The 576,716-nt window shown below is 36.9% G+C and overlaps 8 protein-coding genes across 21 annotated transcripts; 4 read left to right on the top strand and 4 right to left on the bottom strand.

The window, feature by feature from the left end:
• Positions 1-1,811: 1,811 nt before the first annotated feature.
• On the bottom strand, positions 1,812-82,224 carry LOC149803308 (stearoyl-CoA desaturase 5-like). 3 transcript variants are annotated; one of them, XM_089953008.1, is made up of 5 exons: positions 82,078-82,224; positions 24,771-24,995; positions 24,392-24,522; positions 4,151-4,356; positions 1,812-2,624 (listed from the first exon to the last, which is right to left on the bottom strand). In XM_089953008.1, the coding sequence occupies exons 2-5, from the start codon at positions 24,991-24,993 to the stop codon at positions 2,195-2,197; spliced, it is 990 nt and encodes a 329-aa protein (XP_089809134.1). In that variant the 5' UTR covers positions 24,994-24,995; positions 82,078-82,224; the 3' UTR covers positions 1,812-2,194. The 3 variants fall into 3 exon arrangements, with proteins under 3 accessions (XP_089809134.1, XP_089809132.1, XP_089809133.1); XM_089953006.1 differs by lacking the exon at positions 82,078-82,224 and adding an exon at positions 35,687-35,838; XM_089953007.1 differs by lacking the exon at positions 82,078-82,224 and adding an exon at positions 34,054-34,175.
• Positions 74,751-89,120, top strand: LOC149803309 (spermine oxidase-like). 3 transcript variants are annotated; one of them, XR_016420192.1, is made up of 5 exons: positions 74,751-75,070; positions 82,901-83,034; positions 84,988-85,143; positions 86,201-88,407; positions 88,438-89,120. XR_016420192.1 is itself a non-coding variant. In XM_089953005.1 (4 exons), the coding sequence occupies exons 1-4, from the start codon at positions 81,063-81,065 to the stop codon at positions 87,333-87,335; spliced, it is 1,440 nt and encodes a 479-aa protein (XP_089809131.1). In that variant the 5' UTR covers positions 80,636-81,062; the 3' UTR covers positions 87,336-89,120. The 3 variants fall into 3 exon arrangements, 1 of the variants encoding a protein (XP_089809131.1); XR_016420191.1 differs by lacking the exon at positions 74,751-75,070 and adding an exon at positions 80,636-81,077; XM_089953005.1 differs by lacking the exon at positions 74,751-75,070 and adding an exon at positions 80,636-81,077 and having other exon boundaries at positions 86,201-89,120.
• A 24,330-nt stretch (positions 89,121-113,450) lies between these two features.
• Positions 113,451-125,043, bottom strand: LOC149803310 (3-mercaptopyruvate sulfurtransferase-like). Its single transcript, XM_089953010.1, has 3 exons — positions 124,393-125,043; positions 119,010-119,168; positions 113,451-118,488 (listed from the first exon to the last, which is right to left on the bottom strand). Exons 1-3 carry the CDS (start codon positions 124,973-124,975, stop codon positions 118,358-118,360), a joined length of 873 nt encoding a protein of 290 aa, XP_089809136.1. The 5' UTR covers positions 124,976-125,043; the 3' UTR covers positions 113,451-118,357.
• Positions 125,044-125,212: 169 nt separating this feature from the next.
• On the top strand, positions 125,213-196,611 carry LOC149803311 (uncharacterized). Its single transcript, XM_089953009.1, has 10 exons — positions 125,213-125,358; positions 132,773-132,910; positions 134,815-134,919; positions 141,041-141,111; positions 145,324-145,396; positions 152,837-152,935; positions 163,541-163,777; positions 174,756-174,876; positions 178,700-178,766; positions 189,865-196,611. Exons 1-10 carry the CDS (start codon positions 125,227-125,229, stop codon positions 191,555-191,557), a joined length of 2,736 nt encoding a protein of 911 aa, XP_089809135.1. The 5' UTR covers positions 125,213-125,226; the 3' UTR covers positions 191,558-196,611.
• Positions 196,612-204,514: 7,903 nt separating this feature from the next.
• Positions 204,515-289,205, top strand: LOC149803312 (uncharacterized). Its single transcript, XM_089953020.1, has 17 exons — positions 204,515-204,709; positions 219,407-219,499; positions 262,033-262,196; positions 262,753-262,926; positions 263,380-263,539; positions 264,717-264,852; positions 269,079-269,207; positions 270,372-270,454; positions 271,113-271,304; positions 271,600-271,787; positions 274,194-274,338; positions 276,170-276,553; positions 277,085-277,399; positions 278,134-278,319; positions 282,430-282,620; positions 287,536-287,713; positions 288,167-289,205. Exons 1-17 carry the CDS (start codon positions 204,646-204,648, stop codon positions 288,262-288,264), a joined length of 2,880 nt encoding a protein of 959 aa, XP_089809146.1. The 5' UTR covers positions 204,515-204,645; the 3' UTR covers positions 288,265-289,205.
• Positions 249,486-255,961, bottom strand: LOC149803313 (galactose-3-O-sulfotransferase 3-like). 2 transcript variants are annotated; one of them, XM_089953011.1, is made up of 3 exons: positions 255,790-255,961; positions 253,060-253,127; positions 249,486-251,139 (listed from the first exon to the last, which is right to left on the bottom strand). In XM_089953011.1, the coding sequence occupies exons 2-3, from the start codon at positions 253,125-253,127 to the stop codon at positions 249,930-249,932; spliced, it is 1,278 nt and encodes a 425-aa protein (XP_089809137.1). In that variant the 5' UTR covers positions 255,790-255,961; the 3' UTR covers positions 249,486-249,929. The 2 variants fall into 2 exon arrangements, with proteins under 2 accessions (XP_089809137.1, XP_089809138.1); XM_089953012.1 differs by lacking the exons at positions 253,060-253,127; positions 255,790-255,961 and adding an exon at positions 251,915-252,038.
• Positions 289,206-292,248: 3,043 nt separating the features above from the next.
• Positions 292,249-385,807, bottom strand: LOC149803314 (uncharacterized). Of its 3 annotated transcripts, XM_089953021.1 has the most exons (8): positions 385,501-385,807; positions 340,353-340,501; positions 336,620-336,719; positions 320,443-320,692; positions 303,695-303,781; positions 301,509-301,589; positions 298,239-298,788; positions 292,249-293,504 (listed from the first exon to the last, which is right to left on the bottom strand). In XM_089953021.1, exons 1-8 carry the CDS (start codon positions 385,603-385,605, stop codon positions 293,237-293,239), a joined length of 1,590 nt encoding a protein of 529 aa, XP_089809147.1. In that variant the 5' UTR covers positions 385,606-385,807; the 3' UTR covers positions 292,249-293,236. The 3 variants fall into 3 exon arrangements, with proteins under 3 accessions (XP_089809147.1, XP_089809148.1, XP_089809149.1); XM_089953022.1 differs by lacking the exon at positions 301,509-301,589 and having other exon boundaries at positions 385,501-385,806; XM_089953023.1 differs by lacking the exons at positions 301,509-301,589; positions 303,695-303,781 and having other exon boundaries at positions 385,501-385,804.
• Positions 385,808-455,522: 69,715 nt separating this feature from the next.
• On the top strand, positions 455,523-514,327 carry LOC149803315 (uncharacterized). 7 transcript variants are annotated; one of them, XM_089953016.1, is made up of 12 exons: positions 455,523-455,680; positions 463,445-463,582; positions 479,425-479,576; positions 480,842-482,465; positions 482,926-483,083; positions 483,923-484,057; positions 484,813-484,866; positions 498,739-498,980; positions 501,602-501,793; positions 503,511-503,633; positions 509,433-509,615; positions 510,291-514,327. In XM_089953016.1, the coding sequence occupies exons 2-12, from the start codon at positions 463,484-463,486 to the stop codon at positions 510,449-510,451; spliced, it is 3,123 nt and encodes a 1,040-aa protein (XP_089809142.1). In that variant the 5' UTR covers positions 455,523-455,680; positions 463,445-463,483; the 3' UTR covers positions 510,452-514,327. The 7 variants fall into 7 exon arrangements, with proteins under 7 accessions (XP_089809142.1, XP_089809143.1, XP_089809140.1 ...); XM_089953017.1 differs by lacking the exon at positions 455,523-455,680 and having other exon boundaries at positions 463,373-463,582; XM_089953014.1 differs by lacking the exon at positions 455,523-455,680 and having other exon boundaries at positions 498,739-498,809.
• Positions 514,328-576,716: the final 62,389 nt, after the last annotated feature.

Below are 576,716 nucleotides of genomic sequence, written 5' to 3' on the forward strand. Positions count from 1 at the left end.
GGTCGGGAAAAAACGTACCATTTTTCTCGACCGTTTCCTGATTTCACAGTATCGTGGGAACCCTGCATTTACTCCCTCTAACTGTTCTACAATAAATATTGTAGTAGTTTATGGTAAGAAGTTGGGCTACTGCAAAAGTCGTTACAATCTTATTGATGGCTATAAAAGACTCTCTTGCAGTTCTGATATTTTTGTCCAGCAAAGATATTTTTTGCTTCAAACTCATCGAATACATTTAGCTCTAACAGAGTCATATAAGCATGTAGGGGTTTCATACAATCTGTATTCGTCTGTCCATCATGATGTTGCCTCGAAGGGAGGTATTAATTTAATTGACGAGGGACCTAAGCTCCGGGACCAATGGCTCAGTAGGGACTAAAAAAGTTCTTGGGGGATGCTTCTGCATATTTGGATGGGATGGCCATGCATGGTGGCTCCTTGAACATTCGAAGAAAGCTGTGGAATCAGAAATGCATCATGTATGTTACACAGTAAACAAAATACATTCTTCCATTTTTGAATCATTACTATGCAAAACCACTACACAAGTGAAATCATTGATTCAGTGTTGCTATACGAGTGAAAATCCATACATACATACATCCTAATTCTGAATGAAATGTATATTATAAACATTTTTGCACACATTTGTTACTTTGATCATCCTTGGTGATGTAATCATACATTGTTGACATTTGTATACCAATTCTATACATTGTTCATCTATGATGATAGATCTATATATCAATCATATATATCAATCCTACTTGTTTATAACTTCCATATGTTGATTCTTGTTTGATTACTCAAACTTGTGATTAGTTTCACTAAGGAACAATGTTGAAGTCTGTGCGCATCATTCTCTTAAATCCACTGATGGCCTTCATGCACATGAGTATGGTCTCAGATTCAGTCATTGTTCAATTTAATTATAAATAAACATCTTGTTCAAGAAATTGCTCTCACCATTTCTCCATTGACTGAAAGACAAGACCCAAACTACCTCTATTCCACAGTAGATATGGTCTTTCAGTTAATGGTGAAATCCAAGACTACCTGAATGCCAATGATGTCTTTCTTTCCCATACTTATTTATTCATCCAAATCAGCGGACAACTTTTAATTTTCTCCAATATGTCACAAAATGAAGTATGTTGAGCTTTTCTGACCAGTGAACTATACTTGATTATGGATGGTGTAAGTTGGAAATTAGTAGACAAATTTAGGACAAACTAACAGGGATGGACTTGTGTCTTCCCTTGTGTTATATTGTTAAAAGTTTCTCCTCCCCCACCCCATGACCTCAATTAATTGATGGATACTCCTAATTTTCTTTGTAACAAGCCCGTGGAGTTATACTGGCCACTAATGTGCACTGAGAATTGGTGTTAAACCCAAAACAACAAAAGACACGGATGCCTTCTTTTAAACTTTGTCAAATTCTGTTAATCGGTTTTTAAGGTCTTTTAAATATATTTTCAATTTCTGGTCCTGTGGCATTATTTGATGGCAGATTGATATAATTTAAACAATCTTGAATGAGCTCAAAGTCAGGATGCTTTCTTTAAAATTTGGTCAAATTCTGATGAGCAGTCTTTGTAAAGTTGTAAACAGCAATTACTAACAGACAACGCCCAAAGGTCAATCAAGAACGCAATACGATCAAAGGACCAAGCCATAAGCCCACTTGGCCTTGTGATCATTTAAGCTAAATTACTTTCAAAACTCTTGCTCTAAGTCATGGAGATTCAATGGCAATTTTTCCTTAGTGAAGAAGACTATATTCTATATTAAGAAATGAACAATGGAACTTTTCAATCTGATTAATAATGTTTCTTTTAATATCAATATTGTACATTAGTCAGTGAAAACAAACTATGTATACATCAACCAACTTAAAGATCTTCTGTGTCTCCCAGACCTAAAGATCCAATGAAACAACAATCATTTGTTTTACATACAATATAAACTTTATTTGACACAAGCCATGTATTAAAAAAAGAACTGGGAAAAAATTTGTCAAGATGCATGTTTTTTGATCATCATAATAAACTACACCAAAACAAATTAAGAGTTTTAACCTGTCTCTTGTGATGTGATTCATATCCGCATTACATTAGAAAATACTACTGAATCATGACTGACATGAATAGAAAACGAACAAATAAAAAGGAAATATTCATAGCATATTTAATTAGTCCTCTTTCACTAAGTCCCCAGTTCGTTCTCTTCGCCTTCTCACAGCATCATGTGACACCTTTTTCAAATCGTAGGCCTGACCAATTGCAGCCATTGTATCAATGAAAAATGTCGTGATATTCAGTTTCCATCCATATTCACTTGTGGAATAATCATGTGGAAACACGTGGTGGTAATTGTGGAAACCCTCCCCACAAGCTCCAAATGAAACACCCATATTTTCCCTGGGGCTGATCCGCTTGTCATAAGGGCGCATGCCCCAAATGTGTGCAGCGCTATTCACTAACCATGTAGCATTGAGAGTGGCACAGTATCTAAGTATCGCAGCCAGATAGAATGCAGTCCAAAGCTGTTCACCCCATAGGTAGTTAGGAACAATAGTCGGTATGACAAAACAGATGAGAACTGCCAAAATCCTGTAGTACCTGAAATAAGACATTTATTAACTTCACTGTCAAATCATAAGACATTATATGTTCATTTTCAACAATATGATAAGAGTATCCAAAAGATTTCAACCATATACACTCTAATGATAAGATTATCCTAAAGATTTCAACCATATAGAATCTAGATACTGATAAGCGTATCCTAAAGATTTCAACCATACACAATCTAGATATTGATAAGCATATCCTAAAAGTTTGCTATAAAATCACAAAAGCATTATTTGTCCATGAACTGATATAAAATTTTATCCTTTTCCTAAAGGGTGGTTCAAGGATGAAGACACTGATGTCATATATAATCAACTGACGTGGCAACTAGTGGATAAAAGTCTTCTTCTAGTAACAATGAACAGCACACCTTTCAGTAATTAAAATGCCAGCATCCTCTCATTAATTAAAATACAAGCACCCTGCACACTCTCTATCCTTTATAATACACATCTTTTTTTTTTTTAAATGCCCATCGATCCATCAAACAATATGTCTGTGGGTTACAGTAAATAAACAAAACTTAGCTTGAAATAATGGCCCTCAACGAAGAATCAAACTTAACTGATTCATCATTCTGTAAACATAAATGCAGACCTGCCAACCCTGATGAGTCCGTCTAAGTAAGGCAGTTTATTTTGTTTCCGTATGATTGACAAGTTTTCAGTAAGGTGCAACAAAATATCAATAACTGCCATTGTAAAGCTGGAAAATGTAATTAAAAGTTTGATGCAGCAATGATAAACATGTTCAACTGAAAAGTTTGTGAAGTAAGCGTCGACTTTATTTACCACTAGTACAGTTGCACAATCTTTAGTTCCAAACTATGCAACTAAATGGCTTGTTGCTCTCAACTTGACATACTTCTTGGAAATGCTTTTTCTATTTCACATGATGATGGCAATCATCTCCTGCCATGAGACATACCCAAACTGGCATGTGATGTCCAATAAACATAATTGTGTCTCTTCCAGTTTTTATTCACAAGAATCTGATTACTCATTCTGTGTTGATTAACACTTTTCTACAAGCTTATTTTCCTTTTTGTCTTTTAACATGCATCACTTTCTGGATGCCATTTTTAAAAAAGTTATATAATCGAGTTTTATCATGCAGATGCTCTGCAGGAACAAACCGGTGCAGTTTAAAGTGTCTGGGATGCTGCTGTAAAGTTAGTCTGGTTCCCCGACTACTTTCAGTAATTCTAATATGAAACCAATGATTCAAATCAAACATGACCAATTGTCTGGATTTTTTCAGCAATGATCATTTTTTGTAGTTTTTGCTTGTATGCCACAAGTCCATATTTTATGGGTAATTTTCATAAGACTTATGGCAAGACTGTAAGGGTTTGCAAGTGTGTAAATGTAGTCACAAGATTCATTCTTGCTAAAATCTCAGTTTTATGTCATAAGCTAATTTTTGTTGCCAGGGCTTGAATATGTTTGACCAGACATTCTGAAAGTGACATACTTTATGTTTCAACAAGACTTGTAATACAACAAAAGACATACTTTCGTTGTATTCTGCAGACAGGATCAGCAAACAGGTCTGATATATCGAGTTGCTTCCCTTTCATACGTACTTCTGGGTGTTTTCTAACCAGAAGCCAACCAATGTGTGCAAAAAAAAAGCCACGGCAGGCATTGTGAGGATCAGCATCAGTCTCTGAATATTTATGATGCACACGATGATCACGGGCCCATTCAATGATGTCATTCTAAAAAGTAAAATAAAAATTGGAATAAGGAAAGACAACAGTAATTGTAAAGTATATATATTTCAAAAAATAGTCTAAGCTAAATCAAAATGTGGATTTAGTGTAAGCTAAGAAAAAAATGTGGAATAGTCTAAGCACAGTTTAAAGTGGATTTATAGAATTGCTGTTTACATAGTTATTCTTCATAACTACCTTTAAACTAGGGCTGTAATGAAGTACTGAACATTTGCTTCATATTCACCTCGGGGCTGAATTGCTATTTGGTATTTGGCTGAATAGTAGCAGTTAGACCAAATACGAATAGTGATCACGTGACATCTGTTTCTGCATATGCAGCTGCTAAAGCAAGTGGACTGAAGTAACTCTCTCATTAACATAATATATGCTGTGGTTGCAGCAAGGCGTTGCCTACTGCCTGGACCACGGTATCACAGTGTCAGTAGTCTCATTCTTTGTGTACAGTGACTTAACGTTCAGCGTTCAAGTAGGTCAATTGTTAGTTAAACTTACTAATTTTACATTAAAGTCAACTTACAGTTGGTTAGTTTAGTGATGGATAAGCAAAGTCCAATTTTGGATTTTTTTCAAGATTTGCAATGATGAAACAAAAGCAATGTGCTTGTTGTGCAATGCAGTCATTTCTCGTTGCGGTAGTTCAGCGAAGTCATTCACAACTCCACTGAATAACCATTAGTCGTACATACACCCAGACAAGTACAAACAGGTCATAAACCAGAAAGCAGCAGCATCAGCCTCGGCAAGTTCGACATCTGGCATTCATCAGACAGTAAGGACTCGGCAAATACTAAGCAACATCATTAACAAGAAAAAAAAGTGATCTATCGACAGCCCAGAGGCGTAAAAAGTACACCGGGCCATTGGCAAAATGATTGCTGTTGACACCCAGCCATACTCAGTTGTTGATGACAGTGACTTTAAAGAAGTGATTGATGTACTTGAATCAAGATACGTGCTACCAAGCCGCAAATTCTTCAGTGAAAAAATCATACCTAAGATGTACAATACAGTGTGGGGTCGTGTCCAGGCTGCCATCAGCGAAGCAAAATTTTTTGTGTCTAAATACAGATACTTGGACAGCGCAGACAGCACATTGGATCGATGACAAATTTGCACGCCAAGCTGCTGTCCTTCGTTGTCAAAAGTTTGATGGACAGCACACTGGAACTTGACTAGCTGATGCTCTGCTGGACATGATGAATCGCTGGAATATAGAAAAACGTGTCCACTTGATCATACGTGATGGAGGCGCCAACATGGTGAAAGCGATAAGTGATGCAGATCTTCCCAGCGTCAGTTGTTTTGCCAACACACTGCAGCTGGCTCTGCATGACACTATTCTGACACAGACATCTGTTGCCGACTTGATAACACTCACAAAAGATTGTGGGACATTTTCGACATTCTTCGAGTGCTACCTCGAGCTTTCATGCTTCAGCCATCTGAAACAAATGACCCATGAAATAAGCTACCTGGCAGAACCGTGTATTCCAAAAGACATTGACCCATTAGATTGGTGGAAAAAAAACATGTCAAGATTTCCCACCTTGTGTCACACTGCAAAGTGCTACCTTTCTGCACCACCTACGAGCATACCAGAAGACTGGCAGAAGGATGCAAAAATTACATGCAGTTAACTGTTTACTTTTAGTTTATGTATTAAATTTACTGAACTGAAACTTTTGCTTACATTTTAAATTTAGAATGTTGTCGGTAGACCTATTTTACACACTATTCGTATTCGGCCAAATAGTTGGTCCAATTATTCGTATTCAGCCAAATATTGATAATCAGCTATTTGGTACAGCCCTACTTTAAACTATATAAATGAAACCAATGGAAATTCTTTGTGTACTTGATGAATCCTTTAATTATTTCTCTGAGAACCTCCCAATGAGCTACATCAAAGTAGCTGAAATTAAAATAATTTTTTGAAACATAAAAAGAGCATTGTATTCAGATTAGTAACTGAGAGATGGGGGCAAGAATCATGCTGCATAGAAAATTCGCCCCCTTCCCCCATCCAAACTTGCATCACTTAAGTCACACCATAATAAAATCAAATTTATTACTACATCTACCACATTTTTCACCTTGCATATTTACCACCACCTAACATCTCTTTCTATTCCATTATATCTACCTGTTCTGTGCATATGCAAGCAATTTAGTCCAAATCACATCTTATAGCTTTGTCTTTAATACAATCGAGATAACTTTTATATTCTAAAAGAATGTTTAATTTCCTTATAAAATACAAGTTTCTGATGTTTACATAAATCAGTCCTCCATTTCAGTTTAAACCAATTGTTCATTAATAACAAATCCAATAAAGATACAGAAAATTAGCCTAACAAAATCCAAGTAAGTGTAAATATCCCCACCCTGGTGTGGTGTAAAGAGCTTTAGTGTTTCAACAGCTACTTGTTAACATTTTCACAACTCCATCTGAAATGGAGAAATTTCCCCTTCATGAATTTTGACATGTGAAATTTCGGAATGTCTCAGATTTTGCATTAACCTTTTGCTAGCTAAAACTACTCTGTGCAATATACAGGCATCAGCAGTGTCAGATACATCAATGACATTTACAACACAAAAAATTCATATCAAACTTTAGTATTGTAGTGTCTCACGTCAACTCTCAAACGAGCAGAAATAGACAACTACATGTACATCAAAACCGATTACTTCCCTAGAATCAGCCACCAACCAGATTCCTTAACATGGTTACAGATCTGACAAAGAATCGATAGATTGGATCCTTTAGATTTGCCACTCTTCATCAAACTAAAGATAAAGCAAAATCACTCAGTACCCAAAATAAAATACATATGAACAATGAACAAAAACTACATACAGGTTGAATCAATCACAACATTGCTTTCATTAGGTTATCAAGGCTGTGATCTACTTTCGAATATTAAATGCAAGTTACAAGTCCATTAAAACATCTTCCCAAGTGAGTTCAGAAAAAAGATGATAGCCACGTCAGAGTAACTTGTATCAATTACTAGTTGATCGACAAGTCTGAAGAAGAATGACAGCTTTTTCCTGCTGCTATGACTGCTATACCTTGAATATTGCCCATACGACCAGCAAACCACCAACTGGTATAAAATGCATGACAAAGATACTGCAGTTTGTGGGAAATCATTTTTCATGGCAGCCCAACAGCTTTCCGCAGCAATCATTACATACTATAATAGCAACTTCCTACTATTGGCAAGCCTGCAACATCTCATACTCTCTACCACAAGTCACCCAACACTATAAAGAAACTTTTTAAGTACAAGCTGTTCACCACAGTAAAGCACTATACATTTTCAGATCATCTCAGGTTACATTCCTGCACACATACATAAACTTACACTATTATTACAGCTAAGAAACTTACTTAGAAAGTTTCTATCAGCAACAACACAATATTCATGATTTAACTCCTTAAGTGGGTTATCCTAGCAGAACCCTTCAGTCATTTTGTGGCAGAACCAAACAACTTTACCCCTGAGAGCACTGTCTGAACATTATCAAATGGATGATTGCAAACAGTCAAAGATATGCCAGAATAACACTTCTAAACATGACATTGTAAAGGTAAATATATCAATGATGCTAACTTATATGTGCTATTAGCAGTCTTTCAAAAATTCTTCAAATAAATCGAATGCTTACAAACAGATCCTCCTGTCTATTCCTGATGGAAACCCTAGTAGACCATTACCATTGCTGTACATGTGACCACTAGTTTTCGAAGTAACCTGTGGGAAAAGCTTCTCAACAAAGAGGTCTTAAACAGGTCAAAATTGCTGGCTTTCCATCACCATGGTCACCACAACAAAACTCTGGGTACAGATATTGTGCTTCCTAAGGACAACCCATTTTTATCAAAAACCTCACTCAGGACCTCCGCACCCATTCTAAATGACATAAAATCTATAGTCACCAAACAAGAGGACACTGCATCTTCATATCTACCTCACTATGAACATACAAATGCTACAGCGAAAACCCCACTTAATATACTTACTAGCATCGAAACAACCACAACATAAATTGTCACATTTCACTCTTAAAAGCTCAACACTAAAGGCATAATCTGATCTCAAAAGCACAATATGCGAATGAATCCAATCGGCTATTTAAAAATCTAGAATGTTATTTAGGGCTGCTTCTCTAAAAAAAAAAAAAAACTGATCCTAATTTACTTAAATTGTGCTGAAAGCAGCTAACATGACTTTTAACCCATGTTTCTGGACATGATTAAACCCAAATAACTGATCAAAAACAAATGAAGCATCTTACCTAACATATGAATATTAAGTAAAGTAATCATATTTATAAAACTGTTGTGATAGCTGCCAACCAGAGTACAAAAAGACTGACTGCTTATGACAAAAATACTGATTTTTTAAAAACCTGAATGCATATATTACTATTAAAAGGTCTACAATCACCAGTAAAACAGGATAGTACCTTATTTATTATTTAATGTCAAAGTTGCATGTGTTGCACTCTTGCACCTTCTGAATGAGCACCATGTTCCATTCAGGTGCCCGTATAGAAAGTGCACGAGTGCAATACACACTCAGACACGGGCTGTTTATAGGAGCCTTTTCACACCTTGCTTATATTGTTTCACTGATGATCTGAATTCCATGTGATTTTCTTTCTGAACTCTTATCATTCTAGCACATGAGTAATCCTTTGCAATTTTGTCTGGAAAATGTGTGAAATAAATCACCAGCATCACTAGTAATTGTTGTTGTTGTTCTAGGGTTTATAACGCCATTTTTCAGCACAAGATAGGCCATATATGGCGGCCAGTATAACTGGTGGAGGAAGAACCCTGGAAAACCCAGGAAAGAACCACCAACCCATGAGAAGCTACTGGCAGGCTTTCCCACGTACCCACGCTAGCCGAGCCTTGGACTCGAACATATGCAGACAGAGGTGAGATGGCAGTGATCCAGAATGGTGAGTGCTTTAGATCACTCAGCCACTCGGGGCACCCACTAGTAATTGAAAAACAAAGGTTCATTTCAAAAAGAAATTTAGTAAACTGAACTTCGATCGAATTACATCAATGTTCCCTCTTATATTTATATACACTAAGTTCAGGCTGAGTTGTTGATGATGAAGCAGCAAGCTGATGTTTATTAGCTTTTTCATGCGGTTTTATGTCATGGGTGCCTCCATGCGTAGTATCAAACAGCACATGTCCCAGGTTTATAATGGCATTTTTCAGTTTATCACAGCCAAGGAAGAACAGTACAATTTTTCTGGCAAAAGAAAATTATTATTTTCGAATCATTCTAAATTTTAATATCAGTATTCATGACAATTCACTGATCGGTCATCTCTCCAAGAAGCATGCTGCTGATGCAACGAAAACTGGAACTATGAGCCAAAATCAGCCAACTTTAGCACGATTTCTAATAGAGGTCAATCACACTTCCAATTAATTTGAAGACTGCCCTCAACTTAATAAAGCAGTTGTGTCTAGGTATTTAATGAAGACCTACACCCAATATGAGTTGTGACATTGAAGTTTACATTGGAAACATCAGAAAGTTTAACAATACCCTGCTTCCTCAGTTTTATACAAAGCTTATGTACAAACTGAATAGACCTTAAAGATGAAGTCATTGTTGATATCATAGCGGACTTTTGGACTTTACTCTAAAACCGGGATTATTTACAAAAGTAACCATTCATTATTGAGGAATGCTAGATGAAGTTCAAAAACCTACAGACAAAAGATCTTGGTGATTCCAGGTCCAGCTCTGAGCCTGAGCAGCAGGATCACTCCCATACTATCAAAAATACTGACACAACCTTAATGGACACATCAGCAGAGTGGAGACTTCCAGGAGTTAATGGCATGACCTCTGACAATGCATCAAAGTTGTGAAAACTACCAACTAGTGGTGATTGGTGTACATCAGAATGTAGCAAGGCTGTACATTGGATACTTGACATTCTGTGGGACTTCAAAATAGACTTCAACAGGTCAACAAAAGTGAGAAGCAGTCTCGCTGTCATTGACAGTAATAAACCCATTTTAAAAACTCGGCAGAAAATAAATGCCAATATGAAAACAAGGTATGAGGAAGATGAAGTTCGCAACTTGCTGCTGATCGGGACCTGTGTTACCGATTCAAGACTGGATGAGGAGGTAAGCGGGTGAATTTGTAAACAGCACGATTCTTGATTTACTCGACTGTAGATTCAAAAGCCTGTAATTTCTTCCCCAAATAGAAATACAGATATCTTTGGAACTTGCAGTAGTACTAATGATCAGCAAATCACATCATCCTGTTAAAATCACAAATCGAGATGTTCAGTGGCCTCGTTTTGGTTTGCAGGGCTAGATTAACATATTACCAAGGCTTTGCCATTTTTCATGCAGAAGCCCATTCATCTCCAACCGTACAGATATAACTGCTGTCAATATCTTGGTCTATAAAGGTTCACGATTTTCATTAGAAATTAATTACTGAATGATTCTTACAGACTCTGATGTGGGCTTCCGTCAAACAGAACTTATCCAAGCTGTTTGCATTTGGGTTCTCCTAATGGAAAATTTCATGGCACTTTAAAAGCCTCTCAGGCCAGCTTGACCATCACAAATTTATTTAAAAGTTTACACTGTAAAAAAATCAACAATTTAAAAGGCTGACAAGTACACGAAATGAAGATAAACAAGAAACAACAAAATGCTGACTCAAAGCTCGCTCAGTAAGAGTGTACAGAGTATGGAGTCGGATTTTTCTGTTGGAAAAAGTGCTTCATACCCATACATGCCAAAGGAAAAGTGTAATCCAAGTGGACAAAAAGAGTAATCCAAGTAGAAATAGAGTAATCCACATATAACATGCTAAAAATTCAATGAAAACTGATTTATTTGCCTCTCTGGACTTTTAACATCCTTTACTGCTTTAAGTTTTCGTATGTAGCACTTAAATTTAGAAAGTAATAGATTATCATGTTGCATTTCAAAACACTTTGTACTAGCCAAGACCATAAATGTTTTGCACACCAGCAGACCAATAAGTAATGGGTTACTGAGCCTGGATCTGAATTCAGTTTTATTTTTGTTAACATTACTGAACAATCTCTCATAGTCAGCATTAGAATGGTTAAAGAACCAATATTCCTTTCATAACCGGACAAAGAGGAAATTTATATCTGACAACTGGTTTAACAGAATCTTGTGCATAATTTGAATGCACTGTTCTTCTTTCTGTAAGACAATATTTGCTGCATCAAACAATGGAATGGCGCTCTTCATAAACAAGCAATACAGCTTTGTAAATGGATTATTAAGTTTTTTTTAAAACCATCTCACACTTTGATTCTTCCAAACAGTGAACAGATTCAGTTTCTCTCTGTGACATCTTAGTATCCACTTTGCTAGTTTTGCCCTTGGAAGAATGTTGTTGTTCTCGGGTTTAACGTCATTTTTCAGCACAAGATAGGTTATACATGGCGGCCAGTATAACTGGTGGAGGAAGAACCCTGGAAAACCCAGGAAAGAACCACCAACCCATGAGAAGCTACTGGCAGGCTTTCCCACGTACCCACGCTAGCCGAGCCTTGGACTCGAACATATGCAGACAGAGGTGAGATGGCAGTGATCCAGAATGGTGAGTGCTTTAGATCACTCAGCCACTCGGGGCACCCACTAGTAATTGAAAAACAAAGGTTCATTTCAAAAAGAAATTTAGTAAACTGAACTTCGATCGAATTACATCAATGTTCCCTCTTATATTTATATACACTAAGTTCAGGCTGAGTTGTTGATGATGAAGCAGCAAGCTGATGTTTATTAGCTTTTTCATGCGGTTTTATGTCATGGGTGCCTCCATGCGTAGTATCAAACAGCACATGTCCCAGGTTTATAATGGCATTTTTCAGTTTATCACAGCCAAGGAAGAACAGTACAATTTTTCTGGCAAAAGAAAATTATTATTTTCGAATCATTCTAAATTTTAATATCAGTATTCATGACAATTCACTGATCGGTCATCTCTCCAAGAAGCATGCTGCTGATGCAACGAAAACTGGAACTATGAGCCAAAATCAGCCAACTTTAGCACGATTTCTAATAGAGGTCAATCACACTTCCAATTAATTTGAAGACTGCCCTCAACTTAATAAAGCAGTTGTGTCTAGGTATTTAATGAAGACCTACACCCAATATGAGTTGTGACATTGAAGTTTACATTGGAAACATCAGAAAGTTTAACAATACCCTGCTTCCTCAATTTTATACAAAGCTTATGTACAAACTGAATAGACCTTAAAGATGAAGTCATTGTTGATATCATAGCGGACTTTTGGACTTTACTCTAAAACCGGGATTATTTACAAAAGTAACCATTCATTATTGAGGAATGCTAGATGAAGTTCAAAAACCTACAGACAAAATATCTTGGTGATTCCAGGTCCAGCTCTGAGCCTGAGCAGCAGGATCACTCCCATACTATCAAAAATACTGACACAACCTTAATGGACACATCAGCAGAGTGGAGACTTCCAGGAGTTAATGGCATGACCTCTGACAATGCATCAAAGTTGTGAAAACTACCAACTAGTGGTGATTGGTGTACATCAGAATGTAGCAAGGCTGTACATTGGATACTTGACATTCTGCGGGACTTCAAAATAGACTTCAACAGGTCAACAAAAGTGAGAAGCAGTCTCGCTGTCATTGACAGTAATAAACCCATTTTAAAAACTCGGCAGAAAATAAATGCCAATATGAAAACAAGGTATGAGGAAGATGAAGTTCGCAACTTGCTGCTGATCGGGACCTGTGTTACCGATTCAAGACTGGATGAGGAGGTAAGCGGGTGAATTTGTAAACAGCACGATTCTTGATTTACTCGACTGTAGATTCAAAAGCCTGTAATTTCTTCCCCAAATAGAAATACAGATATCTTTGGAACTTGCAGTAGTACTAATGATCAGCAAATCACATCATCCTGTTAAAATCACAAATCGAGATGTTCAGTGGCCTCGTTTTGGTTTGCAGGGCTAGATTAACATATTACCAAGGCTTTGCCATTTTTCATGCAGAAGCCCATTCATCTCCAACCGTACAGATATAACTGCTGTCAATATCTTGGTCTATAAAGGTTCACGATTTTCATTAGAAATTAATTACTGAATGATTCTTACAGACTCTGATGTGGGCTTCCGTCAAACAGAACTTATCCAAGCTGTTTGCATTTGGGTTCTCCTAATGGAAAATTTCATGGCACTTTAAAAGCCTCTCAGGCCAGCTTGACCATCACAAATTTATTTAAAAGTTTACACTGTAAAAAAATCAACGATTTAAAAGGCTGACAAGTACACGAAATGAAGATAAACAAGAAACAACAAAATGCTGACTCAAAGCTCGCTCAGTAAGAGTGTACAGAGTATGGAGTCGGATTTTTCTGTTGGAAAAAGTGCTTCATACCCATACATGCCAAAGGAAAAGTGTAATCCAAGTGGACAAAAAGAGTAATCCAAGTAGAAATAGAGTAATCCACATATAACATGCTAAAAATTCAATGAAAACTGATTTATTTGCCTCTCTGGACTTTTAACATCCTTTACTGCTTTAAGTTTTCGTATGTAGCACTTAAATTTAGAAAGTAATAGATTATCATGTTGCATTTCAAAACACTTTGTACTAGCCAAGACCATAAATGTTTTGCACACCAGCAGACCAATAAGTAATGGGTTACTGAGCCTGGATCTGAATTCAGTTTTATTTTTGTTAACATTACTGAACAATCTCTCATAGTCAGCATTAGAATGGTTAAAGAACCAATATTCCTTTCATAACCGGACAAAGAGGAAATTTATATCTGACAACTGGTTTAACAGAATCTTGTGCATAATTTGAATGCACTGTTCTTCTTTCTGTAAGACAATATTTGCTGCATCAAACAATGGAATGGCGCTCTTCATAAACAAGCAATACAGCTTTGTAAATGGATTATTAAGTTTTTTTTAAAACCATCTCACACTTTGATTCTTCCAAACAGTGAACAGATTCAGTTTCTCTCTGTGACATCTTAGTATCCACTTTGCTAGTTTTGCCCTTGGAAGAATGTTGTTGTTCTCGGGTTTAACGTCATTTTTCAGCACAAGATAGGTTATACATGGCGGCCAGTATAACTGGTGGAGGAAGAACCCTGGAAAACCCAGGAAAGAACCACCAACCCATGAGAAGCTACTGGCAGGCTTTCCCACGTACCCACGCTAGCCGAGCCTTGGACTCGAACATATGCAGACAGAGGTGAGATGGCAGTGATCCAGAATGGTGAGTGCTTTAGATCACTCAGCCACTCGGGGCACCCACTAGTAATTGAAAAACAAAGGTTCATTTCAAAAAGAAATTTAGTAAACTGAACTTCGATCGAATTACATCAATGTTCCCTCTTATATTTATATACACTAAGTTCAGGCTGAGTTGTTGATGATGAAGCAGCAAGCTGATGTTTATTAGCTTTTTCATGCGGTTTTATGTCATGGGTGCCTCCATGCGTAGTATCAAACAGCACATGTCCCAGGTTTATAATGGCATTTTTCAGTTTATCACAGCCAAGGAAGAACAGTACAATTTTTCTGGCAAAAGAAAATTATTATTTTCGAATCATTCTAAATTTTAATATCAGTATTCATGACAATTCACTGATCGGTCATCTCTCCAAGAAGCATGCTGCTGATGCAACGAAAACTGGAACTATGAGCCAAAATCAGCCAACTTTAGCACGATTTCTAATAGAGGTCAATCACACTTCCAATTAATTTGAAGACTGCCCTCAACTTAATAAAGCAGTTGTGTCTAGGTATTTAATGAAGACCTACACCCAATATGAGTTGTGACATTGAAGTTTACATTGGAAACATCAGAAAGTTTAACAATACCCTGCTTCCTCAGTTTTATACAAAGCTTATGTACAAACTGAATAGACCTTAAAGATGAAGTCATTGTTGATATCATAGCGGACTTTTGGACTTTACTCTAAAACCGGGATTATTTACAAAAGTAACCATTCATTATTGAGGAATGCTAGATGAAGTTCAAAAACCTACAGACAAAAGATCTTGGTGATTCCAGGTCCAGCTCTGAGCCTGAGCAGCAGGATCACTCCCATACTATCAAAAATACTGACACAACCTTAATGGACACATCAGCAGAGTGGAAACTTCCAGGAGTTAATGGCATGACCTCTGACAATGCATCAAAGTTGTGAAAACTACCAACTAGTGGTGATTGGTGTACATCAGAATGTAGCAAGGCTGTACATTGGATACTTGACATTCTGCGGGACTTCAAAATAGACTTCAACAGGTCAACAAAAGTGAGAAGCAGTCTCGCTGTCATTGACAGTAATAAACCCATTTTAAAAACTCGGCAGAAAATAAATGCCAATATGAAAACAAGGTATGAGGAAGATGAAGTTCGCAACTTGCTGCTGATCGGGACCTGTGTTACCGATTCAAGACTGGATGAGGAGGTAAGCGGGTGAATTTGTAAACAGCACGATTCTTGATTTACTCGACTGTAGATTCAAAAGCCTGTAATTTCTTCCCCAAATAGAAATACAGATATCTTTGGAACTTGCAGTAGTACTAATGATCAGCAAATCACATCATCCTGTTAAAATCACAAATCGAGATGTTCAGTGGCCTCGTTTTGGTTTGCAGGGCTAGATTAACATATTACCAAGGCTTTGCCATTTTTCATGCAGAAGCCCATTCATCTCCAACTGTACAGATATAACTGCTGTCAATATCTTGGTCTATAAAGGTTCACGATTTTCATTAGAAATTAATTACTGAATGATTCTTACAGACTCTGATGTGGGCTTCCGTCAAACAGAACTTATCCAAGCTGTTTGCATTTGGGTTCTCCTAATGGAAAATTTCATGGCACTTTAAAAGCCTCTCAGGCCAGCTTGACCATCACAAATTTATTTAAAAGTTTACACTGTAAAAAAATCAACGATTTAAAAGGCTGACAAGTACACGAAATGAAGATAAACAAGAAACAACAAAATGCTGACTCAAAGCTCGCTCAGTAAGAGTGTACAGAGTATGGAGTCGGATTTTTCTGTTGGAAAAAGTGCTTCATACCCATACATGCCAAAGGAAAAGTGTAATCCAAGTGGACAAAAAGAGTAATCCAAGTAGAAATAGAGTAATCCACATATAACATGCTAAAAATTCAATGAAAACTGATTTATTTGCCTCTCTGGACTTTTAACATCCTTTACTGCTTTAAGTTTTCGTATGTAGCACTTAAATTTAGAAAGTAATAGATTATCATGTTGCATTTCAAAACACTTTGTACTAGCCAAGACCATAAATGTTTTGCACACCAGCAGACCAATAAGTAATGGGTTACTGAGCCTGGATCTGAATTCAGTTTTATTTTTGTTAACATTACTGAACAATCTCTCATAGTCAGCATTAGAATGGTTAAAGAACCAATATTCCTTTCATAACCGGACAAAGAGGAAATTTATATCTGACAACTGGTTTAACAGAATCTTGTGCATAATTGAATGCACTGTTCTTCTTTCTGTAAGACAATATTTGCTGCATCAAACAATGGAATGGCGCTCTTCATAAACAAGCAATACAGCTTTGTAAATGGATTATTAAGTTTTTTTAAAACCATCTCACACTTTGATTCTTCCAAACAGTGAACAGATTCAGTTTCTCTCTGTGACATCTTAGTATCCACTTTGCTAGTTTTGCCCTTGGAAGAATGTTGTTGTTCTCGGGTTTAACGTCATTTTTCAGCACAAGATAGGTTATACATGGCGGCCAGTATAACTGGTGGAGGAAGAACCCTGGAAAACCCAGGAAAGAACCACCAACCCATGAGAAGCTACTGGCAGGCTTTCCCACGTACCCACGCTAGCCGAGCCTTGGACTCGAACATATGCAGACAGAGGTGAGATGGCAGTGATCCAGAATGGTGAGTGCTTTAGATCACTCAGCCACTCGGGGCACCCACTAGTAATTGAAAAACAAAGGTTCATTTCAAAAAGAAATTTAGTAAACTGAACTTCGATCGAATTACATCAATGTTCCCTCTTATATTTATATACACTAAGTTCAGGCTGAGTTGTTGATGATGAAGCAGCAAGCTGATGTTTATTAGCTTTTTCATGCGGTTTTATGTCATGGGTGCCTCCATGCGTAGTATCAAACAGCACATGTCCCAGGTTTATAATGGCATTTTTCAGTTTATCACAGCCAAGGAAGAACAGTACAATTTTTCTGACAAAAGAAAATTATTATTTTCGAATCATTCTAAATTTTAATATCAGTATTCATGACAATTCACTGATCGGTCATCTCTCCAAGAAGCATGCTGCTGATGCAACGAAAACTGGAACTATGAGCCAAAATCAGCCAACTTTAGCACGATTTCTAATAGAGGTCAATCACACTTCCAATTAATTTGAAGACTGCCCTCAACTTAATAAAGCAGTTGTGTCTAGGTATTTAATGAAGACCTACACCCAATATGAGTTGTGACATTGAAGTTTACATTGGAAACATCAGAAAGTTTAACAATACCCTGCTTCCTCAATTTTATACAAAGCTTATGTACAAACTGAATAGACCTTAAAGATGAAGTCATTGTTGATATCATAGCGGACTTTTGGACTTTACTCTAAAACCGGAATTATTTACAAAAGTAACCATTCATTATTGAGGAATGCTAGATGAAGTTCAAAAACCTACAGACAAAAGATCTTGGTGATTCCAGGTCCAGCTCTGAGCCTGAGCAGCAGGATCACTCCCATACTATCAAAAATACTGACACAACCTTAATGGACACATCAGCAGAGTGGAGACTTCCAGGAGTTAATGGCATGACCTCTGACAATGCATCAAAGTTGTGAAAACTACCAACTAGTGGTGATTGGTGTACATCAGAATGTAGCAAGGCTGTACATTGGATACTTGACATTCTGCGGGACTTCAAAATAGACTTCAACAGGTCAACAAAAGTGAGAAGCAGTCTCGCTGTCATTGACAGTAATAAACCCATTTTAAAAACTCGGCAGAAAATAAATGCCAATATGAAAACAAGGTATGAGGAAGATGAAGTTCGCAACTTGCTGCTGATCGGGACCTGTGTTACCGATTCAAGACTGGATGAGGAGGTAAGCGGGTGAATTTGTAAACAGCACGATTCTTGATTTACTCGACTGTAGATTCAAAAGCCTGTAATTTCTTCCCCAAATAGAAATACAGATATCTTTGGAACTTGCAGTAGTACTAATGATCAGCAAATCACATCATCCTGTTAAAATCACAAATCGAGATGTTCAGTGGCCTCGTTTTGGTTTGCAGGGCTAGATTAACATATTACCAAGGCTTTGCCATTTTTCATGCAGAAGCCCATTCATCTCCAACCGTACAGATATAACTGCTGTCAATATCTTGGTCTATAAAGGTTCACGATTTTCATTAGAAATTAATTACTGAATGATTCTTACAGACTCTGATGTGGGCTTCCGTCAAACAGAACTTATCCAAGCTGTTTGCATTTGGGTTCTCCTAATGGAAAATTTCATGGCACTTTAAAAGCCTCTCAGGCCAGCTTGACCATCACAAATTTATTTAAAAGTTTACACTGTAAAAAAATCAACGATTTAAAAGGCTGACAAGTACACGAAATGAAGATAAACAAGAAACAACAAAATGCTGACTCAAAGCTCGCTCAGTAAGAGTGTACAGAGTATGGAGTCGGATTTTTCTGTTGGAAAAAGTGCTTCATACCCATACATGCCAAAGGAAAAGTGTAATCCAAGTGGACAAAAAGAGTAATCCAAGTAGAAATAGAGTAATCCACATATAACATGCTAAAAATTCAATGAAAACTGATTTATTTGCCTCTCTGGACTTTTAACATCCTTTACTGCTTTAAGTTTTCGTATGTAGCACTTAAATTTAGAAAGTAATAGATTATCATGTTGCATTTCAAAACACTTTGTACTAGCCAAGACCATAAATGTTTTGCACACCAGCAGACCAATAAGTAATGGGTTACTGAGCCTGGATCTGAATTCAGTTTTATTTTTGTTAACATTACTGAACAATCTCTCATAGTCAGCATTAGAATGGTTAAAGAACCAATATTCCTTTCATAACCGGACAAAGAGGAAATTTATATCTGACAACTGGTTTAACAGAATCTTGTGCATAATTTGAATGCACTGTTCTTCTTTCTGTAAGACAATATTTGCTGCATCAAACAATGGAATGGCGCTCTTCATAAACAAGCAATACAGCTTTGTAAATGGATTATTAAGTTTTTTTAAAACCATCTCACACTTTGATTCTTCCAAACAGTGAACAGATTCAGTTTCTCTCTGTGACATCTTAGTATCCACTTTGCTAGTTTTGCCCTTGGAAGAATGTTGTTGTTCTCGGGTTTAACGTCATTTTTCAGCACAAGATAGGTTATACATGGCGGCCAGTATAACTGGTGGAGGAAGAACCCTGGAAAACCCAGGGAAGAACCACCGACCCATGAGAAGCTACTGGCAGGCTTTCCCAAGTACCCACGCTAGCCGAGCCTTGGACTCGAACCCACACAGGCAGAGGTGAGATGGCAGTGATCTGGAACGGTAAGCGCTTTAAACCACTCGGCCACTCGGGGCCCCTAGAAGAATGAGAAGCTTCAGTATGCTTTGTACTCAATTTATCTTCTGAATAATCAGATCCAGTTGGCTGATTTACTTTACAAACAATGGGTTGAAGTTTTCCGTCACAAGATTTATCTTTCACAATCCTGGTCTGAGCCTGGAGGCCCTCAAGCTGGATAGATATAGGCTTCTCAAGTAAAGATTCCATGGATTTATATATCTTTCTGACAAGACATCCTCTTTATTCTTAGTATTTCTATCTACACTTTCATCTCTTGTTCTCTTCTGACTTATAATAACAGACATTGCTTTTGTGCTACTCTTCTTCACTCCCCCCACCAATTTCTCTGTGCAGATTCACTTTCAGTTCGAAAAAAAGCTTCTAGTGCTGTCCAAAGCTCAAGGAAACGGCCAATACGTTTGCCCAGGGATAACTATCTTGTAACAACTTTAGCGCTTGATTCCAATATCAACTTCTAATTTATCAGCAGCCTTTCTAGCAGCAAGGTGCAAAAATGACAGGGACAACCTGTTATGTACACTGATGGAGACATTTTCAAAATATAGGATGCAACTCCTTTATGAATTCCAGTCATCACTGATGCATTATCAGCTGCAAACCCCATACAGTTCTGCCAACTTATGTCATGTTTCTTCAAAGCATTATCAAGCAACTCAAAAATGTTTTCTCCAGTGGAATCTACTGTTAATTCTGGTAATGAAAGAAGAACACTCATGACTTTGCCTTTTTCATTGTCAAAGTATCTTACACAGACTGGGTACAATTTTTGACATCATAATCACTTCTCCTGTCTGTGGCAATACTAAATGGCACAATTTTCATGGCTTCTGCAATTTTACATGAAGTATCTTCTGCTAAACACTGCACAATATTAGATAATTTTGTTCTTGCACGAACATTTTTTTTTAGCAATTTTGGAATCAGGAAACATCTATCTGAACCAAGGACCAACGTGGTCTGCTACCACTAGGGGTAGTCTGTGTTCTGTAAAGAACTCTGTATATAACTCTGCATTTATAACATGTCCGCACTTGAGTTCTGCTGTAAATTATGTGTTACCTTAGTACTGGAGTTAGTAAGACAAGCTACCGTATTTTCCGGCCTACAAGTCGATGCGGAGTGTAAGTCGAATTGACCAATTTTGTAAATTTTCCATCCTTCGTCCATAAATAAGTCGATTCGGAGTATAAGACGAGGCCAGGTCAATAACTTGGCTTTGTATTTTATACTAGTAACTTCCAGTTGCATGAATATTGATGGCATCGTTGTATGATATTCCATATTATCGGCAATCGTGAAATTGCATTACCGATGCTAGCATGCTTGTGATTTTACTTCTGAACTGCTATATTTTGTTATCAATTGACACAGCTGAATAAACAGTCCATGCTTGTTTTATTATAATTGAAAGCACATCCATGTTGTAGTTCATTTTATTACCTGTAGTTACAAATGTAACTTATACAAACTTGTCATTTTCTATCGTAAGTTTGAAAGTCACGGACTCCATTAAATCGATTCGTATATATATATTATAGCCAAAGCGCTAAGCATGTTTAATTACCGTGTAAATAACACTGCATAGCCATGTGGTTGTTGTGACAATGTACATCGTAATTAAAACAAGAATGAATTGTTGATTTAGAGGTGTTTATTGATAATGGAATATAGTAGGCTCGTAATACATGAGGATTATCACAATCGTCAGGTAACTCAATATACCGTCTTTTTTCTCTTTGCAAAAGCTACAAATAAAAACCGCCCTGAATAAAAGAACAATCTTGTACACGGACAATTTTTTTCATCTCTCACAATATATCTGATTTTAGTTTAGTTTAAACTATATTTGTTTTAATTATGACATCCATTGCAACAAGAGCCACGTGGCTGTGCATGCTATGATTATTCCTTCCAGTTGAAACCAGTCTTGAGTGCAAGATTCAACAGATGAGAACTTTACAAGTTCCAGCTTAAAAGCCGCTGTGTAAGACTTGCGTGATTTGACGGGAGGCATTGTGAGGTAAGTTATATGATTTGTATGGGGATATTTATATGAATGATTATGACTGAAAAGATTGATCAAAATATACCGAACTCATTAAAATGTGCCCGTACTATAGCAATGAAAACAATGCCCATGGCTAAATTCATTATTTACATCTAGAGAAGGGAGTGGGCATCATTTCCTGTTGTACTTAATCCCATTGATATTAAAAACGGGTAGCGTAATTGATGCGGATTAATGATAAAGAACAATGGGGTACCGGCAATATGGTAACTAGTATCGGTAGCTAAAGCCAATATCAAGGTCTAAACAATTGCGGCAACTGGCTTTGATTGTTGTTGGAAACCAAAGACCAATTTATCAACAACCGGTATAATCAAAGAGAGACACCGAATCGTCAGCTGGTTAAGAATGAATATAGGTGAAGTGTTGACATTACAATTTGCTTTAAACTGAATTGCGAAACTAAAAATCATGGATCACTGATGATCTATGAGTACTGGTAGTCCATCTATATATCTGATTTTAGTGTAGTTTAAACCTAATTTATTTGAGAAACTTTGTCAAATACAATTAGAAACATATGATTTGGGGGATTCAGTAGAATGCATGATCTACATTAGTTTATAAATAATCACAGAACGCTCGAGTAAATATGGATTACATCCCTTTGGAGGATCAATTGGATCAATCACAAAAGCTATGCCGGTAATTGCTCATGTGTGTCCAACATTATACTGGAAAATCAAATATTAATCGACCAGTTATTTCATATCTTTTTTTTTAGGAACAAACAATATGCTTTGAATTAGTACAGTACACTACAGAGTATAGATCGTAAGTGTGCTATGCGGCCCGGTGAAGTTTTTACCGGTACGGTAAATTGTTTTCTTTTATTTTATGTTTGAGAAATAAGAAAAAACACACAGAATGCAAAATAAATAATGACAAAACTTACAAATATAAACGCAGTCATATTAGTTTATGACAATTTATTGACATAGTAATTTAACATGAATTTGTACTTCTATGTAACCTGTTTTCGATTATGCCGATTATAGAGCAATGTCAATAGCATACCGGATACTGTAATCCATATATAAGTCGATGCAATTTCAATGACACAATCCATATATAAGTCGATTCGGAGTATAAGACGAAGACCGAACTTTCAAGTCAAAAAGTATCGACTTATACGCCAGAAAATACGGTAATCAAATGTGTTTCTTTGTTTTCAAGTGTTTCTCCACATCAAATTTACCACAATGACCAATATTAAAATCATTTCTGCACAGCCTGCAATGGGCATGGTGCTGCCCTAGAATGGAACATTGTATTATGCCATTCACGTATTCATCTGTGAAATTATTGGAAAAAAATGTTTGTGCTCTAACACATACATCGACTAGAATGCATCTTAAGACTTTTAGCGTGTAATGTTAAAATTCTTTCCACACAGCCTGCAATGGGCATGATGCTGCCCTCAGATGAAATGCTGTATTAGGTCATTCATGTCTTCATCTTTTTTAGAGGATTCTGCTATTTTTTGTTTCATTTATGTTTTGCTTTTTTCTAATCCATCTGAAATTATCTGAGAAAATATTTTTGCTCTAACACACACATTGACTAAAATAAATTACTTGTTAGCGCCAAATACCTATACACTGGTTCTGTACCAAATATGAATTAGAACAAAGAATCTGAGTAAAGATAAAAAATTAGAAAACCAGTATTTTCTCCTCACTAAGACATACAGCTGCTATAAACTGAATCAGAGGTCAAAAGTTTGAAAGCAGAACAAGTATGTTCCTCGTAAATAGGATAGCTGCTATAAATAGAACATAATACTGTTAGGAAAGTGCATGCATGTCTACAGACAAGCGTGCTCATATATCGAAGTTACATAGAAGCCATCTTTTCTAGAATATGGTCTGTGGGATTAATGGGATGTTAATAAAAATGAGAATTTCTTGGGGTTTTTTGGGAAGGTGAATATAACGAAATCATGTAATCCATATACGTCTTATGCGTAAGGCATAATTTAGTGAAAAAATGTGTAATGATTATGCCAAAAGCATAATGGTTGGCATGTATGCATACAGAGTATCCGCTCAAATGAATATTTCATTTTTCTTACTACTGAAGGACACCGGTACAGTAAATTGATTGTTGTAATAGTAATAGCAGCAATAAATTTTGATTGTTGCAGTAGTAATAGCAGCAATAAATTAAGAGGCACAATTGAAAGCTTGAAATATCTTGTATTGTGATGGGTAAAAAAGTACATTAAAATCACATTAAACATCTTACCTGCACTGCAGATGTCTGCATGTAAGCCAGCAGAATGCGAAGTGGGAGTTTGGCCTTGTAGGATCGATGTGCCCACAGTCTGTGTGCACCTGCCGTGATGCCCACACCAGAACATAAGTACATCAAGATGGCTGTCAACAGAATAGTTTTGTTTAAAAAAACAAACTCGCTAATAAATCAAGCAACAAATCATTGACCTAACAATCTATTAAGCTATGAAGCATTAACCATCTAAACCATTAATAAAAATTAATCACCCGACCAACCCGCTGAAGATATTCCATCCATTCATCAATCAATTAAGCAATCATTAAATTTTGAATCTAGAAGAAAAAAATGTAATTTAAAGTACTGCCTATTAAATAAATGCTATACGCACTCCACAGCCAAGTCAACGGGTGGGCCTTTGGGATCAGCGTGATGGAGTAGAGAGCACCTATGTGTAACGCAGCAAACAGGAAGACATTCTTCCACACAATGCGCAATGGTGGTCTTGGCTTCTGCTCAGTGAATGACGCCGATGCTTCCGGTATGATGGAGTCAAGTCCTAGCTGGTCATCTGATCCCTGTACAATTTCAGTCTCAGGAGATTTGGGTGCCATTTCTGCAAATAAAAACCAATCATTTACATAAAGCTACTGCATAAAACAATAAATTCACAACATTGGTTGCTTCCATACCATCCTGATCCAACAATCTAAGGACAAAAAAATTATCACTGCTAGGCAACAAGAAAACATGGCAAATTATGGTCTTGAAAGCAGACCCAAAGGACTCTGGATTTCATACATGCAAGAGTTCTTTCTGGTCCCCGCCATACAGTTTCAGAGTTTCAAGTGCCTCTTTAATTAGGGCACTGCACCACTGAAGATTTTTTTTAAGAGCGAGTATTGAAGCTGATGGGGGTGGGGTTTACTGCGATTTTCTTTAATCTCAATATTTTTTTCAACTAATACAATAGGTTTACTATTTTTCTTTCCATATGAGCACATTATACAAGTCATTTGTGAGACCAAAATATTAAAAATACCCCCTTTTTCCTTTTCCAAAAATTAAGTTGTCAGTCCCTTACTTCTGCTTTTTGCTCACAGCAGGAAGATTTCAGACAAGAGTCAAGTTTGGGCATCACAGAAGCCAGTGAAATAATGCAAAATAGGCCAATGCCTGGTGTCTTGCCCCTCTTCCACCAATGCTATAGAACAGGATCAATAATATAACAGTATTTCTTCTAATTAAATCTATTCCATTTTGATAAATTGGGTAGGTGCAAATATTTTATCAGAAGTCTGCAGAAAGCATGAGAGATTTACAATCACTGAAGTACAAAGTGACTAACTTGATTATGTACTCTTGTTTCCAAAAATTTTAGCTTTTCAAAATACATATTTTTACAACTCTTCACAAATGCTGCAATTAGCAGACATGAAAATAAAGAAGGAAAACAATATTAATATATCATTTATGAATCTAGTCCCAATGTTATAAAATATAATGTTGGGGCCAGACTTCATTATGTTTGATGATGAAAAGTTGATACACTGTACTTGCACATGGAAAAAAAGACTTGTACATTTTGCCAACGTGCAAACGTTTGGTAGAACATGGAGGAGTTGCACCACAAAGCAGATCCCAACAGCTCAAGTATTTCCTAATGTTTCCGGCAACATTAGGAACTTGGCTACAATATCATTCTTCTTACATATCAACTTCAAAATAGAAATAAAACTAAAAAGATGAGTGACTTGCTAAAGAAAAAGATGCATTTTATTAAAGCCAAGTAGAAATGTGTTTGAACAACCAGCAAAAATATTTGGATACACATTTCTAACACAAAATGTCATTGCAAAGAAACGTCACATTCAAGTAACTATTGAATTTATATCCACACGTTTGAGAAAATATTATCTAACCTGAATTTTTCATTGTCTGAATACTGATCTGTAACCTTAATTGTACATCAATTAAATACTGATCTGCTAACCTTAATTGTACATCAATTAAATATTGATCTGCTAACCTTAATTCTACATCAATTAAATACTGATCTGCTAGCCTTAATTCTACAATTAAATACTGAACTGCTAACCTTAATGCTACATCAATTAAATACTGATCTGCTAACCTTAATGCTACATCAATTAAATACTGATCTGCTAACCTGAATTCTACATCAATTAAATATTGATCTGCTAACCTGAATTCTACATCAATTAAATATCGATCTACTAACCTGAATTCTACATCAATTAAATATTGATCTGCTAACTTTAATTCTACATCAATTAAATACTGATCTGCTAACCTGAATTCTACATCAATTAAATATTGATCTGCTAACCTGAATTCAACATCAATTAAATACTGATCTGCTAACCTTAATTCTACATCAATTAAATACTGAACTGCTAGCCTTAATTCTGCATCAATTAAATACTGATATGCTAACCTGAATTCTACATCAATTAAATACTGATCTGCTAACCTGAATTCTACATCAATTAAATACTGAACTGCTAACCTTAATGCTACATCAATTAAATACTGATCTGCTAACCTGAATTCTACATCAATTAAATATTGATCTGCTAACCTTAATTCTACATCAACTAAATATTGATCTGCTAACCTTAATTCTACATCAACTAAATATTGATCTGCTAACCTGAATTCTACATCAATTAAATATTGATCTGCTAACCTGAATTCTACATCAATTAAATACTGATCTGCTAACCTTAATTCTACATCAATTAAATACTGAACTGCTAGCCTTAATTCTGCATCAATTAAATACTGATATGCTAACCTGAATTCTACATCAATACTGATCTGCTAACCTGAATTCTACCTCAATTAAATACTGAACTGCTAACCTTAATGCTACATCAATTAAATACTGATCTGCTAACCTGAATTCTACATCAATTAAATATTGATCTGCTAACTTTAATTCTACATCAATTAAATATTGATCTGCTAACCTTAATTCTACATCAATTAAATACTGATCTGCTAACCTGAATTCTACATCAATTAAATACTGATCTGCTAACCTAAATTCTACATCAATTAAATACTGATCTGCTAACCTTAATTCTACATCAATTAAATACTGATCTGCTAACCTTAATTCTACATCAATTAAATACTGATCTGCTAACCTGAATTCTACATCAATTAAATATTGATCTGCTAACCTTAATTCTACATCAATTAAATACTGATCTGCTAGCCTTAATTCTACAATTAAATACTGAACTGCTAACCTTAATTCTACATCAATTAAATACTGACTTAGTCATATCAAAGACTTGTAAAAGTGGTACTAACAGCTGCCTCGCTTGACACTCAGCATTAAGAGGTTAATGTTAGGACTGGTCGGCATGGTGTCAGGATAATGTGACTGGGTGGGACATCATGCTACATGTCTGTGCCATGATGCCCCAGCGCTAGACATCACTATGAACTGTCACACTGCAGACATTGTAACGATATGACTGAAAAATTGTTAAAGCTACGTTAAAAAATCCAAATCACACACATACACCCAACGAATTATGAATACAGCCAATCAAATGAAGAGGGTACTGCCTAGAATCTGGAGTGTCCGCCCATTATTACCTATCTGCCAGTTAACCGATTCACTTGTGGATTCAGACTGATATTATGAAGAATATAATGCAAGCACAGCAGTGAACATTTTTAATTAAATACTTTTAACAATGCTTTCACTAAGAATGCTGATTAAATACATAAATATATTTACATATTGATGTTTCAAGTTTCAAAACAGAAGTTGCTATGTTTAAAACATAGCAACTTGTTCTTTGAAACTTACTTTCGTAATGCAATGTTGACAAATAACTTGGAAATTTAAGACTTCATTTTGTTGTGTATAATTTTTTGTCACATGGTTTGTTCTGAATGCTATTATTAACATTATTCTGTATATTAAGTGATGGCACTGTTTTGTACAAGACAGAACAGCCTTGTATTTTTTTATATTTTGCCTACCATGTTTTGGTGTATTTCTACCTCTCAACGGTAACCTACACAACACAACTGTTTTACTATTTTCCTGTTTGTCTGGGGGGTTTTGCCCACAAATTTATTTACAAGATAAAAGAATCAAAAAGGTATCCACAATAATATGTACATGATATAGGTATATAAAAAAACAAAACCACCACTTTTGCATTTGTTGACAAGAATCAAAAATTTCTTTTTCTCAGTAAAAACTTTATACAAACAGCATCCTGGACATTCTTTTTTTCCACTGCTGTATATATAATTAAATTGCCTAACCAATAACAGCAGAACTGAAATTTTATTTTATAATTTTTATTTATAATTTGTGGAAAACTGAAAAATATCAATACAAATGCACTGTGCAATTTATATCATATTGTGCCCTCTATGGTGCTTCTTTTTAAGCACTTATTTCAGAAAATAGAAAACAATAATTTCAGTTCTAATAATTTTAAAATCTGATATGTTTACAATCTTCAAAACTTTGTACAATTATTGTACAAAAGACTAATTCATTATTAATTCTTAAATGGAACATCAATGGATTCACCGTCTGACACTGTCAATCATATTGGAAAAGTTCTAATTATACATTATTTATAATCTTCATTGACAAATTCATAGCAATTAATCAATTGCAGGTAAACCTAGTTATAACGTGATGGAAGCACGGCTCCTTTTTTTATTTAAGGTGACCTATCTTTTTAACACCCTAAATAGCTCTCAGGATAGCTGATTATTCTTATCCCTAGCAGATTTTTAATCCCAGCACTGTGTTTCATGTTGCCTTAACTTCCGAAATTTTCTAAAACATATTGCAGTGTTATATTTGCAATGAGTATATTTGATGTCTGATGAAACCCGGCGAACAAAACAAACAACAGTGTAATACCTAACTCAACAAACCAAAATATTAGGTACTATTAAGAACTACATTCCTTTTCCAATAATAATACTAACAATGACAACGTAAAAACGTGGAACAAAGTCAGAAAAACATGATGCAGTTCACTATGTTGTAATACCTAGATGGTATTGTAAATGGAGTTTTGCATGCATAAGCACTGTCCAATTAGTATGTGAAGATTATTTGATGTTAAACGTTGAGATGCGAGATGTTTGACTTACGAGACTTCGACATATTTGTTCATGTTCTTTTTATCTGTCACTGAAAATGTTTATCTACGATGCGTGAATAACTTCTTCCATTCCTAAACATATGTCACCCACCCACCATTGTTTAGATCGCCATCTACATCTCTTATAAATGTGCACTCTGTGTTTTATATTAATTGCGAGAATAAAACCATGCTCTAGACCTCGTAATGTCACGTTGTCATGAGTATTAATGAATTCATCAAAGAATTAATCTAAAGACATCAACAGTTCTACAAGCCCTGTAGTATTAATATTAGTACCCCTACTCCTACCTCGTGGATAGGGTACTAACATGAGCATATCTGTGTCAATGGAGCAAGTCGGGTGTGATTCACACCCGACGCTCATTTGGCCAATGTTAACAATTTGAACAGATTCCTTGCATAAAATGCAATAAAGTAGTGCTCTTATTTAATGCCAGAAGTATCGCAAATCATTGTAGAAATAGTTGGCAAATCTTGTTTATCTTTTTTATCCAATATTTTAGTTTAGATCGTCTGCCATATTAGTTCAATTAATGATTACTTTTTTTCTCAGCCTCATTTGTTTGTGCCATATAAGGCCATTGAGGCCTTATTTGGAAACATAAACAAATCATAGCAAAAATATGGCACGGTTCGAGTCAGAAACTCTGGGCATTAAAAGTAAATATGGTTTATTGGCAACTTTGAAATTCCACCAAGAAGCTATTATTAGCCACATGATTGATAATAACATAGCTTAGAATATCCAAATATGGTCTGGCAAACCTTATATAGAAAAGGGGTCACTGCAATAGTCTCACATTATCTGTCATGACGGACACGGTGAGGTTAGTGTAACCATGCCAATTTATTTTACTGTGTAAGGGCTTAATAAATTCAAAATAAAAACTTCTTTCACAACATGATTATACTTGTGTAGTAGATTTCTACACTATTTGTTGTTTTTTTACATTAGTGATGATTTTGTTTGCTCCATTACATAATATGGAATCACTTGATCTGTTGTGGTTGAGGCTACGACATCGTAGCTACAAGCCCTGAGACATCAAGTGGAAAGAAGTTCGCATGTTAGCAGTTATTGTGCCATATTCATTTATATGTTGGACCATGAGTGTGTTGTGCTGGAATTTCACATGAATAGTTTAGGAAATGAATCATCTTTCCTTCCATGATTTTGGAATATCAAAGCCAGAAATATGTTAGTCCATAAATTTGTGACTTCAACCATCCAGTGGAGTTTTATTACTAAAACAGCAGAGATGCAGGATAGTGATGGAATTAATGTGCCCAGCCAAAGAATCACATTTCTCATGTCAAACTTTTGTTGAACAATAAGCTAGAACTAATGTTACTGTTCATTATTGTAAGTTTTTGATTATGTAGAACTTGTTATTATACTTTAATGTGAGAAATAGTATGTATTTGAACAGGACTATTCATAACCATATTTTGACTCATTACATCAGCAGTATGTTGTACTCTCGTTTGATCTGCATCGAAATTCACTTGTCCGTTTTGTTCAGTTCCACTTAATTATTGGTATGAATATATAAATAAGATTAAAAGTAAAAACGCACACTACGGACATTGAGAGGACAACTTAATTCTGTCTAAATTGTGTTGCGAGGGATTTTTCCATGCAGTTAACAGTTGGCTTGGTTACCACCATGGCTAACAATGTGAAGGACAAACACTGATTGGCTAACTAAGGTGAAGTGACATGAATAGGAGCTAGTGCAGACAGTGCACTGGCAGATAGCTGCCAGAGCAGCAAAATTTGAACATTTAATTAGTAATCAATTTCGGCCATGTATTCTAAAACCATAAATTATATATTTTTTCACAATCGATATTAACTTAGGCATCTTAAAATCCCAAAACTGAATCAAATTCTTATGATAAATTTTAAGTAGATTTATTATGCGATTGCTTTTAAATTTAAATGCCTTATAGTTATTATTATATAATTCTTTATAAAGCTGCTGCTATTTCCCACCACACTGCTAGCACACTAGTATTTAAAAAAAAAAAATTCCATTTAGATCATGCTACTATGTCGGAATGTGTTACAGTCAATCTAATAAATTTAGCTGTCAATACACACATGATAGTAATAATAGTCATTAATTTCACCAAAATATGGAGTATTGTAACATTGTCTTTTGGCTCTAAGACAAACAAGTATGCTCTATGATATCAGAAATTTAGTGTTGTGACGTACACTGTGTTTATGTAAAGTCACTATGCGAGATTGAAAAGCATGTTTTATCTCCTTTTTTGGATTTATAAAAAAATCATTTTAATATTTAACACACAGGGTGTTACAATATGATCAAGAGGTCAGTTAAAACAGGCACAATTTCTGTGGGAAAGTTTTCCAAAAAATTTGTTAATGGGTTTAACTTGTATATATATATATTTAATAGGAAAAACAACTGTATCTCATTTCTTTATTACAAGTTCCCAATATAAAATAAGAAACTGTGTCAACCTATGATATTTTCATTGGTGGATATAGTTTTACACTTACTATGAACGAAATACTTCATTTCACAAGATGCAGTACTGTGCATACTCGGCATTAAGAAACTGAAGGAAATCCGGTTGCTTGACATCCTGGGATATAAGCTATTTGATATATGTAGACTACTATATTCAATTTAATGGATATAAGCTATTTGATCTCTGTAGACTATTCAGTTTAATGGATATAAGCTATTTGATCTCTGTAGACTACTCTATCCAATTTAATGGATATAAGCTATTTGATATCTGTAGACCACTCTATTCAGTTTAATGGATATAAGCTACTTGATCTCTGTAGACTACTCTATTCAATTTAATGGATATAAGCTATTTGATATCTGTAGACTACTCTATTCAGTTTAATGGATATAAGCTATTTTATCTCTGTAGACTACTCTATTCAATTTAATGGATATAAGCTATTTGATATCTGTAGACTACTCTATTCAGTTCAATGGATATAAGCTATTTGATATCTGTAGACTACTCTATTCAATTTACGGGATGTGTACCATTACATTATTAATTTCATTATATATATTTATTTATTTTTGGGTTTAACGCCATCTCAGCACAAGATAGACTAAACATGGCAGCCCGTATAACTGATAGAGGAAGAACCAGGAAAACCTGGTAAGAATGACCAACCAATGGGAAGCTCCTGGCAGCTTTCTCACATACCCTCACTGGTTGAGCCAGAGACTCAAATTCACGTGTGCAGATGTGAGATCAGATTGATCAATAAAGGTAAGCTTCTAGATCATTTTATGGTTCCCGAGTGTATCAAGGTCTTGGTGCATGCATGGCATCAGATCAAAAAATGTCAGTCATATAACTTTTAAAAAGCAGGATTACAATCGAAAATGTATTTAAATACAACCCAAGACAGACAAAAGGCCCTTATATATATATATATATATATATATATATATATATATATATATATATATATATATATAAGATTATGTTAATTCATATCTAGATCATATTTTGTATTCTTTAAGATTTTTTTTTTTACAAATGTGGTACACATAGCTGAAAATGTACATGTTGTGACTAGATAACTCTTACCCCTGTCGTGTTCCAGTAGAGTTGATCTCTCTTAAATGCAGTGGAGTACCTGGTTTTGTCCTTGTCAAATTGACAACCAAACATTGTTCCCTATGACAAGTGTGTGACATGCATGCTGAGGTAGGATAGAAAGACTTTTTCACAAAACATTTGCAATGAGGTATATGGAAAAACAACTGGTACCGTGATACCATTACGCCAAAAACCTTGTAGTTGGCATGTACATGCCCCAAACACCCTTAACCGCCTCCCGAAAACATACTATAGTCCATTAGCAAGCAAGAAGCTGATCGGAAGTGACAAATAAACTATAAAGGGCTATTTACGAATGATTTCAAGAAACCATTTTTTTTACGAATGATGCAATATACCCTTTTTTTTAAATTAATGAATCAAAATGATGAAACATACTGTTTACGAATGACTGCACTATACAATTCGAGTAGCGAATAACTGAAGTATACAATTTACGAATGATTACACTCTACACTTTACTACGATATAATTAAAATTGTAAATGAGTGATCTAGTGTGGTCTGATCTTGTTACTACAATTTAATGGCACATCCTGCTACGGATCACCAGAGAACATCGAAACTTTTTACCTTGTTTTCATAATATGAAGCAAAGAAAAAATAAATTTAAAAAAAAAATCAGTTGTTCTTTGTTGGACTCGGAATCAGACCATTTCACCTTTTCAAAAGCATTTTTTTCATACCAATAAAAATATGAGGAAGATATTTAAATGGGCATAGTTCAAATCCATTTTTTTAAAAAAAGGTAAAGTATATAATAAATAAAAAGCAGGGCTGCCTTTCTGTTACGTATTTGAAGGAACCATTGAATATTAAAATACCGTTATGTATTATGTCAAGTATTTAAGGGTTTACATACCTTTCCGTATTTTGTATATCTTCTGGTGGCAATTCTAATGAAAATGTAGAACGAAATACATTTCTTTTTAATCACAGGGCAGCACGTGTGCACGTTGGAATCATGCATTGTTAGTGTTCTGTGCAGTCACGTCAAGCAATTTTCAAGGTCGCATGACGGAATTTAAACAGTGTGCGTGTGACTCACGCGTGGGTATGTAACCCTGACCGCGACTTAACCTCCCTGATTACCGTCACCTGAACAAACCTAAACAGGCAGCTCTTCCCCTGGTGCCGAGTCACGTACTGCACTCCTGTGATAATGCTACATTTTTAATTAATTGAAATAAAGAGAGAAATGACTGTTCCTAGTATTATGTACACAGACGATCAAGAAGTCATGATTGTGGCCTCTTTGTCAAAATGTTCATTTATCACATCGACAAATGTATACCGTTAAACTTTAGTTTCTACAGTAAATACTGATTCGAAATAGGTCCGAGTTACATCCGCGTATATATGTATGCAGCAACATTTATCAGGCAAAAGCCACACATTTTATTGAAATTTCAACACGTTTATTTTTAGCCATAAAAATCGGGTGCCCTAGTGGTTTAAGGCGTTCGACTTTACATACCACTGACATCTCACCTCTGTCCGCATGGGTTCAAGTATCGATGCTAGGCCAACGTGGGTATGTGAGAAAGCTTGCTTCCCGTGGGTCGGCTGTTCTTTTTCTCTGGTTCTGTTGTGTGCCGAAAAAAAAATGGCCTTAAACTTACACAATCATCTAATCTTCAACAAATCAGTGCAAGATTATTTTTTTTTTGTTCAAGCCACCGGAATCTGCTAATTTATTTTCTCATCCCTAGAAAATTAAATGGTCGGTCCCCACACTAAATTGTCTTTTTTTAAGAGAAAGAAGACTACCCTCCTTGCACGAAATGTAGAAATCACCATCGGGCAAGCGAAAGTGAAAATATAATCAAGAAAAATAATGCCAAATGCCATGATTGCAATTTAGTTTAAGTGATATGGTACAAGTTATTAGGTCATAACAAAATCTATACTGTTGCACCGATTGTGTCATTTTTCTTTATTAAAAATCTGTACAAGTTTATATCTTTTTTTTTCTTCAGCATCAGCAACGAGCTATGTATGGAGATGTAAAATGCTTCAAGAAGCAAATTCCTGAGAAATTGTTAACTTAACTATATCATGCTTGCATCAAATTACTTTCTTTTATCCTTTCCAGCAACAACAAAAATCTACCCTGACAATTTCGTTCATTTGAGTACAGCAAAGCTGTGGATGAAATTTATACGCATGTTTAAATTTTCGTAAAATGATTATGCAGATGTGACTTCCGAATATTTTAGGGTATCTTCCTAACTGAAATCACAGGGGTTCGTTACAAAGAAAATTAGGAGTATCCGTCATCAATGAATCTTATTCTTACATGTTAGATCCCCCCCCCCCCCATCCCTTGATTCATTGACGGATACTCATAATTTTCTTTGTAACGACCATCTGTGACTGAAATTAAACTACGTGCAAGTCATTATTTGAACAGACGTAAATTCCCCTGAAATAATTTTCCACTCAATTTATAGTTATTTTGCGAAAGTGCTTCTATGAGAACCTAAGAAACTAACCTGCAATATTCTTCGCCTTTCCTTCGGATTTAAACGGTTCCTACCACAGCGGTTTATAACTATGAGGTTTCATTCACTGCACTTAGCACTCCCTAGCCTATGGCGCGAGCAGTTTATACTCGTACCATCTGACGTCACAAAAAACAGGCTATCTTAAAATAGCTCATTTACAGGGGAATACCGCGGGTCAGTCGAGTTTATGCATATTTACACGTCTCCAAATCCTCTTATTTCAACGAGAATCTTTTAAAGCAGCCTTGAAAACTAGCCACTATATAATGACGGAGAAAAACGGCCTTGAAAAGGCATCTGTGGAGTATATACTAACGGAGAAAATCGGCCTTGAAAAGGCAACATAAGTATTTACTGACGATGAAAAACTGGAGGGCTCGAAACGAAAGAGGTTCTAAAATGAATGAAGTACATCATCATAATTCAGCTACTTTTAATAATAATAATAATAATAATTATTATTATTATTATTATTGAACAATACTAACTAGAGAGTAGTTTTTCGTTATTTATTCAAAACTATAGTTAGTATAATGTTTTGCAGAATCTTATACCACTTTCAGCTGATGCCACATGCCCGGCCCCAGGGGCCATCCATAAATGACGTCACGCGATTTTGGTCGATTTTTGACCCCTACCCACCTCGTCACACATTTTTTAAACAAATTCCTTCCCCTCGTCACACATCGTCACAAATGTGTGACACCCCCCCCCCCCCAGGTGCGCGACGTCATTTATGAACGGTCTCTTTGGTCTTTGGGCAAGGCGAACGAGGCAACCGCCTTGGGCCCCCGCGCTTTCAGGAAATCAATTCCGCAATGCAATTTGTTTGCTTGGGGCCCCGCTCATCGCTTGCTGTCTTGGGCCCCGCATGATGCCTTGGGCCTTGCGCATCCTAGGGTTGGGCCTGCGACGCCAACATGATGTGCTTCAAGAACTAACGACCTCCCAGTAACCTTTTCGTGACCTTTTACAAACGGCTACTTATACAACCAGCATATGGTGCATTCATGGTAATCACCTTGACCAGTTGCTACAACCAATGCCTTGAACGGACACAATAACAGCATGCTCTCGTATCAGGCTTGGTAAAGGTTAAAAAGACCCCTTCACAAATTCTATAAAAAGCTCGAGTTACACTAGTCTACGCGCGAGACTGCGGGCACACAATTTTGACCTACTACTGTACTCAGTAGCTTCCCGTGGGTTGGTGGTTCTTGTTTTTTTTTTTCCCCCAGGTATTTCACCACTCCGGTGGTCTAATGATTAGATCTATATAAGACTAATTATTAGACAATACAGTTCAGTGAAATTCGTCATGTAGTGGGAAACTTTTTTCTTTTTATCACGTCTAATCCCAACGTGTGTCAACCGCTTCAATTGTTAAAGTTTTCCAAAAATTATCGTTATAGTACATTATGGATCTGTAGTACTGCATGGTACAACCACAATAGTAAGTGGGGAATTAGGTATCGAACGCTCACAACGGGAATTTATATAAACAATAATTTGACCCCGTCTATATATTTTATGTTTGTTTGATTCTGCTTTAAGTACACTGGATTTGGATTGAGTAATAAGTGAAATTTAGGTAATTCATTTGTAAGGTTTGGACAAGAGTTGTCGTTTTTGTTAATAATAATAATAATAATAATAATAATTTAATTATGAATATGATTAGTTCAAAAAGGATTAATCTCCGATATTTTTTCATGTATTTATTGATTCACTGAGCACATGTTCTGCATACGTACGTTGTTTCGTTTATCTGAACTAACTTTAATGAAATGTGCACTTTGATCCTGCAGTAAAAATTCTTTGTTTGCCTGGTCTTCCGCAGGGCCAGTTCAGTGGATGTTTAGAGTTTTAGGGCCTAGCACAAAATACCCACCCACCCACAAAATATAAGGCATGTTTAAATGGCTAAAACATTATAAGACTAACTTAATAAGCTTCTTATTTAGGAGTTAATGATTTCTTTGTATGCAACAAGACGGGGATTTCAATATAATAAATGTAAACTTCGGTATTGTATTCGACAAAAATGCACATACCTATGTGCTCTCTCTGTCTCTCTATCTCTCGCTGTCTGTCTCTCTGACCGCTCCGATGGCCTAGTGGTTAGAGCGTCCGCCTCGGATGCGGGAGGTCGTGGGTTCGATCCCCGGTCGAGTCATACCAAAGACTTACAAAATAGTACTAACAGCTGCCTCGCTTGGCGCTCAGCATTAAGAGGTTAGTGTTATGACTGATCGGCCTGGTGTCAGGATAATGTGACTGGGTGGGACATCATGCTACATGTCTGCGGCAAGATGCCCCAGTGCTAGACATCACTAAAAATCTGTCACACTGCAGACATCGTAGCGATATGACTGAAAAATTGTTAAAGCTACGTTAAAAATCCAAATAACACAAACACACTGTCTATGTCTGTCTGTCTGTATCTATCTATCTATAGATATCTATCTATATATATACATGTGTGTGTGTGTGTGTGTTGTAAAGTTGGAGGGTATGAAGCGCAGGCTGTCCGAGCTTGCGAGGACATCCTACACCAAATGAACCAGAGCCTAATATTTTTCATACTAATTCAGTAACCTTGAAAAAAATATTTTAACGTTTTATTTGACTTTTTTTTATCGTCGTTCAGTTAATGAATAAAACCTGAACACCGCGTACCGATGCACGTTACTTTACTGCGATGAAGGCGCACGCTTACATGGTGCGTTTCGCATTCAACACTGACGGAACTTTATTCAAGAGGATGGAATGTAGCCAAATAAACCTAACGAAATATTTATAATAAGAAAGGGACGCAATACATACATGAAAACTTAAAATAACATTATAAAAAGATGAGTCAGAAAGATTCAGCCTAAGCTTACAATACCATTGGGATTGTACTTAACACTGCTGCCATGCCGTGGTCCATAGATCTTGGATTATACCTCATAAAAATGATTCAGTTTATATTTGAAGTCGCTTAATCAAATTCTGAGTAAAAGATAACAAACACATCGACATTCGGAGTGGATATAGAAATGCACCGTTTAAAATGAAAGATAATTTCAGTAGGATTAAAGTAGTTTATTACTGTGCGGTATTCTGTTACATTCATTATCGAAACAACGTATGCAGTGTTCAGTAATAAAACCAAATATTTGTTTGTTTCCGTTGTATTATTCGTATCACAGATTGATCAATATGCTTTTTTAAAATACGTAATTACAAGGTTATTGACCGAGTATTAAAAATATTAAGCCCCCCCCCCCCATCCGCCATACATGTCGCGTAGAATGTCATTGCAAGCATGAACACATGATCTCGGGTTCAGGGACGGATTATGGCTTTGGGGGGCCAGGAGTACTTAAGATATGCGGGCCCTGATATATATCTACAAATACACCCTCAAAGCAGTCCATAAACTTTCCTTACATGTTCTTCTTGATGTTATGGGCATGGGCGCCCGCAATATAGTTCAAAGGGGGTGGGGCGAACGTGACCCCCAAATAACACTGCACACACACACACACACACACACACACACACACACATATATATATATATATATATATATATATATATATATATATATATATATATATATATATATATATATTCCGATAAGTTTAATCATGCAAGTGAAGCTGAAAATATCACATGATTCTGTTCAAAACTCTTTGTAATTATTAGCTTCAGTTTCAGACTGCTTACTATACTAATACTACCGACTCGGGCCGGCCGTGACTGACTTTCAACCAACCCCCCTTTTTGCAAAATATCCTGGGGCTTTTTCACTTCTTTTATATGTGTATAATTATTATAGCTATGTTAGGCTAAGTATTAGACAGCTTAGACCTATATATGATTTGTTTAAATACATGTAGTCTTATCCATGGTAACGGGCGCCTATAAAAGCTGGAAAGGGGAACCAGAGTACGTTCCCACTCTCACCCCCACCCCGTGCGCCTTACTCCCATATCCATTCTGCTTTGGTCCAATATTCAATGCTCATTTATTAACACACACACACAATATATATATATATATATATATATATATATATATATATATATATATATATATATATATATATATAACATGTACTGACAAATAATACACTGTTAATTAAATTTGTCTTTATCCTTACTTGTATATGATGCAGTTAATAATAATAATAATAATAAGAAGAAGAAGAAGAGGAGGAGGAGGCGACGAATGAAGAGGAGGAATTAAATGAATTGCTATAAATGTTTAGAGAAAAACCTTCATGAACTGAGGTAAGCTTTAAAATGAACTTTAATAAAAGCTTAAATGTGGGTGTAGCCGTTTGATTACGTTAATGAGTTGTCGTATTGCCTTGAGTAAATAATTCTTGTAATTAGGACACTTCTTTTTATCTGCACAGAGCATGCCAGAAAATTTTAGATTGTGTGTAGCTATTATTGCTATATTGGGATACGTATTAGACGGTTTACACACACACACACACATACACAGAGTTTATCTAAGTAAATTTTGTGGAAAATCATTACTGTGGCCTAGCGTTTAAAGCGTCCGCCTCGGATGCGTGAGTTGACGGGTTTAAACCCCGGCCGAGTCATACCAAAGACTTATAAAAATTATATTTACAGGTGCCTGGCTAGGCACTCAGCATTAAGAGGTTAGTGTTAGGACTGGTTGGCCTATTGTCAGGATAATGTGACTGGGTGTGACATCATTCTACATGTCTGCGGCATGATGCCCCAGTGCTAGACAATACTATAAACTGCAAAACTGCACAGACATCGTAACGATATGACTGATTTTTAATAAAGCTACGTTAAAAATCCAAATCACACACACACACTGGCATGCTTGATGCAGATTTAAACAAATGTTCTACTTACAAGAATTAAGTGTGTGTGTGTGTGTGTGTGTGTGTGTGTGTGTGTGTAATGTAGTTTTGTTCCCCTAACTGAAAATATGAGTGTATATTTTCATTTGATAACTGATTAGATATCTTTCTGAACGTAGGTCTTCATGGCCAAAGATATCGTGAACTGGCTGGCAATCGCTGATTCATGATGAAACATTACACAAGAGTTAACTATTCCTTGCGCACTGTTTAATCTTGTCATCATTGCAATAATAGTAAAAAAGGTTAACCGGGCTCTCTGAACACACAGAACCGCCGACATGACCCGTGGAAACCCTACCGGGTCCCTACGCAGACCCTGACAAACGCTGATATTCTATATGAAATATTACGTGGTTTGCTGAGTAGCAGGGGGAGCCATACTTTTTAACTGATAACTGCAAAACCACAAATTAATACGTGATACTGTTATATATATATATATATATATATATATATATATATATATATATATATATATATATATATATATATATATATATAGTATATTGGCTGTTCTTGATGATTATAAGTTATAAACATTGTACTTTTTTGTACTTGACCTTGCCTAAAATCAAGTTCATTGTGTACTTGACTAGGGCCATTGATTTTGTGCACAACATAATACAAAGCTAATATTTCTGTTTGAGAATCGATTAAATATTAAGAGCATTATCAGTGGAAGTAAACTTGTTTATTTTAATTTGAGTCTAGGACATATTAGTATTCCCCGTGTTCTTTGTTATAATGTCAGTATAAAAATTTGTCTTGTTGACAATTTTCTGCCGGGTTCTGTTCTTGTGTCTTAGCTTTTTATATAATGTTGGTTACTTGAGAAATTATTCATTCTTGCATTAACATCTTGAAGCAGAATCAGTCTGATTTGTTGTGTTCAGTATTTTCATTTGGGTGGAATTATTTATTCAAATTATTATTCACTGGATATACAAATTCCTCATTAATAATATTCTTAAAAAGGAACATTAATTTGGAATTATAATGAATTCAGACAAGAACATTTTTGGATTATAATATTGTGATACATCAGAATATTCTTAGCACATCGCCACAATCCAGACTATTGGCACTTTACCACGTTCGAGACTACAGGCACATCAACCCAATCAGTGTTGGAATTTAATTATAATACCATTGGAATTCAGTTGGAACTTTATACATTTCAACGTTTTAAATAAATGTTAGGACTATTTGAGATTTAATCCATAACATTGGAAGTTCTTTTTAAATCTTCAATTTTTGTTCAAAGGAAATACATTAATTGTTGAATTTTAGACAACATAGTTGGATTCCGCTCTTTTCTGTTGCTTAGTTTAAGACAATAGGTACATAACATAGTATGAAACTTTAGATTGCTCAGAGTAGAGTACGTATAATAATGCGGGTCCAGATAATCAAAATAGATGTTTAGGTTCAATAAATGTTTTACCGTAAGCCACTTCTTTGTGCAATAACCACTGCAATGTTTCAAATGATGCTGATAATGCTAGAAAAAGTTAATCGTCGATTCGTGAAATAAAGTCATGAATTTAAACAGTTCTAGCTTTCATTTATGATCAAAATAAATGGGAAACACACGAACCATCACTTGGCACTGGATGTAGTTATGAATACAGAAACGGGTAAGTGTTATTTGCAAATGTTTACAGCACTCCTACGTAGTTCTTTAAAACTGAGAGCTCGACGGATCAATAAACTTAATTCACTGCAAATGTATGTGGCTAGACTGCGGGTCCCTGGCAATATTTGCAGAACCAATTTCTCTCCCCTTTCACGGCAGTGAATGTAGTTGTAACATCAGTAAATAAACTACATATGGAATCACAAAACCCATTATATTAATAAAGAGACTCTGTATAGAGCACATAGTATATAAGGGGATTGGGACTGCCAAACCCACTAGTACTAAAAGTAACTATTATAATAACTAGATTGAAAAAAGTACAACCCGAACATAAGACAGCATGGGAGGCACTATATATCTACTGGTTCGGCTTCACCATAAGGGGCCGACCGAAGATATACAGAAATAATAAAATTACGAAAAAGCTCAAAGTGCCACGATAATTTAGAGATCAAGCAGAATTATGGACATTGGATACAGGAAAAACATATGATTGGATAAGAGAGAATGTAACGAAAAGAATAAGACGTAGAGTAGAACAAGACAACTGGGGGATAAACTGGGAAAAAACTTGGACAAACTGGGAGAAAATAAGATCTGTCAAAATTCAAAGCATAATTTTTAAATAGCTGCACAACGCATGGCGTACATGCGAAGAAGCTCTCAGATGTCGCATGATCAGAACAATACCGAAATGCCCTTTATGTAAAGTTGCCAATTTCACAAAACTCCATACGATTGCCCAATGCGACAACAACAACCCCTCCCAAAATAGGATAATGCTAATTATGGAAATATGTAAAAAGGACAAGTATCACAGAAACAATATTTTATATCTAGATGTAAAGTTTGAAAATAAAGTGGTTTTAAAAATAATTGACTACATTACAACTACTATGCTATCTTGTGGTCAAAAAATAAAAATAATTAACGTTTCTTTTTTTTTTTTTTCTTCTTTTTTTAATTTTATTATCTACTCCGTACTAAGAATTCTCTCTTTAACAATAAGTCTACTTTTCAAGGTTGTGTCTTGGCCAGTGAGAGGGGAGATGCAGGAGGGGCTTAGGTATACAGCCCAACATGGGGCGAGTGGCGTCAAATACGAGCTGGAGACTGGCCTTCATCTCTCACCTAACAGTACCAATATATGAAACCAAACTATTGCAGAATATTTAGAGAAAACAATAAAATCTAACCAACAACGCAACACTAAGTAACTGTTTGCACTAAATAATACTAATAAAGCACCGATACAGTATTCTGTCCTTTGTACTCTTTTCTAACTAAGGGGTACAGGGAACCTCCACGTGGGAAAAGTATGACGTACAGACGCCAAAGGGCTATGTCACATGGCGCCACACACGAAGTGAAAAGGCCTTCAGAAGAGTGTCAGAAAACCCCACACTGTTTGAAAATGGACAAACAGAACAACTATACGGGGCCAAACTATAAATTTAGTAAAATAACCAAGAGTTACCCTTACTAACGTTTAGGGACTAATCCAAAAATAAAACCCTTTAGGAACTTTTATATCTTTAATGATAAATGAGACGGCTAAAAACCCGCAGATAAGGGATGCATTAACGAATAAAGAAAATGCGGCTGCTTACTCGGGATTAGCCTTTTCAGCAATTAAGATGGACATAGTACACAATTAATTTTACTATATGTTCTCTACATTTGTTTCTCAGTACTGACCTTTCCACTGTGTGACAATCAATGCAAATCATATGTTAATCTAAAGTACCTTCAAAGATGACTTCACGGTGAAGTTCTTGTCAAAGGTTGACCTGCTCTTTTTTTAGATGATTGACTGTCAACATAACAGCATGTAAATAGAACAAATATTTCACTTCCGGATCATCACCAAGGCCTTATTACTCACTGTGCACTGTCGCCAAAATACATACAGACAACAACACCCTGAGCTCATATTATCAAGAATAAACAGTTACCTTTAAATCCTTACCAAAAATGCATAAATAAAACTCTTCTATCACCACCAAAATGAGAGAGGACAAAATGTTCTAAATATAGACTAGAACTACATTCGTGGGTACTGAACTGGAAGTATTAATTGTGATGTAATTCCAGATACAAAGAGAAAACGACACACTATAATCACGCATTTGAAACATTAGGATCTTTTCTTGTATAAACCTTGAAATACACCGTTTTCTCTACAAAATTCAAAAATGTAAACAAAAGAAAAAATAAATTATGCAAATTTTTGGACAATTTATAAGTCAAAATTTGTTAAATGATGAGATAACTCGGATATAATCTGAGTGAGACTGCCGACCCTACATCTAAATCTATAGAATACATACAATAGCAAAAACACATATAGCACACATGGGACTTAGGATATCTTTGGCACAGATCACAAAAAAGGGGGGAAGGAACTTCGACACTGGGGACAAAGCCCACAATCGGACGAACAACCCTTTAGATAAAACTTGGGGGGGGGGGGAATAATACCCCGACACAATTTTTAATAGTTAACTAAATTTTTGATCGAAATTCTTTTGCTAAAATAAAACAAACATACGTACCTTCGGGGGCAACATACACACATAAAACACCTTTTATTTTTTGGGGAAATTTAGGGGAGGGCATCTGTCTGGTGCCCCCCCCCCCAATAACATTAGCAGTACAGTTGTTGTTACGTTATTGTATATAGGCTGTGGGAGTTATTATTAATTCTTTAGCTTTCAATTAAAGGCACATACAAATGTACTATTTTTCTTAATTGTTCATTCTAAAGTTCATTTAAATTTCACATTAAAGGTCATATTATTTGCGATTTAAAGAGAGGAACAGTGGTGCAAAGACAGCTCGAAATTGCAGGCACATCTCAGAGAACGGGTTGCAAAAATATTATAATTTATTTTTGATTAAAACAGTAAACAAAAAGTAAATAAACACATGCTGAAAGAGGCCTAATATTTTTGGTTATTTGTGTATTCAGTTAGAGTCACCCACCCACCCCCTTTGTTGCGAACAGCCCATTTTAGGATTGAAACATCCAAAATGGTTCTTGGATTAAACCAAAAACAATTGTTAGCTTTGTTGTTTTTTGAAAGTTTTTAAAAAAACATTTGTTAATAGAATTAATGAAGAGTTTGATGTTAAGATGTTTGTATGACGTTGTTGTAGTGTGATGTATGTTTGTTAGTAATGCAATGATGAATGTATGTCTGTGATGTAAAGATGTTATGTCTGTGATGTAAAGATGCTATGTCTGTGATGTAAAGATGTTATGTCTGTGATGTAAAGATGTTATGTCTGTGATGTAAAGATGTTATGTCTGTGATGTAAAGATGTTATGTCTGTGATGTAAAGATGCTATGTCTGTGATGTAAAGATGCTATGTCTGTGATGTAAAGATGTTATGTCTGTGATGTAAAGATGTTATGTCTGTGATGTAAAGATGTTATGTCTGTGATGTAAAGATGTTATGTCTGTGATGTAAAGATGTTATGTCTGTGATGTAAAGATGTTATGTCTGTGATGTAAAGATGTTATGTCTGTGATGTAAAGATGTTATGTCTGTGATGTAAAGATGTTATGTCTGTGATGTAAAGATGTTATGTCTGTGATGTAAAGATGTTATGTCTGTGATGTAAAGATGTTATGTCTGTGATGTAATGATGTTATGTCTGTGATGTAAAGATGTTATGTCTATGATGTAATGATGTTATGTCTGTGATGTAATGATGTTATGTCTGTGATGTAAAGATGTTATGTCTGTGATGTAAAGATGTTATGTCTGTGATGTAATGATGTTATGTCTGTGATGTAATGATGTATGTATGCAATGTAATGATGAGTATATTATATATATATATATCTGTGGTGTAATCATGTATATATGCTAGTAATATAATGATGTATGTTAGTGATGTAATAATGTATGTGATGTACATATGTTAGTGATGTATGTATGTTTGTTATGTAAAAATGTATGTATGGTAGTGATGTATGTACGTATGTATGTATGTATGCATGTATGTATGTATGTATGTATGTTCGTGATGTAATGATGTATGTATGTCTTTAATGTAATGATGCATCTATGTTAGTGATGTATGTATGTCTGTGATGTAAAAATGTATGTATGTTAGTGATGTAATAATGTATGTGATGTACATATGTTAGTGATGTATGTATGTTTGTTATGTAAAAATGTATGTATGGTAGTGATGTATGTACGTATGTATGTATGTATGCATGTATGTATGTATGTATGTATGTTCGTGATGTAATGATGTATGTATGTCTTTAATGTAATGATGCATCTATGTTAGTGATGTATGTATGTCTGTGATGTAAAAATGTATGTATGTTAGTGATGTAATAATGTATGTGATGTACATATGTTAGTGATGTATGTATGTTTGTTATGTAAAAATGTATGTATGGTAGTGATGTATGTACGTATGTATGTATGTATGCATGTATGTATGTATGTATGTATGTTCGTGATGTAATGATGTATGTATGTCTTTAATGTAATGATGCATCTATGTTAGTGATGTATGTATGTCTGTGATGTAAAAATGTATGTATGTTAGTGATGTAATAATGTATGTATGTTAGTGATGTAATAATGTATGTATGTTAGTGATATAATGATGTATGTATGTTAGTGATATAATGATGTATGTATGTTAGTGATATAATGATGTATGTATGTTAGTGATGTAATGATGTATGTATGTTAGTGATATAATGATGTATGTATGTTAGTGATATAATGATGTATGTATGTTCGTGATGTAATGATGTATGTATGTTAGTGATGTAATGATGTATGTATGTCTGTGATGTAAAAATGTATGTATGTTAGTGATATAATGATGTATGTATGTTAGTGATATAATGATGTATGTATGTTAGTGATATAATGATGTATGTATGTTAGTGATGTAATGATGTATGTATGTTAGTGATGTAATGATGTATGTATGTTAGTGATGTAATTATGTAGGTACGTTTGTGATGTAATGATGTATGTATGTTAGTGATGTAATGATGTATGTATGTTAGTGATGTAATTATGTAGGTATGTCTGTGATGTAATGATGTATGTATGTTAGTGATGTAATGATGTAGGTACGTCTGTGATGTAAAAATGTATGTATGTTAGTGATGTAATGATGTATGTATGTTAGTGATGTAATTATGTAGGTACGTCTGTGATGTAATGATGTATGTATGTTAGTGATGTAATGATGTATGTATGTTAGTGATGTAATTATGTAGGTACGTCTGTGATGTAATGATGTATGTATGTTAGTGATGTAATGATGTATGTATGTTAGTGATGTAATTATGTAGGTACGTCTGTGATGTAATGATGTATGTATGTTAGTGATGTAATGATGTATGTATGTTAGTGATGTAATTATGTAGGTATGTCTGTGATGTAATGATGTATGTATGTTAGTGATGTAATGATGTAGGTACGTCTGTGATGTAAAAATGTATGTATATATGTTAGTGATGTATGTATGTATGTATGTATGCATGCATGTATGTATGTATGCATGCATGCATGCATGCATGCATGCATGCATGCATGTATGTATGTATGTATGTATGTATGTATGTATGTATGTATGTATGTATGTATGTATGTATGTATGTAAGTTTGTTAGTGGTGTAATGATGTATGTATTGTTATGTATATTTGATTTAATTTATATTTGATTTAATTTATTGTAAGTTTTGAAATCTTTTTATTTTTTAATTTCATTATATGTCAAAATAATGTTAATTTTGTTTACAAGGAATTTGATATTTTCCAGAAATTAGTTTGACCTAAGAGTTAGTTGTAAACACCGTACTTTGTATCTTATGCTGACCTAGTTCCTAGCCTTGATTGAAGGTCAAGTAAACAACTTCTTTCTATAAATTCATTTTTAATGTAAGAATGACGATCGTGGAATCGATGTAGAATCGAGGCTGTACTGGTTTACGTTCCATAAGACTTGTAGATTCCTTCCAAGCCTTTCTAGAATGTGACCATCTTCCGGGAATCTGTTTTACGTCTCAAGTTACTGTATAACCTTTGTTTATAGAGCTATTTCTCAGCGGGTCTTATATACAATGGGACGTAAAGATGTTCGTTTTGTTGTGACAGTTTGGAGAAATAATTTTTATTCAGATTATTTGGATTCTAAAATATTAATTCTTTTTCCTGGAAATATTTGAGTGCTCCTACATAATTCTTGGACAAAGACATTTATTTAAATTTTATTCGGAAATTCAAACATCGGAATATTGCTGACTGTGAAACAGCAAAGAACTATAGACATGAAAACACAGTACTAGTTACATTATACGTCATCGCCTTACGTTTAGGATTTTTCGTCGGGACCCGAACATGAATTCATTAGAACATTTAATTACTTGGACTTCTATAATGTAATTCGTGGATTATTCTTGGATTATTTTGGGATTTGAATATAAAAAAAACGTAAGTTCTTTTCTACATTTTTTATAGTGTTTTTCCAGGGAAATAAATTATTTGTTAAATTTTTCAAAGCTTGTTGTTTTCACTCTTTCTTTTGTTACTGTTTATTCGAGCCTAAACAAGTAACACAAGATTATTCTGTGATGTAATAATGTATGTATGTTAGTGGTGTACTGATGTATGTATGTCAGTGATGTAAAAATGAATGTATGTTAATGATGTAATAATTTATGCATGATTAATAACTCCCTACTACAGTGCATAAACTTCCAGTTGGTTACCATTCTTCTTACAATCTTATGAATATTCATCGCGATTGGTATCATCCTAATTATACCAGTCATCACAGTCATATCAATCATCTCAGTCGTACCAATCATCCCAATTATACCAATCATCCCAATGGTACCAACCATCCAAATCAAATCAATCATCCCAGTCATAACAATGATCCCAATCATATCAATCATACCAATCAACCGAATCATACCAATCTTCCCAATCATACAAATCATCCCCATCATACCAGCCATCCCAATTATACCAATCATACTAATCATCCCAATCATATCAATCATCCAAATCACACCAATCATCTCAATCATCCCAGTCATCCCACTCATACCAGTAATCCCACTCATATCAATCATACCAATAATCCCAATTATACCAATCATATCAATCCTACTAAAGTTCCCAATCATACCAGTCATCACAATTATACCAATCATCCCAATCATACCAGTCATCCCAATCATCCCAATCGTCCCAAGCATATCAATCATACCAATCATCCCCATTTTAACAATCATCCGAATCATATCAATCATCCCAATGATCCTAATCATATCAATCATCCCAATCATATCAATCATACTAATCATCCCAATCATACCAGTCATCCAAATCATACTAATCATCCAAATCATACCAGTCATTCCAACCATACCAATCATCCCAAGCATATCAATCATACCACTGATCCCAACCATACCAATCAGCCCAATCATACCATTCATGCCAGTCATCCCAATCATACCAATCACCCCAATAAATGATCCCAATCATACCAGTCATCCCATTTATCCCAATGATACCAATCATCTCAATGATCCAAATCATACCAGTCATCCATTATACCAATCATCCCAATGACCCCAATCATACTAACCATACCAGTCATCCCAATCATACCAATCATCCCAATCATACATACCATGTCAGTCATCCCAATCATATCAATCATCACAATGATCCCAGTCATACCAATCATGAATATGATCCCAGTCATACCAATCATGACTATGATCCCAATCATACCAATCACACCAGTCATCTTGTTCATACCAATCATCACGATGATCCAAATCATACCAATCGTCACAAAGAACCAAATCATCCCAATGATCCAAATCATCCTAATTATACCAATCATTGTAATCGTCCTAATCATCCAAATAATCCTAATTATACAAATCTTCGTATTCGTCCTAATCACCCAAATCATCCTAATTATACCGATCATCCTAATCATTGTAATTGTCCTAATCATACAAATCATCCTAATTATACCAATCATCGTATTCGTCCTAACCATCTGATTCATCCTAATTATACCAATCATCGTAATCGTCCTAATCATCCAATTCATCCTAATTATACCGATCATCGTATTCGTCCTAATCATCCAATTCATCCTAATTATACCGATCATCCTAATCATTGTAATCATCCAAATCATCCTAATTATACCAATCATAATAGTCATTCCATGCACTGAGAACGACTTTTGTTATTTATTAACAAAGAAAAGAAATTCATAACCATTTCATTTGTAAAGAAAGAGATTATATGTATGTGAGAACATTTTCCACGGTTATGAAAATTATCAAAATTACAATATTATTGACAGAATTTATCGCATAAATTTACGAATAATTATAAGTCAGCATATTGAAAATTTTAAAAATATCACATAATGACATACATTTGTGTGGAATGGCATGAATTGTACGTATATGAGTACTTTGGTGAATGATCAAAATAAATTTATTAATTACAGAAAAAATTTACAAAAATGTTTATACACATGATTATATGACGACATACACATGTATGGAAGGGCATACATATAATAAATAATCAAAATAAATGTATTATATATATATATATATATATATATATATATATATATATATATATATATATATATATATATATATATATATATATATATATATATATATATATAAAATCATAAAAATTACCACAATGAATCTATAGCTTACACAAAAATGTATACAATATAAAATTGTTTGTTAAGGTATGCTTTTGATATATGTAAGTACTTTTTAAATTGCTCAAAATGAATGTATTATTTAGAGAAAACTAACAAGCAATATCATATAATGACATACACTTATAAACAAGTTAGTGAGAAAAAAAGAAATAAAAACAATTGATCAAATATTGATAGAATTTCATTCCATCGATAAGTTTATCGATCCTGCTTGCATAATGTGAGCGATCTGTCGCATTTTCTTGATCTACATCTGCCATCTTAATTGATTGAACTATCCGGAGATGCACAGAGATGCCCTCTGGTGTTTTCAAGAGAAGATACTAACCGTGAAACCCCCTATACTGGCACTAGCAATGGCCAGAGTCACTAAGGTCTCACTGGATAGTTTCATATTTTGACAACCACCCACCCCAATTGTTATGGTAGAAGGCATGAGCCTAATTATCATAAGCCTAGTATTTATAAATTCACACATAAGCTAAATCTGTAATGTGGTTTAGATTTACTTTGGTTAGGCTTGGAAATGGGTTGGCTTGTTGGTGACCGCCTGTCACAGTTAGACGAGCTTTGGATATCAAATGCGTAACTTGGGCTGCAAATGAGCAGCCGACTTGGCTTACGTATTTACGCGTGTCTGCTACAGAGGTAAATATCTAAACATCTAGATGGTTGAAGGGTGATGAAAAAAGTATGCAGATTTGTTATAGTACTAGTGAACTTTATTCATGCATAAGGCACATACTGATTTTTCAGCTGCCTTATCACAGGAAAATATTAAAAATAGCTATTTTCTGTCAAAAATGATTGTAAAACTTAGGGGTTGGTGGCAGTGTTGGTTATGTATAAAAACCACCAGTTGCATCAGGAATTAACCTGATTGCTGCAGTCAAAATCTCACATGTATGCTTTCTACAAAAATCATTAGTTTGTTTTTATTTGTATCTTCAGTGTAAAATTATTCTCATTTTTCCGCAATCGGTCATTGTTGGATGAAGATTCACCAGAAAAACTGTCCAGTGAGACCTAAAGTTGAAGAAAGAAAAAAAAAAAAACCAAGACGGCAATGGTTATTCGTTTTTTTTTAAAAAAGAAGGTATCTTGCAATGAAATGGTTTGTGGTAGTTGGCAAAGTTACGATATAAAGTGTTTTGGCGGCCGCTAGTATAACATATTTTCGATATTAAAATCTCCTACGACAAGAATGATACAATTTAATTTGAAAATGAATTAATGACAAAAGATACTAAACTGTTGTAAATAGAACGTTTTTCATAGTAATTTCTTAATTTAGACGTAAAATTAGCTAAGAAAATCGGGCATTTATTAAAAATTACTGATAAATAAGGAGTGAACACTAAAGTCAACAGAGAGCAAACTACCATACTGCAGCTCATTTTAGATAAACCAGATATCCAAACATGTTATTGTTTTCAAGAGTTGCACGACACATGATAAAATTTCATAGTGAATCTCATTATGAAACGTTTTGAGGGAATCTCGTTAAAGAACTCTGTTGAATGCTGTATTTTTCAAAACTAAGATAATTTGCGCGATTGCACAGTCTATAAAAAAAAACTATTAATTTATACAAGAAAGGATCTTTACGTAAAGGTGAGGAGAAGGCCACAAATAGAGAAATATTATTTGAATAAGTTCTAGCCACTCCAAAAATAATGTTCCTCTCTGATATAAGCGGAGCAAGCACATATAAAATCTGTTTTACTCGTCTTACAGATGGTATCAACTTACTAATATAAAAACTGTAATAATGTATCTTCCTTTATTATATCCTAATTTTTTTCAGCGTTGATTTAAAATTGTTAGAATGTGCAGTGTTTCTCCATACTGCACTGCTTCATAGTGTACAATACGTGTGTCTAAAAATAGCATCGTATGTTTTGGAACTACTTCTATATTTAACAGTGTATGCTCAGGTAGCAATTGCCCGACCTTTCGATTTATTAGATTTGCTGACTCAAAAAGAAACTTTTCAAAGAGTATACGACTGAATGTGATATTTGCATTGTCCAGCGATGGATTTATGTATTAAAACTTGAAAACATGCAGTATTTATAATATCATCTAAATACGTATTTAGGAGAAATGTCCATAACGATTGGCAAATCGAATGGTTCAGCCCATGAACCGTGCTCTCGAGAATCTATTAAAAATAACATAGAAAGGTATATTATATTTTGATCTATCAGAATGTTTATAGAATAATTCTTAATGTCATTTGTACAGTGGCTGAAGTTCCTTATCATGTGGCACACTATTTGAAAGAGACAGTTGATCTAAATGACTGCTCCCCCCCCCCATATACTCGGAAAATGAGTTTGAACTACTTCAAAGCAAACTAACTTTATTAAAACAGAGAAAATGAATATTGCCAGAGTAGGCTTATGACCTTACAGTAAATGAACAGTTACATAGAAAAAGAGTTGTAAAAAGGTATTGGCTCGTATTTGCAATTTACCTTTGAAGTCCAGGAAGTGAAAATGACCAAGCGAAGTTAGTAGTCTTTTGATAGGTGAACATCTGAAGTAATATCAATCTGTATGGTCTCCAACCGAAATTCCATCCATCAATCAGAGTTCTTTTAACAATACTTAAGATATACCATGTCTTTTTGAAACAGTCAGGATTACTAGAGATGAAAATATGCTAAAATCTTTTTCTTTAAAAATCAAACCCGATACAAATTACGAAACAGTTGAGCGGAATCGAAGACAGCTCACAAACGGATACTTGCACCAGTTGAAGAGGAGAACGGCTTGACACGACATTTAACATTACCATGGTACTCTTTGCAACAGACAATAAAACATAAATCTAAAGAGTTCGTGTGTAATAAGGGTCTTCCTGGCGTATCGACATAGCTTTTCTGACAAGCTAAGCCAGCGCGACCACGGCTGCAAGAACACTGCGCAAGGCCTCTAATAAGCAACACAAATGCGGCAGTATTCCGAATTCCAGCTCAAGCAGCGCAACGAGACTCAGTCGACAAGCTTTGGATAGCGCTGGTTCCCTGCTTCGTATGCTATATAAGGGTGTAAGGGACAGTTTTTTATGTACAAATTTAATGTTGTATACACCTGCCTAAGAAAACATTCATTAAAAAAAATATATTATTGAGGTCAAAGTAGTGTAGTGGGGGAGCCTAGCCTCAATGGGAGTTTAACGTTAAAATAGTGTCCCGGCACTCTAGCCTCAGTGGAAATTTAACATGGGGAAAACAAAGCCCGGCACTCTAGCCTCAAAGGGAATTTAACATGGGAAAAAGTCTTGGGCAACTCTAGCCTCAAGGGGAATTTAACATGGGAATAGATGGTGGGATTATAAACATATATACAACATATTTTTAAAAATTTTGTTTGAAAGGCAATGAAAGTCAAGGTCTTTTCGAGGCATTGAAGGGGCCCTGAAAAGGGCCTTTGGGTTTCTTCTTCTTGTTCTTCTTTTATTTTCTCCAGTTCTTTATCCAGTTCCTGACTTTTTCCACTATTCCTTTCTTCTTCTTCTTCTTCTTCTCCTCCTTCTCATCATTTTCCGGCATCCAGTCAGGATGACCCAACGCTCTGAACTTGGTCTGTATCTTTATCCAATTATTGTTAAAACGCTCAAACCCTTCCTTTTTCTTTTTGTTTTCTTTTTCTTTTCTTTCTTTACTCCATTTCTCTTTGATGTTCTTGACTTCTTCCTCCATTACCATTCTCATGAGATCTTCCCCTTGCTTCAACTTGTCCAACCCCCATTTTAACTTCCTCCACTCCGTCCAATACAATAGGTTTTCTAGGAAGCACCGGACTTGGATGACATGATCCAGTGCTTCTTTCAAACTTCCCACTCTGACATAAGGTGGGTCAATGAATCCTCTTGACTTATTCACTTCTTCTTTTATCATCCCTACAATGAGATCTCTGGCTACCTTTAGACTCTTTTGAATGGTTAACAAGTCGTTCCTATCTCCATCACTCCATTCCTTTTCTATTCTTTCTACAACATATTCAACACCCATTATCCAGAAATAGATATCTCTTAACAGATTGAATAATTTTGTCACTTCCATCTTCTCTTTTTATTCCTTGGAATGGTGCGAACGACTTACTTACTTGGATTAAAGTGATTTTCGCTGATGTATCACTGTTTAATGCACGCACAGCGTGCTATTTAATTACTCCTGGGGGAAGGAAGGAGATCCACATCCTGTTCGAACGATGGTTGGTTAGTTGGATTATAGTGGTTTTCGTTCTTTTGAACATGTACCACTTGTTTATTCACGCACTGCGTGATGTTTAATTACTCCTGGGGGAAGGAAAAAAAGCCTCATCCCCCAGGCTTTTATGTACTCACAGAGTACTTTTTAATTTAGCCACTCAGGTGTAGAACTAACTAGTCCTTAACAACCTGACTGAAAGGCTAATAAACATGAGTGGGAATAGTCACACCACACACTCATGTTTCTTAGTTGGATTGATATGCCCCAGGTGTCAACCCAAGCAGTACGTGACGCCCGCTACGATTGGTCGGCAGCGATGACGTCACATTAGGACACCTGGTCTTGTGGCAGGTGGAAATCGTTCCACATACTGCTACGTGTACGTTGTCCGAGCGTGGTAAAGGAGGAAAGGTACTCGGAAAGCCAGCCATGGATGTCATGTACTCCCCAAAATGCCAGCCCGTACTTATTCCAAATCATGTCCAGTTTTACTAAAGGACAAAATATACCAATAATGTGTTAGTCACCTCTGCAATTAATATAATCATAAGAGTTATAAATTTTGAATAAATTTTCCGAACAAGTTTGAATTTAGTGTACATAGTGTACATACTTATTGAAATTAAAAACCAATCGGTCAAGTCTAAACGACTTATAGCAGTTGAGTAACGCATGGTAAAAGAGTAAGTGTGAGAATTTAAACGGCGGTACCAAAACAGATCAATTCAGATGTAAGATTAGTTGATCTAGGAGGGATACCAAGCCAAAATGGATCCCTATTAAATATTTACAGGCAATTTTAGTAGCCCTAAGAAGGGCTTTTTGTTTTTAGGCAAACGTTTCCCGTCTGTCCTCTGCTTCCCTGCATAGCTGGGTTGTTTTGCTTTCTTCCTTAGTTTCCCCAGGAAAGGCATAACCATGAAGTTTAGCGATGTATTTAGCCGCCTTGGTCAGCTGGCACAAGGAGAACTCTGAGTAAGCTTTGTTCGAACGACTAACGCCGTGAGTTCTTATAGGTAAAGCGCGGACGTGAAGGAAAACATCCCCTACTTTTCTCATCTCATATTATCTGCTATCCACACATGATAAGCATCAAAATCAAACCCAAATATACTATCCACACGCGGTAAGCAGCAAATAAAATAAATAAATAAAAAATCCTAATCTACTATCCACACACAGGAGAAGCTTAAAATCAAACCCATAATCTACTATCCACACACACAAGCAGCTAAAAACATTACCATAATCTACTATTCACACAAACGTACGTGATCGCTTACAAAACCCAATAATCTACCATTCACACAAACCTACCTCAGCGCTTACAAACAAACGCACACACAATCACACATAAACACATACAATCACACTAGGAAAGGAGTGAGTGTTTATATTCACACTACTCCACATACACACATTGGCAAATCGATTACTATATCTTTTCTAGAGTATGGGTTAGCCCTGAAAAGGGCTGTTTTTTTTTTTAACTCCACAGACACCTGTTAGTGGTTGCACCTCCCCGGCCTGGCACCGCACACGCATCTCCTACTCCAGTCTCCTTTCACTCTTTTCGCTGGGAGTGCAGAGGCGGGATGAGTGGCTTCAGAATCCCAATCTTCTGTCTCTGGGATTCTGAAATTTCTTGTTGTGGCTGTGGTACAGCCATTCCTCACTCCTTTTCCTCCTCTTCTTTTTTTCTTTTCTCCTCCTCTTTCAACCTTCCTTCTTCCACTATAGCCTCTGCGGCCAGCTCATTCAGCATGAGCCTGGCATATTCCAGGTGCACATGGAGTTCAAGAAGTTTCGCTAGCCTTCTGCTCATTTTGCAGTGTTGATCAATCAACAAGGGTAGCTAGACTGCCGAGCGGTTTTCAATTTATACGAAAAGCGCGGACGTGAAGGAAAACATATCCCTAAGACCCAAAACTTATATTACCTAGATCATGACCAAAAAACGCGCGGACCTAAAAAAAACACTCACTCAATTTTTTATACTACCCATCACTATTCTAAAAAATGTTGACAAGCCACTTAAAGAAAATACACACACACACACTCACTCTCCAAGCAAGATAAACAATTTATGTGCTTATACACGCACTTCTATTTTTTAACTTATTATAGGCAATCGATTGTTATTTCTTTTCTAGAGTATGGGGTAGCCCTGAAAAGGGCTGTTTTCTTTTGTGTGTGAACTTGAAGCTATGGCAATCTTTTAGGTTCTAAGATTGCGACCTCCTCTGACGATAGGCTTTCTCCCAGAATAAGGTCTACTTCTTCGGAAAGAGAAGAAGAACTCTTTGGTATCGATAAGACAGTCGACAAAGCCTCTGTCAGGTTCAGGTTGCTGCTGCTGCTGTTGTTGCTGTTGCTGCTCTCTCTGCTGTTTCTGAAGTCTGTACTTCTCTGTCCATTCTTCTTTCTCCCTGTTCATTTCTTCTCTGAAGAGCTCTTCTATCAGGTCTTCAGTGACGTTTAACATTCTAACATACTCTATCTCTTCAGGCTTCGGTATCAGACTGTGTCTGACCCTATGCAAATTCACGTAGGCTTCGTTTAGCTTAGCTAGTCTAGAGCACATCTTCGTAGGAGGATGAGTCGACAATAGATGGTCAGACTGGAGACTACTCCGGTTTTATAGTCAAAGCGCGGACGTGAAGGTAAACATCCCTACACGGTTTTCGAGTCGGAACGTTCAATGAGTGTCATGGGAGGGATAGTAAGAAGTCAAAGAGCATTAATCAGGATACCTATAGCCAAACAAAGCACAAAGACATTTTTTCTTCAAAACACAACATTTTTATTCAAAATCACTTAACACTAACAATTAACCATAAGATTTTAACATTAACAATCCAATTTAACATTAAATTTTTTTTCAAGTGACAAACATTTTTTCTCAAAAAACACTTTATTTTGGACAGGGTTGACAACGTCGTGAATGAAATTGTGATTTCCACTGTTGGAAGTCATTAGGCCATTGATGGACACTACGTTTCCTAGCTTGAGACAAAAGATAAGCATAATGGTCACAAAACCATCGATCAACTTTCACATCGTTTCTTGAAGAAGAACGAGGATCAAAATGAGTCACTGAATGTTCTAAGGATTATCCCAGGCTGCGATGATGCAGAAAGTACACACAGTACTGTCCACACACCAAGGAATCTGTGCCTTGTAATTTCACATTATTGAATCGTGTGGTCTGAGCATTTCTTCTCATAAAGTCAATGATACCGCCTTCCAAAGGAGGCAATCCATACGAATCAAAACATTCCACACATCCTTCTTGAGGAAAGTAGACGGCTACCCAGTGGGTTCCTGGGAGATGACTGTCGTCCGTGTTGATCACATAAGCTTGATGGTCTTGAGGTTTGCGATGAGGGAATTCATCTTTAGCACATACGACAGGATTCCAAGAAGCAGTATACGAACTGTGGTTCAAAAGATAATAAAATTCCCAGGTATCCATGTTTTGTGTTGTTGTTTTTTTCTTCACAGGTGATAATAAGTGATCAATTCGATCCTGATTTTCTCTTGGAAAATGTCTGTCAAGTAAAGGGGTACGAGCTCCGACTTCGGACCCTGGTTCATGAGAGTTTCGATGCGACGGATCTCCAGAGGCGTTAATGGAGGAGAAGAATATTTACGCAAGCCTTTATACCACTGATCAAACACGAATTCTATCTCGATGAGACTCCAAGCTTTTTCCAGATACTCGTCTAATTTTTCTTCTTGACTCAGCATCAGACATTTATCGTGTTGAATTTGACTGGGATGATCGTTTTGACTCCCATAGCAATCTTTCTTGATCAGTTCCTTCAATTTATCTCCCAGCACTGTAGCAAAACAGGAGACTAAATGGGCTTCTTGTTATGGCCATCGGGACTTCATCATAACTTCGTCGTCTTTGTCTTGAGATTCTTCTTCCACAGTTTCCTCACATTACATGTCCAAAGTTTCTCCACTAGGTAAAGAGGGATAACAGTCTTCCATGACTTCTAATAATCTAGAATGACTTCTCTCAAACTGTTGATTTCTAACGTATTATCAAATTTTGCATACAGGATGACGTTCACCGTCTGGGGTAGAGCTTCTGCAAACTGAAGTTCCACTCGAATCTGGCCTGATTTTATAGGGTGGAAATGACCATCGTCGCTGCCTTGGTCTGGAGTGAAATCAAAAGCCCACAAAGCGTAGCCTCCATCATATTCTTCGTACGTAATGCCATGACTGGTGTTGGTTCCTAACTGTCCCGTGGCTTCGTACAGGGACAAGTACGATCTCAAGTAATTCTTCTTGTGAAAGTCAGGTTCGAAAGACCGAGTACACAAAGTCTTGCCATCGCGACTGACTTCGATTTTAGACACCTTGAAGTGATGAAAGTTGAAAGGATTTTTTCCAAAGCTCCGTTGAAGGCTGCATTCTCGACGATACCAAGGATTAAACGTTTGGGTAACTGTCCTTGGAACAGATGATCTTAGATCATGGATCGCTGACCCTTGGGAATGGTGAAAGTTTTCACTTCCACACGTCGTATCGGATACTTGGCGGTCGTTCTGCTCAAAGTGTGACTGATCTCGTTTCCCACTTTAGGTAACACTTCCACGCGTCGCACGTAGAGTCTGGCTTGTTCGATTTTGGTTTTGTAAGTGGCAGCTGCAGCAGCCATCAAATGGAAAGCGACACTGCTACGATTCAGTCTCAGGCAGACATCCACCCCGTTCAGCAAATACTTCTCTCGCAACCACATGTCCAATTGCAAACGATCCATCAGTTCTAAATGTTTGTTTAGACCTTTGATTTTGTTTCGTCTATGTTCAAATCCATCATTGTCATTCCCTATTGTGTCGAAATCGTCCGCATCGTCTGGTTTCCATAGCACGCAGGTATCCAGATGAGTGTCCTTAGCGTCTATTCCGTACGTCAAGAGATTTTTCAGGTAGGCACGGTAAAGGTAAGTATCCATGCTGCTACTGACTAGTTTGTTATTCAAGTACAAGTCCACTCCACTGAACAAGGAATGCATGAAGTTATTGACGGGAGCTACTGCATCATCGTCCTTGATATCGGGACCATCTGAGGTCGTGTCGATCACTTTCACTTTCAAGTACAAGTAACTGCTATTCAGATCAATGTAATCTTCGGGCTGTCCTTTGATTTCAAACTCGATGGGAGCTGAATCCGTCAAAGAGGAGACGGGATTAAATTCGACCCATTGGGATTCTTGCATCGTCAGCATAGTGGGTGGCATGGCAAACAGATCCAGTTCCGACTTGGAACAGGCGCAAGACTCTCGGTGCATCATTTTTTCTGTTTCTCAATAATTTAATAATCGAAAACGTCTAAGTCTCGAACGGTTCTTCTTTTCTTTGTCTTTCTAACTTTAGAAGTGTGAAGTCTGGTGAAAGGGTGTTTTCTTCGTCGCCTCTTTCTACCTTGTCCTTGCTGTGGTGTCAGGGAAGTAGATATGCCTGACTCGCTAGCGCTCAGGGCATTTATAGGTGTTTCTCATCGACCTAAAAGGTCTTTGCCCGCTTGCAACAAGACATTTTTGCCTGCTCTCAAGAAGGCTTCTTTAGGGCTTTGTTTGTCGATGATGACATTTTGGAGAAATTCTTTACCGTGTGTCAATGCCGCATCTTTCAAGGCGTGCAACCCGCGTGCCGCCATCGGTTTCAACACCGGAGCCACCGAACGAAAGGCTGATTTTAACATATCTCCTAAACCGTGTCCTCGCTGTCGAGCAACACCTCGGTACACTGGATACATGACTTACGAATCGTTAGAGAGCCGTTTTCGAAAATGGAGTTTCACCGTGACTTTCCCTTTGGTGAATGGAATATTCTGTCCCAGATCTCCTTTTATAGCAATGTTGACTGTGTCCAAATAAGACTTGCTGACAGGCAAATAGTGAGGATGTACAAATTCGTGGTGAACGTGATAAGTGTTTCCACCGTCCTCGTCAGCGACCGTTGCAGAATCCACTTTGAAAGGAATGACACGCAGTAACGGTACGGAGGTGTGTCCCACCACGTTATACTCCACCACATCGGAGTACATAAAGATCAAATTCAGTCCTTGGTTCAGTTCTACTGGGGCACGAAAGAACTTGGCAAAAGAAGCGTTGTCGGAAATGATCGGTAATTCGATTTTCTTGATCATGGTCATTCTCATCTCCATGTCTCCACCCAACATGTCAAACAATTCAGGACAAAATAAAAAAGACAACATTTTGTTCCCCTTAGGAAATTTCATCAGGAGGCGACGAGCTACTTTATGGTACTCCAGGGTGACACTTTTTTTGACACTCTCCAAAGCTTGAACTTCCACTGAAAAAAAATTTTGATTGGGAAGGACAGTGAGGACTTGGGTCGGGTGAATGATTTCTACCAAAGCCACTTCCCAATGGGCTTCGTGATCTAATTGGATGGCCTGAGGTAATCTGGCCGTGTAACAGCACAAAGTGTTATTGGGAAACACCTCCATGGAACTGTCACTGGGTAAGGTTAAGTAAAATTGGTTCTGGTGACTCAAAATTCCAGAGTTCTGTGACTGTCCGAGGGTTACTGGAAGTCAGAGGAGTGTCTCCGCCCAAAATAGGATTGTTGTTGTTGGAGTGGTGACTGGCACTGGCACTGGACACAAGGTTCCCGTTGTTCCCGTTCGAGGAGAATTTCAGGAAGGGATTGGGAAGCGGGTAACCGATGCAGCTGCTCAATAAAATGGTCCACAATTGTTTGTCTTCTTGTTGCAAACTCAAATTGGCGATGGCTGCACCGATGACACAATACACCACAAAGATTTGGCAGAAAAAGACGATTTGCGTTTTAGGCACACGTTCTCTACACCACACCCACAAGGGTTGTTTTTGTAAATCTTGCAGAGAAGAACTGGGTGAAGGAGTTGTCACAGCAGCTGAGTCTGTGTGAAAGGGCATGATGGTAACTTCTTTTCATAGTAGATGACTTGCGAAGCGTCGATCCAAGAATCAAAACTGGGTGGATATCCTTTCCAACGTACTTTGACTTCTTTGACACGTCGTTTGCCCACTTTACGGGTTCTGCGTTCGAGAATGCTTTCGATGTCGTACACGTCGTCTTCTTTTTTGGTGACACGTTGTAACTCGGGCAAATAAAACGTTCCTTTGAGCACTTCTCCGTTCATGTCTTCCAATTTATAGACGGCAGGATGACGGCCATGCACTCGTCCAGTGACACGAAACAATTCGGTGGTCCAGTTAGGTAAATAACCTTTGTCAAAAGTGCGTTTGGTTTTGCCAATGCGCACCCAATCTCCTACGGCCAACACTCCACTTTTCTTGGGGACAGCCCTCGTCGGGGACGTACCAAACAGGCGATCAGACACCAGCACTTCGTTGTCGGGAGTCACCTCTTGCGGGGCACGTCCAATGCTTCGATGGTATGATTGGTTGTACGCTTGCACCAGGTGTGGTAAGATGTCGATGTACTTCAGAGTGTGGTGATGCGTAAAATATTTCCACATGCGTTCTTTCAAAGTGCGTTGAAAACGTTCCACGATGCTGGCTTTGGTTTCAGGATTCTCAGTGGTAAAAAAATGAATGTCATGTTTCTTTAATTCTTTTTGGAAAGCTTGGTTCAGAAATTCGGTGCCTTTGTCCGTTTGCCATCGAAGAGGGTGACGACCACTTTGTTTCAACACCCGTTGCCGGGCTCGCACTAACTCGTGGCTCGATTTGGAAGTCAATGGCACGACCCAGGCAAATTTGGAAAAGACGTCGATGACACAAAACAAATATTTGTAGCCACGATTGTAGGTGGCCAAATGAGAGACATCGGCTAAATCGGCTTGCCATTGATGATCGATGCCTTCCACTTGGGTGCGACTCCTGGAAAACTTGCGCCGAATGGGTTTATGTAAAGTGTAGGTAGCTTGTTCTTGTAACCATCGTTGCACTTGAGGTAAACGGAGACTTTTCAGTCGAGTTTTGGCAGCACGATACAATTTTTGAACTCCTCCATAACATGCAGGATGGGAGGGATCGTAATAAATGCTGGCTAACACCTTTTCCATTTTTGTTTGTTTCTTAATAAGGCACCCACTCTTCGATGATGCTACTTTGGGCGGGACGAAAGGGTGGTTTGGAAACGGATTTACGTGTCAGATGGGCTACGGGAGTAGAAGTCGAAGGTAGTGGTGGAGGTGGTAATGGAATGACTTTGGTCTTCTTTTCTTTTCTCACTTCTTGTTTCCCTTCCTTCTTTTTCACTTCTGTCGAAGGAGGAGTGGACATCATCTTTTTAACCCAAGCTTTCATTTCTTCTCGTTGGGGTGTGGGGGACGGGGTCAACAAGGATGCTGCAATCTTACCAGAAATGGGAGCTGCCGACGGTGTTTGAAAAACTTCTTGTATCTCTTCTTCCTCAGGTCTTCGTGGGGTAGCATCTCTGGTGACCCCTGGGGATGGTAGTAGTGGTGGTGGTGATGGTGTGGGCAATGGACTTTTCATCAAGGTCTTAAAATCTTTCAGAGTGGGAAGAGTTGTTTCGTCTAAAGCTTTTTGGTGAAAGAGTTGCAGTCGTTGTAAGAGTCGACCGTACTTTTGCGATTTTTCTGTTTCGGACAAATCATGGCGATCCATCAAGGACTGTAATTTGTGTTGTAACTGGGACATCTCGCTCAAATTGGAATTGGGAGGTAAATTCGGGGTCCGTTGTTCTTGCCAACGATGGTATTCCATCCATCGTTTGTAAGGCACTAAAGCTAGTTTTCGTCCTTCCATTGGATGTCAAGGGTCAATTCTGAGATTTTGGGACTTCAGAGGTCCTTTTTATCTTGCTCCCACGAGTCCTCCCAACATGGTTCCCAAGACTTCTTTCAGCAATGGGCCTAACGAGAGGGGTAAAATGCCTCCACGTTGGACCAACATCTTCTTCTTTTGACGAAGGGGGATTTTCTTTTGAACCATTTGGCGAAGAACGTGACGGTGTTTGCCTAAGCATTGTTTCTGGTGCCTGGACAAAGGGATCGTGCCTTTCAAAACGTTCAAACAACATTCGCACACGGTATCGATGACCTCTTTGGAGGCTGTTTGAATGAGTTTTTTTCGTAGGGATGGAGAAGCTTTGGACAGGACAGATAGCATGTCCCCATGTTTGACTAAACGAGGAGGCAGTCCTTTCCTTTTCTTTCCTTGGGGTTTAGAATAGGGATGTTTTCTGGAGGGTGACATCTTTGCGTCTTCAGGAGCACCAACACATTGATATCCCTACTTTGTCACAGGCCTTTTTTATACTGGAACGCGTCGCCACTGATTGTCTTTACGTCGTATTAACTTGAGGACAGGCATGACACGTCGTGCAGGGGTACGCAACGGAATAATTCGATCCAGTTCTTGCTTGGACAAATCCAGTGAACTTTGTAACATGCCCGATCTCTCTTGGACTTTGATTTTGGGAGAAGGTACTTTGTGAGCAGCGGCCACTGCCGCTAAAGAAGAGGGTCCTGCCACTGGAGAAGTTCTTGGTGTTATCAACGTCTCCAAGTACTTCTCAGTTCTTGGTGTCATCAACGGAGAAGTGAATGAACCTGAGGCTACCGGAGACGCGGTCACAGTCCTTGCAGGTCGTGCTTTTAGAGTGTAAGGTTGTGTCCTGGCCGAAGTGCCTCTCTTGCGACTAGTTTTCTGTGGGCTTTTCTTTTTCTGGGGACTTTTTCTCTGTTTCTTTTTCTGTGGGCTTTTCTTTTTCCGGGGTGGTGACCGGTAAGAGGAGGGTCCCGCCACTGGAGAAATTCTTGGAGACACGGGTCTCCTTGGGAACCTAGTCTGGACACTGTGGCTCTTTTTCTTCTTGGAGCTTCGTTTGGCTTTTTTCTTGGGGAGAACTTTGTGAGCATTAGGATCCCATCTTAAGGGAGATCGAATGATGACACCTTCTAGAGTACCGCTCCCTCCAGGTTTCAAAATGATTTGTTTTTTGGTTTGAGTGTCGATGATGGGATCGGCCAATTGGGTCAAAGCGACTTTGTTTCGATCAAAAAAGCGTTTGGTTTGATGAGGAATCTGAAAGATCCCTTGTAGTAATTGACGTGCTGTAACCGTGAACCATCGTAAGACTTCTCTGAGACTGGCTTCTAAGACACGAGCCCGTATTTGTGGATTTTTTTCTCGAGTGATGCCATACAAGGCACGAATCAATTTGACTGGAAAATGCGACTGAAGGGACGTCATGTTGAGACTGTGTGAGACAGACGAAAAGTGTCTTCTCCTAACATGTCGTCGAAAATGACCAAATGGGTTTGACGGGAGTCAGACACGATTCCATCGTCTTCTTTAGGAATGCCTTCCACAAACACAATAGAATCGCCTTGACTTTCTCGCAAGAGGCTGTACGCCGATTGCCACTCTTTGTAACACCACACGATGCGTTGAGGTGGACGATCGATCAAATGATGTTTATGTTCGATCAAACGTTTGACAAATTCGGTTTTGCCTGAACCGCTAGGTCCAGCAATGAGCATGTTAAAGGGATGGCGAAGATACAAAGCCTCCCAACTGGCACGATCTAAGTGTTCGTCGATGACTTTGACAGTGGAGGAAGAGGGAGCAGAGACAGCAGAGGTAGCCATAGTGTCAGGAATGTCACTTGTGACACGAAAACAGACAAGACAAGAGTTTTTATACTTTTTTCAGGACACGTTTATTGAATGTTTTAAACATGAACACGAAAGACAAAAATACATAAAAGCCAAAGGCTTAAGTACAACGATAAAAGGCACATGTAAACGATCAACCTGAAATAGAAACAAGTTTCTGTACAACATATTTTGGGTAATGTTCTGACCAGTTCAACAAGGGGTAAGGTCACACAAGTGTCCTCCCGAAAGGGCCTTTCAAGAATGTCCACGACAGTCCTGTCCTGGGTGACGAGTTCTTCTTCTGGAACTGTCACTAACACAGGTTGAAAAGTGACTTTTTTCTTTGGACGTTGAAAGGAAGGATCACAACTCTCGAGCATACAGGCCACTTCTTGGGTCCAAGCCTCAAAATCCCCTTTTTTTCCAGGCACTTACATCTGTCCAATGGGGGTGTAAGTCACAAGCTACACACACATCGTCATACACGTCTTCGGTAGCTAAAAGTTGACGAATCTTTTTTTCCCGTAGAGGGCGAGAAGTATCCAGATGAAAACGCAAGGCTTTGAGCAAAATGAGTCTTTCGTGACCATTTAAGGCCATTTGGGTGGTAAGTACTTTTCGTAAAGAGTCCACAAGGAATCGGCTGGTAAACGAATCCCAGAAAACAAGTCACCAAGACACACACCACTTGTCGACCCAAACTGAACGGAAACAGTTCTTGTAATAATTGATGGTAATGATCCACGGTTTGAATATGGTCATTGAGTTCCTTCCACGGAATCTGTTCAATCACATGTGATAAAAGCCTTGGCATGGCAGCCTGTTTTTATACTCTTTTTTCGGATGCAATAAATGTACTTTCTGCCTAGAGATATTCGTTTTCCAGTAGGGAATCTAAACACTCCATGTGCTAATCTACACTCCAAAGGTCGTTCTACAGTTCGTTCAAAAGTTTCTTCTTTCTCTAAACAGATGTTACATAAAAGATGTTTGTAATTCTTCAACTTTTCTTCCTCAATTCGTTGCAGTAGGTCTATCTCGAAGTAACGAAAAACATGAACAATGTCTGACCACTGAAACAATTTCTGATGAATCAGTTCTCTTATAGCATTTAGGTACCAGTGGTTAAACATCTGGTAACGTAACGGATGCAATTGTTCTTTACGTTTCACTTGAATTTTGACCAGTGCTCGGTAAATCCGTTCTCTCAACTCCACAGGCAAGCCACGAATGTTCTCTTGTAAAGTATCCATGAATAGGTCATACTAAATCCTCTTTTGTCTGACACAAGAAATGTACTGTCTACACAGACATGGTTTTACTCCAGAAGCGAATCTAAAAGGTTCAATTACTAACCTACAGATCACAGTTCGTTCAGAAGTTTCCTCTTTCACTAAGTTGACGTTGCGTAAAAGATGTTGGTAACTCTTTAACTCTTCTTCTGGAATTCGGTGCAGTATGTTTACATTGTAAGAAATAGAATCATCAATAACAAGCCAATCCTTTTTAAAACCATGGGGTAGTTGATGAAGGTCTGACCAACGAAACACTTTCTGACGAATCAGTCCTTCTATAGCATTCATGTACCAATGATTCAAACACCGGTGACGTAACGGATGCAACTGTTCTTTACGTTTCACTTGTATTTTGACCAGTTCTCGGTAAATGCGTTTTCTCAACTCCACAGGCAAAGCACGAATGTTCTCTTGTAAGGTATCCATTCAGGGATTACTGATATTGTCCTACTAAAGGTAAATAGTGACAACTGGGAGACCATCGAGCATGTTCCAGGTAAGCTGAATCTTGCGGTTCCCAGTGGTGAAGTGACACACCGCAACTGAAGCACTTGACTTTATCCCCTTCCCCCAAGTAGAAAAATCCGGCTCTGGCTAATTATTCGGGGGTTGGTCCTCCCAGATACTTAGGCCATTTTCCTTTGAACGATTGAAAACGATTTTCAAAGTTGCAGTATTCAGACAAACGCACAGGGAACGAATATTCGTCTTTCACAGGTTCGTTTCGATGAGGGAAGGGTGACATGGACAAGAGTTTGCTCAGGGCTGGATGACATCCGTAGGGTGGTAGACGTGAAGGTTGACATCCACATTGACCATGAAACCAAATAAAGTGTCCACGACGACCAGGGACATCGATTTTGCATCCATCAGGTTTGACACGCACAGCATCATTTCCATGATAGGGGTAGTGAGAACAAAGTTCCTGTGATGCTTTACGGCATCGCTAAGGTCACAACGTACAGCATCGCTCCCATCGCAAGGCTCACAATCGCACTCGTCTGCAAACTCCGTTACGCAATTACAATGGTAACCGCATGGACACTTGCAGTTTATTTCCGGACATTTTCCGTCGCAATGCATGGGTCTTATCCATCCAATATTAGTCACACTAGGGGAAGGTGAAACTTTTTTACAATCCCCAAACTCAAATGTTGTCTCTTTCAAAGGATTCATCTTGTTCGCTTGGTCTTGGTAGTCACAATGAACTATCGATCTTGCCTGTCACCTAACCTTACAATTCGCTTTAGTCTGCCAACTGTTTGTATCACGTGACAATATGGCGTCAGCGTTCGCCTTACTCTGTCTAGCGGAGAACAACGCAGGGGGGCATTCGAAGCAGGGAATTAGACTATTCCCGCTGAGAATCTGAGGAAAGCCAATGGAGCTCATAACCATTTGGCCGAGTCAAAAACACCCCACTCACGACGATTATTTGCTTCCATTTCCCCCTCCGAAGCAACGGCCTAAATTTGCGCCAAAGACACTGAACAGATACAAGCAGACGACTGACGCCCCTTCTTCCGGTCTGACAAGCACGTGATTTTACGTCACATAACAAACCGGGCAGACTTATCGAAACGAAGCGCTCCTCAGTGTCGGTGGGCGTTCAAAAAACTGCCTTAGCGTGACACGTTCACCTTGAAATGTATATCCAGGACATTTAAGGAATACGGGCTGCAAGCATCCTTTTTGAAAATGCATGCTTTCTTGTTTGCCCTTGGAAGCTTTGGCAGGCCGTTTTTTTAAAAATGAAAGCTGTACAGGCGTTGTTTCGGGTGGGTTGTCGGAATGGGCGGTGAGAATAAGAATAAACAAAATTCTTAGAAAATAACTGGCCAATTAGCAAAATGTAAATCCCAGTATTTCTATTACAATGCCAAGGTGTAAGAACTTTAACAAGGTTTTGTCAAGATGGCCCCTAACGCTTAACCGGCTTGAAGCAGCTGTTCTGTTTTTTGTGCCGTTTTTCATGATATATGTGCTTGTTGTCTGTGTTCGTCTACGTTATTGTGTTCATCATGCATTGGCTGTTCAGATCGTATATCTTTCTTCATCTCCTTGTTTTAATAACGAGAACAATTATACTTTTTCTCAGCTGTCTTGCTCCAGTGCTACATTTTCCTTTGTTGTTGAACAAATCGCCATCACGTGATACTCGCCAGTCAACCCGTTTATGCTATGATGGACCGTCATTAATTGCTTTAAATGACCACTGCTGTGCTCTCCACACTACATTGTGCTCTAGACTTCACGAACTAGGACTACATTCATCATTACTTAAATGTAAAGGGAAGCGAGAAAAGAAACGTTGATCCAAAGCTGGCCGGTGTAGAACAGGAAGAAGAATTCCAGTTATCTCCCTTATGCCCTTTCTGGCTCGACAATTTAAAAATTCGACCGTTAATTTAGATAACCTAATTAAAATCCCTATTAAATCGCCAACCTTTGTGTCAACTATCCAAGAGATACCTCTGCGCATTGCATTATTCAATACCCAGTCAGTAGGACCACCGGAAAAGCGCACAGAAACAGTTAATTTTATCAACGATCAGAAAATCAACGTCTTTTTTTCAGACAGAAACATGGCTAAAGACATCAGGCGAGAGTGCAAGTGCGCAGATGTAACACCCACCAGTTACTCCATCAATTCGTTCCCCCGACACTCTCGCGGAGGTGGAATTGCTATCATCATAAAGAACATCATGATCAAACGTCTTAACCGCACCACAACCTTTCAGTTTCTACCACATATCGTTTGAACTAGTCCAAACTACACTCACACTGGAACAAAGGTCAGTCAATTTTTTCTGCCTCTACCGTCCTCCTCTTAGTAGAAAAACAAGCTGACTGCATCTCTCTTTTTGGAGCAGTTTCCGAATCTTCCGGAGTATGGAAATTCGATAGGTGGCAACCTGATTATTCTTGGAGATTTCAACTTTCACTTTGACTGTCCCGGAAACCCAAACACATCAAAACTCCTAGATTCTATGAATGTTTTCAACCTCAAACAGTCAGTTAACCAACCCACCCATAAACATGGTTACATTTTAGACTGGATTCTTCATAGACCTGATGATAATATTCTACGGTCCTCCCTGGTATCCCAGGAACTTGCATCAGATCACCTCTGCATTAAATGACATCTTGACGTATCAGTCCCTAACCCTCCAACTTTTTTTGCTACTAAGAGAAACTACCGCATGATAAATAGAACCAAACTAATGCATGCCATCCAAGCAAACCTAACAACTTGCTTACCTCCTGAGAAAAAAACAACTCGATAACTGCCCGCGATCATTGCCCGACAAACATGCCCCCGCCACCAAGCGTAGAGTATCAATTCAAAAGTGTTCTCCATGATATAGCAGTGTTAGGGACCAGCTTCGCACTGCTAAAAGAGACAACTTTAAAGCCGAGAGGCTTTGGCTTTCCACCAGACTCATTATTCATAAGCAAATCTATGAAGCCGCTAAGAAGAACATCACATAGTCCATACAGCTAAATCAGCCCACTACAGCACTAAGATCATGGAAAGTTCCAGCTGGAAAGAGCTCTTCAAGATTACTAACAAGCTAATGTCAAGGAACAAATGTACACCACTTCCAACTACCTTCTCTCTAGTAAACCTTCCGGACCTCTTTGCAAATTTCTTCTGTGACAAAACTCAAACCATTAGAGATAAGCTTGACAACACAATTTCAATTGACTCGTCGTCGCCATACAGTTGGGATACAGAATTTCAGCGGCAACCATTAGCAGCATTTGAACCTGCCCCTGTGTATTTGGCATTTATGATACAGCCTTACTATGGTTCAAGTCCTACTTGGTCAACAGGACACAATTATTTCTACAAATGGAATACATTCCAGCCTAGTTGATCTATGTTGTGGTGTTCCACAGGGGTCTGTTCTTGGACCTGTTCACTTCATTTTATACGCTCAGTCGCTCTCAAGTGTCATCGATCATCATCTAGTGTTTCACTAATTGTGCGCTGATGACACCCAAATATACAAATCTAGCCACCCAACTGAAGCTGATGCTACCATCCAAGGTGTAGAGAGGTGCATTTCTGATGGATGACATGTAACAATCTGCAGATGAATGATGATAAAACTGAGGCCATTCTGATCACAACACAAAGACTTTCTCATTCACATCCTTTACCTTAAACAATGAATATCATCAACACCGACATTAAATTCACAGTCAGTACGAAACCTAGGTGTTACTCTGGACAGTACTCTCACATTGCACCAACGTGTCATGCATATCTTGAGCTGAGACGCATCAGCTCCATTCGCAAATATCTTTCAGTTGACGCCACTAAAACACTTGTGTATTCATTAGTACTTTCAAGACCTGGACAAAATTTGTTCTCTGTGCTACGTTCCACTGACGGACTCCAATCCAACATACCTATCCGACCTCACCCATATGTACACACCAGTAAGATACTTACGCTCCTCTTCTGACAATCGTATACTCATTATTCCCACTATGAAAACGAAGTCATATGGACAACGTTCTTTTGCATACCAGGGCCCAGCAACATGGAATTAATTGCCCACTGAACTTAATACAAAGACACAGTGATCCCATTTAAGAGTGCTCTTAAAGCTCACCTATTTCGACTGCAAGAACAAACTTAAAGACCTAATAATGTTTCCTACCTTAAATATTTTCAGCATGTTTTTTGTTTTTTAATTTCATGGTGTTTATTTTTTGTAATCATATCATTATATATGTTTTTTTATGTTATAGGTGTTGTCTAAAACTGTAAAGCGCTTAGAGCTTCTAAAGATGAGGCGCTATACAAAGTCCTCATTATTATTATTATTATTATTATTATTATAACTAGGTAAAGTGACTTATAAGCCGATTTGAGTAAGTCACATGACAACTGTCAATGTACAACTCGGCAAAACAATACCGCAAGACTTAAAATGAAAATATCTAATTTAAGAGCCAAATATAATAAATAATTTCAGTATAGTCTATAGAGAAATGAATTGCTGTGCTTTTTATTATCAGTGGGGATTGTCCTCTCAAAACAAGGCTAAACTTAATTTAAAAAAACGCCAATAGTTTGATTGCTCTCGTCCCAAGGGAGGCTACTGCTACAGTGTGTGCGTGTGTGATTTGGATTTTTAACGTAGCTTTAACAATTTTTCAGTCATATCGCTACGATGTCTGCAGTGTGGCAGCTTAAAGTGATGTCTAGCACTGAGGCATCATGCCGCAGCCATGTAGCATGATCTCCCACCCAGTCACATTATCCTGACACCAGTCCGACCAGTCCTAACACTTACCTCTTAATGCTGAGCCCCAAGCAAGACAGCTGTTAGTACCATACTTGTAAGTCTTTTGTATGAACCCACGACCTCCTGCATCCAAGGCGGACGCTCTAACCACTAGGCCACCGGACATCTGCAAGCGTGTGTCTTTTCTGTCACTGAATGTTTGAAATCATAATGTGGGAAAATATGAATTATTTCAACTGTAATTATCAAAAAGACGCTATGGAATTTAATGCTTATTTCATTTTTGAGTGCAGTAAGGATGATGTAATTGTACTTGGAATATAGTCGAGATCACAGCACAATTTCGAAATGTGCAATGTAGCAAAGCAACTGGTATGTGCCAGTCCACGAAACATCTGCTTTAGTTCATTCAGAAACAAATTCAGTCAACGAAAACGTAAACCGTCCACTACATGAGTGTTCGTGATTTGTTTACAAATCAAAAGTGATGGCGTCTGCGTCCATTGTTTGTTTACAATAGAAAGTAGTTCTTTTATGAGTGCAATATGAAGTGAGCGCGAGTTCATTGTCGTAAAATGCTGAACAATCCTGACATTGGAAAGTTAACGGAGAAAAAAATGAACATATAATAAAATGGGTACATTTTAACACATTATTTTTTTTTACCGAGCAAAGGATCAATTAAGTGATGGAGTATGACGCAAGTAAATGCTTGCTTCTTTGTTGCTGATTTTTTTTAACGGTAGAAATGAATAAAAAAAACAATAGAGTATGAAATGACATTTTTCAAAACAGTTTCAAAATAATACTAGTCCTCTTTAAATACTTTAGACGCTATATATTGACTGAAAAAGCGCTTCAGCTTTAAAAAAAAGAGACAAATAGTTTATTGTGCATAATCTTCAACCAGTTTGAATATTCACTGGGATGGATGGCGTTGACTTTTGGGGTATAATACTACCTTTTGAGCAGTAATAAATTAAAGGGTACACTTGTGAGCAAACTTGACGTACAAAAATGTCTTTCGTTTAATTATAAGATATGCTATTCTGTAAAACGTGCTCGAATTTCTGAGCGAAATGACTTACAATTAGACCGCATCGACCCACTAAGAAGAACAGATTGTTGCTGTCAACCATGTTATCCTAAACAAATAATATTAATAAACAGATCCGATGAGTGTCCGTCGCAACACCCCGAACCATCTCAAGCCTTCGAAACACTCGAAAGAAATCGAAACTACCCCAAACCCTCGAATCATCCAAACCCCTCTCGTCATGTCTAAAAGAAATAAAATATAAAATATATTTTATTTATATCATTTACTTGAGATGTGCTTTTTCTGTCTTGGTTTGGTGCAGACGTTGCTTGCCTGTGTGGTTTGAGGGGTTTCGTGTAATTTCAGTAAATTATATAAATAAAAATGGTCTTTATTTTAGTTTTATTTGTTCATATACACCGCTGTCGGGCTTTTATGAGCACGTAATTTTTCCGTCACCAATATTTACGCAAAATGCATGCTGAATTCCACATTGACAAAAATAAAATACTGCAATGCTTACCATTTGAAAGAGGTAATTGTCACCAGAATATTCTGTTCAAAATAATATTAATTTTTGGACACACGGGACACCACCCCTGTATTTTCATGACTCGCAATATGTAGGCCTAATCTGCGCTCATCTTTCAAAATATATGTTTATGCACCGGGCTATACATGTTGACTATATCAGATGATAAAGTACGTGTGGGACACCTTGTAAAATTAGAAAATTGGATTAAGATGCAATATTGTTCTAAGGTACACATTTACATCTTTTAAATAATGTATTTATTTGTATGATTCTAAAAGATAACTATTAATTAGGCTTTTCTTGGTTACAAGTTCAAGAAGGTCGTGGAGTGGGTAACACGTGATCCAGTGTTTACCGATATGACGTAACGTTGCGCAGAATTACCCGACGCGCAGAATTGGTCGACATGGTGGTACGTAAGGAGAGGCTTTGGGGCGATTAGAGGGTTTTGGGTGGTTTGAAGTGGTTTGAAGTGTGTCGTGTAATTTTAGTAAATTATATAAATAAAAGGTTTTATTTTATTTCTTTATATACGTAACGAGCAGGTTTGCGATGTTTTTATCGTTGATTCGAGTGGTTTTGGGTGTCTCGTATAATTTCAGTAAATTATATAAATAAAAAATATTTTTTAAAATTTTATTTCCTTATATACGTAACGAGAGGGTTTGGGGTGATTCGGCGATTTGGGATGGTTCGGAGTGGTATGGGGTGTTTCGAAGGTTTGGGGTGGTTTGGGGTGTTTCAATGGACCCCCGTATGCCCTTAGGTGTGAAGTAATGATCGCTGTTTGATAAGACACATGCAGCTGGTTTGAATCTGAGTGTAGTAGCAGTAAGGAATTAACGAGCCACAGCTTATATTTGTAGAACTCAAGTCCTTTGCGTAATGTTTCCTACACTGTTTACTATACCCTATCATACATAGCCATGTAATACTGTATGAACTAGCGTATACGTTTTGTTATATCTGCCGGTTTCGTGTGCTGACGTATAGATCTAGTTGGAACAGGTAGGTAAGTATTATCTTTCGTGGACTTTGGATCTTGAGAACACTACAACGACCACAAACTAACCAGGTTGGTATCTTATTACACTTTATTTTCAAATTTAATTTTTTTAGCTTTTTTTCGATTAATATGTCTACAACAACGAACTGGCCACTAACCACTGTTCGCCGTAAAGATCATGTTTTTTTCCAATTGTCTTCCTCTAAGACAATCTTAACAGTTTTCTTTGTACAAAGTTGGAAGCATATCTAAGACAATCTTACAGTCTTGTTTGTACAAAGTTGGAAGCATATCTACTTTGCTCTCCTTAATAGCCCTAGTTTGTCTCTATCGCTACTCTTCTCATTCAGCACAATGCACATATTTAATTATGTCACGATCTATATCATTGTTAAACTAATCTAGAGGTGGACAATTTGCTAAAGTATGTATGCATCCGACTGCCTCTAAATTGGAGCACACCAGCAAAACACGCATACACGTTCGCAGGTAATCCTCCACACACACATCACAGTGTCTTGAACTATCATCATAAATGTAATATTAGGAGAGAGAATGCTTTTTTTTCTCTAATTTTAGCACCGTCTTAGGAATGTATGAATGATCATGCTTATACTCCTCTGCAGTACAGAATTGCACTTGCGGAAATTTTTTTTTTTTTTTGGGGGGGGGGAGGGGAGCTTACTTCCAGTCTTTGCAAGTATCCAAGGTAGAGTTGGGGAGGGGGCTGTTAGGAAAATTTATTGTATGTCGTTATCATTATTATGCTGCATTATATTTACGAGAAAAGCGAATGCTATAAGGGATGAGGTTGCAGTAGTTCCATTTATATTGTTTACTGTGTGAACTAACAAATGTTTCACTTGGCGGAAGGTGTGGGGGGGGGGGACAACAGAGGACACTTCACTCAAAATGATAAAAAGTGGACTTTAGCGGTTGGAAACTCCACGGTACGAAAAAATCATGGAATTCACTCGTTTCTTGGGTTATAATTTTTTTTATAGCTCTATCTCGGTGGGGTTTTTTTTTCGTACGGAAGACACATACGAGCACGAGAAAGCATGAAGCCCGCGAAAATGTATAGTGCATTAAAGACAATTCTTTGATATAATTATCGTTATTTAAAAGTTCAAACATACTGCTCTTGAAAATATGGTATCCAGGTATGTAGCGATTTTTTGGGGGGGTTAAAATAACGTAAGAAGCGCCAGCATTCTCTATGCCAAAAATAGTGAATTAAGATTTAGGGCATTGACTGATTTTATTTTCTTTGGCGAATGATTCTGGCGTGATAAAAAAAGGCAAGCGTTTGGGTAGCATATTCCGATGTCCATCGCGAAGGAAGATATCCCTTCTTTTTTTCTTCGTACAAGGATGAGGTACCGTTGCGATCGGACAGGCCCTAAAACTTAGATACTCTGCTTACAGGTCCACTGCTCAATGCAGTGACCGCTCTGTTACAGAGCTAGCAGACACTGTATGTTTGAATATGGTTTAACGACATATCAGTACAATTAGAGCTATACAGTGGCGAGTCATTTTAGACATCTCCAAAAAGCCATACAAAGACAAAATAAACAAGGGCAAAATCCTAAAAATAATAGACCTTCCCAGTTGGAACATCATCATGGGATGTATCCATGGACGAAATTTTTTGACTTCATTAATCGCCTGTTATGACAAACGGGAGGGCGTATTGGGCATATTTTATATACTCGAATCCGTAGAAAGGGTTAACAACTTATGTATGTATTTATAGGGTGTAACAGCACATTAGCAGTCAAAGAGTGCCGAGAAACACAAATACAAAACGAAATCCAAAATTATTAAAAATTATTAAAATAAAAGATCAAAATTTCAACACAGAACGTTGAATGCTTTATCGCAAGGAGTGTCATAACTAGGCAAATAGGTTGCCTTCTTGCTGGGGTTGGGGGAGCGTTGTGCCTAATTCTACTTCTCCAATACTGCGTGAGGGGTGTCACTAACAAACAATGATAAGTGGAATGGGCTGGATGTTTTACAAAAATACAACAATTTTCACTGGGTATATGTTAGTGTGTTATCAATTCTAACTTGCAGGTCAGTATATTAAGATACCTGGTAAATATTGACATGAGATAATGGCGGTAAATCTTAGAGGAAAACGTAATGTGACAACCAGGTTTGATTCAAGGCAAAGTCCGAATCAAGATATAACATCTGCTCAGTCGATAGAGTTCACTTTATTTATTACATTTATAAAATTTGAGTACATTTGGCATACCGGTTTGGAAGAAATCAGCTTTTAGCTTTCCCAAAACAGATTTTTTTTGGTCATTTTCTCGCATATGGTGATTTTTGCACATGTGAAGTGCAATTATAGTTATTGCCGTGTTAGCGCCATCAGGTTTATTGAACTCGATGCAAGTGGTGTGTGTGTGAGAGAGAGAGAGAGAGAGAGAGAGAGAGAGAGAGAGAGAGAGGTTTATGTAAGAACAGAACTCACTGCATTTTCAATTTCAGTTATAAGATATGTCCATTTACAAAAGAAGTAACAAACATGATATAACGAAATGAGCAACTGTTATCCACGGATTACATATACAATAATTATGCATATATCTTGGGTTTGGATTGTGTAAATTTGGTACCAGCTACAGTCAGTAAAAGGTAAAGTCTATTATTATTCTGTGAATGTTGTATGAAAAGACAACTTAGACATGCCATATGACACTTTATATCCTGATCAATCTGTTGTTGTTGTTGTGGGGTTTAAATCCATTTATCAGCACACGATAGGCTTTGCATGGCGGCCAATATTAATGGTGGAGGAAGAACTCGGGGAAAATCCCGGGAAGAACCATCGACCCGCGAGAAGCTACTGACAAGCTTTCTCACATACCCACATTGGCCGAATCCAAGACTCGAACCCACGCAGACAGAGGTGAGATGGCAGTGATCCGTAACGGTGAGCGCTTTAGACCACTCGGCCACTCGGAGCCCCTTCAGTCATATCGCTACGATGTCTGCAGTGTGACAGTTTATAGTGATGTCTAGCACTGTGGCATCTTGCCACAGACATGTAGCACGATATCCCACCCAGTTACATTATCCTGACACCAGGCCGACCAGCCCTAACACTAACCTCTTAATGATGAGTGTCAAACGAGACAACTGTATGTACCATTTTCGTAAGCCTTTGGTATGACTCGGCCGGGGATCGAACCCACGACCTCCCACATCCGAGGCGGAAGCTATTTTTTAATTTTTTAATATCAGTGGCTGACATTTAAAAATTTTGATCTACAAGGTTGACCTTGTATAAATTATATTTTAACAATTGATAACTACTTCTAAAAATGGAAAATTCTTAAGCACACTTATTTGTTTTCATTCATATCCCTTTTAGTATATTTGGTGTGCAAAAAATTGTATAAATACATAAAAAATCAGAGCAGCAATCTGAAGAATGTAGATTCCAATAAAAATGCGTTCATCTCAACTATTATCACCAGCAAGATCTACAGGTGTGATGACAGAGGAACAGGAAAGGCGTTAATTCATTGTGTCTCAGATTATCTGGATAAAGTCAATCCGGTTACTCTACAAGTTGAGTGACTCTTAAGTTTCTTTGATATTAGTATAGGATGTACTAGCACTGCATGTGTCATATGTGTATTGACTGACATATAGATGTGCGCATTTTTGGCCTGTGCAAGGAAACTTTTTGTGCGTTGCGTGGAACCTTTATTGTTTTTTTTTTTTTAAATATTAAAATGAATATTCAAATTTTAGGTCATGACTTTGCAGTAGGAACAATCTTGTCACCAAATTCTTTGATTTTATTTTATTTTCTGACTTAAGCATTTTCTGCACAAACTACACATACGTGGTAAATAATGAGAAAACTTAAACTGAAAACCGAAAATCGAAGGCTTTCCGGCTAGACTATTACCCATTACCATACGAGTTACTTTGTGAACAGTACTGCTCGCTTATATGACAAAGGCAGAGCCTAGAAGAAAGGATCGTATCTGTTAGATATGTAATACCTGACATTAGTGTATACTGCCTGAGCGCTCCTCGATATCGCAGAGCAGAAAATGAGAACAATACTACAAATGTTTTGCAGAGGGTACGTACTCGTTTTTCGCTTGTACAAAAGGAAGTGTTCATGCATTGTGTGGAATGTTAATTCTTATATGAATATTGAAAATATATTTTATAACTCCTGAATTTATATTAGAAATAAAATCGTCACTGCCTTGTAGAATTTCGCAGTATCTGCTGAAGTTCTCAAAAAGAGTAAATCATGAGAGAAACCGGATTTAGAAAAAAAGAAACAGGTTTTTCAGCTGGAACACTAAGCAGACGAAACAGTGCTCATCATAGCAGACTCTAAGATTCAAATTATACATAACAAATATTAATAGTATAAATATGTAACAAATACTAATAGTATAAATACGTAACAAATATTAATATCATAAATAAGTAACAAATAGTAATAGTATAAATATGTAACAAATATTAATAGTATAAATACGAAACAAATAGTAATAGTATAAATACGTAACAAATATTAATAGTTTAAATACATAACAAATAGTAATAGCATATACTCGTATTTGACAGCGGTAGGTTCTTGGAGCTGGCTGCACAAAGTCTGCAGTCTGGTTCAACGTGAATCTGGATTCATTTTCATTATTTACTATTTAGTTCAATATCGTTGTTCTCTTTGATTTTTGTTTTGAACATTTCAACAATAAACTGTAATGCAGCAGCAAATTAGTAAAGAAAGAAATAAGGAATATGTCCAATGAGATTCGATGACCTCACGACTACACTCGTTACTATTCCCCTAGCCTAGAAAATCGACGCGAACATTTTGAAATTAATCGTCCATGTCAGTTAAACTGCACAGTTGATTGGAATATGTTGATATATACTTAATATATTCATTCTTGGAACACATGATCCTACCATATTTTACGTAATTAATTATTGATTTAGTAAAACCGTCTTTGTCAATAATAATAATAATAATAATAGGCACGTGTGTAATCAGTAAAGTCCCTATCGTCTGCAGAAGCGTTTTCAAAATTGCTGGTGAGGTATACGCGAAAACAGCAACAATATTGCGTGACATCCTCAAAATATGTTGCATAGCTTTTCGTGATTTTTTTTCCTGTGCAAATTTAGGAAGTATTTCTACGTTACTTGGAATAATTTCTTCGATGATTATTAAACATATATTCACGCTCATAAATCTACAAAAATATTTATTCTGTTTTATTTGATTTTTGTCTATTCAGAAAATTCTTATTCTCTGCCTAAGTACCATAAACGGGCGTGGCGCTCTACAGTTCCGTATTTTGCATAGGGCTAGATTTTTAAAGAAAAATAATTTCCTTTGTTTTGCTTTCTAGATATCTTGGCCATTTAAAAAAGAATTTGTTTTTCTTAGATGTTGTTAAAGGAACCTTTAATTCCCTTTACTTTAGTGTTTGATTTATGGGTTTAATTTGGGGTTAAAGAGTATGCCTCAGATGTGCAACTATAAAAAAAATGCTAGTACCGCTTTGTCATTTCCACTTCCAGGACTTAAGTGGTAAAAAACAATAGCTGATAAATTTTTAACTTTTTATATATTTTGTAAACCATTCATGGTACCTTCAGAGCTCGGTATTGTCTGTTCTGGTAAGATTTGTGTTCCCTATTTTAATAACTGCTAAAGATAGTATACTTTAGACCAATTCAGGATGATTTTTCGAGCATATGGGAGCAGTTTTTTTAGTTAACCGTGTACAATATCAAAAGAAATATCAGCCACTGTACATGAAAGTAACATTTAGGTATGACAACAGTCTCTCCATTGTGCATATTGCAAATGCGAACAAGTTCACCATACACGTCACTCTCTCAGAAGAACATCATATATGTATAGCGCCCTTTAGGCAAGCCGGAAACAGGAAACCGGAAACGCATGTACGCCGATGAAATATGTTACTACTATAAAAGCTCGCTTCACGTTCGGAACTGATCGCTAATATCAATAGTAACGCGAATAATTGTGGACATGCTTTCTAAAAGTGTTTGTATATTTTATATCATGTTTATAAACAAACGATGTACATATATCAAGCTGTACTGCGTTGTTGATAAATAGCCTCGAAAAGTGCAACCGTTTTTGTCCATAGATCAAAAATTCAACTTAAGTGGCTGAAATGAATGCTTATTGGTTGTTATGGTTTTTGTTTGCTTTTATTTTCTTATACGTCAATAGGCCAACTGGTTTGAACGACGAAGAAATCTTACCATGCCTGCTTGAATGGACAAACAGCAGGATTTATTCCTTGATTTATTATTTCGGGAACTCCATATCACATGCTATAGATTTTAGTTGGATTTTTTTTAAAACAAGAGTTAAAACAAGCTCTCAAATGTTGATGCAAAAACCCATAAGTTCAGCCATGAAAAAGAATATGATTAATCGAAAGTTCAGAGCAAACACTGAAGAGAGATCAGAAGTAAACGCTCCAAATGCAAGATGTTACGAGTGCACAGTTGATTCAAAATGGACTATTAGAACTACCATCGAATCTAAATACAAAACGTTAGCAGGATTATTACCAAAATGTTCTTGTTTAACATGTGATAGTCATAATTCTGCTCGTCTGTAAAAAGATGTAATTTGCTCAGTACATTTTAAATGCAGCATTATTTATATACTATGAAATGAAAATGTACAATGCATTAGGACAAGAGGTTTCAAAGATGCAAACGTCACAGGCAGTGTGGATTGACCTTAATTACCATGTTTGCTTTGGTATATGGCGAACTCCGCTGTGAAAAGAATAGACCCAGATCTACAGTAACATATTGTGCTGTCAAAAGAGAATATATGCTTTTCACTGGTTATAATTTTTGTTTAAAAAGTATTACTTTGATCTGCTGCCGCATTATGCGATGGTAGATCTGGGTAAATATGGAAAGTGACTACATGTATGTGCGATTGTAGATCTGGGTACATGGGGAAGTGACTACATGTATATGTGAGACAGAAAAAAGAAAATAAAACAACTAACACATACCTTTTTGGACTAGCGCTGTGTATGTTTCCAAACACTGTATTCAGAATTGAAACAGCATGTTACACCAGTAAGATGCTGGCTCAAAATGGAGTCCGCCAATAATTGTCATCGATTTTTAACTCATTATGCACTGCTCCAGCTTATATTGCTTGTACTGACATTGAAAAAGAGAGAGTTTAAAAAATTAATGCATTTTCTTAAATTATTATGGCTTTATCACAAAGTCACGTTCGTGAAATCATCGGATAAGAATATAAGCCCCTATAGACAGGTCTTCAAATACAGACGCGTCAAGTATTTGCTAACTTTGCGGCATATTTTTTCTGTCGATACGTATAGCTTCTTTGCTGTACTACATTATTGAATTGATTTTCTAGAATCAAATGAGCTGCACAGATATTCGCTGTTCGAGTTATCTGATGAGTCTGACTTATTTGCAAGTCCTCGATAGACAGACATATCGATGACAAAAGTGACCACGCTGAGGCGGTGTTGCGGTCGCTGTAGACTTCATTGGCATGTCTGACAGTAATGCTGCAACAGTGCGGCGTGAGAAATAATTACCTAACTTTGAACAATGCTGGCACACATGTTCTTTTTCTTCAAACCAAGGTTATGTTCGTCAAATCCCCTTCATTAAAAAGTCAGCATAAAATACCATGCTAAATGGCTTTGATTGCTTAATCTGCATTAGTTGTGTTTAATTGATCTGCATTAGTTGTGTTTAATTGAAAGACGAGGTTTTTTTTTTCAGAGTAAGTCTATTCTTGCTTCTTTGCTGTTGTAAAATTAAAGAATTTATTTTCTACGATCTTATTTTCAGGATCCAGAGATAAATATGGCCGACAGAAGGGTGCGGATTGTGGTAGTAGGAGCGGGGGTGGCGGGTCTCTCTGCAACATGTCGTCTGCTAGAAGCGGGCTTCAGTGACGTTATCCTACTGGAAGCCTCTGACAGGTGTCTTTTGTATATTTATAATTTATTTTATATATTTTATTTATATATTTATTTATGTATTACTTACGGGTAAGACGCTCATTTCAATGGGTGAAAATATTCGGATCCCCATGGTCTTTTCTTTTAATAAAAACATACAGATTTTCGAACACTCAAGCACAAAATTTGTCAAAACTGATCATGGAAAATTGCTGGAATAAATGTCGACATGTTTTTATTTTTTAAATGACAAATATTTTTCTGCCAAACTCAGTACAGCTGTAGAATAGTTTTGTTCTTCGCCTGAGTCCAAAGAATAAAATGTTTAATATATAGTAATTCGTTTCTTTAAACGAGCATGCACATTAAAACAATGGTCTCTGATTTTAAATCATTGATAACTTCATGGTAAGATATACAAAAAACTACAAAAGAGTTTTGTTACGAGTAGCTGGATAAAGCGATTTGGGTGTGGCGAAGGGGTATACATTTAGGTCATTAAGTTGAGATTAGGCTGATTTCAGCCCCTAACATGTGATGATATTGATTTTCGGCTTCATATCATCCATTAGTATCAACACATATTTTTTTATAAATATTTTTATTTATTTACCGGACTAAGTTGAGATGTATTCATATACCGTATTGAACTGATAACTATTGCGGTTTTCTATATTTTTTTGTATACTCCACCTTCTCCCATTTACGCTAGCCAAATATTTTCCGTGACACAGCAATAATGGAATTCAAATATACCTAAAGGTTTGTACAAGTTTGATTTATTGGATAAAAAGCATATCGACGAGGGCATGTCCGCGAAAACGCTGAAATAGTTACATTTAGGTGTGCGATACGGAAATAAGGATTGAACACCCGTGTTGAACACAGATCAACCATACTATTAAACGGGTATGCAATAGCATGAATTTCTGGACACAATCTGAGAAAATGTTTTCTATCGTCAATATTATACCAATATTTGAAGGTACTGAAACTGGATTAAACCAGAAAATGTATAATAATAAAAGAACTCGATTCCTGTTTCCACAAAACCCTGTACATTTTTTTTTGTGGCGATAACTTATTGTATGGAATCGGACAGAAAAATTTACATCGAAACAATTTCTTCTGTTGGACTTCCGCTAAATTATCAGAAAGGTCCCGTCTTAATAGACCATATATTAAAACAGCAAGTCAGAGCTTGAATGAAGAGTTTTAATAAACAGCCATTGAAAACTTTGTTAAGATAGAACATATGTATTAGCCTTGGCTTTTGGTTTCATTGTCATCAATGGTCTTATTCTAATGAGAAGTATCTTTGGTTTGGTGTTTTACGGAACATCAACACAAGTAGATTATTTGCTGCTGAGGCTACCGGAACAAAGTGCATTGTCCATTGACACACCATGCTAGCTGACCTAGGATGATGCAGTGGTAGGGCTTGAACCTTCACCCTTTCGGTCACGAATCAAGCAAGCTAACCATGGAACCACCGCGAACACTTGTAATTTGCTATATGGTTAAAAAGCAGGTATAAAAACGTATTTATATAGAGTTTAAGTACACGTGCAAATAAATGGCTTCAGTGACATTTGCTGAGCATTATCTCGAAATATGTCCCGACCCTATCTTGTCCTCGAGATAAGATAAAGAGTGATTCGAAAATTGGGACTTTTATTTTCCTTATTTGATCGCTCCTGAACGTGCACCAAAGCGCATAAAGTTTCGACAGTTCTGTGTCTGTTACCCGCAGCAGGGAGCAGGTTGTACCAAACCCAAGAAGGGCATTAACACTGCCACATAACCGCGACGTGATCGCCTTTTTCGTTGTTGTTGATAATATTAATAATATTAATGTAGTTTTTATGTATAAAATCATACGACCATAAGTGTACAATATTGCAAATGTAAGGACTATATATTATTTTTTTTAAATTGTATACTTTGTTGTAATAGTTTTGATTGTTTTAACAGAATGGGTGGAAGGATTAATACTGTGAAGTTCGGCAAAGGAGAAGATCATATCGTAGAATTAGGAGCCAACTGGATACACGGACCTACTGCCGAAAACTCCACTTTCACCGTGGCCGACAAATATGATCTGCTTAAGCCATACAAAATTCTAAACAGGTACATTGACTAGTATTGTTTAGGACTGAGGTAATCAGTTTAAGTTTCAGCAATACTAAACAGGTACATTGACTAATATTGTTTTGGACTGAGGTAATCCTTTTAAGTTTCAGGAACACTAAAGAGGTACATTGACTGGTATTGTTTTGGACTGAGGTAATCAGTTTAAGTTTCAGTAGCACTAAAGAGGTACATTGACTGGTATTGTTTTGGACTGAGTAATCAGTTTAAGTTTCTGCAAAACTAAACAGGTACATTGACTGGTATTGTTTTGGACTGAGGTAATCAGTTTAAGTTTCGGCAAAACTAAACAGGTACATTGACTGGTATTGTTTTGGACTGAGGTAATCAATTTAAGTTTCAGCAAAACTAAACAGGTACATTGACGGATATTGTTTTGGACTGAGGTAGACAGTTGAAGTTTCATTTTCAGTAAAGAATCATCGTATTTCCTACACTCGCTTGTAAGTCGAGCGCGACTGTAAACTGCATAGTCCTATAACTGTCATCGCAAAATGCGCCGGCAGATTTGGGACTGTGCAGTTTGGTAACCGTAATCAGTAGAACAAGCAGCATAGAACCTGGTCTACTAGCGCATTAAACAATGACACAAAGGGTCTATTTTGTTTTAAGTTGGACTGGACGTTTAAGCGAGTAGAGACGGAACGTGTGTGTGTGTGTGTGTGTGTGTGTTCTGAATAATATAACATTCTGCCCAAGTTTGATTGTTCCTCATAATTTGGCATTTTCGTGCACATTTCATTTGATATTTTTATCTTTTTTAAAAATCCTTTTGCTTGTTCGTTTTAAGCATTGACCAGCATATATGGACAATCAATACCTTCCTTTTTCAGTTTGTATAAAGGCATAGTGACAACTGTCTTCAAATTCATATATAATTTCGCTCGTGATTTTGCATCACGGTTCCTTCAGATTGTTAAAATTATTGTGTAGAAATTCGACAAATTCTCGATAATATTGAATTTTGCGTTCTCTTTTTTTTCGCTTAGAAAACTGCATCTCTTGAACTAACTAACACAAACTTGTCTTCTTCCAGATTCAATGAGAATTTCATCAAAGAAAATGGCGAAGAAATCGAACGGAGGCTTGTTTCGAAAGCCTTGCAAATTTACCTGAAACTCGATGCCGAGGTGTTTAACAGCGAAAGAAGAGGACACAGTCCTAATCAAAACCTGTACGAGAAAGCAGTCCCGGCTTTCCAGGCGGAACTTGATGCAATACCAGAAGGAGAGAGAAAAGATGTCGCCAGGGCTCTACAGGCTATGTTAAATTATTCACGCTTTCACAATGGCGATGAGCTGGAGAAAATTTCGGCTCCGGGGCTGGCAGATTATATAGAACTGCCGGGTGGGGATCTGCAAATCCCACTTGGATATATGTCAGTTTTGAAGAAGATAGCGAAAGATTTTCCAGCATCAACTATTCGATACAACTGTGAAGTGCTTGAGATAAGGTGGCAAGAGAGAGGTCAGTTACCGATCAGGTTAGTTTGTAGGGACGGTATATACACAGCTGACCATGTAATAATCACATGCTCTCTTGGATACTTGAAAAAGCATAAGGACAGGCTATTCAGTCCAGGGCTGCCGGCTCACAAGAAAAGAGCCATTGATACGGTAGGGTTCGGAAGGGTCGACAAAATATTTCTACAATACAAAGAGCGATTTATGGATCATGGCTTTGCAGGTATAGTTTTCGCCTGGGACGATACAACTAAAGTCACTTGCAGCACATGGTATAAGAGAATATTTGGGATCGATACGGTGGATAACAATCCAAATGTCTTGGTAGCGTGGTTGGCGGGGGACGGGGCGGAGCATATGGAAACATTATCTGAAGAGGAAATAGAGAAGGTCTGCACTGATCTTCTGAGAAAATTCCTTCCCGGCAGGACAGTTCCAAAACCCGAGAGGGTCTTGGTAACCCGCTGGTGCAGTAACCCCTACACCCTGGGATCTTACTCCTACCCGGGAATGGAATACAGGCACGGAGACATGCTAGTGATGGCAGAGCCGCTCTGCTACCAGGACGTACCGAGGGTGCTGTTTGCAGGGGAGGCAACACATGAAAGGTTCTTTTCGTGTACACATGGTGCTAGGTCATCTGGTATCCGGGAGGCGGACAGGCTGGTTGAGTGGTATTCAAAACATAAAGCACAGGCTAGGCTTTAGCATTTAAGAGACTTGGAGTTTACTTCAACATCAAATATTTAATTCACAAACGATTAGTCTAATTTTCTACTTTTAAAGACAAGTGTTGATTATGTATATAAGAAGAAAAAGAAGGATAAAAGCATATACAGAGACACACGAAATGTTGTTTTCAAATAAATATTTTATATTTGCTTATTATCGCATTATCTGGTACAATGAATTAATGACATCGGTAAGTCATTTTGTAATTGTAATAAATAGCCATTCCATTAAAAAGAAACGTGTAAAGTGCAGCTTTTCAACCCACAGTTCGTTTTACAATCATCCGGAATGGTTGCAGCCGGAAATCCTCAGAAGCATGGGCATCAAAATTTTGCATCCATTTTTAACATGGGGGATACATCTTAGACCGACTCGCAAGCGACATACCACTTCCCATGAACCGCTTTAAGATTTTATTTTAATTTCATTCGATCTTTTTTTCAAACATGGACTTGCTGTAGTCAGGAATCCAAACATGCATTCCACTCGTACAGCGTTCGCAAACGTGGTCAGGGCACCACGCAAACTGTGACTAACTGCAGCGCTCTGATGCATTAATCTCGTGGCGTCTGTCATAAATGAGAGTTCATTTGTTGCCGCTGTCTCAGTAATCTTTATATCGAACACTTGTTCATTTACAACGCCAACATTGTTCAACAAATGTTTAAGACTCGGACATTATCTGTATGAGACAACCAAGTCTGAGACCTCGAAACTGATCAAGATCAGTTCACATTCTAAACATGTAACTGAAAAATGTTGCTGAAATATTTTATTTCATTCATTTTATTTTTATATAGTTGTGAGTGTTTCTAAAGCAAGAGAATTAACATTGCTGGTTCAAAGAAACGAGAACAATACAAAAATGACTGAGTGTCATCTCCCAAATGAGACAGTGTTCTGTGAATGAAAGAATTTGACTCCTCAATATAATCGATAATAGGCAAGAATACACATTTATCCATGCATTGAAAATTTGTCAAGTCATTCGTTTAGTGATCAGACGGTGACATTGAAACTGTTGGAATATGAATATAACAAATACAAGGCGAATGAGTGCCATCGTAACAAATACAAGGCGAATGAGTGCCATCGTAACAAAGAATGAAGAAAAGTGAAAAAGAACATGGATCTAAAGAACACACAAATTCTAAAGGGTGTCTCTGGTTTCAACTATAACGTTGGTTTTAGGCAGGGCACAGGAAAAATGTTCCTTTTTCATTTTAAGAGGGCAGTTTCTTTATACGCTGGAGAATCTTCTGAAACGGGTTAATTTAGTCAACAGTCTATTAAGATTTTGAAGAGTTTAAAAGGTCTGACGGCCTTGAATGCCACACATAGACTGATACTGACAGCTTTCCTGTACATGTTAGTAAAAAGCAAATAGGAGACGTGTGATTTGAAGAGAACAAAATTTGAGGATTGCTTCAGAACCAAAATAATTTACATTAGAATATGTTTAAATATTGAATCAGGTCCTATCTTATCTCTAACTTTATGTGGAATTTTATGTGGTGTGAGGAAATCTGAGTGTCAGATACTTATCCCAATATGTTTTCTTTGTTTTCATGTTTGATATAGATCGACAGTTGACAGTGGGAGCAAAGTGGAGCATCTCCACGTGTTTGGTTATAACGATGTTTTGTCGTGTCGTTCTAGTCTCCATGAAGCAGATATATATTTAATCGGAAATTATATACAACAGAACTTTTACATTATAACTATAGATGTACAAATGACATTAAAATCTGTTTCACGAAAGGCCTCATTTTGCTTTTGCTAGGTTGGAGAGTTAAAACAAACGTTTATCAGAATCAATCTCTCTCTCTTTCTCATGCTAACAAGGAAGATAAGCTTTCAGTTTAAATATATGTACTCATTGAAAGGGGGCGACTTATTTATCAATATCCTTCTCCCCCTCCTCATTTTCGCACGACAATTACTTAAACTGTATGCCTAAGACATTTTCCCACGTTTAGAACGATTTGTGATAACTTTTTAAAACGTTATTTGCTTGATTTTTTTTTAAGAATAAGCCTTATTCGCAATGTTATTTTTTTAATACATGCAACATTTTCATAACCTCGATCTTTGTTGTGGTTTTTTTTTTTTTGGGGGGGGAGGGGTTGTTTATGGTGAGACTATTTTTGTCACGGGAAAAAAATTCAGTATATTTCAGCGCCATAAGGAGACGAGAATTGTTCGCGAACATTGTTCACATGTTGAAACCTCACACAACCTCTGATGTGGGAAAGCAAGAGAAAGCTTGCGGAGCGTGCAAAAAACGTTAAAAGCTGCATTCGACATCTTCAGTAAATTCCCAGCGTTAGGTCGATTTCAAATATCATCCAAGAAAATACTCGTGGCGTTTAGGTTATCGGATAATGGGTAGCCCCAAAACTACCTGAGGGTAAAGCGCCAGGGGCGCCCGCAGAATATTTTTGTGTGCATCCTTTGCCCCTATGTGCGGGAGCGCATGTAAGGCGCGGTTACATTTCGTCGGAACAGCGATGAAACGCGACAACAATAATACCGCCAAATTGGCCAACCAGTAATCAAAGCGAAACATATTCATGGTCAATGTATAGGGGGTTTCACGGTTAGTATCTCCCCTTGAAAACACCAGAGGGCATATCGGTGCAACTCACTTCCGGATAGTTAAAACAATTAAGCTGTCAGATGTAGATTAAGAAATGTGACAGACCGCTCATATTATGCAAGCAGGATCGACATCTCACTATCTTAAAAATAAATTCTATCAATATTTGATAATTAATTTTACATTTTTCTTTTTTTTTCTCACTAACTTGCGCTGCTCCCAGGTTTCAAATAAATATTATCTGCCCATTTCAGAACTTCATTATCTTTCCATTACTACCTTATGCTCTAGCTTGTATTATTTGATTGTGCGAAAGTGTATCGCTGCGTAAAAAGTTCTTGCAATTTATCTCGCTTGAAGAATAATGAAAATATGTTTATTTTGTACAGCTTCAATCATAGCAGTTAATGGAGGTTGAAAGACAACGAGAGAAAATTCTAACTTCTTAAGGTTTTTTATTATTGATATAGACTGTTGCTTTTCTATTAATGTTCACTATATTTTTCATGAAATAACGTGAGTTTTTTCAAAATGCACAAAATGTCAACCACGCTTGAACAAACAGGCGCAGTACGAGTCTCCTTGATGATTACTTTTGATTTATTTTCTTGGCTTTTCTATTATTGTTCATTATATTTTCCATGAAATAACTTGATTTTTTTTAAAATGCACAAATGTCAACCACGCTTAAACATACAGGCTCACGTACGAGTCTCCTTAATGATTATTTTAATTTTATTTCTTTGAAGATTGGAAATTTTAGAGTATACAATTTGGAGAAATATCGATGTTAGACACACTATGCATGTATAGGACATTTGTGGCTCTCACCTATCTGTCTTTCTGTCTTTATCTGTCTGTATGTCTGTCTGTCTGTATGTATGTCTTCTTTCATCTGGAAAATGGGTATGTATATCCTCGAATGAATGGGTGTTCGCATACGTATATTACATAAACATACTTCTGGTTAAAACGAGTATAAAATGATGCTAAGATAGAAAGAGTGACTGATAGATAAAGACAACAAATATGAATATTTGTGAGTATCCATTTATTATTGACTTGTAGAGTATGTTCTTACAAGCAATCTCTTTTTTTAAATCATACTGTTTGCACTTTTACACCTGTTCACGTGGATCAATATTGATTTAAAAGGCGAACCAAAGTAATATGACGGAATCTGTGAAATAATTGGATCTTTAAAACTTACATATTTGATGCAAGGAAAGTTAAACAGAATTAAACTTATTTTAAGAAGGCTGTTCTAGATGAATTTGCTGGTGGCAATCATAATCGTTGTCTAAAGACCCCAGCAAATTTGAGAGTTATTACGTATCAGCATAAGCAAAGAAAAATCATGCTGAAAGTTATTGCATGTAACGTCCGATATTTGATGTTTCAAAAGTCAAAAAGAAAATGAAACAACAAATAAATATTCCGTCTGCATTAATTACACTCATTTATCGTTATGAAAGCTAGTCAATTATAGCTTTGTTAAGTTCCTCTGAATACATTAAAATACTGTGTTCCATTAAAAAAAATAATTCAGCATTACAAATCAGCTGACGTATCGAATTCGTGTTATAATTTTCTTATCGAACTCGTGTTATAACTTTCTTAACTCGTGTTATAAACCAACTATTAGCCTTGCAAAAATAACTGAGAAAGAAGGATGTGTCAACATATGAAAAATGCAAATTGTTGAGATTGTTTTCGTTAAGGTTATATAACCAAAAATCTGCAATAAATGTTTAAAATCGGAGAGCAGAGTAAAATGTTCCAAAATGTATCTGAAATTATGGATAATGAATTTATCTTATTATGTATGGACAGTGTATTTAATTTAATTATTTTATATCATTTAAGTATGGAAAGTAAATATTATTTAATTATCTGATATAATGTAGGTATGGACACTGAATCTAATTATCTGATTTAATGTCTATAATTATTCTCCTAGTATGAACAAAAGATGTTTGACATATATAATTGATTCATTGGTTTAACCATAATGATCTGTATGTAGTACAGCTAAGATACCTTCCTTTGTTGACTTTATACTTTGCCAACGGTGAACTATCCGGGACTGGAAATATTTTGTGGGCATGCGCATTGGAGCTAAGGGGGGTAAATTTAGGCACTACGATCAGTAACTCCGTTGCAACTGTGAAACCCCCATATAGCTCAAACACTGTCCATATTTGACGATTTGCCATAGGCACTGAAAAAACTAACTTTAATTTAAAAAATAAACTCAGGAGCAAGGCAGTCAAGTTTCCCATACTGTCGTCCGTTAGCATTCTTTCGTGATTTTAGAGTAGGGCATGGTCCCAGATTTTAATGAATACTCATACTTATGGTACAACGAAACAAAATCTTGTATCATATTGTATCCCGGGCCCGCTTCTTACGATTTTAGTTGTTTCTATGATAACTATGAAAATTAATAGAAAACATTTACTATTACAGAGCTCCTCGTGTAAGCTTATGCTAAATCATTGATGTTTCAATGTTGTTCCGAGAAAGTTTATATCTTCCTTGGACTTCTTGAGGGGGCCCCGAGTGGCCGAGTGGTATAAAGCACTCTCCGTTACGGATCACTGCCATCTCACCTCTGTCTGCGTGGGTTCGAGTCTAGGATTTAGCCAATGTGGGTATGTGAGAAAGCTTGCCAGTAGCTTCTCGTGGGTCGGTGGTTCTTTCCGGGAGTTTTCCCGGGTTCTTCCTCCACCATTAATACTGGCCGCCATGTATCGTGTGCTGAAAAATGGCGTTAAACCCTACAACAACAACAACATCTTCTTGGGTATCTACTGTTCCGAATATATGGTCTTAAATTAAGTAACAGAAAAGGCAAAACCCCACGCGTTTAGTAAAATTCAACAGATAATAAAGTTCACTAGATAACAAAATGAAACATTAAGATGAGCTTACATTATTGTTAATTAAATCCCAAATAATCCTAAAAATGATATCACAAGTCCAAAAGTATAGAGTTATGTATGAATTCCAGTGATATTCCTACTGAATTCCTATCTTGAATGTGCTGTTGTACCAATAGTCTTGATACATCAAAATGATATGATCCAGAATGTCATTGAATGAGTCCTTAATACTCCCCAAAAGTCCTTTTAGTCCAAAAGTAACGAGGACTTTGCAAGTCCATCAAAATAATTTGTAAATAAATAAATAATAAATAAATTATATCTGAATACAACAGTAACTACTTCTAAAAACTTATATTAATGTTTGAACAAATAAACTTGTTGAGCTCAACCTTATATTTGTCTTCACTTTGTGTTGCAATAGCATCTTATGAAGAAGAAAAGAAATCCTCTTAATGGAACATTACCTGAAACTAACCAAGTTCGCTTGTAGAACCTTCTGAGGTCATTACCAAGGCTAGGTCTTGAACTCAAACCCAAATAAATATCTATTTATAACTTACAAACAAGACAAAACGCATTAAAAAAACTCTATCCTCAGTCATGGACAAAGGTCGAGCACAAAATACAATTAACTATATATACAAAACACTGCAAAGAAAATTTTCCTATCAGAAGAAAAAAGGTATTAAAAATATGACGAGATACCATTTGCTCGAGCGATTTCCGATTTCAGCGTATCGTGCACGATTTCATTATGAGGTAGCTTTGGCGAAAATGGAAAGAAATCAAGATCCGGAAGAACAGGAAGTAGACTTTATGGTTCGAACGGTGAAAAAAAAAAACAAAATGGATCAAGTAGTTTGATCAGGAGGACAATGTTTCAACTGTGATTTAAAAGTTAACGAAGTGTTAATTGAGTTATGATCGGAAAAGGTTCCCTAGCTTCATGACATGCACGATGAATTCGGATGGAAAATACTTGCGATCTTGAAAGCAATCTTGTTTATAATTTCAGAGTGAAGGCAACACGAAGAACATGGTTCGGCCAGATTACAAACAATCGAATCATGTTTCCAAGATAAGCGAATTCATCTCTGATCAGTTGGAAGTCCATTCTAAGCGATCGCAGTTCCGAATCATCGTCAATATAACACATTGCCTTGATCAAGAAGTATCTTGCTCAAAGTGCGCCAATGCAGATTGACAAAAAATGAGCAATTATTTAAAAAATGTACCTTTGAAGGCTGACGCAAGTGTCGATACGCATACTTTCACATTGTTTAGAATATTCACCACAACAGAAATAAAGCTTATGGATATTGCAAGACAATATTTATTATTTTCAGATTTTCAGCCTACATCAAAGCAAAACACAGGTTGATCTAGATGATGTATTAAAGTTTGTACTTGCTCTCCCACCCCTGCAAGAAAATCCTAAAACATAGCCCCTTTAAAAAAAAAACAACAAAAAACAAAACAAAAACAAATTACAAATATATCCCATATGCCGAAGAACAAATTTTACTGAGCATATACAACAGTGTGCAATAAGACCTGAACGTCTTCCCAGGGCATGATAATTATATACAACTATTGTGCAATAAGACCTGAACTTCTTCCCAGGACATGATAATTATATACAACAGTGTGCAATAAGACCTGAACTTCTTCCCAGGGCATGATAATTATATACAACAGTGTGCAATAAGACCTGAACGTCTTCCCAGGGGATGATAATTATATACAACTATTGTGCAATAAGACCTGAACTTCTTCCCAGGACATGATAATTATATACAACAGTGTGCAATAAGACCTGAACTTCTTCCCAGGGCATGATAATTATATACAACAGTGTGCAATAAGACCTGAACTTCTTCCCAGGGCATGATAATTATATACAACAGTGTGCAATAAGACCTGAACTTCTTCCCAGGGCATGATAATTATATACAACAGTGTGCAATAAGACCTGAACTTCTTCCCAGGGCATGATAATTATATACAACAGTGTGTAATAAGACCTGAACTTCTTCCCAGGACATGATAATTATATACAACAGTGTGCAATAAGACCTGAACTTCTTCCCAGGGCATGATAATTATATACAACAGTGTTTAATAAGACCTGAACTTCTTCCCAGGACATGATAATCATATAGTAAGGGATAGTATACCTACGTAATTAAAGTGATGCATAGTTCTATCGATAGATAGGTCATACAAGCATTATGACTGCTCGAGAAATTTCCTACCACAATGTGACGTTGTGAAGTTGCTAAGTAATACTTAAAGTTCAATGCGTCAGATTATTTTGATTTCCGTTCTTTAGCTGCTAACACAGGCAAATTGTGAATCAGACTGAATAACAAAACCCCAAGGAAGTTGCAAGATTCACCCGAAATAATATACTTCGATTTTTAAAAGATTTTTTTAGCGAAAATGAAAGATACGCAGCAATATTTTTTTATCGAACAAATAATTTAAAAATAAAATAAATACAAGTTCCAGGCTTGGTAGAACTACCATCTTTATTTATATTTATATTGAATGCATTCTAATAAGTCAAACGATGATAATACAATTTTACCACCTCGCGGACAGTTTCTCTCCTCATGGATAGAACCCGAAAGACGTAATTGGCAGTCATATTTGTGGTTTGCTGACAAATTTATTATTAATTTTCTGCGGTGTTTTGGAAGATATAATAAATGTATAGGATCTTAAGGAACTGATTCAGAATATATATAAAGAAAAGAAGGCAAACCTGATACTTGTAATTTATAGAATGATTTTGCCTCAGTATGACTTGTTGAAAAGTTTAAATTTTGGTGGGCACATGTTGGATATGTCTATGATGGCATATAAATCACAAAGCCACAAATAATTAGGTCTGACTCTTACGTCTGAATTTCTGCTCCAAATGTCGAAACAGACGAGTCCGCGTTTATTCAGTGTTGGATTTTTAATCTGGAAATGCCACTGATTTTCCTGTCACAAACCCAAATATGAAATATTCTTCTTGCGATAAAAATCCGTCATCTCAGTCTAGAATTACTATTGTCAGGGATATTCTTCAATGTGCACTATAAAAGTTCATTTTGATTATCATTTTACCATTTGCAAGACATAGTAATTGCACTGCATAGAAACAAAACTTATGTAAGTGGAAAATTGCTTGAAACCTTTTACATGTGACTTATCTGGGCAAAAGCAACCGACAAAATATGAATTTCCGTCAAACTTTTATTGATACATGGCTGAGTTATACGCGACTGAATACCATGATAAGATGTCATTAAAGCCGAATGTTATGCAACGGTCACGTCAATAAACCAAATCTACAGTTACCTACTAGTTTCTGACTTAATGATGCACGAGACAGGAAAGTTTGTACTAGTCTTGTATCACTGGCCTTTCATGTCAATACTTCGTGATTTTGCACGAAGATAAAGATTTCACGAAAAGGAATAATTATTAAGTGAAAAAGTTTTTTTTTATATATCTTAAAGCGAATATCTTTTCTTCACTAGGATTTCTCTTACCAATATCGTAAAAATCTTTGTAATAAAAGTGATAGATATAAAGTGTTATACTCTAGCTGTCACAAAGTATTATTATTCTTTTTAATGAAAAAACGTATCATGAGTCTTCGTTCTTCACGAAATCACTAACAATCCAAACGAAGATTATTTTTTGTCGTGAAAAATTAACATTTGTCATGCAGTTTCATCGACGAAGATACGTTTTATGAACTGTCTTTGTAAATGAAAACTGTGAAAAGAAAAGTCAATTTTTCATGTAAGGTCACGCTTATAAAAGCATTTTATTGTGAATAAAGTGACATAATTGATGAAGGTCACATTTTTTCACAAAAAATATTTTTTATTGGCGAAAAATTGCTTGTATGTGTAGTGAAACCTTTTTTTTTTTTTCTCTCGCGAAAATGACAAGAACGGACATTATTAGTCCAGCCTTGTTTTTCAAGGATCCAGCGTGTTTTGAATTGAGATTGCACCCACTGACATAGCTCGAGAGTGGGGTTCTCAAATATCTCTGTGGCAAAGATCGGCTGCACGTGTTCCGACCGGGAACTGCTTTATTGGTTGAAAACTTGATTTACTGTATGTATTAGCTGCCTCTTGTAAACTCGAATTGAGAAACTTGCTTTTTGACTTTTTCCTGGACTGGCGTGGTGATTGGTACTTGGATGTCAGTGGGGGTGGGAATAACTAGCGGATACATGTATAATGCAAAAAGGCCCGGTTGTTCTCGTTTTTACAAAAAGGACGTTATTAAAAATAACGTTAATAACTCAGAATATATATCATGGGGTCACAGACCAAGAATAAGACAGTTTAGCACCTACAATGGATACAATCAATATAATACATGGAGCGGAAGGGGTGACTAAGGGTTACGCCTAAAAATGCAAATAGACACAGTTCTTCTGGTTTTTACAAATATAACTATAATAACTCTTAGAATAAGCCCACGAAGTCGCAGGCAATGAATAATACAATTTAACAATTACAAGGGGTGCAGCTAAAGAATAATTACAGTTGGTTGGAGAATAATGGGATGAATCAAATAAGATCATAGCTAAATTGTCATTGATTGTCTTCTTTGACTGTATAATAGTCTTATATCAGTTCGGTGTATGATTTCCTTACCGTACAACAACAACAATGGGCATTGTATATTTTGTTCTTAACTTGTCAATATCTTTTTAACATGTTATCCACCACGTGCCCGAACTACAGTTTGAAACGCCATAAATACATGTCTTCGTGCGTTGATACACTGTTGATAACTGCTGAACGTTGCCTTCCTGAACGTCTGAGGTAAGACTGTGAAATGACAACTGTGATGTACCTCCAGAATTCGCAAACGACATCAAACGTGTTTCCGCAGCCATTGAACGAATTATCAAAGGTACCCACAACGTAAATTTTGAAAACAATCCTTTGCCAGTAGTAACACCATCAGCACTCCAAAATTGCTCACCCTTTCGATATAATCTCTGTAAAAACCCAAATATGTGACTGTGAGAAATCGAACACGAAAATGACAACGGGTCTCCGTGAAGTTATCCTCGACGTTGCATATATCCAAGGTTATAATTTTCCTTGATGCCAATGACTACGGCTTATATATTTGCATCAGTAGCAGCGTTGCTTTTCAGTTTAGGTCGCCGTTGTACACACTGCACGGTCGGAGTCCATGCAAAACATCATAAACGAGCCAGTGGATCTTGCATAATCGTCACTGTATCCGGCGAGTCAGAGAACTGTCGTGGTAATATTGACTTTGCTCAAACATGCTTAAATGTCCTTACCATCAATGAAATAATGCGTGCTGCGTAATTAACATTGTTTGTAAAAGTCTTAAATCAAATTTTAAGAAGGCCTCACACAGAAGCAGACGTATCATGCACTTGTAAATCTATTCGTGACGGTTGATTAGGCTCCGTGGTCGGGTATGAATAATACTGAATCAATTTTTTGCTTCGATCTCTCTTTAAAGGAACTGCTATGTCAAACGCGGGATTTACTATTTGTTCAAATTTTGGCATTATTTATTCAATATTGGTCCAGGTCCAATCCATAGCCATTACGGTTATTACTGCTTCCATTGCCAATTTTCAGTCATTGAAACAGATATGCAATGTTGAACAGCTTCATTGATAATCTTACTGACCAGCTTGGGCATTGCTCCTGTTGATGGAAGTATAACCACCGAGTTAATATTCGTCGTAGTGGATCTCAAGTCGATAGAACAATGGCAATCCCATACTTTCCAACTGATCAGCAGTAACGTTTTTGATGCTATCACCGACTCATATTACAACTTCCGTTATTAGTGTAGCGAGCGAAGACATAACCGTAAGTAACTTTGGTGCGCCTGTAATCACCAGTCCATTTCCATAATATGTCATGTAAAAGGGATTTCTCGCGTTAACAACACGCACTGGTATAACAAGTCCACATATGATGTTATTTTATTAAAAAATCATATCGATCTCTAATATACATTTATATTGTCAGGGTTTTCTTACAGAGATCTTTCACGTGCCCGTACTGTTCTATAAGAGAAAAATAAAGTTATGCTAACCCGAGATTTTTGCATGGAAGATATACTGGTGCTGCAGGGTTAATTGATATCAAATCATCTGGTTCCACAGTTGCTGAAAATCCAAACAGTATATAACCTTTTGACGCTTGTGTTGTTGTTACAAGCTTCATAACATCACTAATTAAATTGATCTGAATCACTGAGGTAATCTTGACAATCTCTGGCGCGATATGGTATCTCATGTGTAAACTTTATTTGACCATGGCTATTTCCTGATTCCAGCTTTGAATATTCATTGACGATCGTGTGATGTCAACTGAACTGACAGGGTTGAGCATGAGTTCATGTTCATGTACACAAATCTGTGAGTCTTTGTCAGTGTACAACAAAATTCTTTGTTGAACCTTTTCATGGACCAATTCCAGGTAGTACACGCCTGCAAAAATGTAAATATTAATTTTAGTTAGCGCCACCGTCTGATGAAAAATAGAAATTAGTCTTCGCATTTATTACGCTCCATAAGTAACCATCTATGCCATTTAATTTGGAAGTGACCCTGGCGCGTACCCTTATGCATTTTGCCCCTCAATATAAATTCCTCTGGGGGATGGGTGTATTATTGAAGCCTTAGGAAATTGTTAAAGTTCTCCTGCAATGCATATTATACACGGATAAAAGTTCCAGTTGATCAAGCACGCCTTTGTGACGTCTGTCAGCGTTTTTTGCTATGGTATTGCAGGTGGATTTTGTCATTGTTTATGTTTAATACAGTCCTTAAATTGTTTTGTCAAACACTTGCGCCAAAAAAAGTAGTGTAAGATGTCTTTGCCTCCAAAACCGCGTGATGTTTGCACGGTTTATCAGTCAAGCCAACATTTAGCAAACTATGGATTACGGGTGATCCCAGCAAACATTTTCTGAAACACACCCCACGAGTAGGCTGTGGCATACCAAGTCCAATGAATGTTCGGAAGGCCATATAATAATAATAATAATAATAATAATAATAATGAGGACTTTGTATAGCGCCTAATCTTTAGAAGCTCTAAGCGCTTTACAACATTAGACAACACCTATAACATAAAAAACATATAATGATACGATTACAAAAACAAACACCAAGAAATTAGAAAACATTAAAAAATATGCTGAGAATATTTAAGGTAGGAAACATTATTAGGTCTTTAAGTTTGTTCTTGCAGTTGAAATAAGCGAGTTTTGAGAGCACTCTTGAATGTGATTACTGTGTCTTTGTATCTAAGATCAGTGGGCAATTCATTCCACGTTGCTGGGCCCTGGTATGCAAAAGAACGTTGTCCATATGGCTTTGTTTACATAGTGGGAATAATGAGTATACGATTGTCAGAAGAGAAGCGTAAGTATCTTGCTGGTGTGTACACATGGGTGAGGTCAGATAGGTATGTTGGACTAGAGTCCGACAGTGAAACATAGCACAGAGAACAAATTTTGTGATTGATTCTGGATCGAATGGATAGCCAGTGTAGGGTACAGAGCAGCAGGGAGGTGTGCTCTGATCGTGGTACTCTAAGTATGATCCGAGCAGCTGTGTTTTGAACTTTTTGAAGTTTCTGGAGCAAATATTGAGATGAACCAGACAGAATTGAGTTACAATAGTCCAGTCTTGAAAGTACTAATGAACACACAAGTATTTTAGTGGCATCAGCTGAAAGATATTTTTTAACTGAGCTGATGCGTCTCAGCTCAAGATATGCAGCCTTGCATATGTTCATGACATGTTGGTGCAATGTGAGAGTACCGTCCAGAGTAACACCAAGGTTTCGTACTGATTGTGTGAATTTTACGTTGGTGCTGCTGATATTTTTTGTTTGAGATAAAGGATGTGAATGAGAAAGTCTTTGTGTTGTGATCAGAATAGCCTCAGTTTTATCATCATTCATCTGCAGCTTGTTACATGTCATCCATGATTTCAATCAGAAATGCACCTCTCTACACCTTGGATGGTAGCATCAACTTCAGATGGGTGGCTAGATTTGTATATTTGGGTGTCATCAGCGTACAATTGGTGAGACACTGGATGATGATCCATGACACTTGAGATCGACTGAGTGTACAGAATGAAGAGAACAGATCCAATAACAGACCCTTGTGGAACACCAGAACATAGATCAACTGGGCTGGAGTGTATTCCATTTGCAGATACAATTTGTGTCCTGTTGACCAAGTAGGACTTGAACCACAGTAAGGCTGTATCATGAATGCCAAATACATGCTGGAGATGGTGAAGTAATATATCATGGTCTATTGTGTTAAATGCTGCAGACAAATCAAGGAGGGTGAGGACTGTAATCTTTCCGCTATCCAACGCAGAGAGAATGTCATTAACTACTTTTAGAAGAGTAGTTTCAGTACTGTGGCAAGGGTGATATGCAGACTGTACATTGCTAAAAAGACTGTTTGAATTTAGATGAAATACAAGCTAGGATAGAACAACCTTTTCTAAGATTTTTGATATGAATGGGAGATTAGAAACTGGGCATTAGTTCTTTAAATCACTATGGTCAAGTGTTGGTTTCTTCAGCAAAGGCTTTACAATGGCAGTTTTGAAAAATGATGGGAATTCTCTGGATGAGAGAGAGGTATTAATAACATCAGTTAGTGAAGGCAATACTGGATCTAAGCACTCAAGCAGCAGTGATGTTGGAATTGGATCAAGTTCACATGACTTTGGTGCACTCTTCATCAGGATTGTACGTCCTGGGAGACAGGTTCAAATGTTGCTAGTGGTTCCCACTCAAATTCTGTATCCCAACTGTATGGTGACAATGAGTTAATTGAAATTGTGGTGTCAAGCTTATCTCTAATGATACCAAGGAGCATGGTGTTTTTCATTATATAATCTCCACTAATATGATATCCATGATTTAAATAGTACCAAGGAGCATGGTGTTCTTATGGCATCACCATTAATATGAATTCAATGTTTTAAATAGTACCAAGGAATATGGTGTTCTTCTTATGTCATCACCATTAATATGAATTCAATGTTTTAAATAGTACAAAGGAATATGGTGTTCTTCTTATGTCATCACCATTAATATGAATTTAATGTTTAAAATAGTACCAAGGAACATGGCGTTCTTCTTATGTCATCACCATTAATATGAATTCAATGTTTTAAATAGTACAAAGGAATATGGTGGTGTTCTTATGTCATCACCATTAATAAGAAATCCAGTGTTTGAAATAGTATCAAGGAACATGGTGTTCTTCATGGAGTAAATTCCACTAATATGATTTCAGTGATTTAAATATTATCAAGGAGCATGGTGTTCTTCATTATATAATCTCAGCTAATAAGATGTCAGTGATGTTTTATGTAGTGCCAGGAAGCATGGTGTTCTTCATTGAGTAAATTTCACTAATATGTTTTAAATGATTTAAATAGTACCAAGGAGCATGGTGTTCTTCATTATATAATCTCAGTTAATGAGATGTCAGTGATGTTTTATATAGTACCAGGAACATGGTGTTCTTCATTGTGTAAATTCCATTAATTTGATCTCATTGATTTAAATAGTATCAAGGAGCATGGTGTTCTACTTTGTGTAAATTCCACTAATATGATTTTAGTGGTGTTTAAATAATACCAAGAAGCATGGTGTTCATTGTGTAATCTCCACAAATTGATTTTAGTGGCGTTTAAATAATACCAAGGAGCATGGTGTTCTTCATTGTGTAATCTCCACTAATGTGATCTTAGTGGTGTTTAAATAATATCAAGAAACATGGTGTTCATTGTGTAATCTCCACTAATTTGATCTTAGTGGTGTTTAAATAAAAGCAAATGGTGTTCAATTGTGTAATCTCCACTAATTTGATCTTAGTGGTGTTTTAATAATAGCAAGAAGCATGGTGTTCATTGTGTAATCTCCGCTAATGTGATCTTAGTGGTGTTTAAATAACACCAAGGAGCATGCTGTTCTTCATTGTATAATCTCCACTAATGTGATTTCAGTGGTGTTTAAATAATACAAAGAAGCATGGTGTTCTTCATTATGTAATCTCTACTAATCTGATCTTAGTGGTGTTTAAATAACACCAAGGAGCATGGTGTTCTTCATTGTGTATTCTCCACTAATGTGATCTTAGTGGTGTTTAAATAATACAAAGAAGCATGGTGTTCTTCATTATGTAATCTCCACTAATGGTTTTGTGGGGATAGTAATTATATTTTGTTCCCAAGTCCTGCTGAGTCTATGAATTTATTTATATTTTTATATGCTGATTGTTTATTTTTTATTAGAGTCCATACGTAAGTCTGGGTATGTGTGTGGTGATCCAATCTCTTTTTGGTTTTTGATAAATATTTTCCTAGCGGGTTGATATTTTGGGCATATATTGAATACGTGGTGTAGATCTTCAGTGGTGTGGCAGTTAAAGCAGTTAATAGTTGCTGGTTTGGGTCCTATAAACCTTCCAAAACTGCTTGCTAGTTTAGTTTTTCCATCTATTATCCTGTTTATGGTTTTCTGTTCTAAATAGGTACACTTAGGTAGCTGTATGTTCCTATCTACGGTTTTTTGGGTTTCATGGTGCTTTTTACCTTTTGTGGAGGAGTTCCAAAAATCTTGCCATTTTTGGTCTATATATGTTTGTGCGAAGCTTAGTGCTTCTGTAGAGCTAAAGTTAAGCTTGACAGAGTTTTGATATCCTAGTTTGGTTTGTGCAACTTTGTCTGCTGTTTTGTTGACAGAGATTCCAATGTGCGACGGTATCCACATGAGCTCGACTAATTGATGTTCTGTGGTGATATCGTCGATTAATTGGCATGCTCTGTCGAGGAATTGTTCCCTAGAGTGTGTATTGCAATTTTGGATCGATTTGATAACGCTTAGGAAATCGCTTATAATGACTGCTTTAGGTATTTGGTTGTCTTTGATCCATTGTAGTGATTCAAGTATAGTCCAGAATTCATCATGTAAATGGAGCAATAGTCAGGTGATCTGGATCCCGTTTGTTTGTATATTGAATTCAGGGATGACTATTGCTGCTGCCATTCTTGGTGGGTTGTTTGTTTTTGATCCATCGGTATATATTCTTCATTGTATAATCTCCACTGTGATCTTAGTGGTGTTTAAATAACACCAAGGAGCATGGTGTTCTTCATTATGTAATCTCCACTAATGTGACCTTAGTGGTTTTTATATAACACCAAGGAGCATGGTGTTCTTTATTGTGAAATCTCCACTAATGTGATCTTAGTGGTGTTTAAATAATACTAAGGAGCATGATGTTCTTCATTGTGTAATCTCCACTAATGTGATCTTAGTGGTGTTTAAATAATACCAAGGAGCATGATGTTCTTCATTGTGTAATCTCCACTAATGTGATCTTAGTTGTGTTTAAATAACACCAAGGATCATGATGTTCTTTATTGTGAAATCTCCACTAATGTGATCTTAGGGGCGTTTAAATAACACCAAGGAGCATGGTGTTCTTCATTGTGTAATCTCAACTGATGTGATCTTAGTGGTGTTTAAATAATAGCAAGAAGCATGGTGTTCATTGTGTAATCTCCACTAATTTGATCTTAGTGATGTTTAAATAACACCAATGAGCATGGTGTTCTTCATTATGAAATCTCCACTAATGTGATCTTAGTAGTGTTTAAATAATACAAAGAAGCATGGTGTTCTTCATTATGTAATCTCCACTAATGTGATTTTAGTGGTGTTTAAATAATACCAAGGAGCATGGTGTTCCTCATTGTATAATCTCCACTAATGTGATCTTAGTGGTGTTTAAATAATATGAAGAAACATGGTGTTCTTCATTATATAATCTCTACTACTGTGATCTTAGTGGTGTTTAAATAATACCAAGGAGCATGGTGTTCTTCATTGTGAAATCTCCACTAATGTGATCTTAGTAGTGTTTAAATATCACCAAGGAGCATGGTGTTCTTCATTGTGAAATCTCCACTAATGTGATCTTAGTGGTGTTTAAATATCACCAAGGAGCATGGTGTTCTTCATTTTGTTGTTGAGTTTAATTATAGTGGTGTGCGCACAATTGTGCATGTGCCACTTTTTTCTGACTGCACCGCAGCCTGCTAGTTGTTCCTGGGGAAAGGAATGGTGCCACCTCCCCCAGGCTTTTATGGGTTCAAGGAACCCTGATAGTTTGGCCTCAATATGTGGGTCCATAAAGGTCCCTTACAGTTGAATGTTTGGCTGTCACTAGTGGGAAGGAGAGATCAGGAACGGTCCTGGTTGCTTCACATCACTGGTTTCTTGTTGCATTTGCCCAATGTTTCTTGCATTTTTAAATTATTTTTTTCCCTTTCAAATATTCTAAAAAGGGTGTGTTCTATGATTTTTATAGAGGTTGTTAGTAGAAATCATGTATGAAGAGAGATTTTCAAGGTTATTATGGTGTTACTAGTCGATGTGTTTAGGGTGTGCTTCCTACGTTATGTTATTTATAAGTTTTTAGATATTGCCTCTTTAAGTTATTTATTTATTAATGTTTTTAGAGACTGAATGTTATTTATACTTTATTTAGCAAGAGGCCAGAGTCCTAGCCGATTACACGGATCGTTAAGGACATCTAGGACCGGAGTCCTAGCTGATTACGCGGTTCGTTAAAGTCATCTAGGACATCCGATTTTGCGGTTTCCTTAGTTTTTGATAGGTGCTTTGTAAGTGAATTATTTATTAATATTTCTATAAAACTGAATGAATATGTTATGGGTTTTTATGTGGGGGCTTCTAAGTTTATTTAGCTAGTTACTGGGTCTTTTGGTTTTGCGGGGATAGTAATTATATTTTGTTCCCAAGTCCTGCTGAGTCTATGAATTTATTTATATTTTTATATGCTGATTGTTTATTTTTTATTAGAGTCCATATGTAACTCTGGGTATATGTGTGGTGATCCAATCTCTTTTTGGTTTTTGATAAATATTTTCCTAGCGGGTTGATATTTTGGGCATATATTGAATACGTGGTGTAGATCTTCAGTGGTGTGGCAGTTAAAGCAGTTAATGGTTGCTGGTTTGGGTCCTATAAACCTTCCAAAACTGCTTGCTAGTTTAGTTTTTCCATTTATTATCCTGTTTATGGTTTTCTGTTCTAAATAGGTACCCTTAGGTAGCTGTATGTTCCTATCTACGGTTTTTTGGGTTTCATGGTGCTTTTTACCTTTTGTGGAGGAGTTCCAAAAATCTTGCCATTTTTAGTCTATATATGTTTGTGCGAAGCTTAGTGCTTCTGTAGAGCTAAAGTTAAGCTTGACAGAGTTTTGATATCCTAGTTTGGTTTGTGCAACTTTGTCTGCTGTTTCGTTGACAGAGATTCCAATGTGCGACGGTATCCACATGAGCTCAACTAATTGATGTTCTGTGGTGATATCGTCGATTAATTGGCATGCTCTGTCGAGGAATTGTTCCCTAGAGTGTGTATTGCAATTTTGGATCGATTTGATAACGCTTAGGAAATCGCTTATAATGACTGCTTTAGGTATTTGGTTGTCTTTGATCCATTGTAGTGATTCAAGTATAGTCCAGAATTCAGTCGTGTAAATGGAGCAATAGTCAGGTGATCTGGATCCCGTTTGTATATTGAATTCAGGGATGACTATTGCTGCTGCCATTCTTGGTGGGTTGTTTGTTTTTGATCCATCGGTATATATTCTTCATTGTATAATCTCCACTGTGATCTTAGTGGTGTTTAAATAACACCAAGGAGCATGGTGTTCTTCATTATGTAATCTCCACTAATGTGACCTTAGTGGTTTTTATATAACACCAAGGAGCATGGTGTTCTTTATTGTGAAATCTCCACTAATGTGATCTTAGTGGTGTTTAAATAATACTAAGGAGCATGATGTTCTTCATTGTGTAATCTCCACTAATGTGATCTTAGTGGTGTTTAAATAATACCAAGGAGCATGATGTTCTTCATTGTGTAATCTCCACTAATGTGATCTTAGTTGTGTTTAAATAACACCAAGGATCATGATGTTCTTTATTGTGAAATCTCCACTAATGTGATCTTAGGGGCATTTAAATAACACCAAGGAGCATGGTGTTCTTCATTGTGTAATCTCAACTAATGTGATCTTAGTGGTGTTTAAATAATAGCAAGAAGCATGGTGTTCATTGTGTAATCTCCACTAATTTGATCTTAGTGGTGTTTAAATAACACCAAGGAGCATGGTGTTCTTCATTGTGTAATCTCCACTAATATGATCTTAGTGATGTTTAAATAACACCAATGAGCATGGTGTTCTTCATTGTGAAATCTCCACTAATGTTATCTTAGTTGTGTTTAAATAACACCAAGGATCATGATGTTCTTTATTGTGAAATCTCCACTAATGTGATCTTAGGGGCGTTTAAATAACACCAAGGAGCATGGTGTTCTTCATTGTGTAATCTCAACTGATGTGATCTTAGTGGTGTTTAAATAATAGCAAGAAGCATGGTGTTCATTGTGTAATCTCCACTAATTTGATCTTAGTGATGTTTAAATAACACCAATGAGCATGGTGTTCTTCATTATGAAATCTCCACTAATGTGATCTTAGTAGTGTTTAAATAATACAAAGAAGCATGGTGTTCTTCATTATGTAATCTCCACTAATGTGATCTTAGTGGTGTTTAAATAACACCAAGGAGCATGGTGTTCTTCACTGTGTAATCTCCACTAATGTGATTTTAGTGGTGTTTAAATAATACCAAGGAGCATGGTGTTCCTCATTGTATAATCTCCACTAATGTGATCTTAGTGGTGTTTAAATATGAAGAAACATGGTGTTCTTCATTATATAATCTCTACTACTGTGATCTTAGTGGTGTTTAAATAATACCAAGGAGCATGGTGTTCTTCATTGTGAAATCTCCACTAATGTGATCTTAGTAGTGTTTAAATATCACCAAGGAGCATGGTGTTCTTCATTGTGAAATCTCCACTAATGTGATCTTAGTGGTGTTTAAATATCACCAAGGAGCATGGTGTTCTTCATTTTGTTGTTGAGTTTAATTATAGTGGTGTGCGCACAATTGTGCATGTGCCACTTTTTTCTGACTGCACCGCAGCCTGCTAGTTGTTCCTGGGGAAAGGAATGGTGCCACCTCCCCCAGGCTTTTATGGGTTCAAGGAACCCTGATAGTTTGGCCTCAATATGTGGGTCCATAAAGGTCCCTTACAGTTGAATGTTTGGCTGTCACTAGTGGGAAGGAGAGATCAGGAACGGTCCTGGTTGCTTCACATCACTGGTTTCTTGTTGCATTTGCCCAATGTTTCTTGCATTTTTAAATTATTTTTTTCCCTTTCAAATATTCTAAAAAGGGTGTGTTCTATGATTTTTATAGAGGTTGTTAGTAGAAATCATGTATGAAGAGAGATTTTCAAGGTTATTATGGTGTTACTAGTCGATGTGTTTAGGGTGTGCTTCCTACGTTATGTTATTTATAAGTTTTTAGATATTGCCTCTTTAAGTTATTTATTTATTAATGTTTTTAGAGACTGAATGTTATTTATACTTTATTTAGCAAGAGGCCAGAGTCCTAGCCGATTACACGGATCGTTAAGGACATCTAGGACCGGAGTCCTAGCTGATTACGCGGTTCGTTAAAGTCATCTAGGACATCCGATTTTGCGGTTTCCTTAGTTTTTTGATAGGTGCTTTGTAAGTGAATTATTTATTAATATTTCTATAAAACTGAATGAATATGTTATGGGTTTTTATGTGGGGGCTTCTAAGTTTATTTAGCTAGTTACTGGGTCTTTTGGTTTTGCGGGGATAGTAATTATATTTTGTTCCCAAGTCCTGCTGAGTCTATGAATTTATTTATATTTTTATATGCTGATTGTTTATTTTTTATTAGAGTCCATATGTAACTCTGGGTATATGTGTGGTGATCCAATCTCTTTTTGGTTTTTGATAAATATTTTCCTAGCGGGTTGATATTTTGGGCATATATTGAATATGTGGTGTAGATCTTCAGTGGTGTGGCAGTTAAAGCAGTTAATAGTTGCTGGTTTGGGTCCTATAAACCTTCCAAAACTGCTTGCTAGTTTAGTTTTTCCATTTATTATCCTGTTTATGGTTTTCTGTTCTAAATAGGTACCCTTAGGTAGCTGTATGTTCCTATCTACGGTTTTTTGGGTTTCATGGTGCTTTTTACCTTTTGTGGAGGAGTTCCAAAAATCTTGCCATTTTTAGTCTATATATGTTTGTGCGAAGCTTAGTGCTTCTGTAGAGCTAAAGTTAAGCTTGACAGAGTTTTGATATCCTAGTTTGGTTTGTGCAACTTTGTCTGCTGTTTCGTTGACAGAGATTCCAATGTGCGAAGGTATCCACATGAGCTCGACTAATTGATGTTCTGTGGTGATATCGTCGATTAATTGGCATGCTCTGTCGAGGAATTGTTCCCTAGAGTGTGTATTGCAATTTTGGATCGATTTGATAACGCTTAGGAAATCGCTTATAATGACTGCTTTAGGTATTTGGTTGTCTTTGATCCATTGTAGTGATTCAAGTATAGTCCAGAATTCAGTCGTGTAAATGGAGCAATAGTCAGGTGATCTGGATCCCGTTTGTATATTGAATTCAGGGATGACTATTGCTGCTGCCATTCTTGGTGGGTTGTTTGTTTTTGATCCATCGGTATATATTCTTCATTGTATAATCTCCACTGTGATCTTAGTGGTGTTTAAATAACACCAAGGAGCATGGTGTTCTTCATTATGTAATCTCCACTAATGTGATCTTAGTGGTTTTTATATAACACCAAGGAGCATGGTGTTCTTTATTGTGAAATCTCCACTAATGTGATCTTAGTGGTGTTTAAATAATACTAAGGAGCATGATGTTCTTCATTGTGTAATCTCCACTAATGTGATCTTAGTGGTGTTTAAATAATACCAAGGAGCATGATGTTCTTCATTGTGTAATCTCCACTAATGTGATCTTAGTTGTGTTTAAATAACACCAAGGATCATGATGTTCTTTATTGTGAAATCTCCACTAATGTGATCTTAGGGGCATTTAAATAACACCAAGGAGCATGGTGTTCTTCATTGTGTAATCTCAACTAATGTGATCTTAGTGGTGTTTAAATAATAGCAAGAAGCATGGTGTTCATTGTGTAATCTCCACTAATTTGATCTTAGTGGTGTTTAAATAACACCAAGGAGCATGGTGTTCTTCATTGTGTAATCTCCACTAATATGATCTTAGTGATGTTTAAATAACACCAATGAGCATGGTGTTCTTCATTGTGAAATCTCCACTAATGTTATCTTAGTGGTGTTTAAATAATGCCAAGGAACATGGTGTTCTTCATTCTGTAATCTCCACTAATGTGATCTTAGTGGTGTTTAAATAACACCAAGGAGCATTGTGTTCTTCATTCTGTAATCTCCACTAATGTGATCTTAGTGGTGTTTAAATAATACCAAGGAGCATGATGTTCATCATTAGCTAATTACATTTACAATGATTGTGCAGCTGTTAATCCATTCAATTACATACGCATTTCTATATCAGCCAGTATTAACCAGTTCTTCTGTAAAAGTCTGAATAACAGGATATATATTTATGTTGAGTTCAATATCATTATTAAATATCAAAATGGTTTCAAACCTGGGTACAGAATGAATAATAACATTTTTGTTTTTCAATCTATTGTTGAAAAGTATATCTTAACAGTAAATATGTTTTGACATGCCTTACTGACTTCTGTAAAGCATTCAACACCATTTGGCAGGAGAGTATATTTATTTACAAACTTATGCTTCACAGTGTAGAAGGCAAATTTCTTTGATGCATCATGAGTATGTATGTAACTATAATCTTGTGTTAAATTGCAACATGGCCTAATGGATTATTTTACCAGTAATATTAGTCATGCAGGGTTGTAGACAGAGCCCTAAATTGTTTAACTTGTGTTAAATTGCAACATGGCCTAATGGATTATTTTACCAGTAATATTAGTCATGCAGGGTTGTAGACAGAGCCCTAAATTGTTTAACTTGTGTTAAATTGCAACATGGCCTAATGGATTATTTTACCAGTAATATTAGTCATGCAGGGTTGTAGACAGAGCCCTAAATTGTTTAACTTGTGTTAAATTGCAACATGGCCTAATGGATTATTTTACCAGTAATATTAGTCATGCAGGGTTGTAGACAGAGCCCTAAATTGTTTAACTTGTGTTAAATTGCAACATGGCCTAATGGATTATTTTACCAGTAATATTAGTCATGCAGGGTTGTAGACAGAGCCCTAAATTGTTTAACTTGTGTTAAATTGCAACATGGCCTAATGGATTATTTTACCAGTAATATTAGTCATGCAGGGTTGTAGACAGAGCCCTAAATTGTTTAACTTGTGTTAAATTGCAACATGGCCTAATGGATTATTTTACCAGTAATATTAGTCATGCAGGGTTGTAGACAGAGCCCTAAATTGTTTAACTTGTGTATTATTGATTTTTCTGAATTTTTTTTCTGATACTTTTGTGATCTTGATGAATGACAAAATGTTCAGATAAATTGTCTTATTTATGCAGACAATATTATGGTATTAGCTAATGTGTAGATCGTAACTACAGAATATCTTCAAGTCAATTTTAATCTGGAAAAAAACTAGGCTTAACACTTAATACTGATACAGTAGTCTTATTTAATAAATGCGAATGGCTAATTAAAACATGGTATTTCCTTTTTTAAGACCAAATTATGGAGACAGGTAAAGAATATCAATGTCCAGCAATTATTATATCAAAAGATTTCAGAAATTAATTTATATTTATCTAGTACATATTGGTGTGAAAGCAACTCTGCTTATCATCACCTACTTTTTTGAAATTTGAGGGTCATTAGATATCAACTTACCATAGGCTAAAATTTAATTCTAATTTGGAAAACATTTAAGGGCAGGAGGGAGGAGGAGTGGGGCAGGGACAAACTTGGTAACTTCCCCAGATATATACATTATCATTTTATACTTTAGTACTTTATGTTTACATTTATATGAAAGGGTTCATCTTCCTATAATGTTTTTGCAATTTTTTATATTTACCTTTTTAGAACATCTAAATGGTACTATATAGCCAGCAATGTGATGACATGCTATTAAATCCTGGTACAGCCATGCATCCTTTAAATTCCTTAGTACTGACTGCAGAGAATTCCTGGAAAAACTAACAAAAAATTCATACTTCTGGTAGTGCTACTCTGTGGTATACATAATGCATTAAACATGTTCTCCATTATTTAGTCTTGTAATGTCTTTTTGACTGAACTTTTGTGCCCTTTCTAAAACCAAATTATCAATGCAGCATTAAATATGCTGGAGGAATAAAGAAACGAATTATTGGAATGAATCTCCACAAATCAGATTGGCAAACTGAAAGCAATGGAAAGAAGTCTAGTGGTGGAACATTGATCTACTGCTGGCCATACTCTGAATGTTGTAATTCTGAGTACAATTGCTCATACCTCCAAATGGAGCACATAAAATAGAAATACAAAGAAACCTATCGTATTTGCCAGCTGTGAACACTAACCTAGCACCTTAAATCAAGAATAATCTAGACAGGCCAATTACTGTGCATAGAAGGCAAGAAATCTCAAACAAAACTTACCCAAATCACATTTTCAAACCATTAATTTACTGTATCAAACCCATGATCGCAATCTCTCTTCTCCTGAACAAAAGCTTTTTCAGTTGTAAAAGATGCATGTAATTTTATTTGTTAATTAGCCAAAACAGAGTTGTGAAATACTTAGAAAAAATAACTTTTGCATTTTAAGTACCTGCCAGGTCTACAAAATACTATATGTATGATAAATTCTTAATTTCTTAATTAGACAGTAGTCGCCAACCCCACAGAGGTGCACACATTTCACTAATGACCCACCTGCCTATATAACTAATTGGATATCTTTGCCTTTGTTTTCAGACTTCTCTTAATCAATCAAATTCCATGGTTTGTTGTCGTCATCTCAAATGGTAAAGCCAAAGTTATGGAACATTATGAATGCATGAAACAATTCACATGTTTCGATTATATAGTTTCCTTTTCTTTTAAACACATGCAAACAATAAAAAAATCTAAAAAGAGCAGGTCTTTATTTCATTGAAGGATTCTCAATGGACCAAAGTATAACTAATTAAAGTTTTTTTTAAAAGAGTCAGAGATGAAATGTGTTTAAGCTGCAAATGAGAAGAATTTAACAGTCAGTAGCCTGTATTTATTCCAATATTACTAAGCTTGAACCAGAATAAACAAATGTTTTCAGAATAAAAAAAGGAGAAATGCATGCAATTTCAGTCCCAAGTGCAATGAAGTTTGATGTTGTGACAAAGAAAAAGTTTTCATATAAGAGTAGTAGCAGTAGTTCTCCCTCCACCAATGACTTTGTTAACATGATCTTAAAAAAATGTTATGTCTGGAAAATGTTGACAAATTCATTTTCCTGGAAAGTCTTGGAAATATATTGTCAATTTTCAAATTGAGATAACAAATGAAAAAAATGAATTTCAATAATAATTTATTCCATGTAAACACACATTTGATTGCAAGTCATGAAATATATCTGACAAGCAAATCTAATAGGTAATTAAATAAAATATATGTAGCCTAGTCATGCTATGCAGAGATTTAAAAACCCCAGTAATTCTCATTTGTTGATAATACAAATAAAACTAAAATTTACTTGCCCAGCAGCAAAGTCAACTTGGCCAAGAAAAACTTCTCTTCAGCTATAATGACTTTTTTATATATGCAATAGGAGCACAATCATCCTTATATTACTATCTTTTTTTTTCTAAAATATGCCGACTTAAAATCTGCAAATTCCTTAATGTTGTCATGGATTATATTTGGAGGCGCCAGCTTTACATGATTCCAATGAAAAATGTTGAAAAATGTGTTTCTATTTTTCTCAAATAAATGAGGACTGTATGTATTACGTTTTAAGACCAGTTACTTGGATAACAACATGAAATAAAAGGGAATGTTTAGAGTCTTCCTGGATGGCAATAAAAGTCCTGCCTCTCTTGAAGTATCAAAGTAAAACTGGGAATGTTTTAGTTTACCTGAATGGTAATATCTTTTACAGTTTACCAGCATAACAACACATTTTATGGATTACCTGATGTTTTAAAGTTTACCTGGATAACATCATGAAACAAATGGGAAAGTTGTCAAAGAGATATGAAATCTGGTAAATGATAGCTGTCATTTTAAATTCTCTATACTGCTAGATTCTAGAGTTACATATTCCTGTCCATTAATTTACACAGCACTGAATTAAAGCCGATTCATAAAATATTTAACTAAATAACCTACTTCTCATATTATACAAGGAAGGAACTGCTACTCTACTTAGAAAAGAATTTCTGGGAATTCATTATAGAAGCAGATATTTCTGAGTAATAAGTTTGTTTTCAAAAAGAATTAGTAGCTTGTTGGATATAACATCATTCATTTAGGATCAACTAAACATTACAAGCAAAAACCCCATGCCAATATGACCATCCATTCACAAATAGTAGCAATTACAAGATAGCCATCATGGCAACCATTTTGGATAAAACATTTAAACCATTTTCATTTAAGACCAAATCGATATCATAAAAGTCATGGGGTGAAAGCCCCATGTCAACATAGCCATCAATTTAAGAGATATAGCAATAACAAGATTTTCAAGATGATGTCAGATTGCATTACTTTCATTCAGGATCAACTAGAAACTGTAGTTTTCTGGTAAAAGCCCCATCTTCATATGACTCAGTTCAGAAAGAACAATAAGATTTTCAAGATGTCTGCTATGGTAAACACATTGGATGTCACATCTGCACCAATTTCATTTAATAGGACATATTTTTGACACATCAGACATGATAAATAAAACATCTACTGGTACAAACCTCATGTTGATATGAAATTTATGTTCAGGAGGAATAGATAATAACAAGATTTTCAAGATGACTGCTATAGTGGAAAAATTGGATATAAGATTAGCACCATGTTCATTTAGAACAAAGAAAGTATCAAAAATGTCTTTCAGTGAAATCCTCATGTTCATATGACCATCTACTCAGGCAAAGCATCATCAAACAAGATTTTCAAGATGGCCACTGTGGCAGCCATAATGGATGTCCAAGCAGCACCATTTTAATTTAGGACTTACTAGACCTTGAGGTGAAGGCGAGTGTAAAGTTTACAGCAGTTAAGTAGTCAGCAAACTTGTGGTAATGCCTTGTGGTTTTCATGCCATTTGGTTTACTACATGATACATGGAGTCTAGTACATCCCAAGATGCTGACAGGGGGATCTCCACACTTGTCACCAAAAAATAAGTGAGAGGTAGGAAAAAAAGGAGGGGAAGTAGCAAATGGCCATAGTTCAAAACTTACCTAATAGTACAAAATACATCTCTCTTCAAGCCACAATCTGTTAGAACTCTATTGAATCAAAATTTGTGAAAGATGTTGCCTCTGTTTGTATAAGCATTAATCTGCTGAAAGTTTCAGAGTTTAATCTGTTCCTTATCTGTGCATGAAAATTGCTCTGTTCTGAGAACCCATTTTACAGTCTGCTCTCTGAAGGGGCATATGCACAGTTAGCCCAGCCAGCTTAAACAAGTTGGGAAACTGTTCTTTATGGTTGTTATGTACAACTTTCCAAGATCACGGGTATTACCTTTTCAATATTTCTGCTCCAAAATAAGATTGTTCACTTACATAAGCTCTGCAAAAGTTTCACTTTCTTGAATCAGTGATTTACTGACTTCTATGCTATATGTCTTATCTGTTCCATATTAGGGTATCAAGGCAAAAATGTCAGTCTGCTTCTTCAGATAGAGGTATTTTGACCAAAAACATATCTTTATTTATCTTAATTTCATTTTCATTTTATATTCTTATTTATTCAGTTTATGTTAACCATTAAAGGGCTATATAGTTTTCTAGCACAATATCTGGCAGGGCTAAATTGTTTGAGAAAAGAAATGAAAATTTCACTTTACTTTTAAATTATTTATTAGGATTTATATTTTGCTATTTCAACATTCAATTTCAAAATACTACTGAAAGGGGTGCTGACCAACATGCAGTCTATTTTTGTCCAATTATATCAGACTCATCATTATTACCATTTTTTGGCTCAAAATCACTCATTTGTATCTCCACTAATACTTTTCCAGCTCCACTAATCTAATATACTTCATAACTTTAAAAACCACTGTCATCATCAACATGATCAGTTTGTACTTGCCAACAAAATCAAACCAAGCTGGGAATGGCCATTTTGGATTTTCTAGATAGCTCATACTTTGAAATATCCATTTGTAAAACCTCCTTAATACAAGGTTCAAACTATCACAGATTGCTTGTTCCTGGGACCAATATTCCAATCAAATTTGGGGCCCAGAGTGGCCGAGAGGTCTAAAGTGCTATCTGTTACGGATCATTGCCATCTCACCTCTGTCTGTGTGGGTTCGAGTCTCGGATTCGGCTAATGTGGGTATGTGAGAAAGCTTGCCAGTTGCTTCTCGTGGGTCAGTGGTTCTTTCTGGGGTTTTCCTGGGTTCTTCCTCCACCATTAATACTGGCCGCCATGTATAGACTATCGTGTGCTGAAAAATGGCGTTAAACCCTACAACAACAACAACAACCAATCAAATTTCATTTAACCATTAAAATTTCCAGTCTTCCTGAGCAGTCATATACATTAATGGTCACTAATGTACAGTAATGGTGATGTGATTTGGATTTTTAACGTAGCTTTAACAATTTTTCAGTCATATCGCTACGATGTCTGCAATGTGGCAGTTTATAGTGATGTCTAGCACTGGGGCATCACGCCGCAGACATGTAGCATGATGTCCCACCCAGTCACATTATCCTGACACTGGGCCGACCAGTCCTAACACTAACCTCTTAATGCTGAGCGCCAAGCGAAGCAGCGTACAGTAATGGACTGTGATGTATAGTAATGGAGATGAAAATACAATAATGTAAAGGAAATTAAAGATGCGTTTCTTTGGGTAAAGTTTGTTGTTGATGTTGTCTGTTCATTGACATTAACATGAAAATTGATGCTGCTGGTGAAAAGTAAGAGAACACCAACATGAATATACTGTATGGTAAACTATCCCATGAATTTTATTTTGTTGTTATAGGGTTTAACAGGAAGAACCTGGGAAAACCCCGGAAAGAACTACCGACCAACGAGAAGCTACTGGCAAGCCTTCCCACATACCCACATTGGCCGAGCCCAAGACTTGAACTCATGCAGACAGAGGTAAGATGGCAGGGAACCATAATGGTAAGCACTTTAGACCACTCAGCCACTTGCATCCCCCAATATTATAATAGCAAATAAACAACAAAAAATGTATTGTCATGGAACTAAGCACAATTATAGTTTTTCTTTCTGTCTCCAGTTGTATATAATATAGAGGTGACAGATTTTGCTGAATTATATCAACCACAAAAATATATATATATTTTACATTTGTTTTCCTTTTGTTGTTGTTGTTATTCCTGATGACAATATATATAATGGTGCTTGTGTCAAGAACTGGAAAATTAATATACAGTACAGCGTATACTGTTCTACAATAAAAATAATGTAGAGTTGTAGAGCTATATAACTTAATATGTTTACTATTTTATTTCTGTCCCCATTTAAGAGACTATTAAGTTTTCAGTTTTAGCTTTAATTAAAATGGTTATATGATTTATATTTTAGGACCAGTAACTAAAACATCATCAATAATTTTATAGCTATTGATATTGCATTTTATAAAATATTTCTAAAATAGACAAGACAAGTTCAAGTGCATAACTAGGAGATTATCCTTTCATGAAAAAATACACCTATTCACACCTGTTGAATGAGCCTTTGATGTTCACATTAACTGCACAGATAATCCAGTAAGTTGAGTAGGCAGCATCATGTAAAAACGAACATATTGTTTGACGGCATTCTTTTAGATGTAACATTCAAACATTATTAAAGGATCTGAATTGATGTATGAGCAATAGTGTTTCCTACAGACTTTCCGTAATGTTTAAACAGTGATTTTTAATGTCAATAATTGGATCCAAGATGAAAAGAATGAGTTAATGTATGTATGTATGTATGTATGTATGTATGTATGTATGTATAGGGTTTGATGGCACATCAGCACAATTCAGACTATATGGTATAAACTAAGATCAGGTAGCATTAAAAAGGCACACAAAACAGATATAAATATCAAGTAAATTTTTTCTAATAACTACAATGTTTTAAAAACCTCAGATTGGACTTCATCATGTGATGCATCCAAGGGCAAAAAGGTTAATCACTTCTTATGACATGCATGATTACAAGTCAATTAAGAAATATTGTATTAAGAATGTATTTGGTATAATGGGTTCTTTGATGATCATTCTGGGCAGCACCTTCTTTGCTCAGGTTTGGACTTGAGGTACCACTCTACCCATGCTCCATCATAAATTTGAACATCCTCTTTCCCACAAAGAAAGGCTGCAAGGGCAATACAGCAAGCTGTCACACCTGAATTTTTTAAAATGAGATTTACTATTTAAAACATATCATGGCAAAATTTGTATGACTTGGTCTTCAACACATTGGTTTTAGTTACATGTATTCTTTAGCTTCATCAAAAAAGGTATGCATTCTCTGCTACTTCATTCTCTGATTCTGGGTGTTCAAAATTAAGTGTTAATTATTATTATATTAGGGGTGATGGGGTGGAGTCTGATATTACAAAGAAATGTGGTCCTGACTTCTATGTCCAAAATCCCACTGAATACAGTAGTTATGACTCAAATGAATTGAAGGACCAGCTGATTTAAAGTGAGGCTAAGTTACTTAATGTTAACGAAGCCATGTAGTCCATGCAGCGAGTAAAATAGTTGGCATTACTACTGAAATAAACAAAATCAACCTAAACACTGATAAGTTGAAAAATTTAAGTTCGAACAATATGTGGAAATAATGTACGACAGATAAGTGTCAATATTATTTTTTATGTATTAATAATCATCAATTACTTTATGCAGATCAATTAATACCTGAACCACATGTAGCAACAAGTGGCTTTTGAAGATCCACCCCAGTATTTCTGAACAGCTTTTGCAGTTCATCCTTTGTTTTCACAGTCTTGGTTTCTGGGTCCATAATCTCTGAAAATGGGATATTTATGGATCCTGGAATGTGTCCTGGCTTTATTCCTAGAAGGAAGAATACATATCAAAAAGTGGATAAGGCAAAATGGAAAGGATAACAAGAACAGTTATCAGCACACTGAGTAATAGTTTAAAGCATATCAGCACAATAAGGGGTATATGGTGCCAACAAAGTGCACCAATGAAAAACAAGAGCTGTATGCAGGAAAGATTGTTTTTAATGTTGCCTGGTGGACTGGGATTTTCAGAATGTTAAAACAGAGAAGCAGTACAGTATCTCTAAATTCATCAGTTACTTTTCAAAATATTTATTTACTGGCCCATGTCAATAATGTTTGATATACATAGAGTAAACAATTTATACTGATAAGATTGCTATCAGAACACATGACTAATAGAAATAAAATTTTCAAACAACAGACATTTGAAAAAATACATTATATCATCAAGGAAAAAGATAAACCAGTAAGTTTAGCCATTCAATGAAAGTGTCAGTATACATGTATGGTGAATCATAAAAATCACTTTCATGTTACAATATCTTTATTTAATGTTGTTGTTGTTATATGGTTTAACGCCATTTTTCAGCACATGATAGGCTATACATGGCGGCCAGTATTAATGGTGGAGGAAGAACCCGGGAAAACTTAAGAAAGAACCACCGACCCACGAGAAGCTACTGGCAAGCTTTCTCACATACCCACATTGTCCAAATCCGAGACTTGAACCCATGCAGACAGAGGTTAGCTTTATTTAATAACTTGATGACTAGTTATTAATCCTTTATTAATTAGGATGGCAAGTTAACAGTCAAATGTATTTTATTAAGCAATTAGTCAACATACAGGTATAGAAAAATAGCTAAAGGATATTTCAAAATTATTTAGTTTAAAAAAATTACAAAATAAAAAGTTACTTTCATTTTTTCACTGCACTGAACCATCAACCTGTTATTCTAAAGCAAAGATTATGAATGATGTGTAATTATCATGCCTTTGTTTGTCTTTGTTTTTTTACCTGTTATTCATGAAGTGTGGTTTATCAAACTTTTGTTACCTGCTGCCTTTGTTGTTATGCCTTCATTATACAGCATCAGGAGATAAAAATTATAATTTTAGCTAATTTTCTCAGGTGGACCACACATAATATTCTATAAGCAATTTTTGCCAGGGATATATATATATATTATCATCATGGTGGCTCAGTCATGAGAGACCATGCGAGTACATGTAGTGCCCTTGGAGTGTCATCTCTCTTTGGGTTTTGGCAATGTCTGGTTAGGCTGAAAAGGACTATGCACGTGTGACAGTCCCTATCACAGTTGGTGCAGATGCACTGGGAAGTCTGAGTTGCTGTGGTTGCTGCCACACTCTTCTTTCTCTCACGTTTCTCTGCCGCCATCTGGCCTCTCCTCGCATCAGCAACTGCTATGCCCTTATGGACCATCTGTCTCTAGGTGCCTTGGTCCTCGACCTGCACTTCCCAGCCATTGGGTGAAATGTTGCATGCCTACATGTGCCTCTTGCACACATCCTTGAAACAGAGTGAGGGGTGGCTGATTCTTCTGGTGCCAGAGGCCAACTGTCCATATAGGATGACCTTTGGCAGCATCCCATCTGCCATGCATCAGATGTGTCCCTGCCATTAAAGGCAGCATTTGCTCAGCAGGGAGTACATGCTGGGGATACTTGCATGCTGCAGGATCTTGCTATGTGGGACATGGTGCCAGCTGATTTTCAGGATGCATTTTAGGCACCATATATGGAAGGAGTTGAGCCAATGCTCTTGCCTCATATAGGTGCTCCAGGTCTCACTTCCATATAGGAGGTTGCTGAGAACGCAAGCCTTGTACACTTGGATCTTGGTGTGCTCTGTCAGCACATTGTTTTCCCACACCCTATTTGTCAGTTGTGACATGATGGTGTATGCCTTTCCAAGCCCTCTGTCCAGCTCCACATCGAGCAAGAGAGTGTTGCTGATGGCTGACCCCAGGTAAGTAATGTTGTTGACTGCTTCCTGGGTGACACCATCGATTTTGATGGAAGGGGCAGTGGTGGCATCTTGCACGCTGACATTTGTCTTGTTCAGGCAGATGGTGAGCCCGAACTGCTTGCAGGCATCAGTGAAACGGTCTCCCAGGCTCTGGAGTTCATCCTCGGTGTGGGTCACAAGAGCAGCTTCATTTGCAACAGGCATCTTCCTGATGAACAACGACCTCACTTTGGTCTTCAAGCACAGTCATGCCAGGCTGAACAGCCTCCCATCGGACCTGGTCTGCTGATATATGCCATCAGTGGATGAGTCAAAGGGGTAGGAAAGGAGCAGGGAGAATATCCTGAAATGAGTCGGTGCTAGCACACAGCCATGCTTCATGCTGCTGTTGATGGGGAAGGAGTCTGAGGAGGATCCATTGTACAGGACTGTTCCCTTCATATCAACATGGAAAGATATTATCATGCTGCAGAGTTTTTTGGGGGTTGGCAGCCTTTCTTACTGAGAAATTCAAATAGGCCCTTCCTCCTGACCAGGTCGAAGGCCTTAGTGAGGTCAATGAACATCATGTAGAGTGGCTGACCTTGCTCTCTGCTCTCCTCTTGGAATTGTTGGAGGGAGAAGATCATATCTGTTGTCGACCTGCCTGCTCTAAAGCCACACTGAGATTCCAGGTACATACAGTCCGCCAGCAGCTGCAGTCTGTTGAGGATGATGTGGGCATACACTTTGCCAACGATGGCCAGGAGTGAGATCCCTCTGTAATTGTTACAGTTACTGCAGTTGCTGTTGTTTTTTGTAAAGGGTCACAATGGTGGTGTCACATGTCTTTGGGGACTGCTCCACTAAGGTGGTGCTCTACAGTTTTGTATTTTGCATAGGGTTAGGATTTTAAAGAAAAAGAACTTCCCCCGCTTTCCTCACTGGTTATACTGGCTATTTAAAAAAGACCTTGTACATCTTAGGTATAATTCAAAGAACCTTTAATTCCCTTTATTTTGGTGTATGATTGATGGGTGTACTATGGTTTATAGAGTATACAACTTGGCCTTACTTCTGATGTGCACCTTTCAAAAAAGTGCTAGCTCTACTTGGTCATTTTCACTTCCTGAACTTCAGAGGTCAATTGTATAAAAAAGAGCCAATAACTTTTTTTACATTTTATATATTTGGTAATTCATTCATTGCACTTTCCGAAGCTGGTATTGTCTAGTCTGGCAAAATTCATTTTCCCTATTTTAATAGCTGCTATGCATAGTGTACTTCAGACTAATTCAGGCTGATTTTTTAACACAAGGGAGCAGTCATTTTAGTTAGCAGTGTGCTTAAATCATGTAAAATTTCCAAAAGTACAATATCCAAAAGAAACATCATCCACATTACATTAATGTAGCATAGAGGTATGCCAACATTCTCTCCATTGTGCATGTTTTAAATGCGAACTACTTCACCTTACATACGTCACTCTCTAAAAAGTACATATTAACTGGTGAGCGCCCCCAAGGGCCGTAACGGTGACTAATGTTTCTCGGAAGTATAGCTATGAGTAGTGCTCCACCCATCTGGCCAATTGTTGCTTGTGATCTTCTCTCCGATCAGAGATTTCAGGGGGTGACCCCTTTCACTGTAGGACCTAGAGCCTTCTTGATGCCACTGTACATACCTTGGATGTTTCCAAACTCGGCACTGCACTGGATTCCTCCACACATTTGCTGCCAGTACTCATTCGTACACTGTCTAGCAATGCATTGGGTGATGCTTCAGGCACTTCTGAGGGCAGCAATCATCTGTTCATTGGGACATTTTTTGCAAGCTAAGAAGGCTTTTCGTTTGTCCTCGATTACTGGTTACATCCTTGAAAGGTGTGTGTTGAACCAGTCCTGACCGGACCATTGCTTCTTGCCAAATGTGGACATGGCTGTGCTGTAGATGGCACCCTTCGTGGCATTCTACTTGGCTGTGGCATCATGCTCTGGCAGGTCCTGGACAGCCTGGTCTAGGGCAGACATATACTCCTCCACCTTGGAGGGGACCGACATTTGCGCAGTGATGCGAGGGCAACCTTCAGGTTTTAGCAGTGTAGTGTGTGTGGCTGTAGGCACACCTTGCTGATCACAAGGGTGTGGTTGGAGTCACAGCCTGCACTGTAGTAGCTTCTAGTGGTGAGGATGTTGTTCAGGGCAGAGTGCCTGGTGATGACCGAATTGAAGAGCTGGAGTCTTCTTTGTTGGTTTCTTGTTTCTTTTGTCTAGTGTGGAATTTCCATCTGCTTGTCATGCTGAGCAACACACTGAGCTCCAGGCACCCACTGGAGCAGGCAGACTTTGGTGGGCCAACACCTTACTGACCGGGGGCTGCCCGGCTTGAGGCTGGCAGTAGTCAGCCAGTGGGATGCAATGATCCCTCCCACCATCAAAGCTGAAACATGGTGCCCCTTCCCTATGCCAATCAGGTGGGACTTATAACCCATAGATTGCCTGCTTCCGTTTTGTTTCCTCACTCAGGAGCAAGGCTGGAGTGGCCTCTCTAAGGTGCCAGCCTGGGCGTGGAGTATGAGGATCCCAGACTGCCCAGATGTCAGGATCCCCCTTTCTTCCTTGCTGGTGGGGTCCAAAGGAATGCTGAGCATGATATTTGGCACCAGTTTGGATGTAGGAGCTGATGGTAGGAATTCGTAGTTGACACCCAGCTGTCTGTTTTAAAATCAGTACAAATCAATGTTTTTAAGAGGTTACAAGAAACACTAAAAATACCCTATAAACCTGAAATACAACAAAATAACACCCTATATACATATATTGCTGAATACATGGAAATTATGATTTGTCGTTGATTTGTGGTTGTCTGAATAAAAATAAAAATAAAAGTAAAATAAATTTAAATGGTTATGATATGAATTATTATGACTTATTTTTTCCCCCTATTTATCACATAATTCAAGTAATAACATCACTCATTTGTACTTGATTGGAAAGGTCTAATAAATCAGGAGCAATACATAAACTATATTAATTTAACAAAAATATTTATGTGGACTTGTTAATATTTATAATTAAAAAAAAATAACAAATTATCTATTAATTTGTAAAACATTTTCTACATGGAAAATACCTTGTGTTTAGCGACTAATTTTTTTCCTCAAGTAAATCTATCTATCTATCTATCTATCTATCTATCTATCTATATATATATATATATATATATATATATATATATATATATATATATATATATATATATATATATATATATACATGCCTGTCTGCAAGTCGGTTACCTAATCTGGGCTCTGGAGCTGTTCCACTGAATCGACCCGAGGCTCTGGCATCAACTAACTGAAAATTCTTCTCTTTCAAATTTTTCTCAATATCAGGGAAAGCCTTTATTAGGTGAGGTCTGAACTTAGCTTCAAATTTTTCGAATGGGTAGTTATACTTTTCAGCGGTGACTGGTTGCCCATCATTGCACCACCTACTGAACCCTCCATCTAAAACAGACACCAAATCATGTCCAAAGACACGGAATGTCCACCAAACACGTTGCGCTGAAAAGATTCCAAACGCAGCATTTGTATCATAGACTACTACATGTGTCTTGTTACTAATTCCCAAGCGCCCTACATAGTTTTCAAACTCCTGAGGGGAGGGCAACATATGATCAAAGCTCGAGCTCTTATCACAACAATCGTCAATGTCAAAAAACTGGGCCCCTGGTATATGCGTAGACTCAAATTCTTCTTTAGGATTTCTCTTCATTGCTGGTAGATACCAAGAAGCATCTAAAACTCTAACATTTTTGTTGCCATGTACTACTGCACTGGCAAGCTGTTTTACAGAGATTAGGGCGGAGATTTTATGCATTGTCCTCGCGAAGCTAATCACTTATTAACATGGTTTGTTTACCCATTTTAATACCGCTTGTATCAAGGAAATGTTATTGTAATACGAAAAACAAATCCATTTGAAAAGAGCTGGTAAAGTTGTCAGGAGAATATATACATTTATATATATTTCATTTAAACTAAAACTATAACTGATACTTTAAATTTAAAAGAAATGTGTTGTCAGTAAGATGATTTTTCAGTATTATAAGCGGTTTAGAGAGGGGCAAGATGTCGGACAATGACACAGAGGAAATGGAAAGTGGAGAAAAAGAACCAGAAAAAAGGCCGCAAAGATCCCACAAATTAGCAAGATTGACAGAATTATATTTTGAAAAGGAAACCAGAGACCACAACAGGAAGGTATTTAAATCAATTCCATTAAAAGTAGTTGTTCTTCATCGTTTTCCCCATTTCCTGGGAGGTGGTAGATTTGTCGTAATCAGATTATATAATTGTGTATTCCCTGCTTGGTCGGAATTAATTCAACGAAATTCTGCATTTTATCGGTATATAAATTATATAGACCATACGCGTTTCGGTAGGACCATATACGCATACTCGTATAAGTCTGACCTTGGACGTATACACATAGTGTACTAAAATGCGTCAAGTGTTGTGCAGAGAATTGTTGAATAAAAAGATTAAAAACATTGAATAATTATATGTTGTAATCCACCACCTAAAATATTAGATACACAACCATCACAGCGTTTTTTTTTTTTTTTGTAATTGTAAATTTCTTTCCCAGCAATGTTTATATGTAATAATCTTTGTAAATGTTTTGGAATTTTTAGTTACCTATGACATAGGTTGCAAACCACTCTGGTGGCCTATAGTCTGACTCTACATCCCCGTTTGTTTGTACCCCCTACCGATTTCAAAAACGAGAACGTTTAATGTGATAAAAAGTGCACAGAACTAAGTCAATTGAATCATTGATTTATAATTTCTAACCTGACTGTGACCAGAATGGCACCAATACAGGCATCCCCTGCACCATTTCATGCTTAACAGACTTTCCATACTAGCACGGTGCCATATTGCATACACTATAGGCTGATTTATTTCCATCAGACAACATAATGACTTAGTTCATCCTGTTCGGCAAATGGTGAATAATTGTGTAAATTACATAACGTTGAGAGTTTGGAATTATATCCCTCTGCATACATGAACATAGACATTAAACTGCTTGTTAAATCCACTTGAAAAGCATAGTTGTCATTTTCCTTTGCTTGATTTGACAATGTAAATATCGGAAGCAGATGACTTATGTATGTACATCTGTAGTCATGATACACCCCTTTGCTGAAAATGGACTTGTCCAGAAACTGGAAATGGATCCGAGCATGTCTGTCTATTGCACTGAAAACTTCCGTTAAGCATGAAACATGCATAAGATGACAGTGTTCGGGCCACTCTACTCAGAGTCAAGTTAGAAACTATAAATCAATGAATGAATTGACTAAGTTCCTTGCACTTTTTATCACATTAAAGGTTTCCATTATTTAAATCGTTAAGGGGGTACAAACAAATGGGTTTGTATTATCAGACTATAGTGGTTAGAGTGTCACCTCATATGTGAGAGGTCGTGGATTCAAACCTCATCCGAGTCATACCAAAGACTTATAAAAATGGTTATAACAGCTATCTCACTAGGCACTCAGCATTAAGAGGTTAGTGTTAGGACTGTCAGCCTGGTGTCAGGATAATGTGACTAGTTGGGACATCATGCTACATGTCTGTGGCATGATGCCCCAGTGCTTGACATCACTATAAATGGCCACACTGCAGACATCATAGCGATATGACTGAAACATTGTTAAAGCTATGTTAAAAATCCAAATCACACACAGACACTTCTGAAAAGTTTACTACAGTAATACCTCGTGCATTTGCATTTCGGGATTTGCGAATTCGCGAAATTTTCATTGGTGCCCTCTACGTACATGTTTTCTTTATTTTATTGAATTGTACCTTCGTTATATGACTTCTGTGACATATGAAGTTTACCTAGTTTACCTTCCTGACAATGACAAAGAAAATGTCAGTCATTAAGTTTACAGTCCCATTCGTTACTTGATTTTACCTTACTGTGAGTGCAAAAGAAAACGGCAGCCAATGAATTAGGATAGGGGTAATATTAGTATATATGTACCGTACTGTAAATGCGCTAGTGTGGCAAATACCCATTAGGCGATACTGTACTCTATTTTTACGTCAACCATTTATTTCTCTTTTTAAGGGTAATATATTAAGCTAACTTTTAAATGAAATTAAAGTGCTTTGGGAGCATGATTTGGGTCATATTTAGGGTTTAAACCCTAGAAATAAGCATTTATTAGCGTTTTTAGTGACTCGTACCAAACATTCGTGATTCCTTCTGATCCGCGACTGATTCTGGAACCTAACCTCGCGAATGTTCGAGGTATTACTGTATAGATAATTTTCAGATACTATTGTTAGCTGGCCAAGCCTATCCCATAGCCGCGTCCGGTACAATCATGCGCATTTTACGTAGGGCAACTTCAGTGTCCTACACTTCTTACATGAATAGAACATTTGTCATTATAGATCTCTGCAGTTAGTAATATACAATAATATGCCAGCCCACAAGTATAAGAGCTGAACTGTACATTTTCATCAAGTATATTTAACAATACATGAGTATCTATTGGTTTGTGTTACTGCATCATGACTCTCATCTTAACTGTGCTCCCCCCTTATGACTGCATGGTAATGAATATTCCGAAAATAAACAAGTTAACTTATCTAATTAGCAGCAAACAATGAACAACAAAGGCAGCACATCACATATTAAGCAGATTCCTCAAAGATTTGCCGTTTAGTTAATAAATTAAATGGGAATGAATGTGAATCCCAGCTGCTTGTGATACATTGGATTGGCTAATGAATTTACTTTCTCTCTCTCTCTCTCTCTCTCCTTAGTTTGCAAATTCCTTGAACAAATATGGCCAATAATGATGAGTTAACTCATCCTGCTATACATTTGCAATGGCCAGTTGCAACAGTACTATCAACTATGTGCAACTTGTGTGGCTTCTCGGATTGGGCTTGGGATCTGATTACACTGGTATTGATAATGCTGTATTACCTGTATGCATCCATCTACTATGAAGTTAATTATATGCAACAAAGGGATTTGTAAGTCATCGTGTTTTCGTGAGTATATAGTCTTGAAGAGTCATCTAAATACACATAGATTTGTACAAATTGAAATTCTGGTCACATAGGAAAATTGTCCACCCACCCCTTTCCTTTCAGAAACAGATCATCCAACTCTGTAAGTCCTATCCAGGACCACAGACAGGGTAGGACAAATTACGGGGGACCACAATGGTTAGGGGGTCCACTGTTGTTTTAATTTGTGATTCTTTGGGGCCTACTGGATAATTTTTCCAAGGGTCCACAAATCCTGTCTGTTGTTCTGGTCCTCTCTGATGCTTTTTGTGCTCATATCTGCTTTTCTCTTTTAGGGCAGATTACTGAACTATTCACTCATGATTTTTAAACACACTATTTCTGTGAAGGGTGTACAGATGTCAAACCTTTACAAATTTGTTTGAAACTTTCTTAACAAACATAAGCTATGTTAATGACAATTGCTTAAAAGTTGCCCTACATTGATTGCACATGTATTAAATATTGGAATGGAAAAACCCAAATTCGACTTCCTGAAAAAGGTCTATAAATGGCAGTTGAAAAGATGAAACCACCCCTGTACCATGTACTTGAAAGCAAATGTGCACACCTTTCAGGTATACTGTTCATCTTAATTTCTTTGTTGTCACTAAAACTTTACCTTAACTGTTCATTGATGACTCATTAAAGAAATAAAGTCAGTATATGAATGAACTAAACTAAACCCTTGTTTCAATTGAATCAACACAGCCAACATGCAAGTACATCTATTTTTAGGGTTTTCTTAATGTAACCACTCACTTTATTGCTTTGTTACAGCAGCCCATTGATAGGATTGGAAATATTAGTTTTTATTATTTGTCAACATACTTGGTTTATGTTAGGCATTGGTTAAATAGTATTTGCTTTGCTGTTTTTGTTGTTGTTTTATTTTCACAACGAGTGGAATATAACCTTGACCTAACAATGTCTCTTGAATTCCACAACGTAGCATTGTCTCATATGTTTCTGACTTACATAATTGCATTTTAAAGCTAAATCTTCAGGAACATAATATTTTGACTCTTTTTTTTCTCTCAATTGTATATTTTCCATAATATATTTGCCCAATGGTTTACGAAAAGAGACAATCTAATAAAATGGTACTTCCAAGACAGTGACATCCACAATTATTTCTCTATGACATGCCTACCTTTGGTTCTAAACTGATTTTTATGAAGAAAATGATGTGCATGCGGCAATTAAACACAAATTGTTTTGAAACACAAGTTTGTATGTTTTTATCATCAAAGGATAACTTGTGGAAATCAGGCAGTAATAGTTGCTAACTTAATCAGGAAAGGGTTAATGGTCATTCAATCAGCTATCAAAACACATGCCTTTGAATGTGCAAGAATTAGTTTGTCATCACGATTTATATCAACACCAACTATTTGATGGCTTGAAGCCTACATTTCACCTTGAGCAATAACATAACACTGGAACTAACCTGACCAATGCGAGAAAGCAAAAATGGATGGTCATTCAAGGTTTCTCTTAAAAATCACAGGGCAAGTTATTTTCGCATTCCTAACAGTAGAAGGCGGTGTTTACATTTTCTTTGTCAACTTAGTTGCCCACTTTGCCTGGTAGCATGACTCGTGCTTTTAGTCCTTTCTAGTCCAGTTAAAATGGCCCCAAAACCTGAACTGATATTTATGAGTGATTTGGGGTCTGATCTCACCTAAGCAAGCAAAATTTGAAGACAGATTTGTCCACAACACATCAGTGCACATTATTGTGAGAAACCTACTGGTATTTCATGCATCTAATGATTGACAACGTGTAATTTGCATATGGTATAACACATTTCTACCTTCATTTTCTCTCCAACACCATCCATAGTACATCATCTTGCACCTGTTCATAATTGTTATTTACACTTAATTTAATAAACTGTCTGACCAGGTTGCACATGATTTTTCAGTAAGTTTTTTGGCAACAACAGGGCTATCACAAGTTGTGTTGGACGAAGTGGCATCTGGGCAAGCCTCACTTTCAACACCCCACCCCTCCAAAAAACACAGCAAGGTGTTTATTTTTTAACTATATTTATAAGTTATGAGAATATTAACTGAACATATTTAATTGAAAAGCTGTATGTCTATTTAAGTAAAATACAGAAAAGAGAACATGCTTCATGAAATGACACCCCCACAGGCTTGGCACCCCATTTAGTCACCTTATATTGTCCACTTCTTATGACAGCTTTGGACATCAGGTCCTTTCATATTTGTTCAGTTTATACCAGTCCATTATCCATTATGGAAACATTACTAAAAATTGAATAACTTTTGACTTCTCAACAACTGCTCAACACAGTTTGAGCAAAATTTGACAAAACCATCTTGGCCTTTTCAGACTGATACAAATGATGCTGATCTTTTATGAAATATGACATCCATTACCAAAATGAGAAAAACCTTTAAATATTTTCTTTTAAAGAAAAATCTGATTAGAATTGGACTCTGACGTTGCTGGGATTTCAGTAGAAGTAATGTTTTGTACTCTCCTGTGAGGTCCTTGAAGTGTTCAAAGAATTTTTTTAAGATACAGGCCCAGGGCTGGTGACTTATATAAACTCACAAGCCCAGACTGAAATTCCAAAACATTCGAGTCCAATTTCAACATGCCCAAAATTTATCCTTTTTTAATAGTGTCACACAGTGTTGCAATAGCTACAGTTTGACTATAAATTCAATAGGGTTCAAAGGGATTTAAAGGTAATGCAGGTGTCATTAGTGTTCATCACTACACACTAGGGACTGGATGGTCCTGGTGTTCAAACTTCTCTGCTGGATTCTGTGAGTGAATCCTGGTCAGAACTGTGTTGAGGTATGTCTATGTTTTGTTTGCAGTATGTGCAAAGAATGAATAGTCCTCCCCCCGTCTTTTGTTTTCTTTTTTTTTCACTGGTGTGCTTCACAAAGTAAAACTCCACCAACCTAGAGTTCTTAAATTTATTTTTGTTGGGCTTTGCAAATAGCTAATTGCATCCTAAATTGGCTTCAAAAATGGGTTACACTTGAACACTATTCCGACAAATGAAATGATCATGCTTTGCATTCTATATATGTAGTGGAATCCGACTTCAAAGAAACTTTGCTGCTGTTCACAAACTTGTAAAATATATAATACATCTGGCTTAAGCAATCTTATTCAGGGTAATGATATGTAATAACTTTTGTTCTTGCACATATATCTAGCATCCTATAATGGGTTGTTTTACTTACTGATCCTATGGATGCGTATTAGCACAATGGGCTCACCCACTGCAGCCATCGAACACATCTCACTAGCTATTGTAGCTGTTGTCAGCCAGTTAAGTAATATGTGAAATGGTTATTTATACCTGACCTTTTTGCATTTAGAGAGAGAAAGAGAGAGAGATCATTAGGTGAAAGATCTTGAGCTGAAAATTTAAACAACTATTTTTTTAAACAGGTTCATTAGATTTGTTTGTGGAAACCTTATCAATTTTCTTTGCCTAGATATGTTACCAGACTCATCTCTTCCAGTCCATGTACATCAACATATAATGAAAGCTTGACATTTTATATGCACAATATTTTGATTTGGAAACACTTTATCCATTTACTGAACACTTGTCAGCTAGTTTCCTTGAAATAGATGACCTGCATCAAAAGAATGTCTGACAACTTTTGGGATGGATTTAAGAATGCTTTTTAGCTATTTTATGAATTGCCCAAACAATTAGTATTTATTGGTCTGCTGTAATTATCACATAAATAATAGACGATAAACACTGTTTGGTGGTGCTAGATTTTTCATAAGATTGATAGTTCTTTTAAAGAAGTCCAAGTGGCTAATCATTAGAAATGTTTGTCTTTTACTTCCAGATGAGTTATATTATTAACTGGTATCACCTGATTGCCTTGTAATCAGCAACATGCATCAAAATGATCTTTGACAATAAAGATTTTGAATAGGATTTGAGAAAACTTAATTTATCCATTTGATTATTTATCAAAGCATTCACATTTATCCATCTCTTATAATTGTCATGTAAATAATTGATGATAAGCACCACTTGGAGGTGCTAGATTTTCAGTCGATTAACTGTTTTGGAAGAAATCTGAGTGGCTAAACATTTAGGAACAAGTGCCTTTTATTACCAAACACACATGTCAAAGAAATCTCACGAGTTATATTATTAATATTTATTACTGATCACCTAGTCAGCTTGAAATGAGTTACATGCATCAAACCAATCTGTGCCAAAGCAGTTTTTTGTAAGTCCTCATGCTCTGCACATATTGGAGCTCATGAAATGCCCATGGCTAGGTTAGGACTTGAAAGTTAGCAAATCTCACCTTGACATTGATTGCAAGATAGAAATAATAGCCTTGACAGTATATTGTTTGAAAGACGGGATCAATATATGAAAGAAACTGCAGACAATTATTTTGAGCATATCTGCTGTCAAGTATCTTGCAAACTTGAGCTTGCCTGAACTAAATTTGAGCTTGTCCCAGGCTTTGGGCAAGTGGTCTTGTAAAGCACTGGTTTTATTAAACAAAATTAATACCCAGTATCAACTTTATACTTTCAGCTTGCCATCATCTGTAGGAAAACTGAATCAGAGAGGACACCAGATGAAGCGTATTTGTTGAAGCAATCTCCAGCCAGGGTCCAAGTCATACAAAAGAGACGGGAGCAGAGACTTAAACAAAAGGAGCGAGAATTGGAGGTGATTTTCTCTATTTTAAATTTGTTCAGGCATACAAGAAGCAATTTTATATAATTTTATCCATTTCATTTTCTTGAAATTAGGTAATTTACAATTTTGACATATTGAGAAATGAATTTTTATGAAGATGAAATTTCCAATAATTATCAGTGTATACATGCCTGCCAGTTCATTTGTTTCCCCAGTACTGGATCGCTAGGCTTGGTCCATCAACACTCTATCTCACATTTGTGTGGTCGGCGGACCTTTGCCTACCCGCCCCCAATGATCTTAGTTCCAAAGATTATATTGAGGGGCCAGAAGTGCAGAATGATTCAGGTTGCCCCTCTCCACTGGGACAAATCCTGGATCAACAATCTTCTCAATCTGAAATACATGTTCCAGCCAGGCTAAATCTTCTCAAACAGACTTGGATCCTGTTCCATCATTGCCTGGACCATCTTGTCCTACACATTTAGATCTTATCCAATGAGCCTTGCAGCAGAAATATTTCAACCCTTCATTCGTGGAAAGAATTATATGAGCTAGAAGGTCCTCCACTTTAAAGACTCATAAATGGAAGTGGCTCATTTACAGGGACTGGTGCAAAGTCAGAATTCATTGTCCCATTGAGTGCCCCAGAGTCACAAGTAGCTGACTTCTTTCTTTGGTTGTTTGAGGAGAAAAGGTTGGCTCCAAATATTATTAAGGGCTGCCATTCTATGATATTGGATACGTTTTATCATTATGGCAGGGAGGATTTTGATCCATAGAAAGACTTTTCTGTCTTGTTGTCCAACTTTCACTTGCATAGGACTAAATCATTCACTTTGATTTCCTGAGTGGAATCTTTCCTGGGTTCTTACTTGGCTGAATTCAAGCTGATTTGAAGCTTTAGCCATGACCTTGCTGAAGCTCCTTTTATATTAAACCCGTTTCCTGATAGTGTTTGCTTTGGCATGCAGAGTCAGTGAATTAAGTACCTGCGGCCTCTGTTGACCAGCATACCATCAGCTTTGTTTGGGTGTTTAATTGGTTCTTATGATGCAACCCAGTTTCATTGCCAGGATTTGGTTGCAGTAAATGGGCAATCAGAAATTCTCATACTGCCTTTCTCCTGTATTGATACAAGCCAAGAGTCCTTCACACATGACCTAGTATGAATGTTCAGACTTTATCTGAAGCAGACTGAGTCAGAATGATGTCTTGTTGGTCTTAAATGAAAATGGTGCTAATCTGACATCCACAGCAGCCAATTTTAATTAATATTTTTTTTAACCAAAGAATATGATTCTTGGTTTCAGCACTCTGCAATGAATAGGATGAAATGATCTTATCTAGAATTCCTGGAATTTCTTTTCAGCCAGTAGAGTGTCTGTCTTTTTGAGGGACTTTTGTTTCGATTGTTTGGTTTTCATCAAGGAGAGCTTCATGGCTGCTTACTGCATGTGAATCTCAAATCAATCTACATATTTAATAGAAGATTCATTGTTGTTATTGTTATTATTAATATTATTATTATTATTATTATTATTCACTGTTTTCAGGCAAAACATTTTAGCAAAGAAATTAATTTTAAATTAAAATACTTCTTGACATTTAATATTGGATAGAACCTATGATAATCATTCATGTGTTGATAGAAAATCAAGATTTAGTATTGTAAGCTTCACTCTTAGAGCTTTGGTGAGAATTAGGATCTTCCTACTAAATTACAGGTAACATTTTTTCATCATTACAAATTGTGCCGTAAGTAAAAGGCAAATCCCAAAACATCTTGGATGAGCACATTAGGAGAATCTCAAAAGCTAATGTGAAATTAAATGATTTTTTTTTTATACACTGAAATTAAAACTTAAATCAATATATAATTTATATGTAGTTTATTTGTATCTATATGTTAATACAAATTTACTATTCCCCAGGTGGAGGATCTTCCCGACATTTTGGCAGAGAAATGTAGTCAGCTTGCTGAAGCTGTTAGGAAATCAAAAAAAGTAGTCATTTATACTGGAGCTGGGATAAGCACGGCAAGTTTGTCTTTTCTGTTTTGTCATTTATCCTTCACTTATTAAAAAGTGCCATGTTATTATTATTTATTATACTTTGCGGTGAAGATATCATTATGTTTCAAATAAAAATGCACTGTTAAGGTTGACAACTAAATGTAAACAATAATAATGTAATCATTTCTTACTGTAGACATCCTATTATTTTCACTATATAGTGTCCTGCAACCTGTTCACCTGTTTAGCAAAATTCTTCTTTGATTTGATGCCATTTGCATCCTTCCATGTATGTATAACAGATTTTTGTTAATGACAGAGATTGTAGATGGATTTTGGAAGTTAATTTAAAAAAAAAAAGAATAAATGATTACTCTATTTTCTTTTATCACACGATCAAAATTTTCATCTCGCATTTCATTTCAGTAAAAGTAACATATTTAGGGGCTTGTGACTGTTGTCGGCCAATTTTTTGCTTCGAAGTCACTGATGCCTTTTAGTGTAACATATTATGGAGGCTGTATGAATGATATAAAGGATTGCATTTCTTAACAAAGGAACATGCCGGAAATAATTTAATGAGGGGGCCACGAGTGACCAAGAGGTCCAAAGCACTCACTGTTATGGATCACTGACATCTCACCTCTGTCTGCGTGGCTTCGAGTCTTGGACTTGGCCTATGTGGGTATGTGAGACAGCTTGTTAGTAGCTTCTCGTAGGTCGGTGGTTCTTTCCTGGTTTTTCCCGGTTTCTTCCTCCATCATTTACATCATTTATACTGGCTGCCATGTATAGCCTGTAATGTGCTGAAAAATGGCATTAAACCATACAACAACAACAACTTTAATGAGAAAAATTTCAAGAAAGAGGGGAATTATGAAGGAAAAACAGTGTGACCCCTCTATAGCATGCTCAATTATAACAAGAATTTGGATATAACACAGTCTTGGGCTAGCTTAAATTTTTTTATATAAATATATTTTTCTTGCACACACATTCTTTCTTAAAAGTATGAAAGACATGTAAAATGTTTATTATCATTTTTGGGAAGAGATCACATATGAATATTACAAGGTGATCGTGGCTGCTGAAGTTTTATGTGTATTTTTCTCATACACGAAAAAATAGTTTTTCTTCTTACAAGTACGAAAAAGAATGTGTAAAATGTTTATTCTGGGATCGTGTAGGGCTTTGCCAATGTTGCAAACTGTGATTTTTTTTCCTTATTGGTGGCAAAATATACCATTTGCCGATTATATTTATTGGCAGCATTGCTGGCTGTTTAAAGTTGTATATACAACTATTTGTTTGGAGTTGAGAAATTCAGTCCCCATGAAAGGAAGCCATGATAATATTGTCAAGTACTATGATGCTACCTACACGATGCTTCAGAGGAACAAGAGATATTCTTTAGAACCTCACTGGATCATGATCCTAGAGATGTGTCAGCACTCTCTGAAAGAAGAGTACATATGGGGAGGCAAGCAGTGCCCCTGGAAAGGTGGCTAATGCCAGCTCAAGGTTCCGTGCCATGCAAAACATGACCAGACACGTGCTGCAGATTTGCACTGGTCTGGACTACCTTCATCAAAAGGGATTTGTTCATAGAGATCTTAAACTGGAAAATGTACTGATGAGAAACAAACCACAAGCATTGCACATAAAATAAGTTGAATCTATGGTAACTACTTGCTTATTACAGTATTTGACTTGCATTATTCATGTTTTTAGAATTGTGTGGAAAAACTGCAAGCCTAAAAAAAAATGTTTGAAATTTATCTATTGTTACAAAAACAATTTCTTTGTCCATATTGACAAACCATCTTAACAGTGCATTGCAGTATCATAATCTGCTTATGTTGACATCGAGCATGAGTACTGCATGTTGTGAGATATCCGCTTTTTTTGTTGTGGACATTTCTGGTAGTGGAGATCAACCGGACGAGGCATTATCTCGTAATCTATCTTTCGTTGGATTTTCGGCCGCTCGCTAGCAATTAATTTATTTACATAGACTGACATTTGTATGTGAATGGTAAGTAAAATTTCTCTTCATTTCACTCAGAATTAAATCCTTCAGAGCACTCTCATTTTCTGTACTAATCCTTGTCTCTCTGTTGTCTGTTGACCTGTTGTTAAATTTCTGATGCATGCATGGAAGGCAGCATCACTCCTACCACAGATGTATAAAAAAAACCCAATAAAACAGCATCTTACTTGTTATGATATTCAGTAGGCAGGGAGGAACAGTAAATGTACTCAGATAAAATAGTTTGCTGAAATTTCAGTGAAAACATATTACCTTTGAAGCACCGACTGTTATGAAAACATACTAAGCAGATGGAAGAAAAATAATCTCAATCATGCAATACAATTATTTGATGTTGCCGCCACTACGAAATGGGCATTTTGTTTGGTTCTTCAAAGCTGTCTTTAGCATTGACTTCAATAACACATGCATTTTTCATCAAAGAAAGCTGACTACAATCTTCAATAAAAACAACAGAATCTGATGGTTTTTCATTTTCCAACATGACTGGAACACGTTTACTGTGCCGTGAAAGTTTCCTTTTTGCAGGAAAAAAGTTTATGCTTACGAATGCTACCAACGGTGGCTTAAAACGCAAACTAACTTTTACTGACTTGGGAAGTACTGAAAAGTAAATGTGCTTCATCATTCTTTACGTGATTGTGCTCTGTTTGTCCACTGAATTCAGACCTATATGACCTGTGACAAAATTATTGAATATTTCAAATCTCTGTGTGTGCATATTTTCGATGGAATTACTTGTATTGTGGATTCAGTGTATGTGATGAGATTCGCAGGTGAGTACATGGTGTTGATACTCTATTCATGCTATACATTAGACAATAAATATATAAACAGTATACATGTATGTGTACCAATTCGTGGTTCTCTAAATAAAGTAAAATATTATATATGCCTTCTCTGTTTTCACAACAGGTGCATTTCCCATTTAATATGCATTGATTTAAGATGGTAGCTGTGCAAGTGAAGCATGTATTTTACTGCCCGCATTTATTACCTACCGCCACCCCCACCCCTCAAATTTTTTGGGGTACATGCATCATTTTCTTCAGCTAACTGACCTGGTTGCTTATAACACAGTTTGGTCTATAAAACAGTTGGGTTCTATGGCTCCTAACTACCATGTTATAGCGGGGTGACACAGTACTAGGTAACAGAAGAAATGTGACATTAACACAGTTGAATTGCAGATCAGTTGTTGTTGTAGGGTTTAACACCATTTTTCAGCACACGATAGGCTATACATGGCAGCCAGTATTAATGGTGGAGGAAGAACTTGGGGAAAACCCCGGAAAGAACCACCGACTCATGAGAAGCTACTGACAAGCTTTCTCACATACCCACATTAGCTGAATTCGAGACTCGAACCCATGCAGACAGAGGTGAGATACCAGTGAGCGCTTTAGACCACTCGGCCACTCGGGGTCCCTGCAGATCTGTAATGATAAATTATGTAGTGCAGCACTTCTCTGTTACATGAAATAACTCAGCATGTCATTATTTGTAAGGGAAGAGTTTGGCAAAATTGTAATATCAACATTGTTTTCAGAAGATAAAATTAATGTATTTCACTGTTTCATAGGTGATCATCTTGGTTGTTAGTTAACTAGCCATAAAGCCAAGTAAGTTTTGGTATGGCCCTGGATAGGCATGGTTCATTCAGTTTAGTTCACCTGGCCAAGGTCAGGTGAGTTTTTGGTATGGTTCTCTATAGTCATGGTTCATTCAACCTTGATTTAGTTCACCTGGCCATAAGGTCAGGTGAGTTTTTGGCATGGTTCTCTATAATCATGGTTCATACAACCTTGAAAAATCTGTAAATTGAGGGGTTGCCTCAACAACTCCTTGAATTTGGAAAGGAGTGGCTTTATCTATGAAAATCCTTGAAATTGTTGGGAAAACTCTTATGAATTTTCCCTGCACACTTATTTTTCTGAATTAATATGATTGAATGAAAAACGTTAGAACTGAATAAAATATTTAATTTCCTAAATTCAGGATTCTTTTGTTTTTGTATTTCCCCCCAAAGTAAGTAAATAAATAAAATGGGATAAAATCATTTGGATCAAATTTCATGAAATATGTTGTTACCAAATGGAATTTGCATCCCTTTGCTGTATTGGTTTTCTAAATAGTTGCATCCCTTTGTTGTAGTGACATGCTAAATAGTTGCATCCATTTACTGTAGTGGCAGCTAAATAGTTGCATGTTGGTTCCTTTGCTTTTTTATATATTTTTGCAGTGATTAATAATGTAACATGGAGAGAATTCAAATTTGGCAAGAAAAATACTCTTTGAAAACTTTTTGAAAAGCAATTTTCAGGGATGGTGCAAATCATGATAACAGCTGTAGATCACAAGCCATCCATAGAGAATCTCTTGGCATTTACTATTTTGAACTTATCCTGAAACTGGTGCCACCTTGTGTGTGTTGCAAGCCATCCAAACTGTATCTGAAAAATATTTGCTATTTTCATCTTCTAAACAACTACTGAAGCAATTTCAAATGTTATGGTATGTGAATGTAAAGACCATACAGAGTTTTGCAGATATTTAAAATGGTCATCAGTTTTAAAAAATAGACTGATTTTGAAACAGTTTATAAATAACTTCTCAGAAGTGAAGGTGTTATTCTTATTGTCAGTTAAGAACAGACTGACTTTGAAACAGTTTATAAATAACTTCTCAAAAGAACGACACTGCATACCACCAGATGAGTTTTGTGGCAACATCATAGTGCATTCACAATGGTGTGTGCAGTTCAACCCTGCATACAGCCAGGTCTAGTTTCAAGGCAACAACAAGTGATTTCAGATGATATTCGTTAATTCTTTATTACAGGATAATGTCAAAGCAGTCTGTGGGGTAATGTGGCCACAAAACGGGCCCTTGGGATACTCTCACAGACTGCATAAGTGCTCAAAGTGCACACAGAAAAATCGATGTACATTTTGTGAATAATGGTCTTATATCAAGGAATGAGGAACATTTCCTCCCCTTCTTCCTCAGACTTTTCTGGAATCTCTTCCAAGTCTCACTTGTTAGGACAAAATCTTTGGCAGCTGGTGAAGTCCCTCCAGAAGGAATGTCTAGATGTTAGAGAAGTTCTTGTAGGGAAATGATGAACATTTCTTATTGTCTCTATTAGTGTGCCTGTCTGAGGTAGTGAGTTGCTCCCTCCCATTGAGGGAGGTAGAGCACTGTATTAGCAGGTTGCACCTGCCAGTTTGGGAGATGAAGCACCACAATAACTTGTAGCACCCTCCCATAAAGGCAGATGGCCCAGCTTTGTCTGGGCAGGTATTGGACAAACCCGTCAACAACTTGTTTTCCTGAACCACTTAGTAGAAGTTTGTCAGGTTTGAAAGAAATCATTCTAGCATCAAAACCTTTCAAGTGCTCTCAGAAACTGTTTACAAAACTTTTGACAAAACTGATCAGAATTGAAATCCTCACATCCAACTTTTTATAATTTAATTTTTATTTGGAATCTGTCCTTAAAATTGGCCACCATAGCAGCTGATAGCAGAAGTTAGAATAATATTTTTATTTAAATCCTTTCAAGAATTGCTCATCAGAATTTTGACCAGATTTGATATAGAGCTTGGTACCATCTTGGTATTTTAATGTTTTACCAATGACACCAGTTTAGCTTCAAATATGACTGCCATTATAAAAAAGTAGGCAAGTTTGTAATGGACATCATTTAAAGAACTACTGAACAGGGCTTTACCACATAAACAGAAAGCCATCAGACATTATGCCTTTAAAGAACTACTGAACAGGGCTTTACCACATAAACAAAAAGCCATCAGACATTATGCCTTTAAAGAACTACTGAACAGGGCTTTACCACATAAACAGAAAGCCATCAGACATTATGCCTTTAAAATTTGTTGCAAATGATAGTTATCTGCATTAAAAAAAGTTGCATTTACCTACAATAGAGAAACCGTCCAGCAAACATTTCCCACAAAAGCACACAAGGGAATAGGCTAGCGTTTTACAAAAAAACATCAAACTTAACCAAGTGGGCAAATCAGGCATACTTGTTCCCCTTGTCTTGTTTAAAATTTGTATTTTGCACTCTTCTAGGCTGCTTCCATTCCTGACTATCGAGGACCAAATGGTGTATGGACTCTCCTTCAGAAAGGAGAAAAGCTAGAGTAAGTACAGCTGATTGAAAAGGCCAGCAGTGGTGTCAGCTTTTATGATGCTAACTCGAAGCTTATATTTATCATTCAAGCCATGATTTATCACTATGATTAAAATCAAAATATTTTTATTAATAATTAAATATGACAAATGCCAATATGAGGTCATTTTCTGTGTCCTTTTGATTAATTTAATTAACTCTAGAGTTAACATGCCCTATTCACAAAATTGGATCTCAGGCCATGGGACAATGTGGGTGTAAATTTTGATTAATTTAATCAAAATAACAGCTTTCCAACTGAATGTGAAGGAAAAAAATGGTGCTACTACGAATAACTCCCAAACTTGAAACTCAATGCTTTTTTTAATAGGTTGTTACTGGACAGGGGATTCCTAAGGTCATCAGAACAGGAACTTATATCTGTGCCTCTCTGATACACTTATTGATTAAGTAGATCATGTATTTAACTGGATTGATGATTTATTTTTCTTACACTGTTGCCAGGAGCATATTCTTTCCAAACAATAAAGAACTGATTGTTATATCTTTTAAATTTGACTTGTAATCTTCAAAAATTATGATTAATTTTTTTAAACAGAAGAAGTATGTTTCCTGTTTTTTTTATAGCTGTACTGGTCATTGATGAGAAGAGCTTATGGGATGCATGGTCTTTTTTTCTGTTACCCATTGTCTGTCCATTACCACAAATTTTTTATTGCTCCTTCACCTAATTGTAGGATTACCATGAAAAATTTACACCCATCCACATTGTCCTATGGCCTAAGATCCAATTTTGTGAATAGGGCATGTTAACTCTGGAGTTCCTGCCTCCATGTTCCCATATTTTTGTTGTGACATAAAAAAAATGGCCTTGGAATTGGGGGGGGGGGAGGGGGCTACCATTTTTACATTATACCTACTGTTTTTGTTTGCTGTTTTGAGCCCATGCTCATGAGGATGTCACAGAATTGTATTTTTACAATACAGTCCTGCCACTCACTTTCTTTGAAGTGATTAGTAATTTTATTTTTTTATCTTTTCATTCATGTGTTGATACTATTGGTCGAAGAAAGATGCAAACAGAACCTTGTCATAGAAGTAGAAAGAATATACTACTAACAGAATGTTTTCATCTGTTGATTACATCAGTCAGATATTGTCTTACCTGTGTGTACAAAAATGCGTTTAGCTGTACAGTAACAAGGTAACTGTATTAGTTACAGATGAAATGAAGTATTTGTAAAGTGAGCCAGGACCCTCTCAAGTCCAGCAGACAACTGTGGTTTTACTCTAAAACATTTGGTTGGTGCCATCATTGACTTTTTTTATATACAGACACATGACAATCTTTTAATGTTCATTTAAGGTATGTGCAAGGTTTCTTTTGGAGTTGGTGCTATTAAGTAGGGCATAAAAAAAAAAAATAAGGATCCAAATATAAAAGTCATCAAGTTTAGTTTTTCAGAGAGTGTGTCAGTGTCTTGTCTTTATCAAATACATTATCAGATCTGTCCAATGTTATACAGACAAAGGGAAGTGACTCTTGCATGTTATCACCCCTCTCTACCTGCTAGGTGCCACCATAATACCTGAATGTGCCAGCTTTTACATTTTCTGCCATATACTAAGATGTCCTCCAGATAATTCAGTTAAATTCTGTACCAATTATAACTTAAATTGGATCATCTGCCTTTATTTTTCAGTGATCCAGTAATTCAAAATGCTGTTTTTTATGATGCATATAACATTTTGTAAGATCCGATAAATTTATCAGTAATTTTTTGATTATTGTACCATTTGTTATTGTCACATGATTTTGGTTTTTAACGTTCAATTTCACAAGAAGAAATTTTCAGTCTCAATACTTATAAACTGTTATTCTTGTAAGTCATTTTGATAATGCAGTTTAATGTGCACTCCTTTGTCCCTCTTCATCATTACGGAGATGACAGATGAGTGCAAGAAGTTTAACCAAATTTAAGGTTGTGGGGGATAGGCATGAGATATGTCTACACATACAATTGCTGATGGAATTCATGTGTACTTGGTTCATTGTTTTGAAAAAGCAGCTTAAGTGCCACAAAAAAGAGTGCGTTTGTCTAAACCTCATGTCCGATTCATTGATTAGTCTCATGGAAGATGTCAGTATGCCCCCTCCACTTCTCATGCAGATGCAGAAACAGCACCAGAACATATTACATCCATGATTGCAGTAGAATTGTAGGTGATATCTCCACCACCCATGAAGATGCAGAATAGTGGCACTATATAATATATCTATGAATACAGTAGAAACCATTGATTGGTCTCTAGGGTGATGTCAAGATTCACAATCCACCCCCATTGAAGATGTAACATAGTGCTTAAATATTCTGTATATGTGACTACAGTAGACTTGTTGAATAGACTCATGGGTGATGTGAAGATACCCTCACCCCCCCCCCCCCCCAATGCAGATGCAGAAATAATGCCAGAACACACTGTATCTGTGAATGCAAGAGAAAGCACAGGTGATTCCAATCAAGTCTTGGAATCACATATGATTAACTTGATGCAAAAGGCTTTGTTGTTGATGTGTCTGTGAGTAGAATCAGACTTTGTATATTATAATCCAACTGGAGATAAACCTAGGACCATGCCAATTAATGCATGATGGATCAAAAACAGATATGCCCATGATTACATGAACGCTTGCAGTCTTTTACCCTGTCTGTGCACAAAAACACTAAAAGAACCAGCCAGACATGAAGATTTGCAATTTGACCAGTATGGTAAGGACAGATGGTCTGTATCAGTAAGGTATGGATGGATTGGTTCGTACTGACCATACCACATGAGCCAGCTGGACCACAAAAGAAAAAATCTTCTTTGGTACGCTGTTCCAGTGTGGCCACCATGGTGGCTTTTTCGAAAATCTTATTATTGCTAAAACATATCAGATGTTTTCAACAGTAAGCAGATAAAATGAAGAAAAGGAAGAACCCAGGAAAACCCCGGAAAGAACCACCGACTCACCAGAAGCTACTGGCTAGGGCTGTCAAGGGGTACTCGGGTGCCCAGGTACCCGACCGTATTGAAAAACCCGGGTATTGAAACGTAAACGCGGGTACCCATAAAAAAAAATCGCCACACTCGCCAACCACTTCAAACAGGTGTGACAGCTATGGCTTTAATTAGAAACCAGATCCCTGCTTAATATAAATAAACAATACATCAGAGAGTCTGTTTGGATTAATAAAATTCATTGGCATTGTGCAACAGGACAAACCGTTATCCCCGAGGCATTATATACCAAGGTTAAAACATAGCATTGTTCTACAGGTAATAAACCTCTTTGTAGACGATAACTATTGATTGTGGGTGCTAAATGATCGGTACATTGCGTGCTCTTTTAATGAAATCCAGATGGATACCTTTGATTTCCGAACACACATGTCGAAGAAATCCCACAATTTATATTATGAACAATTATCACCTAGACATCTTGAAATCTTCGTACACACACACACAGACACAAAGACGGTTTTAACGCATTACTCTTGACATGTGGTAAAGCTGCTTTACACGCATGCGTGGGTAATTCAAATCTGCGGTCAAAAGCCGATGAATAAACATGGTCTGTTCTAACAAGGACTTATACTTTAAAAAAAGGTGAGTGTTCTAAAGGATTTAACGCGGCTGATCACAGTGATCATTAAAAGTTGGATTATACCTACCATCTGTGTACAAAGGTCATTCTAAATAAATTTATTAATTAATAGCGTGCGGTCAGATCATTCGCAGCTACATCGGTGCGGACGCATCAGACCAAGTAGTGCATTACACGGTTAGCCCCTATCGCCATATAAAATATTAAAGAAATGGGGATAACAATTAGTTGGTCTACGGTTGTACATGTCATTCATGTGCTAACGGGTACCCGTTAAATTTCGCAATGGGTACCCGGGTTGGTTTTTCGTGATTTTTGACAGCCCTACTACTGGCAAGGTTTCTTACATACCCACATTGGCAGAGACAGAGACTTGACCACTTTAGACCACTGGGCCCTCTAGCTTGACTGATTGTCACAAATTTAACTTTAGTCATTGGATTAAAATGTTTAATTTTTATTACGCTATAAAATGTAAGGTGCTGATATCCACATTTGTTAAATTTTGTTTTAGCTAAGCATAAATGAATGCCGTTTAAAATCCATTTAAGCTAATTTGACCTTTTTTTCCAGGCCACAAGATTTGAGTGATGCAGAGCCTACAATCACACATATGTGTATCAACCAACTTTACAGGAAAGGGCATGTAAGAAAATATAGTTCCAAGCATAAATTTGCTTTTGAAAAAAGAAAATTCAGATGAATGTGGCTTTATTTATACACATACATCAGTGTGTTAATGAAAGTATCTAACTGAATTATTTCAGTAATGCGTCTTTATGAGCCAGCTGATTCAGAATTTCTCTTGATGGAACTTTTTATTGGCAAGTGTGTAGAATTTTTACAAATTTCCCTCCTTTAGAAAACAGTATCATGAAAATATCACTTTTTCCACAATTTTGCTTCATTTTTTTTACAACCAGGTCAATTTTCTGTTACTTTTATATTATACTCCTTTGAACCAGATTAAACTTTAATTTTAAATATGTGTTACAAATGTAGCCAACATTAGGTCACTTTGGTAGGGTTTTCATGCTCTGAGATGGATAAGCTTACTGGATTAGAATAATGACACCTTATTTAATCTAATAATTATCATTGATTGCCAGCCATTATCTATAATACTTATTGTTCACTATCCATAATACTTATTCTCCTCTATCCATACTAATTTTTGTCCAATATCTATAATACTTATTGCCAACTAACCATAATGCTTATTGTCCACTATCCATAATACTTAACCTAAGGATTGCAGAGAAACCTATTTACAAGTTCAGATTTCTCCATTAAATACATTCCCAAATCAGATCACATTAGGAATATTAGCCTTCTACCTTGCAAATCCAGCATCTTTTTCCCTCTATCTCATACAGATGAAGGGCAATAATTCTTGCCCATTACCTCCCTTTGCTGCTGCCATGTATTGCCAGTTTATAGTTTTGCTGCTGTACTGATAAAATCATGCAGTTTACATCTGACAACCCAAGTAATTTTTGTGTTGAAATTGGACCATCCAACATTCCTTTTGGATTTATTGTGTGGAATAATCATTTTGTATACGTCATTTTGACAGTTTTTGCCAGATTTTCAGTGATTTTGTCACCTTTATAGATCTCTTCTATTTAAGACCATGTTACATCATGCTGTTGTTGACCTCATGTTGTCATTTATGAGTTAGCTTGACTTTTGCCTATTTTTGCTTAACCCATTTGTAACAGAGATAAGATTGGAGAGTTTATAATATGCTGCATTGTTAATTTATGCTTGGTTTTCCTTATTTGGTGTTGTTTTGATAGAAATTTGATAGAATCTATTTTCACTTTTCCATTAGTAATGAGAGTGATTTAGGGAGCTAGTAATATACATCAGTACTAATTTATGCTTTATATTTCTTGTGTCATTTCGGTGGGAATGTCATCCAAATGCATAAAGTGCAAAGCAAGGGAGGGCAAACACAACTCCTGTATTGTATGCACAAAATGTACATCATCGATGCCATACAGCATATGTAATACATGGTCAGAGGTAGTTGGGGCTTTATGGTCCAGAAGGCAGCAAAAGGGAAGGAATGATGGACTAAGTCAAGGAATGAAAACATCGTATTTCCAGTACACATCCCAAGTCAGCCTCCATTGCAAGTCTTGTTGGGCTCACTGGGGTCCCTCTCCTCGCAAAAAGTTTGTCATTTGCTACTGTCAGCCATGGTCACAGGGGAGGAGGAGGATGTGGAAAGGGTACAACCTTGATGTGGAAAGGGTACAACCTTGAGGATGTGGAAAGGGTACAGCCTTGAACAGATGTGTCGTCTGGTCCAGGAGATGATGACACTACTCTTGACATCAGAACAAGTTTTATCCCTTTTCCCCTCATTTACTTCCACACATTTTTTTATGTCTTATTTGGGGAAGTATTCCCCCAATTTTAGGCAGCCCATTGGATGTCCAAGCATTGCCTTTCCATTGGATCCAATTCAGAATACTGTGACACTGGTACTGGCCATCCTGCCATCCCATCATGGGGACCTTTTCATGCTGGAGATTTCATTGAAAAGTCTGTCCTTCCAGGTACCCATGATAGCCAGACTGTCTTCTATACTTCCAGCATCTGGGCTAACCATATGCCAGACAAACCAGTGGGCAGTTTTGGTAATGCCAGACTATAGAATATCCACTGCTTATCCAAATGGGAGAGTTTGTGACGTTGTAAAAGACAACCAGTTGGAGTCATTGATGCATGTTTTATAAAGAGCTGCAAGTGGACCAAGAAAGTGTGACTAAGCTCCGTCAAATCAACCATATTCAGATCTGACCATGGAACAGAGTTACTTAAGTTTTAAAGCCACCGTTGAGGAAATTTATCAATTGTTGGCCACTTTAGAATGCCCTCCAATCCCTGCCACTACTCAAGACTATAAAGATAAAGCATCAGTAGATTTCAGAGGAAGAGACAAAGTCCTTTTGAAACTTCCCCAGTTGGCAAAAATTAAGGAGATCAATGACTGGCTTTCAGGTAGAATTGATGATACAGGATATTCATGGGCTTTCTTCTCAGAAAGCCAAATTCCAGTGACATTCTCCTCTTATTGGTATAAAACTCAGACGCCTTTAGTACTGTTCTCCCAGCCCTCGACAATAATTTAGCAGCCATTCACATGTCTGCTTCACAAGTGCACAGAAATGTATTCCATGCCATGTCCAAGCTAGTTCGGAGTGTTGTCACAACATCCTCAGTGTTAGATTTGGCCTCATTAGCAATCTTCAAACTGGAGGAATCCAACAAGAGCCACACTCAGGAGGTGACAGACAGAATTGCTAGGGTCATTAACTGAGCAGCTCACCATACCATAGCCAATGCTTTGATAACTTAACCCAACTTTGACCTGATACAACAAGGTAAATGTCTGTGACCCACGTCACTCAAACCTCATCATACCCTCACTTTATGGACAACCCTGTTTGGGTCACCTTTGCTTTTTGCAGGAAAAATCAAGGAAGTTTGGAGGCAGGCTTCTCAGGAACTGCCCTGCAAAACACTGCTCAACCTACACAGGCATTTGGAAACACTGAGCCCCCCTCCCCTCCAGTGCAAATGGACATTAAGCGGCCTCGGAACAATAGATCTCAGATATGCACTAATGTCAATCCCAACCCAATGCCAGGAGACAAGTCTGACCAGTGTAGGAGTCAATTATACAGAGGTGGTAAGAAACTAAATTTCTTCACCTTCAGGCCTCCTAATCATAAATGTTAGCCTACCCTCCCCACTGCATGCAGATAGCCTACCTGTGGGCAGCCAAAACCTGCAATTACAGCTCACTGGATCTCCATATTTCTTCAGACTTATTGGGTGACACATGTCATTTTGGAGCGGATTTGAGCTTCATTTAACCAACCCTGTCCTCTTTCCTCCTCCCCTCTTCATAGACATATCATCAGGTTCAGAGAAGGATGCCTTTCTACAACAGGAGATACAGTCACTGATAAAAAAATCAGGGAGTGAAGATTGTGCAAAGATCACAATCTCCAGGGTTTTATTCAAGGCTGTTTCTTATTTGGAAATTGAACGGCAAGTTGAGGCCCAACATCGATTTGAGTTGCCTCAACCAGTTCGAGATGAAGACAGCAAGATCAATCCATCTCTCCATCCGACGGTACAAGTATGCAAACAGTCTTGATGTGATACATATTTTCACATCCCTATCCATCTGGTATCACTGAAATTTCTCTGTTTTGCTTACTGCAGTGCAGTTTTACTATTCAGAGTCCTTCCTTTTGACCTCAACATTGCCCTTGGGCTTTCACCAATGTTATGGATTGCTTTGTCATCAATGTTCTGATTGCCGTCATCTGTAATGACAGCATTGTACCTGGACAACATCCTTTGGAACCACATGTTAAGTTTTGTGATACTCCACGGCAGGAACCTTCTTTTAGATAATCTAGGCTTTCTAGTGAACTGAGAAAATTCAGATCTCAGTGCATCCTAGAATTTTGTCCATCTGGGTTTGGAGTTTTTTACCAGTGTGAATATGGTGCTGGTTCTTTATGTTCGTATAATCAGAATCATTGAACTCACTGAGTCAGTTTCCAACAGGACCTGGATTTCAGTGAGGGAGTTCTTGCATTTCCTTGGATTATTCAACGTGGCAGTGGAGTTGATTCCAGTTGGCCATCTTTTTTTGTGCCCCTAAAAATTGATGTTGCTAGCACGGTGGCACCCCTTTTCAAGTCCCCTCCATAAAACAGCCATGATCATGTCTGATGATCATTCCTGCATCTGTGGTGCAACCCAAGCTGGCTGTCTATGATGATCCCTTTGAAAAAAAACCAAGCAGAAATAATGGTATGTGCCAACACCATTATGTAAGGTTGGTGGGCCCACCTTTTGCTGGACTTCACTACTGCCATTGGTATGTATGAGCCAGCTGCCTCTAGACATCAGTCTTCTTGAAATGAACTCTGCCTTTCACTCCAGGAACGATTGACTCTCAGGCAAAATGGTCCTCATTATGTCCAACAGCACTGTGGTGGTGGTGACATATCTCTTCTAAAAGGGGCACCAAATCACCTGTCCTTTGTGTTCTGATCTGGCTTTTTCTACGTTGGTGTAACAATCTCCATATCATTGTACAAATCAGTCACATTCCCAGCAGACTCAATGTCTTCATCCACACTATCTAGGAAAGATCAAATTCTTTACATGGAATGGTCTCTATCAATCAGTCTTGATCTGTGCACTTTGGGGGCATCTGATGATTGACCTTTTTGCGTCTAGGTGGTATCACAAGTTACCCACCTTTGTCTCTCCAGTCCCAGATCAAGAAGCTTGGGCCGTGGATATTCTGCCAATCGGTTGGGAGGGGTTGTGGGCACTTGATCAAGTGATCGATATGCCCAGAAAGATTCTGGCCAACCCAAATCTTCTCAAGCAACCATGCTTACGGGTGTTATATCCCAGCCCTTAATGTCTTCTTCTCCATTCTTTGCTCTTATCAGGGCAGCTCTTTATCTATATGAGATAGATAGAACAAGGCATTTTTAATCTATTAGTGGGCTGGATTTGTGAGATAGTAGGCTAATATTCCTAATGTAATATGATTGGTGAAGTATTCTTGGAGAAACATTATTTACTTGGTTAGAGCATCTGCCTCGATTGCAGGAGGTTGTGGGTTCGAACCCCTTCTGAGTCATACCAGAGACTTATAAAAATGGTACTTACAACTACCTTGCTTGGCACTCTGCATTAAGAGGTTAGTGTTAGTATGGTTGGCATGGTGCCAGGATAATGTGTCTGGGTGGGATAACATGCTACATGTCTGTGGCATGATGTCCCAGTGATAGACATCATTATAAACTGCCACACCACAGATATCATAGCAATATATTAAAAATCCAAATCACGCACACACACATGCTTTTCAAATAAAGCCAAATAATTATTTACCATTATGCATAGCTGCCATGTGTCCCGTTTTTTCCCGTATTTGTCCTGTATTTTGGACCTGAATATGGGTGTGTTTTTTTTTTATACAAAAAATACATTTTTTAATTTTAAAAGATAATAAAAAGTTTCCATTTAGAATGGGTACTCGGTTTCATTCTGATAGAAATGTATTGCATGTATATATAAATACAGTTCTACAATATGATTAGTTTATTCGAAATTGAGGCTTCCATGCCTGTCTATGTCCGCCATATTGGATTTCACAAACAGTATCTATCACTGTATCTATAAATTTGTAATATTCAACTTTGAATCGTGTTGAATAGGAAAGCAGAATATTTAGAATTTTCTCCAGGAAAGACACGAAAACCAAACTCGAATGACAATTGTGCCGGTTTGTTTAGATTTGTGAAACCATCTAGTAAAGGAGAAAACTTTGCATTTTGCAAATTGTGTAATGTGATTTCGCTATTGGGCATGGAGGCACCCATGAAATACAAGAGCACGAAAAAGCTAATAAATATCAGCTTCTGCTTCATCATACACAACTCAGCCTAAACTTATGACATATAAAAAAACCCGAGATAACCTTGATGTAATTCGATTGAAATTCGGTTTACTAAATTTCTTTTAGAAATGAACCTTCATCTTACAATTACTGATGTTGCTGGCACATTATTTTGCACACGTCTTCCAGATAGTAAAATCACAAAGGATTACTCGTGTAAAAAAATGAAAACAGTTCAGTAAAAAAATCACACTGAATTCAGATCATCATTGAAAGATGGGACATTGGAATCCATAATGACTGAAAAATAAAATAAAAGGTGGTGTGGAAAAGGCTTATAAAAAGAGTCTGTGCCTGAGTGTCAGAATGGAACAGGGTGCCCAATCAGAAGGTGCAAGAGTGCAACACATGCATCTTTGACATTAAGTAATTAAGGAAGGTAATGTCCTACTTTATGGATAGCTGTTGATGTTGTTAAAAGTTACTTATGCATTAATATTTGAAAAATCAGTACTGTTCCTGAAAATCAGTAATTTTGTCATAAGCAGTATTTTTGTACCCTAGGGTTTGCAGCTCTGCATTTTGGCAGTAATTCATGCAATTTTTTCATGTTTATAACAAAATCCTGCTTTCCAAAATAAATTTCACTCATCATGTATGATGTGTTATAAACAGGACCAATTCTAATTTTTATTTGGCATTGCATCTGTAGACCTTATCTATAATTAAAGATATTTGGCTCATCATACAAGGTCAAAGTTCAAGTTCACAGTGAATCTAAAAAATTGGTTTGCACATGATACCTTGAGTTCTTTCACATACTTTGTCCAAGCTTTATGGGTGGCTTGCATTTGACAAAAAAATGATGTCTATTAATGTTCATGTCAAAAAGTCAAAAGTCATGGTCACAGAAGAAGTGACACAGTTTCCACAAAAGTAAGTTTTGTGCCTCATGTCTTGACTAAACTTTGTAGATAGTGTGCATTTTAGACAAGAAGGACACTTATTGGTTTTGGGGTTAAAACCAAAGGTCATAGATACTCCAAAAAGATAAATAGTTTCTACAGAATAACTTAAGTCCTATGTTATAAACCATGAGTAGACTATGTGGATAGTGTAGATTTGAGACAAGGAAGGCACCTATCACTTTTGGAGGTCAATGGGTCAAATATGTAGGTTATTGAGACTGAAAGGAGGAAAAAGATTTCCGTAAAATAACTTGAGTTATGTATCTTTTACTTTGACAAAATTTTGTGGATGTCTTGCATTTAAAACAAGGAAAATACCTATTGATTCAGATTCTAAAGATCATGTATGCAACCTATGAAAGAATGTTTGATATAAAATGAAGTATAATAATACTGTTTACCACATGGTGTGTGTATAAGGTTTGAGAATTAGTGGTAACCAATTTAAAAAAATTTTTGATGAGTTGACCAAAAAATGCACATATTTAGTAAGCTACCTAAACAGTTGTATGAACAGATTTAAAATGTGCATAAAGTTTCTCACTCTCAGCCTTTTCTTCAAAAACAATCTTTAAAAAATTATTGAAACATTTTAGAAGATCTGCCTCAGTTAAAGAATTTACTAGCCATTTTAGCTCTAGTTTATGGTACTCGTGTTTTCCAGGTTAAACATGTTGTCTCCCAAAACTGTGATGGCCTGCATCTTAGGAGTGGTTTACCTCGCAGAATTCTCTCAGAGGTTCATGGCAATATGTATATTGAGGTAAGCTATGAATAGAATAGTCTTAAGAAATTTTGTTTTAGTTCTTGTAATCAGATGCATACATGCCAACCATTACACTTTTGGCATAATTGTTACATTTTTTTTCACTCATTATGCATTACACTAGACTGTGTATGTATTATGCCTTTTTTAATACGTTTAAAAAACAATTAAAATAAAGCAATAAAAAGTTTGAGAATATTCTTAAAAAGGTGACTGCTTTGTGAGAATAGAGTAAAAGTACTTTCCTTTTTTGCTATTTATAGCAACTGTAAATGACCCGTTTCCAAGAAAACAGACAGGTTTCTTCAATGTGAACTTTGCCTCACACGTTCATTTCATTGATAAGCTGGTTAAGTTGTGAACCAGTCTGTACTTTTAAAGAAAATGGCATCAGATGTTAAGTGAAATGCTTTACGGTGTGAGTTGTGAATGTTATGTGGCAAAAAATGTTGGAGCAGATTGATCTTTTCAAACTTCAAAACATGTCAGATCAGAAAAAATGACAAATAACACTGCTTTACAAACTTTAAAGGAAATATACAGGGGAGTAATGTAATACCGCAGTCTGAGCACCTGACCTCATAATAATGTTTGGGTATATTTTGTGCTTGCATTCTGGTTCTAATTCATATGGATGTTGTCCTTTGTGTTGAGAATTTTGACCAGCTGCAGAACCAGGTTAGTAGTAAAACTGTATCTTATTTATACATGCTTAATTTGTACATGTAATATAGAGATTACACTTATTTGCCACTTCTGATTGCAATAATTATGATTATACACCACTCCCTCAATAACTTGTACACATCGGGGTCCAGAAACATCGACCGCACTATAAGTGAGGTGCGAGTTATCGAGGGACCTATAAAATAAGCCCAAAACCAATAAAGTGATCGACGACATAAAGGATAAATGGGGGTGGGGTAGCAGATTATAGTGTTGAATACTCACTTTATAATCGTGCTGAGATTAACTGTGAATAAATATCTCTTTATAACGGTGTACTTTGTTTATTATTTCCTCATAGAGCAACATTAATTTCAGAATAAATTACAGTATATTGAGGGATCATCGAAAACATTATTTCACTTGGTTTCCGTTCGCTTAACATGTGTACCACTTCACACATTGTGTACTACATCACTAATTTTTATGTTGAATTGGATACATTCTAGTTTTATTGTTTGATCCAAATTAGATGTTTTTTATATATACAAAAGATCGACTCTTTTCGAGAAACAGTGTCGATCGAATGATAGATAGATTTGATTGCGATAGAAGTAAAATGGAAAACAAAAAACAAGGGTTAATCAGTACTAACATGAATTTAATGGGTCTACAGATTTAAAACAATGTAAATTAGAAGAAGTTAATACTTGCCGTTTGTGCCATGCTTGACAAATATCAATTCACTTTTTGAAAAAATCAGTTAATTTGTTTGTGTTACTCCTTGGTTTCTCCGCCGCCGAGCAAAATCCCTCAGATTTCTCAACTGCATGAGCTTTACGTAGTCAACATTTTGGGTCTCCAGCCACCTTAAGGCAATATCAAAAGATTTGATTGCTTCCTGTGCAGAGGGGGGAGGTTGTGCAACATCTGCGTCTGCATCACTTTCAACACTTGTGGTACTCCAGTTAGAATCGTCTTCTGCTGCAAATTAATTATTGTTTCATCTGACATGTATTCGGCTGTGGGGCAATCATTGTCAGCACAAATCCATTCCTCCATATCATCAAGAGAAACGCCCATCTCAGGACCATGAGTCTGTAAGAATTTCTCCCAAACAGCCTTGGCATTAATGACATCAGTTTCACTGAAACCTTCAGAGTCACTATCATCGTCGCTGTCTCTGTTACTGTTTTGCTTTACGTCAAAGGCAGCTCCAAGACCCTTAATCCAGCACCCCAGGTCTCTTGTAACCGATTTTTTAATGCAACAAACACTTCCCCAAGTTGTTGATCAAAACAAAGCCAGCATGTAATTAGGTTTTCACAGAAGTACTCATGGGTTTCAATGTGACGGTCGATTGACTCTTTTCATGTTTTCAGTGAACAGAATATGTTGCGATTATAATGTTTACAGTGAAACGGAATTAAAGGATTAGAACGTGACTTTCACACAGGAAGACGTTTAATTGGTGTTTTTCATTATCTGTTGCCACCTGTTAGCATTTACCAGAAGTTTTCATTGATCGCTATTTCACCAGACTGTTTATTTTCAGTATACTGTCAACTATTTATCATAAAAATTTACATAATATATGATATCTTTAAACAGAGGTCTCGCTAGGATTTTAAAACTGAGTCTTTCTGCCTCTGAATTCAATCACTAAATATCAGTACATTTTCTCACCCAGCCACCAGTCAGAGCCTTTGAACTAGCCGCCTAGCTGTTGTATCATGTTCTTTTTTTATGTACTCTTATAGAATGGCAACATGTATGTACATCAAGGAGTCTTTCAGTCACCGAATTCTGTCATTGTAAATATCAGCACAGCTAACTGATCAACACATTTTCCCACAAAGCAGGTGGCTGAAACAGGTCTGGCAAATCTTTGAATTTTCCCGCGTACAGAGGACTCCCACCTCAGTGATTTTCTGCATCCCAGATAAAAAATTGGCGTCCAAATACGCATAATTAAGCGTTTTCGAGATCTCTGAATTTAATTCTTATTTAGAACTTGCAAATTTCAAAATATGGAATCTATTTTTATGGGCATTAATCACCATTTTCGATGATAAAACGAGCAATGTATCAAGGTTTAATTTACCAATTCTTATCGTAAATTTTTCATGTTCAGCATATTTTAAAGATATTTTAAATACATTTTCTCTGGAAAAAATTGGGAGCCAAGACCGACACCTCATTATAAGCGGGATCGCGAGTTATCGAGGGAGCGGTGTACCTCTTCAGGGTTTGGCATGTATGCAGATGCCTCATGATAATTTCTATAAAACTGCAGTTTTAGATGATGTCTCAAAGATTGAAATGAATTATTATGTATGGCCTGCTGAATACGCTAGTGACAGTTTATGCTTTTTCCTAGTTGCTCGTTTCCGAGCTGTTGGTGAGGAAATTAACTTTTTAGATGATAGGACAGAACACTTTGATATTGTTCAAAGAAATGTTAAACTTTGATCAAGATCAGATGAGGGGCCCCGAATGGTCTAAAGCGCTCTCCATTACGGATCACTGCCATCTCACTTCTGTCTGCGTGGGTTCGAGTCTTGGATTCAGCCAATGTGGGTATGTGAGAAAGCTTGCCAGTAGTTTCTCGTGGATCGGTGGTTCTTTCCGGGGTTTTCCTGGGTTCTTCCTCCACCATTTTTACTGGCCGCCATGTATAGCCTATCGTGTGCTGAAAAATGGCATTAAACCCTACAACAACAAAAGATCAGATGTTGTAGAGGTTTCTCTAAAACAATGTCTCAGAATATTCAGGCACATATAAGTATTATCCATGCATTATTATGCAGGAGTATCAAAGTTGAATCAGACACATTTGCTCACATTCATATCAAAAATGCATTAGTATGCAGGAGTATCAAAGTTGAATCAGACACAGTCACTCACATTCATATTGACAATGCATTAGTATGCAGGAGTATCAAAGTTGAATCAGACACAGTCGCTCACATTCATATTGACAATGGTTTAGATGCTCAAATTAGTACCTTGTGGTGGGGGGAACTTCAACTGCAGTGATATTGCTATTGATAAAGCAAAAAACATTACTGACTGATTTGGATTTAGATGTTGAATATCTTACTAAAGATTTTCAAGATTCAAAAACATAGATGATAAGGAATGTAGAGTACCAAGCATTAGGACTAGCATGGGAAGTTGCTGGAACACCAGAGTATGCCTTATTTTGGACTGCATTAGAACACTATTTAAGAAAATCTTGACTCTTGGTTGGAAACAATCAGATCTGTTGACCAACTATTTACTAAATTTCTACAAAGATCAGGAATGGTTGATGCTTCTGGAACTGTAACCAGTATTCAAGAGATTGTAGAAGGTATTCTTTTGAGAGTAGCAGGTAGACCTAACAACCAGCATTACGGTACCTTGTGTAACTATTGAAAACCCCAAAATTATTGGTATTGATGCAACAGAAAAGTTTGTGGGAATGCTTGTTGTCCATCATCATCTGTTAGTACAAGTTTGATTTTGATACGCCTGCTAAGCTAACTGGAGGATTGCCATGAAATTTTATACACACATTCCGTTGAAAGTCTAGTTGGTTCTAAATGAAAATGGTGTCATTCAGACATCCAGTATGACTGAAAATTTAGTTATAACTACTTTTCTTGAATGGATGGTCATATCATGGGATGTTCTCCTTTGAATACATTTCCCAATTACATTAACATAAAAAATATAAACCTGCTACTTTCCAAATTTGGCCCTACTAAAAGACAACAATTCATCTTAATTGTCTATCTTGTAGACAAAAGTGCAAAAAAAATCCTTCCTTAACTTTCTTTTGTCACCACTAGGTGTTGCCAGTTTTTAAATTTTGCTTCCATACAACAACATAGTAGATGATACCTCCCTGTTAAATCCAAGTCAAAATGTGTTAAATTCAAACCATCCATGCAGGCTTTTGGATTTAGTTGGATTAATATTCATTCATAAATAGTAGTATATATTGTTTTTGAAATTTTGTGAATATTTATTCAATTTGTCACCTGCTCTGGCTTGATCCACATGGTACAAGACGCTATTATTGGTACATGTTTTCATTTAAATTTTTGTGCACATTTATTTGCCTTTTTGTCACTCGCTATGTTAATAAGGGTATTTAGCATATTATGAAAATATTGATGTTTTAATTTATCTATTGTTGCAGTTATTTTATCATTTCAGTGAAATACATTTACTAAATGCAGCAAATGCCAAAAACATTAAAGCATGGGAAGACGTGAGTTGTGCCTGGTGTGTACCAAATGCCAAAACATTAAAGCATGGGAAGACATGAGTTGTGCCTGGTGTGTACCAAATGCACATCTTCTTCCCTTGCAGCATGTGTAATTTTTGTTCCATGGCGACCTGGTCTGCAGTACTTGATAAAATCAATAAAAGGCAAGGAGGAAAATCACCAGATACAGAATCTGGTGTTAGCCTTGTTGAGGACAATACTGTGGCCCTTTTCCCCTTAAAAAAAAAAAAGTTGGACAGACACCCCTGCCACTGTAACTTTGGCAGATTTGGGTGAATCATAAAGGCATTTTACCACTGCGGTTAGATACACCAGCCTTTGAGCAACATATGTGTTAGCTTGTGCAGGAGATGGCATCACAGTTCCTTAAATCATGGCAACTTTTTCCTCTCTTTCCCTCTCATGCCCACCGATTTTTCAGATACATTGGGGGAGTGATCCCCAATATTTAGGCAACCCAGTATGCATAAGTTCCCCCACATGTCTGAGTATGGCATTTAGGTCTGTAAGGCCTGCGCATGGGATATTTTTTGGATCCAGTGAATGCATCATACAGTATGATATCATCATCCAGAGCCATGCCTGCCCAGCCCAGCTCAGCCCAGCCTCAATTACAGGGATCTTTGTGATAGATCCATCTATTTAGTCATGCATATGACTTCTTCTATTTATTATTACAAGAATGTTAGTGATAGAGCTATCTTTATAACCAGGATGATGACTACACATGGATATAATAACAGGGCCTTTAGTGAAAAGTCCATCCATCTGTCCATCCAGCTATGCTCACAGCATGACCAGACTGGCATTCACAAGGTCAGAAACTGTGCCAACCATTTCCCTGCCTACCAACAGTACATCCTTGTGACTGCTTTTCTAGTCACCAAAAATCAAGGAGATTAATGATAGGCTGTTTAAATGAATCTATTTCCTCAGATAAGTCCAAGTCTTTCTTTTCTGAGAGCTAAGTACCAGCAACATTTTGATTGCACTGGTACAAGAAAATGTCACACCCAACCTGAACTCCCAACATTAGATAAAAATTTATCGGTAGTTAACATGTCTCTCCCACTTATTTATAGTATAAGAATGTTTCTTGCCACACTGAAGCTGGTTTTGAACATTGTCATCATGTCTTCAGTGTTGGATTTGGCCTCATTGGCTATTTTTTGACCAGTGGAAAAATTAGCCAACTAGCATGCTTGTGAGTTGACAGCACAAATCGCTCAGGTCATTAACAGAGCAGCTTGCCATCCAATGGCAATTACTTTGAATGTCTCTGCCAGCCTTTACTTTATACATTTTGATGCATATTTGCGCAACATGTTGCAAGAGCCACATTACACTCAGGCTTTGCAATAACTCCAAGTTCAGAGGCAAAGAGCAAAAGGACTACCCCTCCAACTTGTCTACTCCACCTGTATTCAGGTTTAAAACCTACTGCCCATGTCAAAGTGGTGGAATGATAGGTGAGCCTAGCATAAGGGATCTTTTATGTCCCAAATGGGACATTCAGATCTCAATCTTATACCAGTAGACAACCTCCCCCAATCGAGGAAGCACTTTTTACAGAGGATGTAAGAAACCAAGTTTGTCCACCTGCAAGTCTCTTGCCTTCCACTGCTAATTTAACACCCCACCATCTGCAGACAGTCCTTCATTGGGCACCAGACGTCTGCAGTTCTGATCATGTTGGATCAACCTATTTCCAGAAAACAAATGGGTACTCGAAGTTGTTTTGGAGGGGCTTCAGATTTTGTTTATCCATCCCAAACCACCCCATCCCCCATCTTTCTTCCTCTCCCCTTCTAACAGATGTACTGTCAGATTGGAAGAATGATATTCTTCAGCAGGAGATATTGTCATTTGTCAACATATGGGTGGTGGTGATTGTATGAAAACCACAATCTCCAGGGTTCTGTTCATGGCTGTTTCTTGTCAAAAAGGCCTGCGTCAGGTTGAGGCTGATCATGGACCTGAGCCACCTCAACAAGTTCATTCTTCCGCCTAGGTTCACGGTAAACTCAGCAAGATCTATCCAACTTTCCATCCAAAGGGACAAGTATGTTATTCTAAATCTTAAATATACCTACTTTCATGTCTGTATTCGCCTGGCAATGCAAAAGCTTCAGTTTGCTTACCATGACGATGCTGACCAATTTAGAGTCCTTCTGTTCGCTCTAAACATCAGTCCCAGGTCCTTACCAAAATTATGTATTTTGTTGTCACCCTGTTCTGGTCAACTTCTATGGCAGTAGCAGCATATCTAAATGATCTCTTCCAAAAATATATAAGTTCTCTTCCCCACAAGGGCACAAATGATCTCCTGAACCTTTTTGATCATCTCGGTATTCTCGTTAACTATGACAAATCCGACCTTTACCCGTCCAGTGTTTTGCCTACATGGGCATGGAGTTTATAACCAATCTCAATCTTGTATGTCTCCCTTTGTCTGCATCATACAGATCATAAATTCATTTCTAACAGGACATGGACTTTGGAGAGACAGTTCTTGCAACTCTATGGGTTATTCACTGTAGCAGCAGATTTAATCTCACCGGGCTGCCTTTATGTGTGCCCATAACAAATGACTTTGCTGTCTCATTGTCATTGTCACCGTTTTCCAAGTCAACTGGACCAAAAGGACAATATCGTGAATAAGGTATGATCATTTCCTGTGTCAGAGGTACAACCACAGGAATTCCACTGAAGAAAGCCCAATGGTAAGGGATGGTATGTACAAACACCATTATGTTGCTGGACTTTGATATGGTCAGCGGCAAATGGGGACATATGGAACTACTTCTTCACATCAGCTACCCTGAATTGAAAGGAAGGACTGACTCTTGGGGAAGTCAGACCTGATTATGCAAGACAGTTCTATAGTGGTGACTTACCTCCTCAAATTGAGGCACTAAATCATCTGACCTATGCATGCTGGTTCATGTTTTTTGCATCAGGAGGTAGTACCTTACTTCCGAGCTCTTTATTGTCAAGGTCATTTAAGATACACCAAAAATGGGTGGTATTACAGAAAAGTAGACAGATGTAGCTCTACAAGGATACCAGAGGCTTTCTGCTTGCATTACAGTGGGAAAAACATTTTTTGAGACTCTTATGTTTTTACACCAAAAATTTGCCCATTGTCGGAATCATATTTTGTGTCTGGATTTTAGACTTTTTGGCCTCAGCTCTAAAGCAGACCAGTCTGAACTGCACACAGACAGGCAGACGTTTGCAAAAAGTATGATAGGTTGGGTATTTCAAGTAAAAAGTGGCCATAATCTTATTGTGTGTATTTCCTTGTGTTTAATGGACAGCACTGTTATAATTGTTCTGTACACTAATACCATGTGTTACTTGTAGGTCGTTGAACCAGATATATCATTACTATGGAATTTCCCTGTCGCATAAATCAATGTGTGAAGTGTTCCGATGGGTTGTAGTAGGTTAAAAAAAATATGGTACATTACTATATATACTGTCTGTTCTGTGCTGACTGTGGAATCTCTAACACCTTGGCTTGGCTTTTGGCAGTTAAAAATGTAAGCATTTTCCAGCATCTGGATGTAGGGAGCTTTGGCATGAGGGTGGGTTGTTGACCCCCACCCCCACTGCTCCACATCACTCCTGACGCAACTACATTCTCAGATAGAATCAGTCAACTTTCACTGGATTTGCCCAAGAAAACCTAATGTAGCTTTAACAATTTTTCAGTCATATCGCTTTGATGTCTGCAGTGTGGCAGTTTATTGTGATGTCTATCACAGGGGCATCATGCCACATATATATTGCATCATGTCCCACCAAGCCACATTATCCTGACACCAGGCCGACTGGTCCTAACACTAGCTTGTTAATGCTGAGCGCCAAGCAAGGTAGCTATTTTTACCATTTTTATAATCCTTGGTATGACTCAGCCAAGGTTTGAACTCATGACCTTCCTCCTCAGAGGTGGATGCTCTAACCACTTAGGCTACTGGAGCAATCCCTTTCATTTTCACTATTTGTCAAGTAGGGGAGCCTACAGGGTATTTCTTTACAAGTGTATATACACCTACATGTATGTTCAGTTGTGTCAACTACCATTAGAGAAAGTAGAAAGTTCCATTTCCTCCTCCCCTTACTTATTCTCCTAATGCTAATGTGATTGGGTAATGTGTTTGATGAAGAAAGGAAATTTGATAAGTTTTGTTTCTCTGAAAATACTTATCCAGTCACATTACTATAAATTCCTCCCACCCATCTCAATGCAAGCATCTGTTACAGATAGTATTAAGTTTAAAACAATGTTTATCTAGTAATCATTGTTCCACCTAATGGGATAAGGAGAAGTAATCTGTAAGATTTACTTCCCATTGTCTATACGTTCGACAGATCGTAAGGCTTTTCAAGTCTTTGGGAGGGCTGGATTCCGGAAGTAATTCTTAACATTAATGTGATTGTCTAGCTAGACCTAAATAAAAATAACAGGCATTTTTTAAATCTTATTATCACTATGAATATTGGGTTTCAGCAGAAAAATTTTGTTTCAAAAATGGTGTCAAGTTGTTTCTAAATGAATGATCGAGATCTGATATTCATTATATCGACTTTGGTGACCCTCTTGAAAAGCTATTTGTTATAGCTACCCCTCCTGAATGGATGGCGATATCAACATGGTAGGTCGTATCAACATGAAATTTTTATCAAAGACTTTTTATGTTTTGTTAGATTTAGATGATTTAGATGAACATGGTGCTAAACTACATCAAATTAGGTTACCACAGCAGCTATCATGAAAAACTCCATTGGCTTTGGTTAGGGTTTTATCTTCTTTACCTTATTCTCATGTGTCTGTGCATATACCTTTGGTAGCCATGTCACTGACAGTTTTAGTATTGCAGTGTTTTGAATTTGTACCATACTTTTCTTATCTCAGGTATTTCTATATGGAAAGATCTAGTGCCTTGCCAATGTACCATTGCATTGCCTTTTTCTCCAGAAAGTTTTTTTTTGGTATGTTTGATTTTTTTGCTTAGTACAATTTAATTCCAGTGTTATTCATCAGGGTTCTAGCATCATCATTTTATATCTTCATATCTTATTTAAAATTGTATATAAAAATGGAAATGGACTTATAATGGATTCCTGGCTTTTCTGTTTGGTCAGTAGAGCAACAGCCCCTTCAAGGGATTCTTGTTTTTTGGCAGGCTTATTTGTGTTCTGAATTTATTTTTACAATCGGCTTAAGTGGTTAGAGTGCCTGCCTCGGATGCAGGAGGTCATGAGGTTTGAACCCCAGCCATGTCATGCCAAAGATTTATAATAATGGTACTAGCCATCTCACTTGGCACTCAGCATGCTACATGTGGGTGGCATGATGCCCCAGTGCTAGACATCACTATACACTTCCAAAATGCAGGCATCATAGTGATATGAGTAAAATTGTTATATCTGTGTTAAAATAAACCCCACAAAAACATAATAATTGCAAGGAGGTTATATGAATGAGAATGTTGCTTCATTGCAGATTCAGGTCTAAGTAATGCATAACTTCGCTTAATATGTAAATTCTATCAGCTTCCACATTCAGTTATTTAGAGCTACAATGGTTGCATAGCGTAAAAGGCCACAGGTGTCAGAGAACCACAGCTGGTTTATTTTTTTCACCTCAGCTTTGCCAGAACTGCAAACCAGCAAGGGAATACATTCGACTTTTTGATGTGACAGAGAAGACAGGTGTTCGCAGACACCATACAGAAAGAGACTGCCATGTGTGTGGGAAAAAGTTAAAAGATACAATTGTGCACTTTGGAGAAAAGGGAGGGCTAAAATCTCCATACAGATGGAAAGAAGCAGCAAGGGCAGCTAATAACTGTGACATTATACTTTGCCTGGGGACCAGTTTGAAGGTAAACTTAAACTTCATCTGTCAGCTCCATTACACAACAGGTTTCTCTTGATATATATATATATATATATATATATATATATATATATATATATTGACACACAGAGTAGTAATGGGAATCGGTCCAAATTTCATGATTAACCAACTGATAATTATAGGTTACTGCATTTGTATTTGAAAATATGAATGAGTTTTGGGATGGAATACTGCACGACCTTGGGAGTGCAATATATCCTTCCGACAAAACGAGTTCATATTTTCCCATACAAATGCAGTAACCTTTTTATTATATGCTCATTTTTTTTATTCTACCTAAGGTTTAATTATATAAACAAAATACAAGAAACAACGTAAATGAATGTATGCCGCATTCCAAACTAAATACACAAGCACAGATTTATCATTACACAACAACATAATTATTAATGCACACATAACTCCGCCCAGATAAATTTGAACTTAGTCACGCGCTTGATACAACTTTCAAAAGAAAATGGCGTGTCTAGTTAAAATTGAAATTTGCAGTCATATTGTGAATGAATGCGCATTGCAACAATTTTTCCATTTGATATGGTATGGATAGATTTTGGTATTTTGTTTTGATTTGACGAAAGTTTGTGATTTTGGCCTGGATTCATCTGTGCAAATTGTACATGAAATACATCGGATTGAAGCGGCGTGGGAGAAGCATGTTTAGAGCTGCATGTGTGTTTGTTCTGTCATTGACTATTTGAATTTATTAATTCCATTTGATCTGGAATGAATAGATTTTGGTATTTTATTTCAATTCGACGAACGTTTGTGATTTTGGACTGGATTCATCTGTGCAAATTGTACATGAAATACATCGGATTGAAGCGGCGTGGGAGAAGCGTGTTTACATCTGCAAGTGTGTTTGTTCTGTCATTGACTATTTGAAATCATTATGTGGGAAAAATATGAAGTGTTTCAATTGAAATTATCCAAAAGACGCTATTGAATTTAATGTTTATTTCATTTTGAGTACAGTAAGGAAGATGTAATTGCACTTGGAATATAGTCGAAATTACAGTACAGTTTCGAAATGTGTAATCGACTTGATTATCAAGCTTGAGAACTCATGACATGGCTCATGTAATTCGGATTTGCAGAACTAAGAAAGTACATTTTGAGGAAATTGTGGATGTAAAACTGTAAGTATATCTTTTTGCCATTCTTATTACCAGCTAAAGGAGACAGTTTATGCCTTTATAGCTTGCGTGTTATTTGTAGGTACCACGCATTTTTATGAAATCTGGTGTCTATCGCAAAATCTGAAACAATGTATCAAAAAGTTAACGTGGAATGTAGCAAAACAGTTGGTATGTTGCAGTCCACGAAACATCTGCTTTTGTTCATTCAGAAACAAATTTAATCAACCAAAACTTATTGCGTATGTACATGATTTGTTTACAAAGTAGTTCCTAATACACTATTGGTCACATGTGTCTTGTGCGTGGGTGCAATATGAAGGTGTGCAGTATCGTAAAATATTGAATGATTCTGATGATGTAAAGTTAACGGAGAAAAATGAGCATGTAATAATATATTATAATCAGTTACTAATAGCATATTTTAATATTTGTTTGTTATAGATATCTTTGTTCAAGAGTTCAAAATGTTAATAAATGTACAAAAGTTATCTCTTTTACTGACATGTATACTTTAACCTGATAAAAATATTACATTTTTTTCTATTGTGTGTTATTTTTGTTCTGCAGCTTTGTTAAATGAAACCAACTTTGTATGGCTGATCAGTCATATGTAACTGAAATACTGTTGCAATCCCCCAAATCCTTTCATTCATATACGATGTGTCTATAATTTAAAGTATTGAAGGACATGGTTTTCTTTTTTGTCATTATTTATAAAGACAAAGGATTTTACATTTAAACTGAAACAAATCATCAAATTGTGTTTAAATTTATTAACTTATCTATTTGACAGCTTAATCATGTAATCATGACTATATGTTCCTAATTATGAAGTTTACACCTACAGAATATGTATGGTTTTATATTTGTAAGTTGTGAAGGGAATAAACAATTTCAAATCAACTTTGGTGGATTGGAGGCCCTATTTAGCTTACCATTTACACACCAGTTTTACTAACCTTTGTGTTTTGTGTGCAACTAAGTAGAAGTAGTCTCCCTTTGCACACAATTAATTATCTTATTGGCTTGCTCACCCAACTGATCATCAATTATAATCGATAATCTGAACAACACTAACACACATAGTAGCCAACCATTTGGAAAGGTAGAACTGGTCTTTGTATATTGACCTCTGTACACCATCTAGAATTTGTAAATACCATGTACCGAATATCATTATCATTATTATAGACCTGTGCTGTGTATCAGTATGATTCATGATACACAGCATATCATATGATACATTATTGATACTTATATCAACTTGATGGTCTATCTATCTTTCAGTGGTCTGTTAGTGGTAGGGTAGTACTGTTTTATGTGTGTTGACATCTTGGTTGTATTTCCTGTAGGCAGATTATAAACACACTTAGACTTAGCATCTCTAGATATGTAATTCTCATTCTTGTCAAGATGAAAAAGAAAATACAGTAAAAACTGTTATGAGCAACCTCTGCTATGAGCGACCACCTGTCACTTCCGACCACAATTGTAATGCATGGATCGATTTTATTATCTGTTATGAGTGACCACCTGCTGAACGCAACCAGTGACCATGATGTTGTGGCAAAATGTACATTTCAACACTGCTATGAACAACAGCAATTGCAAAAACAAGGGGGGCCCCGAGTGGTCTAAAGCGCTCTCCGTTAAGGATCACTGCCATCTCACCTCTGTCTGCGTGGGTTAGAGTCCAGGATTCGGCCAATGTGGATATGTGAGAAAGCATGCCAGTAGCTTCTCGAGGGTAGGTGGTTCTTTCCAGGGCATTTCCTGGGTTCTTCCTCCATCATTAATACTGGCCGCCATGCATAGTCTATCATGTGCTGAAAAATGGCGTTAAACCCCACAACAACAACAACAAGCAAAAACAAGGATAAACTCCACTTTTCTTTATTTAATCCAATGATTGCATATATGTTCTATATATAAAAAAGAGAGACTGTCTACCGGTATCTGAAATTTTGTAGGTATGCTTTTTGAGTTTCATATTTTCTTTTGTAAACCAGACTAAAAGTAGCTGTAGAGTATTCCAGCACTTAGCCTGGTTCCCGGTTATATCCAACTCTGTGAACGACCATCCGTATCATGTAAACAGAGTCAGACACCACTGACCTTTATGTTATCATTTGTAACAACAATCACTTGAATAGTAAAGATTGTTCTGATCAAAAACATGCATGAAAAGAACAACAAAAAAGGATTCTGGCTACTGGGTTTATATATAGTGACAGATGGTAAATTCTGTAAACCAGGCTAATATACATTTCGCGAATTTGCCATTGTAGTGCCCAAATTAACATAGTGGTCATGTATATTGTTTGTCTTTTGAGTTAATCTGTATTGCCTGGGGTTGAATAAGGTCTTTGTCTATTAAAGCAGCAAGTGAGAATCATTTGAGGGATTTGACTGATAGTGTTAAAGGCTTGTGATGTTTGTTGTTTTTTATTTCTTCCCTAGATGTTAGTCATTACATCACAGTCACTAACCTGTCAATCATTCAAGTTGGTGCAACCAGGTTACACACTTTGTTTACTGAGTTAATCCCTGTATGTCTTTTTGAATTAAGCCATTTACATTTTTGTCTTGACTAAATGATTCTGTTTCTGGATGAGATTACTGTTTCTTTTTATTTCATTAATACTTAGATATGCAGTGTACAAATGCACATGTATAGATCTATCATATTTTCCCAAAGCCTAGTCAAAACCATCTTTACAGTCGATATTACAACTGCCACCTAGTACCTTAATAACAATGGAAGAACTGCCAACTAAAACAAGACAAATTTTAATGTTGGAGAAAATAATTATTGTAACTGAAAGAAGTGAAAAAGAGCAGACCGCTTGCAACATAGCAGTTGGTAAAACAAATTTAGTGTGTTATAAATGAAAAGTAGTAAATCAGAAACGATTTCATGTGCTAATACATATACATGTGATCTTCAAATGTAAATGTGATTTCATGTCTAATGATCGAAGTATATCTTTATTGCTAGATAATTTTGTTTTCAGATGACTGCATACAATATTTTAGCAAGAACTATTAATAAAAAATAGAATATATGTACAGTGATTGTAGTTATGTCTTTTTAAATTGTTCTGAAACTGGACCTTGGAAACCAGTCTTCTTGTACAACCCTGTTTTGAGAGACCACCTGTCCTGAGAGACCCTTTTGTTTTGAATGAAGGGGCTTTCTCTCTGTTAGTTGTCAGGTTTTAGTTTAACCTTTTTAGGTCATTTCAAACTGCTCCATTTGTTGAGATACTGGACTCCTCTTTGTCACCATGCCCTTTGTTTGCCACTGCAAGAATGCTTTAAAAGCATCTTATTTCAAACTTCCTTAAATTTGGAAGGCATACTGTCTTCTCATCAAAACAAGAAAATCGACTGTAATGGCCATATCAACCTGTTTCTGTCACTGAAAAAGGAAAATATTAACAACACCCTCTCACCTTCTAGAAATTAACAGGGTGACTACAGGTCATGCTGTTTGAAATCTGCTCCCTCAATAGTTCTGAGCTGACTTTTTCTTTAAACCCCTTGGCACAGTCGGCCACTGATTACATATACAGCAGAACCTGTCTTGAAAGACCACCCCTTCTGCCAAAAAATAATGGTCTCTCAAGACGGGTGGTCGCAACAGGTCATAACACTATAATCAATAAATCTGTGCATGGATATTCTGGTCTCTCAAAATAAGTGGTCTCTCATATCAATGGTCTCTTAAGAGAGGTTTTACTGTATCACTGTAAAAGGAGACATTCCATATTTGCTCCCCATATACAACTTAAGTGCTTACAGATTGTTTAATAGCCACTTCTGGGAGAATCTTATCTGTTGTTTTGTATCTACTTGGACTGAGTTTGGATGCAATGCTTCCAGTGTTTCACACAGTGAATAAGCAACAGTTCTGATTGGTGGTTATTATGTTACCCTAGAGTTAAGCAAACAACCAACCATCAGAATTGAATGTAACGTATTTCACTGTGTGATATGCTGTAAGTTTAACCTTCTTGTTCAAGCCAAGTAGACATGAAGCAACAGAGACGTTTTGTGTAAAAGTGGTTATTAAGGTGGCGCTCACCAGATAATATGTACTTTTGAGAGAGTGAGGTATGTAAGGTGAAGTAGTTCGCATTTAAAACATGCACAGTGGAGAGAATGTTTGCATACCTCTATGCTACATTAATGTAATGTGGATGATATTTCTTTTGGATATTGTACTTTTGGAAATTTTACATGATTTAAGCACACTGCTAACTAAAATGACTGCTCCCTTGTGTTAAAAAATCAGTCTGAATTAGTCTAAAGTACACTATACATAGCAGCTATTAAAATAGGGAAAATGAATTTTGCCAGACTAGACAATACCAGCTTCTGAAAGTGCAATGAATGAATTACCAAATATATAAAATGTAAAAAAAGTTATCGGCTCTTTTTTATACAATTGACCTCTGAAGTTCAGGAAGTGAAAATGACCAAGTAGAGCTAGCACTTTTTTGAAAGGTGCACATTTGAAGTAAGGCCAAGCTGTATACTCTATAACCCATAGTACACCCATCAATCATACACCAAAATAAAGGGAATTAAAGGTTCTTTGCATTATACCTAAGATATACAAGGTCTTTTTTAAATAGCCAGTATAACCAGTGAGGAAAGCCGGGGACATTCTTTTTCTTTAAAATCCTAACCCTATGCAAAATGCGAAACCGTATAGCGCCACATAAGTGATAAATAAAGTATTTTAATTATGCTTGAACAAGTTTGGAATGTCTCCTTTTCATTGGTATATGATATCAGTGGCTGAATATGCTGAGGGGATGAAATAATTTGCATGAAGTTGGTGGAGGGAAGGACAGATTTCACAGCTCATGAGTTAGTCTTCTTGTGGTAATTTGTAGAAGGCAAGTGGGTGTTACTATTCTTTTTTAATCTGACAGTAATGAGTACATATGCCTGAAATAGCTGTCTCAGATGTATTCTCAACTTACTAAAAAGGCAAACAACTAATAATTATTCATGACTGCTGAAGATTCAAGTAACTTGTAAAGGATAAGTATCATTGTGTGTTGATTCTTCACCTCTTGTATCAGGATGGGTATTGATATGGAAAAAATTTGATGCATCAATATATTGATTAATCGTTTCACCCTTAGTAATTATTATTATTATTATTATTATTATTATTATTACAGTACTGTTGCAATGTATTTTCGGAACTCCACATATTGCAGAGGGGGTGGAGAGGATTAAGTAAAATCCCTCCACCATCTCTCCGTGCATCCTGACAGAGTTGCTGCAGTGGCTTTTGAGAAATGCTCTGCACACCAGACTTTCTTGTGGACTCATCATGGATGACCACCATGGAATGGACATGGTCTTTATGAAATGAGCATGGTTTACTGTGTATGACCCCAGTAAGCATGCTTTTTAGAGGTTTATAGAGAGATAGAGAAAGGGGCTGGGGGGGAAATTTATTAACATTGTTATCCCATTTCCAAGTTCATATGAAGTTTATGTAATATATATAATGCCAAATCAAATTTTAGGTAACTGCTCCATTATAAAATTTTAACATCAGAAGACAATATCAATTTCATCATAAGAAAGGTGTGTTTCTATCACAAAGCCATGGACTTGGTGCATTTTTATTATATAAAAAAAAACCTGTTAAACAGTCAATTGGAAAGGATGTGTCAGTAACCTAATTGTAGTATAGATCTAAGAAATTTAATTATTTCAGTGCAGTTTCCTGTTTATGACTATTCGTTGGCTATTGAGACAAAAAGATAAAATATGCAGACCAATTTCTTTAAATAGTGTTTAGCAGATTTCTGTATTTGGTATACTGCTGTACAGCTAAATTGGCTCAAGTGGAAGACAGGATTGATTCTTCATCTTTCTCTCTCTTGATCGATCAATAAAACAAAAAATGGCTGTTAAATTTACATTTCTCTAACATGACTTTACAAATAAAAGACCTATCAGTAGCACTAATACCAAGTTTGGCTTGGCGCTCAGCATTAAGAGATTAGTGTTAGGACTGGTCGGCCTGGTGTCAGGATAATGTGGCTGGGTTGGACAGGATGCTACATGTCTGTGGCATGATGCCCTAATGCTAGACATCACTATAAACTGTCACACTGCAGCGATATGACTGAAAAAATGTTAAAGCTATGTTAACAATCCAAATCACACACACACACACACCAAGTTTGGTCCCTACATTTATCTCAAATTGGTTAAGTGCTTTATACTGCATATTACAGAATACTCCACTTAAAATGAAACAGAAGCTTAGCAAAGTGCTAATGGATCTGTTTCAAGTACATTTAGCGCAATGAATCTTATTTTGAAAATTTCTCAATACAGTGTTATTTGAATGTTCAGATGCATTCATTTCCTTATTTCTGTTGCAGTTTGTGCAATATACTTTGTAAAGTATCATATGAAATTCAGTAATATTGCACTTATTACAGTGACAGAATGATAATGAACAATGAACATTAAACATTTTACAACAAAATCACATTTAATATTTGGCTGAAACAATATTGAGAAAGTTCTGATTGTTATCCGATGCAAGACCACTGCCAGATCAGTTCAAGTGTTGGGTGGGAGGTGTCCAAATTTTAAAAGAGCCCCAACTTTCCTCAAAAGGGCACGAAAGCAAAAGTCTGTGTCAGTTTACTCAAACATTGCATAATACCCAATAAATATGCACAAGAATAAAATAATGGTCAAATTTCAATTGATAAGTGACTGTACAGTTGTGTGTTTATGTAGGGGATATTTTTAGTGGGGGTGGGGGGCCTGATCTAGCCCTGATGAGTTCTCAGTAATATACTATTTCCTCTGACATCTAGTCACAGCATTAAAGAGGGGTTGTTTAAACCTGAGATTTGTATTATAAAAAAGACACCATGCCATTCCTTTTCTTGTTATAAATAAATTTATTTTGTGATGAATGAATCAACAAAAAAAATATTCTGGTTGGAAAGAAAAATCTAACCCCATAAATTAAATGGCGTTGCAATGCACGTGTAGTTAAAATTGAATATATATGTATATTCAGCCTGTTCACTGGGTCATTCCATGATTTGTAAATTCAGAATTTACTCTTGTTTTGGTTGGTTTTCTTAAATAAAAAAATAAAAGTGGCTGTCAACTGAAATTTAATTGCCTAAACCTAGAGGATTACTTTTCATGTTTAAACAGAAGATCAAAAAGGTATGCCTCTCATCAAGTCAGTGAGCAAGTTTGTTCCGTTTTATTAAAATAAAGTAAAAGTAAAAACATATTGCAAAAGAAGTCAGACTTCTCGACATATACAGGATATACAAGACTTTTTGTAAAAAAGTTTTATTGTCCCAATATATTTGATAGAAATTAAGATCACTTGGTTCTTGAAATTGTACTGATTGTAAATCTTGCATGAGATATTGGTTTTTATGTGGGTAGTCATCATTCCATGACTGTTCAAATGTTAGTCAGTAACACTTCCATTGTTAATGACTGAATCATAATTTGAGCTACATGTATTAAGTCACCAAGTCATTCAAGTGGTATAAACGCACCTTTGTCAAGCTGAAATTGACATCTTCTGATGCAAACATTTTATAACAGTGTTTACAATGGCTGCTACCTTGATTTCTGCTGAACATCCAATGAAGCCAAGTTTTTGTTAGGGAGAGACCATTTAAGTTTCTAAAGGGGGTGGTGTAAATGCTTGAAAATTATTGTTTTATTCTGATTTGTGGTATAAAAAAAGGACACTATGCCATTCCTTTGCCTTACTTGAAACAAACTTATATCTTGTGTTGAATGAAATAAAAAAAATACCACAGTAGGAAATAATATTTAGCCCCATACAGTACATGTGCATTCAGAATTTAACTAGTTGTTAGTTGTGTACATGTATATTCAATCTCATAACTGGGACATTATTGCTTAAGGACTAAACATGTTCACATCTCTGTGTAAAATTCATTGTTCTCTTTTTTTGTTGATTGCATTTTTAAACAAAAACTGCTATCTGGAATCTATGTGTCCATACCTCAGTGGCTTTTCATGTTTAAATATTAGGATAAATTTATATTGTTGAAGAGAAGCTGAACAAAGGTTTATTCTCCATTGTTAATCACTCATGACATATTGGTCTTTCCATGGGTGGTCTTCATTGATTAGCTGTTCAAATGTCAATCAGTAATGCTGATCAGCCACTCCACGATTGAGTTATCATGGCATGCCAGCCAAGGCGCAATGGTGATTTGTATTTTATTGCTCCATTGCAGAGCTTATGTGGAGGGGATTAAGTTTCTTACCATAATGTGTGGGGATTATTATTATTTTGTCAAGATTGTTTTATGTGTACTATTTAACAAAATACCATAAAATATGTGCATAATTTATGTTTCACTTAAGGTTAATGTGTCACACTCACTTTAATCCGGGGCCCCGAGTGGTCTAAAGCGCTGTCCATTATGGATCACTACCATCTCACCTCTGTCTGCGTGGGTTCAAGTCTCGGATTCAGCCAACGTGGGTATGTGAGAAAGCTTGCCAGTAGCTTCTTGTGGGTCGGTGGTTGTTTCCAGGGTTTTCCCGGGTTCTTCCTCCACCATTAATACTGGCCGCCATGTATAGCCTATCGTGTGCTGAAAAATGGCGTTAAACCCTACAACAACAACAACACTTTAATCCATCCTATAAATTAAATTATCACTGACTTCAAATAATCACTTATCTTAGTTTGGTTTGTGACAAAACACTACTAATGATTGACAGCTTACTGTAAAGCATAGGACCAACTTTTTGGTAGGCCAGCTTGTATAAATTAGGCTTGGAAACAGGTGTTCATTCTTCATTAACAATATCTGGATTGATTAGCCAGTGGCTTAGTTCACCAGGATCAAAAGACAGTCCAGTTCATTTAAGAGACCCGTGACTAGGGTATGATAAGAAGCCATATATGGTTTACTTTGAGTCCCATATACTGAAACTTCACCCACATTTAGAGACAAGTTTTAAATATTGAATGACCAGAGACCCTAATAAAAAGGGATGTAACTCTTATTCCTTCTCAAAGATGAACTTATTTCATTACAAACGTTTTAAATCACAGGTAAATAGAAGATATCAGACTATACCTTTAACACTGGCACAAAGAGTAACTTCCATTTCTACTGTAATAAACACAACTACTTTACCCACCAGCAATGAATTGCTTTGACTCTCTAGAACAGTGATAAAAACTGTCTCACTTTCAAATTTGACATATAAACACCTTTGAGTTTGTATTGAAAGTTGTCTGAAGTAATGTGACTTCAATCAAGATTTGTAATATTTACACATATGATTCAATCTAATATTTCTTTATCTGAACAAAGCCTTCCTCAAGAAGCAAAAGTTTGCATAGACCAAGCAGTCACTGTAGATAGACTTCAGTGAATGGCTAAGGGAGGGAGAAACCGCAGAAAGCAGGTGACCATACATGACATTCATATAGAAAGGTTGCGGAGAGCGAATTAGAATGTCCATTGTGACCAGATGACAGCTGTATAAAATGGTGTGTGTGTGTGTGTGTGTGTTCTATGGTGTTGTGTTTCTCCTGTGTGGCAATCAACTAAATAATATCACATCTTGTATTTTATTGAGACGTGCAAGTTGGTTGGTGTGTCATATCAGCCCAGAGTACATTGATACTTATTCTGCTACTTGTATTTGAATAGACAAAAAAATAATTCTGGTTACTCTCAAGTTCTACACAGGAAGTAATAATGATTGTGGTTGATTTTCTTTCAGATATTGAAGAAGTATTCCTGTTTGTGGTGCATGGACAGACGCCCTAACAAGAGACCACAACTTTATGTTGTCAACCTTCAGTGGACACCCAAGGATGATGTGGCCACATTGAAAATAAATGGTAAGTGGTGCATGAACAGTGAAGAGCCATATTGGACTTGAAGTATGTCAAATTCACAAGCAATTAGATTCAAAGAATAAACATTTATTGTCTTAAGAAAAAAAGGAACTTAACAAATATGTTGGATTAAGTAACTGGTCTTGTATCAGGAAGGATAAATGATATTTTATCTTCTTGTGTGATACATACCTACATTCCTCGATTCTGTTTAGAATTGGTTATTTTAAGCTGTCCATAATACAAAATGGTCAGGATATAATGAAGCTCAGTTAGTTCAGAAATGATATATTTATACCCAGGTGGTTCAGAAATGATATATTTATACCCAGGTGGTTCAGAAATGATATATTCATATCAACATTTTCTTACAATGTAATAAACTTGTATAAAGTACCAGAACGGTGCTTCTGGTGAATGCCTTAATATGCAGTATTTTGTTACAATGAGTTTCATTATAAATGGAGTTCATGGTAATGGGGTTTTATAGAGTAGATAACTGCCCATTTTCCATGTGTATTTGACTGTAGCATATTTAAACAATATATAGCTACCAATTTTCCATGTGGAGTTCATCATAATTGGTTTAAAGAATAGATAGTCATCACCTTTCCATGCAGAGTTTATGGTATTATGTTTTAAAGAAGAGACAGCTGTCCACTTTTCTTATGGCTTCATGGTAATTGTTTCAAAAAGAATAGATGGCTGTCCATTTTCCATGTGTAGTTCATGGTAATGTGCATTCAAGAATAAATAGCTGTCCATTTGTCATGAGGAGTTCATGGTAATGTGTTGTAACAAATAGATAGCTATCATTTTCTATGTGGAGTTCTGTGTAATATGTTTTAAGGAATAGGCAGCTGCCCACTTTCAATGTAGAGTTTACTTTAATGTGTTTAAAGAATAGATAGCTGTCAATTTTTTATGTGGAGTTACTGTAATGTAATTTAAATAATTCATGGCAGCCCATTTTCCATGCGGAGTTGACAGTAATCCCTTTTAAAGAATGGATAGCTGCCCATTTTCCATGTGGAGTTGACAGTAATGCCTTTCAAAGAATGGATAGCTGTCTATTTTCCATGTGGAGTTGACAATAATCCCTTTTAAAGAATGGATAGCTACCCATTTTCCATGTGGAGTTGACAGTATTGCCTTCTAAAGAATGGATAGCTGTCCATTTTCCATGTGGAGGTGATAGTAATGCCTTTAAATCAATATCTGCCCATTCACCATGTAAGATTCATACAATGATTAATACAAATGTTGTTTCCAAATTCCTATTATTTGTGACAAAAATAAACTTAAATATTGTCTTTCTATTATGTGAAAATTTTTATTCAAACTGCAAGTCATATTTCTTACATTAATAAGCCCTAATTTCTTGTTTTCCCTAGAAATAAAACTGTCAGATTTGTGTCCATTTATATGTGAGATATTTCTTTACAAGACATATTTTGTGGCCTTGAGTGGTCTAAAGCGCTCTCCATTACGGATCACTGCCATCTCACCTCTGTCTGCATGGGTTCGAGTCAAGGATTCGGCCAATGTGGGTATGTGAGAAAGCTTGCCAGTAGCTTCTCGTGGGTCAGTGGTTTTTCCCGGGTTCTTCATCCACCATTAATACTGGCTGCCATGCATAGCCTATCGTGTGCAGAAAAATGATGTTAAACCCAACAACAACAACAACAAGAAGAAGACATATTTCAGATTATCATCAGGTTATTTTGAAATGTTTCAGTCATTTATTATAATGTCATCTCTTGTCAGGCAATCTCTTTCTTTACTTAAGATACTGTCATTCAATATAATGTCATCTCCTATCAGGCAGTCCTTATATTTTGTTGCTATCATTCATTACAATATCATCTCCTATCAGGCAATCTTAATTATTGTAACTCTAATCCATTATTACAATGTCATCTGCATCCACCTCAGATATGGGAGGTCATGGGTATAAACCCCACCAGAGTCATACTAAAGACTTATAAAAAATGGTACTAGCAGCTGCTTCACTTTGCGCTCAGCATTAAGAGGTTAGTGTTTGGACTGGTCAGCCAGGTTTCAGAATAATATGACAGGGTTGAGCATGATGCTACATGTCCTTAGTATGATGCCCCAGTTTGAGTCATCACTATAAACTGTCAAATTGCAGACATCATAGCAATATGACTGAAAAATATTTAAAGCTATGTTAAAAAACCAAATTTCACACACACGGAGACACACACATACACATTGTCATCTGCTATCAGACAATCTTTACATTGTATCACTGTCATTCATTATAATATCATCTCCTATCAGACAATAATTAGTGTATTGCTGTCATTCATTATGACGTCATCTCCATTAAGGCAGTCCTGGCATTGCGTCACTGTCATTCGTTATAATGTCATTCTATTAAGGCAGTCCTGGCATTGTGTCACTTTATTCATTATGATGTAATCTCTATTAAGACAATCCTTGCATTGTGTCATTGTTATTCATCATGATGTAATCTCCATTAAGACAATCCTTGCATTGTATCACTGATATTCATTATGATGTCATCTCTATTCAGGCAATCCTTGCATTGTATCACTATCATTCATTATGATGTCATCTCTATTCAGGCAATCCTTGCATTGTATCACTGTCATTCATTATGATGTCATCTCCATTAAGGCAGTCCTGGCATTGTGTCACTGTCATTCATTATGATGTCATCCCCATTAAGGCAATCTTGGCATTGTGTCACTTTATTCATTATGATGTAATCTCCATTAAGACAATCCTTGCATTGTGTCACTGTTATTCATTATGATGTAATCTCCATTAAGACAATCTTTGCATTGTATCACTGACATTCTTTATGATGTCATCTCTATTCAGGCAATCCTTGCATTGTATCACTGACATTCATTATGATGTCATCTCTATTCAAGCAATCCTTGCATTGTATCACTGTCATTCATTATGATGTCATTTCCATTCAGGCAATCCCTGCATTGTATCACTGTCATTCATTATAATGCCATCTCCATTAAGACAGTCCTTGCATTGTATCACTGTCATTCATTATGATGTCACGTATTAAGCAATCATTACTTTGTATCATTCTTATTCATTATAACATCATCTCCCATCAGCCCATAACTTTATATCACAGTCATTCATTATAATGTCATCCCCTATCAGGTAGCCCGAACGTTATGTCAGTGTCATTCATTATAATGCCATCTCCTATCAGGTAGCTCTAACTTTATATCACTGTCATTCATTATAACATCACCTCCTATCAGGTAGCCCATACTTTATATCACTGTCATTCATTATAATGTCATGCCCTATCAGGTAGCCCTAACTTTATGTCACTCATTCATTATAATGTCATCTTCTATGAGATAGCCCTAACTTTATATCACTGTCATTCATTACAATATCATCTCCTATCAGGTAGCCCTAACTTTATATCACTGTCATTCATTATAATGTCATCTCCTATCAGGTAGCCCTAACTTTATGTCAATGTCATTCATTATAATTTCATCTCTTAATAGGTGGTATTATTGTTGCATCCTATCATTCATTATGATGTCATCTTGTATCAGGCAATAATTATTTTACGTCATTGTCATTCATTGTAATGTTATCTTGTATCAGGCTTTATATCATGAAAAAAACATGCACTACATTATATCATGACCAAAACATGTTTTACATTATATTATGGCAAATGCCATCTTTGTTTACCTGGTTGATTTCATGATGTGTACACTTTTATTTAGCCATCTTTGCCAATTCTTTTTCAAGATATATGAAACCAGTTTGTTTCCTAATTTTTAAGGAAAGTGTGATGATGTCATGGAAAGAGTGATGAAAGAGCTTGGTTTACCATGTCCAAAATATGACCGGTAAGTATTTCAAAAATTGTATGCACTCTTTTCAGAACCATTAGTTGACTCATTTGCTTTAGCATGCAAGACATGTATCACTTGTATCATTAATGGCAAACAGCAGCAATGGTTACGGTTTGGATTTAGGGTTTTCTGTATGGTCAGAAGTCCCATACCATTAGAGGGATTGGTATTAAGCTTGGACTGTTGAATCAGTAAGCATTGTCATCTGTATGAAGGCACCCTAATCTTCCTTATGACCAAAAGACAAGATGAAGGTTGTTAACAAGCCACTTTAAAATGACAGTATATAGCTATGCCCTTCCATCTGTTTGCCCATGTATCCATCTGTCTTAATCTTCCTTGTATTGGGTATAATTACTTTACTACTTTGCCTGTTGCCACCAAATTTACATTGATGTTTCATTTTAAGAGGGTCACTGTGATCTGCTTTCCAGGAATTTCACAAATTGCTTGAAAGTTGTAGTCATCCATCCTGTATGGGTTGTAACTCTCATTCAACTAGATCTGTTGACATCAAACTTACACTGTGGATATCTTGATAAATATATGTTGTGTACCATAACTGAATTATTAGACATACTTTCCCAAATTAATTAAAAATTGGTTAAAATGTTTTCAAGACTTTAAATTCACTACTTATTCACCCACTGCACCAAATTTGTACCTAGGGTGGATGTTAGGATGGACAGGGTATGCATCCAAATTTGTACCTAGGGTGCATGTTAAGATGGACATGGTATGCATCCAAATTTGTACCTAGGGTGCATGTTAGGATGGACATGGTATGCATCCAAATTTGTACCTAGGGTGCATGTTAAGATGGACATGGTATGCATCCAAATTTGTACCTAGGGTGCATGTTAAGATGGACATGGTATGCATCCAAATTTGTACCTAGGGTGGATGTTAAGATGGACAGGGTATGCATCCAAATTTGTACCTAGGGTGCATGTTAAGATGGACATGGTATGCATCCAAATTTGTACCTAGGGTGCATGTTAAGATGGACATGGTATGCATCCAAATTTGTACCTAGGGTGCATGTGCATGTTAGGATGGACATGGTATGCATCCAAATTTGTACCTAGGGTGCATGTTAGGCTGGACATGGTATGCATCCAAATTTGTACCTTGGGTGGATGTTAGGATGGACAGGGTATGCATCCAAATTTGTACCTAGGGTGCATGTTAAGATGGACATGGTATGCATCCAAATTTGTACCTAGGGTGCATGTTAGGATGGACATGGTATGCATCCAGATTTGTATCTAGGGTGCATGTTACAATGGACATGGTATGCATCCAAATTTGTACCTAGGGTGCATGTTACAATGGACATGGTATGCGTCCAAATTTGTACCTAGGGTGCATGTTAAGATGGACAGAGTATGCATCCAAATTTGTTGCTTTGATAGTTTTTTTTAGTTGCTTTAAACTCATCCTTCATGTTCATTGTATAACCCATATACTGCTACACTTGCTGACATCAAACTTACAATGTAACCTTTGTGATTGGTGCCAAAAAAATGTTTAGCACTAAAACAATCTCAATTGGACCTATACTTTCCTAGATGTACTGAAATTTGGTCTAAAATTATGTCTAGACTCCAAATTCCATTACCTTTTCTCTTGGCATCAACAAACACAGAGGTCTTAGAAACACTTAATTACACATATTTGGGTGCAATTTTTTTGCAATATCTGAGATGCAGAAAGTCACTTATGCAGGAGTCCTCAGTATGCATGCAATAGCTGGGTGGCAGATTCAGTGGCTTGCCAGTCCTGCTTCAGTCACCTGCTAAGTTGGAAAATGTGTTGATGAATTGATCATCTGTTATTTACAATGACAGAATTCAGTGGCTGAAAGACCCCAAGATGTGTATGTTATCATTATAAAAGTACACCATAAGAACATGACACAGTAGGTGGGTGGCAAGTTCAAAGACTCAGACTAGCTGCTGAGTGGTGGCAAAATGTGCTGATATTTACAGTGACCAAATTCAGAGGGAGAAAGACCCAGAGATATACATGTGGTCATTATAAGAGTAGATCAAATGAACAACTACTTTAGCTTTCATTATTGTGTTTGTAGCCCAATAAGTAGGGGGCTTAGTGCATGAGACCTTGAAATCAAGGCATGAGTCTCAGACAAAATGCTGTGTGCAAATTTGGATAAGTATTTTGGGGTTAAATGGCAAACTGTTGAAGATTGTAATGAGATTCAGAGGAGTGCTAAAGTTGCTTGAACTGATAGTTTCAGATGGAACAGTGTAAGAAAGTGCATTATGCCTGGCTTAATGTTTGGAATAAGACTTTTCCTTGGTTTGACAAAACTCAGTCTCACTCCTATGGACAAACAAGAGCTATATGTCAGTGGCGTATAGAATTTAGGAAAAGTAAACTCAGTGGCAACCAGTGGTTCTTCTCAGCTAGACATTTAGCCCTTTCAGGTATGCCCAATATGCTTCTGGGGTAGGGGACTGTAACTTTTGCTGGTGGGACTCCTAATTTTTACCAAAATAGGAGTCTTGGACTCCTTTTTAAAATCCTAGTGAGACCTCAGAAACATATATGTTAGTGCCCAAAGTTCTGCAAAAGTAATTTTTGATCTTTACCAATTCAAAACATTCTGATCATATCCTCTTTTTTTTATTGAATAAATTCAGTAAAATCTGAGCCTCCTTTCATAGCCATAGATCCCCCGTATACAAATTGTTAAGAAGATGGGGACAAATTTGGAGCTGTCATTATATCACTTCATGGCTCCATCCTGAACCAGTTACCAAATAAAGCCTCAATTTTATCACATAAATTACAGCCATAATAAAATCTTTGGACTACATTGAAATCTCTCAAACAAAAAATTTCATCATGTTTTTAAATTTCCTTTTAAAACTCAAAACCTTACAAAAGCTTCAATTTGACAATCTGTTAATATCCCAGATCTTACAGATACCACTTTTACTAATACAGTCTGGAAAAAGTATGCTGAACTGTTGGCTGCATAGTCACATCGGTATTAAGAGTACGAAAAGAGCAGATAAAGCAGCCAAAGCTGCCCTGCAGTCACCTATTTCAGAATGTCAGATGGATTCCATGTACACTGTACTGACTTCAAAAAATAACATGAATCAGTATATTCTGTATGCTTGTTAATAGTATGCAGAATGGAAAACTGATCAGTCAAGCTTTGTAACTTCAGATGAACCATTGGAAAATGGCATCCCTTATACATAACAAATAACAGATCCGGTAGTATTATGTTGATTGCATACTGAACATACCTGCCTGACTCGTGCATATCTTTTGAAGCGGTGAACTTTGATCTGAGTGCATAAACCACAATATTCCATTGACAATGGAACACATTATTGTTGAATGTATCTACAGCCACCGATTGAGACAGAAATTCTTTAATGTGAACTCAGCTTAGGAACTATATGATGATGATGTACCACCTAATAAAATATTGGACTTATTGAGAGAATGAAGTTTATATAATAAAATTTGTTCCAATATTTTAAGGATTTATATTTTTTACAGTTCTCATTTAATTTATATGCATTGTACTGAATTTTAACATGTTTACCTTTTATCTTTTGTTCTCTTGTACTCCATGTTTACATTTATGTTAATTTTTTTGAGTGGTTCTTTGTTTTTACATTTCTGACCTAGTTTATAATTGGCACCATATAGCCATTATTGTGCTCACATGCCATTAAACTCAAATACATGTATGCATACATATTCTTGTGTCAGCTTGAGGTCCTTAGCTAATGCCAGACCATGGATATCTTCATTTTCTGCTTGATTCTGATTGTATTGTAAAGCAGACGTATCTGGCTGTTTTGGGGCACCTGTTTTGGGATATTCACTCCATTGCCAGGAACATGATGTCTGATGTTCACAATCAAAATCACCATAACACCTACAATTAACCTTAGAACTACAAACATGGTGGATCACGTTCAATAAGTTTCACAACCATCTTCATTCCTGCTTCAGGAGATGGTGTAAATTTTTAACCCAAGAACAATGTTTGCAAACAATGCTCTTCTCATTAGGGCAGAAATATTCACAAGAACATTCTTTGTGTATCTAGAACCATCTTTCCCAAGCATTATCTGTTCTCCGTCACCATATTTGTTCATTAGACCAGAATATTAGATGTTAAATAGTTGACAATGGATAAATGTTTGTCAGATAAATCACTAGTAGTAATATGCTTTTCTTGCCTTTCTGAAGCACTGGGTTCATTCCCCAGAAAAAAACGAGTATAGGAGTATGGTAAACTATCCAACATCTGTAGTTTCTCCCTAGTTGTGTCTTGCACATTAATGCCCTTTATATTGTCCTTCATACCAACATCAAAAATTGTAATAAAGATTATGTGAATTTTGTTGTACAGTTGACAACAAATAAAATTCAAACTTGTAGCAGCTGGTATGTTATGCCAATGGAGGATGGAAAATGGTAAACTAAGAGACCGTTATAGCTCAGTGATAATAAACTTAGTTTGAATCTCTCCAGTCAGTACTCTGCTCTTGCATGTTTGAGGGTAAAGTGGTAAACCCAGCCACACTTGGTGGTTTTCTGCAAGATTTTATGTTAATTTTGCCAAGGTAAACCACACTATGCCAACATGTGAGCCTCCAAGAGTGCTTAACATCATTTATGAGAACTTGTATGTCAGTGTACAATAAATTAAATTTATAACTTTCATTAAGCCAAGAAGAAAGTAAAAGAAAATGAATGTATTGAGTGACACAAGATGTGAAACAGCAATCCTTTATTATAATTTGCATCTCAAGAAAATGTTTGCTGTATTGAAAAATTGCTGAGATATACATATAATTTCTTCTTTGAATATTTTACCCAACCATAATACCTTAGAACTACTACTTCCTTGCTAATCCATCCCTCCCAGGTTAAAACCTTTTAGTTAAAATCTAAGTTATATGTCCACCGGTGTGGTGGCCAGGCTGAAGTATCTTCCCTTGGTACAGTGATTGACACCAAATCACATGAATATCTTGGTTACTACTTCCACGCATTCCAAGTAGCACACTCTCACCAAGAGGGACCTGGCAAATATCTTCTATGCTCAACACTTACAAGTTGGAGGAGTCTTCACTTCGAAGGGAAGTCTACTTACTTTCGAACTTTTCTTTCTTCCCATGATGACTAAGTTCTGCTTTTATAATTAAATCAGTTTGGCATCACTTGATAGTATTTACGTACTTGCTCGGGTAGCCTATGTTACTTCACAATAGTTCTGGTTATAGTTTTAATTTATATGTATATGCAAGTCTGTAGTGGGCTATAGAAAACTCTTAACATGTGTATAATTTCCGCTATGACCAGATACATACAGGTAAGTTTTCTATACCAATGTAAATAGCATCTGGTCTCCAAGCTTCACTGAATTTTCCTGTGCAGGCCATTATAAAGAGCCTTCCTTCAAGTATTATTGTGAATTGATATTATATATTGATGCTTCATTGCCTTCATTAGGCCATCCGCTAGCACTAATTCATAGTTGCATACATGACATTTAATTGATTTTACCTGTATAGAAGAACATCATTAGGTAAAATCATCTCATAATGAATGGATATTGTAGCAACTAGTTCATCAGTGCTTCAGTTTTTATGTGCAGGTTTTTGTGTAATATAGAAAACTTGTTTGCATTACTATATAGCTTCCACTATTAGACCAGAATATTAGATAAAATTCACATAATCTTTATTACAATTTTTGATGGTGGTTAAGTTTGTTTGGTTAAGTACAGGTAAGTTTTTATACATGGTTTACTCAGTAGTGTCTAGTTCATGCATGTTACTATAAGCAATGCATGAGTGATTTTTATCTGTATTGGCAATCAACGATTGGCCTTTCTACAGGTAAGCTGTTACAAGAATTGATTTTTTTTTTGCTTTCCAGTTTGTATATGTAAGTACTATAAGCGACACTGCAGTGATTCTACCTGTACAGGCAGCCAAATTCACATGCCTACAGGTCATTTGTGACACAAATTGTTTATTTAGTGTCCACTTCTGGTAATTAATCCTGAGAATAATTTCATACCTGTACAGGTCACATGCACTTCTACAGGTTTATGTCATAGTGGGTAACCCTGCATGGTTTCTAACAAGTTCAAAGCAGCACACTTACTACTAAATGTATATTGGTCTGCTCCATTTTGTCATGCAGATTTAGACCTTGGGTGAGACCTGTCCAACAGCTTCATAGCATGTGTAATTTTCTCTGGTTGTCATTCCTGCAATACATGTTGGACTTGCCTATTATGGACAGTTGTTGTTGTTGTTGTAGGGTTTAACGCCTTTTTTCAGCACACAATAGGCTATACATGGCAGCCAGTATTAATGGTGGAGGAAGAACCCAGGAAAACCCCGGAAAGAACCACTGACCCATGAGAAGCTGCTTACAAGCTTTCTCACATACCCACATTGGCCAACTCCGAGACTCGAACCCACGCACACAGAGGTGAGATGGCAGTGATCCGTAACGGAGAGCACTTTAGACCACTCGGCCACTCGGGGCCCCCTATTATGGACAGAAGTCAGTTTTTAACTTGAGGGACGAAAACATTGCTTGCATACAAGAGTTCACACCATGTCATTCCTGGACAGTGAGATGGAGAGCAGCAACATGCATCAGTTCTCACATATCAGATATGTGGATCAATATCCTATACCCCATCCCACCTTCAAGAACTGGACTACATTATGCCAGCCAAGATGGCCTTGTTCCTTCATGACCAGACTTGGCCATATGACTGATTGCAATGGGCCATGAGCACAATTGATCTATAGTATCAGTCACCAGAAAACAAACTTGTCCACTTCCACAACTTACTTAGTGCTGCTATGCTGTCCCCAAGAATGAGGCCCAATTTAGTCCTGTTACACCAATAAACCCACTTCAAGAAACCTGATATACTTGGATTAGTCTGACTCGCATAGTGCTGCTAGGCACTTCCTGTGGATGATGCCCAGTCTATACAGGCACTGTCTTGGATCAGTCTAACCACATAGTGCTGCTAGGTACTTCCTGTGGAAGATAAACAATTTATATAGACACCCTCATTGATCAATCTTACCTGCAGTTGTGCTCAAAACACTTCTGGCATACACTGTCTGACCTGGCTGATCTTCTGTTCTTTCGTATTTCACATTGTCAATATCACTGGACCCTTGCCCAAGTGGAATTTGTCATGAATATTAACCAGTGTGGACTTGCAAGAGACATATTTTCATGCCCCTTACAAATGGCTTTCAGAAGTTTTGTGATTCACTTACAACAGGCTACAAACAACAGACAAGTTATATTTTTAAGAAATGATTTTTCCTGTTGCTCTCATTTCATTCTCAATTTCTTGTCAACAAGAACATCTTAGACCTCATACCCTTTCAAGATTCAGTCAGCAAGATCTGGATTCAGTGTTCAAGTAATTAGAATGTTTACCTGGGAAAAGAGATATGAATTCATGCAATGGTAAGTTCTAAATCTCTTTGGAGCAAAACATCTACCAGAGGATTCATTTTGCTCATTATGGCAGTGGATGTCTTAGTCTTTAGTTGCTTTATTGGGCTATTGCAACAAAGATTACATGGTCCAAGAAGAGACTGAACCTTGATAATTGGACAAGCTCTATCAAAATCAGGCAACCATTGGAGGTTGCATCAAAGAGGCATTTTGAACTCACATCAGCAATACCTCTGCAAACACATCCTCCAACAATCACAATCGCTGTGGATGTGAACACTTTGTGGTGTCAGAGGCAAGTCTTCTTCCATTTTGGACTGTCATATGAGGGTGGCACCATATATACACAACATTGTAATTGATTACATTTTTGAAAGTCTGTCATTGGTGGCTGGCAAACCTACATGGGAATAGAGTTCTCGTTCTGCCTGATAGCTTCACTGTGGTGACATATCTCAGACAGCAAAGCAGAACAAGTACCTGGACCTTTGTATTCTTGTATGGTATTTTCTAAAGTGGTCTTCTCATGGACAATCCAGGTTTCAGTCTGACATATCCTAGGTTGGCTAATGTTTTGGCAGACTCATTTTTCTACATACAGGAACTGTCAGAGTATCCATTTGCTTTTCATCCCTCAGTTTCATGCAGTGCATGCTAGATGGAATTGACTTATGATGGACATAGGTGACAATGTGGAATGCCAACAGCCCCAGCCTTTGTTAAACAAATCCTGGTTCCAAAGGCCTGGCTAATTGCTGATTCCTATATATTGGAATGGCCAAATGTATACATATGTAAACAGCTTGTACTCTGAATTGATACAGGAACCAAAAGTATCTGAAGATCTCTTCATCTTGATCACTGTACTAAAATTGGGAATAAATTACCAACTGGGTCAATATATAAAGACAATGGAATAGAATCTCAGTGGTTCACACCAGAGTTGTTGTTGTTGTTATAGGGTTTAATGCCATTTTTCAGCACAAGATAGGCTATACATGGAGGCCAGTGTTAATGGTGGAGGAAGAAACCAGGAAAACCCCAGAAAGAACCACTGACCCATGAGAAGCTACTGGCAAGCTTTCTTACATACCCACATTGGCCAAATCCAAGACTCAAACCCATGCAGAAAGAGGTGAGATGGCAGTGATCCATAACAGAGAGTGCTTTAGATCACTTGAGCACTCAGGGCCCCCTTCACACCAGAGTACTTTATTCAAATGGAGACATCTTCAGTGAGAAACAGTTAGCACCTATCACAGTTAAACTTACCATTCCAAGATCAGCAACACACGGTGCTATCATGGAAGAAAGGATATTACACGAATCAAAGACCTGCCTGATCTTCTGTTCATTTGGATTTCACCAGGCTAATGAAACTGGACCCTTACCCTAGTGGAATTTTTCAAGGATATTAACCTGGCTAATGACACTGGACCCTTGTACTAGTGGAATTTTTCAAGGATATTAACCTGGCTAATGACACTGGACCCTTACCCTAGTGGAATTTTTCAAGGATATTAACCTGGCTAATGACACTGGACCCTTGCCCTAGTGGAATTTATCATGGATATTAACCTGGCTGACCAAGACTCCATTTGAACTGCTCTCAGGAGCTTAATTAGTTCACCTATCATACAGGTTTTGCCTCCTCGCCATCAGCAGTACATTTCTTGGTTCCAATGTGATGATGGATCCCTTCACTTACAAGGGCATCATTGATTCACCTTTCATACAAGACCTGCTTCCTTATTTGCATCAGTAATGGCAGGCAGCAGAATACATGCCTTATCAGTGAATCCGAATGTCATGCAGTTCCAACAAGACAGGTCAGTTTCACTCATGATGGTACTCTCTTTCATTGCCCAGAACAGGCTCCAGTCCATGGGTAACCAGACTTTTGAAATGGAATCACTGTCTACTCTGGAAACTTCAGCTCAACACCACCTACAAGTTCCAGTACGAGCTTAAAGTGGTATCTTAAAATGACAGAGCTGTTGCATCAAGGGAGATCATGCTTATTTTTACCTTCCAAACACGAATAGAAACGTATATCAGCACAGACTCTTTCATTTTGGATTAAATGGGCTATTCACTCTGCATATCAAGAAATAATCCCAGCTTAATGAATTTGTTATGCATTTCAGCTCATGATGTCAGAACAGTTGCCACAAGCACTAAGCATATGACCAGAACTATTCTATGACATTCTCCAGGTCATGGGCTGAAGATTGGAGGCAACATTCTCCAGTTTTTATCTAAAAGATCTTTCATCCAAAAGAGCTCAACTCAGTCTAGTAGAATCTATAGCCTTGGTGCAACAGGTCACCTTTCCAGATCATTTGACAACTTCTTTAGAGGCAGCTTCATGACTTCCCTCTATTTGCAGGAGGGAAAATGTCCCTAACAGATGGACCCTTATCCAGATGGGTTATCCAGAAGCTGTCTCACATACCATAGGGGGCCAGAGATGGCATCTCCAGGGTAAAGGGATGTACCCGTATCGCCCTCCACCTCTTACCTATTCTCCTAAAGTATTATGATTGGCTAATGTACTGAAAGAAAACATTCAGTGTTTTCTACACAAATACTTAATGGTAATAAACATACACCCTTCCAGACTCCCTGCAGTTACATCCATGTAGAGAGCATGCTTTCCCCTCCAGTAGTAACTGAGATATTATAGCATTGGCATCAATCCCTGTACCAAAATACACTCTGCCCAACTGCCACCTAGGTAGCTAAAAGGTTTTAACCTGGAATGGCTTGATTTGAGAGGTCATAGTTTTCCTAAGGTATTATGATTAAGTATTCACAAAGAAACCTATTTTACTAGAAAATATTAGTATCCTGTTACTCAACTGGGTGCACTAATGACAAGTGAACATTTGATATGACCCTGTGTGTCTTTTTTGTCATTTATCAACTCCTGTTCTTGTCAAATTCTTCTTACAAATTCATACTGAATTTGCATGCATTCTGGTATTGAGGCAGTGTATTCATTAAATTTACAAGTACAAGGGTTTTCCACAAAAATAGGAGTATTTTTTACATAATTTTTTACTTCAAAAATGTTCTATTGTTGTACTGAATATAGGTGGATGTTAGTGGCAAATATGCCAGGGTAAATCCTTGGACCCAAGCACCTAATGACAGCACTGTTGATGCATTTTAAATTTTTTAAGAAAAGTGAATTGGGGGCTGAGAGGCCTTACTTTAAATGAGTTTATTTTATTGTACAATAATATAAAGAATATAGAATAAAGCTCTTTGTGATTAACAGTGATGTTTTCAGGATGAGGTAGAAATTATCAGCATATCTGAATTCTCGTGACTTCTTGAAAGTGTCTTATGATGTAATGTGAGTTTGCTATAGAGACTGAGGTGTCTTATGATGTAATGTGAGTTTGCTATAGAGACTGAGGTGTCTTATGATGTAATGTGAGTTTGCTATAGAGACTGAGGTGTCTTATGATGTAATGTGAGTTTGCTATAGAGACTGACTGCGATTTGAGCAGGTTTGATTTCATATATGAAAACTTCATCATGAGTAGCTTATGTAAATTCTGATTTTTTTCTTCAGAGCATCTGATCCAGTGTTTAGACTGGCCACGCCACTGCAACCTCATGAATATGATACTTTTACCAAGAAACTGCTGCAGATACCACCAGTGTTAAAAAGTTCCCCCAAGCTTCAAAGGAAGGTCTCATCAAATAAAAAATTAGAAAAGGAAATGAAGTCAGGTCAGAATGTCCTTAAAAGAGGAAGAATGCAAGATGGAGCTGATGAGTCAAAAAAGACTCCTGTGAAAAATAATATCTTTCAGCAGTTATTGGTTTCAGACAGTTCTAAAATTGAGAATGAGCAACTGCTTCCAGTATTCATCAGAAGTTTTCCAAATGAACCAGTTTGGCTTCCCCAATGTCTTCCACAGAAATATTCATCTGTACCAAGTTTTGTTCAAGCTCACCCCTTTTCACCACTTCCAAACTTCAATGGACCAGGTCAGTCTTTGCTGCAAGGTGTGGTTGCACCAAACCTTGCCAGCAGCATGTCAGGATTTCCACTGGTAAGTCAGCCTCCTTTTCACTTTCCCACTGAGGATCTGGGCAGAGGTTCTTTTCCTGGACATATGGATTCACTCCCTAGCGCTGACCATAGGTCAAGGATTGGTCAGTCTCCTCTGTTCATTCCCACCAAGAATGTTGGTAAAGGCCCCTGCACTGACTTTATAAATCCATTTGATCATCCGGACATATGGTCAAAGATTTTCCCCTTCAGTCCATACTTGCCATGGCATAGTGATAAAAGTGTACCACATGGCATTCCTCCATTTCCATTTTTGCCAGTAACACTTAGTAACCAAAACAAGAAATCAGGAACACCAAGAGGCAAAACCATCAACACTGATCCTAGTGATGAACTTGGAAAGACAGGACATTTAGCAGCTGTGGTCACCCAAAAGCAGTCCAGATCAACAGAAATTCTTCAAAGACATTTGTGTCCAGCTTGCTTATTTCTCAGGAATTATGGAATTCAGAAACGATCCTGTTCAGTGTGTGCTAATCTTTCAGTAAAAGAGAATTCCCATAGGAATGTAAAAGACAGTTCCATGAGTTTTGCAAAGCAAGGGACTGCGCATAAGTCTGCTCACATTTCTGTGCCAAATTCAACTGCTCAATCCTCATCTGCCACAGCAAATGTGGATATAGACACAATAATAACAGACCATTTCTACCTCAAAATTGATGACATGCTCAAACTTTCTCCTAACAGCCAGAAAAATGCAATCCTCCAGCAGTCATGTTGCAGTAGTGTGACACAGAACCCGACAAAACTAGACTTTGATGTTCCCACCACTCCGACTGCTACCTCATTATGTCAGGAGAAGATTAATTTAACTTCACTGATGGCAGACAGAGTCAAGCTGTCTGATGTTGCATCTCCTGTTACTGAACAGGCTGTAACCTCAGCCTCAGACTTGTCAGGCTCTGCTAAAATTGAACATAGTAATCTTGAAGATACTTCTGTAAAAAGCTCTGAACACACAGGCACCATTGCACTGAATACTGCTAAAACCATATGTCGATCTCTGTCCCAGGATGATGAATATGTAAATCTTGCTGAAGATGAAGCCCAGGATGATGCTAAAACTGATAGAATTGTTGATTCAACAAAATCTTCACAAAGACTGAAGAGAAAGCTGTCACGATTTTTGTCAGTGCCCGGCTGGTTTGGAAAAGGACTTAATCTGAGGAAGAGAAGACGGTTCTGACCTAGCATGCCTTTGCCATTTTTATTTTGATTCCATACTCAGGGAAAATAGTCTCAGAGATATCAGTATTTTTGAATCGATAATGTTAGTCAAGTATAGAAGGTGTTTGAGGTGAATTAGCATGTCAAAGATGGAAGTGTGGGATTTAAATTCATTTTAGACACTATAAAATAATAAATAGTATTTATTTGTTTTAGTGTGGAGAGCACTTTTGGAAGAGGTCGAATAATGTATATCCTTCCCATGTCTCTGTGTGTGACAGATTGAAATTGTTTAGTTAGATTGAAGATTCCTTTTTTGCTGTCAAATCCTACTGATCCATGGTGAAGTACACTTTGTGCAAGTATCTTTATTCTGTAACTAGAAGGTTTAGTGATATTGGTATTTGAAACCTAAATTATATAGTTACATCTACAACACTAATGTACTGTACTTGACATAATATCTGCATTTGTATCCTTAGTGGAGTGTGGGTTTTTTATACACATTTTGTATGGTAAAAGCTCAGCATAATAAGTGTACACTGTCACCATTGCATGTATGCCCACAGTTAATGAGTTACTTCCCTTTCTCACTGGGGGGAGTTCTCCATTCAAAGCAATGTATTCTCTCAAAAAACTGATCACTCTTAATGACTCAGAGACCTAATTCAGCTCCCATAGTAAACCTATGTAAACACCATGATATTAAAATTTCAATAACTTTCAATTTCTAAATACTAATGATCAGATCTGTATCTCTTGGTATAGGTTCATCCTTGATGCAAGCTTCTGTGTGAAGAAAATCACAAACCACAGCATTCTTATTTTATCTACATATGAAATATGCATAACCCATTTTACAGTTTAAGAACCAGACATTACTTTCAGTATTGAGCATCTCTGGGTCTATATAAAGAGAAATTGCATTAGAATATTTTTTATTTTTCACTTACAGATAGGATCAGCTATCAAAAGCTTGCTTGCAGATATCAAAAAACTGTTTTGCTGTAATTTTACTTTTCATTATTAGCCAGTCATGACCCTTGAAACTCATATATACTCTGTTTTTATGTTCATCCATTTTTAGACTGGTTCCATTTTTTCCCCTTATAATTAGTGGTGGAAGTTGTATGAAAAACATGGAAGATGCATTTTTGAAACTGCTTGAACCCATAAAATAATGTGATACTGAAACAGACATGCATGGTGATTCATTCCAAGACAGTCATGTTATTTTAGATATGTTGATGCTGTCATGTCCTTAACATAATGCATTCTGGGATTGAGTCACTTGTGATTAAAATGGATATTTTAATGTGAGATGAGGCCCAAAGGAGGGATATGTCCTTATTAATGTATGTGCTGATATGATTTTGAACAAAGTATATCATTTAATACTTGTATAACATTGACAGTTGAGTACCTCTTAGGAAAATGAAAATGCTCATGCATGTTTAAGTTATTTCTATAATACCACTACAGTAATGGAACACAGCTATCCTAAAAAGTCTCTCTTGCCTCAGTACAAAACAGATAAAGAGTGATCAGGGTATTGCTATGGTTAAATTAAAATCACCATTTCAAAACAGTTGAATTTCATGGATCATAAAGCTACTGATTTTAAAAAGTGACATTTTAGAATTGAGTTAAAAAAATAAAGTTATGTTGCAAAATAATAAAAATAGTTATCATTTTGTTCTTATTCAGAATTGTGAACAGTTTAATTTCATTATTTTGGTACAGGTGGTATAAACACTAATGTTAAAATTTTAATAATGTTCTTTGCTGTCATTTAATTGTATAATTGTACTAATTTCATTTATAAAATAAAAGACCTTATACAGAACATCACTCACTATCTTAAGGAAAGATATTTTGATTCAAAGCTCTTGCTTTATGTGCGAATTCAAGTTTTGGTAACTCTCTCATGTTTAATATATTTTAGCTTGAAAGTTTATCATTTTACACTAAATTTGTGAGCCAATTTGTGACAGAGGTTCTTGAATTGATGCTTTGTTTTCCAGTGGTCCTCCAGCTCTAGTTCACATTTTCAAGTCATCCTTCAGCTCTAGTTCACATTGTTTTCAAGCAGTCCTCCAGCTCTAGTTCATATTGTTTTCCAGTGGTCCTCCAGCTCTAGTTCACATTGTTTTCCAGTGGTCCTCCAGCTCTAGTTCACATTGTTTTCAAGTAGTCCTCCAGCTTTAGTTCACATTGTTTTCCAGTGGTCCTCCAGCTTTAGTTCACATTGTTTTCAAGTAGTCCTCCAGCTTTAGTTCACATTGTTTTCCAGTGGTCCTCCAGCTCTAGTTCACATTGTTTTCCAGTGGTCCTCCAGCTCTAGTTCACATTGTTTTCCAGTGGTCCTCCAGCTTTAGTTCACATTGTTTTCCAGTGGTCCTCCAGCTCTAGTTCACATTGTTTTCCAGTGGTCCTCCAGCTCTAGTTCACATTGTTTTCCAGTGGTCCTCCAGCTCTAGTTCACATTGTTTTCAAGTGGTCCTCCAGCTTTAGTTCACATTGTTTTCCAGTGGTCCTCCAGCTTTAGTTCACATTGTTTTCAAGTAGTCCTCCAGCTTTAGTTCACATTGTTTTCCAGTTCACATTGTTTTCAAGTAGTCCTCCAGCTTTAGTTCACATTGCTTTCCAGTGGTCCTCCAGCTTTAGTTCACATTGTTTTCCAGTGGTCCTTCAGCTCTAGTTCACATTTTCAAGTCATCCTTCAGCTCTAGTTCACATTGTTTTCAAGTCATCCTTCATCTCTAGTTCACATTGTTTTCAAGTAGTCCTCCAGCTTTTGTTCACATTGTTTTCCAGTGATCCTCCAGTTTTAGTTCTCATTGTTTTCCAGTGGTCCTCCAGCTTTAGTTCACATTGTTTTCAAGTGGTCCTCCAGCTCGGGTTCACATTGTTTTCCAGTGATCCTCCATGGGGTTCAAATGATGTGCAATCAGCACTGACCAGAATTTACTGTACACATTTTTTATGCTCAGGATAGTCATCTACTACTAATCTGTTACAAATAAACAATTGTAATTATAATTTTTTGGCATTGATAAAAGAAGATTAAGCATTCAAAATTTTAACAAAAGTTGTACCCTAATTTTTGTTTGTTTCACTAGCATTTGGAAAAGACATGGAAACTGTTTTCACTTTCGTAAGCAACAGCTTTTGAAAAACAGCTTTTTAAATTGTTAATACTTATTACTTACTGAAGTTCATGTAATGCAATTCAATTAAAAAACATTGAAATTATATTATGGTTGTAATACCCACCAGCAGTTGTTGACATACAGTACAAGTTAGAGTTGTCTCTCTTTCAGGTGGATAATGTGCTGTGTTAGTGTCGAATCAAATTTTGTATTCAGTGTCCAAAATACTCAGCTGGGATCTCTCATTAGTAATCTTTGAAGTGATCTACACTGAATATCACTTTTGAAGGGAGTAAATAAAAGTTCCAAATGAAAAATACATTGTTATTGATTAAACTTTTACTGCCCAGTCCACTGGTGCATTTTTATTTGGGAACAAAAGATCAACATTAGAAGACTTTTTTCGTGTATGTGTATATTAACTACCTGATTTTTCTTATAGTTTTAATAAATCCATGATATGTATTCAGAAGATAACTTTTTGCAAGAGTTGATAAAGGGGAAAAAGTTGAAAGACTCCAAAGATAACCTGTAAGGCAAGAGTTGATAAAGGGGAAAAAGTAGAAAGACTCCAAAGATAACCTGTAAGGCAAGAGTTGATAAATGGGAAAAAGTAGAAAGACTCTGAAGATAACCCTTGAGGCAAGAGTTGAAAAAGGAGAAAAAATCCATTAGTATTAACCATTTGTATTGGTAGTGGAAATTTATCCCTCAAACAGTGAATGTTGATTGATTGTTTTATTGATTGGTGTTTAATGGCACATCAACACATGAAAGGCTATATCATGCTTAAGCCTTTAGAGTAATAATTTTCTGTAATTATTGCATATTTTTGGAAGAAGGCAGTGAAATTCATTTACAGTGTATTTTCAAGGCATGATATAGTTTGGATAATGGCATCACGGCTGAAACGTGCAGTGAAATGTTGCAATAGTTACAGACCACTTATGAATGCAGTGTCTCTTTCTGAAAAGATATTTGCTATTTTGAAGAAGAAAAAACAACACTAGATTTGTCTATCAGTTTGCGTGTTGATTTTGCAATCATAATCCATATGAAGAAAAAATATTTTTGGAATTTTTGTAACATTGTATACATGTTTTGTACAGACATTTTATTGTTGTATGCATGTCTATAGATTTGTTATCTATTGCATACAAACATGGATATTATGCAAGTTCTGTTTAAATTACAATCACATTTTCTTCCAGGCCAGATTTGTTCTCCTGATGTTCAGTATAGACATTCAAATTGATCAATTTTATTTATGTTGGAGAATTTCGTTCCTAAGACGAATTCTTATAGGAAATTATTTCTACAATCACAGACCTCTTCCTTCCATAAACAGTTTTAAGAAGTGGGCATAACCGTTTGACTCTTTATTTACTTTTTTGTTGAGATGCATAATCTTTATTCACACCTCAAGATTTTTTTTAATAGTCAATTTTCATATTCTTATTAAGCTCCCCTCCATAATCGTTTTAAGAGGCATACGGTGTTACCCATATCTGTCCGTCATGCCCGGTCCATCATGAATTTTGCTTCTACTTAATTACATTTCAAGGATAGCATAGATTAAAACAAAATTTTTTGTGTACCTGTATAGTTAGACCGATAAATCAGCCCTTCACCCGTGATGAGATTCATCAGTATCAACACGGATTTGGGGGATTGATTTATCGGACTACTTTATGGTGAGAAGACCAGTGTCAGGTTAGATTTTTCTTATCCCTCCAACATGTATCAAGAGTTATGACCGCTGTTTTACCTAAGTTTGCTCTTCATTTCCATAATATTTGCTTGGGGATCCGTGTCCCATGGACAAATTTTGGGCCTATTTTGTTTGAGTTTATCGTGTATTGGATTTGTACCAACAGTGACCAGTTTTGTGATAATGAGGAAATAAAATTTGGTAAGAATACTATTGTTTTTTTTTCTCTTTATTTCCTGACTTGTTCACTCATTCGCGTACATACTGTTTCTTATTTATTATCATAGACCAGAAGTGCGTGTGCTGTGGCCTTGATTTTGATTTGTTAGATCCGACCGTTAGCACACGTTTGTTATTGCTACTCCGCCTGAACTAATTAGGGCATTACTTTAAAATTTTTAGAGTCACATTCATCCCAAAATCTATTTGATCCGAAATAAAAAATTTGACGCTTTGACATAGAATGTGGACGTCGTGGTGGTCATGTAGAAAATCTCCTTGCTACTCCTTCTTAAAGGATAGTTATATCGACATGGGGTTTTCACTAAAAGACTTCCTATGGCGTTTGGTTGATTCTTTTGTAAACATGGCGCTCCTCTAACATCCGATAAGGTCATTGTTACGACCATCTTTGGGGGCCCCGAGTGGCCGAGTGGTCTAAAGCGCTCACCGTTACGGATCACTGCCATCTCACCTCTGTCTGCGTGAATTAGAGTCTCAGCCTCGGCTAACGTTGGTACGTGAGAAAGCCTGCCAGTAGCTTCTCGTGGGTCGGTGGTTCTTCCCGGGGTTTTCCAGGGTTCTTCCTCCACCAATAATACTGGCCGCCATGTATAGCCTATCTTGTGCTGAAAAATGGCGTTAAACCCTACAACAACAACAACAACAACAACAACGACCATCTTTAAAATCTTGTTCGCACTACTCCACCTGAATTAATGATCCTATTGACATGGGATTTTTGCTGTAAGTGTTCTTACCTTGTCTTGCTGATTCTAACGCATATAGTGACCCTCAGATCCTATACGACGGCCATCATAAAAATCATTTCAACGCTTGAAAATTCAGTATGACCGCCACTGCAGCTTTATTGAACATCTTGGTAATAACACACCTTCCAAATCGATGATCGTATCGACATAAGGAATTTTTTAACTGAAAGATTTCTTATGATGCTTAGCTGGTTCCAAAAAGATACGATGCAATTTGATGTCTTTAGTTAGGATTTTAGCTGTACATGTCGATAGTCAGCATTTCGATTGATTTTTTTAGACCAGGGTCTTTAAGATTTTAGCTGTACTGGCTAATGAGCAAGATAACACAAACAACAATTGATGAATTTATAGCAACCCATTTTTGTGGATATCTGATTAATACATTCAGTGTAGAACAAAATAACTTCATATTTTTCCGCAGCGAATATTCATTATAGATTTAAACACTATTAGCTCTTGGACATACATTTACATGATACAAGTTCAAAGATTTTCTATCCATGATATCTGGTTTAAGGTCAAAAGTCATTGTACGCACTTTGGGTATCTTGTGAACATGTTAATTCGTAGGTGTACAAATATTTAGGGTACCAACTGCTGCATGATGGAGTTCCTCCAGAATATCAGAGATATGTTCAGTTCTCGACGGTTAGGAGGAATAATATGAAGGAAGAAACTAAATTTGGATTTCCTGGACATTCTTTTCATCTAGTAGAACGTCAGTCCCTTCGACGGACTCTTGTTCTTGTCTTTGCTCTTAAGCACGCCCAGTACTTTGTTACTCGTGTGCACTCGACATCTCACTGTCAGACTTTGAGATCAATTGATACTTGACATGTTCACAGTCAATTTTTTCAACCATACGAATGACTTCCCAGTAGATAAGGCAAAAACGGTAGGTTGTATTTCTCGTGCTTTATCTGCCTCAGTTTTCACCAGCTCTCGAGTTTCCTTCATTTTTAGATAAGTAAAGTCAATATGTGCCGATCGATTGGTCTCGTACTGTGCATACGGTGATGTAAGAGCTCCAACTGACGGTCAGGCCTTCCAACTTGCTGTTAACCAACTTTACTTTAAACGGTTCACAAGGTGACTACACAAGTAGTGTGGGTGGGTTGGTGTTTTAGGGTTGAAACAGTACACACACACACACACATACACACGCGTGCATACATACATACATACGTGCGTGAGTACGTACGTACATACATGCACGCACGCACGCACGCATGCATGCATGTTATTATTATAATAACGACAGTAGTTTTTCTGGACAGTTATTCGCCAGTGGTTCCAACAGGTTAGAACAACTCCAATTAGAGGCGGCAGGAATTGTTACTTACTCTACATTGCAAATGTGTCAGAATAGAAAACCCGAATAGGGACACTGGTTGGCCAAAAGCATGCGAAAGGCGAAGCTTGAATAAATTATTTGTCTTTTATAAAATAGATAGTCAATACCCACTTTATCTTTTTGATTTATTACCATCACACGTAAGACTTGTCCAATCAGTTTGTGAATTCGGAGAACTTATAACTTGTGAAAAATCGAAATCGCCCTAATATATTGCATATGGTGAGAGGAAACATTTTCCATATATCTATGCAGTTATTATTTTTAACGCCAGTATTCATTCATAGCATCCACCTTTTCTCTATCTCACTCACTCGCGCTCGCATATTGCTAAGTGGGGTTATTTTTGCTTGGGGAGGAAAAGATGGAAAAAATGTTAATTAAACCCAACTGCGTCTTTAAGATGCAATACAATGTTTACATTACAGCCGTTTTATTGATCCTATCTGCACTTGTATACATACATACATACATACATACGTACAGTCAATCTTGTTTTCATACGTGTTTTAGTGAATATTCGATGGCGGAAGGAAGAAATACAGCTTATTATCGGATTGCAGGTATATACTGATGAAAGGGCAACATATTTTAATTGTCCAATTTCTTATGCAGGGGGAAAGGAACACTTTATCATAGATTCTCTTGATTAGTTTTATTTTTATGTAATTTTTTTATTATCTAGTTTGGTATGATCACTATTTTATAAATCAAAAAATTAAAATAGTAGTATTATACGAAGGTCTTTAGCCGGGAACTAATTCTTATCAAACCAGACCGTACCCTTTAATTGATCAAATCAATGTTTAGACTTTTCCCTCATTGACTTTGTAGTTGTGGTGTTATCGTTCTCTTGATCTATAAAAACAAAAAAAAGTCGAGACACGTACCCTACCTTCTGTGACGTGTTATTCAAGTTTATTGTCATGCCATGGATTTTTGTTAAAAACATCGAAAGGAATCTCTTAAATCGTGTAATACAGCTGATGTCAGAAAAACAGATGTGACGAGAAAAAGGACAATGAAAGGGATAGAATTTCCAGCGATCGTTTATATGCAACATGTATGGACTTGCCAAATACTTGTAGCTATATTAATGCATCTCTTTCCACATTAATGCGCTCACGTGTTGTCTGGAGCGTTAACATTGTGTGATTTTTGGGACAAATCAATGGTTCAAGCCACAGCGATTGTAATGACAGATTTCAGATCTAAAGACACGTTATAATCACTGCATGACTAAGTATCACCCTATAATAATAAATAGTTGATGGTTCATACTAGTAGCAACTGGAATTTCAATGCCATACAATGAGTCAAATTGTGCCTATTGAAAGTTACTTTTCATGTCGCATTTGTTAGATTTATCTGTTGAATTTCGCAGCGGTTGTTTAAAGTATTATTTCCCATATCGAGCTTTTTACTTTTGAAATGACACAGGAATGACTGAAAGACATTGCAAGACATTGTTTTATGTTGACTCCTTTATTTACTCTTTCATCTATTCTGTATGTTGTCGATCACGTTACATATACTTTTTTAAGGCTGTCATAGGAAGACTGTCTGATCCATGATCAGGCGAAGTCATTTAGTCCCTGCAAAACCTACCTAAATGCCAAGAACGATGAGAATCTAGAAGTTTAAGAAATATCAGCAAATGAAAAACAAACCTAAACCTATCACAAATTTTCTGTGATGTTCAACCACAGGCCTTTGACGTTTATCGCTGTAGTAAGAAAATATCGGAACATTTGAGAAAAAGGATATATATATATATATATATATATATATATATATATATATATATATATATATATATATATATATATATATATATATGTGTGTGTGTGTGTGTGTGTGTGTGTGTGTGTGTGTGTGTGTCACAAGTCCAAAAGTATAGTCTTCCAAATGAATCCCAGTGTTGTTCCGAATGAATTCCAATCTTGAATGTGCCCATATGCCAATAACATTGAATGTGCAAATATACTAATAGCCTTGCTATATATCCGTGATATAATACAGATTGTCTTTAAATGAATTCATAATAATCCTGAAAATAATGATTACGTCCAAAATTATCAATGCGCGCTTTGAAATTCCAATAATTATTTAAATAAACAAATCCTCTAACATTATAACTGATCCCAAGTAAAAGATTCCACTAGACAGATGTTAAAATAGGAATGGATAATTCTGTTATTTACTACCTTTATATAAAAACGCGAGACACAATAAGAGGACCACGATGAGCTTCACACGTTCATTTCCAGAACATTCTAAGATGTAAATAAGGTTAGGTCTTCACTTATATTTTGGTAAAGAATATGACAATCATCAATATTTGTCCGCTTCGGTGCCTTATATTTTACAACTCTTAAAAGGATATTATGAATTACAGTATACCCAATGAATAAAGTTTATCGTTGAGTAGATATTCTAAGCTTCAATGCTTTTATTAATGTAAATATTTATACTTTAAACTTATGACTGACTAATATCGCAAGGGATATACGCTAAAACCTTAAATTCCGTTTGGGGTTGGGGTGCATTGATTTCTCTGGTCAAGTGAATAATATTCTTATGCTTTGTTTTCATAGTACTATCCAAAAATTTGGACTTATTTGACCTCACTTATTAATTTTATTTTTATACTAGGCCGGTGAATGTGGCATTACATTTGTCCATAAAAGCTGTCCCTTGCACCCTTAAATAACCTTGCAGTTTGATGTGTTCTGGTTCACCGATGGCCAAGAACTCTCTAAGCACGGTACAATGTATACAATCACACATTTGGATGAACAGCGTTCCAGAGGGCAAATACAGAAGTGAATATGATGATGCGCTCGACGTGACAAACGACGAGATCATAGTTCATGGAAGAGCAGGAACCCATGGGTCACTCATGAACAAGCTCCCAGTGGAATAACCATAACTCTGTGTGTGTGTGTGTGTGTGCGTGCGTGTTCCTATTCCTTGTCTTTTGAACTGCCGCTGCAGCCCTGGAACTAACGCCTTCAGAGCCTCCTTTGCATTGTTAGCACGCCTTTGGCATGGGTTGCTAAGTCCCCTGGCCTTGTTGCAGACTGGCAAGTTAAAGCCAAAAGGCGCGTTGTCATGTTTTGATGTACAGGGGGAAAAATACGAGTAGCTCCGTCTGGTCCCAGAGATCATAAGACATACAAATGTGGATCAGTTTCCCCTTTCACCTACTCTCCCCGGTGACTAATGTATATTTTTTTGCTGGACAAATTATACGTACAATATCATTTCTTAAGTAGGCCATGAAAGAAGAGAATTAAAATGAGTACGATAAACCTTTACAGTTGAGCCAAGACAAAGCCAAGAGCCGCTTGGTTATACAAGAGAATACGAGTATGATAACCTCACGGTACTAAATCGGAGTCGAAAATGGTAAGTTTAAACTTGCCAACAAGTGCCAGAAAGACAACAAAATGCTAATTAAGAATGTTAGACTTTCATGCTTGGAACATTGCTACTATTTGCAATAAACTAATTGACAGCACCATCTCCAAAAGAAAGTTTACATCTGCTGTTAATCATTTCAACAAGATTTGTTAAGAACCTTTAAGCGCAAAAAGTCAATGACAGCACCAATTAACATAAATGCAATCGAGCCAAAAACAATGCGAAAATAAAGAAATGAAGTTAGCACACACACACACACACACACACACACACACACACACTTATAATTTTATTCATTTAATATCTGTTACGCAAGCTTTGTAGGGCCTTCCAATGCAAAACAGTGTTAGAGCGGTAAAACCTTTGAAAAAACACAAAACAAAACGCAATGTCAAATTGACACTATAAACAATTTGTGAAAGCCTGTGCTAGATACAAAGATGAATGTGTGTGTGTGTGTGTGTGTGTGTGTGTGTGTGTGTGTGTGTTGCTTACATACATTGGGTTAAAAATTAATATTTCTTAGACTACCCTTGTGGATTATGATGTTAACTGGTTTACAGTATTTATGTGCAGAAATCATTACGCAAAGTACATCAAAATCAGAAGAAGATATATGGAGGATTGGTCAACTACTCGAAGCTATTTTCTGTTCATTAACATTTTTGTGCTTAGTTTGACGTGAATAATGAAGGAAAAACAGAAAATTATAAATATTGACAGAATTGTTTTGACTGGGATATTAATGGACTGGGGCAGTAAAGTAAGAGTTACCTGCATGGCTATCGATGGGCTACTAGGCATATATTTAACGTCATATTTAATTTTACCCTAGAATCTATTTGATTAAATTGATTTCTCTGCATTCTAGTTACATAATTATGTATGTATGTATGTATGTATGTATGTATGTATGTATGTATGTATGTATATATGTCTGATTGCTTAAATTAATTGTTATTTTATTCTTTTTAGTCGGTAAAATAACTATAACTTGGAAAGGTTTCTTATTATGTAAGCGCAACCGACTCTAAATAAAGTTGATATGTTTCTATTATCTGTTCGTACAAAGTTTGTCTATATCTATTATCTATGCGTACAAAGACTTTACACGGTCTTTTCACTAAAGTATTTTCTCGTGAACGAGACAAATGATCTATGAAGCGAGTGAAACTGTTCCAACTGAACGAAAACCAAACTAGGGTAAACAATTGCGTATTTTGTATTAAAACTTAGAAATATTGCCACTTAATATTAAATTATGTCCTCGACCCGTTGCCGTATCCTTCATTAAGTTTTCCTTTTTATACTATGGTTGCTTATTTCTAAGCTTTTTCCGACGTAAAACATGTATCCTGTGAAAATAATGAACTAATAATCTTTTCCAAAGTTAACCAGCGATATGACTGACACGCACCAGCAACCACACCCACACGTCGAGGGAATTATGCACACACAAAAACGTCAAACGCCAAGGAAATATTGAAATTTCAGTATTATTCTCTCTCTCTCTCTCTCTCTCTCTCTCTCTCTCTCTCTCTTTAATGGGTGATTAGTGTTCTTTTATTTAGTAATGCTGTGTTAAAGTGACTGCTTTATGCAATATCGTATTTATGTGACGTTTTTATTATTCGTCAACTTGCAAGCAAATTAAAAATTGGGGTGGGGGGTGGGGCACACGAGAGGGACGTGGAATTTAATCTATATAAATACAAGACCCCATCTATCAGGGGGTCTTTGACCTCAATGAAATTACAACAATCATCAGGTCTCTTTCGGATTTGACCGCTCCGGTGGCCTAGTGGTTGGAGCGTCCGCCTCGGATGCGGGATGTCGTGGGTTCGATCCCCGGCCGAGTCATACCAAAGACTTACAAAAATGGCACTAAAAGCTGCCTCGCTTGGCGCTCAGCATTAAGAGGTTAGTGTTAGGACTGGTCGGCCTGGTGTCAGGATAATGTGATTGACTGGGTTGGACATCATGCTACGTGTCTGCGGCATGATGTCACAGTGCTAGACATCACTATAAACTGCCACACTGCAGACATCTAGCGATATGACTGAAAAATTGTTAAAGCTACGTTAAAAATCCAAGTCACACACATACATACACTTTCAGATTTAAGTTGATTTCACTTTTATGAGCGAAACAAAATGCTCGTATATACGTCTCTTTAATTTAAAAAAAAAATCTTTTCTAAATTGTAACCATGTGTTTACATTTGTTTATTATCAGTTGTTTCCATGCACTTAAGTTTAGAGCGACGTGGCCCAAAGTGTTTGGCTCGTGAATTGATATGGGTAGAGCTAGAATATAATAGTGTACCGTTATAGATTTGTACCTATACCCGTGTAACCTGTTTAATCGGATATAGCTTCTTCATAGACTGTTCACAAACGAGTCGAAGTGCTTTCGACCAGGAAGTTTTGCTTGCTTGGGCAAAGTGAAAGAATGATGTGATTTGTGAATATGGCTGCATATTTACTTTTTGGGGTAGCGTTTATCTTCTGCCATGGAAACGTAGAGTCAGACAGTAAGTAAAATTTTCAGTACTGTTTTGCGAGTTAACATAACGATCGTTATCATTCAGAAGCTCTTCGAGATTATAGAACGTTTTTGAGAACCTATCTGGGACTTATAAGAGATTATTTTTTAAGACTGTACAAACTGAAACATTCACATCTGTCACACACACACACACACAAACGCGCGCGCGCGCGGGCGCGCATATGCAATTTCAGTCAAAGTAGTCGTCTAATATTCCCTGCAGTACCAACAATGCCAGAAGTATGTATGTATGTATGTATGTATTTCTGATTGCTCAAATCGATTGTTATTTTATTCTTTATAGTCGGTAAAATAACTATAATTTAGAAAGGTTTCTTATTATGTAAGCGCAACCGACTCTAAATAAAGTTGATATGTTTCTATTATCTGTTCGTACAAAATTTGTATATATCTATTATCTATGCGTACAAAGGCTTTACACGGTCTTTTCACTTAAATATTTTCTAATGAACGAGACAAATGATCTATAAAGCGAGTGAAACTGTTCCAACTGAACGAAAACCAAACTAGGGTAAACAATTGCGCATTTTGTATTAAAAATTAGAAATATTGCCACTTAATATTAAATTTTTCCTCAACCCGTTGCCGTTTCCTCCATTAAGTTTTCCTTTTTATACTATGGTTACTTATTTCTAAGCTTTTCCGAGTACAACATGTAACCCGTGAAAATAATGAACTAATAATCTTTTCCAAAGTCAACCAGCGAAATGAATGACACGCACGTACACCCGAACCCACACATCGAGGGAATTATGCACACACAAAAACGTCAAGGGAATTGCGAAATTTCAGTATTCTCTCTCTCTCTCTCTCTCTCTCTCTCTCTCTCTCTCTATCGTTAATGGTGGATTTTGTGTTCATTTATTTAGTAATATATATATATATATATATATATATATATATATATATATATATATATATATATATATATATATATATATATATAGTTGGGATACAGAATTTGAGCGGCAACCATTATCAGCATTTGAACCTGTCTCTATGGATTTCGTACGTACAATCGTGATGAAGAGTGCACCAAAGTCATGTGAACTTGATCCAATTCCAACATCACTGCTGCTTGAGTGCTTAGATCCAGTATTGCCTTCACTAACTGATGTTATTAATACCTCTCTCTCATCTGGGGAATTCCCATCATTTTTCAAAACTGCCATTGTAAAGCCTCTGCTGAAGAAACCAGCACTAGACCATAACGATTTAAAGAACTACCGCCCAGTTTCTAATCTCCCATTCATATCAAAAATCTTAGAAAAGGTTGTTCTATCCCAGCTTGTATCTCATCTAAATTCAAACAGTCTTTTTAGCAATGTACAATCTGCATATCGCCCTTGCCACAGTACTGAAACTACTCTTCTAAAAGTAGTTAATGACATTCTCTCTGCATTGGATAGCGGAAAGATTACAGTCCTCACCCTCCTTGATTTGTCTGCACCATTTGACACAATAGACCATGATATATTACTTCACCGTCTCCAGCATGTATTTGGCATTCATGATACAGCCTTACTGTGGTTCAAGTCCTACTTGGTCAACAGGACACAAATTGTATCTGCAAATGGAATACACTCCAGCCAGTTGATCTATGTTGTGGTGTTCCACAGGGGTCTGTTCTCGGACCCGTTCTCTTCATTCTGTACACTCAGTCGCTCTCAAGTGTCATAGATCATCATCCAGTGTCTCACCAATTGTACGCTGATGACACCCAAATATACAAATATAGCCACCCAACTGAAGTTGATGCTACCATCCAAGGTGTACTGATGTGCATTTCTGATGTGTAATCATGGATGACATGTGACAAGCTGCAGATGAATGATGATAAAACTGAGGCCATTCTGATCACAACAAAAAGACTTTCTCATTCACATCCTTTACCTCAAACAATAAATGTCAGCAACGCCAACATTAAATTCACACAATCAGTACGAAACCTAGGTGTTACTCTAGACAGTACTCTCACATTGCACCAAGATGTCATGAACATATGCAAGGCTGCAAATCTTGAGCTGATACGCATCAGCTCAGTTCGCAAATATCTTTCAGTTGATGCCATTAAAACACTTGTGTGTTCATTAGTACTTTCAAGACTGGACTATTGTAACTCAATTCTGTCTGGTTCATCTCAATATCTACTCCAGAAACTTCAAAAAGTTCAAAACACAGCTGCTCGGATCATACTTAGAGTACCACGATCAGAGCACACCTCCCCGCTGCTCTATACCCTACACTGGCTATCCATTCGATCCAGAATCAAACACAAAATTTGTTCTCTGTGCTACGTTTCACTGTCGGACTCTAGTCCAACATACCTATTCGACCTCACCCATGTGTACACACCAGCAAGGTACTTACGCTCCTCTTCTGACAATCGTATACTCATTATTCCCACTATGAAAACAAAGTCATATGGACAGCGTTCTTTTGCATACCAGGGCTCAGCAACGTGGAATGAATTGCCCACTGAACACTTAGACACAAAGACACAGTGATCACATTGAAGACTGCTCTCAAAACTCACTTATTTCGACTGCAAGAACAAACTTAAAGACCTAATAATGTTTCTTACCTGAAATATTCTCAGCATCTTTTTTTTTAATTTTATAATGTTTTTCTAATTTCATGGTGTTTGTTTTTGTAATAATATCATTATATGTTTTTTTTATCTTATAGGTGTTGTCTAATGTTGTAAAGCGCTTAGAGCTTCTAAAGATTAGGCGCTATAAAAGTCCTCATTATTATTATTATTATTATTATTATTATATATATATATATATATATATATATATATATATATATATATATATATATATATATATATATATATATATATATATCATCTTCATCATCATCATCGTCATCATCATCATCGTTCCGTGCTAATAGGTCTAAGGACAGAATGTGTTTGTTAATTGTGTTTGTCCTTTTAAAAAGGGGCTTCCTTAAAGGATAATACATGCACATTCACAAGCTTAACGCCCCGTACTGTTATGCATATAGTATTGGACTTTTAAGCCCGCATTAGTTCAGTTCGCAGAGCATCTGACTTGTAATCCAAGGGTGGCGTGTTCTATAACAACCCGGGTCAGCCCGGATCGGTTGCCTAGGTGTGACCTTGATAAAGTGAAAGTTTCTTTATCTCCCAGGTCGTCGGTATGATATAGCCAATCTGTTTAAAGCACCATGCCCACCCCACCCACCCCACCCCCACCCGGGCCTAGAAAATCAACTTGTAGGGTACATAATAAATCTTGTGATTAAACTGTCTATTTACATACCAGGAGGATGGAATTAATTTGTGAACATTCTGGTGTAGAAGTAAGAAAGGGGTGGGGTGTCGTTGTGCCGGTGTCATATCTACGTCTATAATCAAATGTAGGCCACTGTAATTCTGTTGTTGTTGTTGTTGTTGTAGGGTTTAACGCCATTTTTCAGCACACGATAGGCTATACATGGCGGCCAGTATCAATGGCGGAGGAAGAACCCAGGAAAACCCCGGAAAGAACCACCGACCCACGAGAAGCTACTGGCAAGCTTTCTCACATACCCACATTGGCCGAATCCGAGACTCGAACCCACGCAGTCAGAGGTGAGATGGCAGTGATCCGTAACGGACAGCGCTTTAGACCACTCGGCCACTCGGGGCCCCCTGTAATTCTGTAAAAGAAGGTATTTGGAAGGTGTGAAGCTTACATGGTCACAGGATAGCGGCTGTTTAGAATTATTATTAATCCGTCCATTTTAAAAAATAAAAATGTTATTATTCTGTCCATATTTTTAATAAAATATTTATTAATGTGTCCATTTTTATTATAAAATTTGATTAACCTGTCCATTTGTAAATAAATTTTTTTAACTGTCAATTTTTTTAAATACAAATTTTATTAATCTGTTTTTATTAGGAGTTCTACTGATAAGTCCATTTTTTAAAATCTCCCTTACACTATACAAAAATTACACAATTGTGATCCAATTTCGTAGAACGATTTTCTTTAGATTTAGCTTTGAAAGCTTTATTACCCATTTTTCATAGAGATAAATTATATGTAGTTTTAAAGGCCCCGGGTGACCTAGTGGTCTAAGGCTCTCGCCTTTACAGGTCACTCACATCTCATCTCTGTCCGCGTCAGTTCGAGTCTCAATTCGGCTAAGATGGGTATGTGAGAAACTCGCAGTAGCTTCTCGTGTGCCGATGGTTCTTCTTCGGGTTCTTCCAACATCAGAATACACTGGCTTCCATGTATATCACCGTATCATTTGCTGAAAAATGGTGTTAAACATACAAAACAAAAACAGTAAGTAGCTTTAGAACAGATGATGTTAAATTGTCTAAGATTAGGATTTACTTTGATCTCGCCAAAAGTATTTTTATATATTTAGTAGGTTTCATGTTATTACGTAATTTTAATGGAACATATTGTAATAAAATATTCAACACTTTCACAGCATGTATAAAGGACGCTATCGTACGAGCGACAGAAACTTAAATCGGATATATCTGAAAGAAACTTAAAAACGGTTAGGTAAAAAATAGCACAGTGTGGGGGTATATGGGTAGAATTTTAAAGTACTTTTCAGCGTTTACTTTCAGTACCAATATTTTTTATAAAATCTAATGACAGAAAGAAATACAAATGTTTGGAAGGATATAGTAAGGAGATCCGATGTTTTTTCTTTTTTTTTCTTTCGCTCCAGTACCTCTGTTCGTAAAGCGTTGAACTCGTAATTCAAAGGTCTCGGGTTCGATGACGCAACTATGCAAAGACCATAACAAGAGGAAACGTAAACTTATCTCAGTGAAAAGTGGGTTGGATGCAGACGTCCTCAACGTTATCAAAGTCTTTATATTGCTCCCATCACCCCTTTCCCCATTTTATATTTGTGGTGCTGTGTATGAAACAATGGCAAGCAATAATTCGGAAAGGTTCGACATACGCCACTTTGCCTCAGATTGGTATTTTCTTCTCTTTTCTTCAAATACGGCAAACAATGCTCGCACAAACGCAGGCAGAAAAATGAAACGTGTGCGGCTGAAAGTTGCCACACTAGTAACAGCAAAGATAAGAGAGAGAGAGAGAGAGAGAGAGAGAGAGGTATTAATTATTCAAATCCTGGAATGAAACTTTAGATTATATTTAAACTAATCAATGACTTTGACTTGAAGAAATATACGTTGTATTTTAGCATATATACTGATAATATATGTTTATGAGCCTGTCGTATTGAAAATACTTCTCTTTTAAATTTAATTTCTTTTCTTGTAATGTACATTTTTCCGTGAGTGGTGTTTGTATCAAAAGTTTCAAATGACTGCGCTTAAGCTTTCAAAGAGTGAACTATGTTTCAAAGAAATACCTGTAATAATAAATAAATAACAGTTGCTCTCTCCTGGTCCGAAGGGAGTTTCCAGGGTGTCCGGAATCGCTCACCCGCTAAAATACAAATGAAAATATATGTACACATCTACAAATGCAAAGTCACTGGTCAGGTGAAATTTAACCTTCGTTTTATTCTTGCGGACGTTTATTGGATATTATGGACACAAACTTTTGCTATGGTGCCCTTTCGAAGAAAGTCAAGGCCCTTCTGAAATTTTGGACTCCCTCTCTGAACACTCGACCTGGTCTGTCCCTGCTCCCTTACAGTGTATTTCTCATGTAGACATACAGGGCACCCGGAACTGACTGTATGGAAAAATGGGAACCAGTCTGGAAATGGGTGAAAGAAAGTAGAGTATATATGGGTTTGGCTGGCCAGGATTGGTTGATATTGAAAGTTATATTTTAGGAAAAGAATCTTTTGAGACCTTACCCTAGTTGCAACTAAGAGAGAGAGAGAGAGAGAGAGAGAGAGAGAGAGAGAGAGAGATTATTGATGAAATTCCAGTCCTTTACCAAGTCTTGAGTTTGGAACACTCGTTAATGAAATTAGCTCCTGACTGGTGCAGAACTGAAAGTACATGTTTCACTCACAAGTAGGTCCAGATAAGGCTGCGGCTCATATCCAGAACTGCCATCCGGGATACATCTCTACTGAAAAATATAGTATTGATCATGAGCACTCAAAAATTTAAAGTTAGCGAATTTTCAATATCATTGTATTTGCATAGGTTTACTATGGTAACTGAATTAGTACCGTGAGTCTTATAGCTGGTGTTTTCAACAGTCACGTGATCATTGTAAAATGCTCTGATATATGAGTTGACCTTACCAATAAAAATATTCTGTATTGGACCTAGATAATCCCTTCGTAACCTGTTAAAAAACAGTGTTACACATTTTCATAGTATTAACGTTGGCATGAAGTTTTGTATCCAGTTTATATTAAAGCTTGCATTTAACACGTAACAATTTTTATTTTAAAGTGCATTTAACCTGTAACAAGAAAGGAACTGTTTATCTTTACGAGTTTTAATATCGAGACTAATCGGCAATTTAATAGCATGCAACATCTTGTTTTCATTCAGTGTTTACTTTTCAAAGAAAACTGCATATTATTTTCGTTCAGTATTTACTTTGAAAATAAAGTTACATCTTGTTTTCATTCAGTATTTATTTTTAAAATAAATTTACAATTTCGTTTCGTTCAGTATTTACTTTTAAAATAAAGTTACAGCTTGTTTTCGTTCAGTATTTACTTAAAAAAAAACTATCCATGTTTTGATTCAATATGTACTTGTAAAAAAGTCTACCCATGTTTTCATTCCGTACTTACTTTTAAAATAAAGGTTTTTCATGAAGCATATGCGTTACGTTTCCTTGTATTCTATGCAGTGGATTGTTTCTTTTTTAAATCTACATTGAAGCATGCACATTATGTCCCCTTATATTCCATGGAGTGGATTTTCTTATTATTATTATCAAATCTATATGTTAAACCAATAACCTCATGGACCGATACACCCATTTTCTATTTACAGTGAATACTATGTAGGTCCTACTTGTATGTGTTTGCCACACACTTTTCTATTATTATGTCTCATCGACAGAGAACTTAAATATTTGTCATATATAAAAACCGCAGAATTACTGTGTCACCGTATGTAACAGATATTGTACAAGTTTTCAGATTGATTTGTAATGCAAATTAGATATGATTACCCCCCCCCCCCCAAACAAACAACAAACACCCCCCCCCCCCAACAACAAAATGCTTCACTGCACATATATACATGTTGGTACATGTTCAAGTTTTTATGCTAATATTCATTTGTCCAACACATAATAATGCAAATGAACAATACTAGAAATAGTAGATTGCATATATATGTACCCACAAAGAAAAACAAAAATACATACTGAGTTTAATATGAAAAGAAGGGAGGCTATCGAAAGGTCTACGTGATGGTATGGTCGGTTTTAAGACTGGTTGCATGACAGCAGGTACTCTGAACCGCATTTTTTTTATCAACCAGCCTCTCGAGACAGTACTAATTCTTTCCTCCTATTCAGCAGGATAAATGTTAGCAATATTCTACTTAGCATATTAAAATAGCCGTGTTCTCTTCTTCATCACAGACCGCTCCTATGGCCTAGGATGCGGGACGTCGCGAGTTCGAACCCCAGCAGAGTCATACCAAAGACTTATAAAATTGGTTTAGCAGCTGCCTCGCTTGGTGCTCAGCATTAAGAGGTTAGTGTTAGGACTGGTCGGCCTGATGTCAGTATAATATGACTGGGTGGGACATGATGGTAAGTGTCTGCAGACATCGTAGTGATCAATCTGATTAAAATCAGATATCAGCGTCCTACGTGAAGATCTGACGACGACCGCTTAGGGGTCATGTTCTGGTAACCTTTGAATTAGCCAATGGAAATGCAGCTTTAACAAATCTGAAGGTGGATCAAATCGTTCGGTACACATTCATGCTCTTCATCCGGTCTCCAAACGCGAAGAGAAAATACTTCATCTGATTGGCTGATAAAATTAGCTCTTATGGTAATAACATCGATTGCCAGAACATGACCCCTAAGCGCTCGCTGTCAGATCTTCATGCATAACTGTGGAGATCTGATTTTAATTAGGCTGTCGTAGCGATATGACTTAATTTTTTTTTAAAGCTACGTTAAAAATCTTTACACACACCTTCATCACTACTCGAGCGTGTTCTATTTTCGTTTGTAATCTACTGTTTGTACTAGTATGTTCTTGCACAGAGACACATAATTACAAAGGCATTCATATTGGCTACGTATTACAAAAAACGTTGCTTTGAGCATTTGCCCAAATCCTAATGTATTTGTTGACTCATGTTTATCATAACAAATTAATAGAGTGTCTGACAGAGATAATAAAAGGGAGCAGAGAAAAGGTTATAAACTTGAAAACGTATAGCCTTTATTATAATGACTAGAACGAAAAAGTAAAAAGATAGATGAATAGACAGATTGACTAAGGAAGGAATGCGTGTTTAATAGTTAACAATGTCACCGAAGACATTTCCTTTTAAATTTTGTGCTGGACTTCACATCTAACTTTGCCTCTTGTGATGGTCGTAAACATATTGGAATTTATTATATATGTATATATTTCATAATCAGATATTGAAATAAGCGAAAGAAAACTAATAAAGCCTCGCAATGGTGACTATATAACTGTTGGAACTATTCTCTTTTCCTGTATCTGCACTTCTGTATTTTAATAAAACTTGTAGTTTAAGTATTTAAACCTACATCGTTTTTCGTGTTCTTCTTGCTATGTCTGTCTGTCTGTCTCATATAATGTCAACGAGAAGGTACCATAAAAGTTGCCAAAGAACAAAAGCCAAACAAGATAAAGAAGGCTTCAAGCATTAGTCTAACTTTTCAAAATAATTTTTCACACGAATAGTACAAATTGTCAGTGTCTGAACTTACATGACCTGTTTCTATGAGATAATAATTGTCACCCATACATAATCTACTATACGCTGACAAATCAGGGATAGGCGAGAGTTGCAAACCGAAATTAAGCGACAATTGTAATTTTGAGTACAGTGTCTCTTACCGAACTAGACTGCAAGCTTGCCAAGGCTAGACGCGTTTGAATGCAGCAATAAAACAAAATAAAGAAACTAAATCGTTACATATATAGATATGTTACGACTCTGTGGTCATAAACTAAGTAACAGAAAGAAACCAAACCAACACATTTTTTGTAAAACTTAACAAACAATTTAATTGTCATTGTTAAAAATTAAAATATGAAAGGAACTTACAATATTAAGAAGCGCTTCCAAAATAATCCTGATAAAGTTATATGAAAGTAAAAACAGAATGAAAAGTTCCGTATAAATTTAAAAACCGGAAATATATTGGTCCGCCAAGAATCGTGACGTTGTCCAAGACTCCTTTGAATCATTCACAACAGTCCCAGAATAATATTATAGCCCAAAAAACGAGCACTTTCTATTTCCACTGAACAGTCCAAGCAAATGTTTTTCCTCTCGCTCAAATAGCAAAGTACAACATAAAATATGTCTGCAGACTTACAACAGGAAGACAAGAAATCCTTATATGCACCTTCTATTACGACTATATTTCACATCACAGATCTTACTACTTAGTTTCTCTAGAAATTGCCTATTCATGTGACCTAGTCCAACCAATGGGATGTTAGTGTATTCTTCTAGAACCGCACAAGCCCCATAAGCCAATGGGAAATTAACCCAAAGTAGTTATAAGTCTTATTGTTAAAATTATTATTTGTAATTATCAACACATATGTCAACAGATAATTTTAGAGCATATAATAATTTTACGCTCTTAACAGACCCAGTCATGTAGACAAAAGCTAACTACAAATAATCTGTACAATTTACATACATACATGCATACATACATACATACATACATACATACACTCATTAAAAGCTTTTATTTATAGTCGTTACGCTCTCTGAAATCTGTCAGATATAACCGCTCTGTGATGTTTCTACAAGATTTCCACCACAACAATGCTCATTGTATCAACAAGGAATCTATTTACCAAAATCAAAATTTTTTTTCTTCTTATGAAAACAGTCATTCATTTAACAAACTACACAGATTTAAGCATTATATGAAGGAGCTTAATTCATAGAAGCCTTTATCCTAAACTTAATGGCATAATTTTGTAACTATTTTTATCGATGTAGTACTGTATCCATTAATCGCACTGACTCTAAATAGGAAACGAAAATCCACACAAATAGACGGATATATATATATATATATATATATATATATATATATATATATATATATATATATATATATATATATATATATATATATATAAGAAAATCTACGTTCTTTGAGTAGAAGTAAGGAAAGTTTCACTTGTGAACTCGCCACTCGTATAAATGCAAAGTTTCCATTTCACTGGTGAACTATTTCTTTATACATATTCCAAAACGTAGATATCTTCTATGCATATCATTTTAATGGCTTCTTAAAACTCCATTGCAGGATTACGCAAAAAAGTACCAAAAGAGTAACAAGCATAAGTATTGTAATGTTTTTAAAGGCGATGACATTAAAACAAAGCAAACAGGAAAAAATAAATTAATAAAAATTTAAGTAGATTTTAAGGTTGCTTTATCAGATTTCAAACTGGATATTCATGGCTATTTATGTAAGAAAAAATACTATAGAGTTCAGATTGAAGGAACTCCTTAGGTACATAGTCACTTTAGAATATATCCCTATCCATCAATCTAATAACTGGGTCACATTAAATCTCTCTCTCTCTCTCTCTCTCTCTCTCCACAAGCTGATATTAAGTTTGTCCTTTTTTATTTATCCCTAATTTTACAATTTAACATAATAATTGCTTTGCTACATGATTATATCCATCCATAAAAATGCATATTTACATGTCTTCTGTTCGTTTTCAATATCGACCTGTCTTCCATCCACCTTCCTTGCTTTTAATATATACCCGTCTTCTATGCACCTTCCTTGCTATCAATATCTACCTGTCTTCTATGCGCCTTCCTTGTTATTAATATCTACCTGTCTTCTATGCACATTCCTTGCTAATACTATCTGTCTCCTTTGCACCTTCCCTGCTATCTATATGTACCTGTCTTCTGTGCACCTTCCTTGCTATCAATATCTACCTGTCTTATATACACCTTCCTTGCTATTAATATCTACCTGTATTATATGTACCGTCCTTGCTATTAATATAGACAAGTCTTCTGTCCACCTTCCTTGCTATTAATATCTACCTGTCTTCTATGCGCCATCCTTGCTATCAATATCTAGCTGTCTTGTTTTCACCTTCCTTGCTATCAACATCTACCTCTCTTCTTAGTACCTTTCTTGTTATCATTATCTTCCTTGCTATCAATATCTACCTGTCTTCTATGCACTTTCCTTGCTATTAATATCTACCTGTCTTCTATGCACCTTCCTTGCTATTAATATCTACCTGTCTTCTCTGCACCTTCTTTTGCTTTCAATTCATACTTGTCTGTCCATCTTCCTTGCTATCAAATATCTACCTGTCTTCTTTGCAGCTTACTTGCCATTAAACTGTATTAATCCGTTTGTCTGATTTACAATCTAATCTATGCATTTATATTTGAGGATCAAATAACATAAGAAAATTTTACGAAAAAAGTGACTAACAATTATTTAGTCCTAATCTTCAGATGAATAATATTATATTTTATAAATTGCCTTAAGACAATATATATTTATCTTCCCCAAAACTACACCAATTACCTGTATACCAACTATTACCTTTACCTTATATTTACTTTATATTATAATACCTTCTATATTACCTTTACACAAACTATATCTATCTGTCTTAAAACTACACAAAGGACACAAAATTAACTTGACACAAAATATAATTATTTGCCGTAAAACTACACCAATGTTACAATTTACCTATACATAAAAATTATCTGCCCTAAAACTACACCAATGACACAAATTACCTTTGTAAAAAATATTGTTATTGTCTCTAAAATGACACAACTGGCACAAATTATGTTTACATAAAATTAAATTTTCTCCCCTAAAATGACACAAACGGCACAACTTTTAGCAAAGATGTTGAAACAAAACTACCTTGCATAAGATGTAATTTAAGTCTGAATATAATAAAAGAAAAACATGTAATAGTACAAGCTATATTTTTAATTCATTGTCGTATACTTTGGCATTGCAGATTTTCTTATGTTATTAACTTATTGATTTATATTCTCACCTGAGATGAATGTCAAAAGGTGATAAATAGTGGATACAATGTCCGTCCGTCTGTCAACTTCTTCTTAAAGGTTTTTAATCACGCATGCAGTAGGGGTGATGGGGGGGAGTACTATTCCTAGAGAGTTATGGTTCATGAGCTCAAAGTCCAAGGTAACAGGGAGCAAACGTTTAAATATTAGGTGCGTGGTCAACGATTAAAGTATTTGGATCTGGTAGTACTATCTGTTGTTGCCATTGATGAATTGACACGAGATAAATCGAAGATGTTTAACAAGGGATTTAAGTATAGCTAGTGGTAAGGAGGTCAAAGGTCAATGTCACAGGGTCAGTTTCTTTTAATTTTGTGGGACAGGAGTGAAAGAAGCAGTAGTAGTACATTGGGGGTTTTGTCACTGCCTAGCAGCACGTATATTTCTGCAAGATTCTGCTACGTCACGCACAAAGCCCCATCACTACCTCCATCTAGTAATATTTTATGTCACTCCCTAGTCGCCAAGAGTGCGACAGGTCCAGTATTATTTGATATAGATACTCCCTGTCACCAGATGTTTGACGGGCTGGCACGTGTTTGTAAAACTTTGCTGTTCTATGACTGAAAAATAAAAATAAGATTCCAGCTAAGAGATGGTATGTACATAAACACACCACCGTGCCATACCCAGCATTGCTCGCGAGTGAAGACATTGATAATAGATACGTTCTGTAACACACACACACACACACAGGCACGCACGCACGCACGCACGCACGCACACACACACACACACATACATACATACATACATACATACATACATACATACATACATACATACATGTCATGATTGTCCTTAATATTTTAAATATACACTACAAAATTTGATCTAATTCGCCGTTAGATTGATTAAGAACGTTTTTAAAATACTCAAACGATTCCAGATTTTATACTTTTTCAGGCATTTCAAACGAATGGAGTCAAGCTAGACTGCTTGTTGGCCCCAAACATTTTCAGTATGATCCTCTCTCTGCAATGCTCACAGACGTCTCCCGTGACAATGCTATCGACATCAAGTACTGATCTGATGACAAGCTCTTCAGTCCGAGGAAACAAAGCGCAAAGACAAAGTCACGAGAAGTGAGTGTCCAAGATCTCATATTTACCGATGATTGTTCCCTGAATGCTGAATCCATACGACTCTAAGATGCAGCAGAATATGAGTAATTTCTCTTCTGCTTTTGACCATTTTGGTCTCAGAATCAATATCAAGAAGACAGATGATGCACCAGCCGGCATCAGGAAAGTCTTACGTAGAGTGTGTCGTCACAGTGAAAATCCAAACCTTTCAGGTAGTGGACAAAACCACCTACATCACTGTCACGTGCAGTCCACGTCGATGATGAAACCAACATCAGAATTGCCAAAGCAAGCGTGGCATTCGGTAGACAACGCGTAAATGTGTTGGAGCGCAGAATCATCACTCCACAAACAAAACCGAAGGGCTATTAGCCATTGTGCTGTCGACCTTGATGCATGCATGCGAAACTTAGTGTACGTACACCATTCCTAGAAGCTGCAACGTTGTCACGTGGACTGCATGAACAATTCCAAGGATCCACACTCTGCTGATAAAATCATAGCTGAGATGGCCAGGGCACATCACCAGAATGTCAGATGGTCGACTGCCAAAAAATATCTTCTGTGAGTTGAAGGAGGGAAAGAGTGAAGGAAAGCTTCTAAGACTCACTCAAGTTCTCCTTGAAACGCTTCAACATGCACAACGGGGAGATCATGCATAGGGTAGTTTCGCCTTGCGCAGTCTCCATTCTAGAGCAACAGAATATGAGCGGAGTAGAAATGCAGATGCAGTGCAGATGCACAAGCAGTATAAATCTCAGAACTGTAACACGTCCACTGTTGATCAAATGGCATTTCCTGTCCATTTTACTACAGACAGTTCAGAACAAAAATTATCAATTAGCCACTGACGTGCTCTCAGAAAGCAAACCAGTTAATGATGTTATGGTCCTATTCGAGCTCGAACAATGAACAAAACATTACACAATAAAATAAACATATGAATGAACGGTTTTAGGTGGAGGGCGTAAAAAAGTAGGTGAGGGGTTTCTAAGACGGATCCTCATTGGGGACCTAGAGGTCATAAGCCCATTTAGCTCATGTATTTAAACATTTTCACGGCAGAATTTTAACGTTCTAATTGTAAAAATATCCCTCACGTTAGAAAACGCTCCAGTTGTTTCGCTCTCATATTTTGTAGCGTGGGTGGAGAGTACAAGCTCCGGCATGTACATTCATTGAAAACGTTTTTGTAAGTTAAGGCAAACCCCGAATTAAATATATTGGAGTCTTAGAGTCTGTATGATTATTATTATTATTATTATTATTATTATTCACTGAATTAAATATATTGGAGTCTTCGAGTCTGTATGATTATTATTATTATTATTATTATTATTATTTTCAGCTGTACTCTTCCGTTCCAATGAGAGGTTTAATATCGTTTCCGAATCAAATGTGACCACCAACGCAGAAGAGTTCAGGGACCCCAAAAACACAGGTGCGTATGCACGGCCTAGATTTATATTACTGTACCCCTACTATTACCCTTATCTATTCTTGAGCGACTTAGTTGAGAATAGCTGGAATTGTATTGCAGGTGACTATACTTGCATCTGACGCGTTGTAATGAAAGTGTATAATTGGAAAAGCTACGGTTGGATTCCCTTCCCAAAAAAACAACATATAAACAATACTAAAAACGAGTGATTGATAACGATGAAAAACATGGGTACTGTTATTCTGTAGTGGTAACTGTATTATTGCCTAAGTTTATTAGAACGTTTTAGTGCTATCTTTTCCTTCTAATGAGACAGCCACATATTGTTTATGGCTAAAATTTGTCATAATCCGAGATAATGCCATTGTAAATTTGTTTTTGTATGGTGTATGACTTAAGATATCAGGTATAACCGTAATTTCCCTTACTGTACAGCCTTGGACTTAAGAAATCAGGTATAGCCATAATGTCAGTTCCTGTGTAGTATAGGACTTAAAATATCAGGTATAGCCATAATGTCAGTTCCTGTGTAGTATAGGACTTAAATATCAGGTATAGCCATAATGTCAGTTCCTGTGTAGTATAGGACTTAAGATATCGGGTAGGGCCGTACTTTCCGTTACTGTATATTATAGTTTATCAGTCTCAGAAAACCTTAATTATAGTAAATAAGTAATCGTAGAATCAAGAACTTATTTTTCTGACTCTAAAAAACAAAACGATGTGAACTTGAATATCGTGTGGTAAGTTATTGAAATGAGATGGAAGTTTTGTTTTTATGATCACTGCTAAATAATTTTAAGTCTGATTTGCGAGTGACGAGCAAACTATTTGGCAGTAGAATGTACTCCTGTGTAGAGCAGAACAGATTCCTCATTGAAATATAACGCTTTCAGTCTGATATGTGTGTACCGTGTTACAGACTCTTCCGTCAATATCATATCACACTTTCAATCTGACACGTGTGTACCGTGTTAGAGACTCTTCGGTCAGTGTCATATCACATTTTCAATCTGATACGTGTACCGTGTTACAGGCTCCTCAGTCAGTGTCATATTACGTTATATCAGTCCCACAGGCTTGCTTCATAATTTCATAGATCAAGTATTCATTGGCCATGCATTCACAAGCATCATTTGGGATGTTGCTTTACGCATCTTCTTTTGATCATTGTTTTTCTCTACTTTGCAAGACAAGGATTTAAAAAAAGAGGCAGTAATGATTAAAATCAATAATTATAAGGTGATAGCTCTTTGGGTCTTTTTTTTTTTTTGGCTTGACAAGGAATGGATCATCCAAAGTAGACACTGTCGTGATCAAATTAAAGGAGAGAAAAGAAAGTAATGACACATAAAACCTACTTGTGACCATTGATAATGACGATACAGTTTTTCTCTTTGAAAATGTAATGATGTTGAATGCTTTCGTATAAAGAATAAAACTTGAACTTTAATGATGGTAAAACTAAAATAGTCATATTTGGTATACGAAGACCTAGTATATACTCTTTCTTGCAGTTACGATTATATCGAAATAGTTGACCAAACCCTATTTTTATAAATTATAGACTCTGAGTAGGAACTGGAGGAAGACAATAATTTGATACGTCTGAAACAAATGTGAAGTATGCTAGATATCATAATATAATGTTAATAGTTCCTTCAATTTAATATTCTTTTGGTATTTTTTCGAATACTATACATGCTCCTTCGTCGAGTTTGTCTATACCTTGATCATCAAATCTTTAGAAGATTTACAATATCTATTTGTTTTTGTGTTTTGTAGAATATAATCATTCTTATAAAAATGATTTTCAGATTCTATCAATTCAAAATCTTCACACATCCCTGGAATCTATTGTGCTGAAAAATGTGCAAAAGGATCGCATTGCTTTCATCGTTATTTTCATAGTTCGACAAGTCTGTGTACCCTTTCACGTGTTTGATGAGATTTACTTTCGGTGCAACGGCATGATTATTTCGTTGATAAATGGACGAAGGTCAACTGGAGAATGATCCACGATTGTATTTATGGAATATACTAAGAATCAACCTGTTAAAAAAGCTGTTAAATCAGTTATAAAGGAAGAATGAAAATGAGATTCAGTAGACCGTTGTCATTTCTGGTAATGCTCGTGCTATTACATTTTCCAAACATTGCTTGATGTTGCAGTCTACATTTGGAATTGCCAGTTAGCAGATTCCATCCGTCGTTACTTTATATAGTTCACAGATTGAACTGAAAGCAGATTCCTTGATTTAAAGTGTAATTATATACGTTACTGGGTGTTCGTCATCTTAGCATTTATGGATTTGTTTTAACAGGCTTTCATAAATCCAGCGTGGAAACATTTTGTTGATCTAGATCGGATATATGAAATTATGAACGTGTAATAACATAAATAGTGCCAAACTCATCACAACTACGTCATTTTAACTTGCACATTTAAAGACTGTTACTATAAATGCAACAAAACACACGAGTAAAATTTATGCTATGATTTTAATGACATAGCTGTTAACTTTGATGCAGTCCTGGCTGTAACAAGTTGTCACCTTTGCCGAGAGTCAAACAGAAGACCTTTAGATCTGTAATCCCCGCGATAGACCTATACCAAGCGGCGTCAGTTACTAACAAACTGTAAACAATAAATTATATAAGTTTTGCATACATTGTAAGATCTTTGCACTGCTCAAGGCAAGCAACTGCAAAAGTGATCGTATCGAAGGTATGAGTGCAGATCACGATACTTTCCTTAAATCAGTCAGGCTTGGTGATTTTTCGGTCAATGTCACATTTGTAACTTTTCATCCCTTCCATTTTGTTTAGTAAAATTTCAAATAGCATAATAGTAGGTATGCACGAGACAATATATATGTTTTTTTTAATGCATAATCTCAACTTATTCTTATTGCCCCAGTAAATATCAATGTTTATAAATCAGCCTTGCTTTGCCAGTAATTATTGATTTTTAGTATAGTGATGTCGTCTGTTAATGTGAAAACGTTTTATTTTTAAATTGTCATATCCCTGATTTAGTGAGTTGGTGTGAAAATGTTATACTGCGTCAATCATCTCATAAAGTTACTACTAAATAATACTTTATAAATCTCTATACATCCCATTTGATTCGTAAAAGAAAAGCTCATATCCTTTATATGTCGACAGGTTCTGAGATAATATAACTCTGAGATGGAATTTGGAGACTGCGTTTTCATTTAAAGTAAATCGAAATGACTTTTCAAGAAAGTCGTTTGTCAAAATCATTGCAGCTAGATTTCAAGCTTAAACTCAGGCTGAAAGGTTTTATTATTTCCCTTATTCACAGTACATTTCAAGTGATTTGAGTACTCAAGTGAAAGGTTTTATTCACTGTATATTTAAAGTGCTACATGTCTGCGGCATGATGCCCCAGTGCGAGGCATCACCTTAAACTGTCACACTGCAGACGTCTTGGCGATATGACTGGAATAATGTTAAAGCTACGTTAAAAATCTAAATCACACTAAATCACTCAAGCTGAAAAGTTATTACTTCCCTTACTCATAGCACGTTTCAAGTGATTTGATTACTTAAACTGAAGGTTTTATTATTTCCCGTATTCACAGAATATTTCAAGTGATTTGAGTACTCAAGCTGAAGATTTTATTATTTCCCTTATTTACAGTTCGTTTCAAGTGATTTGAGTACTCAAGCTGAAAGGTTTTATTATTTCCCTTTTTCAAAGCACATTTCAAGTGATTTGAGTAATCGAGCTGAAAAATTTTATTATTTCCCTTATTCACAACACATTTCAAGTGATTTGTGTACTCGAGTTGAAAGGTTTTATTGTTTTTCCTTATTCAGAGCACATTTCAAACGATATGAGTACTCAGACTGAAAGCTTTCATTGTGCACAACACATTTCAAGTGATTTGCGTACTTTAGCTGAAAGGTTTTATTAGTTCCCATATTCAGAGCACATTGCAAGTGATTTGAGTAATCAAACAGAAATGTTTTATTATTTTCCTTAATCACATCACATTTCAAGTGATTTGAGTACTCAGGCTGAAAGGTTTCATTATTTATCTTATCCAGAGCACATTTCAAGTGATATGAGTACTCAGACTGGAATATTATGTCCCTCATCAATTGTTTCTTTTATAAAGAATTATAAACACAGTCTATGAGTAACAAAATGCTTGATCTGGTTAATTTGAAACATATAATTATTCTGGATACGTACTGAGTACAGAATCAAATCTTGCCTATATATATGGATGCGTAATGAGTACAGAATCAAATCTTGCCTATATATCTGGATACGTAATGAGTACAGAATAATTATTCTGGATACGTAATGAGTACAGAATCAGATCTTGCATATATCTGGATACGTAATGAGTACATAATAATTATTCTGGATACGTAATGAGTACAGAGTCAGATTTTGCCTCATGTTGATTACAGTAAGAATATTTATTTTCTCCCATTTACATTTCACACGTGTACCAGTGTTATACCTTTCTATCAATAGTAACAGCAGTTACGAGATAGGTACTGACACAGATGTTGTGACAATGAAGTCAGCGTGCTTCATAAAGCATAACAAGTTAAGGTTATAATTGAGAGGGCACACATGTTCCCGCCATTATATCTTAGATAAACCAGTTCAATAAAAAAATATCAAAGAAACAAACAAATAATAATTACAGACGATATGTGTACACCCACACACCCGCACCCATATTCTTTTGTTTTGTAAAAATCACCTTCGCTGTGCACAGTATGAATTTATTTGCATATTGCATTCGAAATAAAACTATTTTGTTAGTCATCACATTAATTGCAGAAAATTTGTGACCCCTTCCGAAGTCTGGTTAGAATTGAAAATCTCGTAAAATTTAAAGGATGTATAAAGATGTGTGAGCCACGGTGTGTGTACTTGTTTGGGGTAACGCTTAAGTAACTATGTCTTAATGACAAAATGCATGTTTCTCTGATTACATGGACTTATCACTGAAGAAAATTAGTCTGCCATAGATGATACTGTAACAAAAATTTTTCGAATTTTTTTCTCTTTCTACGGTCCACGTGATGAGCAATGTTTAATGATCATTTTTATGCAATTTGAATCCCAAGCTCTTTGTTTTATATCCTCCTGACAAATCGTAAATTGCTGGACAATGTCTTGGACATTGCAGCCACAATTTGCTCATCGAATGCTTATCCCGAAAGCAACAGCAACAGTTACATCTATGATCCTCTAAGCGATATGAACCAGCTAGGGTCATTGTCCGATCTGAAGTCGTGTATAACATATTGATTGTTTTGGACTAGTAGTAAATACATGATGACTCTAACACAACATAACTGACTGATTGATTTATATCTTTATTTGCTATGCCTATTGTGAAGAATACAGGCAGTATTATAAAGAACACGGCACAATGGAAAATAATAGTGATTGACGGAGAGAAATACCATATATTTACATAAATGCATATGATTTTCAGCTAGAGCGAAATGGAAATACAATACCAGAAACGTGAATTGAAAGACTAGCATCACTGAACTTCAAACGGTTAGCAACACACAAGTTAGTAACATATCGCATTTGTACTAAAAGCCGTTATATGAAAGTATTAGAGGAATTTTTCATTGCGATGGTGTACATCTACAAAGTATGAACCACACAGAATATATGATGTTAATTAATTGAGGTATAGGGTTACTGACACATAATTGACTAAGATTATTTTCGTTGATGAGCATCGATATCGGTTAAAATACACGAAACGGACATATATAAGTTGTTCATTGTTTAAAAGAATTAACAAGTCATGGGTCGTTATTACAATGAGAGTATTGGTATACTCAATAGTGGACATTGCATTTAACTGCATGTAAACATGCACCCCGAATTTGTTAATTATATGACACCAAAGTGCTTCGCTTGTAAACATGCACCCCAAATTTGTCAATAATATGACACCTAAACATTTCACGTGTAACAAAACTACATAGGGGTAGAAAACGAATATCGACTGAAGTCAAGACTGTTTGACAACGAGTAAACGTAGATTCTTCCAGAGATGAAAAATGTTTAGTTACAATATTGGCAAGAAGCTGACATGACTAATGAGATCCTGGACAATTTTTCCTACTTTCCATAGCACAGAAGAAATCAGACTGCCATCTAGCAATAACTTCTGGAATCGACAGTAGTTAAGTGGGATACTATACGTACAATGGGAATTAGCATTACGGAGACCCCTGGGACAATATACGTACAATGGAAATTTAACATGGCGAAAAATCGTGGGTCAATATACGTACAAGGGGATTTTAAAATGGAGAAAAATCGTGGGACAATATACGTACAATGGAAATTTAACATGGAGAAAAACGCTGGGCCACTTTAGGGACAATGGGAATTTAACATAGAGTTTGGGTCTGTCTAGGGACAAGGGAAATTAACATGGGGAATAGAGTTTGGGCTTTTGGGATTTTTTTTTTTTTTTTAAAAAGTTTTTTTTAAATTTAAATTTAAATTTAAATTTAAATTTAAAAAAAAGGGGTAGGCAATGGAAAGGCTATCTCTTTTCGAGAAATATGGCTGGCCCTGAAAAGGGCCTTTGGGTTTATGTTAATGTATTCATTAACATAAATGGTACCGCATTGGTCTTCTTCTTGTCTTTAGGCTACGTCTCACTGTTGGTCCGTAAATCAGCACTCTTTTCAGGCATCCTTGTCTTTCTACGTAGATCCTACGTATCCACAGGCTGGTGTTTGTCCTGTGGACAACGGCCCACTTGGATCGGACATACATGGGTATGTCCGTCCGGAACATCATGGAAGACACAAGCGTAGAAGATTGCACATCGGTCCACATCTTGAAGCGACGAGAACAGGTGAATCAATGCACTGAACTGCGCTTATTTATAGGTAGAGGCAGGATTGAAACGGATTGAGTTCATTCACCAATCCAAACACGCGTTACAAAATTCAGTCAGCCCGCATCCAATCCGAAGAGAGTAGTCTGTGACGTCAGTTGGTCTATATAGGTTCGCTAGCGCTTGTGTACAGTCAATCTATGCGACAGTGATTCAACATGACGGAAACTCAGAAAACGATCCATTGGGGTGAACCAGCAGGGGAGACTGCCCAAGGGAACCCGGACTTACTTTCAGAAGAGGTACATTGGGATTTTGTGGATTTTCTTACCTCGCAAGAATTTGTTCCGGAACCTTCGTTACCGTCTTCATTACCGCAAGTGGAGAATTTTAGACAGAGACAGAAAGAAGAATTGGAGAAATTTATGCAACGACAAAAGGAAGCGGAACAAGCTTTTCTCCTACAGCAACAGCAACAGCAACAAGAAGAGGTAAGAAAAAAACAACAGCAACAACAGCAAGAAGAAGTAGCAGCAAAGAAACAAGAGGGTGAAAATCAAACGGCTACGGTACTGTTGGACATTTTAGCGGAGTTAAGAAGTCTGAAACAAATGTATCAGACTTCTTTATCACGACCGAAGAGAATACGACCTTCCCGAGCTAAACACGCCAACCCTGTGACTAAGCCTGTCGTACCACCCTTAGTGATTTCAACCCAATCATCAGAAGTAGGCCTTGGCCGTGGCAAAGGCTTAAGGCAGTTAAAGTTGATTGGTTAAACTCACTCCTACACCATAAAGAAAAAAGGCCCTTTTCAGGGCCACCCACATTTCTCGAAAAGAAATACAATTTCAATTTGCCAATAACTCAAAAATAAACCCACCCATTTTACCCTTATAGTACGTGTCTGTGTATGAGTGCGTGAGTGTAGCTTCTTATTTTAAAATCAAAACTCAAAGACACTTACCTTATATCATTCATGTATTCTTTTATCCATTTTTTTACAATCCAATTCACAATTCACCACAGAACACTTTAAAAAGTTCGTACACTTCTTCTTTTTCATTATTTAGTCTCTCTGTTTTTTGAATTTCTTCACCGTTTTTTCCTCATTTTCTTCCCTTCTTCTTTTCTTCTCCTGTTTCTTTGCCTCTTTTAAATAGAATTGTCTTCTTTCTTCCTCTTCTTCCTCTGAAGAATCCCTCTCTTCTTCCGAAGAATCCCTCTCTTCTTTTGAAGAATCCTTCTTTTCTTCTGACTCCTCTTGTTTCTTTTTTGGTCAATCTGGAGACCAATGTCCTTTTTCTTGACAATAATAACAGGTATCTTGACTTTTGTCTTTTTTAGCCCCTGTTTTTGTTCTTTTTTGACGGTCTGGACACTCTGAAGACCAATGCCCTTTCTTCTGACAGATATAGCAAGTATCTTGACTTTTATCTCGAAAGGAAGGAGAGTAGTCTGTCGGCTGGTCTGAAGAGAATTTTCTAATGACCCCTCGCAAAGCTCTGACGAAACGTTCCATCTGGGTAGTCTCTTCCATCGTTGTGCTCAGCTTGAGAGTGAAATGAATAGTGAAAGGACAAGACACACACCCTTTTTATATACGCTGGTTTGCCAAGACTATAAATTAGTCTATGGTGTTTAAACTTGAGTCATTTGACGTTTTGCACTCAAGATGAAACGATCCCATTCATTCGAGAAGAAAGAAGAAGAAGAAAGTAAGAGGCAGAAACGTGATCTATCGCCTCGTAACAGGGCTGAAATCTTGGCACAGATTCATGCCAGTGATTTTGAAGAGGACATGAGTGAACCAGAATTTGAAACCTCTAAACCAAGTTCGTCACCCTTAGTCAACCCTGAAAAATACCATTCCATTCGAGAGACGGAAAAGCGCTCCTCTAGAAAATTTAGAACCACGGCTTACACCTACACGGTGAAGTTTAAAGATTTCAAGGCCGACGTACCCTTGGAGAAAGCAGAAGGGTTCATCACCGAGATGTGGGATTCTTTGCTCACCGCACTCAAGCGACAATGTCAACCAAAAGATGACGATCGCTTGACACTATCCATAGATCACGACGGTTTGAAATCCCCTGTTTGGATCGAGTTTAGCAGACCTGCAGAACTAACCCCTTCCAAAATCATGGACAAGATTCAACACGTACAACAATCTAATGACCAGTTTGACATCACCGATGGTAAAGCCACACTGAAAATGGCCCACGTCTCTCTTCCTCAAGGGACAGGACGCAAAAAGATGTTATTGGTGAACGAGCTTCGCAGCATTAAGCGTAGTCTTGTCCAAATTCACAATCCTCATGACCAGATGTGTTTAGCCCGTGCCATCGTGGTGGGACGAACCTATGCCAACAAGAACGACACGACAGAATGGAAAAGAACCTGGAACACTATTCAACGATCCGATCGAGCCAAACAACGAAACGAAGCAGAACTCCTGTTGCAACAAGCTGGCCTGTCCAAAGACACACCTGTGGCATTCCTGAGATGCAAAAATTGCAAGATGCCCTAGCTCCACGCTACACCTTGAAAGTGCACCCTCAAGAAATGCGCGGGTCTCTGTTGTTTCGAGGCCAGGATTTTAAGGACGGAAAATACATTCATGTTTATCGTCACGATGACCATTTCGATACCATTACCAGTATCACCGGATTCCTGGGATACGGTTATTATTGTGAGAAATGTGATTATGGTTATAACAATCGAGAGCAACACAAGCATTGTGGATTGAAATGCCCAGGATGTTTGGCCTCTCCACCCTGCCTGAGCGAAGAACCAGTGCCTTGTTCGACTTTTCTGCGCACGTTTGTCAGCCCTGCCTGTTACCAACAACATTTGAAGACGCAAGGTTCACAGAAGAAATGCGCTTGTCAACTGCTGAGATTGTGCCCCGCGTGTGGACAAGGCATACTTACCAACAATGCCAAGGCACACGTATGTCGAGGAAAGAAAAAATGTCACATTTGTCACCACATCGTGGACTTGGAACACGAATGTTACGTGCAAAAATACCAACCCCCACCAGAGAAAGAGGACGGTCACAAGAAGAAAGGCAATTTCATCTTTTTCGATTTCGAATGCATGCAAGAGACTGGCATTCACATCCCTAATTTCTGCGTGGCTCATCGAGCGTGCGAGAAGTGCATTCAAGAACCTATCTTCAGTCATTGCCCTCACTGCAGCAAGATTCCTGGAGGACGTGAAAAAATCTTTCGGGGACCAAACACGTTAGCCGATTTTGCCCAATGGGTCTTAGACCCCATCGACAAGACGTGGAGCCAAGAGGACATCGAACGTTACGGAGATTGTCATCGTCATGCCACGGTGATGGCTCACAATTTCTCCGGATACGATGGACAGTTTCTTTTGAGGCACTATACGGAACATGGCACCGAACGTCCTTAAGTGATTTTGAACGGAGCCAAAATCATTTTCATGCAAGTGGGACAAGTACAGTTTAAAGATTCGATGAGTTACTTGGCCATGCCTTTGAGCCGAATGCCTAAAACGTTTGGAATGACAGAAATGGCTAAAGGGTACTTTCCACACTTTTTCAATACAGAAGCCAATCAACATGCTGTTCTACCCCATTTGCCTGAGGCTCACTATTACGACCCCGACAACATGCGTACCGAACAACGAGAAGCTTTCTACGCTTGGCACCAAGCTCACGCCTCGGACCCTTTCGACTTTCAGGAAGAAATGTTAAAGTATTGTCGTTCCGACGTGGACATTTTACGGCGTTGCTGTGGAAAATTTCGAGAACTGTTCATGGAACACGGAGGGGTCGATCCTTTGAAAGAAGCTTGCACCATTGCCAAAGCGTGTTCCTTAGTGTACCGCCAACGATTCATGCTGAAAACACCGTGGCTGTCATCAGTCCTCAAACGACCCACTATGTCAAGCGTCAATACTCGGTCAAAGCCCTACGTTGGTTACATTACTTGTGCGACAAGGAAGACAAATGGATTCAGCATGCCCGCAACGGAGGAGGCGAAAAGACCATCGGAACGTATTCGGTAGATGGCTGGGACTTAGAAAACCCCAAGATCGTGTACGAGTTTAACGGTTGCTTATTTCACGGATGTCCCGTCTGTTACCCTGACCGTGACACTAAAAATCAGTTTTTGCAACGAACCATGGAAGACTTGTACCAGGACACTTGTCAGCGACGCCTAAAGTTAGAACAGCAAGGATACCAAGTGGTGGAAATGTGGGAACACGAGTACGATCACCGTTTGAAAACCGATCCCGAGTTTAAACGCCTCGTGGAAAGTTACCAGTTCATGGACCCGCTGAACCCGAGGGATAGTTTGTACGGAGGAAGGACCAATGCCACCTGTTTGCTGTACCAAGCCGACGAAGAGAAAGGAGAAGAAATCAAATACTTGGACGTGTGTTCGCTGTATCCCTACGTGTGCAAATATTGTCGCTTTCCTGTAGGGCACCCGCAATTGTTCACGGAACACATCGACCTGAAAAACATTCGACAATACGAAGGCTTGATCAAGTGTAAAGTTTTGCCTCCCACGAACCTATACCATCCCGTCTTACCTCACCATTGTCAAGGCAAACTGATGTTTCCATTGTGCCGTACTTGTGTCGAAACGTGCAACCAGGACCAACCTTGCCATCACAGCCAGGAAGAACGTGCCTTGACGGGAACCTGGGTCAGCGTGGAATTGTTCAAAGCTCTGGACATGGGATACCAACTGTTAGAAGTGTACGAAATTTGCCACTTTCCCAAGACACAACAGTACCACAAGGGTGACCCTACTCAGAAAGGCATTTTCGCCGACTACGTGGATGCCTTTTTGAAACTGAAGCAAGAAGCCAGCGGCTATCCTTCCTGGTGTCACACTCCCGAAGACCAAATACAATTCAAAGAGAAATACTACGCACAAGAAGGCATCTCTTTAGACCACATCGAAAAAAACGAAGGCAGGCGATCGTTTGCCAAAGTGATGTTAAATTGCTTGTGGGGTAAAATGGCACAACGACCGTGTTTACCCAAGACGGAATATTTGACAGAACCTTCCCGCTACTTCCAGATGATTCACGACAAAACCAAATACATGAAACACGTGGACGTCGTTCGCGAGGATTTGATCTTGGTCAATTACGAAGAAGATCTGGACTTTGTACAAGACGACCCCTTTGGAAATGTCATCATTGCGGCTTACGTGACAGCTCATGCTCGCTTAAAATTGTACGAAGCTTTAGAACTGTTAGAAGAACGCGTCCTGTACTTTGACACGGACAGTTGCATTTACATCCATCACCCGATTCAACAGCACCCTGACATCGAAGGAGACCGTTTAGGAGCCTGGACAGACGAGCATCCCGACGACAAGATTCTAAGTTTCGTCAGTGGTGGTCCCAAAAATTACGGCTACGAATACCGGGACAAACAAGGAGAAGTGCACACGACGTGCAAAGTGAAAGGACTGACTCTGAATCATCGTACCAGTCGAGTGGTCAACTTTGGGGTATTGAAAGAAGCCTTGCAATCGGGAGAGGATGGAAACTTTAAAGTGACCACCTATCAACCGAACAAGATTGTACGTTTACCCACTCACCACATCGTCAGTCGACCCTTGGAAAAAGTCTATCAAATTGTATACCAGAAGCGAGTGCGACTTCCCAATCACTTCACCTTACCGTACGGTCACGTCGGTATTGGTCTGTATATGAAAAGGAACCCTAGGCAAGATCGATAGTTCATTGTTCATTGAAGTAACTTACCATGTCGTTGACGAAGAAGAAACCAGATTGGTTAGGAGTCAAATGTTGGACATCACCGAGACCAGGGTTTTGAGGCTTGGACACAAGAGGTGGCCCAGTATGCACGAGAGTTATTCAAGGAAAAAAGTTACTTTTCAACCTGTGTTAGTGACGGTGCCAGAAGAACCCGTCACCCAGGACAGGACTGTCGTGGACAGGCCTGAAAGACCCTTTCGGGAGGACACTTGTGTGACCTTACCCCTACTATAGAACTGGTTAGAACTTTACCCAAAACATGTTGTACAGACACTTGTGTTTAGTCCACGTTCATGGTTATCATGTGCCTTTTATTCTTGTACTTAAGCCTTTGGCTTTTATGCATTTTTGTCTTTCGTATTCATGTTTGAAACATTCAATAAACGTGTTCTGAAAAAGTATATAAACTCTTGTCTTGTTTGTTTTTCGTGTCACAAGTGACATTTCTCACACCATGGCTACCTCTGCTGTCTCTGCTCCCTCTTCCTCTACTGTCAAAGTCATCGACGAACACTTAGATCGTGCCAGTTGGGAGGCTTTGTATCTTCGCCATCCCTTTAACATGCTCATTGCTGGACCTAGCGGTTCAGGCAAAACCGAATTCGTCAAACGTTTGATCGAACATAAACATCATTTGATCGATCGACCCCCTCAACGAATCGTGTGGTGTTACAAAGAGTGGCAATCGGCGTACAGCCTCTTGCGAGAAAGTCAAGGCGATTCCATCGTGTTTGTGGAAGGCATTCCTAAAGAAGACGACGGCATCGTCTCTGACTCCCGTCTAACCCATTTGGTCATTTTCGACGACATGTTAGGAGAAGACGAAGAAGAAATTAAACTGTGGTTCACGCGCAAAGGGCATCACCGTAATGCCAGTGTCGTTTACATCACCCAAAATTTGTTTCAACAAAGTAAAGCCCATCGCACCATCAGTCTCAATGCGCATTACGTGGTCTTGTTTAAAAGCCCTCGAGATAAATCGCAAGTGCAAGTCTTAGCCAAACAGTTAGGAACGCCTTGGCTGACTCAGGCGTACGACGATGCCACTCAAACTCCACACGCCTATTTACTCGTCGATTTGAAACCTACGACTCCCGAGGATTTGCGATTTCGTACCCACTTGTTTCACCACTGGTGCCAAGACGGAGGGCCTGTCCTGTACACGTCTCCGTCCTCGACTTCATTTCACTCCCCATAAAAAAATCTATAAAAACCTCAGACCCTTTTTCGTCTGTCTCACTCTCAGTGCGAACATGACGTCCCTTCAGTCGCATCTTCCCGTCAAATTGATTCGTGCCTTGTATGGCATCAGTCGAGAAAAAGATCCACAAACACGAGCTCGTGTCTTAGAAGCTAGTCTCAAAGAAGTCTTACGATGGTTCACGGTGACGGCACGTCAATTACTCCAAGGAATCATTCACATTCCTCATCAAACCAAACGCTTTTTCGATCGAAACAAAGTCGCTTTGGTCCAACTGGCCGATCCCCGCATCGACACTCAAACCAAAAAACAAATCATTTTGAAACCTGGAGGGAGCGGTACTCTAGGAGGGGTCATCATTCGCTCACTCTTAAGATGGGATCCTAATGCCCCCAAAGTTATACCCAAGACAAAAGTCCAACGAAGCCCCAAGAAGAAAAAGACCAGGTCCCCAAGGAGAACTTCTCCAGTGGCAGGACCCTCCTCTGACCAGACACCACCCCGGAAAAAGAAAAGAAGCCCCCAGAAAAAGAAAAGTCCACAGAAAACTAGTCGCAAGAGAGGCACTTCGGCCAGGACGCAACCTTACACTCGCAAACCACGACCTGCCACAGCGGTGACTGCGTCTCCGGCAGCTTCACGTTTGTCCACTTCTCCGTTAATGACACCCAGAACTGAAGAGTACTTGGAGACGTTGATCACACCAAGAACTTCTCCGTTGATGACCCCCAAAAGAACTTCCCCAGTGACAGGACCTTCCAATTTAGTGGCAGTGGCTGCTGCTCACAAAGTACCTTCTCCCAAAATCAAAGTTCAAGAAAGATCGGGATGTTACAAAGTTTACTGGATTTGTCCAAGCAAGAACTGGCTCGATTTAGTCCGTTGCGTACCCCTGCACGACGTGTCATGCCTGTCCTCAAACTGATACGACGTAAAGACAATCAGTGGCGACGCGTTCCAGTATAAAAAAGGCCTGTGACCAAGTCGGGTATCAGTGTCTTTTCGGTGCTCCTGAAGACTCAAAGATGTCACCCTCCAGAAAACCCCAAGGAAAGAAAAGGAAAGGACTGCCACCACGTTTAGCCAAACATGGGGACATGTTATCTGTCCTGTCCAAAGCTTCTCCACCCCTACGAAAAAAACTCATTCAAACGGCCTCCAAAGAGGTCATCGATACCGTGTGCGAATGTTGTTTGAACGTTTTGAAAGGCACGATCCCTTTGTCCAAACACCAGAAACAATGCTTAAGCAAACATCGTCACGTTCTTCGCCAAATGGTTCGAAAGAAAATTCCCATTCGTCAAAAAAAGAAGATGTTAGTGCAACGTGGAGGTATTTTACCTCTCTTGTTAGGCCCCATACTGAAAGGAGTCTTGGGAACCATGTTGGGAGGACTGGTGTGAGCAAGATAAAAAGGCCTTCGGAAGTCCCAAGATCTCAGAATCGACCCCTGACAACCCCATGGAAGGACGAAAACTAGCTTTAGTGCCTTACAAACGATGGATGGAATACCATCGGTGGCAAGAACAACGCACCCCGCATTTACCTCCCAATCCCCATTTGAGCGAGATGTCCCAGTTACAACACGAATTGCAGTCCTTGATGGATCGCCAAGATTTGTCCGAAACAGAAAAATCGCAAAAGTACGGTCAACTCTTGCAACGACTGCAACTCTTTCACCAGAAAGCTTTAGACGAAACAGCTCTACCCACTCTGAAAGATTTTAAGACCTTGATGAAAAGTCCAGCACCATCACCAGTACCAGTACCAGTACCACCAGTACCCGTGACCAAGACAGAAAAAGGAGAAGAAGAGGAAGGGTTTCAAACTCCACCAGAAAAAGTACGCAAGTTAACAACACCACCTACCTCCAGAATTGGATGGATTAAAAAGATGATGGCCACCCCTTCTTCCTCACAAGAGAAAAAGAGAGTGAAGACAGAAGTGAAGACAGAAGTGAAACAAGAACCGATATCCCCCGCTCAGACATCCTTCTCCTCTTCGACGCCTATTGCTGGCCGCACACGCAAAGCATTGCAATCCAAGAAAATACCCCAAGAGAAAAAGAGTAGCATCCTCCAAGAGTGGGTGTCTTATTAACACACCAACCAACACAAAAAAATGGAAAAAGTCTTAGCCAGCATTTACTACGATCCCTCGCATCCTGCAGGTTACGCAGGAGTTGAAAAATTGTATCGTGCTGCCAAAACTCGACTGAAAAGTCTCCGTTTACCTCAAGTGCAACGATGGTTACAAGAACAAGCTACCTACACTTTACACAAACCCATTCGACGCAAGTTTGCCAGAAGTCGCACCCGAGTGGAAGGCATCGATCATCAATGGCAAGCCGATTTAGCCGATGTCTCTCATTTGGCCAGCTACAATCGTGGCTACAAATATTTGTTTTGTGTCATCGACGTCTTTTCCAAATTTGCCTGGGTCGTGCCCTTGACTTCCAAATCGAGCAGCGAGTTAGTGCGAGCCCTGCAACGAGTGTTGAAACAAAGCGGTCGTCACCCTCTTCGATGGCAAACGGACAAAGGTACCGAATTTCTGAACCAAGCTTTCCAAAAAGAATTAAAGAAACGTGACATTCATTTTTTACCACCGAGAATCCCGAAACCAAAGCCAGCATCGTGGAACGTTTTCAACGCACTTTGAAAGAACGCATGTGGAAATATTTTACGCATCACCACACTCTGAAGTACATCGACATCTTACCGCACCTGGTGCAAGCGTACAACCAATCTTACCATCGAAGCATCGGACGTGCCCCGCAAGACGTGACTCCCGAGAACGAAGTGTTGGTGTTTGAGCGCCTGTTTGGTACGTCCCCGACGAGGGCTGTCCCCAAGAAAAGTGGAGAGTTGGCCGTAGGAGATTGGGTGCGCATTGGCAAAACCAAACGCACTTTCGACAAAGGTTACTTACCTAACTGGACGACCGAATTGTTTCGCGTCACTGGACGAGTGCATGGCCGTCATCCTGCCGTCTATAAATTGGAAGACATGAACGGAGAAGTGCTCAAAGGAACGTTTTATTTGCCCGAGTTACAACGTGTCACCAAAAAAGAAGACGACGTGTACGACATCGAAAGCATTCTCGAACGCAGAACCCGTAAAGTGGGCAAACGACGTGTCAAAGAAGTCAAAGTACGTTGGAAAGGATATCCACCCAGTTTCGATTCTTGGATCGACGCTTCGCAAGTCATCGACTATAAAAAGAAGAAGTGACCATCATGCCCTTTCACACAGCAGACGCAACTACGTCGACCAGTCCTTCTTCACCTAGTTCTTCTGTGCAAGATTTACAAAAACAACCCTTGTGGGTGTGGTGTGGAGAACGTGTGCCTAAAACGCAAATCGTCTTTTTCTGCCAAATCTTCGTGGTGTATTGTGTCATCGGGGCAGCCATCGCCAATTTGAGTTTGCAACAAGGAGACAAACAATTGTGGACCATTTTATTGAGCAGTTGCATCGGTTACCTGCTTCCTAATCCCTCCCTGAAATTCACCTCGAACGGGAACCCCGGGAACCTTGTGTCCAGTGCCAGTGCCAGTCACCACTTCAATCACAAGCAGAACCCCATTTTAGACGGAGACACGCCTCTGACGTCCAGTAACCCCTCGGACAGCCACAGAACTCTGGAATTATGAGTCACCAAAACCAATTTTACTTAACTTTACCCAGTGACAGTTCCATGGAGGTGTTTCCCAAGAACACGTTGTGCTGTTACACGGCCAAATTACCTCAGGCCATCCAGTTAGATCACGAAGCCCATTGGGAAGTGGCTTTAGTAGAAATGATTCACCCGACCCAAGTCCTCAATGTCCTTCCCAATCAAAATTTTTTTGATGTGGAAGTTCATGACGAGCAAATGCAACAGTGGATGGATAGCAATGTCAAATATGACAAGAAAACCCGTACACAAAAGTACACCACCTATCACTTGTTCATTCCCCCAGGCTATTATTTTAGTGGTCAACATTTGGTCAGCACCATAACCTCCAGGTTTAATGTCGTGTTTCTGAAAGCTTTGGAGCATGTCAACAAAAATGTCACCATGGAGTACCACAAAGCAGCTCGTCGCTTCTTGATGAAATTTGAACTAAGTAAAATCGTGTCCATTTTATTTTGTCCTGAATTGTTTGACATGTTGGGCGGAGACATGGACATGAGAAAGGCCATGCTCAAGAAAAACGAATTACCCATCGTTTACGACAACGAGTCTTTTAGCAAGTTATTTCGTGCCTCGGTAGAACTGAACCAAGGACTGAATTTGATGTTCGTGTATTCCGATGTGGTGGAGTACAACGTGGTGGGACACACCTCCGTACCGTTACTGCGTGTCATTCCTTTCAAAGTGGATTCTGCCACGAACGCTGACGAGGAAGGTGGAAACACTTACCACGTCCACCGCGAATTTGTCCATCCTCACTATTTGCCTGTCAGTAAGTCGTATTTGGACACGGTCAACATTGCTATAAAAGGAGATCTGGGACAAAATATTCCATTCACCAAAGGAAAAGTCACGGTGAAACTCCATTTTCGAAAACGGTTCTCTCACGACTCGTAAGTAAGTCATGTATCCAGTGTACCGAGGGGTTGCTCGACAGCGAGGACACGGTTTAGGAGACATGTTAAAATCGGCCTTTCGTTCGGTGGCCCCGGTGTTGAAACCGATGGTGACACGCGGATTGCACGCCTTGAAAGATGCGGCACTGACGCAAGGCAAAGAATTTCTCCAAAATGTCATCATCGACAAACAAAACCCTAAAGAAGCCTTCATGAGGGCAGGCAAAAATGTCTTGCTGCAAACGGGCAAAGACATTTTAGGCCAACGAGAAACACCTATAAATGCCCTGCACGCTACCGAGTCAGGCATTCAGCAAGGACAAGGCAGAAAGAGACGACGAAGAAAACACCCTTTCACCAGACTTCAAGCGAGAAAGGCCAAGAAAAGAAGAACCGTTCGAGACTTAGACGTTTTCGATTATTGAGAAAAGAGACAAAAAAATGATGCACCGAGAACCTTGCGCTTGTTCCAAGACGGAACTGGATCTGTTTGCCATGCCCCCCACCATGATGACGATGCAAGAATCCCAGTGGGTGGAATTTCACCCCGTCTCCTCACTGACCGATTCCGCTCCCATCGAGTTTGAAATCAAAGGACAGCCCGAAGATTACATCGATCTGAATAGCAGTTACTTGTACCTGAAAGTCAAAATTCTAGATAAGACTGGAGGTGCTATAGACGATGAAGGAGTAGCTCCCGTCAACAATTTCATGCATTCCTTGTTCAGTGGAGTGGACTTGTACTTGAATAACAAACTGGTCAGTAGCAGCATGGATACTTACCCTTGTCGTGCCTACCTGGAAAATCTCTTGACGTACGGAATAGATGCCAAGAACACTCATCTCAATGCCTGTGTGCTATGGGAAGCTGACGAACCTACCAAGTTTGAAATATTGGAAACTGATGAAAAGAAAGACAACAATGATGGATTTGTAGAACGAAGAAAGAGAATCACGGGAGCCGACACAAGTTTAGAACTGATGGATCGTTTGCATTTGGACATGTGGTTGCAAGAAAAGTATTTGCTGAACGGGGTGGATGTCCGCCTGAGACTGAATCGTAGCAGTGCCGCTTTCCATTTGATGGCTGATAGTGACGGTTACAAAACCAAAATCCTAGAAGCCAGATTCTACGTACGCCGTGTGGAAGTGTTACCTAAAGTGGGAAACGACATCAGTCAGACGTTGAGCAGCACGACCGCCAAGTATCCCATACGACGCGTGGAAGTGAAAACCTTCACCATTCCCAAGGGACAGCGATCCATGATCGAAGATCATCTGTTCCAAGGACAGTTACCCAAACGTTTGATCGTTGGTATCGTCGAGAATACAGCCTTCAACGGAGCTGCCGAAAAAAATCCTTTCTACTTTCAACACTTTGGCGTGTCCAAAATCGAAGTCAGTCGCGATGGCAAGACCTTGTGTACCCGACCTTTCGAACCTGACTTTACCAAGAAGAATTACTTGAGATCGTACTTGTCCCTGTACGAAGCCACCGGACAGTTAGGAACCAATACCAGTCACGGTATTACGTACGAGGATTATGCAGGAGGCTACGCTTTGTGGGCTTTCGATTTCACTCCAGACCAAGGCAGCGACGAGGGACATTTCCACCCTATAAAATCCAGTCAGATTCGTGTGGAAATTCAGTTTAAAGACCGAGACCCTGATGAAACGGTGAACGTCATCCTGTATGCAGAATTCGATAATACCATAGAAATCAACAGTTTGAGAGAAGTGATCCTAGATTACTAGAAACCATGGAAGACTGTTATCCCTCTTTACCTAGTGGAGAAACTTTTAGTGTTGGATTATTGTTAAAAAAATGTTAGAGTTCTTGTTGTTTAGTGTTAAGTGATTTTTGAATAAAAAATGTTGTGTTTTGAAAAAAATTGTTTGATGTTATTGTTTTGCTATAAGAATGTTGGATTGATGCTCTTTCATTTCTTACTATCCCTCTCATGACACTCACTAAACGTTGCGACTCAAAAACCGTGTGGGGGATGTTTTCCTTCACGTCCGCGCTTTAACTTTAAGAACCGGGTTGTTTCCAGTCTAACCATCCATTGTCAACTCATCCTCCTAAGAAGATGTGCTCCAAACTAGCTAAACTCAACGAAGCCTACGTGAATTTGCATAGGGTCAGACACAGTCTGATACCGAAGCCAGAAGAAATAGAGAATGTGAGAATGTTAAAAATCACTGAAGACCTGATAGAAGAGCTCTTCAGAGAAGAAATGAACAGGGAAAAAGAAGAATGGACAGAGAAGTACAGACTTCAGAGACAGCAGCAACAACAACAACAAGAGCAGCAGCAGCAGCAACCTGAACCTGACAGAGGCTTTGTCGATTGCCGTATCGACACCAAAGAGTTCTTCTTTTCTTTCCGAAGAAGCAGACCTATCGCCAGAAAGTCTATCCTCAGAGGACATCGCATTCTTAGAAACTAAAAAAAGAATGCCATAGCAAACAAAAAAACAGCCCTTTTCAGGGCTACCCCAATACTCTAGAAAAGAAATAACGATCGATTTGCCAATGTGTGTAGGTAGAGTAGTGTGAAAATAAACACTAACTCTTTTTTAAAAAATGTGAGGGTATGTGTTTGTGTGTTAGTAAGTGCTTAAGTAAGTTGGTATGAATAGTAGATTAAAATCATGTTTTTTTTGGTGTTTGAGGTGTATATTTGGAGTTAGATTGGATTGCTTTGCGTATGTGGATAGTCTAATGAAGTGATTTATAAAAAATTTTAAAATAATGATGGGTAGCATAAAAAAGTGAGTGAGTGTTTCTTTTAGGTCCGCGCGTTGTTGTTTTTGGTCATGATGTAGGTAACATCAATTTTATGTTTTTTAGGGGGATGTTTTCCTTCACGTCCGCGCTTTCACTATAAATTGAAACTCGCTGGGCAGTCTAGCTACCCTTGTTGATTGATCAACACCAAAAATGAACACGAGACTGTCTAAACTGTTGGAACTTCATGTGCATCTGGAATATGCCAGGCGCCTGTTGAATGAACTGGCCGCGGAAGCCGTTGTGGAGGAGGGAAGGATAAGAGAGGAGGAGGAAAGAAGAAAAAAAGAAGAGGAGGAGAGAAGATATAAAGAAGAAGAAGAAGAGGAAAGAAGATACAAAGAGGAGGAGAGAAGAAACAAAGAAGAGGAGAAGGAGAAGGAAAAGAAGAGAAGAAGAATAAATTTCAGAATCCCAGAGAGCGAAAATTGGGATTCTGAAGCGACATATCCTGCCTCTGCTCTCTCCCCCAAAAAAGTAAAAAGTAACTGGGGGATAAGATGTGTATGTGGCGCCAGGCCTGGAAGGTGCCACCATTAACCAGGTGTCCATGAAGTTCCAAAAAAACAGCCCTTTTCAGGGCTACCCAATACTCTAGAAAAGAAATAACCATCAATTTGCCAATGTGTAGGTAGAGTAGTGTGAATATAAACACTAACTCTTTTCTAAGATAGTGTGAGGGTATGTGTTTGTGTGTTGGTGCTTGTAAGAGCTAAGGTATGTTTGTGTGAATAGTAGATTATGGGTTTCTTTATTGTTTCTTAGCGTATGTGGAGAGTATAGTTAGGGTTTTGTAACCGCTCACGTACGATTGTGTGGATAGTAGATTATGGATTTTGTTTATTGTTTCTTAGCGTATGTGGAGAGTATAGTTTGGGTTTTGTAACCGCTCACGTACGATTGTGAGGATAGTAGATTATGGATTTGTTTATTGTTTCTTAGCGTATGTGTTTGTGTGTTTGTGTTTGTGTGTTTGTGTTTGTACCCGCTCACGTACGATTGTGTGGATAGTAGATTATGGATTTGTTTATTGTTTCTTAGCGTATGTGGAGAGTATAGTTTGGGTTTTGTAAGCGCTCACGTACGATTGTGAGGATAGTAGATTATGGATTTTGTTTATTGTTTCTTAGCGTATGTGTTTGTGTGTTTGTGTTTGTGTGTTTGTGTTTGTACCCGCTCACGTACGATTGTGTGGATAGTAGATTATGGATTTGTTTATTGTTTCTTAGCGTATGTGGAGAGTATAGTTTGGGTTTTATTATATGAAATGAAAAAGTAGGGGATGTTTTCCTTCACGTCCGCGCGTTGTTTGGTCATGATCTAGGTAAGATCAATTTTACGTTTTAGGGGGATGTTTTCCTTCACGTACGCGCTTTAAGTATAAGAACCCACAGTATTCGTCGTTCAAACCATTCTGCAAAGAATAAAAAAAGAAGATGGCTTCTAACCAAATGGACAAAATACAAACATTACAAGACGTTTTAGACAACTTAGGAATGATGGAGCAGATGTTGATAAGACTGGTTGAAGACCATTATTCCTATAGTCCCCATCGTGTAAAGATGGAAATTAATAACTTAAAAAAGGTAAAGGACAAGATTAGTGGTGTCATGAAAGAGATAAAGGAGGAGAAGGAGGATGAAGAGGAAAGAATAAGAATAAGCAAATGGAACGAAAAGATTGAAAAAGAAGAAGAAAATGAGAAGAGGAAGAAAGAAGAGGAGGAAGAGAAGAAGAAAGAAGAGCAGGAGAAAAAAAAGAAAGAAAAGAAGAGAAAGAGTGTTGGAGATAAAATAAGAACTTGGTGGAGAAAAAGAAGAAACTAGAAGCAGAAGAAAACCCAAAGGCCCTTTTCAGGGCCAGCCATATTTCTCGAAAAGAGAAAGCCTTTCCATTGCCTACCCCATTTTTTTAAATTTAAATTTAAATTTAAATTTAAATTTAAAAAAAACTTTAAAAAAAAAAAAAAAATCCCAAAAGCCCAAACTCTGTTCCCCATGTTAATTTCCCTTGTCCCTAGACAGACCCAAACTCTATGTTAAATTCCCATTGTCCCTAAAGTGGCCCAGCGTTTTTCTCCATGTTAAATTTCCATTGTACGTATATTGTCCCACGATTTTTCTCCATGTTAAATCCCCTTGTACGTATATTGACCCACGATTTTTCGCCATGTTAAATTTCCATTGTACGTATATTGTCCCAGGGGTCTCCGTAATGCTAATTCCCATTGTACGTATAGTATCCCACTTAACTACTATCGACTGAAAACCATCTTCATAAAGACTACATTTCAAGGCATTCTCATATAACAAACGGACAAGGAATAACAATATGTTTCCATTCAGATTTCGTAATTGGGAATTGATCTTGAATAATTTACGATTCAATGACGTTTGTTTGATTACGTTTTCCAGCAGCATTTCTGAAATAAAGCAAATTTTGTTTTGCTTGCAATCTTGGGATATGATAGTTAAAAAGATTGTGTCCTTGTTTTGCAGACAGCTTGCTAACGATGCTCAAGGAAATTAGTGGGATTTTTATATATACATAGCCTTCAGTTGGTAAAATATCTGACAAACATAACACATCGTCAGTTCCTGTATATCTAGATATACCTTGTACATACTTAGCCCAGTTGATGGCCTCTCTCGATTGTATTCTGAAGGCTTGCGTTAAACGAACCATACAACGCTCGGAGTGTTGCAATAGTTTGTACAAAAGCTGTGAGTGGATTAAATCCATTCTTATTGTTTCCAGTATCAATAAACGAGTATTTACAAGCTTTTCTTTAGCCTCTTTAAGCTTATTATCAATACTGCTCTACTTTGATAAATACATACCTAAATGTCTACACGAATATTTCCTGAACACTCCATAAACCTGAGAAACTCTGCCTATGCTTTCTGTGGTAGACAAAAGAGCTTTTTTGTGTTAAATACAAAATTTTACCTTCTTGGAATTATATAAAAAATCTCCATATTATGGAGTGCTAGTTGCATTTAATCATTAATTGACCCAATCATGACTCGAAAGATTTAAGCGGTCTAAGGCGCTCGCCTTTACAGATCACCAATCTCACTTCTGTATGCGTGAGCTCGAGTCTCGGCTCGACCAACAAGGGTATGTGAGAAAGTTTGCCAGTAGTTTCCCGTGGGTCGTGGTTCTTCCCGGGTTCTTCTTCCACCAAACTATACTGGCGCCAGGTAAAGCCCATCATGTGCCGACAAATCGCATTAAACCATACAAAACCAAACTAATCGAAATACTTAAAATAACCATATTATGTGATATGGGAGCACAACGGCAAGGGTCATCAGACACTACAAAACCAAGCTATAGCAGCACACTGGAAAGGGTTATCAGACGCATGCTATATTAGCACACATACGTTATTAGACACTACAAAACCCATACTATAGTAGCACACCGGCAAGGGTTATCAGATACTACGAAACCGAGTTATAGTAGCACACCGGCAAGGGCTATCAGACACATGCTATAGTAGTACACATATTTTATCGGACACTACAAAACCATGCTAATTTAGCACACCGGCAAGGGTCACCAGACACTGCAAAACCAAGCTATAGTAGCTACAACGGCAAGGGTTATCAGACACTACAAAACCATGCTATAGTAGCACACCGGCAAGGATTATCAGACACTACAAAACCATGGTAGCACACCGGCAAGGTTCATCAAACACTACAAAACCATGTTATAATTGCACACCAGCAAGGGTTATCAGACATTACAAAACCAATCTATAGTAGCACACCGGCAAGGGTTATCAGACTTATGCTATTGTAGCACACCGGCAAGGGTTATCAGACGCTACAAAGCCATGTTATAGTAGCACACTGGCAAGGGTTATCAGAATTATACTATTGTAGCACACCGGCAAGGGTTATCAGACACTACAAAGCCATGCTATTGTAACACACCGGCAAGGGTCATCAGAAACTACAGAGCCATGTTATAGTAGCACACCAGCAAGGGTTATCAGAATTATGCTATTGTAACACACCGGCAGGGGTTATCAGACACTACAAAACCATGCTTACACGCTGAGAAAACTAATTTATAAGCACAAGGTAAAGCCATGGGGATAATATTCCGCCTTGGCGTGTTCTTTTTTAAATGGAAAATCTTTGATAAATTGTTTGAGAAAGAACAACTCTGCTATACATTTTTCAGTATAACCTGACAATCACTTTCCGGAGTTTGGAATTAATACCGATATGATTTAATCTAAAAAATAAGTCATCGTGCCACATTTAACTGGAAGAAGCGTACTGCTTCATTATTATTCTAATTACATTTTGCTTCATTCCCTCCCTTAAAACTTGCAACTATCAGATATTTTTTGAGTTAATCAGGAAGATAAACATGTATCAACGTAGAGTGGAAAAGGGTGATTAAAGCTGACTTAATTCCACCTTTCATAATGCATATTAACTGATCCACCTGACTTTTTAGGATGACGTCAGAAAGTACAGATGAAAAGTCCTCATGTCTTATATAATCTAACTCCACTACAGGAAGACTCTTTCCGTGTTCCAATGATTTCACTAACTTCCTTATGGAAATCCTTATTACCTTATACTTATTACGTAAATCTGGAGGCGGATACAAAGTTTCAGTGTACAATGCCCACTGATCTATACTCATTGGCTTCTCATTTCTGAACTGTCTCTTACATTCGTTTCATCATGGTTATATGTTATCCGGGGTCCCGAGTGGCCGAGTGGTCTCACCTCTGTCTGCGTGGGTTCGAATCTAGGATTTGGCCAATGTGGGTATGTGAGAAAGCTTGTCAGTAGCTTCTCGTGGGTCGGCGGTTCTTCCCGAGGTTTTCCCGGGTTCTTCCTCCACCATTAATACTGGCCGCCATGCATAGCCTATCGTGTGCTGAAAAATTACGGTAAAGCCCACAACAACAACGAAAACAACAATATGCTATACCTGCAAATAATTATTCCAGTATGGGTTTTAAGAAGGGTTTGTCTTTTGGAGTGGGGAGGGTATTCTGTTCTCAAGTGTAATGTCATGAACTATTTTGCTATGCAAGAAATCGACAAAATTACTTTCTGTTTATTAAAATAAAAGTCTTTTAGAGCTCTACCAGTCCATCTGATTCTTGAGCATATTCAAATCTTATGCTTGCGGCAATAGAAGGAAATTGTTTAAACAGAAACAAAGAAAATATGGAAAACAAAGTTAGATTTAAAACAAAGCATGGCGAATTTATAAAAAAAAATAGTTGCTTTAGAATCAAGCATTTGAATAACAAACTTTAAAATACATTTGAAATCATTCGTCTGTTTTATAAAATTTAATTAACGTTTACAAACTGTTAAAAATAAATATATCCGTTGTACACGATTGTCCTGTTGGCTTGTTCACAGCACTTAAAAGCCCTTTATCAAGAATAAAGTTTTCAGTGAATATTTTTATATCGTTATAAAGGACTGACAAGCAATAATTAACGCGGATTTACTGCCTATTCTGAAAGTACAGCTACTTACACAAATATAAATGTCGAGAATAAATTAAACGGGAAAGAAGAAAATAAAATATACTGAAATGAACTAATATTTAACTGAACAATATTCATAAAAACAAACTCCGGTGTAATGTTTATGTCTCATTTAATTGTCTAGGATGTCCGGATTGTACCGAGACCGCTCCGGTGGCCTAGTGGTTAGAACGTCCGCATCGGATGCGGGAGGTCGTGGGTTCGATCCCCGGTCGAGTCATACCAAAGACTTACAAAAATGGTACTAACAGCTGCCTCGCTTGGCGCTCAGCATTAAGAGGTTAGTGTTAGGACTGGTCGGCCTGGTGTCAGGATAATGTGACCGTGTGGGACATCATGCTCCATGTCTGCGTCATGATGCCCCAGTGCTAGACATTCCCTATAAATTGCCACACTGCAGACATCGTAGCAATATGACTGAAAAATTGTTAAAGTTACGTTAAAAATCCATATCAATCATTCATACAATCTCACTGAGATTGTACCGTAGACTCTATGTCTACCGCCAGTGACGCGGGTTCGCTGTCCTTGCTGGACAAGAAATGTATGTGCGTACCATTGGCACACTTTATAACTCCGTTACGATAATACTTTCAAAATAACAAGAAAAAAAAAATAGAACATTTAATTAAGGTTGATGTTTTTTTTTAAATTTTTGTATATAAAAAGTCTACAACTGCGCCTTTTAAAGTATGGTCAATATAGAACTATTTAGATTCTAACACTTGTCTTTTTTGTTCTGATAGTTCTTCTATCAGGCGGGTCGATCAGGCATTTCTAACAAAACTATTTTCTCTTTTCATGTTTGTTTATTTGTTCCGATACTAATCGTGAACAATCGTTTATTCCAAACTAATGGTTCCATCCATTTTTGTCGTCTTTATGACCATCATAGTGAAATATTAGCATGTTTTTTATTCAACATTTTAGTTATTCTAACTAGTTTGAATTGACATGGTTCAAGTCTTTTATAAACGTGTACAAACATATCACATTGTTATGCAAATACTGTGTTTTTCTTTATTAGTACCTGGCGTATTTGAAACACACTACTGTATGAATTCTAAATGGCATTATGATAGCCTCTTTGGAATTTTTTCAGAAGGGATATCAAATTGAGTCCATAGCATAGAAAATAAACATGTATTATCATTAGCTTGGGTTTTATTCTTTTTTTTTAAAAAAAAATAATGTAAGCGTGTTGCTTCTTAACCCATTAGGTAAATGTATGTGTTAGCATCCTCAGAGATGCTGATGCCAATCTATGTTTAGTATTAAATGCTCTATCATGTTAACATCCATCTTGTACTTTCGCTCATGTTCGTCCAAACCTGCTTTGTAAAATGTTGAATAAACTTTCATTTGCATCATTCATTTCGCTTGTTATTTTAAGAGGCTATGTTCTATAGTCAAAAAGGTTATACTCAACTTTACCACCCTAATGAATCAATCGTTTCATAAGTCCAACAGTGCAATTCTGCTTATTTTTGCAGAACACATTTGTTCCACTTTTGGAATAGCGATTTTCTTTAAATATGGTTAAATCTAAATATTTGCACTAATCTTTATTGTTCCCGCCGTAATATCTATGTTCATTGACATTTTCTGTTAAATAAAAGACCATTCTTTTAGTGAATATTATGTTTACATCATATTTATTTATATGTCTTAATTCTCTTCTAACTGGTTGTTAAAGGGAGTACAGCATCTATCGAATTGTTCAATTTATTCTGTTTAACAAAAGTATGTTAAACTATAAATATCTAATATTTATAAATGCAATAGATGTTAAATTATATTAAACAAATATTTTGCACTTGCTTTTATGTTTGATGTTTTGTTCACCTCTGGAGATAAGCTAGTGTACTATCCTGTGGGTGGGCGTATCCACAGGTAAAATCCTATATATATCCTCCCTGAATAGTATCCATTGTTTCTTCTTAGATCCTAGGACATCCTAGGCAACAGTTTGGTGTGGGTTTCATAATATGTACCATCAGGGAAGAGACTAAGGGGGCGAACTTTGTACATATATGTACATTAGTGGTACATTCTTGGTTACGTTTTAGCGTTTAGCATCAGAATGCGTTTTACACACTATATAAAGACTCCTATACCTGGAATCATAAATCTGTGGGTGGAGAGAATGCATGTTAATGAGTACTAAGCCCTCATTACAAAAAAAGTATATAACGGTGTCCTATATTTCATATTTAACTGACTTTGATTACATTTTTGGGTTCATTTCTCAAGCTGTGTTCATTCTAGAATCATCAATACATACGATGTATTCATCTCCAATAATACCAGACTTACGACAAAAATAAGGTCACTGGGACCAACATTAAGAATTTACATACAAGTTTAGGTTACGTTTTGCATTTACCTCATGATCAGATTGCTGTTTTGCAACATGTATCTTGTTATACATTGCTTCATGAAACTTTGCCATAGATTGCATCGTGATGAATATTACTGCCTAATCGGAATAGATCTCTATGCCTATATTTCACACTTCACTGACCCTGGTTAAATCTGGGATTTAAAGTTTATTTATCAAGCTCTGTTCAATGTAGGATCACAGAGCGATATGACTGTATGCATCTTCATTAGGATTTACTGGCTTATGATAAGATTTTGTATTTAACCCATATCAAAAGAGGTTTTATGCATTCTGTATTTTGTTATACCTATGTTCATGCAGCTTGATGAGGGGTATATATTGCTGAGAACTACTATATCATTTCAAAAGTTGGTCACTGTGATCCAAATTACGTGCGTTACTGACGTTGTCTAAGTGTGTGATTTAAGTTTATTTCACAAACTCTCTTCCTTTTAGAATAATAAATTTTGATTATTGCACGCATCTCCATTAGTGCATACGTTTACGGCAGAATATGTTATGGTGACCTATAGTTCACATTTGGTGACTTAGGTTAAGTTTGTCCATTGAGCCTACAAACAAGTAGGTATTAGCACCATGCGCACATGCTGTTATATCAAGATTCGTGAAATTTGGTGAGGGGGTACATCTTGATCAGGACTACTCTCTCGTTACAAGGGTAGGCCATGATGGCGCTGTGTTCGTATATTTTTATCAAGATCATTAAACTTGGTGAGGGAATTATCATGACGAGTATTTCACCCTCGTAAAAAAAGTATATCACTGTAACCCATATTTCAGGCTTCATGGGGGGGGGGGCTTATTCTCAAAAATTATATACGCCAGTCATCAAAGTTTGTGATTGCATAGATCTCAAATAAAAGCACACCATTACAACAAAAGAAGATAAATGTGACCTACATTTCACAGTTTACAGGCTTATAGTACGTTTTTACGTTAGTTCATGATCATATTGGTTTTTTATCTTGATAGTACAATTTCAACTTTAAAGTAAGTGACAATGACTCATATTTCATATTTCACTAACTCTGGTTCAACTTAGTGTTTTAACTATCAATGCTTATACTATTTTAATCTGTAACTTGAATGTATCCCAATAAGTTCTAAATACTTTCAGTTTGCGTAGACCTACTCAAGTCACTTGAAATGTGCAGTTACTCCATTCTATACTGAAGTAACTTTATACCCTATCCTATAGCCCTAGACCCATATAATAATGTCGACAATGACAGGCGTAGTAAAACAAACAATACATGAATTAGAAAGTCATTATTTATAACTCCAGGTAGATTTCATGTTATATTGTCTTTCTCGAATCATTGTCGTGAATGTAATTTCATATTTGTGCATCAGTTCACAGTCAAAGATCGTGACATCAAATTCCTCATTCCACGGACTTTGCTTGATCCTGATTGAATCTGAATCTTTCACGCGTGTATGGCAGAAATATTCGGCTTCTTTTCTCACCTTTTTAAAATGTTCCGTCTCCTCCGCGAAGTCTGGTCCCTCAGCGTCTATCTGCCGTTCTAACCGGGTTTTGAAGAAGTCATACAGGTAATAATCTAAAATGGAATGGTTACGATACCAAGGTTCATCATCCGGGTCTACGGCCAAAGGAAATGTATCCTTGTCCTCGGTATCCCGCTTACTCTTCCCAACATTAAGCTTGGCGTAGAGAATGTCCTTCAGGGTCCAGTGAAGATACCTTTTCATGAGGACTAGTGACTCGTCAAATTTTTCAGCCAACAAGACGACCGCAAAATCCTTGTCCAATACACGAAGGTAATCCTTAAAAGCAGAAATATCCCTCCTGAAAATAATATCAGACGGACAACCAAACTCAAAGGCCATCCTATTGTTTGTCATGGAGTTTGAGAGATTTTCGGGTTCGTATAGAAACGTATTCCTTAAGAATTGAGAGACCTTTCGATCTCCGATAATCCTCATGACATAAGAGGGCTGCATGTATCGTAACATTGATTCGAATAAGCTAAACGGTTCTCTCACAGTTCCTATGATTGCAGTATCATTTGGCAGAAATTTTCGAAAAGCCTCCCGTCCGTACAAAACGTGGTGGCAAACAATATCAAAATGGCAACCAGGGGGTGGTGGAACAATATTATATGTGGTTATGGATTCGTTCAAACTTATGATGTTCGGCCAACCAAAAGCATTCTTCTCAGGAGGCAGAACAAACGTCAAATTTCTCAAATACCCAAAACGAAGGAAAATATTTTGCGTTGTTGAGCTAGCGGCTTTGTGTACCTTGACAAAGCCTATGTGAACTTGTTCTGTTTCTGCTGGAGGTGTTTTGCCGGCAAAATTGTCTGAGAACAGTAGTTTCTGAAGAATTTTGTTCTTGAAGATTGGGCTGTCAAATGTTTGCACCAGAATATGTGCCTGCTTAATTATCAGCGGGTGGAAGAATGCTGCCATTATCAGCGACACAAGGACCACAATTACCAGACCTGTAAGAATACTGATGGAAAAAATGAATGGTTAATGATATGTTTTATATCAGGACGCTACCCATTTTCTTCAAGGGTAGGTAGCGTTATGACAGGACACATTCTCATTTCTCTCTTATTATAATACTGTACTTTTGACAGAGTAATCTGTTTACTGCACAGGTAACTACAATGACAGTTTGGAATTTAGAAGGCGAACAATGTTAGGAACTGCATATACTGGTAGACATCTCTAGTAACTTTTGAAATAAATGTAGCTGTTAAACATAATTCTTTCTAAACTGAGAAACTTACATGTGCTTTTCTCTTGTACATTTATTGTTCGGAAATAAAGACTACTTTTCATGAGTATAGAGAATATATAAAACAATATCTAGACTGAATACGCGGAAATCAGCCTGGACGATGCGAATGACGCAATCGATCTTCGCACAGTAAAACTCACTGGTTTAACGGCTTGCTTTGGATGTATAGGTGTACTCCCCATCACCACCTCCATGATAGTACTGATATTCACGTATTGCCTTATTCAATACACACACAGAAAAATGGCGTTGATCCTGTAATCTAAATTTGCTATGTCCGTCTTGTCAGCTAAGTTGTTAATAGCAGGAGACATTTATCACCTAGCCTCTTTCTATGTATGTCTGAGAAACTTATATATATATATATATATATATATATATATATATATATATATATATATATATATATATATATATATATATATATATATATAATCGTAATTATTTCCAATGTGTAACAACGACTTAATTTGAAATATACCTCTAGCAGCACTGAGTCGAAACCTAGAAAATCTGTCTTCTTTTCCCCTCCTTCACTCGGTGTTTTCGTTTCTGTCTTAATCTGTGTCCCCTCTTCTTGTCAAGGGTTAACTGCTTTAATAATGAATCTTCCCCCATCTTCTCTTGCCCTCCCGGCCCCATCCCTTCTCTTAGTTATACCAACGTGAGATCAAGAACTTTTCCCACGAGTTTATTTTTCGATTCTTAATAACAAATCATTGTCTAAATGAACATGTGCTTAACAGCTGATCGGTAAGAGGGCGCTCCACGATGTTAAGTACTTCTGACAGAGCGAAAGTTTTAAGGTGAAGTTGTTTGCATTAACAACACGCATAAGGCAGACAATTTTGATATATCTCTATACTGCCTTCTTGTACTGTGTCTGAAATTTGTGTACGTGGTGCAGTTATGGAAATCGTGCGTGATCTATGCACGCATCTAATGAGAATGACTGTCCACATGACCTCGAATAAATTAGCCTGAACTAGTCCAATGTACACTAACTTTAGCTGATATTAAATTAGGGAAAATTAATTTTGTCAGATTAGGCAATACCAGCTTCTGAACGTGTAATGAATCAATTACAAAATATGTAGAAAGTCATCACAGGTTTCGGTATATTTTTTGAATTTACCTTTCAAGTCCAGAAAATGAAAATGACGGAGCGGAGCTAGCATGTTCTTGACAGATGAACATCTGAAGTAAACTCAGGCTGTATACTTTAAAACCCAAATTACACCCATCATACACCAAAATTAGGAGAATTAAATGTCTTTATAAAAGGTCTGTTTTAAATAGCTGAGATAGCCAGTGAGGAAAACGTGAGAAATAATTTTCTTTAAAAATTAAACCCTATGCAAAGTACGAAACTGTAGAGAGCAATCTAAGCTTGGATTCTTCGTTTCCTTTCAAGCTGAGGTTTTAGTCTGTACGTTTTCTTGAGTAAAAAGAGGGATAAACTACAGAGTTAAACACGAGACTTCCTCAATTGCTTTTCGATTTCTAGAAACAAAGAGCAAGACTGTAATGTATGAAATCCGTTGGACCAGAAAAATACGACTAATTTTTAGCATAAATCACAACGAAATCCCAGCGTTATATATTTTAACGAGAAAATTCTCTTACCGGAAACAGCATCTGATACTGTGACGCACCGGAAACCAGCGGAAAAAGGTCAAATGTGTCAAGAACATCTGTAAGGCAAAATAAACTAAGAGAGAGTGAGAGAGTCCATTCACTCACAAAATTTGTTCTGCAGTTTCTTTTTTCGTTTTACTTGAATCATATTGTGGTGATACGAGATATGATACGAGAGATTTTTTTTGTTAAATCTATCTTCAAGGTGCTTTGCCGAATTACATTTATACATTAAACAATTGTAAACAACACTTTCTGGTCGAGCAAAGAAAATAATATGATACGTAAAAGAAGCGACAATAAAAATAAGAACCTTAATATTTTGGGAATATATCTTTTGCGGATAGTACGTACTCTGAACATATCTGATCTGTATGGAGTTACGTTAATGTGTTACAGAGTATGTGTCTGTATAATTTGACGGTTGTCTCTATATATTTTAACAGTTGTCTCTATATATTTTAACAGTTATCTCTATATATTTTAACAGTTATCTCTACATGATTTAACAGTTGTCTCAATAATTTAATGGGTGTCTCGTCATAATTTAACGGTTGTCTCTAAATAACGTAACAGTTGACTATATAATGTAATGGGTGTCTCTACATAATTTAACAGCTGTCTCTACATAATTTTACGGTTGTCTCTATATATAATTTAACAGTTGTCTATATAATTTAACAGTTGTCTCTATATAATTTAACGGTTGTCTCTAAATAACTTAACAGCTGACTATATAATGTAATGGTGTCTATATAATTTAGCATTTATCTCTACATAATTTAACGGTTGCCTCTGTATAACTTAACAGTTTACTATATAATGTAATGGGTGTCTTTACATAATTTAACGGTTGTCTCTACATAATTTAACAGTTGTCTCTTCATAAATTAACAGTTATCTCTATATAATTTAACAGTTATCTCTATATAATTTAACAGTTATCTCTATATAACTTAACAGTTGACTACATAATTTAACTAGTGTCAAGAAGGGACTTTTTCGATGCAACGTATCTGTCTATTGTATGTGTCTTTTTGAGCTGCTCTTTCTTGACTGATGTTGTTGTTGTAGGGTTTAACGTCATTTTCAGCACACGATAGGCTATACATGGCGGCCAGTTTAAATGGTGGAGGAAGAGCTCGGGGTAAACCCCGGAAAGAACCACCGACCCACGAGAAGCTACTGGCAAGCTTTCTCACATACCCTCATTGGCCTAACCCTAGACTCGAACCCACGCAGAGAAAGGTGAGATGGAAATGATCCGTAACGGTGAGCGCTTTAGACAACTCGGCCACTCGGTGCCCCCTTTCTTGACTGAGGTTATTATTATTATTATTATTATTATTAACATTATTATTATTATTATTATTATTATTATTATTATTATTATTATCATTATTATTATTATTATTATTAATGCAATTGTTCATATTCCTCTTCATCAGCTTGTCATTGATGATGTGCAACAATTTCTTAATGGTAAAAAGTTGGTATGGAATTGATACAATCCCAGTTTCATGAAGTATGATAATATATCGCTACTCTGAGTTGTGATAACATCTCACTACTTTGAATTGTGATAATATATCGCTACTTTGAGTTGTGATAACATATCACTACTTTGAATTGTGATAATATATGTGATACTTCGTGTTGTGATAATATATCGCTACTCTGAGTTGTGATAACATCTCACTACTTTGAATTGTGATAATATATCGCTACTTTGAGTTGTGATAACATATCACTACTTTGAATTGTGATAATATATGTGATACTTCGTGTTGTGATAATATATCGCTACTCTGAGTTGTGATAACATCTCACTACTTTGAATTGTGATAATATATCGCTACTCTGAGTTGTGATAACATATCACTACTTTGAATTGTGATAATATATCGCTACTCTGAGTTGTGATAACATATCACTACTTTGAATTGTGATAATATATGTGATACTTCGTGTTGTGATAATATATCGCTACTTTGAATTTAAATCATAGGCTGAAATGTGTTTAAATTTTGGCCTACATTTTATCTTTCTTTCAAATGAAATAATTTCATTAACGGGAAAAGCACAAGTTTAATTGATACCATTATTTTAAGATGTATATAGTACAGAGTGAAAGCTACGAAATAGAAATATCACGATGTATATAGTACAGAGTGAAAGCTACGAAATAGAATTATCACGATGTATATAGTACAGAGTGAAAGCTATGAAATATAAATATCACGATGTATATAGTACAGAGTGAAAGCTACGAAATAGAAATATCACGATTTTATATAGTACAGAGTGAAAGCTACGAAATAGAAATATCAAGATGTATATAGTACAGAGTGAAAGCTACGAAACAGAAGTATCACGATGTGTATCACTAACGATGAACTATTTTAATACAAACTCTCCAAAACAATATGCAAATTGACTATTTTGAGATACAATCTTCTTTTAAAATAAGAAATTATGCTCCGATATATTTACTGTTGATGCCGTTTTAATTTACCAACAGATGATATGATTCTGAAGTAAGAGGGAAACTAAGAACTAAATATGTCAATAAATACAAATACTTCAGTATATAATTATCTCACATGTGTCAACTAAATATGTCAATAAATACAAATCCTTCAGTATAAAATTATCTCACATGAGTCAAGTGATGCTGAACCCGAAAAAATATTTTTTACCAAGCAAGTTCATCCTTACCTCGAGATATATTCCTGTAAAAATTTAGCTCTTAATTCCGAATTGACGCAGTGTATTATGTATGCCGTTCGAGAGTGTATCCAGTATTGACTATAACCGGGAGGCAACAGTTGGTTTCTTGTCTCCTATTTCAGATCACGAATGCATCAGACACGCTATATTTTGTTTTCTTTACACATACACAGATGGCACGATAATGCTACATACATTCATTTTCAATTCTGACAAAGTTAAAAGTTAAAAATAGGTTTGTTTCGGAGGAAGATGATTTTTGGAAGAGTTTTAACAACCGAGAAATTTCAAAATAAGAGGAAGCCAGCAGTCAGTGTCTGGTCATGTGTTACCAAATTCGTTTTCTTCTATAAGCCAAATAGTGTAAAGTAATTACTCTCTCTCTCTCTCTCTCTCTCTCTCTGTATGTATGTATGTATGTATGTATGTAAGATATATGAACGTGTGGCTTGTACTTGTTTTGCAAGAAATAAATTCGTACTAAATTTAAGCCATTATTTGTTTGTGAAGAGTAATCATTCATTTTTTATATGCAATATAACTCCGACTTCAAAGACCTGACGCTCGTAAAAAATACTTCAGAAAAATAGATTTTTGAGTATGCGACTGAATTCAGTGTCCCATGGGTTTACCAGTGTGTTCCTTATTTAGGTGATGTGATGTGATGTGATTTTGATTTTTAACGTAGCTTTAACAATCCTAATTTAGGTAAAACCAGACAATATTCAACAGGAAGCTTCGGTATTAATGAAAACTTAGCTACTTTGGAAGAGAGGATAGATTGATGCTTGTTTTCTTTTTGGGATCCTTTTTCGTGTCTATCCAATAGGGAACCGATAATTGAATTGTATTGTTTATTTTTGTGTTGTTGTTTTTTGGGGGGTGGTGGGGGGGTGGGGGGTTGGGTTGGGGGGTATGGAATTATTTGGAGACAAAATCTCTGGTTCTCAGACAGCTTTTAAAAATAGTCTTGCTCTGATTTATTGTACACAAAATCTATTATATCCATAATATAATTTCAAAAAGAAAAGTTTCTTTAGGTAAAAAAAGCTCTGAGAGAAAAGGTCCCTATCCATCCATAGCACTCCTAAAATTATTTTTGTTATTGTGGGGTTTAACGCCATTTTTCAGCACACGATAGGCTATGCATGGCGGCCAGTATTAATGGTGGAGGAAGAACCCGGGAAAAACCCCGGAATAACCACCGACCCACGAGAAGCTACTGGCAAGCTTTCTCACATACCCACATTGGCCAAATCCTAGACTCGAACCCACGCAGACAGAGGTGAGATGGCAGTGATCCGTAATGGAGACCACTTTAGACCACTCGGCCACTCGCCCCCTCCCCCCAAAATAAATGGTCGGTTCGTTACTAGATGATGTTATTGGAAGGCGTCATAGAATTATACGCCCATATCACTCGATGTGAGTGCCTATCAACTTTATTCATACGAAATGATGTCAGATCGGGGGATTTTCCTTGATGTCACTTTCTCGTTTCCCGTCTACCATTCAAATTATGCAACACAGTTTTGATGACATGTTTTATCTTAGGTTACAAGCATTTTATTTTCAGGGGTGGAGTCGGGAAATATAAAAAAATCCAGCTCTTAAATACATGAAAACTATTTTTGCTCTAATTCATAATCCCAAATACTTAATTATATTTATTATATTAGTTGAATAAAATTAACTTTATTTAAAAATAAAATAATTATCCCACTTCGAAAGAAAACCCTAGCACCCCCTCCTAAAAAATTCAATTACATGGTCCATCTCTTACTCCTTACTTGGGTGGATATACATCTAGTTAGTTCTTACTTGGGTGGATATATATCTAGTTAGTTCTTACTTAGGTGGATATACATCTAGTTAGTTCTTATTTGGGTGGATATACATCTAGTTAGTTCTTACTAGGGTGGATATACATCTAGTTAGTTCTTACTTGGGTGGATATACATCTAGTTAGTCCTTACTTGGGTGGATATACATCTAGTTAGTTCTTACTTGGATGGATATACATCTAGTTAGTCCTTACTTGGGCGGATATACATCTAGTTAGTTCTTACTTGGGTGGATATACATCTAGTTAGTTCTTACTTGGGTGGATATACATCTAGTTAGTTCTTACTTGGGTGGATATACATCTAGTTAGTTCTAAATTAGGTGGATATACATCTAGTTAGTTCTTACTTGGGTGGATATAGATCTAGTTAGTTCTTACTTGGGTGGATATACATCTAGTTAGTTCTTACTTAGGTGGATATACATCTAGTTACTCCTTACTTGGGTGGATATACATCTAGTTAGTTCTTACTTGGGTGGATATACATCTAGTTAGTTCTTACTTGGGTGGATATACATCTAGTTAGTTCTTACTTGGGTGGATATAGATCTAGTTAGTTCTAAATTAGGTGGATATACATCTAGTTAGTTCTTACTTGGGTGGATATAGATCTAGTTAGTTCTTACTTGGGTGGATATAGATCTAGTTAGTTCTTACTTGGGTGGATATACATCTAGTTACTCCTTACTTGGGTGGATATACATCTAGTTAGTTCTTACTTGGGTGGATATACATCTAGTTAGTTCTTACTTGGGTGGATATACATCTAGTTAGTTCTTACTTGGGTGGATATCCATCTGGTTACTCCTTACGTGGGTGGATATACATCTAGTTTTTTCTTACTTGGGTGGATATACATCTAGTTAGTCCTTATTTGGGTGAATATACATCTAGTTAGTCCTTACTTGGGTGGATATACATCTAGTTAGTTCTTACTTGGGTGGATATACATCTAGTTAGTTCTTACTTGGGTGGATATACATCTAGTTAGTTCTTACTTGGGTGGATATACATCTAGATAGTTTTTACTTGGGTGGATACACATCTAGTTAGTGCGACCGTAGAAGTGAAGAACACAAATCCCACCATACATTACACACACACACACACACACACACGCGCGCACGCACACACACACATACACATACATGCATACATGCATACATCATACATACATACATACATACATAGATACATACATACATACACACATACATACATACATACATACATACATACATACATACATACATACATACATACATACATACATACATACATACATACATACATATATACATACATGCATACATACACACATGTAAGAGAACGTAATTTAAACCGATTCCACAATATTTACCAGGTAAAGTCTCTTATGACTACAATGACACCCTATATATAATCAGTGAATATATAATGTCAAAAACTGGACAGAGATAGAAAACAAATCGCGGTCATTGTCTCGTGAGGAAGAGTGATTGGATAACTAAATCAATCTTTTAAAACGCAAAAGTATTAATAACATATGTTGGACCCTAGCAGTATTTATTTCGGCAACATAGGACAGGTACACTTTTTAAAATGTATTTAATTTTCCTTCTTGCCATTTTGTTAAAGTCAAACAGGAATGTGTTACCTAAATGAGGCTCTAGATGGTCATGTCAATTCCCAACTCTAAGCATAGGATATTGTATCTGTTTCCGGACACCAAAGTTGTTAAGTTCTAGCATGCACTTTAGTAGCAGGGATATTATAAATGACGAGAAAGACTTGAAATGACCATCAGATATTCTGGTTCCACTGATGTTGGTCTACCGGAAATGTGTTTGCAGCACATACTTTGGTGAGTGGGCATATGTTTTCTATATAAGGCTTGATACTAAACAAAATAACAACAGTCTAGCGTATGTTACTGAGTATATATACTATTTAATCGCTGTTACACTAGATTCAAATTTATAAAAATTCTTATATACACAATGAAAATAACGGTGCACATATGTTAGATAATAAATAAATAAATAAATAAATAAATAAATAAATAAAACATCCAAGTTCGGGTCTTTGAGCATTGGTGAAGCTTACGTGGCCACTAATCGATTTCATCCAAGCTGTCTCTCATTGTAATGAATACGAAGGCAAATTTCTTAGATCATCTGACAATTTCATATTGATCGCACTTTCCTTTTTAATGATAGAAAGATGTGTGAGGTGGATTTTGTTTGCACTTGGAAAGCAATGCACGGGTGTATATGCTCTGATCGAAGTAGCTTTTCAATTTTGTTTCCTTCTTTCACTAGGCGACGATGTATGCGTTAACCCATATGAATTTTCAGATTTTGATAATAAAGAATGGTTTGTCATTTTATAGCGTTGACTGTGTAAAGTGCAACGTTAAAAATGTCAGGGTTAATATAAGGTAACCGAGATTTGTTCCAGTTGATTAAATCGGTATATACTGGATACTGTACTTTGTGACCAGATAACCACCTTTACTATTTTCAGCAGCAATGTGAGTGCTGTGACCTCTTCTTGTTTCTTTCGTCCTACAACTGCAACTGTTAGGCCTACTATTAAAAAAAACAACATTTATAAGCTGCCGTCAGGCATGACGTTTCCCTCTGAAAAGGACAAAGGTGGGGGTGTTATCGGATTTAGATAAGATAACCATTACGCCAATGTAGTGAGAGAAAAAAGTTGACTTCTGTACCAAGTACGTTCTAGTACATAGAGGACTTAATGCATTTTCGTTATTTTCGATGATTTCGCATGACCTAAGATGTTAAAGACAGATGTTAAAAGTATATATCTTCACTAAAGAAGTTTAACTGACAATGTTTTAAGAGGGAGCTTTATCAAAACTCAGATATGATTACAATTATCCAGATCATGAAGGCGATGATAAATGTGTTGGTGCCATTGCCTCCGTCCATGATGTTGATGACGAATATGGTGGTCCCAGTACCGCCGCCCATAATGGTGATAATTATTGCTGCGGTCCTGGTGCTCCTCAATGTGTTCATAGACTACCCGATGAAAGTTACCGACGTGGGATAGATACTAACCCTAAATGCCAGCACAAACAATAAGAAGCCATAGCGTTTACCTCAACTTCCGCACCGATGGCCTGAAGTGTGATGATGTGCTAACATTCTTCCAATTAATCACAATAATATAATCCAAGATGTCTTTGTCTAAATTCTCTATAATTCCAACTTAATGTTTCTGTCCAAGAATAATTCTGAGCAATTTGTAATTCCAGAAAATAATTTGAATAAATAATTCCAACCAAATCAAAAACTGAACAATACAATACAAATGAATCTACTTCTGATGTTATGGGAAAAAGGGATAGTTTCTCAAGCACACAAGATTACATAAAAACTTACGACACAAAAGTAGAGCGAGGAAATGGGTTCAAAGTTCATTTCTAGAATATTCTAAGTTGGAAACAGATAAAATCTGTTATTAAAATTATTATAAAGAACATGGTAAACATCAGGTGCAACATGTTCTTCCATCTGGAATACCAGTGTCCTAGACCTAGACCCAAATAATCGTTTTTACCTCCATCGATAATGATCCTAATAGATAATCCATGCTCCTAGGGAAATATTAACTATGCATTATTTGTTTATATATAACACAAAGAATCATCGATAAAAAGGGCATCGTTCACATATTGCACTATAGCATCATATTCTACTCTAACAATATGGGATCGCTCCGGTGGCCTAGTGGTTAGAACGTCCGCCTCGGAAGCGGGAGGTCGTGGGTTCAAACCTCGGCCAAGTCATACCAAAGACTTACAAAAATGGTACTAACAGCTGCCTTGCTATGCGCTCAGAGTTAAAAGGTTAGTGTTAGGACTGGTGGGCCTGGTGTCAGGATAATGTGATTGGGTGGGACATCATGCTACATGTCTAGACATCACCATAAACTGTCACACTGCAGACATCGTATCGATATGACTGAAAAATTGTTGAAGCTAGGTTACAAATCCAAATCACACACACACACACACACACACACACACACACACACACACTTAGTTTTTCTTTTAACCTTCCGACAAAATTTAAATTATTTAAATTATTTGTTCATGTATGGTAATTAAGAAACCTGAAGAAAAACAATGTCAGCCATGAACCAATATTTGCAAGATAGTTATGAGGTAACATTGCAGTTCATTGGTGAATGAATTTACATTCATACAAACAACACAAGTTGTGGTACGATTACCACCATATGCTATGAAATAAATTTCAGCACGACCTCCCTCCAGCTGTAATTATCAGCAATCAGTAATAAACATCAGAATTATTATATCCAGTAGAAAGCAGCTGGCACTTTTCAAAACTTTAAATAATGTGTTTCCATTTCAGGAAGCTCGTTGCTGAATGGCACCGGTTTGGCCAGTCGGGCTCTGTCCCTCAACATCCTCCTCAGCAAGTTCAAGTCCCCCTCCTCAGACTACTTTCGGGCACATCCAATCCTCATCGACTGCGCACAGTTAACCATTACGAAGCTCCAAAAAGCATCAGTGGCGGTAAGTCAATCCTAGCTACTGACACGGATTACGAGCCTTACTAAAAGCAGTTTTCTACGCTTCGATAATTTATCTAGCAATGTTAACAAATAGTATGTATGATGGATTTTTTTTTCTTTCACTTTCGATGAGATGGTTTTCAACAAGAAACACCGACAAAACCAATTTCATGGTTTTCCTTACAAATTATATTCTTACAACTTAACAAAAACACTCCTTCACCCATGTTGAGAATAATTTAAAAACGATCCACCCGAAAATTCTGCAGGATAATAAGGTGAAAAATTAAATACTAATGGGCAACATGACTTGCTAGTTTACCTCCATAAAGACTGGCTATTTTCCAACATCGTAGGCGTATACTCATAAAAGTAATTCCGAGCCTCACATTTTCAAACGGACAAGCTCGAAATGCATATCCGCCCCAACGGGAAAAATGCACTGCTCACGTTTTTATAGTAAACCGCTCTATCCTTAAAAGAACTAATGTAATCTTTCAAACGGTCGGTTGTTTCTTGGAACAATTCCATGTTTGAATATGTTCTTGACATGACAGGTAGAAGTTAAAAAGGGTTACCAGACCGCGAGTGATGTAAAAGGCAGTACCACTCTGCAGGACCTTTACTTACGGAGTGGGGCTGCCATACAGCTAGGAATAAAGACCGGGGGCAGCGGAACGTTGGTGGACATCGCTGGGGCCGCTCTCTCTTCATGCCCAGTTGTTTTTGAGGTTAGTGTCATTGTTTGTCATCCATCCCGCTCTCTTTATACTCATCGACAACAAACATTTTTATTGCAAAATTCTTTTGTATAACACGTGATGATGATGATGATGATGACGACGACGACGACGACGACGATGGTGATGATGAGACCTTATAGATACTTGCTGATAAGGATATCCATTCTTCTTTTTGTTGGTTATTTCAGTCTTTTGGAAGTCATGATAGTTGTGCAAGGTTTAATATATTGTTATTTAAAATGTTGTTTCTTTCTGTCCACAGAAAACATGAAACTAAAGAATATAATCTAAATACGGTTATCTGTTATACCTGCCAGTCGTAATATAAAATCTTTAACATAAAATAAGTATTTTGTAACCAAGACTTCATACACTACTTCCGGCAGACAAAGTAAGTAGATATTACAGAGATATGACAATTTTACACGCATACTATTGCAGAGTACTCAGAGAAACCTGGGTCTGATCTTGATGGCGGACCGGGTCCACATCCACATGACCGGCGGCACAGACCTACCTTATATCGCCACGGATGGGTATACCTGGACAGGAGCACAGACCCTCAGTGTCTGGGCCCAGTTAAAGATAGACGAGGGAATAGGTATCGTTGTTTCCTTAGCAACGTAGATATGTACATGACCTAAATCCCGTTGTTATAGTTTTCACCACCTGCGTTTTTTTCCACCCAATACCAACACTGACTTTTTCATGTCTGACATACAAGTGACATTTAGTTTAAAAGTTATTTATTGCATATAAAACTATTCAGAGGTTTTGGAAGATAGCTATTTTTACACATACTTAAATAAAATGATATTATATCTTACATTTAGAATGAGTGTGATTAAATGAATTAATGATGCACAACTTGACATTGTTTCTTTAATTCCTCTGCCTATTTTCAGATGAATATTTCTGATAATGATAAAGTATTTGCATGAAAGCTAAGCCTTTCTATTCGCATTTTCAGTATGGACATCAAAACCTGAAGTTTATAATGCTAACGCAATCTCCTTGAAGTATTACATTGAACTAAAACTTGTGCAAACTTTCTGTATTGCAATATGATTGCTCATCCAGCAATTTGGTAATAATTTCGCGTTCACCAGCTTACTGAATGTACCAGACTTAACATTTGAATTTTACTTTGCTGTACTAACTTGGAAACCTTTATATGCTCTTTTGGGGTGGGAGTAGAAGTGATTGGGTTGGCAGTAAACCTGGATTGAAAGAATTGAAAAAATATAGAGTGATAAAACAATTCAATAAACAAGAACGATACATCACTGAACAAGCAGAGATTACTTTTGATATTGTCGTGGATAATTGCTAAATAGGTAACCAGACGCCAGTGTCAATAAAAACTCAAGTTGTTTAAATGATATTGAAATTTTTAATAATCTCTCATTGACTTGTTGTCAGTCTTTCACTGAACATTCAGCATTAATCAGGGATTCAAATACAATCATAATGTGTTAACGATAAGTACTTTATTTTTGTTGAACATTTGAGATTTTCACTAAATCTGTGAAATCCGTTTTCTTCTCAAGATTCCCAAGTATACAGTTTTAAAACTAAAGATATTTTTTGTACTATTTTACCTCAGAGAAAAATCAATATCGTAAAAATGTTCAACGGGAAATAGTATGAAGTATCTATTTGAAGAGACTTTATGAGAAATATATTGCGAACGGTGCCTGTTGTGCTTGCCCACTTCATTTCTCAATGCATGTTCTGTGTTATAATGGCTCAGACTTAAAATAGTATTTCAACTTCAGAACCTACTGGGACCGCCAATTGTGACGCTTTCCCCACTCTGGCCTCTGGTAGCAGATTCCCGGATAAGACCGAGTCTGAGGTTGTGGGGACTCTTGATATAAAAATCACCAGAAAAATGGAAAAAGATTTCAAAAGGTACTTCCTATCACGAAGTGTTTCCTTGCGTGCAGAGAGCTTGGGCGCTGCAAAGTCCTCTTTAGCAATATCAAAGGACATTTAAGAATAATAAGTATCATCATGGTAGTTTACCCCCTACACTGGCTTTGTGAATGTGATCTTTTGATGGAATCACTCATTTTGTTAGTTTACCCCCTACACTGGCTTTGTGAATGTGATCTTTTGATGGAATCACTCATTTTGTTAGTTTACCCCCTACACTGGCTTTGTGAGTGTGATCTTTTGATGGAATCACTCATTTTGTTAGTTTACCCCCTACACTGGCTTTGTGAGTGTGATCTTTTGATGGAATCACTCATTTTGTTAGTTTACCCCCTACACTGGCTTTGTGAATGTGATCTTTTGATGGAATCACTCATTTTGTTAGTTTACCCTCTACACTGGCTTTGTGAGTGTGATCTTTTGATGGAATCACTCATTATGTTAGTTTACCCTCTACACTGGCTTTGTGAATGTGATCTTTTGATGGAATCACTCATTATGGTAGTTTACCCCCTACACTGGCTTTGTGAGTGTGATCTTTTGATGGAATCACTCATTATGGTAGTTTACCCCCTACACTGGCTTTGTGAGTGTGATCTTTTGATGGAATCACTCATTATGGTAGTTTACCCCCTACACTGGCTTTGTGAGTGTGATCTTTTGATGGAATCACTCATTTTGTTAGTTTACCCTCTACACTGGCTTTGTGAATGTGATCTTTTGATGGAATCACTCATTATGTTAGTTTACCCCCTACACTGGCTTTGTGAATGTGATCTTTTGATGGAATCACTCATTTTGTTAGTTTACCCCCTACTTTTGATGGAATCACTCATTTTGTTAGTTTACCCTCTACACTGGCTTTGTGAATGTGATCTTTTGATGGAATCACTCATTTTGTTAGTTTACCCCCTACACTGGCTTTGTGAATGTGATCTTTTGATGGAATCACTCATTTTGTTAGTTTACCCCCTACAGTGGCTTTGTGAATGTGATCTCTTGATGGATTCATTCATTATGTTAGATTACCCCTACGCTGGCTTTGTGAGAGAATTTTTGATTGAATCGCTCATTATGATAGCATACCCTCTATACTGGCTTTGTGAATGTGATCTTTTGATGGAATCACTCGTTATGTTAGTTTACCCCCTGCATTAGCTTTGTGAGCGTGATCTTTTGATGGAATCACTCATTATGCTAGTTTACCCCCTGCAATGGCTTTGTGAGTGAGATCTTTTGATGGAATCACTCATTATGTTAGTTTAGCCCCTGCATTGGCTTTGTGAGTGTGATCTTTTGATGGAATCACTCATTATGCTAGTTTACCCCCTACATTAGCTTTGTGAGTGTGATCTTTTGATGGAATCATCATTATGTTAGTTTACCACCTACATTAGCTTTGTGAGTGTGATCTTTTGATGGAATCACTCGTTATGTTAGTTTACCCCCTGCATTAGCTTTGTGAGCGTGATCTTTTGATGGAATCACTCATTATGTTAGTTTACCCCCTGCATTGGCTTTGTGAGTGTGATCTTTTGATGGAATCACTCATTATGTTAGTTTACCCCCTACATTAGCTTTGTGAGTGTGATCTTTTGATGGAATCACTCGTTATGTTAGTTTACCCCCTGCATTAGCTTTGTGAGCGTGATCTTTTGATGGAATCACTCATTATGTTAGTTTACCCCCTGCATTGGCTTTGTGAGTGTGATCTTTTGATGGAATCACTCATTATGTTAGTTTACCCCCTACATTAGCTTTGTGAGTGTGATCTTTTGATGGAATCATTCATTATGTTAGTTTACCCCCTGCATTAGCTTTGTGAGTGTGATCTTTTGATGGAATCACTCGTTATGTTAGTTTACCACCTACATTAGCTTTGTGAGTGTGATCTTTTGATGGAATCACTCATTTTGTTAGTTTACCCCCTGCATTGGCTTTGTGAGTGTGATCTTTTGATAGATTCACTCGTTATGCTAGTTTACCACCTACATTAGCTTTGTGAGTGTGATCTTTTGATGGAATCACTCATTATGTTAGTTTACCCCCTACGTTAGCTTTGTGAGTGTGATCTTGTGATGGAATCACTCATTATGTTAGTTTACCCCCTACATTAGTTTTGTGAGTGTGATCTTTTGATGGAATCACTCATTATGTTAGTTTACCCCCTACATTAGCTTTGTGAGTGTGATCTTTTGATGGAATCACTCATTATTTTAGGGTACCCCATGCACAGGCGTTGTGTGATCTTTTGATGGAATCACTCGTTATGTTAGTTTACCACCTACATTAGCTTTGTGAGTGTGATCTTTTGATGGAATCACTCATTATGTTAGTTTACCCCCTACATTAGCTTTGTGAGTGTGATCTTTTGATGGAATCACTTATTATGTTTGTTTACCACCTACATTAGCTTTGTGAGTGTGATCTTTTGATGGAATCACTTATTATGTTAGTTTACCCCATGCACAGGCGTTGTGAGTGTGATCTCTTGATGGAATCACTCGTTTTGTTAGTTTACGCCATATACTGGCTTTGGGAGTTTGATCTCTCGATGGAATCACCCTGGTTTGAAGTAAACTAAATAAATTAAGTCGTCTGAGCAACGTTTTGCCAGTTTTCTAAACCATCTTGAAGATGATTCACTATTCGCATTAGGACATTTTTATTGAAAACGCAGTGCCGTTATAACAAAGAAAATTGCATTATACATTGTTGAGGATACATTTTGTTGGGGCAAATGAGTCATTACTATCTGGCATAAGTTTGTTATTGTATAATTTACGAACTTTAAAGAAATAAATCGTTACCGGAGTCTATTATTTGGTTATTGATGCTGTTTATTGCAATAGCACCATACATTTTCTCACTACTGAAGAAGTTTTCGAATCTCAACTTGAAAAATGATTGTACCATTGACATCTTTCTAAATTGTGTTCCACTAAAATTCAATTTGTTTGTTTGTTTGCTCAGTGGTTTAGTTCGTTCAGCCCAGTAGTGCGAATGATATCAGGATATCAAACGTAGTGAAGTTTAACGTTAGTGTCTCGAAATGTAGCTAAAATTACCGGATGATTTCAACACTATTTGCATCGACATACAGAGGAATAATATGCATTCAAATGTGTTGAAAAAGTGTGGTATGTGTACATGCAGTAAGCGATGTTTCTGGAGTTATGTCAGAATCCAGTTTGTTCACACACCACAGGTAAAATCGTCTACTCATTATACAAACCAGATCATATGCAGAAATTAAGTAGAAACTAGCAGTGGCGTCACTAGGGTTGGTGTCACCCAGTGCGGTAACTCACGGTGTCACCCCACGGACCTCCTTCCTGCATATAAATTCAAAATTTTCATTGACAGTCATGTGCGGTAACTCACGGTGTCACCCCCATAGACCTCCTTCCTGCATATAAATTAAAAAATTTCATAGACAGTCATGTGCGGTAACTCATGGTGTCACCCCCATGGACCTCCTTCCTGCATATAAATTGAAAATTTTCATTGACAGTCATGTGCGGTAACTCATGGTGTCACCCCCATAGACCTCCTTCCTGCATATAAATTAAAAAATTTCATAGACAGTCATGTGCGGTAAGTCACGGTGTCACCCCAATGGACTTCCTTCCCGCAAAAAAATTCAAACATTTTATGCACATTTATTTTGGTGTCAACCCCTCTGATGGTGTCACCCGGTGCAATCCGCACCCCCCGCACCCGCTAGTGACGCCACTGGAAACTAGTACAAAGAACACGAGAACACGAGATCATACAAATCATATTTGTTTTCCTTTGGCACGCGACGGTTCCCATGAACACTACTATATTCTGTATAAAACATGGACTCTTTCACAACTCCAGGACCCACAGGTCATATTAATGTATGCATACCGCTCTTTTTCAGCATGTCTGGAATGAGTGGTGTTGCTCCGTATTTCGGTATAAATGGTGTCGAATCATTCGTGCGCAAAACGATTTAGATAATTATATCTACATTTTTGAGACGATTACGTGCTAATTTCACTGAGGTACGAACGCAGAAGATATCATTAGCGATGCTGAGCTGAAAGAACAATAAAAATTAATTAAAATTTTCCGTCACATTAGTTTCATTCTAAATTGTAAATAGTTTCAGTATGTGAAATACTACTGACTAAACTGTTTAGTGTACTCGATGAAATATTGTTGTTCTTTTGCAGACTAGTACAGTATCAGGGAAACAACATTGGATTCGAGGACAGCGAAAGCAGTGCTTCCTGGTGTGGCGAGGCAGGGAACACATGCAAATCCTGCAGCAGTGGAATTGTGGGAAATTCATTGACAGATAGGTAATATTTCTGACTTCACTCTAGAACCATGTTTGAAATATGCATAAAATAAGGTCATAAAACCTGTAACTACCATGCTGTAGTTATATTCACAGACTATACGAGTTTAATTTCAATTAATGACACCGACCAAACCAACCACATCATCCTTTCACATGTCTTTTGCATTAAATTAAGTTGCCCAGATATTTTCACCCACAACATACATTAAAATATATGATTTCTTTTAGATCTGTCTGATTACAAATATTCTAGAGCAGCTCTTCTGGCTACATATATTTCAAATAAACTTTTTCAGTTTAGTAATATTCCAAATGATTTTCTTTCTGGTTAGGAGTATTCTAAATCAACTCCTTCTGGTTATTCTAAAATAACTATTTGTGGTTCCAAATAATCTAAAATCATTCTGGTTACAAATATTCGAATGCAGCTCTTTTTGTTTACGAATATTCCAAAGGAATATTATATCTAAAGATACTCTTTCTAAATGCAAATATTCTAATTCAGCTCTTTCTGACTGCAAACATTCTAAAGCAACTCTTTCTGGTTACCAATATTCTAAATGAATGATATATGTGGATACACAAATAAATTCAAAGTAGAGCCATGAATTAAACACAGTAATTTATTACACTCTTTTTAAAATTAAGGTCATGCAACGTACCTATTTTCAATTAATGTATATGCAGAAGTAAAAAAGATGTTTAGTTTTACATAAAGTAAGGCTTGGATACATTTCCGATTATAAAATGTTCTCAAGCGACCCCTTTTTGTACAAATATTCTAAGCAAGTCTTCTGGTTACGAATATTCGAAATAAACTCATTCTGGTTAGAAATATTCTAAAACAACTCTATTCTAAATAAATGATCCTTCTAGATACAAATTCTTAACGAATTATTTTCTGGATACAAATATAGTTTAAGACAGAGCTCAGAGTAGAGCCATCAATTCAACACGCATTAAATTATTCGATGCTTTTTAAATTTAAGATCATGGAACGTAACTATTTTCAGTCAATGAATAATCAGAGCAAATTTTGTGATTTTATATATATATATATATATATATATATATATATATATATATATATATATATATATATATAATTAGTCTTACATACACGAAAATTGTCTTCAGCACTGTTTTTCTCTTTAAATTACAGATGCGCTGACAGAGTGATGTCAAGCCGCATGTACAACGTTCTGGCCAAGCTTTCTAAATTAACAGCAAGCAAGACACCCGGGGGTATGCTTTTATTACAATCTTCTTCACTACAGAGATACATAAAAGTACGCTTACTTATCAAGAAAGACACCCGGGGGTATGCTTTTATTAAAATTTTCTTCACTACAGAGATACATAAAAGTACGCTTACTTATCAAGCAAGACACCCGGGGGTATGCTTTTATTAAAATTTTCTGCACTATAGAGATACATAAAAGTACGCTTACTTATCTTTAAGACTTGTCGTCATAGTCAAACAACAAAATGCTTCAAGTTCCTCCTTTGAAACACCGTCAACTTAAACAAGCACATTAGTCTGAAATATGTTCTTTGGCGGATTATTGATATATTAAGACTGTAGCAGTTATATAAATATTGAAGCAAACATATATATTTTTTAAAATAATATTATTCATTTCAAAAGATAATAGATTGTGCAACAAATATTAGCTTATAATAATTTCTTACGATCTAGTTTTGATCTTTTGAAGATTGCTTATATTAAAACTATATGAGGATAAATATTTCTGTAAAACTAAACGCGAATGCTAAATTAATAAACTATAAACATTTCGTAGTGGATACAATTTTTTATCGTTGTTTTTCTTCTCGTTATCTTGTGTAAACGTGATAATATATGTACTTGTCAGTGAACGGAACTATTATTTTTCATTCCCAGCCAAACTGAAGGTGTTGGAAGCCTGGGACGAGCCGTACGAGAGCCACACTAACGGAGACAGCTCCAACCCCTCGGCGTTGAATTACGAGGGTCGAGCCGTTAAGGTGAAGCTGAACACAGGGAACTCGCCTGATCTCCCAACGATTGCTCAGTTGGCCCGATGTGCAGGGGCCGATTTCATCCAAAACAACGGTAAAAGCAGAAATTGGTTCACAAATAGTAACCATTCGGAGAAGTAGAATGCAATGGATATATAGCAAATACAGGTTTAGTTAAAAGGTCGATAAAATTATACAAGTAGAGAAAAATTCAACGGGAAAAATAGTGACAACTGTACGAAGAGGGCATTTAGATTCTCCTCCCATCCAGGTAACTGTATAATCCATGCACATCCTTTCTCCCAGTTATACTAATTAGCAATGCGTACTTACCAGTAATGTGAAGCATGAAAAATAGCAAAAATTCAAATCCCACCTTTCATTTGCAGGCGACCATCTGTACATATCGGTAAAGAAGATGAGGGGAAGTATTGAGACTGACGCCACACGTAGCTTCCCTAATGTTCAGCTCCTAGCTGTTGACGTGCCAGAGTACGTTGAGAGTTACTACAGCCTGCCCACTGAATTCCATACCGAGCAGGACCAGAAGTATCCCCTGTTTGACAGCAGTGGCAAGGTATGATATATATTACAGTTAGCCAGGAAAGTTTTTAGCAGTCGAAACACATCTAAAGTTAATGAAACGTTATATTCTTGCAGTTCAGAAATATATTAAAGGATTTGACAAAATAGATTTAACGAATCTGTCGGTAATACGATATCAAAAAGCACGGATAAAAGAAAATTACAGAGTTTAGGATTCTAGCGATTCCCTGAATGGAATCAAACTATAACTTCGGAGTAGACTTGTGCACCATGTGTTTGATGGAGTAAAGAGATGCACAACTGAACTGTTGAAAAGCAGACCAATCGTCATCAGGAAAATAAAGTTATTGGGACAAAGATTGGAAATTTGTGTTTAGAGAAAACACGATAAATTAATGTAAGCAAAGTGTGCAGTGCACATTCTCCTCTAATGAATATTTTGACAATGTTTAGAGGATGCATTACCTGCAACGGGATCAGAAATCAGACCATAGTTGAAGGCAAAATTGACTCTGACAAGGATATAAAAATCTTTGAAAAATTTGTGTCTAGTTATTGCAATCATAATTTCCAAATGAGGAATTATCTTTCCAAAATGATAATTGTCAATCAGATGCTGTTGGGTGGAAAAAAAGCAGTGGAATTTAACAAAAATAAAAACCTGAGTTTTTAATCTAGCAATTAGAAACCACGGACTTCGTGGCAAATTCAAACTCGAGAAAGCCTACTCAAAACTAAACCCAGGGATCATGTCGTTCATGCTGTACTTGATACGTGTGTCTATCGCATCCATTTTTGCACCAGAGGACTTTATGACGCCATAACTAAACAATTACAACCTATTTGCAGCTGATGAAGCCCTATTTGCCCGCGCAGACAGCTGGCACCAGAAATTTCTGGATCCTCTCTCCCGTGCATGTTCCATGTTCTCTCCCACCATCCATTACCCTCGATAACATGCCCCAGGTGGTAGTACTCAAATTCTGGTAATTAGGATCAATAGCGATCGACAATCTGTCACTTGATGAAAAGATTAACAACCGCATTGGAAAGGCTGCAGTCACCTTCGGCAGACTAAAAACATGTCTTGGATAACAACAGACTTACCTTCAAGACAAAGATGATGATTTATCCGATGTGTTACGTCAGTGCCTTGACTGCTCCGGTGGCCTAGTGGTTAGAGCGTCCGCCTCGGATGCAGGAGGTCGCGGGTTCGAACCCCGGCCGAGTCATACCAAAGACTTACAAAAATGGTACTAACAGCTGCCTCGCTTGGAGCTCAGCATTAAGATGTTAGTATTAGGACTGGTCGTTCTGGTGTCAGAATAATGTGACTAGGTGGGACATCATGCTACATGTCTGCGGCATGATGCCCCAGTGTTAGACATCACTATAAACTGTCACACTGTAGACATCGTAGCGATATGACTGAAATCAAAATCACTCACCAACACACATTCACACGTCTGTACCCTGCTAAGTAGCATCGAAACATGGACTACCCATATGTACCGTGAGAACAAATTCCATGTCCACTCCTTGCTTGACATTCATGGTATTACACAGCAGGGCAAGGTCACCAACGCTGACGTCCTTATCCAGGCCAATATACTAGTCATTCTACCCCCACTTAAACAGAGAAAGCTGCGCCGGCTCGGATCCATACACAGGATGTAAACATTTGAACCACAAATGGAAGCTTTATTTTCTACCACTTTAACCGGATACGACCTAGTCTTCTCCACTCCTAATATTAAATTTTGTACGTGGAAGTTAACCAATATTTATTCACACAGTCGTATTGACTGGAATAAAATAGGATGAGCAACATGTTATTTGGCATATTTCGCTCCGTAATCCGAGGCGCCGACTATACACGATCACTAGGTCAGAACATTACAATGTTTAGTCAAATCACCATTTTAAAATTTGGATAGAGTTTCTTACTGTTTAAGAAATTAGACAATGTTGAACTTAGGGCCTTGCTGTGAGCTTGCTGGAATTGATGTCATTCCACACTCCTCTTGCTGAAAATTGTACCATACTTAAACTTGTGTATATAAAAATTGACCACGGCAACTTGTATTTGCAAAGATCAAGTATATTGCAAAAGTTATATATATATATATATATATATATATATATATATATATATATATATATATATATATATATATATATATATATATATACGTTTCTTAAATTTTATCAGAGCTATGACTTTATCATAAGTGTATCTTCATTTATAATTAATGCATTTCGTTGGAATAGTTTGCAGATCTTTGATAGGTAATTTCATGATTACAGATTCCAGCGTGCATATGTCGACAGCTATAATATGTATTTCGGCAAGTTGTTTGGAATATGACTGCCGTATGAGAATAAGAATGGCTGGAATGAGCACTGAAAAATAATGCTTTCTTCCTTTTTCTTGTAGGAGAATCTTGCACTAGCAGATGGTGCAATACTTCGTCAATTTACTTCACGTGACCCAGAATTTCGCTACTTCCGGTTAAATCCTTTGATTGTCAGATGTTACAGAGATATCGTATATCATGAAAACAAATGGAGAAAAGATGGGGGTATTATGCTTTCTTTACAAAATCACATTTACCTAATATAACCCACGATTTTTAAAGAGTTACATAATTCTGATAAATAGATATTTTGAACCCAATAATACTTCACATGATATTATTACGTGACTCCAAACTGGTCCTTTTTCCTGTGACCTGTGAGATCATTTGACGCCAAGCTAATCCTTTACCTGTGACCTGTGAATTCATCTGACTCCATGCTAATCCTTTATCTGTGACCTGTCAAAATATTTTACTGGAAGCTTATCCTTTACCTGAGACCTGTGTAAAACATTTGACCATTGCCGCGGAGAGGATTTGAGGGCCCTAGGAACAATTATCCCAGAGGCGCCTATGAATTACAAATTGTGACGGCGGTATGCCCATTGACCGTTGTGGGACTCCGTAATTTGGTCCTAGTTGTCCTACCCTGTCCGTGCCCCTGCATTTGACTACAACTTAATCCTTTACCTGTGACGTGCGAAATCATTTGCCTTACCTGTGACCTGTGAACACGTTTTACTTCAAGCTAATCCTTTACTTGTAACTTGTGAAATCATTCTACTCCAAGCTAGTCCTTTGCCTGTGACTTGTGAAATCATATGAGTCCAAGCTAGTCCTGTGCCTGTGACTTGTGAAATCATTTGACTCCAAGCTAATCCTTTGCCTGTGACTTGTGAACTCATTCTACTCCAAGCTAGTCCTTTGCCTGTGACTTGTGAAATCATATGAGTCCAAGCTAATCCTGTGCCTGTGACTTGTGAAATCATATGAGTCCAAGCTAATCCTGTGCCTGTGACTTGTGAAATCATTTTACTCCAAGCTAATCCTTTGCCCGTAACTTGTGAAATCATTTGACTCTAAGCTAATTCTTTGCCTGAGACATGTGAAGACATGAATCCAAGTTTATCCTCAGCATGTGACCTGTGAAATCATTTGACTCAATGCTTATTTTTTATTTGCGACCCGAGATATCTTACTCAGAAGAGGGATAAACATGTACCACTAGTAATGAAGTTCGCCGGTTACATTTTTTTTTAGACAATTCTATATAATATGTTTGGTGAGAATGTTATTCTGTTTTTTATTGTTTTTGTTTTTGTATTTGGTTTTTGTGTTTAAATAAATAATAAACTAGGAGCTTGTAATATAATCCCAAACTTCAAATATTAGCGGGCTAGAGGTAATAGTCGTTCTGAGTAAAGTCAGACTTAGTTGAGATAAGTCATCATGGATATCATAGTTGTAGACATCAATGCAATGAATAGATTGATTATGAAACACTTTTAATATTTATTCCATTTTTTAAATGATTATGTTCATTTTATAATATTTTTGGCAGCATGTTGGTTTTCAGAGAAAATGCTTATTCATTATTTAAATCATGTAAACGCGTTGCTTTCAAAGTAGAACACTATTTATCTCTGTAATTTTCGATTAACTTTAATCTAATTTCGAATCACGTGTACCACCGTCAGGTTCATTAATTATTTCATGATAAGTTTCTTAAATCATTTGTATTACTATATGAAAGAGACAGTTATAAAGATAGAAGTGGATGTGACCTCATTACATGTCTGTGCAAATATACACTGTCCAGACTAATGCATTATCTTATTACAGATAAATAGCAGCGCTTTGTGTTGCCTAAAATTGGAAGTTTTATTGCTTTATCTTAGCACAATACGCGTTTTCAAAATTCGTATCAATATAAATCTGATACGAGTGCTTCTTTTCATAATGATGAAGATAATGTTGGGACTATTCCCGTTGGTTTTAATGCCATATTTTCTTGTTCAACATTCCTCATTTAATCCATCGTGCTTATTATCTGCAGATCCCCAAATAAACGTCATCATCAACAGAGCCTTCCTTGCAAATCCGGAGCAAAATTCCATGTTTGACCGTCTGGACAAGCGCTACAACACTCACAATCTTGGAATTGCCCTGGACATTTCATACGACGCTGCGTCCCCGGCTGGATATAACGCCACCAGATTGGCCCGCATCGCAGTGCAAAAATGTGCTCCCCTGTTTGTCCACGATAAGTCATCAGAAAGTGAATGGAAAGGGTTGAGCCTTGGATTGTACAAAAGCTCTGTTTTCCTCGTTATGGATGAGGGTTTTTCCCTCTGGACCAGCAAGGACTACGTCCGACCTGATGGATGGTCCGAAGAACATTTTGAGGACGAATTCTACAACCTGTATGACTTAGCAATAAGTAGGTTCTGATTTACCGCTATCAGTTTATATAATTTAATGCAAAGGATAACATCGTAGTATATACACAAATGCCAGGATATTTGACTTATTTTGTTCATTTAAGAAATATTTCCTGTTGTTAGCTTATAGAAGGAAGATAACAGCACCATAACTGACAACTGCTACAAAATTTCCTGTTTCAGTTATAATAGTCCATAACACGTTCCCCTCAGATAAACATGAATATAAATTACTTAGTGTATGATTGTTCCAATACGGTAAATTTCTGTCAAGCATTCATGAAATCTAAATTTAGTCTTTTGTAAACATTAAGATTACTGCAACAAAATCAAAATGGTTCTTAACTGTACATTATTAAACAGAGAATGGAAAATTTCTTTTTGAATACTTAGAATTTATTTTTGGCAGTATAGAGTGTTCTCTACATGCTACAGTCAGAATTTGATACACCACAGTGTATATTACTTTTAAAACAAAATCAGCTGTAGAACTTTGATATATGCACTTTTCTTGAAATTAATTCTCCCAGATAAACGAATCGTTGATCCTGACTACAAGGACCAAGCCTGCCTATTTTCCCACCCACCAAGACGTCAGTCTATTAGTTTCAATTATGACCATCCTGAACACGTCAAGCGTCGTCGACGTCGGCGTTCAGTGCCCACGCAGAACCAGTGTATACCTCAGGATACCACTCCGTTCTGTCAGTCAACTGCTACACACCGCGAGGAGGTCGTAGCCGAGATACGCTCTATGCTAGACCGGAAATGGTATTACCATGACAAAGACGAGGTCCTTGCGGCACTTGATGGCTGCTTTAAAATATGCGGAACCTGTCTTGAAGGTACAGCTTGCAGTATTAAATTTTCTTGTTTTTTTCTCGGCAAGAGGTTTGGATTCTATGTAGATAAATATCCAGAAGAGAGGTTTGTTGATTAAAATTCGGAAAGTTTGTCTTCAGCATAGAAACATTTGGAATGGCTTAGATATTTAACAAATTTAGACTTAGATTTTATAGTTAGAAACATTTGCTGTGAAATATTCTCTTGAGGTGAAAGCAATATTTATATGAATAAATTACAGCGTAAACACAAGTGTTGGGGGACTGATTTAAGAAAACATAAAGAGAGTTAATGTGAGCAAATTTGAGGGACACGTGACTAATCAATTAAGCAGATTAAAACCCTGCCCGTAAAATATAACGTCAAATAAGCATAGATCAGTAACTGTCTAAAGCATCAGCAATTACAGCTGTAGTTTAGCCAGAGCTCTGGGTGAACAACTATTTTATATCGGTAGGCTACTCTATTCAGTTAACTGTGTGTATCACGGATACAATATTTAGCTGCTACATTATATCTCTTTGCTTATGTATGAGAAAGAAAGTACATGAAATAAAGTATTCTTCAAAATAACGAATAAAGACAGCTCTAGAAACACCCGGATGCCAGAAAACAACTCTAATAATAATAAAAACGAATTTGTTGGCTTTTTGTCGCGCAAAAGGACTTATATTTTTGTTTGTTTGTAATTCTTACTGAGACTAGTGCTCTATGACCCTATGTTGCATTTGTACAGGGAGTATCTACGAGAACAAGGTACAGCACTGTAATAACTTCCTGCATTGGATTTCATGGGATTTGAATAATGACAAGAGTCCAGACATCACTAATTTCTATTCCCGAGAAAATATGAACACCCGCCGCTATGCTTGTGAAAACGGTGAACACTGCATTGAGCAAGCGCCTCTGTTCTCACTGGTCGGTGAGTAAATATGCATGAAAGACAAGTAGTTGTAAGTGTACTTGTTCTCGTCTCCTGCTATTAACTTCTTTCAATTTTATGTGTGCTCCCATTACATTCCAAGAGAGAGAGAGAGAGAGAGAGAGAGAGAGAGAGAAAATCGTATGGCCAGTAGTATTAGTATGTTAAAAAAAATAATGACTTAGATCAACTGTAAATAACACTGGTCAACAGTGAAATCATTACTGACTTGAAAAGGCCCTAATCTGTAGTATTTTGGTGTGCCGAACACGAATATAACCGTGAAAAATTTGTATTGGCTCTCGTTTTGAAGATATTCATATACCTCATTTTCTATGTTTCACTGTGTAAATTTCTCCAGTAGGACTGCAGCAACATCCGGAATAATGATGTAACATTGCATAATACCATCATGCTCACATCATCCACAGTTGATTGCATCATTTTCTGATGCAATGCAATACTAATGCCATGCGGCTGCTGAAGTAAGTTGACGTCAGCAGTGTACTATACATGTGTAGGCCTATTATACTAATGCCAGGCGGCTGCTGAAGCTGACGTAAGCAGTGTACTATATAAAGCCCAATCAGATAGGTTCAGCATTTAAAATATTTTAGACGTTGTGCGAGACAGTTCAAGCTACTGTTACATAAAACTTATTATTTTATCCATTTACGTACAATAAAGAACAGTAATGCCTCGAAAGTGTGTTAATACCGCGGACAATTTTTGCTATATTTGTGGGGAAGTGACATTTGCCAACCAGAAGAAAAGTATCAATTCTCAAGTGAAGAAGGCATATCATCTTTACTTCGGATGCAAGGTTGGTGACCAAGACAAGCCTTGGGCTCCGCATATATGCTGTGCTACATGTACAACACAGCTTTCACAGTGGTTGAATTGCAAAAGGTCATCAATGCCGTTTGCAGTCCCAATGGTGTGGAGAGAGCCAAGCAACCACCTAAATGACTGTTACTTCTGCTTGGTTCCTCCTCTTTCCGGCGGAATAACGAAGCGAAAGAAGTCGAGAATAGTCTACCCAAACATTCCGTCTGCATTGAGACCAGTTCCACATGGTGAGGGACTTCCTATTCCAGAACCTCCAGCAGAATATTCTCTTGATTCATCTGACGAAGACAAAGGTGAGTCGACCTGTTCTTCTCCTGGTCCATCAGCATGCAGTGATCCAGATTTTCACTGTGGTGCATCATCAACCCCACACAGAATAACACAGGAAGAACTAAATGACCTGATTCGTGATTTGGACTTATCAAAGAACAAGGCAGAATTGCTAGGATCAAGACTCCAACAATGGAATCTTCTAGAAGAAGATGTCACAATTACTGCATATCGAAAGCGCCACCGGCAATTGGAGCCTTTCTTCAGAAAGGAAAGTAATCTGATATTCTGTTCCGATATTGAGGGCCTCATGAATGCTTTAAAAATCACTCATGACCCACAAGAATGGAGACTATTTGTGGACTCTTCGAAACTGAGTCTCAAGGCTGTGCTTTTGCACAATGGAAACATTCTTCCATCTATTCCAGTAGCGTATGCTGTCCACATGAAAGAGACATACGATAACTTAAGGCAGCTACTGAATTCCATTGAGTATAACAAGTACAGCTGGCACCTCTGTGGTGATTTGAAGGTAGTTGCCCTTTTAATGGGACTGCAGCAAGGATATACAAAATACATGTGTTTCTTATGCGAGTGGGATAGCCGAGCAAGGGAAATGCACTACATGAGGAAGGAATGGACTCACAGGCAGAATGTAGCCATTGGAGAGAAGAATATCCAACACCCAGCTCTGGTTAAGGCTCAGAAAATCTTGCTACCACCCCTTCACATCAAACTAGGTTTGATGAAGAACTTCGTGAAAGCCATTGACCGGACTTTGCCAGCATTCCGATACCTGCATGAAAAATTCCCTCGACTCAGCGAAGCAAAGATTAAAGAGGGAGTTTTTGTGGGTCCTCAGATTCGAGAGCTTTTCAAAGATGACCGGTTCAACAACTTGCTGGAAGGTGACGTGAAACAAGCATGGAATGCTTTTCGCCTAGTTTCTACAAACTTCCTCGGAAATGTTAGGGCAGAAAACTATAAGGAACTAGTAGAAGACATGTTGATGAAGTATAAGAAACTTGGCTGCAATATGTCTCTAAAGATTCACTTCCTTCATTCCCATTTGGATTTCTTTCCTAGCAACTGTGGTATTGTTAGTGATGAACACGGCGAAAGTTTTCATCAAGATATCGCAACAATGGAACAAAGATACCAGGGAAAATGGTCCACTACAATGCTGGCTGACTACTGCTGGACACTCCTCAGAGATGCTCCCGAACAGCTGTACAAGAGACAGGCGAAGAAATCTAAGATGTAGTCAATGACTTGATTTTTTATAGGTAGGCTATTACAGTTGACCTTTTACTATTGGAATGCATTTCGTTATGTAAACATTAGTTTCTTGCAGATTACAAAAAAACTAGAGCCAATTTTGCAATTTGACTGTCATATTCGTGTTCAGCACATAAAAATTGATAAGAATTGACTAATTTTATTTCAGTAACATGACTTTTGTAAAAATTTGTTGTCCAGTGTAACCATTAATTGTTTGAATTAACTCCTGTGGGTTCGTCATTTCGTGTAGTCTATTCCCCAATTAGTTTTAATGTACTCGCTGGTGATTGAATGGCCGCAGCCGCGCGTTCACTGTTCGAGAGGCCAGCTATGCAATGTTTGCACGTTGAAATCACGGGCGTCTATTTTATATATTTAATCAATACAAATTAAATTAGAAACTATATAAAAAAAAAAAACAAATGAAAAATTTCCAAAAGGATTGTGAAAAGCTGCATTAGCTGCAAAACTACATTTTATAGCGGACATAATGTAAGAAGAATTCACTCCCTCCGTCAATACACGATTTCCTGTAGTCAGCCTTAACACCGTTGAAAATGTAAGTATGTGTACTTGTATATGGCTTACATACAATATATGTATAGTGTGTACTCTGTACTTTGGTATATCACTCGTTGTATACATTAAGGGTCATAGTTACAAGGTCAAAATAATAAGGTCATTATTAATTACTTGTTCAGAGAACAGTCCCACTCATTCAAATCTGGGAATAAACATTTCACTTCCATCCCCATCAATGAAAATCTCTTTTCATCAATACGTTACATATGCGGCCCAATTAATCGAGTTTCCTTGTTTGGTCCTTATATCTTTACCGTGGGTGTTTATTGTGCTGTGTACAAACTAGGCTGGTGCAAATTTGACCATTAAAGTACCACTTTGCTATCCCTTTGGGCACTCGCTTACCGATTATTCGGATGAAACTGAAAATCTTATTGCTGTGATGTATTGCTGTGAATGGATCAAGATGTATTGCTGTGAATGGATCCATGTATATTGCTGTGAATGGAACAAAATGTATGGTCATGAATGTATCAAGATGTATTGCTGTGAATGGATCCATGTATATTGCTGTGAATGGAACAAAATGTATGGTCATGAATGTATCAAGATGTATTGTTGTGAATGGATCCAAATGTATTGTTGTGAATGTATTAAGATGTATTGCTGCAAATGGATCAAAATGTATTGCTGTGAATAGATCAAAATGTATTGCTGTGAATGGCTTGTTTAGACTGAGTGCACGATGCATATCACATGCCAAATTTTATAACACAACTGACGACACGATAAGTCAAGGCTTAGAAATAAAAAACAAATACCAAAATAGAAAAAAAATTGTTAGGTCTGCATTGAACAGGAACGGATACAGAAATATCGTTTAGTATCGTTTGGGCGACGGAGTTGGCCTGGGACGTAAACAAGTAGATCGTTGGACGAGGGTCCCAGAAGCTCCCACTTTTTAAACGTTCCCAACACATACTTTGAGCCATCTAACTGTAAAGTTAACTTACTAAATAAAACGTTCCGGTTGTTATCCGCTCCAGCTGAACAGCAGAAGTATTTAAAATTAATTCCAAACAGATAATATAATTCTTAAAAGCCTACAAATATTTAAAACCTGTTTCAAATCGACCATTTTCGATGCTTATGGTTTTCTGTTGTTTTGCTAACGTGTTCTGGATTTAGCCCCTTCAGCGGAACTGCTATACCGACCTAACCCTACCAAGAGTGTAGAGGAGGAGTTGTACTCCTCTGCAGACAACCCCACACCTGTCTTCTCCATCCTTGAGGAGTTGTACGGCATCCACGCTACAGGGAAGGTCAAGTTCTGGGTTCAAGATGACACGGAAATGACCTCCATGAAGACTGCACTCAAGGTATGACGTACATTCCATTACAGATAAGACAAGAAATAGAAGAAAAATCCCTCGTCACACTGTTTTATGAATAATATTTAAATTTTTCATTGAGATTCACTCCAACGAATATTTTAGACTCAAAGTTTAGCTATGTTAAATGGTGGGGGATGGGGGTAGGACTAAGATACCTGATTGCAGATGTGTGTCATTCTCCGACGAAATTTTAAATTTGATTCCCATTAGATTACTCATATCAATTACAACTTTATGCATAATGGTCATTTTGAATTAAAGTCACATCATATCTAAACCATGTGTCTTACCGACATCAAAGAAAATATCATTATAACTACAAAATACGTGTGTTCTATATACACATAGATATATTTTATTTTTTTATGATTTCTCCTTTCATACTTACAAAATCCTGCTAGATTTAAAATGATTAACTGAGTATATAAACAAAAAAAAACATAATGGTTTATTTAGTAATGGAAATACATGAAATGTTTAAAATATACGTCATATTAAAAGAACTATTTCGTATTGTAAGATGAGATACATTCCTTTTTTCTTGTTTTTTTATTTTTAAATTTCTTTACTCATTATATACTTTCAATATTTTTACTTTCGAGTTTAGTAATATATTTCTATATGACTATTAAAAATGTTACCATGACATTCTAGAAATGGAAAAGTAGATAATTTGATTTTAACTGAGGTAAGTCAGATTCATATTTAAATAATATTTAAGCATTGCTATATACTCTGATGAAATTACAGCGCAAATATTTATGGCAGTGCAAGCCTTCACATAATTATCAAATTATCCATCTGTTCTTACTTTCATATGATCTCTGAAATAATTACATATACTAGAATTGTTCATGTTTCTATTAATATTTATATATGACCTGTATACTTTATGTCATTAGACAATTATTGATTTATAAATATTTCTCTATCATAGATGAGACAGTTTTCAAGAAGTTGCCAGCTTTCTACATTCACCCCATATTTTGTATTATTGTAAATCAATGTGAAGATGTTCTCTCGAATAGATACTGTTTAAACAAATATTATTTATTGGCATTATCAGTTGATGTTATAGTCAAATGTTACATAAACGCTATTTAAAGTTCAAATTTGGAGCAAATATAATTACAGTCCATGTCCAAAAATGTTGACATATATAAGGATGCAATATACATATGTCAAAGAACCATACATATATATACGGACTGTGTATGCTTTTCAATTATGTATCTCTGGGCCTCGTATATAGCTTTGCTAATGATGACACGTGACATGTTGTAACCACAGGCCTCGTCTATAGCATGGCTAATAAAAACACGTGGTATATTGTAACCACAGGCCTCGTCTATCGTTTGGCTAATCTACATTGGTGTCATATTGTAAACACACGCATCATCGATATCCTGGCTAATGAACACCATGCCTCGCCTATAGCTTGGATAATCAACACGGGCATCATATTGTACCATAGGTCTCGCCTATAGCTTGGCCAATCAACACGGCCATCATAGTGTACCATAGGCCTCGCCTATAGCTTGGATAATCAACACGGGCATCATAGTGTACCATAGGCCTCGCCTATAGCTTGCCTAATCAACACGGGCATCATATTGTACCATAGGCCTCATCTATAGTTTGGCTGATCAACACCGGAGTCCTATTAAGAGTAATGGTTATTAGCACGGAAATATAGTTAACAACTACAAAGCGTGCACTTCATGACTATCATATTTTACTTAAAACGTTAATCTATGATGATTTTAAGTTACATCATTATTTAAAAGATATTTTGAAACAAAATGCTTATGAGAAAATAATGGTGGTGGTGGGATTATATTGTATGAAATCAACGATGACACCAGAGATCTCAGGAACTTTCTAAACTAACGTTACTCGTGTTACCTGACACTGTCCCTTGTAATAACTAAGTAACCCGTCCCCCTCCGACTAAACTTTCTCAATACTGATTCCTTCAAATTCAGAATGACTATTAGGATGTGTGTGTGTGTGTGTGTGTGATTTTGATTTTTAACGTAGCTTTAACAATTTTTCATTTATATCACTACGATGTCTACAGTGTGGCAGTTTGTAGTGATGTCTAGCACTGGGGCATCATGCCGCAGACACGTAGCATCGTTTCCCACCCAGTCACATTATCCTGACACCAGTCCGACCAGTCCTAAAACTAACCTCTTAATGCTGAGCGCCAAGCGAGGCAGCTGTTAGTTCCAGTTTTGTAAGTTTTTGGTATGACTCGACCGGAGATCGAATCCACGAACTCCCGCATCCAAGGCGGACGCTCTAACCACTAGGCCACTAAAGCGGTCTATCTGGATGAATGTTATCATTATCCAGAGTAATTGAAATGTAGATTTTAGAAGTGACTATTTACTTTGAACTCTGAACATCAGTACACAATAAAATATAATGGTATACATTGTGAGCAATTCAAGTACTAGAGCTAAAAATAATTAACCAGTGAAATTGCAACTTATAAAAGATTTACTATTGAAATGAAAATTCGTTATCAGTTCATACAGGAATACCTGGCAGTTATTTCACATTATGTAAGGTACTTCATATATACCTACCGCGAAAAACCCATCAAGAATTTATAATTACCTGGAGATCAAATTAGCGTCAGGTAATGCATAATTGTACGCTAGATAAACTATGTTCGTCAAAGGTGTCACGAGTCTATACTCTTAAAATAAGTAACAGAAAAGAGTGAAAAGCAACAAGCTTTGTAAAATTCAACAAATACGTTATTTTTCTAGAATGCAAAAGTGAAAATTAAAAATAAAAAACTTACGGTATTGAGAATTAAATCCCAAAAATAATCCTATACTTACAGACACAAGTCCTAATACTGAAAGTTCTGAAAAAGCTTTAATGGAAATCTTAACTAAGTCCAACGCTGAAGGTGTTGATGTGACTGTGGTGGCCTGTATCGTGTTTTGTACCACCAGTCTTTTTGTTGAAACACAATAATATAATTCCAGGTTTGAATTTATTTAAAACCCCATTGAATGTCTCTGTCCATGAATATTATTATTTTATGAGTATTCTGTATTTCCAGAGAAAATTATCACTGAATTAATTAATCTGAAGAAATAAATTCCAGCCCATATAAAGTTCTGGACACAACAATAATACAAAAGTGATTCTGCTAGATCTTAAAGCACGAATTAATATTCTTTTCATAAACAAGATTATATAGTCTTCCAACTTACTTAATGGAAAATAACTTTCTTGAAATGTTTACAAAATAAAATGTTGGTTATTATTGGAAAATCTGTTACTAAAATTATAATATATTACCTAGACTATGTCAGGTACACCAAGTAAGTTGTAGAATTTCAATAATCTAGAACCTTACCCAAATAAACATGTTTACTTCTATTAATAATGATCCTGATATTAAATCCATACAAACAGAGAATATTATCCTTGTATTAGTTGTTTACTAAATAAAAAAATAAAATAGTTCTGGTCAAGTAGAAAATAAACTTTATTTTAGACAAGGTTAAGTCCAACATAACATACAATCTCACATTACAATAGCATATAATGAAATAAATAAAAATAACTTTAAAAAAACCCTAACAAACAAACAACGCAAATTAAATATACACAACAAAGGTTAATCCATAGTACCTGACTTCTGTGAATCTTGCGAGCAAAATAATTAGCATTATCATCAGGTTATTAAATATATGCGAAATAGATAAATCTGCATTATCTGTCAGTTTTAAATCTCTAGATATAGGCCAATTACGTCCCGGTAATATACGGACACCTGCCAGATAAGATAAAATTATATATTACCGGGGGGGGGGGGATTGTGCATTTCGCTTGCGTTTTAATTTGCATCACCGACCTTGCAAGGGTAATGTATACATCACTGTCGCAGAATTCATAAAAAATCAGATAAGTATATTTTCTTGCAAATAATGCGAATTAGTGTCAGGTAATCAATTTGCATTTCTAAATATAAATCCTGTATGTATGTGCATAAAGCTGAGTACACCATTTAGTTTGCCTGTATGGTGAGTTCTCGTCCCCCTTCGACCTTGTTTCGTCCTTTTTGGGGTACGAGCGCATGGCTGTATTGGTTAGGGCGCTGATATATAAGAGCTAGTCGATATTAGCTGTTATTCGCCTCATTTGTTCGAGTCTTGCTAGCGTGGAACTGTAACTTTAACCTGTTTGATTATATATTACCTGCTTTTAAACAATAAACATTTTGCTGTTTTAGTTGACGTTACCAGCAGTAAAGTATAATGTATATGAAGTAATTAGAAATACCTGCCTCTAATTGCACAATAGCAAGGTAATTCATAGTTGTCTCGAGATAATGTTAATTAGGAACAAGTAACAGAGCACTACCTGCCAGATAAACTAAGTTTATCCGAGGTAACCCTATATTACCTGAATTATGGGAACGATTTGTGTGTGTGTGTGTGTGTGTGTGTGTGTGTGTGTGATATGGCTTTTTAACGTAGCCCGGTCACATTATCCTGACACCAGGCCGACCAGTCCTAGCACTAACCTCTTAATGCTGAGCGCCTAGCGAAGGAGCTGTTGGCACAATTTTAAAAAAAAAGTTATTGGTTTGACTTAGCCGGGGTTCGACCTCCCACATCCGACGTGGATGCTCTAACCACTAGGCCATCGAAGCGATTTCACTTGAAAAGCTGATAAACCAAAATCCGAACTTTTGAAGTCAATCATTTCAGGTATAGACATTTTGTTTCTGGTATTGTCTGTTGCTGTAAGGTATCCATGTAAACCACCTCAACCTCTACAAAGGGTCCTAGTGTTGACAACAAAAATTATTGATATGTGTCTGCATTTTCGCTATGCACACTTTGTTTTTGTTTTTATTTTGGGACAGACTGTAATGTTGTACAACCCGAACGTAACGAAGATAGAGATCTACGTGGTATCTCCTGCCAGTAAAGACGCCGTCAGAAAGATCGTTGAGACATCAGCCAGCGATTTCGTCAATAACGGATGTCCGGAACACTCAAGATTTGCTCTCACTCCCTATGAAGTTCTGGATATTCCTCATCGTATGTTCATACTATTGGTTTTCCTTTTTTCCTCTTTGAGTCTATAGTAAGATACGTCGAGTGCAAAATCAGTTAGTTCATATTATAATCGAGTAGTTTTAACGAATATCTCCAATCTTCATATAATTTTGCTTCACAAACGTCCGTTGTTTAGAGGAAGTCACTTATCATCCTGCAATGGCTGTAGTGGACGACAAACCATTGGGAAACTATGAAGGACATACTCTTTTATCACGTGTGAAATAAGAATGATTAAGCATCATTTCAGTCAATTAAAGAATGGAAAATATCAGTGTTGCTGCTAAGTTTTAGCAATAACGAGCTCTTGGTCATACTGAGTCTATGCAATCCTATCAGAAAGTGATGCGACGGAATGATGAGTCATATAGCATTACAACATAAAAGGTCTCAATCTGAAATATTTCTAAGATATACTGTTTGTCCTTTTTCCAGACCTTAAGAAACGATCTGCGGACCCACCGGGCTTGAAAGAGGAAAAATTGATGGAGAGACGAAACTGGGAGAAAAAATGGATAGACATGGAGATCTAAATGTACGAACCGTTTCCTTTGCTAAAAATATATTTAATCAAATGTTGAAAACGGTTATGACCTAATTCAATTGTATGTGCTTTCGCTTCTCTGATACAAAATGCCATGAATAATAATCATTTTATACCAATTATTGCTTTATTTAATCATACACGTTTTATAGCAAAAAAATCTGTTTGCAGTAAGTCTTTTAAAAAAATGGACTCGTTTGTTTAAAGAATTAGTATTTGTCCTCAGTAAAGATACGACTGTTTCCATGGAGAGTACTCAGCTGACCGGAAAATAAGTTTTTGAGTTCGTTTGGAAATATATTCATACAATGCTCTTTTATAGTTGTTTATTTGAGTACATTTGCATAAAATCTCACATTTTGTACTGTTTTAAAAGTTTTGTAATCACTTACTTTATATTCTTAGTTTTTCTACTTTTCTACTGGTTTTAACGTTTGCTTGTCGTCTTGTCAGTGTATTTATAAAGACCCAAATAATATCAGGTCACACTACTTTCCGTCGTGTGAATGTATCTAAAAAAGCCAATAATCTGTCAGACGAGATCTTTTGTAACTGAGAAGAAAGTCATGCGGACTTCTATAATGTTCCTTTGAAAGTTTTACAAAAATACCTCCTATTTTGGGCCTATTAAATTCATGATAGCACTATTTTCCTTCGCGTTTTTCGTTTATGAACGTTTTTATAATCAAACCGCTGTAATGCTCGTCTGATTTCTTAGAATGTTATTTGATTTGATAGTAGTTGTCCGAAAAACGTTAAGCATATCCCAAATCTAATATGGCCCATTTTAAGTCTTGCTCACTCACTAGACACACCTGAAACGAAACTTGCCGTACAAAGATACTTCTCATGATTTTGATATATATATATATAAACATTTTCTTCAACATTCGTCTCAATTACAGTGTAATAAACTTTGTTTGCATTGCATACTTTTTCTTTTCTTTTCTTTCGTGTGTTGTACAGATCATGTGTGTGTATGTGACAATGTGACAGACAGAAGTGCGTTTTGCACCTTCATGTTGCATGATTTGTGATCGCTAGATGTGTCCGGTTTACCATTCATCTAGCTTTCGACATTTGATATTGTGATGTCTTTATGGAAAAGATTATTGTTGACAAATTTATGAAAAGCTCTCTTGTCCTTAACTCTGGTGTGGTCATATAAGGAAAATACTAGACGGTATCTGGATTTACTGACGTTACTTTTTGTCGTTTAATATATACTTCCTTGCAGAAGGCGTGCAGAAACGTATGCAGTTGGCTGTTACGCCTGTATACATCATGCTAGGCTAATGACAACCTTTTTCTCCATCCTGACTGCGTTAAGATGATTGATTTTCTCCCCTTTTGAGGGAAAACAAAAAAACCGACAGCACACAATTCTCGCACAACAATGTAAAATTTTGTTAGATGAAAGTAGCTTTTGTATCGTATTTGAAACTTTGTGTATACATAGCGAGTTTATATTTTGTCACGTGATTGGTTCGTTTTTGTGAATAAAATTTGAATATATATCCAAGGTTAATTTGTCGCGGAAATGTCTTCGGATACTCTGATTGGAAAAAAAAAACGGTTTATACTGTGTGCTTATGAACAGAAGGTTCTAAATACGGCGCAGAATTCCATTTGTTATTTAATCAGCTTTAATTTGTGTATTCAGTGTTCCTGGTGGATTAAGGTGCATACATGTGGTGTCGGATCAGATGAAAGCTTCTACCCCCACCCCACCCCAATTTTTTTATATATGCATTTTTAAGCGGAAGAGAATTTTTTTCTAATACGTTAATGTCAATCAGAGTATTATTTAAAGATACTCCCCCCCCCCTTAATAACAGTTAACAATTACTAAAAATGTGAAATCTGTACAAATCATTACTTTTGTTTCCACAAGTAAGTCAACCATCTTCGTTATTTTTAATTACTGAATATAGGTCGGAGAGAGAGAGTCATGTTGACTAAAGATTATATTAAAGTAGCTATGAAGTTATGAGTTTACACAAAAATCATAGGCATGGAAGCAAGTATGCTTTTATACTTCGTCTTGACGTTTCCTACATTTTTCCCTTCAATATAGCACCATTGCCATTGTGCTACATTTTCCCCAGCACCTATTTGCCACTATTACGATGATGTGCCATTAGATCCCATACATTAGAGTTGGTAACACGAACAATTTTAAACCGCGGGATTTCTGTACATACTGCGATACCAACGACTGTATACCGCGGCATTTCTGTACATACTGCGATACGTACCACGGTAGACCGCGGTATTTCTGTACATACTGCGTTACGTATTACGATATACCGCAATTATATTAGGGTCCAACATTTTAATGTTCTGAGGCAAAGGCCTGACATTTAAAAAAAAATCCGTAAACCAATAGCTGGAAAATATATTGTTCTGCATTATAACAAAATATCACCGTATTATATCCATTATGCAATTTGAAACTAAAGTAATTATATTAGTATGAAAGAAAACAATATATTACAGTCCAGAGAAAATCGCAGCCCCCCCCCTCCAATGGTTAGTACGTTATGGTAGATGGATATGATGTGTATGTAATTTGTTGTATAAGTTGTAATCTAAAGCCTGTAACTAAAGTGGAATGATTAAAACTTGCACTATGGCTGACACTCTGTGGAAGACCTTGTTCTGATTTTCCAGAGCTTGATGCTAAAGATGAAAGGGTTGACACTAAAGCCTACAATTTTCTAGCTACACTACTGATATAATAGGAAGGAAAACTTTTATTTGGATGCCAACGCCCAGGCTAGGTCAGTAAACATAAAACACACTCAGCAAACAAGAAAATATTTAGTGGAACTGAAAAACTAACTAAACGTCAAAACAACTTCTGTCCCGAAAATCTTAGGATGATTCGCAGTCTTACAAAAATACATGTACCTGAAACATCAGCAAACTCTAGTATATAATTAAATTTATTTTCCCCAAAGTTTGCTTTCTTTCACAACATCAAATTTGGCCACCACGGTGGCATACGTGATACGTGTCAAACATGTTATAAAAGTAGAATAAATATAATATAGCTGGAATATTCAAAACTAATTTGCGACAAATAAAACTGTTTTGTAAAGTTTTTTAATATCATTAAATCTGTTACAAGATTACTAGGGAACTTGCGTTCATTCCCTATGGACGAGTGGCCCCGAGTGGCCGAGTGGTCTAAAGCGCTATCCGTTACGGATCTCTGCCATCTCACCTCTGTCTGCGCCGGTTCGAGTCTCGGATTCAGGCAATGTGGGTATGTGAGAAAGCTTGCCAATAGCTTCTCGTGGGTCGGTGGTTCTTTCTTGAGTTTTCCCGGGTTCTTCCTCCACCATTAATACTGGCCGCCATGTATAGCTTATCGTGTGCTGAAAAATGGCGTTAAACCCGCCACCACCACCTTACGGACGAAAACCACCGAAGAACTGATGTAATAAAACATGTATCGTGGTACGCACCGCCAGAAAAAGATACTGCGGTAAACCGGTATACCGGTAATACCGCACACATCTACTATACATGTATTCTATTAACTCAACGTGATATGTTAATGCATCCGACTGATTATACTCTGATGGATAATGTGTACTGTTTTGAATGGTCAGACGGACTACACGCTGGTGAATAATGCGTACTGTTTTGAAAGGCCAGACTGATTATATGCTGATGGATAATGTGTACTGTTTTAAAAGGTCAGACTGACTAAACGCTGGTGAATGCGTACTGTGTCGAAAAGTCAGACCAGCTACACGCTGGTGGATAATGCGTACTATTTTGAAAGGTCAGACATAGCTATACTGCAGTTATGAGTATATGAAAATGGTGACCCAAAATATTTATTTCATTCCCACCAGAAGACCGTGTGGAAATGCATGAATGTAAAATGGACCTTTTGCATGTGTGTATTGCGACAGAATGGAAATGATGGATATTTAGCAATGATAAATGAGCACACGAAAAGGATCACAGTGACTTTATTAATAGCATTTAGACAATACACGTATTTGCCATGCATATTTGTTTTTACCTACAATCATATGACGGGTATCCCTTAGTACACTGCACTCAAAAGTAAATAAATTATTTAGAATACATTTTCAACAGTTGTCTAGACATATGACTTTTCTTATTTTATAGAAACAATCCAATAGAGTAGATGTATCTAAACCAATGCAAACGTGGGTTCACGCCACACTTTCGTAATATTTGCGATAAATTCTGCAAATTTGGAGTCTTTCTCACAAAAGAACAACACACGATGAGCCTGATAGCTGGCCCAGGAATATGTTATATTTGTTGATAACATGTTAAATTTTTAGTATATATTTCGAAACGAATATTTTCTTCTCTTCTTACTCTCCGAAATTCTATAATATTCTTGGTAGATCTTCATCATTATCAGTCGATGAAGCTAAATTACATTTAATAAATTATTAAATAAAGAACAATATTTTACACTTTCTCCCGGTACAGCTGAGGAATTTTCCTATTGCACTAGCCCGTACAAAGCAATTTAATAAATTAAAAAAGGATTCCACACTGATTACTTCCACTCACATGTTGATATTGTTTCCAAACGAAATGGCCTATTTACAATAATAGCTCTATAGGAGTCAAACAATTTACTTCCTCCTCACACGTAGATTAAATTCATCAAACAAATTAAAATGTAAACCACACGAAACAAGTGTCAATGACCATACATAGGCGGTATACTAGACTAATAAAAATATGTAACTAGTCCTTTCCCCCATTGAAAAAATATCTTGATCACATAAAACTTGTAGCAAAAAAGAATCATAAATATTATACGCAACGTGCAAAACGAAGAAAATCTAGCTGTGCAAGAAGCAAACAAACTCTAAACATTATTTTGTCTTAATACATGTTATGAGTAATCATAAACATGGATATAGGTGGTCATTTCCACATCCAGTGAAATCTCTCTAGAAGTCGGACATTCCCAGAGCGTCATCTAGCCTTGGAGGCAAAGAGGATGTACTAAAGGTCTCTTTGACAGTTCGATGTGGCTCTTCACCGGGGCGTTGCGTTTCGTATGTGTCACGTGTTTTTATTTCCGTGTGACGGGTGGGCTCTTGTTTGCTTCCGGGGTAAACTTGGCGCTCAGTTTTCGTTTCCTCATGTAGCATTTTGTAGACATACGATTGATTCCAGTCTCTCTCTCCGGGAACTGCAGGCTTCGTTGACGCAGAGCTGGTTAATGACAAAGTAAAACATTTAAGCGATTTTATACTTGAGAACAAACAGACGATCAGAGTAATACATAACTGACAAAACACAAATTAAATAAAAATAATGCAGATAAACTTTTGTTCAGAAACTGATTTAAAAATTGTACAAATACCTAAAACAATCTATCCTAACCCACACGTATATGTCATCATAAAGTAAGAGTAAGAGATGAATGAATTGTTCACGTACATTACAAAAGACTCGAAGTCAAATAACCCAAGCAGCTTAGAGAATACAACTAGCTGTCCAATGTTAAGTTCGTGAATAACTATCGACATATCGATATTGATACAAAAGTGGAAAAAAACTAATTTGTGATGAATAATAGATAACTTCATTCATTGTTATTTAGAAGAAAAGAAACGACTCTACAACATTGGGGGCAATTTAATATTTCGACTAACATCATATCAGCCAAAAGAAAATACACCAGACACGTAGTACATACACATGTATGTTTGTATGTATGTATGTATGTATGTATGTATGTATGTATGTATGTATGTATGTATGTATGTATACCTTCGTAAGTGTGTGTGTGTGCGTGAGTGCGTGTGTGTGTAGGTAGGTAGGTAAATATTAAACAATGATCTTTTGAAAAGTTGTTCATAAAAATTGAAAACGGTGAAAAATCTAATCTACACAAGCACTAAAAAATAGATAACACAAATATAACAAAGTGATTTGCTTCTAGTATCAAGTACTCTAAACACTGTCATAAAACCAAAATGAGATGATGTTCTTACTCTTAAAACGAGGCAACTAAATATTATAATTTAATTTGTTATTCTAGTCCTAATCTACTTAACTCTCTGCACAATAAATGGAATATTAAAAATATATACACACATGTCATTGTACTCTAGCAATCTACAAGAAAAGATTTATATTAATACTGAATAATGATTTATTTTCCATGTAAGTGTAAAACGCGTTACAACGCGATTTCACTTAAAACGCGATGGCATCATGGCTCCCATTTTTCAATTTAAAGGTGACTTCTACTTTTAACATCCTAAATACATGCTCTCAGAAAAACCAGTTATTCGTATCCCTAGCAGACTTGTAATCCCAGCACTGCGTTTAATGTTGCCATAACTTCACGGTGCATCGATTCCGCCATACTGGCATATATACAATTCAAAACTGAAGTATATTTGATGTCTGATGAAACCAGGCGAACAAAACAAACGATATATGATCAAGATGTTAGTTTAAACTGATGACATTGAAATTTCATTGCACATTTTCTATGGGGAAGTTTTTCGAACAAATATGTTATCGCGATCTAGCTTATATCGCGATGTTATTCTTTGGACACTGAGTATCGCGTCACAACGAGTTTTACCTGCATAAAGAGAGCATCAGGTTTACGAATTTATATGTATGGAAGTTGGCTGAATTATTTTATGCAGCATTTAAACATAAATGAGACCCAAATTCCATGGAGGTAATTGAGTTTACAAATGTATATCTGTTTCTGAACGTATTGCAAATCTTTCTAACCCTAATATATTAAAAAAAATTGTATTTGTAACAGGGAGAAAATAATTTGGAAACATTTCACAAGCTTAAAAAATAAGGTCAGTTTTCTTTCTGTGAATATATATCGCTAATATATGGGTACACTAAAAATGAAAGGGCATTTTAAAATTAATTCTCAATATGTTATGATTAATTATTTATACAATACTTATTTATTTTATGATTATAATTATTATGCACACCATACTTTTTATTATATAATTTGAGTTTTGTTGAAATAATGAACAATCGTCAATAATATATCAAGGTATAATATATTATTTTTTTTTAAATGTGCATTATACATTAATTTAAAAAAACAAAAACTGAATATTTCTATTTATTCAGGCATTTTTTAAATATAGTTATCAATATAGATATATGTATCTTTAAGATTCAGCTTTAGTTTTATGTATTTTTATGTATTAAAATATCATTTATCTGTACTGTATATGCATCTTACCATGTAAATTATTCGTTAAAGAATAAAACAATTAGGTTAAAAATGTAAGCTATGCAGTCATCTTGTTTATATCATTCATCAATTAGAAACAGAATCTATATAATGACGTATGAAATGATATTGAATTCAGTCTGATGAATCAATAAAGCGAAACCATTCACACAGTCTACGTGTTTATTATTATTATTATTATTATTATTATTACACTTTTCTGACGCGATACTCAGTGTCCAAAGAATAACATCGCGATATAAGCTAGATCGCGATAACACTTTTGTTTATTAAAGTACACTTTTCTGACAGAAAATGTGCGTAACTATTTGTATGCGTCACTCCTATCCCCATTCAAACAATAGCGGAGGGGGGGGGGGAATTGAATTTGAAAGATGACGGTTAATTTATTCAAAATAGGCATATTCAATTCAGAACAAAGATCGTATCACTTTGTACAATCAGCATTTTATCCTGTAAAATGATTAAGTTGCTGATTTATTACTGCCGCATTATAGACTGAACGATGAGAGTTCATGTAGTAGGTCAGTTTGTGTAGCATATTTTACTGACCAACTGATTGTACTTATTAATAGTCATCCCTTACCCATACTGAGGCGTACACTTTCGTCAACCCCTCCTCTCACTTGTCTGATTATTGGAATTCGGTAAAATGGAAACATTCCTTTGCCCGAAATAATTAGCCAAATAATAGGAGTGAAGTGTTAGTGAGTTTCCATGATGCCATGGGTCGTTAGTAGTGAATTCAGGTCAAAACAGAATGAGTGTCCCTTGAATAACAAAGTCTCTACTAAAATCTAGTGGTGTACATTGGTGGTGTGTACATTGGTGGTATGACTGCAGTGCCAGTATTTACGGTAGAAAACCGGTAAATTGCATAAAGGAATCAATAAGAAGGAACTCGGCAGATATCGTTTATATCGCCATGGTGGCAAATGTGATGCAGTTGTACTGGTAAAATGTGCCTGAAAACCATAGTTTTACTGGCCTAAGGTGGCGTAGTTAAAATAGTTCCCTGTCTTAAGGGATAGTTGTATAGTTTCTACGGCATGAACTCCTGGGGGTACGGAAACTTAAGGAAGAGAAACTATGCAGATGTGCGGCTGATAAATATTTGGCAGGTTGTGAGATCTGTGGTCTTGATTCGAGTAAAATTTGAGTATAAAACGGACACGTCGGGCTTTCAAATTTACAACTCAAGTTGTATGGAAGTCTTTGGAAATTTGGGGTAAACTTATGACTTCTAGCGGGAATCGCGTCAGGGTTTGTCACCACTCGGTCAAGGAAAGTCCCACCACTCGGTCAAGTAAAGTCCCCTGGCTTGTAACACTATATATATATATATATATATATATATATATATATATATATATATATATATATATATATATATATATATATATATATATATATATATATATATATATATATATATAAACACTCAACTGTCCGTAAAGAAGGGAAATCAAGAAAATAGAGAGAAAGCTACTACCCATGCTCTAAATCTATATCTACTTACAAGGCAAAACTAAATGGCGGGCAAGTGGTGTGTACCCTACTTACAAGGCAAAACTAAATGGCGGGCAAGTGGTGTGTACCCAACATAGTGAGCACAGGGCAAGCGGAAATCGAAGGATGCCTTTCCTTCCTAAAGTTCCAACTATGGCTCGCAACTATATGGGTACACCCAAGGGCACAAGCGAAAACAAAATAGTTGAGATCGATATGTGAACAATCCATTAATCAGAAATAATTCTGGGTGTAAGGACATGTTTTGGACAGGTGTCTTGCTGATAATCTGAAACGACGAGAAACCCAAAGAAAACAAAGTTACCTCGTTTGATCGAAATATTAGCATCAAGCTTTTTATGAAGGACAAAATCAAATTTAAAAGTAGTAAATGATTTCGTGACCAAGATTGTTAAATTCAAGAATCAGCGATCTATAGTCTTACAAGGAGAATTACAGTGAGGATATGATGGTTATGTGAACTAATTTTCAACGCGACTGTTTTATTAAAGCGTCTTACAATAATTACAATTCTATTCGAAATGTTTCAACCTAATATTTTTCACATCAGAGAAACAATATGACGCAAATTTACCTAATCTGAGATCACCCAACATTATTTTTTGAGGTTGATTCCAGCAGCATTTAATTTATAACTCAGTCATAGCATGCACAAGGATGAACTACCAACACACAGAGGAAGAATCAACGTCTGATCTAGTTATGACTCAACCTTTACTAGGAAAATCGAATGATTGCTCCAGATTCTAGAATTTAGGAAAAGATCTGCCGAAACATCAAATTAGGTAAAATGACGAGTCTAGTATGATCATATAGGCATCCGATCAGCAAAGATGTGTTGATTTGTACAAAAGGACCAGTTTCTAAGATACGGGGTTATACAAACTGACCATGCTTGCATTCCACTGCAAACAAAAGAAACTTACGGGGTGGCTTCCGGTCTATTTACCATCATGGTCTGCCCAATCAGTGTTTCCTTGATATTGTCCTGCGAGTAAAGCCCTATAGGAGAGTTATACTGGAGATGGACTACGCTAGTAGAGGGACTGACGCCCTTGCCCTGGCAGTAACCTTCAGTATCTTTAGATTCGCGGGGAGCTTGATAAGGCTGGGAAGACCTAGCAGGGGACCTGGTAGGTTTTGGGGGCACAGCAGTGAAAACAGACCTTTGAACAGGAGCCTGATGTTGTGGCTGATATATTTGCTGCTTCTGCTGCTGCTGCTGCTGTTGTTGTTGCTGTTGTTGTTGCTGTTGTGGCTTAGAAGCTGGCTGCTGACGAGCCGTGGATTGAGTTTTGATTTGTATAATATTTTGTTTGGGCGACTGGTATGAGAGGGACGCATCAGTTTCATCGAAATCGGGTTGAAATCCTCTAGCTTGCTTCTTGTTAAACTCTTCCTGCTGAAGCTGTTCTTTTTCCCAGGGCTTTAGTTCACGTTTCTCAGTTTTTAGCGTGCTTCCCCATGCCGGCCCAGCGTCTGGTTTGTCTTGTCCTCGGGTTTGTTTCTGCTCTTCTTGTAACACGGCCTGCACCGCGGACTTGACTGGTGGGGCGTACGGCTCAGGTTTCTTGGAGGCCGGTTTGGGTGCTGGAGAAGGTGGCTGGGGCTTGATGACCGGCTGGTATGGGCGTGGCTTCGTGTAATCAAAGCCAAATGCAGGGACTGGCTCGCTCGGTGTGCTCAAAACAACTTTTTTACCACTTGATCGTACGGCTAGACAAAAGAAAAGAAAATTTTTGAGGTTATTTTGCAGTCACTGACATCATATATGATTAATGCCATATTTACTAGCTTTTCCACGGATAAATATATATATAAAACCATTTCTATGAGTATTAGTTTCCTTGAATATTTGTAGTCTCGATAGACAATATTCTCCACGCGAAAACTATTAAATATTAGTTTGTATATTTGTAGTAATTGTTAATCAAGATAATCTCAAAGCAAGTCTTTTCTTAAAATTGACCCTGTATTTAAATTTTCATTTTGTTTAGTTTATTATACGAATATCGAAATCGTTATCAGATTGACTTGGCTTACAAAAATGCCAGATAAATGACGCTAGTAAATCGGCATCATCAGTCTATGGGCCTGCATGAAGTTCTTACATTTCGTCAGCACTTAAAATTTAATTTGAAATAAAAGTAAAATATTTATAAAGTTCGTTAAACTCAGCAAAGGTCCAATGGATCATATTTTCTTATCGAAAATAATCATCAGTTATATCAGTCAAAGCATGAATATTGCTAAAGAAGATATTCTCCCAAGTTTCATAAATTTTTATCGACACACTAGATGATAAACCATCTTAATGTATTAATTATAAGGAAGAGATATACAGTTATCGTTTACCATACGGTGTTGAAATCTTTCAGTCCCAGAAATATCAATCAATAGTGATGCACAGTATACATTTAAACCTTTCTTGAAAGTGAGTGCAATTAACAACGTGTAAGAGGTAGATAATTATTTCAATGTAATTGACAGCTTAAAATATATATAAACGTTTAATTCTACCATAGTACATAGCCGCTTACAAAATATCTGGGAATTTTTGTTCATATTCTAAGGAAATGAGACAGTAAAACTTGCAAGACGCCTTTAGATATTATCACTGATAGTAAGTGATGACTATCAGAAATGGAGTGGATATATTACGATAGCTGATATCCTCAGAATCAAGAGAGACAAAATTCTGAAGTTTCAGGTCAACATGTTAAGCATGTTATAATGTCATCATCGTTGAAATTCATTGATATAAAACCATAGAAGCTCGAGGCTGGATTTAAACGCCTTCTAGAATCCAGCAATATGGTTTTATGAAAAGTCATTTGGACGTTTTGGAAACGAATTACATGTCTTAACTATGCCCCAAAAGTATAGACCATGTTGTAGATATAGTGGCCATCGACAACTTCATAACAGCCTTCGTATGTTTCAAGAATATGAAGATTTACTGACATCGCGAGTCAATTATCATATAAAAATATACATTCACGACACACATATAAAGCGCGTTCCGTTTATATTTTGTATAAAACATAATGTAAAACTCTTTACGATTTTACCCCCTCCCCGTTCTGAATGTGTAATTTGAGCTGTTGTCAAAAGCGTTCTGTGTATATATGTTGTTGAAATGCTTGACTGAATAAGCAGTTACTGACGAAAACCTAAATTGTCAGAGTATAGATTATTTCCAAAACAAACAAATTCAAACTAAGAACCATAATGCTCCTTTTTTAACTGTCAAACATATACTTAACTGTTTGAGAAATACTGTAACACTCCTCCCTAGAGCTCAAGGCATTATTAGAGGATATATGATATATGTTCTATTTAATTCATGATACTGTACTCACAATTAATTCTAATGGTTAAAAATGCATTAAACTATTTAAAACATGTAAAAATCAATTAAAAATATATATTTATTGCAGCATGCAAATAGCGTTCACTTTGCTTATAACAACCAAGTGGACATGTGCAACATGCAAAAAGCATTCTTCGTTTTATGTATGCATCGTCTAAATCATGCCACGTGTAAGCTCAACAGAAAGGAATCAAAGCGACATATTTTCAAACAAAAGAGGCAAAGAAAGGCCTGAAATGAGAACATTAATTATGTACAGGATTCATGACCATTTCTAAGCTTCAAAATCGACAACTGTGATATATGTGGACTATGTTCGCTGAATGTATAACAAATTATGCTTTGCTATTTTAAAGCTACGACAAAGGTACGACAAGAACACCCAGCGTGAATGCCCGTACCTAATAAATAAAGAATACTGACAGCAATGGGCTAGGTCACTCTAGCACGTTCAGATGTTTTAAGAGATCAACCCATGACAAATCTATAATTTGGTGATCCTTATACATCGTACCAGTGCGTGTGAATTTCACATAACATTCATGAAACCAAAGACAACACCGTTAACTTAAAATATGACGGTCTTTTTGTTCTGTCTTTCAACACACAAAAAAAAGATCAGTAAATCGAACTTATTGTTGGCCTTCGAAAAATTATAAATGTACTGGAAACGTTTGGCGGTATTCAGCAGGAACGCCTCAAATGACTTCGAGGCTAAATCAGTATATTTTGGAGGAGAAAACGTGAAGTAACTATACTAATTTAGATGCACCAATACATTTTTGAAATCACTCTGAGGACAATATATATATATATATATATATATATATATATATATATATATATATATATATATATATATATATATATATATATATATATATATATATATATATATATATTGAATTGAGCTTGTTCAAAATTGTGATTTAAATAAAAAGAAACAAAAAAAAAAAACAACTTAATTTCTCGAAAGGTCTACAATAACATATTTTCTGAACCCATATGATGCTGTCAGATTACTTTCAAAAAAGCACGGACATACACTGAACACTGTGATCACCTTTAGATTTTTCCTCTGAAAATAGTTTTTGTCTAACTCGAACAGGGGATGTTGGGTAATCGTCTTCATCATATTCTATGTCTGTCAATAAGAAGCATACATATCGGTATCCATAGGAACACTACAAACAGCAAAACGGCTTTGAAAACTACTATACCTTGCGTCCATAGTAATGGGAGACAGTAATAATTTGTCCATGTCTGAAATGGCATTTTAATACATCTCGATCTGTAGATGTCTGATAGTCGCATGTAGACACATCTTGATCTGTCCGTGTCTGATAATGGCATTTGGATTCATTTTGATATATGTCTGAAAGTCGCATTTAGATAACATCTTAATCTGTCCATATCTGATAGTGGCATTTAGATACACCATGATATATGTCTGAGTGGCAATTAGATACATCATGATCTATATCTGGAAATGGCATTTAGAGACATCTTGATCTGTTCACGTCCGATAGTGGCATTCAGATTCATCTTGATTTATGTCTCATAGTGGCATTTAGATAAATCTTGATATCTCCATGTCTGATAGTGGCATTTAGATTCATCATGATCTATGTCTGAAAGTGGCATTTAGTCACATCTTGATCTATGTCTGATAGTGGCATTTAGATGAATCTTGATCTGTCCATGTCTGATAGTGGCATTTAGATAACTCTTGATCTATGTCTGATAGTGGCATTTAGATAACTCTTGATCTCTCCATGTCTGATAATGATAATAAGATGTATCGTGATCTATGTCTGAAACTGTCATTTAGTCACATCTTGATCTATCCATGTCTGAAATTGGCATTTAGATTCATCTTGATCTGTCCATGACTGATAGTGGCATTTAGACACATCTTGATCTGTCCATGTCTGAAAGTGGCATTTAGATTCATCTTGATTTGTCCATGACTGATAGTGGCATTTAGACACATTTTGATCTGTCCATGACTGATAATGATATTTAGATGTATCGTGATTTATGTCTGAAAGGGGCATTTAGTCACATTTTGATCTATCCATGTCTGAAATTGGCATTTAGATTCATCTTCATCTGTCCATGACTGATAGTGGCATTTAGACACATCTTGATCTGTCCATGTCTGAAAGTGGCATTTAGATTCATCTTGATTTGTCCATGACTGATAGTGGCATTTAGACACATTTTGATCTGTCCATGACTGATAATGATATTTAGATGTATCGTGATTTATGTCTGAAAGGGGCATTTAGTCACATTTTGATCTATCCATGTCTGAAATTGGCATTTAGATTCATCTTCATCTGTCCATGACTGATAGTGGCATTTAGACACATCTTGATCTGTCCATGTCTGAAAGTGGCATTTAGATTCATCTTGATTTGTCCATGACTGATAGTGGCATTTAGATTCATCTTGATCTATGTCTGATAGTGGCATTTAGATACATTATGATCTATGTCTGAAAGTGGCATCGAGACACATCTTGATCTATCCATGCCTGAAAGTGCCATTTGGACACATCTTGATCTATGTATGAAAGTGGAATTTAGATGCATCTTAATGTATCCATGTCTGAAATTGGCATTTAGATACCTCTTGATCTGTCCGTGTCTGAGATAAGCATTGAGACTCATATTGATCTGACCACGTCTGAAAGTGGCATTTAGATACATTGTGATCTGTTCATGTCTGAAAGTGGCATTTAGATACATTGTGATCTGTTCATGTCTGAAAGTGGCATTTAGATACATTGTGATCTGTTCATGTCTGAAAGTGGCATTTAGATACATTGTGATCTGTTCATGTCTGAAAGTGGCATTTAGATTCATCTTGATCTTTTTGCTGCTTAAAATCCCTTGTCAAAATTATATTTGTACGAAAGTTGAAAATAGCCTGTAAATGAAACATTGCATTCTCCGCATTTAGAATATAACAGCGATGTGAAATTGCTCGTATACTTCATACATTTACAAGAAAGCAAAAATAGCAACCTTTACAACAATCATGATTCTAAAAAATTAATACAAATGGCGCATGATGCAGATTTTAGCTTAACAGCCGAAAAAGTGTAGCAATCTGATGTAATGTCGGACATAATGCATCAAACGTCTGGCTTTATTTATCAATGTAATGAAAGAAAACTTAACGGAAAACATTAAACTAAATGTCCGCAGGTAAATGAGTCAAGAGTAGTCCTATAGGACTTACGTGGTGAAACGTAGGACTCATTCTTCATGAAAGCCCTCTTTCGGTCTTCGACCCCTGGAAACTGCTCCTCCGACACCCCTCGATCGTCTACAAAACACATTTGATGGATGTATGGATGCTTTAGGTGTAGCAAGTTTTGTTCTGTATGAAGATCATTTCTATTCCTGAGTTTTGAGGGAGTTTCCTTAAGCGATGAACAGAGCTATTGATCGTTGCAAGTGATGAGACACAAATACAAGAGACATATCGTCTTTGCTCTTTTTAAGAAGAAGAAGAAAAAGAAGACGATGATGATGAAGCAGTCTGAGAATCAGGCAAAGTAGATAATAATGCAAAGCAGAAGAAAGGAAACAGTACAAATTCGCACCAATACAGTAAATGATGTACGTTTTGCTCGTAAACGTTGTACCAAACGCTGTGAATATAAAAACATAAGCAACATAGCAAATTTGTCACGCTATATGTAGGCAATGAATCATGGATATATCTTCACAGATTTAATGATTCTTTGATTCCCAAGTAAGATAGAATTGTTACCTTTATAAAGTATTGCACTGCAACTACATATAATTTTATCTTATTACCTAATAATTCTAATTATATACCTTTATAAACTATTGCACTGCAACTACATATAATTTTATCGTATTACTTAATAGTTCTAATTATATACTCAGCAAGAGATATTAAGGTCTCAGTAACAAAAATGTGAATGAATAGTTTGTGAGGCTATCCAGGCCTGATATATAAACCGTCATGAGGCCATCTAGGCCTGAGGTATAGACCATCGTGAGTCTATCTAGGCCTGAAGTATAGACCATCGTGAGTCTATCTAGGCCTGATGTATAGACCATTGTTAGTCTATCTAGGCCTGATGTACAGACCATCGTGAGTCTATCTACGCCTGATGTAAAGACCATCGTGAGTCTATCTAGGCCTGATGTACAGACCATCGTGAGTCTATCTAGGCCTGATGTACAGACCGTCATGAGGCCATCTAGGCCTGAAGTATAGACCATCGTGAGTCTATCTAGGCCTGATGTATAGACCATAGTGAGTTTATCTAGGCCTGATGTATAGACCGTCATGAGGCCATCTATGACTGAGGTATAGACCATCGTGAGTCTATCTAGGCCTGATGTACAGACCATTGTGAGTCTATCTAGGTCTGATGTACAGACCGTCATGAGGCCATCTAGACCTGAGGTATAGACCATCGTGAGTCTATCTAGGCCTGATGTACAGACCATCGTGAGTCTATCTAGGTCTGATGTACAGACCATTGTGAGTCTATCTAGGCCTGAAGTATAGACCATTGTTAGTCTATCTAGGCCTGATGTACAGACCATCGTGAGTCTATCTAGGCCTGAAGTATAGACCATCGTGAGTCTATCTAGGCCTGATGTATAGACCATTGTTAGTCTATCTAGACCTGAGGTATAGACCATCGTGAGTCTATCTAGGCCTGAAGTATAGACCATCGTGAGTCTATCTAGGCCTGATGTATAGACCATTGTTAGTCTATCTAGGCCTGATGTACAGACCATCGTGAGTCTATCTACGCCTGATGTAAAGACCATCGTGAGTCTATCTAGGCCTGATGTACAGACCATCGTGAGTCTATCTAGGCCTGATGTACAGACCGTCATGAGGCCATCTAGCCCTGAAGTATAGACCATCGTGAGTCTATCTAGGCCTGATGTATAGACCATAGTGAATTTATCTAGGCCTGATGTATAGACCGTCATGAGGCCATCTATGACTGAGGTATAGACCATCGTGAGTCTATCTAGGCCTGATGTACAGACCATTGTGAGTCTATCTAGGTCTGATGTACAGACCGTCATGAGGCCATCTAGACCTGAGGTATAGACCATCGTGAGTCTATCTAGGCCTGATGTACAGACCATCGTGAGGCAATCGAGGCCTGGTGTATAGACCAACTTTGGTTTTGATGTGTTTTAAGACAATAATTTCAGTCACTGTAGATCCTAGTACGGACAGCATAACTTCTTCTTATCGAGCATGCGCAAGGTATACATAGTGCTTATCTTATTCGCCACGTGTCTGTGGACATAATCCTAAATGACTTAATAAAAGGTCAACTGGCCAGGTCATTCTGACTGAGGAATAGGTAATACAATAGCATCTATAGTGTGAATCTTATTTACCAGATATTTGTTTCTTTTCCAAAGGACACTTTGATAAAATGTTACTACGTTGCTCAGATTGAGACTAGGAGAAATTAAAAGACAGTCTGATTAAAAGTGAAATATACTGATAGTCATGATCTCTTTACCTTATGATTCACCAATCAGAGTTCACGTTTCTGAAAATCAGAACACGAAATACGACACTTTATCTCAGTGGCAACTAAAATTAAGCGGATCTGGAATTCCCAAAGCTCACAAGAATATAAACTTTTTATTTTATTATTCCCACTATGAAAACAAAGTCATATGGACAGCGTTCTTGTGGACACCAGGGCCCAACAACGTGGAATGAATTGCCCACTGAACTTAGACACAAAGACACATTGATCCCATTGCAGAGATCTCTTAAAACTCACTTATTTCGACTGCAAAAACAAACTTAAAGACTTAATACTGTTTCCTACCTTAAATATTTTCAGTATCTTTTTATGTTTTCTAATTTCATGGTGTTTGTTTTTGTAATCATATCATTATATATGTTTTTTTTTGTTATAGGTGTTGTCTAATGTTGTAAAGCGCTTAGAGCTTCTAAAGATTAGGCGCTATACAAAGTCCTCATTATTATTATTATTATTATTATTATTATTATTATTATTGGTACTCGTCAGATGTCCGTTATTTGGGAGAACTTAATTTTAATCAGATTAAATTTCAAAGACAGCTTTATCGCATTATTATTCTCCACTCAAAGATGTGCATAGTCTTACACAGTTAACAATACAAGACCGGGGAATGCTGATTCGGCCAGTGTTATTTTGAAATCGTCCGACCTTACTAATAAGAAAGCAGCCATCCAAACCTTTGCGTGAAAATTAAATGTATTGTTTCATGGCGTAATCCATTTAGCTAATAAAGTAGTCATATCAACAGATTTGATCACTAAATTATCTGATATTATTTTAGTTATCACAAATCTCTTCACTGTCCGAAAAATGTTACTAGCTTCCTAGACTTTTTGAAGACCACCGAAACAGGCTCGTACTGAATAAAGACAATTCAACAACTTTCGATAAACAGAAAAAGAAATCATGAATGTACTGCATGCTAAATTAATTACTATAATTAAAGAAAGATCATAATATCCTCAATGAATATTCATAAGACTGCTTACTTCTATTGTTGTATGACCACCAAGTCATGGTACTAGTGTTGTATGACCACTTAGGCATGTTACTACTATTGTATTACCACCAAGTCATGGTACTATTGTGGTATGACCACCTAGCGATGGTACTATTATTATATGCCCACTTAGTGATGGTACTATTGTTGCATGACCACCTAGTGATGGTACTACTGAGGTATTCCCACCTAGTGATGGTATTATTGTGGTCTGACCACATAATGATGATACTATTGCGATATGACCACATAATGATGGTACTATTGTGATATAACCACATAGTGACGGTAATATTGTGGTATGATCACATAATGATGGTACTATTGCGATATAACCACACAGTGATGGTAATATTGTGGTATGACCACCTAGTGATGGTATTGTTGTTGAATTACCACCTAGTGATGGTACTATTGCGATATGACCACATAATGATGGTACTATTGTGATATAACCACATAGTGACGGTAATATTATGGTATGATCACATAATGATGATACTATTGCGATATAACCATATAGTGATGGTAATATTGTGGTATGACCACCGTTGAATTACCACCTAGTGATGGTACTATTGCGATATGACCACATAATGATGGTACTATTGTGATATAACCACATAGTGACGGTAATATTGTGGTATGATCACATAATGATGATAATATTGCGATAAAACCATATAGTGATGGTAATATTGTGGTATGACCACCTAGTGATGGTATTGTTGTTGAATTACCACCTAGTGATGGTACTATTGTGGTCTGACCACATAATAATGATAATATTGCGATATGACCACATAATGATGGTACTATTGTGATATAACCACCTAGTGATGGTACCATTATGGTTTGACCACTTAATGATGATACTATTGCGATATAACCACACAGTGATGGTAATATTGTGGTATGACCACCTAGTGATGGTACTATTGATGTATGTGCAGGTAGTGGTGCTATTATTGTAGTGTGACAAGCTCGTCATGGCCAAGACAAGACAACAACAAGACAAGACATGGCATTATAGTGGCATGACCAGCTAATCATGTTCCAGAAACTGGAATAAAAACTACCACGTTTAACTGTCCATGTCTCTGACGGGATAACATTGCGAGGTGCAATCATATTTCCTACTATGCACATTTACACAGCAAATATCTGCTTAAAGGAAATATCCATTAAAATTCTTGCAACACATGCAAATAATTGTCTTGTTGAATACAAATTCCGTATAATGACTTTTTCACAAACTGTAATGAGACCTCCCGATCTAAGCCTGAAAACAAGGAGACAACCTAATTGAATGTGCAGCCAATTACATCTTAAAATCTCGATCAAAATATGATAAGGCATCATATAATTTGTATATCATTTGGAGGTGTCCTTACATGTTTTAATACCATATATTTTAGTTCTGTTACTAATTGATGTTTGTACAAATGTATCAAGTATAATAACAGGTGAAGTTCAAGCTAAAAGCCGTTCTTCTCAGTCTGAATAAAACGCATAAGTTCTTCTCTTTAACATTAATCAATGGTTTCTACCATTTCTACTGAAACATTTGCATCAAATTTTAAGACAGTCAGTACTCCAATGGTTAACAATAAATAATCCTCACGACCCTATGAAGACGACCTTTCCTTTCAATAAGACATCCATTGCGTAATTCCATATCTATATTTTGAAGTTACTGTCAGAGAGTATGACAAAATCATTTTATCAGAATGACAATCTTGAAAAACTGTTTTAATTGTCCTCATCAACATAAGTCGCTCAGGTAGGTCAAAATTCCTGACCTCTTCAGTTTAAAAATATACTAGAGCTCATTGTGACGCCAATCCGTGAAAAAAATCCCAAACGTTTATTTAAATTCAACGAATAATTTATTTCCATAGAATACAAAGTGATTTTTTTTTACAGTATTGCGAATTAAATCCCAAATAGTTCAAAAGGTTATATAACCAGTTCTAATGAATAAAGTTCTGATTATATTCCAGTGGTGTTCGAATTAAGATCCAGCGCTGAAGGCGTCGATGTGTTATAGTCTTGAATGTACAACTATACCAGTAGCCTGAAGTGTATGATGCACTAACAGTTTTCAATTTATTCACTATAATATAATACACGGTATCCTTTTCTGAATTCACTATAACTCCAAGTTAATGCCTCTGTTCAAGAATATTATTTAAGAGCACTTTGTATTTCCATTGAATAATAATTTGAATAAATAATTCTAGCCAAATCAAATTCTGAACACAAAAAATACAAAAGACTACATGATGTTAAAGGAAGAAAGAATAATGTTTAAGAAAACGTGATCATACAAAAAAATCTAAGACATAAACGAAAATCCAGGGTGAGGGTCACGTTCATTTCTAGAAAATTAAATGATGTAAACAAGATGAAATCTGTTACGAAAATTAGACCGAGGAATGTGGTAAACATCAGGTACGATCATTTACTCCATGGGGAATACTAATGCCCTAGACCCAGATCCAAATAATATGTCTACCTCTATCGATAAGGATCTTAATATTTAAACCACACCCATAGAGAAATATTAATTATTTGTTTTGTGCTTACCAAAATAATAGATACTGTCAGGTAGACAATGAACTTGATTTTGGACAAAGTCAATTACAGATTACAATTAAAACATAATGCATAATGATGAAAAAATTAACAGATACAAATTAAATATACATAACACTGACAGCGCGTCTACGAGCTGGCAGTAATTTGGACAGCGTGCTAAAATCTCGCGCAGTCTTGAATATGTAATCCGGATCGACGAGGGTACCGCTGTGAGCTAAATATTGGTAGCCTGTCGACAGCCGCATAGCAGCTCTTTCCTGAACTGATCGCAGGTATGATGTAGTATTACTACATAGACTGCAAGAAGCACGATGTCAACAAAGTAGGATTTTTGACCTATTTTTATAATAGAACATTATTAAGGGACTTTCACACTGAACACAAATAAAAACTTAAATTAAAAAGAAGAGAACAACAACAAATAAAAAAGGAAAACAAAACAATTGATCTAGCATGGAATTCAAAAAATTCCGTCAAGTTGTTTTTTGTTTTTATTGCTTTTAACCGCATTTGTAGCACATTATAAGCTATATCATGAAGACGAAATGGGAGTTAACTGCTTTTCCCAAGGACCCGCCGAGTCAGTACAGAAGATGATTTCATATCAATCGAGAAAGGAACCTATAGGAGCAGTACCCAGCAAGATTAGGAATACAACCCGAGGAAGCAGGATCAATTCATTGTTACGACTTTATGGTCTTCAAATACGTAATAGAAAAGAGTGAGAGGAAACAAGTTCTATAAAATTCTACAGATAATTTATTTCCCTACAAGACAAAGTGAAAATATAAAAAAGTAACTTACGTTATTGCGAATTAAATCCCAAATAAGCCTAGACAAGTCTGAATGATTAAAATTTGACAATTTGAGTAAAGAAAATTCCAGCCCAGATAAACTTCTGGACACAACAATTGACAGTAAACAGCAGGTAGACCTGTTAATTCGTGGTGAATTTCAAAAGTTCTAGACTCAGATTGAGACAGACATGTTTACAAAACTAAAATCAATGATTCAGGTCAGGTAGAAAAAAAACTTGATTTTAGACAAGGTCAAGTCTAAATAGAATGTTACATTATTAATTGCATATAATGTAATAATTATTTTAATAAAAAATATCTAACAAACAATGAAAATTAAAGATATATAACATCAGAAGCTTTTCCTACTCCAGAAATCACAACTTGCACTGACAGCTTAGATTCAGTGGCACATGAGGTCAAAGGGGCAAAGATAGGTTTGCGATCAAAGGAGGGAAGAACATACCAGACATGTAAAAGCTGTGAATAATAATAATAATAATAATAATAATAATAATAATGATAGTAATAATGGCTGTACCATTCCCATTTTAGCACACTCACATCGCATTAATCGCGTAAGCACTGAAAATAATGCATTAAATATTACAATATTACTTAATATTAGCTAAATGTATATGAAGTATAGAATGCACCTATAGAGTAGAAAGATATAAAAAATGACGATTCGCATCACTATATCTCAAAACTCTAAATATACAATGTAATGTGGCGACAGACTATACGTTAAAAATACATTTTTAAATCAACAGAAACACCTTTATTTAAAACTATACAATTAATGAGAACTATTTTGTATGGTTATATCAACAGCAGAATATAATTCAGCTGACACATGTAATGATTACCATTGTGAGTTGTTTTGTCAATAGCTGGTTAGCATTGTCTATCGTTATGCCAATAGTATAGAATAATCCCAATCACACATTTTATGAGTACCATTGTGTGGTTTTGTCAGCATTAGGGAAGCATTGTGTATGGTTATGCTAATAGCATATTAGAATTGTGTATAGTTATGTCAATAGTAGCTTAGCTTTGTGTATAGTTATGTCAGTAATAGCTTAGATATGTGCATAGTTATGTCAATAGTAGCTTAGCTATGTGTATAGTTATATTAATAGTAGCTTAGATATGTGAATGGTGATGTCAATATTAGCTTAGCTATGTGTGTGGTTATGTCAGTAGTAGCTTAGCTATGTGTACATTTATGTCAATAGTAGCTTAGATATGCAAACGGTTATGTTAATAGTAGTTTAGCTCTGTGTATAGTTATGTCAATAGTAGCTTAGTCATGTGTATAGTTACGCCACTAGTAACTTAGCTATGCGTATAGTTATGTCAATAGTAGCTTAGCTAATGTGCGTAGTTGTGTCTATATTATCTTAGCTAGGTGAATGATTATGTCAATAGTAGCTTAGCTATGTGAATGGTCATGTTAATAGTAGCTTAGCTATGTGTAGAGTTATGTCACTAGTAGCTTCGCTATGTGAATGGTTATGTCAGAAGTAGCTTAGCTATGTGTATAATTATGTTACTAGTAGCTTAGCTATGTGTACAGTTATGATAATAGCAAGTTAGATATGTGTATGGTTATACAAATGGTAGCTTAGCTATGTGAATGGTTATGTCAGTAGTAGGTTAGCTATGTGAATGGTTATGTCAGTAGTAGCTTAGCTATGTGCACGGTTATGATAATAGCAAGTTAGATATGTGTATGATTATACAAATGGTAGTTTAGCTATGTGAATGGTTATGTCACTAGTAGCTTAGCTATGTGTATAGTTATGTCACTAGTAGCTTAGCTATGTGTATAATTATGTTACTAGTAGCTTAGCTATGTGAATGGTTATGTCAGTAGTAGCTTAGCTATGTGTACGGTTATGATAATAGCAAATTAGATATGTGTATGTTTATACAAATGGTAGCTTAACTATGTGAATGGTTATGTCACTAGTAGCTTAGATATGTGTATAGTTATGTCACTAGTAGCTTAGCTATGTGAATGGTTATGTCAGTAGTAGCTTAGCTATGTGTATAGTTATGTCCATAGCATAGTATAGTCCCAATTACACTTATAACGATATCTCCATTACGTCTATTACACTAGTAAACTTAAGTTTGATAGTCATTTCTTTACTGAACATAGATATATACAAGTTCTAACATATATGCACAAGTTCTAACATATATGCACAAGTTCTGTACACAATAGTAGCATGGTTTATAATTAGCATATATTTTGTTCGTTACTGGGACTACTTTTTAATGAGGACCATACCCTCAAAATGCACCTGTATGCCAGTAGACAATGTCTGACATTTATCAACCAGCTTTCTACTCTATCAATTATTACGTATTTCTGCTACGTCGGCCATTTAACGTTTATTGTAAATCTATTTTGAAAAATAAATGGAAAATATGTGAAATGAGACAACAGCGAAATAAAGAAATAAATAGAAGAGATAGAAAAAATACACAAAGTATAAAAGATACCAAACTGTGAATATAAACGCAACAGTGAATGTGGGTATTAAATGGCTTGTTATTAACTATCGCAAATCAGTGATGATGAAAGGTTTGCGTAAAAAATATGATTGGACGATAACATGCATATCAGGTGACACATATTACAAAACAAATATACATAAAAGGTATGTTGAAGAAAACTTGGAATATATCGAAAAGAAATCTGAGAATCACAATAATGCAACTATTTGACATAGAGATAAAGAACCTAAGGTCTAATTACTCAAAGGACTGAAACGAAAAGAAACAAGCAAACCAAACAAACAAGAGTAAAATTTAACTGTATTAAAGTATATGATTTAGTTTTTGTCTGACAATTAAATCATGGACTTTAGATAAAATATAACACTACACCTTATCATTGTCCTACAACTCAGTTTAAAGCTTTAGCTAGTCTAGACATTGCACACATATTTAAAAAGATACAAAATTACTATTAAAAAAACCCCAGATTATTTCACAAGCAAGCCACATTGTATATGATTTATAAAAAACTTTAAGATTTGGAAGTAATGACTATGTTAATAGATAAAGAGCAGTGTGATATTACATTCTAGCAGAATCAATAATAAGGCGAGTCTGGATGGTATCAACTGTATGCGTAATATCTTACTGGCATCTAAATGATGAAGGATCACCAAAGTGAAGAAACATTAGCTACAATTTCCATGTTTACTTTCGACTGCAAACATTACTGTCAGAGTGTCTAATGCTTAATACTGGTGCCCAAGTATTTAATTTGAATAATAATTTCCAAGTTTATTTTCAAGTGCAAACTTTACTGTCAAAGGGGCAAAGATAGCTTTGCGATCAAAGTAGGGAAGAACAAACCATGTAAAAGCTGCGAAATAATAATAATAATAATAATAACAATAATAATAATAATAATAATAATAATAATAATAATAATCATAATAATAATAATAATAACATCTGTAGCAATACAACGTACTCTATAACACTTCTGAGCAGTTTCTAAGTCAAGACAGGATATACATTATGGGTAAAACTGGATTAGTATTGTATGAATGCAAAATTTACTAGGTCCCAATAACTCCTGAATTAGCTAGAGATGAGGATCACATAATTGGGGTTAAAAAATGGCAGTAGTTATTTGGGAATTGAAATGAGATGACAAATACATTTTACAATATGATTACTGTGAATAATGAAATAGGCTGAACTTTTATATATATATATATATATATATATATATATATATATATATATATATATATATATATATATATATATATATATATATATATATATACACGATAGGTTAGGCATGGCGGCCAGTATTAATGGTGGAGGAAGAACCCGGGAAAACCTCAGGGAGAACCACCGACCCACGAGAAACTACTGGCAAGCTTTCTCACATATCCACATCGGCAGAAGCCTAGAGAGCAATTGAGAACACTGGTAATTAAGCTTTTTTTCTGTTCGCAAACTACGTTTGTGAAACTATTTATGACCAGTGCGATGCGATTATTTGAGATTATATTCACCAATCCGTGGATGACAAGTTCAAAACTGACTTAATTTCTTCAAAGACAAAATCACAGTTGAGAATTATTGGTGTGGCCGCTAATACAGCTTTAGCAAATATTACACTAGATTTAACACAAATGAGTTTAAAAGGAGTCCCGATACTGTATAAAATGACAGAAAAACTGATCCAGAAACAGAACATTTTTGAATAGTAAAGATACTGAATACTGTGGAACGATTACCTTCTATCTTGGATTCCAAAGAATTTGAAATGAGGTAATGTACAGTAGCAACAATATATCTTTCTTCCAGGAAGAAATAAAACAAAATTTATATACAAAAAAAAAAAAACGTACGGAACTCAGTAATCTAAGCCTTGATCACCACTGTATCTGGCGCAATTTAAGATGTACAAATGTACAAAGATAACAAATTACATAGTAACGGTAAAATACACGTGAGTTTTCAATAACGTCTACACATACGACTAAAAGGAAATGATTATGTAAATGAACACAAAATGTATGTTTAATGTGTTTTAGATGTACCGATAAATATCCAAAACAAGCGTTTTACTTACATAAACCACGTACTTAGTACTATCACGGTGAAACTACCATAAATGGGTTTGTTTACTTACATTTTATTGTTCTCTGAATTAACTAATGCCAAGTCGGTATCTATTATTCTTCATCTTGCAAATGATATGCCTCTCTGGTATTGTCATGGTCTTTTCTGGCCTTGACATGGTCTTTTCTGGTACTGTCATTGTCTTTTCTGGTCTTGACATTGTCTTTTCTGGTATAGTCGTGGTCGTTTCTGGTATTGTCATGGTCTTTTCTGGTCTTGTCACAGTCTTTTCTGGTATTGTCATGGTCTTTTCCGGTCTTGTCATGGCCTTTTCTGGTATTGGCATGGTCTTTTCCGGTCTTGTCATGGCCTTTTCTGGTATTGGCATGTTCTTTTCTGGTCTTGTCATGGTCTTTTCTGGTCTTGTCATGTTTTTTTTTCTGGTCTTGTCATGGTCTTTTCTGGTATTGTCATGGTCTTGTTATGGTACTTGGTTGAACAATACTGCTCTATGAATCCTCTAAGATAACGCATCTATGTCTTTCAACCTACACACTAACTTAAGTACTGTCAGTTTTGTATCATTTTTCTCCTCTATCAATTTCTACTGTAATAGTAATAATCACAGTTTTGTGGATTATTTATTTTCATCTGCACTAATGGGTTATCTTTCAAATAATCGTGCTGGTATATTGGTATCTCTGAATCTTCTTCTGAAATACCACCAGATTTTTCATCATCTTTCTACAGTATTAGATTGAATTTTTACGAATTGTATTTGTTGTTTTGTTGCCATTTAGAACTTTTGACTGGCATGATTCTTCCTTGGTCCGCCTCTCACGGTGGTGCGATCTAAGTATGTTGTAGCATATGATGTTGACCATGATCTTTTGTTTGTGTTAATATTACTTTGATGATCGATATAGTACTCGTAATTTGCTTTAGTGTATATCATGCTAAATTCTCTTCTTAACAGTGATCCCACCATCAGGAACATAACAAAGCCTGTAAATAATTCACGCTCTACTGGTTTCAATTCGGACTATGAGCTAGTCCAGGCCCCAGTTTCATTAAAATTCTAAAATTGTCTTCTCCAATTTAAATTTTACATAATGTTGCTTATGATATTTCAGACAATATCAACGTTTTTACTAGAGGAGGGGATAATGGAGAGGATTCAAAATAACCCTTCAGTAATAACCTTTTGATACTTGAAAAAAGAGCTGAGAAATCCCATAAGTCCTTGCGCATGGGTTGAATATGAAGCCAAAGTCCTGATGGCATTTACATGGCTGCATGGCTATTTGATTTTTCATTGATTGATTCGAGTTTTGTTTACGGATTTTTTTATTTTGTTTCATGATACTTTTGAAAAGACAATACATTAAATACAGAACGTTTAATTGATGGCAGTAGTTTTGTATTTCGCAAAAGAACTATAGTTGAGGGCAGTAGGTTTTGCATTTTACAAACGACCAATCTTCAGTTGATGGCATAGGTTTTTACAATTCTCAAAAGAAACAAATTTAGTTGATGGCAGTAGGTTTTGCATTTAGAAAATAACCCTCTTTAGATATTATGTCTATTGTGTTACTTACTTGATCAAATAATCATTCATGCTCGTTCAAATTTAACTTGGTGTTGAAGTGATTTAAACACTTTTTGTTTATCTGAGATGACGCTAGACTTAAGAGATTATTTTTTCCACAATGAAGACATTTTTTCATCAAACTCAATGAACATGTCTACCTGACTGCCTCAAACTCTTTAAGTCTGTCTAGATGGTATTATTAGTGTGTTAGTGTGTTTATAATTTCATACTGACTGACATATGCATACATTTCATTTTCCCTCCCTCGACCGCTCCGGTGGCCAAGTGGTTAAAGCGTCCACCTCGGATGTGGTAGGATCGCGGGTTCGAACCCCGGCCGAATCATACCAAAGACTTATTAAAATGGTACTAACAGCTGCTTCGCCAGGCACTCAGCATTAAAATGTTAATGTTAGGACTGGTTGGCCTGGTGTCAGGATAATGAGATTGGGTGGGACATTATGCTACATGTCTGCGGGATGATGCCTAAGTGCTATACATCATTATGAACTGTCACGTAGCGATATCACTGAATAACTGTTAAAGCTACGTCAAAAATCACACACACACACACACACATTTTCCGTCTAAACTCTCTTTAACGAAGTATCATATTCTGTCTCCGGGGACAGTATACCTCTCCTCCGATATGGCTCTCTCCGGGGATTGGCAGAGAGAGAGAGAGAGAGAGAGAGAGAGAGAGAGAGAGAGAGAGAGAGAGAGAGAAAGAGAGAGAACAAGGATATGGTGTTTTGCAACTCTTGAAATGAATCTTTTGAAAGCTATTTAACTATTTAATAATAACTACCTTGCATAAATTATCCAAAAGTAATTATCATTCACCGTGTATGACAGAAAACCAACTATGAACTAATCGCTTCAAGTTTTGATATTCCATAACACGTGTATATACGTCAGAAACTTATTTTGACAGATTCTTTTATTAATTCATTTGAAAAATACTTAGAGTCTTCATGCCATCAAAATGTGGGCAATCTGCCGAACGTTGATAAAAGACACCAGCACATGTGAGTCAACAAACAAAAACAATCACAGTAGAAACTGAAGTTTTACAGTTGTTATCAACATGAGAGAGAGAGAGAGAGAGAGAGAGAGAGAGAGAGAGAGAGAGAGACAGCAAGAGAGAATGCAAATTATCTCCCTTTTACCACTGGCTCTGTTCTGGTTACGACAACCTACTTGCATAACACATGGACTGAAAACAAATCTGATTAAACCATCTCTACTATTGTCTTCTCTTTACTGCAACTGCCACATTTTACAACTTCTTTAATTTGTCAGACTAAATTCACAACAGCCAAAGTAGTAGAAGTATAGCTTAAAAAGCTGGCTGATGAATATTGGAAGACTTGTGTATTTTAGATGGTATGACACTCTTTATAAAGTAGCCCCGGTAGAAGAAGAAAGTGGCTACTGACGATAAATTATCTTACTGCTCACTTTGTCTAGAAGGAGTTGAAATTTCTTTGTTGCGTTTGACAGTCTTACTGCAAAATAAGGTGTTAGGTAGCCAAGGTAACGGGGATCAACAAACGTAACTCCACAAATCTTAGAGAACAAGGGGCGGGTGTGCATTAAAGGAATGAACATGGTTATACAAGCCTTGGCTTTTGCTATGAGGGATTACATTACAGTTCTTCGACAAGTCGTTTTCAAGATAATCTGAAAACAACTATTTCAGACATTTTAATACGACAATACCATTATAAGGTACATGTTGGACGTTGGGTTTAGTTTTTGTTGGGTAATAAAAGTGGGATGTTTCACAAAAGACCACTTAGCAGCAAAAATGAAATTCCTCGACTGCACGCAGATCATTGTTTCTCAAACTAATTGTATGCGAAAATTTATTTTGTCTACTTAGTCTACTATATTTCTTTCTTAAATATTTTTTGAACGCCAAAATTACAATCTATTCCAATTAACCCCTGCAATTAACCCCTGATGTCAATGATTTGGCTAATTAGGAAATTTGTTTTATTGAAATTTAAGACACCTGTATTCAAAAATAATTTGTATAAATATGTTTTACATTTTTTATATTATGGTATAACCTCAAAGCAATGATTCCCTATAGCCCTCATCACAGATTGTTTCCATTGCTTTATTAGGCAAACTGGACAGGGCTGAGGTTTTTGTTTTTGGTAGTTTCGGCCGCATTTGACTGCTGACCTCAGCTTCATGAAAAGTTCAGGTGACATTCAAAACCGATCACATCTATTTAGGCATTATGGATTGCAGACTAGATGCAATATTTACTTGCCTCTGAAATTAAACAGATTGACAACTTGCACGACTATGCACCTATGAAACTGAAGATTTGACGAACGAATGTGCTTTAATTTACATGGAAAACCTATTGTTTCCGATTTAAAAAGAAATTACAATCAAGAGATTAATCGTAGATTGATTTTAGAAAGTAATGAAAAAACAATAGTGGGGCCAAGTGTTTGAAACATCTTTGTTACTCTTAACAGACCTCTGAGCTGGTCGGCGTTGGGATACTATCCTAATGTGGATAGTAAATCGGCAGAGCAGTGAAGTTTACTTAGCGGCGATACTGCAGAATATATTTAAATTTGAAAACCCTCTTTACTAGATGTTCTCAATCTCTATTCTGTTTAGAGAGCATTGGGAAAGAGTCATTGAAAACTTGTATTAGTTGTAGCTACGGTGACCACATTTGAGTGCAAATCAGCATTATTTCTATCAATCTGAAAACACTATGCCAGAATGATCTATTTTAAGCCTGGTCAGATTCTGATGACCTTTTCTATCAATGTTTTTTATTTTTAGTAATGATGGAAACGTTTTATGGTGGATCATCATCATTTGTAAAAGCTTAAAATGGCTTTATGGCAGGAAATCATTACCTATTCTGTCAAGTGTGGTCAAATTATAGTCAGCGCTGCTGGGGGAAAAGTCCTTTACATGTTTTTGTATTTACGTTTTCTTAAACAGCAGTTTCTTTACTTTTTGTAATGGACCAAATTTAATGGCGTCATTTGGACAGATGTAAAATGTATTCATGACACGAAGCTTTGATCAAATAAAGTTTTGTGTTTTTATTACATGTTTTTTTGTATTAAATAAGCCATTTAAATGGGTTTTGATATTTTGCAGTAATGGAGACCATACCTTATGGTGGATCAGCATCATTTGAATAGATTTGAAATCTCTTTATGTCAGGATGCGCTGTGCTGAATTTGGTCAAAAATGGTCCAGTGTTTTTGAGAAGGTGAAAACAGCAATTGTTGACTGACGACAGACGACGCTCGACGCACGACGGACGCAAGGCCATGCCATAAGCTCAACTTGACCGTACAAACAGATGATCTAAAATTATTAAATGCCAGATATCCATAATCAAGATCGGTCTACTTCTTTTAGGATGTTTTAGGTAGTACCCATTGATGACCAGACGGAAATAGTTTTTTTTTTTTTTATCATTCCTAAAGTTTGTTAAACAAATACAATGATCTGTACCTCGGCAGTCATTATATTTGTTTATGAAGTTTTATATGCATTCTGGTAATTAATGTAAGCAAAAAAATAAAAGATACGAATATGCTGCTAGTTGAACCAACAAACTATGAATGGTATTAAAGAAATCTTACATAACAGAAATAGGACCCAGTCGATGGAATTAGCAGTATGTAACAATTGTCTTATTTTTATTTCAAAGATGCACTTTGGCGGTAGCTATTTCAAAGATCGAAAGGAAAACCCCTCACAGCAGAAACCGGTACGAGTAAAACTCAAAATCCAATCATCAGAAAAGACAAATTCACCTACCAGGAGCATTAGAACGAGTATGATCCATTGTGTCGTATGCTCGTGATGTCGTGGCTGGCGTGGATGCGGGCTGCACGACGACTTGAGGCTTGTACCCTTGCACGAAGTCTGTCCCGAAGTTCAAGCCACCACCTCCAAGCTTGTTCAAGGTGACCTTTTTTGGTGAGAACCCTGCACCTTGTGGAGGAGGCATGGCAGATTTAGTGGGCGATGGCGGACCGGCAGGCTGAGATCGAGACGGGAACAATATCTGTATTTGAGATAAAAACGATTATTCATTACACTGGACAACAAATTTTTACAAAAGTCATGTTACTGAAATAAAATTAGTCAATTCTTATCAATTTTTATGTGCTGAACACGAATATGACAGTCAAATTGCAAAATTGGCTCTAGTTTTTTTGTAATCTGCAAGAAATTAATGTTTACATAACGAAATGCATTCCAATAGTAAAAGGTCAACTGTAATAGCCTACCTATAAAAAATCAAGTCATTGACTACATCTTAGATTTCTTCGCCTGTCTCTTGTACAGCTGTTCGGGAGCATCTCTGAGGAGTGTCCAGCAGTAGTCAGCCAGCATTGTAGTGGACCATTTTCCCTGGTATCTTTGTTCCATTGTTGCGATATCTTGATGAAAACGTTCGCCGTGTTCATCACTAACAATACCACAGTTGCTAGGAAAGAAATCCAAATGGGAATGAAGGAAGTGAATCTTTAGAGACATATTGCAGCCAAGTTTATTATACTTCATCAACATGTCTTCTACTGGTTCCTTATAGTTTTCTGCCCTAACATTTCCGAGGAAGTTTGTAGAAACTAGGCGAAAAGCATTCCATGCTTGTTTCGCGTCACCTTCCAGCAAGTTGTTGAACCGGTCATCTTTGAAAAGCTCTCGAATCTGAGGACCCACAAAAACTCCCTCTTTAATCTTTGCTTCGCTGAGTCGAGGGAATTTTTCATGCAGGTATCGGAATGCTGGCAAAGTCCGGTCAATGGCTTTCACGAAGTTCTTCATCAAACCTAGTTTGATGTGAAGGGGTGGTAGCAAGATTTTCTGAGCCTCAACCAGAGCTGGGTGTTGGATATTCTTCTCTCCAATGGCTACATTCTGCCTGTGAGTCCATTCCTTCCTCATGTAGTGCATTTCCCTTGCTCGGCTATCCCACTCGCATAAGAAACACATGTATTTTGTATATCCTTGCTGCAGTCCCATTAAAAGGGCAACTACCTTCAAATCACCACAGAGGTGCCAGCTGTACTTGTTATACTCAATGGAATTCAGTAGCTGCCTTAAGTTATCGTATGTCTCTTTCATGTGGACAGCATACGCTACTGGAATAGATGGAAGAATGTTTCCATTGTGCAAAAGCACAGCCTTGAGACTCAGTTTCGAAGAGTCCACAAATAGTCTCCATTCTTGTGGGTCATGAGTGATTTTTAAAGCATTCATGAGGCCCTCAATATCGGAACAGAATATCAGATTACTTTCCTTTCTGAAGAAAGGCTCCAATTGCTGGTGGCGCTTTCGATATGCAGTAATTGTGACATCTTCTTCTAGAAGATTCCATTGTTGGAGTCTTGATCCTAGCAATTCTGCCTTGTTCTTTGATAAGTCCAAATCACGAATCGGGTCATTTAGTTCTTCCTGTGTTATTCTGTGTGGGGTTGATGATGCACCACAGTGAAAATCTGGATCACTGCATGCTGATGGACCAGGAGAAGAACAGGTCGACTCACCTTTGTCTTCGTCAGATGAATCAAGAGAATATTCTGCTGGAGGTTCTGGAATAGGAAGTCCCTTACCATGTGGAACTGGTCTCAATGCAGACGGAATGTTTGGGTAGACTATTCTCGACTTCTTTCGCTTCGTTATTCCGCCGGAAAGAGGAGGAACCAAGCAGAAGTAACAGTCATTTAGGTGGTTGCTTGGCTCTCTCCACACCATTGGGACTGCAAACGGCATTGATGACCTTTTGCAATTCAACCACTGTGAAAGCTGTGTTGTACATGTAGCACAGCATATATGCGGAGCCCAAGGCTTGTCTTGGTCACCAACCTTGCATCCGAAGTAAAGATGATATGCCTTCTTCACTTGAGAATTGATACTTTTCTTCTGGTTGGCAAATGTCACTTCCCCACAAATATAGCAAAAATTGTCCGCGGTATTAACACACTTTCGAGGCATTACTGTTCTTTATTGTACGTAAATGGATAAAATAATAAGTTTTATGTAACAGTAGCTTGAACTGTCTCGCACAACGTCTAAAATATTTTAAATGCTGAACCTATCTGATTGGGCTTTATATAGTACACTGCTTACGTCAGCTTCAGCAGCCGCCTGGCATTAGTATAATAGGCCTACACATGTATAGTACACTGCTGACGTCAACTTACTTCAGCAGCCGCATGGCATTAGTATTGCATTGCATCAGAAAATGATGCAATCAACTGTGGATGATGTGAGCATGATGGTATTATGCAATGTTACATCATTATTCCGGATGTTGCTGCAGTCCTACTGGAGAAATTTACACAGTGAAACATAGAAAATGAGGTATATGAATATCTTCAAAACGAGAGCCAATACAAATTTTTCACGGTTATATTCGTGTTCGGCACACCAAAATACTACAGATTAGGGCCTTTTCAAGTCAGTAATGATTTCACTGTTGACCAGTGTTATCTGTAAGATTGATAACTGTTATAGTTAATACTGAGGATAACGACACAAAACTGGGTGTATTATAACATAGCAAGTTTTACAGATTCAAGCATGACAAAATGGCAGTGCTATTTACGATCGTAGACCGGCATTTGTTGAAAACATAACCAGGATGGGACCCAACTTTAATGAATCATACCATAGTAGTGAAAGGGGTGAGATTAGCGTCAATGGGAATTAGCATTAAAAACACCCCCTGGGCGAGATTAGCGTCAATGGAAATTTAACATTAACCACCCTGGGCGAGATTAGCGTCAATGGAAATTTAACATGGGCAAAAAACCCTGGGTAAGATTAGCGTCAATGGAATTTAACATTGGAGAAAGGAAAAAAGGAAATATTGAGATTAGCGTCAAAGGCATTCGAACAATGGAAAAAAAAAATATCGATTCTAGGGACAAAGGCAATTGAACATGGGGAATAGAGTTTGGGTCTGTCTAGGGACAAGGGGAATTGAACATGGGAATAAAGTGTGGGTTTGTCTAGGGACAAAGGGGAATTGAACATGTTAGAAAAAAAACTACTTTAGGGACAAGGGGAATTGAACATGGGATTTTTTTTAAAAAAATTTTTTATAAAGGGGTAGGCAATCGAAAGGCTATCTCTTTTTGAGAAATGTGGGTGGCCCTGAAAAGGGCCTTAGGGTTTATGTTAATATTAATATTAACATAGACGGCATCTGTCACTTCTTCTTCTTCTTAAACTCCTTCTAACTGCAGGTCCATACACAAGTACCCTCTTGAGGCATCCTTGTCTTTCTATGTAAACTCTTCTCATCCATAGACTAGTATCTGTCCTATCAACAACAGTCCACTTGGACCGGACATACATGAGCATGTCCGTCCTAAACATCATGGAAGACACAAGGGTGGATGATTCAACTGTGGTCCACATCGTGAGGCGACGAGAACAGGTGAATCAATGCAGTGAACTGCGCTTATTTATAGGTAGAGGAAGGATTGAAACGGATTGAGTTCATTCACCAATCCGAACATGCGTTACAAAATTCAGTCAGCCCGCATCCAATCCGAAGAGATTAGTCTGTGACGTCAGTTGGTCTATATAGATTCGCTAGCGCTTGTGTGCAGTCAATCTATGCGACAGTGATTCAACATGACGGAAATTCAGAAAACGATCCATTGGGGTGCACCAGCAGGGGAGACCGCCCAAGGGAACCCGGACTTACTTTCTGAAGAGGTACATTGGGATTTTGTGGATTTTCTTACCTCGCAAGAATTTGTTCCGGAACCTTCGTCTCATTCTTCATTACCGCAAGTGGAGAATTTTAGACAGAGACAGAAAGAAGAATTGGAGAAATTTATGCAACGAGAAAAGGAAGCGGAACAAGCTTTTCTCCTACAGCAACAGCAACAGCAACAAGAAGAGGTAAGAAAAAAACAAGAAGAAGAAGAAGTAGCAGCAAAGAAACAAGAGGGTGAAAATCAAACGGCTACGGTACTGTTGGACATTTTAGCGGAGTTAAGAAGTCTGAAACAAATGTATCAGACTTCTTTATCACGACCGAAGAGAATACGACCTTCCCGAGCTAAACACGCCAACCCTGTGACTAAGCCTATCGTACCACCCTTAGTGATTTCAACCCAATCATCAGAAGTAGGCCTCGGCCGTGGCAAAGGCTTAAGGCAGTTAAAGTTGATTGCTTAAACTCACCCCCTACACCAAAATAAAAAGGCCCTTTTCAGGGCCACCCACTTCTCTCGAAAAGAGATAGCCTTTCAATTTGCCAATAACTCAAAAATCAACAACAAAAAAACCCCATTTTACCCTTATAGTACATGTCTGTGTATGAGTGCGTGAGTGTAGCTTCTTATTTTAAAATCAAAACTCAGACACTTACCTTATATAATTAATGTATTCTTTTCTCCATAGTTACAATCCAATTCACAATTCACAACAGAACACTTTATAAATTACATTCACTTCTTCTGTTTCTTTTTTTTTACTCTCTCTTTTTTTTCAATTTCTTCACCGTCACAGTCTTTTCCTCCTCTTCCTCCTCACTTTCTTCCCTTCTTCTTTTCTTCTCCTGTTTCTTTTTCTTCACCTGGCTGCTTTCTTCCTCTGAAGAATCTCTCTCTTCTTCTGAAGAATCCCTCTTTTCTTCCGACTCCTCTTGTTTCTTTTTTGGGCAATCTGGAGACCAATGTCCTTTTTCTTGACAATAATAACAGGTATCTTGACTTTTGTCTTTTCTAGCCCCTTTTTTTCTTTTTTGACGGTCTGGACACTCTGAAGACCAATGCCCTTTCTTCTGACAGATATAGCAAGTATCTTGACCTTTATCTAGAAAGGAAGGAGAGTAGTCCGTCGGCTGGTCTGAAGAGAATTTTCTAATGACCCCTCGCAAAGTTCTGATGAAACGTTCCATCTGGGTAGTCTCTTCCATCGTTGTGCTCGGTTTGAGAGTGAAATGAATAGTGAAAGGACAAGACACACACCCTTTTTATATACGCTGGTTTGTCATGACTATAAATTAGTCTATGGTGTTTAAACTTGACTCATTTGACGTTTTGCACTCAAGATGAAACGATCCTATTCATTCGAGAAAAAAGAAGAAGAAGAAAGTAAGAGGCAGAAACGTGATCTATCGCCTCGTACCAGAGCTGAAGTCTTGGCACAAATTCATGCCAGTGATTTTGAAGAGGACATGAGTGAACCAGAATCCGAACCCTCTGAACAAAGTTCACCACCCTTAGTTAACCCTGAAAAGTACTATTCCATTCGAGAGACGGAAAAGCGCTCCTCTAGAAAATTTAGAACCACGGCTTACACCTACACAGTGAAGTTTAAAGATTTCAAGTCCGACGTACCGTTGGAGAAAGCAGAAGGGTTTATCACCGAGATGTGAGATTCTTTGCTCACCGCACTCAAGCGACAATGTCAACCCAAAGAAGACGATCGCTTGACACTATCCATAGATCACGACAGCTTGAAATCCCCTGTTTGGATCGAGTTTAGCAGACCCGCAGAACTAACCCCTTCCAAAGTCATGGACAAGATTCAACACGTACAACAATCTAATGACCAGTTTGACATCACCGATGGTAAAGCAACACTGAAAATGGCCCACGTCTCTCCTCCTCAAGGGACCGGACAACGCAATAAGGTGTTATTGGTGAACGACCTTCGCAGCACCAAAAAGAGGCTCGTCCAAATTAACAACCCTCAAGACCAGATGTGCTTAGCCCGAGCCATCGTGGTGGGACGAACCTATGCCAACAAGAACGACACGGCAGAATGGAAAAGAGCCTGGAAAACTATTCAACAATCGGACCGATTGTTTTTTTTGGTGCTCCTGAAGACTCAAAGATGTCACCCTCCAGAAAACCCCAAGGAAAGAAAAGAAAAGGACTACCACCACGTTTAGTCAAACATGGGGACATGTTATCTGTCCTGTCCAAAGCTTCTTCACCTCTACGAAAAAAACTCATTCAATCGGCCTCCAAAGAGGTCATCGATACCGTGTGCGAATGTTGTTTGAACGTTTTGAAAGGCACGATCCCTTTGTCCAAACACCAGAAACAATGCTTAAGCAAACATCGTCACGTTCTTCGCCAAATGGTTCGAAAGAAAATTCCCATTCGTCAAAAGAAGAAGATGTTGGTCCAACGTGGAGGCATTTTGCCTCTCTTGTTAGGCCCCATACTGAAAGGAGTCTTGGGAACCATGTTGGGAGGACTGGTGGGAGCAAGATAAAAAGGCCCTCGGAAGTCCCAAGATCTCAGAATCGACCCCTGACAACCTAATGGAAGGACGAAAACTAGCTTTAGTGCCTTACAAACGATGGATGGAATACCATCGGTGGCAAGAACAACGCACCCCGCATTTACCTCCCAATCCCCATTTGAGCGAGATGTCCCAGTTACAACACGAATTGCAGTCCTTAATGGATCGCCAAAATTTGTCCGAAACAGAAAAATCGCAAAAGTACGGTCAACTCTTGCAACGACTGCAACTCTTTCACCAGAAAGCTTTAGACGAAACAGCTCTACCCACTCTGAAAGATTTTAAGACCTTGATGAAAAGTCCAGCACCATCACCAGTACCAGTACCAGTACCACCACTACCAGTGACCAAGACAGAAAAAGGAGAAGAAGAAGAAGAAGGGTTTCAAACTCCACCAGAAAAAGTACGCAAGTTAACAACACCACCTACCTCCAGAATTGGATGGATTAAAAAGATGATGGCCACCCCTTCTTCATCACAAGAGAAAAAGAAAGTGAAGACAGAAGTGAAGACAGAAGTGAAACAAGAACCGATATCCCCCGCTCAGATATCCTCCTCTTCAACACCTATTGCTGGTCGCACACGCAAAGCATTGCAATCCAAGAAAGTACCCCAAGAGAAAAAGAGTAGCATCTTCCAAGAGTGGGTGCCTTATTAACACACCAACCAACACAAAAAATGGAAAAAGTCTTAGCCAGCATTTACTACGATCCCTCGCGTCCTGCAGGTTACGCAGGAGTTCAAAAATTGTATCGTGCTGCCAAAACGCGACTGAAAAGTCTCCGTTTACCTGAAGTGCAACGATGGTTACAAGAACAAGCTACCTACACTTTACACAAACCCATTCGACGCAAGTTTGCCAGAAGTCGCACCCGAGTGGAAGGCATCGATCATCAATGGCAAGCCGATTTAGCCGATGTCTCTCATTTGGCCAGCTACAATCGTGGCTACAAATATTTGTTTTGTGTCATCGACGTCTTTTCCAAATTTGCCTGGGTCGTGCCCTTGACTTCCAAATCGAGCAGCGAGTTAGTGCGAGCCCTGCAACGGGTGTTGAAACAAAGCGGTCGTCACCCTCTTCGATGGCAAACGGACAAAGGCACCGAATTTCTGAACCAAGCTTTCCAAAAAGAATTAAAGAAACGTGACATTCATTTTTTTACCACCGAGAATCCCGAAACCAAAGCCAGCATCGTGGAACGTTTTCAACGCACTTTGAAAGAACGCATGTGGAAATATTTTACGCATCACCACACTCTGAAGTACATCGACATCTTACCGCACCTGGTGCAAGCGTACAACCAATCTTACCATCGAAGCATCGGACGTGCCCCGCAAGACGTGACTCCCGACAACGAAGTGTTGGTGTTTGAGCGTCTGTTCGGTACGTCCCCGACGAGGGCTGTCCCCAAGAAAAGTGGAGAGTTGGCCGTAGGAGATTGGGTGCGCATTGGCAAAACCAAACGCACTTTCGACAAAGGTTACTTACCTAACTGGACCACCGAATTGTTTCGCGTCACTGGACGAGTGCATGGCCGTCATCCTGCCGTCTATAAATTGGAAGACATGAACGGAGAAGTGCTCAAAGGAACGTTTTATTTGCCCGAGTTACAACGTGTCACCAAAAAAGAAGACGACGTGTACGACATCGAAAGCATTCTCGAACGCAGAACCCGTAAAGTGGGCAAACGACGTGTCAAAGAAGTCAAAGTACGTTGGAAAGGATATCCGCCCAGTTTTGATTCTTGGATCGACGCTTCGCAAGTCATCGACTATAAAAAGAAGTGACCATCATGCCCTTTCACACAGACGCAGCTACGTCGACCACTCCACCTTCACCTAGTTCTTCTGTGCAAGATTTACAAAAACAACCCTTGTGGGTGTGGTGTGGAGAACGTGTGCCTAAAACGCAAATCGTCTTTTTCTGCCAAATCTTCGTGGTGTATTGTGTCATCGGGGCAGCCATTGCCAATTTGAGTTTGCAACAAGGAGACAAACAATTGTGGACCATTTTATTGAGCAGTTGCATCGGTTACCTGCTTCCCAATCCCTCCCTGAAATTCTCCTCGAACGGGAACCACGGGAACCTTGTGTCCAGTGCCAGTGCCAGTCACCACTCCAACAACAACCACAACCAGAACCCCATTTTGGGCGGAGACACGCCTCTGACATCCACTAACCCCTCGGACAGCCACAGAACTCTGGAATTATGAGTCACGAAAACCAATTTTACTTAACCTTACCCAGTGACAGTTCCATGGAGGTGTTTCCCCACAACACGTTGTGCTGTTACACGGCTAAATTACCTCAAGCCATCCAGTTAGATCACGAAGCCCATTGGGAAGTGGCTTTAGTAGAAATGATTCACCCTACACAAATCCAAAACATCACCGAAAAGCAAAACACTTTTGAGGTCGAAATCCTGAACCAACAATTACAAGAAGCCATGAATGACATCGGGTTTTCAGGGGACACAAGACCATCCAACAATTCACCCTTCAATATCTACACCTTGAAAATTCCGGCAGGGTTTTATTTTAGTGGCCAACATTTGGTGGACACCATTACTTCCAGGTTCGAGTTCGCCTTTGGCAAAGCCCTGAACAGAGTAAAAAAAAGTGTCACCCTGGAGTACCATAAAGTGGCTCGTCGCTTACTGGTGAAATTTCAGGATACCCAAACGTTGTCCATCAGTTTTAATCGTGACTTGTTTGATATTTTAGGTGGAGACACAAAAATGGCTCCAAATTTTAAACCGAAGATCAACAGCAATACGGAATTTAACAAGTTTTTTCGATTCCCTGTAGAACTGAACCAAGGACTGAATTTGATGTTCGTGTACTCCGATGTGGTGGAGTATAACGTGGTGGGACACACCTCTGTACCGTTACTGCGTGTCATTCCTTTCAAAGTGGATAGTACCACGACCAGTGACCAGGAAGGTGGAAACACCTATCACGTCCACCGGGAATTTGTGCATCCTCATTATTTGCCTGTCAGCAAGTCGTATTTGGACACGGTCAACATTGCTATAAAAGGAGATTTGGGACAAAATATTCCATTCACCAAAGGAAAAGTCACGGTGAAACTCCATTTTCGAAAACGGTTCTCTCACGACTCGTAAGTCATGTATCCAGTGTATCGAGGGGTTGCACGACAGCGAGGACACGGTTTAGGAGATATGTTAAAATCGGCCTTTCGTTCGGTGGCCCCGGTGTTGAAACCGATGGTGACACGCGGATTGCACGCCTTGAAAGATGCGGCACTGACACAAGGCAAAGAATTTCTCCAAAATGTCATCATCGACAAACAAAACCCTAAAGAAGCCTTCATGAGGGCAGGCAAAAATGTCTTGCTGCAAACGGGTAAAGACCTTTTGGGCCGACAAGACACACCTATAAATGCCCTGCACGCTACAGAGTCAAGCATTCAGCAAGGACAAGGCAGAAAGAGACGACGAAGAAAACACCCTTTCACCAGACTTCAAGCTAGAAAGGCCAAGAAAAGAAGAACCGTTCGAGACTTAGACGTTTTCGATTATTGAGACACTGCAACAAAAAAATGATGCACCGAGAGTCTTGCGCCTGTTCCAAGACGGAACTGGATCTGTTTGCCATGCCCCCCACCATGATGACCATGCAAGAATCCCAATGGGTGGAATTTCATCCCGTCTCCTCACTGACCGATTCCGCTCCCATCGAGTTTGAAATCAAGGGACAACCCGAAGATTACATCGATCTGAATAGCAGTTACTTGTACCTGAAAGTCAAAGTTCTAGATAAGGAAAATAAAACAGTAGAAGACACTGAGAATATAGCTCCCGTCAACAATTTCATGCATTCCTTGTTCAGCTCAGTGGACTTGTACTTGAACAACAAACTGGTTAGCAGAAGCATGGATACTTACCCTTACCGTGCCTACCTGGAAAATCTCTTGACGTACGGAATAGACGCCAAGAACACTCATCTCAATGCCTGCGTGCTATGGGAACCTGACGAAGCGGGCGAATTTGATAAAACAGGTCTTGAAGCTGACCCCAAATCAAAAACAACCACCAATGAGGGATTTGTAGAACGAAGAAAGAGAATCATAGGACCCAACCAAAGTTTAGAATGATGGATCGTTTGCATTTGGACATGTGGTTGCAAGAAAAATATTTGCTGAACGGGGTGGATGTCCGCCTGAGACTGAATCGGAGCAGTACCGCTTTCCATTTATTGGCTGATGCTGGCGAGCGAGTACAAAACCAAAATCCAAGAAGCCAGACTCTACGTACGTCGTGTGGAAGTGTTACCTAAAGTAGGTAACGACATCAGTCAGACGTTGAGCAGAACGACCGCCAAGTATCCGATCCGACGCGTAGAAGTGAAAACTTTCACCATTCCTAGGGGACAGCGATCCATGATCGAAGATCATCTGTTCCAAGGACAGCTACCCAAACGTTTGATCCTTGGTATGGTCTCCAATGAAGCCTTCAACGGAGCTATCACTAAAAATCCTTTCAACTTTCATCACTTCAACGTGTCCAAGATTGAAGTCAGTCGCGATGGCAAGACCTTGTGTACCCGACCTTTCGAACCTGACTTTGAGAAGAAGAATTACTTGAGATCGTACTTGTCCTTGTACGAAGCCACGGGACATTTAGTAACCAACACCAGTCACGGCATTACGTACGACGATTATGACGGAGGCTATGCTTTGTGGGCTTTTGATTTCACTCCAGACCAAGGCAGCGACGAGGGACATTTCCACCCTATAAAATCCGGCCAGATTCGTGTGGAAATTCAGTTCGGAAACAGAATCGGTGATGATGATGTAACGTTGAACGTCATCCTGTATGCAGAATTCGATAATACCATAGAAATCAACAGTTTGAGAGAAGTCATTCTAGATTACTAGAAGCCATGGAAGACTGTTATCCCTCTTTACCAAGTGGAGAAGCTTTGAAGATGGAATGTGAGGAGACCGTGGAAGGAGAATCCCAACACAAAGACGAAAAGGACATCGTGATCAAGTCGAGATGGCCAGAACAAGAACAGCAAATGGTCTCCTACTGTGCTACATACCTGGCAGACACAATTACGACATGGATGAAGCATGATTACTATGGATGTCAAAACATCAGTCAAGAAGAAAAATTCAACGAATATCTGGACGAAGCTTGGAGTCTGTTTAAAAAAGACGTGTTACGTTGGTGGTATAAAGACTTGCGTGAACATTTCTGTCCTCCATTAACGACTCGAGACATCCATTACATCAAAACCCTCTTTGACAAATTCAAAGAGAAAGTCGAGATCGAAATTGATCACTTATTATCAGCAAAAGAACATTTAGTGACTTATTTTGATCGTTATTTTTCTAGAAACGATGAGAAAGTAAATCGTTGATTTTTTTACTAGTATGCTTATTTTGTTGTCTTAAGCTAGGAAACGTAGTGTCCATCCATGACTCAATGACTTGCAACAGTGGAAATCACAATTTCATTCACAACTTTGCCAACCCTGTTTAAAGTAGAGTGTAAATTGAAAAAAATGTTTGATGTTATATTGTTGGATTATTGTTAAAAAATGTTAGAGTTGTTGGTTAGTGTTAAGTGATTTTTGAATAAAAAATGATGTGTTTTGAAAAAAATGCCTTTGTGATTTGTTTGGCTATAAGAATGTTTGATTCATGCTCTTTGACTTCTTACTATCCCTCTCATGACACTCATTGAACATTGCGGCTCGAAAACCGTGGAGGGATGTTTTCCTTCACGTCCGCGCTTTGACTTTAAGAACCGGGTTGTTTCCAGTCTAACCATCCATTGTCGACTCATCCTCCTACGAAGATGTGCTCCAAACTAGCTAAGCTAAACTAAGCCTACGTGAATTTGCATAGGGTCAGACACAATCTGATACCGAAGCCAGAAGAGATAGAGAATGTGAGAATGCTAAAAGTCACTGAAGACTTGATAGAAGAGCTCTTCAGAGAAGAAGTGAACAGGGAGAAAGAAGAATGGACAGAGAAGTACAGACTTCAGAGACAGCAGCAACAACAACAACAGCAGCAGCAACAGCAGCAGGAACCTGAACCTGAGAGAGGCTTTGTCGATTGTCGTATCGACACCAAAGAGTTCTTCTTCTCTTTCCGAAGAAGCAGACCTATCTCCAGAAAGTCTATCCTCAGAGGACATCACATTCTTAGAAACTAAAAGATTGCCATAGCAAAAAAAAAACAAAAAAAAAAAAAAACAGCCCTTTTCAGGGCTACCCCAATACTCTAGAAAAGAAATAACAATCAATTTGCCAATGTGTGTAGGTAGAGTAGTGTGAATATAAACACTAACTCTTTTTTATAGTGTGAGGGTATGTGTTTGTGTGTTTGTGTTTGTAACATCTCACGTACGTTGGTGTGGATAGTAGATTAAGATCATGTTTTTTTTTTGGCTGTTTGAGGTGTGGGGAGAGTAGATTTGGGGGGTTTGATTGAATTGCTTTGCGTATGTGAATAGTATATTGGAGTGATTAATGAAAAAATTTTTTAGAATAGGAATGGGTAGTATAAAAAAGTGAGTGAGTGTTTCTTTTAGGTCCGCGCGTTGTTTTTTGGTCATGATCTAGGTAAGATCAATTTTATGTTTTTTAGGGGGATGTTTTCCTTCACGTCCGCAGTTTTAGTATAAATTGAAACTCGTTCGGCAGTCCAGCTACCCTTGTTGATTGATCAACACCAGAATGAACACGAGACTGGCGAAACTGTTGGAACTTCATGTTCATCTGGAATATGCCAGGCGCCTGTTGAACGAACTGGCCGCGGAGGCCATTGTGGAAGAAGGAAGGATGAGAGAGGAGGAGGAAAGAAGAAATAAAGAAGAGGAGGAGAGAAGATACAAAGAAGAGGAGGAAAGAAAATACAAAGAAGAGGAGAGAAGATACAAAGAAGAGGAGGAGAGAAGATACAAAGAAGAGGAGGAGGAAAAGGAGAAAAGAAGAAGAAATTTCAGAATCCCAGAAACCGAAAATTGGGATTCTGAAGCCACATATCCTGCCTCTGCTCTCTGCCCCAAAAAAGTAAAAAGCAACTGGGGAACAAGATGTGTATGTGGCGACAGGCCTGGAAGGTGCCACCATTAACCAGGTGTCCATGAAGTTAAAAAAAAAAACAGCTCTTTTCAGGGCTACCCAATACTCTAGAAAAGAAATAACCATCAATTTGCCAATGTGTGTGTGTGTGTGTGTGTGTGTGTGTAGGTAGAGTAGTGTGAATATAAACACTAACTCTTTTTTCATAGTGCGAGTGTATGTGTTTGTGTGTTTGTGTTTGTAACTGCTCACGTAAGTTTGTGTGAATGGTAGATTATGGGTTTCTTTATTGTTTCTTAGCGTATGTGAAGAGTATAGTTTGGGTTTTGTAACCGCTCACGTACGATTGTGTGGATAGTAGATTATGGATTTTGTTTATTGTTTCTTAGCGTATGTGGAGAGTATAGTTTGGGTTTTGTAACCGCTCACGTACGATTGTGTGGATAGTAGATTATGGATTTTGTTTATTGTTTCTTAGCGTATGTGGAGAGTATAGTTTGGGTTTTGTAACCGCTCACGTACGATTGTGTGGATAGTAGATTATGGATTTTGTTTTAATGATTTGCGTGTGTAAATAGTAGATTTGGGGTTTGTTTATTGTTGCTTCACTTATGTGGATAGTATATTATATGAAATGAGAAAAGTAGGGGATGTTTTCTTTCACGTCCGCACGATGTTAGGTCATGATCTAGGTAATATCAATTTTATGTTTTAGGGGGATGTTTTCCTTCACGTCCACGCTTTTCGTATAAGAACCCACATTATTCGTCGTTCAAACCATTCTACAGAGAAGATGGCTTCGAACCACCTCGATAAATTTCAAACATTGCAAGACGTCCTTGACAATTTGGGCATGATAGAACAAATGCTAGTACGACTCAATGAAGACCACTATTCTTATAGTCCGCACAGAGTAAAAATGGAGATTAACAACTTAAGAAACGCAAAGGACATGATAAGTGGTGTGATGAAGGAAATAAAGGAGGAGAAGGAGGATGAAGAGGAAAGGATAAGAATAAGAAAATGGAATGAAAAAATTGAAAAAGAAGAAGAAAATGAGAAGAGGAAGAAAGAAGAGGAGGAGGAAGAGAAGAAAGAAGAGGAGGAGAAAAAAAAGAAGAAAAAGAGTGTACGTGAGAAAATAAGAAGTTGGTGGAGAAAAAGAAGAAATTAGAAGCAGAAGAAGAAGAAGAAACCAAAGGCCCTTTTCAGGGCCAGCCATATTTCTCGAAAAGAGAATGACTTTTCAATTGCCTACCCCTTTATAAAAAATTTTTAAAAAAAAAAATCCCATGTTCAATTCCCCTTGTCCCTAAAGTAGTTTTTTTTTTCTAACATGTTCAATTCCCCTTTGTCCCTAGACAAACCCACACTTTATTCCCATGTTCAATTCCCCTTGTCCCTAGACAGACCCAAACTCTATTCCCCATGTTCAATTGCCTTTGTCCCTAGAATCGATATTTTTTTTTCCATTGTTCGAATGCCTTTGACGCTAATCTCAATATTTCCTTTTTTTTTTTCCTTTCTCCAATGTTAAATTCCATTGACGCTAATCTTACCCAGGGTTTTTTGCCCATGTTAAATTTCCATTGACGCTAATCTCGCCCAGGGGGTGTTTTTAATGCTAATTCCCATTGACGCTAATCTCACCCCTTTCACTACTTACCATCTTATAAAACTTAATCGAGAACAATCTAGGAAAACTGTAGAACACCGATATAAATTCTCACTAAATAAGCTGTTCGGAAATATATTCAAGGTGAGTATTTATAACGTATACTATTTATAACTTATAAATACGTTCAAAGTGTTGTTCTATGTATCAGTGTGGGTCTTCTGTAGACCCGCGACACCATCACAGCGAAATAAATATAATGTATATAGTTGCTTATAAATTGAGACCAACTGCAAACAACACAGACATGCATTGTGAGACGGTAGATCAGGGTCTGTGTCGTTTGTGTTGTTTGCAGTTGGGCTCGACTTATGAGCAAGTATATGAGCGAGTATGTATCGTAACTGTTTCTCGTAAGCAACGGTTGAGTGAGTAATAAGAATTTAAGTCGTTTTGAGACCACACTGATGAAGAGAACCAAGTGAGCATTCTAGCATTACGTTCTGTTCAATTTACAGCACCGATTTGTACCAATATGTTTTACACAAGAATAAAAACAGCCAATCCATGCCTTCCTTTTTTGTGGTGAAGGCGTGAGGGTCTATGTGTTTTTAAAATTCAGAAATTTCTTATAGAAATTAAAGAAATATTCGCACAGAGAGAGAGAGAGAGAGAGAGAGAGAGAGAGAGAGAGAGAGATCAGGCAAAATTTGAATTTTGTCACACGATTTTCCCTGCAAGTCCATTCCGATAGAAGCACTGAACCCACCCCCCACCTATGAAGCCATTCATGCAATGTATTGGTTCCCCCTTTTCTAGTATGTGCTTTTCAGTTTCAAACAAGAGATTTACAACTGAAAGGGCCAGATGTCGGTCTCAATGCTGGGTTACAAATCACGATGACAACTGTCTCTATCGTCAATCAAAACCCCCATTCCGTAAAGGATGATCCAGCTGCATTCACTACCATTTAAATTTCAGAATCATCCTTCTTGTCGAACATGATGAATCTGATACTTCTGATACTTACGGGGGACAAAGTGGGAACTTTTGTTGGACTCGGGAGGGACGGCGCTCTTGTCGGACTCTGAGGTGTTATTGGCTTGATGTGAATACGTCCAGGTGGAGGCCTGCGCACAATACAATATGAATGAATATCATTAACTTGCGAAAAAATTCAAAAGGACAATTTTTTTTCTTACATATGTATGTATGTGTGTGTGTGTGTGTGTGTGTGTGTGTGTGTGTGTGTGTGTGTGTGTGTGTGTGCATGCATGCATGCATGAATGTGCGTATGTATATATGACTGAAAATTTGGTAAAGCTTCGTTAAAAATCCAAAATCACACACACACACACACACACACACACTTTTGGGCCTCCATGACTAATGTCACGTAGGATAACAAGTTTACTTGGTTTTGAGTTTTGTGGGTTGATGGTTTTTACCGGTTTTTCTAGGGTTCTTCCTCCACCGTTTATGGTGACCGCAATGTGTAGACTATCATGCGCAGAAAAATGGCGTTAAAAAACAAAAATAACAGTAGAAGGCCAGTCCCATGTCTCTACTACTAGTAGCTGTAATAAGTTGTGCTTTGTTTGTTTTATGCCTTTTCCCGTGCTGCTTTTTACTTTAATAAAGCGATTATTTAATGCGTTTTCCAAGCTTCAGTTCAAAATGTTCAAATGATATCTAAGAGGTTCCAGAGGTAATGAGGATAGATACAATTTTGTTCAAATATTTAAAATTACGAGGGGGTGTTTTGTTCATTTATTGATCTGTTTTCCTGTGGAAACATCATATCTATTTTTTTTCGCAGGAATATGTGAGGAGTGTACTTGAATGAGTTCCAGCTGAATCAGTCAAAAAACATGTACTAGTGTTACAAAAGCACAAACGCACATGAAAAAAAAACTGATTTCAGCGTAAATAACCGGCAGTAACAGTCATCAACAAAAGGTTATTATACTTAAGGTGTAATAGAAAAAACCCGGCATCTGGAAGCAAGAATGCTTAGAACTTCAAACAGAAGATTATTTACACTACTTCGCCTACAGTTATGTTATTCCCACTTTCGTGCCTGAAGTACATGTGCCCGTTATGCTAATATTTTTAAAGAACTGAACATCATATTTTACTGCGTTCATGAAGTTATAAAGCGTGAAAATCGGCCACACACTACATGAACGGTCATTTCACGCAATGTGCGTAATCGGTTTTCAACTTTTGCGACTTCATGAATCCTGCATAATACGATATTGAGTTCCTACAAATACAGGTATTAATGATACAGATAGTAATAATACAAATAATAATAACAACGAATCTCAAGACATAAATAACATAACTTTAACCATTGTTAACAAACTTTTGTCAAAGGACACAAAAAGGCACAATAATAATTAAATAGGTTTCTTTCTTGCGCTATGAACTAACACCGTCTAGTTTTAACACGATTCAGTTTTAACCAGTCTGAATTCTTGTTACAAAGGTAAAAATGTGCAATCATTGTATATTGTATCATGGCACATATAAGTAAACATATAGTGCACTCATTGTATAATGGCACATACAGCCAAACAATGAATTTTCCACGTCAATATACTTATCAAATTCAGGTCGAATGTTTACTGACGTCGAGGGAGGGAAACGCTTACCATTGCAAATAACCAAAAGTCAAAGTTCTTCATGTCCTGGAAAGACTCGATGAAATTGGTGTGGTTCAATATTCGAAAACAAATATTTAGCTAAACAACTAAAAATTACACAAAAATTGAATAAAAAAAGCAACCCAAAAATGAATAAAAAAGCAGCTAGGGGATCTGAATCCAAAAGTCAGTGGCTTATATATCATATTTTCGGTCTTCATTCACGAATATCCATTTCACACAAAGAAGCTGACGTAAAAGTAGAGTGGAATGCACGTACTAAATCCATCGAATAGGAATTGTGGGAATTTAGATAACTATAGGAAAACCTAAGAAAGAAGCAAGTGCCACACACCCTTAAAAAAGAAAACAAACTAATAAACCCAGAAAAACAAAGCAACAAAAATAAATTATAACTAAAATCCCAAACAAGCAAGAAAACAAATATCAACGTTAAAGCTGCATTCCTGATCCAAAGGCATCTTTCAAGTGAACTGTTCTTAAATAAAAGGATTCATCTTATCTAGGTCACTGTGATTTAAGTATCTTGATTAAATAGGTACGATAAGATGAGTAATGGTAGGATGATACGGTCAAGCTCCCTTGATTCACACCAGATTCGAAACTGAATCATCTGGTTTACAAAGGCTTGAAAAATGTTTAGCTGTGTACACAAATATTATTATTACACCAAGTGCTCTTTTTTTGTAACGCCAATAGCCTTTTTTGTACATGTGCTTTTAAGGTTCCAGCCATCTCTTTAGTACATTTAACTTTTCTTGATGCCAGTTGCCTATTTCGTATGTGTGTTCTTGTGATGAGTTGCCTCTTTTCGCATGTGTGTTTTTGTGGTATCAATCTTCCCTTGTGGTGTCAGTCGTCTCTTTTGCACATATATATGTTTTTGTGGTACGAATTGTTCCCTTTGGGCAAAGTAGTGATTTGTGGTGCCAAACGTCCATTTTATACATGTATTTAAAAATATCGTTACTTAGATTTGATGTTTAAATGTCCTCTATTCATCTCTCTCTCTTCAAACTATTCATCTCTCACTCTTCAAACATATATATATATATATATATATATATATATATATATATATATATATATATATATATATATATATATATAATCTCAAACGGGTAGTGGTTAGATAATTGAATTTAAGAAACAAGTTGAAAAATGTCCAGTTTTTGCGAGCCTTTTCGAGCAAATGTTGACATTATTCAACGAGTTTCATAAATTTAATATTAAATCATTACACATTTGAGATTCTGTTCATCAGTTTTTATTTTAACGGGCAAAGATAGAAGGAACAAGAAATAATTTCACTTTCAAATTTCTGAAAGCTGCATTTACACTGGCTAACGCAAAGGTCACCACAACATGACCTCAGATCTTCAGCCAGGCCAGTGGAAATCTGATTTTAGTCAGATTGAAAAATACATTGATTTGATAGGCCTGACGATCTGTCAGTTGTGAGACCGGTTTGTGCCCACTGTTAACAGCGGTGAGTTATTCACTTCTAAACGTTTAAACCACTCATGTGTATAAGGATGCTTCCATGTTACAGGAGTACCATTCCTCGCCCACACATACACACGCTTTCAATGAACCAATACCCATAGTTATATTTGTTCTTGTTATTGTTTGGGGTGTAACGCAGTTTTTCACCGCATGTTAGACAATACATTGTGTAACGAGCCAATGTGGGATAAATTCGCCATATTCAGAAAGACGTGACCCTTTTTCCCAATTTTCTTTGGGCAGTCGAATCGAAAAATGGCCGCCAAAATCTTGATAGAAATAGTAAAAACGTAATGTTCCAGAAGGCGGGCTAAAGAACATTTTCACACAATCGCAGCCAGTCAGTAACGAGAATACTGCCCAATAATGTCATGGTCTTATTTAAACAAATCATAATCGCGTAAAGTGATAGGTTATATATATTCATGTCTGTATGTAAGTCCATGAATTGATGAACAAATGAATGTGTGAATACTTGTTATTCTCTACAGAACACACTGCAGTTCAGCTTTTCTTTCAGATGTAATTGAATAGGACAATACTAATCGAAAGAACAAAGAAAAAGAAAAGAACAGCAAAAGTCCTCACCTGTCTACCACTAGATCTATCTGTCCTCCGCCAAACTTGATCTGATCTAGGGCCTGTTTGTGGGTGAACGACGATGCGTCCCGGCCGTTAATAGTCAGTATAATGTCCCCTCTCTGTAGCTCCCCCTCTGCAGGGCTGTTTGTGAACACCTGTTTAAATTAGATAACATGTGCTTAGTTAGATAAAGGTTCAACCAAACACAGAACCCCACATCAGTAACATAAAATGGCACAGATAGACCAGTCATCCCCAACCAGATGCCAACGTACAGTCCGGATGCAATAACAGAACTCGATTGCTGAAAGTCATGTTAAGTTAGTTTTAAAATAAACATTTCGATTCAACTCTGATCTTTTATCGTTCAGTTTCTTAACTATCTCTAGGATACTTAAACCAAACTTTGCGTGTAGTTTAGATGGGACGATATAACGAGAACATGCAAGGAAAACGTTTAAGTCTCTTCAGCACCATCATATTCAGTCAGATAGATTATTAATACCTTTGAAGATAAATAGAGACTCGAAGAGTAAACCCGCATATCAGGACCAAATTACTGGAAAGAGATTGATAAAGGCAAAAAAATGTTATCTTGAATGGTTCAATTAAAGTTGTCAAGTTCGCTGGCGTCATGGCCTTATTTGCCCCTCAAATTACCATAGGAGATAGTTCGAATAAAAAAAAAAAAAAACACGTTTCATGCTTGGTTTGTGTACAAACAGAAATACTGTTGGTGAGGGTTCATTTTCTATGAAGTCTACATTAAAAGGTTTTATGTTACCTTTCCTGTTTGTCCTAACATATGGAAGACACAGAGGTTCCCCCCCCCCCCCGGAATTTGAATTGGAATTAATGATTTGTATTTGACTAAACAACGTTGAGCTTATCACATTTTTCTAAAATCGCCAGTCTCTCGTTATCATATATATAAGCCAAATAGCGTCTTTTTTCTTCCCTAAAATAGATTGCGCATATTTAAGTGATTAGATTCACCGTATTACCTCTAGTTATAAAGCCAAACAAATTTGTATTCGGTACTTCCAAATGAGTGTTGTCTTATGAATTCGTACAGGTCTTTGTCATGTTTCAACTGCTTAAAGAATACAACACTGAATGAAAACAAATATTTAAACTTATATTTGTTATAAGCGAGCGATTCTAGCCCGCATTATGCATGCTTCAAAGTTAGAATTTTATCAAAAGACTTCCAGTTACAACTTTTTACAGCATCTGGTCCTGATTAACGGCTTATCATTTTCCAAATCTGTCTCTAACATTCTGTTTTCTTTTTTTTTAAATGTTTAAGGGTAAAATATTTTTCGCTTTTTCCCCCATACTATTCGGATTGCTAAGACTGGACAGAAAATATGAATCATGTTGGAAATTATCCGATTCTTCTGTCACTATAACGTTTCGGGCAATAAAATATTTAATGTATTCTTCTCCTCTAACTGTGATAATGCTTTCCCAATGGATAAAATCTGGATAAATTCAAATAGATTCTCTGATTTCAGAGCCGTTTCCTATGATTTCTAGCATCGTTAATGTCTTTTTAAAAAAAGATATTTGAACAAAAATCTTAAACTTCCCACCCTCATAATACTAAATGGAAGGAGTGCACGATATGTAGAACTTGCAATATTTTTATTTGTTTGAAGCATTTAACTTAAAGAAAAACATGGTGAATAAGATGATACTGTATCTCTGGAAGACGAATCTGTTATTTGCAACAGTTCATTTAATGGAAATTTTACTTTACTAAGTGTGGAAAACTAAGTACACATTTTACAATGCAAACCGTACTATATCGGATGTCGTGAATATTGCTAATCGTAATATATCGGGTGTCGTGAATATTGCTAATAGTTATATATCGAATATCGTGAATATTGAAAACCATAATAAATCGGTGACATGCACATTATCATAATTTATTACAACCTACGCCGTTCAATGACTCCTTAAAACAATTTTCATACAAGATTGTTTCCACTGAGATGAAATTAAGTGCTTTGTCTTGAGTTCGAACATCCTCGGGGAAAGTGTTCAATAATTTATATTACATCATGCATACAAACTCACTTTCGTAACGATTTACTACAGATGTAGACAAATAAAAAACCTGTAACGATGTACTCCATGACATAAAAAAACATCTTATACGGCTAATTAAAGCCTTTATACCAACACTAAAGATTAAGTAGCCAACAACCAACAGACGACACTCACAATCACCACCAATTGTACGATTTAAAAAAAGAATCAAAGTCATGATAAAATAAAAAAGAATTAAATCGTCTTAATGGTTTATGTATGTGACCCGTTTTATTCAAAATTCAAGCTGTATGTTGCATTGATCAATTCGCCTCCTATTTGTATCAATAAAATTGTTTTCGGTAACATGAAGTTAAGGCAACACTGTGTAGTCTTAAACGATTGCAATATTGTAGGGATATTCACTGCGCATTGAAACTGCGGTAGAAAATGCCATCTAGCACATCTGGGCTTGTAGCATTTTAAATTTATTTGATATATTAGCAACATGTCATGGTAATAGAAACCGGTCTAAAACTTGGTGCGCTTAGCAAACATTGAATATATGTAACTCGCCAACCAGAAGCGCGTTTCTGGCATGAACAAAGGTCACTGGGAAAAAGATAATAACTTGGATAGGTAAGGAAGTAAAATAAAAATAAAACAAGATGCCACTATTTGGCTGAATTCCAAAGTAGCATACCTCGAAATTATCGACTACTTTTGTTACTACCGAATGTTACATGAACAAGGATTTACCAGAACTGATTCTGACAGGAACAAACATGCTCGGCTGTTAACGGTTCTGCCGTAGAAGCTCTACAAATGGAAGGGCAATGCCTATTTTAACGGTCCTGAATAGATTATTTTATATTTTTGCAATTATTGGAGAAGATTTTACTCTCTTTCAGCCCAAACTTAAATGTCACAGGTCTGTTCAAATTCAGGAAAAAAAATTACATGGAATTCTCCCCTTGCAAAACGCAACCGTTTATTTAAATTTTAGGACTATCAACACAAAGATGGCACCAATAATACTAAAATTCATTAAACAATATTCTGCGTATTTTTAGTTTCCACGTAAATAAATAAGGCACAGTTTAAACCGGACATGAATTCTTCAGTTTTTATTTATTTATTACACATGTATGCATTTATTTTATTGAAGGTATGACTATAATTGGTCAATCGATTTCATCCGGCTGGCTTTTTGAGATAAAATTGCTGTCATTTATTATAAATCTTGCTTTTATTTCTTAAGAACAGTCCTGTTTAATTGGTGTTTGCTTTTCACATTAAACTAAAAATTTCTTTAAAATTGTCCTGAAAAAAAAATTAATATATTTTCCATAAGGAACACGTATTTCTTCATTTTTGTGTAACATACTCTCTCAAACAAATAAAATAACCCAAGAACATAGCCGAATATTAAATTGTTGTGTTTTGGGTTTCCAAAATAAAAATAGTATAAAATATTAGAACCAAAATTCCTGTTTAAGCCGATGTATGATTGTCATAATGTTTCCAATTTTCACAATGCTATGCTAAGAAATCCGTACTGAATATGTTAACAAAAGGCGTGTTCAGTTTTCAGTACTTGCTTACGATTTGCATATTTCCTATCATCCCAATGAAATTGTCTTTCTTATTATACTTATGGTATTGCTGCTGGTCGTTCCAGTAGGATGATCGATGATAACCGAGTCAGATATATCAACAACTGTAAAACACAATACGGCCAACAAAAACGTAACGGAGGAACCAAAGGGGGACATTATAATCTCTAACCTCAAAGTATAGAAGAATACGCCTTCAAATAAATGAAAATATGCGATAAATGTAACACAGAGACAACGGAGGAGAAAACTGAAACAGAACAAAAACGAAAAATAAGAAACTAAACTTCAAATAGTTTCTGATTTAGTTGACTATGGTTTATTGCTTGAACACATTATCTGATATCACAAAATTAGAAAACAACTGAAGTACCTCTACAACCAAACTAACATTCTTTCATTTTACTTCATAGCTTATTAACTTGTTCAAAATTTCAGACATCAGTTTATAATCTTTCATGTTTTGATTCTGCTTTAGCATGTTAAAACCATATATTAGTACATCGCATTTTTTCATATGATCCGTTTTCATTTCGTCTGGTAATATCCATGATTATTTCCAGCTTTGATTGTTCGGATTACAGACGTATCAAATTTACCAGGTGAATCAATTTCTTTTGATTTTTCTTTTGATATGCTTCATCTTTATCTTTTATGTTTTATAATTATTTAAAATCCAAACATCACACACGCTTTAATAATGTCTTGCTCAAATGCTCTGTTCATGTTACATCAGACACGCGTTCCAAAATATCACCATATGAAATCTCAAAACACAACTGTACCATCCATGTGACATCGGTCACGCTTTCCAGAATATCGCCATCTGAAATCTCAAAACTCAACTTACCATTCATGTTACATCTATACACTCATCACAATATCATAATCTGACACGACCATCATTATAAATATGATTCGCAATATTGAATGCCTTACATGAACATCAGCATAAATATGACTGGTTATACCCAATGCCGTACATGAACATCAGTATAAATATGATTAGTTATATTGAATGCCTTATTGAGAGTCCGAATAAATATGATTGGTTGTATTGAATACCTTACAAGGTTAACATGAACATCAGTATAAATATGATTGGTTATATTGCATGCCTTACATGACAGTCAGTATAAATATGATCGGCAATATTGAATGCCTTACATGAACATCAGTATAAATATGATTGGTTATACTCAATGCCGTACATGAACATCAGTATAAATATGATTAGTTATATTGAATGCCTTATTGAGAGTCTGAATAAATATGATTGGTTGTATTGAATGCCTTACATGACCATCAGTATAAATATGATTAGTCATATTGAATGCTTTATTGAGAGTCAGTATACATATGATTAGTTATATCGAATGCCTTACATGAACATCATTATAAATATGATTAGTTATATTGAATGCCTTATTGACCATCGGTATAAATATGATTGGCAATATTGAATGCCTTACATGAACATCAGTATAAATATGACTGGTTATATTGCATGCCTTATTGAGAGTCAGTATAAATATGATTGGCAATACTGAATGCCTTACATGAACATCAGTATAAATATGATTGGTTATACTCAATGCGGTACATGAACATCAGTATAAATATGATTAGTTATATTGAATGCCTTATTGAGAGTCTGAATAAATATGATTGGTTGTATTGAATGCCTTACATGAACATCAGTATAAATATGATTAGTTATACTGAATGCCTACACCAGTATCAGACACAAAGCAGATGTACATTTCGCGTGCATTTACATGATCTTTCTATTTATCTACAGGTTGATACCTTGATAAACATTAACTAATTTATGACCGCTACCAGGCAATATATGATAATGTCAGAGGTTTTATGTGTAAGTCTATGTGTATGCTGTATGCCGGATGTTTTATGTGTATGATTATGTGTTTGTTCAACGTATGTTGTATGCGGATATTTCATGTGTATGCTTATGTGTATTCTATTTGTCATATGTCTAATGGGTTATTTATGTGTAAGATGTTAAGTCCGATGTTCAAACTGTATGTTTAGGTGCATGTTTTATGCTCGATGTTGAATGTGTATATTTATGTGTCAGCTGTATGTCGGATGTTTATGTGTATATTTATGTGTCAGCTGTATGTCGGATGTTTATGTGTATATTTATGTGTCAGCTGTATGTCGGATGTTTATGTGTATATTTATATGTCAGCTGTATGTCGGATGTTTATGTGTATATTTATGTGTCAGCTGTATGTCGGATGTTTATGTGTATATTTATATGTCAGCTGTATGTCGGATGTTTATGTGTATATTTATGTGTCAGCTGTATGTCGGATGTTTATGTGTATATTTATATGTCAGCTGTATGTCGCATGTTTATGTGTATATTTATGTGTAAGCTGTTTATATGTATGTTGTATACTGGATATTTTATTGTAACTGTAGTTCATGTACTTCTTTCATACAGCTCAGTATACACCGATATTTAGCATGTCATAATGCATTTCGTTTACACAACTCTGGATACACCGAGATTTACCATGCCATAATGCATTTCATTTATACAACTCTGGATACACCGAGATTTACCATGTCATAATGCATTTCATTTATACAATTCTGGATACATCGAGTTTTACCATGCCATAATGCCTTTCATTTACACAGCTCAGGATACACCGAGTTTTACCATGCCATAGTGCCTTTCATTTACACAGCTCAGGATACACCGAGATTTACCATGTCATAATGCATTTCATTTATACAACTCTGGATACACCGAGATTTACCATGCCATAATGCCTTTCATTTACACAGCTCAGGATAAACCGAGATTTACCATGCCATAATGCATTTCATTTATACAACTCTGGGTACACCGAGTTTTACCATGCAATAATGCCTTTCATTTACACAGCTCAGGATACACCGAGATTTACCATGTCATAATGCATTTCATTTATACAACTCTGGATACACCGAGTTTTACCATGCCATAATGCATTTCATTTATACAACTCTGGATACACCGAGATTTACCATGCTATAACGCATTTCATGTATACAACTCAGGATAAACCGAGATTTGCCATGCCATAATGCGTTTCATTCATACAGCTCAGGACACACCATGCCAAATGGCATATTATTGAAATGTATGTGTCTTCTTTTCATTTTGGATTTCATAGTTTCTTTTTTGTCAGTTTCCCTATTTGTCAGTTGTTTCTTAAGAGTGCCTAATCTTAATTAAGTTTTGATGAAGTGAAAGTTAAATTGAATGTATGCTGTTAGATTTACGGATTGTACTGAGTTAGAAAACGAGATTTCGAGGTTTGTGCTTGGAGCTGAGCCAAAGGCAAGCTAACGAATCTGGGTGTCAGATAATCTTGGATACTGGATGATTCGTTTCCACCATCTCTAATTTACATTATCAAAAATTCTGTAAAATCCATAGATACAAAGGAGAGATCGAACCAAGACAAAATAATTATCATCATTATAAAATAATGCACTAATCATCCGAAAAGGAAAAGTGATTTTTCTATTAGGAAATCCGACCAACACTCTTTTGTCTTAATAGCATTAACATCGGGCTTATAGGAGGTAAAAAAATAGCCCCGATTAGCAGTCTCGAACCAGTTCTTTAAAAAACAACATAAAATATATTCCTAAAATTTCAGATGTGAGAAAGAAAAAAGGAATACAGGCCTATAATATTTAAAACTGTATTGTGCAAACATGATTAATAGCTTCCATATCCTTTCAATGTTTTCCTTTCGTACAATCGTCAGTCTATAAGTATCAGCTTGGCACACGTCTACTCCCTTAACCACCTACGTTTGACTAGAAACATGTACTCTACTCTGCAAAACAGAAACTAAGGTCGATTCTCTCAACATGTCTGCGTAATATGTTAGGAAATTGACTAAAACTGTTTGATATTAACTTGGGTTTAGACATAATCATTGGCTAATAATATGCATCGCCATTCATTTTTTTAATCTAAGAGAAACGAAATATTGCAACCAAGTTTAAAAAGTATACGAGTATAATAGATGTTATTGGCAATTTCTTGACGAGTGCCTAAATATAATCAACAAACAAAATAATACACCAGTTGTGAAAAGGAGTAAGTGTTCAGAGGCATCCATTATTGCTTTCATATAGTATAGTTCGTGGTAAAATAAAAAAAGTATGTTGTACAAGTTAGTGTCGTGCTAGATGAGATCGATATTATCATACTTAAAATGCAGAAGATTACATGTTTTCCTTTGAAAAGTGTAATAATGTATAAAGACTGAGATATCGGGAAACTGACAAAAGCAGCATCACATTTAGTTGAAAGCAAACAGATGCAGGAAACAGCCAAACTGTGCTGAATTGGTTTGTACTACCATGAAAAGCCGTATTCCAGGTGAAGTAGTTACAAAACCTGGATGAAAGGGATACATGAGCAGAGAAAACTAGTTATTATTACAAATTTCAGCCTTTTAGAATAAATACTATAATTCGTAGTTGGTTGACCTAGATATGTTAATGTTGACCTAGATATATTAAAGTGGGCCTTTAGAACTTTGTACTTTATATTCTTGGTCCACTAAGAATAGCGCGCACTTATATTTTTACATCTGTTTTTTAATTTAACAAATAATGAAGAACGATAACATTCTTCGAACAAAATAGATTATCTGCATATTTTTGATATACATTACACATCTTCAAAAACATCTATCTTTATTTTCAATGTTGCTAACAAACGAACGAATCATACTATACCAGAAAACATGGAATTCAAGAGATGACTCTCAAAGGCACAATGAAGGTATATCTCACGCGCTAATTTCATTATCTCCTTAAAGCAAAATGTTAGAAAACGGTCAGATCAATGTCTAGTTTACTAAGAACTTGTTTTTGTTGTGTTTTTTATATAAAGAAATGTCATCAATTAACCACGAAATGTTTCCTTTTCAAATCTGAAAACTCCGTTTTAAGAGATCAATTCAATTAGGATCGCATTAAACGCAAGCATTCTCGATATTGCCAAACGTAGTGAAAGCAGTGTGGTCTTCCGACCAACTGCATCAAGAATTAGTCATAACGAGATGACGCATTTAACTGATAGTCTATACCATCTTGTTTAAACCGCCAAATGTACGTGAGATAAGACAGCACGGTTTTGGTTAGCACTACAGAGATGTTACCATGACGTTTTACTTTGGTCATTGCTACTTATTATTTTCAAGAGATTGTACCCTCGAAATCACACACCACGTGATCAACCATCTCTCTTCATTCTGCTTGTAATAAAGTCAGGATTGCATGCTAGAAAGACTATTTCACCCTGAGAATTAATAGAAGGTTTAAATCGAATCATACTCGTAAGAGTATTACATACATACATACTATATATATATATATATATATATATATATATATATATATATATATATATATATATATATATATATATATATATATATATATATCGGGACGGAGGGTCTGGAATTTGGGAGACCAGGAAGAGACAGAGGGAATTCTCTGATGATAAGCGAGCGAGGGATTGGGAAGCACAAAGGAAATAGTCCCATACCTGTACTGCAAAGTAGAAAAGAGCACAGGCTATAACCAAGACGGTGGCTGATTACCCGGAGAGAGAGAATATAAATACGCTAATGCCGACCTATTACCAACATCACATTTCAAAAGCAACCAGGTGATGCTGACATTCCGGCATTTTGAGTTCAATCAATCACTCGATTATATGATGAAATTTGTTCTATTGACTTACTGCATTTCGGTAACTCTATTTCTAAGAGAAAGTGAATCATTGAAATATCATTCTATCTCATTTTGTTAATGTAATTGATTTAAATTGTTATATTTTATATACTGGGACTTAAGCTGTTTTATTCTATATCTCTGTTCAGATCTCCATCCATTAATTTCATATTTTATTGTATTGTTGACTCGATCCAGGCAATAACACCGTGGTCGGTCATCTCCTAGATAACGATAACCAAACACCATAAGGAAGAGGGATCTCATATCATCCCAACTCGTGAACTCTACTTCTTATATGGTTTTTAAATTTTCACTTTGTATTCTAGGAAAAAAAATTATTTGATGATTTTCTCAAATTGTTGGTTTCATTTCCGTTCTGTTACTTATTTGAAGACCTAGAACATTAAGCAGAACTTATTCAACATTTCTTAAGGAGTTACACATAATTATCAGCGAAAACGATTCGAATGATGACGATGGAAGGGCATGCGAACTGTTTAGAGATATAGTAAAAGCACTATAATATTATTGCATTCCAGTTGCCAATACAAATATTGTAGACTGGTTCCATCACTTCAGTAATGAAGTTTGAAAGCAAAACAAGATGTCTGTCCTTTGCATCATTTTAAGAATACAGAAAATACGTAGTTACCAGTCACGCAAACGTTAATTAGATTTAATTAGATTTGTCCGCATGCCATCGGGTTTCCAGAGGAACTCTTAGTTCCCTTTATAGTTTACACAAAAAACTGGCAGTGATGAATACGAGTTGGGTTTTTTTCGTTAAGTTTTTCATGATATGTAATTAAGTGGGACTTGATCAGCTGATGCCAGTGTTCGGACTTTAATGATATCTAAATAAGTTGGACCTGTTCAGCTGATATCAGTGCTAAGGTATTGATATGTAATCCGTGCTCATTTATAGCCTCTAAAACTGAATCAGTGCAGGATTGTTCCATTCGTTCCTAAAGAGCTACTTTGGCAGCTTTAAAACCCGTATTTAATGAATAGTATGAAATCAAGGCTGTACATATCTGTGAAAATTTTAGAAGAACATACATAAACTGAACTGAGAAAACGTAACTTAATGATGTTATTTATACTGACCATCTTATTTCAGCCAATTTCAAAAGATTCAGTCATATGGTCGTGATTTTTACGACATAAACAGGCAGATAAAAAACTAAAAAACAAATTGCGTTATGTGACTTATAAAGCCGTAATCTCCATCGGCATTACTTGAAGCTGCTTTGTTCGGAACAAACAGTAAAACACTGAACATGTCAGTTCGCCGAAAAGATCCGTTTTTTCCACGTTTATTTCCCGAGTTCTGATACTCTGCAAAGGATTTACATGTTTATGATCGCTTTTTGGTGCGAATGATACCAACTGATGTAATTTGCCAAAATACTAATCAAATGTGATGATTATTGTACATTTCGATCTTACAATATGGTAAAATTACATTACAATGTTAGCACAATAGGTCGCATGGTATTTGATAAAGAACACTAGAAGAGAAAAAACACGTGATGCATAAGGTTCAAACATATATTTTGACACACACACACACACACACTCTAAATGATCGACAAGTTATCTATAACTATTGTGAACACAAGGTACAATACAGATATCTATTGTGGTAAAAATTGTGTGATATTAATAACACTTAACAAACTAATTGAAATCGTAATTATAAATTGTCATTAATATACAAAGAAGAGAGGAAAGCGCTTATCGTTGGGTTTCAGGGATAAGTGCTTGCTCTGTTTGTTGTTTTGGTGTCAGTGTAACTTGCGTCAAGCTTCAGGACAGACGGTACTTATGGTATGGAAAAATAGGAACCAGCCTGGAAATGGGTGAACCTAAAATAGAGTATATATGAGTTAAGATGACCATGGTTGGTTAATAATGTAAGTTATGTTGTAGGAAAAGAACCTTTTGAAAGCTTATCCTAGTTGCAAGTGGAAAAAAATAGAGACATTGTTTTATTGATGGAATTTCAGTCCTGAGTTTGGAACACTCATTACTAAAATTAGCACCTGACTCTTTGGTGCGGAATTGAAAGCACATGTTTCAAACACATGCAGGTCCAGAAAATACCACGGCTCATGTCCTTTCCTCTACACAGAAGCTGACATCCAGGCTTCATCTATACTGATAAATATAGGTTTGATCATGAGCACTCAAAAGTTTTAAGTTATTTAATTTTTAATATCATGGGGTTTGCATAGGTTTACTGTGGGAACTGAATTAGTACCGTGAATCCTTCAATCTCAGCGATTATTTTCCTGCACGTTTATAATCAGCAGTGCCTAAGCAGGCAGCGATACACGGATGAAGTGACATTAATGTATGGGTACTTTTCCTGTCACACAGAGCAAAGCTGTGTGTGTATCTGTCTGTATGTCTGTCTCTGCCTCTGTTTCTGTCTGTCTCTCATATATATATATATATATATATATATATATATATATATATATATATATATATATATATATATATATATATATATATATATATATATATAGAGAGAGAGAGAGAGAGAGAGAGAGAGAGAGAGAGAGAGAGGGGGGGGAGAGAGAGAGGGGGAGGGAGAGAAATACGGGCGATATGTTGATGGATAGGCGGATGGATTGAGAAAATAATAGGAATAATAGTATGGTGAGATGGATTGATGGTTGTTATCACACACTTAATATGAACACAGTCTAAATAATCATAAAGATAAATTAAAATGCTGTGATGGCTTTTTGTTTTTTGTTTTCTTATGCACTTAAGTAGATTGAACAAAAACTACGGCTTTTAGTTTAGTAAATATGATGGATTCTGTGCAGCTGTTCATTCTTTTTCCACACGGCATTTTATACAATTTAAGTAAGTAGCACTTTGAAGGTATGGTATGACTTGAATTCCAAAGTTGAAGGCACGGTTTAACATTTGAAACATTTACTATCTCAGTATTAAATAAATCCGGGAATTGTAAGAATTAATTTTAATACTCTGGTGACAAAGAACAGACTCGTTTCATAAACTGACAAGAAGGAATTCGCATAGAACAGGTGAATGAAACCAAATCCTAACGAGCCGATAAACTGTAAGAAAAATGTAGGAGCATCAATCTTTTATGGACACTGAGAAAACTCGGATGCACAGCATGACTGGCAAGAATGACATATATTTCTTCTGTGTTTATTTATGACTGCTGCCCAGTAGACGTACACCTTAAGACGAAGAAGTACTGTAGCTGAAATTGAATCCACCATTAATGTGTCTTATCGTTTGAAAAGATATTTCTTACCATAAATATTTTCGTTGAAAAGTAAAAAGTTGATAAAAGATCAAAGCTTTGTGTATATGATGACAGTTTTGGCAGAGAAAGGATTTGAAGAATGCTTGTACAATCTTAAAAAAAATGTGTTGATGATTTTCCCCATAACTTAAAGTAGATACGAAATGGCCTTAAGAATTAAGTCACAAAGATATATATATATATATATATATATATATATATATATATATATATATATATATATATATATATATATATATATATATATATATAGAGAGAGAGAGAGAGAGAGAGAGAGAGAGAGAGAGAGAGAGAGAGTGAGAGAGAAATATACAGTTATATACATAGACGGAGACAGTCATATACATGTACAGACAGTGACGTAAACATAGACAGATACACATATAGACAGACTTATACATAGACATAAACGTAGACATATGCATAAACAGATAGACATAGACATCGAGATAGACAGACATATATATGTAGACAGAAAGTCATACATAGACAGATAGACAGACATGTACACAAAAAGAGAGACAGACATATACATACACAGATAGACAGGCATATACATAGAGATAGACATATACATACACATACAGAAAGAATATATAGACACATAGACAGGCCTATACATAGAGACAGACAGACATATAAATACAGAGAAAGACTTACATAGACAGACAGACAGACATACAAAGACAGATAGACAGACATATACTAACACATATAGACAGACATATACATAGAGATAGACAGACATATCCATACACAGATAGAAAGATATACATAGACAGATAGACAGACATATCCATACACAGATAGAAAGATATACATAGACAGATAGACAGACATATCCATACACAGATAGAAAGATATACATAGACAGATAGACATATCCATACACAGAAAGATATACATAGACAGATAGATAGACATATCCATACACAGATATAAATACATACATACATATACAGATAGAAAGACATATACATAGACAGATAGATGGACACATATATATAAACATACTAACAGTGGTTAAGATCGACAAATAGACATAAAAGTCTATTAAAAGGCAGACTATGAAGTAACTGCTAATTGGTGAATATATTTATCACAATGGTAAAACTAGAAATACTTGCATGCTTTAGAAAATGCTTCTAGAAGAGATGACTTCTTATTGCTACTTTCAATTTTCATACTTAGATACAAAATTCACAAGTTATAAGTTTCACTTTTTAAATGTGAAATTTAGATTAAAATAAGCAAATGGATACGTTTAAATTTTTAAAAATGTATCATATAAATAATACGTTAAATATATTTTAAAAATATTTATAAACACATAAAATACAACAACTTAAATACATAAATCATAGGCTAAAATGATAACGAATGAATTATAATATTTCCAATGCTTGCTGTTTTATGACATTCTTTTCAATCAGTTCCTTTTAGCTCGATCAAAACAAATCTTTCAAATCTTTTTAAAAGACAATTAAGAATGAAAACTCTACACAATCATTCTGAAGAAGCAAAACTACGTATATGTGTTAAAATACTAAATTAACTTTTTTGAGCAGATTAGTCTAAAATATGTCTACAGTTTTGCTCACTTTAGACTTCTAGGCACGTTGTTCACATAAAACGTGGAGAGAAAACGATTTTGTATGTCATGAATATGGTTAGAGCGTCCGCCTCGGATGCAGGAGGTCGCGGGTTCGAACCCCGGCCGAGTCATTTAAAGACTTACATAAATGGTACTAACAGCTGCCTCGCTTGGCGCTCACCATTAAGAGGTTAGTGTTAGGACTGGTCAGCCTGGTGTCAGAATAATGTGACTGGGTGGGACATTATTCTACGTGTCTGCGGCATGATGTCCCAGTGCTAGACATCACTATAAACTGCCACACTGCAGACGTCGTAGCGATATGACTGAAACATTGTTAAAGCTACGTTAAAAATTCAAGTCACAAGTCACAGCTCTCTCTCTCTTTCTCTCCAGTCAACAAATTCGTGTAATTTTTTGAATATCAGATCGGGTAGAAGGCATTTGCTGAGACAAAAACTATGCCTGTTTGTGATGAGTGTTTTTATTAATTTGGAACCATTTAGTAAAGAAAAGCATGCAACGTTTGAGAGACCACGATATGAGAAAGAAAAATCGGATTCCTCGGTATATTTCTAAAATTAAAATCGAGGTTGCAGGAAAGCATACGTAGATTCCGGGGAAAAAATGGTATATATCTCCCATAGCTGCCAGTGCTTGGGCATCATGCATACGTTTTCCAGGGATGAAAACTACAGAGCATTTATTCACACTGACATAAACAAAGGATGCTTTGTTGTGTGTACTTAGAAAAGTTCAAAGTTAAGAAAAGACAGTCTTCAAGACAAATATTTGAAACTTTATGTGAATTTTAAAACAAGTGTATTATATGTCACCATGGATTACTCGTATAAGTTTCACTAGCTAACCGCCGTGGCTGAAGTACGGCAAAAAGCAATCCGAACTGGAATCGAACACAGCAGCGAGCAAAATTCAGATTCCTCCATCGCCATCTCCATCCTCCGAATTTACCTTAATGTATGTGGACTGCTCTTTGAAAGAGAATCTCCCTGCCAACTCAGATGCTATCACTGCTATTTATACCTTGGCTTTTACTCCAGCAATTGCCTTTCATCACAGTAGTTTGATCCATCTACGAAGGTGTGTCCTTGCACGAGTATGAGAAGTTAGACCTGTATGTGTGATTGTTTACTCCTAAAAGAAACTATAGTAAAGATGATCCCAGGGGCATTCTGGGAATGATTGAAGTCAATGCATCAATCAGTGAAGGTTCATCTTTATTAGGATGTGTAACAGTAATAAATGGTACAAACATTAGACAGAGTATATTTTATGTTTATCCAGAAAAGGGACCTATCCGGTGGCCGAAGTGGCTAGAGCGTCCACCTCGGATGCATGAGGTTGCGGGTTCTAACCGAGTCATACCAAGGACCACAAATGGTACTAGCAGTTGCCTTGCTAGGTACTCAGAATTAAGAGGTTCATGTTAGGACTGGTCGGCCTGGTGTCAGGATAATGTGAGTGGGTGGGACATGATGCTACATGTCAACGGCATGATGCCCCAGTGTTTGACATCACTATAAACTGCCACACTGCAGACGTTGTAGCGATATGACTTAACTGATTCTTAAAGCTACGTTACGAAAAATCCGAATTACACACACATATCCAGAAAAGAATGTACGCCTATTCCAATTACCTGTTCCTTTTCTGTAGTTGTTAAATGATAATAAAAAAGTCGAGAAAACATTTTGTAATATAGTTACAAAACGTAAGATACTTTGATTTCACTAATCGGTTTTAGAGTTTCACATGGAATATACAAAGAAATGTCTTCAAAACGAACCGATATACAGCTCAATTCAATGACAAACTTTTAGTGAAGGGACGTGTCAAGATAACTTATACCAGTTAGGCACGCAGACAAACCGAGATCTAATTTAGTTCACTCCTTGTGTATTTACGCCAGCTGTACTTAAAACTTTCCAAATTATAGCAGATAAATGTAATCAACCTGCATGTCAAATGACTTATTATAAACAATTAGTATCTTTAGCATATTAAGCTGTACTATGACAATGTATTATTAATATGACTTTGATTTCAATGTTACGTTTTGGGAAAAGCATGATCTGTTCAATTTTTCGTTCAAAAATTATCATTGATATTACTTAAACGACGCACATACCTGAATATCCAAGCACAAGCGAGAGAAGCTCGGACAACAAAACTACTTTTAGCGAGCAATCTTTGAATTTACACGTGTTTTGATTACGAAGGAAAAACAAACAGTCATATAGGCAGTTTTATCAGTATTTCTTGCAATATCACGATAATGGCAAAATGCAACATTCACCAGACAAGATCATGAAGAAAATCGGAAATCTAGCCATCACTGCTTCCTGTGTTATGGCACCGTACACAAGTCACACAATAATCCAGTTACTGGATTTTCTATGATAGTAACTTCTACACTGATTATTTGACATGTTTGTGGGTAAATTACTTTATATCAATTGTTCAGAAATGCATATATTTACAACATATACGTATATAAATAAAACATATTTAACCCCTGAAATGATAACATACTTTATCTGGTTATTGAAAACAGGATGCTTCATGCAATTACCACCCTAACAACGACACACACAGCAAACTATATTTAGTATTGTCCACCAAAAAGATATCTACAACCCAAGAAACTATATTTAGTACTGACCACAAAAATATACATACAATACAGCAAAATATATTTCGTATTGATCACCAAAATATCCATCGACACAGGAAACAACCTTTAGAATTGACCACTAAAATGTACCTACAACTCAGCGAATTATCTTTAGTACTGACCACCGAAATATTCCTTCACACTGGAAACAACCGTTAGTATTGACCACCAAAATATACATACAACTCAGCGAATTGTTTTAGTAGTGGCCACCAAAATATTCCTCATTCAGCAAACAATCTTTAGTACTGACCACCAAAATGTTCCTCCCACACAGCAAGCCACCTTTAGTATTGACCACAAGAATATACTTACAACACAGCAAACTATCTTTAGTACTGACCACCAAAACATACATACAACACAACAAACCAACTTTATCATTGACCACCAAAACATACATACAACACAGCAAACCTTCTTTATCATTGACCACCAAAACATACATTCACCTTTATCATTGACCCCCAAAACATGCATACAACACAACAAACCATCTTTAGTACTGACCACCAAAACATGCATACAACACAACAAACCATCTTTAGTACTGACCACCAAAACATACATACAACACAGCAAACCATCGTTATCACTGACCACCAAAACATACATACAACACAACAAACCATCTTTATCATTGACCACCAAAACATACATACAACACAACTACCATCTTTATCACTGACCACCAAAACATACATACAACACAACTACCATCTTTATCATTGACCACCAAAACATACATACAACACAACAAACCATCTTTATCATTGACCACCAAAACATACATACAACACAACTACCATCTTTATCACTGACCACCAAAACATACATACAACACAACTACCATCTTTATCATTGACCACCAAAACATACATACAACACAACAAACCATCTTTATCATTGACCACCAAAACATACATATAACACAGCAAACCTTCTTTATTATTGTCCACCAAAACATACATACAACACAGCAAGCCATCTTTATCATTGACCACCAAAACATACATACAACACAGCAAAGCATCTTTATCATTGACCACCAAAATATACATACAACACAGCAAACCATCTTTATCATTGACCACCAAAACATACATACAACACAGCAAACCATCTTTATCATTGTCCACCAAAACATACATACAACACAGCAAACCATCTTTATCATTGACCACCAAAACATACATACAACACAGCAAACCATCTTTATCACTGACCACCAAAACATACATACATTAAACTATCTTTAGCATTGAATACGAAAATATTCCTCCTACAGAGTATGTCACCTTTAGTATTGACAGCCATGGAAATATACATCACACCAATCTATCTTTTGTGGTGCCCACCAAAACTGTACCTACAACACACCAAAACTACCTTACGTACCGAACACTAAAATATACTTAGAACATAGCAAACTATCTTAGTTTTGACCACCAAAATATGCCTACAACACAGCAAACTATCGTTAGTTTTGACCGCTAAAATATGCCTACAACACACCAAACCATCGTTAGTTTTGACCGCTAAAATATACCTACAACACACCAAACCATCGTTAGTTTTGACCACCAAAATATGCCTACAACACAGCAAACCATCGTTAGTTTTGACCACCAAAATATGCCTACAACACAGCAAACCATCGTTAGTTTTGACCACCAAAATATGCCTACAACACACCAAACCATCGTTAGTTTTGACCACCAAAATATGCCTACAACACACCAAACCATCGTTAGTTTTGACCACCAAAATATGCCTACAACACACCAAACCATCGTTAGTTTTGACCACTAAAATATACCTACAACACAGCAAACCATCTTTAGTATTGAAACCAAAATATTCCCCGCACACAATACGCCAGCTTTAGTATTTACCACAAAAGTATTCCTCACGTACAGGAAACTATCATTAGTACTGATCACCAAAATATATTTATAACACAGCAGCCTATCCTAGTATTGACTAAAACAACAGTCTATCTAGATGACTTGATTCCCTATCTAAAGTTTACAATTTTGCACAAACCTACTGGTTTTACATACTCAGATGTTGCCAAGGACATTTGTAAAGTCTTCGCGATATATTTTCTCCAAATGTTTAGACGTTTCCTCATTTTACGTACATTTGACCTGGTATCAGACGTCACATATACATGTCTCTAAGGTTATTTACCCAAGGAAGATATAGAAAGCATGAACCTAGAAACAGTCTGGAATTCATTAAAATCCATCCATTAGGGATAGTTCTCTCCATTACGATGTAATATTAATCTGTGACTACTCAGCAGAGCACGCTAGGTTTCTATGACAACAAGAGTAAGGATACTCCATTTACCTCTCCAACTTCGGCATAAGTTCAAAAATGATAAAACCATGGTAGATCAATTATCATTTGTCACATCCTAACGAACTTTAAAGCTTGAACGCTTTTTCTTAAATTTGTTCCAATTATGTTGAGAGGTTTTATAAAAGAACTTGTCAAAAGATTTTTGTATTTTTAGCAATGACATCCAAACTTGAAGGTGAATCGGCATCATTACAAATTTAAAAGCGCCTATTTACTAGGTGCATTCTGTCAATTTGGTTATGTTGCTGAGTGCGTTTTTTAAAAGTTGTTTATAAGTTTATATTTTTTTATTAACGCTGATCATGTTTAAGACGGATTGGCAACATTTGTATAAATCTACAATCTCTGTATGATTATCTATAAAATTTAGTCAAATTCTACCGAGTTAATTTGAGAAGAAGTCGTCAAAATGTTTTCCTGTTTTAGAAACTTCGGCCATATTTTGAGTTTGATTGGCATTATTTGCATAAATTTGAAAGAATGCAATGCCAGAATGCACTGTATCAAGTTTGGTAAAATTTTGTTGAGGGTTGTTTTAGAACAATTGTTTAAAGTTTCTTTTGACTATTATTAGTACCGGTGTCCAAATTTATTGCCCAACTGGCATCATTCGAAACAATGTGAAAGTTCGATAAACCGCAATGCTTTTAAGTCAAATTTAATCCAAATTTGCGTAGCGTTGTATAGAGCTTGTTTAAATGACTTTTGTTTTTGTTTTTAGTTGTGGCGGATAGGCATCATTGGTGAAAGCTCCGAAGGTCTGCCATGTTTAGTTGAAATTGGTTTAATGTTTTTTTTTAAAGGTGTTTTTAGAAAACTAGTTATTAATGGGCGCACGTCTGACGATGCGAGACGAACGACTGACGCAGAACAGTACCATAAAGAACTCATTTGGTCTTACGGTCAGGTGAGTTGGTGTATACATCACTACCTACAAGACAAACCACATTGTTAAACAACACTGGCATACCTACCTCTACCTACAAGAATTAAATTACAAAAGTCTTGCAAATTAGTAGTTATCTATCTCCAAAAATTAATATGGAGCCGCGGTGGCTAAGAAGTTAGCGTGACGGACTGAAGACCAAAATTATGCGACTCTGAATCCCACCAAAGAACCAGCCTGGGTCAGCTACCGTAGTGTGTCCTTGAGCAAGGCACTTTGATCCAATTTCCTTGGCACTAAATATCCTACTTTTGTTGATGTGCCGTCGATTACCAAACCAAACCAATAATTATACAGTCAACCAACATGATCTGTTAAGATATTTCGTTCTCGATTGATGTCGACCATTAAATGTGCGAATCTCGAGTTATGCGATTTGTTTGTGTTTGTGGGTTTTAACGGCTGTTTTAACACATTATATGGTTATATCATGACAAAGAATGCTAGCAAAGTACCTTTTCCAGTGCGAGGCAGTCAACCTGAAAGTGCCTTTTCTAGTGCAATGCAGTCAACCTGAAAGTGCCTTTTCCAGTACGAGGCAGTCAACCTGTTAGTGCCTTTTCCAGTGCGAGGCAGTCAGCATGTGCTGGCCTGGTCTTCTATTGAACCCGCAAGCCTTTTGGTTACGAGTCCGATGCTCTTAGCTACCGCGATTACCTTTCTACGAACATGAAGATCTGGAGGTTATACGGTATCATATCTGCCTTAAATATAGTCTGAAACAGTGTGTGTGTGCGTGTGTGTGTGTGTGTGTGTGTGTGTGTGTGTGTGTGTGTGTGTGTGTGTACGTGTGTGTGTGTTTTTCAGGGGTGGGGAGGGCATAAACAATTTCCGATTCTTGGATTCTGACAACATTAACTCCCACATTTAATGTCTTTTTTCTTTCTGCGCGTAGTTTAGATTAGTTCAAGTAAATTTTCTGTAATCCTTGTATTACAACAACCAGGTATGCAAAACATCAAATGGCGAACAAGGTGCCTGATAATTGCAAGCAGTATATATAATACAGCTATCAGTAACAGCCAGTTTTCTCCTACATGGCAAAGTATTTTTAGTATCGGTTGCTACACAAATGTATGTGCGGGCTTGAATATTCCCGTGCCAATGTAAACTGTTATGCACGTACCACTGTATACAGCTAAGCTGTTATGCACGTACCACTGTATACAGCTAAGCTTCCCTAAAACACGAAATGTATTGGGGTGCTACAGTTGATATCCGATTGTACCTAGCTATACAACCTAACGACGGATTGTCTTTACATGTATGTAATAAGGATGGTCCTAAGACACAGGTACGTCCATGTGAAACCTTTTAATTCATACTTAAGGGAATGCTCATCATGATCAGACCTAGTATGTTGAATTTTTCATCTTATTCCATTAAAGTAACCCACATACACCATGAAATAAATAAAGATAAGGAAAGAGGACAAAAATACAAAATCTACTTTTAACTGGAAAGAACTACCAACAAGGTTTAACACCGTGAAAAGAAAGAAATGATGCGGTGGATAAAAGATTTATACAAAAGCAATAGACACGATAGAGAGTAACTTACACACACACACATGGGTAAGTAAGGCAGTAGACGATAGATCGTAACATGAATCCATCCTTGCACTGTAGATAAAAAAAGGACTGATGCTAACGGTACCATAACGATGCGTCTTGCAACAAAAAAAAAAAAAAAGAAAAGAAAAAGAAACTTACTTTGACGCTGTTTTGTATGTAAACATAAGAACACGTGAACATCTTTGCATTAGTACATCTCACTCAGGCCCGGCCCAATTATATGCGGGGCCCAAGGCAGCAAGCGATGAGCGCAGGGCCCCAAGCAATAAAATTGCATTGCCTCGAAGCGAGGGACCCAGGGCGGTTGCCTTGTTGGCCTTGCCCTAGGGCATGGCCTTAACTCACTGGTTAGACAAGATTGCTATCAAAGTAACGCATTCCGTAAAGAAATACTACTACTATTACTACTGCTATTATTACTACTAATACTAAAAATGATAATATTAATAGTAGTTGTTCTCTTCATTCTGTACACTCAGTCACTCTCAAGTGTCACAGATCATCATCCAGTGTCTCACCAATTGTATGCTGATGACACCCAAATATACAAAGCCTCTGCTGAAGAAACCAACACTAGACCATAACGATTTAAAGAACTACCGCCCAGTTTCTGATCTCCCATTCATATCAAAAATCTTAGAAAAGGTTGTTCTATCCCAGCTTTTATCTCATCTAAATTCAAACAGTCTTTTTAGCAATGTACAATCTGCATATCGCTCTTGCCACAGTACTGAAACTACTCTTCTAAAAGTTGTTAATGACATTCTGTCTGCGTTGGATAGCGGAAAGATTACAGTCCTCACCCTCCTTGATTTGTCTGCAGCATTTGATACAATAGACCATAATATATTACTTCACCGTCTCCAGCATTTATTTGGCATTCATGATACAGCCTTACTGTGGTTCAAGTCTACTTGGTCAACAGGACACAAATTGTATCTGCAAATGGAATACACTCCAGCCCAGTTGATCTATGTTGAGGTGTTCCACTCTCAAGTGTCATAGATCATCATCCAGTGTCTCACCAATTGTATGCTGATGACACCCAAATATACAAATCTAGCCACCCAACTGATGTTGATGCTACCATCCAAGGTGTAGAGAGGTGCATTTCTGATGTGAAATCATGGATGACATGTGACAAGCTGCAGATGAATGATGATAAAACTGAGGCCATTCTGATCACAACACAAAGACTTTCTCATTCACATCCTTTACCTCAAACAATAAATATCAGCAACGCCAACATTAAGTTCACACAATCAGTACGAAACCTAGGTGTTACTCTGGACAGTACTCTCACATTGCACCAACATGTCATGAACATATGCAAGGCTGCATATCTTGAGCTGAGACGCATCAGCTCAATTCGCAAATATCTTTCAGTTGATGCCAGTAAAACACTTGTGTATTCATTAGTACTTTCAAGACTGGACTATTGTAACTCAATTCTGTCTGGTTCATCTCAATATGTACTCCAGAAACTTCAAAAAGTTCAAAACACAGCTGCTCGGATCATACTTAGAGTACCACGATCAGAGCACACCTCCCCGCTGCTCTGTACCCTACACTGGCTATCCATTCGATCCAGAATCAAACACAAAATTTGTTCACTGTGCTACGTTTCACTGTCGGACTCTAGTCCAACATACCTATCCGACCTCACCCATCTGCATACACCAGCAAGATACTTACGTTCCTCTTCTGACAATCGTATACTCATTATTCCCACTATGAAAACAAAGTCATATGGACAGCGTTCTTTTGCATACCAGGGCCCAGCAACGTGGAATGAATTGCCCACTGAACTTAGACACAAAGACACAGTGATCACATTGAAGAGTGCTCTCAAAACTCACTTATTTCGACTGCAAGAACAAACTTAAAGACCTAATAATGTTTCCTACCTGAAATATTCTCAGCATGTTTTTTTATATATTTTTTTAAATGTTTTTCTAATTTCATGGTGTTTATTTTTGTAATAATATTATTATATGTTTTTTATCTTATAGGTGTTGTCTGATGTTGTAAAGCGCTTAGAGCTTCTAAAGATTAGGCGCTATACAAAGTCCTCATTATTATTATTATTATTATTATTATTATTATTATTATTTAACGAGGATAACACATTTTGTCATTAAAGACCAGTCTGCCATGTGGTCCTCAATGTTTTTAACAGGTTGTTATAAAAAAAAATTATATAAAAAAGGCACGTACACATAGCGAAATATACTCGTGCATGTACTCACACGGATTTAATAAATTTATTGTATTGGTGTACTATAGTGGTTAGCATATTGTTACGTATATTTGATTTAATTCATATTTGATTTAATTTAATTGTTTGTAAGTTTTAAAATCTTTTTATTTTTAATTTCATTATATGTCAAGATAATGTAGTTATTTTTAATAGGAACTCGATACTTTTCCAGAAAATAGTTTTGCCTTGAATGTTCATTTGCAAACACTTAAAGCTGACCTAGTTCCTGGCCTTTCTTTTATACGTAAATACTTCTCGAAGGTTGTGGAATGTTGACCCTCATCAGGGAATTTGTTTTGCGTTTCGAGTTACTGTATAATCATTGTTTATAGAGATATTTCGTCAGTAGGGGCTTTTATTTTACACTGGAAAGTGTCTGTTTTGTCAGTTAGAGTTATATTTTAATGTTTCTTTGAATTATTTGGATTCAAAAGGTTTACTTCTCTTTCTTGGAAATATTTAAGTGCTCAAACATAATTCTTGGACAAAGACATTTCATTAATTCAGACACCGGATTATTGTTTGTGAATAACACAGAACTGAAGACATTCCACACTACAAAGGATATAGTATACGTCATCGCCTTCCATCTTGGAGTCTTCGTCGGGATTCGAGCTTGAATTCATTAGAACATTTCATTATTAGGACTTCTAAAATTTAATTCGTGGATTATTCTTAGATTATTTTTTTAATTTAATTCTTAAAACCGTAAGTTCTTATTTTCTCTCTCACTTTTTATAGTATTTTCCAGGGAAATAAATTATTTGTTATATTTTTCAAAGCTTGTCATTTTCACTCTTTCTTGTGCTCCTGTTTATTCGAGCCTAAACACGTAACACAAGAATATACATATATGAACAATATACTATAAACAGGTATACATATTTTAGCATGTCATAAGTGTTATATATATCTATAGTGTGTGTTTAAAGTTTGTCAATGAGTGTAGATTGTAAGGGTTATTTTGTAAACAACATATTACATAGCTAACTTTTGTCCATGATTGTATACTAAACATTAAGATAATATTTGTACAGATGTTTACTTGTATCCAGATTCGTGACATTTGATTTCCCCGTGGGAAATTCCTAATCTATTTGATCATAGCCATATTCTTTACTAAGATTTAAGTACCGACCTGAATTTCTTTGGAACTTAGAATGTTCTGGAAATTAAATTTTGATCTTCGTCCTGGACCTCTTATTGTGTCTTAGGTTTTTATATAAAGGTTCCGATCAACAGAATTATTTATTTTTATTTTAACATCTATGTAGTGAATTAGTCTTTTAAATGTGTTCTGTTATAATTTAAGAGGATTTATTTATTTCAGTTATGCATTAGAATTATAAAGTGCTTAATGTGTTTGGGACTAACTGATAAATTTGGGATTATTGTGAGTTCATTCAAGCACAATCTAGATTACATCATTATGATACATCAAGAATGTTGACTCATCAGCACATTCAATACTGAAATTCATTCGGAGCACTCTGTACTGTTAGACTTGCGATAGAACTTTCAGGATCATATGGGATTTAAGTCATAATACTGTAGGTGCATTTAAGTTTTATTTTGTATTCTACGGAAATAAATTATTTGTTGGATTTTACTAAACTTGTTGACTTTTGCTTTTTCTGTTACCTTCGTTTAAGACCATATATTCGTAACAGTATTCGTAGATACATACTTCGCATAAAACATGCACAAATTATTTCTAGATAAAATGACATAATTCTATATTGGGAGGCTTTAACATATAGTACCAGCTGGTGAAGAAAGAATTTCTTTAATGACCTTTTAAAGGAAACAAGGGAATTTGAATGACGTATCCTCAGGGGTAAGGAATTCTAGAAAGTGCTAATACAGTAAATAGGCTTTTGACAACGTTGGTTTTCCGCTACGGAAGCTGGAGTTCGTTGGTAGTTGTTGATCGCAGATTAATTATCCGCAGTACTTTATGATACTAGGTCAATTATGTTAGAGATAAAATCTGGAGAAAGACCGTTTAAAGACGTATGTGTCATGATTCATTAAAAATAAAGAATACGTTTATGTATGGGTAGCCATTGTAAACTTGGAAAGAAACATTGCAGGGAATCATAACAAGAAGTTTTTAGTTTGGATAAATTATAATTGGATTTTATGCAATTACAAATTGTATTATTTTATTGTCAGTCAGCACAGTTATTCGAACCGTCATCACGGCCAGCACGTTGTATACATTTAACAAATAATTCACCTCCGAGCTAAACCTTAAGACGACGTCTCTGTATTGCATATTATCAATCGGATTTTGAAAGACATAAATATACAAAAGTAATTAATAGCAAAGTGATTTCATGGTAGACAAGATTTAAAAATAACATAAATCAGTATCTTCAAGACAAAAGAGATAAGAAGAAAAAAGGAATAAATACAAGCAATAACATTAAAAACAAAAAAGGAAAACCTATGTACGTTAACAGCAACTAAAGTAGTTAGAGAATCAATTGTAAAACATGATCATCATCCTATATAGTATCTGAGTGAGGCCATTAAAAAATGTACATGTACTTTTTTCAGTATTTCATCAATTGAAAAATTATCGTATGGTTGGTTGTAATCCTAGATTTCAACAATTCACTGTGAAGTTTTTTTTTAAAAAAAAATTCTAAAATTAAGTTGCTTTAACTTCGCATGATCCTCATATTATTATTTGAAAAATGATAAATAAATTTGGAGATAGCTGTCCATAGTTGGACGCCTCGAATAAGATACAGTCCATAGTTGGACGCCTCGAATAAGATACAGTCCATAGTTGGACGCCTCGAATAAGATACAGTCCATAGTTGGACGCCTCGAATAAGATACAGATAAAATATCTGCTTCAATAGTTCAGGTTATAGTGAAATTTTAATGCTAAGTGAAATTATGTCCTCCATCCCGTTAAAAAACGGCATCTTCTATTTTCGTATGATAACGGATGCTTGCGTCAACCAGAATCTGGTAACGTGCTGTTATTATTCAAACAACGTATCTTTGTTTAATTTAATACACCAATTCATGGGAGGAATAGTTAAACTATCAATATATATTATTTTAGAATAAAAAAAAATAATATTTTAATTCTTATATCTTCTGCGCATTAGTGAAATGTCGATAAACCCAACGAATACTTTCTCATGTAATAACGCGCCAAAAAGAAGATTATGTTTTCTCACGTATAGATACGAAATTTCACGTGTAATTGTGTCCTAAACATGTATCGGGTTCTAGATTACCTGACAAGCACGCATCTCCTATTGAAGTCAGAACGGCATGATGTGCAGAACTGAAACCTGGCTGATATTTCCCCCATCTTGTTTCTATGCGCGCTGACCCACTGACCCCTATCGCAAAATAATTACAACCCTGACGTTAATGGTAAATGTTAGCATGATTGCAGCAAATACTTTGGAAGGGGATCTTTATTGTGGGATGCGGTGCATTATTATTATTATTATTATTATTATTATTATTGTTAGTAGTAGTAGTAGTATTATATCAATGTATATTATCAAAGGAAATTAATAATTTGAAACGCAATGTTACAAAGATTATTGTTTTACCTAGAAGTATGAGAAGACAGTGCTTAAATGTTGTATTGTCAGGAAAATATTTCAGACAAGGATAGCACGTCTTTTCTAAATACACCCTAGTTTGCTTTGTAGTAACAAACAAATTGTCTCCTGCATTACTGATAATTAGGCATTTTAAACATTTCACACTTATGAAAATATTCCCATTCAAACTGCTGAAACACCGGTTCAAACATAATACTGATTAGCTTTCCCCCAGCATGTTACCTCATGTTTGAGACGCCCCTGTTGATTCTTATAATTTAATCGTTTTCGCGACCTTGTTTTTAATGTTCACTAACTCAACAGAGAACTTTTAGTCAGAATAAGGCGATCAAATGGGGATTTGTAAATATTAGTTGTTATAAATTAAACTTACTCTTTCCTCGCTTATTAATAAGGACTCCAATACATTCTCACGTCGACATACGAGTCGTCTAGAATAGATTGTATACGTTGTTGAAAATACTTGTAATGTCGACTTAAATAAAAGCAGAGAATCCTTTTCAGTACCAATGGAGATTCATGTAATAAATCTCTATTATGATGTATATTTCCATCGTATCCAAACATTTAACGACTGTTAAATCTCTATTATGAAGTATATTTCCATCGTATCCAAACGTTTAACGACTGTTAAATCTCTATTAAGATGGATATTTCCATCGTATCCAAACGTTTAACGACTGTTAAATCTCTATTATGATGTATATTTCCATCGTATCCAAACGTTTAACGACTGTTAAATCTCTATTATGAAGTATATTTCCATCGTATCCAAAAGCTTAACAATTAAGTGTTAAGTCTCGACTCTGTAATACGTCAGCAAACTTATTTGGTGCTAACTTCAATTGATTTAATATATTTCTTTCGTGTCTTTTTATAATAACATGGTCACTATGTATAAGTACGATGTGCTGACATAGCATGGACTAAGACTCACCAATAGGTGTAGAAAACATGGTCTGCCGGGCTTCAAATCTAAGCCACTCGCGAAGGCCAGGAGCTGGATTTTAGTTGACAGAGGCAGTAAGAGACGCAGGCCGTATGGGGCATTTTGGAGGATTGGGGCGCTTGTCTCCCACTCCCACCCCGGGCAATGTCAACCTTAGACCACAAGGGTGAAGGCGGCCCACTGGCGCCTTAAAACCAGTTGCTTCGGGTAGATGGGACTCGTAAACCTTGGATGGTAGCTCATCTAGGAGAAGGAAAACTCCGATTCCAAACCTCTGCTGCCTTGTGGCTATACCCACTCATGGGAAAGGCTAAGGGAGTAAACCCCGACAGAAAATCCGGAGATGGAGTCCCTAAGGCGGTATGACATTGACTTCGACGTCATTCCGGCAACTCCTGCGACGCCGTTGGTGCCAAGCTGTATCGGCATTCGTCGTTCCCTTGGCCACACCAGCTGCGTGGAGAGGGGGGATCTGCTGCAAGGGCAACAGCTGATTCTCCATACCACCCTGCCCAGGCTTCATAGCTCCACTGGAGAGGACACTCCAGCGTCGTCGTACGGCGTCGGCACAACACGAGAAGTAGCAGTTTACCGGTTCTAAGTCAAAGCTCGATTGGCGTAGAGCTTGGCGCCAGGGGTTACTTCTGACGATGGGAGAGATCACCAGGTCTCACTGGACAGCTACCGCCCGCCTCAAGCTGGGCAGACCCCAGTCAGTAAGGTGCTGCCCGCCAAGGCCTGCCTGCTTCACTGGGTGCGTGGAGCTTAGAGAACCATCTCGACAAGTGGGCCACAAAACTCTGCACCAGGAAAGACTAAAAGAAGAAATAAAAAGACTCCAACTCTTCGTTTTGCAACCTGGAACATTGGGACCATGTGTCCTGGATTGACCACTGACCTACAGCAGATCGACGATGCACTGAAGACTGCCGTCATTGACAGAGAACTCTCCCGACTGAACATCGACACTGCCTGCCTCCAGGAGACCCGACTGGCTGACAGCGGCACCATCAGGAAAGCCAATTACACATTCTTTTGGCAGGGGAAGCCCTTGGATGAACCTAGGCAGCATGGTGTAGGCTTTGCCGTCAAGAACACGCTAATCGCCTTCATTGAACCTACATCATCAGGTACTGAAAGAATCCTTGCCCTCCGGCTGTCAACATCCTTAGGCCCGGTCAACATCTTCAGTGTGTACGCCCCAACCCTCTGCTCCACCTACGAGGAGAAAGACAAGTTTTATGAGGCTCTGGATCAGGCAATATCCAGCATCCCCAACAATGAAAGCCTTTACTTACTAGGCGACTTCAATGCTAGAGTGGGAGCTGACCATGAGGCCTGGTCCACCTGTCTCGGCTTTTACGGAAGGGGCAAGATCAACGAGAATGGTCAGCGACTGCTGGAGATGTGCTGCTACCACAGCCTATGTGTGACCAACACTTTCTTCAAATACAAGGAGATCCACCAGGTGTCGTGGAGACACCCATGTTCACGCCACTGGCATCAGCTAGACCTCGTCATCACCAGGCGTGCAGAACTGGCCAGTGTCCTCCTTACCCGCAGCTACCACAGTGCCGATTGTGACACGGACCATTCCCTCGTGGTCAGCAAGGTGCGAATATTACCCAAGAAGCTGCACCACGCCAAGAAGAAGGGTCACCCACGTATCAACACCTGCTGTGCAAGCAACCCAGAGAAAACACAGCAGTTCATCAGCAAACTAAAGGAAGCCCTCACCAAAGTGACACCTGATGACACCATTGACTCCAAGTGGTCCCATATCCGTGACTCTGTGTACAATTCAGCCATCACAGCTTACGGGAAGAGGGAGCGAAAGAATGTCGACTGGTATGAGGCAAACTGGGAGGAGATGGAGTCCGTGACTGAGGCAAAGAGGAAAGCCCTCCTGGCATACAAGGCTGCACCTAGCCCCAGAACATTACAAGCCCTCAGGATTGCAAGGAATAACACCCAGAAGACCGCCCGCCGCTGTGCCAACACCTACTGGCTGAACCTTTGCAACAGTATACTCCTCTGCCTTTGCTGGGAACAGGGATACATCCCACAGGACATGCGTGACGCCAACATCGTCACCTTGTACAAAAACAAAGGAGACCGTAGCGACTCCAACAATTATCGGGGCATCTCCCTCCTCAGCATCGTCGGAAAGGCTTTCGCCCGTGTTGCCTTGGCGCGCTTGCAGATCCTAGCCTCCCGCGTCTACCCAGAGTCCCAGTGTGGATTTCGAGCCGGCAGGTCAACTGTAGACATGATCTTCTCACTACGTCAGCTGCAGGAGAAGTGTCGCGAGCAGCAGATGCCCCTCTACATTGCCTTCATAGACCTGACGAAGGCGTTTGACATGGTTAGTCGGAGTGGACTCTTCAGACTCCTGCAGAAGATCGGCTGCCCCCCACGTCTGCTTGCTGTCATTATGTCGTTCCACGAGAACATGCACATCACAGTGTGCTTCAATGGCGCAACATCTGAAGCATTCCCAGTCATTAGCGGAGTCAAACAAGGCTGGTCCTTGCACCGACACTCTTTGCCATCTTCTTCTCCATGCTTCTCCAGTACGCATTCAAGGACTGCAGCGAGGGAGTGTACATCCATACCAGGGCTGACGGAAAGCTGTTCAACATCGCCCGTCTCCGTGCTAAGACTAAAGTCACAGAGGTACGCATCCGTGAATTGCTCTTTGCCGACGATGCAGCCTTGACATCACACACGGAAGATGGACTTCAGCAGCTGGTATGCTGCCTCTCCCATGCATGTAAGGAATTTGGACTGACCATAGGTTTGAAGAAAACGAATGTCATGGCACAGGACACAGACTCCCCTCCCTCTGCCTCCATCGCTGGGTACAATTTGGAAGTTGTCGAGAACTTCACATACCTCGGGTCTAACATCTCCAGCTCACTCTCCATTGATTCTGAGGTGGGCGGCAGGATTGCCAAGGCAGCAGCAGTGATGGCCAGACTTAACCAGAGGGTCTGGAACAACCCCAACCTCACAGAGAAGACCAAACTGCGTGTCTACCAAGCCTGCGTGCTCAGCTCACTTCTCTACAGCAGCGAAACATGGACCACCTATGCAAGACACGAGAGGAAACTCAACAGCTTCCACCTGAGATGTCTGCGGCGCATTCTGCACATCCAGTGGCAGGACAAAGTACCCAACACAGAGGTTCTAGAACGCGCCAACATGAACAGCATGTTCCCCATACTCAGCGAGAGGCGCCTTCGCTGGCTCGGCCATGTCAAGAGAATGGACCCAGGTCGCATTCCCAAGGACCTGTTATATGGGGAGTTAGCAGAAGGTGCACGACCAACTGGACGATCACATCTGCGCTACAATGATGTTTGCAAGAAGGATATGAAGACAGCAAACATCAATGTCAACGACTGGGAGAGCTGTGCAAACAACCGTTCCAGCTGGCGTCTAGCTGTCAGGCAGGGAGTTCAAAACGCAGAGGAAAAGAGAAGAATAAAACAAGCTGAAAAGAGAGCTAAAAAGAAGGATAAGCAAAAGCGTACTTTGGAGCTACGCCATCGTCTCCCGTAGACGGACGGATGCCAAGGAGGTTTAGAAGCGGCATGATGCGCTGGCGTAGCATTGACTAAGACTCACGAATAGGTATAGAAGTGGCACGATATGCTGGCATAGCATATTATAAGCCTCACCAATAGGTATATAAGTGGCATGATGTGCTGGCATAACATGGACTAAGCCTCACCAATTAGGTATAGAAGCGGCATGATGTGCTGGCATAGCATATTCTAAGCCTCACCAATAGGTATATAAGTGGCATGATGTGCTGGCATAACATGGACTAAGCCTCACCAATTAGGTATAGAAATGGCATGATGTGCTGGCGTAGCCTGGATTAATCCTCACTAATAGGTAAAGAAGTGGGATGATGTGCTGGCATAGCATGGACTAATCCTCACGAATAGGTATAGAAATGGCATGATGTGCTGGCATAGCATGGATTAAGCCTCACCAATAGGTGTAGAAGTGGCATGATGTGCTGGCATAGCATGGATTAAGCCTCACCAATAGGTGTAGAAGTGGCATGATGTGCTGGCATAGCATGGATTAAGCCTCACCAATAGGTGTAGAAGCGGCATGATGTGCTGGCGTAGCCTGGATTAATCCTCACTAATAGGTATAGAAGTGGGATGATGTGCTGGCATAGCATGGACTAATCCTCACGAATAGGTATAGAAATGGCATGATGTGCTGGCATAGCATGGATTAAGCCTCACCAATAGGTGTAGAAGTGGCATGATGTGCTGGCATAGCATGGATTAAGCCTCACCAATAGGTGTAGAAGTGGCATGATGTGCTGGCATAGCATGGAAGAAGCCTTATCAATAGGTATAGAATCGGCATCAATATGCTGGCCTAGCATGGACTAAGACTCACCAATGGATACAGAACGGGCATGATGTGCTAGCATAGCATGGACTAATCCTCAGCAATAGGTACATAATGGACATTATAGCATGAACTAAGATTCACCAACAGGGACAGAATAGGCTTGATGCGCTGGCATAGCATGGACCAAGCCTTACCAATAGATACAGAACGGGCATCATCTGCTGCCATAACATACACTAAACCTCACCAATAGATATATAACGGGCATCATGTCCTGGCATAGTATGGACTAAGCCTCACCAATAGGTATAGAAGGAGCATGATGTGCTAGCACAGCATGGACTAAGACCCACCAATAGGTATAGAAGGAGCACGAAGTGCTAGCATAGCATGGACTAAGACCCACCAATATCTATAGAACGGGCATGATATGCTAGCATAGCATGGACTAAGACCGACCAATAGGTATAGAAGGAGCATGATGTGCTAGCATAGCATGGACTAAGATCCACCAATAGGTTAAGAAGGAGCATGATGTGCTCGCATAGCATGGACTAAGACCCACCAATACGTATAGAAGGAGCATGATGTGCTAGCATAGCATGGACTAAGACCCACCAATAGCTATAGAACGGGTATGATATGCTAGCATAGCATGGACTAAGACCCACCAATAGGTATAGAAGGAACATGATGTGCTAGTATAGCATGGACTAAGACCCACCAATAGGTATAGAAGGGGCATGATGTGCTAGCATAGCATGGACTAAGACCCATCAATAGGTATAGAAGGAGCATGATGTGCTAGCATAGCATGGACTAAGACCCATCAATAGGTATAGATGGAGCATGATGTGCTAGCATAGCATGGACTAAGACCCACCAATAGGTATAGAAGGGGCATGATATGCTAGCATAGCATGGACTAAGACCCATCAATAGGTATAGAAGGAGCATGATGTGCTAGCATAGCATGGACTAAGACCCATCAATAGGTATAGATGGAGCATGATTTGCTAGCATAGCATGGACTAAGACCCACCAATAGCTATAGAACGGGCATGATATGCAGGCATAGCATGGACTAAGACCCACCAATAGCTACTGAACGGGCATGATATGCAGGCATAGTATGGACGTACCTTCACCAATAGCTATAGAACATGCATGATGTGCTATCATAACAAAGCCTAATATGGTCATTTCAGTTCACACTAAAGTCTACTCGAATGATTCTCTGTCACCAAACCTGAGTTTATGGAAAACTAAAATAGGTGTTAAGCAACGGGAAAACTATATTGTTCATTATCCCCTGAAGAAGATCTTGCCTTTTTGTCTAAACGTAAGGAAACTTTCTTATTTTCCACGCACCGTTTTCCATATTTTGTGTCATTATATTCATGCTGTTGGTTTGCATTCCCATTTTGTTTCTTTCGAACTTTTTGGGAATCTGGCTCCTATCAAAGATTACGCCGTTGTCTGTTGGCGTCATTTTATTAATTTATGTATAATTGCAATATTTCATAACGAATAAGAATGCCCTATTACTTCAGTGTAGCTCTGTTATATATATATATATATATATATATATATATATATATATATATATATATATATATATATATATATATATATATATATATATATATATATATATGGTGGGAATTTGGAGTATTCTGCACAACGGCCAGCCTGTAACCAGCTGCATAAATATAAACAACAAAGATTCACGCCAACTAGATACGACTAACTCTTGATTATATGGGCAAGGAATAAGAAACGAAAAGAAAGTCACGTTAAAAGAAAACAGCCTTATTTATTAAAATATCTGAAAATAGCTGTTCAAGACCACTAGATATACTACCACACCACAGTACACTGACCTCTTAGCAAGGGCAAATGGGGCCATAGGAGTTGCACCAAATACAGAATTATGGGCAAACAATACAGACAACATAGTGTCATGAGTGCTTACTTTTTATTTTAGTTTTGTTGTACAATTAGTTTTAAGTGCTCTGAAAATGTCTTCAGCTCTATATTTTCGAGAAAACTATTTGTATGTCTGTCAAAAAATAAATAAAAACAACGCAGTGTGTAAAATACGATACATTTTAGTAGTAAAATCTGAATCTCTTTTAAGTAGACAAGACAGCAACTGCATATATTGTAAGGTTTATATTGAAAGCGATCGTATAGAATACTTTTATTTCCGCAAGAAGGAAATGTCGGTGCTGCTGTTGTTGTTGTTCTAGGGTTTAACGCCATTTTTGAGCACAAAATAGGCTATACATGGCGGCCAGTATAACTGGTGGAGGAAGAACCCTGGAAAATCCAGGGAAGAACCACCGACCCACGAGAAGCTACTGGCAGGCTTTCCGACGTACACACGCTAGCCGAGACTGAAACTCGAACCCATGCAGACAGAGGTGAGATGGCAGTGATCCGGAACTCGGCCACTCGGGGCCCCGTGAAATGTCGGTGCAAGTCTTCATATGTTTGTAAACAATTTGTATTCAGAGTTCCTAATGATAAAGAAATACATTACAAATTGATTATGAATGATTTACACATTTAAGATTTTTCAAACTGCAATTCGGATGAATCGTGGACATTCATATATCAAATTAAAAACGTCAATAGAAACATTAAACCACAAAAAGACAGTTGATAAACATAATGCATAATTTATCGTGGTGTAATTTACCTTCATCTCGAGTTATCGATGATAATGTCAGGTTATAATAATTTATCTCGAGTTGTCGATGATAATATGTCATGTTATGCTAATTTATCTCGTGTTATCGATTATAATATGTCAGGTTATGATAATTTATATCGAGTTATCGATGATAATATGTCACGTTATGATTACACTATCTCAGATTATCGAAAGTGGAACAGACTGTACAAATGCATAACAGTAGCAGAAACGACATCTATATTAGACATTAGTAGTACTGCCAATTACATTACTCTAGCACGATAACAAAAACATAATTGGACACTTTGGGTCATGAGCATCCTCAGTAAAAGAAAAATCGGAGGTGATGAAAGGTACGTGACTTCAAACTGATCGGAATAGGGACAAGGGAAGAGGCATACTTCCACATTCGAATTTAGCTGGTTTAAGATATTTTTGGGGTTTATTTAAAACTTGTTTAAGGCTTAAAGCTATATATTTATATATGATGCACAACTAATTTTTTTTAATTTTAATTTTGGGATGGGGATTCACCTCCCATTCCGCGAATGTCCGTGGTACGGGTGCTGCCAGTGAAAGTACTCTGGATTAATAACACTATGCAAGATTTGGTTCGAATTTACGTCCTGCAAGCATTGTATGCCAGCCACACACCCAGACCGACCGTGGCTGGTGAGGTTCGGTACTTCAAAGGAATAGTTGACAAAAGGAGTGTGCATCAACGAAGAGGAAATGTCAATTTAGAAAAAGATAAGACAACCACAACGGCATGGTGCACCATTCGGATGTGTGGATGGTATGCGCTATGTGCTACCGAGTGCACGGCGTTATCACATGATTAAATCAAGTTTGTAATGCTCCTTTCAAGCAGTAACCTCAACTCTGTATAGCAGTTTGAGATTAAAGTTACCTGTGTGTTTATAGTTGAAAAAAATGCACAGGTAGCTTTTCATTTGGGAGTATATATCATACTATTTCTATCCTAAGATAATTAAAATAAACGTACTTTACCATCACAATTACCCACTTGCTGGGGTATATTCCTTTTAGAGCAAATCTCCAAACAGGGCAATATAGATGAAAATTGAACGAGTCCTCCCCATTTTAGTACCCCTATTTCCCACGACCAAATTGGAAGATCAAAAGCGTATTATTCAACAAGCTTAAATTTCCGATATTTTCCATAGACTTTTGTTAATACAACTGTCCACGCAAGCAAATGTACATGGATAGTGCTTTGAAAATGCACTCCGGTTAAGGAAGTTCACAACGATTTATTGAATGGGTTCATGGCAACACAAGAAATGCTGATTAATATTGAACTCACCTGTAAATATCGCTGTGTCTGCCTAAGTGCCACATATATATGTACAGGCAAGTATGACGTATGACTGATGCTAATCAGTTATCCTGATTTCATTTTTCGAAGAAGTTTTGCATGGCGTATCGTAGAAGTTAAACTGATTAAACCAAAGCTTGGAATACCAGGTGGTTCCTAGACGTTAAAACAAAATTATGTTCTGTTCAGTCCATGCTTAAACAAGTTACGGTCATCTCTATATTTACATTATGCTGAGCATGGTATACAAGCATTCAAATAATCGTTGACTTCACATAATTGGATGATAGATCACGAAGATGATAACTACAGTCTGTACTCACTTGTTGTTGTTGTTGTTGTTGTGGGGTTTAACGCAATTTTTTAGCACACGATAGGTTATACATGGCGGCCAGTATTAATGGTGGAGGAAGAACCCGGGAAAACCCGGGAAAGAACCACCGACCCACGAGAAGCTACCGGCAAGCTTTCTCACGTACCCACACTGGCTGAATCCGAGTACTCAGTTGTAAGTTGAGTCCAGCGGCAATCAACATAAACCTTGAACTGTCGTTGTATAATGCGCCGGCAGATCAGAGTCTATATTAATTGTTGTACTAATTACAAACAAAATGCAAGGATACACATCAGCCGGTGCATTATGTAACGGTAGATCTAAGTCTGTGCAGTTTGCAGTTGGACTCGACTAGAAGCGATGGTGTGACATCCCCTCCATGATTTAGTGTTTGGTGAAGTAAATGTAGCAAGCATTTTCACCCAGCTATCAGGAAGATTTACAAGCATATACTTACAGCAACCATCTTATACTTGGACCAATTATCATTAGCATTAATCTCAACCATCTTATACTTGGACCAAGTATCATTAGCATTAATCTCAACCATCTTATACTTGGACCAAGTGTCATTAGCATTAATCTCAACCATCTTATACTTGGACCAATTGTCATTAGCATTAATCTCAACCATCTTATACTTGGACCAATTGTCATTAGCATTAATCTCAACCATCTTATACTTGGACCAATTGTCATTAGCATTAATCTCAAACATCTTATACTTGGACCAATTGTCATTAGCATTAATCTCAAACATCTTATACTTGGACCAATTGTCATTAGCATTAATCTCAACCATCTTATACTTGGACCAATTATCATTAGCATTAATCTCAACCATCTTATACTTGGACCAATTATCATTAGCATTAATCTCAACCATCTTATACTTGGACCAATTATCATTAGCATTAATCTCAACCATCTTATACTTGGACCAGTTATCATTAGCATTAATCTGACAGATTAATTTCATTAATTGGATAAAAGGAAGATGTTAATCTAAACAGTTTGTATGCACAAACTGCTGAATATTAGTAGACACTATTTTTTCAGTCAATAATAGAGGCTACGCAAAGGGAAAGATTTAGTCTTTAAAGTGCGATCAAACTTGAATTTTACAGTTATAAGTCGATCCAGTTATTAAACAGAATTTGCAAAAGCATGGTCCCTTTAATTTCCCTGGTGACATTGTTCTTTAATTTTTGCATTAATCTTTTGTAAAAGACATTTGATGATATTCATAAAACGCTTATCGTTTGCAATATTCGAGAACATCTGTAAGGATTTGTTTGTTTATTGGATTTTTTTTCCTGGTAAAAAGACAAATTATTACAGAGTTCCTACTTCTCAAGGTCATTAAACCTATTCGTTGAACGCTTGAAACCAGTCACCAGGTAATGCAAATGGTATGTTTACATACTTATATGTATATGCTAAAATGTTAACATATATTAACTGTGGAATGCGGCATTGTTCTTAATTATCCAGAACGCTATAACCTGACATGATATTAAGCTTATAATGGCCTTTGGAATCATTAGAGAAAATGCCATTAATTTGTAGTTTGAAGAAGAAGAAAAAAAAACGTTTGATATTGTAATAAATAATAATTTAATAACAATGTGAATCCCAATGTAATATTTTATATTAAATTATAATACTTACACATAAGTGAGTTAAATCTATTTGTTGGCATTTTCCATTTGTCATGTTTATTGGATTATTGTATATGACAAGGAATACAGACGATATTATGTAGTGTCTATACACGGTTATTCATGCAGTTTCTGCTAAATGTGTTTTATTTGAACGAAGGCGTTATCTATGCCAGGAATGAGCCTGATACAAGTCGACAAAAATGAAAGTAGGACACTGTCAAAGAATTTGATCCCGAAAAGTAGATTTCTTACAAAAATACAAGCAAAAGCGTTTCTTTATGGCAAGTTGCATCATTAATGAAGGAGAGAATTTAACAATGGGATGAGAAGGAGAGAATTTAGCAATTAGATCAGAAGGAGAGAACCTTATGAGAGAAGAAGGAGAGAATTTAACATTGAGATGAAACTCAGCCATCCGTTAGGACTGAGTTGAATCATGAGAAAGTTGAATTTGAATCCTAATAATGTGAAAGATGTATATGTAGTGGACAAGTATTTACTGAAAACCTACCATTAAATGACTGCCAAGGAAGAACGTACTGCCAAGGAAGAACGTACTAATGTACTATAGAACCGAAATGGAAATGAAATACAACTCGGTCAATGGGTTGTACAAGTTCAACCTGACAACGTGAATTCATTTATCTGCGGTCAATTTTATCTTCATCAGATTCATCGGCATAATATATATGCGCTGTCAAGCGGGAAAACATCAGCCAAAAGCTGTGCGCACATGTTGGAAAATAAACAGCTCTCGTGTAGACGTATATAGAAAGTATCCTGTCTCTACAGACTAAATTCATTTGCTTTATCTGGCGAATCACGACAAATTAAGTTTTACAATCCCCGTTTATCAATTTAAAAAAAAAAATCTAAGGAAGAAGGAAAAAATGAAGCTTTTCATGATTTCCACATAATTAAATGAAATTATCGAAAACATCGTTCAAAAAAAAAGTCTTTCACTGAGGAAAGCGATTCGAATTCTCAGGCACACAGCTGCCAGCGTTTGTACATCATCGTTTGGACTCGATCCTCTTCGGATACACCTAACTAGGTAGAGGTACCTGTGATGAATGCCCAACACTGGCATTAGCAATCACAAGATAGTGGATAACTTCAAAAACAGCTAAATAAAACATGAAAATGAAGGTAAACGATAACGTCAATGCGAATATGAATAATGATCGTATTCAAACGTAAATTGTAATGAAATCGTCTTCAGTGACAAACGTGTACGGTCCTCAATTGTGTCTTGAAGAAGATAACAATATTGCAAAGAGAAGTGTCAATAAAGGGAGTATACTGAAGTATAATCAGACGTAATGCAGGAGTGGAAACTCTAGGCTGAATACGTATATAAGAGTTGAAGAGACAACCAAGTTCACCTCACCAAATTTCATACAGCTGCTATGCCCACAACATATACAGTGGACTAACATTTGAATTTTAAAAAAATCATTAGCGTAAGAAAGTATATCACTGTGACTCTTTTTCACTTCTGGTGGCTTAGAACGATGTAAAATACATCTAAATCAACTTCCATCAACATGACTTACCTACAGCTGGAGATTTTACACTGGGGTTATCGCAACAACAACAAATAACTAGCTGAAAAAATAGGTCCCTGTGAACCACTTTCACCTGGGTTTAGAGTTACTACTAACTACATTCATGTATATGGGAAGCCTATTGCTGGAGAATTATAATTTCCACAAAACTTGTAGTCTGGGGTAAACCAGTAAACAACAAAGCCATTAATCTAATAAAGTAGGCCACTGTGACCAACATGCAGTTGTGGAGGTTTAAAATAAACACAGCATACTTATAACTGGAGAATTACCATTTGGACATACATGTTAGTCACTGTGACCAACTTTTATTGGGGTAGTTAATAATGTTGCAAGAAACACCCCAACTTCCATGAACGTAGCATACCAACAGTTGTAGATACACAAGTATGGTCAAGCGTGTACAGTGGTGTTAACCCGTAAGCAATATTCATTCATATAAGATATTAAAAGTAGTTCAATGCGACCTATATTCCCCTTGAGTGGTTCAGAATGACGCCAAAATATTTTGGTTATGCTCAGTGAACATTCTTAAAGCTGGAGATTTGTCTAGAAAGAAAACAAAATTCCTCTTAGTCTAACCCTTCAGAAACAAATAGTTTCTTCACAAAAAATTAAAAATATGTACGCGATTCTTACATATATTCTCCTGGGATGGTTCAAAAGCATGTTAGGAACACCCAAACTAAGTACACAAAAATCTAATGTATGAAATTTACTGCAGGAAAACAAAGCTTTCACATTATTAAGTGACAGTGGACAACGCTGACGACGCAAGGGGCATTTAATACGCTCTGCTGTACGTCATACAGGCATATAATACGCTCTGCTGTACGTCATACAGGCGAGCTAAAGAGAAGAATTTCATACTATAGATCTATTTTGAAGCATACAAGTCGTTAGATTGCGTACTTTTGTCCCAAACCACGAATTATCATTGTCAATACCTATTTATCTTCTCTAAGGTAGACTGGCTGCAGGTTTTACGACTGCAATAAAAATGAAGCAAAAGTGTTTTGAAACATTAGTTTAAATAGTTGTTGAAATATAATCATTTACATAAAAAAAACTTTGCATTAATTATTTATCTCAATTAAAAATGCTTTAAAGTTAGGCAAGTAATTTTACGACCTACCGTAAAATGGTAAAAAACGAGAGCGCTGCTTCCTGACTAACTGAAACGATTTACAAATTTGATTACTTAACTGATTTGTTTTCAAAATTGAATGACTCATCGGGTCATGTGTACCTGGTGAAGCTTTGAACATACTCCGATCTGTAAGAACGACCGAAATGTACAGTATACACTTAATAATATTCAGCAAAAAAGGGTTGCTACATGTTTATTTCAAGCACAGCCACCAATGAATTTGATCTCTTTCTCAATAGATGAAATCATTCTAAATATCTCAGCAAAATATTTATACAAGTTTATATGTGACTGATAAATAAATAAAATATTGTACAAATATCTCATCTAGACATAAATTCCAGTGAATCCCGGGGAAGTCTGAATGACCGACTCATGGGATGCAAAGAGAAAAGCAAGCAAAACACGGGCTTATCTACTTCAGCAAAATACATTTCCCTTTTTTTGATCATGTGCTAACGGCAGATGGAAGGTGATAGCAACTCACGGGTTGTGAATATACTCTTACTGACTGTAACATTTATTGGCGCTAAACAAAGAATACAGCGTTCGCGGTTAATTATTAGCAACATTGCAGCCCGATGTTGTCTGGAGATTAAAATGGCTCCTTTCTGATCAAGCGGAGGATATGTTGATAAAGTGAGAGATATGTCTCAGTTCACTGTAACTGTGTTAACTATTTTGTTGAAATAAAAGAACCTGAGTAATGTCCATGTTGTTTTACATCGATTTATCAACCTGCTGAAATTTTGAGTTCTTGTCCATTTTGACTATACTAAATATATCAGAAAATATGTGCAACTAATTAACCGAATCATTAATAACGCCTCCATCATTGGACAGTAATGTAAGTCCTGATTGATATGTCTTTAAATTTGGAGAGAAAAACAACAACAGCTGCGGGTCGGCATAGACCGCTGTATATCTGAAAACAAACTGCAGATTTTGATAAATGTAGATGTTAGGAGCGCCTCTCCAGAGAAGATCTTTTATTCCTTCAGTAAAGGTTCAACAAAGCTCTCGTATGCAAAAACATAATACAATCTATCTATTATCTAAAAAAATAGCTTCGTATTCTTAAAGTCTCTTAAAGAACAACAATAAATTGGTTACAAGAACCAATCCAGCTATACAATCTATGACTGAACTGCAAACGATGCAGTACCAAACATTAAACAGCATTCACAAAGTCTCTCCTATAAAAAAAGCGAAATCGTCATCCCCACCCCTCCCAACTGTAAGTTGATTCAGGCTCCTTTGAAATCCCATCAAGAAACTACCACTCACAATACATAAATCATTACAGCAGAACTTCTACAGTTAACTTCCTGCAAACTTGGAAAAGTACGGTTAGAAAACTAAGCAATTTTTACCATAACATAAAAAGTGTTAATCTGCCATGACTACTCTAGCCTTCATCCCATTTTCATGAATGCGTGTGCATGTGCATGTGAAATTATAATTATGAAGTAATGATTTAACGAGAAACTTACAGCTATGTATGTATGTATGTATGTATGTATGTATGTGTGTGTGTGTGTGTCTGTGTACCTTTTCTGGCACTCAGCACAATAGTTCCTATACGGTGCCCACTAAAGGCAAACTTAAACAAAAATGAAGACTTGCATATAAAACTTTAGGAAGATAAATTTTCGAAATAAATTGCAAGCACGAATCGCAACAAAATGAAATACAAAGCGTAAAGGTGTTCAAAATTCAGCAAATGTTATAAATAATACAAATAGATATGTCACATGTAAAGTTTTTAAAATTAAATGCTGTTTTGGAAAATGAAAGAAACAAAAGTCTAGGAGCAAGTCAAAACAAACAAGAAAGATGAAATGAGGGAAGGAAAATGCTTGTCGAAAATAATGAAGGAAAATCTACCAGATTTAAAAGTGAAATCTGTATAATAATCAAAGCAATCATATATTATAATTATTTATCTGCCTTTGGAAAAACACTGGCTTAAGTACGAAACTTTCTATGCATGGAATATTACAATTACTTGGAGGCAGTCAAAAATAGAATAAAATAAGGTGCTCAATAAATTTTGTCCACAGTTCAAAGGCTGGTTAGAGTGTATAATCATTTAGAGAATTGTATACATGTTTGATGAGGGAAGCGCACCCCCACCCCATAAAACAATAAAAACTAAACAAAACAAACTCTAACATACTGGACTGGTTGGCTTAAAATTTGTGAGTGGCCGGTTAGGAAGAAATGTGTTCCTTTCGACATCCACTTAATGTACATTAGAGAAAACTAAACCCGATATTAGTACATGAAAGATTATGTATCATGGAGTGCTTATAATGGAATATATACGATAAAGAGACTAACCTGTTGGAATTATGTATTGGTGCACATGTGTGCATACCACTAGCTTATCTCTCTTGCTACCTTTCTACAGTGAAGCTTGATAGGACGAGCCAAGGACGAACTATAATTTCTGGCAAAGTATAAAGATAAATAATCGGGCAGTATTAAAGAGCCAGCATCGTACTGATTTCTATTGTTTTTAAAAAAAGGGAAAACAGTAATAATTCATGCAGCCTTGTTTTGGCAAAGACCTTTTTACAAAGATATAGTGAAACATTAGTCTTAAACAAAATTTATCAAAAGGGGGAAAATTTAAGCAAACCCTATAACGGAATTAGGCTAACTGCTGTACCACTGATGTCGGACATCCAAAGTTATATTAATTATCTCAGAAAGTGAAATGCTAGACTCGGCACGCGCCCTGCCGCGGAGATCAAAAGTGTCAATTTGCTATCCGAACATTCTCTGTAACGCGCAACCTGGTGCATTACGGGTTTGCGATAAGTATTATCAAATCTGCAGAAACTACGAATTTTAATTCAAATTCTGAGTGCTCATTTTACATAGTTTACAACTATACAGTCCTTCTGTAAAGTAACGTAAATGTCTAATATCGCTACAATATATATATATATATATATATATATATATATATATATATATATATATATATATATATATATATATATATATATATATATATATATATATATATATACTTACCGTCCAGGTGTGATTCCAAAAGATTTTAAATTTCCCCGAAAATTAAGCCAGGATACAGAAGAAGTGGGAAACCTTATTACCGGAAATGTAAGGTGACGTTATGATTTGAAGACTTCCGTCACAGAGTTACGCGCGGCAGCTACAAACCTTCGCTCATTTCTATATTTGGTAGAGCCTCTTGCTTACAGCCTGACGGGGAGGAAGCCGTCTTAAATATCAGATGTACTTACCCTTTGAACTGTGAGGGGCTGATTCAGATCCTTTCCTCCCTGCAACCGGAAGCCCCAAGGACTCTCAAAGGAGTCTCGGTCAAGATGGACTGTCAGACGAATCATTTTCTCTCTTTAAATTATACCATCCTAGAACAGAGAAATTTGCTGAAACAGTAAACCGGCCAGGGTTTCGGCTGTTGTACGAAACGAGGCAGAACGAAAACAGTAAAGAATCTTTCCCTAGAAGCTTGGAATCTGTCTAATGGTAGTCACATGCACAGGGAATAAACTCGCTTTTCTGCCTCTGTAGGTACTGTACATCACAGAAGAATAGAGGGCAGCCGCTTTTTGTACATACCGGCAAGGTAAAGATTCATTAGCGTTTTAAGTAACAAGATGAGGAATTCGTACCGATGCATTGCCAATTTGTAATAATATCCGAGTGGCAAGGTTAGCAAAAGGATATGGGCTTATGTATGTAGGTATGTATGTACGTACGTACGTACGTATGTTTACATACATTAATGTTTGTTAATGAGAGAGTAAACAATAACTTGTTCCATACTTGCATTATATGCAAAAGAAAAGCTGAAAAAACAATTTTAATATATGTGTAATTTCAAACTTTAATATAATGTCTGAATTTTAGCGTTCAGCCAGATTCATATTTATGACATCAGTTATCCATAATCACTCTCTTTCCTGTAATGATAGAAAACGGATTTTGCCATGTTAGTGACATTTTAGATAATTTCCACAAAAACGATATCATTTGATATTGCAAAGTTCAAAAATATCAGACAGAAAAACAATTATTTCAAAATCAAGGTATATTCCATAAGTTTTGGATAAAATAAACTTCGTAAAATGTTTTAATTGATACACAAAGTGACAAACTTCTAAGACAGATATTGCCCCATGTTAACCATCAGTTGTTTTACGTGCATTTGATCTCAGTGGCGTTGTGGATAGAAATAAAATTGTCGCAAGTTAATTCAGCAAGTGAACATTCAAACTGCAAAGTCAGCAAGTGAACATTCAAACTGCAAAGTCAGCAAGTGAACATTCAAACTGCAAAGTCAGCAAGTGAACATTCAAACTCCAAAGTACAAATTTTCTGTATATAATTAAATGTTTGATGTCGCTGCAAAAATAATCACAGGCATTTGTTAAATGGAAGAGGATCAGAGATATAGAGAAATCCTTTCTTTTCACGTACAAAAGTGAGGTTTAAGCTTGAAATTGTAAGTTGCCTATTGTTCATAGTCCACTTATCTCCTCTTAAAGTTCCACCAGCATCGTCATTTTTGATCATCCAACTATGATAAAATAGTCTAATCTCGTTAGTCTTGAGATTTTATGACTATAATTGGGGGGGGGGGGGAAGGTCATTTGCATCGCGCAATTTAAACGTGCATTCTTATACATGGGTAAATAATGTATATTTGAATAACAGGGTGAGTGTAGTTTTCCAAGACCGTGCCGAAATATTTTACCATTAATATAAACTTTCAAATGTGTATAAACTTACTTACGAAATGGCGTTACCAGTAAATACGTTTGCCATTTATACCAAATATAAAAAATGTCCATGATTTGAAGTTAGGAACTGAATCGTGAGAGTACATTGAAATGTCCAATAAGAAAACTTGGAAAGAAAATGTTGGTAGAAATTAAGAACATATTACGTTCCATTCAACCGTCCCATCACGGACAATTAAGCAGAAAACTTGATAATCTAAATTAGACATACTGTACGAGAAAAAAAATGGAATAATCACCGCAACTGTATGGTATACGTTTATTTAAGTTTGTCACCACCGCCTAAATAAACCCAAATATAAGAAAAAACATTTGCTTTCATTTGGTTTACCTGATATATAATTCGTGTATTTCATTATTTTATTTATCTTTTTATCTAAACGAATTGAGCGCCCCTCCCCCCTTTCAATATCACATTCCCACTTAAAAATGCATGACGGTATTCTTAGAAGAACTTAGCGAAAGCCCTTGGTTTCGATCAAATTCAACAGCTGCGAAGAATTTTATCGGCATACCTATTCGTCATGTATGGATATCATATCTGTCGGTAGTATATATTTGATATGTCAGGATGAACGAATGGCCTTTATAGACGGTTCTTTGGAGGTCTGCAAGCGTCTTTACCGTTTCATCTATACAAAGGTGAAGGCGAGGACAGCTCAGTTACATCATTCACCCATGTGTAACGATTTCAAAGATGACGGTTAAGTAGTAAAATAATGACCTCACCATTGTACGAAACGACATATATTGATACTGAACCAATGCCCAGCATGGCACCATGATGATGAGGAGGAATAAAATGAAACCGGAAATCTGCTAAATTTAATTTTCTCTGCCAGGTTTAATGCCATTAAACTAGAATGACTCATTACAAATGATTTTAATACCGTGCGTACTTATAAAAAGATATCACACTTATAATTTCACATGTCAGCCAAGCATCCGACGGTTTACAAAATATAAGATCACTCATCAACTGCGGTCATATATAAACCTCACTTAACAAAGTAATTCGGGACTAGATTTACGGGATGGCACAGGGGTCGCTTGCACTGGGTCGCCCTTGTCATGGAGCCGCTATGGTTTCCGTGGATACAATTACACTTGTTTAAATAAATCGTCTATTATTTTGCCTAATATAAATATAATAATTATACACATATAACGGACAGTTTAAGGAATGCTTTCCGGATGTATTTGTTGAGCTATACGGACTCATCCCTATCTTAAGTGTCCGTGTCCCCCACCCACTCAGGCCTAAACCCTGAATTAATTACAATGAGGTCTTTTCGCTTTCATAATCTTCAGGTCTGGCTTTTTGTGTTTGTTCTTAATAAAATGGACAGTGTTTACAATACATTTCAAAGATAAACAAGAAATATTTCCCTGCAAAGCTAGAGATGGTCAAATGAGAAAAACCATAAAATTACGTCCACAATACAGCAAGTATATACACAATCAAACAATTACATCCACGGTACAACAAGTATATATACAATAAAACAATTACATCCACAGTACAACAAGTATATATACAATAAAACAATTACATCCACAATACAACAAGTATATATACAATAAAACAATTACATCCACAATACAACACGTATATGCACAATAAAACAATTACATCCACAATACAACAAGTATATATACAATAAAACAATTACATCCACAATACAACAAGTATATATACAATAAAACAATTACATCCACAATACAACAAGTATATGCACAATAAAACAATTACATCCACAATACAACAAGTATATATACAATAAAACAATTACATCCACAGTACAACAAGTATATATACAATAAAACAATTACATCCACAATACAACAAGTATATATACAATAAAACAATTACATCCACAATACAACAAGTATATATACAATAAAACAATTACATCCACAATACAACAAGTATATATACAATAAAACAATTAAATCCACAATACAACAATTTGTTACGTATTTAGGCTCTTTTAAACAGTAACAAGAAAAGAGTGAACACAACAAGCTTTGTAAAATTTAACAAATAATTTATTTCCCCAGAAAAACAAGGCAAAAATGAGAAAAAGAACTTACGGTTTTACGAATCAAACTAAAAATAATCAAAGAATTAAAAACAGAAGTTCTATTAATAAAAAGTCCTAATGAAACTGAGTTCGAATCACGATGAAATCCAAAATGGATGAATTCTGTGTAAATGTCGATAAATGTCCTTGTCCAAAAATTAATTTTGCGAACACGTATTTCCAGGGAAAAATAAACAAAACAATTACATACACAATACAACAAGTATATGCACAATAAAACAATTACATACACAATACAACAAGTATATACACAATAAAACAATTACATACACAATACAGCAAATATATACACAATACAAATTACAAGGAATGACTAAAAGGAACATGGATAAATTGTGATGTAAAGTTATCAAAACTAGTAGAGAATCAGACTGGAATAAATATAAAAAATAATATGTAATCAAGATATTAGTAGGAAAAACATGCGAGAGAAAACTGTCTGAAACATCAATATTTACTGAATGAGTCGGCAACGAGAAACACCCAAATAGTATTGAAATGTTGCGCGTATATTCATCAAAGGTTACAGTGCTGAATATTCTGCCAGAAAGAATCTATAGATAAAAACAATCAACCTCTTATAGTTTATGATAATGCAGAAATGTGAAATCAACTCAGTTATTTTCTATCTAGATCAAACGTTGATTATACAAGCCCTATCTGTCCAACTTTATATCCGTTTTATTGAACATGCGCTAAAAAAAACTACATGCTGTTTACATATTTGAACAAGTTATACAATCGATATCTTTCACAAAATTACTGTCAACAATGATTGAGGCTATCGATGTTACATATATCGTTCACAGTATTTTTGTCAAGGAATCTGTTATAACCTGATTACGTGTCGATGCAGTTATATAACAAACTCATATCATCTATAATATTCCCATCAACAATGCTGGTCCGAATGGAGTCTGACATAACTTGATTAAGAGTGTCTCTCCAGTTATTTCCAAAACCCAAATAATTCGCAAATTCCTGTCAAACGAAGCTGTTGATCATGATGGAATCATTCATAATTTGGGAATGTCACTTTTACTAAACATATATCGGTCACCATATTTTTCCTGGCAAGGAATCTCTCCTAACTTGATTAATGGTTTCAATGTAATTATTGCTACACCATATCATTTGCAGCATTCCTGAAAACAACGTTGTTGGTCTGGTTAATCCAGTCATGCCAAGATTAAGACTGTCTCTCAAGTTATGACCCTACTCTGGTACCATATCCTATTAATAAACGTTCTGTCAATCAGACATTATTTTATGATGGTTGAAACTTCAGCATGTTTCCTTTGCAAATAAAGGATGGCCTCCACGTACCTCCAAAGTATCGGACAATTTCATTACGAAACGATCTTTTTATGATTTTAAACAAATATATCTAATTATTCTCACAGAAATAATATATTTTCAAGTTCCAGTATAAAAAAGAAGATATATGACACACATTAGTAATAAACATAAAATATTATTTTTTTCTAAAGTGATACAAAAGCATAAATTAGTATCAGATACTCAACTGAAGTAAAAACATCATTTTCATATAATTTCTTTTAAGATTTTTCAAGCAATATGTTCTTTTTGTTCTACAAATAGAAACTATTCAAAGTTGAAAATGATAAATACATAAATGCTGTTGGTGTGTTTTACACCTGAATATAATTTACTTTGCAAATAGTCAAATAAAATTCATTTACTTTTGAATACAGTCAAATAAAATTCATTTACTTTGCATACACTCAAATGAAATTCAAAGTCAAGTCTGCTTATTTCGAATCAAACGTTCCAATTACTGTTTTCCACAGATGAAATTTAGGGTTGTGTCCACATGATCTCTACCCATCGAAAAATATCTTTAGAAAAGAAGGTCACAACTTCATAAAGTCCATGAAGATGCATGAGGGTTTCGTGATCAACTTTACAAAAAGAACACATTATTTTCCTATTCCAATTTTTTTCAGCAATGTATTTGTGGGCAAAGTGTATATAAATATCAGACAGTGTCTTGTTTTTCATTATGTAAAAATCCGAATCAATTTTCCATTTTCTGTATAAAGAAGGAAATGTGCGTGTATTAAAAATAAATATGTTTTTCTACATCATTCCATATCTTTCTTGAAACATGAAAAATGTTGTTCAAATATATATTTAAAAAATCATACACTTTTTATCAGTATGTAATTTGTGTGTTCTACAATGATGTTTCTCTAAGTAAAAGAATCCATTTGCCAAAGGAATGCAACACAATCGTTACTTTATGCTTTTTGGGGCTTTTTGGCTTTCTGTTTTTACAAATATAGACGTGTCATGATATTTCTTCTGTATTATTACGATTAGGCATTCAAATCCATGGAGGTAAAGTGTTTTAGAATACTATTATCAGAACTTTGATTAGACTTAATCTTTATCAGGATATTGCTACTACTACTACTACTAATAATAATAATAACTATTGTTGTCAAAATGCACAAATGTCATGAGTTTATTAAGAACAATGAATATTATCGTGACAAAGTAAGCATATTTGCATACTATAGTGTTCCAAAATGAAACATTTTATCTTCAGAAACATCAGCGTCTAATATTCTTTATATGTGTACTGAAATATACCAAAAGCATACAATGGCAACACAATTCATGCCAGAAGCACAAATGGCAACATAATTCATGGCATGTGTACTGAGACATCATCGGATGCATAGCAAGTTAAAACATTCCCGGTATGTGTATTGAAATATCCCTGGACGCACAATTGCTACCAGACTCACTAAAGGATAAGACAATTCCTGGCACATGTATCGAGATTGTATCACGTACACAAAATGTTAATGTTAACAACATTCATGGAATATGCACTGAAAAATTACCAGATGTACAACATTTTTAATAACATTCATGGAATATGTACTGAAAAATCACCAGATGTACAACATTTTTAACAACATTCATGGAATATGTACTGAAAAATCACCAGATGTACAACATTTTTAACAACATTCATGGAATATGTGCTGAAAAATCACCAGATGTACAACATTTTTAACAACATTCATGGAATATGTACTGAACAATCACCAGATGTACAACATTTTTAACAACATTCATGGAATATGCACTGAAAAATCACCAGATGTACAACATTTTTAACAACATTCATGGAATATGTCCTGAAAAATCACCAGATGTACAACATTTTTAACAACATTCATGGAATATGTACTGAAAAATCACCAGATGTACAACATTTTTAACAACATTCATGGAATATGCACTGAAAAATCACCAGATGTACAACATTTTTAACAACATTCATGGAATATGCACTGAAAAATCACCAGATGTACAACATTTTTAACAACATTCAAGACGTGTACTGAAATATCCCCAGACGCACAAAATGCTAACAACATCCATGGAATGTGCATTGAAAAATCACAAGACACACAAAATAGTAACAACATTCGTGTACTGAAAAAGGTAATGGTATCAGACGCACAAAAGGATAAGAAGATTCATGGGATGTGTACTGGAATAGTGCCAGACACAAAATGGTAACAACATTCTTGGAATATGTATTCAAATATCACCAGATGCCAAAAATGGTAACAACATCCATGGCAGGTGTATAGGAATATCACCATATGCACAAAAAGGTTCAAGGCATGTGTACTGGAATAGTTCCAGACACAAAAAGGTAACAACATTCATGCCACGTGCACTGAAATTGAACCAGACGCACAAAATGGTAATATTAACATTAGATAAATGCAGTTATTATTCATTACATTCATGATTTGGTGTGCATATTTAATTCACTATGTCTGTCCGTCTGTCTTCAATTTATAAAAATTGCCAAACTGGATGCTACAGTAATAACTTAGCAATGTTGAAAATGTATATCTCATTTCTTATAAAACGTCGGTTTCAGCTATAATGTATAACATGGAAACAAAAAGTGTGTTAGCATGTTGTAATTACGAGAAGAAAAAAAACTAAAACTGGTAGAAGCATTTGAATAACGTCGCGTGTATGTAGAAAGTTCAATGGCGCAGAGGTGTAATACATGCAAAGGAGTATGTCTTGGAAAAAGTGAACTTTGTGACAGAACATGTCATTACGAATACTGTATATCTCGCTTGCTCGCGTTAGGTGTTGGTACCTGTGCTCGACCATGCCTCAAATGCGGTATTGGAGTCAAATCACCTGTGCAGAGCGAATATTATTAGGCGCGTCGACAAAGACTTGCCAACACCAATGTGTAAAACATAAAGACCAAATGTTCTCCGGGGAAATACAAGTTGATAAAGAAATATCAAGCAGATTTTGTCACACGGTTTTCCGATGCGATGAAGCAATGGAGCCGCCAGTGTTTAAGCGTTTACTAAATCACTCAAGGTTACAGCGAAATGGATTTAACTACAACTTTGCTTGCTCACTTATATGATTTTGACTTAGGACATTTGCGAGTTTTCCGCGGAAAGGCACTGCTGGATCTGCAGCAAAGCTTTCAGCACCATCAATGGAAACTTGCGATAACTGATATATCACTGCCGCATACGGAGGAGCCGTACATAGCCCATGCAACATGCAGTTACAAGTTTACACCGGCATGCAAGAATTCCAGTTGTAAAGAGTTTCAGTTGTGCTTCATATCATGGGCAGGCATGGTGGTTACCTCATGCAAGTAATCGCAACGGCACCAAATAAGATATGTACTATATTCCACACCATGGAAAAATACTGGAGGTTACGGCTGGTCCAGCTGTAGTTCATTTATTTGCCACAGTGTTTTAATTCGAGCCTGGACAAACTCGTTAACAACCTTGTGGCGCGAGGAAATTATCGTTTTACAATCACTGGTCGATATAGTGGTGATGCACCTGAAAGGTTCTCCTTACTCACCCGCAAAGGAATCTACCTGCATGAGGACACGCGAGACTAGGTGAAGTTTTCTGAAACTCGGCCGCCACCGATTGAGGTGTAAGCGGACCAGTTCCCACATGTGTCTCCGCAACAGGTCTACGATCCTATGGATCGACTGAAAAACTAATAAGATATGTATGCACCAGCAACAACTCGCCAGAAGCCGTCGATTTGTCATGCGTTGCTCACCGGCAGTATTATTGATCCGAATACGTTTCTTGCGTAAAGACATGAACTCACTGAAGACATCGATAATTTATACAACATCGATGATCAGTTCTAATGAACCAATCGGTCTGCTCCGCGCAATCAATCAAAGCTGCAATACAACGTGTCTTTGCGAATGCAACTACGAGCGGCACCTTTATGATCACAATCTCATCAAGGAGCCATAGTACCATATAGTTTAAAAGACACCAATTACTGTAGGGAACTCTCGCATATTAGAAATTACAATAGCCCAGTATGTGAGTTTATTATAGTTGGTCTAATATCCGAGCATGATCATCTGGAGGCTTCGAGTAAATCACTTGTGCTCTCGTCGGACTCGGGTGTGATCTGGAATGTTGCTTGCATTCTCACAGGCACATACGAGATTGAACCAATCTATGACGATAGATGACGAAGGTGAACCCTCTGAGAAATTCCCTATATCTAACGGTGTCAAACAGGGCTGTGTACTCGCTCTGGCACTCTTCAACTCTTCTTCACACAGGTACTGCTCCATGCCATCCGTAACTTTGACCTTGATATCTACATTAGATATCGCCTGGATAGACCAGTGTTTGATCTCCGTCGTTTAGCTAAAAAACCAAGACGCTAGAAAGACTCATCACTGAAGCACTCTTTGCAGATGACTGTGCTCTCATGGCCCATGAGGAGACTCACCTACAGGCAATCGTGGACAGGTTCTCTGAAGCCTCCAACCTATCTGGACTCACAATTAGCCAGAAAGACAGAAGTCCTCTTTCAGCCCGCCACAAACACTGTCCCTTCACAACATTGCATCACCATTGGCGAAACGCAGCTGATCAAAGAAGTTATTTCCACCTTCTGGATCGTATCGTAGATGCCAATGTCGGAGTAAACTAATTATGAGATTGCTGGTCGAGTAGAGGGACTAACTGTTGTAAGATAGCTTAGTGTGCAGATTAACAATTACGAGGCTGTTTCCCTTGATGGTTTTACACAATGTTCTTGTATTGAAAGAATTCAGAATGTTGTTGTTGTTGTTGTTGCTGCTGTAGGGTTAAACGCCATTTTCAGCACAAGATAACCATACATGGCGGCCAGTATAACTGGTAGAGAAAGAACCCTGGAAAACCCCGGAAAGAACCACCGACCCACGAGAAGCTACTGGCAAGCTTTCTCATGTATCCACGTGACACGCAGCTGAAGAATGTGGACAGTTTGAAATACCTTGGCAGCACAATATCCAGTGATGGCTCCCGAGACAAAAAGATCACTGCGAGGATCCCAAAAGCCAGTCAAGCACTCGGACGACTCCGATCCAAGGTCTTGCAGTGCAAGGACATACGCCTGTCAACAAAGATGAAAGTGTACAATGCAGTTGTCCTCACATCTCTCTTGTATGGCCGTGAAATGTGGACTGTCTACCGAAGGCATATGTCAGTTGGAACAATTCCACCAGCTCTCCCTGAGATACATCATGTGGATCAAGTGGCAGGACCGAATCACCAACCAGGAAGTCTTTGATAACAACAAGCGTCGAAGCCAAACTAATCCAGGCCCAGCTTCGCTGGACTGGCCATGTCATCCGCATGGATCAAAACAGAATCCCCAAGCAGCTGTTCTTTGGCGAGCTAGCTCAGAGCAACCGAAACCAAGGCCGGCCTCGCAAGTTGTACAAAGATAATCTCAAGACGCACATCAAATGGACAGACCTTCAACCCCACCAGCTCGAGCTCGCTGCCTCAGCGTCTTCCTGAAGCTCGTGAGAGACGTCACATAGCTGTATCCCAGCCACCCCCAACCACCGTGTGCATCGGAATTTGGACTCCAGAGCCACATGCGCGTCCACCGTCGATGAGATCGCACAACTTGTCTTCCTCGGCTCGAGAGACTACGAAGAAGATATTAAATTTATAAGAAACAAGAAACATTTAATACAAAAATTTAATTTGGTAATTAATTAAAAGAAAAAATATTCATGAAACATTCTGCCCTACATTTATTGTCATGTAAAGCATTTCTATCCCCTGGAAAGTAAGCTGAAATTATCATCATAATCAATAATTAATTCATCAGCTGGAATGATGCCCCTCTTGTATATGCCTATGTAATGAAATACAACACGCAACAATGTGTACAAGGTAGGTTTATTCAGAAGAAGCTCATCCCATTTTGCAAATGCAGAAAACGCCTATTCAGAATTCCAAATGTTTGCTCTATGACAACTCATGCTTTACACCGTTGTACTTCCTCAGCGCATTAGTGACTGGAGTTCTAGTCAGTAAAAATCAGTATCATATACCTATAAGCAATGAAACTGTGTTATGGTTCTTCGGTACTGAGCGCATGTTATTACGTAAGTTTAAGATCTACATTCAGAGCCGGCCTATGGCCGATTGGACTGATTTGGAACTATCAGTCTCCGCGCTCAGAAATGCCCCGCGCGTTAGTAACTTCGAAAATATATTACAGAGAGAAAGTAATTTTAAAGCGATGGAAGAATTTATTTAGTTTAATATCATATAAAACTTGTTTAAAAGTGGAGTTTCCAAATGTCATGCTCAAAGGGGGCCTGGCGTGTAAATCCGGAGGAGGGGAGACCACCAAAAGGATTCAAATCGGGACCCGCTTTTGCTAAGGCCGGTGCTATGTGCGTTATTCAGTTGTAAGTAAATTGTAACAATATTTTCTCTTTAATTTATTTGGTCTTTCTTGTGTGCCCCAACTGTGTGCATGAAGTAACATTTTGTGTGCCAAAACTGGATAACAATGGTTATAATCGCAAGAGCACAACCTAGAAAGAACCATACTTCATACTAAATTATATACTTGCATTGACTTTTGGGGTTATCTTTCTTCTTCCAATGAAACTGAATAAGATAAATTATTGTATATGTGCTGAATAGAAAGAATATGAAACTCGGTAACGGGTGTGTATGTTCAATATAGAATATGAAACTCGATAAAGTGTGTATATGTTCAATATTGAATATGAAACTCGGTAACGTGTGTGTATGTTCAATGTGGAATATGAAACTCGATAAAGTGTGTATATGTTCAATATTGAATATGAAACTCGGTAACGTGTGTGTATGTTCAATGTGGAATATGAAACTCGATAAAGTGTGTATATGTTCAATATTGAATATGAAACTCGGTAACGTGTGTGTATGTTCAATGTGGAATATGAAACTCGATAAAGTGTGTATATGTTCAATATTGAATATAGAACTTGGTAACTTGTGTGTATGTTCAATGTGGAATATGAAACTCGATAAAGTGTGTGTATGTTCAATATTGAATATGAAACTTGGTAACGTTTGTGTAAGTTCAATGTGGAATATGAAACTCGATAAGGTGTGTATATGTTCAATATTGACTATGAAATATGAAACTCGGTAACGTGTGTTTATTTCAATGTGGAATATGAAACTCGGTAACGTGTGTGTGTGTTCAATATAGAATATGAAACTTGCTAACGTGTGTGTATGTTCAATGTGGAATATGAAACTCGATAAAGTGTGTATATGTTCAATATTGAATATGAAACTCGGTAACGTGTGTATATGTTCAGAATGGCCTGAGCCAAATTACCTAATCCTAACTGTCAATAACAGCGTTTTCCTATAGTTGTTGTTACACCAGGCAAGTTCAATGTCAGCGAGGACCGTTTTGGCAGTAATCGCCCTAAATATATTTAGTGTTTGGAATAACACATGTCAGTTACCACGGTGGGATTTATTGTAACCTACCAAGTGCATGATGTTGGTTGGTACTCAGGTAAGGCAATAAATGCAGTAAATAGATAAATTAACCATAAACAGGAATGGTGTCTACTGAATACATTAAACAAGGGTTTGTCGATGCTATTTTGTCACCAAGAACCTATGCTTTATAGTATAAAAATGTCAGTTGACATTTGCGGACACGTGAGCGAAGCAAACTGACGCGGCGTCGATGTGGTCCACCAAAGTGGATTTTTTACGTCGACACGGGTGATCTTGTGAATTTTTAAAATCAAACTTGAAAACTTCAAACGTCAAACATGAAAATGAACGACGTTGTTTTGAAGGCGGGAGGCGCCATTGCAAACATCCTGGTCGAAATCACCGAGAACCAGGGAATAATATACACTGGTGAGTCGATGGCCTTCTTCAAAGACTACATCGATGTAAATACAGCAGTAAATGTTAGAGGATCTGGCGATGGAATGAGTGAAGACCTTATCATGAAAGGAAAACGAAACCCACAGATGTAAGAGCCCATCGACGATCCTAATGTTGTGACGAAACAGTACATGAATGAAACTGCTGATGTTAATGTCGTGGCTAGCAACACCAGGTTGTTACAAATGTATGCTGATGGTATACCGCATACAGGGGGAATACAGTCTGGACCATTTACGGTATCACATATAAATAGTGATGGGTTTCATCTCAAGGGCGACTATCAACTTGTTGATGATAGACCTGGTCACCCGAATATTATTTATTTATCGTATACACTTCAACTAGCATTCAAATACAATCTGTGCGAGTGCAAAACGTAAATTGACTGTTGGAACCATAATGTATCAATACCAACTTGAGGCCAACTTGGAATCATCACACATGTATACCTAAACGCCCCATCGCTGACCAGGTAAGGCCTGAAAGCATCCAGGGATTGTTTAACCAATGATGAAGTGGAATTCACCGCCAACTCAGGCGATAAAATTCTCCATGAATTATATCAAACCAATAACGAACTAAACCGGCAAAATAAGGAAAACCCAGACTGATAGTTAACAAGAACGCACTTATCCATGCAACAGTTAGGGCGATAAGTTCAAGAACTAGAACGATTGTAGGCGACACAGAGTAGGGGCTTAATGTAGCTCTAGACGAACGTGGAAGCCGGAGAAATAAGTATTTTCCATAAAGATATTTTCAAAGATTGTATGCCACTTGTAGCAGTGAAGAAAAAACATTGGTTGGAAGTGCATATGAATGTTGCACCCAGCCGCGATGTGTCTGGCCAAGTTCTGTCTGCCAAGTATTTATGCTTCACGATGAATTTTTGAAAATAAGAACTGTAAGGGACTCTCAAAGCTGTCGACACGAAAAAAAATAACTGAAGCGGAACAAAAGCTGCGAGATGAAATGACCAAAAATGAAACATTTAAAGCGCAATACAAACACGTGTCTCTGGTCGTGGATGCATTTTGAGGAGTCGCAGCGGCATCCCCCGTTATGTACCTCGATGCTGGAATCATGATAACGGTATTTAACATAGGTGCACCAAACCTATTTACTCTCGGAGCTATATCGATAGTAACAAGTGGCGCGAAAAGGCGCTGGGAAAATAATATCATTATTTGGAAAATCTCGCGGATGCACAAAGTAGACTCCGCCGGACTGCCAATCTGCACTCTGTGGCAATTGAAGATTAAGCCATGATCACTACGGAGTTCGAGATTATGTTGGCGGAAATGGAAAACGGCCTTACGACTAGGTACGCTGATACGGTACTGACATGTAGAACCGAAACAAGCTATTGATTTACATGCAGTAAATATACTGTGAGCTGCGTTTGAGGTAGCGAAGACGAGGACCAGTGTTGTCGATCGGCACGCGCATAAGGATTTCATCAGACTTAAAGTTTCGAAACCGTACAGGTTTAGTTTATTGAAAACCACTTGCGCACTTGAGTCGAAACCAGCGCTTATATGCGTGGGACGAGAGCGATCATAAACAAAATCTCAAATTCCCACCATTATTACTGCTAATATAGATAAGAAATTGCGTTCCTTCGAGCATTTGTCAGAAAATTATAATAAGATATCATTATAAAGAAGTCTGATATGGTACAATCAACTGAATAAAGTATAAACAATTTACTTTAAACATGTTTGATATGGTACAATCAGCTGAATAAAGTATAAACAATTTACTTCAAACAAGTTTGATATGGTTAAATCAACTGAACAAAGTATAAACAATTTACTTTAAACAAGTTTGATATGGTACAATTAATTGAATACAGTAATATATTCAAATGACAGTAAAAATTTACTTTAAATAACGCACTTTAATATACTAAAGTTTATTTTTTTAGTTTTTGAGCACAGCTCAAGTTCGTGAAACCGTTCAAAGCATTTAGTTTGTTTGTTCTTTGTTTTTAATTCCTAAATACAACAATCTCTACTTATATTATGTCTCAAAATTCAAACAATTATACCATGAACTTTCTATTTATGATCAACAAATAACCACATTTTACTTTAGCACAAACATTAAGGGGAGAAGAAAAAGTAATTTAAAACTTTTGAAACTAGTTTATGCCGGTTGCAATACATTCAAAAATACTTCTAAACCGTTAATACTCAAAAGTGTTATCAAAGAGTGGGTGGGTGTATTTTGAAACAGCTACATCGTTTTGCATTGACCGGCAGCCTGTAAAGCTCAATTTGAAACAGTTAAACTTCCATTAACATTCTGAATTTGGGCCCCGTTACGAATCACTGCCATCTCACCTCTGTCTGCTTGGGTTCTAGTCAAGGATTCGGCCAATGTGGGTATGTGAGAAAGCTTGCCAGTAGCTTCTCGTGGGTCGGTGGTTCTTCCTGGGGTTTTCCCGGGTTCTTCCTCCACCATTAATACTGGCCGCCATGCATAGCCTATCGTGTGCTGAAAAATGGCGTTAAACCCCACAGCAGCAGCAACAACAACAACATTCTGAATTCTTTCAATACAAGAGCATTGTGTAAAACCATCAAGGGAAACAACCTCGTAATTGTTAATCTGCACACTAAGCTATCTTACAACAGTTAGTCCCTCTACTCGACCAGGCAATTTCATAATTAGTTTACTCCGACATTGGCATCTACGATACGATCCAGAAGGTAGAAATAACTTATTTGATCAAGTTGATCGACTTTGCTAATTTATCGTCGATGTTACCTTTTTATTGCAAAAAATATCATTTCGGCACCCTCAGCTCCACGCACGTGTCCTAGTACTGTTTGTTGTAATAGGGATAAAAAAAACTGATAAGCTATAAACGACTTGGCAAATATTGTTTTCTTCCAGGAAGAACGTGCCAAAAGTAAATTCCTGAACGTGCAGCACATACCCCTTAGAAAACCCCAGCTTGCACAAGTATTAGTCAATACAGAATACTGCTTTGCATTTCGTTATTCTAAAGGACTGTCGTTGGGTTCTAACGAACATGCAAATTGTGGCTAACACTTTCATATCTTAAAATATATCCAAGACTGTATGTGCTTTATTCACCACTTAGAATCAATAAATCATGAATATTTATTTTGAGCTTATATTTTCTTACTCTATCCTACTCCGAACATCTGTTGCACACAACTTATCGGTTTTATTTGCTAAATTAATTACTTTCGTTTGATAGATAAACTTGATTTCTGTTAGACATAGCTAATCCTGAACACCAGTCTACAAGTACATGATTATGATAACTGTAGGTAAGATTAGATAACACAAATACGACAATTTACTCTCTCTCTCTCTCTCTCTCTCTCTCTCTCTCTCTCTCTTGCGTGTTCCCTATCTTATTTTGTTCGCTATTTCTCTCGCGCGTTCCCTCTCTCTTTCTCTCTCTTTCCCTATTTCCCTCTCGCGCAAGCGTTCCGGCTCTCTTTTTTTCTCTCTCTCTCGCGCGTTCTCTCTCTATTTCGCTCTCGCGCGAGCGTTCCCTCTCTCTTTCTCGGTCTCTCTCTCTTTCTCTCTGCGAAATAAATACATTCAATCGATCAAATTTGGTATCGCATATAAGCACAAATCAATAATTCCACAATTTAATGTCGTTGGTTTGTAAAAAAAAAAAAAAATATTAAAAGAATACAAGCATAATACCTAGTGCATGTCAGTATTTAAAAAAAACAAAAAAAAATAATTATTTTTAACCTTTCCTGGAAGACTAGTATGTATGTATGTATGTGTATGTATGTATGTATGGATGGATGGATGGATGGATGCATGCATGCATGTATGTATGTATGTATGTATGTATGTATGTATGAGAGAGAGAGAGAGAGAGAGAGAGAGAGAGAGAGACGTAGCTTTTGATATAGATATTGGATGGAGCATAAAACAATATAAAATCTAGCCTATCTATACAGTGTATTGTCAAAAATAATACCCTATCTCGCCTATGTTTACATGAACATGCGACGGAGCCTAAAACAGTACTTTATCTTGTCTATTCTGACAATGTAGACTAAAACAGTATACAATCTTGCATGTGTTTACAATATGGCCTTGGGATAGAGCCTAAAACGGTACCCTATGCTGCTTTAGCGGACAATGTGGATTACAACGGTACCCTATGCTGCCTAAGCTGACAATGTGGATTACAACGGTAACCTATGCTGCCTAAGCTGACAAAATGTGGCCTACAACGGTACCCTATGCTGCCTAAGCTGACAATGTGGATTACAACGGTACCCTATGCTGCTTAAGCTGACAATGTGGATTACAACGGTAACCTATGCTGCCTAAGCTGACAAAATGTGGCCTACAACGGTACCCTATGCTGCCTAAGTTGACAATGTGGCCTACAACGGTACCCTATGCTGCCTAAGCAGACAATGTGTCCAAAAAACGGGACCCTGTGTTTCCTATGCTGACAATGTAGCCTAAATCGTTACCCTGTGTTTCCTATGCTAAACAATATGGACACGTATGCTGCTAAGTACAGTTCTTATGGAGACGAGAGGCAACGGACAGAGGTATGGGCATATAGAGGAGCAGCAGAGAGGGCGAACAAGCTCTAAATGGTTCACCCGTATTTTCGCAAAATAGGCCTTCCTGGGAGATCGCAAAAAATCGCGATATTTTCTCAGTATCGGACATGAGTCGACTTGTTCGCCGAAATTAATAGACTCCAATCCCACTTACTGGTTATCGCGATTACCAGCGATACATCAAAGGAAAATACGCGATTGTGTCGGTGACAATTCGGAGCCGCACCCTCTCTGCTGCTACCATCCAAAAATTGTATCAAGACCGACTCGGTATCGTGCTCGAGGATCGTGTAAGTTTATTGTTATAAATCCATGTGGGGTTAACTGAATCCGACTAAAGAAATTTTTAAAAAGATTATAATCCATATCACCGCTACACCAGGTCTGACGAATATTTCGTAACGAGTGAGTATCAACTCCGTTAAACACAGTAAGAATATTACAGTTATCCCTGATCACTTTAGGGATTTGTGTATACCGCTGGGTTACATAAATCACATCTGTGTTTTTGTGTCTACCTCTGGAAAATATCCTAGCTGGATTTGATTGTTTATCCAACATTGCATCATCGTAAACAATTAAATTATTAATAAATCCATCAATATCATCAATACTTGGTGCTTCATTAATATCAGTGATAAATTCAACAACATCGTCTCCGTTCTCATTTAACGATTTTGCGCTTTCATTAAAATCCTTTATTACATCGTATCATCGTTGATCATCAACTGAAGGTACTACCAAATACAACTTATCCCATTTCATCCACTTCATTATTAAATTAAGTAACAACTGCGTCTTACCACTTTCAGATGGACCTATAATAATCATACGAACAGAATTTGGTAGCGCTGCATGATGCTTAACTGGTTCTCGTTTCCTTGTTGCAGAAAAGTCAGTGATTTCCATATAGAAAATATATAAAAAGAATATGGGTTTATATTGTGTGAAATGCAGGGCGCGTACCCCAACAGGTGATCTAACAACCATTACAACAAAAACAAACGACAGGCACTCACTGGTAAGTGTGAACGATGCGGTACAAAAAAATTTAAATTTATTCCTTCGGGTGATAAGCCAAAGTCAAGTGAAAAAAAAGCAACACGGGGGTGATATTGCAGCAAAATTAGGAAAATTACCAGGGGCTCCATGGGCTAAATACCCAGGAGAAAAACATCTTCCGGGATATAGTTACTGCGGGATTGGAACTCGCCTTGATATCAGACTTGACAACCAAGACCACCCAAAACCAGGCGAGGAACCAGTAAACGCTATTTATAAAGCGTGTCATGCTCATGATGTAGCTTATAAAAGTAAGGATCTGCAGCAGCGACATCTCGCAGATGTGAAATTAATTCATGCACTAAATTCCATCACTGATAAATCTTTCAAGGAAAGGTTAGCTAGTTGGTTAATAAAATCCGCAATGAAAGGTAAATTAGCGCTAGGTGCTGGTAATTTATAAATGGAATCGATTTATTATTCCCCAAGAGGATACTGGAAGGGTACCGCAGCGATTAGTAAACTCGCTGAAGCAGCAAAAGTTACGCGTGTTACTGCTAAAAAGTGGTTATCATAACAGACAATATGGCAAATTTATTTACCGCCACCTAAGCAAATTCACTTTGCACATTTTGATGTTAGTGTTCCTAATGAAGTTCATCAAGCTGATATATTATTTCTACCACATGATACCATTAAAATCCAAAGACGTCAAATAACATACAAGTATGTGCTAACTGTAGTTGACGTTGCAAGTAGTTGTAAAGAAGAAGAACCGTTGTTAACAAAGACAGCAACTAAAGTAGCTTCTGCGTTTAAACGAATTTATCAACGTGTACCCTTGCAATGGCCACAGCTGTTACAAGTTGATCCTGGCAAAGAATTTCAGGGTGCAGTATCATCGCTGATGAAACAACATAACGTCACCATCGGACGAGGACATACTGAGATTAATCGCGATCAGGCAATCGTTGAACGATTTAATCGAACACTTGCTGAGCGGTTATTTGGATATCAGTACGCGAAGAAATTCATTCAAGATAAAAGATCTCGTGAATGGGTTACAAGATTACAAAGCGTGAGAACGGCATTAAATAGTGAAATTACTCGAACAACCAACATGAAACCTATTAACGCAATTACCCAAAGAATATACCCGTACAACGACGTGATTTTTCAACACAGCCAGTGCTGGGCACACTGTGAGATATTTATATGAGCCCGGTGAACTTGAAGGCGGTAAAACAAGAACGACTGATCCTATCTGGAGCATCACTGCACACAAGATATCTAGTATAACTAGATCTACTGGTAGACCAGCAATCTAAAGACTGGATTCAACTGCTCCTCAGCGCGGATTTACACGTGAACAATTACAAGTAATTCCCGAAGACACACAATTACCGCCCAGATCACTTAACTAGCACCCCGACGTCGATTACATTCAAGGCAGGTCAGCATCACATTTTCTCGTGTATGACCGCGACTGTTATCTTTTCTGTCTACGGTAAATTGTCTTGGGTGTTTACTCGAATACTGCCATAACATTACACAATTACAGCTCGCACAGTGATTATTCTACTATTGTTTCAGCGTGTTAATAAATTCAACGTCGAGATCAAAATCGCATTTATTTTTTTTTGTTCCTTTGTTTATAAACAGCTAATTTTTTTCTTATTATATCGCTGTCACACTTGTCATTGTCGCTAATTTTATCGGTTATTGACTCATCTTGGATAATCCTTTGCAGTTGAGATATTCTTCTGACTCTGGACACCGCTAAGTAAACTAAGTTCGACCATTCGATGCGATCATCAACGATCCAAACAACTGTGTCAGTGATAGTCACTCCTTGTGATGAGTGAATTGTCATCGCATATCCTAGCGTCCACGGAGATTGGTCAGCGTGCAGCGCATCTTCAGCAACATTGACATCAACTGCGACAATATCATTCAACACAAGATTCTGTTTCCCTGACTGTCCTGGTATATCAACGGCAAAATTCTGCCGTCGCGTATCAGCTGGTCGATAACACAGCGGCACTAGCAATGCTGAGAATTTCTCTTTGTGTAACTGAAACAACCGCTGTTGAAGTTTGTCTCTGACTATCTTTCTACTTGCCACTATTAAATCGTTTGGTCTCCGTGTTTCCCAAAAGTCGTTCATAGAAGTTTCTGAAATTATTTTACGCGCTATTTCACATTGAATTTTGTTCGGTTGCAGTCTGATTAATTTTTTGAACTCGTTTAATTCTGCATCAAGAGATCTATAATCATCAGTTATCTCCGAGTAATAATCAACAAAATTCTTCAACCAATCATGTGGAGATGGTCCAACAAATGACGGTGGTTGACCGTGATCACCGCACATTATCACAGCTGTATTTTTCAATAACAACCAATCGAGAAATGTTTTTAATATTTCCAACGACACTGTGCACACTTCATCCCAAATGATAATCTTTGGAATATATTTTTCTCCCATTCGATCTGGAGTCCACACACTGCCGCTGTACATGTATTTGGAAAAGCTGTGATAAGTACAAGAATTAACTCCTCGTTGTTTCGTCTCCCTGGCAAGTCTGGGTGTTGGTGTTAGCACAATCATATCATCGTGTTTCTGTCGAAATAATTCGATTACCCGAGTTGTCTTACCAGAATCCCCCGGTCCGTTCAAATAGACCGTTTTATGTCTGGATACTGGATCATACACAGATGGTACCAACGATAATTTTGATATCTGATTGCGATAATAACTATCTTTAACCGCAACATCCGCGGATTCACAATAACAATGTAACATTTCCTTTTTTGTTCTCCACGAACCCCATGATTCATCATTGCTTGTGAAATGAGCTAGTAATTCTGAATATTTTTTATTCAAGTAAAATGAATCTGTTGCAACTCTAACTGCGTTGTGAGGAAATCTATTTATCATCGATAGCAAATTTATAAAAACATAAGCGAGCATCGAAGATCTTAAATGTGTATACTGAGGAGATTCTCCATCAATGTAACTAACAATTGTGCTCAACCGTGTTCCGTCAGACAAGTAAGCATCTTCCCGATTACAAAATATATTTCTCGCAGCGGCATCAGAAATTATAAAATCTAATTCAACATCATCCATAATCAATCGTGCGTGATGCCATTTATGATCATATGCACCACCCTGAGTGAATTTATCGATCATTCTTCTACCGAGATCTTTTCCGGTTTTTTCACCGTTGCTGAGTTTAATTCTGAGAATATAGGGAGCATCATTAACAATGACATCAATAGTAACGTTTGGACATTCCCGCGCATATTCTTCGATGACCTCATCAAGACTGATACGCTCTAGTGTTGGTAACCAAACCGAAGTCTGCTTCCGATATGATATAATTGCTTCATTGACCGTCAACGATATCAATATTTTATTGTCAAGCATATATCGTAATAACACTATTGGCGCCCAACGTTTCTCGGAGAAGTGTCTGCCAAACCAAACATAACAGCACGGATGAAGATTCATAACGAATTCAAACGACACCACACGAGCGAATCCTGTCAGGTCAAAATCGGGTAATGGACCATTAATTGATACTCTTACCATCTCATGGCAAGGATGGCCAAACCGTTTAAAATATCCAGCACACTCGCCCATCCCGAGAAAACTTCCCGGATAACACGCGACCATATCCACCGAAATGACATCCTTGTGGTTATATTCGGTATTCCACAAACCGCCATGTCCATATTCAATACAACTTAACTAAACATCTTCGAGGAACTCAGCGAGTGTTGGTCTCCATGAATTTCTCTCTCTCGCGGCGTGGGCAGTAACTGACGAAACTGTAAAACAATTACTTAATAATTGCTCAGTATTTTCTGAATATTTTTCCGATAGTTTTCTCATTTCTTCATGCAGAGATTCTTTACGATATAAATCGCCGTTGGGTCTTACAAATTGATCATACTCGCCATCTTCAGAACTCTTAAACAACCACACTGACACGGGATCGTTTTTACTTATCCGGTGGATAGCATCGAACGTTCCACCCCTAGAGTTCTCTGACGAGTAATATCTCACGACACGATCTCGTGGAAATACTGTTACCGCGGAGGTCCAAGCGTGAGCATTATGATCAATAATTTCAATTGGTGTTCCATTTCCCTTATTCGCTGATTCATATAAAACCTCTCTCGTTAACGTTTTTACTACCATCGGAAATTTTAATTCACTTGATAACTCAGCGACATCGTTTATTGACGATCCTGTATCCTTGACCGATTCAGCCCACTTCGCTATTTTTTCACGGCGCAGATCGGTTAAGCCGTTTCCACGTTTCGCATTTTTAAAATGTTCCATTACTCGCTCGGCTACACAATTCAATGACGAAAATCTCATCGGGGCAAGATCATTAATGTTAGGCCTATCATTTAGTTGATAAATTCCATAAACAACCGCAGTCACAGGATACGATCGAGCATAATATGGTCTGTCAATCCCAGTCAACATTCCTGGTTTGGAATCTTTACTTAATACAGCAGTTTTTTCCATTAGCAAGGATAGGATCACGTTTGTCACGGATAATCCACGTATCGGAATCCGCCTGCACAATAAACTTTATTCTGAAAAGATATTTCTAATTAAGGTAATCGATAATCGTTTTCGCACGTGTATCGTTTATTGTAGCATCAATGACAGAGTCCTTGAAAGAGTCAAGGTGTACAATTTTGAATGTAGATCACACGTGAGATGCTCCATCATCACGAAATTCTTTTTTGGCATCCCGGATAATATCAATCAGATCAGCCAGAGCTCGCCTCCGCGAGTCAAGGGTTAGTCTGTCAAGATGGAATCTGGAAGCTTTCCAGGGCTTGATTCTTGATAATCTCTCAAACTCATCCATATATAATTAAGACAAACATTTAAATAAAAATATTATATATAATGAATCAATGTAAATGGTTTAAGGTAGGATCTGTGACTCCATGTGGCATATCCTGCGTAAAAGAATTCTGCGGGCAACATTCGCAAAGTGTTCATAATGGAAGCTTGGGACCAATACCATGTCTCCGATGTGGTGTCGGAGTCCGGAGAAAGACAGTTATGTGCTCGTTGTGGTGGTAAGCGATACAGGGAACTCATAAGATATTATGATAAAAAAATAATGACAGTGACAAAACGTGAAGAGGATTATTTAAATAAGTTTTCAGACAAATTATAAATTAGACAAATACATTATTGTATAAATGAATCAAGAATTTGTCAGACATCCCATCATTAAGAATTATGAAGCAAATCGTAATGATGTCGTTAGGCATTGTCGGCTGAAGAAATCAGTTGGTGTTGTTAATAATCATATCTATCTTAGATTTACTGTTGGGGCAACAAAAATTATCTTTGTGATCGTTTGTATTCGAATTTTTCTTTGGAGAGATCAAAAACGGTTTTGTGATCGATCATATTGACGGAGAGAAAGTTAATAATAATTTATCTAACCTGCAAGCTATCACACAACGCGAGAATGCTGCACGTGGGGATGTTGGGGGGAGAGAAGGCCTAAGGTAGTTAAATCTTTCAATGTGGAGACCAGCGAAGAGATGGCCGCGGCTGGCAAATATTTCGATATTAACTCCGCGGCGGTACGATATGTTGCAGAAAATATAACGAAATCGGCCTTTTCATACTCGCATAATGCCTGGATTTCGTTATCTTATATTCTATTGGTACTACATACAAATAACGGAGATAACTCCACGGCGATTGTGTAAAAGTCAATGATGGAATTACCTCCCCGAGATTGCGCAACAACCGCTCATCATAGCTACTGTTTCTTTTTGGTCTAAAATATTTTTCTTTTAAATATATAATATTCGGTATAATGAATTACGAAAATATCAATGATGTAATTGTTGCTATTAAAAAATTAGAACATGACGGTATAAATATATCTGATGAACTAAATCCTGAAAAAATCATTTCTGACTTTGAAACACTGCAAGAGGCTAAACATGAAGGGCGGTATATTCTGCCATCACAATATAGATTTATAAAGTAAATTCAGGCGGCTATGTGGCAATTACTAGCCACAGTAGAAGAAAGCGAATAAAGGAATTTGTTTCGTTGTCTCGTGCAATTTAAAAAATTTAGGTCGGAATTGTCTCTTGAATATGAATCAGAAAAGATAATTAATTCTCGTGTGAGATAATTAAGAAAAATTATGTCAGATCTTGAAGCGATCGAAAACGAAAGTTAATTTCCATCAAGTACGTGGAAATCAAGCGGGTACATGGAAATGAAATCGAAAGTAAAAAATTGATTACTACAGATTTCAATATTTTTTGTTGTTTTTCACTGACAATATTTTTTTTGTTTTTCCCTGAAAATTGCTGGATTTGCACGATTTTTACTAGTAAATACCCTATCAGAATTAGCAAATCGAATTATTTCCACGATTTTTACTAGTAAATACCCTATCAGAATTAGCAAATCAGTCGATGTGCACAAAATATCTATAAATAAAATATTTTTACCGTTGCCCGTGCACAAAAATAAAATTGTTATACTTGCTTGTGAATTTCAGTCGATTTACACGATTTTTACTAGTAAATACCCTATCAGAATTAACAAATCAGCTGATTTCCATAATATTTACTAGTAAATACCCTTCAGAATTAACAAATCGGTCGATTTACACGATTTTGACTACCTATTACCCCTTCAACGTTGACAAATTCGACAGATTTTCAGTAAAAAATAAACTTCTTATAATTATGTTTTGGCACTGTTTTCTTGAATCTGTTTCACGATGAGATCCTTAGGATCGCACAAGTAAATTAATATTAACGATTTCATATCTCAAATCCAATAAGTGGCCGGACTGGTCAGTTAGTTTGAAATTTATTCTTGATAACAGTGGATTATGGCATCGTAAATAGACCGGATTGATCGGCTCTTGCACAATCAGAAATCCAGGTGGATCATTTGGTGTGAATGAATAAATCCTTGCTGGGCTTGATTTGATAATGTCGTGTCCGTGCTGTACCTGTTATCGATTACACTACACATAAGATTGACCGCGACCATAGGGGTTATATTTACGATTTCCGGGGATACGTGTCGTCCTTGCCCTTCTGGGTCATTGTTGTGCTGGAGAATAGTTGCCGGTGGTAGCGTTTTTTTTTTTGTACTGTGCGAGTATATCGGGAAAGAACTCATCAATGATTTTGGTGGTGAATTTTTTTAGTTCGTCTGCGTTACACCCGGGAAGTTTAAAATTTGGCAGATCAGCCTCTGTTATTTTGAATAATCTGGAAAGCCTGATTCATATGATTGAAATGCTGTTGTTATAAGTCTTTGATGAATAAATTCAATATCAAATTGTATTTGATTTAATATTTCTGTTCGCTTAATGATTTCACTTTTTGCCGACGACGTGTCAAGGAGATACTCGGTTAATAATTGATGTAATTTTTTTGTTGCGATTCATGCTCGCGACTAATATCTTCAAGAGTAATTTTGATGTCTTGCTCGAAATACGGTCGCAGCGGTGATCCATAATACCACACCCAACGTTGAGTACCACTAGATGCAATATGAAGTCAGCTATTATCCGGTTTAATATGTATGACTTTCTATAACGGATTATTTTCATATTTTGGAATATAACTATGATACGATCTTTTGTTTGAGGTAAAATCAGACTTTTTTGGTTCTGGCAGTATTGGTGGTGTCGGTGGTGGAATTTTAGGCTATCCTAACACTGATCTGATCGAACTCTGATATATATCCACGGCGTAGTCAGGAGAGTTTATCTCAATTGCAGAAGACAGTGTTGGTTCATGAACGGTTATTGCTATTTTACATTCCTTGCCGTTGATATTTTTTATTCGACGTTGTAATTCCTCATTGATTTCATCAATTTGATAAGACCCAGTTGGTATTCCAACAACATTCTAGTCGGGTGTACCATCGGGTCGGTTTTTATTTGCAAACACAACCGAAATATTTGCTGGTAATCCGCCGGATGATTTTGATCTGATATTGTGCCAACTGTGATATACTCGCAACTGTGCTAGTGCGATCTCGCTTACCGGAACCGCAGTTGGAAAATTAATACTGAATTCAATTTTGGTCGAGCTTACTGTTATCATTTGAGGTTTTCACGAGACTTGTATTTGCGGCTATCTGCTGAAGTAATTCTGTCATTATTCATTTTCGTTGTTTTCAAATGGTGGACTTAATCGTATGTCTTAACCATTAACGCGAATTCGGAATCTGATATTATTTCGTCGTTGAGGCTTGATGATATCAGCGACAATAATATTGTGTATGCCGCTGCTGCTGTGTTTAGCCGCGTGACATAATCGTGCAATTTTGTGCTCGTGCACGTTGATATTTTTTCGCGATTATATTAAAAACACCCGCGATTGCCGCTGATGATGAAACACATATTGTGACTGCGATTGCAGTTGTTACTGGCGTTTGCGCTCATAATACTACTCCGGTGGATGCAACTAACGCGGATACCGAGTATACTGCAACGTCTAAAATGACTGCTCGTCGCTTATATTTCTCTACTTTTGTTGTGTATTTGTCGATGAGGGTTTTTAACTCTGATTGCCATTCGCGTACTTGATCGTATCTATATTGCTGGATATTTAACTCTGTCGTCGTAAACTCTGTTAAGGGGGTCATTATTATTTTACGCAGTAAACAATTGAGGTGTTTCAGCTACAAATTCCAAACACCACCAGTAAGATATTGCGTTTAATGTCTTATCGGCTGCTTCCAGTATAAATTCTTCTTCGGTTCCTCTATTTAATATGATAGTCACAACCCCGGAAAACTTGTCGGTGGAATGCCTCCAAAGATACGTTGTAAATATCTCAAATTTTGCAGCACCGAACACAGACAGCCTGTACACGCCAGTGACTGTTGCGGGATATTTGATAGTATTATTTTGTTTAGACCATGTTGCGAATCCAGATGATACCGTGTATACTGTGTTGGTAATATGACCAGGAGGAAATCCTGGTGGGATTTTAATCAGATTAATTTTGTTAACAATCTCAGGAATCCCACTTACGATATCTTCTTGTGTTTTCTTGATTGTGTCAATGTTAGTTTTGATATCAGAAAGTTTTGCGTCAACGGTGAGCGGAGTGCCGAAGAATTTATCTATGCTTCATTGGTCTTTTGAATATTTCTGCGAAATCTTGCAAAAGCGTCTACGTGAGCGTCATACTCGTTCCGCAACGTAGATAATTTATAGTCAACGGCACCGTAGTTAACGTCTACGTATTTTTTTGTCGCGGCATCTTCGTTGGATGTTGGATCTTTTAAAGTCACTATTTTATTTTTGTTCATGTTGAGTTCACCTGTCATTGTGTCGCCGGTATTTTTTAAGCGATTAGCAACTCTCTGTATGATTTCATCTCTGATGGTTGTAAACGATATACTTGAATCCCTGATTTTTTCCGCTGTCAGTAATTTACGCGTTAAAAATCCTAAATTAAATTATGTATTAGCACCATGAACCACCGGCCACACATCAGCGTCGGCGTTGTTGGCATTATTTCTTGGTCGTCTAATATTGTACTGATCACTATTAGGAAAATCAGAAGTGTTCTTAGAAAACATTATTGATGGACCAGCTGATTTTGTATAATCATCGGAATATCTCGCCAAACCTATTATTGTTGTAGCCACATCAACATTGTTCTCAGTTGACTCAATATTTTTGCGTCAGTGAGATACGCAGCGCTTTCAAACAAGGCCATAATTCTGCTATTGACAAAACCGACTTTAACCTCACCCCCGTATTCTTTATCATCTGTTTTTATAATTTCACCTGCTACTTCAATAAATGCTTCAGCGGGTAAGAAATATCTACTTGTATCTTGAACTTGCAATTCAATTCGTCCTCGTTGATTTGGAATTCGTACGTCATAAGAATAATACTGAAAATCACGCACTGATTCATTTTTAAGAACCGGTTCGTCTGTCAAACGCTGGGTCGGATTCACTTTAAACATTTTATTATAATTTGTTATCGTCTAAAACGAAGACCGCTTCCCGACACCAGACTTGTATTTATTTGTTCAGCCCCTTGATTTATCAGCTCGGCTAGGTTTTTATTTGCGGCTTGATTTATTACTTTGCTGACATTTACGGGCATCACCTCAGTGCTTGGTAATTTGACTGGTGGTGGTGGTCTGCGTATTAATCGTGCTAGTCTGTCCTTGATTGCCAAGAATGCTTTACTGGCAACGTTACCAATAGCACCAGGAGCTTTATCACGAATAATATCTATTGCTTTCATCGATAATTGTTTTGCAATTGGCATTGCTTTAAGGGCCATTCTCGCGAATAAACCCCGAACAACATCATCGAATTCATTTCCGTAAGTCATCCTGTATACTGGTAATCGTGAATTTACCACCCTAACCATAACTGGTCTACAATGAGAATTGTGTACGATCATTTTATTTAATTATTCATTTATCTAACAACTAGTCACTATAATAGTCATCAACGAGCTCATCAATAAGTTCTCGGTAGATACTAATATCCATGATACCGCCTTGAAATAATCGTCGACAGATATCAGCTGCTTCATTATATATTTATGGTGAGTTATTCCCAGCTCGCTTTCCTCCTATGAGAACTTCTAATCATTGCACGTCATTGAGGATATTGTTAGGACAAGCAATAAAACCACTTCCCAAACCACTGCCAGTAGCGCCGGGTACTTCTCTTTGAGATGGTCACAACCCGGCTTTCACATCTTGTTTAAATGTTATGTACCAGGGATCCTTTAGATTAATACGCGAATTTTCAGAGGCAAAATATAATACAGAAGGCCAATTTGCAGATTGCATTTTTTCGGCATATACAGGTTTCAGATAATCTCTTCTAGACTCATAACCACGCGCGGCAACACTGATTTATTTACCCCGGTCCATAAAAGTATTAAGAGCATCTTCGGTAAACATCACTGCAGGTGCTACTGGCATTCCCGGGCGAGGTTCGGGTTGAGATTTTTGTCGTTCTACTTGTTGCAGTGGCGGAGGAAGTTGATAAGACTCTTGCTGAGGCGGCGAATAGGGAGGTGGTAGCTGTTGAGATTGTGATGCGAGTTTATCAAGTCGTGTCATTTCATTTAACAAATTCGCATATTTTGGATCATTATATCTGGCTTGCACCTTGTCGTAATACACGCGATATATCCATTTTATAAATTTTTCATCGCTTATGGTGGCATATTCTGGTTTTCAAACCCGTTTTTTTATCACCTAAATACAATAAGACTGCAGAGGGTAAATCCTCTTCTCTCATTTCTTTAAATTTTTCAATAGCACCCTTGTTAAATTTTTCAATTAGTTCAACTTATTCCTTTACTGGTTTGGGTTTAGGCGCAAGTTCTTTTTTCACGTAGGCGAGTTCAGTATGAATTTTTTTGACGCCTTCAAGTATTTCCTCGTCGTCGGGTGGAGGCTGAGAGTCAGCTATATCAGTTGGAAGATCTTGTAAAATCTTTTTTGTTTTTTTTTTGGTTCTCGCTGCTATGTTTCAGTCTGCGCAGCGGTTTGTTTTAATACAGGAAGAATACCGTCTTTTCTCTCCTTCTCATCCTTAATATCTCCCCATATAGCTCTTTCAGTAGTTGCTGCAACTTTTTCGGTAGCTGTTGTAATGGGCTTAAATAACTGTTCTGTACCCTTAGCAAATTCAGCTTGTGCTTGCTGACGTTCTTGAAGTTTTTGTCTTACAGAATCTCTCACGGGAAGAAATTTTTTGATTGCTTCTAGTCGCTCTCGAGTTAGTCTAGCGGAATGTGCTTCTACGATATTTGCCATTATCGATATAGCGATGATTTAATTTATATCAGCAGAGAGGGTGTGGCTCCGAATTGTCACCGACACAATCACGTATTTTCCTTTGATGTATCGCTGGTAATCGCGATAACCAGTAAGTGGGGTTGGAGTCTATTAAGTTCGGCGAACAAGTCGACTCATGTCCGATACTGAGAAAATATCGCGATTTTTTGCGATCTCCCAGGAAGGCCTATTTTGCGAAAATACGGGTGAACCATTTAGAGCTTGTTCGCCCTCTGTGCTGCTAGAGGAACGAAAGAAAAAAAACCCCAGAGAAACGGCGGTTATTACAACCTCAAATACGCTTTTGAAAGCAATTATGGCTTTATTGGTATTTTTCACCAGCTCCTACAATCACCACACCCTCCCTAGTGCACTAGCTGACATTTAAACCTGACCTTTATTACCAGTGAGACATTTGCTTGGTAAGTTACTGGCAGTACTTAGCAGATGCTGGCTTCTATCAGCTCTGTCTCCCCAGCGCATTCCCTCTATGTTAGTAGAACTTTCCAATTTGATTAAAATCAGATCTCCATTGTTCGACGTGAAGACCGATCAGGCTCTGTTCTGATGACCTATATTATAGCCATAGTTGTTAATTTTATCAGCCAATCAGATGAAGTCTTACATCTTTACCTTTTGACAGCCTAAAAAGTATGGCTGAAGAGTATCAATGTGTGCCGAACGATCTGACTCACTTTCAGATTTTTGAAAGCTACATTTACATTGGCTGATTCCAATGTCACCAGAGCACGACCCTTAAACGATCGCTGTCAGATCTTCACATGGAATGAGGTCACAATTAGTACTTCCAGTTCAGTACCCACGAATGTAGTTCTAGTCTATTTTTATAACATTTTTGTTCCTATCAATTTGGTTGTGCTAGAAGAGCTATATATTTATACATTTTTGGTTGGGATTTAAAGGTAATTGTTTATTCTTGAGAATATGAGCTCATGGTGTGGTTTTCCGTGTGTATTTCGGAGACAGTGCACAGTGAGTAATAAGGCATTGGTGATGATCCGGAAGTGAAATCTGTGTTCTTTTTATGTGCTGCTCTGTTGACAGTCCAGCCTCTCAAAAAATGCAGGTCAACTTTTGACAAGAACTATACCGTGAAGTCATCTTTGAAGGTATTTTAGAGTAACCTATGATTTGTATTGATTGTCACACAGTGGAAAGGTCAGTATTGAGAAACAAATGTAGAGAACATAATAGTAATATTAATTGTGTTCTATGTCCACATAGGACATTGGAGATCTGAGTTTAATCAGACGGTATAACTTTCTTAAAGTCGAGACATGGATTCCGCTCATTTGAAGTGTGCCTCTATGGAAATAACATTAATAGATGCGCATTAATAGATACAAATATAAAAATGAAATTAACAATATCGAAATATTAGCTTTCAAAATGAAATGAAGAAAATGCATAATTTGTGTATGGTGAATGAATATCTTGTCCGGGATGAAAATTCTTGATTTTCATTGTTTTTCTTTTGTTGTTGTTTTCATTTTATGTGAAATTTAAGTTGCCGTATCCTTTACCCTACTTGTTGACAAACTATAAAGAATTTCCATTTTTGCTGTTGACAGTCTTTACAATCATTAGCATATAGCATAATCCGCCTCCGAACTACTTGTTCAACGCGGTTTCGAGTATGAAACACTTTGACTGGCTGAAACTGCATATTTATCTGTAGTGCTTGCACGGACTGTTTTAATAATAAATACACCAGTTGGTAGAAAAGGCACACGACACGGGTCACTTGGAATTTATCGACTCGAAAAAAAAACGGTGGCCATGAGACCGCAGATTACTATCAAAGGACATCTTTGAAAATGGTAAAAAATTTCGTACCCATATGATCAGCTTCAATCTTCAAAGAAATCATGATCATAAATTTAAGTACGTTTATTCTTTGAATCACTACATTTGTTCAAGCAGACTCGTATGACTGTCTGGGGTGGACTACTTAACTGCTTTATTGATCCCTGCCTGCTACCTCGGTAAACTTTGAGGAAGTGGAACTAAAGACAATTTCCCCCAAAATTTGTCTGGACATATTTTCCGCAGTGTTTCAAACCAAAATTAGTTTGAACAACTTCAAGGAATATAATTTAACAATTTATGAATTATATGGTTTATGGGATATGAATCTGTTGAAAAATAATTTCAGATAATAATCACAAAGTTAACTGTACTAAAATGATTATTTTATTTGTATGCATCTAAGGGAAAATACGATGTTCCATTTGCAATTACAATATCCCAATCATGCTTAATATTTGCTTACCTAACGATTAACTCCTTTTTCTCGCAAAGATAACTTAGCCTTATCTTTTTTTTAAAACTCCCCTCTCACGATTGAGACATTTTGTAAAGAAAGATGAAGGACGCACGGTACTAGTTATACGGAAGAACTGTGAACCAGTCTAGAAATGGGTGAACAAATAATAGAGCATTTACGGGTTTGGTGGTCCATAATTGGTTAATAATGAAAATTAAAATTTTAGTAAAAATATCTTTTGAGAGCTTATCCTATATGTAATTTAAAAAAATATAGACAAATTTCTGCTGATGCAATTTTAGTATTTTTACAGGCTTGACTCAGGAGTACTCAATAATGAAAGTAGCACCTGATCCATTTGGTGCAGAATCAATAACATGTGTTTCATGCACATGTAAATAAACAAAATGCCGCGGCTCATATGGTGTTCTCCACACATAAGCTTGCACCAAGGTTAGATGTGCATGGAGAATTATAGGTCTCATCATCAGCACCCAGAAATTTTATGTTATTGTATTTTGAATATTATAGTGTTTCCATATGTTTACTATTGGAGTTGAATTAGTACCGTGAGTCCTATATGCGACCTATACCATAATAGGAGCTTGTTGTTTCCATGGTTACCATGTGCATCCAGAGTATCATTTTGGTGGTTTTTGCATACAACAATCATAATGGAGTATTTTTTTCATGGTTTGCATGTGATTTTGGAGAAAAAATCTATAAAAAAGACAGTTTTATACACTGGACAGTGGCAGTAGATAGCTCAGGCCATCGAGAAAAGAGTATAGTATGGCCTGATGGCAGAATGTCATATGATGGTGCCCACAGATTGGCCTATATGGTTAAATACCATTTAACACATGCAACAATTCCCCAAAAGGGGGTGGGGGAAGATTTTAAATGTAAGCCACCTAAGTCACAATCACTTTTGTATCAATACTGATCATTTAACTTTAGAGACACATTCAGCAGATCAAAGCAGAGAACATTGTAAAAATCAAGGACTGTGCACAAAACTACACATGCTGCATTGCCTCAACCTGTAAATTGTATTATTATATGTCGAGTCACACTGAATATCAATTATATCTGTCTTATTTCTTATCATAGAATTAATCTCATTGACACCTTTTCTATGTTCAGCATGTTTCTCATATTGGTACATTCAAATTTTTGGCAAACAGTATTGGAACTTTTCTGCAGCCCTTTTATTGAGGGAGCAGGGAGGGACATTTTCACTTAAAAGAATAGTTTTCAACCCTTCATTCCTAGTAGAAGTCTGCAAAAGTCCTATCTGTATTGCATCATTTACACAGGCAGTTTTTCTTCCCCAACCTCTCTTTGGCATCTCTTCATACAGTTGAAACATTCTTGATGTATAACTGCATGGTGAACATATTGCTCTCTCCCACCACACCTCTTTTCTCTTCATGTACCAAGTCCCATGATAGAAAACCTTAATAGTCAGGGTGTTGGAACTGGTGCTCTTGGAACACATTATACCACATCTCAGCATTTTTTTTCCTGTGTGCAGTAAGCAATATGTGTTTTGTTCAACAGATATGTTGTTGTGAATAGACGAAAACAAGCTTCATGTCAGAAATATGGTTTCACATTTGAAACAAAAGCTATTTATAAAGCCAACATTGCTCTGCACTTACTATTAAGTAATAGTAAGGAATCATTTAGCTGTAAATTAAAGCTTGCTTTTTGGTTTGCCAAATCAATGTGTATTCCTTTCCCTTTGACTGTAATTGAGTGATTCCAAGGATTGCTTTGTTTCTCTTTTTCAATAATATATGCATTTTATTCAGCTTTATAGTAAAAATTCAGTAATTTAACACTGTTTATTGTGGAAAGTAGCCACAGTAATGATTTTGAGACGTTTTCTTAACTTTTTATGAGTTTTGGGTAAATGTAGGTATAGATTTATGTATTAGACAACTTTAATATGCAATTCAATTCTATTACTTAAATTTAACAAGTAGTTTATGCAGTGACAAGTTTTATCAGTGTCTGAATATTGCATAGAAACATGGACTTTTCTTGGCATTGCAATGTTTTTCACATATTTCTCCACCTCCAGCTTACTTATTAGCTTGAGCCACCTGCAGTTTCTACATAGGCTCTCTGTCCCCAACATCAATGTCAGCATCATAGGAACTTTGGATAGCTTTTTTAAAATTGTCTCTTGTTGTCCTTATGTGACAGACCTCAAGTGGCTGTGTCTTTTGGGTTGATGCACATTTTCCCCCCATTGTTGTGTGGAACATTACCAGGCTTGAAGAAATTACTTGTCTATTCTTTGCTTCCTCACCCTTCCCCATAGTTTTATACTAAAAAAGTAGCACTCTGTTATTTAATTCTTCAGTATAATAAAGCTTATGGAACTTTTCTTTGGCTTTTATACCTTTTATTAAGATTTGGGGGTGATGAATCACATATGATGATAGTTTAAATAAGTTTGGAATGTCAGCATCTCTTGATGCTTCATGGGTGTGTGTATTTGTTTTAGTCACAAAATGGTAATGGCCTCATCATTTTGACCTGTCATGTGGCACACTTATTTGTTTTGTTTGATTGATATGAATAGGGATGCACTGCATCTTATTTCTGTGAGAGTCAGCAAGAAAAAAATGCAATTTTGAAATTTAAAACATTTAAAACTTGTCTTATAGCCAGTGAGAGATGAAAATACAATGCGCCATGTAATTTAATACCCTGTGATGTCATACTTGCTGATGTCAGCATGCTTGTGTTTCTTTTATGTAGCATGCATGCCATAGAAAGACAACATGAAGATACAAAGGAAGAAAACAATCATTTTAACAACAAGAATAAACCACTCATAAGTACAATACAACACAGCAACATGTAATGCGTATGCAATTTAGCTATAGACATTGGTATCACATAAAATGCTATTGCACTGTTATCCATGCACAAGCATGGCCAATTCTTTCTTACAATTATTCTCCAATATCAATGAATAAAATACAAGTTTTTCTAAAAGAATTAAATCTGGTTATGGTACACACGGTACTAATTATACGGAAGAACTGTGAACCAGTCTAAAAAATGGGTGCACAAATAATAGAGAGAGTATTTACGGGCTTGGTGGTCCATAATTGGTTAATAATGAAAATTAAAATTTTAGTAAAAATATCTTTTGAGAGCTTATCCTATATGTAATTTAAAAAAATAAAGACAAATTTCTACTGATGCAATTTTAGTATTTTTACAGGTTTGACTATGGAGTACTCAATAATGAAAGTAGCACCTGATTCATTTGGTGCAGAATCAATAACATGTGTTTCATGCACATGTAAATAAACAAAATGCCGCGGCTCATATGGTGTTCTCCACACATAAGCTTGCACCAAGGTTAGATGTGCATGGAGAATTATAGGTCTCATCATCAGCACCCAGAAATTTTAAGTTATTGAATTTTGAATATTATAGTGTTTCCATATGTTTACTGTTGGAGTTGAATTAGTACCGTGAGTCCTGAAGATGCTATCTTTTTATTGCTTGCTTATTAAACAGGAAGTATACCGGAAATAATCTTGGACCGGTTTGTTCCATGCTACCACCTATCGGTTCAAACGGAAGATAACTGGCTACGATCCCTCATTTAGGCCAAGTCCAGCGAAATACACTCATCTGAGTGGGTTACCCAAACTGGTATGATTATCATAATGCCGCAAAGCGCTGCACATTGTTGAGCAAAATGCCACCTGGAGAAAACTGGAAGCTCTGAAGACGGAATCGGGCTCAATTTATACTCCATTTACCCTAGTCTATAATCTGCAATAGCTTTCGTGCAGAACTTTTCAAGATCTTGCCTAATAGGCATGGAGGGTAAAGTCGGGATTTTCTTTTTCTTATGCAGTGGTGGAGCACAGTGCTGGCGATGTTACAAGGTTGTACCAGGCAAACATAATAATATACCAATGACGTCACAAAGAAGCGCATTCTGAGCCGCAATTAGAACATCGTCGGACTTTATCGTCGAGTCGATAAAAAAGCATCGAATGCAGTTCGTCGGCATTGGGAACTATTCTGAACTACTTTCGTTCACATGGAACAATATGGCGGCGGGAGGAGATAAAGTAACAATCGGAAAAATATCTGCCTTTGCTGTCACAACCTATGTGGTGCACTCATCCAGAGGCGAATCAGCATACACATCAGACTGATATGTATTCCTACAACCACATCCGAGGTTATTTCATAATCTGAAGGAAATCGCAGAGCGATATTGCGATCGGTCTGGGCGGCTATGCATAGTCTGGTTCTTTTCGAAAGCGATATATCCTGAAAGAGTATAAGCAACAAAGAGCTGCCAGCAATAATATCTCCCATTGCGAAGTTCACATGTGTTGTCAGGAAGTGGGGAAAATGTGTGATCTCCCCGACTTCTTATGTTTTTTTTTATGGTTATCGTTACCTAGGAGATGCTCGACCACAGTGTTATTGGCCGGATCGATTGATTAATAACACTGGACAACAAATTTTTACAAAAGTCATGTTACTGAAATAAAATTAGTCAATTCTTATCAATTTTTATGTGCTGAACACGAATATGACAGTCAAATTGCAAAATTGGCTCTAGTTTTTTTGTAATCTGCAAGAAATTAATGTTTACATAACGAAATGCATTCCAATAGTAAAAGGTCAACTGTAATAGCCTACCTATAAAAAATCAAGTCATTGACTACATCTTAGATTTCTTCGCCTGTCTCTTGTACAGCTGTTCGGGAGCATCTCTGAGGAGTGTCCAGCAGTAGTCAGCCAGCATTGTAGTGGACCATTTTCCCTGGTATCTTTGTTCCATTGTTGCGATATCTTGATGAAAACGTTCGCCGTGTTCATCACTAACAATACCACAGTTGCTAGGAAAGAAATCCAAATGGGAATGAAGGAAGTGAATCTTTAGAGACATATTGCAGCCAAGTTTCTTATACTTCATCAACATGTCTTCTACTAGTTCCTTATAGTTTTCTGCCCTAACATTTCCGAGGAAGTTTGTAGAAACTAGGCGAAAAGCATTCCATGCTTGTTTCGCGTCACCTTCCAGCAAGTTGTTGAACCGATCATCTTTGAAAAGCTCTCGAATCTGAGGACCCACAAAAACTCCCTCTTTAATCTTTGCTTCGCTGAGTCGAGGGAATTTTTCATGCAGGTATCGGAATGCTGGCAAAGTCCGGTCAATGGCTTTCACGAAGTTCTTCATCAAACCTAGTTTGATGTGAAGGGGTGGTAGCAAGATTTTCTGAGCCTCAACCAGAGCTGGGTGTTGGATATTCTTCTCTCCAATGGCTACATTCTGCCTGTGAGTCCATTCCTTCCTCATGTAGTGCATTTCCCTTGCTCGGCTATCCCACTCGCATAAGAAACACATGTATTTTGTATATCCTTGCTGCAGTCCCATTAAAAGGGCAACTACCTTCAAATCACCACAGAGGTGCCAGCTGTACTTGTTATACTCAATGGAATTCAGTAGCTGCCTTAAGTTATCGTATGTCTCTTTCATGTGGACAGCATACGCTACTGGAATAGATGGAAGAATGTTTCCATTGTGCAAAAGCACAGCCTTGAGACTCAGTTTCGAAGAGTCCACAAATAGTCTCCATTCTTGTGGGTCATGAGTGATTTTTAAAGCATTCATGAGGCCCTCAATATCGGAACAGAATATCAGATTACTTTCCTTTCTGAAGAAAGGCTCCAATTGCTGGTGGCGCTTTCGATATGCAGTAATTGTGACATCTTCTAGAAGATTCCATTGTTGGAGTCTTGATCCTAGCAATTCTGCCTTGTTCTTTGATAAGTCCAAATCACGAATCAGGTCATTTAGTTCTTCCTGTGTTATTCTGTGTGGGGTTGATGATGCACCACAGTGAAAATCTGGATCACTGCATGCTGATGGACCAGGAGAAGAACAGGTCGACTCACCTTTGTCTTCGTCAGATGAATCAAGAGAATATTCTGCTGGAGGTTCTGGAATAGGAAGTCCCTCACCATGTGGAACTGGTCTCAATGCAGACGGAATGTTTGGGTAGACTATTCTCGACTTCTTTCGCTTCGTTATTCCGCCGGAAAGAGGAGGAACCAAGCAGAAGTAACAGTCATTTAGGTGGTTGCTTGGCTCTCTCCACACCATTGGGACTGCAAACGGCATTGATGACCTTTTGCAATTCAACCACTGTGAAAGCTGTGTTGTACATGTAGCACAGCATATATGCGGAGCCCAAGGCTTGTCTTGGTCACCAACCTTGCATCCGAAGTAAAGATGATATGCCTTCTTCACTTGAGAATTGATACTTTTCTTCTGGTTGGCAAATGTCACTTCCCCACAAATATAGCAAAAATTGTCCGCGGTATTAACACACTTTCGAGACATTACTGTTCTTTATTGTACGTAAATGGATAAAATAATAAGTTTTATGTAACAGTAGCTTGAACTGTCTCGCACAACGTCTAAAATATTTTAAATGCTGAACCTATCTGATTGGGCTTTATATAGTACACTGCTTACGTCAGCTTCAGCAGCCGCCTGGCATTAGTATAATAGGCCTACACATGTATAGTACACTGCTGACGTCAACTTACTTCAGCAGCCGCATGGCATTAGTATTGCACTGCATCAGAAAATGATGCAATCAACTGTGGATGATGTGAGCATGATGGTATTATGCAATGTTACATCATTATTCCGGATGTTGCTGCAGTCCTACTGGAGAAATTTACACAGTGAAACATAGAAAATGAGGTATATGAATATCTTCAAAACGAGAGCCAATACAAATTTTTCACGGTTATATTCGTGTTCGGCACACCAAAATACTACAGATTAGGGCCTTTTCAAGTCAGTAATGATTTCACTGTTGACCAGTGTAATAATATAATATATGAATGAAAGGACTGAATAATAGAGATCTGAGCAGAGATATGTAATATAATAACATGAGCCCCGTATGTAAAATATAACACTTTAATCAAAGACAGAAACAAAATGAAATTCAACATGACATGTGAATGATTCCCTTTCTCTCAAAAATGGATTCACAAAATGATTTGAAATTCAATTAACCGTTCTGTTATACTGTTGGTGGTTGGTGATCGGTCGGTGTTTCCATAATTCTCTCTCTCTCTCTCTCTCTCTCTCTGGTGGTTTAAGTGGTTAGAGCGTCAGTCTCGGATGCGGCAGGTCGCGGGTTCTAACCCTGGCATAGTCATATCAAAGACTTGCCAAAATGTTACTAGCATCTGCTTCGCTTGGCGCTCAGTATTAATAGGTTAGTGTTAGGACTGGTCGGCGTGTGCCAATGATGCTACATGTCTTCAGCATGATGCCTCTATGCTAGACATCATTATAAACTGCAACACTGCAGACATCGTAGCGATATTTGCTTGCAGACTGTGACCGTTTCCCACTGTGCAATATATGGAGCTATCTCCTTTAAAACACAAAACAATCATCCTAAATACATGTCAGTTTCCTTCTCCTTTCATCAACAAGTATTTCCACTCTTTGTGTCAGATACCCTCTATCGAAATTCAACAGAACTAGCTATCGTCATTCGCATAGTCATATTATCATAAATCAACGTCTTCTTAGCAGTATTCCAGCTGAGCAGGAAATAATTAGACCTCTTTAGATAACCATTACTGTGTCTATAAAGTTACCAGCTCACCTATATCATTCGGGACGCAGTACTCTGTTCTCATTTGAAGAAAATTCACAACTTAATTACACACGAATTAATGGGCTTCACTCTTTGTCCTAACTACGTACTATGCTAATTAGCGATTCACTGAGATAGATTTCCAGACATTGGAAAAATCAATTCTCAGTATATATTAAACAAATCGTGAAATCTTTACGATGCAAATAATTTCAGACAGATGATTTACTCCTCACAATTTATGTCAGAAGAAACGCAGAAATCTTAAACTATATGATTTCTATTACAAGAAAACAACTGAATTCGAGCTCTTTCATATAAGGAAATATTGTATTACATTCTTACAATACATCAACCATAACATACACGATATTTTTTTAAACTCAAGGAACGACTGAAGTATGAATTTAAAATGAATAAGTTCTGCAATAATTACAAATTTACATCAGTGAGTATACAACGCATGCAATCAAGACTAATCATTCACTTTCCTGAGCCCTCGCTTGCTTCCCATCAGAGAAATTCCTCTGTCCTTCTCTGGTTAACGGTCTCTACATGTTGCAGACTCCCTTGTCCTTTGGACGATATGTTTAACAAGACAAATTACTTATTAATTTTCTCGGAGTCCCTCAGACATTCCGTCTCGGCAGAAAAACTTGGACTGCTAATTTTGGGAGGGGATTACTTTAAAAGCCTGAATTCTGTCCGGGACCCACCCACTCCCCTTCGTTTAGCTTAGCCGATAAGGATTACTTCTTTATCCGGCAACACTCTTTATCACTCCTATTGAAGTCATAACAAATTCATCTCCATTCCGCCTTTATTAATAACTATTCTGAAAAATATCACCTTATGACACCCGTTTCAATGGACTACAATTTCCAAACAATTTTTCTGCTTCATACCAATTCTAGAAATTTTATCAAGCTGAACTCGCGTTAACATTCCACTCTCTTCTGTTTCTAACTGCTAACCGACTGAGTCCTAATTAAAATTCAATTCATGCTCCCAAAAGCAGATGTTAATTGTAGCTAGCTACCAAGTTGATCGGCAGGCTAACCCATACGTCAGTCTCGATTTTTACGTGTCATGCTGACCACGAACGAAAGCAGCACCCTTACAGGTGTCAATGACGAGTAATCGGTTTTCGAAATAATTTAATTGTCAAACAGCTAAACGCGATGCATGTTAAGGCGTATCGCCCTACTGAATGGGTTGTATTGAATTTTCCACTTTTCTACAGGGCACATGTTGTCGTGATGAAAGCAATATGATTTTGAAAATCTGAAACCTAGTGAATGTGCTTGACTTTATATAATATGGCCTTTTAATATTCTCGTAATGTGCTGATGATCCCACTATGTTCCCGCATTCGTAGACTTTGCAATAATAGATTTTATCTATATGCAAATAATCTTCAATTGTTACATTTATTTTTGAAAACCTATTCACAAAAGGTAATATACACATTCTCCACAAACCTTCTTCAGCACCAACCTGGGTATTTCCACGTACATCAGTGGGTTTCAATACGACATCCATTAGGTTTTGTTAAAACATTCCTTATGTTTCCTTAACTTTCCGCAAATCTTCTCAAGATAAAAACCTATTTCTTCATCTTGGTTTACCGACTGACTGCTATACTAAGCGAAAGTAGTCCCCAAACTGTCGTTCTTGATAGATTCAAGGTTATGCTATCGTCCGAAGAAGTCCATGCGCCAAATCTGTATATCTCTATCTATCTGTTATTGCCATACCCTTAGGCACAAATTATTATATACATGCGTATTACTGTACTTTACAAGTATCCAATCAGAACAATCTTAGTGGCGACAAGCCTCTAAATTAAAAACAAAAATCCAAAAACTAAACGTCAGATGATATATTGAAACATTTAGACACCTGCAAATTAAACGTACACAAAGTGAGTGTTATGAATCTGTGGTCTTAAACTAAAAAAAGGAAGAAAAAAATGTGAAAACAACAAGTTTTGTAAAATTCAATTTCTCAAGAATGATATTATCTCGATTGTCATGAAGAGTAATATTTAATTACTAAGCTGAAAGTAACACGAACGAATATAATTTCTTTGCCTAAAAGTACATGCAGGGGAAATGAACGAGGAGAACTGTAAAATAACAAATGTACAAAAATAAATGTACAAGAAGAAACGTACAAGAAGAAATTTATAATTTAAAAATACATGCAGAAATTAAAACATCCAGTTAAGTAATACACAAAAATGACGAGAGTTTAAGGACAGACGAGCACATACTGTAAAAAATATATTTATACTTATGACTCAACAATTAATGTTATTTAAAACAAGTAAGCTAATGTAAGTAAAATAATGTAAAAATATACACTAAAGATATACATACAGTACGAATATATGTGGATTTACAAATGCTAACAGTGAATTTTTCAAGTAGCAACAAGCCTATAAACGACCAAGCATTCAACCGAAGTTAAACACACTTTTAAAGAAGCACGCTAAACTAAAATGAAAGCAAATTTAAATGCTAACAGTTTTAAATATATTATAGTGACAGCGATATTTTATTTGTGTTTACAACTCAGACATAAATCGCTTCCCCTCCCATCCACCCCGTACCTCCAGATTCTTAAAAGGTGTTTAAACTGGCTAAAATCTGTGGCCGTGTGGATATTGCCTAGAACAGAGTTCCAAAGTTTTGCTGCTGCATACTTGCAAGAACATAGACCATATATGCTCGTTTTTACACATTGAAATTAGCCATTGTGGTGTGCATATTCCTATTAAGTGATTAATAAAACAAGCAGGGAGCGAGGTATCACATGATCCGTCACTGTTGGCTGCATGAACTGGCTCGTGCGTTCTGCAACACGTGCATAAAAATGTAGAATTCTCCCGCTAAACATGGCTGTTCATAAAGAGTTGTCCAAAATTTCGTTACCGCAGGACTATGTTGTTCTTGTATTGGTTGGATTTCCAAAGGTGAACATTTCTCATGGTGAGTACATTTTCAGTTTTTAAGTGAATATGTCACGAGCATTAGTTGAAGAACATAAATTATAATCCGAGGATTTTTGTGATATTCGCTAATATGATGAACTAACTTCTGACAATACGTGGATCACAATGTCACATGAACCTCAAGGTAATTTTCGAGTATTTTAAACAAAATGCATTTAATTCATGAGAAGAAAATATCTAAATGTTATTATTTCTTTACCATGTCTGAACGTTTATAACCTTTTTCATCTTTTCTAAACCAATTTGCGTGGGTTCGATCCCTGGTCGAGTCATACCAAAGACTTACAAAAATGGTAGTAACAGCTGCCTCGCTTGGCGCTCAGCATTAAAAGGTTAGTGTTAGGACTGATCGGCCTGGTAATGTGACTGGGTGGGACATCATGCTACATGTCTGCTGCATGATGCCCCAGTGCTAGACATCACTATAAACTCTCACACTGCAGACATCGTAGCGATATGACTGAATTCTACGTTAAAAATCCAAATCACACACTTTCACACACACACGCACAAATTTGCGATTATCATACAACTGGGTTACGTTTGCACAGTAGATCTTTATCATAAATTTCATCTAAACATAGTCTTGAACTATTAGGCGGACCTATAAATAGGATCGAAAACGTTTATTTTTTATGATCTAAAGGAAATAATAACGCATTGGGAATAATCTATTATACGAGAAAGAGAATCTTGAAGAATTATACCGGACTAGCAGTATCCTAAATCAACCTAAAAATAGTCATTAGAAAGTTGGTGTGAAAAAAAAACTTATGTGCTCGCTAATGGGACTCCAAATGAGCCATAAAGTTGATTTGGATTTGTATGTGATTTGGATTTTTAACGTAGCTTTAACAATTTTTCAGTCATATCGCTACGATGTCTGCAGTGTGAAAGTTTATAGTGATGTCTAGCACTGGGGCATCATGCCGCAGTCATGTAGCATGATGTCCCACCCAGTCACATTATCCTGACACCAGTCCGACCAGGCCTAACACTAACCTCTTAATGCTGAGCGCCAAGCGAGGCAGCTGTTAGTACCATTTTTGTAAGTCTTTGGTATGACTCGACCGAGAATCGATCACACAACCCCCCACATCCGTGGCGGATGCTCTAACCACTAGGCTTCCGGAACGGTGCCATAAATCTGAATTGCAGGGCCAGTGAAGGGACTGCAAAAAGAACATATCTTGAATTATATGGTCAGTCAACGCCCTGCAAACGGACTATACACTAATTTGTTTTGTTGGAACTTATCACTGCAAGTATATTTTAACCTTATAAAGAAAAATATAATATTTAGCGCTCTTTACGGGCCCATTTTCAGCATGCAACAAGTGGGATGATGGATGCTTGCTATATCTAGTACATCTCTTGTGTACCATTTCAATTTTCTCTGATAACCGAAAGTATGCTTTATATTTTGTGCACTCCAAACGCGAGTATATGACGTCAGGGGTGTATAGTTGTGGGTGCGTGAGTGTATCTGTGGACAGTTTTGGTTAAAAAATTTTCCAGGGCATAAAGTTCAGTAATATTTTATCCGGTTCATTGTTATATTTTAAAAATAATCTATCACTTCCCTTCTCTCAGTACCACTCTCGCTCAAGTTGGGGCCATAGGCTACGATGCATTCGGAATAATACTTTTTCATCACTGGTATTTTGAACCCCTTTACCAGCTCACTTCACATTTGGAATATAATCACATGCAGCCCTTCTCTCAATAGCACGCATGCTCCTAGATAGGGATATGGAGTCAATAATCGTATTTGGAAACACAATTGGTCCAACGTTTTTGTTCAAGTTTTTGGTGGTACCTTAGCTGATCACGTACTCAGTACCATTCCAGTGTTTACCTTAGTTGAGAATAAGGGCTTATATATTATAATTGGGACAAAGTTTGGAGTTTAAAAAATGTCTCTGTCACTTAGATTTCCATAACCCTTTATTCATTTATCTTTATATTTGGAATGCAATACCACGACATACTCCCCATCTCTCAGTACCCCTTATGTCCTCAGTTCTGCCCCATGTTAATTGAAGTTTCTGATTAAAGATTTTTACATTTTGTTTGTTCTGATTCATATTTAGAATGTCACCACATGCTCCACTCCTCTTATTGCTACTCCACCATCCCCGGGTTCTGCCTTTGGATGGGACCATGACGATAATTAATATATTCAGTAGTTATTTGGCTCAACTTTCTCTTCACTTACATTTCCATGACCCATTAATCAAAGCACTAATGTTTGGACTATAAATTAAAATACACAGACCACGTGGATTAGACTATTTCTTAACTAGGTTATATCCTTCAGAGGGTTCATCGGGTAAAAAAATGGACGTAGAGCACTCTTTGTATAAAACTTTTTTTTTTGTCAAGTTGTTATTTTATCACTTATATTTTAAAAACTGCTTTACCCAATTGACTTCATATTAAGAATGTAATATCACACATTAACCTCCTGTACGCTTCACTTTTACCCTAGGGCAAGTCACAAGGTGGGGTCACGGAATTCACATGGAGGGTACTTTATAGTTACTAAAGTTTTGATTATATTTCTTGTGTTTTAATAAACATTTGCCCAATTCATTTAAAAGTTAGACCGCTCCACTGGTGTCGTGGTTGGAGCGTCCGCCTCGGATGCGGGAGGTCGCGGGTCCGAACCCCGGTTGAGTCGTACCAAAGACTTCAAAATGGTACTGATAGCTGCCTCGCTAAGCGCTCAGCATTAAGAGGTTAACATCTTCGGCACTTATTTTGGTTCAACTTTCTCTTCACTTATATTTCCATTAATCAAAACACTTATGTTTGGACCTGGTATCAGGATAATGTGACTGGGTGGGACGTCGTGCTACATGTCTGCGGCACGATGCCCCAGTGCTAGACATCACTATAAATTGCCACACTGCAGACATCGTAACGATATGACTAAAAATGTGTTAAAACTACGTTAAACATCAAATCACACACACTCATTTCAAATTTAGAATATTATATAATCAGATTTTTTTTTCTTCTCAATATTTTCTTTCCGTTCCCTTTAAACCACTCTTAGTGCTTGGTATGGGGTCAATGGAGTCGAGAGGACGGTTACATTGTTTTTGTTTTTTATTATAATCAGATCTTGGCCAATTAAATACATATTTGGAATATAACACTATGGTATATTTACCTGTCACACTGTAACACTCCTGCTCCAGGGCTGTGTTCTTGGATGGGGCTATTTGGTCTATAGCTTGTATTAAAATATTGCTTTGTACAATATCCACTGTATTTGAAATTTTCAAGGGTATCAAATATTCCCTCGCTCCAGCATCATTCGTGCCCATTGGTGGGGGGGGGGGGTCATGTGGTTGTGCCCTCTGATATGTAGATAGCTCCTCTCGGGGGCACGCTTTTCTTAAAACCCATCTCTTTTTGCTAGTAGTAAAATGTTGACCTAACGAGACGGTACTGGGACTTGTTTTTTTTGTAGGATCCCTGGAGAGTCCAAGCACGAGTGACGCCCCCTTGCACACGTTAGTGCAGAGGTGGGAAGCCCGAAAGAAAATCTCAGAAATCTGTAGGAGGAAGCTGTTTTACTCTGACACAAAACCTCAGTCTATCGCCTCCTCCTCCTCGAAAAGCGATGAGGTATGTACTGTCGCTTTTGCTAAGTAAAAAGTTTTATTTTGTGTATCTCCTTGAATTTACGGCTCTTAGAGAGAGAGAGAGAGAGAGAGAGAGAGAGATTGAGATTGAGATTTTCATTTGTATTCAGATAGAAAATAGTAAATCGCAAATATTTGTTCCAAAAGAGTACCTCCAGTTTCTCAGAATGATCCTGTCATAATGAAACTAAATCAATAAAAAGTCTGCACAGGTTCAGATTTCCGCTTGAAACGAATTCGCGAAGTCTGTATCCACGCCCAAGAAGCAAGTAGTTTTTAATAAATTAATACTAATTCGCCTTTAAACCAGTCCGCATGGATATCGGGTATTTTGATTCATTGTGTATAACTCGGGAATCGTACATTTTAACCTTGTTTCTATCATTGCATATCATTCTGGTCAGCAACATTTCGTTGAATACTTTTCATGATAGTAGTCATTAAGGTCTTTATTTACAAACTGTAAACATTGCCATCAGAAAACTGTAGAGCATATTTGTACACAAGTGTTGAACGGATACAAACGGTGTTATTTCTTATTTTTTTTAAATAAATATTTTTTTATGTTGAAGTGAGTGAATAATCGTTTTGAGCTTTTAATGTTAAGATAATGTCCTCGAGTATGTCATGAAAAACGTCATTCGATGGTAATTTACACTTTGTATCCGTTTATTCCACGTAACGGATACTTTGTAGAATTGTATCCCATGTAACGGACCAGTTGTATAATTTATCCCACGTCATGGGCACGTTAAACTAATTTCTTAACAGTGTTCTCCACACAAGGGACACGTATTAATTTATTCCGCTTAACAGACCCTTTGTATTTTTTGTACACGTAACGAACACTTTGTATTAATTCCATGTGACTAACACTTTGTACTCATTTGATGTAACGGACACTTTGCATGAATTTAGTCTACGCGATATACGTATTAAGTTGGTTTATGAACTTGGTTTATCTGCAACAATGTCAGAACTGTTATCTAACCATAAGCGTAAGTTTACATTTCTATCAAGACGGGGAATTTTTTTACGCCTGCGGTAGTCGTCTGGAACAAACTTTGCAAGCAATATAACACATGGAAGCAAGTGAAATACCAGGTTCAGAGCAACACTTGCTGGAACTAACAACCAGTCAAATAAGGCAGACGTGGCCTTCCGCACAGTCCTTGTGGTTATTGTTTCCTAATTTATCTTTTAGTTTTTCTTCTTAAACATTGCGTTAAATAAGGTGGGGCTTGAACAAAATTATGGTTTTGTATAGAATTTGTTTTGCTAGTATATTTAAGAATCTTGTAGTGATATAGATGGATTATAATCTCGAAAGCAATGTACTTGGCAGTAAACTTCAACGTCTTGATATCGATGAATACATAAGAAAACTACTTGGCACACCCTATTCCATGACTGATATTACATATTCCAGGATTGATATTGCATATTCCATGACTGATATTACATATTCCAGGATTGATATTGCATATTCCATGACTGATATTACATATTCCATGACTGATATTGACATTCCAGGGTTGATAATACTATAATTAGAACTTTGTTTTTGAATGAAAAACCCTTGCATTTTATTCTTCCACTTACCGAATAACACATTTGCACCTATAAGATGAAAAGAGACATACCTACATTAAATAGCTTTAAAAACTATTTAAAAGAATAGTATATATTAGTAAATATATTGCAGTCAAAGCAGACAGAAAAGAAGTTTCATGAAAATACGGGAACAGTGGGAATCAATGCGTCTTTCCAAGCATAGTTAATTTTTCTGTATTAGACTACACACTGATATTCGTATTCAATTTGTTGTTTTTGTTGTTGTGGAGTTTAACGCCATTTTTCAGCACACGATAGGCTATGAATGGAGGTCAGTATTAATGGCGGAGGACGTACGGGAAAACTCCGGGAACAACTACCGACCCACGAGAAGCTACTGGCAAGCTTTCTCACATACCCACATTGGCCGAATCCTATACTCGAACCCACGCAGACAGAGGTGAGATATTCAATTTGTATTTGTTAATTTTTCTCCATAATTATCAATTATAAATGTGTTTTGTATTTTACCTTATCCATGATAAAGATCATGTTGTACCTGTTTAATAACCTTTATTTTTGGTAAACAAATTGTACGTAGCTAATATTTTCTCTGAGAGTCGGTTAACTCTTAGGATCATTATCAGTAGCAGTAGTCAACATATTTTATTTGGGTCTGGGTCTAGACTATTGGAATTCCCCCATAAAATATATAGCCACACGACGTTTACCACATTCTATATTATAATTTTAGCAACAAAATCTTCTAGAATGGAAGTTTTCATTTAAGTAATGTTTTTTTGTAGAAAATTCTAATCGAGACTTAGGTCATGTAGAGGGCTGCATAATCTTCCTTATTTAGAAATGACTCAGTCGTACTGTAAGACCTTAAAGCAGATGAACCAGTCTTATTGTTGTGTTCAGTATTTGACTTGGGCTAGAATTATTCATTCACATTATTTATTCACTGGAAGTTAAAAGTGTTCAATAGCATTCTTAGACAGAGATATTAACTGGGATTTATAGTGAATTCAAACAAGGGCATCTTTGATTATATTATTGTGCTTCATTAAAGGACTGTCGGCACATTGGAAAATTAGCATATTCGAGGCTACAGGCACATCAACACTTTCAGCCTTGGATCTTATTTGCAATACCACTGGAATTTATTTAGAACTTTTCATTAGTACTGGTAATAAGACTTTTTGGACTATTTTGAATTTAATTAGAAATATTGTAAGTCCTTTTTAAATTTTCACTTTGTATTGTTGGGAAATAAACTATCTGTTGAATGTTTTAAACGTGTTTCTTTTCGATCTTTTCTGTTACTTATTTTAAGACAATAGAGTCGTAAAAGAAAACTGGGGGCTCAATATAAGAGATGCGACTTTCTCTAAAAAATTTCAGACAACTTTGGTTTCGAAATTTATACTTACTTTGTTTCTGAGTTTTCTAAGTCCCTGATTATTATTTTACTTATTTGAGAAATATATAGTAGGATGAATTAATCCAGCTTGCCAGACAATATGATCTCCCCGAGGCAAAGGCTTCTTTAATGAAGCAAGAAATAAAAACCATTTTGATCCCATGTAGAGAAGAATATTTTGGAATAAAAGTGCTTTGGGTTTGGTTATTAAGTCCAAATCTGGCTCTAAAGTGAAATTAAACGAATCGAAATTTAAACAGTGAAGGAAACTTCAGATTCAGATAGAGAAAGAAGAGAGACAAATTCATTTGCAGAAAGAGAAAAGTGAGACAAATTCAGTCGGAGAAAGAGAAAAGTGAGACAAATTCAGTTGCAGAAAGAGGAGAAACAAATGCAATTGGAGAGAGAGAGACAAGACAGAGCTATTCCGGATGTTCTTATTTCTAAAAGGTATTGCGACTCACTGATCTTGAAACTAGTAAAAGAAAATAGTGAAAAGCAGTTAGTTTGATAAAATTCAACATATAATTTATATCCCAAGAATAAAAAGTGAAGAATGTAAATAAGAAAGTTATTCAATAAAGCTTTCAACTATTACTCAAATGTACATGTAATAAGAATTGACATAAGGTGCAATCTTATGAATGAGACAAAGTATACATGAAACAATATAATTTTCTACTCGCGTGAAAATGCATCTGATACCAGATTGACGTGCCAGATGTCAATATTGTTTGTCTAAAACATCAAACTCCACTTTTATAATCTGAGGGTTTGGTTCTTCATCTTGCTAGTGAAAGTAAGGGGTTTGTGATCACCAAATATATTAATTGGAAGAGGAGCTGAATTAATATACACTTCAAAATTTTTCCAAGCCAACATCAAAGCCAAACATTTCTTCTCAATTGTGGAATAATTTCTCTTGTTCTTGTTTAATTTTTTAGAAAAGTAGCACACTGGATGAGCTACACCATTTTTGTCTTCTTGTATCAATACTATACCAAATCCAACATCACTAGCAGCAACAATTTAAATGATTGGCTAAAATATAGACCTGAAAGAACTGGTGAACTCTTATGTATGGCTCTTAACTTATCAAAATCTTCCTGATATTTTTCCGACCAATGAAACTCGACAAATTTGTCAGGGGTTCACAATTATGGAAAACTGGAACAAACTTTCTGATAATATCCAACCATACCTAAAAATCGCATCAGTTGATTGTATGTCTGGAATTTTCCAGCAAGTTACGTATGAACGAGGCATTCGGGAATTCAAATCTTTTGCCTATCACCCTGAGGCTTTAAAGATCTCATCAAACTTTAAAGAAAGAAAATGTTATTCGGCCATATTGTTTTGATACAGGAAAAGACGGGGGACGAAAGTGTTCATTTTCTGTTTATTGCTGTTAGGGGAGCAGTTCAAGAATATTTCGGATTAGTCCTTTTGAACTGGTTTTGGGGCATGCCATCCGTGGACCATTGAAAAGAGAATTTCTTTCAAAAGAAGGTAAAGAAATTAATCTTCTGGACAGTGTTTCTCACTTTAAATACAATTTGTCAAAGGCTTCTGAAGTTGCAAGAACTAAACTGCACTCTACTCAGTGTTTCGTATATCTGATTTAATTCATATTTATTTCAATTGTCAGTTTTACATTTTTATTCTAGTATATGCTATTATAATGTAAATTTATTTACTAGAGATGGTACTTTTTCAGAACATTGCTTGACCTTGACTGCTAGTTTATAAACACCAGGTGTTGATCTAAATTCTGACCTTGTTTCAGAATTTGTAGCTACCTTCGTAAAAAAAAGTTCTATTTTATTTTAAAATGATTGGTTGTTTCCAAGGTTATAATGGAACTACATGATTTTAGATGTAAACAAATGTTTTTTATTTGCTATTTCTTGGAGTAAAATGATTTGTTGTCGTCAGGATCATTTTTGGTGTACGTGACATAAACACAATCACGTGACCCCCCTTTCGATTTCTCAATTCCGGTTTATCCATTACGCGCATTTGTTAGTTTTAATAGAAATGCTTTGAGAGAAGTTTCTCAGTTTTGGGCTTTTTACACTGACCTCAAGTTATTTTTTTGTACCAGATTTTAAGTTATAATTTTCTTCAGATCAGTTGGATTTCAAAAGGATTAATTCTTTATTCTCTGGAAATATTTTGAGGAGTGCTCACACAAATTTTGGAAAGACATTGCTTACAAATTTAATTTGTATTTCCATCACCGGATTGACATTATTCGTATTTCTACAAGGAACTGTAGATAAGCACATTACTGATTATAGCATACGTCATCGTCATCCATCTTGGATTTTCCATCAGGATTCGAACTTGAAATTATTAGAATTTATTACTAGGACTTTTGCAATTTAATTCCTAGATTATTCTTATATTATTTTTGGATTTGATTCTTGAAACCGTAAGTTCTTTTCCTTTTTTAATTTTATAGAATTTGTCCAGAAAAATAAATTATTTGTTACATTTTAAAAAGTTTGTTGTTTTCACTCTTTCTGTGTTATTGTTTATTCGAGCCTAAACACGTAACACTCAGTCAAAAATGAAATTAAAGTTTGATACAAATACAAAGGAAAGGAGTTTTCAAAACCACAAACTCTTCAGGCTAAGTACTATGGTCCTTACACAGTTGAAAAGAAAGCAAGTGATTTAAATTATACCATTAATACCTACTGAAGGCGAAACAAACACAACTCTGCCGTATAAATATTTAAAAGTATTATGTTGATAAAAATTTCAGTCAGTTTAATTATACCTGTCCACATAGTGAGGATTTAAGCGATGAAGTGCAATCGGAATGGAATGTAGTGACCAATCTTTGGAATGCAGAAATTATAAATGATCATGTCCAGAAACATTTTCACTTGCAGCAGCAACAACAAAAAACAAAAACAAAAAAAAAGAAAAAAAAGGAAAGAACTAAAACAGCTGTTACTTGAATATGAGAACTTGTTTCCAGATGTTCCTACTTGAAAAAATAAAATCTACATGACGTTAAGATTGTAGATTCCACAAATGTGAAACAACATACATACAGGAAGAGCCGTCATAAACAGGAATATTCGAAGAAAGGAATTCAATATTTGCTGGAGAATGATTTCATAGAACAAGTAAAAGTGTCTGAAGTTCACCATTCATTCTTATACCTAAACCAGATAATACTCTTTGCATGTGCACTGACTATAGAAAAGCGAATAGTGTGACTAAAACAGGTTCAAAGTGCAAAGTGAAAATTTAAGAGATACTTGCAGTAAATTCCAAATAATCCTAACTGGCCTATCACAAGTCCAAAAGTAAAAAGAATGTCCCGAATGAATTCCAATAGTCTTATATGTCTTGATGTACTAACAGTCTAAAAAATGTCGAGATGTACCAATAGTCTTGAAAAACCTGATGTACCAATAGTCTTGAATAGCCTGGTGTACCAACAGACTTGAATGCCCTGATGAACCAATGGTGTAATGCATAACGTCGTTGAAAGAGTTCGTAATAATTCCAAAATAGTGTTAATCCAGTGAATGAGCACTTTGTAGTTACAATGAATAATTTCACTATTTCTTTTCAAATTATATCTGAACACAACTGAATTGACTTCACTTACAGATCTTAAAACAAGAATGAAAAATTTGTTTATGAAACCCCAATTTATTCATAATTTACTTGACATACGACGCAATAGTATGTTCTGGAAAACTAATGCAAACTTCCACTAACTCATAAGCAAGGTTAGGTCTCGAGTTCAAATTGTAGAAGACATCTTGTTCATCCAATGAAAAATTCAGGTGTGCAAAAACTCTATATACAGCCCTCAATCGCGGACAAACGTCAAGTACACAATATACAAAAAATGCACAACAATACCGACATTCAAATATCACGGGGCAGGGATTAGTGGCCAAGCGGTCTAAGGCTCTTGTTTACAGATCACTTACATTTCACCTCCGTCCGCGTGAGTTTGAGTCTCGGGTCGACCAACGTTGGTGTGTGAGAAACCTTGCAAGTAGCATTCCGTGGGTCGATTGTTCTTTACGGGCTCTTCCTCCACCATGTATAGATTATGGGTGCTGAAAAATAGAGTACAAGTCCACAAAACCGGACCAATCAAACATTACCATATGGATATGACTGTGCTAGACATCGTACCAAAAGCAAGCTTGCAGAGCTCGATCATTGGTTTATTTCAGTCGGTTATACGTTTTTTTGGACAAGGTTTCAAATAGTACAGTGGTGATATTGTGAAATAATGTCTAGTCGTGCTGCATTGACGAATGCCTAATTTTGTGAAATAATACAATTCTTTATGCATTGTTGAATATCTATTATTTTAAGTTTTGTCGCATCATTATACGAGTGGGCTAGGGACACCGAGTGGCTGAGTGGTCTAAGGCGTTCTCCGCTACGGATCACTGCCATCTCACCTCTGTCTGCGTGGGTTCGAGTCTCGGATTCAGCCAATGTGGGTATGTGAGAAATCTTGCCAGTAGCTTCTCTTCTGTATCGGTTGTATCTTTAGGGGGTTTTCCCGGTTTCTTCCCCCACCATTAATACGGCCGCTATGTATAGCCTATCGTGTGCTGAAAAATGGCGTTAAACCCTACAACAACAATGTGTGGGCTAATGTGTTGCGCTAGTGTCCTCGAAAATTCTTTTGTTTCGTGTTTTCGTATCCCTCACACGAGTACTTTTGTGTGAAAACTCTGTACTGTATTGTTGGCCTTCCTTACGCAAGTGCGTAGGTGTGAACTCGGGACTGTCTTGTTGGTTCCCTTACACGAGCGTGTTTGTGCGAAATTCTTCTTCTTATTGTCATCTCTTACATCAGTATGTTGGTGTGATAACTATACTTAATTATTGTCTTCCTGTACGCGAGTGTGTTGGTGTGAGAAAAAAAAAAAAACTATCCTTTGTTTTCACTTGACGTAACAAAGGATGTGCACTTCCACATCTGCCATTTCGATTCCCTACCCACGCAAACCGACTCTTAACAACATTGTTCTTTCTAAATAATTATGAAGACGGATCTCATTTTGTGTGTAAGGACATAATAATACATCACATTCTGTTGTGCATGTCAACCATAAATACCCAGTTCATGACTTTTGCCCTTTATTCATCAAATAAGACATTGAAATTTCAACCATCTTTGTTATTCTTTCATAAACAAATAAATCCATCAATAAATAAACGGATAAACAAACAAGTAGAAACATGCAATGACTTTTATTTCTCTTGGGCTGAAGTCGATCATTTGTTATCGTTCAAGTTAAAAGCCAATCGTTAATATATAACTTCACATGTCTAAAAGCATTTCAAGAGTGTTCCGTTTTAACATTTGACACAAAGTCGTGTTCCGTTAGGCACATATCTCATTTTAATAATGAAGATTAAAAAAAAAACATCTTTGAACAGTTCTCGCTTTCATTCAGTATCATCCTCCGTCCATCATCACAAATACAATATTTTACCATACAAACAAAATTGGTTTCTGTTTTTAGCAAAAGCACTTGCTCGCGAGAAGTATTTGTACATAATAGTTCTGGCATAATTCACATGATATGAACTTTTAATTCCGTAACTGGTATTGTATCACGATGATCATTATCCGGAAATACTCGTTCAAGATAAAAATCTTGGGGACCTCATACAAAATAATTTTTAGAAACAAATCACAATATTGTCTGTCAGAAATAACTACATGTCTATTTGATAGTACTGTGGATGATTTTTTTCGGTTCAGCATCACTATTCCATCTTTAGATACAAGCCATGGAAACTCCATCTTAATTTTATTATTTCGAGCATTACGGGCACTTAATTTCAAGTATAATCTATGTTCCTTTGCCATGAAGTAAATATCCGTATCGAGGAATAAATTAGATTTTTATCTTGAACATAGGTGATGTTGACAAATGTTTGTTAAGGAAGCAAAATGGCGGCTCAAGGTACGCACGCGTACAATTGTGGGTATTTGGGTACACAATCTGAAAACAACCCATACTGCGTTGCTCTCCATCGCACCAACGTGCTGGTGTGAAAATCTAACACTGCGTTGTTTTCATCCCTTGCGTCAGTGATTTTAGTGAGAAAAATATACACTGCGTTGTTGTCCCAAGAATACTGCTCGTCATGTTTGTGTATTGGGCAGGGGTAGTGTGGTAGTCCTTTAATCTTTAGGGGGCACTCACCAGTTATCGTGTACTTTTGAGAGAATGACGTATGTAAGGTGAAGTTGTTTGCATTTAAAACATGCACAATTGAGAGAATGTTGGCATACCTCTATGCTACTTTAATATAATGTGGCTGATATTTCTTTGCATATTGAACTTTTGGAAATTGTTCATGATCTAAGCACACTAACTAAAATGACTGCTCCCTTGTGCTAAAAAAAAAAAAATCAGCCTGAATAGGTCTAAAGTACACTATCCATAGCAGCTATTAAAATAGGGAAAATGAAATTTGCCAGACTGGACAATACCAGCTTCTGAAAGTGCAATGAATGAATTACCAAATATATAAAATGTAAAAAAAAGTTATCGGCTTTTTTTCATACAATTTTTCTCTGAAGTTCAGAAAGTGAAATTAAACCAAGTGGAACATGCACTTTTTTTAAAGGTTCACATCTGGAGTAAGGCCAAGCTGTATACTCTATAACCCATATTACACCCATCAATCATACACCCCAAAATAAAGGGAATTAAAGGTTCTTTGAACTATACCTAAGATATACAAGGTCTTTTTTAAACAGCCACTATAACCAGTGAGGAGAGCCAGGGAAATTCTTTTCTTTAAAATTCTAACCTATGCAAAATACGAAACTGTAGAGCGCCACCTCAATAACCAAACCGTTGCTGCTGCTGGACCATTTGTGTCCGTTATCAATGTGAAGATATGCTAGTACTCGGCGATTTCAAAGTCTTGATCTAAATCATTAATGAGCGGACTCAGACCAGAAGTTGAAGGAACAAAACGATGCACAAGATCATTAGCTGGCGAGCGACTACTGTTTTGGCTGCATAATTATTTATTTATAGATGCAACTTTATGTGCAAGTAACCTGAATTAATGAGCAGTGCAGTAAACACCATTCAGAAACTACCATAGGCGTGCTTTTGCGAAATCTGAAATGGTTAATATAAACAATCATTGCTCCTTGTGACGCTACATCTAATGACCCCGATAACCAGTTCTTCCGCCGCCATAGAAAGATTATGGAACGGAGTAAGCAAGGAATTACGAAACTGTACAACTGGATAAAACATTTTGCAGTTTATCTTCTGCTCGCGCTTACATGTGTGTGCAAGTGTATGTGCGTGTCAAATATGCGGTCTGAATAGGCTGCTCTTTTGATAACTTGTAGGAGTCTTGTCTATATAGCATATTTTTGTTGTCACAAATCTTGGAATGTCTCGGATATGATATGTTCTGATATATAGCTGAAATTTGAGAACGATTCACAAAAATAGGAGAATAACAATTCTCCGTTAAAATAATAAAAATGTCAAACATATGCAAGAAATTGTTTCATCGATATATTAATGTCTTTCGAACTAGAAACCACGTTCAAAGTTTTTAAAAGACTTGAAGTTTAAATTCACTGCATACACAATCCACCCCCACCCCCCACCCCCCACTCCCCGCAAAATACGTATATTTGATATTAGGGTGATACAACGATGTTTGTTACCACTAGAACTTGTTCTTTTCAAATATAGAACAATATGCAAAATTAGATCTGATAAAAGTTTTTGCGGCTACAATGATATTCAATTATTTCTAAACTTGTCCTTTTTTTGTCAGGAATTTATCCAGCGAATAGCTATTAATCGTACAGATTGTAGTCTGGTTTAAGGAATACCGATAGGAATACTTCTATTTTCTTTGTATAATATTAACATCTCACATTTGTTTGAGCGCCATGCTCATTGCATAATTCATCTTCAGAATATGTGCCATGTGTACATACTTCCACAATGTGCAGATAAAACGCACTCATCTTCAGAGCGGCATTTTCAACACAGAACAGTGTTGAAGAAATCAAAAATTGGCAATAGCATCCCGTTAGAAACGTGCCAGTTGTTACTAATATTAAAAATATTTCGGCAGATTGATGTCTCAAACAGCTGTGCTTGGTAGAAAAGAGTCGAAACACTTCCCTCCTGTTGCAAATCATCTCACTGGCATATACAGTCAGCGAGGAAATGGGAAAGTGAAGAATTTTACTTCAGAATCATTAAATGGAATTGTTAAAGCCTACCGCATAGAAAAATCCTTATTAGTGAACAAAATCGACAGATACCAGGATGTGCCCGTGGGCAAGTCACTTTACTCCAATTGTTTCGGTACTAACTGGCCTGCTTGTGCTGCTGTACCGTAAGGTACCAAACCAAACAAAACTAAATGATTATCGTAAACCAAAGACAATAATCCGCTCCGCTCCTTTATCCTCCTGTTCAAGAAATTTGATGAACACGTGCATCGACATTTTCTTACTTGCTATAAAGGGCTCCTATGTTATAGGGCATAGTCTCGAGTCAGACGTGGAAATGGTCTCGTTTGGAGAAATATACCTACAACGATGACTGTTATATCAAGATTTGATATTCATATTTCGTTCTTAGAGAGAAGTTTTCCCTCCATCATGTTTGTATCAAATGAATCGTTTGATAGTCCTGTGATCATTTATTTAGTGAGTTTCTCACGACGAACCACCTACCTTCTTATTCGTCATGGGTCTTGGACTCGCTTGTGGGAATATTATCCAGTCAGTGTGTACATTCGAGTATTTACATTATTGTCCTTCATATAGTGGGAGTTGTAAACAGCGATTCATCTCCTAACGTGACTTAACAGCTATTTAATGTCCGCCCGCCAAAAAATGAACATTTTTAGCATTAATATAATTCATGCATAAAGATTTTGTTCATAATTCGCTTAGTGAATACGAATCAGTTCTGACGTTTTAACACTTGCGAAACGCAAGTTGTAAAGATTGCATTGGTTTAACGCAACCCTTGTTATTAAACAGTTTTGGTCATCCGAAACATTTCTTGTTTCAGAAATTTCTTGCCAGATATTACAAGCATGGATAGGCATGATCATAAAAACAGCCTCACGGAACACTCACACCGCATGCTTCGAGTACAATGTGCACTTGAATGGACCCATGTCCAATTTATTGTCATGTTCCGACGACAAAATCCAACATGATAAATGTGGAGAGTCGCAATACATCAATGCCAATACTTCTGTGTCAATACATCTATGCCAATACTTCTATGTCAATATATCTATGCCAATACTTCTGTGTCAATACATCTATGCCAATACTTCTGTGTCAATACATCTATGCCAATACTTCTGTGTCAATACATCTATGCCAATACTTCTGTGTCAATACATCTATGCCAATACTTCTATGTCAATACATCTATGCCAATACTTCTCTGTCAATATATCTATGTCAATACTTTTCTGTCTTCCCCGGGTTTAATAATCCTTCATCCCACAGAAGATGGGAACAGGAAGATAATAATGCGATGTCTATTTAAGTAGGTTCTGAAAAATGTTGTTGATGATCAGGAGGAGGAGGTTGTAACAAACCATGGTACTCGCCCTGTTGTTATGAGAGTTGTGCGCTTTTTCATTACTATAGATTAGTGTTCATCAAGGAGAAGGGGTCGGTATATTTGCATGAGTGAATTGCCCGTTATTCCAATTTTGTATACGGATATTTCCTTGGACTTTGATTTACAGCAATCCATAATTTTAACACATGGGTCAGAAGCCAGTTTTCGGTAGGAGAAAACGTTGGAATTTCTCAGACCTTATCCTTTTCTCTGTGTTGGACTTCAATCCATGAAGTTCTAAGTTTTTGAAACCGTTTAGAAAATCCAGGAACTAAATGTCAATTCGTATTTCATGTCACTATTTCCCAAAAAGTATGACTATTTCCTGATTGCATTCATCACTGAAGTTTGTTAAGTGTCAAATTTTGACATGTAGTGAACCTTAAAGTTTAATGCATTGAGCATTACAATTTTATCTAGTTTAAGCCAGAAAAGTTTTTGTGAAGGATCACTTCGACCTTTCTTCTTTTCTGCCTCCCAAGTCAGTGTTAAACTTGAAAAGGCTAGCATCTACGAATTATTGAGATTTGACCGGAGCATTGCAACGATGCCCTTAGAAAGTAAACATTTGAGCTACCAACCATAACCGCTTAATAGGAACCCATATCAAATTATCATTTTTTAAAGGAAAATTTATATGCAACGTAGCTTAGAGATTCTGCACTTTCCAACGTCTAACGAAAGCTATGATTATCTTGGGATAATTTAGGAACCGCTGCTTACGATTGGTTAGATTATATTCAGGCGTACACTTTGGAAGTAATGTGAATTTAAAGTGACGACCATAGTCCGAATTCATGAAAGAGGAGAAGTTTGGCCCTGAGGAAGCCTAAACAGAATAGTGCTTTCCTCGTTAAACAAGAAAAGGGACCAGGTGGCTCTCTTGTAAGAAAAGACAGTGTTTAGTGATAGGACTCACAATTTCTGAAAGAGAACGGCATTAAGGAAACAGCTTTCTGGTAAAGACAGGACAGTCCGAAGACGGAAGTCGGAATTCTGTAAATAGATGACGTGTTCAGAATAAAGGACTATGAGGTCCAGGAACAGAAGAGGTGTTCAAATTAGGAAAACTAGAAAATAGGAAGACGTGATACACGCGTCACGAGAGGAAGGTGATGCAATCAGTTGTGATATTGCACTCTTATCACCACTCGTTACTATAATGAAATAAATCCAAATTAGACATTGCTATTAAATTCTATTAACATAACTTGGACTGAATTGGAGTTGTCGCTATCAGTTATTTTTCTTGTCTAAGGGTGCTCGTATTGCATTATTTCTTCCCAACAGTCTTGCTGAGTCTCTGTTGATATTCTATCTATTTGCTCACATCGGGCTATAAAATCGAGGGGGGTCATCCCCTAGAGAACGCGAGCCAAATCCAATTAACCACCCCATCTTACTGAGAGGGCGACGTTACAAAGTTATAAGATCTTTCAGGTAAATACAGAACAAATGGCCTCTTCAGATGGACAAATGTCGACTTCTGATAGACTAAATAACAGAAGATGACGTCGATGTTAAAATCATGGATTATCTGAAACAATCTCGATACATTCATTGTCTCATTATGTTAACTGTATTCCCAGAGTATATTTATCAAATCTGACCTAAATTCAACTTCACAACTTGAATAGTTACCTAAACAAATAGACTGCTACGGCAATCTTCCTCTTTCAGTCTTCATTTGTGCCGGAAAATGTGTATTTTTGTCACCAGATTTGCTGATAGTCTCTACTGGATGAAAGTGACCAGACAAATGTGTAATTAAGCACATATAAAATAAAACAAAACCAGGATTCAGGCATTGTTGCCGGACCTCTCCGGTGTTCTAGTGGTTAGAGCGTCCGCCACCGATGAGGGAGGTCGCGGGTTCGAACCCTGGCCGTCAGCTGCCACTCTGCAGACATTGTAGCGATATGACTGAATAATTGTTCAAGCTACGTAAAAATACAAATCACACATACAAACACGCACACACACACACACACAAGTAATACATAGAATAAAGAGGGTGGTGAATTCTGGAGTTTTTATTAAAACAACGAATATTCTCATTGATATATGCCTGTTATAGCTTAACTTCGTTGCAGAGTCGACTTCTGTTTCATTTATATGAACTTTTTCAATAATACGTGCCCGTAATAACTGAACTATAGCATCACCAAGTGTTACCCACTGATATCTTCGTCTTGCTTGGAATTATGGGAAAGGTGACTTGAAACTCTAGTGTAATTTTGATTGCAGTTATTTACGTGGTAACAAGTGATGTTGGCCTCATTTAAACTAAAGTATCGGAGCATTTTTAGCATAAATCAGTGCACAGTTGATAGCTGTGTCAGACCGTGGTGCAATGGTGTAGTTTTATTAGAACAACTCTTTCTTGGCACAGAGCATCCAGTACATGTCCTCAGTTAATAATAATACGGTAGGGGAGGATGGTTCAAGAAAGTCGTGTTAGTGCGTACTTTCTTGCATTTACCTTGTAGGCCATAATGTCTTCCTCGCGTTGTAGACGGAAGGCAAATGGGAAACTGAACTGTCACACTTTGATAAGTGTATAGGCCAATTAATTTAGAGCATCTTCTACAGAATTAAGAACAAGCGTGTCAGCTTGTGTAGTCGTGTCTACCAATTACATGGCGATAAGTATGGATTGTACAAGTAAAAGGTCATTGCCTATTAACAGTTGCCGTATACTATCGGTTAATTTTTGTTCCATCCACGAGCAGCTTTCAAATTAGAATTTTTAGTCACACAGCCTTGATTTAGTAGTAGACACAAGTTTTGTGTTCTAAGTAGCATTATTACATCAATAATATTTGCATTGGTTGGATTGCAATTTACTTCCACCGTATGTATGATGACGGGGTAACATTTCGCTGCTTTTGCTGTTGCTCTGGGATTTTATAGAAAACCGTGGAACAGTGATCTGTTCATGGCTTAAAAGAGATAAGATTAGTACAGTGATAATCACGTAATTTAGACAAGACTTTGGGATAGTGATATTTCCATGGTTCACGGGAAAGACTGGGAAAATGTAGTTTCCGTGGTTCACGACCAAGGATGGGAAAGTTATATTTCCACGAATCACACAATCATTGATAAAGTTACATTTCCGTAGTTCACATAAAGGGACTGGGAAAAGTAATATTTCCATGGTTCACAAAAGAACTGAGAAAACTGATATTTCCATAGGTCACGGAAAAGAATGGGAAAGTAATATTTCCATGCTTCACATAAAGAACTGGGAAACGTGATATTTCCAGGGGTCACAGAAAAGGTTGGGAAAATGATATTTCCATGGTTGACATAAAAAATTGGGGAAAGTGCTTTTTCGATGGTTACAGAAAAGACGAATTAACTCTTCGCCTCTCCACAGATAAACAGAGAACAAAACGTCTAAAAAGAAGCAGGAACCGCTGAAATACCTGATATTAGGGTTAAGATATAAAGATTTTCTCCACAGGGAAGGGAAAGATGGGGACACATTCTCCCAGCCGTGATGCATTACCACCGCTTTGTGGTTCATGGTAAATTCAGCATCTGTCCGATGCAAGCGAAATTATAAAGATAAGTTCTCCTTTCTACACACATCGGGCAATAATAATCCTCGTTAAAAGCCGAAGGGAGGTAAAACAAGCCGAACAGTCGGCGATCGATCACGTTAACTTCAATGTACGTTTTATAATTCTTTGCCACGGTGGCAAGTAACAATCTAATATTTTGGAGGTTGTGAAATACAATCCGTTAATTGTAGGAATTGTGATCCAAAGCACTATTCTAGGCGAACCTGTAACGCGATGATTTTTTGAGTTGAAGATAAAGACATCATAGCTTAGATTCCTACAACCTTATGTAGACCCAGAAAAAAAGGAGTTACTGGGCGTCGAACAGAATTTAACTATATTTTATTAAAAGCAGAACCGGCTCAAATCAAAATCTGATTCAAAATATTTTTTTTAAAAAAACAATACTGATCCACATATGAAAACTACATGCCATCAATACAGTCAATACTGTATGTATGCTTAAAGGTTAATTTGCATTTTGCAATTACGATTTTCCGTGCATTTGTTTAATGTAAGGTTCCACTGTTAACAGACTAAAACAAGAACTACTTAATGTTCAATACGGTAGGTACACTTTTTGAGATAGTCGGACGATATCAGGCGGATGGTGCAAGAAAACTTATCTGCAAACGAGTGTCATTATCCACAAGAAAACTCTCGGGTGCAAGTTGTGAAACCGAGATAACTAGCTTTCCAAATACCGGTCTCATTTTCATTGCAAATTAGAGAGGTTAAGAACCCGACTATCTGTTAGGAACTGTTTTATAAGGCACAATTCTCTTCGCTCCATGGGTCAGTACTCTAGTAACATTAGGTATCAAATGTGTTAGTGTCAAGATATATAGATTATTAAGGACGACAAAAGAACTACAAAGTGGTTGATAAAAGAAGACTTTTAAAAGGTACATGTATCTTCCGAGCGTCTAATTGATCTCATTCCCCTCGACATATTCGTATGTATGAAAATGGCAGTGGATACACACTGGACTTCTGGTAAATGAATTGCACACTGGTCTTGTGGCTGTATTACTCAGTAAACGATTACACACTGGACGTCTGCCTGTATTGTTAAGAATCTGCTGTGTTGAATGTGTCACACTAAACCAATAATTAACAAGATAATAAATGGACAAGATAACGTATGGATGTAAGGATCAGGATTCAGTGAAATTCATACCATATTAACCATCATTCATCTGAATTGAGACGAAACAAGAAAGATGATTGTAGAGCTAGTGGGTATACGCTGTATACCAGTACCGATCCAAATGGTGAGTTGCTATCAAATTTCGACGAATTCTTTAACGAAAGTTACATTTAGTCTGTATGGGTCTTATTGAGTCACTGTTGAATGAAACATCGTAATGGAAGCTTCTCTTCATCATATTTGAAAAGACCTTAAATTGCTGTCATGTATGAGGAGAGAAACCATTTTCAACTGGCTTATATGAAATGACCGAAAGCTGATGCTATGACCCCAGCGTCGGCGGCGGCAGCTGATGTAAACAGCATTTTAAAATTTGTTGAAAGCTTTGATTGTGGTCCATATGAAGGAATTGTGCATTAAAATATCACTGTATACACTGGCACATACCTTTTATTGCGTTCCTTCACCGAACTTTTACTTTTTTTTGCCTTTTATGAGAACAAGTTTACAGTTAAAGATTTATCCTAGGTAGACAGAAATTTACATTTTATGTTAAAAGTTGTACGTAAAAGGCATTACAAAGGAAATTTGTATTTAAAATTCTCTTCTATATGTTAAACAGCATGTGCTTGGCTTTATTCGATGGCCTTTTTCAAAGTTTAATTTTACTGATTTTGATAAACGAACGGGGAAAAGTTTAAGGTTTTCAATTTTTTGGTTGACATTTACTCTTTGTAAACAGTAGATTAAAGTGAGTGTTTTCTTTTTTAAGCTCCTCTGATCATAGACTATAAGAACTTATGGTGTACTCTGTTGTCCATCGTCCGTTCGTCTGTTAACACAGGCTTGTTATCGCTACTCATCCTAAACTACTTCGAGGATTGCTATCAAATCACACACACACACACACACACACACACACACACACACACACACACACACATTCCGTGGTCTAGTTGTTCCTAAATGAAAACGTTGCTGATGAAAATACTGTTACCGTTATTCCTCCTAAAAATGGATGGTCATATGAACACGGAGTTTTCACGAATAGACTTTTTATGGTGAATAGTTTGTCCTAAATAAAAATGGTGCCGATAATGTCCCAATTTGGTAACCTCAATGACCATCTTGAAAATATTGTGGCAACTACTAGTGGGTGACAAATAATACTGCCATGGGGCTTTCACTGGAAGACTTTGTATGATTTCTTGTTGCTCCAAAATGAACATGATGCCGATCCGATGTCCAAATGGCCACCACAGCAGTCATCTTGAAAATAGTACCACTAATCATCCTAAATGGATGGTCGTATCAAATTGGTGTTTTACTACACTTCGTATGATGTCCAGTAGGCCCTCAATGATAATGATGCCGATCCGACTTATAATACGGCTGTCGTAATGGCTGTCTTGAATATCCTACCGCTACGTTTCCGGGACGGCAGGATCTGTCGACATTCTGTTTTCACCACAAGACTTCTTATGATGCCTAGTTGGTAATAAATATAAACTGTATCCAGATTTCATAGCCAACTTTCCACTAGAGTATCCATCTTGAAAATCTTTTCATCGTTACTCGTCCAAAACGGAAGGCGCCCGGGTGTGAAATTGGTATAAAGCGCTCACCTTTGCAGAGAACTCCCGTCTGATCTTTGTCCATGTGGATTGTGTTCGAGTCTCGGCTTCGTCAACTTGGGTATGTGAGAAGGCTTGCCACCGACCCACATCTACCCGTGGGTAGATGGTTCTTCTTGTGAATTTCCTCCATCAAATATACTGGCCACCATATCTAATTCTTACAATTGGTTTATCATTACATAATGCACCGTGAAATTATTCTTCAGATATTGTTCTAGAAACATATATGCAGGGCATTGAATATATATAGAAGGGCACATGAAATAATCTCTCTGCGTGTGTTTGTGCGTGCATACGATGCGTAATTATGATTTTAAATTGGAGGCATTAGTTTTAAGAATGCCTAATTATCGGGCCAGAAGAGATATTCGGGTAGATGCAATGGTGGCTCGAGGTGGGCGGGCGAGTGCAACTGACCCCGGGCGCCAGGCAATCTGATGTATTTCTCTGCCCGATTAATTACTGCAAATTTTAATATAAAAAGACGCGATATTAATTTGTAAGCCACTTTATGAATATTGGCTATGTATGTTTGTCCAGTTTCTGCCACGGTTATTAATTTATTCATCTCTCTCATACTTTTTTTTACCTGAATTGTCTCTGCTGACATATAATTATATGGTATGTTCATTTAGTGCCGCTATCCATGTCAATTTTTTATTAATTGTAGGGGAAGGGCTTACTTCGAGCTTTGAGAACTCTTAGCCCGTCCTCATTTGCAATAAAATATGTTTCAACAGAAGAAGGGCGCAGTCGGGAGGGTTATTCTTTTCTTACAGCTGAAAGTTTCGTTGTATATCGCCAACACCTGAGTATAACGAGGGCTATTCTTTAAAAAAAAGTGTATGGGGGATAACTCATAAAAACTGTTCTCTGTAGCAAAGTAGGGGGCACCACTGAAGAACATTGCTCTTGGGTGCCCTGAACCCTCTCACAGCAGAGTTAGATTAAGACGATAGATCTCTGTAGAAAAGTGTGTATGTGATTTGGATTTTTAATGTAGCTTTAACAATTTTTCAGTCATATCACTACGATGTCTGCAGTATGGCAGTTAACAGTGATGTCTAGCACGGTGGCATTATGTCGTAGACATGTAACATGATGTCCCACCCAGTCACATTATCCTGACACCATGCCAACCAGTCATATCAGTAACCTCTGGATGCTGAGCTCTTAGCGACGCATCTGTAATACAACCCTTTTTATAAGTCTTTGGTATGACTCGGCCAGGGTTCGATTCCGCGACCACCCGCATCCGAGGCTGATGCTCCAACCACTAGGCCACCGGAGCGGTCCTCTGCAAAAAAGAAACATTATGCATGCGTTGTCCCAAGTTTCTTTTCTATGTCGTCCTTTCCCTTTGAGTTAGTCCACTCACAAACAAGAGACCAAACAAGCTGGTACAAAGTAAGCAAATACTATATAACGTATTCTTATAATTTTTTAAGTCTTGTCCAACAGTAGTGTTGCTGGAGATGAACAGAGTTACTGACGCACGATGATACGCATAACCGCACGACAGTAAAAATGGTCTCCACATTCTTTAAAAAAAATGAATAATGTTGTTTTAGAGGTTTTAGAGAATGCGAATTTGATTCCATATAACATATGCTGAAGGATGTGTCAGTACACTCAGACACGGAATCTGCCGCTATCAGGTACAGAGCGATAATGCAATTGCCGTACCGTGCACCATCATTCCTCGTGCCAGTAATTCAGTCTACATGCAGTAACCTAGCTTTCAGTTCAGCATCGTTTGCATGATCACTGTTTATAAGCCTACGCTAAATAATTCAGGGAACGTATATATGGTTTTATAAGAGTACACTGGGCTGTTGGACTATAGAAAAGAATCAGTGTTACTTTTTCGAGTGTTAGCTCTGTCTTGTTTCAGTGCCGAACTGGTGTTTTTATTTATTACCGTCTTGATATAAATCCAGCTATGCGTGCAAACAGAGAATAACATAAACATTTTGATATGCATATTTGGAGATACAAATAGCTGAAATAAAACGAAGGGAAAAAAAAAATGGCCGCCGCATTGTCACTCATTCGAAGGACTAGTTGTCTTAACTCGTGCCCCGACTTGCACTTCCGACAAAATCTTGACCGACTGATGAATAGATATATCAATGTGAAACTTTATCTTCAGGAAACAACTACTTCAACATTCCATAATAATTTTCTTTTATATAGTGAACACCCAATTATTGCGGTAAAAGAAGCGTCAGTTTTGGCGAGAAATGACACTGACCAGTTCGATAAAGATTCGCTACCAAAAAAGCTGCCATATTTTGTCTATTGTAAGTACATGTGTAAAAAATTGTACATAGACCCCGATATCTGCTTTGACAAAATCAAAACATGTATCTATCGTTGGGCTATGTACTTGTAGAGATGGATCAGAATACATTGTTCTCGTAATGAACGATGCTTTCCTATTGGTAGTTATTTGGAAGACGAATAACCATTTCATTTATTTTTGGTTTCCTTTTTGAAGATATATAAAATCGGTATTGTATCTTGGACAAGTATGATGAAAACAAAATTTCTGCTGACATCGGAGAATACGAACATTTGAGAAATGTACCCTTAGATAAGATCACTATCTGCATCGTCTATGTAGTATATGTAATTACTTGTGTATGTATACCCATGATTTTGTAATTAAATGTTCGTGTAATTACAGTGTCCTTTCACTATTACCTTTAATAACATGAACAAGGCCCATATCTTTATATATATATATATATATATATATATATATATATATATATATATATATATATATATATATATATATATATATATATATATATATATATATGTGTGTGTGTGTGTGTGTGTGTGTGTGTGTGTGTGTGTGTGTGTGCAACAGGCCCATGTGTCCCATATGTAACATGCACAAGGCCCATTTGTCCCATATCTAACATGCACAAGGCGCGTCAGGCCCATATGTAACATGTACAAGGCCCAATCAACCCATATGCAACATGCACAAGGCCCATTTAGGCCCTATGCAACATCCACAAGGCCCATTTAGCGCATATGTAAAGTGCACAAGGCCCATCTGACCCATATGTAACATGCACAAGGCCCATTTGGTCTATGTGCACCACGCACAGTACTTAGCTGATGTATGTGTAACATACATATAGCCCAGTTGATCCAAATGTCACATGCACAAGGCCCATTGGTCTGTGTACCACGCACATTATTTAGTTGATGTATGTGTAACATGCATATAACCCAGCTGATCCAAATATCACATGCACAAGGCTCATTTGGTATATGTGTACCACGCACAGTACTTGGCTGATACATGTGTAACATGCATATAGCCCAGTCAGTCCATATATAACATGCACAAAGTCCATTTGGTCTATGTTTACCATGCACAGTATTTAGTTGATATTTGTGTAACACGCATATAACCCAGTTAGTCTATATGCCACATGCACAAGACCCATTTGCTCTATGTGTACCACGCAAAGTATTTAGTTGATGTATGTGTAACATGCATATAGCCCAGCTGGCCCATATGTCACATGCACAAGGACCAGTTGGCCCATATGTCACATGCACAAGGACCAGTTGGCCCATATGTCACATGCACAAGGCCGACTTGACCTCCATGCAATGATTCTGATTCATGCACACAATGTATTTCTAGGTATATCAATGGCTACGAGCTGGAATTGGATAATATTCAAAATTCCCAACACTATTCCTACTAATCGTATTAAAAGAGTTGCGATGGAATCCGCATACCGCCTGTATCCGAATTATCATCCAACCTTTCAAACGAATGTCCCTTGGAGTTCGATAAGCTTCCATGGATTACACCACACAGCTTAAAATCTGTCAGTGACTTAAAGAGGAAATTCACATTAATCCTAACGACTGGAAACGCTTTTAAGTGTTGTATGAGGAGTGGTGGAGATTTGAGCTAATACGGTAAAGGGGTTTGGGTGTTGTCGGGGGAGTTGAGAGGTTTACTCTATGATCTCATTATTACAGAATAGGAGAATCGCCTCACCCCTTCTACACTGTGTCTGTTCTCTGTTTCGTAGAGCAGGAAGGATACACTCGATAGCTACGGGCTTCTGGTTCGCAAGCTATTTGGGATTTAGTGGAGCGAGAAAAGACTCATTTAACTGGTAAGTGGGTTTTAGAGATCCATTTATGTGCTATATCAGTTTGCAGTCACGTGTAAAATGTTATCTCGTTTTCTTTAATAGAAAATTAATCTTGGCACCAAGTTAGACTGATTTTAGTGACTCAACGAATCTTTCCATCAAGGGAATTCTCATAGTTCATTTAATTGATTTCATTTAGAAGTTTAGTCTCAATGTCTTGCTTGCTGGGCCATTTGTAAAGATTTTCAGTGGACCTTCCATCTTGAAATTGTTACTCTGTTAAAGTTTTGTTTTGTTTCGTCTTATTTTCTTCTTTTTTATGAGGATCGGCTCTTTGGTTTTAGTGTCTTATTTTCAGTGTTTATTCTTTTTTCCTCTTGCATTTTAGTATATGTTCCCGCCCCCGGCTCTCTTGGATGAAAAGGTGGGATTGCTATCTGAATCGAACTTTCAAGACCCCATACGCGGTTATTCCAAATCATGCCAACAAACCTAATGTTTGAATTGTTTGTTTGCCCAAACGTTAGGATGTGTACTCTTAGAAATGGAGAAAATAGGATACGATTTGAACACGCATAAGATTTTTTGATGTTTAGATGTTGGTAAGTCCACTTAACCAAGCTTAATAAAATTCAAATTAATGACATGGAAGGAAAACAAAGCCATGTCGTATTTCACGTAGATTCGGCGGTTGCATATTTCCGTGGATTCCGCCTTCCACTTGTGCTAAACAAGTTCAATGGACCTTGTTCCGGATTAGGATGGTCTGTGGAAAATACCCGAGATCCGGGGGGAAACAACCTCTTTCCTTTACACATGTTTGGACCCGGATTCGAACCCGATAAAGTAGTTGTTATTGGCTCAAGTTCTGGAAAATCCCATCAAGCGATGACGTCTGATAATTTCTTCTTGCCGCTGTGTTCGCATTGAAGGTGCCCGAGTATATCTGAATAGAACTAAATCGGTCATTGCCACTAGGATCATAACTATAAACAAGAGCTCCATGGAACGTTATTATATGCTGGAAAACCACGCTCTAGCGTATGTGATTGACATCAAATGCATTTTTAAACGTTGCAAATGCCAAGGCTTTTTGAGCCACCCCCATCACGGTGGGGGTGTACTGCCTGTATCTTGATATCTGCGAACTCAGTCTAGATAATAAACTATAGAACAAAATCATGTTTGAATCTGGAAACTTCAAAAGCTAATTTTAGCTTTTTCTACAGCGATATCTTGTTTTTCTAGTTTTCTTTTTTACAGCCTGTGCCATAGTTGTATAATTCCTTTACTACTTTTCGTTTCGTCTAAACTCCCCTTACATCTGTTGCGATAGATCTGGTATGTACTTTTTTATAAACTGCAACCACCACAACGATACCTTGATTATGGATATGTTTGTCAGATCATCGATTGTTCGTGCAGCTAGAAACGCAACACACTTGTAAGTCAGCAAAAGTCATCCACTGACATAATAATTTACCGTTGTACGTTTTGGATAATACCATTTTCACAGGTTGCTTGCTTGAACTGATGTTTTAGAAATATAAAAATGAGCAATTAATGTCGAGGAGAAAAGAATTGTATTTTTAAACTGAGTTCAGTTTGATCGCTGTAAGATGTAGATTTAGGTTCTTTCTTTGACTCTCGTCAGTTGAGGCTGTTTCAATAATACACCTAATCTTAACTTAACAACCTTTTTTCCAGTCAAAATATGAATTACTTTTTAGTGTCGGTTAAGTGCCATGCCTTTCGAATTAAAACAGTTCCTCCTTCGGTTTTTAGAGCGTACGCCTCGGAAGTGGCAGGTCGTGGGTTCGAACCCCGGCCAAGTCATACCAAAGACTTACAAAAATGGTACTAACAGCTGTCTCGCTAGGCGCTCAGCATTAAGAGGATAGTGTTAGGACTGGTCGGCCTGGTGTCAGGATAATGTGACTGGGTGGGACATTATGCTACGTGTCTGCGGCATGATGCCCCAGTGCTAGACATCACTGTCAACTGCCACACTGCAGACATCGTAGCGATATGACTGAAAAATTGTTAAAGCTACGTTAAAAGTCCAAATCACACACACACACACACACACACACACACACACACACACACACACAGACACACACACACACTCGGGAATTTAAAAGTATAGTGTCCTTTAATTCCTGGGTTATTTGGAGAGTGCATGCCCCGCTAGCTAAGCACGACAAGTCCTTTTTTGTTAATGCTTGCGTTAAAGCACATGTGTCAAACTCAAGGCCCGCGGGCCACATCAGGCCAGGCGTACAATTATATCCGGCCCGAGAGAGAATTTTAGGCAAAAATATTTTTTAATGGCTCTGCGATATAAAGTGCAAATCAAATTCCCTAATTAGCAGCCTTGCCAAACATCCAGCTCTGACAAATTGGCATAAGAGCGAAAATGGGTATGCCAATGATTTTTTATTATTAAAACTTTTTTTCTGTTTTAATTTATATTAATGTTTAAAAAAAGGTTTAATTTTCCGCTTATTGAATGTTTATCCTGTTCGGCCCGCAACCTTACGTGTGATTTGAGTTTTGGCCCGCTGAGCGATTGAGTTTGACACCCCTGCGTTAAAGTTAACGTTCTCTTTCACGGACATCGTGTTCTATTTTTGGGGGTCAACGTAACTCGTTGACCTTGACGAGCTAGTGTGTGTGCGCGCGCGTTTGGCATAGTTTATAGGTTTTGGTCATTCGCGTGTTTGAGATAATTGTATATTTTTCATCAACTTGTACTTTCTGAACTTTCGCCATGCAGTCATTATAACTGGACTCGTTATGACAAATGTATCACCAAGCCCGAATAATTGTGATGTAGATTTCCCAAAAAGTCTAATGACTCTTTTGAATAATTTGGATCAGTATTTCAAATAATAAGGTACTCTTATTCGACAGAAACAATTTTATGCTTTGTGTCCTACTCTTGGACGTGAGAGTAATCTATAGTGCATAGTGTACTTTTGTTTTTAATGTATTTGGGTGCTACTTTTTCAATTATCAAATGTCCTTCTTTTACTAATGTTAACCGTGACCGAGGGAAATCGATGTTTCTCTATTTCTGTCTTTGTCCCTCTGTATCTGTCCTGTCTCTCTCTCTCTGAAATTCTGCTTTCCGTGTAAATTGCTAAAGTGGTTGTGCTACTTTGAGTTGTATATTGAATTCCGATTTACTTTATTGCGATTACCCCGGTTGATGTATTATTTCATTTCTTATGCATTCTCATGCACCTAATCTTGGATAGGTCAGCACTATTTTCACTAAAATCAACGTGTCTTATAATAGGAATCGACATCAACTTGTCACCATATTGCCGTTGGTTTGGGGTCAATGTCCGAGCCTAGATACAGCTTGGAATATATGACCTGCTTCAGGCCGTAACTTTACCCGTTTCACCGATTTTGTAAAAACAAAATGTAAAACAAATAATAAAATCAGAATTTGTCACTTGTCGGAGTAATATCATGTCGCCTGGATGGGGTAAACACGAGATGCATATTCTAAAATTAGGCCATAAACTGAATTGTTTCACTGAGTCTTATAATAAAACTATCCTTTAGCACACCTACTTGATTTTGATAATGCTGGTGTTGCTGTAGAAAAGCTAACGGTGACGTTGCAGTAAAATTATATTATGGCTTAAAAAATAGTTATAAATTTCCTAGGATACTAATTAATAAATTCAGTAGATATCGTTAATAAGACCCATATTAATACAATTAAGTCGCTTTTAAATGGATAAAAAAGCGTGTAGCGAAAAAATCGGCAAACTGTTCCCTTTCGATAATTTGTTTACGAATGAATTTTATTTTACACCGCATTTAATATAATCATGGTCATATTCCACGGGCATCATAATCTTGTATGGTTATCTCTGAATTCGGTACAACATTCGTATGTGGATGTTATCTCTGAAATGGGTATCATGTTCTTCTATGGCTGATGCCTCTGAATTGGGTATCATGTTCTTCTATGGCTGATGCCTCTGAATTGGGTGTCATTCTCTTGTACGGCTGTTGTCTCTGAACTGGGTGTCATACTCATGTACGGATGCTGTATCAGTGGATTTCAAAACTCTTGTTAGGCCGTTACTCTCAGTCGGGTATCGTACTCTTGTGAGGCAGTTGTCTCTCAGCTGGGTATGATACTCTTGTGTGGCTGTTGCCTCTCAGATGGATATCAGACTCTGGTGAGGCTGTTGTCTCGTAGCTGGGCATCTAACTCTTGTGAGGCTCTTGTCTCTCAGCTGGGTATCAAACTCTTGTGGGGCTGTTATCTCTCAGCTGGACATCAAACTCTTGTGAAGCTCTTGTCTCTCAGCTGGATATCATACTCTTGTGAGGCTGTTATCTCTCAGCTGGGTATCATACTCTTGTGAGGCAGTTGTGTCTCAGCTGGGTATGCTACTCTTCTGGGGCTGTTGTCTCTCAGCTGGGCATCAAACTCTTGTGATGCTGTTACATCTCAATTGGGTATCAAACTCTTGAGAGGCTCTTGTCTCTCAGCTGGGTATCATACTTTTGTGATACTGTTATCTCTCAGCTGGGTATCATGATTTTTTTGGGCTTTTACCTCTCAGCTGGGTATCAAAATCTTACGAGGCTGTTACCTCTCAGCTGCGGTGGATCTTCCCGGGGTTTTCCCGGGTTCTTCCTCCACCATTAATACTGGCCGCCATGCATAGCCTATCATGTACTGAAAAATGGCGTTAAACCTCACAACAACAACAACTTCTCAGCTGGGTATCATCCTCTTGTGGGGCCGTTACCTCTCGGTTGGGCATCAAACTTTTGTGGGGCTGTTACCTCTAAGCTGGGTATCAAACTCTTACGAGGCTGTTACCTCTCAGCTGGGCATCAAACGTTTGTGGGGCTGTTACCTCTCAGCTGGGTATCAAAATCTTACGAGGCTGTTAACCTCTCAGCTGGGTATCAAGCTCTTGTGGGGCGGTTACCTCAGCTGGGTATCATACTCTTGTGGGGCTGTTACCTATCAGCTGGGTATCAAAATCATACGAGGCTGTTACCTCTCAGCTGGGTATCATACTCTTGTGGGCTGTTATCTCTCAACTGGGTATCATACTCTTGTATTGTTGTTGTCTCAGAATTATTTATCAGACTCTTGTATAGTTTTATACTGGATTGCGAGTACCATCGCACTGTTTAACCTACTGTTTGATGACTTATTATATTTCAAGATATCACATTTCAAAATTGGATCTAAGAATACTGTCGCAGTGCAAATAATGCAAAAATCGAACGTGAATATCCTTCTGTGTTTATATTTAATGTGAAAAACATTCAGGGTCATTCAGGGTTAGCTACAATAGAAGTGTGCATCTATGAATTTTGAGCCATACGATCTCTGACTGTGAATACAATCTCACCTTCTTCGAACTTAGCAACCCGTCGCCAAATTGTGTATAATACCAATAAACCTGAACAATTAAAGTAGTGTTTAGGTTTCATTCACAAATCACGTTTACGGTAAAAATGTCACATATTCCCCTCCATTGCAGAGTATTATGTATCCTAAGCCAAACAGCAACCCCGCAAAATGGCCAATCATTTCCTTCAAATTTAAAAGGTGGACTTTGTTTTCTTAACAATATGAGGTATAGACTAGGATCCAAGCGCTCTTTCATCCACATTTAAACAATAATCACACCGGACGCGTAAAGTTATCGGTATAAAAGGCTCTTAGCTGTGTATTTTATTATAGGAAATGCCTTACGTTCTCTACGGTATTTCGTGCAAGGGACTTGCATTTTTCACTTGTTAGTTAACACACGAACGGACATAGAATAGACTCGGTAACATTTACAAGAAGACCGTGTTCTGATTATAAGTGATTTATTCATTTTCAGTTGAACAAGGAGTAAAGTTTATTTGACGAACTGGAATAAGGGTCACAATTTCTGAACGCGTACACTAGTATCGTGGAAAATAACTGTTGTAATGGATAAACACAGTGTATGATCTATGTGGTGTTTCTTGTGTACATTTTTATCACAGAGGCGGACATACAAAGATACAAGTCGGCATCTCATTGATTTGAATTGTATTCTCCGATTTCTGCCGTGAAATTAGGGAAACAGAGTTTGATTCCTTTTCGGATACATTCTTCTGCAGGTAACGTGGACATAAACTTGTGTTACACCGATCAAATTAAAAATAGCATCACGTCATTTATTCCTGGTGCTGATTCAGTCATGGGAGAACCGTTGCTTCATCTCTTTCAATTTGCAATCGACGGCACACGTTTTGTGGCACTTAAGATGACAAATAATTACTATATACTATAATGTAAGTAAATTACTATATACTATAAGTAATCAGTGGAGTGTTATGTTGTGCATTACATAAGAGATAAGAAGTTTCCGTAACAATACTTACTTATGATGTGTATGTAGAAAATTATTCCGGAGATAAAAGTTGCATTTTAAATGCAGTCATAATGACCTCCTCACGGTTGAGTACTGTGCAATATATGCACATGCTCACCAAAAAGTACTCTGTGTAGAAGTTATCAATAAAAATATAGGATAAAACACACTTTGGTAATAAAATCACAGTAAAGTATCGGATTAAACGAGTGGGCTAGGCGGGTCGAGGTGCCTCTACCCAGTCTATGATTTTCTTCACATTACCATTTTTCCATGTCGGTCAACTTGGCCCATCTAACTGGACATAGTATAGTAGTATCACAATCCCCTCGGGATTATTCGCGTTAGATAAAAAAAAAAAACTAAAAAAAAAAAAAAATATCTGAGCTGAGCGGTCGGAGTCATTTGTCAGAAACGATGTTTGTCGGTGTTAGTGGCAAATATATTGGTTTAAAATCTGTCTGTCTGTTGCAAAAATGAAACCCGTATGTATTTTCCAACACAATTCCTTTTCCGTAAAACAGTAAGTTAAATTCGAGTTTGTCTTGATTTGTACCAACAGGTGACTCGATGAGCACTGGAGAATGCATCTCGGACAAAGTGTTCGCCTTGCACTAAGCATCGGAAACAAACATTTACAAGTGTTAAAGTAGAAGTGCTGCTCATGACGACAAAAATACTATCTACATTGGCACCTCTGTCTGCGGCGGTTCGAGTCTAAGATTCAGCCAATGTGGGTATGTGAAAAAGCTTGCCAGTAGCTTCTCGAGGGTCGGTGGTTCTTTCCGGGGTTTTCCCGGGTTCTTCCTCCACCATTAATACTGGCCGCCATGTATAGCCTATCTTGTGCTGAAAAATGGCGTTAAACCCCACAACAACAACAACAACAACTATCTACATTTGTAGCATAACTGAAATTCCTCAGTCTCCCTGTTTACTGTAAACTGTATGTACAGAGCCAGTTTTCATCAGTTTATGTTGTTTATAGTGATACAGACAAGTCCTATTCTTTTGTCAGGACTTGGGAGTAAACACAATCTTTCCCATGAATTGGAATCCTTTAGGATAGATTAACATCAAACAAATTTTGATGTCTCTTTTGTTTCACATTTAGATCAGATGAAAGGCACGACCATTGTGTGCAATACGACATGTATTCGTATTTACCTGAGTGAATATCCCGAGTTCTGGCAAGGTGCATGGCTAGGCAGAACAGTTATCTCCTCCACATGCTAAGAACCACAAAATCCCCATCTGCTACCAAACACAGAACACTTCATGGGTTTAGTTACCATGGAAACTATCCTTTCTAAAATTAGAATCCTGTCGGTTGTGCCATTTTCTCTCTCTTGTTAAAAGTCTGATTTTCTGTCTGTTCCAGCATCCCGATCCCGTGGCTGACGGGAAATCTCGGAGCCCCATGGAGACGATCTGGCTTCAGAAACCAAGTGGGGACATCCCCTGGGGGTTTCGTTTGCAAGGGGGCCGTGAATTCGGACAGCCCCTCACAGTACAGAGGGTAAGTACACATTTCTCAGTTGCTTTCGTATTTTGTAAAGATGTCTGCTGTTGATAAGACGCAACTCGGATCGTGAGTTAGAGCCGTAAGGATTTTGCTATATGCGCCAAATAATTCGTCACCTGGATTAAGCAGGAAGAAGAGAGATGATGATACAGCTACTGAATTTTATACTTTACACATCAGTCTATTTTATAAACTATTTTAAAAGAAACTTTCAGAAAAATGTTTGAAAGTAATTTGTACACAGCAAAAGAAAATAGAAGCTTTTACTGCATCTAATGCGCCTCTAGCCAAAAAATACAGGAGTACTCTGATAAAAGAAAAACCCACGATCACTGTATGTAGGCCTACATATCTATGTCTGGGCGTTCTGAAGTCAACATTTGTCTCCGTTTCGATCTTCAGCTTGACACAAGGGCTCTCGATTATAAAGCCATATCTTCCTTCCAGGACAGAGTTAAGGCTTTAGAATGATCATCTAGCCTCTAGCGTGCATGTAGGGAGCGTGGGACTCATTTTCTTCAAGAATAAATAATACAGACACAAAAATCCGAAGTTTACAACACTCATATAAACTCAAGAAGTACGAACGAAATTGTGCAAACGCGTTTTAATCCGTCCCGTTACAGCTAGAGCTGGAATTGGCACGATTTTTTTTTATGAACCTTAGAACAAAATGAAATGATGAATCTCTCTCCAAACTGTGTAAAAAAAAATTCACGCGTGTCTAACTTTGCAAGACACCTAATTAACGCTTAATAAGATAATCCGTTACAAGCAATGTTGCATAAAAGCTGAATAGGTAGCCGTCTTTCTCCATATGTCCGCTAACCCTACGATGCACATTGTGCATTAGTGCGTATACATGCACATAAAACTGTTAATTTTTTTTACATGGAAGAATAAAAAAATTAAGTGAGCAACGCGCTGATCACGCCATTCACTGACGTACATTTGTTTACTTTTGTACGTTAGTAACATGTTTTTAGCCATCATGCTGGGCAGTAATTAATTGTTCATTCATTTATCTTATCTGTGAAAACAGCTTTCATTATTATTAAAAACGCAGCTAAGGTTCAGCCAACTATCCAGGACAAACAATATTATAGATGCGACGGTGATTTAATCCTTTCACCTAAAGCTTCAAATCGGAATCGCATTGTGTTTTGTGAGGGAAGTTTTAGTCATAAGAAGAAAATGACATTTTACTTAGTAAATAGACTTTGGGATGGTATGAGTGAAGTTTCCATTGGTTTCCATAGGATAAGAGCATGTCGTTGTCAAGTTTTCATCGATGTCCATCATAGATAGGCATGTCGTGGTCAAGTTTTCCTCGGTGTCCATTGGATATAGGCATGGCGTGATAAAGTTTTCATTGGTTTCCATTAGTTAGAGGCATGGCGTGGTCAAGTTTTCATTGGTTTTCATTAGCTGTAGGCATGGCGCGTTCAAGTTTCCAAGTTGACTACTACTCGGTATTCAAGGCAAAATGTAACTGGCTGAAATAATGTCAAAATTATCGGATTAAATTAGATATCAGCTGGGAGAAAGGCGGGGGGGGGGGGGCTAGGATGGAAAAAAGATGAAAGTACATATTTGCTCACTTGTTTCAAAGTGCAGGCAGATAAGTACATGCGGTCAGCTCCATTGAAAAGCATGAAAATACTGAAGATAATATCCCCTGATGGGCACTTAAGTAAAGCGTTCTGTACATATCCGATAACGTCCCGAAAAAAAATGTTAGAGGCCATGGAGTGCAAAGTGTTGGGTGTTTACGAGACAGACTATCGACAACGTAGTCCTACATGTAAGACATAGCACATTTTTGATTTTGTTGAGGTGCTATGTCTTACTGTCCAAATAACGGCCTTGTATAGTGTGTTCCGATGTCGTTGACATCGGAATGAGTAATCAAAGTTTCAGGAACATCTCACACATTTGGCAGCCAATATCGACATTTTTCCACTAATTTATGTGTAATTAATATACTTACTGTGCTGTCTTTATCCTGGTGGAATGAAAATATGACACTAGCAAATGGATGCATTTTCACGTTCCGTTGACATACATTTGAATTTGTTGCAATGCGACGGTAGTCGAGGTATGCCGAAGTAAGTTTAAGTAGGTTGATATTTAGGGTATGTTTCTTGAACGAAACGAAACGTTGCTTACAGTTGAAATAGACATAAAATATTTTTTATTCGTTTCGTTAAAAAATAATTTTTCGACTTTATCCGATTTCGGCATTCTCGGCTTTCATTGCTTTCCAGCCCAATGAAAAGTAGGCCAAAGAAACTTGAAAACGGGTCCATTTCTTTTGTGAGAATTTGAATTTATTAGAGAAAAGGCATCATAGTAAGTAAAGTCTGACTAAAACAATATAACTTTGCTTTGTAGAAAAGCGTCATTATTTTAGTTGTCAGTTGTGTGAAATATTCCTGAAAATTTTACTTTTGTAACGATGTTAGTTGACATCAAAAACACACTACACAGCGCCATTAGTTAGGCTGTAAGACCCTGACGCACACAACATAAATATCAGCGTCGGGTCTTACAGGTAGGACTATCGACAACGGTGATGGGCTGTTGGAAAAAGGTGGTATTAATAACGACGATCTCATTAATACAACCAGGTTTTCTCTCATCAGCCTACACAGCAGAGCATGAATACACATTTGGAATACTAATATCACATTAATTTAGTTTAACTCTATTTTTACTGGAAAACTGACCTCATCGCCGCAAGAATCAATGTACGAAATAATCGCTTACAAGTCGAGTCCAAACGCAAACAACATATATCCTGATATACTGTCGCATAGTGCACCGGCAGATCATGGTCTGTGTTGTTTGTTGTACTGACAAATCCTAACAAACTAAACAAACGCAGATCTGCTGGCACATATTATACCATGGCAGAGCTAGGATTGTGCAGTTTGCTGTTTGGATCGACTTGTAAGCGATTTCCAACGGTATGTTAACTGAAGATTGATACTGTTTGTCGCCTATTGTAATGGATATAGCAGTGTTTTATTCTTTCGATAAATCAGAGCCAAAAATATTATAGTTTTAGCTGTTTTAATTTTTTTGGGGTAAAATTGTACCACCCCCATCATCCCCGAACATTAAATGGTCCGACCTTGTGTCAGTGAGTACGTCAATCTTTCTGTCCACAATATTGGCGCAGATAGCTTATACAATTTTTCTCTCTGTAACACAAACAACACCGTTTTGATGTCCATATGTGATGTTATGCGAAGCAAAGGCAGTAAGGCTGAGGCATCGGAATACATTTCAAAGTCATGTGACAATTCTGTAGTATCTTCCAATAAAATCAGTATTTTACGTTTTGTGATAAAGTAGACGTTTACACTTGTACTCTTTTTAATGAAATTTTGTAAAACTTGTGAGGTTTGGGGGTGTGCTCAGCAAAGCATGCAATACGTGTTATTTAGATGACTTAACTACGTCAATGTGTTATACATGTTTTTAGAGGACTTCTACGTTAATGTGGTATACGTTTTATTTAAAGGACTTAACTGCATCTGTGCTATACGTGTTATTTAGTGGACTTAACTATGTCAATGTGGTATACGTGCTATTTAGAGGACATAACTACATCAATGTACTATGAGTTTTATTTGGAGGACTTAAACTACATAAATGTGGTGTACATGTTTTTTTTTACAGGACTTAATTACGCAAATGTGTTATTCATGTTATTGAGAGCACTTTACTACGTCAATGTGTTATACGTATTATTTAGAGGACTTCACTTCGTCAATGTGTTATACGTGCTATTTAGAGGACTTCGTCAATGTGGTATAAGTGTTTTTTTGGGGGGGAGTTCGTCAATGTGTGGTATACGTGTTATTTAGAGCACTTAACTACGTCAATGTGTTATGAGCGTTATTTTGAGGACTTAACGTCGTCAATGTGATATACGTTTTATTTAGAGGACTTAATTACGTTTTGGATCTGTCATGTGCAATGAGTGGGGTTTTCTTTCTCCAAATTTGTGTTGCACATGAAAGCAATGCTCGCCCTTTTGACCGTAAATGAAAGAAGAAAAAAAAAATAACCGACAAAACATTAAATCACAGGACAGCTTGGCGAGATGCTTTTATAAGATAAGAAATCCAAGAATTTATATGAATACAGTCCTTTTACTTAAGCACGCCATTTATCGATCATGTGACTTTGTCCATATGTATTGCAATGTTCGACAAATAGCCCATATCTGGCTACGTTGTCTCGTTTTGGAGAACACGGAACCCATAATTCTGGCTTTATGCTTCATGCAGTCTGAACAAGAGTATATATATTGCCAAGATTATGTGGAATTTTCATTGTGGTTGCAGAAAAATAGACGAATAATCTAAGAGTACGGATTTTCTTTCTATACATCTTTGAAGTTACATTCACAAACTTTATATTTCTTTCAATATTTCTTGCATTTATGGTCAAATTTCTATTTAATATTCCATTTTGCAGTGGAAAATATTATAATCAGGAGAATTATTTATTTGTTATTTTGGTGTTTGGGGGGTGGGGATGGGGGGCGGCGAAGATATAGTGGTAAACTATTAAGTTTTACGGATGTAGGCCAAAACATGTTTAAAGGTGAAATCCAGGGTGCGGGGAAATTCCCTCCTCCCTTGCCCCTATATGCGGGGATCCACGATTATAAGTAACTGTTATGTGCTATTTCTGCAAAACTCCTTTTGATTTACAACAAATATGAATTGCCTTAAATGCGGGAAAGAAATGCAGTTGTTGTTATGTAAGCCTCTTCTTGGACTTGCGGTTTCTCTATATTAACAGAGAAACCTTCTGGCAAGTCCGACATCCATTACTTGGTAAAACACGTGATCCTTTGATAAGGAGCTTTTATAATATATGGGAATTATGTAAACATTTGATGTATATACTTTATTTGTATGTAAACAATTGATGTATATACTTTATTTGTATGTAAAATTTGATGTATATACTTTATTTGTATGTAAACATTTGATGTATATATTTAATTTGTACACCTCATCATGAGTATTGTATTACATAGAGTGCCACCCTCATCGTTTGTTCGTGCGTCCGTTCAGATAGGGTGTCGTGGAGGTCGGTGTGGTATTTTGTGTCCTATAAATACACGAATAGCTGGAAATCGATTATGCTGTGCAATAATAGGCAAAGTAAAAGACATCTAAAATGAGACCGACATACAGACAGTCGTTAGGAAAAATGATATTGTAGCCGTTTAGCAAAGTGAATTTATCATGAGTAAGGTTTCCATTTTGAGTGTAATTAATACTAGCGTTCAGTAGACACTAATGATGTCCAAAAATAAAAGACGCCCAAGCACATTAATCTTAAGCAAGGTTTATCTTATTGGCATATGAATCCTGTGATGAGTATCACACCAAATACAAGATAAATACCCATCTTGCTTGGCTTGACCCGTACTTGATATGTCTTACCATCATTTGGTGTAGTTAGTCATGATGAAGGATTATACACTTTGACTAGCACTTTATGGAGACGGACTTCTATCTGACCTTTTGATCACTAGGTATTGTGAAGCGGTACTCTTTACTAATTAGGCTCATCTTTATTTTGTCTGGGTGAATGTATTTCAGTAGTGATGTTGTCTAATGAGGCTTGAAGTTGCTTGGTAGGTGGTATTTTAACCGTATATTCAGCACATTATTGCCTTTATCATGATGAGGAAATCGGGCGGTGGTGGAGGGGTGGGAGGAAGAAGTGTGTTTCCCAAGAACACACTGATGCAGCTGACCCGGACTGGTCTGGGCGGGTATCACATAGATCCGACTCTCAACCAACTAGACTACCACTGTAATCTCAAATAACAACAACCAAGTGTCATTCTGGATTGAACGCATTCTGTATATATTATCATCACACACACACACACACACACACACACACAGATGAGTCTACAATGTTGCCGTCTTTTCCTCAAATCATATCTCTGTTGAGAGTCTCTTTATCAAGTAGTTTCGAGATATTTTGGTGACGAGGATACAAATAAAACCCCAAACCAGTCCCATTAGTAAAATGTTTCTTCTTTCGATCGTACAAGAACCACCAGCATTGTAATTTTCTCTCCTTGCCCGTTTGTAGCATTCTGCCATTGCATTAAATCGAGACTGAGGTGACTATTGCTAAAAAATAAAAGATTATATACTGATCTGTATTTTACTTGTTGCCACATAAAATTTTACATTGAGTTACACGCGGCGTATAACTAAATTAATATTTAAAATAATGCACCCTGGGGTTCAATGCTTCCTATACAAGAAAAATAATATACATTAAAGCCCGAGAGTTAGGGTGTTCTCCATCCAAATTCGAGAAAAGTTTATTTTTACATATATTTTTCATTTTGAATTTGTAGGGTTTGTTTTCTTCAAGCCATCGACGGGACATGATTTTCGACATACCTTTATATAAACAAACCCGTTGTAGTTTCCACCAATTGTTTCCATATTCAGCTGATCGTACACGTAACCATATGAAAATCTTCATCCATCGAAATTTTGTCTATGTTTCGGGAAAGGAACAAATATATTCCTCAATTTATATGATCTGTATATCGACTGTCAGAATTACAAGGCTCGCACTAATTTCTTTTCGCCGTTATCGATCGAGAAATCGACAGATCATTGCCAAATTTGTAAATACTTATCATAATCAATTCATTTTTGCCACAAGCAGCTTGTCGCATGAAAATGGCGAATGAAAGCAATGGCTGGAGGTGTGTCTAATTTACGCTTGCTGATTGGTTAATTGATCAGCATGATTGTCAAGCGACGACATGTCAATTGCACGGAGTAGTTTCCATCTGTTTACGAGTGGAACAACTCAAGGTTTTACCATACAGTCTCAGATCCAGGCTTACAGGTACGTAACTTGGGTTGTAGGTAAATGGCGACATGTCCGTATGTAGTGGACGTGCTTAAGAAACCTAGTTATCATTCGGAATACTTTGGTTTTCTTTTCGCCGTCTAGATGTGGGAACCATTTATTACGTAGATAACATTCTCTTTGTAACGAGTTCAGCAATTGGGATGTTACACTGGTGTTCCAGAAGCACACGCTACTTCAGCCAAGCAGACGAGAAATATAGGACTCACGGTACTAATTCAGTTCCCATAGTAAACCTATGCAAACACCATGATATTAAAAATTCGATAACTTAAAATTTTTGAGCGCTCATGATCAAAGCTATATTTATCAGTATAGATGAAACCTGGATGTCAGCTTCTGTGTAGAGGAAAAGATATGAGCCGCGGCATTTTCTGGACCTGCATGTGTTTGAAACGTGTGCTTTCAATTCCGCACCAAAGATTCAGGTGCTAATTTTAGTAATGAGTGATCCAAACTCTAGACTGCTAAAGGACTGAACTTCATCAATAAAACAATGTCTGGTTCATCTCGATATCGACTCCACAAACTTCAGGTTCAAAACACAGCTGGTCAGATCATTCTTAAGAGAATCACGACCAGAGCACACATCACCCCTGCTTTGTACCCCCTACATTGGCTATCCATTCAATCCAGAATCAAACACAAAATTTGTTCTCTGACGGACTTCATACCTATCCGACCTCACCCATGTGTACACACCAGCAAGATACTTACGCTCCTACTCATTATTCCCACTATGAAAACGAAATCATATGGACAATGTTCTTTAGCATACCAGGGCCCAGAAACGTGGAATGAATTGCCCACTGAACTTAGACACGAAGACACTGATCCCATTCAAGAGTGCTCTTAAAACTCACTTATTTCGATTGCAAGAACAAACTTAAAAGACCTAATCATGTTTCCTACCTTACATATTTTCATGTTTTTTATGTTTTCTAATTTCACGGTGTTTATTTTTTGTAGTCATATCATTATATGTTTTTTATGTTATAGGTGTTGTCTAATGTTGTAAAACGCTTAGAGCTTCTAAAGATTAGACGCTATATAAAGTCCTCATTATTATTATTATTAGTAGTAGCAGTAGTAGTAAAGTGTATACCCTTTTGTCTACTGGGCGTTTAATAGCAAACTATAGGTTTTCTACTTTGTGATTACTACTAACGTATTCTCGGGCTCGGCCAATGTGGATATGTGAGATAGCTTGCCGGTAGCTTCTCGTGGGTCTGTGGTTCTTTCTGGGGGTTTTCCCGGGTTCTTCCTCCACCATTAATTCTGGCCGCCATGTATAGCCTATCTTGTGCTGGAAAATGGCGTTAAACCTTATAACAACAACAACAACTAATAACACATGTACACTTTTTTTTTCAACTGTGTGTTTCTAGTAAAGTATGTACTCTTTTGTCTAATGCGTATTTACTAGTAAAGTGTAAACCATTTTGTCCGCTGCATGTTTAATAACAAACGATAGTTTTTCTACTGCATGTTTACTGATAGTGTGTACCCTTTTGTCTACTGTGTTTTTACTAGTAAAGCATTTACTCTTTTGCCTACTGCGTGTTTAATAGCAAACGACAGTTTTTTTTTTTACTGTGTGCTTACTAATAAAGTGGCATCGGATGTGGGAGGTCGTGGGTTCGATCCCCGGCCGAGTCATATCAAAGACTTAAAAAAATGGTACTAACAACTGCCTCGCTTGGCGCTCAGCGTTAAGAGGTTAGTGTTAGGACTGGTCGGCCTAGTGTCAGAATAATGTGACTTGGTGGGACATCATGCTAAACTGCCACACTGCAGACATCGTAGCAATATGACTGAACAAATTGTTAAAAAGCTACGTTAAAAATTCCAAATCAAACACACACTAATAAAGTGTGTACTCTTTTGTCCACTGTATGTTTACTAGTAAAGTGTGTATCCTTTTGTCTACCGTGTGTTTACTCGTAAAGTGTGTACCCTTGTGTTCACGGTATGTTTCAAGACAACATTCGAGTCCTTTCCTTATCGATGAAATGGACTTTCTTTCACTCAGATACGGTTCCAAAATAGGGTAGTAACATGTCAACGATTTTTGGCAACTTTATTCAGTGAATTATTAAGTCATCATTGCCATTTATTATATTACTATATCATTTTCTTCCTGACTCTATTCCTTGTCACATGACCCATCGTAAGATGAATGTAGATTTGTACATGTACATCTTAATACATCATATAGAGGTAAATAAACGTATAGAGCTCGTGTATGTCACCGAATGCATTGAGACAAATTTTGATGTTGTACGCATACTGATGAATTGAACACTTGTTTTTCTTCTTCCAATTGAGTAGTGCTGTTCATGTGGAAGAAATCCAAGATTGCTTTTAGTGACTCGAATGAAAGTGTATCCCATAACATAGTGTCAAGTAGTACATATACAGGGGCGTCCGCAGAATTACCGGGGGTGGGTGTGGGGCAAATGTGTATTGGTCAACTGTTACGTTTTACTGTTGCAGGCCAAAATATGTTTTGAGTTGAAATTCGGTGGTGGTGGTGGTTAGGTAAGTCCACCCCATTGCCCATTTGCGCCTGGCCATGAACATATATGCCGAGTTTTTAAGGAGGCCAGTGACGTGGGGGTGAAAGTCAGAGTTTAGGGGGTAAAAGATTTTATATATATATATATATATATATATATATATATATATATATATATATATATATATATATATATATATAAAGGAGGACATATGCGCGTTGCTGCGTGCAGATGGGACAATGATGACAGGCAACTCAAACTTGTCCACTAGCATTTCGTATGAACCAGATTTGCGCAGTTCCAATCTTGAATACCATAAATTTACAGTACGAAGGGCTGGCAGACAACTCTGACTCGTCGAATAGCCCTTTGAACGACACGTGAATCTGGTTTAAAGTTTTATCTCAATTCTTAGACACGTACACTGCCTTGAATTTGACCTTATGCCTTGATATCAGTAGCGATAGTTATATCCCATGGTAAACATCTGTTACTAATAGACTGTACTCAATGATCCAAAAACATGAAATATTGCCACTCATGTGATCTTGAATCATTTGTTCACCCTGACTTAACACCTTTGACCTCCTTGTAGGAATGCCCCCTCCCCCATGCTTTACCTCTGCTGCCCTTGGCCTCAAATGTATATGGATTGTCCCCCCTCCCCATGCATTGTGGGAAAATTATTTTGATGATCTACTGATACAAACAGGATATTGCCTTTTAAATCTTTAATCCAAAAGTTAATCTCAGACGAATGAATGGACATTGTGTCTGCTATGTCCGACCCTTTGGGATCCTCATCGTAGACGACACAGAAACATGATAATTACCGAGTGGTCAAGATAATATGACAGAGTGGTCAAGCACAAAAAGTTCCTAATGGTATGGGAGGCTATGTGACAAATTTTATTCAACAGCAAATAGTCAAAAGTGTCGACCACTGTCACAAAGTGTGACAAAATAATTTTGGTTCGAAACGATTAATGATCTTGAAACGAATTTTGTCAGTATTTGTACTAGGAAAAACCTCGCTTATAACTTAATTGGCTTGAGAACCGTTGTCCGAATTAATTCTAATTGTCAGGCAGCTCACTTCGATAATGTGACCATATTCTTTAAACGAATTCCACAAATGAATTTTTGCTAGATTTTACGCGATTCCTACATAGTTAAGATGATATGTTTCACAGTAGGTGAGAGGTGTTGACCCGTAAGACAAGGGACAAAAGTTCGCGATTAGTTCAGCTGATAATTAGTAATACACATGAAAGGTGAGGCAAGTCGTAGTGTTTATTTCACTAGTGAGTAAACTGTCCTGTTTAAATTTCCTGTATTCAGCTGTTGTGCGTTCAAATGTCCGTGGACCGCCTCGGTGGCCTAAGTGGCTAGAGTGTCAGCCTCAATTGCGAGAGGTCGCGGGTTCAAACCCCGGCCGAGTCATACCAAAGACTTATTTTAAAAAAATGGTACTGGAATCTACCTAACTTCGCGCTCGGCATTAAGAGGTTAGAGTGTTTGGACTGGTCGGCCTGGTTTCAGGATAATATGACTTGGTGTGTCATGATTTTACATGTCTGCGACATGATGCCCAAGTGTTGAACATCACTATAAACTGTCTCACTGTAGACATCGTAGCGATATGACTGAATTTTTTAAAAGCTACATTAAAAATCCAAATCACACACACACACACACACAAAAGTCCATGATCACTTTATTTGATCGGTTAATTCATATATTGTGTGGAGACCGGATGTTAGCGCTAGACTTGTGGTAACAGGAGCGAATGCTTTTGTAGAAATCTATTCAACAACATACCATCTTCTTGGCAGGATTTTTCAGAGGGTGTACTTGTGGGCAAAGAAAAAAAGACGATTTATGCCAGTGATTGCCGGTTGCTGAAAATTTGTGAAATCGTACATGCAATTGATATCTTTTGCATATCTGTTGAATCAGTAAGATGACTTCATATAGCTGATAAAATGTTTTCGTGCAATGACTGTTTTTAGGGTACCGTTTCATCAAATTTTTATTTTTAATATGAAATATTTTGTCACGATTTATCTTGTCAAAACCCGAAGTCATAATGACGCGTGGAGATAGTCACAAGTGCGAAGATCCGACAGATAAACCAACAGTAAAAGAATTATTTTGACATTCCATGCACACCTATCTGCCTTCCATGATATTATCATAACGTGCTTTGCTGCACGTTTAAGATCACTGATGGTACATCTATGAAATATCTCTCAAATACGGTTAGGAATCTTTTATTACTCTGGTGGGGCCATGATATTCATCGCTATTGACACGTTTACAACTGTCAACAAGAGCGTTATGATATTCATTGCTATCGACACATTTACAACTGTCAACAAGAGCGTTATGATATTCATCGCTATTGACACATTTACAACTGTCAACAAGAGCGTTATGGTATTCATCGATATCGACACATTTACAACTGTCAACAAGAGCGTTATGATATTCATCGCTATTGACACATTTACAACTGTCAGCAAGAGCGTTATGGGATTCATCGCTATCGGCACATTCACAACTGTCAACAAGAACCTTATGGGATTCATCGCTATCGGCACATTTACAACTGTCAACAAGAGCGTTATGGGATTCATCGCTGTCGGCACATTTACAACTGTCAACAAGAGTGTTATGGTACATTTTAGGTTATGCGGCCACACTCGTGCCAAACAGCAACCTTTGACAAGTGAAACGGGTGACTTCTGAAGAAGGTTATTTTTTTTAACGTAATAACACAAGATTTATTCTTTTCACATGGCGACAAATAGATGATCTGATATATCCAACTACAGCAATTGTTACACACATTTGATACACACATTTTTGGGGGAATATTTTGGACTTTGTATGCATATTTGTATGCATAATTATGTGGCCTGATGTTTTTAAAATTTATCAATTTTTTTTAAAAACAAAAACTTCAACTTGCACGGGTTTGCGTGGTTTCATCAGCATGCATATTTTTACGAAAAAGGAAAAATCTAGTTTCAGTTATTTAATAATATCGATGCCCTATATATCTCGTCAAACTATGAAGAATAGACTGGGAGAATAAAGAATTGAACGGGATCGAAGAATTTGCCGGTTTAGCGATGTCAGCTATTGCACTGAATGGAAAGCGAAAGTGTATGGTATTGGCATCTTGACGGTAAATATCACATGAGCACCTATCAAGTAAAATAGTTTACTATCCTAATGAGGTGCTGAGGTGATTGTTGAATCATTACAAATCGGCATACCTGGCGTAGCTTTCTGGTAACGAATAAACAAAACACGCGCATTATTCCTATTTACTTCACGCTATTGGAAGTTGTTCTACAAAAGCTAAAAGTGCTATAGAGAAATCTAGGAAACAGGAAAATGAGCACATACATTTCTTAAAGCTTGGCAAAAAGAAAATCAGCGTATAGTCCCAAACTGAAAGCCAGTTTTTGCCTTTCTTCATAGCAATTTATTTGCTGATCATTTTCTTCTTATTTGGAAGCTTAGAAAAAATGTTTTCGTCACGGCAGACGGTGATGATCGAAGTAGGGACAATCACTCCAAGTTATTAAAGGTTTTGTTCATTTACTTTTTTCTTTGAATATTTGTTATTATTGTCATGACCATGGGAAATTTCAGGAAATATATCTTGTCCTGATGACATTTTTTCATTTTTTTATTTTAAAATTCAAGCTTTCACTTTCAGGTCTTGAATTTACATCATGTCGAGAATCTTCATCCCTGGAAATTTAAAAAAATTACACTTTGAACCAAACTCTAGGATATATTATATAGTCGTATATAATCCCCATTTATATAAAGAAGTATTCTGAAGCGGTTTTGGTTCATACTTCGATAAGGACCAAATTAGATTTTGGAAATGATTTGGTCCGTACCGTACATGTATTAGTTGGGTTAAACCGGAACCTGTTCTAGGGAGGTTTATCGAGGAATATGTGAGGGATATTACGTGCTTTTAACTGATCTCAACTTTGGTGCAAAAGTTAAAACACGGTATGATAATGTTTATTTCATCTGATTTCCTGTAAAATATTAAACAAGATTTTTTTTTTCTTCATTTGTTGACAAAAAGCCAGTCTGCCAGCAGGACTTCAGTTACACGGTACGAAACTTACTTCGCAATTATTTTCCGCTAAGCTCTGACTTTGGCTTAATTCCTCGCAAGTCGAAATACGCCTTACTTTGGACAATACCCAGCCAAAAGGTGGTGGTGGTGGGGAGGAAGGTCGGAGGGCCATATGGGCGGGGCCTCAACCACTAAGTTGCCTTGGATTTTACCATTTATTTCCATTTATTTTTAGATCTCAAAAATACTATTGCTATATATTTAGATGTCTTTGAAATCTTTATATATTAAATTACATGTGCCTGTTTTGGTATTCGATTCGTTACCAGATTTCATTATAATCAGAACCTAGGGGCCTCAAACTCTCGAAGTTGTCCGAAGCTTTCTCAGCCTCTGAAAGGGCCTGCTTATGAAGCTGGCGGGAGTACAGAATGCTTTTCTGCTTGTACAAGACGGCTAGTTTTTTTTTTATTCCTTGCTTCATTCAAGGTTGCAATGACCAAGACGAAAAACAAATAGTTCACTGATTTACTGTTGAAAGTCTTCATATATTTAGTGAATATTTCAGTCCTTTGTAGGCAAAGAATACGTATAAAACATTAGACCTATAGCGACGTCTTTTAAAGAAACACTGAAATACAAATCTGCAAGTTAATTCGTTAAAGATCTACATTCTCATGAAATATGCGCGTTTTGTCTTTCAGGGCGGGGTGGGTGGGCTGTATATATATATAATATGGAATTAAATTCCTATTCTTTGAGTCAGAGGCTCAGTGTGATGGGGGAACAAGAGTCGAAGTTAGAATCAGTAGGGGGTGAACAGATTAAGGCAACGTATCGTGTACCAAAATTACAATCTGATAGACTGAAACTTTTTTAAGAGTTAGTTTTGCCACCAGAGTGTGGAAATAATTACATAATTTAGGTATCTTTATCTGTTTGGGTTACTGTACACAATGACTCGAGTGTTTATATACAAAACAGCTGGTGGCTTTAGTACAAGCGTCTGGTGTAATTTTAAAGGACCACACGATAGGGGTCCCTTTATGGTATGAAACGTACAACGGATCCTGTAGATACAGTTCTTATTCATGTTTGTTCACGAGACCATTCGTCGGCAATTAGACTAAGCGATATAAATCGATTATTCCATAAGCCAGTACTTTTCGATTTATTCTGTTCAATTCTTGTTCTTAACAGATGTTAAAAGTTAAAAGTTAGGGTATGAAGAAGAACAAAATTTGTGCGATTAGGATTGCTTTAGGCTATACAGTGTATACACGCTGCCGCCATTAAACATTTTTTTGCGCCGCCATTACAATTTTGACAGTCTTAAAACGTAAATTGTATGACAAATAATTGCATCAAGAGGAGTGGCATTGCACAGTAATCATATGGGGTTGTAATGTAACCCTTGAAAAAGGGACACTTATTTTCTAATAAAAACTCCAAAACATTCTGATGTCACAGCAAGTATTCCGTCGTACCAGCGAAAGCGAAGCCCGAGGAAGCAATTAAAAAATAGTGTAAGTCGTAGATTTTTGGCATACCATTAGTGAATGAATAAGTTGCAAATGGGTGAAACTGATGTTGAAGTCCGATTTATCCCGTGGGTAACGGTGACATTGGACATGATTTATTATAGTGTGTGATTATGATAAACGAACACGCGCAGGAAATATTGCATTCCGCTGGATGTCTTTTATCTGAATGGAAAATTGAGACCTTTCTCGCCTACAGTACGAATTGAAATTCAGTCTTTTATTTTCGTCATGTATGCACTTTCAATGTCTCATGGACCAAATACCGTTCCGGTCGCCTAGTGGTCAGAGCGTCCGCCTCGGATGCGGGGGTCGCGGCTTCGAACCCTGGCCCCGTCATACCAAAGACTTATAAAAATTGTACTTAAGCTGCCTCGCTAGGCGCTCAGCATTAAGAGGTTAGTGTTAGGACTGCTCAGCCTGGTGTCAGGATAATGTGACTGAGTGGGACATCATGCTACATGTCTGTGGCATAATGTCGTAGTGCTAGACATCACTATAAACTGCCACACTGCAGACGCCGTAGCATGACTGATTTTTTTTAAAGCTACGTTAAAAATCCAAATCACACACACACACACACACACACACACACACACACGCACACACACTCTCGTGAATCAAACAGTAACTTCGTCTCAAAAGTGGAAATATTACATTGATATGAAAATGAGCACGTACATTTGATGTGAATTGTTTATGATTTAAATTCCTTTCTAGGTCACACCCGGAAGCGTTGCTGCTAATGGCCGCCTTGATCCCGGAGACATTATCCTGAAGATCGGAAACGTAAATGCAACAGGGATTACCCACAGCGAGGCTCAAGACGTGATACGTGGCGCCACCAACATCCTGCAGCTCACCATTAGAAAGTAAATTACCTTCCAATCTCTCGGCCATTTTGTGTGACGAAAATAAGTCTTAAATGTTAACAAAGTATTCGCATCTTTATAATTTGTTTATTTTATATCGTTCCTTTTGATACTGCACAAATAATGATGATATGCATTGTTTTGAGAAAAAAAATTGAGTATTCATCTTGAGTTCTAAGACAGTAGCGCTATTTTTTTTTAGATCCGAATGAGTGTTCTTATTTCAGAATTACAGTCGGGCTAAAATAAACGTTGTCTAGTCTGCTGACGTGAGTTATTTGCTGGCCACTAAAACCCTCAAACGTAATGCTAAAATGTTGACCATGTGACCGTTAGAACTTTATTATTAAAAAAGGTAGAACTTATACTAACCTTATTAATAACAAATATGCAAATTAAAAAAATATATATCTGAACAAATATCAAGCCTGTCCAAGAACACTTTGGAAAACGCTTACCGTTGGCAATACCAACAAAAATTGTGAGACTATCACACCTTGGTAAGAAAACATGTATACCGACTTCATCTGCATTAGGCATAAAATAATAAAAACACCAGTAAAAATAACCATTTAGGCACAACATATATGGTTTAATTTGCTTTGTAATAGTATCTTGTTTAACTCGCCAGGGTTAATGTTTTCCGAAACAATTTTGGTGATCTTCGACTTTCTATTAACTAACAGTTGCAAAGTAGTTCAGTGCTTCATAGTTCAATCAAACAATTTGTTGTTGTAATACATTATTTACTACGGCCAGCAGGTCAGTAGTTTAGCATCATCTCAAAAGGTTTAATATTTCACGAAACCTTGCCGCCAACACTCTTGAGCTCAATCCTCTCATTACCAGTAGATGGTCAGTTTACAAAAAGGTAACTTCGAATATAAAATTGTTACGGATTGATACAGCTTGGGCGAGGTTCTTAATTTACATAACGCGACCTGTGACTTGCTGTGATCAAGCCTCAGTGTTTGGTGGAATCTAGCCTCCTTTATTTACCTACCTGGATATGTCCAAAATTCTGGCAAGGTATATCCAATTAAACATCTGAAAGTACCCCAAGAATAACAGTACAAAATGAGGACACAATCAACAAGAAAACCAACTGCTTCATTTACATCATGTCACATTTTAAAGCTAACTGTAACTTTCTCACAACTTTTAATACTTTAAATAAGAAGAAAGATATGAAATACTAGTCTTTTTGTTTTTAAAAAATTGTCGAAGGGTAAATGATGCAACATAAATTTCCAATTTGTTTTCAGAGGTGCTATGTCTACGGTAAGTGCCCCTGTATCTCCAACGATCTCCACACAATATTCCAACCAGCCTCCACCCAGCCCACCGCCATACAGAAGTCCGTCTCCCCCTAGCGGGTACCTTTACTACCAGAAACCGGGTACATATCAGTCGCAGGAACCAACCCGTGGCCAGGCTGACAATTTTCCGGACTATACAGCCAGTTACCCGCACAGAAACGAGTACTACGACCAAGACAATAGCCCAGATTATGACCGAGGGTACCCGGTTAGTGGATACAGTACTCTGCCGGCCAGAAGTTCAGCCAGCAGCAGACAAACCAATGACAGCAGTTTTAGAAGTGTTCAGCCAAAGGCGCAGACTCGCTCGGCGCTGCAGATCCAGCTCCATGGACAACCGCCGTCTGATGGATATGGCGGCTCTCAGATGTCTTTCCGTCCTCAACAGTCTAATCAAAGCAGCAGTGATTACAACTCAAGCTCTCCATATCAGCGCCAGCAGTCTGGTGGCTCCAACAGACCATTTTCGCCAGAATACGCCCCTCAAACAGCCACTTCGTCATATCAACCTTCTGCATCTCCTGCGTATAACGGACCTTATTACTGTGGTAATAATCAAGGAGACTCGCCTAGGTTTCAGCGGTCAATATCCAATTCTAGTCAAGGCTCGGGTGTTCACGAAGCAACCATTACAAGCTACCAACCAGGCAGTTACCTGCCCGGGGCACAAGAAGACATCAGGCCTTCTCCAGCTTTGCAAAGGCAGACCTCTGCAGATATGTACCGACAACCGTCATATGACCAATCGCAGCCATCAGAAAGAGTAATGTCGCCCACTTACCAGAGACAGGGATCTCAAGGATACGGGAGACCATCACCCTATGAACAGCGACAAATTGTCCCCTCGCCTTACGATGCAGCTCCGCCAACCCCACAAAGAATGTATTCAACTTCGCGAACTCAAAGCACGCCTCCCTTTCACCAGCGGCAGATATCAGCCCCAGCCGATCATTACAGAGGACCTACATATGATGACTACCATAGATCGCCACCAACGAATCGGTACGAGCCTCCTTCTTACCCAACTTCGTTCCAGAAGGAACCATCACGTCCTTCGGTCCCCAATTATGATACATCTCCGTATCGAAGGCAGACCTCAATTCCTGAGTCAAGGCATCAAAACCTAAACGAGCCTCAAACCTCTGGTGGAATTACCAGTTTTGAAGACATTCTTTCCCCCTTTGAAAAGTTCCAGAATTCGAACTATTGTGATAAGCTTTTCGGTCGCAGTCCTGAGGGAGGCCGCAATGAGGGAGATAGCGGTGTGATATCGGATTTGTCCGAAACGCCCCGCAGTTATCAGTCCCCGAGTATCGGGTCTTCAGATACTCCTCGTTCTAACCAGTCTTCCAACTATTCTGGGTACAGTCCTCCTGCGGGATACTCTCAGTCGTCCTACGAAACCGGTCCTTACGGAGGTGGTAACCCAACGAGGCCGACAGGAGATACTCTACTGACACATGCACCTCCTCCACCACCGCCCCCACCACCTCCAAACACACTACCACCTCCTCCACCACCTCCTCCGCCGCCACCTCCTCCTCCACAAAACTGGACCCCCATCAAACCGGTGAGTGGCTGCTTACATCTCGATTATTGAAGCGCTAACTAGAAGGTTGCAAGTTAGTCATGCGTAACATCTTGGATAAATGATAATATAATTATCTAGATGAAATTACAGTTATTAGGTAATTACTACATATCTGCTACATCATGTATACTTAAATAACGCGAAAAATGTCTTGTTGTAGAAAGTTATAACAAAAAGATTGAATGGCCTAGTTGTAAACATGAACAAAGTAAGAGTCCTGCAGTAGTCAAATACTTGTAACCGTTACCCATTATATTTATATTGTAGAAATGCACAGTACTGCACTTGAAACAGTTCGTTTGATACTTCACATTGTTTTATAATCATCTAAATAGAGTGCATACATTCTGGTAACAGTTGACTGATTGATTCGTAAATAGTTATGATCTTTGTTATAAATATACCCAACAAATACTAAACGAGTCTGAAATTTCCGAAGGCACAATCCCAACAGACAGATGGTAGCCAAGACGGCAGCGGACAGCAGATGCCTGACAAGATTCTGAACACTATTATGAAGAACAAGGGAAGTCAGAAGCCGTTCGCCTATATCCCCTCCGATATTGATCTGAAACAGTTCAGACAACGATCTAGACAGTAAGTTCCGATTTCAGAGAATTAGCGCAAAGAGTAAGATGCAATCTGTTTAACGAATCGTGACAGTAATCAGAAAAGATTTGAATCTTGACAGTAATCAGAAAAGATTTGAATCTTGACAGTAATCAGATAAGGTTTGAATCTTGACAGTAATCTCAGACTAGAACTAAATTCACAGAAATCGAGAATAACTGAATGATAGGAGAAAAAAAAAATAAAGAAATAAAAAGAGAAATAAAAAGATTAATAAAACAATGAAATTTCAATTCCGCATTAAAATGTTTCAGAATCAAGTATGTAACGCGGGGCCCAAGTTTAAACCTCTCTCTGCCCACTAAAAGATGCTGGAGAGTCATACCTAATGTATTCACTTGTACTCTTTCCGAACTGTTTTGTTGATTGATCTAATAAAACGGTATCCTGTACCAAACTTGTACATTTTGAATATTTTAAGAAACGATGGTATATTTGGAAATAAACCGTTTGGTTACTCTAAAACACCGAGTAGTGCTAGCCAACGTGGCTATGATGGTATAAAACAGCTGATTACATTGGGTAATCAAGTTCAAAATGTTTGGACTTGTTCATTTTTTAAATAATTCTTTTACGCTTTAGTTAAAGTTGTGTGCGATTGCAGTTAGGTCAGCTGCATAATTAGAGAGTATCATGTATATTTATGTTTGTGTTGTCGAGGGCTATAGTATGTTAGGCCTTATTCACGTAAATTTCTCTCGTAACATTGTCTTGGCATCACAAATATACAAAACTCAATAAAGTTATACTTGACAAATGTAACAATACGTTTACTTTTGGTGGTAAACAATCTTTCTTCTCTCCAGGCGACAGGGTCCGCAGAATATCATGCCCAAGGGTTACAGAGGACCCACTGTTGAAGATGCCTCCGATTGTCAATCCCCAGAGAGGGCACAACCGAGACAGTCTAGAGGTCCAGGGGAGGCAACTGGTGTATCCAGGTAGGTAAACTGTACGAATTGGCTCCCTTTATCATTGTGTGAACTTAATTGATCTCTTTGTTCCCTTCTTTCTGTTTTCTTCTCGTTTTATTTAGAAAATGGAGTTTCTTTAGGAAGGTAAAAAAATTAAAAAGATTGATGTATAGACTTTACTTCTTAATATTTCCTTATTGATGCACAATTTTAAAAGCCATCAAAATTAAATGAAAGGGTCAGTTTCAGAAGAAGAAAACAATTCCTTAATGTATTCATGTAAATTCACATTTTATGCAATATACAAAGATTTGTTAAAAAAAAGTTTTGTTTCGATGGAAAATAAAAAAAATTCAGTGGTGTTGCATGAAATTTTATGATTATTCGTTTAAGCATATTGAGTGTTTCTACTGGAATATTCTGACCTACCACCAGTATGGAATTATTATTAATGACATAGACTACGTAGGACATAGAAGCTTTCATAAGGCTGACGAATTTAAAATTTACAAATTATCATTTGTTGGAAAATCATTAATCATCCATTTTGCGCTTTAACGATAAAAGAAACAAAATAACAAGACACTGGCAGAGTGTAAACTGTTTTGGTGTCTTAGAAGGTTACAAGAGTTCGCACGCAGAAATAAATTTGAGTTGTACTGGATCCTAAAACAGAAGTCTGATTAAAGGCTGCATTATGATAATGTAAATTAATCCGTTTAAAGAAATATTTTAAAAAAGACGCGATTACACATTAGACGTTGTTTGTGTACTTGTTTCAGCAGGAAGGAATCGATCGGAAATAATGTACCCGTGCTGGCCTTAAAGACAGTTCGGTGAGATGGACAAACTCATGATTCTCCCCCATCAGATGACACTATTAATAGAAAACAAAAGTTATCTATAAGAAAAAAAGAAAAAAAAAAACACACCGTGGGTTAGATTTTGGGGACTATTTTCGTAAGGGTTGCAGTCTCGGCTATACATGAAATAGAACTGAAGGGGAATGCACGATCAACATCTACAAATATCTAATCGGAACCTACATAAAACCAAATGATGTCGTGTATCTGGACTAGACTATGTTAAAGACAATACGTATATATATATATATATATATATATATATATATATATATATATATATATATATATATATATATATATATATATATATATATATATATATATATATATATATATATATATATATATCTGTGTCTGTGTGTGTGTGCGTGTGTATGTGTGTGTATGCATGCATGCATGTAAGTATTATGTATGTATGTATGTATAAATGAATGAGAGTAAACAGTGAATAGAAAACATCAGAGCACAATCTTAAGGATATTGGGAAAAATCTCAGTGGACAAAATTACCTTGATTACTGAAGAACAAAATCCGTGTCATGATCAAATTGTGCATCTCTCATTCGTTTACAACCTACTTTGCTGCATTACTTTTCAAGTGTAAAGCTTTGATGATACAATAACATTACATACATATTAATAACCACTTGACATTGATGGGGGAGAAATATACATCATGTTTAGGATATGGAATTGCTGGTAGAATGAAGCAATATTAGTAATCCATAGTCTAAACAAATCACATGGTACTATTGTAAAATAAATGTGGACCTTGAATCGCGGACATATATATTTATCACTATAATAAAAATGTATAAGCCTTTAGCTTTAGAAAGATGATCTGACCACTGGTGCATTGTACCTGCATGCATAACAATAGAGCCCAATATTTATAGTTAATTTCTTCATAGTATTCAAATCTAATATAATTAAACGGAGCATGCGCTCTAGATCTACCAGTTAGATTTATTGTTTTAGTTCCATTTACTGTGTAGGGACTATTTCTTTTTTAGCCCACCTGGCCGCAAGACCATGTGAAGTTTTGGCATGGTCCTTTGTGTGTCATGCGTCGTCATTTCACAGTTGCTATATATAAATTCTCAAAAGCCAGTTGACTAATTTGTATAGTTCTATATGGAGCATTTTGAAAAAAAATTTGTCAAATTTGTCCACTTGAGTCGATCTGTCATCCATTATGACAAAAATTTGTCAAATTTGTCCACTTGAGTCGATTTGTCATCCATTATGACCACCCTTACTGAAAAGTAACAGCTATGTTTAATGAGTTCTTCTCAAAAAGCGAAGAAATGAATTTGAGCAAATTTTGAAAGAAAGTATCGGGTCATGAAATCCTGTTCATATTCAAATGACGTCTCTGCCCTTGAATATTGCCCCTGTTGATAAATAAATCCTTCGAATGACGTTTCTCAGCCCTCGAACATTGCCCCTGTTACTAAGTAAATAAATCCTTTTCATATTCAAATGACGTCTCTCAGCCCTTGAACATTGCCCCTGTTACTAGGTAAATACATCCTTCAAACGACGTCTCTATGCCCTTGAACATTGCCCGTTATTAGGTAAATAAATCCTTCAAATGACATCTCTCAGCCCTTGAACATTGCCCCTGTTACTAGGTAAATAAATCCTTTAAATGACTTCTCGCAACTTCTCGACAGAGTTCGATAAAGCCTGACAGAAAGAATACTGACGTGAAGTGATTCCAGGTTTACACTATTAATGACGATTCAGACACGTACGCTGCTTTCTAACAGTAGACGCACTTTCTAATCAATTTCTCAAACTAAACTCCACCCCCACCCCGACCCAAAAGGAAAAAATAAACAGAAATTGACAAATTTGACAGAAAACAATTTGGTACGAAGGGCTTGAAATTTTAAGCCAATTATAAATGTCTGTAATTAAGCGTAGTTGCTCTCACTTAAATAGAAGAAAAACAAAATTTTCATTTTTGACAAAGGCTTAACAGAATGTTACAAAATTTTATGAAGTATCCAAGCTTGAAGTGTTGAAATTTATAAGAAAGATTCTGATCCGCTTTCAAATGTACATTAAATAAAATAAGAGTTAAATAGCTTTAACAAAAAGCTCTATGGCATGAAGGTCTTTTAATATTGGATACTTGATGTTGATGTGCCATTAAATATGGATGAAATCGATTTGAAGAAATGGTAGAAGTAATCATTGTACTGACACAGATTTCTTGGCCAACTATGCTTGCGTTTGACTGTCAGACATTTATGTTTGTGGGCTTTTTATTTTATTATTTTTGAAAACATTCTTGGGGATTTTTTGCTAAATATAATTTAATCCTTGCTGAAAACGTGTTGAAACATTGTAGTATATTCACCAAGCAAGGATGTAAACAGGTAAACAATATGGCTGCGTTTGTTGTTTTGGCTTCGTGTTTGCAGACCGTTTTGCACTCTGTATTTGCATCATTGATAACAGAATGTGATAGATGCATAATTTGCAAAGAGGAGAGAGAGAGAGAGAGAGAGAGAGAGAGAGAGAGAGGCAGGCATCTGTTGATATTTTTGTGTTGAAAATATGGTAGATAACAGCTCTTTAGTTTATTACAAATAGTACTTTGGAATATAATGTTTTATTTCCTTCTTAAAATGCAAAACATAAGGAATATTCAGTATGTTACACTTGGTCCGAATTCGTCTTTAGAATACTTTATAATAAAAAAATTGGAAGTATATACTTATATTCGCATCCTGCTGTGGGGTAAACTGGATATGTTTTTATTATCTTCGTATTTTTAAAGGCGGAGTTAAAAACAAACATTTAAGCTCTCAAACAGAATAACCAAAATGTACGATAGAAAAAACTAACGAGTCATTGTTTGAAAAGGGTTAAAGAAATTAAAAGACCAAACTATATGAGAGAAAACACTGAGGCATCATGGTTAGATAAGGGTTAAACAAATAAATAGCCGAAAATATATGTGACAAAACGCCAGATAATCATTGTTAGATTGGGGTTAAACAACTAAAAATACTAACGTATGCGAGAGAAAACAATGAATCGTTGCTAGGTTAAGTGTTAAACAAACAAAAAGATCAAAATATATGTGGGAAAGCATTAACGAATCATTTTTAGATACGGAATAAACAAACAGAAAGACCAAAATTTATGAGATAAAACATGAGTCATTGTTAGATGAGGGTTAAACAAATGAAGAGACCAAGATATTCGAGAGAAAATACTAAGGAACTATTGTTAATGAGGGTTAAACAAATAAAAGACCAAAAGACCAAAGTATATGAGATAAATCACCAATCAGTCATTGATAAGTGTCAAACAAATAAGATGACCAAAATATATGAGAAAACTCTAGGGAATCATTGTTAGATAAAGGTTAAACAAATAAAAGGACCAAAGTATGAGAGAAACGATAATGAATCGTTTTTGGATAAAGGTGAAGTAAATAACGAACTACTGTTAATGAGGGTGAAACAAACAAAAAGGCCAATATAATAATAATAATAATAATAATAATAATAGTAATGAGGACTTTGTATAGCGCCTAATCTTTAGAAGCTCTAAGCGCTTTACAACATTAGACAACACCTATAAGATAAACAAAAACATATATAATGATATGGTTACAAAAACAAACACCATGAAATTAGAAGAAGAAAAAAAAACATGCTGAGAATATTTAAGGTAGGAAACATTATGTCTTTAAGTTTGTTCTTGCAGTCGAAATAAGTGAGTTTTGAGAGCACTCTTAAATGGTATCACTGTCTTTGTGTCTAAGTTCAGTATATGAACTCGTATGAGAAAACCTTAATAATTTTTTTAGATAATGGTTGAACCAAAAAGACCAAAATATGAGAAAACACTAATGAATCGTCAGATAAGGGTCAAAAAAACAAAAACAAAAACAAGACGATTTTTGTTGTTGTGGGGTTTAACACCATATTTAAGCACACGATAGGCTATGCATGGCGGCCAGTATTAATGGTGGAGTAAGAACCTGGGAAAACCCCGGGAAGAACCACCGACCCACGAGAAGCTACTGGCAAGCTTTCTCACATACCCACATTGGCTGAATCCTAGACTCGAACCCACGCAGACAGGTGAGATGGCAGTGATCCGTAATGGAGAGCGCTTTAGACCACTCGGACGAAAATAAACGAGAAATTAATGAATCATTATTAGATAATAATTCGTCAAAATAAAAGTTCAAAATATATGAGGAGACACTAACGAATCATTGTGAGATGTGGATAAAACAAATAAGGAGACCAAAAGATATGAGAGAAACGCAATAAATCATTGTTTGATCAGAGCTGAAGTAAAAAATCAAAATATTCTGGAGAAAGTCTAATGAATCATTGTTGGATATGTCTTAAAGAAATAAAAAGACAAAGTATGCGTGAGAAAACAATAATGAATCATTCTTAGACAAGGGTTAAAGACAAAATTCCAAAATAAGGAGAGAAAACATGAATGATTGGTAGATAAGGCTTATACAAATCAAAATACTAAGCGGTATGAGACAAAACATTAACGATTCATTATGAGGTAAGGGTTAAAGGAAAAAGGGACCAAAATATTCGAGGGAAAACACCAATGAATCATGGTTAGGTAATGGTTAAGCCAATACTATGAATAAAATACAGGAAACACCAATGAATCATTGTTAGGTAATGGTTAAGCCAATACTATGAATAAAATACAGGAAACACCAATGAATCATGGTTAGGTAAGGGTTAAGCCAATACTATGAATAAAATACAGGAAACACCAATGAATCATTGTTAGGTAATGGTTAAGCCAATACTATGAATAAAATACAGGAAACACCAATAAATCATTGTTAGGTAATGGTTAAGCCAATACTATGAATAAAATACAGGAAACACCAATGAATCATTGTTAGGTAATGGTTAAGCCAATACTATGAATAAAATACAGGAAACACCAATAAATCATGGTTAGGTAATGGTTAAGCCAATACTATGAATAAAATACAGGAAACACCAATGAATCATTGTTAGGTAATGGTTAAGCCAATACTATGAATAAAATACAGGAAACACCAATAAATCATTGTTAGGTAAGGGTTAAGCCAATACTATGAATAAAATACAGGAAACACCAATAAATCATTGTTAGGTAATGGTTAAGCCAATACTATGAATAAAATACAGGAAACACCAATGAATCATTGTTAGGTAATGGTTAAGCCAATGCTATGAATAAAATACAGGAAACACCAATAAATCATTGTTAGGTAATGGTTAAGCCAATACTATGAATAAAATACAGGAAACACCAATGAATCATGGTTAGGTAAGGGTTAAGCTAATAATATGAATAAAATACAGGAAACACCAATGAATTATGGTTAGGTAAGGGTTAAGCTAATATGAATACAATACAGGAAACACCAATGAATCATTGTTAGGTAAGGGTTAAGCTAATATGAATACAATACAGGAGACGCTAATGAATCAGTAGTAGATAAGGGTTAAACAAAGAAAAGGAACAACATTTACGAGGGAAAAAATCATTGTTACGTAATAGCTAAACAAATAAAACGAACAAAAATTTATGAGAAAAATACTAATGAATTACAGTTAGATAAGGGATAAAGAAGAACAGACGAAATATATAGGAGGAAACTTGAATGAACCACTGTTATATAAGGATTAAGCAAATAAGAAGACCAACATATATCAGAAAACATTAATTAATGAATCTGAATGAGGGTTAAACAAATAAAAGACTTAAACTATATGCGAAAACACTAGTGATTCATTTTTAGATACGGGTTAAACAAGTAAAAAATACCAAGATACATTGGAGATAACATTGAATCATTGTTAAATAAGAGTGAAACATAAAAATACCAAAATACATTAGGGAAAACACCAATGAATCGGTTAGATGAGGTTGAAACCAATAAAAACCACCAATGTATTTGAGATAAAACGCCAATACATCAGTGTTCAGTAAGAGTCAAACAAATGAAAAGACCAAAGGATATGTGTGAAAACACAAATAAATCATTGCTCAATAAGGGGTATGTGGGAAAACACCAATAAATCTTTGCTCAATAAGGGGTATGTGGGAAAACACCAATACATCATTGCTCCATAAGGGTTAAACAAATAAAAGCACCTAATTGTGAGAAAACACGAACGAATCATTGTTAGGTATGTGTTAAGCAAATAAAAGGACCAAATTATTTGTAAGAAAACACTATGAATGAGTTTTAATGAGGGTAAACAAATAAAAGAAACCATTGTTAGATAAGGGTTAAAAAGACCAAAATATACTAGAGATAACATCAATTAATTGTTGTTAGATAAGGGTTATATATATATATATATATATATATATATATATATATATATATATATATATATATATATATATATATATATATATATATATATACCTTTTTCCTTATTGACTTGGACCTTGAGTTTCTTTAAATTGTCCACCATTGTTTGTATTCATTTGTAAATCTTACCTAAAATCATGTTGTTTTTATAGGGTTTAACGCCATTTTTCAGTACAAGATAGGTTATACTTGGCAGTCAGAATAAATGGTGGAGGAAGAACCCGGGAAAACCCCGGAAAGAACCACCGACCCACGAGAAGCTACCGGCAAGCTTTTTCACATATCCACATTTGCTGAGTCCGAGACTCGAACCCACGCAGAAAGAGATAAGAGGGCAGTGCTCCATAACGGTGAGCGCTTTAGGCCACTCGAAGCCCCACCTAAAACAACGCTGTTAGACAGCAGATAAGGTTGAAGTTATAAAAGGAAATACTTAACATTACACATTCATGTACCTAGAACCCATTATAAAGTTTCCGAAATCTAAAAAGGAGCATATGTGAAGAGAATTGGCGTTACTGCTCTTAAAGCTGATGTTACGACAGGTTAGTGTTCCATACTTATCGTGAAGTTCATATTTTTTAATGAATGTATAAAAAGATCTCCAATGCACACAGGACAATTGGAATGAAGCTGTGAATTGGAAAGATTTCTTCAGGGCTACGTGTTGTTTAATGTAGCTTTCATAGCCACCGTTCAGGCATACATTTAAACTTTACTGTCAATATATTAATTTATAGATAGATATGCAACCTAAATTCCCCTTTTCCTAGATAAAAAACGGTGACTAAATGTACTAAATAATGGAAAAGTGTTTAATTGTGCTAAATAATGGAACACTGACTGATTGTACAAAAATGCAAAAGTCACTAATTGTGCTAAATAATGGAAGAGTGACTGATTGGGCTAAATAATGGAGAAGTGACCCCTCTTCCCCCTTTTGTTTTCTTTGATTTTAAATTCAGTGTTTGTATGACTACGTTGACCAACGTGTCTTAACATTCACTTTTGACGCACTTTTGACGCACAAAATGTTTCACTTGCATTCATTAGACCCAATGTATATGTGAAACATACATTTGGAAGTCCAGACATTTGGATCAGCTCGGTCTTCGTCTATAGGGTTAAGTTCTGGATCATGTTTTATAGTTGCACCTGATAGTAGTTTAGATTTTATAGTATGAAGGTTCATTTAGTATGCACGGATAGAGCAATTCTGTCAATTATTTTGAACTTTTGTAATTTACACGACAGTTATTCATTATCGTGAATTTTTTCATTTTTATTTTCAATGTTATGGAAAAGTTAACTAATGTTGATTGACATTGATAATTTCATCAGTTAATATACAATTTTTGAATAAATAATTCGATAATCCTTTGATATATAATCGTTTCTGCATGTATTTTGAATTTTCATATTAGAAAGCTTCTATATGCTCATTTAAAGCAATCTGTAATTTATTCTTTTTGCAGTTTATTGTTGCAGCATTTCCTTAGCAAACTTAACGCTTTGTTGCATTTTTTGTTACAGTTGTGTTTGTTATTTTACATTTATTACACACTAAATTAATCTCACAGCCTTGTAAAATATCGGGTCATTCATTCAAGAAATAATAATAAAATGTCTGCATTTGTATTTCCTTCCAACATTAATATAGGTCATCAAAAGTACGAGTACAAAAGTTGCTTGCGTCATGGAAATGTGTATCTTTCTTCTGACTGTCAGAACAGAAGGGGAAATTCTTAGTTCCATCATGCCCCGTCAGAATTTGGAGCAGTCTAAATAGACACTGGATCGAACTAAAGTCTACCCCAATCGGAACACGTCGCGGGTTTTCTACCAAACTACACCTCGGAAACACCAGCGATATCTGCAGAAAATGGCAGAGAAATTGGTTATATGCTAATTGACACTAAGAAAAATGAAATTAATACAAAAGCATTATAATACCTTTGTGGAATATTTTGCTAAAGTTCGGTAAAGGAAAGTTACCTAGTGAGTTGATGCTTGAGAAAAGCAAAAATTTGGCGGAATGTTTTGGCAAGAAAATAAATCGTGATGGTGTCGTGTGAATTGCACAACACGTATTTTGGCAAACAAGGCATACATATATGCGATGGCGGCTACTGAAGTATTTCAGATTTGTGTTTTCTGATCGTTGGCAGCAAGGCCTGATCATGTTCGATTGTAGTTTATCCAGGAAGGTAATCGGAACATCCTGGTCCTTTTCCGATGTTAGTCGAATATCTTCGATTTTAAAATAGACTCGAGCATTTTTCTACCATGCACCGGAAATGACTGTGGAGGTTCTGATTGCACAGAAAAATACGAGTTTCTATTTGTTTTCCTAACAAGGTTCAAGTTAATTTGTCTTAGTGATGTGTTCAAAACTGTCAACTGAAACTTTTAAGTTTGAGGATTTGATACTCCCAGGCACGTGTAGTTCTCTCCCACCATCCCCGCCTCCCGCCTGATGTTTTGGAACCAACTTTCCCTGATTCCAAAGGTATTTTGGCCTAAAAGCACTGAAATGGCTCTCTGTCAAATCTCGTTCAAATGACGCACCACTGGTATACACACACACACACACACACACACACACACACACACACACACACATATATATATATATATATATATATATATATATATATATATATATATATATATATATATATATATATATATATATATATATATATATATATATATATATATATATATATATATATATATAATGTTTTGTTTTTTGTTTTGTTTTTTGTGATAACATTTTCCAGGAGAGACATCCTTTTGCTACATTTAATGTTGTAACAGTAAAAAGGGAAAAATAATCTGCACCCCTCTTAGACAAAACTTCATCTTCTGTCATAAAGGGGAGTCAAATTGCTTGGTCCGATTGCATCCTCTCCCGACTTAAAGAGGGCGGGAAGCATTGCTTAAAGATCAGTCACAACAATATCCCCAGTAGGTGACGAACTGTGCCCTAATATGGAGATTCCTTGCACCACCCTTCAGGTGAGTGGCAAGGTTCCCGTAGTACCCGATGCCAGACTAGGATTATATCACGCAATCCCAGACTTGCTTCTTGCTCTTAAAGTTCATAGATAAGTTTCTTTAAGTCTGGATCATCATTGACTGTAAGGTACGGGTTATTAACCGGTCACTTATCACCGTGTGAAGACCACTGATCACCGGACAAGAGACACTTGTCACCGGTCATCACATAGGATACCGGATAGTTGTCCTCGTAGCATGTCGAATTTAGATAATAACATGAGGGATATGTTCGAATACCCCCCCCCCTTCCGCTACCATACCTAATTATTTCATCTCATGATCGAGCCTGCTTGTGTGCAATCTACCGGGATAGAAAATCGACATCCGTTTTCTCTCATGTCCCTTTTAATCCTTTAGGTATGTGGAGCTTTCGCCGTCAAGCGAGAGAATACTATATACCACAGCGGATGTCGTATATGTGGCCTCATGTATGCAAGAGTGATGAGGTCCGTCGACCCTAACAATTTCCGCAGGAATGCTCATCAAGGAAGGAGACGATTGGTCCCCATTTCTCGAAGAGCATTGGTCTCGCTCTTCCGACATGACATCCACTAAGGATTGTTTCGTCGCTCCTCGTGCCGAGTAATGGAATACCTATGTCCTTAATTACTGGTCTTCCCCGCAAAGGGATTATCACACATACCTTTGGAACAGGAATATAATGCCTTGTCGATTATCGTAGATTCCCAGAGAGCTGGTGAACTGCAGGAGGATAGGATATTATCTCCGCTTCAAAGATCTCCAAACCCTTATCACCAAGCTCCACTAGTGGTCATGGAAGAGGAAATTTGATCATTCGAAGTCAACCGTTTTCTTTCCCCTCCACGTGTTCGTTCATTTCATGTGTTCAAATGACAGTAAGCTTGTTTGATACTATTTCCTCGCTTTCCGATAGTCTGGAAAGCAACAGCTGCACAAAGGTCAACGCACGGCTAGACGAAATAAATCGTGGCCAGTCCCCGTTGTTACACTGATATAGTTATATTAGCCTCGAGGTATAAGGTTTATTTGAACCGTTTCGGTGGCCTAAGTGGTTAGAGAGTGTGTCTCGGATGCGGGAGGTAGTGGTTTCTAACCAAGTCATACCAAGGACTTGTAAAAAAATAGTACTGGCAGCTGCCTTGCTAGGCGCTTACCATTAAGAGGTTAGTGTTACGACTGGTCATCCCGGTGTCGCGATAATATGACAGGGGTGGACATGATGCTATGTGTCTGTGGAATACTTCCCCAGTGCTACATATCACTATAAACTCCCATACTGCAGACACTGTAGCGATATGACTGAAAACTTAGGGCTACATTAAAATTCTCTCTCTCTCTCCTCTCTCTCTCTCTCTCTCTCTCTCTCTCTCTCTCTCTCTCACACACACACACACACACACACACACATTAACAAAGAAGGTCTCTTTTAATCTCTCCTTGACCTCTTACATAAGTTTACTGAAAGAAGGATCTTAATGAGCCGTTCCCTTCAACATCTATTTGACTCTTGTAGTTAAGACACTGTCTATGGCGATGACGTTGTCAGCAGAGATTCTTTACCTCCGTCATGATGTAGCTTTCGATTGTTCGTTACATTGGCCTAGTGGTAAGAACGTCCGCCTCTGATGCGGGAGGTCGTGGGTTCGAGTCACACCAAAGACTTACAAAAACGGTACTAACAGCTGCATCGCTTGACGCTCAGCATTAAGAGGTTAGTGTTAGGACTGGTCGGCCTGGTGTCAGGACAATGTGAATGGGTGGGACATCATGCTACATGTCTGCGGCATGATGCCCCAGTGCTAGACATCACTGTAAACTGCCACACTGCAGACGTCGTAGCGATATGACTGAAAAATTGTTAACGCTACGTTAAAAATCTAAATCACACACACACACACACTCTGCGTTACAAAAATCTTCTCAGGGATTCTCGTTTGGAATCTGAGACCTTATTCCCACTGTTGCTTCTTGTGACTTTAAAAATCCAACAACATAGATCCTTTGCGTCGGTTGTTGGCACGTCGAACGAGTACTCGCACACAACCTGATCGAGCCGCGCGCCAGCCACAGTTCAAACGAAAACGTATGCAGCCACATCAACAAAGTAGTCAGCCTCCACCCCCATAAGTCCGTTAAGCAAATGAAAAGGAGTAAATGGAAATGCAAGAGCATCCAAAGAAATATACCTTTCCCCCCACTTCCCGAACAGGCGAGGGGAATAGAGCTCATGTCAAGGGACACCTCAATTATCTTGCAGTGCACAGTGCATGCCTTTTCCTTTAATACAGACAGGTGCCCCACTGGCCGTCTTATTGGAAGCCTGTTCAAACATCACCGAAGATCGGGGCTATTTCTATAGTGAAGAAAGGTTTATGTCTCCCTCCTTTCCCAATAAAACCAACATTCTTCTGTCAATCAAGTGTATTAAAGTTAAATTAAAAGGTGCACACCTTCTTTAAGAAAACAGCAGTATAGAATGTTCAAAGCATCCAGTTGCCAGCTTTCTCCTCCCTAGTATTTCCGGGCCTCCTAAAAAGGGCGGAGAACCGATATTTATTATAGGTTTCCCCCAAACATATTTCTGCTAGTGGACAGTTTCAATATTATTTGGAATGCTATCAAACCGTTAGACGGGGTTGTTGTTGTTCTAGGGTTTAACGCCAGTTTTCAGCACAAGATAGGCTATACATGGCGGCCAGTATAACTGGTGGAGGAAGAACTCTGGAAAACCCAGGGAAGAACCACCGACCCACGAGAAGCTACTGGCAGGCTTTCCCACGTACCCACGCTAGCCGAGCCGAGCCTTGGACTCGAACCCACGCAGAGGTGAGATGGCAGTGATCCGGAATGGTGAGCGCTTTAGACCACTCGGCCACTCGGGGCCCCGTTAGACGGGGTACTTTCCATAGATTTCTAGGTGCATAGTTTCACATCCCGCTTTTTTCTCCTCACAACAAATTGCCGGTTCTTGATCGGTCAGGAAGTATTTCAATTCCGAACCACGCTGTTCAGTCTAGCATAATTGGCCCAGGTGTTCGCTAGAATCATGGAAGCAGTTCTGTATTATGGCCTTCTAGGGCCCTAAGCACTGAAAATAGTATTGTGCCATCCTCCTCCTACAAAATGCGAAACTAAACAAAAGGTGGGAAAATGACAGTTGCCATAATTCCAAATCAAAAGACAATCTTATCATCAACAATAATTTTAATTTTTTCTGGTGCCCCTGTTGGGCCGGTGCCCTAAGCACGTGCTTAGTGTGCTTGATTAGTAATCCGGCACTGCATGAAAGTCATAGGTGCTCCCTTTGAGGTACTTGGTGATTCCATGGATCCAGTACATCGACTACTGGCTACTACTACACAGCAACAATAAATATGACTATTACATTACACGACCTGCTGCTTGTCCGTTGGGACTCTGTGTTGGGACTCTGTTAGGACTGATTCCAAATCTAGAGAAATTCGACGATCTCATTCCCACCCGAGAGTTCGTGTACATATGAATAAATTTGCTTAGCTCTCTGGGACGGGTTGGTGTTCCCCCAGCGAGGATCTTTTAAGGCGTTACAAAACAAGACTTAATTTTCGGCTAGTCTGTATCTGTCTCTTCTGGGAACATTGAATTCCACGGCAGACCTGGTATCACTAGGGAGACTTATTTACATCATCTTCAGTTTTTTGGAAACTCCATAAGGATGCATTATCAGATCAAATTTCACTAGGGTCGACCAGACAGTACCACATCAATTGGTGGTACAGTCGAGATAAAGCTATGAAAGGAGGTGCTCTGCATGCAGCAGAACGCACTCTAATATGTACACGGACGTCGGTTGGGTAGCTCATTTAGAGCAAAGAGTACGTTTCCACGGCCACTGGTCTCAGGAAACCTTTCTATAAGTGGCAGGACTCATAAACAAACATTCTGGTATAATATGTCGAGGCAATTAATATATAACAACGGTTGTATTGATTTTAAAAAAAATTCTTATCCCTAGAATGAAGTCCGTCTTAATATATCAGTTACATTTTACCTCTCGATTAGACATTGTATTCGTTTGTAGCCAGTAAATATGGACTTCGTTTGTAGCCAGTAAATATGGACTTCGTTTGTAGCCAATAAATATGGACTAAGAAAACTCCAAAACGACATTTGTGACCTAATTTGGAAACGTTTTTATTAGTGGAGTGGCAAGACTCATAAACAAACATTCAGGAAAAATGAATATATAACAACGGCCGTTTCTTTTTAAAATTTTTATCCCCAGAAAGAAGTCCGTCTTGATTTATTTCAAAATTCCCAAATGACAATAAAATCCAATATTACCAATATACTATTACGTTTATTAGTGACCCGATATTTTACAGGAAAAGCTTAGAAACCGAGATTTCATCGCTTTTCTCGTCATCTTGACAGCACACCAGAAAAGACACCGGATCTGAAAAACTCCGAGGTGTACCGCATGGTGCTGGAGAACGATTCTCAAGGTAAGAGTATTGTAGTGCAAGAAATGGAAGACAGAGTTCAAGGCGCGCATGCTTCATCTACGCCTTCTAAGCTCGGCACCGGTGCTAGAAAACAGGGTTTGTCTTTCCGAGTTTTGCAGTGGTTGACTGACACAGATGACGTGGTTGCAGAGGAGGATTTGGAATCAGAATGTAGGTGTAGACCTCTAATGCTATTAATAGTCACCTTATCCTAGTGAATATACTACCACTATCCTTTGTTGGATTGAAGTCTGACCTGCATCTTGTCTTTCCCTCTGCTGAACCTCATCTGGATGTCATTTTTAATGTATGACCCAACACTGGTTTTTTTATTCCATTGTATTGCACTGTTCACGTCCGATGACTTCAATGAAATGTCTGTATGTATAAACATTTTTACAGCACTGTTCACTTCGAATCACGTTGAGTACATTGCTCATATTAATACACATTTGTGAAACACTGTTCAATTCGAATCACTTTAAGTACATTGCCCATATTAATACACATTTGTGAAGCACTGTTCATTTGGAATCCCTTTAAGTACATTGCCCATATTAATACACCTTTGTAGTGCACTGTCCATTTTGAATAACGTTAAATACATTGCCATTAATACATCTTGGTGAAGACCTGTTCACTTCAAATAACTTTTAAATACATTGCCTATATGAACACACCTTTGTGAAGCACTTCATTTCGAATAACTGTAAGTACATTGCCCATATTAATACACCTTTGTGAAGCACTGTTCATTTCGTTCTCATATTTATAAACCTTTGTAATGCACTGTTCACTTCGAAAAGCCCATATTAATACAACTTCGTTGTGCACTGTTTACTTCCGATCATTCTAAATGTAATATCAGTATTTGTGCACTTCACTGTTTAGTTCTGATCACATAAATACAGTGCTCATATTTGTAACGTTTTATATTGCACTGTTTACTTCTGATCACATAAATACAGTGATCATATGTGTAAAGTGTTATATTGCACTGTTTAGTTCTGATCACATAAATACAGTGCTTATATTTGTAAAGTTTTATATTGCACTGTTTAATTCTGATCATTGTAAATGCAATGTCCATATTGCTAAACATGTGCTGCTCTATCGTTCTAATGTTGTCAAATGTTAATATCAGAACAAAACTTTGCTATTACGCATTAATGCTTCAGTCGAAGAAGAAAGTTGAAAATAAGAGTAATGAACGAATTAAGCGCTAAACAGAAAACAAGAATGCCCATTTCAGCTTTGTAGATGGCCACTTACAGCAGACTTGCATATTCTCTTTCAAATGTTGAATCATAGATGATACGACTATAGTCAGGATCAGGACCGTAGAGAGCGATCACGGACCATGGGGTAAGAAACACCCAGGCCTCTCCTAGTTCTAGTTCAATATTTGTTTTCTTTTATAAAATTAATAAAATTAAAAAGGGTTGTTAGGCCCGGGACCCGTTACTGCCCCGAGGATGTATCCCCGGTTACCTCCCCATTGTCGGCCCTGGTCAGGATCTACCTCCCAGTTTGTTTGTACTCCCCAACCGATTTAAAAAACGGAAAGCACAAATGAGATAAAAGATGTACAAACCTTAGTTCATTCATTGATTTATAATTTCAAACCTGATTAGGGGCCCCGAGTGGCCGAGTGGTCTAAAGCGCTCACCGTTCCGGATCACTGCCATCTCACCTCTGCGTGGGTTCGAGTCCAAGGCTCGGCTAGCGTGGGTACGTGGGAAAGCCTGCCAGTAGCTTCTCGTGGGTCGGTGGTTCTTCCCTGGGTTTTCCAGGGTTCTTCCTGCACCAGTTATACTGGCCGCCATGTATAGCCTATCTTGTGCTGAAAAATGGCGTTAAACCCTAGAACAACAATAACAACAACAATCCTGATTATGACCTGGGAGCCGTTATGGTCTGCGTATTTCATATGAAACGGAAGTTTTCAGTGTAAAATGACAGCTTGAATATGACAGTCATTAGATGTGCATAGTCCAGAAAAATTAGAGACACCTTAGTATTACTTTTATGGTTTGAAAATGTCTGATCTAAAAATAAGACAAATATGTTGCAAGAAAATATTTACCTTGGAAAGTGACACATCTCTGTGTAGACCAACTCTGGAAAATGCATCCCCTGTAAACGGACGGTGAAATACGACGCTCGAAAATGCAGCCCCTGTAAACGGACGGTGAAATACGACGCTCGAAAATGCAGCCCCTGGAAAAATTACCAACATTAATTTATGAATTATAGTGAACTCTGACAAAGACATTTGGACATACATTATTGGGATTAATTAGAAGACTTGTAGCACATCATCACACTTCAGGGTACTGGTACGTTAGTATTTTAAAGACTATAGACACATCGACGGATTCATTAGTGGAATTTAATTAGAACTTTACTCATTAGAACTGGTGATAGAACCTTTTGGACTATTTGGATCTAATTCGCAATACAGTATGTTCTTTTTAAAATTTTCACTTTGTTCTACGGAAACAAATTATTTGTTGAATTTTACAAAACTTGTTGGTTGTCGCTCTTTCCTACTACTTTACAAGCATCTAATATTGTAATAGTCCTTAAACAATGAATAAGGAAAATACGAGTTAGGGAGACAGAAATCAACTGGCGCTTCGAAAGAGTGAAAGCGATATTAATATATTTAAATGGAATGCATGCATTTAAAAAATGTTGAATTTACATTTTCATTGTCCTGTTCTGTAGATGCTCTCGTGATTTGCATTTGCATGGTGTCCTCATCTGTCTTTTGCTTGCTCTTGACTTAGGCCGTAAGCCACGCCAACAACGTGACCCACTGTTGCGTCACAATTCAATCGATGACGAAATGCGCTTCACTGGATTGCACAAGAAGTCGGACATTCCTTCACGTGCTTTCCAGGTGCTGAACAAAATCACAGGGGCGCCAGAGGTTGGTGACGAGTCCTCAGCTGACAAATCTAACCAACAGCAAGACAATGGTAAGATATTTCCAAAATGGTTGCTCACTAAACATGACCTCTAAAGTGGTAGTTTGCTGGTGAAGTGTTTGAACTATGGCAGATGGAAATTACTTTAAATGACTATAATAGTCCAAACATTTGTCACAATAAATCTAAAATAACGGGTCATTATGGTCAAAGTCCTAACGCAGGTAATTTTATACATTTTTTTTTAATAGACTGTACCCATTCGACCCCCTTTTTTGCGATAAATTGCAAGAATTAGACCCATATTTTTAAAATTATTAAGAGGTCACGTTATTACCTTTTGATTATAATTACAAGGAAGAGAACTGTTGAACGCCTTTGTTGGGGTGGGGGGATTACAATTTCGCAAGAATTATGTACATCTTTTATATAATGTCTCTGACACATCTGTTTTCAAGCCAGATGGGATCAGTAATATATTATTGAATATGGTTCATTTATATTTTCTATAAAAGAAATGACAATAAAGAGAACAATTAAATGAAGAGAACAACATTCGAAAGCATTTACATTTGAATATAATTTGAAATAAGTGAAAGGCACACACACACTGGATGCTGAGGCGGCTTGTTCTGCACACATTTACGTCTCACTAAAGGATGAGAAATACTATATATACAATTTCCAGGTCAGTAATATTATAACCGATTTAACCCAAAACATTTATTATGGAAGATGGTACATATTGATTATAAAGCTTAGTTCCGTTGTGTGAAGTTGGATTTGTACGACTAAGCTTCAGGAATTTTATTGTTAGCCTGCCTTTTTGTGCATGTTTTCTTTAACAGGGCATCATGCTTGATTTGATCGCTTCATGTGACTCGATATTTTCTTCCATATGGAAATATGTGTTCGTTAAATCTTCTTATAACGATATTTGGAAAAAGAAACAAGTCAAAAACTTTTTTGGAAGCATATGTGAATCTCTTGTGTGAAAGCGTATAACGCATTTCCCTTCGAGGGAGAAATGTTATGTTTTTGTTTTAAAATATGCTAGTATAAAATTTAATTGAAAATGTGTTTTAACAGTGAACATTTGTGAATTTTGAGATTGGTAAGAAAAAGCTTACAGAATTATTTTGCTGCGTGTGTTCTAGCACAGGTCTGTAAAAAGGACACAATGCATTCCTTAGCAAAATAAAGTATCAATAAATCTTACAAGCAAGTTCAAAATGGGATTAAGAAATATCTGGTAAAGAAAGTGACAATTTCAAGTGGACAGAATTACATAACCTGTATTCAGAACTTCGGAACAACATTAGCAAGTACTTTTGTTATACGTTTTTTTAATTCCAAGCCAGATTTATATAGTTTTATGTTTTGGGCTTTGAACAATAGAATGGCCACATCGGCTTCTTTAGCGTACTTCGTATGCAAAACACGGGGTTTGATTCATCCAATAATTGTGTACTTGTCAGCAAACCCAGCTAATGATTGAAATGAAAACAAAGAAAAAATACCGTTATAGACCCTAAAGACTGTGACAAAGTGTTTGTCATCAAACGTGTTGTACAAGTATTAAGTATGCTCATTTAGCGTTTATATAAAGACTTCGACAACCACAAGTTCTCATTTTGACTTTTAATTTCATGTAATTAAAATGTGAATATGTATAATATTATTGCATAACATTGGTTACATTAAATCAAACGTTTGGGTGGGGGACATGATGCAATAAGGCAATTGAATTTAATTGGTTCTTTTACAGAGGACCAACCAGACAGTGTAGGGAACTACAATGAAGCATCGATAAGATACCGCGGAGCACATTTCCCGTCCCCGTCCTTCAAGGTTTTAAAGAATTGGACAGAAAATGAAGAACAAAATGCGCGTAAGAATACATCAATGTATTTAAATAACAAATAAGCTTTTTATTCGAATTGTATTTGGCTTTAGTCCATTGGAATGACAGAACGGTTCACAAAAATACTGTATGCCTAGCGATAGATAGATTACCTATGAATGACATGGAGTTGTTCAATATTTGTTCCGTCGCTTCTACTTTTATGTTCTTTGTAAGAGCAATATATTGGTATAGCTATTTGGTTTCTTGAGCTACATCTGTTTTCTCGCACTTTGTTCCTATTTCCTTTTAATTGTTTTTGACCTATCTATTTTTCTTATGGAAACCTTGCATGAATGACACATGATCTCCATGTTCATAGTTTTTGTTGTTGTTTTTATCAACATTTTCATGTATTTCCATCATCACTATCTTTGGGGTAGGGATTGTAGCCAGATCTTCACTTTACCAAAGTTTCCCTACTGGTGAATTTGGCATCGTTTCTCTATACTGATTAGACATTGCAGTTTAAGTTGCTCACGTGCTATATAATTGAGGTACTGTGCATACTCACATACAGGTCGAGTCTAAATGCAAATTATACAGACCCAGTTCTGCAATCGCATAATAACCAGGTTCTATGCAGTTTCTTGAAAATAAATCAGTAGATTTGGTTTTGTGACGTTTAACACCATTTTTCAGCAATGTAGTGGCTATGCATATCAGCCAGCATATTTCGTGGATGAAGAACCCGGGAATATCCCGGGAAGAAACAAAAACCCACGACAAGCTTCTTGCAAAGCTTTTTGGCATACCATCGCGGTTAAGAGGTGAGTTGTGATCTATAAAGGCAAGCACATTAGACCGGGGACCCGAGTAATCAGCAGAACAAACTATAGGCCCTGACACTTGCCGGCTCGTTACACGACGGCACAACAGGGTATATATTCTTTGCAGTTGAACTCCTCTTATAAGCAAGTCTATATGGTAGCCTTCGTTGTCGTGTTACAAGCGGGGTAAGTGGTTTTGGATACAGATTATATTCTGGCATAAAACAGGAGTTGACATGAGATGCGAGAGATGTTCTTGCGAGAATAAAGTATATTGGAAGCCTGCATTCAGGTCAATACCATGACTATAGTTTATACATAATGCTGCTTACTAAAGACGACACATTATTTAGCTTAAGCACTGAAACGTTTGTAGTATTTTGTCAGTCTCTATATATTCACTATTCCAGGAATATCCTTTTAGATTATTCTTTGATTATAGGATGACAATGTCCATGTTTGGTCTTTTAATCCACTTTACAGTTTCACAAATCGGTCTTTAAATATGTTCCTGACATTTGAGAAGACTAAATTACTAACGTATGTCGCTGTGACAAATACAAATAATAATGCTTTATCCAAAAATGAAACGAGGCATAATTTTATCTGGACCCATTGATATGAAAATTTGTGATCATAACTGGATATTCCTGTTAATCAGCACATAAACCTGCTCTTCTCTCCAATTAAGGTCATATGAATTTAAAACAATTATATCCACATCATATATTACACTGCATTTGTTTTTAGGCCTTTCTAAAGATGGAAACGGCACAAAAGATACACGATGCAGCACAAATATTTAAGAAAGGAATAAGAAGAATAAGATGTATGAGTGCCTTTGTTTTTCTATCAACTGTCTAGTTTTATTTTACTTGCTGTCGTATTGCTGGCGTTAACAAAGTAAAAACTGCAGGATCTCCAAGTCATTGAAGAGTTTCTAAAACCATATGAAATATTTTATTTCCGCTATTTTTTGCAAAATTTGTGTGAAACTTCTCAAAAGTGATATTTGGATAGACTTGTCTCGCGAATAAATGTGAACAGTCGGCCTAGACCTTTTTGCTTGATAATTAGACCGCTACATAGCTGTAAATGGACCAACAATAGATCATTTAGTGTGCATAGATAATAATTTGAGCCGATTTTTTAAAAAAGGCATATCTTGTGTTTATAATGCACTGTATCTACCTTTTTCAGTGATTATTTGTATCTACAGGCGTACGCTTCTGCCAATTCACTCATCAACTTGGCCAATATTCAGATGCTTAAAGATTGCCAATATCTGAATGACTCAAATAGAACCTTATGTATCGAGTGTCCATTCGCACCGCTCCAGTGGCCTACTGATCAGAGCGTCCGCCTTGGATTCGAAAGATCGCTGGTTCAAACCCTTGCCGAGTCATACCCAAGATTTATAAAAATGGTACTAACCGCTGCCTTGCTAGGCGCTCAGATTAAGAAGTTAGTGTTAGGACTGGTCAGTCTGGTGTCATCTTGTGAGACTGGGTGGTACACCATGCTACATGTCTGAGGCACTATGTCCATCACTATAAACTTCCACATTGCAGACATTGTAGCGATATGACTGCAAACTTGTTAGAGCTACGTTAACAATCCAAATCACACACACATACATGTCCATTCGCAAATATTGAATATGCCGGATTTTAAGGGCGTTTTTTCTTCTTTTCTTTGATGGTACAGTTATCACTAACCATCTAATATGGGAGTATTAGTTGTTCTCCAAAGAAATGCAATATTTATATCAGTAATACTTGTACCTGTCACTGTTGTGTAGCATATCCTATCCGCAATGGAATAGACCTTCGTCATTGCTAGATGTACCATCCCGCGCTCTAGGATATCTTAGAACATTTACATCGACTCAGACACCTTCTCGGCTGGGCAGATAGATCATGACAAGGTCACTACGTCATGGTTTTAAGCACCATATTGGTTGCTGCTTATCTCAGACGACCGAGGTTGTTTTGCACCACTGTTGCAACTGTTTGCAACAAAACTCACCAAGAAGCTTCCGTTTTCTATGTCACAAGTCCCAGAGAAGAGCATGGACGCCTTTAGCCTGAAGTGGAATCGATTGTTCGCTTATACGTTCGGATTGATTATTCAGACAATTCACAAGGATAGAGCATGCACAAATCAGAATGTCCTGATAGTACCATGCGTCTGGGTTCAGCGACCTCCTCAACTAACCCAGTGTGTACTCTTTTTCACACCAGTCCTCATATTCTCCAACCTCATGCTTAGTTCATCTCAAGTTATCTACCTGTATGGCGAAGTTTTGTAACAAGGTTGACTGCATCGCCCAGGACCTGGGACATTCTAAATCTAAGAACTACGACGCAAAACGGACAATCTTTTGTGATTGGTGCGATATGCAATGATTTAATCCTAGCTGCTTCTCTCTTGCTGCAGTAAGATATTTTCTACTCTTCCTTTATGAGTAAACTTTCTGTTCGATCTCTGAATAAAGGTTATAAGGCTGCACTTTCAAACACTTTAAAATTTTCTAAAAGTCTGTCCATTGGCTAAAATCTTCATTTGGTGGATCTTATTAAGTACATCGAACTACTTAAACAAGTGTCTCGCTCAGTGGTGCCAAGGTGGAGGCTACTGTGTGTTTTGTGGGCCTTGATTAAAACCCCTTGAGAATCTTTTGAGTGGGGCTTGTTTTGAAAATCGTGCACTTAAAACTATGTTTGTTACAGTTGTAGGGTAGCGCCTAGAAGAAGCGAGCTACATACTTCATAAATGGATGACAGACGTCTTTCATTCAATGGGAAGTATGATTTTTTCCCCACTGTAATGTGAGCCAGGTTTACTTGCAAAACACCAGCTTTCCTTACAACTTCCATCCCCGGTGATAGTCGTATCGATGACAAATACTATTAAGATTGCCCAGCTTGGGAACTTGGATTCTATTTAGCATTTGTTAAAGAGAGAAAGAAGGTTAGGAAGAAGTCTTTTTCTGCCCATGAAGGGCACGGCTGATATTCCAGCATCCACCATCTCCAGACGGATTTCACTCACCATCAGGAGAGCTTAGTGGTATCTCATTCAATCCGATAAAGGCCCATGAAGTAAAGTCTATCGCTACCTCTTGAGCTTATTTCAATTACGCACCTTTAAAGTACGTTCTGAAGGCTGCGTTTTGGCGATCGCATACGATTTTTTTCACCTTCGTTCATTAGCAAACCAGAGTCAATGTATTTTTTTTTCTCCGAATCCAATAGTCGCAGAAAAACCCGTGACACAGACACTGCTGTATAACATCAATCGAGTGGCTGGGCTATACAAGTGGGCACGCAGACCATCATCCTCTCCTTATGGATGGGTCCCGGGTGGCAGAGGGTCTGAAGAGCTCGCCTTTACTAGTCAGTGCCTTCTCGCCTCTGTCCACGTGGGTTCGAGTTTCAGGTTCGGTCATTGTGGGTGAGAAAGCTGTCAGTAACTTCTCGCGAATCGGTGGTTCTTCTGACCGTCACATATACCCTATCTTGTGCTGAAAAATAGCGTTAAGCCCAACACAGCAGCAGCTACTCTTGTTAAGGACAAATTCAGCATGAACATATTGGCAGATATAAACGTATTACTGATAATAAGATTGTTTTGTTGGGAAGGGGGATAATCTTAATTATGTCATACGTACCTATCACTATTGCCGGAGGCTCTCTTCCGATCCTTCTCAAATGTTGTATATTGGTGAATGTCAAAGAAAACAATGAAGGCGCTGTTGCGCATGGTATATAAAGTGACTTTGACTGAGACGATTTACATATTCTAGAAAGGGAGGATGGTACTTCAGACATGGATGATGTTATTTTACATTGCGGAAGTGATAAACTTAGTTATGTCTTAAATAATTAAGTTTAGTTAATCGCCCCTCCCCAAAAAACAAAAGAAGAACCCATATATTTAAAGATGCATGTACTTATTTAATACACCATCGACGATGTCGTTAAAATATTTTTTGTTTACGCATCCTATGAAAAACTCGACAAAACATTAATATGACCTTGTTTACAACCTCCTGTAAGTCTATTAAATCTCAACATTACAGTTTTCACCTTTTACATCAGTGTTATGATATTCTGAAGTTTAATGTGTACACGAGAGCTTATTATTTTGTTTTCAGGTAACGTTTGTTAACTACTATTGTTTCAGTCAGTCGTCTCAAACTCTAGTAACCAGTAATCTCCGCTTTTTATTTAAGCATCAGCAACACCGTTGAAAACTTTGACATCATGTTCTCAAAAGAGAATTTTAAAATATTTCCGATATGATAAATAAAACATGTTTGCTTTGGCGACCTTACGCAACTTAGAGATTTTTAGCAAGATTTTTAGTTTTGCGATTTGAATTGTCTCTTTCCAAATTGTGATTGTTGAAAGCAGCAGTTTGAAACCAAGCAGAAAATCTCATTTGATGACCAGTTACCACAACTATACTAGGCATCACAAAAATGTAACATTATTTTAATCGGATAGAATTTTGTCTCTATAGTGTACGTAATTGTTCTTAGAAGTCATAATCCTTTCTTCCCATTAGAGGTATGTATATCACTTGATTGTAAGGTATTGTAAAATCTGTTATATAGTACATGTAAATGTTCCTCACTGCGACCGAGGTCAACAATAAGGTTGCATCTCGCGGATCTGCCGCTAACGAATTGATTTGATTGTTATGGCGTCTGAGATTAATCGAAGTTGGCGCACTTGCAGTTCGATTGGTGGCTTTTTTAGTCTCATACTTTCTCAGCCTGTTGTTGTATGAACGAATTGTGCAAATTGCATCTGTTAAAATGTTTGTCAATGATTCCAAGGTAGCAAAACAAAATACTAAGTTCATGAAACTTGACGTATTCACTTACCGAGTCACAATCACATGTTAGGTACAAGATCTTTGGAACATCTCATCTAGGAGCGAAAATAAGATGCTACTTTTGTTTCATGCGCTGTCTGTTGGTCGCCAAAATACTTAATTTCTACTTTAGCCACAGCCGAGGAACATCTGGTCAAGACGTCCGAGGACACAGAAGATGACGGCCTGCCGGACACTCTGAGTCCAGAGGACCTTGCAGACAAACGGTACAAGGGCGGAAGTATTCCTTCAAAAGCCTTCCGGGCACTTCAGATCTCCGTCGGAGACGAGAACGCAGAGGCCACAAAAACAAATGGTATTCGATTTGAATGATTCATTCAGATTATTATGGCTTGTCTAGCATGCATACGGAGATGCAAATTAACAACTGATTGCTGAAAAGAATTAGACGACGTTTGTATTCTTTTAAAACAGAGCTAAAGATCGATTAAATTAAGAAAATTAAATCATCCATATATTTTCTTCAGAGGACAGTGACATTTGAAGTGTCAATTAAAAGGTGTGATATTCTGATTTTATGTGTAATGTTCAAAATTAGATAAGTCTAATACATATGTTTATAGATACAGATCAATTCAGATAATATCCGTATTGAAAAATACAATGCTGTATTTAAATTCTAGAATACCTAAATTACAAATGTTCATAAAAAATACAAATAATTTATGGTTTATTCTCAAATCTCGTCAGTTTGTTTGCATTCTAATAATCCGTTCATTGTTTATTGAATAAAATACAAACCTTCATAACAAAATAAAAACTGACATTTTATTCTCGTAGAAAAGCTTCTTGATCTTCGATGGTCTATTTCTTGGAGATTTAACAAAGCTAGATTTTACAATTAAAAACAATTTGAACTAACTTTTAGCTGCCGATTTAGATCACTGTGAACAATCTTGCTTTACACTGAAAACCTAAATTCATTATAGTGTGTTATTGAAATCGACACTGCATTTCATGTGTTTTTCAGAACCCGCCTCAACGGGATTCGTCGGGCCCAAGTTGAATGTAATCAAAAGAGGAAAACCACAGTCACCAAAAGTTATTCCTAAGGAACCCGCCCAGAAATCGCCCAAAAAGCAAGTCACACGACCTGTAAGGGTGGACGAGAATCCCAGCACAGACTTTTAATTATACTTTGCTTAAAGACTATGAAATTTATAGTAGATCATTTTGGGTTAGTGTACACATTATTAGTTATTAAATCATGCACATGCCGTCTTGCAGTATGTACTAGTATTTCCTAATGGTAGTGCTTGCTGTTTTCTTAGTTTGGCCCGAGTTCGATTGAATACATTTGAATGTTATCGAATGAATGCTTACAGAACTGTTAAATTTGTATAAATATCATTTTGTTGTTTTATGTTGGAACCGGTACTCGATGTTAATGTGTTACTGTTTTGCTCCAAACATTACCACAATGTTAGCAATTTTAGCAATCGGAACGTCTTGGGCCTTTTCGTCGCACGTTCTCCTTGTATTTATATACATTGTGCTACACGAAATTAAATACACGCATATACCGTTTGATTATCTGAACAAATATATGCTACTGTGTTCCAGTATGTCAAAACAGGGAGAAGCATTGGTTCGAATATATTCAATTTTTAATCACCACACTTATCTTTCCAGTACAATCACGAGGGATCTCTCTATATATACCATGTACATTATTTCACGGACAGTTTGATGTAGTCACTTAGAACCATACGACAATATTCTTCATGGAAAATTTCATTGGAGAGATAATATGGAGAGTACGGTGTGCATTCGCTTACAAGTCGAATCCGACTGCAAGCAACACAGACCATGATCTACTGTCGCATGAGCCAGCAGATCAGTGTCTGTATTGTTTATTCTACTGATTACTCCTAACAAACTGCACACCAGAGTATTATGGGATGGCATATCAGGATCCACCTTGTTTGCAGTTGGAGTTAATTTGTCAGCCAGTACATAAGGCACATCAAATGAGTTTCGATAATGCTAATATATTTCCATTTATTGCACAACTCCATTCATTTCATTTCTTTTTTTGTGATGCAGAAAGTTTCCAAGATGTTTCACATAGTTTTAGCAATACTGAAAGAATGTATTATTGTTATGTTGCAAGTAAAATGATCATGTAGTGGCCCATAAAATAAATCGATTTCCGTGTTTCTTTTAAGGGCCGATCTTGCCATGAATATTTGAGTATTTTATTTATTTTGAGAATTTGCAGATATTTATTGTTAATTTATTCCTATTTCGAAGCTTTATCAAGAATACGGCTTGTCGAGTTTAATCGGTTTGATATAAGCGTGCGTCTGGAACTTGACCTAAGAGGTATGCAGTATTTTGAACTTGGATGTCGTAAACACGTTTACTTTCGGTTTCTCTTGACGAATGCACATATCTTCTATGTAAGAATTTTTTTTTTGTTTAGTTTGTGCTCCGTTAACGAGACAGTAACAGGAATACTCATGCACGTGAAATAAATATATATAAAACGCTGGTCTTTAAATGTATATAGCATTGCTTTTTCAATTTTAATGGTTCGAGCAAAATGGCTTTGGTCGTATTGGTTTTATTTTGTGAAAGAAGGACCCGGGGTGGAACAGTCGTCTAAGGCGCTCGCCTATATATTTCAACTCTGTCCCCATCGGTTTGAATCTCGGCTCGGCCAAAATGGATATGCGAGAAAGCTTGCCAGTAGCTTCCCATAGGTTGGTGGCTTTCCCCGGGGTTTTCCCCGGGTTCGTCCTCCATCGTGTATACTGCCCGCCATGTATAGTCTATTGTGTACTGAAAAATGGCGTTAAATCAATAACAAGCAGTCAAAAAAAAGCCCTAATGGAAAGGCTGTAAAGTCACGAATCTAGACATGGATTGAATTATTATTATTGCACGGTATATTTATTTAACGAAGAAGACTGGATAGCGGTATACATAGATATAAAGTTATCGCATACATAGTGGAATGAATATACAGTAGACATTTAACACAAATAGACTTAGCAACTTTTGATTAATATACACCTTTTCTTAGCGTATTATGCTTTTTATGTTGAGGAAGGAAGTATATTTAAGGTACAAGGTATTGTTTGTATTCATTTATTGAAAGGTCAAAGTGCAAGATCTTGTTACTTGATATTCTTCTTGTAGTTACTTCTTCTACCTCAGTGTTGATATCTTTGAACCTTTTTCGCATGGGCAAGAAGAGAATAAGTATAATGCATTAAAAATGGTTTGCTTCCATTTGCAAAAAGTCTTTGAATGTTTCCACACCCATCAACCCGTCACATTGTTTCACTCAAAGTCATCGAAGGTGGTATGGATGGAACATCGACTATCTTCTTTACTAGTCTCGCTAAAAGGTTAAGAGGTAATGGTTGTGATAATTATCGTTCTGTGAGATTTGGTAGCGAGAATATACAACGGTAAGATGCCAGAACTATGTAATGTAACGAAACAAGTATATGAAAGTAACTAGTTTGAAGTTGTTGCAGCCAACAAAAAGACTTAATTTATTCGTTTGTGTTATTTAGACAGCTTTCAAAAAATAGGAAGAAACAAGTCAATTTTTAAGGTTACAACTACTTTTTGTTTGGATTGATGACATGTCATCAAGTCTTCATGAAATTGGGTAGGTTCTCATCACCTTTATTTTGTCATTTTTGACTCGTGTTTACCTGGTCTAATACATGCGGAAAACATAGTGTTAACTGTAGCTAAAAGTCGTCTGCACACTTGTTTCTTTTGTGTATTTGATGCAACAAGAAGTTTCATAGGTGCAAATCTTTCTGCTATTGGTACGTTCTCACGACCTTAAGTTTTGTGTTGTTGACCTGTGTTTACCTGGTCGTTAATACATGCTGAAAACGTACTGTTAATTGTAGTTAAAAGTCGTCTGCGTGCTTGTGTCTGTGTTATGTATTTTATGCAACAAGAAGTTTCATAGGTGCCTTATTTACTTTTTTATTTTGTAATTGTTTTGTGCACGAGTTTCTGACATTGAAGTTGCCTAGAGTGTGTAATAATTGTAACAAATGTCAAGTTATCGGACAGCTATTTTTTTTCTATTACCAAAAAGCAATAATTTGTTCTTTGTTTTGTTTCATAATACGAGTTGTAAATATATTTGCCAAGAATGACTTTATTTATGCTGACATTTAAGTGCAATATTAATGCTAGATGCATTTTTGCAACTACTTTCGCAGTGTTTGGAAAATATCAGTTTGTGACTTGTGAATTCCTTCATATTTGCCTGGTCACAACACAAATTTGTTATCATGCTGAAGACGACAATATCAATAATATTTACTCAGAAATTCATAAGATATAATTACGAATTGTCAGACCTTTGCATTATTATTAGAATTTCTCCAACACAACACAGTAGTTAATTTTGGCAATATACATGTTAATGAAGAACGAGAGATCGGATTCGTTTTGAGACTAGGTTTATTAGTAACCCTATCCTATATATTTTGATTTCATAAAACTTTCGGTGAATTTATCAGCTCTATTTTTTTTAACATAAAATTTCTACATGATTTAATAAGGAAGACATGACAAAATTGATAAATTCAATCCTGTAATCAAACTTGTTATCGGTCTACTTAAAGTTTTGCTTACAAGTGTTGAGCACGAATTGCAAAAGCCCACAAAGTTTCAATCTTTAGTACCGAACACATTTCATTAGATTGGTCAGAAAGGTTTGGGAATTCGATGACAATCATTAAGCAAGTAATTTCTCAGAATTTCAACGAGGTTATTTTGAGTCGACGAGACTTGTATATCCCCACTGTTTTGCAGTGATTAAAAGTTTATTAAGTATGGAATCTCATGAGGTGTAAAGGTAAAAATATAGAAGAAAGAAAATGATAAATTCATACTGCTAGTCTTCAGGCTAATTAAGAATATTTCAACTAATATGATGATTAATTTTCAGTTTATAAATACCGGGCTGTTAATGTACATTCAAACGCTTCTCATCAGTAGTCATTAAAGTCGCTCTATATCTTCGATCTTCTTGTCTTTATTTCATCCGACTGCATTTGCTAAATTGTCACAGTAGTTCTTGTTTCTACTTACATAAAGTCCCTGACATTTTCTAATGTCTTTTCCAACTTGCTTTGTTGTTTACACATAACGCCTAGTCGCGCTACATTTTAACTGGATGCAATGAATTGAAATGTGTTAAATAAATATCTATATTACCTTATAAATTCGGTCCAACTACAAGATGCACAGAGGCAGACCTGCTGTGGAATAAAAACGCCGGCAGATCTGTCTAAGCAGTTTGTTACGAGTAATCATTAGAACAAACAGCATAGACCCTGAACTATCGTGTATTGTGAGACAGCATATCAGGGTCTATGTTGTTTGCAATTGGACTCGACTTATAAGCGAGGATAGATGGTATTTACATTCTTCATTTGCTCAGTTAGAATGCACATGTCTGCATGCATTGTAACCCTAAAGAAAATCCAGGGTAACTTGGTAGCATAAACAATGAAATATTGAATTTTTAAAACTTAATAATAACTAACCAATTCAATACAACCAGTCACTGAGTTCTTCTATTTGTCATGCTTGCAGCCATGTTTTAAAATACAGACACAGTCATCACGGTCTCTGGTCCAACTTCCATCAGCCATTGACCTGCTTTGAAGTTCTGTTCTTGAAATTTAGTTGTATCTGTGTAATTCTATTCAGTGACTGCATTTACGAGCACAAAAAGTCCAATTTTCTACACATATTCATGAGAACGACTGGAACATTCAGGTTTTGTTTATCTCCGCTTGTCTTGGAGCAGACGAGTGTATGGGATGGTCTGCTATCTGTCGTCCTTCAGTCCGTTACATCAAGTTTGTTGTCGTTACTCGTTGAGGATTGCAATAAAACTTAACACAGACGCATTCCCCCCCCCCATGTTAAAGCTGGTCCACAATGAAATAGGTGCCGATACGATGTCCAGTATAGCCACAACAGCGGTTATCTTTAAAATATTGTTATCACTCTTCCTTCTGAATGAATGATTATGTCAATATGAGGTTTTACTAAATAACTTATTATGACATCTAGATCGTTCTGATGGTGCCAATCAGACATTCATTATGCTTGCCACAGTGGTCATCTTGAAATCCTCTGTATCACTATTTCTTCTGAATGAATGGTCATATCAGCTTATGGTTTTCACTTAAAGACTTCTAGGGATGTCTATTTGGTTATAAATGAAAATGGTGCTGATCCCAGTTCTAATATGATTGCCACAATGGCCATGTTGAAAATCTTGTTTTCAGCATTTCTTCTAAATGTTTGGTCATATCGGCATTGTGCTTTCACTAAAAGACGTATTACCATATCTAGTTGGTACTGAATAAAAATGGTGCCAATCTGATTTAAATTATGTCCACTAGGGGTCAGCTTTATGAATTTGTTTTGTTATCATTGCGCCTCCAAAAACGGAAAATCGTATCATCGTGGAGTTTCCACCAGATGTCTTGTGATATCTTGTTGGATCGAAATGAAAATGGTGCCAAAAAATCAAATATGCCCAACACAATAACTAATTTGAAAATATACTTGTAATGGCAAGAATATCGAAAATAGTTTCAACACTCCGCAGTTAATAGGAAAAAATGATCTCCTCTTTAATCCCTGGAAATTAGTTTTATCCTGTGTCAATCCCTTGCTGTATGTACATAACATGCTAGTAAAGAGATGCGAAGCAAATGGGACGGAGGGGACCCCGGATGACCGAGTGGTCGAAGTCGTTTCCTTTACAGATCACTGGCATCTCACCTCTATCAGCGTGGTGGTTGTTATCCGTATGTTTCCTCCAGCAAATAAATTGTCAGCCATATATATAATATACTGAAAGGTGGCACTAAACCCATAACAACGAACACTATGGATGTTATTGATGCATCTCCAGGAAATCACCTAGAATTATAATTTGAATAGTTTAATAAACATTTATACTGGAAATCATTGTGTGTGTGTGTGTTTTGTAGGGGCGACAAGGGTAAATCCTATTTTAAATGTTTCCATAGGTTCAGCATGGGAATGGTGTTAATGGGACAAAAGTGGTTATGGGGACAAAAGGGAATGGTAATGCTCGATTTTTTTTATCCTCCATCTACTAGCAAACACCACTGCAATCTGAAACATCATATATACTATCCGAACACTGCCTTCAATCTAATACTCGCAGTTTGATTACAGTCCAAATACACCCCGTTTTCCAGCACATCACATGTACTATCGAAGTACTCCTCTTCAATCCAGTAATTGCTTTTTGAATACTATGCAAACGTATACACTTGCAATCCAAAGAAAATGGTAGAACTGCTATACACCAACTTTGACATAATATAATATGCAAGGGTAGGAAGTGTTTATAGACACACTAATATACCCTTACATACAAACAATCATTCGGAATAGAGAAGAGGATAAAGAGGTTTTAGGTTCTAGTAATCAACTACATAAACATAAAAAGCCATATATACAAACACAAAGTTTTGGCAAATCGGATTTGTATATCTCTTTTCTAGAGATCTGGGTAGCCCTGCTGTTTCTTAACCAGAAGCAGTTAACATAAGTGGCATCACTTCACTGGTCTTCTGCTTCTTAAACTGCCTCGCAAACAGGGTTGGTAGAGTAAGATCAGATTCAGACATACTTGATTCCACAGAATTTCTTATTTTCCATATCGCTTTGTCTGTGTTACTGGTAATGGTCCACGATGCCTTCACATACATGGGGTGGGCCGGGTCTAACAGTACGCTCACTACGACGTTTGAGGACACTACACTACTAACAGTACGCCCACTACGATGTTTGAGGACACTACACTACTAACAGTACGCCCACTACGACGTTTGAGGACACTACACTACTAACAGTACGCCCACTACGACGTTTGAGGACACTACACTACTAACAGTACGCCCACTACGATGTTTGAGGACACTACACTACTAACAGTACGCCCACTACGACGTTTGAGGACACTACACTACTAACAGTACGCCCACTACGACGTTTGAGGACACTACACTAGTCCTCGTCTTGATGAGTTGTCTTGAGAATTGGTGACAGCATAGGCATTTAATATATAATCTAAGTACGGAAGGAATCTGAAGTTTTCACCAATATAATCACGCACGTTACTAAAGTCAGCCAGGGTGGGGTCTCTGTATTCCTATCAGAAGAGAGGGGATGGGTGACGCCACCATCAATATATAGGTGAACCAGCGTTCCTACGGTTTACCATTGCAGAACAGTTTGAATACCATAAGTTGAAGGCAATATGTTGGTGTACACCTGCTGTCTATACACCGCATACTCGGAGTACCAGACTACGACTACTAATGCAGTTGTAACCAATATTCTTCGTCCAAAACAGGAATACTTCAATTTATTTTTTGATTTTCTGTCGTCTTCTCAAGAATGTTTGCCAGCAACATTAGCACTACCTTCATGTCGTTTTCTATCGTTACCATTGGTATATGAAGTCAGAAAGAGACAGAAGGAATAACTGGTGAATTTCTTCTACAACAACAGAAAGAAGCAGAAGAAACATTTATTCTATAACAGCAATAAGAGGAGAAGAAAAAAAAAACGAAGTAAAAGAGAAACTGAAACTTTCAATGTGAGGTACAAAGGAAGGGAGTGAAAACAAAACTTTGTGCGTTACAAGAGACAAATGTAATAGAATCCGAGAAAGATAATTTCACGTGCCAAGACTTTTTAAACCACCAACTCTCGCCATCACTGAGATGAGGAGCCCCGGGTGGTCTAGAAAGTTCACCGTTACGGATCACTGCTATTTCACCTCTGTCTGCGTGGGTTCGAGTCTTGGGTTCGGCCAGTGTTGGTATGTGAGAAGCTTACCAGTATCTTCTCGTGGGTCAGTGGTTCTTTCCTGAGTTTTCCTGGGTTCTGCCTCTACCATTTATACTGGCCGCCATTTATAGCCTATCTTGTGCTGAAAAATGACGTTAAACCCTACAACAACAATGATATGCCACTACCAGAGCAGCAACAGCAGGAGGAGTAGAACTTTGCCGTAGAAATGAATTAAGACAGTTAAAGCTGACAATGTCATGCCCAAGTTTCTAATGCATAGGAAAATATTTTTAAATATTATGAGTCACCTATGTTTCTTTTCCATTGGTATGGTCCTTTCTAACTAATAATCACATTGAAAAGTTCACAGCACATACTAAAAGTCCATTTTATCACCCTGTCTTTTTTTTGTATTTCTTGAGTGTGTTCTTATGTTTATTGTTCTGAATGCTTCTCCAGCTTGTTCTCTATTTTTGGGAGGGGGCCTTCTGTATACCAATGACCTTTCACTTGACAATGGTACCATGTGTCGTTACTTTTATGTCTTGTTTCTCCTGTCATTTATTTCCTTTGAAATTGTGGAGATTCTGTAGCCCATGACAGATATGGTAAGTGACCTTTATCTCGAGCGGATTATTCCGTAGTTATAAGTATCTATAGGAGAAACCAAGAGGCGGCGACGACGGCTTTCAGTGTCACGTCATACAATAACTGAAGACAACTGGTTCCTGCTACTGTTGCATGTCAGACACAATAAGCCACGTCCAAACCAGTGCCATTCGAATCTAAGAGCAGTACGAACAGTGGATGACTTATTAAGCAGCAATGACCACAGTAAATCCCAATATTAGAGACACTTTTAGACGGCATTTACTATAATCTTGTACGTGACTACGGAGGAGTTTAAAACGTTTATCGTGAAGCAAAAACCAAACTTAAATGTGCACGTTTACCTTGTGGACAATGGTTGCAAAATCGACGTGCACGTAATACAAACTCATTTCACGAAATTTTCCAGAAGTTAAACAATAGTCGCAGGATCGATCGTCATTGGCAAGCACATTCAGTTGATATCTCTCATTTGGTAGCGTAGAATCTTGCTTGTGAATAATTATTTTGTGTCACTGTCATGTTTTCACAGTCAGCTTTAACCGGCCAAGTCATACCAAAGAGTCGTGGGTTCGATTCCCGGTCGAGTCCTGCCAAAGACTTACAAAAATGGTACTAACAGCTGCCATGCTAGGCGCTCAGCTTTAAGAGGTTAGTCTTAACACTGGTCGGCCTGGTGTCAGGATAATGTAACTGGGTGGGACATCATGCTTCATGTCTGCGGCATGATGCCCCAGTGCTAGACATTGCTATAAATTGTCACACTGCAGACATCGTAGAGATATGACTGAAAAATTGTTAAGGCTACGCTAAAGATCCAGATCACACAGCACACACACACGAAATCAGCTTTGATAGTTCCATTGGCTTCTAACACAAGTTCAGAGTTTGTGCGATCTTTACAATCGAGTTTGAAACAAAGTGGTCGTCATCCATTACGGTGGCAAACAAAGCCACCGAATATTTGAATCAAGCTTTTCGTAAAGAATTAAAAAAAAACATTCATTTTTTATCACTGAAAATCATGAAACGTAAGATAGTGCCGTGGAACGTTTTCAAAGAAATGTGAAAGAAAGTTTGTGGAATTTTTTTTTACACATCAGCAAACTCTCTATCACATCGAGTGTTACCACGTCTCTTCAGAGCATACCAATCGTACCACCTTAGCATCAGATGTGCACCAGAAGATGTGACCCCTGAACTAAGTGATGCTGTTTGATCGACTGTTTGGAACGTCATCTTCCACCTTAAGGCAAGAAGTGATATTAAAGACTGGAAATTTCTTTCGCAATGGGAACACCAAACGCACTTTTGACAGACGTTATTTACTTAAATGGACAACCGAATTATTTTGTGTCACTGGATAAGTACGTGGGCGTGATGGTTACTTTTGTATATTGGAAGGCATGATGGGAGAAGAGTTAAAAAGAGCTTTTTGCTTACCTGAGTTATAAAGCGTGACCAAAGAAGAAGACACCATTCTCGATCGAGGAACACGTCAAGTGGGCAAACGCCAAAGCAGTGAAAGTGGAAAGGATATCCACCTTATTTACATTACTGGAAGCGACTTCCAATTGTCTTTTTCTAACACATATTTGTTTTGTGATGTGTTATTGGATTTGTAACTGCAAATTTATGTTTGCAATAAGGAGAAAAACGACTGTAGACTGTTTTACGCTATAGTTGTTTTTGGTCATATTCTTCCCAGTCCTAGCGGTGGCCTAGTGGTGAGAGCGTCTGCCTCGGATGCGGGAGGTCGTGGGCTTGATCCCCGGCCGAGTCATACCAGAGACTTATAAAAATGGTACTAACAGCTGCCTCGCTTGGCGCTCAGCATTAAGAGGTTAGTGTTAGGACCGGTCAGCTTGGTGTCAAGATAATTTGACTGGGTGGGACATGATGCTGCATGTCTGCGGCACGATGCCCTAGTGCTGTACATTACTATTAACTGCCACACTGCAGACATCGTAGCGATATGACTGAAAAATTGTTAAAGCTACGTTAAAAATCCAAATTACACACACACACAAATTTGCCATAATTAGCTTCCCAGTCCACCGCTGAAATATAATACGGTCGACTTGTGGTTAACACCAAGCACCACCACAGCAATTCTTCCAGTCACAACAGCAACAGCAAGAACCATGTTTTGGGGCATTTGAAATATCATTCTCCATTGATACCGAGTGACTCATCGGAAACCAAAACAATCAAACTATGCGTAGCCAATTTCATTTAAATTTACCGAGTAAAACTTCTATAAATGTGTCTCTCAATAATACCAAACATTGTTTTATAGCCAAATTATACAGAACCATAGCATTCAATCAGGACGCTCTTTGGCAAGTAACCGTGCTAGAAAAAATTCACACTACGCAATCCTGCAGTAACTTTCATCGTCGATATAATGAACAAATAAAAGCAAGAACAGTTGGACAAAATTGATCAAAACAACCATCACCTACCAATCCTTCTCTGACCACCTTTACCCTGAGACTTGCCGTTTGACTTTAATGATGATAATCTGTCCATAATGGTTGTAGCTATCTTCAACAATCATTTTGGGCAAAAACAAATAATTGCTTAGTTTTTTGAAATCTAAAGTTTTGACGGTAGAATAATGTCTATTACATTTTCTCCCAATTTGTTTTATATTTCGGGTGGATACACGGCTCACGCTTCTACGAAGATGTTTATAAAAACGGTAGATTCTACACGTACTTTCGTTACCCTGTCGAATTATAGAAAGGGTTAAATTTATTGTTTTGTACTCGAATGCAGTCAAGTACAACGTAGTGGGAAACACAGTCGCTCCGTTACTCAGAGCCGTTTCTTTCAAAAGGGTATTCTCCATCGCTGCTTAATAGAAATACTGAAACACATATCACGTTCGACGTGAATTTGTTCATCCTCTTTATGTTTCTGTCAGTAAATGTATTTTGACAGTGTCACAATTAGCATAACAGGAGATATTGGAATGCGTTTAAAGGAGGCACTCGACCATGAGAACGTGGTTCAAGAGATTTGCTAAAAGCATATTTTCATAAGGTAATGCTTATCTTAAAACCGATGGTGAAACGAGCATTTCATACTTTGAAAGATACCGCTTTGATGCAAGGAAAAGAATTTTTTCAAAACGTCCATATTGACAGACATTAATGAGAGCAAGAATAAATGTGTTGCTTCAAACAGGAAAAAGCCTTTCAGGCGGCCGAGACATCCATATAAATTCGCTTCACATTTATGGCAAAGGCATTACTTCTATGCCACAGTAGTTACGAGGCAGAAAGAAACGTCACACACCCTTCAGATCTCAGAACGACACAGCGTTGATTGTAGAATATAATGTAGACCACAATTTTGTACTTAAAAGGACAGTCGAAAGAAAATGAAACAAGGACGCAGTTTAGAAATGATGGCTAGTTTGCATTTAGATATATGGTAGCAAAGGAAGTATTTATTGAATGGAGTGAATATACGCCTGATACTAAATAGATGTGGTATTGTATTCCATTTCATGGCCAATACTAACGAGTACAAAACCATCATTGAAGAAGCTTGATGTTACGTTCGACGTACGGAAGATTGACCCAGAGTGGGAAACAACATATGTCAAATGTTGAGCAGAACGGCATCCGAGTATCTACTACAACAAGTGGAAGTGAAAACCTTCACGATTATCTCTGTTGCCGTTGATCAAAAGCCTTGCGGGTTCCAACACTTCAATATATCCAATAAATAAATCACTCGATATGGCCAGATGTTGTATACCAAATACTTTGACCCTAACTTTGCCCAGAAATATTACTTGAGATCGTACTTGACCCAGGTTGAAGCCACACTAAAGTTAAGTAAGAACAGTAGTCACTGCTTTTTAGTACGACGTATATGCAGGAGGTTCTGCTTTGTTGGGTTTCCATTTCACTCCAGACTAAAGCAGCAACGAAGGACATTTTCATCCCATAAACTAGGACCAACTTGGTGTTGAACTTCAGTTTGACCAACAAAGTTAATACTCTGGAAATACAATTTTGAGAGAAGTGTTCGTAGACTATAAGAAACGACGGAAAACCAAGAACCAATGGAGACATGCGATGATAAAAATACAGTCGTAATGTCAAGATGGCCAGAACAAGAACAACATTTAATCTGTTTTGCTCAGAACGTTTCTGAAAGAATCACAGGTTTGACCAGAAAAAATTGTTATGGACATTAAATTGATCGTTGCAATCAGTCACATGATGATAAATAGGACGATGATGAGTCAAGAAGACAAGTTGAAAGAGGAACTCAAAGATGCACGGGTCTTATCTAAAAAAAAAAAGATTCTGAGAAGTTTGTGCAAAGACTTGCGTGACCGGACCCGACTTTACCTCCATTGTCATCTCTTGAGACCGAAAGCACTGAAGCTTTCTAGCATCAGAGAGTGCTCTTTTCCTTAACGACTTACTTAACAAATATTTTAAAGGAAAAAGTCAGGTGTGACCTCATGATTTATCATTACCTGTGAAGATAACAAAATAATTGAATACATTGGAACTGTATTACCATCTGACTCACATTTCGAATAATGTGGTGTGTGCAAAAGAGGAATTTCCCCATCGATTACCTGAAGATATTCAAGCTTATATTATCAAAAGGAACGACCGTCATCGACCATGAAATCACTGGGTAGTCGTTAACGTTTCCACCAATAACAATGTGGAATATTTGAATTTTTATGGCTTACATCATATGAAAGACGACATCCCTGACTTTATGAAAAGAAATGCTGTATCGATTCGATGACTCGATTCACTAATGTGAGGTTAAAAGGATCAGGTTCCATTGTGTGTGGACTATATTGTATATTTTTTCGTCAACGTAGTCTTGGGTTTCCCTTAGAACATTTCTGGCTTGTTTTGGTTGTGAGAACTCTACAAATGTTTATGAACTACAAAGACGGTTTTTCAGAATATTATGGTTGCTTTAACCTTTGCTCAGGAACGAAGTGAGCATCAATCGAGAAATGACAGTGCCTTAGATTTTTTGAAGTCAAGTGTGACTTCACAACGATGTCAACGGTGTAAATACGTTTTTGCTTCGTATTGTTTGTTTGTATTTTTGATTTGAATTAAGGAAGCTAATTCTTCTTATAAAACATGTTGATTTTGAAAATATGGTAATGTTCTTTTTTAATTGAAAATATAGTGAATTGATACTCTCCTCCCACCTTGTTCAGCATTATGATTAACGATCTCGAACAATCGGTAGACAACTCTCGAATAGACCTCTCGCTGTTCGCCGATGATAGCGGAATCTAGATGGGTGCGCTACAGTTGGGGCTGGATAGAACTGGTCGATGGGCCGATAAATGGGACTGTATGCTTTCCCCTGGAAAAATAGTACGGGTATTGTTTTCTTCAGAAAGGAAATTTGCAAGGAACAACCGATACTTTATTTAAACAGTACAGAAATCAAATTTGAAGAAATAGCCAAATACTTCTCCTCAGGTATGCGACCAGGATATCAATTCATGATATGTCGCATCATTCTAGGTCTGTCATCGAGAGATGCAATAAACTCTGTAGTTGCAAATTGGTCCCGAACACTCCAGGGGCGAAATATCCATGAAATAATAAAAGACCTTTCGGTCATACGTATCCTGGCAGAAAGGTTTTAATCCCCGAACGCTGCCTCGTGAACATGGCAGACCCATAAACTAAATCTAAATGCTCTGAAGTATGGGACCAAATAGGAGCAACCACTGGAAATAAGGACAAAAGTTTTCTCAGAGAAAGACGGTGGGTACAAAGGATTTACCAAAATATATACAGATAGCTCTAAGTCAACTGACTGCAGCAGCACTAGTGATTCTGAAAGCGAATACAACATTGGGGTCAAGACTTTCTGATGGCTGCTTCATTTATAATGTGGACGTCTGGGCAATAAATGAATTCCTATAATGGATTCAAAACACAAAAACACAAAAGCAATCATTATTAGCGATTCTCTGAGTGTATTGCGATCAAAAGAATCTGGTAATTCCACTAGCAAAGAAAACCTTGTAAAAGAGGTAAACTCCTCCTACAAAAACGCGGAATCCAACAATTATACAGTGGAATTCACGAAGGTTCCTTCCGATATAGATATTCCTGGAAACGAAAGGGCGGACAAGGAAGCCCAACCCAGACTTGTGGAGCCCACTTGGTCCAACTGCATTACATCATCCAGGAAATATAGAGCACAGTAAGACAACAAAACAAATTCAATGAAAAATGGCAAAGGGAGTGGGAAAGCAGTCCAAAAAGTAAGCTGTATTCCATACACAAATTAGCGAAAACCTAAAGGCCCCTATGCTAGTAAACCTTCAGGAAATTATAAGTGACAAATAGACTCAGAACTGGAATGACACCATTAGCCAGTAGCTTTGGGAGGTTACTACCAGACAATATACATAAGGGCACTAACTGCCCACATTGCCCTATCCGAGACAGCCTTTAACATATCTTTAATAAATGCACACAGCACAAGGTACAAAGAGAAAAATTCCAGGTTAACCAGAAGAAATTCCTGCTTATCTACTCATAAATCATACAGCCGAAAATGCTAATAACGCCTCAATATTTAACAATGTCCTGAGCAACATTTCTGGAATAGGAGAAAAGGCCAGATATAAAAAGTCATACAAAACTACAACAAATTAATAACTTTTCACAAAACCAAAGACCTACCAAAATATTGTTGGCAAATTAGGCAAATTAGGCGAATATGTAATTAGCTGTTGAAATACTAAGACCCACGGCAAACAATGGGGTGGGAACCACACGGATAGGAGGGGGGAAGAACATTACTAAAATAAACCCCCAAAACGGCGCACTATCAGCAATTGACCTATCTGCACACCCAAAATAGCAGAAATTGCTGATTGGGAAGTAGCACTGCACTAGGAATTGATCACATCCCAATACTCTTTACCCTCAATAAGCTGTAGATATGACGAAGCGGACTGGGACGCATTTCGATCCATCTGTGAAGTAAAGCAGACCACCAGCTGTACGAAGAAAACATAGGTAAATTCAATCAAAACATTGTTGAAGCATTGTCTTCGGCGGCTGAGCAAAGCATAAAAAATGCTTGGGGTATTGTCCAAAACAGTCTCTCCCAAGGCAGAATGACAAATGCAATGCAATCAGGTAATCAAGAAAAAATAAGCAAGCCCTAAATAAGTTTAAACACTCCAAAGAGTCTCAATATTTTCTCAAATATAAAGAAAAAGAACGAATTTTGTTTTGCCAAAATGTCTTTTTAACTGCAAAACAAGAAACTACTGTTCATCGTTAAATGATAAAAAACAAACAAATTCCAAACAAGTATTTGCTAAAATCAGGAGGGAGTCTAACGCTTCAACTCCCAAACTCTCCGGAGCAATATCAAATAAAAACAAAGTTAATAAATTAGTCTCCATTTTTGTAGGAATAAGTAGCCATTCAAACCATACTTCCGATTCCAAAATCACTGAAAGGAGACATGAAAAATTTCCCTCAATTGTTCGTTGATGGGGTAATACACACTTAAGCCCTTAAATATGAATTTAAATATCGACAAATGGAGTAATGACACGTAACCGTAAAGAGACAAATTCCATTAAATTGGAAACAACCAATAGTTGTCCTGGTCCCGAAATCTGGAAATTAACCCGCAGATGTAAATTCGTACAAACCACTCACCAACAATAAATGCTACATTATGGAGACAATAATAGATAATAGCCTAAAGCACCATCTAGAAAGTAACCCAAAACCAGCGCAGGTTCCTCAATAACATTTCCACCCTAGATCAACTAATATGCTTGGAATCAAGCATGCAATTGGCATTTAAGGCAAAGAGGACATGTTACCGTAATCTAACCGTTGTTTGCCTTGAGCTAGAAAAAGCCTGTGATATGCTATGTACTAAGGGCTTAAAATGCGAAGTTAAACCAGTAATGATTAACAGGCCGCATATACAGTTGGACAAGGAATTGCCTAACAGGTCGAAAAATGAGAAACAAAATGGAAGATCAACTCTCAGATACCCATAAATTAGTTAATGGGACACCACAAGGAAGTGTGCTTATCCCCACCTTGTTCAAAACTGTGAAAAAATGACCTAGAACAGTCTAGACCGTAGATCAATCTCAAACAGACATGTCGCAGTTCACCGACCACAGCGGAATCTGGAAAGCAGGAAATCCTTCCAGCAAAGCTGAGGTGAGCGAATTGCAAGAAGGACAACATAGGATTGGTCGATGGTCCGATAGATAAGGCTTTAGCCTTGCTCCCGGATAAATAGTGGCTGTACTATTCTCTCCGAAACCAAAAAAATGTAGGGTACCCAAAGCTATATCTTAATAATGCGTGATTTTAAATTAAAATGATTGACATATGCTTTTTGGAAAATTGATGTACACTATTTACACAAAATTCAAACTTGAATCCGAATAGCAAAAATTGCCTATGTCCGGTTCCCCTATTTATTGTCATCGTCAACGAGATGCTAAAAGCCTTCAGCATCCCAGCCCATCCCGTCCTCTACCTGACAGAATGGGAAGACCTGGTGATGACAGACATTATCGCCTCTAACACCTTCAAGAGGCGAACCAGAAAGATGTTCATGCCTCGAGAACGTCTAAGGCCATTTTTGGTTTTACCAACAGAGGTCTGACCTCAGCCGTTTTCAGACTATCTAATGGATTTGCATTCGTACAGTATGATTTTCATTGCGGCTTGAAAACCCATTTTAATATCACTCTTCTATACAAAAATATGATCCATTTAATCACCATTCGAAAATAGTTTCTAAAATGTATCGACCCTGACCGCCAATTTGTATAGGTCACTTAGACCGTGTAGTTTTAATTGTTTTATTTTTCTCGGAAATGTATATACACTCTGTACACATAATTATAAATTGACATTAGTATAAAAATTATAACTGAATAAGTGTGACTATAATTTTAAAATGCGGCTTACACACAATTGATAATAGGGGGCAGACCAGTATGGGCAGAATAGGATTATTAGTATCTCTTTGGCGTTTCCGAAAGTTCATGTGACCTCAGCAATTATAATGGGTCATTTAGACCTGGTATTTGTCAGTATTATTTCTAAATGTGTATTTAAGCCAAATTACAAAATGTATATATATAATACGAAACATTTACAACTAATTAGCATGACCCTAATTACAACATGCGGCTCACACACAATTGGTGGTAGGGTACAGACAGAATGTAGACAACTGGGCAGACTTTGAATTATAACACATTTACGACGTTTCAGAAAAGTTCAAGCCCACATTTGGGGTATGAGCCGGTATTCTCCCCATTCCCTCACCCATACATATTTTTCAGCAGTGTGAGATGCACACGAAGACAACTGCAAGACCCGTGTCTGCATGCAGGACTGGGTTCTGTCAGTGGTTGTTCATGTCTCACACTTGAACCCTGATTAGGAAGCATGCGGTAAATGCAGCAATTTTAAATCCCCGAGTGACCTTGCTTTGTGATCCAAATAGGGTAGTTCACCGGGTGGTAGCTTCATTCGTACTCGATAAGAAATTAATTAGTGCGCTGTGCGCACACCTTTTAAATCCAAGAAATGATTGCTTGCACTCACATTAGGGGGAAATCTTGTTGAGTCCTGGCTCGTTCCCACTCAACAAGTTGACGTACCGACCTGATAGCCACACACGTCGATAATATAAAATCATTCTGCTAGTCAAGCCAATAGCTGGTAGATACAAGGGATATTCAGCAATCTTGAATGATGATTCTAAATCCCTAAAGCCAGGATGCACTGCGTCTGCGGTGCTGATCCCAGCTGAGAGCATCATGGTGAGGACGAGACTCTCCGCTAACACCACTGAAAGAGTAAAATTCTGATCTATAATAAAGCAATTGAATGGATACAAAAATATCCACTCATCATAGGCATTATAATTATTTTTTCTCAACGTGCCGAGATCACTGGAATCAAGTAACTCGTCTAGCAGAGAAAATCTGTTGAAAGAAAATAAACTCAAGACTAAAAGACCTGGACCAAAATAAGTATACTGTGGAATTAATGTAGGTACCATCCAATAATGACAAACCTTGAAATGAAACGGCCGATAAAAAAAGCGAAACTATGAGCTCAACGACCCCTAGCCAACCCATTGCTATACAACGTCCAGGAAATTTGCACTATAATTCGGCAACAAAATAGATAACAAATGTAGTGCCATCTAACGTCTTAGTTTTGAGTCGTCACGTGATTCCGCCTGGATATTATACGGACCAGCTGTGGCTGCTATGGTGGTATGTTAGGAAGCGGTATAGTGTGAAGGCGTCCCCAGCAGTAGAGCAGTATAACCTCCACGCCAGAGCAAGCACATTTGGTCAAATTTTGTCGGACAGGAGAGAGCCAAGCGCCAGGGAATCGGAAAAGAGTAGGGACAAGGTCTTTCTTCGACCAAAAGACCGGCACTACCAGGCTCGTCAAAGAAACACAGAGATCTTGCAGTAATACAAGTTTTGCCTTTGGATAACACTTCTTTCGTTATTTCCCATTGTCAGTCTTCTCTATTGATCTTGATCGGATTACGACGCCACTCTGCGACCAGTCGGTGCCTCGGTGACTCTACGACACAGTCTGCGTCTGCGACCTAGTCTTGACCAAGACTGCGACAAGTCTGTGACCAGTCGGGGACCCTGCAACCCGTTGGCGACTCTGCGACCAAGTCTGCGACCAGTGAAAGACCAGTCGGCGAACCTGAGACAAGTCTGCGACCCACTCGGTGACTGCGACCCAGTCGGCGACTGCGACCAAGACTGCGACAAGTCTGCGACCAGCCGGGAACCCTGTGACCCAGTTGGCCACAATGAGACCGAATTGGCGACATGGGGAAGACCAGTCGGCGACCCTGTGACCCAGTTGGTGACTGTGACCAAGTCTGTGACCAAGACTGCGACAAGTCGGCGACCAGTCGGCCACCCTGTGACACAGTCGGCGAGAAGAAGTCAGGAATAAGACGGTATCCCGCTGAGGTAGAAATCTGTCACACTCTGCAGTTCTAGTCCTCAGAGAGATTCCGCTGGGTAACAATCCAAATACCAGACCTATCCTAAAGAACCCGATATAGCGAGACTAAGGGGCAGTGTAGCCGAGGGTGTATTTCGCTACAGTATAACTATTTACCAGAAGGAAGCCATTACATGTGTATTTGAGTGAAACACATACCGGCTTTGGAAAATTGCTTATTTATTAGTCCGTTCGAGTTGTATGCTCCCTTTGTCTCGATCATGTAGGAACAGTGTTCAAATTTGAAAAACTTAATTTTGATTGGATCTGGTGGCTTGCCGCCGCATCCAGTGAAATTCACAGACCCGAAGCACATAAATATCTGCTCGATATGCCAAGGTGAAGATAGGGTTATCACATCGAATCATTGTTTAGCGAATATGAGAAAAGTTACCCTTCCACGACAAATTAAGTAGTATGCGTGCGAACATTTTTTAAAAATCTCACTTGACCGAATGGCAACAGGCAACTTGAATCCAAGACAGTCAGACAGACAGACATATATTCTGTCCAACCAATGTCGCCCAAACAAGATCAAAGAAAAAAAAAAAAAAGAAGAGCGGCGATAGAAACGGAAGGGTGTGTCGAACTATAATACATCTAGAGTATATTTAGCTCCTTGTGGATAGGTGAAGGAGCTCCATCCAAACAGAAGATTATTCATAAAGGTCAATAACTACTTCAAACTGGCCAACCAGCTCGTCCCCGCAATGTTGGAAGACGAATTAGTGACGAAGTACTAAACATTTCATAAAGAATAGAGAGGTTATCGTCAGGGAAAAACCTTTGGTGGTCACAGCAGAGTTTACAACCAACCAGTGTTACGTCACAGTACCCCAAACGCATTCATGTTGCACCGTCGAACTGACAGAAATGCAATTAAGACCATGTCAGAGGAAGAGAAGAGGGAGAAGAATGGCCACCCAAACTCAAACCTTTGTTAACGAAACGCGGGACTGTGATATAGAAATAGACGTAGAGCGGAGGAGTTCCCCATCCCCTGAGCAGAGTCGCTTCATCAACCACCACTACCACTGCCGCCACATAATCCTTTCATAACCTGTAAGTCAGATTTGGAAATTGAGGCAAATTCAACCTCTTCATCCCTGCCTAGCTCCATCAACCACTGGGGTGGGGATTGATGGAGAAGAATATACGCTGCTTGTGGAGCTAGACTTGGGTCTGGGTCTAGAGATTCCAGGACAAAAGCCCCCACAGCAGAGAAGCCACCTGACAGGGATAGGACTAAGAAAAACTAAGGCAAAAGCATCTTGGGGTAGGAAAAAGCCTCTTGATATTTGATACTGCAGTATATTCATTTTTATAGAACTGTTTAAATACTTTATTGAGATTTTATTTATCTATTGTAATTATACTTACTATGTTAAACAATGGTGTCCCTTGAACCCTTTAGTAAATTTTTATTGTGTGTAACGTTTATGTTGTGTAATAATTGCAAACCAATTTAATACAAGTATTTTATATATTTTTTTCCATACAATACAGCATATTTGCATAATTATCCCCCCCCCCCCATGAACCGTATTAGCACATATGTGTATCTCCCACTAAGCAAGAAATCAGTACTACGCAGGTTCCGTTCAATTTTATAGGTAAAAGACTTCTCATTGTTGTGATTATTGCATGTTTCAAATATCAAAACAGCTGACTTCAACAAATATAGGGAACAGATGGTATTGGTATATTAAATTGCAGTTCATTGTGCAGTTCTGATTCATTACACCTTTTTAACCAACAATGATAATTACCCACTTCAGCTTGGAAAACTACAATTGTAAACAGTTCACTGTTTAAACATGGCTTGGTGTTAAACCTTCAAGCATGTAATTAAAGAATATTTTGACAATTATATTACTGAGAAACAATTTATAAATATTTTATTATTTTAATGAAACAATATCAGTGATTGCGTGTCAAAATTGCTAAGATTCACAGCAAATACTTAAAACAGTGAAATACAGTTATTTATTCAAAGAAATGTAAACTTGGAGGCGATGGACTTTTTTCCTCCCCTTGAGTGTTTTTTGTCCTTGGGGCTTTAGTCCTACCCCTGTGATGGGGCTTTTGTCCTAGGTGGCTTTTGTCCGTTCCCAGGCCGGGTCTATGATATTTTGTAATTGACGTTTCCCATGTTCTTTATTATAATTTTAGTAACAGATTTTATCTTTTTCACATTAGAATATTATAGAAATGAACTTTAGACCTACACCCTGTCTCTACTTTTGTGTCTAAATTAAAAAATAAATAATCTTGTTTACTTGAATCATTATTCGTTCTGGCGATAGCATCGGAAGCAGAATCATTTATTTGTATTTTTGTGTTTAATTGTTTATTTGGGTAGAATTATTTATTCAATATTTTTCTCTGGAATTACAAAGTGCTCACTAATATTCTTGGACAGAAACAATAATTTGAAATTATTATTAATTCATTCAAAGATATCTTGGATTATTTTATTGTGATTATTTGGAATATTGTTAGCACATTGTCACACTTCAGGCCACTGGTACATTAGTACATTCAAGACTATAGGTATATCAACACCTTCCGCGATGGATTTTATTTCGAACACGACTGGAATTTACTTAGAACATGATTCATTAAGTCTGGCGTTACAATTTGTTAGGGGGCCCCGAGTGACCGAGTGGTCTAAAGCGCTCTCCGTTACGGATCACTGCCATCTAACCTCTGTCTGCATGGGTTCTAGTCTCAGATTCAGCCAGTGTGGGTATGTGAGAATGCTTGCCAGTAGCTTCTCGTGGGTCGGTGGTTCTTTCCGGGGTTTTCCCCGGGTTCTTCCTCCACCATTAATACTGGCCGCCATGTATAGCCTATCGTGTGCTGAAAAATGGCGTAAACCCCACATCAACGTCAACAACAACAATTTGTTAGACTGTTTGGGATTTAACTCGCAATACTGTAAGTTCTTACTAAATTTCTCTTGTTTTCTAGGGAAATAAATTTCATGTTGAATTTTTGAATTTGTTTTTGGTTGTTGCTCTTTTCTGTTACTTAGTTTAAGACCAAAGAGACGTAATAATTCTTGTATTTATCTATGGGCCATGTGTATGTGTGTATATATGTTGTTATATATCTATGGAGACTGTTTGGGTATATGTAACTATTTGTCTATGCACGCTGTGTGTATTTTTGTGACTGTTTATCTACGCACACTGTTTATATTTATAACTATTTATCTATGCGCACTGTTTATATAATTATTATATGTTAATGTGTGTCATTTTACATTGTCAGAATCGTGCAGTATTTGACGATACTGGACACTTTCATATTGCACGCACATGATAACACGTGTGCCTAAAGATAGTATAGTGTATTAGGAACTACTTTGTAAACAAACCATGTACACCCGTGTAGTAGACGCTTTGGGTTTTGGTTGATTAAATTTGTGAATGAACTAAAGCAGCTGTTTCGTCTATGTGAAAGTATAGATAATAAAGTTAACGATGTGCACGAGTTCACTGCGTCAGAAACGAAACTTTCAAAGAAGCAAACGAATGAACGTGATATTCGCAATGTCAATAACAAACGTAAGAGACGCAGTAATTGAAAGTTATTTTGGAGAATATTCATATCTTTTCGCAAATAATTTGGCTAAGACTATGACGACTGGTCTCTTTGGTCTAAAACATTATACCATAGAAAAGCATATTCAGGCCAAGGGCTATCGCATATCTGTCAGAGAAGTACCATTTTATATGTCTATCAAACTACTAGATTCGAGAAAAAATGCAACTGAACTTTTTACTAAGAAACTAAGAACTTCAGAGCCAATAATCCAAGACGACGAAAAAGTATTATTTCAGCTTGGTAAATGGAGTGCAAGTAATTGATATGCATATTAAGGTTATTGACTCAATAAATATATAAGCAATTGATTACCACCTTAAGGATATGAACTCTGTAAATATACAGTTATTTTGCTATTATTAACATATTTTTATTTGCGAAAATTCGTCGCGTAGGTGGGCAAGTTGAATCTCACAATTTTAGCGTAAAAAGCAATGTTTACATAAATGATTTAGCGTTCGTTTGCATTATACTCACAGATGTCTATTTAAAAATTATGTTTGTAGTTGGGGGTTGGGGGCTGCATCAGCGTGCTTTATATTTGTTTTTAAAAGTTGAACTTAATTGAAGCAGAATGTGATTTCATCATTTTCGTTGGTGGAAATCGCTACAAGCAGGTAGTTTCCGTTAAAATAAAACAGTCTATTTCCTCTCGGCCATGGGCATAATGCGTTAAAAATTGCATTTGATTCGAACTAGCATGAAAACTCTATATTAGAAATTGGTAGAAGAGATCAAAGATACAACGAGCTCATAATGGCACTCTCCTTGAAATCTTATTTCTTAAAGATCAGGTAACAAAGTGCAGTGGTCAGTGGAACGCCATGACTGTCTTTCGTTGCTGATTTATATATATATATATATATATATATATATATATATATATATATATATATATATATATATATATATATATATATATATATATATATATATATATATAGATAGATAGATATATATATATGCAGTGCTTTTTTCATTATATGAGGTGGTTATTACATAAACGTGGTGTATATTGCATTATACGCGGTGCTTATTACATTTTATCACATAGTAGGTACAGTTTTCATATAGTATGTACAGTTTTCATATAGTATGTACAGTTTTAATATAGTATATACAGTTTAACATTATGGATATCACAACGTGTTACATACCACTCTATGTAATTCTGAGTGGTCCAAATAAGCCCATGAAATTATTGTGCAGTATTCTCTTTACTGATTGGCTGCGATTGTAAGAAAACCTTTTTAACCCCACCTTCTGGAATTATTGGGTTTCAATGACCATTTTGGAAACCATTTTTCGTCTCAACTCACGAAGGAGAATTTGAGGAAAATGGTCTTGTCTGTCTGAAAATGGCAAATTTACCCTTACATGGTTTGTTATGTTATGTATAACAATATTGTAAAGGTCTCGTAGACTACCTTAGGATGAGGTTTGGTGCTCCCAGTATTATCTTTAATTATTACAGAAGACCCGCCCTGACTCGTTTTTGTTAGAAATTGAAGTAGTGACAGAGATGCAAAACTCCGAGTGCTCTGTCAGCGATGCCGACAGTTAAATTACGGAATACACAAAGGTGAAATTCAAATAAACAACAAATTTAATGCCATTGAATAAAAGATAGTTCTTCCTCAAATGAAATTCAATATTCAAAACCCCATCACTCGACTTTCACTCGACCAAGTGACGGCCTATTTCATCATCTGACTTTAATGTGCTAGACTTTCCTCCTGTCCTATGTTTCTACTCATCTGTATTATTTCTTGACTGGTACCCAGTACCCCTTCAGTCCAACAACCACGTCCTTCACCCTTCCACTTCCTCCACTTCCGTTCTCTCCTTTTCTTGTCTCCCAGAGACTCGGGACCAACTGTACCAGGGTTTTTCACTTCTCTGTCTTCTACAGTTCCTCCGGTCCCTAAAAGCTTCCTGTCCGAACACACACAAGGACATTATTATATTCCTCAAGCTTTCTAGTCTCACACTAAACAACAATCTCTCATCAGATAAGCCATTACCTTATTTGGTCTTGCATCCGTACACATCGAAATACGCATACTTTCTGGTATGGTATACACGGTGTCAACTGCTTATCATGCATATATCAATATGTTTCATCACCTCGGTATAGATAGATTCTCAACCTTATTATACAGAACAATATCACATAATCAGACGCCTTTCTGTACATTACACTTCTGCAAAGTGTACACAGATATCCACATATCCATGCGCTGATATATCCTTACACATTAAACTCCTACAAAGTATACACAAATACTCAAATACCCCAATTAACTGATGTTGCTCACTGCAACCATTATACAAAGTTATAATTCAATTCAACATTTGCAAATCTAGAATAACACATGAATCACTGTTCCAAATCAAATACTGCAGATATCCAGTCACAAATAAATTACAGTTAGTATGGGAATTTCTGCATCCAGTAATCATCTTTTCACATAAATATCGCAACAGTGTAATGTTAAGTTGTGAAAGTGACATTTTAGGATAAATATGGATCATTTAGTATAGGCCTACTCTAACCTGTACTGTTTACCGTATCAAACAATGTGACATCACACGCACTGGACAATCTGTGTTGAAAAGTTACGTTGTCTTTATAAAATGTCCTGTTTATTCGGATGGACGCTTGTTCTTTGATTTAAAGTTTGTGAACAAGTATAATCTACTTTTATTTCGGATTATGTTTTACACACAACAATGAAAGGTGCATCGTCTGTCAGAATGAATACAATTAATCTTTTTTCTTTCTATCTAAATAATTTCCACTGAAATAAAAACTATGTGACAAAAGGGATCTCAAATGGGTAATGATTAGCATTAAATTTAGCTTAACTTTATTCGGCTCGTGTCATAAATTCAATATTAAATCATTACCCATTTGAGATCTTCTATATATACTCACGTAATAAAATGTGTTGCACATTCCATTATGGTACATATAACATTATCCATCATACCTAGTGTATTTTCTCTTATACGTGATGCTTATTTCATGTGTGGTTGATGTTTCATTATAGGTGGTGCATATTTCATTATACGTTGTTGATATTCCATTATACGTGGTGCTTATTACGTTATACGTGGTGCACATATCAGTATAGGTGGCATATATTTCATTTTATTATATGCTCATTCCCCACCCCGTATAGCATTCACATGCATAAAGGAAATACTTTCTATTGTAAACAAACAATGGACGCAAATGCCAGCACTTTTGATTTGTACACAAATCATGTACACTCGCGTAAGAGGCTCTTTACGTTGTGGTTGTTTAAATTTGATTCTGAATGAACTAAAACAGATGTTTCGTGGACTGCCACATACCAGCTGCTTTGGCACATTCTGCGTTGATACAGTGTTACGGCTTTAGGCTAGCTACACTATATAAAAGACGCAAGATAAGGTCCTTACAAATAAGATACAAGTGACAAGTCATATACTCTCTTCTTTAGCTGGTGATAAGAATGGCAAAATAAAATATACTTACAGTTTTACATCCTGAATTTCCTCAAAATGTATTTTCTTAATTCTGCAAATCCGAATTACATTAGCCATGTCATAGGTTCTCAATCTGGATTACACATTTCGAAATTGTGCTGTAATTTCGAAGTTAAGTGCGATTGCATCCTCCTTACTGCACTCAAAATGAAATAAGCATTAAATTCCATAGCGTCTTTTTGATAATTGCAATTGAAAGACTTCATATTTGTCCCACATTATGATTTCAAACATTCAATGACAGAAACAGAAACACATTTGCAGATGTCAACACGCTTCTCCCTAGCTTATTAAATCTCATGTATTTCATGTGGAATCGTCACATACTAATCCAGTCAATAATCACGAAATTTCCTAGAATCGAGAAAAATGCCAAAATCTATTCATTCCAGAACAAATGGAAAAGTTGTTGCAATGCACATTCGTTCACAATATGACTCCAAATTTCAATTTTAACTTGACACGCCATTTTCTTTCGAATGGTATGTCGAGCGCGCGACTAGGTTCAAATTTATCTGGGCGGAGTTGTGTGCGCAGTAATAATATTGATTTGTGTAATGATGAATATGTGCTTGTGTATTTAGTTTGGAATGTGGCATACATTCATTTACGTTGTTTCTTGTAGTGTATTGTGTTTATATAATTAAACCTTAGGTAGAATAAAAAAAATGAGCATATAATAAAAAGGTTACTGCATTTGTATGGGAAAATATGAACTCGTTTTGTCGGAAGGATATACTGCACTCCCATGGTCGTGCAGTATTCCATCCCAAAACCTGTTCATATTTTCCCATACAAATGCAGTAACCTATAAATACTTGGTGAATATTACGTTATACGCTGTACACTAAACGTTGTGCATTACGTTATACGTGGTGCATATTCCAATACACGTCTCCATCAAACGTTATATGCAGTGCTTTATACATTATAATATTTCAGTAATATGAGACTTTACTCTTACGAAAGTTACCGAGTTTCCCGAAGACGGGCTTATTTTGTGTATCAAAAGTTTACCCCCTGCACTGGGTGACAATGTCGTCTGAAAAGTTGACCTCTGAGCTCAGTTCCGTTGTACTAAGAAAGCTTATTCAGCGGTTTGAGAACCAAAGTATATGATATAATGTTGGAGTCGCTGTCCACTGAAGACCTGGCAAGAATGGGAGCTGACACGACTGAGGACAGAGTCCAATCGAAGCAGAAAATGTAACATCTGCAGACCGCCTGCGGAGACCGGAGCGAACTGCTCTTTATTTCAGGTCAGCTTCTGAGCAAATTTGATTCCCGGTATTCGCCATAAACGAAGACGGTCACCCAGAGTATATGAGTATTTTCGCTTAGCAAAGCAAATCAAATTTATAATTTTCAAAAAACTGCCATTCAGTGCAGCAAATTAGAATCGACAGAATACTGATCGAAAGAGGGAGTGCTTTCGTACGTGTCTCATCCCCACGCGGCACGCTTATGACTTCACTGGCATAATGGAGCTTTACCTCTAGAATAAATGGAAACTGTTTCAAAAATAAAAATAAAAATATTTCGCTTTTAAAAAACATATTTACACAAAACAATGCAATAAATCAGTCAGATCAGGGAGCGGGTTCGGCTGTACACATGTTGGCAAAACCTTACTGTGCAAATAAAGGGGTGTTACCAGTAAAAAGAAAATATTTTTTTATTATTAAAGAAATGGCCACTGGTTCGTCTTTTTAACATTAACAACTCGTGTATTTCCCCACGCGGTTCACAACGAAATCCACGGTCTAAAGCAGCTAAAAGAGTTAAGGAAAATACTGATATACCCATGGTCTTCATTTTATGGCGGATATTTGGAATCAAATTTGCTCAGAAGCTTACCTGACGCAGATGGGGGAACGTTCATGTCTTCGCAGGCGGTCTGCAGATGTTTCATTTTCTCCTTCAATGTCCCCAATCGTGTCAATTCCATTTTTTCTGTCCTCAATCGTGTCAGCTATCATCATTGCTAGGTCTACATCAAATCAACGACTAGAACATTATACTGTCTACTTTTCGGTCAAAGAAACTATGAATTTACACAGTGTGAGGGTAAACATTTGATGTGAAAACAGTCCGTCTTCGGGGGTACTCGGTAACGTCCTGAAGAGTAGCGAAACGTATATAACTGAAATAGTATAATGTAAAAAGCGCTGCACATAAAGTTCAATGAACCACATTTATTGGAATATGCACCAGGTATAATGTAATATGCGCCATGTATATTGTACCACGTATAATGAAATAAACAGCACGTATAATAGAATAGGCGCCACGTAAAGTAGAATATGCTTACGTATAGTAGAATATGCACCACACATAATGGCATATGATCCACGTATAATGTAATAAGCACCATATGTAATGAAATATGCACCACGTATAATGAAATATCCACCACGTATAATGAAATAAGCGCCACCTATAATGTAATAAGCACCACGTATAAAGGAATATACATCACGGTTATGTAACACGTATAATAAAATAAGCACTATATATGTTGAAGAAAAAAAAAACAGAAATGAAAATTATTTTAATCAGTCTAAGCTACGAAATATGTATGTTTATCAATGATACATTTTCGAAATGTTTTATTATCATTCCCAGGTTGTCTGTATTCAAAGAAAGAAATGATAATAAATGGCTATCCACAAAATCCAATATAGAGGGCTTAATTAATATATTAAGACAACATAAAAAACAGCTTTTTTCGAAACTCGCTAACAAGCTCATGAGAGAGGAATCACCGTGCATTACATTATTATTTCTCAACTTCTGTGGTATCTCCTAAATGAAAATCGATACAAATCCCGACATTCAGTGGTCATGCTTGTTTTTTTTCTTCTTGTTTTTTTAATCTACGTGAAGGATTATGTGTCAAATACTGTCTCTAGCAATGTTTATTACCAACAACCAAAGGGTTTTGAAGTTTGCGTTGGCGTGTCTCCTGCGCAGACCAATAGAATTAACGTTACCACCTGCCGGTGGAAGCGGTAGTTATCCCAAAGAATCCTGAAAACGATCTATATTTCTTCCCATAATAGCCTGCACGGAACTGACACAAACAAAAAGACTTGAAATAACTGATTTGCTATAACGGTTGCTTCAATAGCCAATAAATGTGGGAGAGGATACTGTCCGCGACACGGAAATATTGCTCTGGACAGATTGGTTTAATCCATGTTTGAAAGCGAGAAAATTTTGAATTTTTTTGGCGGAATGAATTTTGTTGGTTTTACTATCAAGCGGCTATTGGTGACCTATGTAGATAGCTAGATGGAAAAGTATAATTGAAGGTAAGTGACAATTTTAATATCATTGGTAAATTATTGGACTAATATAAAATTATTTCTTGGCCGTGAACGACAATTTAAAAAATAAACTTGTTATTCAAAATAATATCATTGTATTCAAGACTCAAACAGATGGAATTATTTCATAGTTGTTATTTTGTTTCAAGAAAGAAGCTAGAACATCCTGCCAGCCTCAAAGATTATTTACTGAATTTTCTTCAAGACTGCATATGATCCATTATCAAAAGGTGTGTGCATGGATATAATACAAGAAATGTTCAAAGGCATATCTTTGATTAAATTATTCGAGCTAAAAAAGAAAAACCATGTCTGGCGGATATTACAAGTATCCAAAGCTATGTCTGGCATAGTCCTATTAATGTAACTTTGACTCTTGGAGACAACTATTTGCCTGACATGAAAAACTCTTGCCAACGTCAAGCTGTCTCCGGATTAAGACGAAGTCCGGCATCTGCTTACAAATCTCCTTCCACTTAGCCTCCAAAAATACAAGCTATATGAAAATAAATAATATAGGATCCCGGTTTTGGCATAATTTATTAATTTGTTTATTTGTCTAAATAACTTTGTTACCTAATGTTCCGCGGGTGGATATTAATTTCTATGAATTGGTCTAGCCTAGGTAAAATTACTGACATTAACAAATTGCATACCTACCTCCTACCTGAATCTTTTAATTTATCTTAACTTTTTTACAATGGCATGGTCTTTGCTGTTAAATGCAGCGTCTGCATTTACGCGAATCTGTCTTTCAACCGGCTCACTTTGGAGAATTTAATAGTATCCGTCCATCTGTGCATCTTCATCTTCCTTGCAGACTTGCCTTGCCAGTTCGCATTTCCTTTTTGCAGCTTTTTGTATAGTTTTTCTTTACGTCTTTTTCTCATGATACCATTTTTTTGTCTGTTAATCGCCTCCAATTTAGTCGTTATTTTCCCTCTTCTGCTCCGTTTGATGCACTTCCTTCAGTGGGGCTCTTTGTTATTATTGTTGTTGCATCCATTATTGTTCCAAAACAGAAATAGGCATAATAATATTGTTATCTTCTATGGAACTGTGTTCAGGGGAGATCACTCTGATGATGTACATTGTCCTTGATACTACGAACCATCTTTAGGTAATCCTTTTACATATCTCAGATCTACAGTGTCTAGACAAATCATAAATGAGCGACTGAGCTTACACACGGTGAAAAAATGAAAATGCGCTAAAGTTATTTCGCGGATTACGAATATGGAAGGAATGTCAGTTTTGGTCCACACTTATGCATGAAACATTTCGATAAAATTGTTCATTTTTCTGTAGTTTTTCCTACGTCCGCTTCTCAAGATCTTTTTGTCGTACCTTGATTTCCTTCACTCTGGTCTTGATCGGTCCCTCCTCTTCGTTTCTGTCTTAAGATTTGGAAAGAGAATTATATTCTAAACCATGAACATAATCCGAAAATGAATTCAGCTTTTGTAGCCAAAAATGTTCAATAGTAAGAATTCGGTGATTTAACAACAAACACACTTTAAGCAGTCAGTCAAGCGAATTCAGTTTATAATTTTTCTTTACTCTGATGATATGGTTGGTGCAATCTTATTCAGTTTTCGCCCTTTGTTGCTGTATTTTACAACAAGGCTTCGTTTCCTTTTAACTTTGAATATCTACTCTGAGTAATTTTTGCTGTTCTTGTCGTTTTGCTCAATGTTGATTGTTATAAAATTTTGGACTATAGAGCGAATTTCTATAAGCCCTTAACACAACTTTAATTTCCTCGACTTCTTGAACATTTTTTTAAAAACTTGGCTAACCTGCATTCCAACCTCATGAAAGTTTACTACTAGTATAATCAAATTTGGTAAATCCTGACCAAAATATTTTATGGTAAATACTATTTTTAACAGTACTCACCATTAATAGAATCGTCGAAATAATGCTGATTGATATATGTAAATGAATCGATTCCATGCGTCATCGGAAGAAATATAATGATAAAGTGCAGTGATGACATCAATGTTTTTCCAGCAATATATAGTCTGGGCAAATATTGCCAAGTTATGTACAACAAATTTTGGTAGGAAATTAAATTGCTATTTTTTTCTTCTTCAAATTCTGGATATAGAGATTTAATCCGCATGAAAACAATGACAGCTGTCATTTACTTTGGAGGTTGCTTCAACAAGCATTTATGACTACATATATTGAAATTCAATAATTGTATCATTTTTTGTTAATTACAAAACTAATCTTTTTTTCAGTGTTTTCCTCTTACTGTAAACCAGTTATGAACGATCACATTCCGTGACTGATTAATTTTCCATTTATGACAAAGTCTGGGATAAATCTTTACGTTTTGCACACTTGTTGCTATACTTGTATCAATTTTGTTAGAAACTTTTTCTAGTCTGAGATTTTAGATTGTAACAGTGCATGCTCTGTTAATGGACAAAAAGTCCGAACTCTGTTAGATAATTCGTTATTGTGGTGAGGAAGGTACTCTTAATGGACAAAAAGTCCGTACTTTGTTAGATAATTCGTTATTGTGGTGAGGAAGGTACTGTTAATGGACAAAAAGTCCGTACTCTGTTAGATAATTCGTTATTGTGGTGAGGAAGGTACTGTTAATGGACAAAAAGTCCGTACTCTGTTAGATAATTCGTTATTGTGGTGAGGAAGGTACTGTTAATGGACAAAAAGTCCGAACTCTGTTAAGTAATTCGCTAATGTGGTGAGGAAGGTACTGTTAATGGACAAAAAGTCGAACTCTGTTAGATAATTCGTTATTGTGGTGAGGAAGTACTTGAATTAATATGGACCATATCTAAAACTCTAGGAATAGAAGAGCAATTTTTCAACCCCCACATCTCATTTAAAATTCATTTTGTCAATCTTATTTTCTTTCTTACAAATATTTCTCGTGTAATTATTGAAATTGTTATTATCAATTGAAAATATTGTTATTAGTTACAAAATATACTATACATTAAGGGCAAAATAATAATCTTGTAGCAGTTAGATTTCAAGACAGTAGCGATTTTGACAACAGTGTCTTACAAGTTATTTACATTTATACAGCTTCTGCTACGAACTGTCCGTGTCTTACAAGTTATTTACATTTGTACAGCTTCTGCTACGAACTGTCCGTGTCTTACAAGTTATTTACATTTATACAGCTCCTGCTACGAACTGTCCGTGTCTTACAAGTAGTTTACATTTATACAGCTCCTGCTACGAACTGTCAGTGTCTTACAAGTTATTTACATTTATACAGCTTCTGCTACGAACTGTCCGTGTCTTACAAGTAATTTACATTTATACAGCTTCTGCTACGAACTGTCCGTGTCTTACAAGTAATTTACATTTATACCGCTTCTGCTACGAACTGTCCGTGTCTTACAAGTAATTTACATTTATACAGCTTCTGCTACGAACTGTCCGTGTCTTACAAGTTATTTACATTTATACAGCTTCTGCTACGAACTGTCCGTGTCTTACAAGTAATTTACATTTATACAGCTTCTGCTACGAACTGTCCGTGTCTTACAAGTTATTTACATTTATACAGCTCCTGCTACGAACTGTCCGTGTCTTACAAGTTATTTACATTTATACAGCTCCTGCTACAAACTGTCAGTGTCAAGACAAGCACCACTATCACCTTTGCATAAATACATTTCTTAAAATAGTTCCCCTGTGACAGAGGCTTGGATGAGAATTTCGGCCCAGATGAGCGATGTGAAAAGATTACTCGTGTCGGAGGACACATTGTTGCTATGAACTATTAAGTAAATAGAGAAATATTCGAAGCTACATTTAAATTACTAAATAATCTATCAACAGGCAAAAACATAAAGTGATTTGTGAGGCGCTAGATCACAGCATACCATCATCAAAATATACATTGTTTAAGTTTATAAACGGCATTTTTAAACAGGATCATTTTTCAGCAAATGAAGTAGTGTGCATTCATGTATCATATCATAAGGTCTTATGATTTGCCCTGAATAAAACAATTCCTGGATCTCTTTTGTCACATTCATACCGACCATTTGCAGATTCTGTATCGTTTCTCAGATGTTTACTTTCTTTTCTTCCATTTGTCAACTAGAAATAAGATCTCTCTCTGTCTCTCTCTCTCTCTCTCTCTCTCTCTCTCTCTCTATATATATATATATATATATATATATATATATATATATATATATATATATATATATATATATATATATACACACACACACACACACACACACACACACGTTCCGCCATTTTTCTGTATGACATGAATCTCATTTAGTCTACTGCTTAATGCAAATTTTGATAAGACATAGCGAACTACACAATCAGGGATACAACCTTGCTTACTGGAAAGAAAATTCTCATGGATTCCTTAAATCCTTGCCAGATCAGTAATTTGCAATACTTATCTACAACGTGAAAATAAAAAATATCGTAGAGGTAAAAAATGTTTCGCAAAACACACATACAGCTCCGCAGCTAACAATGTTTCTATTGCGTAATATTTGTTAAACTGATACTGGTAGCGCTAAGCCCCCTCCCCCAACAAAAACGACAAGGAAACGCTTTAATGTATTCAAAAATATTTACCTAAAAGTTAGTCTCTAGCTTTGATTGGTGAAATCTGGATGGACAAGAGAAGCAGAACAAGGCAAATTACGGTATATTCTTGACAATTGTTGCACTACCGATAAAGCCTCTTTTCTTCACCTCGTGGGATACGAACAAGTCAGACTCATCACCTGGTGGAAAACCAACTAATCAGACTCATCACATGGTGAAATACGAACAAGTCAGACTCATCAATTGGTGGAATACGAACTAGTCAGACTCGTCACCTTGTGGAATACATACTAAGCTCCCCCCCAAAAAAACAAAAATGATTGGATACGAACTAGTCAGACTCTTCATCTGGTGGAATACAAATCTAGTCACACTCATCACATGGTGGAATACGAAATAGTCAAACTCATCACCTGGTGGGATACGAAGATGTCAGACTCATCACCTGGCGGAATACGAACTAATCAGACGAATTTTAGACTTCTGAAGAAGAGGCATACTTCTTTCCTGAGTCTAATATATACGGCTGCTGGTAGATGCCAATTTACTTATTAGATTCTGATACTAATAATTATTTATCAAAACATTTTGTAGTATTGATACGGGCTTTAGGTGTAACTGTATAGATTCCCTTAAAATTGGGTGGTGGTGAAATTTGCAACATATAAGGTGTATAAAAGCAAAAGGGCAACATAAAATAAGTGTCTTTTCGTCGCATGATATAAATCATTTTCTCACAAAAGCTTTTAAAATATAACAATTATTCAGCTCGTTTCATACATTTTATTTGAAATGAGTACGCATGAAATATATCTCGTAAATACGAGATATATTTTGATCATTTGCATAATTAAATAGGAATGCTCGATTCGTTCCTTATATGGACCATCTATTACGACTATATTCCACAATATACACCACGTGACATATCTTACTACACAATCTGTCTAGAAATCGCATATTCATATGACCAAGCCCAACCAGTGGGCAGTTGCTGAATTCTTCTAGAATCGTCGAAGCCACATCAGCCAATGATAAATTAATCCAAAGGTGCCATTAAGTCTTATTATTAGGCTTAGTTTTAGTAATTCTTAGCACATACGTAAGAATCAATTTATAGATCCTATGTAATTTTACGCTCTTAACAGATCCTAGGTCACGAGGGAAAAATCTAACGAAAGATAAATAAAATTACAAACATTAAATAAATCCTGTACCCGGAGTTACATAAATATAGATACACATATCACCTCCCCTCATAAGAAAAAGGAAGATGCATGCTTCTCCATCAAACACACCCGTAATAATAAGATTGAAATTACACAGGAAAATGCATAATAAATGTACAAACATGTTTAAGAAAATAAGGCAATATAAAAAACCTATACAAACTGCATCTGCAATTAAATTCTCGTTTCCCTTGATGTGCCGAATATCGATGCTGTATTCTAGAAACATCAGACTACATCTGATCAATCTTTGAGATTTGTTTTTCACTTTGTTGATGAAGTAATGAGGTTGTGATGCAGTAAATCAGATAAGAAACTTGGTCATCTTACTTAATAAATTGGTCAGGGGCTCGGCATTTAGCAAAACTTCGGATAATATCCAGTCATACCAAAAATACCTCATATATCAGTTGCTTTTTATTGAACGGCACTGGGAATTCAGTGATAGCTTTAACCTTAGTTTCTGCAGGCTTGACTTGGTCACGTAGAACACAAAAAAGTCCCAAAATTGTAACACAAATTCGGCAAAACTCGCTTTTTCTTAAATTATTTGTCAATTTTGTCTCACTGAAGCAAACGAAGAATTTCCAGATAGTTTCCGTGTGATCTTTCCACGAACTGCTGTAAATAATGATGTCGTCGATGTATACATCAAAGTCATCTTTACCAAATGTTATCGTGTTCATTAAGAGCTAGAATGTAGATGGAGAATGTTTCATACCAAATGGCATCACTTCATATTAGTAGAGAGAGAGAGAGAAAGAGAGAGAGAGAATTTTATGGAAATGTTAATTATAGCGGAATAATGATTTAGATCAACTCTAAATATATTCAGATAGTTTTATTACCTCTTGTTGGTTCGTCAGTTCGCTTAGTTTATATGCCACACTTATTTCCATACGCCGGTACGTGAATGGCTTAGCGTTCCGTATTCAAGGAGCAAACCATGTCTTTGTAGTACTCTACTTTCTTTATTAAAACCATCTTTCATGTTTAAATCATACGTGTGTCTTATATTGATTTAATTAATATGAATAAAAGAAAGAAATTCAAAGAGAAAACAACCAACTTATCAATATGCACATGTGATGGTGAATTGCCACAAAAGGCATCGAAATAGATTTTATAGCGGACACACTCGGCAGACATGTGAGGAGTTCATTCACTTTGTCAATGCACAGTGAACTGTTGTCAATCTTAACTCCGTTTAAAGGGCAAATATGTGTATTTGCATGTGATATAAATAAAAGATATGTATAGTATTACGCTGTATCAGTGATATGCCACTCATTCTATAATGTTGTTCTTAAAAGGAAACTCGGCAAGCCTCGTTTCCTTTAAATAAAAAGAAATCATATATCTCATGGTTAAGGAGAGAGAGAGAGAGAGAGAGAGAGAGATAGAGAATCACAAATATACAACAATGGAAATTGTTATCTGTGTGTTCTACATGAGAATGCTAGACAATGCTAGGCAGAATTAATATTTAATACAAAAAATGCTATCCTACAAGTTGGATATTTTTTAAATCGCACTCTGTGGATCTTGGAACCCAGATAAACGGCACCCATCGCCTTGCCTGCACGCATCAGCGCATATTCCATCACGATAAAGCACACATCACAAATGAAAATGGTGCTACTGACTCGGTATTATATGCACTCGTGTGGAGCAGACACACGTGCATGGTGACCTAATAATTAATTCTTATCTATCTAATTCCGGATTCCTATCAAACAAATAAAGTTATATATAAACTATTGTGGGCTGATCAAACGAAACGGATATGGTACAAAAATTTCTCAATATAATTGTACATGCCTTCCCTTTAACCATATATGCTTCCATTCTTATGAATAAATCTATTGGCTCAATTTTATTTTATAAACATTTATAACAGGTTCGACAGGCAGATAATCCTTTTTGTATACATACAAGTGGCATACGTTTTGTCTCTTCCAATATAATACCAGTGCCTTGTAGTCACCTTAAGACGTCATATTAACACTTTATTTCGCCTTATCCTTTCATTTTTAGTAAATGATCAAAAGAATATTTAGGGTTATAAAAATTGAACCAGTAAGAAACATTAAATGGATTACTAAACATTCCATTGACGTGAACATATCAGGCTTGTGTAATTGACTGATGTCATCACGAATAGATTTGCCACGGTACATATTTGTGTCCGGTTATATGTGTTCAATTAGCACCATTATTCTTTAAGAAAATGTGCCGCAAGACACAACATAACTCAGTCTGGTTCTGACCGACGGCTGTGATCAATGGGTAATGGGATTTTTAAACAATTTATAGAGGTTTTGTTCCAGACGCAAAATGTTGACAACCAACTGCTGACAATTATTGTCATTTTTCATGATGTATATGAGCTGATTAACTACGATATAGTGCTTTGTATTAGATTATGTCTTAGCTGGCGATTCGTAGTTGTTTCTAATCTGTAAGCCAATTGTGATGGGCTTTTCCCCCAAAATATAAAATCTTAATAATAATAATGGCTTTGTTTCATTATAACTTGGTCTGACACTATCAGACAATCTGCTGCAATATATAATGCGCTTACACATGTTATATCTAAGTACAGAATTTATAGTTATTAATATGTTCCGGTCAACGAAATGCTTGTTTTGATCACAACTATTGTGGTGAATAATATTTCTGATAAACTCATTTTTTGTACATCTGATTAGACGCGCTAAATTCAGGCTCGATCCAATTGTCCTCCTGTGTGGTTAATGGTTATATTTTAAGCGTAAAATAATCGCCATTTTGTCGAGTAAAGAAAACTTAAATTTTTAGTAAATCAGTTAAAAATTTACAATCTACTTCTGAAATTCCGCTCTGCTTAAAGAAGGGTCAGTTTAGAACCATGCCGTGAATGCTGTACGCTGTACGCTTTAGTTCTAAGACCGCTTTGTTTAATGAATTGTATCAATATCTGGTTATGGTTTAGTAAAATAATTTAATATTCCAATTAAACGAGCAAGCAACTTGATCGACAAGCAGGTGGTTTGATGTATTCATTGTGATTGATCCAAGAATGGAATTGTATTTAACCCAGATTCAAAACTGCTACCAGTAATGATTTGGCCATATGCACTCTTCGTTTCGATGAGTTGTTGTGGCGACGTTTTCCCAGGTGTAATGCTATGTGTACTGCTATCACCGCCATCCCACGCAGCTTTAGCTCTTTATGGTGTTTGATGTCATATTTGGTTCACACTCATATTGCATTACACCATTACCTAGTATATTGAAAGGATGAAAATAGTATCCCTGAAAGGATCCGAAACATATATTTCCGTTTTAGATCAAATTTGCAACGGTTTTCTCAAGAGCCTTGTGAAGGGTATTCCTTTTAAAGCCATCTTGTGTGTACCATTAATTGTATCAAATGCCAATATCAAAATAATCTGCATTACCTCGAGTCATCTGGGAAAGAATTGTTTTAGTAGACAATAAACAAAAAGAAAAACCTTGTCAAAAATGATCTTCTGTTTAAGTAAATCAGTTGAAACAATATTAGAATTTGTACCTCTATGTTATATTTCGTATTACAATATAGCTACCGTATTCTAGATAATATTAGTACATGCCCTAACTCGCAAGACCTATCCCTTGCTATTTGCACATTTTCAGATTTCGACATGAGTCATAAGATGGATGCAACTGCTAAAACCCGCTGCGAACATCATGACGTCACGGTAACTTATTACAATTAGTGTGATGTATCATTACCGTTGAACGTTTTGGATTAAGATCTCATTAAACGAATTTGAAAATTGATTTATTCAACTTTATCATACCAATGTAAATAACGAGGTATATATAAAAGCGGTGGCCCTTCATAACAAAAGACGCAAAGAATGAATGTAAATAAATGTTAAATTCAAACAATTTCCAAACGGTTTTGATTCCAGTTTCAGATACCTTACATATTTTTGTATCCCATCATAGTCAGCTTCCTAAAACTCTTCAAAATGACAGTACGTTTTACAGCTATGTAGTCGGACATTCGTAGTACTATTTCCCATATTTCAGTAACGAAATGAAGATTAATACATCAATGAATCTAAAATAAATTTCCAGAGAATATTTTGATATTTATTTCCTGAAATTCCATTTTTAAGTGTCTATTCGACATAAACATGGCTGTAAAACGCACCCACTCCTTGTAAAGGATGTGGGTTGATTGGCGGATTGTACCTTTTTTCAAGGTGTCCGCTTTATTTGGTTCTCGTTATCTAGGAGATGATCACCCTCGGTGTTATTGCCCGGATTGAGTAAACTTATAGCTGGAATAGAGATCTTAGCGGATTTATAGAACATAACAACTCCAGCCCCCGTACATAGAAAATCAAAATTTAATTAATTACATAAACAATTGTGATAGCACAATACATTAGGAAGATACACTTCTTTTTGGAATAAATCTTTCACCGAATTTCAAAACACAAATATATTTGTAAAAATAACTGATCCGTTTTATTGATAGAGTTAGTTCATCAGACGATCGAGTAAACAATCGAAGTCGTTGCCATGTACAACTGTATAACCTGCTTATCTCTGGTTCACTCCAATTTCACTGTGGCTGTTCTATGTCCTTTCGCCTTTCCTTTTCCGTCCCTTTCCCTTTTCCCTCCAACCTTCCTACTGTTTCGCCACCCTTCGGTCCTCAAACTTTGTGTGGGTAGGTGGATATGTCAGCAATTAGATACACATATGCTTGGATACGTCAGTGCGTAGGTACATCTGAGGATACTTCTGGGAACACGTATGAACAGCAATTTTCTCCTTCAAAAACAAACAGAGAACAACCTAAACTTTCTGTTGGTTATCCGACTTGGATAGATCATTACTCTCCTCTCGTAATCAGATCTTACGATTGGTATTGAAACATATACCAGAGCCTATTTAACCGAGCCAAGCATGGCAGACCAAAACAAACGTAGTTTTCTGTAAAAAAAAAATATCATTATATATGATTTTTTACGTTATATTGTTGTCTAATGTTGTAAAGCGCTTAGACTTCTAAAGATTAGGCGTTATACAAAGTCCTCATTATTATTATTATTATTATTATTATTATTATTATTAGATTAATGTACTTCCTAATTGCTAATTTATCACTTCGCATTAATACGCACAAGATATAACAGTTCCGCTCTAGTCTCAATTACACAAATGAACGAATGAAATTCACTACCTGGATTAATTACCTTATGTTCAGCCAATATACACATTCAAGTCTTTAGCATGCATGAAATTACCCGAGATCGGTGAATTCACACGGATTTTCGTAACTCATACTAACTGATGCAATACATGAAATTCTTAGAACCTAATTCCTATACAAATAAGAAGACAAATTCAAACAATTCGGCAACCTTATTATTGTACGAATTCATTCATATAAATTTCTTGAATTTGACGCAAATACCTCTTGTGCCAAGCGTTTCTCGCTTCTACCGCCAAAATTGTGTACGTCGACCTTCCAGACATCCGGTCCCTTGGACAAATGTTTTACAAGACAATTTCTTCTAAACTGACTCTCGGGGTCCCCTGTACCTTTACTCTTGCAGCAAAGATTAGACTAATTAGATTTTTCGATTGGGGGTGGGGTGGGAGATATTTACAGCTAGGAAATATTGTATGGGAAACACGCCCCAATTCAGCGTAACCAATCAGGATGAAATATATTTACCGCCTTTTTCCTATAGGCACCAAAATTGGGGTCAATTTGAGCCATGCAATTTTGATCATGTAATTTGGACCATGCACCTTTTTTTTTACTTTAGCTGGCAAATATGTACTCATAACAATTCTAATTTAGAAAAAAGAATACGATACAACGTATTGCATGCAAACTATATTTGCTAAAAAAGCACAGCCAAAAATTAAATTTTGAAATTATTTGGCTTTATGGCATTTCTTTAGCATGTGAAAAATACTAAGTATTATACATTTTCTGAAAAGTTAGGGTGCTGTGTGCAAAAGTGATCATAGTTCAACAAATTTTCTTAAAATGGAAATATTTACATTATGGATTTCAAATATTTTCATACTTTTTTAATTAAAAAACCAAACTATCTTACCGAAGAAAGTTTACTCTTTTATTCACAACACCTTTTATCGCAATATAGAAAGACACATATTCCAGTAAACCTAGTCAGGAATATTTGATAATTTTTTTTTTTTTTTGCATTCATATTAAGGCTTTTTGAGTATGTAGATTATTATTAAATTTTTTACAAATAACGTATACAAAATTTCAACTCTTTCACTGCTTACAAATTCCTATATATGTCTATAACAATACAAATTCCTATATGTGTCGATAACAACTCAAACTCCTATATATGTAGATAACAATACAAATTCCTGTATTTGTCGATAACAACACAAACTCCTACATATGTAGATAACAACTCAAACTCCTATATGACCGCTCCGGTGACCTAGTGGTTAGAGCGTACGCCTCGGATGCTGGAGGTCTTGGGTTCGATCCCGGTTTGAGTCATATCAAAGACTTACATAAATGGTACTAACAGCTGCATCGCTTGGTGCTCAGCATTAAGAGGTTAGTGTTAGGACTGGTCGACCTGGTGTCAGGATAATGTGACTGGGTGGGACATGATGCCCAAGTGCTAGACATCACTATAAACTGCCACACTACAGACATCGTAGCGATATGACTGAAAAATTGTTAAAGCTACGTCAAAATCCAAATCACACACTCACACACAAAACTCCTATATATATCGATAAAAAACAACACAAACTCGTATATATGTCGATAACAACAGAAACTCCTATATATGTCGATTACAACACAAACTCTTATATATATATGTCGATAACAACACAAATTCATATATGTCGATAACAACACAAAAGTTTCATGTAAATATCTTGAGTAGAACACAAACTAAAACCTTTTAATTTGAATGACAAATGGGTCTTCAAATCACAAAATACACGCCATCGATTGAATCATTCCACTCCACCCCCACATAACTGTTATAAAATAAACAGTTTTTAATCCATGAAAACTAAACAAATCTCACTTATTTACTTTCTCTACTGGTATAAGTTAAATGGGTTCTCATGATGTATTTTCATGTATTTTCCAAGTCTGGAGTTTGTTTCTGGTTCGCTTATAGCACTATCAAGGTACATTTTGATGCTTTTCCCAGTCTGGTAACTGTCTCCAGTTCGCTTATCTCACACTCAATGTACACGTTAATGCGTTTTCACAGTCTGGTAGGTATATCCGATTCGTTTACATCACTTTCAAAGTGTGTTTTTATGCATTTACCCAGTCTGAGAAGTGTTCCTGTTCGATGTCATTTTCATTTGGAAAGAACATGCTGTGTTTGTTTTACCAATTTTTTCTATGCATTTGATAAAGGTATTTTGACTTTAGATAAATAGTGGTTATTTCCGGCTTCAACAATTTTGAGTACATTTTCCTATAATACACTGATTACATCGTACTTCATTTTGACAAAGACTTCGCTCTGTTAACCAGGTTGCTCTTCGCCCATTTATCGTGTTAAATAAGATTGTAGCCAATAATTATAAAATCATCTGACCTTAGACTACAGCATATAACAAGGTACTATTCCTTCAATAACAATGGTAGGATATGTCGATCCGAAGATTTCTCACTTCTTTTATCCAGTGGAGAGAAGTCCAGTTGAAACTGAAACCAACCAGTGCTTTTCTTTTGCTGATTTTATTCACAATGGATGGAATTACATATAACTAAGGACACAAGAATTCTATGGAGATACATCTGAAATCCAATGTCAGGGTCAACAATGCGAAGTACAAACACAGTAGTTCGTTTGAGAGATAACTCAAAGATCAGTGTAATGCATGGTTTTAAGGAAACGACATAACTGCTTATTCACGTCGAGTGAAGACTTTGGTGTTTAGACTGTGCATTAAATAATAATAATTCACAATTCATATAACTTCAATACATACATACATACATACATACATACATACCAGAAAAATCGACGAGCAACATTGCAAGACTGATGTGAAATCTACAGAAATGATTCTGTCTGGCATTGCCAATTACTCAAATGGAGAACAGAAAATAGGAAATACAAAGAAATTTATTGGCGTCTCAGGCTGAGAGCACTCAAACCTAGTAGCTTAAATCCAGAAGAATCTTAATGGACCTTTGACAGTACATAGGAGACAAGGAATTTACAAGTTACCAAACTCAATGTTTCCCCTACAATTAATTCGCTTTCTCAAACCCATGACCGTAACTATCATTTTTCACTTAAAAAAATGTAAAAAAAATAATAAAAAAACGGATTTATAACGTTTTTCAGCTATTTTTAATTTATTACCAACTCAATGACACTTCTGCAAGTTTTAAGAATCTGCAATTTAAAATTATATTAAATCTGGTATAATATATTTTATTAAACAAGTGTAGATGGCGCAAAGGTTTCATTGATAACCTATCTACTTACGTCATCAATGGAATTCTTTCTTATAGCCGTTTCCACTTTCCAGGCACTTTGCAGTAGCAACGTTCAACTTCGTTCAGCCTTATTAGTTATTTCATTGTATATCGTCTATATATATATCTCAGCAAAAATTATGGAGAGTGTGTATATTACTTATGCTTTATTTTGGTTTCGTTTGTGTAATCACCGCTCCGGTGGCCTAGTGGTTAGAGCGTCCGCCAATGATGAGAGAGTTCGCGGATTCCAACCCCGACCGAGTCCTACCAAAGACTTACAAAAATGGTACTAACAGCTGTCTCGCTAGGCGCTCTACATTAAGAGGTTAGTGTTAGGACTGGTCAGCCTGGTGTCAGAATAATGTGACTGGGTGCGACATCGTGCTAAGTGTTTGTGACATGATGCCCCAGTACTAGACATCGCTTTAAACTGCCACACTGCAGACATCGTAGCGATATGACTGAACAATTGTTAGAGCTACGTTGAAAATCCTAAATCACACACACACACACACACGCGCGCGCGCGCGCGCACACACACACACACTCACACACAAAACTCACACACACACTCGTTCGTGTAATCGTCTTGAGTGACTTTGTGCCTTTCAAATGGGGACTCAATAGATTCCGAAAAGCGCTTGTGCTGGTTTCACATCAGGTTTGCACTGCTGTTTGTGTTTTTCTATCGTATATATTATTTCATATGAATTTAAATAATCTTTTAACAATTTACAGCCCGCATATCGCTCTCACCACGAAAATACCAAAACTACCCTTCTAAAAGTAGTTACGGCCATCTATGTGCTTTGGATAGGGGAAATATTACAGTATTCGCCCTGACTGATTTATCTGCAACATTGACACAACAGACCATAACATTACTTCGCCGTCTCCAGCCTGTACTTGGTATTCGTAATTTAGCTTTGCTATGGTTTAAGTCATATTTAGTCGTAAATACACATATTGTGCCCGTAAATGGTAAATATTCTAGCACAGTTCATCGATACCTCGGTGTTCTACAGGTTTCTGTTCTTGAACGTGTTCTTTTCATTATATATACTCAGCCGGGGCCCCGAGTGGCCGAGTGGTCTAAAGCGCTCTCCGTTACGGATCACTGCCATCTCACCTCTGGTGGGTTCGAGTCCAGGATTCGGCCAATGTGGGTATGTGAGAAAGCTTGCCAGTAGCTTCTCGTGGGTCGGTGGTTCTTCCCGGGGTTTTCCCGGGTTCTTCCTCCACCATTAATACTGGCCGCCATACATAGCCTATCGTGTGCTGAAAAATGGCGTTAAACCCAACAACAACAACAACAACAATACACTCAGCCCCTCTCCAGTGCCGCAGATCGTCCTTTGTGAGAGAGAGAGAGATGCATACAGACAGACAGACAGACAAAGTTTGACAATAGGGCCACAATGGATTTAAGTACAACAACGCCGACGGATATGTAAAATGCACATAACACAAAATGCAATAACACGTTAATATAATACATTATATACAGGACAAGAGTATTGTTTGACAATCAACAATCACGTGGCACCAAAATTAAAAAAGAACATAGAAACAAAACACACATATAACATGCAGTCAGGTTGAGGACATTTGATACTTTTTACAATGATACTTTATTACATGACTGTGCAAACGGATGTTCCTATTATGACGATGTGGCGAGTTCAACATCCGTCTGAAACTAGACTGTATTTTATATAACAGCGATAGACTTTATATCCCGGGGATAGATTTTATAAAATGATTTCATATTTTTATAATGGAGCTAAATTTTACAAACGGTCTTATATTTGATAAATCGGTGCTATATTTTATAAAAACGGAGATATCTTTAATATAAAAGGGCTATATTTTACACAGACTATTGTAGTTACTAGTTCCTTTTTTGTATCGGCTACGGGGTTAATATTAATCTTTACGTATGGTGTTACATCTTTTCAACAGATACATTGGAGCTAGAAATGAAAAAGATGAGGTAAAATGAGATAAATATTTTTATGATGACATCATGAATTCTTCTACTAATATTTACAGGTGTTCTGATTAGTTCACTCCTGGCTGACACAAGGTATTCAAAATCGAAGGGTCTGTTTGGAATGGGGTATCATAACCTAAATGGAATGAAGTAGGGATTCAGAAACAACGTCGGAACTCCTCTGCCATGTATCAATTTTAATGGCATCCCTCCTTCCGATATTCTCTTCTCAGAGGTGATACACTTTATTTTCAACCGAAACGATTTTATGTCCCGTCTGACCGAGTGGTCGAAGGCTCTCGCCTTTGCTCACACATCTCACCTTTGTCTGCGTGAGATTGAATCTCGGCTCGGTGAACGTGTGTATGTAACAATGTTTGCTCGCAGCTTTCCGCGGGTCAGAGGTTCTTCCCGGGGTCTTGTCTATTCCTTCCTCCAGTAAATATACTCGCCTTCTCCCCAAACGAATTTTCTGCAGTGATAATTTGTATCACGAAATAACGATCGTCCTTTAATTAAGGACAGTGATCTTCATAAAGTGTACAAAATATCCCCAAATTCTATTATAAATGCAAATAAAATTGTATATCTAAATGCCAACATATAGACCCACTCCATGACCTTCTTGAACTTATAACCCAGAAAAATCTATTTATTATTTCCATTTTAGAATATACATTATTTAAAAAAATAGAACTGTTTACCTAGAAAAATAATGCATCTTACTCCAAGTTTCTAATTTTGCAAGAAGTCGTCTGACACTGACCTTATTGTCTGCTATCCAACTTGTCAACATCCTGCTGGAACTGACTCTCAAAAAAATGACCATGATTATAGTATGTTTCTAAATTCTTTAGCAATTTTTGTTCTCCATAAATGAGAAACACATTACATCCTATTCATTATTTTTCTCTTCAACATAATAGATTATTTTTAATAAAATGTTGAACTTTTACTAATTTATTTTACAAAATTGATTTAGTTTGCTTAGGGTCTCTTGCCATTTTGTGGCATTGTTACGTTGAATTTTGTAAAACCAGCTATAAATCTGACTCAGTTCCTCGTCTGAAATGCTGACAGAAAGAGTCCATGTATTTCTGCTCCATATCCATATACATTGACATTACATTGTTTTCAAAGCTATGCGCAGAATAGACAGACATATCGCGAGTCATGAAAACACATGGGTAGTATCCCGAATCAAAAATTAACATGATTGTAAACAAAATGTTCTCTTGACATTGGCCGCTTTTCAAATGGCAAGCATACATATATATATATATATATATATATATATATATATATATATATATATATATATATATATATATATATATATATATATATATATATATATATATAATTTGTATATTATCAAATAAACATACTGCTCTAAACCACACGGCCCCATCTTCATTCCAGTTTTCTCTGACCTGGATATCAAAATCGATACCCCACCCCCATTTTTTTTACAACATTCTTCGCGTTTCTTATCATTTGACGTGTTTTTATACTGGCTCATAGCGAAGTGAGAAGTAGTTATCCTTTGTTAGAGGACGGTGGATATTTATTCAAGGAAGAAGGATTAAGAGTCATACAACAAATTAAACTGACTTTCCCAAACGATTTCATAATCAGGCGTGAACATCCTTTTGTTGCCAATAACTTAGAGAGAAATGTAAAAATATGAAGCTGAACCCTAAGAAAATGAGAGGAACAACCCCACTACCATCATAACCAATCCGTTATGATGATGAAATGATAATATTCCACAATCAATGAGCTATACAGTATATTAGGCATATTTAACTTGTATTGTTTGGTGGCTTTCCTCAATGATTAATATATATATATATATATATATATATATATATATATATATATATATATATATATATATATATATATATATATATATATATATATATATATATATATGAAATATCTTTCAGTTGATGCCACTAAAACACTTGTGTGTTCATTAGTACTTTCAAGATTGGACTATTGTAACTCAGTTCTGTCTGGTTCATCTCAATATCTATTCCAGAAACTTCAAAAAGTTAAAAACACAGCTGCTCGGATCATACTTAGAGCACCACGATCAGAGCACACCTCTCCGCTGCTGTGTACCCTGCACTGGTTTCCATTCGATCCAGAATCAAACACAAAATTTGTTCTCTGTGCTACGTTTCACTGTCGGACTCTAGTCCAACATACCTATCCGATCTCACCCATGTGTACACACCAGCAAGATACTTACGCTCCTCTTCTGACAATCGTATACTCATTATTCCCACTATGAAAACAAAGTCATATGGACAGCGTTCTTTTGCATACCAATGAATTGCCCACTGAACTTAGACACAAAGACACAGTGATCACATTCAAGAGGGCTCTCAAAACTCACTTATTTCGACTTAAAGACCTAATAATGTTTCCTACCTGAAATATTCTCAGCATATTTTTTATTTTGTAATGTTCTTCTAATTTCATGGTGTTTGTTTTTGTAATAATTATTATTATATGTTTTTTATGTTGTAGGTGTTGTCTAATGTAAAGCGCTTGTAGTTTCTAAAGATTAGGCGCTATACAAAGTCATCATTATATATATATATATATATATATATATATATATATATATATATATATATATATATATATATATATATATATATATATATATATATATATATATATATATATATATATATATATATATATATATATATATAGTGGTTTACGTTTGTCCTAAATAAAATTAGTGTGTACCTACCTGACCAATGACATTTATTTTGTAATGAACATGATATGTAGCTAATATTTCTCTTTAAGTTATTAATGAGATATTCAGATCATTATCAACGTAAGTATATGTGTTTACTTCTGCTTGAATGCATGATATTAGTTTCTCACTTGGAAATTTCAAAACTGGAATGTTTTAGAGAGGAGAGTGACCCACATCCAGGCTCTATTATTGTGTCTTAACTTTTTTTATAATGTTGTTTGCTGGAAACATTATTCACTCCTACTTTAACATCAAGCATAATAGGTCTTATTACTGTGTTTAGGTTTAAATTTGGAAAAAATTTATTTAGTAAAATTAATATCATTCCCTGGAATTACAAAGTGCTCAATAATATTCTTGAACATAAACATTATTTCGGAATTATAGAGAATTCAGTCAGGGACATTATGGAATATATTATTGTGATATATCAAAAAACTGTAAACACATCACCACATTCCGGTCCTTTGGCACATTAATACCTTTGAGACTATAGGCACACAAATACATTCAATATCGGAATTTATTTGGAACACCATGGAATTCAGTTGGAACTTCATACATTTTGACTTGCTATAGAACGTTTAGGACTATTAGGGATTTTAATTTACAATACCGTAAGTTCTTTTTTAAATTTTCACTCTGTATTCTAGGGAAATAAATTATTTGTTGTATTTTCCAAAAACTTGGTTTTCGTTCTTTTCTGTTATTTTGTTTATAACTATAGGGTCGTAAAATTTTAAATATAATAAAATGCATTATTGTGCAATGAAATTCCCATGTCTGTTTTATTACCATTAATCCGCCTCTACCCTCACCCCCAGAATTTACAAAATGCAAGTGTGATCCCATCTAAATATAAGAAGATGAAAAGAGGATGTACTGTATAGTTAATTACTTCAGTATGTGGCGTGACGAGTTGTTATGCCGTCACAGTGGTAGGTGTGTTATGGTTGGGGGTGGGGTGCTCCCAATATTCTATTTAAATTATTGTAGAAGTCCCACCCAGGCTCGATTTTGGTTGGAAGTTAAATTAGTGAAAGACAGATGGAAAGATCCGAGCTCCCAGTCAGCAATGCGGACGGTTAAATGATTGAATATATGAAAAAGTGAAATTCAACGAATAACAATTTATTGACAATTCAATTGTCAACTGATTAAATTTCCTAAGTACTCTCATTCCGCTCGACCCTGTGACAGCCTATTGCATCATTTGATTTGTAGTGTGAGATAGCTTTCCACCTGTCTTTATATTCTATTCATCTGCGTATTCTTCTCTCTTATTCCTCCTATTCCTTATCCTCTTCTTCCGACTTTCTCCAAATTCCTTCTGTCCACCGACTCCTCGATACTCCTATCCTTCTTCACTTTCTCATCTTCGACTTGTTTTCCTCCTCCCCCTCGACTCTCTATACTGACCAGACTTGTCGACTCCTACTGCTCTGCTAGTTTCACTTCCGTCTCCCCTCTTAGAGACTCGGGACTCACTGAACCGGAAGTTATGTCCCCCATAAAACTTCCTGTGAAAACACAAAGACGGTACAATATTTTCCTTAGCCCTCTCATCTCACACTTTACCCAGCCTATCATCAGATAACGGCTATTGAATTTCTTTGGTCATGCATTGATTCACTTCGAAATACTCATACGTTCTTGAATGGTAAAACAACGTCGTAATAAAATCACGGTATCAATTACTTCTCATACATGCATCAATAAATATCACAACAATCAGACGCATTTCTTTACATTACAACTCATACAAAGTGCACAAATATTCAAATATCCATGCTGTGATATATCCATACATCCATATTAGCTAATCTTACACACTTCAACCATTTTCCAAATTCACAATCCAAGCATGTGTAAAATCTAACATATCAATCACATAGATATACGCACTAAATCTCTACGAAGTAACCTGATAGCGAATTATGAAATTAATTCTGACCACAAGCTAACATTCTACATATTTCTCTACATAATACTCAAACTCATGTCTCAAATGCGTATGAAAATTAAACACTACAAAGGTAATTCTAAGTACTAAACGATCTTAGCAATTAAGTATACATGCTACACATAATTCCAATTACAATGCCGAAATATTCTTCAAACATCGAGCATGTAACTTACTAACCTTTACGAAACTTTGTCTTTTCTAAGAATCTCCGCTCTACGTTTTACCGCCAAATTACGAGTGGCTCTCTCGGAGTAACCCTATATTGCTCATCAATCTTCCTAGGCGAGACTAAATTTTCGCTTGCTAGTTAGAAGTGATAGTTCGGATCGAAACTGGTACCACATCCTCTATCTTAATTCCGACTGGATGTCGCTGTGACCCGATCCAATCAAACCTAGCGGACAATGTCCTTCTCGCTGTCTGTCCACGTGGGGACGGATTTAGAACTCGCCCCGTTCTCTCGCAGTTCCTCTGATTTGGGACAAAGCTGTAACACCTAGGTGATAAGTTGCGCTATCTGACGCCTGTGCCGATTCAAGTTGCCGGATCTTCTCTCTGATCACGGTAACCTTGCGTAAGAGATTAACACTAGCCTGCGGCAATGTTAAGACAGCAGCCATAGCTTGTACAAATAGCTTAGTTTATACACGACTTACAAACTGGCGCTGGGCAAATGTGACGCAGTATTACATGCTTTTCCCTTGATTTAATATAAATATTCGTAATTTCCATCATTATGTTTTTTACCCTTTCTCTCATCATCTTCGTGTTTTTGTAACAATATATGTGCTCATTTAATTGGTGCAAGATGGACTTTTGTATTTCAACTTTCACAATCCATTGATTGATTGTTGTAGTTCTTTTTATGCTCGAGTTTATTATCATGGTCGGAACTGCGAACTGAGTCTAGTATGTAGCACCTTCTCAACAGACGGACTCGGATCATTATTATTTTTCCTACATAGTCCCTACATTTGTTTGTCAGTACTAAACTCTCAAGTGTATGTTCAAATCCTAATCAATCATATACTAATCTAAAATATCTTCAAAGATGAATTCACGGTTAATTTCTTTTCATAGGTTATCCGTCGTGGTTTTAGAGGCTGGACTGCAAACAAAACAACGTGCATTGGGTTAGATTTTACTTCGATCAAGCAACAGCGCCTCATTGCTCACTGTGTTATATGATCAAAATGCGTTCAGGTTTCCAAATCATCATACTCATAATTTAAACAATAAACAATTTCCTGTCAGAACCATTTACTGTAAGTGGTCCACGGCTTTCAATCTTTGGACCAAGTGCTTTTTAGATGCCAAACCTAAATTAGCTTTATATTCCATTATTATAGGAAGTCTTCAATCAGTAAAACTTAATTGAAATACAAAAATTAATTATATCTGAAATTATGGTTGAAATTTAAAAACATTGATAAATTAAAGTTTAATATACTTTTTAATACAAATTGAAATTTAGAAAACTAAATTTCAACATGAAATTAAATTTTCAAGGAAATTAAAAGAAATTAATTTGACAAATTGTATACAGCGACGTAGAACAATTAATGGTACTAAAAACTAGTGGTAGCTTGGGACTGTACAACTTGTAACATTTTGTCCAGTGGAAGTGAAGCAAGAAAGTTCACTGTGATTTTGTAACAACTGCAATATGCTTGCTCAAATGTATATTTACGTCTATACACTAAAGAAGCAATGTCAAATGCTATGTTCTAGATTTATTGTGCCAGGTACTTCAGTCGTATGTTATTATAACAAATTGAATATTCAAATTTACAAAGTACAATGTTTTATACCAAAAAATGCGCTGTGATGCAATGTCGATATCCACGAGGGATCTCTCTCATGAATACCTGAACCATGTCTCTGTGATACTATTATATCAATGTAGTAGCAATCATGGTAACTTATGGTGGGCATATTGGACATGTCTTAATAAGACCTTGATATTACCTCCTTCTTGCTGGAGAACTTCCAAGTTAATCCGACTCCGTCTTTTATAAATACCGGGCTGGATCTGAAAAGGTATAACATGTGTTACTTATAATCATATAGATTACTTAGATAAATGGAGTGAAAATGTGCTAGATATGGAGATTTCAAAAGGACCTTAAGAGTGCAAACACACAAAAACGATTAAACATGAGAATGTGACAGTCAAGAATGAGAAGCAACTGACGTGTATTAAAATGACATCGCAAAATATATAAGGTTTAAGAAGATTTGTTTATCAGATTATATTCATGCATTTAAGAGCTATATAAATAATAAGGTACACTAGTTATCATAAAATTAGAGGCAATGTGGGTATGTTAAGGTTTGATCATTGGTACAACAATAAGTACCGTATACGTGGAAGTTAAGTGACCATGTACTAAATTAACATTTATTGCCTATTTAAGCCAATTCATGATGGAAATAACATTCTTTTATTTTCATGTGCACACATCCAATTATGTTCTTCACATAATATCTGTAGGTACTAATATATCCTGTCCAGAGGTGAAATTCTGATCCCCAAAACTTGCTAAAAAGAAGGATGAACATTTGAACATTTGTGACATGTACCATGTACTTATTAAGATCAATTGTACAAGTTTATTTCAACATGATTCGTATGAACAATTCTGATGTAATTTAAGAGTTCAAGTGAATAATTATTAAACAGAATGGTTTATTAAAATGTGACATAAGCTAATGCTACCATGTCAAGCTCTGTCAAAGTACAAAATTAAAAGACATTTCGTATTGTATCACACATAGTCAAATTTATGATAGAAATAATATGTTGGGATATTTTAAGGGCATGCAGTCAAATAGGTGCGTAACAGATCAACTAATGGTACAGTTAGATCTTATATGATGTACGGAATGTGAAATTCTGATTCCCAGATATTCTAAATATATGGACATTTGGTCATGTGGAACATGTAATCATGCTAAGATCAGTTGAACAAGTTCATTCAAATAATCCGTGGGAACATTTCTGGTGTATCAGTCAACACTTATTTTTTGAATTTCATTCAAATAATCCGTGGGAACATTTCTGGTGTATCAGTCAACACTTATTTTTTGAATTCATAATGCATAAAGTAAAAGGTTCAATATAATGGGATAGTAGACTTAATTCATTTTATTGTTAACTTGCATCCAAGGTAAATAGAGTTGGGAAAGTACATTTAATCCTTTGATCAATATTTCTTTTGGCATTTTTCATCCTCTGACAAGTTAAAATGACTTGGTTGACAACCTGAGTAGCATGTATAAGGTATTTACAATATCCGGTACGTAGTTAATTAAGCCGGTACGTAGTTAATTAATCCGGTACGTAGTTAATTAAGCCGCTGGTCAAGAAGATAACTGCTATCGTCACTTATGAATCCGTCTTTGCTAAGTGTTTTAAATTTGGCTATGTTAACCTTGACGCAGTACCGAGTGATTTCTACCCCTGTCACAGTATACAATTGCTCTGTGGGAAAGGACAGGGCAAATACATATGTATACAGCGACGCAATAAAGATTCTCTCTCTCTCTCTCTCTCTCTCTCTCTCTCTCTCTCTCTATATATATATATATATATATATATATATATATATATATATATATATATATATATATATATACAGACAGACAAGCAGGCAGACAGACAGACAGACAATACTATACTATATACAGAAACTCTGATTTTGTCAATACTTTGAAGATAATTACTCGACCGACACCGGAAACCTTTACAACACATACTTTTATACAACTATTATACCTTACAGCATTATTTTTCTTTTTTTTGTACGTAAATAAACAAAGTTAATACAAAAATGAAATACAAAAATCAAATATATAAATTGGCCATTCGTAACACAAACGCGATATAGCATGATTAAAACAATATAGCATTACATAAAACAAACACAATACATTAGATTGATTCTTAGCCAAGATAACTAAAAATTTAGGGTCCACGATATAGAAACCAGCCGCAAGACCTAGTGTCTGAGGAAGGAAGTATATATCATAAAGAAATAAACCGGGAAGAAAAACAAAGGGACAAGAGCCAGGGACCATACTTTTGTGAGTACGACACGTCGTCAAATAATTAATTGCAAATAGCAAAGAGCAACCACTGAAAAAGAATAATAAATACTTGAAACACATAAAAGCCTTAGTATCATGAGTGCATGGGTCTATTCCCACTCATGAAACAGCCATGCAGTCAACCGCATGGGACTTAAAGGTCCTGCGGATCAAGGCTAAAATTAACAGTGAATCTTGTGCACATAAACGCCTAGAGGATGTGGCTCTTATTCCTTCCCCAAGGAGCAATTAACAAGTTGCTGTGCACCGATAAACAAGAGGCACATGCAGATATGTGCGAAAGCCTCTATAATTCAAAATAAGTAAGTAAGTAAGCCATTCAATTATTCGAATGGCTGTGGGAGAGGGGTACTTCATGGTGAAGTTCTTGCACACGTTATTTGGCATTTTTGAGAGAATGGACTGTAAACAAAATAACGTGCAGTGGGTCACATATTTCATTTCAGGACAGGCAATAATATCAAATTACTCACTGTGATAAAATACGTATGGACACCGACACCATCATGTTCATATTCTAAACAGAAACAGTTTCCTTTAAGCCAATACCAAGATTCCTAAATCTAACTCCTGCATCATCATCAATATGAGAGAGGAAAAACTGTTCTAAAATAAACTGGGGCTACGTTCGTAATGACCTATGAAATAATAGTTGTGACCTAAGTCCAGACTGGTTACTATCAAAGCAAACGTGAAGAGAGAAGCAATTTGTGATCTGAGTCTAGACCGGTTACTATCAATGCAAACGTGAAGAGAGAGGTAATTTGTGACTGAGTCTAGACCGGTTACTGTCAATGCAAACATGAAGATAAAGGTAATTTGTGACCTGAGTCTAGACTGGTTACTGTCATTGCAAACGTGAAGAGAGAGAGAGAGAGAGAGAGAGAGAGAGAGAGAGGTAATTAGCTGTACTACTTACTCATCCACTCGCGAGGCAAAATGGCGACGTCATTATTCAGGTAAATTAAACAGATAACCGTTGACATTAAGACATACTACGGCAAATTTTTCACTTTCCAGCGAGCAGCAAAATATCAGGAAGAATAAAGACAGTTGATTTGAACTATAACTATGACTTTATACTACCTTCTATTGTTCTTTCATAACTGTGTGGGATATTTTCCAGGAACCTGAATTAATAAATAGTCGGATGACTTAAACACAAGTAAAAAACAAGCATGCGCCTTTAATGTGCCTTTAATCTGCTAGCTTTATTAAAATCATTAAGTAAAGAAAGCATGAAATTTGTAATCTTTTGTAATCTTCATCATGTATTTGCAGAATGGAGAAAACTAATGGATAATTAAAGAAACACAGTTAGAATGATAATGCAATATGGGGATGATATTGGATGTCTTTTTTCTGGTGTCAACATTCGCCGAATACCGAGGGGGTCCTTGAGGAGAAGCCTGAGAGCGAATATTTCAAGACACAGAGAGTTTCGGAAAAAGTTGATAGCACAAAAAAATCAGATATGTTCGCGATTCGTACATAAAAACACCAAAATAAAATTAAACTTTCAGATGCAGTTTTAAGGTTCCATAACGAAAGCACCCAACTTTTACACCCTCCACACTGACTTTACCTAATGGTTTTCGGGAGGGTAGGGGCTCGTGTGTTAGCGTTCGGCTGATGCTAAATGGACGAGAGTCGGGCAATAAAGCAATATCTGTCATATCTAAGGAATAACATAACTACCATATGTTTGGCAGGTAATTACGTGAAAATTACTGAGTTTCTAAACCGGATTTTGATTTATACGTTAATGAGAATACACACCTGTTAAGATGGAGAAAACAAGTTGAACAATCCCCTTTGCGCTCATCGTTATTTCTATTGCGCTTAATAAAAAAGATGTATTAGGGCAAGAGAAGAAGTCTTTTTTATAGCCCGGAATATTTTTCTTCTCTGCTAGCGAAGAAACTACTATGACTGTATGTGTTCAGCCAATACACTCATGTTGCGGGGTTTAGTCGTTTGTTTTGAATGCAGCCAGGAAAAAGGAAGTATAACCATACTCCAGTGCATTAGTGTTGCGTATAATCGTATTTTGATACATGGGTACGGTCGCATTGATATACGTCGTCTAACAATGCTGTATAAATTTGTTTCACCTTCCATACACCCTTATCGTTGTCTTTTTTCAACATACCAAGACGGCGTTTTGAATTTGCACACATAAGGAATTTAAATCTTTTAGAATATGTATGATGCAATATATACGTGTAATAAAATATAGTTCGAGACATATTGACACCAAGCAAATGATCAGTGTTGTACGAAAGAATTATTCCTAGTCCCTTGGATTTCAACCGTTGCGAATGTTCTGAAGTGTCACCTGCGTTTGATAAAAAAGAACAAACCTTTGAAAATTAAGATTTTGCTATGCTCTTTTCTGTTTTTGTTTTAAAAAATTATGTGACATGTTTATCCTCTTTTGATTTAACATGTAATATATAAGAGCGTAACTTAGAGTAGGGTAGGGTAATTCATCTTCGCTAGCTAAGGGATGTCGATCCTCTTCATTCCTCATCAATCCTTGGCATGTTCAGGCGGCTGAAACCATGTTTAAAACATGTGCCCTCTTGTGTATAAAAGAGTTCCTGCCCGAAGCAAGCGATATCAATTAACCAATGAAAGAGCTAGTTACGTGACCTGTCAGATATTCAGTAAGGCGATTTCCGCAGGCATTTTGACTCGGAATTAAAAGTTGCTTAAAATGTTTCAGCTTTGTACGTAGGCCGTTTTGATTAATCTTAATAATCTCCTAATTTAAATGTTAAAAAGGGATCCATTCATTCAGCTGCGCCGAAATCAGAAATCTGAGCTGTATATACCGTTTCAGCTTGTTAAATATTCAAAGGGCAAAGACACTTGACTAGCAAAGATAATGGCAATTATAATTTAGGCCATTTCTTTAAAGGATGCATACGAGGTGTAGATTTGCGAAACGTACATACTGTAACATATAAGAGATATTCCGAATACTTAGGACATACATGTATACACTTAAGAAAAAGACAAGAAAATATTGATATCAGTCCATATTCCAAATGACATTCATCATGCTGGTAATGTTTAATCGAGTGGTTTGACATGCAGAATCAAATTCAATATAACGGACACCTTACAAAACATACAGATTATAAATGTAATCGTATGCTGAAGTTTCAAGTCCACACGTACTGCGATAGTTTTATTTAGTTCATCTGGCTGTAAGGCCTAGTGAGTTTATGGTATCCAGGGCCTAGTGAGTTTATGGTATCCAGGGCCTGATCAGGTCATGTGTTGGGTTTTTTTCTCTCCAAAATTTCAAAAGTGCCCTGACTTTCTCGAAAGGGCACAAAAGTAAAACTGTGTGTCAAATTACTCAAATTGGGCATAACACCCGAAAAACGTGCGCAAAAATAAAACGATTGTCAAATTTCAAATGACAAGTGACTGTACGTTTGTGTAAGTACGGGTTTTTTTTAGCAAGGGGTGGCGGTTCTGGAGCCCCCACCCCTACCCCACCTATAATCGGCCCTGATATGGCTGGAGACTATAATTGTTTTAATCTGAATTTCATTAAAAGGAAACGAGTCCTGCCGAGTTTCCTTTTAATGAAAACTTTATACAACGAGTGGTATATCATCGACACAGCGTGCATATCATACATGTATTTTATTTATATCACTTACAAATTCACATATTTGCACTATGAATGGAGTTACGATATGCTCCGGGCAAATATGAATGAATGAACTCACATCCCTGCGAGTGTGTCTGCTACAAAATGTAATTCCACTATTTCTAATTATTTTGTTCACAATCACATTTGCAAATTTGACTGTTTTCTTTTTGAGTTTCTCTTTTTATTCACATTTATTAAATCAATATAAGGCACACTCATGATTTAAACATGCAATATGGATTTATGAAGAAAGTAGTGCACTATAAACACGGTTAGCATTTTGTACACTGAACTTGAACTGTCAGGCATTCACGTATTGGCGTATGGAAATTATCGTGGAATAGAAACTAAGCGAAATGACGAACCAACAAGAGATATTTAGAATATTTTAATATATTGACAGTTCATCTAAGTCATTATTCTGCTTTGATTAAAATTTCTATAGACTATAAAAAAATTCTCTCCCCTCCCCTTTGGACGGTTTGACTAAACTTTACCTTCAATCAGAGGTCCAGAGACATCGTCGTCTGAAACAAGCGAAAATCCCCAACGCTCGTATTTTCATGGATCTTCGCCCGTATCTAGCTATGATAATCCTGAGAGAGAGAGAGAGAGAGAGAGAGAGGCGGGGCGACCTTCTAGACATATTTATATTTAATACTTAATAATCGATTTTTAGAACATTGTAATATGCTTAAGAAACGACAACAAAATATTAAATACACTCCAGTATGAGTGCCTCGTAACCAACAAACTTTTAACATATATGCCTTATGTCGACTGGCTATTGCACCTATGTATCATTGATATTATTAACACTGTATATAAATCCCAAGGAAAGCGTAAACATACCGTTACGACAAACCAGATTATTGTAGGTTACTTGGTACAAGTTCAGTTGTAATGTTTTCGTCCAGCACAATATGTTTTTCTCTCTCACTCCAGATTTTTGTTTATTTTGTCCCTTACGCACGAGAGGGGAGAGGGGAATGGAGAAAAGAAAGGATTCCGATGCCATTGTGTACCATTTTAATTTATTTAGAAAACAGGGTCCATTAATACTTTTTATCGCTTTTTTCATATATCATTTATGTTTAATGAATGAGTAGAAATTCGTCATTGATTTATAGGCCTGCAGTTGAAAGAATGTTTATATATTCCTGTTATTGCGCCATGAGCGGATCACAACTTGATATACCAATAGTATCGGTATATCAATTGGCTTTATACCAACACTTTAAATGCCATGTTATTTTTAATATATATATATATATATATATATATATATATATATATATATATATATATATATATATATATATATATATATATATATATATATATATATAGTCAATATGTTGATGAAGTAGGAATATGAGTGTAACATATGCATATTAATGAGATGATCTTCCATCTGATTGGTTGAACTTCTTGCCTTTTTAGAGTCCATAAATCGAATCTAATTTTAATTAAAATTATAGTACATTCTCGTATCATCAATATCTCAAACAGGTAATAAGTGATATATACGCATATTAATTAGGTAATCGTAACCGGATTGGTTGAGCTAGCTAGCACTCTCACTCTGGAGGCCATATTTATTATCAGATTTAAAAAAAAGAACCTTGGCCTATGCGATCAAGATCTTGCTGAAGCTCGATAGTGAGCAAGAGTCACACATAGTAACGAGGGTGATACAGGTTATGATTAGCTTAACTTGTTACCAGAGTGTATATTTTTTATTTTATGTAATCTTGGAAAACAAAAATTTATCAACAAGATGCTGTGATTTTCATTATGAGCAAAATTAAGCATTTTAATGAAAGTTATCACAGTTAGAAATAGTTTTTGAAACATATGAAATTTAAACATTTTCTTCAGCTTCGAAATACCTGTTCTCTCTCTCTCTCTCTCTCTCTCTCTCTCTCTCTCTCTCACACACACACACACACACACACAAACATAATTAAACCAAGGGAATTAACACTTTGCATTAACTATTATGTTCTGTTTTGGGGTTGTAGAGTTCTTCCCCTTGCAAACGTTATGAAAACCAGTATTAAACAATAGATTTACCAATGAAAGATGTGTAATTTCATTTGAACACTTAATATCAAAAAGATAAATAATACAACAATTGTTACGAGGTGAATAATGTGTAACTTATAACTGAAATAAAAAGCATCAATATAATATTTTTATACCAAATGAACAAAATCCAGTCGTGCAAAAGCGACGTGCAGGATCAGAACGTTTTTAAATTATATATACTTGTTTGCAAGGAACTTTATTTCGTTTTTATATTGTTTTTGCTCCAAAATAAAAATATTCCTTGCAAAAGCCATGTCAAATGGATACATTTATTTGTAGAGAACTATTTTCAAAACACTTTTGAAATTCTTCATTATTTTGAAGCGAGTTTGATAAGCTTGGTGAAAACGAAATTTGATAGTTGCCAGTACTGCCACATTCGTAAGCTTGAAACATTTGTTATTCATATGGTATCAGTTATAGTACGCATTATATTATTGCATTTCGTATATTCAATTTTTTAACGAAATTTATATCATTTTGTTGCTTGCTTTTACCATACAACTATCACATTATGCTTTTCTCCAGGAACACCTCTAAATTTCAAAGGAGCTCTTGTAGGACATTGATTATGAGCAAAGGGCTATATACATAAAGTATGCCTTTGGATGACATTGATTGTGGGAAAGGACTGTATACATTAAGTATGCCTTTGGATGACATTGATTGTGGGAAAGGACTGTATACATTAATTATGCCTTTGGATGACATTGATTGTGGGAAAGGACTGTATACATTAACTATGCCTTTATCTTTTGGAGAACATGATTATCAGACAATAACAGGATATGTAAATCTATATGAAATAAATTTTGATAAACAATTAATCTAGATCTTGAAATTATATACCGTAATGTTATGTTAGCCAGGTAAACGATATAAGGCCAAATTGGACCTCTTCTCTTCTATTTTTTTTATCTACTCTCACGGATAATTCCCACCCGCTTTCTTGGATGAAAAGCTCAAACTTAAAAGAACTTCTCCACTCTACAATTAAACATGTGTTATGTAAATCAGTATTGCGTCTTGAACTTTTGGTCCGTGATTGTAGATAGCAATGAGTATGAATAGATTATTTGTTCGTTTTCGTTTCTATATATTGAACTTGTTGACAAGTTTTGGGTAATTTCCTATTGGATTAACAATTCAGATAGGTTGCATTGCGACATAAGTCAGGCGAGTTGTGTTACCACATAAGTCACATAGACTTTGAGTTGTAATATATTCGTGGAGATGTATATAAAGAGAGAACCGATTCATTCAAAGTCCCTATTTCCATCTGTTGATTTTGCTTTAAAATTAGTCTGCAGATGTGTTTAATGATGAGTTGAGATTTAATTTGACAGGAAACATTTATTTAAATTATTTATTGGAATTAGAAAGTGGTCATATGATTGAACTAAAGCATCATCTTGAGATTATTGTGAATTCATTCAATGGACATTTTGACAATTTCAGTGTGATACATAAAGACAGTTGGCACTTCAGGATATTCAAGGATATTGTTAAATCAACACATTCGAGTTATCTAATTCATTTAGAACACTTTATTCTCTTTGGACATGTGATATAACGTTTTAGGATTATTTAATTCACATTTTTGTACGGCCCTCTTAAAGTTTCGGTTGATAACCTGGAAAATTAAATTATTTGTTAGGTTTGACAATACTTGTTGGCTTTGCTTCATTTGTTAGTTATTTTGAGACCACAGAGTCGTATTACCTACTTAACGATCGCATGAGTGCAAAATTGTTAAAGATACATTAAAAATCCAAATCTCTCTCTCTCTCTCTCTCTCTCTCTCTCTCACACACACACACACACACATGCACACACGCACACAATTAAAAATCTCTCTTGTAGTTATTGATATATTGCTGACATGCTGAACGTGAACATCGAAATTGAACAGTGTCACATAATTGTCGTCTCTTTATTTTTATGTCATATTGCAGTTATCTTGCATTTAGATGTGTCATTTATCTGTATCACGTAAATGAAAGTGTATGAAATGCAGATATCAGCAGGGAGGGTGAAAAGAACAATTTTGGTGCAAGTCGTTTTTGAAAATAAGACTTCATACGAAAAAAATATGAAATTACAGAGTCAAAAACGTTAAACTGAAGCCTCCGACTGACCCAGATTTTCTGTAATTGGGTTAGCTCATTTCGTTACTTTATATATGTCGCTCGTGTTTTCAAATTTGTGTGTATGTATGTCGTCACCCTCCCTGCTGCTGTTTCTTAACCGAACATTTTGTCAAGACCTACACGATATCCGTGTGGAGTAGATTGTGCTGGTGAAAAGATAATTGAACTTCATCTTATCCATATCCCCGGAACACCAAGACTGATGAATGTTTCGCAGAATGTGTCTATCAACACCATTAAACACAACACAAATGTTGCAGCTATCTCTAATCACTTTAGTTATTTGTGTATGTCGCTGAGTAACATAAATGACATCAGTATTTTTATGACTGCCTCGAGAAAATATCCGAGCTGGATTTGATTGTTTGTCCAGCATCACATGATCGTATACTACGAGATTATTAATAAATCAATCAGGATCGTCTATATACTTCGGTGATAAAATCAATAATATCATTACCATCTTCGTCCAACAATTTTGCATTTTCATTAAAATCTTTAAGCACATCGTAGCATCTACAGATGGTGCCACCAAATACAACTTATCCCTCTTTAACCATCTCAATATCGAATGAAGCAACAATGGCGTCTTACCAGACCCAGATGGACCTATGATATTTGCTATGATAGAATTTAGTAGCGCTGTATGATGTTTGACTGGCTCTTGTTTTCGTGTCGCTGAGAAAGCAATGACATCCATGTTGTACAAATATAATAAATAATGTGGATTTTTATTGTATTCGATGCAGAGCACCCACTTTCACAAGTTGATTAATATCAATAATAACAAACAATAAAAAGCGTACACTTACAGGCAACTGTGTGAAATGTGGTACAAAAATACAAATTTATTTCGTCTCGTATGAAGACACGCGGTGATATCGCCGCTTCATTAGGAAATTTACTAGGAGCTCAATGGGCTATGTATCAAGGAGAAGAAATATTCCGGGATATAATTATTGTGGTCCTGGAACCCTACTTGATATCCGACTTGACAAGCGAGATCAACCAAGACCTGGATAGTATCCAATAAATGCGATTGATCAAGCATGTCATGTTCAACAACGACACATTGCAGATGTGAAGTTGATTCACTCGTTAAATTCCACACAAAATGAATCTGTCAGAGAAAAACTTGCTAGCTTCTTAGTAAACTATGCGATGAAAAGTAAACTAGTATTAGGAGCCGGTAATTAATAAACCGATTGTTATAATGAAATCGATTTACTATACCCCAAGAGGACATTGGAAAGGTAGAGCAGCGATTAGTAGACTTGCTGGTGCAGCAAATTCACACGTTCTGTTGCTGAAAAATGGTTAGCACGACAGGCAATATGGCAAATTTAACTACCACCACCTAAACAAATTCAGCACGCACATTTTGATGTCAGCGCTCTCAATGAAGTTCATAAGGACTATTTTGTTTTTACCAAACGATACTATTAAAATTGGTAGACGTCAATCACGTACATACAAATACGCGTTAACTGTCGTTGACGTTGCAAGTACACATAAAGAAGCAGAACCACTATCAACTAAAACAGCAGTGGAAGTTGCATCTACTATTGAACGAATTTATCAAAGAGGATCCAGACCACAAGGTTGTCTACGATGGCCACAGTTGTTACAGGTTGATCCTGGCAAGAAATTTCTTGGTGCAATATCATCTCAGACGAGGACATACCTCAATTCATCGCGATCAGGCAATTGTTCAACGATTTAATCGAACATTTGCGAAGAGATTGTTTGGATATCAATATGGAAAGGAAATAATTCATAAAGACAAGAGATCTCGTGAATGGGTTGCAAGTCTAGCAGGTGAGATAGCTGCGTTAAATGATGAAATTACCAATACAACGACATGACATTTCAAAACAACCAGTACTAGGTAATGTGATGGTGTGGTATTTATATGAACCTGATGAACTTGAAGGTGGTACAAAATGTGCGACTGGTCCTATTTGGAGAGTGACAACACATACAATTTCCAACGTGGTAAGATCCACGGGTAGAACTGTAATCTACAGATTAGATTAAACTTCTCAACGTGGATTTATTCGAGAAAAATTACAAGTTATTCCTGAAGACACACAATTACCATCGCATTCACTTTTGTGAACTAGCGCCTTGACGTCGATTACATTCAAGACAGGTCAGTATCCCATTTTCGCTTGTGTGACCAAGACTACTATTAATTCTATCTACGGTAAGCTGTCTTTCATCATTATTTGAATACCGCTACAACATTACTGTGTTACAGCTTGCACAATGATTATTCTGTCGTTGTATCAATGTCATGATAAATTCAACATCGAGATCAAAGTCGCTTTTTTATCACTGTTTATAAATAATGTTTTCTTTACTACATAATCGCCATTTCTAGCAGTTTGATTGTTATTTTTTGTGAGGTCTACGATTACCCTCCGCAAATAAGATATTCTTCTGACTCTAGACACTGCGAGATAAACTATTTGACCATTCAATACGATCATCAACAATCCAGATATTAGTATCCGAGATAGTTAATCCTAGTGACGAATGAATCGTGATAGAATATCATAGCATCCATGGAAATTTGTCCATCGTTAACAAGCTCTCAACAGCACTGACAGGAACTAAAACAATATCATCTAACACAAGAATTTGTTTCCTTGACAGCAAGGGACCTGGAATCTCAACTTCGATATTTTGCCGTCGCTTATCTGCTGGGTGATAACACAATGGTACAGGTATATTTGAAAACTTTATTTTATGTAACAGAAATAATTGTTGTTGAAGTGTATCACGAAATGCTTTTTTACTTGCAACTGTCAAATCATCTGGACTCCATACTTGTAGAGAATCACTTATAAGAGTTTCTGAAATTATCCCAAGCATTATTTCACACTGAATTTTGTTTGGTTGTAGTCTGATTAACCTCTTGAGCTCAATTAGTGGTTAATCAAGCGCTCTAAAATCATTATTTTTTTCTCTCGTAATAATCCACAAAAGTTGGAGGTTGACCGTGATCACCACATATTATCACAGCAGTATTTTTTGTCAACAACCAATCAAGAAATATTTTTAACGTTTCTAACGATACTATACATTTTCCATCCCAGATAACAATCTCTGGAATATATTTTTCACCCATTCATTCAGGAGTCCACGTATCTCCGTTCCAACGGAAAAAGCTCTGATAAGTATGCAATATAACTCCTCGTTCGTTCATTTCTCTGGCGAATTTATGTGTAGATGTTAACACAATCATGTCAACACAGTACGAAGTACTGCGACGAAATATTTCGATCACACGTGTTGTTTTACAGGAAC

Source organism: Sinohyriopsis cumingii, chromosome 3 (assembly GCF_028554795.1).
Source record: "Sinohyriopsis cumingii isolate HCF-2022 chromosome 3, ASM2855479v2, whole genome shotgun sequence".
Taxonomy (NCBI): Eukaryota; Metazoa; Mollusca; class Bivalvia; order Unionida; family Unionidae; genus Sinohyriopsis; species Sinohyriopsis cumingii.

Bases quoted from the DNA above. Each gene is read 5' to 3' on its own strand.
- LOC149803312 (XM_089953020.1), top strand. From the start codon at position 204,646: ATGGCTGCATATTTACTTTTTGGGGTAGCGTTTATCTTCTGCCATGGA. The intron at 262,197-262,752 runs GTAAGTCAATCC...TTGACATGACAG, and splicing joins TCCAAAAAGCATCAGTGGCG to GTAGAAGTTAAAAAGGGTTA. The intron at 274,339-276,169 runs GTATTATGCTTT...TATTATCTGCAG, and splicing joins CAAATGGAGAAAAGATGGGG to ATCCCCAAATAAACGTCATC.
- LOC149803314 (XM_089953021.1), bottom strand. From the start codon at position 385,605: ATGATTCGTCTGACAGTCCATCTTGACCGAGACTCCTTTGAGAGTCCT. The intron at 340,502-385,500 runs GTAAGTACATCT...TAATTTAAACAG, and splicing joins AGCCCCTCACAGTTCAAAGG to GTGTTCACAAACAGCCCTGC. The intron at 298,789-301,508 runs GTGATCACAGTG...TCTTTTGTCTAG, and splicing joins TTCAGAGGAAAAATCTAAAG to CCGTACGATCAAGTGGTAAA.
- LOC149803308 (XM_089953008.1), bottom strand. From the start codon at position 24,993: ATGGCACCCAAATCTCCTGAGACTGAAATTGTACAGGGATCAGATGAC. The intron at 24,523-24,770 runs GTGCGTATAGCA...TTCTGTTGACAG, and splicing joins CCCGTTGACTTGGCTGTGGA to CCATCTTGATGTACTTATGT. The intron at 4,357-24,391 runs GTAAGATGTTTA...TTTACTTTTTAG, and splicing joins TGCAGACATCTGCAGTGCAG to AATGACATCATTGAATGGGC.
- LOC149803311 (XM_089953009.1), top strand. From the start codon at position 125,227: ATGTCGGACAATGACACAGAGGAAATGGAAAGTGGAGAAAAAGAACCA. The intron at 125,359-132,772 runs GTATTTAAATCA...TTATACTTTCAG, and splicing joins CCAGAGACCACAACAGGAAG to CTTGCCATCATCTGTAGGAA. The intron at 145,397-152,836 runs GTAAGAAAATAT...CGTGTTTTCCAG, and splicing joins AACTTTACAGGAAAGGGCAT to GTTAAACATGTTGTCTCCCA.
- LOC149803315 (XM_089953016.1), top strand. From the start codon at position 463,484: ATGGAGACGATCTGGCTTCAGAAACCAAGTGGGGACATCCCCTGGGGG. The intron at 483,084-483,922 runs GTAAGTTCCGAT...TCTTCTCTCCAG, and splicing joins TTCAGACAACGATCTAGACA to GCGACAGGGTCCGCAGAATA. The intron at 484,867-498,738 runs GTGAGATGGACA...TCATCTTGACAG, and splicing joins CTGGCCTTAAAGACAGTTCG to CACACCAGAAAAGACACCGG.
- LOC149803313 (XM_089953011.1), bottom strand. From the start codon at position 253,127: ATGTTCTTGACACATTTGACCTTTTTCCGCTGGTTTCCGGTGCGTCAC. The intron at 251,140-253,059 runs GTAAGAGAATTT...TTTTTCCATCAG, and splicing joins AGTATCAGATGCTGTTTCCG to TATTCTTACAGGTCTGGTAA.
- LOC149803309 (XM_089953005.1), top strand. The intron at 83,035-84,987 runs GTGTCTTTTGTA...TTGTTTTAACAG, and splicing joins CTACTGGAAGCCTCTGACAG to AATGGGTGGAAGGATTAATA. The intron at 85,144-86,200 runs GTACATTGACTA...GTCTTCTTCCAG, and splicing joins CCATACAAAATTCTAAACAG to ATTCAATGAGAATTTCATCA.
- LOC149803310 (XM_089953010.1), bottom strand. From the start codon at position 124,975: ATGCATAAAATCTCCGCCCTAATCTCTGTAAAACAGCTTGCCAGTGCA. The intron at 119,169-124,392 runs GTAACCGACTTG...TCTTCCTTCTAG, and splicing joins AGCTCCAGAGCCCAGATTAG to GAATAAAGCCAGGACACATT. The intron at 118,489-119,009 runs GTATTAATTGAT...TAAAAAATTCAG, and splicing joins TGTTGCTACATGTGGTTCAG to GTGTGACAGCTTGCTGTATT.